The sequence below is a fragment of the Sturnus vulgaris genome, chromosome 5 (assembly GCF_052056855.1).
Source record: "Sturnus vulgaris isolate bStuVul1 chromosome 5, bStuVul1.hap1, whole genome shotgun sequence".
NCBI classification, from domain to species: domain Eukaryota; kingdom Metazoa; phylum Chordata; class Aves; order Passeriformes; family Sturnidae; genus Sturnus; species Sturnus vulgaris.
In genome coordinates this window covers 21,383,222-21,959,937 of record NC_142247.1, presented here as the reverse complement: position 1 = coordinate 21,959,937, position 576,716 = coordinate 21,383,222, and the positions used below count along the sequence as shown (strand labels likewise).

The window sequence follows — 576,716 nt, the reverse complement described above, 5'->3', positions numbered from 1 at the left end:
TTTTCTTTTTTAAAATGCAATTCTATTAATCACAACTTTAATGCTTGAATTGCAGCATTAAGATATAATTCATTAAAATTTCTTCCAGAGAGCATGAATCATGCAGTAAAATATTTATTACTGTTTGCAGCATTTTTGGCAGAAAACGGAATTTTGAAAAATAAGGAATACTCATATATACCTAATATATTGATGATATCAGTCTCTAAAAAATTACAGGGTTGTTCCATGCATTCTTTACATGGCAGTCTTGTTCCACCATCCTGGTATGTGTTCAGCACCAAGATTTTACCAGAATTGTCTGGTCTATCTACCCCTCTTTTTCATGCACTCACAGGTACTGACTGAGGTCTAAAACCTTATCACCAGTTAATATTAAAGTTCTCATTTCAGTCAAATGTGCCTTTTGGTTTTGTTTCAGAGAGAAAATCCACCAGAGCATGGGAATTTCAGGGGATTTTAGGAAAGCCTTGATGGCAGCTTTCTAAGATAGGTGTCTGAGGAGCCAACAGAGGTAGACTTTACTGGATCTCATACTTACAAACAGGAAATAATTATTTGTCTTGTGAAAGCCAGGGCAGCCACTGCTGCAATAATCATGCAGGAGTGCAGGATGCTGAATAGAAGAAGCAGGACTAAAGCCAGGATCACATACTTAAAGGAGCAGCCTTTAGTCTCTTCTGTGATGTGCTTGAAAGAACCTCATGGAAGACTGTCTTGCAGACAAGAGAGTTCCAGGACAACTCATTGATGTTGAAGATTGACATCATCCAATATCAAGAATTTGAGCATGTAGATGAGTGGGGGGTCAAACAAAGGCAATAGGAGACCTGGATGGATGAACGGGATCTCCCAGTTAAACACAAAAAGGAAGCGTTCAAGAAGTGAAAAAAGCACAGATTTGGGGATAATACCGAGATGATGTCCGTGTCCAGTAGTGCAGGAATGTGATTAAGAAAGCTAAGGCCCATGTGGTGGTAAATCTCTCAAGGAACATGAACGGAGCAAGAAAGGGTCCCACAAGTACTTAAACAGCAAAAAGAAGGAGAAAAGTGGCCCTGATGCTGAATGGGGAAGGCAACAGTGACAAAGAATACAGAAAAGTCTGTGGTTCTCAATGCCTTCTTTGCCTCAGTCTTTACTAATCAGGACAGCCTTAAGCAATCCCTCGATGCTGAGAGTTTGGAGCAATGAAGACTTTCCCGTGGTGGAAAAGTATCATGTTAGAAAACGTAAGCAAACTGGATGCACAAATTCACAGCACACATGATGGCCCTGAGTACTGAGGGAGTCGACTGATGCCATTGTGAGGCCACTCTTGATTGTCTCTGACAGGTTATGGGCAAATGGGTGAGGCTCTTCAGAAATGGAAGAAAGTATTTGTTACTTCTGCCTTCAAGGAGGAGTAGTAAGAGACAGGCAGGTCAGTCTCACTGATCCCTGGAAGATGATATAAACCATTTCTAAGTACATGAAGGACAAGAACTTGTTTGGAGGAGTTGGGATGGACTTGCTCAAATAATGGAACTTTCTCCAGTGAGATGATGAGCTTATTGGATGGGAGGAGGGCAGTGGATGTTGCTTGTCTAGACATGATCTCTCCTCCAGCATGCTCATAGACAAGATGATGAAACATGAACTGGGAGGTGGACTAGTTGAAAACTGCTTTTTAACTAGAGGTTGATCCAATGCGCAGTGCTTTTTCTTTCAAATGAATAATATAAAATATTAAATTAATTCCACATTTTTCAACCGCAGGAAGAAGCTACTTGTTCTTAAATTTTGCAGCATTTTATCTCGCTTAGTTAATATTACTTGTAATACAGTCTGAATCAGTCTGAGCTGCTTCCTACTTTCACTCAGCGCAATTCCAACTCCAGCTGCAAGTGCCTTCTCCTTTTTTGTATTACTGTTAGTGTTTTTTTTTTTTTTCCTTTTGTAAATAGATTCAAAATGCCAAACTGGAAGAAATATAATCCAACAGAAAAAATACTCCCTCATGTCAAGAAGCAGAAATGGATGACTTCTGGATGAAAGACAAGGCTTCATATTAAAATTTTGTAATTTACAAGACAGTGATTAATAAGCCCAGAACTGCTCCATTCTACTCTGTCCCAAAGAGCTTGAAGTTTTAAGTCCTCTTCAGGATTAACATGAATGTAGAGATCTTCCCTCCTTCCCACCTGCCCCCTGACTCAATCAGTAACTTGATTCCTCTACAGCTGCATAAATCTTCACAATCCCTACCCTTCAACTCTGCTAGATTCTCTAATAACTGACATTGCTGACTTCTAGTCAAGACCTACTCTCAAAACTTGTCCATGCTTCTTGCCCTACTACTTGTCACTTGATCTGACTCAATCCTCTGAATTAAATAATGAAAAAGTGTTTCAAAGAGAATGCACTGTTCTCTTGGTGGCAATTCAAGGCTTTTTCTCTAGTTGAAATATTTTATTCACTTGTGGAGTTAGCAATCTATCTTCACAAAAATTACAAGATTGTTTAGATAAACACAACACCAGTCCTATTTTTTCTTAAATTATTTTTCTTGTGAGAGGTGAATTTTAAGGGACAGTGAAACATCATTCTTAGTGATGCATTTAAAATTATGGTGCTGCATAAAATTATTTGTCAGAAGGTAAGGGAGGAATGCTGTTAGTGCTTTTTTCATGGAGTGGCTCTTGCTCTGTGAAACATCATTTACAGTACCAGAGATAAATCAACTGGGCTTTGGTCTTGCAGACAACCTTATCTTTCAAACAAAATAGTACTAGGTTGGTTTTAGTACTGAGATAGCCCCACTGATGTATTGTGTGTTTCATTCATACTGTCTAGATAATTAATCAGAGTACACAAAATTTATAAAATAATAAATAAGTTTTATTAATTTTTGGCAATGTTACAAAGATTTACATTCATAACAATTAAACACATTGCATTGAATTTCTAATTTTATTTTAATTCAGAAATGTTTCAATAAAAATGTATTTATTTTCCTATTTTATTCTGTGAAACTCAAACAAGATCAACCTAGATCTTGTTTGATCCAATTAAAGTTTGGGTTATTTCACTTTGGCAAGGCAAATTGACCTAGTAATCAAGGCTGATCCGTCTTCTCAGCACGTATTGTGCATAGGTTTTCAAACCTATGAAAATATGATGATTTTGCCTGATGAAGAGCTAATCTTCATAGTAGCCTATATGAGTCTGTGTTTTGGATTTTTGGTGAATATGGTCACCTTCAATATGGATATTGATGTCACAGGGTTTTAAATGTTGCTGAGCAGTGCTCACACAGCATCAAGGCTTTTTCTGCCTCTCACAACACCCCAAGTGAGGGGGCTGGGGGTGCACAGGGAGCTGGGAGGGGGCACAGCCAGGACAGCTGTCCCCACTGACCAAAGGGACCATATGGACATAAAGGCTTCATGCTCAGCATATAAAACTGGGGGGAGAAGAAGGAAAGGGGACTTTATTAGTGATGTCCTTTGTCTTCCCAAGGAACCCTTTTAAGTGATGGGGTCCTGCTCTCCTGGAGATGGATGAATGCCTGCTTGCCCATGGAAAGTGATTAGTGATTCCTTGTTTTGCTTTGCTTGTCTATGTTGCTTTTGCTCTACCTATTGAACTGTCTTTTTCTCAATATAAGACCTGTCTCACTTTTACTCTTAGATCATCTCCTTCATCCCACCGAGTGAATGAGCAGTTGTCTGGGGCTTTGTTCCTGGGGTTCTGTTGCTGGCTAGGAAGAGACCCAAATTAAATCATTATTAACCTGTTAGTGCTTTACTTATGCTTGATTGGATATTATGATTTGTGCCAAGGCTTTTTTTTACTTTATGATAAAATATACAAAGCCAAACCAACCAACCAACCAACCCTCCCCCCAAAAAACAAAAAGAAAAAAAGAAAAAAGAAAAAAGAAAAAAGAAAAAAGAAAAAAGAAAAAAGAAAAAAGAAATCTGTACTAGACAGTGGTCTGTCTTCAGGGGAAATTTTGTTTCTGAATCTGGCTTAATAGAGACAGTCACACAGCTTAAAAAATCTGTGAAAATTTTCATTTCATTGAAAAGTCAGAAAAATTGTATGACTGACTGCTCCTGCAATCTATAATTAGTTCTGTTAGTTGCCATAAATAGGTCATTAGCAAATTTATATATTGTGAAGAAGTTTTAGCCTAAGCATCTTTCCAAAACTAGAACCAGTTTAGAATTTGGACATACAAAGAAATACTGATGTTAGATTTATACTTCTTTGTTTGTGTCCAGATGAAATCTGGGCACATTTAAACAACAGAAAAATGTTGACATTGCTGAGATTGCTCTTATGCAGAATTTCATCTACAGGTACTCTAAAATATTAAAAAATAAAAATGTTATCTGACTAGGGAAGAGAATAGGACATCATATAAGATAATAAAGTCTTACATAACATTTAGGACACTTTTCTTCTACTTGGTTCAAAGAGCCTTCTGCTTCCAGCAGAAGGTTTTGGGGTTTTTTCCTAGGTACATGGTATTTTTAAATGAAAGACTTTTATTTCTAGATATTTCTTTCAGAAGAAATATCAGAAATCTTTCTGAAGATTGTTAACCTTTAGAAGACAAAGTGAAGCCTCCCAGTTCCTTCTGTCTTTACTGTTAAATATCAAGTGTGATTTAAACTACAGTGGAAAGTGAATAGGAAGAAAGGTTTTTTTTGGTAAAGATAGATTAGAAAATGCCATAAACGCTTTATGGAAGTGGAATGATTTGCATTTCTGTAAATCATTTCATGGAATGCATATTAATGCAGAATTTTAGATTCAGTATGTACCATTGAATTTAAATGTCTTATAAAAATTCTTGCAGTGAGACTCATTTACATAGTTCAGTGCATTTCTAACTGTTCACACAATAGAATGTGTTATACATTGCTGTCAAATACAATGGTGATGGCACTGAGCACAGATTAAGGCTCTACTGGGTAAGGTTTGATAGTACAAGAATAAAATTACAAGATGCACTCTGCCTAATTCTGCATGGTTAAAAGTAAAGTAAATAATGCTTTTAACTTTACTAGAAAAGTGGCTAGATTCAGGTGTATGGTAGTCTTACAGCTAGAAGAATAGAATGCTCTTATGGGGGAAAGTCAGATCTATACAGTAAATATTAGCATTTAGGTATAGAGCCAAGCCATGCTGTAGTTAGAGAGACACTTACCAGGTTTTGAGTTACACAAAACCCTTCCATCTGAATATTATATCATTAGAAATTACCTGAAAGTTAGGTAATTATTTTGTGACAACTATTTTATAAAGTAAAGCAGAAATGAAGGACTATGTTTATTTAAATATCTATGCATGCACGTAAAGCATCTTCTATAATTTCTCATCAGTCAATGAAGAAGTCATATATTTTTTGAAAGAGTACGTGTCAATAAAAACTGCACATTTTTTCTTATGCTAAAATACTTACAACATTCCAAGTCAAAAATTCTAAGAGAACAGTATTATTTTCTGTAATTTGAAGAGAACTTTCTGGAGGATTTAGTTATCACTTGTATCTGGTTTTCTTTTCATGTAAAAATTAGCGTAAAATCTCAGATAAAGTTATTACAGACATTGCAGCATTTAGTGGATTTATGAAATTTTCTAAATAAAACAAGATTTTAAGAAATTTAAAACCAAACTAACCTGTGCTGTATGTGTAGACTCTCTTGAAAAGTAAATCCGTGTGATCAAAATTCTTATTCTTAATACATAAAAATAAAATTTTTTCACATTGACATATAACTTAGTTTACGTGTTACAAGGATTTAGCAGTGTGATAAGGATATTACTGATATTGGAACAATGTTATTTCTATCTCTTAAATACCACTACTATGTTTCAAATGTTCTGTAACAGAATATTTCTTTAAAAGTTTTAGTAATTCATATCAAACTTGAGATTAGATTTTCAGAGACTGGATAAAAAAGCTAGTCATCTAGGTTATTTATTGTATTCACTAATGTTACTATTGTTTCTGAAATCAATAATGGTGTTTTGGCTCTCAAAATATGAGAATTGAATTTTTCATCTTTTCTTAAATACCAGCTAATGCAAAATTTTGAGTCTTCCCCCATGTCTTCTTATAATGATCTTGAGGGTGCAAAAAACAATGAAAACAATCTTTCTAGTTCTGACTGAGATTTAATATCCCACAAACAGTACTAGGGGATAAAAAATGTTTTGCTTAGTTGTGCAGTTCTACAGGACAGATACTTGTATATTTTTCTGGATATGCATTATTCCTAAGTGTTCTTTATGACATTTCATCTTGACTGATGGATAATAGTTTATATAACTCAGACATATTTTTCCAAGGAAAATGAAAAGAAAGTAGCTTAAGTAAACTATTTTAAAAGTGATGGTAACTTCTACAGGAAGCTCAGAATATTAAAAGGTAAAGACTTCGTGTAGAGGAAGCCATATCATCTTTTCCTCAAGGAGTTTTGCTTTGGAAAAAGAAAGTGATATTACAATTTTTGGGCTATGGTTAAATAGGTAGTTTTTAACTCAGCATCTCATCCTATAGCTTTGGGCAGTTGTGAACATGTGCATAGCACACAAAATTTCTTTGTAATAGAAATACCTTATTTTCTGAATTCTGTTATTTATGTTTCTTTTCAGAAACCCCTGCATTTATTTACAGAAAAGAACCTTCTATACTTAATTGAAAAAAAGAAAAAAAGGGAACCTCAGACTGGAATCATCTTTGCACATGATTTTATGTCAATCCTCTAAGAGTACATTTTATACAGTCTCATAAAATTAAGCTGTAAAGAATTAATAATGTCCACGAGCAGCACAAATAAAAAAGCATAACAGATAACTGCATATTTGACAATCATTACTTTAACAAATACATGCTAGAATACAGCACATCCTAATTCCCTAAAAATCCTAATTCCCTTTGAGTGTTGCATTTCTTAACAGCCTTTTTTCCCCCCTGTTTCTGTCTCTAGATTCCTACACTCAGACTAACTCTTTTTTTTAAATAGGATAGCCCCACTGAGAGCCTGATGGATGAAAATTATTGTTCCCCAGTAAGGCTCAGATTTCCTGTGATATTCTACAGCTTATGGTAGGTACCACATAACCTTACATAGCTCTATGAAATGCAGGGAAAAGGTTTAAAACTGGAAAAAATCTCTAGTTTTGAATGTCTGGTATGCATATGTCTATATATTTACTTGCTGTGAGAATGTATGTCTGTACTATGCATTAAACACCATACACTGGTTAATTACATATTTTTTATTTTTACTTACAGACAGTTTGGTATGTGGTCTCTGTGATCTAGTCCATATATATACTAGACATTAGCCTTGGACTAAGACAGTTCCCACTTCCTGTCAAAGCTCAAATGTGGAGTATACATCAGTCAGTTTAGATTTTTGTCTGAAAATATGACACAAAAATAATCTATTTAGAAGATATATAAAACAACAATAACAACAACAAAAAAATCTGTCTTAATGGCAATCAAAATCAACCATTTTTCTCTATCATTTATTTTGAAAGTATGTTATCTAATAGTAATTGTTCATGCAAGATACATACTTAGAGGAATTTCAAACAAAGATTATAATTAATATAATTATTACTTGCTATCTCTGTGTTATTTTCTGGCAATGAACTTCTTTTGTAAATGCAGCATCTTTTGTGATGGCTGCCCCACAGTAAATATCTCTAAATTTTATTTCTATTCTGCTTTCATATGCATAATTTCTTACATAAGTTTTTGTAGAGTAGCAACATATAAAAATGTCAATTATGAAATCAAAGATTATGGGGACGGAAATATTTAGAGGTATAATAAGCCAGATCAGTTATCAGCTATAAAATTAAGTACAGTCACTAATGACACACTACTTTTAAGTGGTCAATCCTTTCTGCTAATTCATCAGTTCTTATTATCAGTTCAATGCACCACTATTGATATGTATATATACAATGTATATACATACCTATATATATACACACACAATACTGTTATGGTTTAGCATTTCTATTCTAGTTTAGCTGTGAATGTATAATACCATAGACTAGAAGTTGCACTGTTAACTGTGATGTCTACTGTCACTGTTGCTTTTAGCAATTTAACAAGAGAAGTCATAATAGAAGTGGGCTATTTGATACATAAAACGGGTTTGTGGTGCTATATCAAAGCAATTTGGTGACTTGGACATTTTCACCCTAATCCTGGAGGACTGGATATTCAGTTGTTTTCTAATTATCCTATGCAGTGACCCAATTGTGGTGTTTAGTAGTGTCTAATGTTTCACAGAAGTGCAGCATTGTCAGAAGTTAGTAGTATTGTTTTTGCTCAAATTTCATTGCATTTCAGATAAATTATTAGCAGACACACAACATCTTAGAGAGAGCCAGTGTTTTTCTTCAGAAATATCATCTAAATAATGTAGGTTTTGAGATATGGAGATCTTTCCAACCAATTGCTTCTTTTATTTAGTGTTTGATCCAACTTAGAAACCAAAACAGAACCTAGGTTGTGGATCAGATAAACATTTCTTTCAACGAATAATGTTCTAAAAACTTGAAGAGTTGTCTAAGTATTTGACTTCTGGGGTTTTGCCTAGGCAGGAAGTAGGATTCCTACTTCCATAAGAATTGTGGACAGTTATTGTAGTCCTGTCTATGTTATAACCTAGCAGGTAAGATACTTGGGAAGAGGGCAAAGTAAGTTGAATTCCTCTCATATTTAGGAAGGAAATTATTAATGAACACAGATTTTTAATGTGTTCTCTATTTTTGGTGGGTATTATATATAAAAAAGTGGACACTGTGGACATAATTATTTCAAAAAGAGTGACAGCTGCCCATTATAACTAGTGATAGTTATATGTCTGTCTATCCATAGTACAGAATCCAGAGCTCTAAATTCAGTGTAGACATGCTTGATAGCAACCTTTTTTTCTGCTGTCTGAATTCATGAGGGAAAACTTCCTCCTCCATCAATATGTCTGACTGGCAAACTCAAGGAGGCTCAGTGCTTAAAATTCAGGGATACTCTTTGGTGATGTATAGCTTTCACTAGAGACAATAATGGTTATGCTCCTAAGGGAGGTGTCTGAACTAGCCATCCACATCTAAGGAGGATGAGCAAGACAGAATGCTCTGATTCTGAACATGTGCTTCTGTGACACATTGAGAATATTTGGCAGTGGATTCTATTTGTTTTGCAGTGCAATACAGAATTCCTCTAACTGCAGCCAAATACCATGAAGGGCAGAGATCCAAACTGGAGTTTATCCTGCAGTCTCAGTATCTCTTATCTTTGCTAGTACTAAACTTTAATCCCAGATCCATTTTATCAGAGAATAAAAGCATTTAGGCTTGGTTGCTACTGAGTGTAAGTGTTCACACACCCTCCCTTTGCCCACTTTCCACACCCAGCCAAAGCATTTAATCAAGAACAACCTATAAGCATTCTGTAAGCACCTCATTTGAATATTTATTGCAGTGATACTGAACATTTGCATAACTATTATATGCATTATTCAGTACTTTCTGAGAATGGCCTCAGAGGTCAGCATTTCTAGACAATTAATAAAAATCCAGAGGAGTTTGCCCCAAAGCCATTAACGGTGAGAAAATATGAATCCCAGAGGCCATTATTTATAAATCATGCAAAATTAAGAATATAGAAAGCATTATTTCTCTACATCTGCTGCATCTCATGCTCTCTATGTGATGCTGTTTAGGTAATTTTCCAGCAGTTAATGACGGATGCTGTAACAATAGGAAATCAGGGCTTCTTTTTTTACCATCCCATTACCCCTATATTAAAGCCTGAAGTTCATCTTATTTCTTTCTTCCTTCCTTTAACAAAATCTTTGTCAGTTGCTGATTGAAAAGCCCAAATAATTGGCATTTTAGGTGCCATTTTAACATTGTATCTTGAGGTTTTTTTGTTAAAAGTGAATGAATGAATAAGCAAGAGTTGGTTTTGTTCCTTTTCTTTTTTAAAAGCTTGCCAAAAAAAAAAAAACCAAAACCCAGCAAATTTCCATGTAGCATATCTTAGTTCAGTTCCATATCACATGACCCTAGCTCGAATTTAGTCTGTGTAAAATGTCTTTCTTAGACATCTTTGATATCACCTCTGTAACAATTTGACTTTTTTTCTTTTTCTGAAATTTGTAACTTAATGTTTAGGTAGTGTACTGTTCCTATAGTGACTCCTTTAGGATGAATTTCAGCTTGCATATTGGAGAGTACAAAACCGAAATATAGTTTAGCTGTGTGGCTAAGGATATTCTTTAATATATTTTTTTTTCCTTTAGAAGTATTTTAAATGTTTCAGATTTCCTTGAATATTGTGTTTTAAATTTCCTGTACTAACCAGACACGTTCTGAATTTTGTCCTTGACAAAGTTAACTACTCCTGGACAAAACCATTGTACAGACCGTCTTAATATATTGTATCACTGAAGGAACAATTTAGCTATTCCAAATTTTGACATTTTTTAACAGTATTCTTAGATCTGCATCTAATATTGAAGTTTTTGTTGCATAGAAACTTCAGGGATCTACATTTCACATGGTGATACAAATAATTTTATTTCTTCAGTAATTGATGGAATGTCTTTATCTGGATATTTTAGCAGCTGAAGATCCTGTTATTTATTACTCTGAGGAGTATTTTGAAGATGGAGATGTGTCAATATAGATCTGCAATTTTTTCCAGTGCATTATTCAGTTGCTTTTAAAAAATAGCTTACAGTCTTTTGTTTAGTATTCCAATACAACAGTGTAGTAAAACTAATTCAAACTAAATTCCTAGCACTAGAGTGGTGAACACACTTCTCTATATCTTTTTTAATAGGTCTGCTCCATTTCATTCCTCTTTATTCAGTGTTTTATTTGATACATGTATTTTCAGGCTACTAATGACTAAGAAAAACCATAGGTAGTTAAAAGCAGTCCTTTGCATAGTGATGGAAATGTGGATTTTACTCTTTCTCAGCATTCTTGCAGTCATATCCTATTCTTCAACAAAATGTACTCCCCTCTTTATAATCTGAATTGAAATATGGTAAAATTCTTCAAAGAAAAGTTAGTATGACTAACACTGAAGCAAACATTATGAAGAAAATGCATTTTTTTTCTTATTTGAAGTATGTATTATTGAAAATAGCTAATTTTCTGAAATAATTTAAACACAGTAAAGATTGGTTTAAACTTTAAACTTGTGGGAAAATTATCATAAGCTTAACATTAAAAGCATAAAGTGTGGGCAGGATGGATGTAAATGTTCTGAGAATGACATAAAATGCAATAATACTGACTGTTTTGTGCCAAATAAATATAAAATTAAATCATACAGGAAGTAAAATACCATGACATTTGATTCAGAGATGAATTATAGCCAGGTGATTTCAAAATTTCAGGATTTCAAAAATGAAGAGCAACTTAATAATGAAGGTAGCTAGGTCTTTTTCATGCTACCTACATGCCATGAAGGGGGAAAAGGGCCAGGAATACTGGAAATCTGTGATCGTCAGATGTTATCTGGAGTGCCTGTTGAAGGAATATAATGGTCTTTGGTATTTAAAATTTACTTCATCGTGAAGTTGAAGAACAGAACATTAAAAACACTTAACAGAAAATAACAAGATATAAGAGGCAAAGATTCACCGGGGTTATACTTGAAAAACCTGTCTTAATGATTTATAAGTTGAAATTGTCAGTGAACCCACTTGGGTGAGACTTTTAGACTATGCTAGGAAGATACAGAGCACCTACATTTCTCTATTAATTCACGATAAACTTAAGGGTTAAATCTTTGAGCATGTTTGTGAACAGAGAGAAATCCTAGGAACTGTATAGTACATCTCTAAAAATACGGTGGATATCTATTGATGTCTTCTAAGTAAGAACAAATTACATTTTGAAAACCCAATTTAAACAAACACAGGGCAAGGCAAAATTTAATGACCAGCTAGTACGAAGATTATAAACATCCAACCTAATTGAGCTTTTTGGCTAATAGTGTTTGAAGTTACTAAAATCTTGGAATCAAAATCCTCTAATATAATGGCTAGAATATCATATTTCATATTCTTTCAATTGTTGCTAAGACTTCAGGAAAATTCCTATTTGCTTATTGACTGTCTCTGGAGGCAGTGTATTAGGATGTAGAATGGTTCATATGAAAATTAACTTGTGTGCAGATTGGATGTTTTGAGAACATGCCTAAAGAACAGAGATACTTGAAAATATATTCCTTGATTTTCCTGAAGGTAGGTCTTTCCTCAAGTTGATATTTTTCTTGCTTAGAAGGAAAGAAACAACAAACAAACAAAAAAGTGTCTCTCTGTTTCATTTAATGCAGAGAATTGTAATAAATGAATGCTTTGGAACAGTAATCTTCAGACTTTTAGCTGAGTACAGATGACTTTTAAGTAACAAAATTTATCATGATTTTAATGAGTTCTTATCACAGTGTTTATCAGAAAGCATTTTCAAAGTGATATATTTTACAGATTAGCTAGTGACTGCGAGCTTTGGATTGCAGTCCATTGAATGCAAATATTGAAAGGTGTTGTGTGCAGGAAAGCAACCATAGAAACCCTTAGGGAAAAAGAAACCAAAAAGCCAGTCTGGATTCCTGAAAATGTTACAAGTGAATATCACTGTCTGAATTTTACTTATCGAATAGATTGGGAGATTTTCTTTAAAACAAATTCAAAAGAGGCTCAAAGCAAATTAGTCCTGGATTGAAAGTGCAAAACAAACTGATGCTTGCTTCATTAAACCTTTGCCATATTGATAGCTGGATAGTAAACTGATAACATGTTAAGATACGACTAAGGAAAGGTTACTTATAAAAGAATGTGTTTTGCGTTTTACTGGTGTCACATTTTCGGCTCTAGAGGAAGTTTGCTAGAAGCAGGAGAAACCATTTAAGAGCCATGTTAAATTACGGTGCTGTTCTGTCGCTCAGCAACTGGTTAATTCAATCAGAACACAAAGATTTTTCATCATTCTTTGATTTGCTTAATTTCAGTGAACTGTTTTCTCAGAAATTTTCCCATCTTTCAGCTCTGTGACTATTGCATTGATGTCTTGTGCTATTCTTTCTCTGGCATTTCCATTTCAATATAGATTTTATAGTTCATTACCTGTCAATCAGTTTTAAATGGTGCAGTGTTCATTTTATCATGTTCTGTAAAAGTTGCATGCCTTTTTCAACGTGCTACATTTATTTCAGTTTGAGCTCTATTTATTTCTCTAAGCACTGGAGCTATCTATAGTTATATTCATTTTAATGAGTATTTATTTTAGCAAATGTGATATTTTGTTTTACATTCAATTTATTTGGCATGTTGAATCAAAGAAGTGAATTCTGTCTCAACTGTGAAATTCTATATCAAACAATTTTTTCCATGATATTTTTATTTTTCATAGAGCTCTCAGTCTTTATCATAGCTTCCCTAAAATAAAAGCAGAAAACTAACACAGAAATAAATACTTCTGTACAATAAGTTCCCCCATTTTGTCCTTCTGAATCTGTGGGGCACGTCCTACCTCACAAAATAGCCTCTGCAGTACTCACAGGTGAAGTGGCTTTAGTTATTTAGTAGAAAGATCCCCCTGTTGACATTTTCTGCTCACATTGGGCTGCTCACAATATGCCGTTATGTTGTGGAGAGATAGAAAGGTTTTTTATGTCTACTGAAGCACGAAATGTTTCACGTTTGTTTGTTATTTGGATTGCTAGTAACTTTCTGGATTCTCTGGGAAATTTACAAGACAAGTTTGTGGACAATGCAAACAGTATACAAATTAGAAGAAATGGGAAAGTATTTTTAATTAGTTAAAGTCAATAACTATTGTCAGGAGTTAAGAATAGATATTCAGTCTTGTTCTGCTCAGTGCCAGCAGTGCAACCAAAATCTGTCGGATATTTTGTGGTGATTGCAGGTTATTGTTTTATTTCTATGCCAAGTCCAGCATGCTGCATCTGTTTTCCAGTGGTTGAGTTAATATTCTGTAAAATTTACAACTTTCCTCTTGCAGTTGTGAATGCTTGGAGACGGGGAAGGCATGGACAGCTTATGGGGAAGATAGAAATATGTATCATCTGTTGGGGGAGGTATCAATTCTTCATCAACTGCACACATTGGGTGAAAATGGAAGTTTGTACATATACTTTTAATGAACAGTCATTCAGAAACAGCTGTTGTTGCCTTCATAATGCACTGCACCACAGCAACTATTACAAGAGTAGTTTTACTATCATTACTTGCTGTTGTGAGTCAATATATCTTCATTTCCTTGCTTTCATCTATATACATTCACTAGCAGTAAACAAATGTCTTCAGCCATGACAAAATGAAAAGATGATTAAAAAATATTCATTATTCATACTGCTTTTCCCCCCTGATTTCTAAAGAGGTATTTTCTATTCAACCTGTATGATCTAGTATTTTTCTGGTTTATGATCAATGTTGCTACAGTGCATCTCTCCTTGTCCAGTGCTGGAGATTGTCACAAAAAATCAGAAATTTTTTACAGAAAGCATGCTGTTGATCTGAAATGAGACTCACCCAGGCATTAAAACCATTCTACTCTGCAGAAAGAAATAAAAATTAATTTACTATTGTGCCTCCTGTTCCACTGTGCAGTGAGAGAAAGATGGCATGATATCTACTTCTGATTATGATTATTAAAAATGTGAAGCACATCATCCGAAAGGGAAATAGGTTAGCTGCTATGCCTTGACCTTGTTTCCATTCACAGATGATAATTCAGAATCTAGAATTATGAGTTGTAATCTGGAAGACTGCTAGTTAAAAATGTGATAGAACTTAATGTGTGATTTTTTTCCTATGCAGAACTAGAAAGTATAAATATTTAAATATATAATATATATAATATAAATATCCTAGTTGAGAAAATTTTATGTAGGATGCTGCTGCTTTGGATATCACAGCTAGGTCCATAATGGTGAGAACTGTCCTGAAAAATCACATGGCTGTGGCCACAGATATCCCTGAGGAATTGCAGTTCCAATGGCAAGCATCATGTTTAATGTATGTACTGATACAAACTACATCCCACAAACATTTGATGGACATCTTGAAATCTTTAAATTTGCTTCAGTTTTGATTCAAATCTGTGTCCACACAGGCACTATTTATTTTACACAATAATTCTTTTCCAGGTAGGCCCTGGTCTACATACAGGCCTGTCTTTGCATGAATCATCTGGGAGGCAAAGCTGATGGAATTATGACAATATTTTCAAGGTATGGTGAAGGGCGTAATTGCTGCCTCCCTTAGAGTCCCTATCAAATTTCTCATCCCAAGCTCTTTCAAAGGACTAAGTAAAATTTACATTAAACATCCCAATTTATAATTTCTGGTGACTGAGTTATGGCTATCACAGGCAAGGATTCTCCCATCTCTTTCTTGTTGTATTTAAATAGCACTTCATCACCCTGGCTTTGCTCTTCTCAAGACCTCTTTCTCATTGGAAAAGTTTAGTTTGTCTCAGAGTAAAATAGTGGATGAATTTGACTTAGAGCATATCTGTTCTCTAGCGAAGAACACTCTTATAGACAGTAGAAAGAATTTTAGTACATCTACTTGCCACATTAAATAGTTGTATTTGTATAGTGGTCTGTCTTAAGTCATGTTTTCCAGCCTCAGTGAATTTCCCAGTTCAAAACTAAAGATATGCAGCCTGTAATTTTCTTCTGTTACAGCCAATTTAGCAGTCATTGTGGCTTTATGTCCTCAGGTAAAGGATTAATCAGCATTCTCAGTCCCCAGCAGAAAATTTGAAGGGTCTAATAGGCTTTACCTACAGTTAAAGATCTATTTTCCAGTATGATATCAATGGGCTCTTTCAGTTCAAAAGTGCAGGCTCTGCTAACCTTAAATGTTATATCTTCTCATTTATCTATTAAAAGAATTTTCAGTAGTTATGATTTCTACAAGAAAGCTTAGGTCAGATATACGGTGTTAAGGCTAATTCCCGTTCTGTCATTTCCAGAAGGAAAAACCAACCCTTAACAGACCTTTCAAGGTTTTACCAGAGGAGTTTTTTGACTGCCATGACTCTCCTGAGTCCCATGATTTCCCAGTAAACACAACTCTCTACACACTCGAGTATAAATTCTCATTGTCTTTTTATGCTGGAAAACCTCCTTCAGGAGGTGTCTCAATGTCCTTGTGTAAAGGCTGAAAGATCTCAGGGAGTGTCAGTGTCCTCACAAAAGTTACTTTTGTTTATCATAACCTGCAAATGAATGCTCTCGAACTGCTGGCAGAGAACCTCCCTTCTTGCAAGGGCTCATTTGGCCATTTTAAGCAGGGGCAGTGGCTTCTCTGTGGAGCACTGCACACTTGGCACTTGCAGAGGCAACCTAGAGCTTTGTTCATACTTGTCCTAAGCATTATGCACTTGCTGAAGCATTCTGTGATCATGTTGCCTTTGGGAGTTATCCCTCAATCTTTGCTCAGTTAAGAACTCTAAGGGTCCTCCTCCAGGTAATTGTTAGCTGCTCCTCTTCTCAGTCACCCACAGTGTGAGCATATAGAGAATTACTTCAAAGATATTTACAATACTCCCTTCCATCTCTCTCTCTCAAAGTCGTACCTAATTTGCTGTATGTTTGAAGAGGAACTGAAAAGAGGGGACAAGCTAAGCCCTGTCTTTATGGCTAATCTTCAAGGAGGGGAGCACCAGTACACTAAATATAGGTGTTTTCCAATAGTGCTAACTGGTGCATACTGACTTGTGACAGTCACACAGGTAACACATCTCAGTGAAGGAAAACTATCAGTGTGTATATCCAAACACTTTACTTACCAGAAAATTGGCATCTTAGTTTTGTAGAGGAAAACAAGAGATATCTTCTGAGTGCAGAGTGTTTTTTAAATTCTAGTATAAATATTGAGGTGGATTCCTGCTGACACTTTTTCCTTAAACACATCTTTAGGCAAATTTTTATGTTTTGTAAGAGCTGGTACAAATATTCTTATAAATTTACATTTAATCAGACCAATATAGTAAGTACATTTGCTTCATTTACACATACTTAATGAGAACTTGTGCTTATTATTCATATAATATATACAATATATTATATATAATATATACCTGGTTTTAAGATGACAAACATATCAGCACAAATACAGTAAAATCTTTTTTTAAGCTGAACAGTAAACCCTGGAAAATATTGAATCAATTAAATGCTGTCTAAAGCAGGGTAAAAAAGAGTGATTGACAGAAAAAAAAAGACGCAATCTAGATATTTTATAAGCGTGACATATTTGAAATCAACATATATATTGAAATGTCTTTTTTTTTTTTTTTTTTTTTTTTTTAGGAATACAGTACAAATATTTGAAAAAAAGCATCTAAAACAGAGCATAGTACCTAAACACAATTATCTCATATAATTGTAAGTCTGTTTCACAGGATAGCTAAGCTCACTTTTGCTGTGGATTTTCCTCTGTTTTTGAGTGCAAGGTTGCTCTTTTCTTTCTGAATTATAAATCTCCTTCTCACTTCTAGTCAACATTATTTACTGTCAACTTAAATCCATTTGTTGTTGTGACAATTTTGTCCTTGAACTTGGATAATAATCCTGCCTCCCTACTATTCAAGTTCTTGAGTATTTGTTAAGGACAAGTATATTTTCAGTCAGTCTTAATTTTGGTTAAATATTTCAAGCCTTTATCATAGGATCTACTTATAGCTTCTTTATTCTTATATCAACCTTCTATTTTAAGTTTACAAAATTCTTTGATCTATTTCCATACATGACTCCTCATTAAATTTCACACAGTTCCACTTATATTCCACTATGCTCCTGATAAAATCTGAGAGAAAGAATGCAATTAACAATATGTAGCCTTATCCTCAGTGCAAAACTTATTTATGCCTCTTTTTTCATCTTTATTTCTGTAGCTAGAGAAACCTTTTGTATAGATTTCCTGTCTTTTTTCCTTTTTAAAATCTAAATCATTCCCTTTTTATAAATTGTTCAGAATGGCAGGCACACTGAGGATACCAAAATGAGTTGCAGGTGCCATATAGCTCTAGAAGTCTTAAACACACATTCTCAAAAATATTTTCTGTAGCTATGGTTTCCTGAAGCCACGAAGTCACCACTTATGAACCAATACTACTTGGAAACACCACAGTCTTGCCCATATTAAGTAGATTGCATTAACGTCTCTAAATTCATGCTTTTCCATTTTTCCTGCCTAAAGGGCTCAAAACAGCAAGTAGTCTTAGAGAGCGTCCAAAATGAGCAGCAACTTGTGATTTTCATCCATCAAACCTTGGCTGAAGTCTGTTGCTCTTCACTTGTGAAGCAGAATCACCTTTAGAGGAATTGTACATGAAACCAGGTTTCCAGATTCCACTCTAAGGATTGTCTTTAAAATTTATCTGATGGATATTTGGAACAACTTCATTCATTTCAACACAGTGGATAGCTTTTAGTCACTATCATTGCTTTGAAGCCTCATCTTTTTTCCTGGATTGTGTTTTCTGTCTACAACATGCATAGAACTTCACCTTTGATCTATGAGATCCAATTAATTTATGTGTGTATTCTTTGTTTTGGAGGGGCTTTGTTGTAGTTGGTTTTGGTGTTTTCTTGTGGCTTTTTATTTTAAATTCAGGATGCCTTAAATAATGAGAGAATTGTGGCAGAATGGTAATTTCATCACATATCCACAAGGACAGTTGTTACATATACGATTTTTTATAGGGTGTACTGGGCACCATTGTAGGTCAGTTCAAATTAGAAAGAGCTAAACTTGGTGCCTTCTTTTTTATATTGCCTATACACAGAAATTCTAGTGGGAATGAAAGAGATTACCAGGATGTTTTTTGTCTCAGCAGGAACAATTTGTTTTCACTTTGTATTCATGTAGGACAGAGAAAATATCACTTGTGCCTAAAATTCTTGAAAGTCTTTTTCTGCCAGATGACTCAGGAGAGAAATACCTCACATATCAAATCCATCCTGTGCATTCCTACTGGAGAGACAGAACTCCTTTCTTTCTCTTGCACTATAACCAGGAAAATTTTTGTAATTTTTGGAATAAAGAAACACAGCTGATGTGCAGAGACAGCAAACATTTATTGTTAGACAATCAAAAATAAAGAAATCCTTTCTTTATAATATTGTTCCTCTGCTGACAAGATCTTCCATTTTTTTGTTTTCTTCTCCATATTTAATCTTGATATATTTAATTACCAATGAAATCTGAGTAATAATTGAAAATATTTATTGCTTAAAAAAATGACAATAAATTATTCTGTCAGCCTGCAGTGGGTTTTGTTGTTTTGTTGTTAGTTTCAATTCTATTCCTGTCAGGAAAGCATGAATCAAAATTATTAATAGTCTAATACCACCACACTTATTATAAATAACAGTTATTAAAACTTACTGAACCATGACATTAATTTTAATTTATAAAACTATAGCTATTTCAGATTTAGAACTTTAAAAAGGCTGCAAATGTCTGATACTTCTTATCTTTTCTAATCTCAATTTGCAGATTATGGTAAAGCTTGAAACATAAGACAAAAATTACAAACAAAAACTTTTCCATGTTCCTTTGTCATGGACAAAAATAAAAACTATTATATAAGGGTGTTTATGTAACTAGAACCATTGATTTACTAATACCACACTATCATTCTTGGAAATACAACTCAAAATGCTTCAGCTTTGAAGATTAATTCATAGCTTGGAGCACCACAGCAGTTCAGATAGCAGTTGTTATGAAGCCCTCTTTATTGTGTCAATAGGGCAGAAAAGATTAAAACAATAAAAACAGAGTGATGATTCTGAATTCTTCCATTCTTCTTATAGCTCAGTCAATACACCTTAGTTACCTTTGAAGTTTTTAAAATTCCAAAATCATCCTTAGTTATTCTTTACAATAAACAGGAAGAGAGAAGTTATGAAGTGAGGGGGACCCTATGAAATATAAACATTATCTTAAGGCAATTGCAAACAGCAGACAATAATAAGTGAGAGTCTGTGTCGTAGAACTCGAACTAAGAAGTATTGTCAATGTGTTTGTGCCTAGCTTTTGGATAATGACATTGCTGCTTCAAGTACTTGTAGCCTAGTGCTATAAATAATGAGAGGACATAAAAAAAAAAAAAAACCAAGCAGCCAAGTAGCTCAACCAAGGTATAATGTCTTAGGGCGACTTCAACTATTTGAGTTTATTTTGAGGGATGAGGAAAAAGCAAAAAAGAGCATGACTGAAAAATGAAAAGGGAATTAGAATTGTGTGTCTAATGAAAACTTATAAAGAAGCTTTATTGTTCAAGCTGTGAATTAGTTTCTAATCATAAGACTGAGATCATATAACATTGCTTGTGCATGAGAGGACCTTTGATGTTATTTGTTTGCCTATGGAAATTTTTATGCTACAATCTAATTTGGCATCTGAGCATTTAACAGTAAGCAAAGTGAAAAATACTTCTTTGGGTGCTTCTATTTTATACAGCAGAAACTGAGCACTGAAAAAATAATAAAATACTTCTTTTTCATTTTTGAAGTTGCCCGAACTGAAAAATAATTGCTGTTTGTCCAGTTTTCAACCATGATCTTAATGCACTGACCTTCTGAAACGCCAGATGAAGGTAAAGTTTATCATGCTCACTCATCTTCCCAGGTCTAATAGTGAACGTAGGATGAACATGATGGCATAATGTGGCATAGTGGTTTTCTAAAATTGAATGCTTAATATACATGCTGGGGGGTGTGAGGACATAATGTGGCCTTTCAGAGCAAATTAGATTTCTCAGTTTTTCAAGAAGATGTGAACAAGACAATCTGGAATACTTTAGAATTGGTCTTGCCATATGTTCTGTCTCCCTTTTTCATCATATTTTTTTCTAATTTCCAAATTTCATTCAATTTTTTCCCATTATTTCCTCCTTGAACATCTTTTTTTTTTTATCAGTGTTGGTAAAATACAGCAGAAATTGGCTAGGATTTTGAGACTGTTTTCTCTTAAGAGAGCATATGTAAAATACCAGGAGAGTATGAAACTTATAAAGCTAGATTTTCTTAGATTGTTGAAACAAACAGATATTTTTGAATTGTAAAATCTCAGACCTGCTGACTAAGAGAGTGAAAATAGGGATATTTGTATACAGTCTCTACTTTTTCTCTGTCTTTTCAGGATGAGTATTTGCTCCATTCTTTTTGTCTTTTACAACAATACAAGACAACAGCTGAGTGCCACCACATTTCAGCTGATGCACTCTGAATCTCTGTTTTGCCTATTACCTTACACACTTGGCTGGTCACCTCTGTCCTTCTCTTTTCAATGGTTTCCCTGCCTCTGCTTGCCCATGGTATCCTTTGGCTCATTTTTTATCTTCTCATCAGGAGACTCACCCTGAAAACTTCAGACATTTGCAGAAAAAACAAAATTTCTTCTTTCCAGAAGTTTCTATCTGAATCGCAGCAGCCAGGAAAGATAAATAAGCAGCTTTTTGACTTTGCTGCCCAACCACTCTTTTTAAAACACATACTGTAAAAACCTGATAAGCAAACAAACCAAGATAAAAAACCCCAAAAAACAGTCATGATTAAATTTATAAAACATTATTCTATTATATTAAGTGAAACAGATCTTATAGTCTTACAAAAAGGAGGAGGCACACTGTGGGAACAGAGCAGTGGAGTGGTCACTCTCATCTACCTTGGCATAGCTTTTCAGCAGTGGAGATCCTAACCATTTAAGAAAAACACTGATCTTTCAGATTCACACATGAGAAAAAAATCAAGGTTTTACTCAGGACATTCTCTCTTTTTCTCCTGAAACAGCAATTCTATCAGTGTTTTCTCAGCTGTACTTTAAGCAGGTCGCAAATAATACTAAAAATGGCTTGATTTTTAATTTTTAGTCCTAGGATAAGTTAAAGCAAGTGAGGAGCAAAAAAAAGCTATTATATATTGCTGGATTTGTTTTCATCAGTGCCTTCTGTCTATACAGTGTAATAGGACCTACTGCAGCTTTCAAATGATAAACACAGTACTGGGATGATCTGGCTAGCAGAAACCTAAATTTCACTGCAGACTTTGGTTTAACACTTTTGTACTAAATCCAAATAAAAAATGGTTTTGAATGATTTATATTTTTTTTCTTAACCCGGAAGCAAATATAAGTTGTTATTTTGAGGTACAGCCTAAACTGTGGCTGAACTAGATAACTTCAGATGCAGCTGAACCTGAAATGGAACAGAAATGTGGAGGCCACATTGTAATTTCAAATATTTATTCTTTAAATTCTTTTCATGCAGTTATCAGGGGCATCAGGAACAGTATGATGCTTGTGGAAGGAGGTGTTTACCACACTTGTGGATCTACTTGGGTTTGTTCTTTTTCTTTTTTTAAACACAATCCTCTTGCTCTTCATTAATTCCCATTTTCGTTTTACATTCAAGTTTTACTCTACACATGGTATTTTGTATATCCTGGATATCTGATGTGTTTTCTCTGTCTGATCCCTAAGACCAGTTTCACCCTGGTTAAAAAGTTACAATCTTTCAATGGCAAGTAATTACTCATTTGTGATGATGATTACAGTCTTGTGGCCTCTATATTTTTCCATGTTTTTATTTTGAAGAACTATGTTAACATCCTGTATTTATACCTTTGAGAACCTGGTATTAAGATCTGATTAGTGAAAGATGCCTCTGCCTTGCAAACAAGATCACATGTTGAAGTCAGTAATATAGATATTATTTAACAGAGAAATGGAAAGAAATAGAAAAGTGATGAGAAGGGAGAGAGGGAGAGAGAGATCAAGCAGAAGATAATCACCACCCTTGGATTCTATGGCCTCTTGTTGGTCCTTCTTCACCCTATGCTTGTAGGTGGTAGGGACCCTGATGTTGTTCAAAAGTTTTCACAAGTTATACATTTTAGCAACTAAAAGAATTAATGCTCATTGACTACAAAGTTCTCTTATTCTGTTGATTAAATTATTCCCTCACTTCTAATGCTAATTATCCCAATGTTCTCTTCTTCTGAATTGGTGGATTTCTTGAGTCAGTGGTTTGTGAGTTGGCCACTATCTCCCCTTGCTGAAATTGCCTTTTACCCTGAGCTGATTTCTGCACAGTTGCCAAGTTTGCTTTCCTTGTGACCTATAAATTCTGCATTCTTTATGCCCATTATCAGTGATAGATTCTTCTCCCCCAGCCTGCTAACCTTCCCCTAGGTCTGAGATAGCACTTGGACAACAGTACCATCTTTTTCTTATCTCAATTTCCCATTAAGGTGGTTAAATTTACAGTCCATAACGAAATGACACTGCCTACAGAGAAGACTGGGATCTTTTGTAGAAGATAAAAAGAAATAAAGAAGTCTGAATATCTGTCTATGTTCTGCTATTTTATTATTGTAGAATGGATCCATCTCTCCAACAATTGTCTATGTCATGTCATCTTTTACCAACTGCACATTTTATCTTCTAAAAAAAATTGCTTTCATTTACTTCTAAAGATTTTTTATCTATATTATCATTTTAGTTTGGATCAGGACTACATTTTTAGAGCAGCTCTCCCCAGCGCCACTATTTATTGTGCTTTAGTTGATTCACAGAGTGGTCTCAGCAAGCATACAAACTAGTTAGATGTGGGGTTTTTTTCTTTAATATTATTAAATTGGAAAATACATTTCAGAAGCATGCACTCCTATAGCTCAGGTACTTTCAGTCCATGAACCAGACTAAATTTAATCAGAAGTAAATCCTGATGAAGTATATATCCTGCTGTCACCATGGTCTGAGCACCAGTTTTCTCCACGGGTCTGCTGTTACTGGGCCATGCAAGCTGCTACTGGAGGCACAGCCTAGGGTGTTTGTCATGAGAAACAGGAGTTTCCAACAAGTGAGTCTTTCAGCAGTCCTGAGAAACTCTGTTTGTTGTTCTTTTTGAACTGCAGGCTTCTTACTGCTTTTTCTCATTCAAAGCCTCAGTCCAGGGGCTTATTCTATTCAACTGTGCTTAATTACTGTCAGGGAGCAGGACATCACTGCCTCACACCAGCCCCACAGACAGTAGACAGAAGGAGTAAATTTATCCAATTTCAGCATTTTGATGTAAAATTTAACATGCTAAAATAAGAGATAGTGAATAACACAGAAAAATAAGAGGTATTTTCTTACACAAGTGAAATTCTTGCTGGAAATAAAAATGTGAATTTTACAATTTGTTTTATTGAAATAGTGTAGATAATATTGTAAATGACTTAAAACTCTCACCCTCTCTTAAGAGTTTTGGATGAACTGGATATTTTGAATCAATTGTGAATAGCTGTCACACTGTGTATATTATGTATGTTTATACACATAGACACTTAAATTTTAAATCATATATATAATTCTCCATAGAAAACAAAAATGCACGTGTTTATATGTACTTGTAACTTATTCCAGAACTCATAAACTATCAATTTATATCAAACTCATGAAATTTCTTTCAAGCCTCTTGGAAAGCTTTTTGTGTTTAACATATGCTCTGATTTCATCTGGTCACCCTATGCAAGGGGAGATTAACACAGAATTTTACTAATATAATTTAACATTTATCCATTTATGTCTGTACATTCTTTATACAAAAAATTAGAGAAGAAATTTGAAAATGTTTGTTACTTAAAAATGAAGTCTGATTACAATATAACTGCCATTGCCTCTATAAGTACTATATCAAAATAGGTTTAGGCTTTTTTTACAAGGTGTGGGGTTTTTTTTAATTTTTTTTTGTTTGTTTGGGTTTTTTTTGTTTTTTTGATGATTCATATTTCTCTTCTTGCATATCAGATGGCTGAATGGTGATTCAGGATGATAATTAGTCTTTTTAATAATGTTAATTAGTCATTTTCCATCAAACCTTAGGTAGACACACTCCTCTAAGATTGTGCTATTCATTTTTAAAGACTAGCAGATACTCTCTAAAAAACTTCTGTAATGAACCCTTTATAAACAAAAAAAATCATTATTAACTCTGGTATAGTAAACACATGATACCAGCAAGACAGTTAGCAGCACTATGGCATTTTCAAGGGGTGATTTACATGTTTTAACATGCCCTTAATGTGCCGATTCTTCAAATAGAAGTAGGAAATACTTGCAAAATTTCAGGGAAAGCTGCTACTTGGTTGGACCTGTGGAATTTGCTTTGGGATGTGGTCATATATCAAGATATCAAGAAGAAGTGAGTCAATGTGGTTAAAAATAGAATGTATATAATCTCACTTTTTTCCCCTCCTATTTTGGTGAGAAATTCCTTCTTGGTTTCAGAGACTTTTTGTCAGTAGGTCAGCTTTCATGACTGATATATTTTTACAGCAAAATTTAATCTTGGTAAATTAACAAATTTTTACTACCACTGCTCCTCCTTAAAAAAAAAAAGAAAACAAAAAAAAAGAAAACAAAAGTTGTGGTTGAATGCTGAAATATTAGAAGTCTTCTAAAATGAGTTTTAGTAATCTGTTCAATTTTAGCTATTTAATTAAAGTGTTTTTTCTAGGCTGAAGCAGATAGTTGTATGTAGATAATTATTACTCAAGAGAAGGAAAGAAAGTTGAATATCTTGATATTTGTATCTTTAATCCAGATATTCATGGTTTTCAGCATTGATAAACTCAGATAAGAATGAAAGAATCAGTCTGAGAAGGTAAACAGCTATACTTATGTTCTAAGGCAGCCTCGATCCTACTATTTCCTGCAATACTACAAAACATTTCTTAAAGAGAATAAGAGATGTTTGGAACCTTGTCTAAAATGCATAATTGAGACTAAGTTATATTTGGGTTAAGCATATAGATCAAATTTTATTTTTAAAGATAATGAGCATGGGGAGAACTGGTTCTGAGAGGTTAAAGAGGCAGAGCTAGAGGGAATGTATAAATTGGAGATTGATGCAGAGCAAAGTGTGGTTTGAACCTTTGCTTTATCCCTTAACACTGCAGGGAGAGTCAGATAATTGACGATTTCATGGATGGCTTCTAGTCTTTTTAATTTTAGAAATTTAATGTCATGTTTATTATTGGCTTATTAAGTATAAATACTGCAGCTAGAGTCAGTAATATACTTACTTCCTGGCATGCTTGCACATGTTCTGAGGTAATTTCAGCATATGACTTATACACATTGCTCACAGGAGGTGATTTTTAAAGGGTAAGGGTCAGAGGTTGCAGCTGATAGGAAAGTATCTGTGTGAAAGGAAGGTTATTTCTCTTCCAAAAATATTTTCAGTTTTGTTCTCATTCTGACTCTATTGCACAGTCTTCATTGCATTTCAAGAGATACCTAGCAAATATTTTAACCCAACATATTAATACCTCATCAATCTATACATTGGCCAGACTCTCAAAAGTGGATATTTTGAATTCTGCTTATAAATCTATATTTAGACATCACTCTTGCGATAATTTCCTTCTCAAAAGTGCCAAAATGAGCCAGAAATTGCATTCTTGTTTTGAAACTACTTACCTACCTGGGTAATTCAGAGGAGGTAATTTTATGTTATAGTTCTGTGTCTGTATGGAAGACGTTTCAAAAGTGAAACAATTTTGCTGTGAAATACTGCATTGCACCAAGTGTCTAGGTCTATTTAAATTAACTACAGATTAGAAGACTGTCTATGGGTCCATTTGTTTTGTTTTTTTCCCTGCAATGCTCAGAAATTGAAAAGGCATTTAATCATTCACAAAGAATATTCCTTTCTAACTTAACTATTCAGTCAGGACAGAAGTTATTAATGAGTTAAAGACATACCATGACCTTAGTTACACGTGCTTTTGTCACGTGTATAGTTGCAATATGTAATCTATAAAAAGAAATGAGAATCATATAATGGATTTTCCAAATTGCACTAATTCAACACTAGTCTTTTATTCCAGACACTGAAATTCACGTGCTCCAGCCAACATGGTACCATTTACTTCATGGTAAATTTTGAGACTTGAAGTGGCATGCTTTGATATTTATCTATCCTGAGATTCACTAGATCTGCTTCTCAGTGATTTCAGTGTGGACATCTAGATCTCAATTAATTATCCAAAAGCCTATTTCTCTAAAGTGTTTGTCTTTTTTTTTTTTTTCCCCAGCAGATCTACTTTATGCTCAAGAGATTCACAGTGTAGAAGTGACTATTTCTTTTTACTGGGTATGGAAGGTGTTAAATGACTGCTTTAAGTGACCAACATTTATTAGAGTGATGATATTTCTCATCTTCTACATGTTTCATTTTCTAGATTTTTTCCCAAGTATTTCTGCATATCTGGTTATCATATGAACATAAATCTCATACTGTGTCAATAAAGCAGATTTAGAACATGTTTAACATAAGTCCAATTGCACCTATGTCCATTCTCCTGATACTCTCTGAGCCTGAAGATTCTCAGAATCCTTGACATAGAGCAACTATCACAGGCAGAAACCTCATATAGCTGTTACCATGATTGATTTTTTCTAAACCTAAAACTACAATGCACTGGACTGGAAGGGACTTTACGGATCATTTAATCTAATTCATTCTTCAAAAGGCATCTGTATAGCAATAACACATAATTTCTGGAAAAATCTGGCAATAAAAGCCAGAATGAAACGCAGAGAAAGAATAAAAGATTTCCAGTTGATAAACATCATCAATTAGACTGTAACGGCAGTATAAAATAAGTAACAGAAATGTACAATAAAAAAAGGACAGAAAGAAAATGCAAAATAATAATAGTATGTCTGTCTACCTCAGATGAAGCAAAATACGTTTGAGCCATTGCTGGTCAAAAATTTCTGCTCTTCATACCACTTTAAAATTGTCTGCCGTTCCTTTGACATTAGACATAAAATATTACTACCATAATCTATATAATAATTTAGAAGGAGAAAGGAAATATTCTAACAGCAAAAGAAAAATGTAATTTACAATACAGAAATCAGCTGTCTCTTCAATTATATTATCTTGGCTTTCTAAAATGCTAATAATGCAATTATTTAAGTCTAATATCTATAGTGACAAGGTTTTAGGTAGTCAGGGGGACTCCAAGTGTTGCTTGGTGAGATGAGAAGATGCCACAAACTCCCCCATGTCTGATGGAGCCATTTGCAGCAGACTCCAAGGCAGACTCTCTGCGGGCCGAGGCTGAGCCCATTAATAGTGGCAGTAGTGCCTCCAGGATAACAGATTTAAGGAAGAAAAACTGTTGGGCAACAGCAGCTGGAGAGAGGACTGAGGATATGTGAGAGACAGAGCTCTGCAGAGAGCAAGGTAGGGGAAGAAGAAGGATGTGCTCCAGGCACTGGAGCAGAGATTCCCCTGCAGCTCCTGGAGCAGCCCATGGTGACACAGCTGTGTCCCTGCAGCCCACGGAGATCCATGGGGAACTGAGATCCACCTGCAGCCCGTGGACAGCTCCATGCCCTGAAGGAAGCTATGGCTTCCTGGGCAGTCCATGCAGGAGAAGGCTCCTGGAAGGTTGGGAAGAGAAAGGATCTCATGCTGGAGCAGGCTTGCTGGGAGGACTGGAGACCCTCTGCAGGGCTCAAGCTGAAGTGGCTTATTCCTGAAGGACTACACTCCATGGAAAGGACCCAGTGGAGCAGTTTGTGAAGAGCTGCAGTCCCATGGGAAGGATCCAGTTTAGAATAGAGGACTGTTTCCTGTGAGAGGGGACCCCATGCTGGAACAGGGGAAGAGCAACAGAACAAAGTAATATGAATTGGCTGCAACCCCCATTCCCTGTCCTACTCCAGGACAAGGTAAGGAAGTTGGGAATTTAGTTCATCTTGGGAAGAAGGTAGGGGTGGGAGGAAGGTATTTTTAGTGGCTTTTGTTGTTGTTGTTGTTTTCTCATTATCTTGCTCTCTTAGATTTGCAATAAATTAATTATTTCCTCATGTTAAATCTGTTATTTTATAAAACTAGATCCATAAATATTCTTGAATGTTCATGAAACAAAGACGGTCTCCTTTTTGTTTCAGGAGTCTCTTTAAATATGAAGGCTTATCATACATTTATTAACATCAAAGGGGCTTTGGACCAGGGCAAAGGCATAAGAAGTATATAATACATTATATTTTATTCTTTTTTCTTCAGGCAAAGATGTATATTGTTGCTACTGTGAATGTGTACTAGTAAATCAATTCAAAGAACAGTCTTTTTGAAGCTGACTAAAATATATTCCACTTATCTATGTCTCTATATACTCTGAATTGTATCCATAAAGGTAACACTAGAAGCTTTATTCAAGATCAGTACCTCCTGATGTGTGTAGTGAGAAACTATTTTTATGCTGAAGAAGAAGCAATCCAAACAGGCAAATGGAATGGGAAAGAGAGTGGTTTTATCCTCATCATACTGATAGAAAGCGTAAGGATATTCTGGCTTCATTGATGTTAGCAGCAAATTCCCTTTGATTTCACTCAGCCAAAATTTTTAGTTGGTCTGTTTGCTCAGACATCATTAAGAAAATCCAGCCAGAAATTCTTTACTTTCCATACGCTTTGTATTTGGCACAAAGATCAGTCAGTTTCAGATCTTGTCATTTTATAGAGCATATTTATGAAGAATTATAAATTTCCTTGTCACTGTGTACTATTAATTTTCCAGTTGTTGAAACTCCTCAAAGACTTGCAATAATATTGTCAAATAGTCTCTGAAATATTTTAAGAAGAAATAAGGGAGGTGGGTTTTCACACGCCAATATGAATGATTGGACACAGGCCCATCTTCTGGGATCAAAGTGAAAGTTATGTAAAGACAATAAAACAGCACAGATAATTGGGCATCTATCATAGAATTATCAGAGAAAAGAGATTAATTATGTTTTACTAAAAAATCTGCTAGCATATATAATTAATATACATCTTTAAGTAAAATAAACAAGCATAATGTCTTTTCATATAATTACATACAAGTCCTTTGAATACTTCCAATATGCATTACCCTGTCTCTGAATACTTGTTTGAATACAATTGCCAATGACATCTGCTAAGACTTTCACATCCAGGTAGTACCTGCAGTGTTATTAGTGTTATTATTTTACTCTGTTATTCTCTCAGAGGGTAGAGCTGAAAGAGGCAAGTTTCTATTACAAGTGTAACGACAACAGCATCATTTGTGTGAAATTTAACCATTAATCCTGTGTATTCAAATGTTCAGCTGATGGACTATTTTGGAGCAGTGTACATTTTGATTTTGATTGGGATAATACCAGTAAATACAGAAAAAAATTGCACTTATTATATCTAAGTATTGATTGTTTCCAAACACCTGGCATACCTAAATGCTGCAGTATTATTGCAAATACATAAAGTAGTGTACTTTGGAGCATAAATGCATCTTAAATAAAAAAATCTGTCTTTTTGCACTATTGTAGCACACAGGGTAGGTTTATATACTTAAAGTGGATCAGAGGAGCTGGAAAAGAACCATGTGGCTGTCCGTTTTATCTGATGAATTATAGAGGGATCCAGAAATTATTACAAACTTTTTGCACAGGATATATTATGAACTATTTATCTTTTGTGTCTGGTTTGTACGTTTGTTTTTTATTCCACTGAGTCTTTATAAGAATTGGTGAGAATTTATGAGTTTTAATAGATAATTTCGTACTGCTATAATGTAAAGAAAATTTATCCAAACTAGACTACTATTAGAATAGAATTAGGAGAATAATGTTAGCTGAAAAAATTAAGCAAAACAGGACAACTATTTTGTAAGCATAAGAAGAAATAAGAAATAATTTTGTAAGCATAAAAATAAATTTCATTCTACAAGAATGAAAATTTATGACAAATGTGAATACATACTGTGCATGAAAGTTTAAGGATAAAACCATTGTGGTTATGCTGTTAAAATATCAATGACAGCTTTTTTTTTTTTTTCCCTGAGAAATTAAACTAGGTTTAACTTAGCCTAAAAAAAGCTGCAGATAATTTTTTGATCTCTTTTAGTGTTTTTTTTTTTAATATGTTGGATTTTACAACTCTTGATATGATCATACTTTCAAACAAATAAATTTACAGTAGAAATTCAAATGTAAAAAATATCTATCACTACCAGTGAATTTTGTCAAATGAGTCCACATATACTTCTTTAGTGCTTTATTAGAAATATGGAGCTACTTGATCCTGAGAGAGAATTTGTGGAAAAGGGAATAGAATAACATATTCTGTACATCCAGGCATGGCTGATTAACTTTCAGTACTTGTGAACTTAGAGCTAGCTGTGCTTTGTGCCAGCTTCCCATTTGCTGCATTTTCAGTATGTATATGATATTTAGATTTTTTATAGTCTATTAGCTTACAGCTGTGGGCTGATATGAAGAAATTTCATCAAAATACAAAAACCTCAGAAATTAAAATCTGAAAATTTGAAATTACAAAATTTTTGCAGTAACTTTACCTTAATTATGTCTCAAAGAGCAGTGGTGGCAACAATTCATTGCAAAGTACAGAAATTAAATCAATGGTGAAAGCCCAGTGGTAGTGCTCAACATTACAAATATTACACAAATGATCTTCCTTTCTCATTATAATGTTCAAAGCCCTGCTGCTTTTCCTAAATTGCTGTCAAGTACATTCTAGATGAGGGCAGAATGAAAATTTTTCTTCTCAGTGTACACTGTAGTCCTGACTGTCTGCAGCAGAACATGACCAGAGCTGCTCAGACATAATGTTCTGAACAAAAATTCACAATGGATTAAAACTACATTAATTTGTTGAGTTCATTTCAGCTTTGATAATTTAATTTAAAATAAAAGGCTGCTATATTTTTCAGAGATTGTCCACAAATATTACTGAATACATAGTTTTAACAAGCTGGGATTTAATATGTGAAACATGCACATATCAAATAAATAAAATAAAGAAATAAAAGTTATTGTTAGCTATTTTCATCCATGGCTTCATTTTTCAAGACTCTGTCATCACCTTTTTAGTGACTCCTAGCAGTGAAAACTGAGCCAACATTCTTTAGCTGTGCTCCTGGAGGGGGAGATGTACAAGACTGAGGGCTGGGGAGTTTTCTGAGACACCTTTGAGAAACATTCTCAAATCCAGGGAGACAATAACTTTTTTTCTGATATTGGGATATGATAATATTTCATCTCTTTGTGGGCACACTGACTCTTCCTCTTCAAAGATAATTTTCTTAAATTTTGGACTTTTTCTAATCTTGCTCCAGTGCCTCATTGGTAAGTTTATCTTGCTAAGACCGATGTAATTTTCATTGGCAATTAAAATAAATAACAGAATTTCTATTTGTAAAAATATTTTGAAATTATTTCCTGTTTATTTCCTCCCACATATCTGTTTTCCCTGAGAAACAAGACTGTTCAAGAAAATTGACTGAAAAATATTTGAATCAAAATCCTTGGAAGTAGCTTTTGGACTCAGAAGGTTTCTCCTTGGCATTACTCTATGGTCAAATCTTTTCCTTCAAATCAAACAGTAATTGGTATACCAGGCTAAGAATGCTGCTTCTGGTAAGTACTTTTGCTTTATATGAGGAGAATGTGAGTATCTAATTTGCTAATCCCCAGTCATTTGACACCCAACACATTAGTAAAAAAAGTTTATGTTCAGAGTGCTCATTGTAGATCTCAGAGCAGCAACTGTTGCTTGATATTGAAGGGATGTTTAGGTTGGTAACATGCTGAATCTGTTAAAGTTTGCAACATGAGTAAAATTATAGTCCCAGATAACCTTTCAGTACCCTTCTCTGGAGGTACAGGTATATGAACCATGGCAGAGGTTAAATTTGAAAAAATATTATGACCCAGTTATGTGTGTGTCAGAGCAAATTGAACAGGATTGCATCTACTTTTAGATCTACCACCAAACTAGTAAAACTGGAGAGCATTTTCTGTGCTTGAGGGCATTAGGTGGAGTTTCACCAAGACAGTAGAAAGCTGGATTTATTTATTCTTTGTGTGAAATTATGAATATGCACCATCCCAGGGGTTGACACTTCTACCCATTCATGAGTCTGTTAATGACTTCCCAGAGATTTTGTAATTTATAGATAAATCCAGTGTTGGTTTTAAATTCATATATTTCAGAAACACTTAGGGATAAACATGTGCATTCTTTATAAAGTGACAGTGAAAGTAAAAGTGGTTTAAACAATAAAAGAACAAGCTAATTTATTTTGTCATGTACAGACATTTAAATTTTGTGCCTCTGAGCACCTCTGAACCATTCCATTTACTCTCTGGCATTGAGATTTTTTACCCTTCTGGTGCTTTCTGTCGCCTATTGCAACATCATATGACAACTGTCATATTTGATTATTTTGGCCTCATTACACATTTGCATAGTTCCAACTTCATGCATAATTGTCCAGAACTGTTCCCTATTTTTGACGACAATGCAGAGTGTAATAACCCTTGAAACTTGAAGCTTTCTCTGAAACTGTAGGTAGACTACCAGACTTGCTTAATTCAAGTAATCCAAAAGAGTGAATTGTTCATTTCTAGAACTGTGCAGTTCTGCAAGCACTCTTGGCATATGAATTTAATATAGTGTTTTACACCTTATTTAGCAGTATTTTGCCATCCTGGGACAGAAATTAGGGTGAGTGAATTTGGCTGACAAAAATTATCTGTGAAGCCAGATATATTCTTCAGCTAAAGTCAGTTCTTGACTCAATGTTGATGAAAGCTGGTGCTAGATTTAGTGAAGTGAAAATATTCTCTGATATGCCCCCTTTTGATGCTTGTAATTAAAATAGTTCTAGATGAAACAAAATATTATTCAGTCCATGAAATATGGAATGTGAAAGTTGTTCAGGTATTGATTATCAGGCACACAAAAGGTGCTTTGAAGGGACTTACAACCAGGATTTTAAAGCAGCAATACTCTGGAAGTGTCAGGTACCATGAGCCTCTAAACATAGAAGTAAAAGCTTATAAGCATACAAGTCCTGGGGGTATTGAAAGAATGATGACCTTTGCTGCCAAACTATGTTTTTGCGGGGTTTTTTAATTTGCTATTCTTGCTTTAGGTAGGTGGGAAGATGAAAGGTAAATTGCATTGTAGATTGTACTTCAGCCTTCACTTCAGCCTTAAATACAGTTTTTAAAATACAGGTAATTGCTGATTAAATAGAAGATACTATTGTTTCTTGAACAGAAAGTACACACCTATAAAGTATCCTTTTGCTTGTCTTCCTTTAAAGTAAGATGGTGACGGTTCAGGTCAAGTTTCTAGAAAACACACCTACAGAGAATAATGACATTCAAAAGTTACTTACAGCATGAAATGAGGAAGAAAGCCAGGGGTTTTTTTTGTTTGTTTTGTTTTTCTTTTTATTTTTTTTTTTTTTGTAATTGTTTCAGTTTTTAAATGGTTTCATTTTTGTTGTTGGCCCCTTTTTTTCTTGTGATGGTGATGTGTTTTATTTGCTTTTTTGTGTTAAGGTTAAATTAGGATTAAGGAACTGTTTTTTGTTTCTGATGTTAAAGAATCAGAATTTTAAGCTGTTCTTTATAAGTTGATTTTAAGATGGAGTGGTGAGAAGAAGCAGAAAAGAATTACCAAACTTCTGATAGCATTATGGGAGTCCTAATGTTGTGCAATGTGACTCTGTTATTTTATATATTGTCTATTTCAACTTGAATAAGGATATTTTTGGGAGATTAAAATAGTGAAAACTACTTAAAATTCAGTATGTGTTCCTGAAGAAAATTGTAAAGTTTTTTTACTTGGTTTTGATTCTAAAATAATGAACCTTATTCTTCAGTTCAGTGGTATTTCTCTCTGATATTCTCTTTGGCAAAGCACATAGGCCATCAATCTTGCATTTAGCAGTGTGTCACAGCTTTATGCAGCACAGTTCAGTACAAATGTTATCTTCCTCATACCAGATACCACGAACTAAGTGACTGCACATCTGCAACCACATATTTACAAGTGGAGAAAGAGCAAAGTAACTATTTATCACACTATATATCTTTATCTATCCTAATAACTTCTACCTCTGTTGACTGATTATGAAAATTTTCACTGGGAGCTCTGCTTTACATCTAAATTCAGCTCTAGGTGATGCTGAAAAGGGAGAATGATATTTTACTGGTCTATTATGATAGACATAGATGAGGATTAAAGGCCTTGGCCTTTCTTCAAAATGAATATGGAGACCAAGGTGCTTAATATTGGAGGAAAAAATAAAGAGAGATTCACAATAACTGTAGAGCATTCAAAATTTAGTAAAGAAAAAGCACCTAAATCCTCACTAGTTTTTGTATTCTTTTTCCTTTTTGCAAGGGTAATATTTCCTTAGAAGGACAATAACTACTAATTTCCCCTTATATTTTGAAAATATGTAACTCATTGACTTCATTCCTGCCCTTCACCCATGGCAAAAGGAATAAAGTTCATGAATAAATGTTCAATTCACCTGTAGTGAGTAAATAGTACTTAAGTTTCTTCAACATTATGTTAAATCCGGGAAAAACCTGTGCTATAGTATGTCAGGGCTACATTGAAAATGTCATGGTATAATAAATAGAGATTAGTCTGGTATTGCTTAGAAACCTGATTCTTTGTATGATAAGCTTAGTACTAACACAAATAATAATTGTGGCTATTGCAAGAAAAAAAACTTTGTTACTGGAGAACGAATTCACTGTGAGTACGTCTGAAATATAAGCACTGCATACTGTTACTGACCAAATGATCTTGAATAGCATGTAGCATATATTAATGTATTTTACACTCTTTTCCATAATTTATTATTGGTTTTGTCAATGCAGACCACATTTTTTTAAGATAAAGATGTAGAATGAAAGAAATTATTAATATTTTTTTGTATTAGAAGCCCATTTTGAAAAATGCAATACATGAAACACTTAGAAATACATCAAAATAACAAGCATCATTTTACATAAAGGAAAGCTATGGAGGTGTTGTGGTTTTAGCCCAGCCAGTAGCCAAGCAACACACAGCTGCTTTCCCATTCTCTCACCATCGGGACTGGGGGGTGAATCAGAAGGAAAAAGGCTAGAAAATCTGTGGACTGAGATAAAGAGAGTTTAATAAGGAAAGCAAAAGTTGTGCACACAAGGAAAGCAAAACAATGAATTACTTCACTGCTTCACATGGGCTGGCAGTAGTTCAGCCATCTCCAGGAGGACAAAGGCCATCACTCCAAATATCTCCCCCATTCGTCCTTCTTCCTCCCACTTTATGTACCAAGCATGATGTCATACGGCTGGGAATATCTCTTTGGTCAGATTGTGTGATCTGTCCCAGCTGTGTCTCATCTCATCCTCCCGTGAGCTCCCAGCTTCCTCACCAGTGTGTTATCTCTGTATGTAACCCTGTGCTCAGTATAAGTCCAAAACAGCCTCTTACCAGCCACTGTGAATATTAACTCTACCCCAGCTGAAATCAACATAGGCAGCTACCTGCTTTTCTTGTTTATTATCATTCAAGTACCAGGAGTTTCTTTGCTACAAGCGAAATTGCATCATCATCTTCAGCAAAACTGCTCTTGTGGTGAGATTGTTCTTTGAAATCTTGGCAGTATGGGAAAGTTGTCTGCATGTAGATAGAACAATTACGTCTGTCTGCATTCATTTAGCAGATCTATTGTTTCAAACTTTGTTAAGTATTGGCAGAATCAACTGATACATGAGCTAGATAAAGCAGCTGTTAATGGTGTGAAACTGGAGCACCATTATACTTTGAGCGCTGGAAATGTAGCTTTACTAAACTGTCTTGATTTATTGTAATTTGTAGGCAAATCTGATTGAACAAAAAGTGATAAGCTTTCATGTAATCATCGATAAGAATATCATTGAGGATCATATTTTAGAGAACTTAAAAACCTGAAAATTACATATCACAATTCTTAAATGGCCAAAAATGTACTAAAGTACTGGTAAGGCTGATTTCTAGAGATGTCTCTCTGAGTTGCACAGGAATTAAGTAACAATTATACATCCATGCATACCTATGCCTAAACCCAACCCAACATTCCTTAACCCAAGCAAGAAAAAAGTACTTAATTCATATATGTCATTTTACTACTTCTTATTTCTGGTTTAGTTCGGTATTGCAGGTCTCATACAGCTGAATTTTATGCCACTTGTGTAACTTATTTTTGTTCGATGACACAATATTGATACTGTGAATTGTGTTCTTGTAAGCTGAAGGTTTACTTTTGTTTTGTTTTAGTGCCAAATTTCCAAGTGTCACTCTGGTCACTTCCATAAAACTGAATTCCATAGGGAAGCTGATCTAATCCAGAGCAGACTTTCAAATGCTTTTCTTTTTTTTTAAGTAATGCACCATGCTGTAAATTTTTAGTACATCCTTCCATACCATAAATTTAAGAACATATGTTTTAATTAATGCTGAATTTTTTGAGATTCACACTGAAATTATGTTCATTTTACCCAAAAAAACAAAAAAACCCCAAAACAAACAAACAAACAAACAAAACCCAACAAAAACAAACAAACAAAACCACAAAAACCCCAAAACAAACAGACAAACAAAAAAACAAACCAAACCAAACAAAAAAAACCCCCAAACAAACAAACAAAAAAACCCAAAAAAACTTTTAATATGAACTGGACAAAATTATTTTAAAACATTGCTTCTTGATCAGGTATTTTAATACAATATCTGGTTAGATTTAACACATTCAGTTTAAAAAATTATCCTTTAAAAAAGATTTACCAAGAAAATTATGTAGAATTAAAATTTTTGTATTTGTTTGTGGAATAATTCTTAAGGTAGATGACATTATGTAATCTAAAAAGATTTTTATTTTTGTGATGTTTGTTTGGATCTTTTTAAAGTTTTATTATTATGCCAGAATATGAATGAAAATGCTTATTAGCAAGAAAAAAAAAAAACATAATGGGGATCTTATTAAAGAATATGGAAAAATCAGAAAGATCCTGTAATATTTAAATATGGACTCTATGGATCTAAATATACTTCACTGTATCATCATTTTTTTGCTTTTCCTGCACTTCACTTTAATATTACTGAGCACCTTCATATTAGATGACATAACAGAGATGTAACCAAATATACAGTTTTGCAGGTCGAAAATTAAATATGGCTTTTATGTTCTTACACCTTTCAGAAAGCAGCTTGTATCATCACTTTCGTTGTCCCTTATGTCAGTGTGTCTTGAGGGGACCAATAGTGTAATATAAAAAAGATGCTGCCTAAGGACTTTAATAGCTATCAGCAGAAACACTGCAACCATAATATAAAATTATGCACATTCGATTTTATTAGGCCCTAGAAGTATATTTAAGAATTGTGAAACTTCCATAATAATTGCAATATTTTAAAATATACTGCTTGTTGTGTTGTCTCACTGGTTTCATCGTGTTCACCTGGGAGGAATTGTTCAAAAAGAACTGTCTTGTAAAGAAATAAAGTGGAAGTTGGTGCCCTCACTTCTGAAAAGCTAGAAGTTTAAATGAGGGTACAATGAGCAGTACTTGAGCAAAGACATCTGTGTAATGCCCTTAATACCACATAAGTGGGTAGTCTTGATTGAAATTTTTTGCTTCAGCAGAATATCTTTTAAATTCATAATTATAAGAGCTTAAGAAAGCATTTATGAAAAATAATAAAAGGAAATTAATACTTCAGACTTTTAGTGAATACTCTAATCTAGCACACATGGAAAAAATTATTTTCCTCATATCTAAGTTCTGTATTATGATTTCTAGACTCTGAACAGAAACTCTTCCTGCCTCTTTCAATACCAGAAAAATCAAAAGGCTTGAGTTGCTACAAAAATTATACAACTGTTATAAAACAATAAAAAAACATTTGAAAGGGTAGTGAAGCTTTACTTTGAAGAAAAAAAAAGTATTTTTTGATACAAAATTAAACTTTTCCTATCACTATGCTAGGATTGTGTTGTGCAAATGTCATATAGCTTATGCTGCATACTGCAAAACAAAATTCCTCATTTCTTCTCATGCAGCTTTGTTATTGACTCAAAAACACTAATTAGTTAATGACAGCTTCTCATTAAAAATAATTATCAGTAATGGAAGAATCAAGATGGAACTTCCTTGGTCATCTCAGTGTTCTGGTCACACTTTTTTAAGGGGAATTTGGACCTACCTCAGTCAGTATTTTGTTATCCTATATTTTTGTGACTGACAGTATACATGGAATAATTAGGGGTCAGGGACATAGTTTTCTTGTGTTTGAGTGCTGGAAATAGTGGGGATGAATTCTTATACAATTCTTTCATTATAATTCTGTGGATTCTGCATTTCCTAGTAGCAGTACAATAACATATTGTTTGAAATAATAATAATAAAAAAAAGTAAAATAAATCAGAATCTCAATTTGAATCCTGTGACTTTCCAAACACAGAGTTTAGACTGGAAAAGTATTTTGACAGAGAACACACATTCATAGAATCTGAGCATCTGGTCTAAACTTTGTCTTCTTCATCTTAAGTGGTACTCAATTGTTATCGGACAAGGAATTTTGGACCCTTTTTCAGAACATTAATTTCAGATAAATATGTATTTCTGTTAGACACTGATAAAATATTGACCTAATTATAGCCTCAATTCTGATATCAAATACAAGTTTCAAGCTCAGAAAAAATTCCGTCACAGAAAATATTCATATAGAACTTCATCTAGGGAATGTAAAACATTGCAAAGAATGCAGGCTAAATCACATTTTCTGTCGGTTGTGCCACAAAATATTCTCAGGGGAAAAACAAAGAAATCAGATTCAAATATATTGCCTGAAGCTGGCTGGAGGAGAGCAGAAGAGTCTGAAACTGTTGGAATTTATAATACAGCATAACAAGAAGATGAGAAGAAAAGATATGATTAAATCTCTCACTGCAAACCTCTGATCTATTGCTTTTGGCAATGGGATATCTCATTACAAGTACCTTAAACCCCGCTAATGCTGTGAATGATACATAATAGTTTTATAATGGGAGGTAAAAATAATCAGAATATAAATTTCTGGTTTCCTCTTTTTTTTTTTTTGTCTCTTTTTAAAGTCTTCAGATGGGATTAAAGATATGAACTCTAACATAAAATAAACAGAAGTTGAACCACAGGTATGCCAATTGGACATTACTTAAATAAAGGCTATTTTTCTAAAAGAAAATAGACATTTGTGATTCCTAATTTCCTTTGTATGCTTTTGAAGATCCTCTCTTAAACATCGATAGACTGTGGAGTGTTAGTTGCCTCACTAGGAATGAAAGCTTTCGTTTTATGGTAAAGAGCAACGACTGACAAAGAATACTCAGTATCGTATTTGGTTCCACTGAAAATTTTTACTGTGCTGCCTTATCCATTGTTTGAAAATGGGCTCCTGCACAGGTGTTTTCTTATGACTTTCCTGATTTAGCATCCAAGGCTTCCTGTTCTGTACTAATCTTCTGCACAAACTGTCATTCTTTTCCTCTAGCCAAATTCATGAAATACCTAAAAACCACATGGTCTCCTGATGTGTAGAGGATTTGGAAAATTAATTTAGCTCTTTTGACTCTGTCCATGCTACAATTATTATGGGGCAATGATGAGAACTATTTTTGTGCCCCTCTCATGCTAATTTGGTGCCTTAAACATGTAGAGACAATGGGAGCAAGTTGTAATAAAACAGGGAAAAATAAAATAAAATTGGGTTATAATTAAGTAGTCTCTCTGAATGGAGTAAGGAGATTCTTTTTTTATCTCTGTCATAAATTTACTTAGCAGGGCAGTCAAAGTGCTGCAGATTCAACAGCACACTTCACTTTATATCACAAATAGTAATACCTCTTCCTATCCTTTTTTTTTCTTTCTTGTCAGTTTAGGTGTAGTATTTGGGTATTCAACATATTATCTTAATAAATGTATTTGCTCAAAACTCGTGACAAAATATAGTTGTTTTGATTTTCTTAGAAGTCAATGAGAAATATTCTATAAGAGGTGAGTTTCTTTTAAAGTGTTAGAGAGCTGAGAAGTGTTTTCCATTCATGACACATTTAATAAACAATTTTTCCACCAAATACTATTGAATGCTATGCCTGAAGACAAATATTTGGTAAATACCAGCAATAACCTAACAGCAGGTGGTGAATTTACACATTCCTTTGTCTGCATATCATCAGACCTGTACCTTCTTCTGTGGCTCTTGGGCTCCCTTTAGTAGATGTTGTAGCCATAGGTTACTTATTTCTGCTTCTTGGAGAAATTCCAGTTTGGGTAGGGTCAAGGACATGTACTTCGTCAGGTTCAGCAGTGTTTACTGGAGTTTCATCAGCTAAGCCTTCATTCCCAAAGGTCTTCATTTCAGGAAAATGTTTCATTATTGGTACACTTTGCCTCACTATCCTTTAGCATATTTCATTTTGCAATTTTGTCTGTGCTATACAGAATTATTTTATTTTTATAAAGATGAATCTAAATCATGTAGATGAAGTTAATTAGAAACCTAGATTTTAATATTTTATCCCACATTTGACTGTTGATTCACTTCTGAAATTTCTTTAAAAGTGTTCCCTGAAATACTTTAAAATAGATGTGAACCACATTTAAAATAGGGAATATCAACTCTTCATGTAAATAAGCATTCAGTTGGATTTCAAGAAAACATGCTTCAAGTTTGTTGAAAAGTGAGAACTTTTATACTGCTATATGTCTTGATCATTAAGATAATTCCTGTAAATAGAACTTTCTATCCTAAGATGATTTGAATGTGGCTGACTGAGGGCCCTATGGGGTAAATGTGTTATGCTTTCCCCAGATGCTGATTTCAGAGCTCCAAATGTAGACACAAATTTATCTCTGATAATTTATGAGAATAACTACTCTATATTGAGTCTTACCATGCAGTGGTAGAGGAAAAAATCACCTTTTTCAAAGTTGCAGTTGTAGGTGCAGATTATGGTTTAGATAGTTCAGATACAAAAGATGAAGTCTTCCATGTGCTTTGATAAACTCTTTACCTATTGAGATAAACTCATTATTCCTTCTTGGTGTGAATTCAAGGGATATTCAAAAGAATAATTCCTTTCTGCTACTCTGATGGTGTACTAGAGAACAAAAAACAAATGTCCTTCATTTGCCTTCTTTTTTTAAGTGTCTGTGTCTGAAAAAGCAGATACAATAATGTCAGGAACAGCATCACTCACACTATTCTATCTATTAAGCAAAAAGTTCAGTAACCAGCAGAGTGGAAAATAGAGCTAATTAATTCTAAAGATAGTATTTCCATAAGGCAGAAACGACAGTGTAAAGCATCACTGCAATTAAAGAGGATCCAGCTTTCTTTGTCTTCCTTTCCAGTGAAAAACTTTAGTGGTATTTCTCTTTTAATATACTTACTACCTTATTGCAACATCAATATAAGAACATAAATTCCACTTTATATAGAAAGAATTCTTAAGACATATTTTAGACCATTCTGCCTTCAGGGTGTATCCAAGTTGCTATCATTCTTTTGTTGATGTGAACGTTGACACTTTGCAGCTCAAAAGTGAGGGAGGAGAAAAATCACTCTTCAGAACCTTTCCTTTTCATTTATTATCACCATCAAAATATAGGAAAAGATGGGGTAAAAGAATTTCCACTCTCTCAGAAGGACCAAACTGCAGAAGAAAACTATAGAAGGTGAATAATTCTCTATTCAGTGTGTTAATTTTCCATGAATACAAAGGGGTTTTTTGCACTTCCCTGTGCATTCTGCTGATAGTTTGAGCACGATGAGAGTCTTGTTTCCAGACTTTGTTTACTTTAAGAGTAGCATGAGTCTGAAGACTGAATTGTTTTTTAAATGGTTTGGTTCTCATTAGCAATAAAATCAGAAAACAAGCTTTTATGCACTAGTTTTGCAATAAAAGATTAAAAAGACTATATTAATTTTTTCTTTTTCAAATTACCAATGATATTGCCAATTTAAATAACCCCTTAATTTCTTCTGGTGTCTCACCACAGACTTGTTTCAGAGACATTAGGCAACTTTCATTTCAGTGAATTCCAATTAGAGATGTGCAAAGGCATTTAGCCGAGAAACAAGATTCTAGTGAATAAAAATGCCCTAGTTTTTCAAAACAATGTCTTCAGGCAATCTCTTTGTCCCCTTCTCAGAGCTGTAGAGGCTAGATAGGAATATAAAATGCTATTCCTGAAACTTCCTCTATTTTTGAAGGACTTTTCATAGTCAATTTTTATATCTTTGTCAAAATAAGAAGCTCTTATTTTTGATTTGTTGGTAAGTGACCTAGGATTAGAGTGATAAGAAAGGGCAAAACATTTGTGTTGTATTAGATAGCTCTCAGTTTCAAAAGACATGCTTACACTGAGAGTTTTCTAGGACATGAGGGGTGAAGGGAAGAGGAGGGACTGACACAGGGCTCTTCTCTGTGTTGACCAGTGGCAGGACAGGAGGGAACAGCCTGAAGTTACATCAGGGGAGGTTTAGGTTGGATATCAGGAAAAGGTTCTTCACCCAGAGAGTGTTTGGATACTGGCACAGGCTCCCCAGGGAAGTGAACATAGCACCAAGCCTGACAGAGTGCAAGAACAATATTCTCAGGCACAGGATGTCATTCTTGGAGTGTCCTGTGCAGGGCCCAATGTTGGACTGTGGGTCCCTTCCAACTCAGCTGTTTCTGTGATCTGTGATTCAGTGCAGGAAAAAGCCTGTAATTTCTAACTTCAGGAAAGCTGTAATTATATATATGGTAAAATCATTTCAAGTACAGCTAATTTATACTGTGGGGGAAAAAAGGGGGGAGTTACCTGTGACGTAGGCACGGATTTATTTTTTAAAATTTTATCTTTATTTTTGACACTTTAAACTGTGCCTCTGCTGGGGGACTTCATTCATTTGCTGGCAATGCCTTTATGGTATTGGTTTAAATCATCACTAAAAGAGATTGCTCTCTTGTAAGACTGGAAGAATTACAGGAAAAAAATGAGCTCTTGGAAGGTCTTAGAAATTACAAGGCTGAGCTAGCTTTCATGAATTTAAATTAGTGATGGGGAGATATTCATCCAGCAATAGCACATTAATAAAATTAATGATATAATATGCAGCATTAATTAATCAAAAAGTGCTTGAAATGAGAGGTTGCAAGGCTCCCAACAACAAATGCAGTTGCACGGAGCTCTGTGAGAGTGTCAACGATAATAACAGAGTTCTTGGAGACATTGTGTCTGACTCAGTTGTGGGCTACCCTTAGTGCTGCAGCATACAGCCCTTTTTAAGTTCTATAATTTGAGTTTTTTCTTTTGTATTTTATATTCTTTAAACTCCAAATAATGTACAGATACTAGATAAGTGTTCTAATTACTTTTTAATTTAAAGTCAGAGACAGAAGTCCCTATGGCAATCAGTTATAGAAAAAACTTCAATTAAAAGAACACAAGCTCAGAACTCTTGTACAATACAATTTTTAGTGCTTGTAATTAGATTTACTTTTGTTCTTCTGATATCAAAATTAATTTGTAAGTCCTTAAGGATATTGATATATGCCATTTCAGAAAAAAAATAGTACGTTTGACTGCCAAAGTAATTATTTGAGCAGACTAGTAATATTTAAGTAACATGGGTTAAAATACAGATATTTCAGAAAAGTTTACTTGCAATATTCTTCTTGTAAGAATGTACAATTTTAATGGGCACAAAATAAATCAGCGTGATTTTTTTTCAGTGGATCACCACAGATCAAAATCTTTCAGACTTTAAAAAAACTTTGTCTTTACAGATTATATTTTCCCCCATAAGATTTATGTATACTAGCCTGTAGCTCATGTTGATTAGGAGAAGGTTGTAGATAATATTTATATTGTCCATGACAGAGTTTTACACAGAACAGTCCTTTAACTTCGTATATTGAAGACACCAGTTTGGACTATACTTCAACTGCCAATTTGGCATAAGAGGTATTGGCAGGGTATCATCTGTGGTCCAAAACCATTGGAATGACTTGGGCAGTTTTCACAGCAACTCTAGCTTGCAGTTCAATGAGCATGATAAATAGTTTATCTTGAGCTAAGCAAAAAAAAATAAAAAATAAACTTTTCTAATTGTCTTAGGATTGTTGATTTCACATGGTACATACGAAAATTGGCATTTTGACTAATTTATGAAGTAATTTATTGTTACAGGAATTGCACATATTCAAGTGGCTGTTTTAGTAAATGGTGAAAATCTCTACATGAAGTGTGGCAGAGGTCCAGAAAGGTGAGTTTAACCCTATGAATAATTTTCTCTATCCATCTAAACTGCAAACACTAGAAATAAACTCTCATATACAAGTGTCACTGGAAATTTTTCCAGGAAGAAACAGAAGCTCTAAATGCTAGCTGAAAACCGCAAGAAAAAAAAAATCTGTCAATGATAGTAATTACTAAAGTTGTTACAAGCTTTTAGGTGCTAAAGATGCTAAAGATTATAGACTCAATTTTTTAGATTTCTTCACTATCGATATTTTCTAGCCCCAAATGTTTATCATTCTTTACTTGTATGTAAAAATTAGCACTGATTTTTTCTCTCCAATCTCAAATTAAATCAGCGTACTGAGAAATATCATGTGTTTTTACATCTTTTACTGTTAGCAGCAGATGTTCTTCCAAAGTTCTTTAAAAAGAAAAGAAAAACTGAGTGTGATGAAAAATGAATGAAATCTGGATGAATATTATAATCTAAAGAAAAATAAGCCTAAATTATAGAAAATAATTTAGTCAAAGTTTTTTAAAAATAATATATCTACAAATATATAATAAAAGAAAATTTATTATGTATTTGCATGAGTGATCTGTGTCTATTTCAACAGCTGCTCTGCTGCTGAAATTTAGATTACAAGGCACTGAACAGCTTAAAAACTAAAAAGAGAGCAATATTAATCTAGAAGGTATTTGCAGATTACTGGTGATTTTACAAGCAATTTTTGTTTTGTTTTGTTTTGGGACTGAAGTTTGGAGTTTTTCTCACCTTAAGAGTCCAGTTTTACTGTAGAAGTTACAGGTCAAATCATGAATTTGGGATCTGTATAGCCATGCTTAAAATAAAAGGCAAGTCTGAACAGAAAATATCAATTGCAACGCATTTGAAACAGAAAACAGGCATCTTGTCTGAAGAAAAAATATCAATTGCAACCCATTAGAAAGAGAAAATGTCAAGTCCAACCCCCACAATCTAAATTCACAACCCATGGCTGTGAAAAGCTGTGTATTTTTTTTCACTTGTACTGTCCCGACCCCCTGTCTACGTCAGGTCTTCCACGAACAGTTAAAGAAAAGCCCCAGTGAAAAGACGAATGCAGCATCACTCCCTGGACAGGGTAACAAGGTATCACATGGTACACAACTTCAAAGGGCCTTGTAGTACGGGATTCATGAAAGCAGGTTGACTTTTGAGAATAATAATGAGAAAAAAAATCAAAGCTGATGCTGAGATGCTTATATACTGATACAGAAATTTTAAGCTGTGCATATGTGAATTCTAATTAAAGTGAAACCTATAGATACATACCAAATTAGCTACACTTATGAAATTGAAACATAAGCAAGACCTAGTTTACATGAATATAGAACGTTGTGGAAGCAAATGTAATGCCATTTTAAAATACCTGTTGCTAGACATCTTAAATCACACTCCCAAAAATTCCTGCTCTCTTTGTTTGTACCAACTCTAATATGAGAGCTAAGGTTGTCATTTTTTATAGGTACATGCACAAGAGAGGTAAAATAATCTGGTAATTATCTGGGTGAATTTCCTAGAGCCACATGCTTCAGCTGGTGGTTGGACCAGACAACCCCACCAGTGTTCCCATCCAACCTTAACCTTTCTGTGATTTTGTTTGTACATATTGCCAGCTAAAACATCCACTTAAAAGATGCAAATGTCCACAGTCTGTGGGATGATAGATGTAAAAATTGATTTCTACGTGGAGAGTGTAGACAGCGTGAGTCACTGTTCAACAATAAACGGTCTAAAGAACTTTCCATGTTTATTTTTCAGCAGACTCACATGTCAACTTGTCTAAACAAAGGAGTCGAAAAGTTCAGTATGTCTGAATCCTCTGTGCATAAAATATTTTCTGTGGATTCTGAAACTTTGGCACACTTTAGAGTTGTGGATCTTCACTTTTGGTATGTAGAGACAAATCTTGAAAGACTGAACACACTGCTGAAAGCAGTTTTTGTAGAATTTGTAAAAATTCATCTGAGCAATAACGTTTTTCCTTTAACTTTCATATGTATTTTTATATGAATAGGAAATTAAATCTTTTATTTTAAATTATAGAGAACTAAATTATGCATTTAAACTTTCACAAACCAGCATGAATGGTTAAGGATTCAAAGAGTCTCTTTCTAAACATTTGATTCCCATTATTAATATGATCACCAAATAATTGTACTAATTGTCATGCCCACAAAATATTTCAAATACTCTCATTTCAGACTCTGGTTTTGTAGGCTTCTGTGTAGCATGAAAAACTAACAGCTCAATTTTATCTCTTTTCAAACAAAGTAATTAAGAAGGGCACCAAAGAAATGTGTGATCTGCAGACACTCTTAAGCCTTTAACTCTTGTAATGTTCTTCTTGCAACAAAACCTTAAATAATTCTTAAAAAATGTAATTAGTATACTTTTCAAAGGTCTTCTGTTGTTGCATAAAAGTGTACAGTACTTTTTAAAGAGGAGGTGCAGAGACAACCTGTTTTTTTCTTAAACGAAAACATTTGTTTCTACTCAGAAGTCATAGATCCAATATTCATCATGACCCAGAAAGCAAAGAAAGTTTGCTTTCCACTATCAAACAACAACCAGAGAGGTGAAGTATGCACTCTCTTCTTATATCAATTCAGGGTATATGCAATTACACAACATACAGTTTTCCCACTGCATTTTTTTAAACTGATATAAACCTCCAGCTTTTATCCATAAGGATTATGACTACTAGGTCAATCCAGAGATAGCTAAATATATATTATTTTTATATTTAATTATAGAATTGTTTTTAAGAGAGAAAGAAAGCATAAGAGAGAAGGTATATAAGAGAAGATATATAGCATGAGAAAAAAAAAAATAACTAACTTCTGCTACTATTCTTCTTCAGTTTTTGTTTTGTTTTTCTGAACAGTTACTATTTAATATAAAAACTGAAATGCTGCTTGGCTTAGGTACAAGAACAGCCTGGATAAGCATCCTGATCAGTAGGATGGAGAGCTGTAGTAATTTGCATGAAGGCTTTGGTTCTGTTCGTCTCTATTTGTCTAAGAAGAGTCTGAAATTTTTACTGCCAATCCCTGCTCCTAGCAATATCCTCTTGTAGAGCACATTATTTTGGAGTGTTAAGAGAGTTACCAGAGAAGAGCAGGAAGCCTGCATCATTTCAGGCAGAGAAAATAATTGAGCCCTCATTTTCTACCTCTAAAAACCCTTGTGGTGTGTTTTATCAGGAAACCTGATCTTCTACATCTGTTCAGAACACACCAGATTGCCTCAAGCTACTCTGGTTGATGAATAACTATTCTATTCATTTTAACTGGATTTATAGAAGAAACAGGTGCAAAACTGTGAACACTAAGGAATGTCTGTGCATGCTCAGAATAGCAATGTCTTAGGCATCTGGGAATCTCTGGACATTACATGTGTCTGTAAACAGATAAAACAGCGGGCACAATGAGAATGGATTCATTTTATGCTGTGCAAACTCCTTTGAAAGTTTGCAGCCAACTACTCAGCATTTATGCAGCAGGAAACACCATTTCTTTAGTAAATGGGTGGCTGAGCCTCTTTCATTCCTGAGGCACTGAAATGTACTGAAATTCAGCCACAGGGGCTACATGTGAGGAGGTGGATCAGAAGCTGAAGCAGAACTTTAGCAGCTCAAGAAACTTCAGTACAAAGTCCTAAATTCAGCACATCTGATGTACTTCCCAGCTAAAGGCACTTAGAAATCTCAAGAACATTAGACATAAAAATTTATCTAAGTAGGGCCTTTTTGCATTTTATTCTGGGAGACTGAATTACCTTTTAATGGAACAGAGGATGAAACTCAGCCCAAAATTAGTTTAATAACCAGTTATATTCAGAGAATGACTGTCCACTGATTAAGATTTAAAGTCAATAATTCAAATGCACATGTCTGGATTAGTAATTTTTTCAAACTATTTTGTGTTGAAGATTTGCCAGACACCTTGTTAGACTGGACATAGATCATATAATAATATGACAGAGATCATTACAAAAATATGAATAGATATGAAATAGAATCTGGTGTCTGTAATTGGTTAGTTGAGGCTTTTTGATTTATTTTTGTTTGTTTTAGTACAGATACATTTAAAAGGTTATAATGGACTAGTCTCCCATTTTTTGCAGGTGATGTAGAAATCTTCAAATAATAACATATTGTTAGATGTAATAGAAGTATTTTGTCTGTGATGCTCTAATGATAGGTGATGGTGGGTTTTTGGTGCTTGTTTTTTCTGGTGAATTTTTATTTGTTTGGGGTTTTTTTTTTTTTTTTTTTTTGTTTGTTTGGGGTTTTTGTTTGTTTGTTTGTTTTGGTTTTTTTTGTTGGGTTTTTTGGTGTGTGTTTTGGGTTTTTTTAAGGATATTTTCTAGTTTTATTAGCCCCATTGAAGTATCTGGAACCCCCCACTTCTCCCAAGTTCCTATAGGTTTCCTGGAAAGATATGTTTGGCTGAATTAAAAATCAAAGAAGAGGCTATGATCTTTTCCAGCTAGTATTATCTAATGAGAGTATTTCAGTAATGGGAGCCAGAAACTGTTGGGGAGTTTCTATATCCAACTTAATGGCTTAGTTCTTTCAAATAGTTGGTTTTTCCTCCCTATAATATTGCAAAACCTACATAATTAAATGATTCTTTCTTTTGGTGTCTAATATCAAAAAGATGGTTGGAGCTTTTTTAATGCAAATTATAGTAATTACTGCACTTTGATACATATCCAAGCCAGCAGATAAACTTAATTAATTAATGTGTTTTTCCTTTATTCTACACTGTGAACAAATTTGGTTCTTACATTTTTAATTCTTAAAGTAAACGCTTTCCATCATTTCTCAGGGTTTTTTTTGTTTGTTTGTTTAAGTGCCTTAAGTAATCTTAATATGTTTAGTTGTTAGAGATTCATTTTCCATTTTCCAAAAAGCTAGTGAATTTCTAAATGTTATGGTTAGAACTAGTAGCTTTACTTGCATAGCATTTGAATTTGTTAGGGTAAGTACAAATATTATCCAATTATCACTAATATCTTAAGATTAAAAGCACCAGCTTGATTAGATTGTCAATTATTATCCATGAGTAATCAAAGCTAACATATAGGGATGAAAAGGAGTTGGGAAAACAATAGAAAATACAGTAATCATATATTTGAAACCTCTGAATGTTATCAAACATATTTAATTATTCCATAATTTATTTAGCTAAATTCAGGAAGAAATCTAATGTTCAATTCATATAAATTGCTCCATTGTTCAGAAATACTAAAGGATGAGCAAAATGGAGGACTTCTACTTCACAGTATTTTGATGAGCTTTTGGAGGAAATTAGCAGATCAAGAGTAATGACCCTATATGGAATATGAGTGAGCATGCAAAGACCATAACATATTATTAAAAAAAAAAGGCTTAGATCTATTTGTAGTCTGCAAGGTAAACTGGATTTTATTGTGTAATTGCCATTTTTCTCCAGTCTATGGCTGAACTGTTCTTTCCAGGTTGAATGATACAAATAGAATGTTCTGTGTCATTGGCATCAAAATCAGTTGGTTGAGTTCATGGAAAAATTGTGTTTGAAGAGACAAAAATTATAGGGAGGAAGACCCATACATGTATTTTCATCATACACAGCACTATGTAAACCTAAATATTAATCCCAAATATTTCCTTGTATCAGAACAGTTTAGAACTATTCTTTCCATTAAAATGTGTATAAAATGTCCCTGTAATTACCAATTTGTCAACAGGTCAATTGTTTCTCTTTTCACTATAGTTTTTTGCATTTCTTTCAGCCAAGAACTTCCAAAAGTCTGACCCCAAGAGATGGAATTAATTAATCAATTCTTATAATAAATTTTACATTTAAATTATGGATAAGCTTTTAACTGTTCTTATTTTACTTGTTATGCATTGCCATCAAAACATGTGGTTACATATATAGCAGTTGGCAGAATTTAAGTATTTGATCACTGTATAAAGACTCCATAATTTACCTTTGCTAAGTTATGAATAAAGAGAAAAAGAAGAGGGTGGAAACTTTTCTCTCTCTTCTCAGGAATGTTGTCCCTAAAACAATAGGAATAAATTTTATAACTTTTTCTCTTAGTCAGTCACTTCTGTTCTTAATATCAAGAGCAATGCAAAAACAAACAACAACAAAAAAATACCAGAATTCTCAAACTAAAAACAAACAAAAACCTCCTTAAAGAAGTAAATGAAATAGTAATGAAGTTTCCCTTTGCAGGGGATTTAATTAAAAAATTGCCTTAAATATCTTGTTCTTTAAGAATATAGATTAAATACCCTGATTTTAATTGTTTTTAATAACTGACTGCTAATCATATCATAGCTACAATCATATATAACTGGGCATGAGGACTTATTTTAAAATAGTTATATAGGAATACATTTATCTGAAGTGTACTTGTATGAAAGGAAAATGGGTGTTGTTATTTATATTCTCTTTCTTAGAAACTGAACTGTTTCTCTGTTGGTTGGGTTTTTTCTTTTATTATTTGGGCAGAATGAATTATTAGGTAGAGGCCTCAGCCATTTGCCTTCATCTCGTGGAAAGTTACATACAGCTCTCTTTGTTGAGGTCCAGTGATGCTAGAACCTGTTTTCTTGAAGTTTGTTCTGTCCTGAAAATTGTATTGTGTTCTATATTTTGTTTAGTCATAAGGTGTCTTTGGAAGTTGAGATACTGTCTCAGTTGTTTTCAATTTAGTACCATGAATAAGCCACTCTATAGAAAAAGAAAATGAGATCATGGTTACTAAATTTAGAAATGAATAGATCTTGATTTTTGTAATTTTTTATATATGTTTTATTTTTAACATGAACTCTATTAATTGTAAGTGAGCCATGCATATGATGGCATATAATTTTTTAATGCTCACTATTGATACTCTACATTTGCACTTTATCTCTTCATATGATAAATTAATTAGTTCCTTTTGGAAACTTCAAAATATGTATCAAAGTCCCTGAATAATAATTAAAAATCAGGGGAAAAAACGCCACAGAACTACCTCTCATTCAATTCAAAAACCCCCAAATCAGTAATTTTTCTAGTGTTCTTAGCATTCTAATTAAAATAATATATAGCTAGTGAACACATTTAATTAGCTTCATCTAAATATTTTTTTTCCTTTTAATATCTTCTACTAGAGAATGAGAGAATGTACATCAGGTTGGAGCAAAGCTGGTGACTGGAACATCTACACAGGAACAGATCATTTACAATTCCAGCTTCTATCAGAATGGAATAATTACTTAAAATACTACAGCAGATTTTGGAACAGAAAACGAACTTTTATTCTCATATGAATGTTCCAACAAGTGACTGAAAAACAGTCCCTATTCTCAAACTTTGGCTTAATAAATGTGTAATTATTTTCTCATTATTGATATGGTTTCAACAAGCCAGAGTGAGTGTGTCTAGAACAGTGATATATCAGTTACTGTGCTTAATATGGGTTTAACTCCTCTCAGGTCAAACAGAAGAACTGAACTTGATAATTAAATATCCTGAGCTATTGTGCAAATGTGGCTGCCCAGAGACATACAGGGAGGGCATTCTCTATGAGAGCTAAGAATAATGCTAAATAGTCACAGGCTTGAACAGGATGCTTGGATCTCACGCTGAGAACTAAATGCCTGCAATCACTTTCAAAGAGAGAATTGTGGACTGCAGGGAAACTGTAGTGTCAAGAATTTAGTCAAGGATAAAAGGTGAGATTTTGAATTGGCACTAAGGAAATATTTAATTAGGACATATGCAGACAGGACAAAGACACCAATATCTTTTGATGACCTCGATACCTAGTTATACTTGAACAATTATTTTTTAAATTATTTTTTTATTTTATGGGGTTTTATTTTCTCTTTTTTGTAACTTCTCCACTTTCTTTGTTTGTTATTTTGTCATTTTTTAATATGTTTATTAGAGTTACCAAAAGTGAGAGGATATTAAGAAGTCATGGTTTAAAAAACTAGGTTTATAACAGGCATGACTGACTGTTACTAAACCATCTTTTATGTGCTAAATGAACTCTGCTCTATTAAGAATTGAAAATACAATTTTAGCCACATTACAGAAACAGACCTTCATTTCAACATCTTACCACTGCAATTAGTTCTTATGCTGAGTAAAGGACCTTTTTTGTTGAAAACATCTTGTGAGAGAAAAGTGGGAATAGGAGGTAAAAGTTTCAAGATGACTATGGCATTTAAGAATTGAAACCCAGAGAGCTGTCATGCATGCTTAAATGCCTTATCTAAGTCAGATCATCTCTTTATGTTTGAGGAAAATTCATCCCTGAGAGTCAGGAGTAGATGAACTTCATTGTTTCATACTCATCCAGTCAACCCAGATGAGCAACCCTTTTTTTTTAAATATTCTTTTGATGTAAACTGGCTTTATATTGGTGGAAGTTATTAAGTAAAGACAAATTATTCCTATAAAATGTAGTTGTAATATAAATATGAGATAAAACATATTGAAAGGCCTACCGTTGAAATAAAGTCCTCACAGGTTTCCATTTTTAATTAATTACAATAACATAACTTTTTTATCTGCAAACTTTGTTTTGCTCTGTAAAACCCATGTAAATGGTACCTCCTCAGTTTCTACAGCACTATATACTTTCATATTTCAATCTACAAGTCTCAAAAATATAACACAGGAAAGATCATGAAGATTAGAACATTAGGAGTATGCATTTGACTCTGAAACATGCAATTGTATTAAACTTCAAAAATAAATAGAAGTACACTATCCTGTAACATAAGAATGTGGAATGTTAAAAAGAAAAAAAAAAGGATAAATTTGACTTTCAATAGTGTATAATTTTTTATAAGATTGATAGAGGATTGTACTCAGAAGTCACTGAAATCAGTAGGAAGCCAGTATTAAATACTTCAATCTAATATTTCCACAAGTCATTGGCAAAATAGGATTTTTCATTTTTATGGTTTCTTGCACCTGCTGCTCTTGCTTGAATGCTAGTGATGCTATGAGTGGTTACTAAGGAAACAGAGATCCTTGGATTTAATTAAGACTTGTCAGGTAAAGCTCTTTAGGTTGTTTGACTGTTTTTCGGGGTTTTGTTTAAGGAAAAAAAAGCTTTGAAAATAATGTAGCTCAAAATCAATCTGCACATATCTTGCTTCTGATAGAGCTCCCAAACAGATTTAAAATAGCCTGTAGCACTTCTCTCTTATTTGTTTACTTAGCAATGAGAATGGCCACTTCTAATTTATCCCTCATTCTGCACTATCCTTTTAAAATGAAAATAAACTATACATAAAATAGCATTTGAGATCCATTTAAAGTCCATGTGTGTTGTAGCTTCTATCACAGTAAGAAATAATATCTGCTTATAGTTCACCTTGATAGCACTATTTCACATTTCGCTGCTAGCTCAGGTTCCATGATTTCATGTTGAATGTGTTTGTTATATTGAATAAACTTTCCAAGGGGACAATTATATGGCAGCAGAATTATTATCTGTCAGAGGTATCCATTTCCTTCTCTCCATGGTAGGTAAGGGTTTATATAATGAAATAAATGTGGCCTCAATGAGTTCTCAGTTACTGTGGAGCTATTGAAAACAGCTTAGACTGTAAAGTTGACTGAAAAACCAGAAACAAGGAATTTTAGACAGGCACTTGTTCTACAGAAAATCATTAATAACATGCAGAAAAATGTGGGAAGAACAATGTTCTTAAAGGGACTATTTTCAAATGAATTAAGATTTTTATCATTTGGATATAATATAAATTTCTTAGATGCGCATCATCAGACAAGCTGGAAAATGAGTCAATTTTCCTGTTATTTGACCTTTTAGTCTTCTTGACACTGTTCTTCTTCTTAGTTGTTAAAATTAACTTTCCTGGCGATACCAAAAAATGTAATCAGAAAAAGGAAGGAGGTGTTTGATTTCTTTGTTTGTTTGCTTGTGACTTGTGGGTGTATATGGGTGTGGGTTGTCTGGGTATGTGTATACTTTGGTTTTTCCCTCGGTCATTTTGTCTTGATATTCTTCCTTTGTTATACTCTCCCGAGGCTTGTTCTCAGGTTTGTACAGTTCTCTGAAGTGTTCTCTTAGGCTAATCTTATGTTTCTTTAAACAGATGCTGTTTTTTCAATGTCTTTTCTCTCTCTATTTCTACCTTCCTTGGCATTTACTGCAAAACTAACTTTGACCTCAACATCCTCTTCACTCTGATGTCTTAATTTTATAGCAGGTAATAATGAGGTAGTGATAATGAGCATTAATATCTTAGGAAAACCTAAGAATTCAGAAACATGAGTAGTTCTATCCAAGGAACAGATAAGGAGCATAAAATACTAGCATGTTAAGCATCTGCATGGTCCTACTTTTCTTTTTCTTTGTTTGCTTTTTTTTCCCTTTGATTTTTCTTTGATCTTTGCCAAACAAACAAGCTGCAAATGCAAATAGAAGAGATTTCTTGGGGAGGAAGAGAATAAAATACTGTTATTTTAGGCCACCATTTTGTTCAAATTGAATTGGATTTGGATATTTATTTGCATCATCCATAGATACATATATTCTACCACGTCTACATATTTGAATGCAATTTACCTTGTTACATGGATTAATGCACTGCTAGAGTTAGACTGAATGAGACATGAGAAGCTTGCATAGATATCATTTCCAGTGACATTAATTCCCATTTCTCAAGGTATTTTCAAAGGGCTGCTTTAGGATTTGATGTCATAACTATGTGACAAGATACTGCTCAAAATACAAGGAAATTTACATCAGTTCAAAATAAATTGGATCTTAATTAAAATAGAATATTGGAAAGTAAAGAGAATGTAGATACATAAAGTCCATCATGATTTATGTCTTTATTTTTACTGAAGAATTTAATTTTAGGTGAGGTTTCCAAGGCAAGTGCAAATGATTAAGTTTAACTATGCATGAATTTAGAGCTCTCATGTCACACAGAAACCTAGAATCATTCAGATTGGAAAAAAGTTCTCAGATCATTCAATCCAAGTCCACCATTAAATTATGTCCCATATGGTTGCATGGGATGATTTTGTTAATGATTTTATAACAACAGTGAAAACAATGGTTCTTCCAGCATGCTGATCTACTAATACTGAGGAATAAGTTGTCTACTACAGTCACCTTTAATGTTATAATGTTATCATGTGCATTAAATGAATACTTTCTGACTCTATCCTGTCCAAGTTACATCAAAACCATTATTAACTAATATTTGAATGGTACCTTAACATAATAAAATATTCAATAAGAATATGTCATTACTTAGACATATTGACATTATTGGTGATGCAGCAGTCCTGAAAATATACATCGATTTTGAAAGACAATTTTAGAACAGATAAGAGTTAGGAAAAAATCTTTTTATTATTTTTTTTTTTTTTTTTACAGAGGCTAACTGGAATGTCTGATACTGATAGTTTTAAAACTGCAATTCTACTAGAAATTGTAATGTAGCTTCACATACGTAGTATTCTTATTTTAAAATTATTAAAGCATTATATAAAGAAACGGAGATGTCAGAATGTCCTGGTTAGATGGACATATCAAAATTGCTACTAGAAGTCTGCCATTTTCATTAAATTACTAGCAATTTTGTTATGATTTGTTATGATTTTTTATGATATAATAGAATTAGGCTCGCATGCACGATTTTTGAGCTGATGAATGGCTACTTCAGTGATGCCAAATACATAAACCTTAAAAACCACAAATGACACATCTGTAAATTTTAATTTCGTTTAGATTACTTTTATTTGTAATGCAGTGCTATTCATTTTCGCTTTATATGCAATTCTCAAAAATGTTTCCCAAACATTTTTCCCAAACAGAAATCTGATTCACTTGTAAAAGTTTTCTTGAAGGCATCTATGATCACAATTAATTTAAATACTCCTTCCTTTGAATAGTAAAACCTAAAGATAAACAATGAAACAAAACAAAACCAAACAAACATTTAAAATAACGTTGCAGTAGCTTTGATTATAAGTTGAAGGATAAAATAATTTCCCTCATGTATAAATATAAATATAAATATAAATATAAATATAAATATATGGTATAGTTTTGAAAATATTTGTATAAAATATTTGTCATTATGGAATTTATATTCTGTTTAGTGACTGCACTGCAATGCAGTTGGAAAGTAATATTATCTGCACTTTATATGTAATGGCTTGTCCAGAGATCAGGGTGCACGTACATATTTCAGTCCTGGCTACTCTTTATCAAAGATGGACTGCTCCATTTTTCCTTCAAAAGGGAAGTCTTTAATGCTTTAATAACTTCTCGAGTAGGACAAGAGCTTATCAGGTAAATAATCCTGCAACACTCCATTCCAGATGTGCAGCGGAATTCATTTTGCTGTGTAATAAGTCTGTACAAGATACATGCGGAATAATCTAATTGCTCTGTTACTTGTAAGCACAGTAATTACCTGGGTTGTAACCTTGATCCTTGTTATTTGTTGCTCTTTGAAAATGACTGTGACAGAGTAGCATTTCTCTTGCAATTAAAAGTAACCTTTAGTTTAATAATCTTTCCTGTTGTCAAACAACAAATACTCCAGCAATTTTTAATGTTCTACAAGTCAGACTCATAGAACTGATTTAAAATATTCCAGAGGTTGATAAATACCTGCTTTTCAAACTGGCATTCTGTCACACTTGGAATTCCTGAGGGATTGATATTGGGCCCAGTGGTGTTCAATCTCTTCAAAAGTGATCTGTACAACAGGATCAAGTGTACCCTGATAAAGTTTACTGATGATGCCAACTGAATGGAGCAGGGGACACTTGGGAAGGGAGAGCTACTCTGCGTAATGATCTGGATAGGCTGAAAGCGTCTCGTGAAATTCAGCAAAGACAAAATGTAAAGTCTCAAGGCTGGGAAACATAATTCAGGAGTGCAGAACAGGCTGAGATTTACCCAGCTGGGGTGCTGGAGGTGCTGGTAGACAAACTCAATCTGAGTGAGCAGTGCTGCTGCAGCAAAGAAAGCCAGCAGGATGCTGGGCTGTATCAACAAGGGCATCACCAGCAGTGATAAAAAGTCATTATCCCACTCTATTCAGTGCTGGTCAGTCCATGCCTGAAAGACTGTGCTCTTTGTTTGGTCCCTGCTATTCAAAATAGCTGTGGACAGGTCAGAGAAGGTCTAGAAGAGGGCCACAAATATAATCAAGGGGCTAGGAAGCCTGCCATGTGAGGAAAGGCTGAGAGAACTGAGTTAACTGGATTTGATCAACCTTGAGAAAAGAAGACTGAGGGGAGACCTTATCATAATTTTGCAGAATTTTAAAGGGAGGCTACAAAGAAGATGGAGACTCCATCTTTATGAGAAGTCACAGGGAAAAGAAGAGGGATAATAGGTGCAAGTAACTTGTGGAGAGATTCTGACTGGACAGAAAAAGAAAATTTTTCACAATGAAAATAATCATCAATTGGAATAATCTGTCCAGGGAATCAGTGGATTCCCAATATGGGACATTTAAGATTCATCTGGACAGGATGCTAGGCCCTCTTTTCTAGATTGTGCTTTAGCCAAGAAAGGCTGTTCCAGATGATCCTTGATGTCTCTTCCAAAGTGGTATTCTACAATTCAAATAAAATAACATTGCAAATTATATTCCTTTTTAATCTCAGGTAATCTCACAAAAAGAAACTTTAAAAATATAATTAACATACTTATTTTTGGTTTTCACAGTTCATATTTTAGGAGTATAAATCACCTTTTTTGCTATTGTATTACATTTCTGTGTATACATGTGGATAATGACAATTTACTTTCCCATGTGCCAGATAATAAAATAGATCAAAATGTCATACATTTATCTTAGATAGTTTAGATCAGTCCATATGGTCATAAATATATACATTATTTATGTGAGTGAGTAAGATTATAAATAAAGAATACTAATAAACCTGTAGGAGGACTGCTGGTTTTACATTTTTTATTCTCTCTCACAAAAGGATATCTCAGTCAGCTTTTGCTTCTACTGACATAATATACTACTAGCCTGAGTACATGTATACAGTCAATTAATTGGAACTCACATTTTAAAAAGAGGAAAATAAACTAGGAAGTGAGGCAGGTAGGATGAGAGAGGTGGACAAGACGAAAAAGGCAGAATTATACCAACATATGGGACCATCAGTGAGTATAATTGACAAATGAATGTCAAATACTGTCTGCTCACTTCACACAGGTACTGCACCATTTTAAAATTACAAAGGGCTTGGAGTAATAATTTATCATGTAAACATGAATAAATCAGTAGTTAAAATAAAATCTACATTGCTAAACACAAATGTCTGTTTTAATGTAATTGAAGAAATCACAATATTTTAAGAAACTTATTTTATAGATGATTATTTCATATGGTTATGTTTCAAGTGATAGTTCAGTAAGTTTGTCATTAAAACTATCCATGGGACTATTCTAGTTTCAATTGCATTTTAATCAGTAAATACTTTTGTAGTAGTTGAGTTCACATCAATCAGGAAAAACATTGAAAATGATGGTATGATGATTAGGACATTATTGTGTGTGTTGTTCCTTGTAGCCGTGGAAAGGGGTTTTAACCCTTTAAGTGCAGCAGAAATAAGATGCACAGCTACATGGTCATCTTTCATGATAGAAAGAGACAAGTTTATTCAGAAACACACTTGGTTTTATAGCATGACTCACAATTCCAAGAGTAGAGAACAGGTGATTGATTCAGAGAGAAGACACCCCATTCCCAGGGACTGGTCACACACCACAACAGGTGTTCTATCTTTGTTATTAATTCCTCTTTATTTTGACCAAATTATCACCCTGGGAGAAATTCTCCCTAGGCTTGAGCTGGACCAGCTTATCGGCTGGGAGCAGAGCTGAGAAGCTCCAACCTGGAATATTTTTCAGGCTGTAATTTTCTTACTTTCTCAATCAATATGTGTCCTACAGTTCCTTAGTAAATAAAAGAACTTAGTACATAGGAAACCTGAGTTTCACCCTTTACTCACCTTGAATTGGACTGGACACCTGAAAATTATTATCAGCTTCCCTCTTTTTCCATGACAATTTTGAGAAGTGTTTTTCTTGTTGTAAAGTGGGTCTGCTTGCAAAATCTGAAAACTAAGTTGTTTGGAAAAAAGCTTCCCAATACTATTCCCTTCATATCTTATTTAGGAATACTTTTGAATAATTATAGACTAAAACGTCTTAGTCATGGAAGTGGCATCCATCTAGGGACGGTGGAAATGGCATGTTTTATTTATGTTCAAATACAATACTCCTATCATACTTTTGTTATTTACATATCTAAATATGCAGAAGAACCACCATTCATGCCCAACTGTCCCCCCAAACCCCATCCATATTTAGTCATTTGGCCAATTTTTTTTTATTCCCATGATGAGACAAGTAATCAGATAGCCTAACATTTTTTTATCTGGAAAAGAATGCATTGAAACTTCAGTATGTGTATTCTTGTTTGGATATAAAAATTTGTGTTGCTAAAAGACTTCCATTTCTGTTTTCAGTCTGTTTTTTCCACTTGAAAGCTGTCATTTTCACATCCTGGTACTTGGGCAACTGATAGTCCTTGGCTAGGAATTTCAAGTTGCTATTGCTGTGGATTTGTAAGTCATTGTTATGATTAACCCAAGGAAAGGAATGCTTTCAGTATCTAAGACATCCTTTCTTCCCAGAGTCTTCTTCCTGGATTACTTTATAGTTTCAGATTCTCACAATGCTCCTCTCTTCTCCTTCACCATTCTATCTATAGATCTCTAGGTTGTTGTTCCATACTACAAAAATAAAATAGATAATAAGAAAAAAATTGTAATTTTAATATCCAATATATATTCAACAATAATGAACACATTTAGGTTCTAGGAACCATGTCATACTCAATTGTACATAGTTGAACATCAGTCCCAGCTGTGCCATGCAACAAAGATCAATAGAAAAACTGAGTGTCAATTGAAGGTACTATTGTATGGAGGAAAAAGTGCCTATGTAGACTAAATCTCTTTTCTTCCTTAGCTACCACATTCCAGTGAGAATAAGAACTCTTTACATAAAGAGTTTTATGTAAAATATCTTCATTTCTTCTACTTTGAAAATCAAATTTTTGTATTCAAAATCATTACTAGATATAATGTATGCAATGCAAAGCACATCTATTTCTCTCTGAAATAATTTAATATTTCCCTCATATTTTTTTTCCTATTTTAGGCACAAAAAACCCAGCTATTAATCGAACAGACTGTGAAAAGTTTTTCTCTAGTTTGGAAATTTTCCACCGGAATAAATCCACCCTGACTATGAGAGTCATGACCATGTTTATACCACTTCTTGCTTTCTCCTGAAATACAATGAAATAGGAAGTATTTTCCTTGAAGAGATGAATTCAAATCTAAGGACTCAAGTAGAGTAATTTATTTTGTTACGTTAAGAGAGTTCAAATTTGAACTCTCTTATTGAGAGTTCTCTATAGGTATTGAAGAGGAAAAAGGGAAGAGAGGTAAACACCAGATGGTTATGTCTTGTTGAATGCTTAAATTTAAATTACTGTATATCAAGCTGGTGTCTTTTCTCTATATTAAGTGAGGCAAATTTATTGTAGAAGGACAAACCCACAAATGAAACTGATGGAGTCCAACATTTGTCACATCAATAGAGTTCTTAACTGAACCAGCAAGGACCTTAGATGTGTACTGACTGTGATAATTTGATCATAAAAGCAATGTATTCTCTATTTCTTACTGTTATTTTAAAAGAGCATACAAAAATCCTATTACACTGATGCAGGGATCTAGCAGAATAGTTATACAGTAAATGAGTTTTGAATGGAAAATTTTCCTAAGCAATTTATATTTTTATTGTTTACTTTATATAGAGTCTTATCCTTTGGATAAAATATTTAAATATTAAAATATTCACTGCTTGATGGTGAAACCACTGACATTACAGATTTATATGCACAAGCTACATTTTTGTTTGTTTGCTTTTTTCTGGAGTTTATTTTTTGTTTTATTTGTTTTTTTTCGTTTGTTTTTGTTTACATAATCTGAAGCATTGTATCACTTGGGCTATCTCTGCTAATTTCTGTTAAATACAACTGCGATGGCAGTTTGTACAAAGTCCACATCACAAGCTGTATGTGAAGCCTGCACTAAAGCACGGCACTTGTGCTGATTTTTGTCACAGTAACAAACAGGTAAGGATTGCAACTTCTACTCCCAAAGACATTTGTTTGGAAACATTTTTCACCCTGTAATTCAAATGTACATGGGAGTATAATTAGCCATGACATTTATTTTAAACTAGAAAACAAGCAGTTAATTTGTGTAGCTGACTCTGAACAGAACTAAGTACAAACAAAATGTTCTAGTGCCTAGGTTGAATTTTCTAGCCCACTCTATCGTCATAGATATGATATTATTAGTCCCTAGGATAACTCATATATGTCTACAGAAGTGGCAACCAAAGATCTGAACTGTTAGATAAAGATGTCATTAGTCACATTGACCTGTAATTGATGCAATTACTGTGAAGCTAAAACTATGATCAGTTTATGAATATGTTTTTCTTGGAACATGGAGAAGTATAATATAGCTTATATTAATGGTGTACTGCATGTGTAGTATTGATGAATTTCTAAAGGAACTAAAACTAATATAGCGTGGGTTGAAAATGAATGAAGAAGTTGCTAAATGACAATAGAAACAAAGCTATTTCTGTGTACAGATATCATTCGTCAATGTCTTGCTGTATTGATGAACAAAGTTTACAGTTGATGATTGGTTTGGTTCAGATAAGGAGTGATATATGTTGGTGCTATCCATAAACATTTTGATGTGTTGCAATATGGAACTTGTACGGGAATTGCATAAATCAAAATAGAACATGCAGGAATTAACACATCTCCCAATGTCTTTGACTGTTATGCAGTGCTATGCACATAAAAAGAGGTTATAGCAGAACAAGGCAAACTTGTAAAAAAAGTGGAAAATTGTTTGTATTCAGGGTCATTTTTTGGGAATTATGATTACAAAAACCTGCTTCTCAGGACTGCTCCTCTCAAAAATTTCATTGCTTTTCTAGAACATGGCTGAAGAGTAGCTTTTATTTCTAGTACTAAGGTATAAATAGCATAAGTATGAAGGAACTGTGATTATTGCATTTTGATTAAAATGTCATATTTATGGTCAAGATGAAAATAAGAACCTGTGCTCCAGTTTCTCTGATTAGTTTATTTTAGTTGTTTCTTTCTCCCAAAAGCTTTCATTTATTTCAAAGCCAGAACAATACTTGTGAAACTATGTAGTATTTAGATGCTGTATAAAAAAGTGTCAATTACTAGCCAATATTTTAATATACTCTTTGCAATACTGTTGCAGTTAATTTAATTAGTAAGTTTGTGTTTCATTGGCACTTGAGTGTTTTCTTGATTTATCTAATGTGAAGGTATCTGACTCTTTCCCATCTCCTGAGACAATGGGAATTTCACTGAGTCTTGAAAAGGAACAAAGATTTTTCTCTTCAAATTTGTCTTTTTAATCACCAAGGGATTTTTAGCAATCTTGTATTAATCCTGTTGCAGTTGTCATGTACAGATCTTCAAAAATAGTTACAGCCTTTTTGTACTCCTATAAGAAACAAAAAGAGCAGCTATGTTCTGAGCTATTTTATCATGGTTCTTCTAACAGCAGAGAATAAAACCATTTAAATGTTCAAAACAACCATTCCCCTCTCTCTCCCTGCTTTCCACTCTTTTTCCCTTCTCCTCTCCCTCATTAAAATCCAACATTGTCAACCTTTTTAGCTGGAGGTTAGAGGCTATGTGTTAGCCACAGGTGAAATATGATCCAAAGCAAATCTTGCAGTCCAGGTTAACATCCTTTCATGGCTATCAGTCATGATGAATGGTGCTAGAATAATTTGTTTTGAAATATAGTTATGATTGTACAGAGTTGATGCTATTTTCAATTGCTGTAAAAATCTTGGTTATGATAACAGGTTTATGACATTTCACATTTGCTGCGATAACTGTCAAAACTGTTATATAGTCCTTGAAAGATAATAGTAAACAGAATTACCTTTGATTTTGTTAGCTTTTTGAAATTTCATTTGCTAGTGACAATTTTTCATGATTGCAGCTTTAGTAATCTGTAAACAAACACGGAAAAAAATGGCCACAAAATGAAGAATATTGAAAAGGCTAAAGTAATAAATGCAGATTGCAGATACTGTAGTCTCCCTTCAATTTTAAAATTTAAGTTTTAGTTCCCATGACTGTAGCTACACTCCTGTTCATGTTCTATCTGTGTCTTACACCATGTATCAGGATACCTTATCTGAGAAAAATATTTTTTTGTGTGTGTGTCTTGATGCGTTTTTGCTTTGCTTTCTTTCCCATACACGGCATTTTGAGAAACAACAGTAGATTTTAAATTCATAATCTGGATATAGAGGCATTCAACAGAGCCAGAGGGCACTTAATGAATTCCTTTTAGGCCTTTTCTATCCAACATATACTCACATATGAGTGATAATCTCAATTTGTCAGGGCTGCAATACAGAAAACTTTCTGGCTCCGTTCCTGTAAAGAATAATTATGACTTCTGTGAATTGCTAGGATATGACTGAGTGCAGTCCAATATCAAACAAAAAACAGATTGTAACATTTTTACAATCTTTATACTGATTCTGTTGAAGACAAGACTGCCCTTTTTTGGAATATCAAATCACTGCTGTTCCTTGTATACTTTAATTTTTTCTTTCCTCCCCTCTTCCTTGTATTTCAAGATTTCTTTCTGTTCTGTTGCAAAATCTAATAATATAGTTAGAATTCTAGAATTGTAAGTCATTATGTATATATTTAATGGAATTAGAGCCTAATAAATTGATAGTGGCCATAATTTTCCAGACTTGCATAGCATCAGACCTTCATGCCTGATACTTGTTGGCACAGTGTTTGACAGTAGGGACCCAGGGAATTCAGAACAGAATTTAGCTCATCACTTACCATTTTTTAGTTATCGGTGTGAAATGAGGTCTGCTTTAGTAAATGGCAGCAGTGCTCTGCTGAAGACATAATTAATGTCTGTACTAAAGCCCCTAGGGAATGAGTATTGCTATCTGGGTACTAGATGCTGGCTTGTTCATGATATTTATTGGTCGTCTGTCTTTCATTTGCTTTTGGTAACTAGGACTTCTATTGTGCAGCTGCAAGATACTTTGGAGAGTTGTTGATTTACCTTGGTCTTTTGTAAGAGAAATTTATTGTGAGCCATTTTATGGCTTTTGCTTGTTCAAGTGGAATACAGATAATGCAATCTTGTAAAGCACTTGGTTTCAAATACTAATCTTTGTCATAAGTCACTAGAACTATGAGGTTTTGTGAGGTTTTTATTGGTTGGAGGTTTTTAAAGGATTTGTTCAGCCTTCTATATTACGAGCATAATGCCATCCAAATATATAATTTTGATGATAGTGTTGATATATGATAAAGGTTTAATGGGAATGAAGGGAGGAAAAAATAGTATTCGAGTATGGAATCTTGCAAATCCATTGTCTGTCATGTCCCTGGTTTGGTTGCCAGGATAAATTTTCTGTTTTCTATTGCTGAGTGTTTTAGTGATGAAAGAAAAAGTGAATGATTGTGATTTCAATAAATATATTTCTTCTCTTTTTACTTCTCTTAGTCTGCAGTTGATCAGTGCCACCATGTGATCACATGAACTGCAACAGTTCTGCAATCAAGTTTGCAAAACTGGACATCATCCTGAACGACTTAATTAAATTACATGGAAAAAAAGAAAGAATCAAAATGAAGCAAAAAGAAGAGAAAAGAAGAGATTTCTTAGACTTTATAATTTGACCTAAAAAGTTAATATTCCCTATCCAGTTTTGTTTGGGCAGGCCTAGGGATATTAAGTCAATAACTTGCTATTCTTCCTATTAAAACAAAACTTCATTCATTATAATTGATCAACAGCATGAATATTTCCCTTAAAAGTAAATAGATATTGCAATAATTTACTTTGTATTGGCTTTCCAAAAGATTGACAAATTGAATGTCATTAGTTAGTGGGAATAGATAGAAACCCAATGCCTGTTTAAATGACATTCCTAATGATTTTCAGATATCAAGATTTTTTACTAAACCTACAAACTGCTGTGAGTTATAACAGGTTCTTACCTACATTATTACTTTGAGTATTAGTCCAGCTTTATTCTGCAATGCAAATTAAATATTAAGAATACAGTAAATTCTCCTGAATACAAAAGTAAATACTCATTTTTATAATATAAAAATAATATTAATTTGTACCTGAAATTAAGTATTCTAGTAGATATTGACAAAAATTTAATCTAAAATTATGTTTGGGATGTGGAAGCTTCCTGATCCATTTCTTTTTTGGGGTAAAACTACAACGTCATAGCTTCACTGGAGCTTTGTTGGATAGTCTGATGATATCTACTTCAGTAGGAGACTTATTGTGTCATCATTAATTCTTCTAAGAGTCTGTTAGGCCTGTGACACTCCTTACATTCTTTACAACAGCAAGTCTCAAAGCATTAAAAAAAAATACTTTTTAGGGATATTATCTCTGTGATGGATGACACCACCTTGTTCTTGATGCTCATAAAATCTCAAGAAAAGCATTTTGGGTGACAAGATTTATCATTTAACTCGCAAGATTTATAATTTGCCCGTGTATTAAAAAAAGGTGTGGGCATAACTATTACTTCATTAAGGTTATAGTCCAGCAAAGTTGGTAAACAGACATTTAACTTAAAGCAGCTGTGTGGCTCTACTGATGTTAATTTGGCTTCCTTACATAATTAGGTGTTCAACTATTTACTTAGGTGAAGGATTTAACTGCACTGCTATATCTTTTATGTACTCCTCTCGTCCAATTTCCACATTGGAATGAGAATGCAATTAGGATGAAAGTCAGTCATGTTCTTGTCATTAAAATTCAAATGAGTTAGAGTCATAGGAAGGCAGGAAGTGGACCTTGATACACCAGCTATTTTAGTTTAACATGTAAAATGCTTTCCACAGAGTCTGACCCAACCTGACCTCAGCCAGGCTACCTCAACCAGAAGGAGCCTGCTCTCCCTGGAAGAGATCCCTCTGCTCCTTGCTCCCCTCCCATCCCTGGCAAATGACACGAAGTGCTATGGAATAATCTCTGGGTCCTGGCTATGCCTCCTCCTGGATACTGCAAAAATTCACAGAAACGAGTCTCTTTTGTCTGGCCAGAATCAAGTCACATCCTTTGTTCACAGTGGTTGAATAAATAAAATTCTCCTGTATCTATTCCGCATAATTTTGGACACAGATATAAATTAACAAGAAAGTTAAAAATCTTTATTGCTAACTGCAAAAATTATTCTTTGCTTTCATTTTTGGTCATATTTCTGATGATGATTTAGTTGAGGATGGAATACTTCAATGGTTGCTACCTGGTAAGAGCAAGTGGCTTTTTTTTCTTCAGTGCACATGAATTGTCTCACAGCTTTATCATTTTACGCAGCTTTTACTCTTAACATAATTGTATTGTTTTCAAGATTCTTAGACTAATAATGAAAAAGACCTCATTTCTAATTATTTAAATTAATATCTCAGTCCCTTTTGTATGGAATCACTCTGAAAACTCATAAATATTTCTCATGGTTTAGTAGAACTTACTCAACAGTTGTTGATACTAATACAGTTATTATTCAGACTTTAATTTTATCCATGTCAATAAAACTTTTGGGAAACAATGAGTCAAAATTGTTAACTGTTAACACCTATGGTTTTATTTTATGCCAGTTTTACAGTTTTGTTTGTTTTAAAATAAATTAAACAGTATTATTGCAATGCAAAGAAGAACTGCAGTACTTTTAACTGTTTTGAAGAAGAAATCAAAATTTGAATTTGGCTTGATTATGGCTGAGGACTGTGATTTCTGTATTCTTACTAACATCCTTTTCCTCTGGATCCTCTGCCCACGGAGGAGGCTGGAGCAGGCAGCAGAAGAGGTTCTGTCATGATGGTTCATGATGGTCTCCTGCTCTTTTGTGATGGAACAACCTCCCTTTCCCTCACTGGCCATCCCCAGTAATCATTGCCTCCCGGACTGGCTTCTGTACTTAGCCCAAAGGAGAGGCAGGAGTACTGCCAGCAAGGGGAATCCAAGGAGACACTGCATTCCCAACCCTGCTCTCGTCATGTTGGACCAGGCTGGGATGGAAGCACTCAGGGGAGGGAAATGGGAGAAAGGCAGGGCTGCAGTGCTAGACTGAACTAGCAGCAGGAGTGCAGGAAAGGCCATAACCGATCAGAAACATGGAAATAACATTTTTATGAAAAAAGGTCCTTCCCCACCTCCCCCTCGCCAATTGGTCCAGAATTTGTGAGAAGGGATGTAGGAAGTGTAAGAGTCCTGTTTTGCACATGCATCCCAAATAGCAAAGGCAAACACATTTTTAAGTATGTCTTAACTAGTACATTAGATGTTTCAGCAGCATCATTTCAGGTTTATAGATTCCTTAATAAAACTGTATAAAACTTGAAAATAAATCATGAAAGTATTGAATATACAGAAATCTTTCTGTGCTGTCTATGAGAAACTACTGGGAAGTAAATGGGAATAAATAAGAGCCTTCTTTGGATTTTCAACTTTTCCTTTGAAGTGTCATCATTGATTATTCGCTACTGGAATTATTCAGGGCAGTGCTCTTTATTGTCCCTTAGGTATACACATGTTTAATTGTTTCAATTACATTTACAAATTACCATTTAGAATTTTTTTTAAAGATTTACTCCTCTCTTTTCATATGCTTGTCTCACATACCTCTGATGATTTAGTTGTTACCTTTGAACTGTTCTTGCCCACAATAAACAAAAGTTATTTTTGTCTATTGGAAGTCAATAGTAAAAAATATTAAAATAAAGATGCTAATAAGAATGTAACTCTCAGTTGGTACACCCTTCACTTTATCCAGAATCCTTAATGCCTTAATGCACATTTCTCTGAACACTTGCTCTTCCATGAATTATCTTTGCTCAAAGCAAGTGTTTTTCATTGCTGAAAAGTAGTTTTAATAGTGCTGAGACTGCCCTTTCCTAAGTAGTCAGTAAAATGACATGAGCTGCTAAAGTACCTCTCAGCAGCAGATTCCCTGAAATCTTCTATTTAAATTAATCCCAATGCAACTTTCCATGTTCTTGATCATTCTGTCTTTCAGGGCAAGTCTATTCTACAGTTAGGATAGTTCTGCTAATTAATGATGTGAATTTAAAGAGCATTAAATTCTTGTATGGAAGTCTCTTCCCTTCCCTGAAAGAGATGAAGCTAAAGCAGATTAACACTACCTGTCTTTTAAATGAGATAATCAAAGAGCTATTTAGTACACTTTATATTCACATCTTTAGCTACCACAGATTAATTTTCTTTAGAACAAGAAACAGTGTACTCATAAATTTTAAACTTTTAATCACATTATGACTTTCATAGTTTTTCTATTGCTTTTAATTAGAAAGTGTTCCTAAACTGCATTCTCTATCAGTTTTTGTTTTTTTGGTTTTTTTTTCGAGAGGGATATCAAGATGCTACCAGCAACCTTACTTTATGTGAACAATGAACTATTTTATTCTTCTTTCCTGAACTCATTTGCTTGTTCCTAAATGTTTCATATCAAAAAGAAATAAAATCCAGGCAATGATGAGATTAGAGAAATGCAGAGTGTAGTATAATGGCAGAAAGCAATTGCAGCAGCACAAAGGGTGAATGGAACAAATATTACAAAGAAAAGGAAAAAAAAAATTGGGCAATTTTAATTAAAATCAAAGGTACAGGCAATGTCAAGACAAAGAATATATTCAATATCACTTTTATTATGTTATCATTGTAATGTAGGATTTTATTATAGAATAACGCATCTACCATATGATGTATCTAATGTAACTTTGGTCTGAAAGCAAACTAACATAAAATATTATAGTGATGCATTAAATTAAAAAAACCATCTTCCTTATTTCTTTAAAAAAATGTTGGGTCTCTCTCTCAGACATATTTCTCATTGATGACAGGAGATTTTTTTTCACAGAGGTGTGCACAGACCTGAAAAGTACAATAAAATTAAAGAGTAAATGGAAATGCAAGCATCTTTTGCAATGAAAATGGAAGAATGGAAGTAGGAACTAAGATAGGATAGAGAAAAGAGAAAAAGAAAGCAGCAGTACTAAAATGATTTTTCTGAGGTATTTGTTATTGTGTTGAAAGTTCTAGAGATGTGTTGCCACATATTAGCTTTGGAAATAAGTTTCTTTCTCTGCAAAGAATAAATAATTATGATTTTTTCCCCTCCCTTGTTCATTCCTTAAACATCCACTGAAAGAATGAATTAATTAAAATGTTGTTGCTCTTTAAAAAACAGTTTACTAAATTTTGCATGTGTTTTAGAAGCTAAAACAGCTTTAGGATAAGAGATAAAACATGATTAAAACTGCTGTTTTAAACTTCCTGATCAGGCTCCAAAGTAAAGATAATACCAGGATTAAGGAATACACTGGTAATTTTCCTCCTAATAATCTCTTGGAATGCTTTAAAAGGTGAAAGATGATGGACAGACATGGTATCAAAGTGGCTTCAGAAGTTTCCACTGCAAAAGCTTTCCTGAAAGGGTAGGACCACATTTTATGCCTTGTTCACATACTGCCGTCTCTGTGGGCTTTTTGTGCTCCCACTCTCCTTGTTCTTCCTTTCTAGATGAAACCAGCATTGCTTTTTCCAAATTCTCTACAGGATTTTATGTAATTCAGAGCTGTACATTTATAGAGAGAGCTGAGGAAATAACACTACTAAGAATTCCAGCTTTCAATCTGGTCAAACATGGACAATTTAAGTTTCATTGAAATTCAAGGGGCAAGGAGAAGTAACAAGATACTACAGAATCAGTTTCCAGGGACAAGAGTAGTGTTTTGCACAACTAATAATTTGCATAACCAGTTTCATTTTGTGGCTGTAATAATAATACTAATTATAAGCAGATATCTTCAGTTAATTTAATTAAATTGAAGTAATACAACATTGTATGGAAGCAATGTCATTTGGTGAAAATAAGTTATCCAGTACTTAGAGCTTATTCATACATTGGTGGTAAATTTAGAATGTGCTGATTGTGAAAGCTTTAAAGCTGAATAGAATCAAAGAAACTCATTTTATTCCAAAACTCTTCTATAATTGCTCAGGTTAGAATGCTGAGTGAAATCTCTTTCCTTCCCTGTCTATGTATTATTCATGAAGGCCTAAAACTGGCCCTCTGTGACCATGAAGACTGTTCTTTTTAAATTCTAATGTAGTCCTATTCTTATGTACTGAATTATGGACCCATCAGATCAGCACCCATGGAGTGAAGAATTTAAGATGATTAGAATTCTTAATGATTAGCTCCACAGTGTAAGTTCTACTTTGGCTCATTTGTATGGAAAAATGCTTCTGATGCTCAGCAAATGCCCTACTGTTGTATTTTAATGAACTGAATTTTCACTTCATATAGTTTTAAAAAGTCTGCCACACCTCCCCTCCAGAATTTTTAATGGAAGAAGGAAGGAATGAGGATTAAAATTTTAGCATTCTTGTCTGAATCCAAGAAGAATTGCTGCTCTAAGTAGGCTAAAAATTAAGGATACACTTCACTTATTTTCACTTGGTAAAAATGGTACATTCCTAAGTGTTTTAAACACTTTCAACAAGTTAGTTTTCTATCATAAAATGCACATTGATGACCTGTTTTATTTAAAAAGCATAAATTTTATGGTATTTGATTTTGCTCCTTTCCAAAAAAATTGCAGGGTAATGCTTAATTTGAGGAGCAAAAATAGCTTTTATTTATTTATCAATTATTTTCTAACAGAAATACCTTACATTTGTGTGTAGTAAAAGAATAAAAAAGTGATTATATATATGTACATGTGGTTTTCTATGTATAAATATATAAAATGTATTACATATCCAAGTAATAGATTCAATTTATTTAAAATTTAATGTGTGTATTTTGAAATTATATTATACAATAGAATATTCAAAGTAGACTAAATTGCATAAGATTTTATTTTTTCATCTATTTCAGTTTTCCTATAGTAATTATTTTTTTCTCTAGGTTAAAATTTGTACTGGAAAAGGTAAATAAAACATAAGTTTTCATTTAAAGAAAGGTCATTCTCGGAATGACTGAACTACTTGCCCTCATTTATGTCAATGCAATCTTAAAGTTAACTGATTTGCATCAATGAATAGAAAAATTGAGTAAAGCAATTGAGAGAAAAATTTCTTGCCCTAACCTTCCTAGAAGTCAGTTTAATTTTCCAGTGTTAGTAATTTTATGCCCCACATATACTTTAACAGTTAGAAATATTCAATTAAGTGTATTTTAGTGACTGTGATTTTATTTCTTAGTTTCATTCAATTATCTTTCCCTTCGCAGTTTCTCCCCCACCCACTTCACTTCAAGATTCAATCTATCCAGATAAAGTACTGCTGCACCTATTGACTCACAGATCATGCAGGCTGTCAAATTTTGGGTTCATAATCAACTTGGGTGTTCAATGCTTGTAGGGGAAGCAATCATTTGCTGCTATAAATAAATGCTGAGTTAGGCATTCCTTTCTGCCCACGAGACTTATGCTTTTGTCCAGCCTATACGCAGTTTTCAGTGATCAGAACATTCAATAACAGCATTAGGAGTGTGTAAAAATAAATGTGATATGTTTTGTGTAACTTTAGTTTTTCTGTTCAGTACTGTAAAACAGTTGGGAACCTAAATATTCAATAGGAACAAGCGAACTAGCAATGCTAAAAAGTGAAAGAGGGGAAAATTACAACCTTCAGAAAATCCTCTGAGCCTTTTGAGTTCTTGAATTAACTGTTCCAAAATTGAATAAGGAAATAGCTTCTATGCAGAAAGTCCAGTATGACTCCTGACAGTAGAGAATATTATATGAAACATTGGTGTAGGTGTTTTTATATAAACGAAGGGCTCTCTCCAGTTTTTTATTGTGTGGGCTGACCCCAGTCAGGCCCTGTGCAAGCACCCAGTCACTCCCACTGCTGCCCCAGCAGGATGGAGGGGAGGATCAGAAGGGGAAAAGTGGAAAACCTGTGGGTTGCAATAAAGACAGTTTAACAGACAAAGCAAAGCTGTGAATGCAAGTCAAACAAAATGGGAATTTCCTTCCTCCTTCCCACCAGCAGGTAAATTTTTAGACTTTTTTGGGAAGTTATGGCCTTAGCATGTTACCAGGGAAGAATAGTGCCATGATTACTAATGTGCACTTCACTGAGTTTTGTGGAAATACCTACTTATAAATTCCACCTCCTGCAGCATGAGACTACAGAGTTGAATCAAACACAGTTGAAATCTGGACACCTAAATTTTGGATTTTTAACCTAGATGTGACTCCTCTTAAAGAAGTTTAATATCTCCTTCTAGAAATTGTATCAGTGAGAAGTTATATTGATTATAAAAAGAATATGTCACCATATAATTTAGAGAAGAAAAGATCAGAAATAAGGAAAAAGGAAGATTGCACTTAAACAAACTAAATATTTTAAAAGTTTAAGCATGTAAACAAAGAGATTAGACATGGATTCTCCTAATTTTATTTGCAATATGTAAAATGGATCTCATAAATATTATGGTTTTTTTTCCATTTTCTCAAATCTTCTCCAATTACTTGACCAATTCAAACACAGTTCAGAACCAAAAATGCAATGCATTAGTGGATTTTTTTTTCTAAAAAAGTGCTTATTTTCAGAGAAATGGGCTACATAAGCTACACAACTGAAAAATGTATATGTCCACATGTAGAAAAATACCCTAAACCAATAACCTCAATTAATTACTTTTATATTATTTAATATAATTAATAATATATTGCTATAACATATTATTTAATTAATAATATATTGCTATAACATATTTCTATAAGTAATAATTATCATATACTATATATAATTTTTACATTATTATAAATCATAATAACATAACAATAGCTTTTATATATTATATTAATACATAATTAATATTTGATAAGTAATAAGTAATAATTAATAACTAGGATTAACATTATTAGTAATTATAATAATCATTAATGATAAGTTAATATATATTTTAAAATATAATAATCGTATATGTTATCATGTATTATAATATATATTTAATATAAATATTTATTGATTTTATATTATTTAATTAATTTTATTAAAAATATTTCACTACTCTGGATTTTTTTTTAATTCACATAATTTCTTATGCCTTCTATTTCTTAACATTATAAATTATTTGCTGTCTCTATAAATTTATTTTTTGTTTGTTTTTCTTAACTGTAAATTAGTTTCCTGTATCTATTTTTTTCAACGTTTAGTAAAATAATTTTTTTTCCGATTTAAATTCTCTAGCTATTTTTCCTTTTAATCTCTTCTCCCTCTAATATCTTTGGTTGTGTTTCATTTCTGTCTTTCATTCTTCTTTCCACATGCAGTTCACATGTACATTTATACAGATAATATCCCTTTGTTCCTCCCAGATACTTTCTGTTTTTCCTATTTTGCTTTATTTTGATGCTCAGATGTATTTTCCTGTGATTGCTCTTTTCACTAATGAATAGATCATGAGATTGTATGTTGAAAGTATTCAAATTCCAGTGACCCTTTTTCAATCTTGTTCATACTGAATACTAAGTTGATTCAGGTCTTGCTCTCAAATTCAAGCTCCAGTGGGATCCTTCAGCTGCAAAATAAAGAACAGAACCTGATGGAACAGCTAGCTGAGATCTGAAATATAAGGAGGTAACCTTTGCAGACAGCCTATTTTAATGGATATTTTCAAATATTTTTCAGTGATTTTTTTAAAGGAATGGCATGCTCTTCACAGTTCTACAGCTTAATATCTTGATGCAGTAAGAGAAAAAGAGACACAGGATAGCCAGCTGTCTATTACTTTTTCAGAGGGAACTTTTCAAAAAGATGAAATGTCTGAACTCTGTGGAAGTCTACTTTCAGCTTTACTTTTAAAAGATAAGATCAAGCATCTGCCAAAATACATTATTCACAGTGAAAAATTTCGCTGTTTCTGTAGTGGAGATACCTGGAGGCCTATATCTTCTGGCAGTATTACTGCAGCAGCAGAACTGACAGGAGAAAAGGGTTATTTACAGTCATTGGGAGCAGCTCTTCCCTGACGATGGGCAAGCTTTTGAAACTGAACTTGTATATTGGAAAATTGACAGAATTTCCTATGCATGTTTTATCTCAAAGGACAGCAGGGAGCTGCAGTGAATTTTTTTTTTTCTGATTTTGCTGTCTGGTGACATGACCTATTTAGTTTATTGTTCTTTCTTATAGAAAAACAAAACAATAAAAAGCAACAACAACAACAACAAAAAAAAAAAAAAAAAAACAACAACAAAAAAAAAAACCTGCCTCAAAAATCCATCTGAAACCAAAATCTGATTCCCACCACAATTAAAAAAAATCATTAAAAAATAAATCACAATCTTCTTCATCTTATAATATCTTTAATAAGCATAAATTTACCTTTTTGCTTTTCAGTGTAGAAAAAATTCTGTGTGATGGAATAGACCTCCAACCGTGTCTAAAGTTGAATTTAACTCTTGGCTGTGGTGGATTTTCAAAATTTAAGAGACAGTCAATATTTACACATACTGTTAAAAAATAAGTTTCCTCCTGCTCTTATCACCTTTGCGAGGTGTCATCTAAGGCCCTAAACTTTTCAGGAATTTGTAGAGAAACCTAGAGAATGAAAAGAAATAACTACCCCAAATCCTTAAGCATTTGAGGAAGAGTTAGCCATTGAATCTTGCCCAGGTTCTTCTTGGCAGGTCTGGCAATTCTGGAATGGTCAGTCCTAGGCTGGTCAGAGAGCTGAGATCATGCTCTTTAAATATTAATGCTCTCAAATATGTTTTCTGGTACTTTTTTCTCACTGGCTATCATCTGATTTTGTTTTCTCAAGAAGCATTGTTTGAATCTTTTTGCTATACGTTGAATAAGCATTAATTGCAGTGTTGAATTTGCTTGGGTAATCTCTATATGTTGATTATACTTAAAGATAAAAACAACTTTTGTGCCACTTTCTATACCAAAATTCTTCAAAATCTGGACAATTTCTATCCTAATTATTTTTATCTGAAATGAAATAGAAGATGAAACAAGCCTTCACACAGAGTGAGTACACTTAGCATTCTAATGGAGTCACCCTGTGAATACATGAAGCTTGGTAGGATGGAAAATTCATCCAATAAGTAGTCTTAATATTACTGAAAAATATACATATGAGCTTTTTGCCACACAATGATACACTTCTTATACTTTAACAAAATAATCTTTTTCTTGAAGATAGCAACATTTTTCATTATTTAAAAAATAAAAATCCCAAACACCATGGCACAGACTTTAGAATAAGAACTCAGTGTTAATTATGGACTTGAGTATGTTTTCTCTAGTGACTAATGATGTGATTCTTTACACGTTTTTTACACATTAATTAGTATTTACATATCTTGTCCTTTTTTTTGGTGAACAAATAGTACTCTTAGTAAGAATTGAAATTGACAGCCTATATGTTATAGAATGCAGTGTTCATTTTATAGAAGCAATGTTGTTTATAGGTATCTTACAATCATTTATTGCAGTGCAAATTGTGCTCAGGAATATAATTTTCCTCACATGAAGGTTGCTAGGCAACAGCACTCACAATATTTTTGTTGACCACAAACTTAGCTCTGTGTGTTCTCTGAAAGAAGAATGCATTTTCATTTTTCTCTTTAAGGGAAGGGAAATATTAACTTTAATCTCCTTGGAAACAGATATGATACTAATAAGACAAAGCTAACAGATATTTCTAAAAATTTCTTCACTTAAGATATACTGTCTTTACTCCATAGCAATGCTACAAGACCACTATTAGTATAGGAAGGGCTTGATATCATGAAAATGAACCTTAAGTTTAAGAGCAAAAAATTATTATGTTTGACTGTACAATTTGATCTTTCTAAAATGCTGTGGTCATCTAGTATGGTGGAAGAGAAAAAGCAACTTTGGATTAGAGTATGGCTATCTGTTATAGAAAAACATGTTGAAAAATGTGTAGATAAAATCACCCAGGCACACATAGCTTTATAATTACATCCACCCCGTCTCCCTGAAGCTTTGTGGATCACCAAATCCAGAACTGACCCCAAATTCTACCCTGGCTCTGCGTGTGATCTTTAACAAGAGTGAGGTCTGGCCTCAGTGTGGAAATGACCTTTGCCTTCATCAGCTTCTGACTGTTCCTTGCAGATATCTTATTATACCATATCACAGGACAAGGTGTTTAGAGACTAGATGACACTATAGATACATTTTAAGATATATCATTTAATGTGTAAAAGATAATCTTTTTAGTATATCAAATGATTTTGTGTAAGGTTTTATTTTCTTAGCAATAGAAGTAACTACCTATAAAACTGATTTTTATGTTTTTTGGGTTTTTTAAGGATACCTTGAAAACACTGCAGTTTAGGCATTTTGAAGCATAATTTTGTTTGATACTTTCTGGATATATAGTTTCAGATTAACACGTGGGAGTATTATGATATTTTTGTCAGTAGATGATTTACAAGTAGATATGATCTTGTGCTGTTAATATGAAATATTCATGCACTGCAACTAAATATAGTATAAACAAGTAAAATATACTAAAATATATTAATAATAGAGTGAACTTAAATACAAATAGTACTCCCTAGGTTATAAGAAACTACTAATTTAAGCAAATTGAGTGAATTCTTTATGTATTATTTTTTAAGTACAGCATGAAAACTTTTTCAACAGTTTAGTTCTACAATAACTAAAATGTTTCTAGTTTCTAGGGGCTTTTGGTGTGTATATGGAATATTAGATACCTGTGTATACCAAGTTTAATACTTCTTTAATAAAACATTTATGTTTAATATATATGTAATTAAAAGATTATATAATTTTAGAATGTTTACTTGCATACCATAATTTATAAGTTTTATGGCATGAGTGAAGCCATGCAAAAAATCATACACAGAATCCTATGGGAAGTGTAGAATGAAGCAAGCATATTCTGCTTCACAGAAATTTCCAGAAAAACAGAGTTATGTTTTGCCAAATGTTCATACTTGGTATCTCATGAGTGAAGAAGTATTTCAAATTACTTTGCAAAAGAGTAACTTGAATGAGGCATAGGAATAAAGCAGGAAATTGAGGCATATTTACAATTGCTAGAATTAAGAAATTAATACTAATATTTTTGGAAATGTACAGAGATTATATTTAAGGTACTGCTTGTTGTTGGAGATGAAGATAAAACAAACATGATAAATATAAGGCAAACTCTTGCATCTGGTTAGATAAAAATGATTTTTAATGCATTAGAGCTACAGATGACTTGCAAGAGTAAATTTTACATTTCTGTAGGGGTATTTCAAAGGTTGCATGAAATGAAGTTTCTCTTCTGATCCATATCAATTTGTAAAGGTAGGCAATTCAGCTTGCTTTACGAAATATATTCTTATGAAGCATGACAAAATCCAATTTACCGGTAAAATCCATTTAAATTAAAATCAAAGTGTAATCTTCATATGATTCACTACTTGTACCATAATGATGAAATGAAATCAGATATCTATACTATACATTTTTTACCCTGATTATTTTCAGCAATATTCAGTAGAAATTATCCTTAATGCAAAAATTATAAGAAGGTCATGGTACTTGATTTTTTTTACTCTGCCAAATTGTTCAAGCGCAGAACTATACTAGCGGCCATTTGATAGATTTGCCTGAAAACCCCTGGTGTTTGTATATCTGACCAGTGATATGACTATACCTACCTTCCTCAGACAGGGAATTCACCTTTCTTCCTTCTCTCAAATTTCACTCTAAAAGAATTTTAGAAATTGTACACATTATTATAGGAAGATATTTTGCGATGCTTTAAAATTCTAATATTTAAAAAAAAAAAAATCTTACAGAATCATTGAATGATTGGAAGGGACCTTAAAGATCATCTAGTTCTAACCCCATGCCATGGGTAGAGATACCTTACACAGGTTGCTCAGAGTCCCATCCAACTTGGCCTTGAGCACTGCCAGGGATGTGCCATCTGTAGCTTCTCTGGACAGCCTGTTCCAGTGACTCATTACCCTCACAGTAAAGAATTTGTTACTTACATCTAATCTAAACCTACTGTCTTTAAGTCTAAAGGCATTTCCCCTTGTCCTGTCACTACATGCCCTTGTAAAAAGTCCCTCTCCACTTCTCTTCTAAATCTCCTTTAGGTACCAGAAGGTGCTATAAGGTTTTCCCAGAGCCTTCACTTCTCCTGTCAGAGCAATGCCAACTCTCTCAGTTTTGCTTCATAGGAGAAGTGCTCCAGCCCCCTGATTATTTTCATGGCCATTCCCTGGACTCGGTCCAGCAGGTCCATATGCTTCTTATGTTGGGGATCCCAAAGCTGGACAAGGCACTCCAGGTGGGATCTCATGAGATTGGAGTAGGGGTGGGGAATGGCCTCCAAAAGGACCTGTTGGCTGCTTTTCATGCAGCTCAGGATACAGATGGCTTTCTGGGCTGTAAGAGCCATGTCACACTGAACTTCTTGTCAGCCAACACCACCAAGTCTTTCTTGGCAGGGCTGCTCTCAATCCGTTGTTTGCCCAGTCTGTATTTGTGCTTCAGGTTTCCCTAAACCACTTGCTAGACCTTGCACTTGGTCTTGTTGAAACTCCAGAGGTTCATACAGGTCCAGATCCCCAGGCTGTGAAGGTCCCTCTGGATGTCCTCCCTTCCCCCCAGTGCTGCACCACACAGCTTGGTGTCATCAGCAACTTGCTGAAGGTGTATTCAATCACACTCTGCATGCTGCCAGCAAAGAAGTTAAACAGTGTTGGTCCCAATCTTGACCTCTGAAAAGTACCTTTATATTAAGTATTTGATGCAATATTATCCAGCATAAATAATTTCATCCCCTACTATAATCTGATTTTTCAGAGGATCTGGCTACATAGACTTTCAAGTGAAATAAGAGGAGCTGAAAATCAACACAGGTCCACCATGCGTCTGGTCAGTTATCCGTTTATGATGAGATATTTTTTGCAAAGGTTCATATTATGTTAAAGTTTTGACAAAATTTCAGTTCTGATTCACCAAAATGTTTAACTTAGTATTGAAATCTGTAGTCAAGAAAAACAAGTTTGGCCTACTTAAGCTTTTTGTAAGAAATTTTAACTAGTGTTTGAAGCAATCATTTGCCTACTCAGAATGAAGTTAAAAAAATAATAAAATGCTTTAATTTAAATATAATATTTCTAGACTACCAAGAACATATTGACGTACAAAATTGTTCATGCTTAGAATGGACCCTTGAAACTTCTACCTAAATCATATTCAATGCTGGAGATTTCAAAAGGTTTTCGGAGCCACTAATTCCTATCAGACATTCATTATTGAATTCCTATGTGCAACTTTAAAAATTTTCTCTGATCATGGTCCATCACAAAGAGGGATTTGCTGTAATTATCTACAGTATGAATATACTTAGTTACTTAAGACATCAAAAAATTTCCAACTAAAGCTGTAATAACATATTAGATTTAAGAGTGCAATATGTTTTTAAGAAGGCAGAAATGCTCATTCTGCTTTATAATAAGACAGTAAAACAGTATAAACTTTGTAATGTAATACTTTAAATTGTAAGATATTGAGGTTTGTTAGATGAAAAATTGGGGTGTGGGTATTTCCTCACAATAAAATGTTTCTATTAAATTTAAAAACTCTTGTATTTTTGAAAATATAGCTAAAACAAAACAAAAAAGAAGAAAAAAAGGCAAAAAAAGGCAATCTAGAGTCACTATATATATTTTGGTGTAGTTATAAAGAACAATGATGTTTTCTTTTCTAAATTTCAATATTTTTATAAAATTGCAAAGGAAAGAAAAATCATGCCAATTATAAAAAACATAGTATGCCACTGCAAATTCATTAACATAATAATTCTCCAATAATTCCCTTTTTTGGAATTGCTAAGCAGTTTAAAATTTGAATCTGCATGTCAACTAAACTCAGGAGGATAAAATAACTGAAAAAAAAAAAAGAAAAAAAAGAAAGGAACTCTGATTGATTTTCATATGCTTGCCCTTTGATATAGATTTCTTGTTGGGTACATCACTGAGAAGGATCTTAATTGTTTATTGATTTAATTTAGGAAGTCAATTACCTGTTTTGAAGGAATCAAATTAAGCAGTTCAATCAACAACTGGTCTGGATCTAGTTATTCAGTTAGAGCATCTTGTAGGTACGAGAATGTTTCTGACAAGGGTTAATCCATCATGAGATAACTTTCCAGTAATAAAAGTCCTCTTTAAACTGAAAGCTATCTTTTCATCTGAGGCTCTGCTTACTTCTTAAGAGTTTGGACTGAATTGGCATCACTTCTTATGGAAGTACTAGTTTAACATTGTTCGTTAAATCATCTCACTGATTTCAATATTAGGGAAAAAAAAGCAGAATGTAGATCTTGAAAAGTCACATGAATGGAACAAAAAAAAATATAAAACAGTTGTTTGAATCTCAGAATAGACTCACATTGAATTTTCACTTTTGACTTTTCCTTACCTAAATTGTGAAAGTTCTTAGCTCTGCATTAACTAATATGCTGCTTGAAGTATCCTGGCTAAGTTAACCCTTTTGGAAGGTTATGCATTTGTTTAGGAATTTATTTTTAAACATTGTTTTAGGTGGACAAATGAGTTGTACATCTCCAAAAAATGTATTTTTCCTTAGGGTATGCCTACTTGCACAGTGTTGAGAAATAAATTCTTTATATCTACAGCTATCAGTATGCGTGTCATTGGAGTCATATCATAACTGAAAATAAGGAGACTGGAGACAAATTTTCTCCAACTCTATTCATCATTAGCAAAGTAATAACTGGTTTGGTGATTTAATTGTTTTTTCTTGTAGGCAAAGACTCCATTTTTAATGATCACATAATGATCAAGCACCTGATTAGCCAGTCACTACTTGAGGAAAAGCAGAACTGGCAGGGACAGCCAAGGTCAGCCACAGCCAGACAAGAGCACAGACACAGCAGAGAGCATCCAAAGTCAGGCCAGGCCAGGGATAGGGATGGGCACAGGCATGCCTGAACACGGCTCCAGCCAGGGCAGAGTGCTGGGGACCCAAGGCACAGCACAAAGGTCCCCAGATCAGCTTCCTCACAGGGATTTCTCCCAGCCCTCTGATTCATGGAGGCTCAGCTGAGCTGCTAGCAACACTGGCCTTGAGCACAGGCAGCTGTAGCCCAGGTGGATAAAAGTTACAGAGATATGGTCTGCTCGAGGCCCTAAAAGTAACAGTGCTTCAAGTACTTTTCTTAATTGCCATGACTTTCTTTCTTTGCTGATGAATCTATTACTCAAAGAAAGTGGAAAATACGTGTTGTTGAGTGACATGCAGTGTGTGGAATGCTTCACTGTTTGTTCCACTCTCTTCTGTGTACACTGAGGTGCAGATTATGTACATTTTTCTTACCAAAAAACTTCTACACTGGAGAAAATTGTATTCATTTGTGTTCGGAAACTCAAGGAGAAAATCAATTTTGTTACTTGTGCTTTGTCTGGATGTGCTCACATAACCCCAATTGTTAAGTAGCCTGATATAAGTTTAACAAAGGAACCATTTAATTACTCCTTAAATACATGCTGAATTGCATTTTGGAGATTGTAAACCAGACTAATTTAAATCACCTCTTAGCAGTTTGCATCAGAAGAATAACAAACTATGTTTCTTCAATGAATGATAATTCAAAGGATCTGGTAAGGCCTTTCATTTAATGTCCCATCCAATACTTGTTTCCATCAGTCAATGAGAAATAAATCCTCTTTTTCAATTTACTAGCACTTAAAATCCATTACTTTTCCTAGCAACGAGTGGTAACCTGCAAAAAGGGAATACATAGTTTGCACTTAGTTATTTTTTATTCTCACCTTGTTTTATTAAGTTAAATTATCCAAAGAGCATGAGAAAGAAGAACATGATTGTTTTTTCTGTTTAAGTCTACACCCTGTGATAACATAAATACAACCTCACCTGTTTTAATGACAAGATTAGTTTATTTTGAAATGTATTCAGGAAGGGGGGAAAATCCAAAAATACTGACTTGAGTCCTATGGATGTTTTTACGTATATATATATATGTATATATATACATGTATTTTCCTAACATACTTGTAGGAGGGAGTTATTTAACTAATGATTTAACCCTAGAGAGGAAGAATTACAGTTTTTGCTCTCCCTCTAGAGGTAATTTCAATGTAAAATTTAATGCTAGTTCTAGAATTAATATTGCCAGACTATGTTGCATTTTGAAAAACGAATTATTAATTTTAAAGTAAATGCAAGAGAAGATCTCTCTCTCTTTTCATCTTCACATTGCCAACTGATTTCCTTTTGTGGACTATTTAGATTTGAAATTTGTTTTTGATAAGTCCTGGTTAAAGAGTAAAAGTTGTCTTGTCATCAGAATAATATGTCAACCAAGGTGAAGGTTACACATTATATTGTCAATATAATTCAATGAATTATAAAAATGGGCACTATGACTTATTGTGTGTTGTGGTTTAGCACCAGCCAGCAACCAAAGCTCACAGACTCTCTCACCCACTTTTCCACCAGAATGATCAAGGAGACAACCAGAAGGGTTAAAGGACTGAAAATTCCTGGGTTGAGATAAAGACAGTTTATTAGGAAAAACAAAAGCTACACATACAAGTAAAGCAAGAAAAGAAATTCCTTCACCTCTTGTCATGGGCAGGTATCCAGCCATCTCCAGGAGAGCAGGGCCCATCACACCTAATTGTTTCTTGGGAAGACAAATGTCATCACTCTCAATGTCTGCCTTTCTTCCTTCTTCTTCTTCCCCCCACTTTATATGCTGAGCATGGTGTCCAATGGTCTGGAATACCTCTTTAGTCTGTTGGAACCACCTGCCCCAACTGTGTCCCCTCCCAGCTCCTTATGCACACCCAGCCTCCTCTCTGGTAAGGAGGAATAAGGGGCAGATGATCAAAAAATATATTAAAGAGGGCTGACCCAAATACTGAGCTTTCAGGAATCCCATCAGTGATTTTCCACTAGCTGGATGCACAACCATTCACTGTCACTGTCGGGGCCTGGTCATCCAGCCAGTTTTAATCCATTAAGGGTTTCACCTGTCCAAGCCATGGGCTGCCAGCTGCTCCAGGAGAATTCCACGGGAGATTGTGTCAAAGGCTTTACAGTAAACAACTGATGGTAGACGACATCCATAGACTTTTTCTCATCTACCAAATGGGTCACCTGATCACAGAAGGAGTACAGGTTGGTCAAGCAGGACTTGCCTCTCCTTAACCCATGCTGGCTGGGCCTGATTTCCTGATTGTCCTGTACATGCCATGCAATTGCTCTCAAGATGATCTGTTTCACAATGTTCCTTGGCCCTGGAGTCAAACTGACAGGCTGTAGTTCTCCAGATGCTCCTTGTGACCCTCCTTGTGGATGGATGTCACATTGGCCAACCTCCAGTCATCTGGGACCTCCCCAGTTAACCAGGACTGATGATAAATGAGAGTGGCTTGGCGAGCTATTCCTCCACCTCGTTCAGTACCCTCATTGAATTTCATCCCACCCCTTAGGTTTGTGAGGTTTGGCTCAGGAGATCACTGACTGCTTCCTCCTGAATTACAGGGGAGGTCCCTGTCTACAGGCTCAGGGGCTGCCTGCCCTAAGGATGATCATTCTTTAAAGAGTGACTCAAAGAAGTCACTGAAGTATTGATGCAAGAAAGGCATGTTTTAAAAGGACATTTTAAAAAATATAGTGTGAGAGTTTTTTTCCCATGGAGAATATTTTTAGAATTCTACAGTTCTTAAAGAACAGATTTTACATTTCTTTCCGTTTCTAGTATATCCTTATAGCACTCAGGCAGCCATAGTAAGTGTTTATAGCTCTTAATTAGAGACAGTGAGAGAGATGGGATACCTGAAGGTTTTATTAGAACTTTGGGGAACATGAGTCATTCAAAAGGACAAAAAGCCTTGACACATCCCAATCCCCCAAAGTTCCCACAGTGTAACCAGAATTAGTGGTTCACTACTACCTCTTAACAATGAAAGATTGAGCACCACATGATGAGATAAGAAGCTTATATAGCTTGAATAAAAGGAGCATGAAAAACCTTAGATAACAGGCAAATGGGAAAGAAATAGGGATGTAAATATTTTGGAAAATAAACCAGAAGACTTCAAGTTTTTAGAAAGTAAATGTTTTCAAGAAAAAGAGACCCTGTTACTCTGCCTCAAGGGAAGAGTACTGGAGTCAAGAGATTTTATATAAAGAAGCCTGGGAATAGAGTAGTTGTTGATGAGGTTAGATAAAAACTAGATTTACCTAGCTGTGTCTTTAAGTCATTGAGCTCACTAGTCAGGCAAAAAAAAAAAATCAGCATCTAAAGCATGCTGTCTGAAATGAATTAAGTTAATCTAACCAGCAGGAAATAATTCTGGAGTTAACCTAATTCCCTCATCCTTCTTACACAAACTGAATTGCTGACTTTAGAAATGTAAGCAAAGAAATGCATGCAGAGAATTTTAAAATATTTACTCATTATAGAAGCATGATAATCTACAGTGCTGCTGCAGACATGGAATTTGTCAGTTTCTAAACAGCTCTTCCCTCCATAGGCTCACCAGGGTGACATTGGCTTTTCAGCATTTTTATTATTTCAAGAGTAGATTGTAGCTGAAGTATAAAAACGTCTTACTGTCCTGTTTCATTTAAACACTGCCATACATCCGTCCATCTGTGAGTAGTATCAACTATGCTTATACAAATTTCAGTCAGAATTTCACTGATATGTGGAAAAGTAGGTGTTGTGAAATAAAATACTTTAAAGCTTTGAAGGCTTTATAAATTCCAGGAAAAATGGTCAGCTTGGGCAAAAAAGAAATATTGAAGCTATTATCCCCATTGAGATTTATTCTTTATCATATTTTAGAATAACAGAATAATATAAGTTAGAATGGATGTCTAGTGTTCCGTCTTTGACAATCTGAAGAATTCTACTTTACTTTTTCATTGTCAGAAGCCTTTTCACACCTTTCATCATTTGCAGGGATGCCATCTATGTCTTTTTGAGTGTCATTTTAGCCTTTTTGAAATAAAGGGACCAGAACTGCACACAGTGTTTAAGGTATGGGTAAACCATAGATTGATAGAATTATTTCCTGTATTTATTTTATTCTTCATTCCTTTCCTGCTAATTCATTGCACTTGTTTTGTTATAAATGGTCCCCAGTGAATGATAAAATGATGTAATCTCAGAGATATCTTCCCTACAAACTCCATGTAGTGGTAAATTAGCAAAGATCAGTAGTAAAAGACTGTAGATCTACAGAGATTAAGGGTACATTACTTCTGCTAGATGTCTCGAGCTAGGCAGAACTTCTGCAAGTCTATAATATAAACTATCTATGAAAATAGACTAAGCTGACCAATTAGAAATTCGCCTTTTTAGAGGACTAATGTTTGAGAGACGGTTAACAGTGGATTGCTGTGTCTTTGTTTCTATCTCTATAGTGTAAGATTCAATTTATGGACTGTAATTCACAAATAAGAAAAAGCAGCAAAGCCTGCAGATATAAAGGGACAGCATGTGACAATTTCTGTTACTTTCTTTAAAACTTCCGGAAGGAAAAAAATTGCCCACTATTTTACATTTTAAATATTCTGAAAAAATAATTTCAAATCACATTTTCTGCACAACTATGGAAGTGGAAGATTAATATCTGAAAGACGTCCTTTTGAAGGCTGAGGAGTAAGGTAACAGACTTCATAGGCAGTTCCAGTGTGCTTCTATGCACACATTTTCATCATCGACCAAAAATATCCCAGATGAATTATGTTAGGTAAATTCTGCTGTTCAAACTCCTTTTCATTAATCCTAACCTGCAGATAAATATATATGGGGGCTGAGATTTGGAGACTACATAAAAGATTACCTTTGAAAGTTGCCGTCCTCTTTTGAAATGTTTGCACATGCTGAAAAGAGCTTTTCACTCTGCTCCTGAACAGACACTTTTCCTGAGAATTCATTTCTCAAGAACCTAGATTCTATCAGAAGCAAAATATATTGTAGACAAATAAGTGTATGCAACTTATAAAATATGTTTGAAGCAAATAGCAGAAAATGAGACAGGGGGGAATACAGAGATATTATAGTAATTTTGCAATGAAACAAAGACGAGTATAAGAATCATAAATGTAGATTTTTCCAATTAAAAAAAATATTAGAATGAGAACAACAGTTTATGAAATTCAAATTTCCAACAGACATCTACCTCCACAGTCTCCACCTCGCATCTGCTCGAGCTTGGGTTGGAATATGAACTATACTAACTCATAACTGTCTTCTGCACGTCAGCATAGAAGACAAGTTTCTGTAATTTAGTTTTATACAGATTTGCTGAGGACAAATGAAAATTTCCTCAATAGACTCCCTAACCAAGTGAACTGCCTATTTCCTGAGTAATGATAAAGAACTCCAAAGTGCAGTCCTTCCCTGGAATTTGTTCCTCCTTCTGCTAGGTACCACCTGCAAACTGATTTTCATAAATGTGTCTTCTTTAAGTTTGATGTTAGGTCTGATTTTTTCCACACTCAAGAAATCTAAAGCAGGTAGAAAGGAAATGTTTGGATCATGAAACATGTGATTTTGAATAATTTTTCGCTTGAAGAAATTGAGTTGTTTTTTAATACTGCATAAGTTTCTTTTTTCCCCCCTCACTTTTCTGTGCTTTATTATTACTTCCTTATAGCAAATTTGCAACTGGAATTTAAACATTAATCAGGGGTTCTTTTAGTCAGTTATCATAGATATTTTTACTTATGTTTCCAGCAAGTTTTCTATATTTGTTTGTTTCACATATGACATTTTCATCTCTTCATAAAAGATTGTAGCTATAATTAAGGGATGAACCCTACATTTAAAGATATTTTATGTTATTTCAGCTACATATATAAAGTCTGAATATACATTTCTCTTAATTTTTGTAGAACTAGCCATATGAGCTCCTAGCTCCTGGCCAGTGCCATAAATGTTACCATACATAGAGCCAAAAGAGAAAAAGAAAATCAATATAATTAACAGTTTGCATAATCACAGCTTTTGTTTAAATGTGCATGCACAAAGAATCCACGGGTATTAAGTGGCACAAATAACTTTTCTTCAATAATTCCCTGGTTTCAATGCTTTTACTTAGCACTCTTAAAATATTTAATACTTTTTATATTTAATAATGGAAATCACTGAAGTGCCACCAGCGTTTGCGAGGAAGTTTTTCTCTCAAGAGTTTAAAATTCTGATCATTTGTATTGAAGACTGAAATGACTGCATTTTCTTTTGAAATTACTCCAACTGAAAATAGGTATTAATATAGGACCAGGACATCGACTTGACAACATGAGTTAAAAATTACCTTGACATTTAAGTATACAGTACATACTTGAAAACCTTGTAGAATGATGGAACATATATTATAGCAGTTGATAGAACGTGTGAAAGAACAAGCAAAGAATGGGCCAAAATTACTTTCACAACAAATATGAGATTTGATTCTGTTGCAATATGCATGGAAATTAGTATTTGCAAGGGGAAAAATCCTCTTCTTTTGCTACCAGTAATCAAAACCTGAAGAGTTTGACATGGCAGAATCTTTCCATAACTGCAATTGCTGTATATTAAGTATTTTCTCTATTAATGTGGGATAATAAAAGAGCATAAATTCTATTGCAAAATTATCTATAGACTTATTTTAGACTTAACTAAACTAAATTATTTTCTCAAAAAAACTGCTGTGTGATTTATTTTGGTTTCTTCATTCACTTAAAATAAGCACATGACAATGTAAAATAATATTTTACCTTGAAAAGATCAGCATGAACAGCTCACAACCCTCTCATTTATTTGTGTAGAACTATATTGTTATAAATGCCTGTTTAGCAAGCATTCCATTATTTTAGTTGCAGATATAAATCTTATGTGATATCAGAATATAATGGTTATTTTTTATGGATTCTTACTGAGCTCTGTGCTTGTGTGTATCTCTGTGTGTTTTGTGGACAGGAGGTTTCAGGACTTGTTGAAGCTGTGAGGAACATTACCCCATACTAGTGAAGCCCATAAAACAGTCTGTATGGTCCTGGGGCACTGATATCTATGCTTCATAAGAGGCCAAATTTTGAAGACATGCTTTTCCTTTAGATCTTTTTCTTCCTATTTTTTGTCTTTAACAGACTGATATTTCTGACATTTTTGTCTTCCAGAAAAGCTCTGGAAAGCAAGAATGGCCACAATGCCCCCCCATTTTATTTTGGTATGCTTATTCCATTTTCTCACATTACCATGTAATATTACATTTATTCTTATTCACCTAGGATGTGCACTTCAGCCCATGGCTGTGTGGAATGCTATTCTAAAATGTTACAATCTAGCAGCAGGAGGAGGATGATAGCTTCTGCTAACAGATCTGAACAGAATGGCAGATTTCCAGAAAGAAGATGCAGGTCTGACTGCATTTCAACTGTATGTCATGGCCTTCGACTTGGAGAGATAGAAGATCACCTCAGCTGAACCAGTTTCCCATTCTGGAAGTGGAAATCTGACATTATCCAGGTACTAGCCATCAGAGAGTTAGCAAGGCTGCCAAATGGTAATTAAATGCAAATATAATCATTCAAATCCTTTTGCCTGTTATTATCCAGTGTCTGTGACTATGTTGGAAAGCAATTTTATTGACCCTGGTCCTTACTTTACACTAACAGAAAATAAATTACATTTTCATTGTAACTACGGTTGGAGGACATGAAAAGCTTAGAGTCGAAAAAATCTGAACTCATGGTTTATTCTGGCACAAAATTCTGGCAAAACAAACTTTAAACTACTTAAATATAATTCTGAAACACTTCCATTCCACCTCAGGAAAACAGGGTAGGGGAATCTTCTATAATTACATGATAAAATCAATATTGATACAGTATTAAAAGAAGCTTATAAAATAATAATCCTTTTATATAGCTTTAGAGGTGTCTGGGAGATTAAAACCAATATATTTTGCCATGCTTACTCAGGAATTTTTCTATGTTAGGCAGCCTTAAATAGATAACAGTCCCTGAGGGTACAAGCAAATGATGTTTCTCTTTTGCTTTGCCGTGTCAGTGGTGGAAGGAAATCTTTCAATAAAATAAAGTTTTCTGAGTGATATGCAATTCTTCCAACAATAATTGCAAATACATATATATAGATTAATGTATGTTTCTTTGCTTGTGGTTTTATTTATTTATTTATTTATTTATTTATTTATAGAGAGGTAAAGATATTAATATTTTGGAGATTCCATAATAAAAATATCTAAAATATAGTACCTCCTTGTATAAAATCATTATAAGCGATTTACACAACTATAAATGGACATTTTCTCAAATGCCATGATTTAGGATCAGCTTCCATACGTATTTAAGCAAATATTAATATAAAAGTAGTCTTGCAGTAGAAAAACTTACAATACAAAACTTACAGTGGAAAAAAACTGTCAGGTAGCACTGGTTATATTTATAGATTTCAGAGGTGTTATGGAATTAGGATATAACTCAGGAATTCTCTATTTCTTATAAATAGTTCCTAAATTCTTGTCAAGCGTACTCTTTCCTCTTTTACACAAAATGTAGTAGAATAAAAGAATAATATAATACAAGTACCTATAAAATGAAACCCACATATACAAAGTTTGACACCAGAGTTGGATTTTGACTCCATTGACAATGAAAGCTTATGCAATCTCTAGTAGCTCTTACATGCCTATTTCAGCTACAGTCATTTGAAAACCTTTAAAAACATCCATTTCATTTATAATTTGACCCAGATTCTAGTCATGTTACTCAACATGTTATTGATAGAGGACAGAAAAATCCTTATGTTTTCTTATATGACCTATTCTACTTGGAGGAATGGAGCAAGTTTATACATCTTTTTACACAATGGACAAAAATATCATGGTCAAGATATATGGATACTGGTCACAGAAATCATCAAATTCAATAACTTCATTATTTTTGACCAATTAATTTTTTACTTCTCAATTTTTCAATGAGATGCACATGGAGATAGAAGTGACATTGAAGTTTCTTCAAAATTTTCCCTTTCATCATAAGCCATTTCAAATGTTTCATATTGAAATTATTTTCTTTGTAAAATCCCTTTGTGATAATGAATTAAGGCTTCTTGCAAATTTTCCAAGAAAACTGTGGCTGAAAACTATGCACAACAGAGAAAAGAGGTGAGGATCCATAATTAAAATAGTAACATTTAAGACAGCTGAATAGAAGTGAAATTTTACTATATTAAATTAGTTATCTTTCAAGAAGAAATACTCTGAGAGCAGTAGGATTTTTTTTTTTAAGAAAGACAAATGAAGACAAATTAATATTAATTAGTATAAATTTCTATACAATTAAAAGTGAAAAATGGATGCATATTTAACTAAAGAATATGTTGTTAGGATGCTGCTTTTAGTATTCCTGAAAAGGAGAGAGCTCAAGTATATCTGGGTTTTGTGCATAAGTAGTCTGCTTATATTACATGCTCAAAATTTAGTGCAATGCAAATTCCTAAGTAACATAGTAGTTTATTGGTAGAATAATTTTATTTGTGGCATCTTTCCCAGATTTAGAAGTAAAGTAGAACTTTTATGATAATTTTATTTGACCTACTGCATAATGTGACAAGGAATTCCGATTGAAGAAAATATTATATAAGGCTGTGTTATCTACAAAAATGACCATGTTCTTTCAAACAAAACTTAATTTCTCCCAAGAACTGCAGTAACAGAAAATTCATTACATTCCTTCATAAATTATTCCATTTCTGTGATTAGTCCCACTCTTTATAAGTTGGCAAATTATTGAGTAAATTTTTCCAGTGTAAATTTTAAATGTTCTTTCTGTGATGCTCTTTTTCCTAGGTTAAAAATCTGCATAGTCTCATAAACAAAGATCATAAATTACCTCTACATTTTAACTTCCATACTGGGAGAGAAGATTTTGACAATTCACTTCATTTTCACCCTAATCAGAGAAGATTAAGAGACAGTACATTCCAGGTAATACAGGCAAAAAGAAAGTGATATTTTTCTTTCATAGCTGAGATTTTTAGACACGTCTAATTTTCTTCCAGATTAATTCTTATAGGAAAAAAGTAAAGATATTAAAAAAAAAAGAAGCAAAGTCATTTATATGTGTCAATTCCATTGAGAAAAAGTCTAATTTTTTGTGGTCTGCAACAGAGTTGCACTGACCCAGGTCTGTGATTGGTTTCATCGCCATTAACACATCAAAACTTTGCTGTGCTATATTCTAAGCACAGACTTAAACTCCTGGCTGTTTTCAGAGGAACTGGGGGAAATTACACAAAAACAGGCTTAGGTAATCGCTGTGTAATCATATGCATGACAGCAATGGTCAAAATCAGACATTTCAAAAAAAGAAGGAAAATATTCATAGACTTTATGTATTTGTCTGTTACACATATTTGTATGGAAAGATGAAGTTAGGAAGGAAAAGGGGGAAAAAAAACAACCATAATTTAAGATTTACGAACCTGGTAATAAATCAAATGTGGGAAGCTCATTTCACCAGCAGAAAGAGGAATCATTTATGCTGGAAGTGAATCTTGGGGTGTGCACTGGCATGGAGTGAAAATTAATCCCACTAACTCTTACGGCAAAACTCTTATTAACTTTAGTCTATGTGTAAAATGGATTCAAATCTTTCACAAAATCCAAAGAGTGGAGTCAAGTGACATAACTCACCTTCCCCAAGGTAACTTTACTCTGCATTAATAACTGCAGAGTAGCCTGGAAGCAGGTGGTACAATGCAGTATCTCATAGTTAATAGACGTTTTTATAGAACATATGTCCAGTCGCAGCTCTGCACAGTTGTCATGAGCCATGAATTCTACAAGAAGATATCAGTGCTGGTCGAATTGTACCCTTCTCTCAAAAATTTTGTGATGCCTTCAAAATATTTTACTTGTACCAAACCTCCTCATCTCTACATTCCAAAATAAATTCAAAATAATAATAATAATAAAATAATTCAAAATAATAATAAAATAATTCAAAATATGACTAACATGGACTTCCTTTCCTTAGCTACACAAAGGTATGAAAATACAGGGATATAAATGACAGTGAAGAACGGAAAAGGTAAAAAAAGAATAGCACAGAAAGAATAGAAAATGTAACAGGAAAAAACACCCCATATTTCTTAATATTTTTCTGCTTCTTGTCTGCTGATACCAAATTGTTGTTCCTTAAGTGATATCCTGCAACTCATAGTTTGACCATCCTGCTTCTGCAATGGCAATCTCTTAGATATCACATTATTCTTTTCTTTTATGAAGCCTATATTTAATGAAATAGCTGAGGTTGATAGTACACAAACCAAAGCTTAAGCTGAATTGAGTCCAGAAGGTGCAGAGTATATGTTAAAGAGTTTGGGCAAAACTCACTAGTTCTGAGGAAGAGATGAAACACCATGGCTTCAATAAAACCAACCAAATCAAATTTGTAGAACAATCTTTTCTGACCCAAGAGTATCTGTTCACTCACAACTTTGAAATGTTGGAATTTTTCATAATTATTTATTTTCTTTTATGTTTTTTATTTCTACTCAACCAGAAGCTTTGGATTGTGTGATACTGATTGTTAGTCACAGTGGCAAACATCCCTGACTGAGTTTCACCCCTAGCCTCCTAGTTGTGACCGTCTATAGTTCACAATTTTTTTCAGAATATATTGTGATTGAATCCTGATATTTAACTGAATGGCCTTCAAAGTTAGGATAAAATATAGAAAGCTTCTCAGCAATCAAATCCTGGATTTTTTTTTTTTTTCCCAGAGATACTTAATAATGAAGTCTCACATATCTTTAAGGTGTTAACAGAGACATTGTGTACAGATGAGAATTTTATATGTGAAATTATACTCCTCTTCAAAGGAAAGATTTAGTGGATTTCAGCCTACTATATATTGTCAAAATGAAAGCTTAAGAGGGTGCTTCATTAGAATAATTTTTGGGCTTGAATTTTTATCAGTTTGAATGAGCTTAGGTTATTAATATTTTTGTTGTTTTAAGGCAAGAGATAGATTCCATTTAAAGTCACAGTAAATTTTTTTTAAAAAGAAATCTCCTTTCACTATAGCTAACCATATATGAAAAAAACCAGTGTTAACAGACAGCCTGCACATAAACTGAATTCAGGCCACATCAGGCGCCTTCTATCTGAGCTGAGACACTTTGCATTCCATGGGCATGGATGGGCATGGATGGGCAGAACTGAACTAGCTCCCTACCTATCTTTCAGCAGAAGTGTAGTAAAATAGAGACAGCTACAAAAAGAAGTTGCCCCTCACCCAATTTCACACAAGATATCAGAAATATTTTTCTTCTGTGTATAGCTAACTGGGCTACATAAAAAATATCCAAATATACAGTTCAGAGCCTTACCATCTGGTCAGTTAAAACTGAAAAAAAATTTACATTTCTTACCAGTGTAAAGATAACAGTATATAAAGCTAGATAATATTTTTTATAAAAAGGCCTCTTTTTAGCAAAAACAGTTTATTTATTCATCCATAACTAAACTATGCCAACAGATGGAGAATAGAAAACCTGTTAAGTCTTTAGACTTTTATAAATTTTATCTAATAAGAGAATACCTTCTTCCAGCATTGTCTTCATGTGATTGAAAAAATTGAGATCGTGATTGCCAAATAAAGTAAAAAGCATGAAAATATAGGCTTTACAATTAAAAAACTAGTTTAAATAATCCAAAAATCTAAATTCACCTCTCTTTTCTTTGTAATATGTCTCCCTAAAGAAAAAGCCTTTAAGCAGATGTATGGAAGAGTGTAAATATATTACTATAAAATTTATTTCAAAGGGTTAACACAGATCTTTGAGGATGTTTTCTGCTGGTTTTTGTATGGCTCTGAGAAGCATGTATCTCTTTCATTTTGGATGAAATGTTCCAAGAAGCCAACTAGCTTAATAAAATGCTAGCTAGCAGACTTTTATTCCCAGGGTGATCATCTGTGTCATCTGTAATGAAAAAAGTGAGGTTTATTAGATTGGAAATTATATACTTTACATGAAGTTTTTTCCCTCCTTAGCTTTTCTCCTTTTAAAAATTCATAGCAAGCATTAACAAATGCTTACATTTTCTTTTTCACTTATATAGCCAAATATAATGTTGCAAAATGCTATAGCATGAGTATATTAGGAATGTGTTTCACCAAGAAAGGGTATAAAACTGATGACATTAAAGGAAAAATACAGTAATTAATTAATTAGCAATTAATTTAAATTAGTAATACGTTTTTTGGGTTTTTTTAATATATGCATAAAATACTCTGTAGAATTATCATTCAATTTGATTTTTTTACCAGTTTGTCAGGAACTTCTCCATTCTTGCTCTTATCTTGAATATTCTTTGTAAGGCAATGGAGCTGTGATGTACAGATGTACAAACCAAACGTAGGAACGTACAAATGTAGGAACCAAAATAATTCTGGTAAACCTATTGAGAATATATTTAAAATCAAGAAAAGCCACAAAAACCTGGTACTTAACTCTTCTCTGGTCTCTGTGACTTAATAAAATGATGGAATGATGTGAACTAGTTTTTCTATTGCTATAAAAACTGAGAAATTTAGATATGAATTTCCATTTGAAAAAAAAAAGTGCAATTAAAAAAAATAGGCAATTCCCAGGAATCTTGCAAAACTAAAAAAAAAAAAAAAAATAAAAATAAAAAAAAATATTACTGAGTTCTAAGAAATTTCTATGTGTACTATGGAAATTTCTATGTGTACTATGGAAAACATATGAAACAAATTGTCTCTCTGTACTAAAGTGCTACTTTAGAAAGCCTAATTTGTTGCAAATCAGACTAAATTGCAGCTTGAAATGAGAACATTGCTACCTTGCACTTCATGTTACAATGCTGCATCCTAACAGCGTGTAAGCCATCACAAGATTTAGAGCTCTGCTCAATCAGGGACAACAAAATTAGAAATAAATGGAGAGGGATCAATACAAAGTGTTGTCTGGCATAATGAAACAGCCCCTAGGTAGAAAATCTATTTTATTTCTCTCTCAGCAGCTTTGACAATCTCTGAACCAGTCCAGTAAACAGTCAGGTTATTTATTTTATTGAGAGAAAACATGGAGTTACATGTCTTATATTACACAAATACAATTATGTTGATCAATAAAACGGTTAAACAATTTAGGTTTTATTCCTAAAGATACTTGTGTTAACACTGCTTTTATTTAATACAGGATTAAGATTTACCTTGTATTTTATGCTGTTATGGCAATCAATGTTTAGCAGGTAATGCCATCCACTGTGCTTTTATGCAACATCAGATTTGGTACCAGATGTTGTTGAGTAAGGACAGAAATAAAAATATTCCTTTATGACTGAACACTCAGTATGTAGTGTGGAATGCTCAGAGTCTACTCTTTCTCTTATTTATGTCAAGGTCTAGGAAAGACTTGCCTATATATATACATTGAGATTTTTAATGCAGAACATTATGCCACTTATGCCTCTGTGTCTTTTTTTTCAAAACCTCCCTGGATGCAGAAAATACTTCTTCTGCACATGCTCACAGGCAGCACAGTCAATAGGGATACAGACCACAATTTCAAACCTATTTTTATGGGCATTAAGATGTCCTTAACACTTTCAGCTATTCTTAAGTGGATGACCTTGGCAGTCTTTCCATATTGCTACTGACTGGCCCTGTTACTGCATTATCAACACCAAAAACCACAAAAGCAAAACCAAGCAAAAAAAAATGTGAGCTATAGAAGTATCTGAGTACATAAAAGCACTCGATGGTTATAATGAAAGTGTAATGACACTGAGTTTGGAGTTTGAAATATGTTCCATCACCTTTTGACAAGCTCAAGAATCTTCACAGTATATTCTATATCTTGTTCCAAGTGTGAACTAATTTAGATTCTGCTCAAAGCTGTCACAACTCCAAAGATTCCATTGCTCATTTATGCAGGTAATACTAAGTAAATAATAATGTTTTAAACTAAATGCCAAGGGCAGGATAAAAAAGGAGAAAAAAATAGTATGTTGCATCACAACTACATTGATACTTTTTTTCTTAAAATTACTACATAGAGCTTGAATAAATCATTAAATTCTTGACATTTATAGCTCAGAGCTGCCATAATATCCATATTATGAAATCTGCTTACACAGGGGAAAGGCCTTCTTTATTTTTAATTCTTTGTTCCATTAAAGTTATTAATGTCTTGCACCATCCACAAAAAACATCAGTTAGCCAAAATCCCCTTACTACCACTAATATCTGAAACAAAAGCAAGGAACTATATATTTTGTAAAATTTTGTAATGTCTTTGTAAGGTTTGTAAGGTAAACAACCTTTCTCCTGACTGAAGAGTTTGAATAATTTCTTGCTTGAACTGTGTCTATTTCTGTATTCAGAATGATATTATTCAGAAGTCTAGAATATGGTAAAGTTACATATACATGTTAGAGTAGCAGTATTAATGAGTCTATCTAGCAAGTCAGAAAATAGGAAGTTTCTGAAAGAGAGCTGAGGATGATTAAGCATGAATTTTCCAACTATGAACTTTTAAATCTCAAACTACCAAAACGGATGATAAATTTGCATCCAAGAGTACAAAAGACAGTTTTTATATACTCGTTCTTACTTTTTAAACTGTGTTTTAATAACAGTGCTTGGTTTACATAGTTCGTATTCAATACTATCTAAAAAATCGGATTTTTGAAAATCTACTTGCCAAAAAAAAAAAAAAAAAAAAAAAAAAAAAAAAATCACAGCCCTGTTCAGTTAAAGATCTGATTTGGTCTAATAGAAATGGCTTTTCCCCCCCCCCACTCTATAAATTCTATATCTTGCACAATGCAATCTAATGTAGGGAATAAGAGGCTGGAGAGGAGAGCTGTGGAAAGGGACCTGGGGCTCCTGGTCGCTGGCAAGTTGACCATGAGCCAGCAGTGCCCTGGCAGCCAGGAGGCACCAGACAACCTGGGCTGTCCTGGGGCATCAGGCACAGCATCAGCAGCCAGGCAAGGGAGGGGATTGTCCCCTCTGCTCTGCACTGGGGCAGCCTCACCTCCAGTGCTGGGGGCAGTTTGGGGTGCCACGGTATAAAACAGACACTGAACTATTGGAGAGGGTTCAAAGGAGAGCTACAAAGATGGTGAAGGGCCTTGAGGGGAAGCCGTGTGGAGCAGCTGTGGTCACTTGGTGTGTTCAGCCTGGAGGAGACTGAGGGGAGACCTCAGTGTAGTCACAACCTCCTGATGAGGGGAAGAGCAGGGGCAGACACTGATCTCTTCACTCTCATGACTAGTGGCAGCACTCAAAGAAAGGGCATGAAGCTGAGTTGGGGGAGGTTTAGATTAAATATTAGGAAACAGTTTTCCACCGGAAAGTGTTTGGGCACTGGCACAGGCTCCCCAGGGCAGTGGTCACAGCCTCAAACATGACAGAGCTCAAGGGTTTGGACACTGCTCTCAGGCACATGGTGTGATTTTTGGGGTGCCCTGTGCAGGGCCAGGAGCTGGAACTCGATGATCCTTGTGGTTTTTTTCTGACTCAGCATACTCTATGATTATAACAAATCTGGATGAATTTTAATAGCGCAAATATGAAGATTATAAAACAACAATATCTGATACTTCCAGTATCAGATATTAAGAGCAAAAGGCAATATGACCAATATGACATTGAATTTGTCTTATTCTACTCTTCACAGAACCACTAAAGGAGTAGAAAAGGTGTATAACTTCTGTTTCAACTATAAATTTGTGATGACATAATATTACTGTAACACCTCAGCTGTGGGTGAGAATGGATACCATCTGCCTAGCTTTTATTCTCCTAAAAGAAGTCCCCTGAGCTATTACCTCTTCCTCAGCTGTTTAGAAACAGGTCATTACTTTATCTGACATCTCAGCCACCATCTGCTAAGAAATTTTATCTCTTTGTCTGTCGGATTGTTTGTATGTCTTCGTTCCATAGAAATGGAAATACAGGAAAAAGCAGCAAAAAATATTTGTCAGAGGTATCTCAAAAATCTCTTATCAGGAATTAAAAACCTAAATTGCTAAGACACTGTATTTTTTGGTTCAAAAATTTGTCTCTGGATTTAGTAGAAAGTTTACATTATCAAAAATTATTATTAAAACAGTGTATTTCTACCATACTCTATTTGATTACCTTATTGTTCACGTTCATTGATCACGTTCCTCATTCAACTCTCCCATCTTAAGAATTTGAGTTTTCTGTTCTATGACAATAGAAAAGTTTTGGGTAAACTTGGAGTTCTCTTGTCTTTAATATTAAGAAGTTTTAACATACAATTTTAATGTCTTATTTTTGAAAATTCTGTTCTGTCATCAAGAGCTAGATTGCATTCTTTTATCTTAAGTTGAAGAGAATTTCAATAAATTGAAAAATAGCTGTCAAAAGAAAACAATAAATAATTAGTTGAGTAAGCACCATAGCTTGCTTATGGAACAAACACTTTTAATTGGTATGTTCCCAAATATCTTTGAAAGCTGATTTCACAAAGGGATTGGTAGTACATGCATACAGACATAACCCAGAGTAGTTAAAAACATAGTGTCCAGCTAAAAGGATATTTAAAAAATGTATTTGGAATTAATATGCTTATTCTAAAAACTAGTGACTTTTAAATGAATGGAAACCTTCTTTAGATAAGATCTTTTATAAGCATTTCCCAGCATATTTTTCACAAGTTTTCCTAATAAAGCTGGTGTAGGTTCTTGATGGAGACGAATCACTCGACTAGACAGATAGGTAACCTAGCCCTGCAGCACTAATTATGCATTCCTCACCAGAAAACATTTCTATATTAACACACATTTTTCAAAGCACTTTTCATTTCCTTCTCAAATTTTTATTTGCCCCTTCATTCAATACAAGATGACAATGCTACACATAGACCAGTTCTCTATGTTGTGCTAGTTTTCTTTTTTTAACCTTTAATGATAGAAATATCTAAGTCAACTACAGACATAATTTTGTACTTTTCTCTCTTTCTTCTTGATTCTTAATATTAGGAGATGAAAAATTTTAGTCTAGAAAAAAGATAATACTAATATGTATGTATACATATTAATCTCTCAGATTCATCTTTCCCTGTTTGCCTCTCCATCAATTTCTGTGTTCTCCACTCTGAGCATACATAATTTCACCATAATCTGCGAAAATGTGTCTTTTTATAGAGTGCAGAATGATGCTTGTCATATACACACACACTTTGTAGTGACCTGCAGTCTTAATGTATTTATGGGCATTTTTGCCTTATCCTTCAAAATTCAAACTATCTTGGTACTTCTTTCGAGATTTTTTAATTCTCAAGTGAGTTGTATTTGTATACCTATTTTAGAAGAACAGGACCTTCCTGGGTTAGTAAGTCATAAGAAAGTTCATAGAATTTTCATAAATTTCTTCTTCCCTTTGTTGACATTTGTGTTATGTCACATTCTAAATTACAGTCCTGACTCTCCCCAAGTATTTTTAAAACTCTTAATAGTTTTCTTTTTCAGTACAATGGTTCAACACTATTAATTGTGATATCTTTTCCTTTTTTTTAATAAAAAGTTTTTGTTATTGAGAGATTTCTAGAGCTCTCTTGACCCTGCAGTTCACTTTATTTCTGTTTTCTGTACAAATTTCATTTGCATTTTATAACATGCAGACACATCTTATGAATGCTCTTGTTATTTTTTAAATTTTGCTTGGTTTGAAATTTCAATATGCTTCTAATTTCTTAACTTTCAATGAAAGTTGTATTGAAAGAAAATTCAATGTTCAATGAAAGAAGTGTTGTCATAAATTAATATTGTTTACAAAAGCTGCAATTCTATTAATTTCTTATTTTATTTTCAAGGTGAACATATCTAACATGCCTTAGAAAATGCTAGAATTAGATATTTATAATACACTCTCAGTGACATCACTGATATAACTTTCTTTTCAGCTGGTTCACTAGAGTGAAGAAACTTTAGAGCAGATTTTTTTTCATGATAGTGTGAAGTTCATTTCTCCTGCATTCTGTGATAATTTTTGATTAAAAGCTTATGCCAGAAAATTCATAAGCCAGGTGTGAATATTTGTAAAGAGGCAACATGTTGTTTATCACCTATCTTTCCATCAAGGGCAGGTTATTTTCTACAGCATAAAAATGAGGCTATAGATTAATGCATAAATTGTTATGAAAGGTTTTTACTTTTGATACCAATCAAGATTGGCAGAAAAAACTCCATCTTGCTGAATGGATTCTGGCTTTGCAATTTTATAATGAAAATAGGATTCAGGACAAGACAGCTAAGCCACAGGACTTCACATAGCCAAAAGAAATGTCATCCTATGGGAATCTAATCCAATTCTGTAAAGGCAAGGTTACGCTTGGTGTTTGGAAACTGAAAGTAGCTCTGAAGAGTATATGTTCTTTGATGTACAATGTTTTCATTGTGGGATTGTGCAACTTGGTTCGTTCTTATGAATAAAACAAGAAATTACCATTTTGTTTACAATTTGAATGCCATATGGAGATAGCACAGTAGTATTTGAAAATTGAGTAATGTCCATTCACCTTTCAACATTGTCACAGCAGATTGCATTTGCAAGTTTTATAACTATAATAATGTTGTATCTATCTGACCACAACTTAATGCCTGTGCCCATACCTTTGGATGCTTGACAGTTACAAAAAATACTTGTCCTTCACAATTCAAATGTAGTTGATGAAAAATTACTTTATTTTTTCTTTCTGAATGAATACATTAAATTTTTTCTCATTGCTCACATTTATAGGTGTTCCAATGAAGGACGGAACAATGGAAGCTATCAAATTAATGATGTGTTATCACCTGGTAACATAGGAAAGGTGTAACATTTTTAATAGGAGAGACTAGATTAATGTCATTTCAGCCACCAGGAGCTGGGAATCAATTTCAATGCTAATCAGTGGTTTAAAGAATAGATTAGCAATGCAGTAACTGCCATTAACCTTTCAAGCACTGCCTCTACTTGAAGCTTCCTGCAGAGGCATAAAGCTGTGTGCAGCTGTGACAAAAACAGAGCAAACACAAAAAGGTTTTGAAGATCTTCTTAGTCTATTTTATGGCAAAACTATGCTCCAAACAAGTCTTGCTTAAAAAAAAGCTTTACCTTGTAGAAAATAAACCTAACCCAACCCAGACCAAACCAAAAGAAAATACCCCCAAAAAACAACCCAAACCCTAGCCAAATATATTTTTAAATAAAATACTTATTTTTGAGCTGAAGTTTACTGAAAAAAGAAGCACCACTCACATGAGGTGAATATATGGAGGTAACACCAAGATGGTCATGATCTGCAGCTGAAGCGTGAATAAAATATTTATTCCACTATTTCACTGGCAGATAGGCACATTACACTATTAACCCAAACGTAACAGGGAAAAAAAAAAAAAAAGTGACAGGCCCATTCCCTGCTTTGATATTCCATCACACCTGGCACATGCACATTCCTTTGCAAGGCTGTGATTTTGCAGCTTCTGAGCTTCTCATCTCTCTTTTCCCCTCCTCCTGCACCAAGAGTCCTAGGCCTATGGAGAATGCTTTTTTAGTTCTTTTGCAGCATTCTATTATCTTCTACAGAAATCCCACTTCTCAAAACTGAAAGAAAACAATGAGAAATTTTCCAGACTGTATATTCTTAACATCTCCCACCTTCAGTCATTTTGAGTAAAAAGAATTCTAAGAAAACCTATTTTTCCTCACCAATCTTCCATTTTTAACACTTTAATCCCAGCACCACCTGAATGAAAGTCTTTTTGCAGATTATATAACATGCACTAGTATGAAGCTTGATTTTTAAAACATGATGTGTTTTTTACAACTTCATATTGAAATGGTGTACAAGAAAATGCATGTGTGGCTTTTAAAACAGTTGCATACACATTGAGAGATATTTCAATATTATTTACAAGTTTTCTCATCTGCTTTAACAGAGAACCTGAAGTCAGTACTGACAGATACCATAATGACAGTGTTCCCCTCAACAGTCTCAGCAATAAGAAAAAATAATGTTCTTTTGAATGAGACCACAAACTCTACTGGTACTGGAAGAATTTGGTTTCTATTTGTAATGAACACCAAGACTGATATGAATGATATCTTGAACTTGGAAGTACAATAAAACATAATAAATCAGTTATTTTTCTCTTCTGCTCATTAAAAATTGTTCTTTAAGTAGGTAAAATGTTATGCTGGTATCACCATTTTAACTCAACTATCACCATATTTCTAATCCCCAAGGGTTAAAATTACAAAGGTATTTTGCAACACCACACATCCTGTGTGTAAGTTCTGTGACCTTGTAGCATAAAATATAAACTAATTCCCCTTGTATAAGAGTAAAGACCTTGGAAATCTGAACTTTAATTTCTGCCATTCTCTTGTTCAGTTTTTAATGTTCAATCAGATGATGATACATGTTCCCCAAGCTTTCTAGTACTGGTATTCCATCATTTTGAAAGCATTGTTGATGCAATCAATGATGATAAATGATTCATCTCACTTAATTAGGCTGAGAAAAAAGTGAGATACTTCAAATAAAACTATTTTTAAAAGATTTAGCTCTTAGAATTTCTAGCCTCCTTCATTTTTATATATGCTAGCATTTTTTCTATCCCCATTAAGATAGACATATCAATATTTCATGTGCCACATATTAAGACAAAATTAAATTAATTTCTCAAGTGTAAGTTGTTTCCAACTACAGTCAGGGTTTTTTTTGGTTGGAGTTTTTTGTGGTTTTTTTCTGTTTTCCTGTGATGTAGCTGAGAAAATGTTATTTGGTTGAATTGGCTTTTGTTCTATTTTATGATAACCAAATAGTTATCATAAATACCAACTTTAATAAGCAGTCTGTATATTTGTTTGCAGAAGATTATAAGTCAGCACCATTAAACAACAAAACAGATGGTTCTTGATGCACTGGCAGCTAGGCTTAAATTTATAAAATGTAGGTAGCATCTTTAGGAGACAAAGAATACCTTGTATGATTATATAAATTATTAGTCTTTAAAAGACAAGAACAAAAATCAGTCATAAAAAACTATATGATTTCTCTCAAAAAACAACTCTTGTGCAAAAGGAACCTAGAAATCAGAATGGAAAACATAGTACTCTAAGCCACTGCTAGAACCTTTCCTATAACCATTTCCAATGTTAGAACAAGTTAGGTTTAGTCAAGAGAAGCTGGAAAACATTGGATTGTGAAAGAATAGTAATGAAAAAGAGAGAGAAGAATAAAACCCTAGAGAAAGGAATTATGTACAATACCATTGCCCAGTGGCCACTGACACATGCAATGATCATCCCCTCATGGCCACCTCTTCCAGTTTATACACCGTGAATGCCATATTATGGTATGGAATATCCCTTTGGTGCAGTTTGGGTCAGCTGTTCTGGCCATGCTGTTTGTACATCTCCTCACTGACATCATGTTGGGTGATGCTCTTTATATTACACGAGACTCTCCCAGTGAATAGCAGATACTGCAAAGAGCAGTTCCATGGGTTTGAGACATCAGTTGAGGAGTTGAAGTCTCCTCTTAATGGATGATGTTTACCTTCTGAACAACCTTCGTTGTTGCAATGCAATCCATTTCATTCACTTTCCATGTTTACCAAGAGAAAAAATAAAGTTTAGCATTAAAATCAAATTAAGGGACATTGGTATAAAAAATACTTGAATGTTTTGGGAATGACTCAAAAAGACGACTTAAGATTTGGTGCATATTAAATTAAATATAACTCCCCTAAATGCTCCCATCTTCCTATCTCACTGTAAACTGAGCCTTTAGAAATTTAGAATTATGAGAAGGTATTTGACAAACTTAATTTAAAATCTAAAGCCTGAAGGGGATTGCGTCAACATGTCAGTGCCTGGCAATAGAGAAAGGATGATCTTGTTTTTATGGCATTAAGCTGGACTTGAAAGGGATTGAGTTTCATTTTGTCCTTATCATAAACTTCCCTAAAGAGTAACTGTCTTCGTCTGAGCTTGTGGGGTCTTGGCTCATTTGAACTAAACATGTGAAGTAATAAAAAATTAACCATAAATACAGTCCACAAGAACAAGCAAAACATTCATTACTCTTAAATGACACTGTGTTTTACACTACATATTTCAATGCACTTCATCAAGTACAGTGAGGACTTCATTCAAAGTCTGTCATCACTTAGAGGCATTAATGCATCTTGGATTATATTCTAGGATATTGTTTTACCAGGAGAAGCATCAAAGGGAAGCTTGCCACTGAAATCTCAGATCTAACTTTGAATAGAACAAAAAGGTATTATAATGCTGGCAAAAACAACTGGATTCTAAAACCCCATTGATATAAAAATGTGAGGTGCAAAATATAGATAAACACTTCATATACCAATGGCAGGAGTAACTGAAAGGGAATGGCAATTTGCACCAGCTGAGTGTTCTGTCCCTTTTCACTTTTAAAGGTGAGTACTAGACAGTGAAATTGGTGCAACTTTGAGTATATACATACTAAGTTTAATATTAGTTTTTAATAAAAACCTTGCAATAAGTCTGCTAAACTAAGAGTAGGACACTAGAACATTTATATTCTAGTATTCTCCTATGCAGTGTTTGTAGCCTGTTCACGAGTCTGATCATTTTTACACTATTAATGTGCTTTTAATCAAGAACGTTGAAATTATTCCTGTAATTTCGATTGATGAAAACGAGTTTCTCAGAAGATATTCTTCTAAAGCACAACCTTTTCAAACTTTTACAGTTTAACTTTATAGCTGCAGAAAGAAAAAGCTTTATTAAACATGCTGTCAATGATCCTATTGTTATGCATGGTCAGTGTTGAACACTACTTATATTCTGCAAGTATAGGCTTATCACTATCATATCCTGAACTTTTCTGAATATGAAATGGGAAAAACTGTTTCATATAAAAAAATTTGTACTTCATTGTTCCCAGCAATACCTGTTACCTATTTCTTCCCTTTATATTTATAAAAATATGACAATCTGTCTGGAAAGAGAAAACAAAGATACCATAAATTCAGATAATTCCTCAGCTGGGGAAAGTTTTACAAAAGACTAAAAATATTCTGCTTCACCTTCACTTGATCTGCATACTCTTTTCTCCCTCTCCAGTTTGTTCCTTGAAATAAAATAACCAAAAAATTAAAAGAAATATTTTGTACTAATCTAAATTGCCAGGAGGAAAAAAAAAGGAACAAGTTAATTTTGTATTAATTCAAATATGGATACATGATCTTTATATTTATGAATAGTGATATTTATTTCAGTAAAAGAGACCTTTCTATAGAACAGACCACTTATTATTCTTCATTTTGTCACACTGATACTTGCTGAGGTTCTTCTAATAAAACCCAACAGAATCACACATAGAGATCATTTTAAAGTGTGACAAAAGCTTCTAATCAGTTGCTACCTCCGTCAAAATTATCAGCTTGATTCTTGTGTAAGTGACTCTGACATATTTCTAAGGATTTTTACATTTTCCTCATCCTTTATGGTAGCTATTCATTATTTCTAGAAGACTGGAAAAACATTAACAATGGCAGAAGAGCCATAAAAAGAACATTTTGTTCACTTCCAAAATATCCCTTACCTCTGCTAACCTTTTCTGCTTCTAAGCAGGGACTCCTTTCATGAGAGCTTATTTCGACAGCATTTTGGATCCTATTAGCATTCATAGTATTTGAAAAAAGTTCATATATGGTTTCAGAAGAAAGGATTTAACTCCTGACACTTTGATCCCACAGAAACTATGTCATTGGCTTTCAGTGAGAGACCTCAGAAAATCAAATTCTTTCATTTTACTAGTGCAAAGTTTGCAAAATGATTCTATTTTTTCCTTACATTTTTCACAAAGAAAGGCTTAGAATAAGGAAAGTATGAAGATAAGTCTTCATGTACACTGAACCATATGTAAAACTGCATTTACAATACAGAAAGTTCACATGGCTCACAACTTCTATTCATGAGTGTCTGATCAAATTAGTTTATGTCTCAGACAAGTGCACTGTCTTGTACTCTGTCTTGTAGGTGTGCCTGTTGTTTCTTACTCAGGGGATGAGGCTGATGGCTCTCCACAGCTGAGGACAGGCAGGGATGGAAGGGGGTTAATGTCACAAGGAGTAGCTGCAAATGGCAGTAAATCCTCCTTCACTTTTAAACCTTAGGAAAACGTAGCATACTAAGGGTTTGTTCTACATTCAGGTGAAAGGTTTTATAAGAAAACATTAAGGCTATCGTCACTGGATTTTGTTAACACAAAAAAAAGGACTCAAGATCTATCCACAGTAGATGAACAGGTAATTTGTCTGTGGAACTGATAACAGTGGTCAGATAAGTTTGAATAAGATAGAACCAAATAAGATAATTCCTGTAGTTTTGTTTCAGTGAGCAGCCTCAGACATAGCTACAAGACATGAGAGTTTTCTAACAACAAAAAGTCCAGCATTTTTTACTGTGCACAGCCTCTACTGTGTCTGCCTTTTATGTCATGGTCCATTCTCTTTGCAGTCATTTGAAATCACTTCCATATGTTGCTAGCATATAAGGTAACTAGGGCTTACAAGTTATTAAAAAATATTAAATTCCATTCCATCAAATTATCAGCATTTACCATATTATCATAATTATATAGTCATGCTCTCTTCCTTAATAAACAAATTTTTTTATTTCTGATAGTTGATGTCCTAATCTCGGCCAAATCATAATTTACAGGAAAAAGTCATCACAGCCTCTAATTCAATAAAATCTATTTTATATATGAGGATACTTAAAAGCAATTTTCTAATGCTCAGCTGAGGCGTTAGACCTATTTTTTGTGCACATTTTTTTCTAACGGTTAAACAAGGAAAGAAGCATAAATGTTTCTCATGCATAGTACCAATACAGATGCATGTTAACATTTGCTTTCAAAATGTATCCCCAGGCTGGCTTGCATAGATAATTCTTTCAAATATAGAAAGTTTTATAAAATGATCACAGGAGCATTATACTGACTTGATTGACCAATTTTATCTTTTCACTAAAGAATAAGAAATAGAACATTCTTTTTAAAAAAGATAAAGTCTGCATGATTTTTCATAAAACTTTTCAATTTCTTGGTTTGACTGGTTTTTATATCCAATTTTCTTAATCCCTTTATAACTTACTATTTTAAAGAATATTAAGCAAACAAAAATCAGGAATAATTCTGAAATTAAATACTTGGAAATCTTAAAAAAACCTCATTTTTTCATCTACTTGATCATTCAGACTTGGTTCTTTCTTCCCCAGATTATCACACAGTTAAAATATACAGAAAGAAAACTGTTAAGAAGCAGATTTACTTTAAAGAAAATGTATTTGACATGCTTGGCGACTGTTCATGTCACAAAGTAGACCACAGTTTTGAATTTTTCGTAGGATTCAGAACAGAGGTTTCTTTTCTATGGTCATCTCTGTAATTTTCTCGTAGTTTCAAAACTTAAACTCCCAATTTAATAAAAGTTTATATTTTTTATTAATTTATTAAGTTAAATGCATATCAACTAGACTCCACATGCATTTCTTCTCTGGCTATAAGCATACATGCATAAATAATTTTCTAAATAGATTTAGAAGAAACATTTTACAAGACAGCAACTACACTGTTATGAGTTCTGGCAAGAAGATTATCCTTTCAAAGTAAAATAATGCCTCTGATTTATGAAAATAATTATTTCAATTCACCAAGAAGGTCATTTACTGGTCGTTATGATAGAAACTTTTGGGTTACATTTTTGTCTTTCATTTACAATGATAGATCTGTTTAGAATTGCTGCACTTAATTCAGTTTGTAAATTGCACCCAATCTGATGAGTTGTAGTGAAGTGTCCACACTTGGATATCCCAAACATTCAAGTTCCATGTGAATGTCTATGACATTCAAATCCCTTCTGATAGTTCTGTAAGGAATGTATTTTTAGATTACGTATTTACTGAATTAAACACAAAGCTTTGTTTTGGAGATCACATATTCAGACATCTTCCCTAGATTATGAATTTGGCTAAGATGTATTACAAGGTTTTTATTCGATTCAAATGTTTTGCTTCCATTTCTGAATACTACTTGAAAGTAATGAGAATTAGTTATATGCCAGCAAATATTTGAAGAAGAAAGTAAATTCTCAATTTATAGCAGGATTATTTTTTCCAAACACATATTTTCTATAGACTGTCTGAATTTTTTCTATTAATAAAAATGTTAGTGTATTAGTATTTGAGGGTTTTTGTTTTTTTTTTACTTCTGATTTTTTCACTTAGTATGAACTGAGAATTTAAATATTGAGGTACAACAAAATGAAAGGAATGATACAGTGAAACAAATTATTCTCTTTTCAACACTCTGGGTTTATAGTATTCGTATGGATAATACATGTTGAAGATTTTCAAACAGTTACTTCGTATCCCTTTTCCACAGCCTAATTCCTGAACACAGCAGTCAGCAGTAAAACTTGCAATGTCATGCATTTTGGAAGTAATAAAAAGTCTTCTGCGGTGCACTTTGAATTCATTTTTGACATACACCTACTACAGATTTACAATAATTTATCTTGGGTGCTGAATAAGCCTCCTATTTTTCACACCTCACCACACCACTATTGTGAGGCTTAATTACAATGCTGTCTCTTTTCCATTTAAAAGTGTCAGAATTTATATTATAACTTTCATACTTAAACCAGTTAGCACTAAATAGTCATGTCATCCAAAACCAAGTTCAACTGAAGCTGAAAAAATTAATTTTTGTTGCAGTTAAGTCCAATCTCCTGCTGGTTTCCCTTTCCCCCAGGAAGGATATGTTGCTATAACTTAACAACCAAATTATTGCTAAAACATGTAGTTCTGAAGGATTGAGATAAATGTATTTTAGTATTTTTTCCAATTAATAAACTCTACCTTCAGCTTGAAAACACATTCTGAACAATTTGTTGTAAGCTCACTGGTATTTAGGAATTTTGCAGCAAAAAATCAAATTATTTTTGATGAGAAATTAAAAGATTTCTTATAATGTGAAAATGTTTTATGGTATTTTATATTAAATTCTGAATTCATATACCACTTTTGCTTCACAGTTATTTTAATGTGATGTAATCATATCAAATGGGTGCTTACTCAGAATCAAAAAGTTGCTCTATATTTAAAAACTACATATCAACCATGTTAATTTCTGTACTATATGTTTTATTCCTTCAGAGAATATCAAGCTCGTGAATTCCAGCACCCACAAGGGTTCCTGAAGTCATAGTGGTTTGGAATGTATGTCTTCATTTTAATTAAATACAGAAAAAATTTCCAGGAAAACAGATCAAAACAACATTCCTAAGAGCTCAAAAAAAAAATCTGTCCTTAGTGGAATAAACCCACACATTTTTAAAGGAGAATTATATAACTTTAGGCAACATTTTCATGGCAGTTGTGATTTTGTGTTAATTTTTCCATCACGGAATATGCAACAATTTCATTGAAATATACCCAGCTGTAAAAAAGCCGCTTTTTAATGATTCTTCCTAGAGAAAAACATTCCTGTGCATAAGTATTGTCTTGATAATACTAAAGATTACATCAGCTGAGTTTCTGATACACACCACAGCCCAAGACATTTTCTCCTGCCACTCCTGTGGCAATCCTGTGCTACTCACTAAAGCAGATTCTAGGTAGAAGCTCCTCTGTTGGCTGAGTCTAGCCACTCAGCACCAAATGTGGTGATTGTTTCATATTTATTTGGCAATATGCACTTTCATTCTAAATCATTCCGGATTCTTCTTAGTCAATTTTGCTGTATGGAGTTCACCTGTAAGAAGAAAGGAAAACATACACTGGAACTTGCCTGGGAAAGCACTGGTAGATTAGCAGTTTCATAATTTAACCTCTAAAACAGATTTTGGTGACATTAAATATGATTTTATTTTCCAAACTCTATTTCCGGTTCAGTCAACAGCCTCAGATTTACAACATCTCAGTATCCTGTCCGAGGAGTTCACTATGGCCATAAGAATATTGCATGCCATACAAGGTGAACCTCCTAGTGTGTGTATGAGGATACCTCAAGGGACAAAGGTAAAGAGTGACAGGAGATGTGGCTGAACACTCTGGCCTGGCCCAGGAAGCTGCCACAGACCCCTGTGCAGCCAGCACACAGCTGGAACATCTGTACTGTTCAAACCCATCCAAAACCTACAACTGCTCCACACAGGATTCCTTTCTCTTCTGTTTTAACACAACTTGGTCCAATGGAGTCTCTCATCAATGATTAAGTTAGGCTACTTTCCTTTGCTTTCCACCCCACTGCAGATGATGTTAGAGATGATCTCTGCATTTTTAGAGGTTTGGAAAAGGAAGCTTTATATAAATAAAGCCTGAAGTGTTTCCTTACGATATGAAGTGCATGTTTAAAGTAGTATTAGAGACAAACACTTCTACTTGAAGTGCTCTGACATTACAACTGTTAGAGCATTTCGTTAGTCATTTCAGTTGCATCTGCCAAGTTCAATTGATTTAGTACTGAAGATTGTCTTTTAAGTCTCAGGAAATCTTTCATTGTAGATGAAGAATGTTAACAACAACAGCAACAATAACTACAATATGAAAAATGGACCAATAAACATTTTAACATTTCAACAGTTCAGCAGGTTTTAATTTTTTTCTGTAAAATGTGGTTTACAAGTACAAAGAAATCATATGGTATGTTCTAAATGGTCTTATTTGTGTTCCTATATATAGAGAGAAATTTTTTAAAGGTTGATATATCAGAAAAAGAGAATCCAACTTGGCACTTCCAGATGCCCTGCTGTGTGTCTTGGCAAATGTGCAGTTGCCTCTTTACTTAAATTTAAGTTCACAGAATAACTGGTCTTGGTGAACATAAATACAAATTCAGTGAAGAAGACAGAAGGTTTATTTTATTTTCTTTTGCCTCCTGTCCTAAACAGGAACAAATCAACTGCACAGAACACAATGCAGTATACATCACAATATTATGATTCCAAGTGCACCCACTCACTGATGGATGTGAGAGTAAAAAAAAGTACCAATTCAGAAAAAGAAAAAATTGATTTAAAATATGCAAATATTTCACATAGAAACATGCTGCTATTTTATACTGTATCTATGTTAGATCATTATATTTTCCATACTGAAAGCTGGAGTTGTAGTCTCTAATGTGTTAATCTGTTTTCCTGGCTATCCACTGAACTTAGCTGGCTAAGTAATAAGTAGCTTTAAAACCTGATACTGATACCTTTTGTTAAAGAAAAAGCTGTGCTTATTAAAAATTCTGAATAAGTTCTTCCTTGATTTTCTTAATTTTCTTTTTAAAATATAAATGAGTAACTCAACTATAATGTGTGTTTGACAGAAATAATTTGAAAGTAATTATACAGACCCAAGTATTTAAACTCATGGGTAATTTGAATGCAGCTTCTTTCACCCTTTATAATTATGTACTTCTGGTGTTGTGCTATTGAGTGAACATTACCCTTTAATAAATTCAGAGAAAGATGTAAGTGCTCAAAATTCATTCTGCAGTGTGAGACTTTAAGATATGGTACCGTAAAAGAACGTAGAACAAAGAATACCTTTCTGCAAAGTACAGATGTATTTCCAGCAGGGACTTCGAACTCTCAAAACAGGTATTAGAGACTTTTTTCCCGTTATAAAAACAAATTAACTATTTTGAAAAAAGAGCTGTACAGTTGGTGTGTCTACAGACAAAGACTAGCCATCTATAACCCTAAGAAAAATAATTTTATTTTATCTGATTTTGATTTTGCCTCTGGTTGCTCATCAGTATATTGAGTAAGATGGCTAACAGTTTAATAGATTTTAAACCCACATATATAATTTAAAATGCAGAGAAATTTTACAATCAGTAGAATTGTTTTGGACTTAGTTAACTGAGAACACCATTTAATAGTAATAGCTCTTCTTCAGTGTGTTTGAATTCTAATTGATAAAGGTCATGCCTCCTCCCTGACCTTGTTAAGCAGTACAACATAGCATCCTCTAATACTGTTAATTTTTCAGAGATCATCCACTGAAGTAATGGAAAAATCATAAATACCAACATTTCAAGAATTACATGACTATTGACCTTTAACTCCACAAAATATTGGAAGTTATTATAACACAGTGAGATTTTCTCATTACCAGTCTGTACTGTTGACACAGTAGAGGCTACATATAATTTTTTATTTAATTCCGAAGAGGTTGTGACTTTTTTCAAGTGTTGACAAGAAGTTTGATACAGCCAGAGGCAAGTATTTTATAGGAATTAGGTTGTCAGTGAAGAAAAGAAATATAAGTGTGACCAACAAATGAAGAGAGCTTCATAATTTATGAAACTACATTTCAGCACAATTAGCAAGGTAGAAGCATCATACTGGAATTACGAAAATTTGGAAAAGTTAGAAAGAAGACACATGTTGATTCATGCTATTGAGACAACTCATAACTTGTTCATAGTTCAGTTTCTCACTATATCTTTAAACATAAACTCACAGTTTTGCAAGAAGCAATGAGTTGGTTGTTCTCACTGACTTTAAAACCAAACTTGTTGCTTTAAGAAAATAATTACAGACTAAACATCAACTTTAGGTCAAAATTAAGTTAGATTATTGAAAAACAGAGGCCTGATAATTTGTTATTTTATCACCTGTTCTCCATATTTGTTGTGGATGAATCTAACCTTTCTTTGGCAAGATACTTTTATTTGATATCCAACTTCTTGCTGTGGCCAATGTCAATTATTTTACCTTCATTTTCTTCTTACAACTATTTTACTATTACTGTTCATCCAGTCCAAATGAATTTGAAGTTAAATATTTAAACTCTGGGTTACTTATTTGAAAACAGTACTATGTGTTCATTTCATATCAGTAATCTTCTGTGTTTTCCCATTAGAAAACCTTTTAGGTCATGGGGAATTTCTGAAGTTTAAATTTGCTTGGGGATTATGTTCAGTCTTTCAGAATGCAAATAATGACTCTCTCATTTTGAAGAATTTATGCTACACATCATTTTACATTGTTTTTCTAAATCACAGTGCTTTCTTAGCCCATACTTCTGTGAATTCCACTGTGTTTTATGCAGTACCCGTAAGGGCCTCAGACTTGTGTGATGTGTTTTGCAGCAAGTAATTTCTGAGAAAACTGTTTAAAGTTAGACACGGCAGAACATTTAGAGAAACTTCTAGAATCCTTGTGGTTAATAATACTCTCTAATAGTGAAGGAGAAACTGGACCTTTGGAAGTTCGTGGGTAAACAGAAAAACCTCTTCAGATACTCAGAGAATGAACAGAATTCATTGGAGACTGGCATCATGTACTAAAAAATTCTGTGAGAAACATATTGAAAGTTGTTAATAAAACTGGATGTTAATTGTAAGGTGTTTATTGCATTTATCCACCTTAGTAATAAAATTATACAATCTAGTAAATAGATGAATAAATGTAATTTTGAAGTTGGAAATGGTTAGCATTTCCATCTCTTGCATGGGATATGGCACAGGTCATCCTTCTGCCCATTCCAGTCTATGTTACAATGCCACACCATACTGATTATGCTGTTGAAGAAATGTACTATCATAATTACTGTCATAGGGAGTAGAAGACATTTTTAGCCATGGTTGCCAAAAGCTTTCTGCAGTAAATATGGAATTGCTGAGGTATTTAAATGTTTGGGAAAAAAAAAAAAGCAATAAAAAACCCCAAGTCAGAGACATGTAATATATCTTTTTTTTTTTTTTTTTTTTTTTCTTTTCCCTAGAATGTCCTGGCAATACATTTATAAGTCTCCTATAATATAAATTAATTTCCTTATCATTGCTGTTTCTGGAGCTGACAGATGTTCATGGTAAAGTAAAAGTTTGAATTATGCTTGGTTTTCTTTTGCTGTTGTTTATTCAATGATTTGAAAGCATTCTACCAATTTAAAATGTAGAATTAATTGCCCATAAGGCACATGATGAATTGAATCAATTTTCATAATGGTGCCTATGACTGAGTAGCAACCAGAAATCAAGAGGTTTGCTGATGATTCCTGTGTCAGTGAAGATATGCAGAACAGATTGTCAGACTCCTACTGTCATTTTTTTCAAAGGAGAAATACTGTTGCTTCCCAGGAGTTTGTTATTTTTAGTGACTACTTACAAGCTGATGGTTTCTTCTTTATTTTCTTTTTTGAAGCTTTATTTTGAATTGTACTAAGGAGGTGGAGTAACTGCTACACTGAAGGCCTAGAAGAGGAGTATACAATGCTGATAGATCTGTCATATCTTTTGGTTTCAACTGAAAAAACATAATAGGTAATCTCCCAGTTCAGTTCACTCTGTAGGCTCCCAAGTACACCAAACATTTATTTACTTCATGGTAATTTTGTCTTTCATCTCATTTAAGGCAGTATTAAGGTCTTACTCAGTGATATGTTCTGAAAATGAGTAATAGGCAAATACAAAATTCTTAATTTCATTATCACTCAATGTTTTAAGTTGTTTTTTGAGGTTTACAAAAAAGTTATGTTATTAGCAACTACATCCTAGTAGTCAAAACTTTGGGGAATTAATGGACCAAAATTCCTTCTCTGGAATTCTGTGATGGCCTTGGCAGACAGTGGCATAACTGTACTGGTAAAAGCATTAAGCACCAAAACATTGTCATTATATTGTATGTATGTAGACATAAAATAAGACCTTATACTTTGCCATTAATGACCTTAGAATTTGCGAGTAAAAAGTAATGATCGTATTGGCAAAATAACACATTTCAGATTTCAATTTTTTTTCCCAGGTCTTCAGGAAAAATGCTGTTCTATAAATAATACTGGATGTTTTATTATGATTTTTACCAGAGCCTTTAAGAAAGGTTAACTTTTTAAAACTCCTTCAGACTCACTCCAACAGGCCAATTATTTCAGGCCATATTTTCTCATCTGACAAAACAGAATATTGTGGGACACAGTGTCAGAAGACCAGGAGAGGTCAAGGTATAGACCTTTCAGCTCTCTACTTTATCCATATAGCCAATTTTGGTGAAAAAACTATTAGTTCATCCAACATAATTTGCCGTTGTTAAATCTCTTTTGAGTCCTCTCAATTGCTCACTTGCCTGCACATATATTCCTGGACATATATTCCAAAATAACATGCTCTCCTCTGTTACCAAATGACACAGAGAGAGAGACATTTACACTTAGTGACTTTAAGGAATTAAGCAGGAAAATAACTACTTTATTTGCATTTTATGTTTATTTATAGAATTTTAACAATCACCATGGATTGGCTAGTGAGGATAATATTTTATGACTCCATAGGCTCTATCAACAGTTCATTAATTTTTTTTCCTCCAAAGAGGAATGTAAAACATTCATTATTTACACCAATAGAGTGTGAGAAACTGTACGAAAATATCTGTTAATAATCAGAAGGCTGAACCCAAGGGCAACACTCCTCCAAGGAGAAAGAGCTTGGACAACCCATAGTTATTCAGGCTCTCCTTCTGGCGTGTCTTAATGAAGGGAATAACATGAAGTTTTTTCCCAAGCATGAATTCCTCTTCTAGTTGTCACCCTTTCTCACTGAATGCGTACAGGCACCTTACAATCACGATCCACCAACTCTTTCAGCACTTTCATGCTGAAATAGGTGATGAAATGTTCCTGCTGTTCAAGCTGATGAATTTAAACATATCGAGTTTCTCTATGTACTTCTGAGGTGTTGCTCCCAGATGATAGCTGCCTCGCTCCTCACACGATGTTGTTACACACAGAGGTGTGAAAACAGGCAATGCCAATGAAGATCAAGAAATAAAGGCCTTGAGTTCTTTAGCCTGCCCCATACAATCTTTCACTTGTTAGTTCACCTATCCATCAGCAAGCACACCTTTCCCCTGAACTTCTTTTTGCAATTAGTTTAATTGCAAGATCCTTTCTTTCTTATCTCTAATATTAGTTTCTGGATTCATCTGCAGCTGGGCTCGGTTCTTGAATTTTCCCTAAGTATCTGAGAAATGCTATGCTGCTCTTTTGTTGTCTGTCATTTCCATCTCTTATACACTGCTTTTTGCATCTTAGTTCAAAAATTATTAATATATGTGCAAAAAAGTAGGTCATACTCAGGATGAATAAGTATTAGACCAGGATAAAAACTTACCCAGTTTAAAGTTTCAGGGATGTGAATATTCTTGTGAGATAGAAATTCTGAACTACAGAGAAGATATACAGAGGAAAAACGTTACAAATACATCAATGTGTTTTATAGCCCTATGTTTTTGGCAGCTTTTAATTAGCACAACAACAAAACAAACCAACCAGTCAAACACAGAAAAAATCCCAAATGGCAGTCTACAGAAAGATGTGGTCAAAATGGAAACTGCATGCAGATAATTTCAAAAACCCAGATTAAACCGGTACATCTTCATCAACATGTTGCTTAAACATAATATTAGGTTTTGACAGCATTGTTTTAACCCAATTCCTTATAGCTGAAAAGCATGTCAGACTCAGACTAAAGTAGGGAGCAGCAGGGATCAAACAAGTTGTTGCATGTTGATTCACACAGAGGAAAGGTGCCAACAGAAAAGTGGCAAGATCTCTCTCTAGATGTTATAGAGGATCATAACTCAATATATGTTTTATTCTGTACCTGTATCCCAGGGTACAGAAGAGACACAACTTTTGCCTTTTGCCTGTGATTTCTCCTACATTTGTGTGCCATTCTGTATAGACTATATCTGTTGGCAAAACATGAAAAAAAGATTATCAGACCATACAATTGAAAAAGCTGGCAGAGCACTTACTACTAGAGGAGACAGAAGCAGTAGCAGCAGGTCCTGCAGAAAGAAATTTGAGCCAGGTTGTACTTTCTGCTTTACCCCGTTTACCCAGATTAATTTCAAATTTTTTGAACAACAAATGCACCATTGATGAAAAGAGTTCTTTAAAAAAATCACATTAATAGGCCATTGATGTAGTAGCTGGTAGGCTGGCTGTCTTTACAAAGAAAAGAAACTGAAGTGGAGAAAAGATGAGGATGGCTCTGGAAAGAACTTGCTATCAGGTGAAATCCAGGCCACTGAATCAAAATAAAATGAATCATCTCACATGACTGAAAAGTGTTTCAATAGTGCTTCTCTTTTTTTCTCTCTCTTTTCTTTTCTTTTCTTTTCTTTTCTTTTCTTTTCTTTTCTTTTCTTTTCTTTTCTTTTCTTTTCTTTCCTTTTCTTTTCTTTCCTTTTCTCTTTTCTTTTTCTTCTTTTGTAACTCTAAATATCCCAAAAAGCAAAATGTGGGCTAGTAAAATTAACCCTTTAATCATTAAGTAATGATTTATATTTCCTTTAAATGTAAAACAAATTTTACTTTTTTATTTTCTCTCAAAATGCCTAATTTATAGAATAAAATTTTTAAAAGAGACTATATTATTGGGGAAAAAAAAAAGCAAAAATAAAACAAAATAAAAACACCCCCCCCAAAAAAAAATTCCAAGAAAAATCCCTAACCTATTTTGTGCCACTAAATACCTAAAAAACCAACCCCTTTTCAGACGTCTATTCTTTATCCTTTGCTGAGTGATCTTACACTAGACATACTCTACTTTTGTAAGCTATTTGAAGCTATAAAGTGGACATCAGTTCGTCAGACTAAGGCATGAGCAATTCTATAGATTAAAAGTTTAAATGAACTACTCACCTATCACAAAACAAATGCTACACAGAATAACAATGTCCTTCATGCCCAGTCATGCCCCTCCATTTCTGAAATACGGAGGCTTTTGCCTATGGTGTGCAGAATCTCTTTGCTTCCTTTAGGTAAGGTGGCTGCTTGACATTCTCTCTCTTCTGTGACCCTTGGAGGTGGAGTCCAGACAGATTAGTGACTGATTAGTAAAAATTAGTGTATAATGTTGAGGATCTTTTATGTATTATGTGTTTGTGTCTGTTTTACTTTTCTCTTGGAAATTTCACAGCCTAGATTCACCAAAAGTATTTCTGCTTTTTGTCTGATACAGATTTTGATGATGAATTCTGATTAATAAAATGGCAGTTAATTAAACTTCTGTGACTTCATATAATTTATGTAATTCCAAGGCTGCACAAGGCTCTTATCATAATATTTTTCTGTGAAAATCCATAACAGAATAATACAATTTTTAGTTTTGGTCTGAGAATATCTTTATTGGAGGAAGGAAGCATAATCTTTTTTAATTAGGAAAAAAATTGTTTAATCTGTCGCTTGATTGATCTGTCCAATGCCTAATTGGCATTGCTATTTAATAACTGTTCTAGTTTTGATAAGATCTACCCTGTAGAAGTTTCTGGAGGGAGAATTGGATGAACAACTCCTTTATTTCTTACTCACTAAATTAAATAAATTATAGTCTTCTTAATTAGTTATATCTCTCTTATATCTCCTATGGCCTTGCTCTTCCAGGTGGCAAAGACTGCAATACTTAGAAATATTAATACTGAAATTAACATAAAATACCAGCTTGTGGAGTTCCACATTATGTCTTCATGCTACTAGAGAAAGATTTTAGTCTCAGTGGTTGGTGTCAGCAAAACATGGAAAATCAGTAATGCAAGATATTAGAAAGAAATATCTAAAATTCTGTATGTTTATTCCATTGTGACTCACAGTGAAGTTAATTTACAGGTAGAATAATACGTGTCTGATCAAGTTCTATATATAACTATCTTGTACAGCCAGCTGGAGAATAGGGAAGAAACTTTCTCATACCAACTTTTCCTGTTTGGGATTAGTGTTAATAGCTTTTTGCTTATGAAAGTATACAAATTATGTTATAAATGGAAAGAAAAAATTGTAGCAGCTCAGCTCACTTTTATATCCCCCCAGGTACAAATTCTTGCTAATCAGAGCAGCTCTCAGCTGCATTTCTTCAACATTATCTGAACTGCAAGAAGTCCAGAATCAAAATATATTGAATAGCAACAGCTGGGCTTTATTGCTGAGCCAGATTTCCCCAACGTATTAGTAGTACAAACAAATTATTTTTAGTGGTATATTATAGCCTAATTAGTTTAGCACGCTCAAAGTGGGCTTTTGTGGATACCTCTCTCAGGTTTTTCTCTGTATAAGACATCATTCAGTATAATAGTATTCCCACAAGACTGATGTTGCTTTCTCTTGGATGAAATCTCCAGAGCTCTGGTCAGTTTGTCCTGGTCGGTAATACCAGGTAGGATTAAAATCTTCCTGCCTACATTAAAAATGAAGTATGTAATGTCAGATGCCAGTCCACTGAATGTTACAACTATTCCCTATGCCCTTTCCTCTCCCCATATACCGATTTTAATTGTTAGTGGAGGAAGAAAGTAAAGTGCAAAGTCCTTGTGAGAAACAGGTAGTATCTGAAAACCTTGGCTAATTCCAGTGATAACCTACAAATACAATCCTTTAAGGTATGCTTGCTGTTCTAGCAGATGATCTTCCAGTCTCTGATAAATGGCAGCTCACTTCAGTGAAAATAAACAGAATATATGATATTGATTTTACCATGGCTCGTTGAAAGGTCTGTTGTACAGGTAATATTGTGGAATTGCAATATGATAAAGTGACCACTGGGCAGCAACATTCTATCTCCTCGGTTTTCTCTCACTTTTTCTCTCCTTCGTGGGAATATGCAATCCCCTAGAAACAATATATATATATGTCCTATATAATATGTTTTGCAGTGGGGGGAAAAAAGTTGAATCAATTTTACACCTAGTCATAAATATGTTCAGCTTGATATGTATCAGTTATCATAATTTATTGATGTTCCTAGAGCTACTTGTGTATGTCAATTTAAACATCAGCCTAAATATTTCCATGTTTAAATCTTGAATTTCCAGACACCTGAACATCTTATTTGGAAATGAATTTCAAAAACTTGCATTTCACAGTTGTCTTTAGTATCTTAGTATAATACAGATGTGGATGCATGCCCTGGCATGATTTCAGAGCTTTGACAACCATAAAGTTTGTCATATAGATACAGGTATATGTCTATCTTGGTTTAGTGCTCAGAGGAACTACAGAAAATGAAGAATGGATAGTTACTTGCTGTTATTTTCTGTCACTACTATTATTTTTTTTCTTCTTAAACATATATTGCAAAGATGGAGCAGCATAATAATAAACCAGAAATGGTCAGAACTAAGGAGCGGTGAGCTTAACTGACATACTTAATAGCAACAGTTGAATAAATCAACAAAACTTGTGCTAAATCTTCATTTGCTTTTGCTCCCAATAGAAAGTGCATAGTTATGGGTGACATTTCTAAAACAAAATTACTCTACTAACAGTGTTTTCCTGCTGATAGCAGTAGAGATTCTGCTTGTATATGCAGGATTTTATAATGCCAAAGTCTTGCCAAACACTACCTGAAACACATTATCTTCCCCAGCTCAGAACGAGTATAAAATAATTTGTGGTGTACAGTTCTTGATTAATTAGATCCAGCTTTTACTTAGCATCAGTCTTCTTGTTGTAGAAGATGTAATGGAGCTGCAGTAGCTATGAGAAATAATGAGAAGAGGAAATTAATATAAAATAAAAATGTCAGAGTAATGGATCATATGTATTGAGAGGAAAAATGAAAAAAAATAAGACAAATCGTTCATTATAGTGTGTATTGTCACATGATACTTGAGCCCTAAGATAATCTTTTCTTTTATTCACCATGCTGTATATATTGTTTACATTTTCAAGCAGAAGACTGAGTGAGATCCCAAATAAAATGTATGCAAGTGCTGATGTAAATACAGTTTTACTGCTGTTAACTTCTGAGTCACTGAAACTAACTTCAGTTAGAGCTACACAGGTGGGGAATTTCTAAAATAGATATAGATGTAACAATTAGTACTCATAAATCCTTCTGAACCTGTGCATTTCTAGTACTGCTCTTTTCCTTCAGTCTTGCTTTTCATGCAGCAACCTTCACTGACTTTTGTGGTTGCAGCAAATTCCATGCAGGTACCTCTGGGTATCCAAGAAAAGTCTTTTCAACCTCCTGTGAGTCTGGCTGTGCATCTATTTTTCTGCTCTACTCAGGATGACCTGTTCTCTTCTTCCCATCCATATAATTTCTCATTCTTTTTGTCATCACTTCTTGTGATCAGGAAGCATCCCCAAACTGAGTAATATTCCCTGATCATGTGATCATCAAGTTGCATCTTTTTGTATGAAATTCCTTTTTCTTCTCCTCTTACTTAAGACTGCTTCATAAATATATCTAATGGTTTATGCTTAATAAAAGGATCAACTTGAAGTAATTTTAATTTCAGGTTTGAGGGAAAGGCTTTGTGTATGTGGGTTCATAGATTTAAATCAAAATGTCAAATACTAATTTTGCAAAGCAGATTACCTGTGAAAAAAATTTGTAGCCCTCAGAAATCTCAAGAAGGGATGCAAGTATGAAAGTTATAGGAATTCTTAAGGTCATGGTATTCTCAGTGTCCTCTGCACTTGAGTGGGTGGATAGAACCTTTCTTTTCTACTTCTCCCTTCGTGGGTTTGGGCTTCTATAGAGCACAGAAATAGTAACAAAGTTTAATGATTCATTTTCACTCTACATACAAATTCTTTTGCGGATAATTAATTAGAAACATTTCATTATCTAAGAAATTAGCTACAGGCAAGATCTCTATCTTGAAGTGTCAGATAGCAGTGAAATATTTTTTGAATCTGGAAATTTTGGAAGATATTTATTTGAATGAAATTTTTATGCCAGTTTTCATAGCTGTCATAAGTGTCCTCAGTGCATGTGACATCATAGTGGAACAAAGGATTTAAACACCTGTGCTTCACTATAGATGATTAAGATCTGGCTGGATTCTGCACAATATAAAATAATCTTAAAGTAACTCAAAATACATTAATTAACAATATTTTCAAAAGGACTTATACATTAGGTGAAAATGCAGTCTTTCAGAAATGCTTTGACCTTGCTGCACAGCCCCAAAGCAGCCTGATAAGATAAAAAGAGTAGAATCTCACATTGATCAGACAGGTAACTATTTTCTTATTCTGGAATTATTTTTTACTTTTAAATGAGTTACTCCTAGCATAAAAAAATGATAAGCTTAGATAATGCACTGGTAGAATTTCTGTGATGTGCAATATGAGGGAAATGTAGTGTCCCAAACTTGCAATATGTTTTTTAAATATTTTTCAACCGCACATACCCAATTAAAATACTTTCAGAAGACAATGCAATTCTTTTTGCTTATTATATTGAAAGACTTATACTGACTATAATCTACAGTAAATATTTCTAATTACTGTTAATCAAATGCAATACGGTATATATCACAGCTTAAAAGTGTTGTATTAGTAATCTTTTTCTGAGTCATACTAAAAGGTAGCACATGAACTGAGAAAAAAATTGAAATTCAGTACCAGCTGAACATTTATTTCATATTTTTTCTTCACAAAATGCATTTCTAAATTTAATGACCTATATGTCTGTGTTGGCAATGGACTGTCAAATATTTTGTGGTATAAGTTACAGCCAAAAACATATGCTCGGAGGTGATTCTTAACCCTAGAAAATTTTGTTGAGTAAATGAGTAGGAGTAAATTTTAGTAAAGTGAAATGGAAGAACAAAAAAAAAAAAAATTCGCCATCGGTGTAAACTCTGTTGTCCACTATTTCATGTTAAAATGAATCACTTAACAACATTTAATTACCTGGAGCACTGTATTTTCACTTTCAATCTCAATGCAGTTTACCTAATTTTGGAATTAGCTCTAAGGTACTACTTCATTGTAAATTTCCTTCTGCTGAAAAGTGTGTGAGCAACAAGAGACTTTTTAAAATTAATATTATCTATTAAAAAAATCTGAATATGAATCTATTTTTAAGGAAGAATGTGGAATGTCGAAAGCATCTGTAGAATTTTTGTAGTTTGTGATTACACATGATCCAGTCAGATGCATTTGCAACTAAGTAACGAATTTATTAGGTTATTCAATGCCATATACTTATTGTCCTTTATGGCCAAAGCACAATTGGCAAAGCATTCAAGAGCACTAAGGCATGTTTACATCTACCTATAAAAAAATGTTTGGCTTAAATTTTTTACATTTATATTTATCTTGGGGGCATAATCTCATGATATTATCTGGAATGCGTCATTAAGTGAATATATTTGGTTGAGAAATATCATGTGGGCTGGAATATGATTAGCAGTTTTAATGACATTTGATATATCAGATACATTAGCACTCAGGTGAAAAAAAAGGAGAAGATCTCCCACACAAAGCATGCTGCATTAACTGTAACTAAATGGGGGGGAAAAGTTGGTTTAAAATAATAATAATCTAAGCTATTAATGCATCAAGAATATAACTTGCAGTGTCTTATTGTATGAAAATGTACTGCATGAAATGTTTCAGAATAATGAAAGCTAATAAAATGAATATAGTCACACACGTAATTGCATTGTAATTTATGGTAAATACAGTATATTTGTTCTTAAATATTTAAAATAGACTATTATAATAAATGTAGCATTTAAAGCTTGGGTTCTTTTGTATTTTGTTTGTTTGTTTGTTTGTTTTTAAATAATATTGATACGAAGATACTCCAGAGCTGAAAAAGAAGGATCATTTCTTTTTTGTTTAAAAGGGAATGGTGGGACTTCTTCAGATAAGGTTCCTTAATATTAGTTGTTTTCCTTTATGCATTCTGTGCAGGTATTCCAAATTATACTAGAAATTGTCCAGAGGAACAAGACAGGGAAAAGGATGGTTCTGGAAAGAGAAAATAGATGTGAAAGAATAGATTTAGCAGTAACGTTGTTGCCACTAGCCTAGTGCCAAATAAAGCAGCTGCCTCCAGGACACAGAAGATGGGTGCTGAAGGGAAAAAACACAGCTTGCACACAACCTTTATTCAGTTTTGCTTCCTCCACTGTTGATGGGTGTTAGTGTTGTGCTTGATTCAGAAAGGTGAAAGCTCTTTGGCTGGAAGTTAAGTACATCCAGAGGAGATTTGGAAAATATGAAGGTGAGCACACTGCTAAGCCTACGACTTGGCTGGACTTTGGATGCTGGGATCTGACAATGCCATGTGTTGGAGATTTTAAGAGACCACAATCCCTGGCACTGCTTCAGGATCCACACTCTGGGCTTTGCAAAAAACCTTGAAAGGAAGTATATACATCAGGAAGACCTTTGCCCAGTTCTCATGATCTGCCTGCCCCACAGACAACAGCGAGCATGAAAATGCTGCTAAAGAGAAGTTGTCACAGTGCTTACAGGTTTTTGCTTAAAAAGCAATTTGTTTATGAGAAAAGTTTTCTTAAAAAATGTCAAGACCATGAGACTAAAATAGTCCAATAATAAACCTGTGATATTTAGGGTGAGGAAGAGCACGGTAGTGGGTGATAAGACCTGTGGAGTAGTTATGGTGGGGAAGTATTTTTAAAAATCTGTACAAGTACAAATAAAATCTCTGTGTGAGGAATTAGTTCTGGTTTTAATATGCAAACAATTTGTTTGTGAAAGAACCAATACTGTTTTCACCACTGAGAAGGAAACTGCCACATTAATTTACTTCACAGTAGAAAAAGCACTGTGAGAGTAAAATAAGCTTTGCTCCATGCTGGATTTAAATGAATATATATTCATGTTTCATTGGAGAAATATATACATTTTGTTGTTATTCTCATTTTCTCATATTCCCCCAAATTTTTCAAAGAGAGTTCCATTAAGGCTAAATGTGGTACATAAAAATGTTTTGGATGTGGGGGAAAAAGTTATATATTAAAGCTGACATTTGAAGTGGAATTAAGTACAACGAAGGTTTAAATTCGATGATTAGGTAGAAAATTTTCATTGTACCTCCCAAAGAGGGAAGGAGCTTCTCATCAATGAACTCTTTTTATACTGAGACAGACTATATATATTGCAAATTTTTTTAAGTGGAGACACTGAATTCTTTGGAGAGTGCATCAGTATCCACCAAGTAGTAACCAGTATGTCAAATCTACCATTCAGTGTACAGGAGGCTTTTTGAGATTGAGTTCTCTAAATACTGCCCTTTTCAGGTGACGACATACTATAACAGAACAATTAACACATTCCTGAAATAGACATCTGAGAGACTTTTTGGTGATTGCTACAATGGTGAGAGGTCTGCTTTTTATGCAAATAAAAAAGGCATCAAAATGAAAAGGATGTAAGTGCAACAGCATTCACGCCATCAACTGCCAGGATGAGTAAAGGAAGACTTAGCAGCTGTTTAAGCAGAGATGTGCCCGTCTCAGAGGGAGGCTGATCCATAAGTAATTAATTTGTTACTTTCTAAAATCCATAAATTACAACTGGAATGATCAAGTTAATTTCCTGCATAAATATGTTCAACAGGCCTGCCTAAATTATTACTGCTAGAAATCCTGAATACTTAGGCAAACGTTAAAGGACTTGACCACCTCATTTATTTAAAAGACATAGCCTGTCACCACAAGCAAGGACTTTGCTATGAATTGACAACAAGACATAAATCACTTAGATTTACTTTAGGACTGCCCAGTTTTTCCGAGACCCATTTTAATCTGTGTGGTACAATTCTTAGGGGAAAAGAAAAAAGAATTAGGTTACATTTAATATTTCTATTAAAGAAACATTTTATGCTGCCTGCTGTGTGCATCTGGTTGAATCACATACACTGGGCTTCCCATCTTCCAGTAATATATTGGAATACACAGACTCATTTTAAGGAAAACTTTTTTTTTGTCTATTTCTTTGTTCGGTAAATTTGGTTTTCCCTTATCAAAAATTTTGTGCCGTTATATTAAAAAAGCACAGTCTGGGAGTCAAAGTCTGGGTTCCAACTGGCTGCTCTTCCAACACAGAGATCATTTTAGGAACTGCATTTATCAGATTTCATACTAAAACCTCCATTTTATACAATAAGAAGTTTGAACCTTTTTTGAAGCCTGAATTGATCTCCTAGTAACCATTAATATTAGCACAAAGTTCAAATTTTGTAAAGTTAGTGATGGGACCCATATAGTCAATTGCACTGGCTTCGTTTTCTTGTGGGTTTGTTTTTGCTTTTGGTTTTTTTTAATCTGTGTTTTTGGACTGAAATTCTAGTGCAACGTGCCTTCACATATATCCTATAGCTGATTATTCTCATCTATAGAGTAATATAAGAGGGTAACTTGATTTATTTTTTTTATTTGATTACAAATAAATTAATTACATTCAAAATTTATTCAAATTTCCAAACATGCATGTATTCTTCATACTTGGAGCATATCTATCACTGCAATTTTGTGCAACACAGCTGGTTATGCTCTTAGAGCTCTCCAATATGAGAATACATTAGTGCATTAAACAAGGCTTACTAAGGCACCTTCATATTCATTACTGGAACAAATTATAATTTCTTTTTGGCTTGACAAGTGCATGGAAAACTGTGCTATTGTGACTCTATAAAGTTGCTTTTTCTAGTAAACAGAAAGACAAAGAAACTGAGATAAAGCTTGTTTTGATTTTTTTAAATTTATTCTGATTTATCTTAAATTATAGGTATACTGAGAATTCAAACATGTTCTGTGTAAATTAAGCCTGACACTTTGCATTTGAAATGTAACTCTCTAAAACATGTTTCAGAATCAAATCCAGGTACACAGAACATGGAGAACTGTGTTCAGTGAGAGTAAACATGGTTTATTTGGGAAGATTTCTTTGAAATACAGACATCCTTAATCCATTTCCTTTTTATAATGCAACCTATTGAAAAACATGTATAAGAGATAATTTATATAAGAGATTGAGTTTTATATCCTGAATTTTTGCCTATGAGACAATTGTTAGACAGTTCTCAGCAATGGATACATCCAAAGATATCTCATCACCTGTCTAATATTTTCATTAGAGTGAGAGAGTTTCTTATGTCACAGGATTGTTATTTTCTGAATAAATTTACTATAAATTCAAAAAGAAAGGTTTTTTTATCAATATGGACTTTCTTTTTTCTTAGTTTTTAAGATTCATGTCTGTCTATGTTCTACATGTAAAATGGAACAAAGAATAATACCTTGAAATTTTGAATAAAAGCCTGAAATAGTCTATTTTTATGTATAATATATCATCCCTTTTTCTTACTTCTGTTTTGATGAGAGAACTGGAAAGAAGATGTGAACTCTCCTGTTGTTTTCCCTCCATTATCCTTAAATAATCTGCTTGTGATTTTGAATATGAAATGATAAAGCAAGATAAAATGAGAGAGTTTTGCCCCAACATCTTGTTTGTAAGGTAATCTTAAGATTAAAAACAATTATTCAATTTCAACAAAATAAGTAGCAACCTATGGTCCTTTTCATTTTTATTATAACTATCCATGTTTATTTTTTATTATTTATTAATTTATTTATTGGCAATCAGGATGTTCAGGGAAGGCTTATCTAATTTTATCCGTGCAAAAACACTCAACAGTACCCCAGAGCTAAGGAAAATCTTTCTGAACAAACTGAAAGGTTTGGACATACTTGGACGTGCTCCGAATTCTGCAGTGTACTCCCACAGGCTACATGGTGTTTATATTATGGTTTTTTTCCCTCCTTATTTCTTAAGACATTATTTCTCTCATTAACTGTTCAATTATACTATAGTAGTGTCTAAATGCCCTCCCCCATTTGTCTGGAATTATGTAACGAGGGTTTTGTTCTGCTTTATTTTCCTCTAGTACCTTAATATGTTGCTTTCTGTTCACACAGAGCTGCTGAGACTTTGGGCTGCATTAACACAAGTTCTGTGGCTTTCAAGAGAGAAACATAAAGCTTACCTTGAGTTTTAGAGATGAAAATTGATGTAAGAATTGAAAGCAAGACTCCATTCACTATAAAGAAAATAAGGACTGAAGGAAACAAACATTTAGCTAAAAGATTAATTGCAGGAAATTTGAATAAGACACCTACAATTAAACTGAAATAAAATCTCTTAATCAGAAAAATTCTATTCATTTTGCAATGCATGTATTTAAGTTCTTTCAAGGAAAAATCAGGTTGCAGTTTTGATATGGAATTTTTTAACACCAAACACTAAAAATTATTGATACATTTATTTTGTTTCTTTTTAATGTGCAATCAATTAACTGAAGAAACTGAAGAAACTGAAGAAACGAAAAAAAAAAAAAAAAACCAAGTTTAAAAAAGCCTAAAGAGCCAAACAGCTTGGAAATGTTTATAAAAGTTGAAGTATGAAATATCATTATAAAAGCCTTTGGGTTGGAAGAGACTTTCAAAGATCATGTAGTCCATCCTCCCCTCCACTGAGCAGGAATATCTTTCACTAGATCGTTCCCTATAAAAATTATGCTTTTAAAGTAAATGACTAACTGAAAACCTCCAAGTAGCAAGAAATCTTAGAAAAATAATAGTAGCAAAAGAGTTGAGTGAAGAAGACGAATACTATTTAGGTGATTTGTTGGAGGTGTGTTTGGTTTAACATAAATAGATCTTTAACTATTTGATTCGTACAGGATCATAAATCCTTTTACTTTTCTCATCTTTATCTTGGTCAGGTGTAGTACAGGGGAACATATATTGGAATTTTGGTGCCTGCATCTTATACATTCCCAGTTTGTATGAGCCTTCATGGAGTGGTTTCAGAGAGCATGATCTGATTTCCTTTTGGTTGAAACAAAATGAAACACAAGAAAAGACACCCTAGGAGCACACATGATACACTTCAGCTGCATATTCAATAAGTAGAACAAATTTAGATGCCAAGGAAATAAATGGACCTCTGGAAAAAAAAAATACATAATGTGTGATGTCAGGATGCCTCAGGGACCTGTTACATTTTATAGACCTTATCTTTCCAGTTTTCTCATCTTGGTAATAATAGGTACAGTCAAATTCTCTTATGGCTCTTATGGTAAATGTGTGAGTGTTTGTGTGTTCTTCCATTTAGACAATTGTTCATAAGGTATTTAGTCTGTACATAAGTTCATAAGAAGAACATGCAGCCTTCAATGGATATCATGGTACGTTTTGAGCCTAATGTGGAAGTAAAGGAATTGTCTCACCTTTTATCAGACGACAATTGATTAACTGTGTATAAGGCATAATTAAGGAAAATACATGCAGGACTTTAAATTAAGACTTCTTGGATTATGTTGATTCTTTTGGTCACATATTTTACTCATCTGTGGCCAGCCAAATGCTTAAATGGGCATGGAATATACTTGTTCTATTTTCTTCTGTTAGTGTACAAATGTGGTAAGGAAAGAGAACCAGACAATAAATATACCTGCATGCTTATTTTGGGAGGGCAAAAAAACACACAAAACACGCCCCTTGCTGTTTAATAATATATGTTTATGCATATTCTTACTAATTTTCTTTCTATTGTCTTTTTAAAATGCACAATGAAGAAGGCAAGAAGTTTACAATAATCAAAAAGGAGAATAAACATCAGCATATTGAAGTCACATATTTCGATCCTTCTTCCCCCCACTGCATCTCAATTAATTTCTTCTGTGAACCACATCACATGGAAGACAACTTCAAAGAGTTGGAGTGAAGTAAATTCTCCCACAGAATTTGAAGACTCTAATCCAAATAGCACACCTAGATCTCAATTTTCTCTTCAAACTTACATGTTTCTATCTTGAAAGTAATTTCCCACGTTGTAAGTTGTTACTGTATGAAAATCACTGGCAAAAGGCCATTAAGATGCACTCATAATGGAAGTCAACGCTTTCCACTGTTACATCTTAAGATTAGGCAAAATATTTTTATGTGTGTTTTATTTTTATCCAGACCTAATCCTCTATGAATCTAAAAGAGAAAAAAAAGCAGCAAGCTATGACCTAAAAGCACTTGACCACAGGCATTCCAAGAACAGACAATGAAGAAACATATGAAGCGTCTAAAACTATGTAAGAGTTCATTTCACAATAATGAAAAAGAGACTTCAAAAAGTTAACTAAATGTTTATATGCATAAGCATTGCAGTTGTTACAGTTATTGCTTATGTATGCAAAATACAATATACAGTAGCAAAAAAGTCTCACTTTCTGTCACTAAAGTTTTCATCTTTGAATTGCATATCTCTAATCCCACTGGAGTTCCCCATTAGAAGTTCTTCTCTGCTATGAAAATCTAATGCAAGACAGGCAGGGTAAAGCTAGGAGAATATATTCTGAATTTATTAACCAGTATTTTGTCTCCAGTGAAGAACGACAGAGAAATAGGAAATATAAACATTTATGTAAATTAAGTTATTTTACTTATTGAGACTCAGCAGTTCCAGTAGACTAGCAGTTCTAAAGATTTAGCCAAATATATATATATTTTTAGTGAATCCTATTATATAGGATGAGTTTTAATATTCTTTAGAAATCTGCCTTGTAACTGTTTAAAAACGAAATAGGCAGTGTATAACTTTCTATAAAGAAATCAGCTTTCCTAATGCTTTGAGGTACCCAGGTCAAAGTAGTCTTAAAGCAATGACAATTTCTGTTACCCAAGCAGGTAACATGTCACAGAGTTATAATGTGTAACACTCCATGATCACTTTTTTCACCCTCGGTTCGTTATGATGCTGCTGTCTTTTTGAGGCATTGAAACACGTTTTCATAACTGGATTACAGCATGCCAAAGATATCTAGCATGCTATGCCAGCAGTGTCACCTCTGCTTCCATCTGGATCTCTCTGAGTGATTCCAAAAAGGTATTAAACTATACCAGTAGATAGTTTGGAAAGGAAAAAACAAACCTAACAACAAACAAGCAAACAAAAATAAACCCCACCAAAACTAAACTAAACCAAAATAAAATCCCTATTAATTTTTCTCCTGGAAATGTCTGAGAAATTCTTGTGAATCTGTGTCTTGTTCTAATACTCTGCAAACCAAGTAAGTATGATTTGCTGTGAGTCTTGGATCATATCCCTAAATATCCTCAGGAATTATTAAACCTTTTTTCCTGGAAAAAAACAATTTTTACATTCTCCCTTTCTCCATCTGATACTAAAAAAAGAGGAAGGTGAGAAGAATAATGTAGTCAAAGATCAAAATTTTACTAAGGCATTTTGGATTACTATGTTTTGCTTGCTATATTAATTTTTTATTTCCTTCCATGTCACTCCCCAAAATTAATCAGAAACCTCCTAGAAACTGACAGGTCAATGCTATTTACTCAAACCAGTGAATATGAATCATCCCTTCTAAAATAATGATACCACTAGAAATAGTGAATTACATTTATTATATATTTTTAATTTGTTCAAGATAGTAGAATTTTATGAAAAGAAGCTTGAGACTTTGATGTAACTCTTTGACCCAAGTTGCTGAGGCTCCAAGAAAAGCAGCCAATTGTCATTGATAGCTCTGGCTGAAGCAGTAGATGCTGAGAGTGGAGAGACACGAGTGATTCTCATTCTAAAATTAAGAAATAGCACAAAAACCAACACTGTGTTTAAGGCTAGCAGGTGGCTTTCAGCTTTTTCCCTATTGTGAAGAGAAATTGGGACATTTAGGGCTGGACTGCTGCACAATGAGGTCTTGGCAGTTTTATTAGTTTCAGCAGATCCTGTAATTGTGTGAGGAGGAGAAAATAGGAATCTATAATTTAAAATAATTTAAGGAAGATGTTTTGAAAAATAAAGGTCAACAAAAATAGGAAGCATTTAAACAGAATATCACTGGAACTAGGGACACCTAGAGCTAGGGAGTTTGGACTAGATGATCTTGAAGGTCTCTTCCAACCTAAACCATTCTATGACTCGTGATATTATTATCTGTTTACATGGAAAATGTACAAGTATTAGTGACAGGTACTGCAGCACAGCCACTGTTACCTAGAAGTGTGAGTGTTACAACACCCTAAATAATCTTAGAGCATGACAGCATGGGAAACTTTTAAATCCCTTTGGATTGTATGTTACTTTGGGGTATAATGATGTGATTTGTATGTACTGAACAATTGCACCTGGTCAAGTACTTGCATAAGCTTCAAGGGGTGGTTATTAGGACCCAAGTCAAAGGAGCTTCTGTTCAAAAGAAAATAGGCTGGACATAATGCTTTCAGTGTAAAACACAGAGGCTCTGTGGGGCTGTGGCTTTAGTAATTTAAGCCCCAAGGAAATTTGTAAATGTTGTTCATGCCTTATCACTTCACCTGGTAGAGTTCTGTTAATGGGAGTGAATGTTTTACCCCAGGGCATGGGGGAAAAAATGTCACCTCTGCAGTCATGTCCTAAAGATTTTCAGTTTCTTCATGCCTGTTTGATGAAAGCAGGGTTTATATCTCTTTCTTGGCAATATATTTATTTAGCATTCTCAAAATGCTCTAGCACTAAGACTATATTGATATGTATTCAGCTGCATCTCTCTTTAAAGCTTAGAGTGGGGGGTCTGAATTTCCATGATCTTGAGAAATCAGGTCTGAGAAAGTCATTAGTGGTAGATATTTAGGACTTCAGAAAACTAGATCAGTTGAAACTAGAGAAAGGATTTGTAAAAATATCTGCTTACTAGGGAGCATGTGTCTTTGAAAATATACTTTTTTGTTAATAATATCCAGTGATTTAGAAGGTAAAAAGCTTCATTTAATATGTTAAATGAAAAACTCCTGCCCTAGTATTTTCAATGTGAAATATGTTTACATAACAGTAGATATTAGTTACTTTGTCAAATAGTTTTAGTACTAAAGTGATACTCTGAAAACTTCAATTCTATATTTTTTTTGAGGAATAGGGTGAGAAGTGGTTCATAATTAAAAAAAAACTTGTTGCACGATATTTTTTAGAGGCATGGCAAAATATCAATCACATTTTTTGGAGGATTATCTAGGATTATCTACTAAGGCTAAACATGGTGATTGTTCAGAATTTTAGCTGTCACTTCATTTTTTTTTCAACAAGGGGAAAATACTGCTCTTTCCTTTCCTAGAACGTTGAAAATGAAAAGAACTGCAACAACATAATACCTATTAAAAACAAAAGAGAAAGAACAGGTCGTGGAAAAATGAACTGAGTGTAAACAGATAAACTTCTGGAAACAGTGATAATTCCCAATACTTAGATCTTTGGGCATAGTTATGAAATGTGTTGCTATTTATCAACTTTTAAAGTTTGAGTATTCTTTTTTCATATAGAAAAATCTAGAGTGGTGCTTTTTCAGTTTGATGTTTGGTTGTGGGGTTTTTTTGTTGTTATTTTTTTTTGTTGTTTTTTTTTTTGTTTGTTTTTTGTTTTTTCTTTTGTTGTTTTTGTTCTTTTTCTTTTTTTTAACCTGTGGCTTGAAAGAAAGCAGCAGTGAGAATGAATTTCATGCTAGTAGACACTTTTAAGACTAGATTTAGCTGCAGTCACATTAGCTTAGATAATGGGAGAATTTTTCTTCATTGAAAATGCTCCCTGTCGCTTAAGAAGAACTCACTGAGGCAGCCTGCCATCTAGCTTTTTCACAGCAAAATAGGCTTGCAGACTGCAGATGAGAGACTCGGGAGCAGAGACAATTTTAACTTAGCCATCCCTAATTTATCTCAAGCTTTTTCAATTCATCTTCACTGCTCTATGCACACTGGAACACCAGATTGTCAACCCCTGGGAAAAGAAAGCAGCCAGGGATCTAGAGAGCTGTCACATCCTGAGAAATATTTAAATTGTGCTGATTTTCTTCTGGAGTGCTGAGCAGAGGGAATGAAACTCTCCATCAAGTCATAGCTTTGCGGGCAATAGATCAGAGGATACTGCCAGTTTTTCTAATGGATTATTGTTATCGGGCAGGTTCTTCCTGAAGGTATGTAGTTACTCTCTCAATTCATTACCCACGCTATTTATCAGGTAATGATCTAATGAACTGGTAATCCAGATACATTAAGAAAAATGTTAACTAAGTAGTCTGTATTGATTGAATGATGGCACTTTATTGCAGCATGTTTGCAGGTAAAATACTCTGATCTACTTACTGTAATGTGTTGTACCTATTGCCAAGTGCTTTGTCAGCAATCCCCCCAAGCAAAACCAATCCCTAACCTTTAAACAAAAAAGCAAAAATCCATTGTGCTGCATACAATATTGCCACAAGTTGATGCTGACTGTCCAGAGGATGTTGTTTTTTGAAACAATGAATAATCAATAACAAAATAATGTGTCTGATTTTAGATTTGCTATAGATGAGTATTAATTTTGCAAAATATTTTCCAACCTGGGTATATGCAGAACTCCCCTTAAAGTGCCACAAATTAATTCTGGACTTAGATATTTGCTTGTTTACTATGATGTTCTATCCTTTCACATGGGGAGTTACAATATTTCATTCTGAAAATCTCTGATAGATATGTGACAGAAGTCTGCTGTTGCATCTGTACTGCCACACTCCAGGAGCTTCCTTACTGAAGCATAAGGATTATATACCACAACAGGAGGTTTAAAAATAAAATCTGTAAAGAATTTCTGCCTTTTAAACTTCTATGTTTATATAGGAGTTACAGCATGTTCCTTCTAATCTGAATTGCTTACTGCATGTCTGTAGCTTGTGTGGCAGCCTGACCTAAAAATGAAAGATCTCTAAATTGCAGAAGCAGCCAGACATTTTTGAACTATTCCAAGCGCGGGAGTTGCTGCAGAGATGGAAAAAGCACTGCCACATTTAAGTTAAAGTCCTGGCTCTGTTTCATTTCCAAGTTGGCACTCTACCTCAGTGCAATCTCTGAGACGTGAACACAAATTGGCAGGTACAGGGCTAAGCAAGAGTTAAGCCCTGAGAAAAATAAAAATTCTTATTTGTAGCTTCTTGTCCAGTGCACTAGCTGGGCTGCTGTCATGCTACCAAGAGTAAATGATGTATGAGCTTGTCTGTGGTGTAGTTGATAGTGCAGTAGATATGCTGAACTGGATTTTTAGTCACAAGACAGATGTTTGTCATATTTTTGAATATACTGCAGAAAGAAAGCAATAAGGAATACTAACAAAGCTGGGATATGAAGGAAGTCTCAAAATCCCATATTGGGCAGTAAATCTGAGGCAAGAGCATATTCTAGTATGTTTATCTTCTTCTGTTTAAGGAACATAGTATGTTCAATGTATTAATAAAAAATTACAGTAGTACATGTTGCTCCTGTGTGCAACACCTGAAAGTTCCTTTCCTCTAGTGCCTTGGAAAGGCTGAAGAAAAAAGTAGAGAGATTGATTCTATCCCATTTCCAATGAACTCTCTTAAAGCACTGCCTTTCCTACAGACCTCAGAAAGACTCAGGCAAAGAGGCTTCCACCATCTAAGCTCTCCCTAGAGGCTCCTACCATCAGCAAGACATTTTTTAAAGGAAATGTGCACACTAGCTGTGTTTTCCCCAATCTCCCAAACTTCTCAAATATACAGAGGCATCATAACATGCCCATGGATTTTTCACCATTTTGTGCAATTGCTTATGAATGTCACAACCTAGAGGGTAATACAGGACTTTCTTATTATATAAAAAACTAACTTTCCCAGATCACATTCCATTTTGTCTCCTTTGGATCCAATTATAAGTTTCCCTTTAAATGTTTGGCTACTTAAAGAACTAGTTTTTTAAATATAATTTTTTTCTGATAAAAGAGATTGGCAAGTAACCAAGAACAACACAAAAGTATCTTGATCTTTTTTCCAAAGCAACATGAAACAAAACACACTAAAATTAGATTTGAATGGGAGGTTGATATTAAATAATAGAAAATAAATGAAGATGAACAGTTTTATATTCCATCTTTACCTTCTCATTATTTTTATTTTTCTTTTTTATCTATCATGATGTGCAGTAATAGCTCTCCCCCATTCTCTTGATAGAGAATTCTGATATATCCACATACTATGTCATTTTCAGGTGGATCTTTCGGCTGCCTTCTGATATACTTTTAGGCCATTTTTTGTAAAGAACTGTATTAAAAAATGTGTTGTAGCATAAATGGATGAAAATAGTCTGGGAAGAAAGCTGAAGCACAAATTGTTTGTTATGGTGTTAAAATTATAATTTGCTGTCTTCTGTCTGTCCTGGTTCCACTGGTATCCTGCTCCACCTTCAGTTTACTGTTCTTTCTTCTTTCCTACATTAACAAGTTAGTTAAAAAAAATAGCTATACATAGAAATTTACAGCAGTGTAACAAATCCACCCATTTTATTTACATTCTTCAGCAGTCCTTAGCCAACGCTGCTTATCTCCTGTGCCAAATTTTGCTGAAGTAAGCTTATGTGTTGACTATATTCCTTTCTTGATATCAGAGATTCTACTCCTTCCTATTCTGCTGTGTGTTAGATAAATCATAAACACAAAAGGACAATTTTGTACTTTTTATGCAATGCTCCTGATTTTCCCTTCCACTTATTTAACATGCTTGAGTTTAGAATTTGTTCTTCTCCCAGAGTGAGCCTCTGAAGGTAAAGACATTACACTGCAATGATACAAAAAAGGTAGCTTCTTACTTGTGTCATTCTTCTTCCTTCTTACTTGTTTTAGATTGGCTATATGTTGTGATAACACATAATTCTATGCAGTGAAGAAAAATAATATCTCTAGGAAAATTTTTGGAAAAAGATAATTAATGACTCTTTAATATCATTTATTCTTTGAACTCTAGGAGGCAACTTGGAGGAAAAGGGCTTAGAAAAAAGACCTAGAGGCATGGATAATGATAAAATGAATGTTCTCAGGCTAGAACTGGGTATTTCTAAGATCAGGACATGCTGTAATCTGATTTGTTTATTTCCTTTATATGTCTTTCTAAGTTTCAGAACTGGTTTGTTGCTGTTTAAGTATTTATTAAATGAATTATTTTGTTTCATGTGTGCTATTTACACAGGCCATTAGCTAGACAACACATTCAATTATATATTAATTCTGCTAAGATTCAAGTAGGCCTAATGACATACAGAAATTCTGTTTTCACACACATATTTTCAAAATTTTGAATGAACAAGAGTGAAAATATAGTTTCCCCTGAGACTCATGTCTTTAAAGAAATTCAAGAAATAGTGGTGGAAAAAAAATACAAAGCTAGTTCACATTTGATAAATTGTCTTATTTTGATTGAAATGCTACGGCACACTCTCAAGGTGTGATCCAGGTTCTTAAATTATGGGATACCATGCCTAGCTAGAGGTACAAGTCCAAGGCCTCTCACAAGTGTTGTATCTTTTAGCCCATTATTTTATTATGCAAAATATCTGAAATTTCAGTAAACATTAATATTTAAGTGACTGAGTAGATGCATGTTGATATTCTAGTAATTTTTTAAAAAGGATAAATAAGTGCTTGAATTCACTTCTCCTTTACTTTGTCCTCATCTCTTAAGAGAATTCAGATCAAATAATAACACAATTTTAGTGACTTATATCCTCCTAATAGACAAAGTGTAAAGCAGCTAGTATTCCTTTTGAAAGGGACATGCCTCACAAAAGTATTAACAAGTCCATGGTTACATGAATTAACTTTGACTTCAGGGTAATATCTTTAGATTATGTATTTTTAAGTAAATTTTATAAAAGTGGATAATTAGTTATCCTGTTCTATGAGTACCTTAGTTTGGCATATTTTAAGTAAAGCATTTTGTTTTGAAACACTAGCAAAGCTTTGGGGTTTTCCGTTTGTGCCTCCCACTTACTCTGCACCCACCGAATGCTTTGAAAGCACATTTGAAAATCAGTAACAACTACCCCTATTACCTTTCTGGGAAACTCAAACTTTAGACTAAGGAAATCTCTAAGTATATGGTTCAAAGATAATTTTAAAGAAAGTTCTTGTTGTAAATTTGAATCTTGCTCCACCTTGCCATGCAGCACAAAGCAAATATGACTAAAAAAAATGAGAATGTCATGTACCTTTAATATTTTATTACACTTTTACTTTCTTTTATGTATTTCTGAGCATAGAAGTTATCCTGAAATATCCTGGGTGGGTCTCTTCTTGTCAATAGATATGCAGAATTTTCTGCAGAAGGCATTTGCAATAGGTGCAATTAAAATTTGGTTTGTTCAGGGAGATTCAATATTGCTTTTCTAACTTAATGTTGTCATTACAATTGCCATATGACATAGAGAGATAAATATCATTACTGAAGAAATTATACTGATAGACCTTGTTCCAAATGTCATTTACTATCCAGTTTGCCTCTTTCTTACACTTCTGGAAGTCACTATGTTGAAGGCAATGGAATAAATGAAAATAGAATCAGATTCCCTATGTTTTATTCCAGTTGCCCCTTAACATCCAACAGCATGAAGTTTCTATCTTAAATAGTGACCATTGTAAGTCTTTGAAAGGTACTTTTTTTTTTGCACATAAAACTGCTTATGCTTTGCATTTCCATCTGCTGCTGAAGACTGGCAGCATTCTTCAACAGTCCATAGCTTCTCAAATTTTGAAAACTACTTAATCAGAATTTAAGGCAGATGCAAAACATATATTTCAAACAATTGTAAAGAATTCCTTGGTTGCCCCTTATTGCCTTTGATGCCCCAAACTTTCATTATTTGAAGTGAGTGAAATGTGTATTTAATATGGATATTATTTGAAAGACACTTCTGAGGTGTGTTTTCATCAGAAAAACTTCTATTGAAACACTTTTCAGGTTCTAATTTGACTATTTTGGAGCAGAAATTACCTTTAAAAAAGATTGGCAAGCATGCAAACTTTTTGTGTGAACCAAGATTCATTTCTATTTTGTGTTTTTAAATATGTTAAACATTATGTGGAAGGATAGAAGAGTTCTCTGTAAAATCAAATCACACTATTAAAAAAGGAGTATCTGTCTCTAGTGAAGATTTACATTCTTTCTCCATTATTTCCTATAATGGCATTTGATCAACTTTCATTTTTCAGGTTGAACTTTTCTGATATTATATGACAAATGTTAGAGAAACTCGAATTTAAGAGGTTTTACTTTTTAAGACAATTATTTTTGAAGAAATAGAGGGACCAGTAGGCCTCCCCTATCTGTTTGTTCATATACAGAATAAGAATGAAAGATATTAATGAGATATTTTAGCTATTCTCTGCTTGCCAAACACAGAAGAAAACAGAAGAAAGAAGAAAACGTGAAGAAAACAGACTAGATTAAAATGGACAAAATAAATTTAAAAAAAATCAAAAAACCAAACAAACAAGCAAATAACAACAACAACAGCAACAAAAAGATTAAAAATATTTTTATATCCTAGGAAAATATTTTCTTCCTTTTTCCGTGTTCTGTACTCCCAAAAACATTAATAGAACTGTTGAGAGTCATGTAGCCCAGTCCCTGGAATTTAGGGATGATTTTTAGCACTTTGAAATTACTGAAATATCACTCCCATAAATGGCCTTTCACCTCCTGTGCTATAATCTATTTAAATCATCATATGGTATGCTTTACTATTGTTCCTTATAGGAAGTAAATTTATGCATCTTGCCAACACCAAAAGGAATATCATCCTAAGCCTTGCCCCTCCTGAAAGCTTTGACTGTGAAGCTTGCCAGGCTCCTGCAGTAAGTAAGGAAAAGTCTAATAAAAAGTGGCTTCGTAGAAAAAATGAATAGTTTTTCAATAGTTTACTAATTTGAATCATGTTATCTAGGGATCTTATGAATCTGAGACCTGAATTACAGCATCAAAATACCAGGGAGACTGAGGCTGTCAGAGTAATGAGGTGGAAGGATGAATTTCCCCCTTTTTGCAGCAGTAAACTGTTAAATTACGACAGCTATGACATTTAACCTCACCTTAAAACTGCCTTGCACTCTTTGCATGTCTCCCCTACCTCCTGTCAAAAAGTGTCAGTGGAGGAAGAATGAGATCTGTGTTCACTTTCAGAAAAGAACTTATTTCTCTGGTGTGTGCCTCCTTGGGGAAAAGCAGACTGGCAGCCAGACAGGGAGGTTGAAATCACCTGGAGCTCTGGAGCTTCCCTTGCCATCAAAACATCTGCTGCAACACTCATCAAACTGCTGAGTCAATAAGGATCATTAAGAACTATCTGTACAGTTTACCTGATCTTGTGAAACAAATCCCACGCCTGATCACTTTTACAAAAGTACTTTACTACACACACTTGATAGTGAAGAAGTTTGCTCTTGTTTGTTTTGTGGTTTTCTTTGTTTGTTTTGGTTTTGCTTCTTTTGTTGGTTTCGTTTTGGTTTGGTTTGGTTTGGTTTGGTTTGGTTTGGTTTGGTTTGGTTTGGTTTGGTTTGGCTTGGTTTGGTTTGCTTTGCTTTGTTTTGTTTTGCTTTGGTTTGGTTTGGTTTGGTTTTTTAAGCAAGATTTTCTAAAAACTTCTTTGCTTGTTTTTTGTTATTCTGGTTCTGTCAGTCCTCTCTGAGAAGCCCCCCCTCCCACACACACCCCCTCCTCCTTCACAGTCTGGGGATTTGTTTGGTTGATTGGTTGGTTTTGTTTTGGTTTTTTTTTTTCTTTTTTGTTTCTGGCTTCCACAATGCTGGAGATTAGAGGGACTGGGCACACTAAGCTAAACCTGTGTGTAAATCTTTAAATGGGCAATGCTTTAAGATTTTTCAAGTTTGTGCTTTGCTGCATCTTAATCTTCAGCTTAATGAGGACCCTGTTTCTTTCCATGTATCTGCACTAAAGGTCTTGAGTCGAATTCCTAATACAGAAAAATAGAATCACAGAATCAGAGAGTGGGTGAGGTGGGAAAGGACCTTTGGAAGTAAACTGGTCCAGCCCACGTGCTGTCAACTTCTGCATACCTCCAAGGACAGAGGCTCTAGGTCAGCATGTGCAAGTGCTCATGTCACACAGCAGGGAAGTGACTCCCAGTGCTCAGAGGATATCTCCTGTGCTTTGATTTGTGCCCATTGCCTCTGGTCCTGTTGGTAGACAGCACTGAAAAGGGCCTAACTCCATCTTATTTGCACCATCTCTTTGAGCATTTATGTACATTTATAAAATCTGCCCTGAGGCTTATCTTCTCCAAGATGAAAAGTCCTGTCTCTCAGAATTTTCTCATAGAAGAAATGTTCCAGTCTCTTCATCGTCTTTGCAGCTCTTCACTGAACTGTCTCCAACTTGTCAGCATTTATTTTGTACTGGGGAGCCTAGAGCTGGATACAGTAGTCCAGATGTGGCCTCATCAGTGCTGAGTAGAGGGCAGGTATTACCTGTCTCCAGGTACTGGCAATACTTTCCCTCATGCAAGCTGGGACGCTCCTGTATAGCAAAGTCACATTGCTGGCTCATGATCAATTCACTGCTCATCAAGACTCCTGGTATTTTTCTACCAAGCTACTTTCCTGCTATGTGTGTCCTGGCATATGTTGTTGTATGGGTTGTTCTTCCCTGGATACATGACTTTGCATTTCCTCTGTTGAAATAAAGTAATACATTGCTCAAAAAGACAATGAAATTTGCTTTCTTTATATATACATCTCAAACTGTTTTGAGGACCCCAGGCTACATTATTTGATTAATTTTCTTAAATAAATTTTTAAAATTAAGACATTTATAACTATGATTTCAGTCAGAAAATCAAGCTTTTTTTTTTCCTTTCTTCAGTCTCATGTTAATGACTCCTAGGTACTTTGTAGAAATATAGTGTCACCAGTGATCACCAGCAGTGTCCCTCAAGGTTCAATTCTAGGTATAGTTCTATTTGATATATTTTTCAACCATATACAAGCAGAAGTTTAATATACTATTTGCAAGTTTTCTGATGATACCAACCTGGGAGGTGCTGAGGACTTGGCCTTGGAGAGAGATCTAGATAGATTAGAGCACTGAACCATAAATATTGGCACAAACATTAACAAATCAAAATGTCTGATTCTGTGATTCTGCACCTGGAACAGAGTACTGCCTGGCTCTAATATAAATTGAGAAAGGAGTGGCTGGAGAGCAGCCCTGCAGGAAGGGATATGATGGTGCTGCTCAGCACCAGGTTCTACACAGGTCAGCAGTGGTGCTTCACAGCCCAGAGGACAAAATGCATTGTAGAGTACAACAAACACTGCATGACCAGGTGAAAAAAAGGGATGATTATCTCACTGTACTCAGTGCAGCCTCACCTTGAGCACTGGGAGCAGTTCTGGGCCCCACAATTTGAGGAGTGAGAATCCTTCAATTCATCTAGAGGGCTCTGAAAGGGCTGGGGGAATGTCTTGTGAGCTGCAGCTGTGGACTTTATCTTTGTCTGCTTTGCAATAAGAGAGTCTGAGGGGTAATAATAAAGATATTAGACAGGACTGAACCTAAACTGAGCCATGTGAAATCTCACTAGTGACCATCTGCCAACCTGATGTAGCACCTCTCACCACTATAAAGATACCAAGCAGAACTTCATCATATACAAATGCATATAATTCCCTTAGTTGTTTTATTTAGTTTATTATTATTAGAGGAAACTAGGAAAAAAAAAAAAAAAAGAAAAAAATGGGAATGAAAGAAAAATTCTTACTTATGAAATGAGGGAGTATTGAAGAAGGCATGGATAGAAACCCCAGAAAAACATGTGAGCACAAATACTGAACACATGGCAACATTCAGTAAAGTGCGTTGTTTCACAACGATCTTGGTAGAGAAAAATGCCAGGGTATATGGATTGAACCATAAAGAGCAAGCAATTACATTTGAGACAATAAAGATCACTTACTGGATATGGTGCATTTATTCAAAATAAAAGTACTGAAAACACCATCTCTAATGGTATAAGAATGGCAGGCTTCCAGGTCATTTTGGAGAAACACTTGGTCCCTGTATGCAATAGCAATGTTGTAAGTACATGCAGATGAAACCTATTAATTCTTTCCTAGAAATTATGGTGAAAAATAATTTTGCATTCATAAAGCGGTAGACAAACTCAGTGCCCAGGTAAAATAATAAAAAAATAAATGCTCAGAACCTTAATCTGCAATTCTAAGCAGGTAACTGACTTATCTCCTGAACAAAATCTGCAGATTATCTTTTTCAATCCAGTATTTTTATGAACACATAGGGGCAAACTATTTATTTGTAATAGCTTGAACTTCCCGGCCTTAGGCCTACTTTAAATGAGGGAAAGAATCTTTTCTTGTGAGTATCCCTCCTATCTATATACGAGATTTGTACAAAAAGATGTTCATTGGCACTAGATCTTTTTTATGTTAGTTTTGTTCCATAGCCAGTGATTCCTGTTGAGATTTCCTGTAGGTTCTTTACCTGCTCTGTGATGAGGATTTAGATTTTTCAGCACTGTCAAATGGTGTAAGAGAATATCAAGAATGCATAGCCCATTCCCAGTCACAGATACAAGCTCTGCAAGTAAACACGCTGGGTTCAGTGCCAGTACTGCATGTCAAAATTCTCAGCTTCAAATGAGACCCATCTTACCCAAATAAAAGGGCTCATAAAGAGGCTTTGAAAAGCCTTTAAAAATATTTTCGTTTTAAGTTGAGTAGATTTTTTTGTTGTCAGTTTTTAATTTAGATTTGCAATGTATGCAATATAAAACACTACTTCATCACAAAGTCAAAATCTGTTTGGAAAAGAAATTGAAAAGCATAATTTCTGAAATTTACTGGTACATTATGCCAAATTGACGTAACATAACAATCTGAAATTTTATTCTTAGTCATTGAACTATTAATAATAAAAAAAACCTGTTACACTTATTAGAGAACACATTACCTATTTACTAGACAGAATTGGTGTGTTCAGTACTATGACTAACTTTATTTTAAAGTGCATTATTTTCAGTATTTATGACATAGGATGATGCATCTTTTGTAAGCTGTTAGTTTGTGTCCTCTGCCTTCCTACTTCACCTATGATTCCATTAGTATTCAAAAAGGAAACAAATAAAAAGGGGTGAGTGAAATAGACTTGCTTCTAATGTTAGATGGCAAGGATTTTTTGTATGTATGTTTGTGATATATGGATAGATAGACAGATAGATAGATAGATAGATAGATAGATAGATAGCTTGAATGATAATGAAAAAAAATGTGACTCTGAAAAGTAAATGGAACATTTTGATTTATTTTGAAAATTAATTTCAAGATCCACAAACCTCTTTTTGCTATAAACTTTACCTGTAAACATTAAAGAACTTATCTGAAACATAAGACTCTCTACTTAACAATTAAAATACTGGTTAGCTGTGTTCTAATTAGTATTGTTAGACTGAGAGATAACTGTTTTATATAATAGACTGTTAAAGACTATCCTTTTCAGAGATTTCTAGTATCATTTAAAAAAAAAAGTTTAAACAGCTTATTTTTTAAAACAAAAATTATGCTTATTTGATAATGGATAATTATCAAATTATCAAATTACCCTGGATAATGATTTTTCTGAAAAATGGAAATATATTTCAATGTACATTTTTGGGAGTCAAGAATGAGACCCAGATGTAATTTTCTGGATAGCAGTTTGTCTTTTCCCTAGAAGCCCTTTTTTTGTGAAGGACAGGACGAAACAATTTCTTATGTATAGAAGTATGTATACCTTTTAGTGTAAAATTGCTAAAATTCTAACTGGTTTGTTTCATCTAACACTTGTCTGTTTTCCTTTCTCCTCCATATACCCCCATTCCTTCATTGAACCATAATTCAGTCAGCAATGTCATGTTTTAGATGCTGGGTTAGGCAGCCTTCTGCCTCTCAACATTTTCTCCTGACATTGCTTCTCTTATCAATATGGCAGAAAGGGATGTACAGACGGCTACATAGCTAACTAAACTGAAAATATCAAAGAAAAAGTGCCTTTCTGAAATATTTTCTCTTCCTATCGAAGCCATCTAATTGGAGAAACTCGTGGGATAATGGCTTTGAAAACAGGCTCCTTATTTAGCATTCTGTCTATTCTTCATTCTTTTCCTTTCACTATAGCAGAAGATTAAAGAGTAGTGACTGAAAGCCCTTTTGCCTTTGCAAGGGTTTCTCCTGTTGAGTGCAAGGGTTCATTGACAGCAAACAATTTCCATTTTTTATGTAGTACAATGCAACCAGGAGCAACTTCATTTTAGTAGCACAGAGGTTAGTTTGGTCACTCTCCAGAAACTGAGTAGGTTACTATTCAAATTCATGCAGAAAGTCCCACATCACAGCTCAAATTGCTTCCTGTTACTAAACCAACTTAAAGTACCCGTGTTTTGCATGGTAATCTTACTGCAAACATATATTGCACCTCCTTAATGATGCAATGTTATTATTGGGCCCTTCCTGTCCAGGTGAATCCTTAGAACAGGAAGGGTGAGGCATTGTAAATGTAACTGGCATCTTGTTTAGTTTTTGCTGTATGGACACAGGGACTAGTAGTCTGGTCACTCCTGCCAGATATGTTATACAGATTTCTACTACAATTGACCAGCATATATTTATTGAGAAAAATTTATTTTAAGTTTTTTGCCATAAAAGCACTGTTCATATCACAATCTTGTACGAATATTTCACGTTCAAGAAGTTTGAACGTAGTTCAAAATGTTCATAGTTTGAACATTTAATGTTCATAGAAGTTTGATTACTGAAACACCAGCTTCAGTCATCGTTTTAATGAAGACCAGTGCTGCTTAAAACTCAAGCTCTATGTTTCAATAGCACATAATTTATCAACTGAGATATGTACTGTTCCCAGAGTGTTGACATGTAGAGTGAGTGTTTTAATGAAATTAGTTTTTGCAGTATGGACAGAATGCTCGCACAGTACTGTTTAACCAATTAGCAGAGAAAACAACAAAAATATCTCATTTTAGTAGATCCAATTGCTCCAAATGCTGCTGTGGAAGCAGATGATGGATATTTAATACTAAATAGGTGCCCTGGTTTGCATGCTGAAATGTTACCTCATTACTTAAAGAATGTGTTTATGGAAGTGATATATTGCATTACTTTGTCATATTGTGTCAAGTTGAATTGACTTATAATGTAAACTATGTAACATGATGTGACATTCTGTAATTTGCCATAATTTGATATGACATAATTTAGCAGGTCAGAAATGTAAAACAAACAAAAATTTGTCCATGAGGAAATGCATGCTGCTCATTTAGGCAAATGTGAAAAGTGTTTTTGCCAGAAAATAAAATGGAAATATAGTTCATATGATGGGTATTTCCCTAGAAATATTCTCTATACAACAGGGAAGAATTGTTTCATCAAAGGAGAGCTGGGAGATAATGAATACTTAGTTTTACTGAGTGCAGGTCTAAACAACGTCTTGAACAGTTGCAATTTTCCTCAAAAGCAATCAGAATATAGCACACTAACCTAGGATCTGGCTTTCTAGTAATATTTTAGTACAGTGAATGGCAACTTCTCTTCAGAAGACATTAGCATAGACATGTTAATGATCATGCTGAAGCAGAAAAAATATTTTTTCATGTAGGAGTTGATGGACTCATAGCTTCATATCTGATCATTGAGTCGAGATTTGCGTGAACATGAAATCCATGTCAGCCAGAACTGACAGCGTCAGGCACGTGTCACCCACAGAATCAAAGAGTGATTGACAGAAAATTCATTACTTGATTAGGGGCTTAATTGTTTTACTTACTCGAGGCAACTCCTACTTATCAGCTGCAGGCACTCACCAGGGCATAAAGCTCTGGGGCTACAGAGAAAGAACGAAAACAGGGTGAATAACACAGAAAAAAAGACAAAGTTATTCCATTTGTCAGCAGCAATTTATATTTCTTAGGCTGTCCATATAAATGGGAGAAAAACAATGCTTGAAATAAAGCAGAAGACAATCCTATATGTTATTTCAAGTGATCTTTGGCAAAATTACTTCACTAAGCTACAGCTATGTGAAATAATCTACAATTGAAATTCATGCTGAGCTTTGAGATGCAGCAATCTTCTAGCCTTGCTGCAGCACAAATCTTTATAATGGACAATCAAAGAGAAATAAATGAAAAATATTAAATTCTATCAATCCATAGCAAGATTTTGCTTTTAAAGCTGCATTGTAAATATTTTTCTTTTTTTAAGATGCAAAAATGAAAAAAAATCTAACTTTATTTAAAATATATTTTACATTATATATTATTAAATGATAACAAGGGTCTTGATACACATTTTTTTAGTTAAATATCTCTATATTTTGTATGAAAGGCTTTCTGGAAGAAACAAAATGTTTCAGAAACATTTTATTTCAAATATCAAATATATTTGGATTCTTTTATCTGTACAGATAAGTATTTTCTGATTAAAAAAATGACTTAAGAAAAAAGACAGAGTAAACAAAATCTCTTATCTTTATCATCCCACATACTTATTTGGAATGAGCTAAAGTGACGCTGGGCAAGGACTAGCAGAACCACTTCTCTTCTTAAGAATAAGTGTATCGAATAATTTTGAAACTTCATACTTGTCATTGTATTTTGTATAAAACTGAATCTTATAACAACACCTTCTAACTAATGATATGAGAGAGTACATAAAGGAAATGTACAGCTTGGTTAATTACTGTATCTTCTTCCAGGCCCATTTGAAGAACTGTGACACAATCACTTTAGCCATATAACTTCCCTACTCCCACTGGGGAGGTTAAGTCAAACGTCTTTTGTATATCCTTCCTCCTTAAATTAATCTATAAACCTGTGAGTCTATGTAATAAAACTTTTGAGCATGTAAAGAGTTTTAAAAGAGTAAAACCACAAAGAAGTAATGTTGCAGAACTGCGGAATGGCTGAGGTTGGCAAGGATACCTGCAGATATCTGTTCCAGCACACGTGCTCAAAGCATGGCCAGCTAGTATAGGTTAAGGTTAAGGAAGTCTGTGTCCTTGGGGTTTGATCATCTTTAGAGATGGGGAAGCCACAAAATAAATGGCAGATCTTCTGTGTTTGATCATCCTCAGGGTGAAAATATCTTTATTTTGTTTTAGAGGAATTTCCTGTATTTCTTGTATTTGCCTCTTGTTCAGCCACTAACACTGAAAAGAGCCTGGCTCTGCTTTCTTTACAGCTCTCTTGAACATGGATAAGATGGCTTCTCCTCCAAGATGAACAGACCCAGGCCTCAGACTCTTTTTATGTGAAAGATTCTTCAAATCCTTAATTATCTTAGTGATCTTTGTGGGATGTTGATGGACTTACTCCAGTAAGTCCATGTCTCTCCTGGACTGGGGAATCCAGAGCAGGATGATCCAGGTGTGTCTCAGCAGGGCTGTGGAGAGGAAAAGGATCACCTAACCTGGTGGCAGTACTCTTAATAATGCATTCCAGGTGCTCTTGGACTTCTTTGCTGCAAGGCCACATTGGTATTTCATGGTCAGCTTGTTCACCAGAACCTCCAAGACCTTCTCTGCAAAGCTGGTTCTTAGCTAGTGGACCACCAGTGTGTATTAGTGCCTGATGTTGTTCTTCCCTGGTCACAGGATGCTGGTATTTTCCTTTGTGGAACTTCATGATGTTCTGATGTAGCTATTTCTTCCAGCTTTGAGGTCTCTGTGTGGTTGCTCTGTAAGGCAGTGTACCCAAGAACGTCATGCATTCTTGGCACTCTGCACAGTTTTAAAAAATCATCCGTGTCATTAATAAAGAAGTAAAATAGCTTTGTCTCTATTATTGGCAGTAATGACAGAAGGCATATAGAATCAGCAAAAAGCAAAAAAGGTGTAGGATACTTCTACCCTTCCCATGCTCTTTGTCACCAGTTTCCTTCTCAAATCAGCAAAGATGATGGTGGGCCTTCATTTTCCCTCATCTTCCTAATGCTGATGATACATTCAGAGGAGTCCTTCCTCTTTTCCTTCATGTACCTCAGCAGGTTCACAAGTCCAAGTGGACTTTTTCTTTCCTTACACTATCCCTTGCATTTTTGGACAAGTGTCTTTATATTACTTCTGGTGTCCAGGCTCTGGTTTCATTTCTTGTACACTTTCCATTTATGTTTATATTTTTGTAGGTTCTTCTTACTCACCTGTAAATGTCTGTCACTTTTTCTTGGCTGTCATTTTTGGCTTGATATATTTTTGGAGTCTGGAGGAGCTGATCTTTGAGAATCACTAACTGTGTGATTTAGATTAATTCTCTGTGTTAGCTGTTAGATAATAGACAGCTAAATTATTTTTTCACAACAGTGGTAGTTTGCCTTGACTTAGAATATGCTTAGAATAATATTAAGTGTCACTAAGTAGGGAAAGGGACTATTTAAAAGATGTTGACTTTCTTGCAGGAGATGATGAATTATAATCATCCCATATCACATACAGAATGGTTACTTTCTTAGCTAAATAAATAAACCTTCTTTAAGGGCTTCCTTTGTCAATGTTAGGAATGTCCTAAAAGCAGTATCTTATCCCATGTTCCTTTTAGTTACCTTTATCCAAATTCCTACCAAAATCTCCAGTGTTTTCAAAGCAAATATGAAAACAGGTAGTAAATTAGGTGCCTGTGCAGAGAACCACTGTGGAGTTTGGCAGTTTTGTTCTTTAATGCCCACCTGCCTTGTTGCTAGGTACTCAGGCACAGACAGCCTTACTGAGTTATTCAGGCACTCTGGGCCAGAGGAGAGCCAGAATCTTCTCAGTACTAAAAATGTGCACATGTACAATGAGGTTTTTCCTCAGACAGTCCCCAAACAGCAAGAGTCATGTCAATGAGTGTCTCTGTCCATGGTGACACTACATGGTGACTACAGCTGGGGTTTATGTGCTGATTACTCACCTTTAGCAACCTGTTCTTAGGCACATCACATTCCAGCCAAACTCCAGCAGCCACATTCTTACTAGAGAGCGAATATCCAAGTTGCTTGTTTAAATTCATTAATGTACTTATGTATCAGCTCACAAAGTTTGGGTTGGAAAATTTTCACACTTAACAAAAAAGACCCTAGGGTGTTTGGGTTTTTTTTATCCTTAGCATGATAAAATACTTCTGTGTAGTATTTCAACTCATACTGAGGGGGAAAATGGTTTCCATTTAAAGTTATATCTGTGGTAGAGCAGATTTTAAACTATTTGTTAGAAATGTACCAGATGAGTACATTTTTCAGTCTTATCATACTGCTATGCTGTTAATATCTACATAAATTGGAAGAGATTTTCTTCCCAGAATGACTTCTATTAATTTGGATACACCTGAAAAATCTTCTGATTTTAAATCCTTATCAGCTCCTCATTTAACAATGGGTTTTAAAAATATCATTACTGAGTTTTTGAGAAAATAAGTTTCCAACATTGATACTACGCCTAAATTGTGGTTATTTGCACATTTGTCCTAGTTGCTTCAGTAATAGGAATTTCATTATTTTAAGCAATTCCTGAGTTTCTAAGGGACAGTATGTCAGAAAACATAATGGTTTTGGAGATGGATAACTTTTAGGCTCTTTCAGAGCTTTTAAGTGTTAACATGATTAACAAATTCAGTTTTCATTAACTAACTGTATGTTATGGTATGACAAAAGAGTCAATGATGAATCAGGGCCTGATCAAGGTAAAATAAAAATGATAGCATTCCTTTAACCTATAATAATTCTACCAGTATTACAAATGTCTGTTGCATTTTTGTGCTTCAGTTAAGTCTATTCCCAAGTCTACAACACGGAATTTTACATAAGGGCTCTTTTCTTACTTAGCAGACTGTCAGTGATAGTAGCACTTAAGGTTTGAAGCATTTTGAATTATTTCTGCTCATTCAGTATCCCAAAATGTAAATACTTAATTAGAAAAAGCAAAATGGCATGTAATCAATTATTCTGTGATGCTAACAGATGGTCTAACTGCCTAGCTTGCTCATTCAGTTTCTTGCATGCATTCTTTTTTGGTTAAAAGGATGTAGCCAAGTGGCAGAGAGGAAAGTTTCCTGACTGTGGTATTGTCACTGATTCCACTTTAAACAGGAGCAATTTTTCATAGAGAGGAAAGTTCTCTTTCCCTGAGAATTCACAACACTTTGTTCAGGAGAACTTCTGGAGTATTATGCGAAACAGATGGAAGAAGAAGAAAGCCTGCAAAATAGAAATAGATGGGAGATTGCTGAAAGGAGCAGAGTAGTTTTTCAGCTAGAAAGTCACAGGCACAGGAAACTTTATCTGGGATTTGCAGGAGGGACATAGAAACATTTCTATGTAAATCAAAGAAAGTTGCTGAAATAGAAAGAAATAATCAAGAGGATAAAATTTCCTCCAACAAACCATTAGAATAGTTAGAATTGCTTATCAGATATTATATTTAATTTATTTTCTTCAATATCTTATTTTCTGTGCTTTGATAAAAGCTAATTTGCAAACCTTTTGCTATCTATTGTCAAACTTACATGAAGAAAAAAGAGGTAGTAGGATGAAAATGCTCATCTCAAGCTTGTGACTGACTCAAAACCCCCCCACAGATGTACACAAAATTGTCAATTATAAATTATTTGTCCAGTGCTTCTCAGTAAAGATGAAACTGTGAATGCCTCTTTACATGGAATTTTAAACAGTGTGTTAATGGGAAACATTTTCCTGTTCTGTAAAGCTATCTGAAAAATGAAGCAACTGTTTGCTTCTACACTTAAATAAAATAAAGATCTTGGTTATGGTAAGAAGAACCCTTTCAATTACCTTTCAGTTGATGTGTCTGTTATCCAAACCATGCAAAGAAAGTTCAAACTCTTATGAGTTAAGAATTTCCCTTAATATTTCCAGGATTCACACAGTACTGGGAAGATTGGCTTTGAGAATAAAGTGACTCAGTTTCAAAGTAAAGAAAGATCCTATGTTTGTTCTAAATTTAGTCTCAGTCCAAAAATTCATGGAAGGAGCAGGGACCAAGGACCAAAACTTGTGTGTTTTAAGATGATTTTTGTTATGATATTAATTTAAGAGGTAACATAGATGGATAAGGGAATACTAAAATGATTTTCTGGCAACAAACAACAAGGCTTCAGCAAACAGCAGTGACAGAACCACTGTCAGTGAAAGAAAATGAGAGTTTTTTGGGACTAAAATGGTACAAAACCAGGTTTTTTGTTTTTTGTTTTTTTCCTTAAAAAAAGGTTTTATTTTATTCCTCTATTTCTTCCAAACTAAAACTACCAGGAGAAATGTGTGCTTCTATTGGCATATATGATTAATTCATAAGAGCAGAAAGGGTCAGACAGCACTTATGGCCTTTTGCATGATTGATTTTGATTTCTTCTTTAATATTTTGATTTTTAACCATGAGTGCACAAGTTCTCAGTGCAGAAAAGTACCTGTTGAGAGAAGGTGATTTAGAGAAGATTTTAGAATTTCAGAAATTTAAATGTCAGACTCGAAAATAGAGCCAAAATTAGCATGGTCAAGATTCAGCGAAGACAGATTATTTCAAAGACTCAATATGACAAATGCAGTAAGTTGTTTGGTGTAACTGTGCAACCACTACTAGTCTAAGACATTAAATTTCAATCTGCAGAACTACTTTAATTTCAAAATATTTTGCTGTTAAAGTAAGAAAAATTTTTGTAAGTAATATAAAGCTGAAATGATAACTTGAATAAAGAAGTGTTGCTCAAAAATAAGGTGTTAATATCCAGAAAGAGCTATAGTTCTTCAATGTGGCTTTTTAAAGTGAAATTCCAATTATTTTATTATTTTATTATTTATATTAAGATCCAAGTACAGGACTGAATCTTTTTTAAAAGATTTTAAACAATTTGTGTTTTACATGGATGCATCCAGCAAATGTTTCTGATATACTTTGATGATCCTGAGAAACATCATTATGACTTCAGAGAAGAATGATGACTTGGTGTGCTTTCCGGCTTTTTGAGACTAACCGAACTGACACGCAAAAGTTTTGCTCTGTATAAGAAAATGAAGGTTGTATTTATGTTTCTTTAATCTATTGCTGCAACGACAAGTAGTTTGCATCTAGATTAATGTCTTGGATCTAAAACTGTCCTTTTTTTTCAGTTATTCTCTTGATTCTGAAAATGGAGGAAATTAACACAATAATTTTGACAGGAAGTAATTAAAGGACTCTTTAATGTATTTGGATTTATTTTCTCAGCAAATGGTTCAATAATGTGCTTTGAGATTTTTAAAATGTTATCTTCTTTTATTAATATCTCTTACTTTCATTGTTGTAACGAATTTAAACAAGAGATTTAACAAATTTATTTGAGATATGTTTGTGTTGAGCTCTGAAACAGATATATGTTTGTTTCACTGTAAGATTTTTCCAGTGTTATTGTTTCATAGGAATGATAACACTACTTACTTGCTAAGTAAATTATTTTTTTCATTCTGTTATATATTATTTTGTAATTTTCACAATATGTAATTGCCTAAACCCCTTTGTGAATGCAATGTAATATGATGTAGAGCTGCTGAAATAAACATCTGAAAAAAACGAACCTTTCACATTCTTCTCAATAGATCTGACATTAAATTGTAGATTTTGCAGTATTGCTCTGTGATGTTATCTATTTCTAGTATACTCTGACATAGAAAGCACTCAGAAAAGTGCTGAAAAGAAAATTTAAGTTTCAAGCTTTGAAGTATCTGGAATATGTTAACATGAATCTCCAACTAAAAGTGCTGAAGAGAATCTCTAAACTTAGGATTTCATAGTTTCCCTGACCCTCAAAAAGATTATTCTAAATATTGGTTCTGCCAGGGGAAATTTGTGAGTGTGAATTTAATTTTAAAAACAGCAAACATAACTTCCCCAGATCTGCAAGAACTAAAGTTCATTTTTATTTTTTTATTTTTTTTTATAACTTCAAATCAGTGAAGTTATTGTATGTTATGTTAGAATTCACTGTAATTTCTCCTTTGGATGATGTGCTTCTTAATATTTCCTTTACAAAAGAAAATTCTATTCTGCCATAGAATACTAAGGTGGATTCCTATTAAAGAGAAAGATTATAAGACAGGGGCATATTTTATTTCTATAGCAGCATAACAAAGAAGTCATAGTACCTTTTAGTTTTTCTTTATCATTGTCTGGCGCTTGTGGTTTAAAAATCAAGTTTGTCATAACGTACTGGTTGCTCTTCATTTCTTCATTCATTTATTTATTAATTTCTTTTGGTAAGATAAAACAAATATCCAGACTTGGTTTATCTTTAGTCTTAAAATTTGTTTGCTTATGTTGGCATCTGTGATATACAGTCTTCGAACAAAAAACAGTAGCAAAGAAATTTTCTTTATTTATTTTTAGATGAATTTCACACAATCTTATTTAAGATATCTTAAATGCTCTGAATTGTCCCCTTACATGCTTCTGCTTTTTCTCCTCTGCTCCAAGTCCCACCACACGTAGCTGAACTATGCAAGGACTCAGGCTCCAGTTTCCAGCCTTCTGACTTGTCAGTTTGGTCCTTAATATTCCCCAAAGCACTCATGGTGACTGGGGTCTGCACTCATGCCTTGGCAAAGGCTGAGTTCAACATTTAGAACTGAAGCTTGGCTTTCCTTACCACTGAAATGTGAGGAATGATACAAAATTATATCTCATCCTGTCATGAAGCCCAGGCCAGAATGAGGGATTTGGCCAGATACAAAAAAAGTATCTGTATTGTAAAGTGCTTCCATTTCCCACACAAGCTAACCATACATCTTTGAAACTAGTACACTGCTAAAGAAATGTAGTCAATAATGCTTTCCTAGCCCCTTTTCTGCTGTATTTTAGCTTCTGAAGCAATAGCTATCATTGATTGTTCTTCTTGGAATACTGTATAAAAAGAATGCATGAAGCAGAGCATTAGTTTGTGTCAGATATTAGTATTTATCATTAGAAAGTGAATAGAACTCTCAGTATTTGTAAGAGCTGTAGTGTATTTCTGCTACAGTTTGCTTCTTTCCTATACTTGAATACAACTCATGCAGGCAATAGTTGATCTCTCTGGCAATAGCTGATCTTTCATTTTTTTTAAGAAAATGTGAGGGGGAAGGAGTTTTCCCAAAAAGGAACAGTTAAGAGCAAGTGAGATTCTGGCAATAAGTTTCTGCATATTTTTTGAACGTATGAAACCATTGCTGTGTAATAATTTATCACTACATCATTGATAGAAAAATAAAGCAATTGGTATTTATAGCATAATTTAAAATGTTGGAGGCACCAGAGACCTTTGTGAACAATTTAATATTTTGAAATCAGACCTGGAAAAGTAACTAAGATAGATAAGGTTGCTATGAGGGATATTTTCTCTTATCCATGTTAAACCTTATTTGTACAGAAATGGAAGTGACAGATACAGGTAGAAAAAAGACTGGACATCTCAGAAAACACAAACAAGCAGAGGAACAAGAATAAGTAAATTGGAGAACTATTTGAGTCACAGATTTTATTTGTTGTTTATAATTCTAAATTAGTGATACCATTAATTATTCTATTATTATGATAATGCTGAATAGTTAACTTATGTCAGAAAATATAATTAGGAAGTCAAAATTGCTTTTATTGTAAGAGAAAATATCTGCTTCTAGCGAGTGACTTAGGACTTACTTAGATTGTAAACCCCTGGGAATAAGAACCAAAACACATTATAAAGTTATATTCTTTACGATAAGAAACTGGTACAGGCTGCCCAGAGAAGTTTTGGATGCCCTGTCCCTGGAAGGATCAAGGCCAGGATGGATGAGGCTCTGAGCAGCCAGGTCTAGTGGAAGGTTTCATGGTCCACAGTAAGGTAGTAAGAATTACATTATTTTTAAGGTCTCTTTCAATTCAAAGAATTCTATATTTTTATGAGTCCTTGAAAAATGATTTTCAAGAAATGCATCTGAGGTTTTTTTGTTGTTACTAAGGATTTATATGATGGGTAGGGTTCAGAGCAGGAATATTCAGCTTATGTAAATTGGTGGGCTTCTAAAGGCATTTATCAAAATCATGCCACACACCATACCTGCACTATCTTGCCTTCTTCATATTTCCTCCTGTCCATTATAATATTACCAAATTCCCTACTTTCCATTGTGTTATTCTTATCTTTGACAGGGTAGTGACACTGAACACTGCTTAAGAGACCAAAAGTAATTTGATTTACTAATGAGAATTACTGAAGTTCCTGTTATCTAAAAATTACTGTGTCTATGTGTCTTCGTTTATACACCTATGTCTATTTCTTCTGATTGATCCTTCTTTGAAAATTTGAATTTGAGTGGCAATTTATGAGCTTGATGGTAGGATGATCAAGGATGATAGGGTGCTAACCCTATAAATATACGGAACAATAGTTTTTGATCTAGGAATAGATTCAGACTTACCATTTAGGATCTTAACAGCAATTATAGGATTTAAAATGCAGATACTTATAACTGACACACTCCCCTACCTTGTCAGTGCAATAAAGAACAATGTGTGACCTCAAGCAAAGAGAGGCTGTTAAAGAGCAAGACAAGATAAACCAATTTTGTAGACAGCGATGTAGGGATTAAAACTGAAACATTGTAGACAATCTCAGGGTAAGATTTTGAAGGATGGAGAGGTGTTTTTTATTTTCAAGTAAAACTGATTTCACTTATGCACATTTTCACAGTCAAATGCACAAAATCACAGGCACCAAAATATGTGTGTCTGTGCAGCAGGCAGCCTGGTAAATTTTTTAACTGCTCCAGAATGCTAAAATACACATGAAGACTGGTAGTAGGAAGATAAAAGAAATGTCTGTTTCTGAAGAACAAGAGGGGAGAAAGCTGTTCATGTTCAAAATTATAACCAGTTGATACTTTTGTACTTAAACATTATCAGTATTTCTCTTAAAAAGGAAAAAAAAAAAAGAAACTATGGGATGAACATAATTATAACACTCAAAGAATCCAGACCCAGCTCTATTGCAAGATAGATAATTTTTCAAACAAAATAAGAAATCTACCCTCATTAGTCTGTTAAATATTATGTGTATACAACAGTAAAGTGTATCATTTAAGTAAAAATCTGTTCCTGGCAAATTGACAAAGTAATTTAGAAGCTGTCTTTGTAATTATCTCAGCTATGGTAAGCAGAAATTGCACCATGTAATAGGGGATGTGAAAACGGTATTAGTCCCTTAAAAATCTATATTATAATGACTATTATCAATTTCAAGGAACATCACAAAAAATCTCAAATATTAGATTATCTAACTCAAAAGACTCATCCAAAGCTTCCAGATGATCACTTGTATTGGGAATCTTCTGAAATTGCCACATCAGGGATCTTGTAAATAGGTGGGGACAAGTTATTATAGTATTATTGAGTTATTATAGTATTTAAAATGCAGTTACCTAGAACTATCAGCTCACAATGCTGGTGAAAAAAATACCTTGGAGGTCTGCTCTTTCCTCATCATGGGAGTTTTCCTGTACTTTTCCCCAGAAGATACTCAGTTTTTAGAGTTAATTTTATTTGAGCGAGGTGGGGTCCTCTTGATGTGATCCATCACAGCAAGTTTTTGACATGGGCTGGGCACGATCTTACTGCTTGCAATTGTACCACAACATGTGGTAGCATTCAAAATTTATTTCATTGAAACAGTAAGAAAAAGACATTGTTTTAAACAGGTAGATAGCAGGTTGTAGATGTGGATCTGGTCCTTTGCTGTACTTGGTAGATATGATTCATGGTAAATGTTTGATAGACTCTGTACTACAACAGCATGCAAACAGCTTTCATGTGGGCAGTAGGATTTTCTCTCACTGTATGCTGCTAGCAGATTTTACCAAGGGCTCCTGCTGCAAAGATGCTTTATAATGTATTAGGCTGCATGGTAGCAACTGCCCTCTACTACTTAAGGAAAATCCTTATTAAACAAGCCTTAGGTAAAAAGAGCCTCAGAGATATCCACTTTATGTCTAATATACAGTGCAGCACTGGGGCTTCATCTCACATTACACATGTAATTCTATAGGCAAACGTCTAAGTTGTAATTTACTATATAATAACAATCATGAAATAGAGACTTTTGGATATGCTCATGCTTATGTTGTGTTGTTGATTGTTTCTTAAAGAACCATAATGATCAGAAAGTATGCAGAAAATTGCTTTAGTATTCATCTCTCTAACTGATCAGCTGTCCTTTAGCTTTTTATATTTATAAACATCAGCCACTGAATATGAGAATACTTAGTAAGTTTTTGTTTTTCTCCAATTAATGAAAAAAAATATTGTCCTCAGCAGAATGTGTTCTATGTTATCTATTTTCTACTTTCTGTTCTTCCTTCACCTTTTTTCTATCAGTCCTTAATTTTTAATTGAGTAAAGACTATTAAATACATTTTGTCTTTTATATTGCTTCTGTTCCTAATAGAGGGAAAGATAAAATTTGTAACAGTCACAACATCTTAGAAAATTAGATTCCAGAAGGCTAATCTTACCTTATTCTAGAACTAGTGACATGAAAGATGCATCTGCTTGTAATTGTCGTGAAGGCAGTGAATGCCTTCTCTGTTGAGCAGAGAAGGTATCTGATAAAATTTTTAAAGTAGATGACTAAGTGCCTGAAGTTATACCATGTGCACTCATCCTTCATCTGGATCACATATCAACCAGTATTCAGAAGTTAAAACATCCTTTGCTTGTTTCCAGGTAAGGCTTTCTGGAACAATTTATTTGGAGGTGTTCAGAGGAAAGTGGCAGAAACCACCAGTCTCAGGACTATGTTTGGAGAAGACACTTGCATCCTGTTTGACTCTCCCTACCTTAATCCAACCTGCCTCAGCAATCTCAATCTCTCCTCCATCACATTAAGTCACAAACTTGGACATTCAACACTAAAATTCCATGAAAACTTCATTAAGCTCAACAAAGCCAAGTGCAAAGTTCTGCACCTGGGTCAGGGCAATTACCAATTCCTATACAATCTGGTGGATGAATTGATTGGAGTTAAGGATCCTGGAGTTAAGGATTGAAGGGTAGAAATGGATAAAAATTGAATGTGAGACAGCACTGTGCTCTTTCAGCCCTTCAAAAGAAATGTGGCCTGCAGGTCAAGGGTGTTTATTCTTCTCTACTCATGTGAGACCCCACATGGAATACTACATCCAGGTCTGTGTTGCCCAGTACAAGAAAGATATGGACTGGTTAAACGGGAATACAGATCAGTTCTATGAAAATGGTCAGAGGGATGGAGCACCATTCCTATGGAGAAAAGCTGAGAGGGTTGGGCTTGTGCAGTCTGCAGGTTCTGGGTAGATCTTATTGTGGCCTTCCAATACATAAAGATGACCTATAAGAAAGATGCAGAAAGGCTATTAACCAAAGCATGTAGTGATAGGACAAGGGGAAATGGTTTTAAACTGAAAGAGGATAGATTTAAAGTGGACATAAGGAAGAAATTTTTTATGATGAGTATGATGGGGCACTGGAATAGGTTTTGCAAAGACCAGGTTGGATGAGGCTTTGAGCAACTAAATCCAACAAAATCTATCCCCTCCCACAGAGGTAAGGTTGGGTTAGATGATCTTTAAAGGTCTCTTCCAACCCAAACCATTCTGTGATTGTCCAATTTTATGATCACACTGAGCTCAGATGAGCTCTCAGAGCAAATGTGAAAGGGAAGATACGAACACATAATTTTCAGAGAAGCCATAGAACAGTTTATCAGTACAAATGTTGGAGAAAAGTCTTCTTTACTTCCTTCTTTCCTTCCTTCCTTCAAAGATTTGTGTTCAAATATAATTTAAGTAAGTTGAGCTTTAAGAGAATCAATTTCCAAGAAAAGTTTTGTACTACTATGCACAAATTAGACAAATTTATGTAGTAACAACCTATACTGACAGGACATTTTTAGAGACAAATCTCTGCTCAGGGTACAAGAATACTCTGTGCTGCAGAACCATCTTGGGCTAGCTCTGTCTTTGGCTTTCACCTATAGTTTGTATCTAAATTGACTAAGAACGAGCCTTTCAGTAACTGTATTTATGTGTTTTATAACTAGCATTTTTTTTCACTGAAACAATTTAGTGAAAAATTGATTTTTCACCAAAATATTTTAATGTGTTTAAGAGGTAATGATTACTTTTTCTAATAACCATAAATATATAAATGAAAAAAATTATTTCTGTTTTCTCTAAGAAGTTGTTTGGTTTTTTTTCCCTAAGCACAAAATTCCATCAACAGGAACTATTGAAATGTAGAAGAATAAAGGGAACTTATGAAGAATGGAATGACACTTGGTATATGTAAAACAGAATAGAGAATGGGACCACACTATTGTCTTATAATACAATAGCTGGTAGATTACTTATATTCATTTCTTAGAAAAAGCCTCTACTCTGGCAGAAAAATAGAATCCTTGAGTTTCATAACTACAGCATATTGAAATGATACCAGAATGTAATGGTTTTAGAATTGAAAACTTATGTATAGAATTTTTATGGATATCAGAATCAGCTCAGAATATTTCAGATTTGGACAAAGAGAATCTCAGAGTGAAAAGTTTTCCAGAGAGAGACTGCTTCCAAGGTTTGATTGCAGCTGAGATTTTTTATTTTGAAGGACGACTTAATTATCATGCTATGGAAAATATTGCTATAGATGGTGTGTAAATACAAGATCTCTTTGATGTAGAAAAATAAAAATTTGGATTTATTTACACAAATAAACGATTACAGTAATATTAAAGGGGTGAATGAGACTCTACATAAACTTAAAAAAAATTGAATAAGGATCAAGATAATATAATACCTTATTTCCTTCACTCTACTTTTCTAGTGGTTAAAAGCAGATTGCCCTGGAATTTTTCTGTGTCTAGATAATTTTTTTCAACTTGACACATACCTCCTACTTATTTTCACATAGACTAACAGTGTCCAGTGAGGTTTCACACCATTGCTATCATGATTTATTTCCTGCCAGTCCTGTTCTGTGTAAATGGCTCTGTTTAAAAACAACAACAACAAAACCAACAAAGCCAGAAAAATACGTGCTAAGTTCATGTTTCAGAAATTACCCATATGAAAAATTTCATTGATTTCCTGGATTTAGGACTCTGCAGTTATGACAGGAGTCTATCACCATAGAGCGTCTGAAAAAGATAGGAAAGAACAATTAATGGAAAAACCAACAACCTAATCAACCTGACATGAAAAAGTGAAAAACGTGAAATCACCTAATGTGAAAGATTTTTACATTATCAGCATCTCTATTTACAGTCAAAGTAGACTGATATAAATATAGGTTTAGGAAAGGGGAAAAAAAAGGCAAACTATAGGAAGAATGAATAGTCTCTTTTCACCTGCAAACAGTAGAGGAACTTATGTTTGAGTACAGTTCATTTTGTGTGTTTGGTATTGAAGTCCTAAACAGGGTAAAAAACATAATCTTACAATCTTTATGGTCTCTGGTGGGCTTTTATTCTACTTGTGTATTGTAATTTCTGTCTCTATGTATAGAACAGATTTATAAACCAAAGAAACTAATTATTTTTTGCATGCATACGTACAAAAAACCTCACATAAAATATTAATCAAACATTTCTCATAGCAGTAGATCAGTAAAACTTTGTCATTACTATTTATAGAACTGGATAGGTGGCACTTAAGCAACACACAGAGTTTGCATTATGAATTCCTCAAGTTTTCGGACAACTAAATCCAATATTTCTTCTTCACTTCAGGGACAGATGATAATCCATTTTAGCTTAAACAGTGCATATGCTGAATCTTTGATATACAGTGGCTGAGTTTATCTTGCTGTTTTCCACTCTGGGTATCTGTTGCTGCATGACTAGTCACTTCTGATTGACTCATATGTTCCTTCTGAAGAGATTTTCTTCCTGACAGTATTTTCTCCCTGCCTAATGTTCCACTCTGTTGCCTATTAAATGATATAATTTTGTTCAATATATCCTTGCTTAGTTCTTCCATCCTATTATTCGGGTTTTTTTTACAATCATTCATACCTGATTCTAATGTTGGATTACAAAGTTATGACTGTTCTAAAATTACAAAATATATTTTCTTATATTGACTTCAGCAGTATCTAAAGAGCCCTTTATTTTTCTAGGAATGGAATGTCAAGTCTAAATATCTCTGCTTACACCAACAGGAGTTTTATTTAATATTCATTGTTTAAAGAACAAAAATACATGGAATAGCTTCTAAATGGAATAAAATATGTTTAACTATTTTTTCCTAAGAAGGTTGATGAATAATTTAAGGATGCCTGGGGGAAGGTCCAATTTGTTTTTGGCAATTTGTTCATGTTGTCCTGATTTTTTGAATCACAAAGTGAATTATTAAATGAAATATGAGCCTCTTCCATGTTACAGGGGTTTTTATGTTTTTATAGATGTGAAATTTGGCTGATATCCTTAAATGGCTTCCTTGCCTGATACCCCAATATGTGGCTTTATTCAAAGTTCAGCAAACATTCTACAACAAGGAACGCACTGTAGATACTTTGATACTTGATAGCATAAAACAAACAAAAGTACTTTCTATGTGCATATAAGCTTACTTTAGAGGGCTCAGAAAAACCTCCCTGGAGACTCCAAAGCTGGTTAAAACTGTAGGAAGGGCTCTTATTGCTTGCGCCTTTACTTCAGCATCCTGCATTTAGGTCACAGCAGGTGAAAACAAGTACTGTATCTGTGCACAACAATCACTTGTACTAGCAGTCTAAACTGAAAAGCAATTTGTAAGTAGTAAAGTTCCTTAAAACAGTTAATGGTGTCATAACATAAAATTTTGCTGATACAAAAGCCATTGTTGACATTTCATTTTGATATTGCTGGAATTGTATCTTAATTAAACATCTATTATTCAATATATTTTTAGGATCCCAAATTTCAAAATATATCTAGTGTTTCTTCTCTGGCACTTATGAAAGTTTTTCAATATCTGTCTAAGTATTGCCTGTGACTCTCATAGTGTAAATACCACACAATCTTTCATTTGGAGCTCTGATAATACACTTTTAAAAGTGGATTAACTCTTAAAAGCTTATCTATAATAATAGGAAGAAATCTCCTGAAATAAAGGATAACATTTTCCAACACTGTAGTGGTTTTGCCCTGATAAATTGACCAGTGGGCTTATTCAAACGAAGAAAAAGTTCAAAGGGAAGAAGTATTAGATTTAACTAAGAATTAAAATTGCATTATAAATGGGGAAATGGTCATTTAATCTAACTTTAAAAAAATCAAGAAAAACAATTAAGAAAGAAATTCTTAAATTTGCTGACTTTAAACATTAAAAAATAATATTTTGGGTCATAGAATTAAAGATATCCTGAAAACATATTTCCTGAAATTTATTCTTTACTGTTACCTTCCAGCAATACTCTGTTCACTTTTTCCCCCCTCCGTTCTTTACAACTAGAAATTAAGTCAAAATAGATCTCTGCTGGGTGTTGGCTTTCTTATTTTTCTTCTTACATTGCAATCTGATTTTCTACAAGTTTTAAAGAAAATAATTTTTAGATATTTTAATCTCAGATATCTTTTTTTTTTTTCACTATGGCTGATTTGCTGGATTCTAAACTTAAGAGAGCACAAGGATGACTGTTAAATATTTGTGTTCATACACACACAGAGCATTTGTTCAAAAAGACATCTCTGCTGAATCAGCACCAAGCCCCATAAGACTACTGCCATTTTACCTGAAATATTGCTTCTAAACAGTACTTCCAAAAGGATTCACTTAATTTTTACTCAAATTATATTTATTTGTAATTTTTACATGTCACGCTCACGGTCTTTCTATAGTTTATTTTTTTAAGGTTTTTTTTTTTTTAAGGTGTGTACTAGATTTAGGATAGTGATAACTTCTCTTGCTTTCTAATCCTTTTTTTTTTTTTGTATGTATATGTCTGTATGTCTGCATGTGTTACTGTTCTATAAGTTTCTATAAGTTATGGAAGACTAAAAATCACTTATATTTCTGTTTGATTTATTAAAAACTTTTTATTTCTCATTATTGAAAACAGATATGCATAATGTTACCTGATTTTATTCTCTTTCAAGTTTCATTGATCAAAAAACCAATTTTTTTAAAACTCAACCCTTTCTAAAGTCAGCATAGCAATATAGTAATAAATGCTGACTCAGTAGAATATGCAACAAATATGTTTATGTATATTTTAATGAAATAAAAGCTTTAAAAGTCACAAAATCTCACTGTCAGCAGTATGATAGTACAATACCACAATTAAGTTTTCAAACACTATTTTACAACACTAATATTCTATGGTGGGCTGAGGGCTCTGCAGTTACAAAAGCAATAAGTAGCTAATCAGTCTCTTGTGTGCAGGTAGATGTAAATTTGCTACTGATGATTTTTGTGCATTTTGGGTTTAAATTAACTCCAGAAAGATTTCTGTTGGTGGTAGCATAGACTCAGCATATCTTATTTTAATAAATAGCTAGTTGATTTCTCACAAGAATGTTAAATATATTCAGGAAGCACATATGAAGATGCTGCACAACAGAACATACATATCACTTCTTCAAGCATTTAAGAAAGTCAACCTGATTAATGAGAGCTTAATGTGTTCACTTTCTTAGTTCCTATTGAAAAAATGTGTCTTCTTTCCTCTGTAAGTATCATATGATTCATAGAGCAAAATAAGGATTTCAGAAATGCTTACTTCATAAAACTGTGTTTCAGTTTCAGTGTGTTTGGGAAAAACAAAAGAGATATTTTAGTTGGCAAGTTAATTCTTTGTGTATTCTTCTGTGATTCATATCTGTGACCTCTGAAGTGGAAAAAAAAAGAAAAATATTATTTTCCTTCAATTTATTTTGAATCTTTCAACTTATCATACCAGCTTGGATGCTGGCTGGGGTGTGTGATGCTTGCTGATAACCATGTATGTCCATTTGTTATTAAGAATTTTTTCCACAAGCCTTGGCTAACCTTCTGTTAGTCTATACCCACACAGTATTTCTCTCTGGTTTTGATCCAGAATACCCTGAGGAACAAGGGATTCCTTCAGAAAAAGCAGTGCATGATTTAATGTTTGATTTAAACATCATGACCACTTTAGATTTCAGAATCTTTCATCTGCACAGTAGAAATTTACCCAGGGTTTTCTCTCTAATTGTTAGTCCCCTCTCTTGCTAAGGAATTACCTAAAACTCTGCACCCTGGCACCTGAACCAGGAGACTGCACTATTAGTCCCATATAACTCACCATTTTTGTTTTATTAACTGAAAAAGTAATAGAAAATGCAGAAGATGAATGGATTCATGACTGATATCCTCAGAAAGAAAAGGATGAATTGACATTATGTCATACAAGAATAATATTAGTGTTTTGCCTATTTCATCTACTATGAGTAGGAAAAATATCCACAAACAGCAAGAGGGCTTCAGTATCAAGTGCATCACAAAATAATAGGCAAAGTGTTGATGAACATTTTTCTGTCTTCTCTCTTTGAACTAGAATACCCACAAGACCTAGACATATATATTACAGAAATCCAAGATTTTAGTGACTCCTTTTGAGTGCTAATCTCTTAATTTTCCAGTGTTTCTTTGATGTCTCCCAAAAGAAAGGAATGGTCAAGGGCATCCCTATTTCAGCAGGGACAAAATTATTCTCTACTATTGGATTTTGTAAATGGTCAGAGGAAAATATCCAGTTCAGGTCTAGCTCTGCATATGAATTTTTCCATTTCCGCTAGTGATGAGAGCTACTTGAGTTCTTTATATGACTCATATCCCACTTAATTTAAAAAGTGCTTGCTTTTCTTGAAGCACCTGATATACTAATTATATAGCACTGTAGTAAATTCCTTTAAAATGCTATCTCTGCATAAAGAAGTTAAATTTTTTAAAAAATCCCTATGAGAAGTGTAACTTGTACAGTGGTTGCTTTGGTATTTTAACTGTTCTTTAATGGTAAAGACATCAAATAAACTGTAAATCTTCCCATTAATTGTAGCATTATGATCTACCAAGCCCGTTAGTTTGTGTTTCTACTTACTTATGTCTAGAAAGAAACACGGTTTTAATGTCATGATCCCTCTCTGAGTCTTCTAACCTTGTGACCCACATCTGTGATCTCTTAAATTGAATGTATCACTCATTTATTATCAGCTCTTTCTAAATTTCCTCTCGAGCTAACTCTGCAAATAAAAGGCTTCTAGCTGTTTTAATTTTCTCTTCTGACAGCAAAAGACATATCTGCATGATTAAAATGCCAGATATCTTTATAACTGTTATCAATTACATTAATTAATAGAAAATAGCAGTAGAATTTGCATGGGGGAAAAGTATTACTCTAAATCTTAGTTAATTCACAGTTGTCTGCAAGATGCTATTTCTCCCACACCCCTCTTATTTTTCACCCTTATGTGTATTCATTGCTAATAAATACTTCCCTAACAAGTGTGATGTATAGTTGCTGTTTGTACCAATATGAAGTACGGTCCTATGGTGGTTCTATTTCTCAAGCTGAGAAGAAAAGGAAATTTCTTTCTTAAAACTAAAAGACCTTATAAAGAGCCTAAATTATATAACAGCAAGCAGTCTGCATGACAATTATATATTTTTTAATTAACTGAGACTATAGACTGTGGGTTTATATTGTAATATATTTTTCCAGTCAGAACTTTCCCTAAAATTAGTTTCTCCTCTATTCATAGCTTCTGAGTGGAAGTTCAGGTCTTATATTAAATGTACTGCTCTCAAAGTGATTTCTGTTTTTGCAAGGTGCAGAAGCAACATGAAATGGTTTCACAGCTTGGCAGCCTGACATGAAATGGAGTGGAAAAGCAGTCTCAGTGATGATAGGAAAAAAGGTTTCAGACTTCGTATTTGGCTGAGGTTTTAAGGGTATCTTTTAAACTTTCTGTTGTAGGCAGGTAGTCCCATTTATGTAAGTGAAGCTGCTTCCCCCCCACACAAAATTGTCCTGTGAAAACATTAATGTGAGGCAAATTTCATGTGCTTTGCTGGAAAGCATGTTTATTTGGATTCAAAAAACATCCCTGTAGGAACAGAGACTTTGCCTAAGATGGGACCTAAGGATATTGTTTTAGTTCTGAGAATGTAGGTTTCTATCTACTTACATGATTTTTATAACCACAACCTTCCTCTGGCTCTAGAACTCAACTGTTTTGTTTCCTTTGGCCTCTTATCACAGACCTCAGCCAAATGATCTTTTGGTCTGCAGCCTGGAGGTCTCCAGGAGCCCCTGGGATCTTCCTGAGTATGTCATTTTCTCCCTACATGGAAGGATAGACACAAATCCTGCAGGGAGTTTTGAACCCTACTATAAAATAAATCCTTACATTTGTTCAATTCTGTATCATAAGAGCTTGAAAACATCTGTATAAATTATGGTGATGATATAATTTTGTAGAAACGGAATCTACCTTATTTATTTGTTTGTTTGTTTCAATTTTTTCCTGATGAAATTGTGGGCTTGGTTTACTTTTTTTTTATTTAATGGACAGCAATGATGTATGTATATATGCATGTACTGATAGATATCTAGCGATTTTAAGTGTACTTTAATAGACAGTTTAGGGGGCACACAGTGATTTTTAAAATTTCTTAATTAAAAATCTAGGTCGTTATAGGAATCCTCAAATAAATATTGGCATAATTCTTTTGTTTTCTAGCCCCACATTGTAGGAAAACTCCAAAGCCTTGTAGGAAAAATCCGAGAAGTGCTTTAGAGAACGAGACCTGAAGGAAAAAACAAAAAAAACCAATCTATTTCTCAAAAACATTCAGTAGCTAGAAGTGGAGTTCTTCTCATCTTTAATGCCTCTACAATTCACAGAATAGCTGTTTGTTGCAGATCAAAGCCACAAATTGACAAGGATCAGAAAGAAAACCTAGGACTCTAGCAGGGCTCCTTTCTTCTTGTTTCCATATGGCTGCTACGATAGGTTACAATAAACATCTTTTCTCCTTTTTTTCTTACAGAGGAGAGTGCATGATGCTGCTGCACTTTCCCTGTTTACCTGTACTTAAGAAAGAAATCAGAGCCTCTCTGACAGTTCTGAAGAAGGGGAATGCTATAAACAGCTCACCACTGAGGCAGTTTTAATTTTTGAAGAACTTTAATACTTTTAAAGGAAATTTTGAGGTAGATAGTAATTTCTTAAATTTAAAATATTTATTTATATTTAATATATATATATATAAATATATATATTAAATATATTTAAATATTTATTGTCTTTTATACTTAGAATTCAAGAAGAAAAAGGTTCACAAAATTGTTTCACTTTTTAAACAAACAAGCCAGGTATTGGCAGGTTATCACATTTATACACTATTTTATGATAATTGTATTTACCTTAAAGAGATAATGTGTCATTTGGAACACAGTCTCTTTAGTAGACTTGGAATAATGAGATATTTTTATATATTTGCATATCTATCTCAAAGAAACAAAATAAATATCTGAGAGTTTTAAAGGGGAATAAAGTCAGGATCCCCAGCTGTTCATATAAGCTTGTCTGAGTAGATTACAGTGCCCATTCAGTCAAGCAGGACTGCATTATACTTTGCTTTTAAGAAAGTGTTTTTAATAATCATAAGTAGTTTTATGGTTCTTTCCTTGTTTTCTTGCCTTAATTATAGTTAAGTAAAAGTATGTGTTACCTTTCCAAGTATTAGCTAGTAATTAAAAAAATAGACTTTCTTTTTAAAAATAATTTTAAACCATTTTAAATTTTAAAATAATTCAAAAAATAGTTGCAAAACAATCTATGATTAACAAACAATATTCTGGGCATCTTTTGAAAATAAGTCAGTCGAGAAATCTGTTCCACTCTCTGGGTCACTCTTTGGGTAATGTGGTATTCTTTTCTATTTTTAAACAATGAAAGCATAACTTTGTTCATGTGTGCACAATTCTGGAACGGGAGTGATCTGCCAAATACAATTTTTGTGAAATTAATTTTTTATCAAAGCTTGTATGCTGGATTTTTAAATCCATGAAGAAAGATGAAGAAGGTCTTGGGGGGTGGGGGTAGAGACGTCTTCTCTTGTATACCAAGAAATGCTTCAATTTCCGTGAAAGTAGATAAGCAGTTTCCATTACTGAAAAAGAGTCTATATTATTATCAAATTTAACTCTGAAAGTCTGATTTTAAGTACTTCCTGTAGTTCTGTACATGTAGTTGTTGGCTTTTTATTTTATTTTGGTTTTACTCTTAAAATGTTTTCTGAGAGAGGCTTGTAATACATAGCAAAGAACAGCAAAATTCTGTGCCTTCATTTAACAATTGATACTTTTCATTAACTTCAGCTAAACAACCTTGATATGGCTTAGAACCGCCCATTCAAATGGTTTCTGGTAATATTTCCAACAGAAAGAGAAAACTCTAAAAGCATCAGCATTCTGCTTTGGGTTTTTTCTTCTTACTAAGGTTAGGGACATCAACTACACTTTTTACAAAAGTTCAAGGAGCAGCTATATCAAGAAATACAGGAAGTGAATCTGATTAGGGCAGAAACAAGCCAGTTCAACCTCAAAATAATTTATCTAGGTATCACTAGAAAAACCATATAGTAAATAATATTTTTTTATATCTGTGTTGTCACAGGCAATATCTAGGCCAACTAAACCCATTATCAAAGTTCTGAAAGGGACCAAAGAACATTTTAAATTAATAAGTTCAGAGCTATTATAGACTGGAAGGAAAAGTTAATTCAGTGCCAATTAAGGGTGATTATTCAATGATTAATCTGTAATGAAGAAAGCATTATTCTTAACCTTGTATTTGACTCATTTCATAGCAGTGCAGCTAATATGTGACTTTGTAAATGTGAGAATCTTTGGCAAGAATTACCAGTCTATTTCTTGGAAGACTGTAAATATAACTTTAGCTTTATTGAAGTTAATTTCAAAAATCATGGTGGAACTTACTAGGATAAATGTTTCATATGCAGTATTTAAATGGTTCAGAGACATAAAAGTTGTTACAGGAAATGGATGACATACATCCTGGAAAATGCATTAGAGTCAAAAATCTTTTGACCTGCTACAACCAAATGAGCACCTATTTACATACACGTCTTGACATAGAACTTAAAAGTCCTGACATAAACTGTGTTCATCACTAAGATAACATTGAAAGAACAATGAAATAAGAATTAGCTATTTTCCTTTATTAGGATAAAGATGGGAGAAATGGCTGTCGCTGCTGCTAGTAAAATGAACTCTCAGGTTAAAGTGCATTTAATCTCCCTAGTCCATCTCCAGAAAAAGAATCGAGGAATTCCAGGAATTCAAAACACCTCACCAGTGCTGCTAATCATCAGTTGCACAGCAAATTGCTTCGACTTCAGTAGATTTTGTTGCCACAATGCCCACCATGTCCACTAATCATGTGGCTGCTACAGCTGAGAAGACAGAACAAAAAGTGCAATTTCAGCAATTTCAGCACTTTCAGATATGGCAGCTTACTTATTATTTTACATACTCGTCTCCCTTGTACCAGGTACCTTTTTTCATTTGGAAAAAGCTTCACCATATAGCATATAAATGAGTGTATTGATTCTGGTCTGATGCATTATTAATATGAGCATAATTGTCCATAATTGTATTATTTACCAATTCATATCATTTTCAGTATACCTTTTATATCTTTCTCCTAACCTATCTTTGTGTCTTTAGTTTTTAAATTTTACCTACTGAAAAATCAGCTTGGATTTTTCCAAGATCTTTTTTACCTGCTTTGTGAAATGTTTTATAGAAGAATATTCTTTCTACTGTACAGTACCATGTCAATACAATAGCTTTGTAGCCCTTAGATCAAAGATCTCTGTATACTGTCCCATCAAGTGTTACACAATTTATTTTTCCTAAGATACAGAAATAGTCAGTGCAGTTTCCACCAAGGTTATTCTAGTGCTTGCTGAGAATATAATGGTTCTCTGGACTGTTTCAGTCAATACACCTGACTGTCTGAATACTCTCAAATCATAGCATCAATCTGTTTATTTGCTCTGCTTAAAGTGGAGAAAGAGTCCTTCATTTTTAATGAATTTACTTATTAAAATAATTCAATACTTTAATGTCCTTCATGAAAGTTGCAAATGTTTTTTCTTTCCTCCTGAAGCTTTAAATCACTGTTTTTCTTTTCTTTCATAACTGCCAACAACCATCAGTTAATCACAAACAGACTAGCAATGATGAATTAAGCATGAAGCTTCTTTCTTTGCCTCTGGCCATCCCTCAAGTATCAACCTTTTGAGGACTAGCAACTTCCCATCCTCATGTTTCTTGAATTGAGTCTTGGAACTGTATGCTTTCAGTCAGTTTGCATAAGTCATGTATTTCAATTTGGGATCCTCAGCATGGCAACAGAACTTATTTTTAAACTGGCATAGCTTAATAAAATAATTTTCTGAAAATATTATTTTAGGGGCATGAAGAGCTGCTCATCAGAGAGCTCACCAGTATTTCAAATTGAGCTAAGAAACTACTTTTTTAAGACCTACTCAGGTGCATTAAAGTTTGCCTACAAGAAAGGCAATTAATTTGATTTGTAGCAAACTTCATTTAGATATTGACTAACTTAATGACAAAGCCTCTGTTTTGGTTCTTGATATATAAAAACCTTGAATTTAAGGCACCACTTGCAGACTATTTTCTGTTGTTATTTTGCCGAAGTGAGAGCAAATATGACTGTTTAGTTCTTATTAAAATGTTATTGTTTCTTGAATATTTATTTCAAAAGTACTTATGTGGTGTACACTGGGTGTGCTCTTTGTCTCGACAATTTTTTCTGAAGTGTCTTCTATAGTTAGGTTTACGGACTTTATAATTTATCTTTGGCTAATATGAGTATCAGCTAACTAATTAATCTTCACCAAATAGTTAGTATATTGTCTTTTTCTTTTTCACTGGCCTTATTTTAGCTCCAGCACTTATTTTCCCTCTCATTTAAATTGGAACAGAAAAACAATGTAGAGAAAAAAAACAAACTATGAAGCATCATTTATTTTTTTCCTGTATTTCTAGGGTTTTCTCTGGATTGAATACATCAAGGATACTGGTGGTAAATATGTGATACATAGCATTCATCTGCCTTTTTTTTTATTTAGGTGAATTTGCTATATTCACTTAAATTGAGAAACAGTACCTTGGAAATTTTCCTAGTTAGGTAAAAAAAGAAGAGTATAAAATGAATATACAATTTTCAAAGATTGAATAACTTTGAAAGATGTGGGAAAAGATTTTACATTATTGTGCATGGAGTCTAACTGGCTAAGAGGTGACAGAAAAGCATACATCTACATTTATGAATTTTGTAACAGTGAGTAGACATGACTTTCATCTCAACTTTCCATGCTTGCTTTATTCTTAACCTGTCATTAAGAAATCAAATGAGAAAGTTAATAAATTTGCTTACAGGAAAGGTAAAACAAAAGAAAACTTCACATCAAAGAATGAATTTTTCAATACTCTCTACACTGTACTATGCGGTGACAAAATAATGATGTTACTTTTCTGCCAAGATTTGTTAATCATAGTCCACTGTAATCACACTAATGAGACACTCCTCTCAGCTGGAATGAAATTTGTCATTTTGCATTAAAAAAGAATTATTCTGATGTCATTAAAAAATCATTTATATTGTTATTTGGAGTACTAAATCCACATTAAGTTGCCTCAGGACCATAGTATGTTATAGTGAGGGTATAAACATTACACAGCCTACTTTTTACAATGTTTATGTGATAAACTAACAAGTTAATGTTAGGTGGTTTTTTTAATTGTTATTTCTGTCACGGGCAAATGAAAAGATGAAGTCATGCAGATTTGCAGATTTTGTAGTGATGGTTTTTGGGTTTACATATAGTATGAGTCTCTTCATGACCCTTCAGGTAATTAAAAAAAAATAAACAAAACAGACACTGGACAAAATGAATAAAAAACCCCCAAAATCTGCTCCTGTATATTTCAGTCAAGTAATTGTTATAGAGGTTTCATACATATATACGAGAGATCAATGGGAGTTCATCACTTATCAATCCTTTGGATAGATTTCCTTCAGCTACTTCTATTAAATTTTTTATTTTTGGTCTCCCAAACAAATGAGTAACAACTCAAGAGTAAAATCCAGCCTGATGAAAAGATCTAGAGATTTATGTACAAAGAAAAGGATTCTATTATGTATTTTTACTTTTGATTGTATCCTTAGATAATGGCCTTTTAAGAAGTGTGAATTAAGTTTTCAGAAAGCTTATGTGGCTTAGAAATATTTTTAAAAGCTTCTAAAGTTCAGAAGCCTATGAGCAAAAGCTGAGTCATTCCATGAGTTGTTGATTTAACATTATAATGACATTCTATATTTTGAAAATAAAAATTCTCTGTAAGTTAGAAAGATGACTGGAGAGATTTTGAGTTACTGTTGATACTTGCCATTATGCTTGTTAACTGACAATTTTGATACATTCCATCTGAAAATGTTGAAGAGTTATAAATTTATATCATCTTTATATTAAGTATGATATGAAATGTAGGTATTTTCTTCTCTTATTATACTTTTAGCACCTCTGAGACTTGATTTCCAGTTTTACTCTTTGTTATGATAATATGCTTTCAATTCTTACTTCGCCATTGCCTGTGAATAGAAAAGCCACATATAAATGCAGTATTAAGAGAAGAATAAGTAACCCAAACTGCAATTAAGTGATGAATCCTTCATTCTTTTATGAGATTTAAAAATATGTTAAATGACAAAATAAGTAAAATCTCAAAAAAACAGTCTAAATATGACTTTAGTACAACACTTCTGTACCAGTCATATAATCTAGAATCATAAAAGTGCTGAAAGATAATGACATCAAGAACAACTCTGATATGCACCATCTTTTATTCTACTTTCATGAACTAACAGGAAAACTAGAAAAACGTGGAAATACAAAGAAAAACATCTGTACAATTTTGAGATAGATCTCAGCAGACCAAAAAACCTATAAAAATGTTTTCTCTGGCAATTTTCAAGAATCTTTATATGAAATGTATTTGCTATGATTATGCGATCTCTTATTTAGGAGTTCTAAATTACTTGCCCAGTCTTGATAGTAGTTTTGCCATCAATTTCAGTGAAAGGTGGATTCAACTCTAGATCACTTTTGCACCTTGGTCTTAGAGGTTTTAAGCCTATTGGTGAGGACAGACAAGATTTATCAAATCATATTCTTTTGGTATTCCACAGCAAAAAATGTACTGTGTCTAGTTTGTTTTGACACGTTTCAATGTGATGAATTTCCTTCCTTAAATACTCAGTTGAAGTACATTGTACCGACTCTGAGAGTATTAAAAAGTATATGATAATGGCTTTTTTTGGGAGGATGAGTAATATGTATCATAGGAGAGCTAGAAAATGCACAAACTGTAACTGTCAGTTATTTTAACAATGTTTCTCCTCTGTTATGTAAGAGAAAGGTATGGCTTGCTGTGAGGATCAGCTTATACGTAGCAAGTTCTCAATATTCCAGTGAAGATGTTTTGGTTGCGAGGCAGAAAGCACAAATTCTGCAGATCTATATTTCACTAACCCTGTCCATCATCAGCATTAAAAACATCATTCTCTTACCCTCCATGCTCCCCTTGCCACTTACCCCCATCTTCCCCCTCAACTCGAAAAAGCCCCAACTTTTAATTTTCTCCTAGTGTGCTTATGGAAGCTTCAATTTTACTCCTGTATCTGTTTGAAAAGTTTTACTTGGAAAATGTATTTTATGGAACAGTGTACACAGACCATGGATCCATTTAATTTTCAATATCAGATGGTGAAGTTGGTTTGAATTTGGTCCATTTTCTTCTCTGCATTTGTTCTTTTCAGTTTTTGCACTCAACTCTTGTTCTCCCAATCTTTATACTGAAACTTCTAGGCTTTCAGTAATAATAGGTGATACTCAAGAATATGTTTATTAGTTAAATTCCAAATTGTAAATGCTTTTCACATGCAACTATTCAGCTGAATTAGAGTGAAATGTTCCTCATTTGCATTTTTTTAATAGAAAATACTAAACTACTGAATTGGGTATTAACTACGATCTCATTTTAGTACAGTTTAATAAATATCTTTCTAAATAACTAATCCATTGAAGAATTTTGTAACTCAGTTGCATCGGAAAATATTATCACACTTTTCACATAAGTTTTTATCAGCCCATATTGTTTTTTTCTGATGTGATGGCGCAAAGCTTAAAATTACCTTATCCAAGTAGATTTTTTGCCTCTGATTTTTTTTTTTAATTATATTCATGCACACTTACATATAAGAAACCTGAAAATATAAGACCAAATAAAATGCAATTTTAGGCATAAAAAGTCAGCAAGTTAATTTTTCTGAAGTAGAAAACTAGAAATAGTTGTATTTGAAATTTCATTTCCTGTCTTGCCTTACTGTCTTCCCTCTAAAAGTAATTCTTTTTTCTCTTCTCTTCTCTTCTCTTCTCTTCTCTTCTCTTCTCTTCTCTTCTCTTCTCTTCTCTTCTCTTCTCTTCTCTTCTCTTCTCTTCTTCTCTGTCTGACAGGACTAAACACACACACACACACACACACAAATATAAATTAGAAAAAAGTTACATCAATATGAATACTTATTTTGATGTTTTTTTCAAAATATTACCTTTGGTAAGAGTCTATTCTTTGGCTTCTAACGTGAAAAGAAAAACAAAAAAACAAAAAGAAAACCAACAAGATATTAAAGTAGAGGCTTCTAGGCAAAGATGAAACACCAAGCTTATGAATCAGAAGGAAAATTCCAGTAATTTCCAAGGAAATAGGAATTTTATCCAGTTCCACACAATTTTTGTGAGTTTTTCTGTGTCTTTTATGTCTTGATAATTGCAGCATAGTTTCCTATATAGATTATATTTTGAATATCTCTGTAAATAAATTATATTTAGATAAAATTTTTACTTTAAATGTAGTGGAAATGACATACGGCTTTGTTTTCTTGATTCATTCTGTCTGTTTCACAAATTGTGAGTGTAGCAGTGATTTGTAATAAACATTGTGCAGTGGCATGAGCAGATATCATTTGTATGCATTGTCAGTCAAGTGGCAAAGAATCCTGAATTTCTGCAGTGAGCAGCTTCTTTATGTATTTCCTCTTCTTTGAATTTATTTTCATAGATTCTCTTGAGAGTAATCATTTCATAAAGTAACTTTCCCACCCTTGAATCCTAGTAGGGGGCAAAATTGCTGCTAATTATTATAATTGCATGTTTCAATCCATTCTGGAGCACCAGAAATTAATCTTATATGAAATGTGATCTGCAGACAAGTCCCCTAGCTTGTTAATTTGCTGTTAAACTAAATAAGTATTTTGTTTTACTCTTGATGCTTGAATAGATTCATTCCATTCTTGGCCTCAATTAGAGTTTATTTGAACTGTGTCCTACTAATCTGTCAGATTGAAAAATCAATTGTATGATTCCATTTTGCAGTGATAGTAGTTGAAAAGGTATTCACTTACTATGATGTATATAAGAATTGCCATTAATTTAATGTAGATACAGTTTTAACAGAGCATGATTAATTGCAAAACAAATTGTATCTTCGCTAGGGGTTGAATTCATCAATACAAACATGAATATTCTGAGGACTTTCAGAGAATGTATGAAATGTTCAAATGTCAGAGAAACCTTTTTAAAACTGACAATTTTTACTTGGTGTAAAAGTAATATTACCTTAAAATGTCTATAATAAAACACCAATTCTTGTGCTTTGGGAACCTGGATCAATACTTAGGTACAGTCAGATGTACAGTCGAATTAGAAAGATTTCAAGAATATGTTCGCCAAAGGCTGTTAAACCAATTAAAATGTCGTCTGAAAATGTTCCTTCCATGAATATGAATTTGTTAGCTGCTTTGGTATTGATGGAGATGTACATTCTATGTACATTATATCTTTCTGACTTTAAATGTTAGAATTAACATAATAAACTTCAGTACAAAAAGAGCTCAAATTTTCTCCCTACATTTGTAAACCGGTGATCCAATTTTTCAGTGCAGTGTCAAATGTAAAACATCATGCTAGACAAACCCACTCATCTATTCTTATTTTTCAATTGCTTCAGGTTCAGAAGACCAGATATTTTCAAATACCAGTCCCTCACTTTGGAATAAGCTTCCTTAGTCAGTAAATTTATTTTCTTAATCCTAACATTTCTAATTGTAAATTGCAGATGACATGCAAGCGCTGAACCTGGTTCAGTGCAGCTCTGAATATAAATACAGCTTTGAGGATGAAAGGATGGAGAGTACTCCTACTGAGAAGGATATAAAATTGAGCATGATCTGCCAATGTGCACTCAGCCCAGAAAGCCAGCCCTTCTGAGCATGCTGGGCTGCATCCAAAGAAACATGGTCAGGCTGAGGGAGAGGATTCTGTCCCTCTTCTCTGGCCTTGCCAAACCCTATCTGCAGCACTGCATCCAGCCCTGGGGTCCCCAGTACGGGAAAGACATGGATCTATCGGAGCAGGTCCAAAAGAGGGTCGTGAGGATGATGAGAGGGATGAAGCATGTCTGCCTGGAGGGAGGGCTGAAGAATTTGGGGTTGTTCAGCTTGGAGAAGAGAAAGCCTGTGATTACCTTTTTGCAGCCTTTAGTATTTAAAGGAGGCTGGTAAGAAAGAGAGCCTGTAATGTCAGGAAAAGGGATAATGGTTTTAACCTAATAGAGCATGTAAAACTAACATTTTTCCATCCACAGGAATTGAGCTAGTCAGTTGGTCATATTTTTTTAGTTCACATAGTTAATACTATTTGAAGGAGGGTGGACACTACTAATTTTGTTAAAATTTGTAGATAAAATATTAATTTATGTTCATTTAAATTACTAATTTTAAAAAAGAGTTTAAATACCTTGAAAAACAAAACCTAACATTTGGTATAATGGTTAATAGAATAGTTTCAGATACGGGACTTTGTGGATTAACATTCTAAAAAACTAGCTAAATATTGCATTTCATTTTATAAATCTTCATATTATTTTTATGAATATAAATAATAAATAGTTTCGTTGTTAAAAAAACAAAAAAAACCCACATAAATATGTCAGCCCCAATAGTTCTAAAATCTTTAAATAAGCATAAAAATACAAAGGCTACAAGAATCATATCTGTTCTCTATGATAAATAACTAGTGATATGGAAAATAAGAGAAACTACATAAGATATTGCTAAAGCAGGAGTGCATATGAATTCTTCATGTGTATATGGCACATGAGTATATAGGATTATTTGAAACAAAGGCCTTTGTCAGGAGTGATGTGATATGGATGTATCAGTCTTGCTTTTTCACAAGTTCATTAACTCCTGTGACAAGAATACCATGCACTTAAGCAAAACCACAGAGGTATAAAATAAATAATTTATTTGATGGCATGGCTTAGGGAAGAAGAAAACTAAACCTTCTACTAGACAAATATTGTATTAGAGTTTGCAGATTTTTACTGTATATTACTGAATTTAAAAGTATGAATAAGACATGGATTTGATGGATGGACTGCTCAGTGAATAAAGAACTGGCTGGATGGCCACACACAAAGAATGGTGGTCAGCAGTTCATTGGCCAGGTGGAGACCAGTGACCAGTGGAGGCCCTCAAGGGTCAGTACTGGGGCCAATGTTGTTCAGCATCTTTATTGGCAACATGGACAGTGGGATGAAGCACACCTCTGCAAGTTCACTGACCACACCAAGCTGTGTGGAGCAGTGAGGGAAGCCATCCAGAGGGACCTTGTCTGGCTAAAGAGATGGCCCACGTGAACCTCATGAAGTTCAACAAGGCCAAGTGCCATGTCCTACACCTGGGTCATGGCAATCCCAGGCACACCACAGGCTGAGTGGAAAAGTGATTGAAAGCAGCCCTGCAGAGAAAGACTTAAGGGTGATGACTGATGAATAAAATGAGCTCTCTGTGTGTGCTCACAGCCCAGCAAGCCAACAGAATCCTGGGCTGTATCCAATGCAAGTTGAAGATGATTCTACCTCTCTACTCTGCTCTTGTGAGACCCCATCTGCAGTGCTGCATACAGTTCTGGTGTTCCCAAGGTAATAAGGACATGCAACTTTTGGGACAAGCCCAGAGGAGGGCCATGAAGTTGGTCAGAGGGCTAGAGCACCTCCCTTGTGAAGACAGGCTGAGAAAGCTGTGGCTGTTCAGCCTGGAGAAGAGAAGGTTGATAGTGAAGGCTTCACTTCTTCACTATTGAGCACTGGAACAGGCTGCCCAGAGAAAGGTGGAATCCTCCTCCCTAGAAGTGTTTAAAAATCATCTAGGTGTGTCACTTGAGGAAATGGTTTAATGGTTAACAGGGCAGTGTTATGACAATGGTTGACGTGATCTTAGAAGTCTTTTAAATTCTATAATTCTTAAAGATTCTGATTGTATACTTCTCTGATGCCTTTTAGTTAAGGCATTTGGTATCTTAAGATGAGCTCCAGTTAAAATACTGGTTTTGTCTACAGATCCTGTAGCTTCTGTTTGTCAGTTATACTTGTTTTCATTTACCAATGTATTTATTTCCAGAGAGAATGCATGAGTCAGTTGTGACTCAATACACATGTTTTCAAGTGAATAAAGGAAATAAAAGGAGAAAGAACAATTTATTTTCTGATTACAGTTGTCAATGACACTGCAGATCCCCCATTTTCAAGTGTTGATCACCTCTCACTGAGAGAGCTGCAGATGTGCCCTAATGATAATTTTATCATAACTAATGTTTTATCAGCATAGAAGTAGGTCTTCTTGCATATGCTTATAAGTGTGGCTGTGAAAGTACAGAGGACTATTCGTGTGAAAAGGAAGAGTTAGCTCTATGGTGTGATTTAGCAATTCGTGGAGAATATGTAAGATAGAATGTTAGTATGACTAGCAACCAAAGTAATAATTAGTATCTTATAAAAATATGCATGTCATGGTGTTCTGCAAAATGATGGATTAAATACTGAAAATGGAGGCAATACATGCCGTGAAAAATGTCACTCTTGGAAATGTATTAATGAGTTTTTATTATTCAAGACTTATTTTTTTATGCCATTATTGAAAAAACTCAGTCTCTGAGGCAAGTAAAACATTAACTGAAAGATTTAATTTCTTTCTGCTTAACTAGCTGCTCAATTCCACTGGTCTATTGTAATAACCATACTTTTGCCATAGCAGCTGTGTTTGGTGGTTTTTGCAAAAATGTTTTTAAAATCAGTTATTTCTATTACTTTCTGTCCTTTTCCAATAATAATAAATATGAAAAATTGATATGAACAGAAAAAATAATCCAGGATGTGTTAAAAAGAACTTTTCAAAGAGATGATAAGAATTCTAAGTACAGTCTTTTTTCCAGCAATATTTTACTCATTTCCCCTATTCCTGATATAATTTCAAATAGATTAACCTACCTGAATAATTGCATAGAAGTCCTTTGTTTGTTTTTTTTCATTTTAATTTTGGTATATGCAAATATATGTTTAAGCAATTAGAAGTTAGCTTATTATTTATGAAAAAAAAAAAATCATTCTTTGTAAACTGAAAGGCTACTACTTTTGGGGATATTAAAGATTATTTCCACATAGTGTATAAGAAAAGAAATGAATATTTTGATGGTGACCTGCTATTAATAAATTCTTATTCTGTATTTACTATTCTACATATGATTTTTTGTTTGCAAGTTTTAGATGAAAATTTTGTCAAGTAGTGCTCTTGTAATAATATAAATTTATATAATTTTTAACTGCCTTTATGTTATTTTATATATGATTTTATAGTAGAGAATTATTAAATAAAGTGGGAAAATGTCAGGTTAATGAATATACATCCTTCAATTTTAAAAAATCTGTTTAAATAAAAGAAATAATTGTAGAAGTTGTGGAAGCTTTCCTAAGACTGAATATGTTGTCATATCTGCATTCAAACAATGGCAAGGAATCCTTTCTGGTCTGTAGGGGCTCTAAACAAAAATACTGCTCTCTCTGTCTCTCTTCTCTCCCTCAGATTTTTGGAGTGAGTTCATCCTGGTTCCATTTTGTGATATTCCTGGGCAATAGATAATAGATTTGTGGTTTTTAAGCTTTTCTGTTTCTGGAATATTTGATAATATACAGAAAAGAACATAAAAAAGAAGAAGCAGATACCATTACAGACTGAACATTGCTTCCTTACCTGATGGGTGAGCAGCAATTGAGCCTCTATCTTGATGAGATACATCTTGAACTTTCATTCACCCAGAAGAAATCAGCCTGTTCATTACATCATTACAGGAATTGCTATTTTTGTTTTCCTTTCCCACAAAAATTATCAACTTTTTAATTTATACGGTAATAGCAGATAAAAAATGATGTCAAAATTTTTGGAATTTCTTGTTTCTCAGCCAGTCCTAAGAAACAGAGGTACCAAAAGTTTGCAATAGAGCATGACACAATATATGATGCAAACTGTGAGTTTCCATGAACAGTCTAAAAATATAAGATGGAAGAATATACGTTGATTTACTGTACATAGAAATTTACTACTGAAGTGAAACAAGATCTTCGGGATAGAAAATATCTGGGAAAAGATATATTTCCAGCAGACCTGGGAGTAGATTGGAAATACTTCCATTCTCTGGGAGGTGGTTCCAAGTCTAAAGATAGTTCTATAAAAGACCATAACTTTATATGTAATTCAAAAGATGGAAAGAAAGTGGATTAAAAGTAGTGAAGGAAGACATCAAATATAGAAAATATAACCCAGTGAAGGCTTTGAAAAAGGAGTTGTATTCAGTCAGTCTAACATCTATTAATATGAGATATATTAATTAGTACTAATTTAAAAAGAAACCCCTCGCTTTCCCACCCAAACATTTCAGTTGAAGTAGATTTTTCTCTTTAAAATGTTATAGTGAAGGCTAAGAGTTTAATTTTGTAATAAAGTTTTTTTAAAAAAAAGGCATAGGCATCAGGCACTCAGGACTTGCTTTACTCTCTATCAGTAGAGAGCAGTTTTGATTACATGTATGAGAAGCATATTTCTCCAACACACCAATGTCTTTTTAATACCCTGGGTCTATTTATTTTTCAAACATCACTTTTAAACAAACTCATAGTTTTATTTTTGGTAGCAAATAATGCACAAGCTGTGGACAATCTCATATGAAATGAGCTTTGTTTGCTTTCTTTTTGCTAATCTCTTTTTCTTCTCTCATCAGTTACCTACCTACAACTACTGACCTGTCACTATTAATTCATAATTTATAACTTATAAGGGTTCATTAGTGAACTTTTTAATGCAAACATTATTTTTCTCTTATTAGTATTCCTTCTAACATTTTACCAGGTTTCTGTTTCACTGTTCCTAATCTTTTGCTTCAAGTCTTAAATTAAATGGTGTCTTGTTCAATTTCCTTCCACTTTAAATGAAATGTACTGTTTAATTAATAATTTCAATTTGTGTCTCTTGATTCTATTATTTAACTATATTGTTGTTTTTGTTTCTCTTCAGTCCTTAGCTTTGTGAGGGCTAAAATTTAAGATTAATTTTAAACATATATGTACCCATGGTCATTACTGACAGAGTAGCTGCTTAAATTGAGAAGTTGTGTGTTTGTATGTTTATTTTTAATCCAAATTATCATTTATTTTGGGAAAGGAGAAGAAAAAGTAGTCTAATCAAATGTCTTCTTCAAATATGGAAATGTAGGCTTGAGAATTTAAGGAATTATCCTTTAGATTTAGAGATACAATTGCATAAAAAATATATAAGTGTCTAAGACTCACGGATGACAAGATGCCAAATGATACTGTTTCAAAATATTTATTAGGAGAATTGTTATATCTCAAAATCTTGCAATACCAAAATATTTCAGATGTGAAGGACACAGAAATCTCATCCAGGAAATGTGGAAAACTTACAGATGACTATGTATTCTCTTTTAATTTTGCACCTTCTTTTTAATAAGCAAGAGCCTTCTATATAGCAAGATGAATTCTTGGATTGTTCTTAGTACTAGTTTTATATATATACTTATATAAAACAGTCTATATCTACTTTAAAAGTAGGTCTAGTCCTTACCTTTATTTTTGTAAAACGTGATTTACAAAGAATTGCATTCTTGTGTAGCATAGATTTCTCGTCGACACTTTTCTGAGATGAGTCATGTAATTTGCAAGTGACAAAATCTGCAAATTGCTTATGCTTAACTCCCTTTTTTAGATCTATAGAAGATTTTTTACATGCCTACATAGTCATGTAGCTTTTACTCACTTATAAGAAATTATTTTAATCATTCTTCACATCTTTACTATTGTTATTCTACTTCAATAATACACTCCTAACTTTGTTTTCCTCCCCCTACTTTTCCACATATATGCCACTCCCCTCTTTATCTCATTTCTTCCTATGCTTGTTCCACTTTATATCTGACTTCTCACACATCGTTCAGTTGTCCCATATGTATCAAAATTCCTGGATACTGTGCAAAAAGAACTTGCCTTTTAAATTTTTTTATTTCAAATTTATTTTCTGTATACTTTTCCTGAATTTGAGTTGTTCCAGTCCGGTATCTAAATAAGTGCTGTCCATCACAAATATATATTCAAAAAAGAAATAATTCTGTGGCATTTAGCAGTAAGGTCAAGGCAATGTCTTGTTCATTTGAGCTGGCAGTGCATGCTTTCCTTGAAAATTATTCCTGAGAACTAGCCACAAGATTATGCAATTCAGTCTTCGAGTTAAAAAAACAGAAGTTTAATTAACCATTTATTTTCAAGAGAGAAGATGATCTGTTTAATTTCCCCTTTGAAATATTCAGTAACAGGAGAAGTAGTTTGTTGTTTTTTTTTAGTTAAAACAGTTTGATAATTTCAGAAATGTCTTTCTTTTCTCAGCTTTACATGGAATTTTACCTAATTAATTGTCCCTGCTATTCTTCTACTGCTTCAACAGAGGGATTTGCTGGATACACAAATTTAAATGAGTAAAACTCTGTTACTTGAGTTAAAAAAAATAATAAAAATTTAATAGTATCCTTTACTGAAGCCTAAATAAATGTCTGCTAAGAATTCTTAGAGTTGGAATAAAGTCCTTCCTGAGAATGAACATGACCTTATAGTTGTAACTGAGATGGATTAAACCCATTGCCTTGAACATTCATATGTTGCTTCAAAATTATGACATAGATCCTAATAGTAAAAATTAAATGTAGGCTTATAGATCACAAAGCACCATTTAAGTAGAAGTCAGTAACTGTGTGACTGGCAAGTATAACAGCCTCAGTAACAAAATAGGAGAAAGGATATAAAACCCATGGATTCAAACTACAGTATCTCTTGCATTGTACTTTTTCTCCTCGCTCTAATCTCTGGAAGTGTTGGAAATGTAATATGTAATTAATAAGTGTGTCAAAGGATGCTCTCATTAGAGACAAGATTTAGTATTCCAGTAGGGTTTCAGCTGAATATATAAATTCTAGTTATGCTTTTATAAAGCTAACTTTACCAACCACATTTCTAATACAGATTGAAAAGTCTATATCCACATTAACAAAACATCTTTAAGCATCATAACACATTACCTTTGTCTGTCAGAATGCTAATCACTTTTGGAAATTGTCAAATTATTTGAGATATTAAGCATTTAAGTAAATATATTAACAGCATTAAAAACATTAGTCGAACGGCAAATGAAAATGAAGGCAGAGAAACATAATTCACATGTTATAAAAGTGCCCTGGGAAGAGTGTTAAACAAGGCTACTCCTCCTGGCAGAAAATATACCCTAACAGGTGGGTTCAGTAAGTGCCTGCTTTGGCCACTAATGGTATGGGTGAGTTTGGGCTCATTTCTTACATTCCTCCAGAGATGCAGTTTGGCACTATCCATCACTTAAAATATCCATAATTTAAAATAAGTCATGAGAGAGGAATACTGTATACAATGTCATGACTTTACACAGTTCTGTTTCTGCAGTCATTAAGATTTGCATTAATAATCAATTTTAATTTAAATTTATAGCCCATCATGTTCATTTGGAATTCTTTGTGCAGGCGGTAACAGCTGTGCTAATGAATTTTGTGTGATACCTTATGAATAAATAATTTTCCTTGCTAGTCTTGCTGAAAGAATTAGCCCTATATTACTGACATTTGTTTAAGAACATATCAAACTAAAATACAGTTTTTCACAGTATTTAAAAAAGCTGCTCTACTAGATATGATTGATGTAAATGAAATATGATTGATGTAAAGGAAATATACTATATGTGAGTCATGTAAATGACATATAAGGCCAAGAGTACATTATAGAGCAGAGAGGTGAAATACCAAACAATTCTTCTCCATATTAAAAAAAAAAAATCTACAAAATAATAAGAAAAGTGATCCACAACATGATGACATTTTGTCTTGATATGCATTTTGCATAAGAATAGGAGAAAGTTTAGAAAGTCTTTTGTTGCTTATTTAGATAGAAATTGACCCAATTTTTGCTGCTTAGAACTAATCTATAAAACCTTTGAGAATGTGCCTGTAGAATTTCTACATCCTAGACAAATTGAGCAGCAATTTCAATCTCCTTTTTCAGCGAAGCCTCTCTATTTCTATACTGTAGTGCATCCTATTTTGAAACTTCTTGGAATATGGGAAGTTTGAAAAGCTTGAAAAGTAATTTTTATATTTTTCTGACTGGTTACCATATCTATTGTTGAGCTTTAATTTTGTTGTCTGTTTTTCTTTGAAAGAAAAGTGTCATTTAGAAACGATACAATAATACAATTGCTGTTGAACTGAGATAATGATATAAGGGTTTTTTTTCAGTTAAATAGAAAAGGTCTTAATATCCTCTTTCCTGATAATGCATTAGCACATACAGTTTCAAACAAAGATCAAATTATAGAGTCATTATTTAAGCAAAAGTCTCATTGGAATACCTTTTTCTGAGTTGCATCAATGTAAATCTATAATAATATCACAACTCAAACCTTAAAATGAAAGTAGAAACCAATTCACATTTCAGTATATATGAAATAGCATAGTAGTCATTACAGTTAATCAGAAAAAAAAGATTAGTTCTTTTATGTCAATATTTAATAAATTAATTTATTTGATTCATTTGAAATTCAGTATGTTTAGTGAAAATTTCTTTTTAAACATTTTTGCCATGAATGTTAACTGGATTATTGTATTAAGTGTTTGTTCTTCACAAATTCTATTGAAAATAATCCTATATCTGATGTGTTTAATCCTGTTAAAATGAACAACTACACTTTTGTTTCTCATGAGTAACATACTGAAGATCTTCAATATTTCAGAAAACTCCAAGGAAGATTATCAGACGCAAAATCCTGGCTTAAGAATTAAAAATTTAGAGGACCTCTTAACTACTATGATGTGACAGTTTTTTTAGATTTCAGAAATGTGTTTGTGTATCAGGAGGCAGTGAAAATAGAGTAAAACAATTTTGAAAAAAAAAGATTAAGTTTGTGGTTTAAATAATGAAATTGAAAGAGGAGTTGTTTTTTTGCCTGTGTTATTTTTAAATACCCAAAAAATCAAATGGTAAGTGCATTCACTTTATTAACTTTTTAAATCAGAAACTTAAAACTGTTGGATTTCAGCAAGATACATACATCTAGTTATCAACATATGCAGGCATAGGCCGTCAGTGTTTATGTAGATATTCTGTCTGGCATTTCAAAGCCTATAGAAAATATAATGTAAAATAACAACTCAAACCACACTAACTTTCAAGAACATAAATTTACAGATTTTATCTTGGATTTATACCTGGGAGAGTCAAGGACACTTCTGAAGTGATTTTGTAAAAGTATTAATATTTCCAAATTGTAGGGGAGGTAATATAAATGCATTAAGATTTGTTTGGAATGATAATGCAAGAGGTTAGTTTTCAATATCCTCATGATGTGACTGCAAATGTTGTTTTTTTCTTTTTGTCTTAATGAACCCAAGTGGTTTATTGGTAACAACATTTTTTTTATTGGTTTACTAACAATAACAATTAGTTTTCTAACTAATGATTAGAAAGTGGTTGAGTTTGCTTGTTTGCTAATTGATTTACTTTATTTAATTCCACTTGTTTTACGTGGTTGAAGGATTTAGAGAAATGAAAACTAGTACAGTAAACAAATTATACTTCTCATCTGTAGTGCTCTTTCCTTATCTATGTAAAGAGAGTGAATGCTAGAAAAAAAACCCTGAGAATAGGTATACTGTGATTAATCCCAAGAATATTGAAAAACCTTTGAATACTTTCAGCTATTTCCAAGTGAAGATGCTATTGATTTCTTTACTGCAGTTCCTATAATTAAAGTTTTCTAGATCAGTCCTTTTTGCTATGCTGAAATGGATCAATGCAGTCCCAGTCTATAGTGTTAGGATATATTAGACACTACTTATGCAGTGCTTGAATTGCTAACAGTTTTCTCCTGAAAGTGGCATCAGATGTTTTTTGGTATCTGAAGTGAAAACTTTTTAAATTGTGGCCTGTATGCTAACAAATTAATGAGGGAAGTTGCTAATAGTAGTTTCTCTAAATTATTAAATGTTCTGTCTTATTGGTTTGATTACCTTAATATCCTGGTCTGATTAAAGTATCAAAATAAATAAAGAATTGCAAAACTAGAAGAGATAAATGTGGTATTTCCCTTATATTCAATAGCTAAGCAACATAAGTTTCACAATGGGGAAATTTTTACTTTCCTTTTCCTAACAGTGTCTGTGCCTCTCAAATAAAAGCTGTAATGTACAGTCCTGGAATAAAAAAATTAAGGAAAGAAGGAACTACATAGAATTAGCTGATAAGAGCAAGATATTTCAATTAACTGAATTGACTCTGAAAATTCCTTATATAGGTAAATTTAATAAAAGAATAAGTGTGTTTTTTCTTCACATTTTTATAAATTAATATGCAGTCATGGTAGAGGAGTGTCTAGGCTTTTGGCTTTTAATGGATTTCTGGAGGTTCAGTCCATTTGTTGTAGCTCTGCTGGAAAATATCCTTTCCACCAGGTTACAGGGAAGTATGAAGTGGAGTAACTTTTCTGAATGTAAGTCATGATCGGAGCAGGCTAGGGAGAGAATAAAATATAAATATCTTGTATCTGCATTAATCTGTGAAGGCTTCCTCTGAGAATGGAAATTCTTTGATTCTTTCTTGTGTCTGTACACTTCTGTCCTCTAACTGGCTTGAAAAACAGTCTGTCCTTGAATGTAAGAAAATAGGTTTTTTTGATGTAAAAGGACTCCCCTGCCTATTAGATATTAAGAAAAACATAGGCCCTGTGTCAGACTTGAAAACCTCATAGCTCGAAATTCCTGCTGCTTGGATGAATGTGATAGTTAATTGCCCCAAAAAGGTCTGAGTCAGAAGCTCTAATTACTGCAGGAAAATTTAGGAGTAAATATTCTAGGTTTCCTGAAATGAAACCCGAGGCTCCTCTGAGAACTACCAAATATCAATTTCTCAATGCTCCCAAGATTTAGTGATCTAGGGAAAAAAAAAATCTTCCTTATTTCTGTGAGGATCTTCACCTGTTACTATTTGAAGCTTTCTAAGCTTCTGACTAGGAAATCTCATCCATAAATTTACTTTCTCTTCTACTCACGTCCTTCACCTACATTCTCAAAATCTGAAAGTTCAAGAGTATTTATACTATATGTCTTCTTCTCAATAGCAATGAAGATTTCTAGGTATCTAGTATAATTGCATTGTTTCTGTATTTCAATATGAACACTACATAGCTTTTAAAAAAGTACTTTAAAATCACTATGGTCACAGTACATACATAACTTAGAATTTTGTGCCTGAAGAAAGATGCCAGGCAAATCTTGAGTCTTGAAGTAACTTAGGCTTTTACAACTCTCCTTCTGTCATTCATGATTGTTGGTGTGTGAGTCTTAGAATATAACCAGAAACATTAAAAATATTCCCCTTCACATAAGTTTCAATATTCATGTTATTGCAATGCAAATATTCTTGTTACCATGGGTTGGATTTTCAGCAATATATGTTTTTGGGATAGAACAACTCTACATGCCTTCACTGCTAAATTGTCAGAAGTACATAACAATGAGAGTAAGAAAGAATAGGAGGTGTCTTAGCACTATGTGTTTATCTGCATACTAACAGCTAATTTTTCATTAAAAGTATATTTTCAATGGATAAAGATATCTTTAAATTGGAAAAAACCCCAAACCTATACATATTAATTTTTACTTTAAATATGAAATATTATTCTAGTTAAAAATAGAAAATATTACTTAGTTGTCCAGAGCCTTTCATATGTGATGTCATCACACCCAGTAACTACAAGCACACTCTCCCCCATCCCCTACCTCCCCCTACTTGTTTTTCTAATCAAGGACATGCTTTCTCCACTGAGGCATGTGGGAGTTTAACAATTACTTGCAGCTCTAACACCAAGCAATTTCTTCTGGGACTGCAATCTGTTAGAGTTCAATTTTCTCAGCCATAGATGAAATGATCAGAATGAATTTGTTCCTTCAGACTGAAACAGAATGAATAAACTAAATATGATTGAAATGAACTTCTGTAATATGAGTGCATGCTTCTTTTGCACGTAACCATACTGTCACATACAAATACAAGTGCTGGAGTTTCAAATAGCTGCTTTCCTTATTTCCTTCTTCTGCTTTTTATTTCAGATGTGGCTTTTAAACACATAACTTTTACCCACAGAGATCATTAAGAAAACAATTAGGCGTGTTAGAAACAAAGCCATTACATAAACAAGTGGGAGAAGATTGGGACATTTTCGTGAAGCAAAACAATATATTTAAGAAGAAATTGGTATACAGAAAAAAGCCTAGAACAGCCCAACAACAATCCAAAACAAAGAGGTGTTCAATTCCCCATCAGAATCTGCATCTGCATTTATTGCAAACTAACCATAGCCCAAAACAAACTTTCAACAGAACTTCTTTTTATATCAAGATTTACAAACCACTCAAGAATCAGTTTGTTGTACAAAAATCCAGCCAGCTTTCTGAGCAGACTTGGGAGTTGAAACTGTGGTTGATATTTATATTTTTGAATTTAATTTTATTTAAATTAGTTTAGTGGGTCTAACTTCATTTGGAAATTACATGGAATAGAGGAGATATTCACTCTTGTAGTAGCGCATAATGTTGGTTTCCTTCCATTCGGTCCAGAACCGCTTGAAGAAATAAAACTACACGTGAAGATTTACAAACAAACCATACTACATCTTTAGTTTACTACTTGCTTCTTTTCCTTTCTGCTCAAAAGTCACAGTTTTCTTGTCTCATATTTCCTTGTGATTCACATCTCTGGCTGATGTTGCAGCATTGTAAATGAATCGAAGCGATGTCACTGTAGGTGATTCTCTTTATTCTTTGAAGAAGCTGAAGAGTAATTATTAGATTGTTTGGATTTAATCATGTCCTGGTTTTTCTCTCAAACCAGGCACAAATTTAGATAATGAAACCTTCTGAGACTTCCTCACATGCCATTATAAGCTATAAAAAAACCCCTGAAATAATTACTCTTTTGCAGTAGGTCTTGAGATTTAAGTCTTGTGAACTATTGGGTTTTCTACACTAGTTTTTTGCAGGGTAAAAACTCAATTAGACAAACAATAATCTAAACTTTTCTGGAGTGGGTTCCAATATTTCATCTGACTGTGAATGTGGTGTGTGTAGGGAGCCAAGTGAGGCACCCATTGTTTCACTGTACCAGCCCTTTGCAGAGGGACCTTGGTCCTCGTTCAGGTGCTGCAAGTGAGACTGTCAGAGTGCTCCTGGACGGTCAGACAGGAGAGTTTCCCCAACACAAAGCTGGATGATCCTGCAGCCAAGGGGCTTATGCACTGAATAAATAATTATATATATAAATGTATTAAAATACTGTGGTTAAACAGTGAACAAATGTTCAAATTACACCTTATTTTTAATCTTTATAGAGCTGTAAAACATTTGTGGTAGGTGATGAATTACACCTTAGATAGTTTTTCTAAGGACCTGAGGTGACATTCACTTAATTCAGTCTGCATGAAAACTCTAATAAAATATAGAGGTTTATACACTATAAGAAAACCTAAAAAATCCCCAAAACATTAGTTAATTTTCATTTTGTGTTCTCAAATATGAATTAATTTTAAAGTGGTTGGTGTTCAGAGTTTGCCTTTTGTAGCACAGCCAAGTACAGTATCCTTTGAAACACATGAACTAGTTAGGCTAGTTCTAATAATTCTCTCTTATACGTGAAAAATTGCCTGACTTTTAAACTGGCTGTGGTAATCAACTGTAGTAGGGTTTCATAAATTCTGTTCAGCACTCTTTCCTTAGTAAATAATAAGTCCAAATCCCTGAAATCTTTAAAATAAGACAGTCAAACATATTGGGAATAAAGAAAACCAAGATGAGTTTAAATGGCAAAAAAGACAGATCTGTCACTAACTATATGTCTGTAAGTTAAAATTGGAGCAGTGCTGGTGTTAATAGATACGTGAACATATTTGTTCATAACTCATGACCCTGTCTTCTAGATGCTGTCAATATCCTTTTAAGGTAGCTGAGCAGCTATGACACTTTGTTAATAGAGTCTGCTCATATTTTGTTTTCTAGGTGTGCTTTTAAATAATAGTCTGTGTGTAATATTTCTGGTGTATATGATGGGTTTCCCTTTAAGATGTCCATGTGGACAATGCACAACAGATGTTTCCTGCTCTCCCTCTCCTCATCTCTGCTCTGCTGGAAAAAAGTTCTCTTCTTACAGGTCATTAAACTGTGTCTCTGTAACCCACAACAAACCACCTACTGTGGCAAGGAAAATAAGATTCAGAAGAACTATGAAAAGGAAAGAGGGAAAGGCTAAGGTACAAGCTCAGAGATTTTTCTTCTTTGAAAACTATACATACACACACACACACAGAGTAAAAAAGTATAATTTTCAGACTCATTCAAATTATTAACTAAATTCGTGGCAAGTTTGCTTGGTTTGTCTGATTAGCAATGAAATTAGCAATTTATACTGCAGAGTATATCTTATTTAAAAAAAAAAATTGCTGCTGTTGATCCTTCCAAGTTCCCTATGACATGCAGTGGTCAACTCTATTAACCGGAGAATTTTTAAGGTGATCATAAAATTGCATGCCTTATGTATTTTTAAAAATTACTACTATCTGTTTGATATTTATATTTCCTGTTTCTGCATTGGAAAAAAAAAAAGTAAGTTAGACAAAACACAAGTATATTGAAATGTTTGGATCATCTACAGGTCTCAAAAGGATCTTTGTAATACTTTCCTAAGTGTTTGTGAAGTTCTAGAAGCATGAATGAATCATAGATACAAATGTGTACATTTGCAGACACTTATAGACCATCTGCTCCAGTGTTCAGAGTGACCTAACATGCTGACTCCTATAGCAATTCAATATGTTGACACAAAATGCAAGAGCTAAAAACAAAAAAAAAAAAAAAAAAAAGAGAAGAAATTAACATAAAACTAAGCCAAGAGTCAAAGTGCTGAAGTGCTAGCAGAAAGCCAGGTTATGAATAATGACAATTAATAAATACGACTGGAAATGCAAAGAGAAGGAATTATTAATTGCATATGTGCATGTGCAGGGAGTCTGGAGAATATAAGAATTATAGCTGTTTATTTGTGAATATGGAATTTAAAATTAATTGGTATTCCAAAAATTTCCTGGAAAAATTGCATGACTAGAAAGTTAAATTAATGGATTCTAATGAATGTAGTGAGGGTGATCTATGCAAGTTAGAAGATGGGAATTGGGGTTTACTGTATATTTCTTTCAATAAATCAAAAAAGTCAAGGTGATTCCTGTGACTATAAAATCTCACCTCTGTACACATGCTCCTGTTTCATGCTCTTTTGCATAATACACAACAAAACCTTTTATGTGAGCAATGATGTTTATAATGATTAAGGAATTTATATAAGTCCGTGAATGCAGATAAACAGTACCCAAGAATTTGAGACTCCCAAGTCTTCCTGTGTTAGTGTCCATAAATTGTAGAATAGCAGACAAAATCAACAGAAATGGAGCAAAAATGAACTAACTTTTTAAAGAGGGAGAGAAATAGCATGCCTGAGATCAAAGTTGAGTAATACGCTGATGTGAACAAGCAAACTTTAGCAGATTAAAGAAGGGGGAACAACAAACAGATATTTAAAATAATTCATTCTGATTAATACATATCTGAGAAGCATAATTTAATCAACTTTCATTTTTTATTAATAAAAATCATTCTACAAACTTGATTGTAGAAATTTATTTAAGCTGCTTTAAGACACTGGAATTCACATGGTAAAGCAGCTAAAAAAGCAAAATCATATTAAACCCACAATTTGGAGACTGTCTGATACATCTTAAAATGGTTTTCTGGGTAGTAGCTGGTGATTCTGTATTATTTCTACAGAAATCAGTGATAGCTTTGGTGGTATTCATCTAGTTTTTATCTCTTTGTTGATAAGGAACACAGAAGTGTCACTGATGAAATTTGAATGTGGGGTGAAGACTGGGATAGGTGTAGGCAATTAAAAATGACAGTTCTCTGAATTGCTAAGAAGACAATTAATACAGACAACAAGTGTATCACTGCCTCCTAGTGTAAACTAACTTGGTGTAGAAATTTTGAAATCTAAGGATGCACAAAATACAGGAATCTTCATCTTAGGAAGCAGTGACTGTGAAAAAACTTAGACCATGGAAGGTAAGCAATAGACTACAAAAGAAATTCATTACATATATAACATTTAATTTCCAGTGAAGAATACGGCAAAAAAATATAGAGTTGCACTTGGTATTGATATAATTTCAGCTGTATTTCTTTGCCCAACTCCAGCACACAGTGTTCAAAAAGAGGATTAAAAGATTGATAGTGTTCAAAAGAGCCACAGAATAAAGGCTTAGAAAGTGTACTGCAGTAAAAGATAGCCAAACTTGTTTAAAAAATATAAGTTATATATAAACTATTGCCCTTCAGAAGTTATACTAAAAAAAAAAAAGGAAGAATTTTCTCATAAAGTTATGACAAAGTTATCTTAAGCTAGTGATAGGTAATTTAGAATAAAGAACTGGGCCTAGATTGAAAAAGTAATATTTTAAAATAAAATTTATTAATGAAACCTTTCACAACTAAATTCTGAATAATTTTCTGTAGATTTAGCTGGAGCATATCCAGTTCTCACAGAAGCACATTAATTTTCTACTTAGGAAGACCATAATCAAAGAAAACAAATTTGGTGAATGGTTTACTTTTCCCCCATAAAAATTCTTTAGGGATAGTTCAAAAAGATTTTGCAAGCAAAATATTCACTTATATGTGTGATTTTTTCCAATTTATTCCCTCGTTTTCAGCTGCCAAATATAAGTGAGGAATAATTGTGCTTAAACAGGAAGGGCAGAATGAAGTTTCTTCCTAAAGTTGAGACAAGAATTTTCTCAGACTGGGGAATTCTGGGAAATTGTGTAATTTTTTTGGTTTTTCATAGTCATATCAAGGTTATATAATTACTGACCTGCTTCATACGTGGTTTCATATGTATATTTATTGCTTCAATTTAAAAAGCAGAAAAATGCTATATTATACATATTTAGGTTATTTTGATCAGTAAGCATTGGCTTGAAATTGAATTTAGTCTAGATTATGAATTGAATCTAGTCTAGATACATTCAATCATCTATTAAAAATTCAAGATTTTTTTTTTCAGACTCCTATGTGTCATTGTTGCATTTGTGTGAAGGTTAAAAAAAAAATTTGGGCAGAAGATATTGAAAAAAAAGTGACCAAATCTGTTACATGAAAATGAACATTTCAGAGAAAAACATAGCATGAAAATATGATGCTCATGCCTATTTATTGCAAGCAATTAATATTATCTGTTCATAATTAGGATTAATTATCAGTAAGGTGTTTTGCCCATATTAATGGCAACAAAAAAAATAGGCGGCAATGGTCGGAGTTTCACTAGACTCATTGGAAGTGAAGCTGAGGGCTAGCCAGTACAATGAGAAAGCAGCTCAGACAGGGAATGGTTTATATAGCAAAAAATATTGTTATACTGTAATAGTAGTTCATGTATATGTAAAAAGAAGGTGAGAAGAAAGGGATCAAGACAAAACTTACGAATTGTTTGCATAATGCTGAAGGTAAAGAAGAAAGGTGAGGAGAGAGATCAGAGAGAAGACGATTAGCAAGGGGATGACCAAGTCATTAAGTCAAGGAAAGTTTGTTCAGTAAAAAAGTCAATTGTATTGCAACTGAGGTCGCTTCAAGAAGGAGGAGCCTGAACTCAACATTAAGGGAGTGCGTTGCTGCTCCTAGTAACATGATTACAGACACAGGAATGTTTCATCAAAAGATGTTTATTGCCTCTGAATCAATTTCAATTTTTTTTCTGAAAACTGAACAGCTTTCATCTATACAAGTATGTCTTGTATATTTTCTCTTTTTAATCTATCTAACACAAACATGGTAAGGTCAGTTGGGCTCTTTCATTACATCTGATCTGAGGAGAACAAAATGTCAAACTATGAGCAATGTGTTCCAATGGTCTGGCCTTATATTTGAATTCTCACTTCCAAGTAATTTATTTTTAAAAATGGCCACGAGCATAATTCAAGTGCGCTTTATGGTGATTACAAAACATAATATTTTTTTTTTCTTATGTGCTTGATGTTTTTCTCACTTTCTCTATTTTTGGTCTATTATATTTCTGTTATTTTGGTCTTGATTTTTTTTCACTACTTGTTTCTATTCTTTCACTTCTCAGCTTTCCATCACTGTGTGTACAAATGATGTTTTACTTACTGATGCAGAACAGAAATGCCATTGTGGCACATTTAAACACATTATCGAGCTCTTCTTCAAAATCCATGGAGTGGATTTATATCCAGATTGTCAATTTATTTCTCAGAACATTTATTTCAGAATTGTCTCTTATGAAAGAAATTTACCATTTTCTGTGAAGCAAAAGCTTTTCTATTGATTGGTGTGTTAACTAAATTGCCTTTTCTCAATTTTACCCTGTACTTCTTAAATTCAATTACAAATGGAACAAAGAAACTTATTTTTATATGCCTCTACCTTAAAAATGTTTCGTTTTTAATACCAACTTTATGAATTATCAGCCTTAAACTTTGCCAAAGAAACAATGAAGAAAAGCCTTAGAGGAGATAGAGAAAAGTTCAGTGGAACTTCTTGGTTTGCTATGGACTTATTTTTGATTTGAAGTCTATAGCTTTTATTTGAATAGTGGGAAAAGGAAGAATGTAAAAAGTCCAATTTAGATTTCATGTCAAGCATTTAGTTAATCAACAAACACATAGAGAAATGCTCAGCTGACAAGCTAAAAGTGGAGAGAAAATTGATTCATACCAGATAAGTTTAGAATTTATATCAGATTAAATTTATTATTTAAATTAAAAATTGATATGTGAGTTATTCAGATTAATATCTGTTCATCAGAACCTCAGTGTCTTACTGTTAATTGCAAAGAGCATTGCAGCATAGAGAAATGCAAAGTTATTGATGATTTGGGGGGTAGGGAACCCAATGAAAAAATGTTCTTTTGACCCTAAAATTTAAGAAAACTTTCTGTCCTTTTGGTTATATAGTGTAAATTGGTAGACTGAAAGATGCCATTTGCAGAGTGGCCAGATTTTCCACGAGGAAGGTTTCCTCTCTTGGGGCATTCCCCTGCCCAGGCTGCCGTGAGGAATGCTGTTTCCACAGAGGCACGGGGAATTCCATCCCTGAGCCCCTGAGCCATTGCACACTTGGGGAGTGAGGAAGGCAAGGCAATATCATTGCCAGTTTCATGTTTTGAGTCAGGCATCACTACACTAGAGATCAGTAAATATTTCTTCAGTTTCTCTTGATAAAATGATCATGGGGAAAACATTCAGTTATTAGCACACTTTGCTGGCTTGTGCAAGTCATGAAACATAGCTACATAAGTATTTATTGTTTCTTCTTTCTTTCTTTGAACTTGTAAAACCTAAATACTACTTCTCAGAGTGATTTAATTGCCTGAAATCGTTATCTTATTGGACATATTTGGTGAGAATACCAGGAGTCTCTTTTAACCAGATGCCTCAGTAAATGCAAATATGTGATTTTTTACTCATTGAAGTCTTTTGAATAGTATAGGTTATTTTACTTAGAAATGCAAAATGTATTAATTAAATTTAAGGGGGTCAGACTGGAAAATTTATTATGATAATTGTTTTTACAATTGATAAAATAATTTTTAATAATACGAGTTTCCCTAGCTTTTGAAGAGAGGAGTGAATTAATTTCAGATTTCTTCTGGGATGAAAGAATTTGAATGATCAGTTATTCATGTCTAATATTCTGTAACAAAAGCTAAAGAAATTCTGGATTTATCTAATCAGTATAAATGTCTTATGTTAATTACCTCATTTTAATAAAATAAGTATTCTAGATTTTAGTTATAGATTCTCTTTAAGTGGAAAAATTTACAAGAATATATCTCTGCCCTAGCAAAATGCTTTTTTATAAGCTTAAATTAAATGTACCTTGCATAATCAAATCCAATGACAAGTCACTATTAATCCACTCCTGTTATTAACATGACTTGCTATTCTTAAATTGCAAATATCACTTCTATTGTCAGATATCTGAAGAAACAAAGATAGCAATTAATAATACAACATCCTTGTCGCTCTCACAAGAGGCAGAGCATACCTGATATTTCTGGTATGGACTTTAGACAGAGCTATGCTTTCTGCAATTAATTCTGGTTTCTAACATTCTATGTTTTTCTTATCCTGACAGACATTTTTTAATGAAAAAGAAAAGGTAAACAGAATTATGTGCTTTGGCAGTGCACCAAGTGTCAAGCTAAGATTACAAAGCACCCTGAATTTTCATGCAAATTAAGTGTTAATGTGAGTTGCCTGAATTTTTTCAGCTGCATAACCAAATAATGCAATGACCTCCTCTATTTTTTTTTTAATCTTCTCTAGACAAATCTCTAATGTAAGTAAAGTATTCTGTAATTAGATCTGCTTAAAACAATATTTAGAATCTTTGGCAAATATGGAGAAAAAAATCCATATTCTTACCACTATTCACACAGATGCAGCCTAGAGAACATTTCAGTTTTGGAACTCGTGGAATGCCAGCATTATGGAAAGATAATCTGAATTATACCTAAAAGTTTCATTTAAAACAATTATAGAATTATGTTAATTGTCATTTCAAAGAAATGAATGACCAAAGTAAGTCTGTCCAGTAATCAGTTTTCTCTGTATTGAAGAGATCACAGCAGTGGCTGTCCTGTAGCTGCTGCGGGATGCTTCCTAGCTTCTTCCATCATATTTTCTTGGATATGATCTCTCCATTTAGAATTGAAGGTGGCCACTAAATCCCATTAGTAGATTAAGAGGAAACTTTTTAAAAACTCAAATTGTAGCTTCATAGAAGTTTAGAATTCAGATGTGTGATATGTTGTTGTGTTTGTTGAGTTTTGTCTGGGTTTTTTTTTTCCTTGTTGTTTGGGATTTTTTATTCGGTTTTTGTTTGTTTGTTTTTGTTTGTTTCTTTGTTTCAGATGAAAGAGTTTAATCTTTAGTCCCATTTGCCTGTTTTGCTCTTCAGCAGTCATTCCCAGGAGACATGATTTCAATTTTCCCCATAATTCAGGACTTTCAGAACTTCTTGGCTGGAGTATCAGTGTGATTATATTAATAGTATTCCATCTGACTGAAGATCTGCCAGAATGAGATGTACAACCATTGTTTATCCCATGATGGTTTTAAAAACGTTTTTGATATTTTCTCTCTATATATATCACTTCCACATGAAGAAAAAGGGATAGTAGAGAGGAAAACGAAGTAGAACTTTTAACTAGATTTGCATTCTGGACATGCAAGTGTTGCAAAAAGAGAAAAAAGTCCTAGGTGCAAACCATGATTTTTCCAATATGTCATAAACAGTGGTTAAATATTGTTTTTAATTATTCAATATGCACTTGAAATGTGCAAAGGTTTAATTCCAGATCATTTTAGTAATGAACATATGCCTGAAAATGAATTAGATGAGTGCCTTTAAGCTAAATTTGAAATTGATGTTTTTAGAGTTGCCTGGAGGGTAAAATTATACTAATAAAAATTATAGGTATATCTATATAGTTATATTAATGCTAATAATTATTAGCTTATGTCTACTTCTGAGATACAGTGGGAGAGGACAGTCTTGATTTCCACCAAGGGAAAATACATATTTCTTACATAAAATTTAATGAAAAATAGCTTATCTAATTATGCTTTTGGTCTGCAATTAAACAGCAGTAAAATCTGAATAAAATTCTATTTTTACATATTGTGCTTGTATAAAGTGATGTCAAATATTGCTGGCATTTACTGCGAATTCCACTAATATTTCTGCAATGTTTAGGGTCCAACAATGGAATAATACTGCTATTGTTCCCAGGTTACTTATTTTATTCTTAGAAGAAATATGAGATATGAAAGAAAATGCAACTTACATTTTCATACTCTTACTCTGTACGTCATTCCAATTCTTAGATGAAGAGTCATCTAAAAGTAAAAAATATGTTATTAAGGGAATGCATCAATATGATAAACTTAACTGACCTTAGCAAAAGACTAATGTAAGTGTGAATAGAAACATTAAGTCTGAAGGAAATTTAGAATTCAGGCAGAGACTGATGGAGATATTCCAAGAGTGTGTTTATGTATATGATGGGCAGCAACAAAAATGGCAGAAAAAGAACTGGATGTGTGGAAATAGATGTGTCAAAATCTTAGCTAAAGTGAGGAGGATTGTTCTGCTATGGAACTTGAGGGAAGGGGTGAAATGACTGCTTTCTGTTTTAAAAAAAACTAACAGTCAAATAGACCCCAGAATTACCCTTAAATGTTGAGCTTATATCTAAATATCAGCAGTGGTGAAAATTTCTGACTGGGAAGAGCACTTTTCTAAATGTAAACAAAATTTAAATAAATTCAATAACATGTAGCAACTCCCCAGTTAGCTGTTGCTTATGAGCATTTCCTTTTTTGTAGAAAAAAGAGTTTATCAAATTAACATCTAAAAGTTAGCTGTAAAATGACTACCAACCTTTTTATAGAATATAGAACTTTTTCATTCCTTTTAGTATAGCTGTAAAACTTCACCTCTTCTAAAGAAACAAAGAGTACAGGTAGCAAGTAATGCTTTTTTCACTTCCACCTTACGGTTGTAAATTAAAATATTAGTACAGTTAACACTATTTTTCCTTTGTCTTTTCCCTGCTGTTCTATAGCATAATTGGAGCCGAAAGGTCATTGATGAGAACAAGCTAGCATTTAATGCATAGTAGGGAGAACTTTTCAGAACTGCATTGAACTGTTTCTTCAGTAGCCTTGTTAAATGAGACAATTTAACTCATGTTTCCTATTACATATAAAATTAAATCATATGAAAGTCAAGTTTTTAGCAATTTTTTTTTCTCTAAGTGGCTAGCAAAATAACTATTCTTATGGTAAACCACTACAGAACTAAATCCCTGAGATTAGGTCAGTTGATTATAGGATAGTGCTAAAAAAAACAGGGTTGTGGGTTAAATCCCTGTAAAGGTCATTCATTTTAGGGTTTGACTTGATGATTGTTTAGGGTATGTAAACTGTATGTACATTGTTTAGGTCTTGATAGCTTTGGTTGCATTTAGCAATTTAGCATAATTCCTATGAAAAGATTTTCCTGTTTTTATTTACTGGAAGGTTCACTCCCTTCTCTGGCAACCAATGCAAACATACATATATCTACATGTTTTCTAATTAATTCTCTTTAAAAAATACACCTCAGCAATTTTTAAAAAAAGAAAAAAAGATAAGTAAGGATTATGATAAAATGAGATATGAAAAAATTACTATGGAGTCTGCATTTGTAAATACTGGATTGATGAATCTTTTTTGGATTTTTTTTTTTTTTCTCAGTGGCTTCACAGAGTCAGAAAAGTTTATACTGATCATGTAACCTCATTTCTTGCATAATGAGGCAAAGACCCTACTTTTGTGACGTTTCATACTGCTTTTGAATTATCTAACAAAATCTTGATCCAAAGAATTCCAGTCATGAAGAATTAAACTCAGCCTTAGTTAATTGATCTAAAGAAAAATGGCCTTCTATTGCCTATAAAAATTTAATTTTATTTGCAGTTTATGTAGTTTTACTCCAGCTTGATGCTTTATCAAAACCTTATATACCAGACTGGGAGCTCCCTACTAGGAAATGTCTGCTCCCGAGAGAGATATTTAAAGAATTCATGAAATTGTTCCTGATACACTGAGTTGACCGAGTTCCTTGAAACAGGACTTGAATAATAAGAAAAAAAAATATATATGTTCAATTTTTAATGCTTCTTATAAATGTGTTTGAATACTCCTCAGTATTTTGCTGAGGTTTTTTTGCAGGTTTTTTTTGCAGTCTGGACAGACACACTGGATGCAATAATCATGTCACCAGTGAACAAAGTAACTTCATGCCATGGGTTGAATATGTCTGGACATCAGGTGCTCACCAAATCTATCCCTTCCCTCCTCTGCTGGGGAGGGGAGAGAAAATGCAACCAAAGGCTCCAGGGGCACAGCTCTCCCTCCACAGTCTTCACCAGGGGCTGCAGGGGAATCCCTGCTCCAGCTCCTAGAGCTCCTTCTTCAAAGATCTTGATGTCTGCAGGTGTTCTCACTTCCCTCTCTGCCTGCTAATGCCGAAGGATTTTTTAACCCCGACTGAAATTGTTATCTCAGAGGCACTGCCATTATCACTGATGGGCTTGGCCTTGGCCAGTGATGAGTCCACAAACAGTAATTATAAAGTAATATTCATTACATCTCATGAACTTAACATAAACTGGGCAGGATCCCTTATAGGTAAGAAATCACTGATTTTAATTTAGTAGTCAACTTCTGTCTTTCAGCTGGAATGAAGTTATTCTGAAGAAATGTACTCTGTTGCAGACAAGCAAATACTTATTTGTTTATGGTTCTATTTATTAATTTTTAAAAACTTTCAGGAGGTTTTTAGCTATGGAGTCATCTTGTCCATCATTTCACTCTTCATTCATTCTGAAGTCCTACAAACCATCTCACATTTTTTCTTATCCTATAGAGAAGCACCTGAAGTGTGCAATCACATCTTCCCTGCTATGCTTAGGGTTTTGTAGCTCATAGTACACAAAAATAATGTATAGATTATTTAAGGTAGATTTTTTTTTCAGTAAGGAAGATAATCTGTGTTCTTTGAACTTTCGTATGTATTCAATACACCACATTTAAAAGATAATTTATTTGTCATAATCAATGGCTGATGATGATTCTACACACACATTTTGATGATTACACACACATAACTTTTTAAAGAAGTGGTAGAAGCCCAAAACTGAAGCATTTGAACATGTTTCTGCTTAGAGTGACACCAGGAACCATCGTAGCCCAGTAACTTATGCTGAAAGTTAAAAGCTGAATAACACATCTAGGTGCCTCATTTTTTTTTAATAAATTCACCTCAAATAAATAAATCTAACCCAGTTCTGAAGTGGTTCCATGTAGCCAGCAATAGTACTCATCTCTCTGCTCCAGATAACATCTTTCCTTTTTACCCTTCATAATTAGGTTGCACATGAATAAAAGTAATTTATAAGGGGGCGTTGTTTTGTTTGTTTGGTTGCTTTGGTTTTTTTTAACAGAATATGTTCAGTGAAAACATTAGTTTTGATGGCTTGACTCTCCAAAGGAAGCATTTACCATAAGTAGGAATTCCATGGACTGTGCAGGAGCATTAGATGAGCTGATATCACTCTTTTCCAGTAAACCACTTTTCTCTTTGTCTCATCCAGTGCTCTATAACCACTGATGTCTTGTCTGATTGGATGTTAGCCACCTCAGCAGCTGTGTATCCTTGAATTGAGGAAAATATCCACAGTAAGCTCAAAGGAAAAGCAGGTGTCTGTTCTAATGAAGATCAATTTACCTCAGGATTAAGACTATGAAAAACAACACCAAGTTCACCTTCCTCCAGTCGAGACCTTTGGAAATATAATAGACCTTTCATCTGACAAGAAGAAGCTTAAGGAAAACAAAAGATTTACTTTGCAGACAGAAAGTGTTGTCTCTGTACAAAGCTGAAACCAGCATTACACTCTACACGAGCCTTGTACATCATGACAGCTTCATTTTAAACACAAAGGGTTACGAGAAAAAAATTAGGCAAGCTCTTCTTTTGGGAAGGTAATGCATTTGCTATTGCTTCTCTGGAAATCAAAATTAAAAACACTTGAACAGACAAACAATACATTTACTCATTTTTTCTTCTATTTGATAAAAAAGGTTTATTAGGACAAGAGTAAAGAGGGCTTTATATAATTCAGCTTCACAAATTTCTGATAGATTTAATTCACTTTGGTTCTGGAGACTTTTACTGTAGATGTAAAACTTTTTATAAAGACAGGTAGATGTTGTAATATTTCCCTTTCCAAGGTTTTATAAAATACAAGCTAGTCAGAGTCTCTAGTATATTAATACTGGTTGCCTTTATAGGCCTTATATTTTCACTGCCTTATTTAACGTTTCACTGCATGAAAGAGAGAATTACTTGCCTAAAATGTAATTCTTATCACTTTTCACTCACTATAGCCTCTGAGTTTTAGTTTAGTTTTCTGACCCTTAAACCCACAAACTAAATGGCAAATGTACCTACTCTACTTAAAGGAAAACATCAAAAGTTGATGTTTTATTAGCAACTAATTCAGTTGCTAATATTATACTTTTCAAAACAACCTAAATGTCCAGTGCTTCTTAGAACCCCCTTAGCAAAATACTAGCAATCACTGAAAATAATTTTAAGAGTTCTCCTATACATACCAGAAACTTACAGTTATATTAAATCAGGCTTGTTCTTCCAAGTGTCATTAACGACTGCAGACTTTGCTGGCATTTGAACTTTTTTAGGAATCAAGTCTTACAAGGATTTTGTTTGAGATAAAATGAAAGTCTCAGAGCAGTGTCTGGTATTAGAAATTCATTCAAGTGAAAGGTTGTCAGGCACTAAGAGCCAGGCCATAATTCCATGGAAGTATCAATTTGTATTTGTGAGTGTATTTGTCTGTTTGTGAGTGGTTCTGCATAGCCTGTTGGGTTGGAGTCTTGTCTTAGTGATACTTGCAGGGTTTTTTTCTCTAGAGATAACAAAGATCATTATTAATTTGAAGATTACTTGAAATATTGCAAAGCGTATTCATGAAAGTTCCACAAATGCAGTTATACTACCTGTTCTGTTCTGGTAAATCCCTTTTGCTACCAAAATGCATATTGTCTGTGATTACTAAAAAGTCAATCTCCGTCTCTTTTTTCTAAATGTGAAGTGTAGTCATTTAGTATTTGCTACAGTGTTAGTTCTTAATGTTGGGAAATTCTTACCTTTGTCATTGTGGAGAAGGTATCTCAAAAATCTAATTTTCATCACATCTGTGTACAGAATTTTAAAACCTAAAACAATGGAAGCTTATTTTAAAGTTCAAAGCTCAAAAGCATAGTTTAATTAAAATTTTGTCCTCAGATATAGTTCTTATCAGAGCTTGCCTTTTTCAATTTTCCAGTCTGATGACTGAGGAGCAGATGGGCAAAACTTGTGACACTGACTTAAAAATATTTTTGGTTTTTAATATATTTCAACAGCTTGTGTGTTTTGCTCTCTTATAATGTCTTGGAGATCTTCTTCTATAAGTCCTGATGAATTTGTGAAAGATACTGGGGTTTGATTTTTATGACTTGAGTACTTTTACCAGCATATAGAGTCCAAAAAATTACTCAGCTTCTTGCAGAAACTTTTGAATAATGAGAAAAAGAGGTTGAGTAAACAATAATAAACCCCCAAATACTCTCTCGGTTATTTATTATTTCAGTGGTGATTCTGAGTAATTCAGTGGCAACATGGACATAGATTTTCTTGGTACCCTTCACATTTCACAATTTTCACCCAATGAAGTTCTACGGAAGGTAGAGGAAAAGAAACTAAATGATTTCTTTTACCTTCTCCATTAAGCTTTCCTTGCCATGGATGTTCCATGGTATCTACATAGCAAAGTGCTGAGGGATCATGATGAAGACACCTTAAAGTAGGTGTTTGTATTTGTTTGATGTGTTTATTCTGCCTAATTTTCTGGAAATAGTCCAATTTTCATTTCTTGAAGATTTCACCTTTGTGACTGGAGTCAATCACTGAATGATGGGGAGTTCAAAAACCTGTCAGTCTGTGTGGTGACTGACCACCACTCTATTTCTCCATTCCCAAGTCACTGAGAAACAATGTAGATGATTAAATCTAACTAATTTTTTTTTTAATTTCTTTTTTTTTTTTTTTTTTTTTCACCACAGTCTGCAGTCTGAGAACACAGGTGTACAAAATAATCCCAAAATCATTCCCAGAACTGCTGTGATTTTTTTTCTAAATCATTCTAGTACCTCTGGATCACTGCTTCAGTGGTTTCACACATCAAAAAAATGTGAAAGATATTTAAGGCAGTTTAACACTATGTTATAGGCAATTCTGGAATGAGGGGAGTGTTTGTGTATGTGTGTTTATTTTAACATGTTTTTGGGAAACTGCAAGATGCACTGCATATTTTTTATCTCCAGATCCTGCTGTAGAACATGTTGGTGAGTGAACATGTGAGCCTAAACCAGAACTACATTGCTGAAAATTCTTCCTTGATGTAAAGTTTCAAGACTTTGGAACTATATTTCTGACTTTAGTTTTATGAATAACTCGCACCCCCTCAATTTGTGAGTGCTAAGATTTATTACAGAAATCCAGGGTTTAATAAACTGTGAGAACTACTGAAATTTTGATATGGATTTTATCAAAGCTTTAAGGATCAATTCATTCAAACTTCAGATATGATGACTCACTTTCTTCACAGTGCATTCATGACTGACTTTAATTAAAACACCAAAGAGACACAGCATCAAGAAAATACACAAAAGAGAAATATCTATAAAAGGTGACACAGTTACTGTCAGTAACTTTGGAGTTATGAAACTTCAAAACTTTGAAATTATTCTAAACATGGCAATAAAAAGTTTCCATTTACAGTACTTTTGTCAGAAAGAAGTTGCATATAGATAACAAGTATTTGATGAAAAATCACATTTTTTCACTTGTTTTCCCAGTCTTTTAAAACACAGCTCTCTTTATATATTGTTATTATATGTATATTTTTTTACACATAGAAGTTTAAGATAAATGTATGCAATTACACTTAGATAAAACCTGTAATCATTTTATATTTTGTCACTTAACACCCCTTATGTTGACGAACGTATTTTTTTCTTTTACTATTTTTCTACCTTATCTACTCTTGGAATAGTTTAAAATGTAAAATGTTTCCAGCAACATGAAAACCTGAAAAATGCAATGGAGGTAGGTCTTGATTTTGAAAGAAAACCTTTCTTTCAATAATTAAGATTATTACCTTATATATTTATGGGGATTTGACAGACAAGAATTTATTCTTTTCTGGTACATAACTTGTTCTAACACCAGGAACTTGTGATATCATTCAGAGCATGAAATTCAGTGTTCTTCCAAAGACTTTGAGATTTGTTTGGATTTCTAATAAATCAAAAATTCTTCCTCTCATATAATTTATGAAATGAAGACATGAGTAAACAAATGTGTCATGTAATGAAAACTTAACTAGTACTGAAATAATTATTGCAGCTTATCTAAGAATTAACATATAAAGCCTTTGTCCTTTAACAAATTGATATTATGTTTAGTTTTCCTAAAAATGTCACCAAATCTGGTTTTGTTTTGGTATCATTATTTTTCATCATATCCCATTTTCTTCAATTTCACATCTCACAGCCTGTGTAGCACAGTGAATGCCATGTATTCTTCAGTCTTTCATTTTTATTGTTTTGGTAAATAGTCTGTGATCTGTAATTGATGTTTACAAAAATAATTGCTTAAGGTTTTGTTTATTTGTTTCATTACACTGAAATATAGATTTCTAGGATAATGGAAAATTTTCAGCATACTATTTCAGCAATTTATTTTCATTATGTGCCAATGTTTATGTATAAAGCATCCTGTTTACTTGTTTTTGGATGACAAGCAGCTTGTCAAGTATGCATGACTGACTTTCTTCTAAGAATATTTAAAATTCTCTATATGAAGATCTTTATATGACTAGATCTCCTCAACTAACTCAGTGCGGGGGAAAAAACATCTTACTGAATATTTATAGTTTTGGTTGCCTAACTACTTCTTTATGGAATTTTGTTTTCCTTTTTTTTTCTTCTTTTCTGCTGTTTAAGTAGTTAGGTTCTTCTTATATAGTAATGGTTTATTGCTAATATTAAGCCAATATTTAACTCTTGGAAAAGAGGATTTTGACCTGGGAGAGATAATGAATCAGAGATTAAAAAACCTGAGGCATCTAACTCAAGATGTTTCCCAGGACTTAGTAATAGTCAAATTATTTTGATGCAAAAAGTGTTGTCTTTGTGCAACACTTGAATGTGATGTATTCAAACATGTATTATGTATTATTGTAGATATTTCTCTGTTGTTTTCCTTGCCTTGGTCTGTGCTGCATTAGGGATAGGACCATGAAACATCCAAAACCACCATTACTAACTGTAGATATTTATGAAAAGATATCTGACACTCTGAATATGCAATTGTAACAAAGCTTTCTGCAGACTTATTAAGCTTAGTTCTTCAGTAAGCAAAGGACACAAAGAAATTTAGCTGACTAAACTAATTTTGTTTATGAGATTTTTTTTATATTCCTCTGCTGATACCTTGAAGTACCTTTTTTGTCTGGCCATATATGTCTATTTGTGTCGAATGTACTGACATTCAAGTAAAAAATAAACCATTGACGTTCACTATAACAGTTATATTTTAATTATGTTCACTGTATCAAGTGAAAATAATTAAAAGACAGGAAACTCAGACTATACTGCCAGTCTTCAAGATTTTCTTTCTTCAGCAAGCTCTTGGCAAAGAAAGGATCTTGCTTTTGTTTTTGTGTTGCAGAGAAGAGTCATATTGTAAGAACCCTTTTTGAATCTTATGCGCAGTTCTAAGACCCTTACAGAGTTATCAGAGTTTTAGAATGTAAGATCTCAATTTTGCTGCTGAAGACCTGCTTACAAAAGAGGTTATGTTGTATAGTAAATGTCAGAACACTAATGTACTGAAAGTTTCTTATTTATTATCAAGTTTACTCCTTTACTGTTGGGGATAATTTTTTTTCCTAATTATATTAAACCCCATTTCACTATTTCTTTATTACATCCCTTAAATATCCTTTTCACTGAAAGATTCTCATGTTCTTCCAAGGTAAATTTTTAGTTTCAAAACACTTCATATATACAAAAAGAAAATATTTTCTATGTGCGTTTTTTTTTCCTGTTTTGATTTGTGTCTTTATATAATATTTGAACACGAGGTATTCATCTATACCTATCTCTAGCTAATCAACAGCATGGATCCAGATGAATCTTTTACTTTTTCTGACTGACACTTAGTTTGTTGCATTGCTGATGCAACACGGACAACCAGTTAACAATGAGGTGACCTTTTCCATTCATTATACGATTGTCATTCAGTAGTAATGAGCATCCAGAATTCCTGAGAGCTTCTACTAGAAAAGTATTGTCGTGTCTGATGAGCATGCAGGTGGCTGAAGTAGAGTTTTTGATAAATGTATACTTTTATCAGCCTTGCTCTCTGGGACCCATTAGGAAAGGTTTACATTGTGAATCATCTAGGCAGCCTCAGATGTAGAAATACAATGAAATAAAAATGGCACTGAGTTCCAAACTTAAATATAGGCCCATATTTTGCATATAAAAGTGATAAGATAAATACATAAAGGGCATTTAGGCATGCTAACACATAAATACAATGTTTTTATTTGGGGATTTCAGAGACATCTTATTTTTATGAACTATGTTAATATTTTCATACACTTGGCATAATCCATGTGAAGAATAGACAGATTGGTGTTTTGATGCACAAATATCTCTCTGCAAGATATTTTTGGGCTACAGTATAATAGGAAGAGTGTAGTTTGCAAAGAATTCAAAGGAGTAATTCAAAGGAGTTGCCAATTTTTGTTTGTATAAAACCTGACTGTATTCCCTCAGGATCAGAGAACTGCATTTAGGAGGAGGCCAATACTCAAAATCTTATGACAGTTACAGCAACAAAAGTGACAGAACTTTCACAATGGGGAAGATATGGGTTGGTTAGAAATATTTAACAGAAGTTAAATATTTTGTGTAAAGACTTTTCATGAAACACAAGAATATCTCCAAGATAAGTGAAGGATAGAAGATAAAGCTGACCTGAAACAGAGTTGGGAAAGCAAGTGTCTAAAAGGTAAGATGGTTGGGGTCAGTGGACACGTGGCAAATGAATAAAGTGCTCACGCAGTCTCACATTTACAAAAGAGTTTTGAGGGAGAAGAATAAGAAAGAAACTGAAAGGAGAATGATAAAAGACAAGTGATACATATCTTTCCTTAGAGGCCTGACATTAATGAGCCTGTAATGGGCTTATTAGACTAAGTTATCTTTTGCTGAAATATGTAAAGTTAAGCAGTTATGCTAATAAGAAAATGAGTAGACGACAGATTTCAGAAAAGAGTGAAAATTAAAATATGGAACTCTGCATTTTTAGTCAGTTACATGCAGTTTGCCCATTAAACAGGTATAATTTAGGATTATAGGACCTTGATATTTTTCAGCTATGTAGTTTGAAAACAAAATTATCTCCTAGAAGATTATGTATTTCTTCAAAAAATATTACCCCTAAAAATATTGGTTATATATGAGCATACACATTCATGTAAATTTATGCGAAATGTTTCTTCTTTTTTTTTTTTTTTTAAATGAATATAAAAGGTTAAGATGCTTTTTCCTTTTTAAGAGATGCTGCCTGTTGATTGCCTGTTAATATACTTGAGAAACTCTTATGCTGGATATTTGTTTTGACTCTCGAGACAAGCATGACAGCATAAATCAAACAAACCTCCTCACTGTTGTATAAGATACATTTTAATAAATATTAAAGTATTCTTTAAAGGGCAGTGCAGGTGGTTGGAAGAAAAGGGTTTGGGGTTTTTTCCAGTATTTTTCAATTTGACTAGTTTTACAAAAAGGATGGTCTAGCTTTATTTGTGCATAGATGCTATCTGCAAAACAACACACCAACCTCGTTAGCTGAAGTTTAATCTGTAGCAGTTTAAGATGTGGTTTGATTTGGTTGGGTTTCATCTTTAAAGAGTCTCACTCAAAATGATTTACAGAGTACTTAAATTCAGGATAGTATTTTGACAGGCCACTCTTCCTGGACCACTGGAATCCCTGCCACAAATTGAGGACTCTCTCTGTAAGCAATGGAATCCTGGTCTGGTGTGCAATAAATTCCTCCTAGCATAACCCCCTGGATTACAGGGGCCACGGATTGGGTCCATTGACCATTCTATAGAGCTTCAAGGTCTGTTCCATGAAATCACAGAGCAGCTGAGATTGGCACTTATCTCTGGGCATCTTCTAGGCCAACCCCACTGCTCATATCAGGGTCAGCTAGAGCAGGTTATTCAGGACTTCAAATAAGAGGTTTCCAATATCTCCAAGGATGGAGACATCACAGGCTAAACTCTCTTGGTGACCTGGTCCAGTGTTTGACCACTCTTACAGTTAAATCATTTCTCATACTTGTATGGAATTCAGTTTGTGTCTAACTCTCTTGTCCTGGGGAGAGTATGACTCTCTGTTCTGCATCTTCCCATCACGTGTTCATGCCCTATTACTTGGAATATCCACTTTTACTACTTGGGCTGGCACCAATCTATACAGAGGAGCTCTATTGCTCTGCTGCTTGCTGCTGCAGAGCTATACCTTAACCTGGAAGATTTGTTGATTTGGGAAAATCTAGAAGGAACAACTGGAAAAACCTCAGATATTTTTCATCATGGGAAGTTTGAGGGGAAAATTCTTCATTTAATTTGAACCAAAATTGAATACCTGAAAAAAAAACATTAGTACCTGCATGTGTCTCATAATCCTTACTGGTACTTTATGTGCCCTGCCCAGACCAATACTATTTATATATTTTCCCCACTTTGATGCATAATTCAACCTGTAACTTTTTTAGACTAGTTAACTCTATAATTTAAGCTGAAAATTGTACAAGCATTTACAATAAGATTGTTTGGGGAAATTCTTCTTGGATAAATGCACTCATACACTGAATGGAAAATGTGGAATGAAATTTGTAAATGGAATAAGTATAAGAGACAACTGAGTTGTTTTTAAACTGCTATTTAGTTGTGGATTTTCCTTTTCTGATCAGTAGGCTTGCAATCTCTATAATTTTGTTTCTAATACATTCATTCATTAATTTTGGCTTGTTGCTTAAGACCACAATGAGATTTATAGCTGTATTTGCAAAGTGGTTATGCTAATTCAGATCTTAGCCACATTTTGCATTTGAATGCTGATCAGCATGATGTTTTATTTTATTTTACTGCTCTCCTTTGCATTTAATTTTATTGGATATCATTGGAAGTCATAGATTTGATATGCTCAACTCTCAAAACTATTGTGAGCTCCTAGCATTTAGGAGGTTTTGATTTGGCACTGAAAGCATTTGTGTTTATAGAACAGAATTTATAATAGAACACATTTATTTACATATTTAAATGAATATTTATCAGGTTTTTTTTTTTTTTTTTTTCCAAACTTAGAATATGCTCACTGGAATAACTTTGGGTCAGTATTAATAACTGTACCATATGTCTCTGTATTTCTGAACCAGGTGGCTGGCAATCATGTCTCCAGATGAGCAGTGGTTCAGTGACAGCAACAAAAAACCCTCTTGTTCTCTGCACACATTGCCATGAACAATCCCTGTTGTCTACTTTAACTTTTTGTTTATTTATGAATTCTGGTTTAGTATCAAAAATTCTGTTGTTTGATGATAATTCAGTATCGGATAACTAGAATTTCTCTCATATATGATTGAAAGACAGATGTTGCTAAACAAACACCTGTATTAGCATTAATATCTCTGCAGCGTTTGTGAAGTTACAAATATTGGGCATCTTTTGCAAGGGTACTTGTTCTAGTAGGTGCTGTATCATGTATTCACTAAATTTATATGTTTTTCCATAGTCAGAATAAACCTATTTCTATAAAGCCTACTATTTCCTACCTATTTCATAGAAAGAAACTTTTTTCATGTCAATTTATCAGTCTGTACTTCACATACATGATTTTCTTTTTCATTCCAATTTATATTTTCTTTCCTTAGACTCATAGAAATTATAACAGCCAGTAAATAGTGTTGGTCTAATATTTTCCAAGTTTTTTTCTTAAATGTATTTTCTGACTTTTTATGTATTAGTGCTTCCCTCACATCATTCCACTACAAAGAAAGTGGTAAGGCAATTTTCAGTGTTTTTTTAGATTGTTTATTGGTTATAACTTTTGAATTGCTTCAAGATATTACTATGTGCCATTTTTTATTTTTTCATATCTAATAAGTATTGTGTATAATGTGAATTTTTAATGCATATGTTTTCTTAAGTGCCTTAAAAAAAAAAGCAAGCTTAAATCCTTTTATTGGAAAGGTAAAGTATATGGAGTTGTTTGTATCCCTCAAATCTTGAGAAGTTCAAGTGACACACAGACACTTTACCTAAGTTGTCCTGTTGCTATGTTTTGTACACACATGCAGTGAGAAATGTTTTTTAAGAACATAGAGAGTTCTGGTTAATGCAACTTCATCCAGAAAAAGATCATAGTGGTTTTTCTTTTTTTTGCTCTCAAATCTTGAATTTAAATATAATCTCTGCTTTCAGAGGGGAAATTTTTCTTTTATAGACAAACTTGAATTAGAACTGGCATAGATATAAGCTGCTTTTATGAGAAACTACCATACTGTTTTTGTTTTGACTTTGTCTTCACTTTTACCATTCCTTTTATTTTTTTTTTCTGTACTTAAAAAAAAAAGACAAAACTCTAATGCCAGGATTGGCTTATTAATGCAGTGTTTCTAATATTACTTGGTGATCTTTGTCTGTGCTGTATACTTTGGCAAGAAATGTGTAGTGTCTTATATTATCTGATACTCTCACATGAGCCCATGTCAATTATTTACAAGGATATTTTCTACATGAAATGTCATGTTCAGAACTAACTGGTGAGTGACTGCTGGACAAACCTGACCTGTTCTTTTGAGACAAAAATAGTAAGGTGCTATTCAAAAAAATGTTAGCTGAGCAGGTCAGGAGGAACACCTTATGTAACTTCTGTCACAGAAGAAATAAAAATCTGAAGTTCTTTTTCTCTTCCACAAGTTCAGGAAGCTGTAGGACAGAGAAAGTGTCAGAGATTCCCTTCATGTTTAAAGATGAAATAAACAACTGAATTATACACACATTCTATTAGTGTGTTGCAGTAATTAATACTCGCTTTTGATAAACATCATCTTCAAAATCAGTTATTTTGCCCTGTCTTCTGGGAATCTGTTCCTATATTAGGTAAGTGACTTTATATTCTCCACAATCTGAGAAAGTATAAGGGGATAAGCATAGACAGCCAATAATGGTTCTTGTTAATTTATCAGGGTATTCAGGAGTGTTTGCTATATCATTTCTCTGAGGCAGAATATCAAATACACAGGCTGATCAAAGGACATAACAGAAGTACTGAAAGCTAACAAATCATCTGTGTTGCTTTATTAAATATATAGTGGGATTTCTGAAAGTGCTCCTGTCTATTGTGTGCACTGTATCAATTGTTAGCTCCCACAGGGAATAAGAGCTTCAAGTTCACGAAAATTCTTCCTCTTACCTCCTGAAAGAGGAGATTCAAATTACCAGATTCAAAGTACCTGTGAAACTCTGAACTTATGAATTATGTCTTATTGTCTTTTTCAAGCTTTAAGACATTCTTCTTGAAGGTTTCTCTTAATATGCATAACAAAAATCTTAACTAGACTTTAAATTCCAACCTAGAGCACTCTGTCACAGAGATTAGGATAGATTGATTATAGCACTGAAACATTCAGCAAATTTTGTTCTATCACTTATCACTTATCTATATTTTAGTTTCAGTTTATTTTACATTTGTTTCATTGCCCGATGGTAAATTTTCATCTCATAAAAAGATATATCTAAGCACAATATAAAGGGATATTTTCTCTAAAAATTCTATTTACAGAAATAATTTTGTTATGCATTTAGAAGTACACTTTTATTGCTAAATTCAAATTTGCTAGCATAAAGAGTTTCCAAAAGGAAAAATAAAAGTAGATATATCCAATCACTGGAGGTAGCAGGCTGAGCTATAATATTTTACCTAAATATTTTTGCTGAATTTTCTGATAGAAAACAGATCTATTTCTGCCTGAATTTCGTACTATCTTATGGGATGATTTTTTTAATGCATTATGCCCCCATCTTTCAATAAAAATAGTTTTCAAACCCTGCAATTAGAAAACATTTGTTAAAGAGAAGATGGTGATGCTTCATGGTTTCTCTATGGTAATATTTATGGTATGCTTGCATGACATTTTTAACTTAAGCAATCTTGTTTTACTGGAAAGGCAACTACTCATAGAGGAGTAGTGCTTAAGGGCAGCTTAATTCATAGCTTTCTGTGATTACTTTGGGATTCCACAATCCAAATCTTTCCCTAAGATACAGCAGAAGTATTTTTTGTTCAGAAAACCCATCTCAAGCTACATTTCTGTTTTTAAAAACAAACTAAAATTTGGCAATTTGCCAAGAACAAACCAGAAAGTTTTTGAAAGTCTCTTCAAACCCAAATCATTCATAATTCAGAATCCTAATTCCATCATTCTAAATGGATTGTGCTTTTCCACTAGACTGCTGAAACACTTCATCACATAGATGAGAAACAAATAATAATATACAGCCATTGTTCTTCTCTTTCCTAGCTTGAAAAAAGGCTCATTCAAATTTTGCCTTGCACTTTTGCATATGGAAATGTCAGTGCCCCACTGGGACTATGAAACTCTGTGTAGGAATTCTCACAGGACAGTCGCCACATGTAAGGAATGTAAATTCTGTGGTTCTGTCCCTAGAATTTACTCTCTGATGAGTTTTTCTCCTCAAGAATTACACAGTGCGTGGACCAACCCATGACACCACCAGGTAGGGAATGTTATCCTGAAAAAAGTTTAGCTATTTTGTACACAATAGGATGATTTTTTAAAGTGAACCACTGTGTAAAAAGAAAGAGGAGGAAAAGATATTCTAAAATATTTACATGGATTTCTATTTTCTCTGCAGATTATTTTAAGTGAAGCAGCCATAGCTCGAATTTCATTGTGTAACCTTGACACTTAGTGCCAAGCCTGTCAGATAGCTACTAGATTTGGCAAGGTTAAAAGGTGAGTGAAATATTTAATGCTAAATATTTAATGTTAAGGCAAATCACTATAAGAAAACAGAAACATCTGTATCTACTAGGCATTGTTATTAATATCATGTGTTAAAATTAATGACACCCATAGTGTGAGGAGCTCTTTGCAATCTCTTTCAAAATTTATTGCTTTGTTAAATTTCTCATGGCAGTTTCTAAGTTATAAGTTAAAAATAAAACACCTATGTGAAGGAAACAAGGAAGTGGAATTGCAAACAAATTGTCCTCTATATAACTTGGTATCATTAAAACAAGAATTCAAGTTTTCAAATCTAGGTGTGACATGAGCGTGAATGAAAAAGGGTATAGAAAATGTGATGTACATATTAGTATATTACAAAGATAATTATGCTTTGATGTTTTTGTTTGTTTGGGGATATTAGTTGGGCTGTTTTGTTTTTTTTTTTCCAAAGCAGAAAACAAAAACTGGCCAAGCCTAACTGAAATAATCAAGTGGAACGGAAAGAGTTAATTAAGCACACAGCAAACAAAACTGTCTTGTCAAGTCTTAGTCATTTATGTGATGTTGAATGTTTTTTGTGAAATAAGCTTCAGTAAATTCAGTGTCATCAAGAATATATATTTTTCTATTTTACTAGATAGATTAAACATAACTATTTAATCATTCCTTCACATCAAACATAATATGTAAAATGCTCACTTAAAACATTAATTAAAATCAAGGGGAATTAAATAAATGAGATATAAATCAGCATTTCTTTTATCTCTAAGAGAGACATTTTTCATCCTTTACATATTTGTGGGTCAGATATTGCCTCAAGGAGAAAGAAAGTTATGAATAATTTAAGAATGACCATTTTTGCTTCTGATGAGAGCAGTAAGAAACACTTTCAGGGCTAGCTACATGCAACATATTCCAGGGAGTATTGCTTATTAAAAGGTGGCTTTTCTCTAGTTTTGGGGTCCCAGTAGAAGAGGAACATGGACCTTTCAGAGAGGGTGCAGAGGAGGGCCACAAAAATAATACAGGTCAGAAACAGCTGACCTATGAAGAGAGCTGCAGTTGTTCAGTCTGGAGAAGAAAAGACTTAAGGGACACCTTATCACAGCCTTTCAATATAAAGGAACAGTTATAAGAAAGATGGAGGAAGGCTTTTAACCAGCCCTTGCACTGACAGGACAAGGGACAATGAGTTTTCATTGAAGGAATGTAGGTTTACATTGGACAAACTGAAAACATTTTTATGATGAGGGTAGTGGGACACTGAAGCACATTGCCCAGAGGAGTTGTAAATGCCTCATCCCTGGAAGTGTTCAAGGTCAAGTTGGAGGAGGCTTTAAGCAATGTGATCTAGTGAAAGATGTCTCTGCCATGGCAGGTAGGTTTACTAGAAGGTCTCGTAAGGTCCCTTCCAACACACACTCTATAATTCTACTGTGTGTCTGGAAACAGAGTTTATACTTGGAATTTTTGGGAATATGACTGAAATAGTTTTTGTCTGAATCTCATAAGCTGAGTAAAAATCTTCATAAAGCCTAAAATAATAAAAGGACTAATTGTGCATTAATATTATTGTCAATAAATTGATAGTGGGGAAAAGTCTCCAGAGAAAAAGATTATCCTTACTGTATCAAACTATTAGGAAATTGTTGTGACAGATCTAGTAAGATGATGCTAGCATTTCCATCCAGATTGCTCTAAATTAGTTAGTGCACTATACCTTTATACCTTTTTGAAGAACATGTCAAAAACTCCTGTCTAAACTGAGCCCAGAAGCTAATAATACTTTTATGTCATTACATTTATGGTCCAGAAAAATAGAACAAGTTAATATGTGGAAAATAATTTACTGGATTAAGAAAAGGTAAAGATCACTTAGGAACCAAGTACACATTTAGGGTTAATGGTATCATCAGTGATTGTACCTCTAGTGCCTGTGGCCATCCATATAGGTAATTTTCTAATGAGGTGATGGTGATATGTTTCTTCCCTGTATTACTTCTAAAAATAATTCCTTTCTATTATTAGTAGCTCATTCTTCAGATAACATTGTTAGAAAACACACTCTTAATACTGCTGATTTTTTCTTAAATATTTGAATTAAATAAGTCACTATTAGCAATATGCTCACATTCAGTATTTCTAGTTCATTTAATTTCATTGACATTTGATTTATTATTTTTTCAGAAAAAAAGGTGTTTATAATTCAATAGAGAAAACAATTTTCTTTAAATAATAATTGTCAATATAAGAATATTTTATCAATATCTGTTTGGTACTTATTTGCCAAAATGTGAGACATTCAGATGATGAATTTTACAGTTCAGTCCTTGTGACTGACAAAACTAACTCCAGTTCATGCTCTCTCTAGTCCCAAGAAGAAACATGACAAGTCTTTATTCTCTATACCTTCAAACCATACAGTTTTCCTAATATCTGACTACACACAGTCTGCTTTCTCTATCAGATGGTATTACATTGCACTGCACTTTGCAGAAAATAAAATTATGTTTCTAAAGTAACTATAAATTTATCTTTTTTTGTTGAACTCAGAAGTTAAATCCTTAACAAAGAGGATTGACATATGAAATCACTTTCTGGTTTCAATTTTGATGAGCTTATATATAGTTGCTAATAAAATCATTGACACCTATATGCATGCAATATTGTATACGTAAGAGAGGAAGATATAGAAAGCAAAAATGTGCAAGATATTTTACTTGATTGACTATAAACTCTCTGATGCATTTCAGGAGGTGAAAATAGTGTTTCTTGATGTATTTCAGGAATAAATCTTTTATATCTGATTAAAATGCAGATGAGCATCACAAACTATTGTAATTTGTTAGGGTTGATCTCCTGATGCAATCTCCTTCCATCTGCTTCAGGTGTAGAGTTTACAGAGAATTTGCTACACTTTCTAAATGCAATTTGGGTGCAGATGCAATCCCCAACCTAAAACTCCCTATGTGAATGAAAACTCTTTTATAATACTTTTGATTATATCTGCTATTTAAAAAAAAATCTGCAACTCTATAATAGAATCATTGTTAGTGATGAGAAATTATGGCAGTGTAATGGAAAATTTGCATGAGAACACATGGAAAATCTGAATTATTCTGAGATCAGGATCTAATCTCATATTTCAAATCTTAAAGTACTAGTGATGCTACTTTGGTAATTTTTAGTTCTTAGGTTGTTTACTTAATATGTAAGGAGACATAAAACAAGCCAGAAGTCAACGTACTTGTCTTAAAGACTTTTATTTCTGTGTTTTGCAGATTGTCTTTAGATTTTATGGACTTTTATTAAGGAATTGCATTAAAAGAATTATTCAGAGGAGTGAAATGATCCCAAAATCTCTTACCTCTGAACATGGTTCTTTGGCTGTAAGAATTTCAGAGTAATTTGTATTGACTTTATTACATTAAAAACTACTAATAAATGTGAACTTTACCTCTCCTATACTTAGAAACTAATAGAGGGACACAAATTTATTGGAGTAATGGTCACCAGATAAGATATTAAGAAATGAAGAATTATGTTCTATAAATGTGTCAGAGAGAAAGAAAAATGTTACCGAAAAGGTAATTTTATTTTAACAGATGTTGCATAAAGAAAGCACATTGTTACTTTTAAAATATTTTAATTTTTTTGTATTTGGTAGGAAGAAAAACTTACCTGCCTTTTCAGTAAAATATTGTACACAGCTTCTGCAGAATAGTCTGCTTCGAAAGCTGGCAAAGGATGCAGGATCAGCAATGATTTGACATTGAGAAATTAAGCTGAGCTATTTAGTGGCAGGAAACTGCATTCAATGAGTAGAGAAAAATATGTAGACTACTTTCCTTGCAAAGAAACTAATACTCTGTAAAATGGTTGCCTGTCAACAGGAGATTTCTTTATAACTTTTTTTTTAATTGAAAAAAGTAATTGAATACTCAATTCACTGTCAGTTGATTTTTTTTTTGATAGGCTGTGTGTCATCATAGAGTAAAATAATTTTTAAAAAGCATTATTTTTTAAAGGATATTTGAAGAAGTACAAATCTGCAAGATTTTGTTTTTCTCCATGATACCTGGAGTTATATGGCCATACTTATGTCCTGAGCCAGAACTCTCCTTTCTAGGGTACTACACCCTTGAAAGCTAGAATGGCATATCTTGGACTGCTGGAGTGAAGAGATAACTAACATGGAACAACTGATAGTAGATAAAGACAGTTACAGAAACATTCCTAAGGGTGATATAAATTAAAGATTAAGATCATAAAAGGATGTGGTTTAGAGTGTTTTTCTTAGAGAGTATGTGTATTTTTATTACAGATAGTAACTAAAAGCCAATACTTCTCCAAGAGGAGAGAACAACATCTAAGAGAAGGAAAAAATCCACAAAGATGTAAAAAGTAGATTGTGATTTTTCTCCATCAAAAATTAAGGGAATAGCATAGATCTATTAATTTCTATGACTATGAAGAAAGAACCTGGCCTTCCTGGCCTTTAACTGTTACCTATGAATAAAAATTGTCCGTGGTTGTATAATTAGGTTAATTGCTGATACTGCGATGGAAGTTGCAAAGAAAGGGTGAAATGTAATGGGTAAATTGTAACTGAGTCATTTCTGATACACTGGAAAAGCTTTCACCTGAATCAGCTAAGTTTACTAAACTCTGAATATGGTAAAATAACTGCCAGCATAATTGTCTAATAACAATTTTTTTCAGCTTCCTCCTCTGAGCAAGAAATAGTCTGTCTTCAGTTTACATCTTCATTAACTGACATAAATTCTGCTCTGGCTTTTAATATCTTTGTCACTCTTTATTTTTAACATTCCGTGGCTCTTACTGTTGGCTGTGTGCTCCCAGATTCTATTAAACAAACTGCAATTTTGTAGAACTTTCTTTCTTAAGTAGTTGTGTGGAACTCTATGAATAAGGAAAAGACGAAGAAGTTAAAGCTCCTCATAGAAAAAAGACAAATTGTAAGCATAAAGTGCTTTTCTCTTACTGAGGAGATAAGAGCTTTCCTGGTGGTGCATTGGAGAGGCTTCAAAATATGCAAGAATAAAAGATTATTTTTTTCTTTCTTAACAAAAAAATAACCCTTTAAAAGGATAAAATATTTTTTAAAGTTCTGTTGTTTGTTTATTTTCTATTCTCTTTATCAGTGCCAGCAGTTGCAGATTAAGTACCATTAAAAGCAATAACATACTGATTTTTTAAAATGTTTATTTTCCCCCCTTGATGTCAGATACAATTTCTATTAATATCAAGCATAAAATGAAGCTGTGCATATATATATATACAGAGAGAGAGAGAGAGAGAGAGAGATAAGATCCTCAAAAATTACCTGATTGCATAGTGATGATATAACTGAGGATATCTCAGCAACTCACTGGACCACTCCCTTTTCCTTGCTTCTTTTTCTAGTCTCAGCTGAATATTACTTCTAGGTCTACTGCTTCATAATTTGCTCATCTGATCCCTTCACAAATTAATTCTGCTTAGTAAGCCTAGATCATACCATAGGGGGAAAAAGAAGTAAAAAATTTGCATACTCAGATCTCAGAGGAGTCACATTAATGACCAAATTGAGGAGGCAACACTTCGTGGCAAGAGTGGAGAGGAAGAGGAATGGGAAAGATGTGTGAGAATTGCTCCCTTTGTAACAACCATTAGGATCAAACATATTTAACACTGGAATGCACCACCAATTCATTTTTTGTGAGGGGATTTGTTTGTTTTTTTGGTTGGTTCGTTGTTTGGCTGGTTTTTGTTGGGGTTTTTTTGGGTTTTTTTGTGAATTTTTTTCTCAACTCTTTGTTAAACAAATATTTTGTTTCAGTGCTAGATTAAGCAGCCTTTAGCTTTCCTGAAATTCCAGCCATTCCAATATACTAAGAACAGCCAAAATTTTCAAGATTTTATATCATGACTATTGTTTAAGTCAGGATTGTTTTTACAAATAAAACCTAATGCATTTAATTTTCTTTTTTAGTAATTATTATATTTATTCATATGGAAATGTGCTATGGAAATGTGCTACTGGTTCAGAATAGCAAATAAGATAAATATAATATTTATATATATTTAATTTTAATTTGATTTAATTATAATTTATATAATAATATAAAAATAAAATGTAGTTACTAAGTCATTACTAGAATTTCCTGCCTCAGACAATACTATACTACTGTTCTATTGACTTGAATGAATAATTAAAATCTAAAAGATTTGATTTTATAATTTTGTTACTTCTATCAGTTGCCTTCATGATTATTTTTATTTTATCAAGATGTATCAATGAAAATGGAATCAGGGAAGTGGAGGACATATTAATTTTGAAATACACTGTGCAAGTAAATAAGAAATTCAGATGTCATGTCAATATAGATGTTGACATTTTTGTAGATGTATGTTTCTCTGATTAATTAAAAATAAAGATCATCACCATACCATCATAATTATCACCCCGTGTCTGCAATGATTTAAAATTCTTGAAGGGTTGGCACTGGGGGAGTTTTCATTATTATTTTAATTTAAATAGAAATTATTTGTTCAATAAAGTATTACTATACCAAATTCTCTAATTTGATCTTTAAATTTTATTATGTTTATATTATGCTTTCTCATTTTAATTTGGCAAAGTTCTTCCTCAGTTTTTCTAATTTCTGAAATCTATTTATGCCTAGCTGTGAAAATGACAAAAAGATCTTATGAAAAGAAATAGGTCATTAAGATCTGCATATATTTTCAATAGTTGCTAAAAATTTCAACTATTTTCACTTAAGTAGTGAATTTTAATTAATAAATTATATTTTAGCAATGTTATAGCACTAGTTAGAACTCCAGGAGAAAATCAGCATTAGGTTTTCAAGAATATTTATATAAATATATGCCTAGGATTTTCAGTCTACTTTCCTTGCTGGGAGAAATTTTCTTTTAAGGTCATTGAACTTTGTTTAGAAATGTCATCTTGTATTTTAAACAATAGAGCTTAGCAAAGTGACATGAAAATGGGGCTCCCAAGTTACCTGACATCTGAAGTTGCAGAAATTTCATTTTGATGAGAGTATGGAATAAAACTTGCAAATCGGGAAGAAATACAAAGAAACCCAACCAAGCAAACCAAACCACCACCAGAACAGAATTAAAAAGTGTGTGAAAAGTTGAGCTCCAGAATCCATAATACCTGTATGCTGACTAAAGTCTAATGACTGTCTGGGTTTGTGCTTTGGGATTGACAAATTGTCTTAAGCTAAAGGTGGCAATTTTCAGATGCATTGTACTGGTTACTAGTAACTGTTGAAGAGCTGGCTAATACCCATCAAACTATAAAAGAAAACATACATTTAATAAACAGTAAATCATTCTAAGATTACAAGAAGATTTTGTGTGCCAGCTTTTGTATCTCTCTGTAGCAGTTTTAAAGAGAAGACACACTTCAACTGTGTTTTTTTGAAATAAGAACCACCTCATATTTTCTTACAGAAAATGAACACTCTTGAAAGATGCTTTAGGGGGTAATGTAATAAGTTTCCCATCTAAGGCCAGTATTAGCTGTATATCTATCAGGAATATCCCACTTCTAATATGTTCTCAGGAACTAGCTACTGGCATGCTCCCATATTCTTTATCTTAGTTTTGTTTGGTTATTTTGTGCAGGTTTTTAAATTTTCTGTATCTTGTTAATCTACATATTAGTCCTTGTTCTATTAATCCCAGTTACAGAGAAGGCTACTTTTTTTTCCTCATTGGCCTATAACATGTTTGAAAACTATTTTATTCTCACTTCCTAGAGCATGCTAGTTGACCACCATTTTTTGAGGAGTTGAGTTTTGAGTTTTCTGGAAATAGGCTATTTCTTATTACATTATACAAGTATTTCATTAAAATATTGAACAGAGCTAGGACCACAAATTCTGCTTGACACATCATCCACTGCCAAAGAGTTCTTACCAATGTGGGTTATGCCAGCAAGCTATACCCAATAAGAATGCTAGTAATATGTCCAGAGAACTTGCCCCATTCCTGGAAGTGTTCAAGGCCAGGCTGGATGGGGCTTTGAGCAACCTGCTCTAGTGAGTGGCAATTCTGCCCATGGCAGGGGCTTTGGAACTAAATGAAAGTTCTGGTATTGGAACCCAGACCTTCTATGATTATATAAATATCTCTATGTTTAATTTAATTATATTTTTTTCCTACCACCTTCTTACTAATGGATTTTCTGTGAATGAGATTTGTCTTGTGGAATTAGAGCCCTGGAACCTATGGTGCAACAGTCTTCATGTAGCTACTTAGAGAAGCAAGGAAAATTATCCTAGGCTAGTCATAAAGTCTTAAAAACAAATGGATAAATTCTGGTGTACATTTAAAATGTGTTTCATCAGTTTAGAATATAAATAAACATGGAATTTAGTAGTTCTCTATTGCTAATTACCAATGAGGTACAGAAACATTGGGATGGGAAAACTCAAGTGTTTTCTTATTTTGATTTTTTTTTTCCCCAGTTATTTTTACACTTCAATCTTGTCCCACAGAAATTGATAGGTTAACCCAGTTAATAACGTTATTAATTGTTAAACTGCTTAATGGTTTTTAACCCAGTTAATTAGTGGTTTATTCTGAAATAAACATATACAAAAAAGCCTCAAGGTTTTTCCTTGATGAATAGACTGACTTTGCAAAGAAAAGAAAGCAAATATTTGATGTAGGAAGAAAATATTATGTTTTCAGGTATTGAATAAGAGGGGGGAAATTACACATTTCTCAATTATAATGCTTCTTTCTCTAAAACTTATTCTAATTTTTAAATGAAATTTTTTATTCCATTGTTTTAAGATGAAACTGTATTTATTTTTTCTGGTTCCATGTAGTCGTGTATATTTACGTAAAGAATAATGCTGGTATCAAATATGCTAAAGAAATCTGATTTTCAAAAGGCACTGTATGAGACTTGTTTAAGAGAAAGGTCATTTTCAAATAATCTTAATGAGTGCGTCATAAAGAGTTTTTTCTTTCAGAAGTTGTAGGATAATACAAAAATATGAAGTTTTGATAACTAATCTCTTATCTTTTGAAGATATTAAATAATGAACATTTTATGCTCCATTACCTTACAATTTAGAGCGCTCTTTCTTTCTTCTTCCTTCTTCACATGAAAGAAGACCATTTACTAAGGCTTCAACTGCAGCCAGCTGTAACAGAGAACACAGTTTAATATTTTGACAGACCAAATACAGTGCTCAAAATTGAGGGATCACTTAAAAATTCCAAAACTTTTAAACTTGTGTGAGCTTAGAAACCAGCAAAATCAAATGGTTGGTTTATACACTGAAAAGAGGAAGCTTACTTCAGGTTCTTATACATCTTACAGATTTCACAAATAAGGTCAACTATTATTCAATGGCTGTAAGTTCATATAAGATCTACAAATAAGAGTAGTCGGTAGGAAAGAAGAGCTAAATTTATGTTTCTGTAATCAAGTGATTATTTTAATTTTTCTTCGACTATTACTGTCTACTAGACACAGAAGACATACTTTCATAACTTTTTTAGTGTCATGAAAGGCAGGCTTAATGTTTTAACAATTTTAAGTCTTTAATATGTATTTGATTTTCACTCTGAATTAATATTACACGTTTACTTATGACTGAGAGTGGTCTACCAAATCATACAAGCAAACCTCTGATAGCTTTTCTTTCTATTTTATGTTGAATGTTTAAAATTAATACAGTTTAGATTTTGTGTAATATGCTCCAGGTGTGATGGAATCAGAGTTTAGTTGAGGGGACAGTTTATACATTTGAGAGAAGTGCCTCAATCTGTTGATTTCCCAGAGGCAGCCTGGCTGGCCCTTTTTCTATCATGGTGCCTTGTGGCCACTTCCCTGTTTACATGCAAATGCTGCAGGTGACCCCTCCTGATTCCTATTTTGTTGAATTTTCATTCTTCCCTTTCATTCACATAATTTCAGACCCTCTGCTCAGCAATCCTCTCTGCCTCTCTCTCACAGGGCTGCTCACAATTGTCTCCCTCTCCCATCATCATTAGTTTAGAGTCCTACTTACCTTAAAACATTAAAGTCTCTAAAGACTTTATCACAATATGTTGAGTTGTATGAAAAGATGGAAAATAGCCATCAAAACCAGGCATGGGTCTGCAGGTTACTGGCATTTGTTGCTGAGACTATTGATGAGATGTGGAGATATTAGTACAGGGGCTCCAGCTATAAATTGAAAATATATTCATAAAGATTTCCATTGTTTTCATGACTATTGATTTACTTCAAAGCATCATCTGTTATCAAAGATTTTAAAACTTGATGTAACAAAAAAAAAAATTAAACTCAACCAATGCAAAAGAGGATGTATCAGCTGCACAAATTCAGGATCTATAAAAATGTGTCCATAAAACAATATTTTATTATCTCTATATATCATCTATATATCTATATAGTCTTATCTTTCTTTGAATCTTCTTTTTCCACCTTTTTTTTCCCCTAAAGATCTTATTTATTTCCAGATGCTATCAAGTAGTGCAGAATATTCCATTTTGAACCGAAGTATTTACATAGCACTTGAAAATATCTGAAATATTCTTTTTATCACTTAAGTACAAATTTTTCAATCTTGACAGCAGGGAATAAACTGGAAAAAATATTCAATTTGTGCTCATTAAAACTGGCTAGTGTTTGAAGAACAGTCACAAATGATTAAGTAAGAGAAGACATCTAATTGAAGAAAAAGGTGATGTACAGATCAATGTAATTGTTCTTTAGCACATCATTTCAGTCTATATTAAATCAGAGGTTTGAGAAATCCAAGGACTTTGATACAATTATTTAAAAGATAAGATTATTGATTTGAACTTTGCCAATTCAATTGTTTATAAGGCTGTGTAAAAAATACTTTATCAAATTATTTCTATGCCAAAAAACCCCCAGTGTAATAGGTTTAAATTCAGTCATCTGCTTGAAGCTACACATCTCCCTCAAAGCAGAAAAATAGAATACTTTAACTTTTATATTAACAAGTACTAAAATTTCCCTTCCCAACAATGAATTACCATTTGTTTTACTTGATATTTAAATAAAATGAATACTTGTGAAATATTTTTGTCATCTAGATTTTTGGTTAATCTACTATTCATTGAGATTCTATTTGACTGCCAAAACAGAAATGCCAAAAAATTTAGCATAGCATGAATAAAACCTACGAAGAATACACTTTCATATACCTTTTCATTCTCGTATTTGTACATTAACATCATACATTTAAGGAGCCTTAATTGGGGAACTGAGGTATATCTAAGATATTTCTTATTATAGATTTTTAGTGTATTTAACTGCAATTTTTGGTGTGTTTCATCCTCACTGTGTCTAGTGTGTTTGTCTTCACATAATTATCTGAATTCTTGAAGAAATTATAATGATAGTTTGCCTAATGATAGATACCCTAATGATAGTTTGCTCTTAGAAGATCCTTGTTTTTAATAACTGTATTGGTAGGAAAATCTTCAGCTAGGGTTAGCATCTCCTCCTTAATATAAAAGTAGCATTAAAACTGACACTGATTTCAGTCAGCTGAGAAAAAAAAGTAAATTAATTCAGCCTCCACCAGATATAATTTCTGGAAGTGTGTGCAATTGTAAACTTGTCCTCAAGGTTATACATTGGAATGGAAAGGTAATGACTATTTTTTGAGTGCAAGTTTGCAAAAATGAAATTATATTAATACCCTCATGGATGCAAAAAATACTTCAATAAAATGACAATGCAAAGGAATCATGGACCTTCTTAAAAAATTCATCCAGAGAGATTAGAAACATATAAACTGTTTGAAATATGTAAAGTAAAATGCACATTTTCACCCAGATTTTGTCAATATGTACTGTAGTAGGCCATTATGTATGCCAATATAGAGTGTTTGCTTGTGGGAAGTGTGAATTTAGAGATAAAAAGGAACTAATATCCATTAATATCTTATGCAAAACTTACACAAAGGTCCAGAGAATCAAATGTTATATAACTTCCCCAGTTCTGCGTGGAAAGTAGAAAATGCCCATGTGATTAGGAGGGGTTTCTGTTTACCTTTCATATGATTCTTCTTGGTTTATGCTTCATGAAAAAGAGAACAAGTCAAAATGGTGGTGAGCTGGAAGCAGAGAAGGATAGTGTGTCTGTATTTAAAGAAAAAAAATCAGTGTCTTTACAAGAAAAAGAGAAAAGAAAAGAAGAAAAGAAAAGAAGAAAAGGAAAAGAAAAGAAAAGGAAAAGAAAAGAAAAGAAAAGAAAAGAAAAGAAAAGAAAAGAAAAGAAAAGAAAAGAAAAGAAAAGAAAAGAAAAGAAAAGAAAAGAAAAGAAAAGAAAAGAAAAGAAAAGAAAAGAAAAGAAAAAAAGAAAAGAAAAGAAAAACATAGCTATTCTTCCACACTCTTTTTAAATTTTTTTTTATTTTATTTGTGACTCTCCTTAGCCTCCTCTTATCAAGAATCCCAATTTACTGAATTTAGAATCAAAGTAAAAATATTTATCCACTTCAAATTTAAACACTTTTATTTCCACTGTTTTCCATCCCCCCCTCGACACAGCATGGTATATTTCTTTCATAGCAGATTCTGCAGACACTCAGATTTTCTGCTTGTGGCCATGTACTACAGAACATGATGAGATGCCTTTTTTGCTAATGTTCTATTTAACCCATTACTCTTAAATGCAAACAAAATGTATTAAGAGACATTTAACCACCACAGTACAGCTCCCTGGTTAAAAATGGTTTAATATTGTTTGCAAGTTTAGTGTGCTAAGAATTTAATTTTGTATGTATCAGTCTCTGTAAGAGATGTGTCGGGAAGATTGGTCTCTTAATAAAAACAAAGAGAATAAACATTGACTTTATTAATCATTTGGATAATTAAATGTGTATTAACAGATATTTCATTGAGAGAATGCATTATGATACTCTCCACTTAGTGTATTTCTCTCTTCTTGTCTAGCTACACTAAACGAATAATATTTACAGAAAATAACAGCTACCCAATAACGGTTTCCATCTAGGCAGACAGAGGTTGTGTGTTTCACAATTGCACCCACCTTAATTGACCCACATCTTACTATATGGCAGCATCTCAGTCACCACAAGATATTAATAGAAAACAGTGCTAAAATTGCAATAAATATCTTACATTTGATAAATAAAAAGAGGAATAAGATGACCCAGAAATCCTAGTGTCACTAAATTTGTTGTAAGCCAGTAATACTTATTTTCCACAAGGGAGGTTAGCATTAGCCTGGACTGCAAAATACTTTTAGGAGTCCTGCCAGCAGGTTGAGGGAGGGGATCCTTCCACTGTACTAAACACTGGTGAAGAGATATCTGGAGTACTGTGGCCAGTATTGAATTCCCCAGTACAACAAAGACATGGAGGTGCTGGACAAAGAGAAGCAAAAGAGTCACAAAGATGATTAAGGGACTGGAGCATATCTGCTATGAAATGAGGCTTAAGAAGATGGAATTATTTGGTCTGGGGAAGAGAAGGCTCAAGAGAGATCTTGGCCTGAAGCATCTGAATCCCAGAATCCCAGAATAATCTGATGGGACCCACAAGGATTAAGTCCAGCTCTCAGCTCTGTACTGCACCATCCCCAAGAGTCACACCATATGCCAGGGAACATTGTCCAAACATTTCTTGAATTCTGTGAATTATGTGGCCACCTCCCTGGGGAGCCTATTCCAGTGCCCAACACCCCCAAGTGAAGAATATTTTTCCAATATCCAACATAAACCTCCCTTGACACAACTTCAGGCCATTCCTTCCAGTCTGGTCACCAGAGAAAAGAAATCAGTGCCTTCTTCTCCTCTTCCCCCTATGAGGAAGCTGTAACTGCAATTAGGACCCCTCTCAGTCTCCTCCAGTCTGAACAGACCCAGTGACCTCAGACACTCCTCCCACGGCTTCGCTCAAGGCTCTTCACATCTTTGTTGCTGCCCTTTGAATGCTCTGGAATACTTTAATGTCTTTCTTACATTGTGGCACTCAAAACTGCCCACAGCACTTGAGATGAGGCTGCCCCAGTGCAGAGCAGAGGGGACAATCCCCTCCCTTGCCTGGCTGACCATGCTGTGGCTGATGTCCCCAGGACACCCCAGGCCGGTCCTCCAGGCTGTGATGGTTCTGCTGACTCACATTCAACTATCTCCTGAATATATAAAAGAGTGTAAAGAAGACAGAGTGACAAGGCAGGAGGCAAAAGACAAAGACAAACACTTGAGGTTCACTCTGAATATCAGGAAAATTTTACTGTGAAGGTAACTGGATACTGTCAGAGGCTGTAGAGTCCTATTCTTCTTGTCAATAGCTGCCTGGACATGGCTCTGGGCAACTGGGTCTGGATGGCCATGCTTGAGCCAGGGGGGTGAGACTAAATGACTTCCAGAGGTGTCTCCCAACATCAACCAGTCTGCAATATGATGATTTTGTGAGTCAGTGTTTTCAGGAATTTTCACTGTTATTTTTTTCTGATACAGAATTACTTCCTTTGGAGAAAAATAAGTATTCAATGCCCACATTCTCCTTTATTAGTCCTTACAGATACAAGGAAATCCCCAATGGTCATGAGCAATGCTCTCTTCTAAGTACTTTTATTATGATTTTGTTACAACTATTGCTGCAATATAATAGAACAGATCGATTAATCCATTGTGTTCTTACTATTCTTTAAAATCTTCTCACTCATTTAATTTGGAAAAACACCAGCTCTAGCATTTCTCTTTAGTTGAAAGATATATTGTAAATGAAGAAAATAGTCTAAAACTGCAAGCCATCAATTACAGACTACTGATACAATCCATACCTGAAAAAGTGATTGCATTTTAACTTAAAATCGCATTAGTTATAATAATCTTACAGTTTATTTTGGTAAAAAAACCCCAAGCACTAAGAGTTTCATATCCATATCTCCTTTATGCTAGACATAGCAAAAATCTTCCATACTCTATTGTGATGCTTACTTTTGTTATTTTTTTCTTTTTTTATGAGATACTGAAACCAAACATTCAAAGGATTTTCCACATATCTAGTAATAAGATGGAATCTGAGCAGTTCTGTGTTTACAGAGTAAAAAAATTGCTAAACCATTCTTTATGTTCTTTTATTCTTCTAGCCAGAGCTCATAACATGAACAGGGAATAATTTGGTGACCTATGAAAAAAAATTCTGAAAACACCAATGTACACCATCTTCTCATGTACTGAGACATTGATCTACTGCACTACTGAGTTGCCTGCACACTGAGAAACAGCTTTACAAGATTGTAGCTTGAAAGAGTGTTTACTGGAGGATTTTTCCATAACCTTTTGACATCTCACATTTTTTACAAGCTGCCGAATAAATTTTTGCTTACCATTCCTCTTTATTTCTAATGCATTATTAATGCCAGAATATTGCAATCTGCTCTGTCCCTGTAGCAGAAGTAAAAAATAGCCTTGCTTCACAAGTAAATAAATCAATATCTATTATCTAAAATTAAAATGCAATGTCTTTGAACATTTAAAATTCTTACACTGAGCAGTTAAAATTCTTACATTTTTTAACTGATTCTTCCCACTATGAATGACTGTTGATTGTTCCTTTATTAAAATAAAGACAATATTTTAATGAATAAGAAATTATATGAAAGAAGTTAGCTACAGATGGATTTGCAAGAAAATGCACTAACCTAAAGTGGAATATTCCCAACGGATTTGTTTATGTAATGTGCTTGCATTGCTTGATGCCTTAATAGCAACTTCAATGGAAAGCTTCCAAAGGATTAATTGCTTGGTTTTGCACAAGTTCTTTATTTATCATCATTAACAGGCTTGTTTGAAAGAGTTTTTTCACAGTGTAATGTATCATTTACTCAAATTCTCTTTCTGGCCAGCTGACAAAAGGAGTATATTAGATGTTATGCTGTCTAATTACATGGCTTGATTTTAGCAATCATTTCCAATTTGCAGGTCTCAAGACACAGGAAGATAGAGGAGTAGAATATTGTAGCTCAAAGTTTACAACTCTTCCCATTAGAGCTATATCTTAGATAGAATAAAGCTGTTGAGAGAATGTATTTAGGACAAAACTTGTGCCAAAAATAATTAACTAATTGGAGAGATCTTCTAGATTGTCCAGAGTTGGGGAGGAAATCATTAAAGAAATGAACATACTACAGAATCTTTGCTTTGAATAATGGTAGAACTATGTCATACATTCTAATCTATTCAAAACTGGTATTGAGGGCAATTGAACTTTTCAAAAATAGATGATTATATTCAGATTATTTTACAGAGTACATTTGCTACCAATTTTTACATAAAGATTTCTCTGCAAGTAGTAACAACAATATGTTAACTGTAAGATAGATCGAGAATTCGTATAAAAAAACATAATCATTACACTGAATTTTTCTTATAAATCTATTACTTTCTATATGGTGGAAATATTGACTTCATACATTAATTAAACATCTGTCATTTTAATAAAATTCTCGTGTTGTAATTTATCTAAGTTGCTACTCCATTTAAACCTTTTTGAGAATGTTGTAACAGCTAAAATAAGGCAATTTTTTCATTTAATGTGCTTTTCAGTAGAGATAATTATTTATCACTGCCAGTTTTTTAGTGAGAAGACATTAACAAATTAAATAAAAATCATTCACAAATGCAGTTAAAACACAACTTGCATTATTGTCGCTTCAGAATCTTTAACCTGAAAAAAGACATTTTCATAAAAATTTACATAGAAGTCAATGAAGAAATTAAGAAAATTAATTTTTTGTCAAAAAAAGGGCAGAAGACTAGGCTTCCTCTTTATTGTATTTTTTTTAACTTCTAGCCTTCAGAAGAAATTAATATTAAATTAGCTCACGCTCTCAATGTTATAAACACTTCCATTCACACAGATCATGTCTGCATACTTTAGGTTGGCCTTACTTGTTTCCAAAAATCTGCTTTTGATTAATCTGTCCAATTTACTTCCAAGTTGGTTTATTGGAGTTTTTCATTTTCTGGTCTTGTCTTGAATTATGACTGCTATGGATAAAACAGGGTGGAGTTTTGATATCTGAAAGCAAGCTTTGAGGAGACAAAAAGACTACTTAAACTAAAGGCCAGAAATCCTATTATAGGAAAAAATGGCTTCTCATTTAGAAGAAAATAGCAAATTCCTTAGAGAAATGGAATTCTCAAAAATCTTTCCAAAATCAACACTTAAGGCAGCATTTTCCCTGAAGTTATCAAGGCAGCAATTGTGTGATAATATCAAAAGAATAGGCATAGTAAGTTAAAACAATCCCATTCGCTCCTCTTTCCAACATTTTCATATAGTGAGAAGATTAGAAAACATTCTAGGTGTGCAGTGATACTTTTGCAGATTCCATATATAGCAGCACAGAATGATTTGGGTTGAAAAGGAGCTTCCAAATTATTGAGACCAACCCACCTACCATGGGGAGGGACACCTTCCACTAGAACACATCTCCCAGCAGACATCATCAACCATTTTTATTTGGCTGTAATTCAATTTTAACTTGGGCTAAATTAAGATTAAAGACATGTAAAATCATTTATGATATCAAAATATGTGTAAGATGATATATTTATAAAATACATTAAAACGTAAGAGGAAAATCCCTCCATCCATTTACATTTGATTTAAATCTGTAAAGCCTTATTCTGTTAAAACCAACTAATTTATGACAAATTCTTTTCTGATACACACTCACCATGGATCCTGTCTTTTCATCCCACATATCACATATCAGATATATTTTACTTCTACAGGAGGAAGTTCGTTTGCACAGCTTACTTATTTTTTGGAGTTCTCTAAAGAAATACAGAAATATATTGCACACTTTTCTGCCAACACAACGTATGTTTTTTTTCTCCCTCAAGCATATCTGCATCCATACTATTTGGAAGAAAGAACCAAATTAAGTCTTGTTTCATGCTTTTAGGAAAACATATAAAAAAAATACTCCTTTATCAGAGCAGACATCAGCTTCTGATCTTGATTTTTGTTTAACAATTTCTAGACTTGACAAGCAGTCCTTCATAAGCACCTCATGCAGTACTTTTCAGTATAATTTGACTACATTCACTGCACTTTATATCAGTCTGTACACTAAGTACATTTGAAAAAGTTTTTAAATGGGCTTCATACAAGTAGGTTCCTAATACACAGCACATAATAAAATCAATACTTGGGACATTAGCTATCTTGGTCTATCTCTCTGTGTTTAAGAAGAATTAAAGTAGCAAGCTCACTAAGTTCCTGGGGGAAAAAAAGGGTTAAAATAGGTTAAAATAATCATTGTCAGTGTTGCAGGTGACAGCTTTTGCTTTCCACCCCCTTTACGGTATGACTGCTGCCTGTTACTGTCTGATTTTTACAAAATCAAGACACACAGAATGTAAAACTAAGGGATTTTGCACTTTGGATTTTTTCGAATGTCAAAATATATACCTGGCCAAAATTTAAGGAAACAGATTCTTGAAAACATTAAATTCAATATTAAACTTTTAAAAAACTATTACTTTAGGTAAAAAAAAAAAAAAATTATTGGTCTTTAAGGTCTTAAATACACAAGTATATGAAATGGACTTTAAACATATTTCTCTAGTCTTTTGAGTACAGATGTTAGTTCCTGCTGGAAAAGGGAATGTTTATTCATATTCTTTAGGTCAGAACTGATGTTTCCTTTAAAGATCTTTCTACTTGAACATATGGAAAAATAATTTCACTTTCTGTTTTTATACTTTGTTATTTCTACTTTCTGGATTGAATTAATTCAAGTTCTGTTGTGAAATTACTCTGTCAAAAATGAATGGGCAAAACATAATGGATATTGTCTATCTAGGTCTTGCAGACTTCTGTGGAATATATGATATTCAGAATTTCTGTGTTACTCAAACCTGCTTGACACCAGTATTGTATCAATGAGGATTTTAGAATGCCGCAGACTAGCCTGGATACTACACATTTTTAAGTGTATTATCATAATCCAAAACACTTAAATCATATGCATCCCTAAAATGCTGCTACTCTTTTTATATAACATTGCAGTGCATCCTTTGCAAGGATAATCTTGTTCCAAACAGAATAGTGCAGGTGAGATGGACTGTGCATACTGAGCCCTCTGACAACCACCTGCACTGCATCATGTATCCTCCAAACTTTGCATAATCTTTCATTTTTCTGTCTCTCATATTTTTAGCTAATATTTGAAATCATTCACCACAAATGGTGGCAACACTACACACAGAATATTACATCTTTTTTTTTTTCATGGAAAGATAAATAATCTTGTCAACTTTGTATGTTGAGGGGGGTAAATTACAAGATAGGCTGCCTGCTTCTCTAGAAATTTAGAGACAAATATCTTTGCGAAATGACATATTTAATAAACATGTAAATAAAATACCATTGTGTTTCTGAGATAAATCTCTGAATGTTGTTCTCACAGATAACTTAGTAAAAGAATGAAGGGCAATTTAACAAACTGAAGATATCCCTTTATTTAAAATTTTCCATGTACTTTAATTCCAAAGACTTAATAAAATATCAGACTTCTTTCAGAAATGAAGATACCAGAATGTTTTGCTTCATTTTCTTTCTTTTCTAAAATGCATAAGGTCTTACAGTATGCAGCAATAAAGTCTTTCTTAGGTAGTTGCATCATAGTAAATCTCGTGGGTAAAGATCAGACAGGCTTGAGCACCCAGCACTACCTCCTGTGTAACTAAGTATTTTGTGAACTCATCTGTTTTTCTCAGACCTTCATAAATGAGATCTGGACTTAGGCATAAAAAATCATTCAAGCTGGCAAGAAAATTAATTTGCAAGGTTTTTCTCAGGAAAATAAAATTATTTTGCCAGGCAATGGCAATTTTTTTCCTTTTTTTCCCCGTTAATAATCCTATCCCCTTAGCCTTATTGTGACCATACTGAAAAGAAAGATCAATGCATTGTGTTCTTAAATACACAGTGGGGGCCCAACAAGAGATGACCTGAAAAATGGCCAGATCAAATCTCAAAAAGAAAACCAAAGGTATTTGAAGTTTGATACATTTAGCCTTTCTTTTACTCCTAAAAAACACCCAAAAAACCAAATAACAAGAACAACAAAAAAACCCAAAAAACAAAAAACCCCCAAAACCCCCCAAAACCCAATCAAAACCCAAAACCAAAACAAAAAAAAATCTAAATCAAAACAAACAAACAAACAAACAAACAAAAAAAACCCCCCCAAAAAAACCAAAAAAAAAAAAACCAAAAAAAAAAAACAACCAACCAACCAATCAGATGTTTTCTTCACCACTATTGTATAATCAGAAATGGGCAAGATCTAGCCCTAATTTACAGACCAATCACAAACAAGAAAAGCTAACTAAGTTAGATGAATGGGGAAACAAAAGCAGCCATTTCATGAGTCTCATGAAGTTCAACAAGTCCAATTACAAGGTGGTTCACCTGCTTCCAGGCAATACCAGACATGCACACAGAATGGGAGAAATCACTGGGGGCAGCCCAGTAGAGAAGGACTTGGTTGTTCTGGTAGATGAAAAGCTGAACAAAAGCCAGCGTTGTGTGCTCACAGTGCAGGAAACCAGGCTGTGGTTACTGCGCTGCAAAGAGACAGAAAAGACAGCAACACACACGGGACCTCTTTAGGGACAAAAGGCCAACTTTATTGTACAGACAGCCCGTATTTAAAGTGTGTTACATGGAGCTAGGACAGGACAGTAGCTCATTGGACAATTGGGAAAAACATCCTTGGGACAGTACCTCAGGATGTATCCCACGGGAAAGACACCAGGTGTTAATCTTTATTATGAATTCCCCTCTGTTTTTCACCATGTTATCGCCCTGGGAGACTTCCTCCCTAACTGAAGCCATGGTCAGCTTGTCAGCCTGGGAATGGACCTGAGAGTCAGGAGAGATCCAGGCCTGAAAAGAATTTCCAATCTGTAATTCCCTAGCTCCCTAAATGTGTGTGTCCACACCAGGCACATCCTGGGCTGCACCAGAAGAGTGGCCAGTGGGTGAGGGAGGGGATTCTGCCCCTCGACCCTGTTCTCCTGAGACCCTCTTTGGGTACCGAGTCTCAGCATTAGAAAGACATGGATCTGTTAAACAAGACAAGAAGAAAGCTGTGAAGATGTTCAGAGGGATGGAGCCCCCCTCCTATGAAAACAAGCTGTGAGAATTTGGGTTGTTCAACCTGGAAAAGGAAAGGCTTCAAGGTAACCTAGTTGGTGGTCTTTGAGTACCTGAAAAAACCTACGAGAAATATGGAGAGAGATTTTCAAGGGTGTGTAGTGACAGGACAAGGGGGAATGGGTTCAAACTGAAAGAAAGTAGGCTTAGATTTTATATTAGGAAGAAATTCTTTTCTGTGAGGTTGATGAGGCAGTTGAACAAGTTGCCCAGAGAAGCTGTGGGTGCCCCATGTCTGGAAGTGTTCAAGACCAGGTTGGATGGGGCTCTGAGCAACCTGGTCTGGTGGATGGCATCCCTGCCTGCAGCAGAGGGATTGGAACTAGATGATTTTTAAGTTCCCTAACACCCCAAATCATTCACTGCCTCGATAATATGAAGAAAAAACTGTTTTTCATTCATTAGATATCTATATATGCCTTAGAATATTTATATTTGAGCTAGATTTCATAAATCTTTGAATTTCATTCCCCAACCTTTTTTTCCACCGGTATTACAACTGGACTTTCAAGGGTCTCTGCCTAATTTCATGGAATAACATACATAAGTAATGATAAAACTTATGTTTTAGGTAAAGAATATTTTTTCAAGTATAAAGTACTTACATATGAAGTAGTGCAGAAAAAGTGAAATTTTGCTTATGTAGAAGTAAACAATAATTTATTTTTCATCTAGAAAAACCACAGATCTTTCCAAGTCATACACAAATTTTAGTTTCTATACTGTCAATAGACAATTCGCCCCAGCACAAGCAGAAAAAAAACAACAAACCCAGCAACAAAACACTTGACATAAAACAAAAAGAATATTTTTTTCTATTATGATTCATACCTACAGGGCAATTACTATTACTCCCTGCAAGGAGAAGTTTTTCTGTATTTTGCATATGATATTTTTACTGTCTTGTGCATTTTAAATAAATTTTAGTTGATCTACTTGTATCACTAAAAGGAAAAAATACTATAGAATTTTTTTTTAAGTACTTTCTTTCAAGTTTTCAAGACTTTTTGAAGTTATGCAAATTTAGTATTTGTGACAAATCAAGGTGTGGAAAATTGCATTTACTAACTGTATGCTATATGAGTTTTACCTCAGCCAGTGTTTCTAAGTCATATCATTTCTAAGCATTGCTTGAATATATTCCTCATTTAGCCCTTTAGTTCAGACTTTACATAAGAATTCTTGATCTCAAAAGTGATTGAGCATTAGTTGCTACAAGTGTATAAGTAGAACCAATACAGGGCGTCTTAAATTTTTGTGTTAAAAAATAAACTTAACAATAATTCATAAACTTATTTCTCCATTTAGATTTTAAAAAAACAGCTACTTCAATGAATTTTATGTGTAACAAATGTGCCATTTGACTTTTTCTATATTTTGCTATATATCATTACTTCTATGTAAATATTTTCTTGATATGAAAAATTTCTAGCAGTTATTGTTCTTGGTGTCAATGCATTTCCAGAGTAGTGTACTTTTGCAGTGGATCCATTTTCATGTCCGCTTTCTGGGTTGCTCTTCAGGAAGGGTGGGCTTTGTGCAGTTGAGCAGATTCCCTTTGACTGAAAGCAGAGTAAGATCTAATCAGGAGTTTCTTTAATGGGAAAAAAAGCATGGCTCAATGATTGGGCACAATCTTCCAGAATATACTAACACATATGGGCTAACAGAAAGTTTTGAACACATCAGGATCTCAGCCCACACTTTAGAATTCCTCTTACATGGCATAAAACTTGTCTCATACATTTTTATATTTGCTGTTGCGCTCAATTTTCTTAGTGACTCCTCTCGTTCTTTCCTCATCGATCCCATCTTCCTCTTGTTTCAGTATTCCTTTTTTGTCTTTGCATGTGCTATGTTCAGTTGCCCCTCTTGAAAGGATCATTTGTCCCTGATCCCCTCTTTTGATGTTTTTGAAAAGACATTCCAGTGTGATGTCACACAGGACTCCAAGGAAATGGAACAGCTCATCAATCTTTATCAAAAGAGGAATAAAATCCAAAGGCATTGATGTGAAGCTACATTCCTTTCATCCTATTTAATCTCCTCAACACTCAGATTACTCCTTGTTTTAAAAGTGCACATAATGGAGTGCTATTCTAGGTGCCCTGACTCCTTGCAGGTTATGTGGATCTCTGATCATATAGCTCCTGAGAAAACTGGGTCTTTACATTTCTGGTCTGAATAGAAAATTTCACCATATCTTCACAGAGGCTGTGTAAGACACATCTGGCACCCATAATTAGGAAGATACTGAAAATACTGGTGTCTGATCTGTTATGTGAAGTCACTTTGCACTCAGGCAACCTAAATCATGTTTTACAGTCATGTGACATGCAAATAAATGTCACAATATGTTCTATCATCATCTGTTCTATCATTAGTGTTGCTGGAGCATAATGTCTCCCCTAAACAAGTTGATATTGGGCATGAAAATGTTTCTGTCTTGCTGAGAAAGGTGTCATCATCTCCTTTGATTCTGAGGCAGAGTAACAGAGCTCAGCTGTTTTGCATTCTTTACGGGAAGACTTTCAAACTGTATTTTACACAGTCATGAATATTCTGGAGTAGGCACACCAGTGAAATCTGGAGCTTGTCAACACCACCCCCATACTAGGAAAGAAAAGAGATGAGCAATGAGAGGAGATATGTTTTCCATATTTGGATGGTGTCATCAATATCTCTCGTACATTATCAAGGAGGAAACTTGTAAGGTGTCGTCTCCAACTCATCATTCAGCAACCAATTGCTAGTGAGGGATTAAAAGCTCCACCTAGTCTTTTATTTCTCCACATGTAAAAGATCCTTAAAAGACTCCTATTTAAAATAAAGTTGTGCAAAATTGTATAAAACTACAATATTAGAAGGCTTCAGCCACACCCTTCTGCATTTGAAGGTTCAAGAGTTAGTAAGGGTTGTCTCTTTCCAAAGAGAAGGAAATTAAACCAATCCATTGATAAAGTTGTTTCCAATTATCACCCTCTGGCCAGAGAAAGGCCAAATCTAACAAGGTAAAGACTCAGAAAATTACAATCTGTATCTTTCTATTCACAAAAAAGTACAATCAGGAAGTTCAGACCAAATCATCCAGGCAGGCCACAATAACAAAGTCACAGTTTGATGCCCTGTACACAGCAACTCATGCTCACACAATGAAGGCTTTGTGAACCTTGGTTTTGACGGTGGTGGGTCTCAGAGGTAGGGGCAGGTTCAGCTAGCAGGATCAGTGACATAACAGCTTGTGTGCATGTTCTGGTGGTTGTCACCTTTCCAGTTACTCATTCCAGTTTCACATTTCCTCCTTTGCCCTCTCTTCTGCTCTAGTTCAGTCTCATCTTCTTCCTTGTGACTAACCAGGTGGGAAATGGGCGTGTGAGGGAGCATGTGCCTTCATGCACATGGATAAGGGAGGAAGTAGGCTGAGGTGAGATAAACTGCAGTAAGAAATCCTTTTCATTGATTTACAATGTGCTCTATAAGCATAATAGAAAGAAAGAAAGAAGCAAATATATACATGCATTTTTCTTTTAGGGTTTTTCTTATAAAGGTAATGTAAAGGGCAGGAATGTAATTGACGTAACTGACAATAGTTCAGGAACAACTTTCTATTCAGGGTTAAGAAAAGGTACAACAACTATGGTAGAGAAAGAGACAAATGTATGCTATTAGTCTTGCCAAAATACTTTAATGTAATGATAAAATCTGACTTATTTCTTCATACAATGCTTCTTCAGTATACAAAGACCTAAAGTAGTTGCAGAATGAAGAGCTAATACCTGACTCTAGTATCATTTGAGTGTTTTAGAAAGAACTAAAGAGGATAATGAGAAAATGAATTAAAAGATATGTGTATCTAGAGGACATTTCTAGTGCTGCTGTTTCTCTAATTGTTTGGTTTTAATTCCTTAAATTGCTCTTTTTGGCTTTCACTTAAACTGCAGTCTGCTCCCGTTGCTTAGATCAATGGATTACGAACTCCATGATAGAAAAAGCCATACGAGCAACTTCACAGGGACAAGTGATCTACAACTAATTTGCATAGTAATTTCCTTAAAAATACTTCAAGTTTGCATCATTTCTCCCTTACTCTCTGCTAGGAATAAATAAGGTTTGATAATATCAACATTATCTTAACTTCTCATGGTTTATGATTTTTGTTGTTGTTGTTGTTTTAATTGAATTTAATTTAATTTTTAATTTCTTCAAGATTGGGCATACTTTTGAGGTTCACCTTGGGTCTTAACCATCATGTTTCAAATATCTGAACATCTCTATCTTGATCTGATTGACTCAAAAGGAAATTATTTAATACCTCAGAAAATCCATCATGACTACACTTTATCAAGTATTATTACTAAGTCTTCAGTTTTAACACTGTACCTTCAATATGTATTCCTCTTTTATTTCATTATCATACTGAAAGTTTTCTTTCCTTAGATTAAATCCAGTCCATTCAGCGAAAATAATGTGAATAATTTAAATGCACTAAATTAATCTCCCTTAAACTAACGTCTTGTAGTCAAGGATGTTTGAAAAGAAGGAATTTGCTGTTCTTATGATACCTTTTTATTACTGATGTATTTTGTACTTATATGTCCAAAGTTTGCAAATAAGAAAATCCCTTAAAATCAACTTGCAGCACTTTTATTGGAAGAGAAATGATATGGCAAAGACATCCCATTTATTAGTGAGGTAATTTTCTTTTTCTTTTCAGAAGGAAGTCAGCTTAAAGAGACTCTATAGCTGTGAATTTTATGTTTGTTTTTTCAATAGGAAAAAAAAACAAGCTAAAAAACAAACAACCACTCTTAAATTTTGAAAATTAAGTTTTAAGGGATACCAAGGACTTCACTGGGTGGGCAAGAACATGATTTTAATTTGCAAAAATAATATGAACATTTTTGTGTGTGATAGGATTGGCTACCACACTTCTTGTGCCATGGCTTGAAAATGGACAAAATATGTTGGCTTTTTTTCCCAGGTTCTTTCTTCTGATGTGAGTTCATTTTTGTGTTGAGAAATGCTAACATCACAATAGCTTCAGTATACTATATAATAGGAATAAAAATAAAATAGAATAAAAAATATCTCCTGAGAATACCAATAGAATACTGATACAGGGGCAGTTATCTTTAAACAGGATCTAAACTTCAAGATGTAAGCAGCAGAAAGGATAGTCTACAAAATTTTAGAAATATATCTGATATACTTGCAGCTTCATGAAGAGAAATAAGGATAATATGTTCTTAAGAACGTCTATGGTACAAAATCCTCCTTAGTTTCAGTCCATTAAAGTTTTTGTTCTTTTCCATCATCTAGGTTGCAGTGGCCAGCAGAGTGCTCATTTCACTTTGATGAAGTAATCTTTTGAGCGAACTACAGCCACGCTCCTTATATAAATGTATTTGAATAAGCTTTATGATCAGAAAAGGATTCATAGAAAAAGCAGGTTTAGAAATACCTGACAAGAATTTTTACTGTCTAGATTGGTACTTGATTAAAATACATTCTTGAATATTTTTTCCTGTTTATTTCATCACATTTGGATTACCTGAAGAGATCTAATAAAATCTTGGAACATAATTTCTCTGTGAGGGAAGGTGGGGAAAGTGAGGAAGGCAGGGCAGAAATTCATACTTTTTGAATACTGTAATAGGTGGACTGAACCTTCCTCCTTTCATCTTTTAGTCACCCTGCACTGGTATGAACCACAGTGGTTGCATTGCTAACAGAACAGCTGTACTGGATTATGTCAATCGATGTGGGTCAATGACACCCTATTGTTGCTGCCATTCATTACATTACAGTAGAATGCTAAATGTCTTAAGGCAAACTAAAGTGTCTGAAACAAAATAAACCCTCTTTTTTTTTCTTTCAGTTCTATTTCATACTTACTATTGTTTGTTTCTAGCATTGTTGAAGTCTCCTTGTTCCTACAGATCCATTTCTTTGACAATTTCTGACTTTGTTTTCTTTCTACTTCTGACCTTTCCTTCACAGTTATCTTCTAGTACATCACAGTTTCTATTGGTAAAAGTGTGCATTTTCCTCTGTTTTTCAATTGCTTTAATTTCATTGAACTAGTGTTACACCAATAACTGTCTATGCTAATCAGTGACAATGATTTGTGATCCCACTTCATCTCTCCTTTTCTCCTCAAAATATGCCTATGACTATGTTTTGATTTCTCTATTTAGAATTTTTATGACCCTTAAAATTGATAGAAAAATTTCCTGTGCTGTCTTATTCAAAAACAATATAATAAAAAAGAGATAATATTCTTCTACTCCTCATTATTAAAAAAAAAAAAGTATTTTGAGATATTTTGACCAATGAAATCCATGTTTTCACTGCAATTCAATCCTAACAAATCTTCCTTTATTCCCATGGGGTTAAGATTCTAAAAGTAAAATAGACAGATAGCCCAGCAGCCTATAATAGTATTACTGTGGAAGGCCAAAGCAATATCTAACTCAGATCAATACATGTGCTTTAACGATTTAGTAAAATTCAGAAAGACATGTTTGTGGTACTCACGAAATTATTTTTCCTGTGCTCTGACCCAGAAACCAATATAAGGCAATATATAATGTGTTTGTTATGCATAGATTATTACATCAAACTCGAATGCAGTGTGTTTATGTGGCCTGATATGCCATGATTTCGTACCACCAAGGTCTGAGTCCTCTTCCTCTTTGAGTGTAAGCAGCTTGGGTTTCAACTTCATTGCACCTATGTTATTTATATGTATTGTACATGACCATAAATGTAACACTAGCACATTTACTATTTTCTACAATATTTGAAAACTAAGATCTCATTCTGCCAGGGTACATTTGAGAGATTATTTTTTCTTGAAGCACTTTCATTTCTGCAAATAAAAAAGACTCAACATAAAGAGTAGGTTCTTCCTGATTCGGAATTGGTTTTTGATAGTTCCCTACATCTTGACATCTTGACATCTTCCCTTCAATATTCTAAACCTGTTCAGCAAGCCCTCTCTTTTAGACTCTGGCATATTTGTTGCAATGAATAACTTGTAGAATATCCTGAGTTAGAAGGGACCCACAAGGGTAATCGAGTCCAGCTCCTGGCCCTGCACAGGAAATCCCAAGAATCACTCCACATGGTGAGAACAGTGTCCAAACCCTTGAGCTCTGTCAGGCTTGGTGCTGTGACCACTGCCCTGGGGAGCCTGTGCCAGTGTCCAACCCTGTTTTCTCCCTCTGGGTGAAAAACCTTTTTCTGATTTGAAGAACCTTATCCTGATATCTAACCTAAACCTCTCCTGGCATAGATTTTTGTGTTCCCTCAGAGAGTATCACTGGAGGTGTGTCAAACCTGTCATAAGGATGTTGTTACTGTGCTTAAAGGGATAAAGCAGATACCCTAAAAGGAAGTGTAAAAGGAATGATGAACTACATGGGAAACTCTTAGAGTGTACATTACCTGTGTGGAAAACCTAGTTCTAGGTGATTCTTGTTTTTCAATAGATGTGGTAGCAACATAACTTATTTGTGTACCTTTCTCTTTATTGTGTCTGCTTTGTTTTTTTTGTTCTTTTTTTAAATTATTTGTAGGCAAGGTAATTTCTCTCATGGCTCTTGATGGAAACATAGTTATATTTCACCCAGATGTCCTTTTTTTTGATACAAATCATCCATAATGTCTTATAAAATAGTTAAACCTTCCTCTCTGATGTCTTCCAATAAACCTTGAACATCACTGGAGTGGCTTGAGTACGACATTACTTCAACAATATATAATTTTTTAGATTTGGTCCTTGAGTGTGAAGTTCCTTATTACAGACTGAAGATAAAATTGTCTTATGCTTCACACATTGCTCTTGTTATACTTCCTACAGTTTTTTTTTCTTTGCCTAGCAAATTTTCTTTCTGTAATATCAGAAATCAATTTAAAAAGTTTGAACATTAAGAATTAGATTTTATTTCATACTTTTAAAATTCCTTCACTTTTGAAAATGTCATGATCTCAATGAAAAATATTTACTTTTAATTTTCATATGCTATTTCAGTTGTGCAGGCAATGTGAAAGAATTTTGGCAATATCTCAATAGAGCCAGTTTCTATATAAAATACATAGAAAGGATAAGGTTATGGTTTTTTCCAAGATTTCTGACCTACAGATTCCTCATGTCTAGTTCTGATTTTACTTGCCTGCTTTTTCCTATTGACCAAGGACAATTTTTACTTTCTCGAAATCTTATTCTAGTTTTTTCTATTCTGAATTTTTCTCCCCTTTTAGCCAAAATGTAGTCACCAAAACTGAGCAGGCTGGAGCCTCAGCAGTTCCATGACTTCCTTCTATTATACCTACAGCTAAAGCCATCCTCTCATCCATCTGTTACTCCAGGAGGTCACTTCTGTTACCTTAATGACATGGCTCTCTTCAAGAGCTTGCTCTCATGTCACTTATTAGATATTCATTTCCTGTAGAAGTGGCTTTTCTTTTACCTCCAGATTTCAAGCTACAGATCTTTTGTATGATGTCAGCAAATATATCAATGGTTGGCTCCCTTCTGGGGACACATTCTATTCCAATTCACTAATTCAACCTTCACGGGCAGTTACCTGTAAGTATGACATATTTTAAATTGCTCTTCCTGCAATTTGGAAAGAATCTGAAATACTGGTACTACTTAATATGCTGCCAATTGTGATGCTCAACAACAACAACCCCCCTATATTTTCAAGAATTGCTTGCATTTTGCAAAAGGTATGATTTATGTCTTTTGGGTTGAGTAGCTGCTCAGATGATTGAGGTTATATCTTAGTTTGATGCTTGTAATGGAGCATCGTTCCAGTGCTCTACAATTTGGGAGCAATAGCACTACATGAGCTACTCTGCAATGTTAGCTGCAATGTGGTCACATACACACATCTGCTAACATTTTCCTGCTGCTGCTGCTGTGTGAAAGGTTGATTTGAAATCAAGGTTGCTTATGTCTTAGTTCACAGGAGACTAGCAAACTCACTCACCTAAGACTGTTCTTTTAAAACACTTTGTGCCATTCGAAGTAAAGAAGTAATACTTCTGGTGTACTTATTACAGAAGTGAAAAAAAAAAAAACAAGTACCCCATAAGAAATATATTGAGTAACCGATTGTTGTGGATTTTATACCAGGAATAGGAAGTGATTTGAAGAGAAAGCAATGTCCAGACCTCAGATGAAATGCCTCATTCATTTTTACTTAATATAACACTTAAATTATGAGGGAGAGAAGAATTATGTGTGTGGACAAGCACTAGATACAGATCAATAACTATCTAAGATTAAATGACTATCCTGTAGTTTACCTGACACAAAGACATACAATCTAATGTTCAAAACCATTACCTTATTCTAAGTGCCATTCTTTGAATTGTGTGAGATTAACTTTCCAAAACCTATATGGAGCACTGTTTTTCTCCTGGACACAAAAGTATTAAGAGTTTCTTTTACAAAGTAGGATGCCGTCTGTCAAAACTACTGCTACTACAGGATTTTACACCTCACTTTTCATATAAAACAATTCAGTATTCCTCTTCATCATTTGTGTCTGTGTATGCCTACATTATTAATTATGTCTGTGTATGCCTACATTATTAATTATATCTGTGGAGCTCTGGGTACAATTCTTGTTAATTAGCTTCTTTTCCCTTTGCTGACTAGCTGCCTGTGCACAATGCGGATTACTGAAAAAAATAAAAACTGATTGGTTTCTTGCTCATGTAATCATCCTTGTTTTAAAGTTTGTAAGTGCCTTGGATTTAAACAAAGTAGAACTGAGAGCTATATCTATGTTATTTGACATAATTTGATAATTTATTCCACATTTTGTAACTATCTAATAGGTGAACTGAGAATTTTTGTCTCTGATCATCTAAAAATAGCAAGATGTAAAATAATACTTTTCTTTATATTTCGATATATCATATACATTATGAAAAGGTATTTTTAACTGAAGGAAAATGCTGTTTTTTCTATAAATCATTCCACAATATCGCTTGACTAAGAGAGTTTCTGAATTAAAATTCAGTCTGAAATTATTCTTTTTCATCAAAGTACTTGCAAGGTGGTCTACTTCAGTGCAATAGAATCGCTTTTCAGAAGATGGAGATGAGGTCATCACTACATAAATGTTAGGTCGTTTTAGTTTATATTGTAATTTGTTTACTCCTCTGGACTAAATGAGAGGTTTGATGTCACTAGGTGTGCTCTTAGAAAACACTATCTGGTTCTGCATTATCAAACCCAAACTCAAAATCCCCTCTTTATGTTCACATCTGACATTTGAACCAATGTACACTAAGTGGGTATGACTACTTCAAGACCCCCTGGTATGAACTAACACTAACTAACACTACTGTAGTGTTTGCCCAGCAGGCAAAGCAATTGGTGATCTCTTGTCTGGCTTTCTGAGCGTTTGGGAAGGGAGAAGGAGAGTAGGGAGATTTCAGATTGAAAGGTTTTCAGAAGGTTTTAATATTTTGAAAGGTCTGACTTTAATGAGTGCATCACAAACACCTTAGAATGCAGACAGCAGTCATTAGCCTAGTGGAAAATAGAAGAAGTCAGAAAGGTAAGATGAAGCATGATATAAGAGAGAATTGGCTCAGAAATTTCTGTGATGTAAGGAGCACTGCAATTTTGCTTTAGTTCTAAGGACCATTTAATCTCTTTCTGAAAATCATGTCAAAAATTATTCTGCTGGTTTTATATCATCTTTATTTTGCAATGTGTTTTGTATTAAGGAGACAATTTTCCCTGTGCCTTATGAAAACTCTCAATGGAACACCAGGAAGGCAATGGTGCAGTTCTGCCAACAAGGGAGGCAATGCAAGTCTAGATGGAGCCATATAATGATGGATCAACATGCTCTGATTTAGAGATCTAGATTTCTGAATAGTTCTGAATAATAAAAGAATTATGAATCTCTGAATTCATAGAACAGGGGATTACTTAGCATATGGGAAAAAAACTAAATTTATAAACCAGAATATTGCATGTCTCATTTTCCATTTATCTAAGAGAATGACTGAATTATAAAAACTGAGTTATTTTTAAGTTTAGAAAAAATGCAGTGATATGTGCTTTCTATTTCAAACTAGCTGAAATAAAGTTTTCACTATTTAACTTTAATAATTTTCTCAGTAAACAGGTTCTCTGCATATTTTGGAATTTGCATATTTTGGAATGAGAGACAAAGTGTAATCACTGATAAATTCAAATCTCAAGCACTGACATTCTTGGTAATTATATAGTTTGGAAGATGGATTACCTTTGTTAATGTTGCTGTTTTCATTGTCTGCATTAGAAGATCCAGTTATTGTTTTGTATACATTAACATGGACATTTTTGATTAAGCAGTGAGTTTTAAAAGTTTTCATCACAGTGAGGGCTGCAAGTTTCCCATCTTTGGTTCATAGTCTTTTCTCTGCAGTTCAAAGTACCTAATTGTCTACAAACAGTCTCACTTGTAATTATCTAAAGCTAATCCATTTTAAATTTAATATCCTCTATCTGCTAGCCTTTCCAAATTCTCAAGTACTTTTATAAACATTTAAAAAATACTGTTAATATAAGATTAATCTACATGTCTAAAACTATATTCCATCTAATGGTCTGGTTTATAAAATGTATGTAACTGAGTTTTTCAAAGAATGTGATAAGGAATTTTGCAATTTCATGTGCAGAGAACCCAGTTCTGATCCAGGTTAAAGACCTGTAATGAAATGGTTATTCAGTACTTTATCCAGCACAAAAAATATTGGTTATTTTGTTGCTGCTTGGAAAAATAAAAATGGCCCCCTTCATATTCTTCTTTTACAATAGGATCTATCTTGTATATTGGTTGCATATTGGTCTTTCTACCAAAACACATTAGTACCTTTCCTTCCCACATTTTCTCTTTTTCTATGTGCAAATTTAGATGTCCCAGCTGACATTCTCTGAATGCCGCCCATAGTGTTGGAGAAAGCAGGCTAAGCTGTGTCTTTAGTACCTCCTAAAATAACTAGAAAGTAAGTTTTCATATGTCACAAAAGGAGGAGGCTTGTGAATATTTTTTAATTAGAAGAATTATAATAAAATATATTTTTAAAATGAAAAATTCTCTGGAAATATTCTGAAAAGTTCATAATGTAGAAATAATATTAGTACAGAACAGTCTATATGGGGTAGTTCTTCAGTTAAACATCAGTGGATCATTGCATTCTGAAATCTAAGTAAAACTTGAAACTCAGTTCTATATTTGTTTTTTTTTTTTTATCATTACAGTACCTAATAACATATTACAAGGGAAGAGGACTATTTTTACTGTTGAATTGTAATCATTCTTCAATTCAACAAAATTGAATGCAAATTAAATATTTAGATTAAAACTTTTAGAGGACAACTAATATACCATAGAGAGAACAAATCATATGAAAGAGGCTGGTGATAATTGAGTATTTCACATAAGGCCAAATATATCTATGGTAATTTCATATAATAGCAAAGCATCTTATTTCTTTCTTTTATCTAGATAATTTACATATAGTTTTCTGAATAATATGTTTGGGGTTTTTTTTAATACATATTATTCTACTAAGAATCTATTATTCTTTGTTTGTAACAGACCTTTTTCGTTCTTTTTCCACTTCCATTTTAGATATCTTGAATATTATTTAAGTTTCCAATATTCATTATTACACAAAGATTTGATTGATCCGTAAGTCTATTTTAATTCAGTACTTTTCTTCTTTTTTCTGTTTCTCAGAAGTGCTGCTTGATATGTTATATTCCATTTGCCTTTCCATATTTATACTGACTACATTATTTCAGTAAGGATACAGAAACAATAATTGCTGTCTTGCAAAACATACATGGACTGCAAACCTATGTTTAATTGTGCATTATAAACAGGAAGGTAGTCTACATGTTGAAGTCATAGTTCCTTAGTTTGTGTGATAGTGTTAACAAATATGGGCTGTCTGGTTTCCTTGTCACTGTTTTAACAAAGTAACACTCTAATAGTAGAAAAACTGAAAGGAAAGTATTGAATTAACTTTTTTCTTTGATATTATGATGTATTTACAGTAAAGTTTAGGTATCTCATAGTCTTCCAGCAGGCCAGTGTGGCTTTTTTGCTACAAGCTGTGCAGTTTAGTGAGCCAGTGAGATATAGTTTATACACAGAACAAAGAATTTATCATTAATTTCAATGAAATCTAAACAAACAGAAAAAAAAGCAAACCAAAAAACCCACTACCAACAAAAATATTATTCCAGATCAATTATGAGAGAAAAGAAAGCAAAGAAATTATTACAGAAACTCATTATTAATAAGGTTTTTATATACACAGTTGACTCCTTATTTTCTGGTGTTGCACTTACATTTTTGCTGCCCTTCTTATTCCCAAGGTCAATAACTTTCATATGAAACCATACAACAGTTCATTTAAAAAGATGTTCTAGTTCCAAAGCTCTATATTCTATATAAGAACGCTATCCTGCATCACAAAATCTTTATCTTATTAAAGTTTGCCTGAAATTCTCACTTGATTCTACAGGTTGCAAGGAGGAACAGTTAACATAATAATATTTTAGCTAGTCCATGATTGCCTTTTATTAATAAAAAAAAAAATTGTGTCTTTATTAAAAATAAGGGATTATTTTGGATTTGGGTGTACAATTTTTAAGACAGTGACTGATGAACAATCCATACTGAAAAAGTATATGAAGAAGATTGTAGAATTTTGATCATTTAATAAAGGAAAGAAAAATTAGGTCCATTTTTGACCCAAAATGAACTTTTATGTCCATTTTTTCTTGCAGTGGAAATTCCTGGAATGTTTCATTTTCTTAGCATATCCTTTGATGTTGAATCATATATTCATTCAAATATTTTTTTTTAACTTTTCCTATGTTTTCCTTTACATTTTTCAATTCTTTACTTTTTTTTTAATTGAATTTGATACTAAAGCAGAACAAATCAAAATGAGAAGCAGCATATTAATAGTCTGTCCTTTCTCTTAAATAGTAGCTTTGTGCCAGTATAATTACAACTTTATTTCTTTTAAGACATGTAGTTGAGAAAAAATATGAAACCTATTATGACATGAGGCATAATAAAACAAGATCCATAGTTGTGCAACCACAATTTACTTGTTTCAGGACAGTGTACCCATCTATTTTCTCTTATAATTAGATTGTAAATTTCAACAGGGAAGGTTCTTTGTCATAAATCTATTGAATACCTAGCAGCATACAGTCCAATTCTGCCTCGAAATGTCTTAGAATATCTACCATAAAATAAAAGAATAATAAATAATGAGGAAATATTTATAAATATTGTGTTCTATTTGTCTCTCAGTGTTGCCCTAACACAAACCAGCAAGAGATATTAGAGTACATAATGATTTTTTCTGCTATTCTTTCTCCTCCATGAATGATATAAATTCTCAAATGATGCATGTCTACCTTCCTGTTCGTGACAGAGAGGACACACTGTAATACACACATTTTTACTAAGAATTAAGGAGTATGGGATTCTTCATGCTGCTTCATCAGAAGGCTCTCTTGATCATGAGAACATGGTCCTATGAAGGAAATTTAATGCTAGGGTACAGTTTAAGCATTTGCATTTTTCCTAGTGGTTCTTAACTTAAGCTTTCAGACATGAGCAAATGTGAACAACTGCAGTATTCATCCTCTGAACTAAGACAGAGAACTTTTGTCTTTCATGTGACTTGGAGATCAATTTAAATCTCCCCAGAGAAATGTCTGCATATCTATAACTTGGATACTTAATTAATTCTATCCAAGAGGGAAATGCCTTTCTTTCTGTGTCCTCTCCTGTTTACCAAAGAAACATAGCTAATTATTTCAGTCTGCCCTAAAGTGAGCTAATGTGTGTTAGTAGCTGGCAGAGGCTTGGAGAGTTCTTCAGTCAAAAGTACAATTTAGAAAAGGAGGAAATAATCATATTATTTACAGTATTAAGGGGAAAAAAAAAGTTTTTCTCCCTGCGATTCTATCAATCCTCCACAAGTTATTATTTTTTTTAATATAGTTTCTTATCTCAGTAATACCCATCAAGTCAAATTGAAAGCACTGGCATTTTACTTCTTTTGTTCTTTTATATTTCAGATCTGTCTTTAAATAAGATGACTTTTTTCCATTCACTGTCTACCTTAAAAACCTGGTAAGACAAGACAGTGTTTAATTTTGCTGCTTTTATAAGGTAACATAATCTATTCTGTAACTTTCATTAGTTTGATGGGATATTAATATATATTAAAATTAAACCAAGTTATACAATATTTTCAAAATAGTGAACATCCCAATAATCAAGCCTAAAACTACTAAAGTCACTTTCATCTGATGAGGATCTCAACAGACAGGTGCAGCAGATTTTCTGTTTCAGTTAAAGCTTTGTGTTTCAGTGAAAGGCTTGGTGCCAGTTTGTGCTTTAGTTATAATTTGTAGAGGTACCAAATGAGATTTATGTTTGAACATTTATGTTTGAAGATCTAGTGGGTAGAGACGCTACTACTCTCAAATTAAAAGCCACCACTCCCAGAAACAATTATTTTGTTAAAATTCATGTGGTTTCTAACAAAAAAATGCAGAAATAATCTTGGAACTGACCTTAGGAAGGAACATAAAACTTTATATCTCCTTCACCTCCGCTTGATCCTGTCTCCACATTACAATCATAAATATGGCTAGTATTTCTGGATAGAATTTTTTATTTTTTCGTTTCCTTTCAGCCTCCCTATTTGCTTTCCTGGCTAGATAACATTGTTGAGAGGTGACTAGCAAACATCCTTGTGTAGGAAGACAACTAATTAAGAGTACTTGGGGTTCAGTTTGTCTGGTTTGGGGCTTTTCTTTTTCCCTAGAGAAATATGCTGGTATTATCTGTGGAATGCCACATTCCCAGGGTTTTTAAAGCAAGTACACAACTGAATTCCCTAAAAGACAAACTGAAAAAAAACTATGGAGGTAAGTGCTTCTCAGACAGGGAGCAGGGGCTCATAATAGAGACCCAGAGAGGAGCAAGAATGCATTAAGCTGGAACTTTGGTCAATCATTTCATAATGTGGAAGCATGCTTCAGGCAACAAATACATTAATGCCTTTTTCTGAATCAATCCATTAATTTAGATAGCTGAAATCCTCATAATTTTCACTTAAAGAAAAAAAAAATCTACTGAAAGTCTTATCTATTGAGAACAGAAATATGTATATCTAGCAATTAATTCGAATGCATCATAAATTCCCTTCCTAGTAAACTAAACTGCTATTATACTGAGGTCATTTAAAAGCCAAAATAAAATTAATCAAAGATTTTCACCATCTGTTCTACTCGGTCTGAATGCAAAGAAGCCCCACCATTCAGTAGCCTTAAAGAGTAAGGTATAAATTGTGTAAATATAGTTGTATGTTAAACAATGTTGGAATGCAACTAAAAGACTCTTGTGTTACATGAGTTAGTCACAGGATAACATGTTTACACTCAAAGAAAGAAGTGATTGAAAGACAGCTCAATGTGATCACAAAAGATTTTTATTCACTTCCCTGATATTTTGATTAGAAATAAAAATACCTCTCCATCCCAATAATTTTCATTTTAACAGGGAAAGATTTGAAAGTTCACTTTAAAAATTTAGCTGCTTTTTTTTGTTGGTGTTTTGGTTTGGTTTTTTTGGTTCGGTTTTTTGGTTCTTTTTTTGTTTTTGTTTTTGTTTTGTTTTGTTTTGTGCATTACTGTCTGTTTGGTTGTTTCTTTGGCTGACAGATTACCACACAGGTATATTTTTGATTACTTCATGAATCACCTGTGTCCCATCTTCAGTCTCAGACTTCTAATCAACAGTTTTCCAATTGTGGGCTGATAAGAAGTCCTAAGACTGTACACTACTGACAGTTTACTTTGATGATATTATCAGTTCTGAAATTAACTTAATATTGCAGCATTTGGGTTTTTTTCTGAGTGAACAGGTGTTAATTACTGAAGTCACTAATGTAACACTTTTCACAAAGCATATCATTTGAGATAGTAACTGTATTGAGAAAGTGTAGATGATAAAGCAATAAATGTTTTCAACCAGGAAAGGTACTGTCTGTCTGTGGCATAACTTACATGTGAGACCCTAATTTGGCCAGTGTCAAGTCCTCAAGGTCTTTTTTCATTTGCTTTGTGATGATACTTTCACGTAGGTCAAAATTATGTCTTTGTCTCTTGAGAAAGACACAAATAGCACACACTGTCCTATAACCCCAAATGTACATAAAACTCCTTCCTCATTCCATGCATACATTGAAGTCATATTTCTGAAGATGTACAGTTTATGATTCTCATTTACAGTAACTATCATCCAGGAAATTAATTTTCATCAGGAAATACACCCTACAGTCCCATATTCATAATATTCATATTTTATCATCTTTGAAATTCTCATTCTTCCAAAGGACTATGTCTGTGTCAAAATATGCAAACCTGACATTTTACTTTTATCAGTTTTCCTAACTCTTCTGATTTACATATATGTATTTTTAATGAAAAGAATAGACAGACTTTGAATGCCATCAGTGAAGATTTTTTTTATATCTCTATTTCCAGTAGATAACAACAGCCATAGAACATATACAGTGGCTTTAAGGTTTTTGTATACTCTCCTGGATGCATTATATAAGTCAATCACTTCAGAATATTCTGAGGACAGTCTGCTTCTGAAACCCATAAATTACAGTCAGAATCATTCAGACCAAAACCATTATTTCCCTGGACAACTGCTGAAGTCAAGTACATACTATTATTAATTCAAACTGATTCCTGTGAAATTCTTAACTTTACAGTGACTTTGACAAACTGCATAATTCATGTTTTAAGCAACTTCATTTAATCCTAACTTCACCATTTCTTTTAGATTAGCATTTTAATGACATGTGCCTAACAAGGCTGCTTAAGCTTTGCAAATTTTCTTTATATGTGTATATATGTTTGATTATAAAGTTTTGGTTTTCTTCTGGTGTATTCAAAAAGGTGAAGGACACAGTATTTGTAATTATAGGGAATATTAGCAAATGGTTTAGGTTCAGCACAGTAAAGCAAATCAGAATCAGCAGTGGAAAAAAAGACTAGAAAGAGGTTTTTGCATTGTTACATACACTTTTACATGTATATATTGTACTATTACTAATGTTGATGACCTTTTACAGCCTGAGAAAGATGCCAGCAAACCCATGATATTTAGATCCTAATATTGGATGCATTCTAATTTCTAAACAAAAAAGAGTAATTGTGAGAGGTGTGTGTATACAGAACCAGTATAGCTTGTTGCAAAAAATAGAGAGTTCATTGCCAGAAGAATTATCACTGATTCAGGTTTTGGTTTTGTTATTGTTCTTTTGATTTGGGTTTTTATGTCTTGTAGTTATTCGAGATTCGGGATGGGGGTATTTTTTTTGTTGTTTTTTTGTTCCTCTTTGCCCACTGTTATTGCAGAGTTGTGGTGCTTCCCAGATTTTCTAAATCAACTAAAAGCTAAGAAATAATTCAGGTATTGAGTTAATTCATTGATTAGATGTTCAGAGACAGCTAGGTGCTGGAAAAAACTTATCTTAGATGAGAAGAAACCACTGTTGGCTTTTGTACTATATTTTTAAAGAACTTGAAGACAGTGATTGACACACTTTACTTTGGTATTTCCAAATTTTCAAAGCTGGAATTTTTCTTTTTTTCATATCTATTCTGGACTTTCTTTCAATTACTTTGGGAATCTAATAAATATTCAAAGAAATAATTTCATATCTCTTCACAAAGAATGAGGAGGTAATTTGAAAAAAAAAAACAATCCAAGCCTTTCTGCTTTCTTAGCAAAGTTTATGCAGTACAAATATGTTTTGATTTTATCAGAGACATCATCATTCCTTTAGGGGTGAAGAAACTCTAGCAAGATTTTGACAGCTTCATCACAAGGAAGAACCTCTAGAGTCTGAAACCTCTGACCAGTATGTCTGTGATAGAATAAATTAGCATATGATTTTCTTTCTCTTTGAAGTTATGGCAGTATTTGGCTAGATATGATTGGAAAGAACTTAAGTGTTACAAAATAAGATGTCTATATTCTCCAGAGCATGACCTAAAAGTGTAGGTGCAGCAATTAGTTGGAAGATTTTTCTTCTTCTCTCTAGTACATTTTCAAATTCACTTTATAAAAACCGTAAACAAGCAAGATAAAACATTTTCTTAAATAGGAAATCGAAATAGTCAAAGTAACTAGAGCGTTCAATGATTTTTTTTATTGCTTTTATTTTTGGGTAGTGCAGTTATCTTTGTTGAAGATTAATAAATGCATTCAACAATGTGCTTTGTCTCTGGTATAATTTAGTTTCATGTTAGTCTTACACAGCTGCTAATAAGCTTCCAGGTATATCCATGACATTTATGAATGTTAAAATGGAGATCTGTAGTAATTGAAGAAGCTCCTCTGTATTGGACAAAGATGTGTGGAATTCTCTTTTTCCAGAGAAATATCTCAGTTCAGCTGAATCACATTTTGGAATGGGAATAGTAGTTGCATTAAGTTATTCCCTGAAGGTCCTTTTTATGTCCTCATCTTCAGAGCTTAAGACAATCCATCCTTGGTTAATAGGTATAACTCCAAACGCCATGAATTTATGGAATCACTCTAATTCTAATATTAACTTCCAAAAAATGGAAAAAGGCAGTGCTAGGAGTGAACATTGCCTGATTCCAGAGGAGAAAAGGACTCGAAAAGTGATGACTTAAATTTATGTTAATTTGAAATTTTTAATGAGAATTCTTATATAAGAAAATTGCATACTTTGCATCCAAGTTTGACATTTATCAGATTTAGTATCTTTACTATAAGATTTGAATTCAGTTCATTACCTAATTTTGCATATTGTCTTTCTTTAGTTCAACTTTACAGGAAAAAACACTGAATTTTAACTGCAAAAATCCAAAACTGTGATTCAAAACCAATTCCATCTGTATTAAAAAAATATGTTAAAGGCAGTATTAATTTTCCTTGTCTTCTTTTTTTCTTTGAAAACATTTAAAAGGACCCTACTCTCAGAGCAATTACAGACAAACCATGCTTGAATTTCTCAGACAAGAGAAATTCATAAAACTGAATTCTGTCCCCTGTGACTGTCTTGTATGGCTTGAAAGGGGGTATTGCTTTTACAAAGTACCTAGGAGTTTGAGTGCTGAAGATACCATTTTGATTGTCCATAAAATGTATGGGGCTTTTTTTTATTTTCTTCTCATTTTTAACTCAATTTAATTAAGAAGGGTTTGTGCAATCACTTATCCATCTGCTATTCCTTTTTCTCTAATAAACCTTTACCTGCTGGTCAATTTAAACTAAATTTGACACAGAAATACAGAGCTCAAAAAAATATAAGGTTCTGAGTTTTTAAAATTCACTCCTACCAGGGTGATAGGTGGGAAAAGGGCATAGAAAGAACCAGAAATATACACAAGGTAGGCGAGAAGCAAAGTGGTAAACTGAAGACACCACAAAGCAGATGTGTCGTAGGTAGAAACAACACAAATCCCTGGGAAAATTGTTCCATTCGTTCCATTGTTCACTAAAATAGAAGTGACAAATCAAAGTAATTTTTAACTTTCCGCTCTTTTTTTTGAGAAAATACTGAAAGAAAAATAAAGTGAACTGCTTAGAAATTGATAGGGAGGAAGTGCTGGTAAATTCAAGAGTGATATGATTATATAAGGTGTCCGGGTAAAATACACTGTGATCCAGGGCCATAATCAAACTTTTATGTGTGTCAGTGATAGGTCAGTTACCAGTTGAAATTAGCATCTCGATTTCAGCACTGCATTCAAAATCTTGAATCACACCACATTTTGTGATTTTAAGAGTTGCCTTAAATACTTACATGTGCGTAGATTTCCCTTTTGAAAGATGTTTTTAAATTTTGTACTACACGTTGCATCTCTGAGGACATGTCTGGTTCTGGAAGTAGAAATGAATGAATAATTAATGCAGTCTTTAGGGGTCTAATTTTTGCAACAAATTTTTTAAGAATCTAGGCCTTTTACATCCTATACCCACATGACTGTCCCCATCTTTCTTCAGCACATGAAGTGTTGTTGAAATCTTTGAAAAAGATCTGGAATTGCAAGCTGCCTAAAAAACACTTTGTCACATAGCAGTTGGAGGTGAACTAAAGGTCAAAATCTGCTTGATGTGCACTGCACTTTACTACGATTTGATGTAGATATAAGCAAATACATTTCAGCAGAATCCATTATATGATCAAAGTCAAATGCACCTGGGCTTACAGTTTTTGAACCTCATATAACATCTTTTGAAGTTCATAAAATCTTAATAAAATTTTTCCCCTTTTGAGAATTTGGTGTTTTCACAGTGTTTATTTGTTCTTTGGAGCACACCTTTTTGATTCCAGTTTTTTTTATTTTCAAAAACAACATCAGTAAGTCATTGCAACAAATTATTATTTTTGCCAATTTGTCAGACAAATGCATGAATTTTGGCTTTGATTTGATCTTTTTTAGGTTAGACATAATTTGATTAAAATCAAGTTTTCTGAAACAGACAGTAGCTCTCAATTTTGATTAAAAATATTACTGAGATAGGATTAACCTCCCTATTTTAGGTCTATAACTATAAAAAGTACTAAGGGCAGGCAGATACATCTTGCTGTTGAATTTGTGGGATCACCTAGGCCAACCTCTTGCCCAAAGGAGGGCTGAATTAAAGCTAGAGTCAGATTTCCCTTTGTCTTTTTGGGCCGAGTTTTCTAAGGGCAAGATTTCACTCCATCTTTGGAGAAGCTGGTCCTTGTTTAATCACTCACAGTGTAAAGAGGTTTTTTCTCTACAGGATCACAGCATGAAGTAGGTTTTAAAAGACTTTTGAGATCATAAGGCCCAACCTATGACCTGAAATCTCCTCGTCAACTAAACCATGGCACCAAGTGCTGCTTCCAGGGTTTTTTTTTTAATATTTAATTAAAATTTTTGTTCTGTCACCTTGTGACAATGCTTATTTTATTGTCTTATGCATATCGAAGAGGAAACTGGCATCTAATGATTGATTTTCAAGTTTAAACTGCTCATTCTAAATTCCTCCCATTTCTCTGATTGTCACTGAAATACAGGTTAGTTTTAAATAACTCTTTCTGATAGCACAGATTTAAATAAGATGAATACTTATGCTTCACTGAGTTTGGAAAGATAACCACATTTATTCCCACCTTTATATCTTTTTACATATCTATGCCTTTTATAATTCAATTATCAATGTTATATTAGGATGAGTAACACTTTTTTATTTGCATATGGATTCTTTTACTTATTTTATTGATTTTCTCTCTTTTCTGAAGGCGAGTGTTCTGAATCTATTTAAATATGGTCCATCAAAGTCTTGTCTTTTGTGTGTGAGGAGTCAGATTAATAATTAAAAACTCTGAAGCTTAGAGGGGAATTTTTGTCATAAGGTTACAAAACCTTTAACAAGGCTACTAAATAAACTAAAAAATATGTCAATTTTCCATTTTTGGGTATTAGAAGACTGGAATGTTTTAATAAAGGACCTTCATTATTAAGAGGAATTTTGGAATGGATTTGCTTTAGTTGGGAGAACCTAAAAAGACCTGTTTTGATGATGAAGAAGAAGTTACCATCCAATTCTCATGTCTTCAGTTAGAAAACTAGATTGTCACAGTCATTGTGCCATAGATAAATTATCAGTGATGCACCGGTAGTCAGTGAGTGTATTTATGGGGTGACAAGTGATTCTATTCACAAGCACAATAAGCGTCTCGTATTAGCCGCAATAAGAAAAAGTGCTAGTTTATATTAATTTGATTTTTTCCTATTCTCCTATATATTTTCTTTAAAACTTTTTTTTGAAAATGAAGAGTGTATTACAGAGCAGGAAATACAAAATATCTGAACTAAATTAAGAAAATGAAAAGAAAAAAGTGACTTTTGGTGGTTCTTGTTAGACTGTAGATTCAATTTTCAATTATTTGTATTCAGTATGTCTTAAATATGTGAGATCCAATTTAATTAAATTATGGTTTTTCTGGTCTGCTGTTTTCTAGTCTTCCTAGTATATTGGCCAAGATGAACCTAAAATAGGTTATAGGAAACATTTAAAAGGAATTTTAGGAACACATAATCAAAATCACTGTGGCTATCATACTAAACAAAGTGATGGAGGGTTCTTTGTCACAGTAACTAATTGGTCTCTTAACTCACACTGTATTTCTAGGAAACACCAGTAATTTATTTACTTGATGTATCTGCTTTCACTTGAAGTTATTATTTTTTTGAAAAAACTCTGTACTGCCACACAGCCATGAAAGGTGCTGTCTCTTGATAACTTCTGTAAAGATGTTTCATGGTCACAATACATAATATACACCCCTACTCATATAATACTTTAAGTGCACCATCAACAGATTTTATGTATCCCAAGAACACTTTTTCTTAGTAAATTACTCAATTCAAGGTAAGTGATGGGAAACTACAGTTAACATTTTTATAGGGTTTATAGACAGAGGTGTGATGCAACAGAGATATGACTCTACAGAATTTGAGTTTAAAACAGGGTGAAAGTATCTATATGCACTCAGATTATAAGTTTGTATTTTTATGTGTGTAAGAGTAGAATCAATTTTGTTTAAAGAATACAAGAGGTATGTTTCAGCATTTCATTTTAGTTTAACTTTTACATTTTTTATATTTAACTCCTCTATTGAGTTTATCTAAAAAAAAAAAAAAAAAAAAAAAAAAAAAAAAAGTGGAAAGTTTTCTTTTTATTAAAAGAGTGAAATAAATATATCTAGTTTTATTTTCCATGTCTTCCTGGAGGTTAAGTGGAATATCCAAAGTAAAACAATAGAGGAAATGAAAAACAGAAGAATGGCTAGAAGTGCAATCTTTGCTGGTAGAGCCTTTGTCATCTTCCTTAAACCTTAATGATCTAGTATGGGGAAAAGCCTGCCTTCAGTTTTCTCTTCCACCATAGGAAATATGAGTATGTCACATCTTATACATTCTCCTGTCTGATCTCACATTTTCCTCCTGATTTTCCAGTTCAATAATCGTTGCTCTTGCAGCCCTTTGGAAAAAGTTAAATTTGACTCCAATAAAATTATCTGGAGAAAATTATCTGAAGTTGTCAGTAATTTTGATGATACCCAAGCTGCAATGTTACAGAGCTAAATTTTCTTCAAAACTTATTTCAGGCTGGTATGTTGGAATCTGAGAAAAAAATCAACTTAAAAAAAATCCTAGCAATGCAACAAAGTTCAGAAAACTTAGAATTGATGAATTTTCCAGATTCTGCTGTCAACGTGATATTCTTCTTCAGAATTCTCTCTATGCACTGCATTTAGGTTAAGTAACTGATATAAGGAAGAGGGGGAAAAGTACATTAAATATCCAATTTTGACTATGATTTCATATTTTCTTTTTCTGTCTTTACATTCAGGTTTATTTAAAATATAATATAGCTAGAAAGAAGTGTTAACTTTTCAAATCCTTTGATTGCACAGGAAATCAGCTTTTAGTGTCCAGTTACCTTATTAATTTTGTGCACTGGGAAATGCAAACAATGGGATTGTCTAGCTCTGTCACTACTTTTGTGGGATTGGTGGAAGAAGCTTTTGTAAATATTTTTAAAATACTCTGTTATCAATGATCAATGTTTTAAATATAGATTTTGAAACTGCTAAAATGTATTGTTAGTTAGGTCCAAAAATAATATCTTTATTACAGACTGACCTTAAGTTAGCACAAGCAATAAAAACTTGCAAATAAGACATTGGAAATCAATGAGAAATTTGGGTGGATATATGATTATATTTCTTTTAAAGTTAGTTTATAGATCACTTTCCAATAGAACCCAGGTAAACAGAGCTGCAGATGGAGTTGTTGCAGTAGACATACTACTGCTGATTCTTTAAGCTAAAGCTGAATAGATGTGATTTGTGAAAGTCAACATCTCTGCTAATCTTTCTATACAATGTCAAAAACCAAAATGCAAACATCTGTTACTCACTGAAATAAATGGAAAAATATGTGGCTTCATGCATTAGCAGTTAGGTCCGTAACTAATTTCCTTAGTACAGAATGAGCTTTAGTTAGTAAAATCAATAAAAACATGCAAAGAAGTGATTGTTCAGGAATTCTAAAATACTGAGACACTGAACTGGATTCTCAGAAGATGTCATTATTGCCTTGAACAATTATCAGTCATCTATTATTAATGTCTTCCTTTTCTTTGAATAATTAGAAAAGCAACAGAAAGAGCAATATATGCAATTGTCTATCAACAAGGATATTCTTTGAATGCATTACTAAATTAAATGCTCTTTATGTTGATAAGATCAACTCTGATTTTACATATCCAATATATTTTATATTGTCCACTATCTTTATACTTGTCCTCAATAGATAAAAACCATGGAAATAGAAATCATAATTTTTTGAAGAACAAGTGATAATTTAAAAGAAGGCTACCTAATAAATTTTGTTAGTACCTATTTGCTCTGAATTATCAGACCCACACCTCTGCAGTGTTTTTATGCCAAGTATACCAGCTGTTACTATTATGGTGGTGGGTCTTCATTGTTAAAACATTCCTAAGAGTTGCAGTTACTCCTTCTCAAATTCACCTTTAGCCTTCATACTATTTCCCACTACTTGAATGCAGGAATTTTTCAGAATATTTTTCTTTCATCATTGAAGATGGCTTGATTCCATGGAAACTGTTAGAATTTTTATAAATTTGTGAAAATTATTTCATACCCAACTTCTTGCCAGCCATTCAGGTGAGCATGGGGTAGTCAGAGGGTCATTTGGAGGTGATTTAAAGGAGCTGACCAAGCAGCCTTCACCCTCTCGGGGTATGAGATCTTACCAGGATACTCCCTGAACTAATTAATCCCTCTGATTATTACCTGTTGCTGGTGGTCCAGGTTGGCAGTGATGAGATTGACAAGAAGGGTACCAGGAAAATGAAAATGGACTTCAAGGCTCTGTGTGGACTGGCTGATGGCACAGAAGTGCAGGTGATGTTCTGCTCAGTTCCTCTGGTAGCAGGGGGGAGTGATGAAAGGAACAGGAAAACCCACGTTATCAGTAAGAGACTTAAGGGCTGGTGCCATCAGTGGAATTTTGGTTTCTTTGATCATGGGGCAAATTTTACAGCATCAGGCTTGCTAGAGATGGATTCTAGCCCATGTGTTTGCAGGGCTGATTGAGAGGGCTCTAAACTAGTTTTGAAGGGAAAAGGGGATAAAACCAGGCTCTACAGAGATGAGTTGGAAAATAAGTTTTATATGGCCATTATCATGTGATTTACTTATTTCTTAAATGTCTGTATGTGATCTAAACTGCTATCACACTAGGCAAGTGCATAAAAATTGATTTAAAGACAAATAAAAATTTTGCTTCTAGTGCAATTAACAGCATTTTATTTTATTTAACTTGTTTTTGGTATGTTGTATTTACAAAATGTGACAGAAATACATACAGGTTAAAATGAATAAAAGAAAGACCAGAGAAAAAGTACAAACAAATGACATTTGGAATGTTATATACAAACAGACATAGAATATAATAGAAAAAGTATTATTTATAAACCAAGTAGAACTTTACAGAATTCTTAAGGTGTTATTTTTAACAAAAGCTGTAAGAGTAATTTTTGTGGCTGATTCAATTAGTTATTGGTGACACAACATTTTTTCTGTTTCTTGTTAGCATCACAGTGAAGAACAGGCCTTTGCATCTCTTGCAAAGCCATCAGTTGAGCATGCATTTCACTTGTAAGCCATAGAGTAGTTTTTGAATTGTTAATGTCTTATGAAACGTCAATATGATGAATTGTCTTTTGAAAGATGTAGCAATGTCAAATTTAGACAGACACAAAGTTGCAACGTATATTGCACAACAGTATTTGCATAACGTTTTGCCATCAAACAGTACTTCAAATTCAAGCATTAAAAACATGGAGCAAAACAAATTTAAGGTTTATTAAAGCTGGAATAGATTCTGTGTGAATATCTGAAATATTGTAATTAATTTGACATAGTTATTGCAATCACATAAACTATACATTTCAGATTATTCTTGACTCTACAATATGTCCTATGGCTGAAAGTTTCAATTATAATTACTGGCCAGTTCATTAATTGTATATATAGGATTTCTCAGTGACAGACAAAATTCCTTCTCATTATTCTTTAACTAGGAATGAACCTGAAGTGAAAAAGGTTAGAGTCTCAGCAGCAGAAATCTTGCCTAGTCCAGCCAATTGAGTAAGGAAGGCATTATGCGTTCAATGGCCACAATGGAGGAAAAGAAAATTCCTGGGTTTTTATATGCTCAAGAATCTGTGATTGCTGGGCAGCTACAAGAGTTCTAATGTGTCTAAGCATTGCTCACTGGCAAGCTGTCTGACAACACCAATTTCCCTGCCCTCAACAAAGTGGGAAACCTTAACTCTGGAACAATTTAAAGGAAAACATGGAAAATTATACAGTGGGATTCAACAACAGATGCCAAATAAATAGTTTTGACCTTATACAGATATAAACTGTGGAATTTACCTGTACAGCCTGCTTCAGTGGAGGATAAGCCTTGATGAGAGGAAATCAAATTCTGTTAACACAGGAAGGAGAAATATTGAGTAAACCAAAAGGATATTTAGCTTGCTTATTTTAGTTTGTGATCATCAAGTTACAAGCATCCCCTCGGCAATATAGGTTTTCCCACAGAGAATCCAGCTGAAGATTCTCCATATGTTTTATTCCCTAGTAATTGTTGAAGACTGGGTCTTATCCTCGAAGTGATGTTTTTGAATCCTACAACTAGGCAGCTCATATATAGCAAAAAATTAGAGAAGGAAGATTAATTTTTTTTCAAAGTTTTATGACTAACTTGAGATTAAGCCTTCTCTTCCAATTAAAACAAACAAACATACAAGCAAGGGAAATCTAATAAAAGGAAGGTAGTTTCAAATATTTGAACTTAGGATATGTAGTGTCAGACCAATGCTTTCTCCCCAGCCTCAAAATCATTCTTCAAACTTGCTGAATAATTTAGAGGACACCGTGTACTGCAGTGTTAGTGAAATCAGCCTCTACATATCTTTGGTTGCAACAGAATAGTAAGTTATTTTCTTACTTGTTGATTTCAATTCCCTTTTAAGTAAAAATCATGGAATGGCTTAACTGCTTTTGAGTCCTAATTGGTTCGTGTTATTGCCTCTAAAATTATTTTTTTTATCAATAATTAGGCAATTGCAATTGCAACTGTGAAACTGTGTTAGAAAGTATTTTATGTAGTTCCAGTTGGACTGTTTTGGAGCATTAAAACAGCATATTTAGGAGGCATATCTTCCTTTGTCAGAAACACAGATCCCTCTTAAAGTACAGTCCAAGAGATTTTTTCACTTTAATTTTTTCTTGGAAGACTTAAAGAGAAAACGTGTGATTTCTTTGCATGGGGGTGAGAGAGTATATTTACAGAAAGGGGAATGAGTAAAGGGTATAAAATAAGCTTTTCATTTCAACTTTCTAAAAGAAAAAAAAAACAACTCTTAAATTTGCTCTAGAAATTGCTAATAACAGTAAAAGCTGCAGTGGCTAAATATCTGTTAAGACCTTACAGACGTACTATCAAAAATTATTATAAAACTATTTATATGCCTGTCAGTCCAAACCTCTGTGATACCAACCATATTACTTCCTTGACAGTCTCTGTTAAACACCTGATATTTTAAATAAAAAAATTAAAGAATTAAATACTAGTGCAGTGGTAGTAATATAATTACCATACTGACAATAGATTTTTATTTTGGAATTTTTATAACGCCTTTAATAAAATAACTTTTAGCAAATTACATGTTAGGCAGAAGACAAAAGAAAAATATTTTAAAAAATTTAAATATAAATTGCATTGCTTCACCACAATACAATAAATTAAACATAGTCTTTATGAAAATATTTTATATGGGAAATATTTTCTTTTGACTATATATCTACCTTGTTATGAATTTATGTGTGCCAAATCTTTTGTTGCCTGTAAGGCTGTAGCCTCCAGAGGGCTATTATCGTACATGGACATAGAAATGAAGCAGTTTTTCACAGTCTTTTCTCCACAGTACTATTACATTGTTTAGCATAACTATGTCACCTACTTGCCTCAGCAATAAAAATGTTAAAAATATCTTACTCCTGTATAATTCCCCTTGTTATTTCTTGCTATAGAAAGAATAAGCTTTTGCTGAAGGTACAACTGAAATCCATCTAAAACCACAAAGTCTAATTCTAAATTTAAAGATACAGAAGTTACAGGTTTTCTGCATTCTTTGTTCTCTGTCATTCTTCAGTGCATGAATTCCATTGTTTTGATGTGCTATAGCTCATGTCAATATTGAAAGCATAATTATATGTGAATATTCCTCTAATATCTGAACTTCATTGAAATATTTAATTAAGCATGAAAACTATATTTAGAAGACACTCTAATCACTTTAGGTATCTATTCTTAATTCCTATTGTTAAATTACCTAGCAAAATAAAGCAGATAGACCTCTTGGTAGATTCTTAAATTACTTGTAATAAAGCATAATTCAAAACCCCTGATCTTTCATCTTAGTGGTACACAGGTTCCAGTAATAAAAGTGTGAATTTTAACTTTAAATATCTCATTGATTATAAAAACATATTATAAATAAAAGATTATCATATGATGAAGGCTGCACCCCACTGTGTGAAATTTTTAAAAAATTTCATCAGCATATAAGGATAAAATCAAAAGGCTAAGGAATGTTTGAACAAATGAGTATCACTGAATATATCTGTGAAAAAGACATTCCTTGTAGGATTTATTTTTTTGCATTGTATCCAGTGAGCACTTAATACAGAATTAGGACTAAGTCCAGAAATGATGGGACTTTTTGTTTACAGTTGAAAGTAATCTTCACTGGATAAAAGTGTGTGAACCTCTTTCCTCTTCAGCTTTGCCCATCTAGTATTTTATCGGGGTCAAGGGTGGTCCCCATAATCCTTCCTAGGGTTCCCAGATACTCAGGGGACAAGTGGCAAAACAAAAGAAGAGCAGTACGATGACCACAGCTTGGCAGCATAAAACACTTTAATAACAATGAAAGCAAACGTAGGATGAGGCCCAAAAATCTGAATGCAACAACCAAGGAGGTGAGGTCTCTCTAAAGGCCAGTGGTCAGACAGGGATCAAGGGAGGTCTAGAGTTAAAATATGCGGTAGGAGAGGAGGTGGGGTTGAAGTAGGGTCCAATGGGTATAGGGGAAAGTGGTGCAGAAGTGGGACAAGGGGAAGCAGGGTCCAATGGGATAGGTGGGGTAGAACAATGTACCAACCAGGGGCCAATGGGAACACAAGGAAGGGAGGACATTCTGGATGTGGGAGTGGTGATAATTAACTATCAAATTAGATATGAACATGGGCCATCCCATAACGTTTTTTCTGGGGTCACTGCAATTTAAACAAAAGCTTCCCACGGTCTAGGATTGGGATACAACTCTTCATCACTGATGGTTGCCTGACCCAGGCTACCAGTCAGGCTGATTCCCACAGTATTTCTCTTCTACATTGAGACACGTTCTCCGGTATGAAAACTGAGATATTGGGAAAGCACGAAGCATTCCTTATGTTGTCCTCAGCAAAAGGCAACTGAGAATCCTGTCAATATGTACTTCTCTCCAATGTGTGTAACTGGATCAAACTAAAGAACTCATGACTTCAAAAAAACTCTCTTCCACCAAAGCAAAGAGGCATAAATTTCCTGTATGGAGGAACTAACTCCACATCCATTCCCTTATCTCTCTGAAATACACTTGCTAAGAAAAAAATTGACCCCTGAACCTTATTTGTGACAGATACTCTATAACTGACACAATCTGAGTTTAGTCTCCACAGCCGATATATATTTTACAGAAAAATTGAATCAGACAACTAAAGAAATGTAGCATTTCCATTTTGAGCCCTGGGTAACTCCTAAGCAGGGCAGTAAGAATTCAATTTAAAAGTTGCAGAGAAAGGAAAGAAATACATACAGCTTGCAGCTTAGGAGAGTCAATACAATACACCATGTTTTCCCAATATATTCCTTTAGCACTGATGCAGAATCTAAGGCTTTAGTGGGTAAACTTTCATGGAGTTTCAATGCAATATATGTGCTATTTGAATATTTCCAGATGGAGGGGACCTACATTGGTAATTTAGTCTACTTACGTGACCACTACAGCACTGACCAAAATTTAAGGCATGTTATAAGGGCATTATGCAGCATCACATTGGAGTAAAATGCAGTATAGAAAGTTATAGTACATTACTAAACACAGTTTCAAGCCAGATGTAATGAAGAAAAAAAAATCACAGAAAAACATAGTGAACCCTATATTTTTCATATTAAAAATGAAAAAAAAGTCTTAGCTATTTTAGAGAGCCATATTACAATATATAGCCTAGGGACTACATTTACAGAAGGTTCTACATCTTCTTCTATCCAGTGTTGGATCCAGCATTAAATCAACCTTTGAGTAGTATTTTATTTTTAAAGTGATTATAATTTTTTTAATTTTTCAGTGGCCTAAATTATGACAAGAAATGAATGCAAAAATGAATAAAAAAATAATTCTTTGAATGCTTGATCTCAGTTTTAGTTTTAAGGTTCTTGAAAGTGTAACTGCATGTGGTATCATTGCTTGATTGGGAGGCTACCAAATTAAGATTTTCCCAATTACCTATCTCAGCATTAGCTGCGAGGAATACTGAATGTCTGAGTCTGGGTTGTGTAAAATTAAGAAGCATTCCTCATGCATCTTAAGCATGCTGAATATTTATTATAACTGCCACAGAAGACTGTCTAGAAGCCAGCCAGGTCCAGTTTCAAAGAAAATGCACTTCTGTATCAAGTACGCTGGTAAAATAATTTTGAATTCACTATATTTGTTATATTGTAGTAAGTGTGCTGATGTCTTTCTATAGCTTTATTCTTGTCACCATGTAGCTATCTGAAAATGCAGGAACAAAGTACATTGAAGTGGTTTCTAAAACAAAGAATCAAAGTGGAATGGAATGCAAAATGACGTTTGTTTTTGCTGTAAACAATCTTCATCTTGCTTGGAGTCTGCATTAATCGACGATGTTGTAGCACAACCAAGAAAATCTAAGAGAGTATGTTCTTAGAGAAATGATTGTTATGGGATAGGTTTCTGAGCTTTGCTAGAATATCATTAAGCTCTATACACTCCTCTTAATGGTAATTCAATTTTGCTTTGTTAAAAATAAATCTCAATTATGAAGCTTATGCAGTACTTATATAGCACTTAGAAAACCTCTGTGCAACAAGAACAATCAAAGACCTATTCTAAAAGAGGAGAAAGAGAATAAAACAGGAACCAAAAATCTGTCATAAATTGGTTTGCATACAGAATAAAGGGTGATAAAGTTGAATCCTTTCTGTTTGAACTGGGAAAAATGCAATTTCATCCAATTACAGAAAATCATTGGACCTGTATCAAGAAAATTGCTACCAACATAAATTGCTAAAGAGAGCATCATTACTCAATTAAAAATTTACCATATAACTCTTTAAAACTGACCATCAGTGACTGTGCTTTCTTACCTTGTTTTATATCCAGAAGCCATAAAAAAGAATGAATGTTTTTTATTTAGGAACATAGTAAAATTAATCAGTGAATACAGATTTTTTTTTTCTGATACATTACTATGCATTAGTACTTCAGTGAAAGAGGACGCTAGTATGTGTCCCCCTTGCCACTCCATCCCAATCTTTTTCTGGCTACATATACAGGAAAATCATAGGAAATGTATGTTTTACATGGGGAGATAAGTTGATGAGTTGCCTAGCAACAACATCTGTGTCATTTTCCCTTCGGTATGTAGTATGTATCTGTGTCTAGAATGCTATTTATCTTCATTAGACCTAAGTAATTTAGGTTGTCAAGTCTCTGGTGACCATTAGGTATCTGATAACCATATATTTTGGCGTCAATCAGATCCACTTACAGGAAAAATAGAAACAGCATAAATCCTCCATCCTATATTTCCAAATTATGGCATCATTAACATTGGAGTATTGCCTCCCACTTTGCTGGTTCCTATTCTTATTGGTATCCATTCAGTAAGCTGTGAGAACAGAAAATGAAGACCAAGTCTTTATTAGCAATTTTCCTTGTAATAGTGAAATTGTTCTAGCTATGACTGTCTTATCACAGCAGGATCTCTTGCATTTCAGAAAAAAAAATTCTTTAGGTACTTTTTTTTCATTCTATCACCCAGTAAGTCTGGCAAATTCATCAAAGTCACTAAATGGAGCTCTGGATCACTATGTACACAATTTCATCTTATTCGAAAAAGAAAATAAGCCAATTAACAATATTTAAAAAAACCCCAAAACAACATAACTCCTCCCCCCTCCAAAAAATAAACACCCACGCAACAAAACCCCACAAAACTCCAAAGACCTCGAAACCCGTAAAACAACTACAACAAAACCCTATATATGTTTCTAAATGTCTATATTGAAACACACGTGTGTATACTAATATATCTACAGATGTGTATACATGCACATATATATCTGCATATGTACATAAACTCCATTGACATTTCTGCCTTAAAACTGTGCTGCAGCTGCAGTACAGATATTAGCAACTATGCCACAGTCACCTTACAATGATTTATTCCTCTCCAGAAAAAAACTCCTAACCATTGATAAGGTTTCTGAGGTGATGTAAAGTACAGTAACTCTCATATCCCTGAGATTTAGTAACATCCTTACACAAATGTTTACATTTTGAGATGTTTCTTATGCTTTCACCACTTAAATCCAGCTTAAAAAAACTTTAATGTGTTAAATTCTTAAGAAGCAGTGTTTCTGACTAGGACATATGACAAAGAATATAGAGAAATATTAAGAGACTTAGACTTTATTGTATGAGGAGGGAATAAACAATTTATTCTAATTTAACCTGACCCTTTTGTCTCTATTGAATATAATTCTGATAAAAGAGAATACCTGAATAAAAATATCAATGATAACCATTTAAATTCTGCTGATATATTTGGGAAAATGAGTTATTTTTCTTTATCTCTTCAAAGTGTAATGTGAAATGTCACAACAGGTGAACTGGAAGTTCCATTTGTTAAAATAAACTCATCTTACTTATGAATACTATGCATATTGAACTTATTCAACATGGCTGTGTGTTTGCAATATATATATGTATGTATATATGTATATATGTATGCAGACACACATATATGTATTTAAATTTATCTCCTAATTGGAAAATAGAAATTTAATGCATGAAATTCCTTTATTCTAGTGATTCATCTTTTCTTTCATGACTAGCAAGAATCATGATGCTGATCTGGCAATACAGCACTGTGACCAAATGTTGAATATTTTTTTATTATTATTACCCAGTTGGTATCTTAGACAAGCAATTGATGAATTTTATTAACAATGCCAGGATTGTGGAAGGATTAGCCAAATGGATTTTTACTGCATCTTTCATTGCTCTGATTGTTTTTTCACAGATTATTTGGGAATAAAGATCAGAGTATTCTTCCAAATCCTTAAAATGAAAACGTAAAACAATCTGCTAACAACCCAACAAACAAACAGCAGTTATCAGATTACACAGTAACTATTGTTCTTAAGAAGATTATGATTTAAATTCCTGATTGAATATGCAAATAAAATATGGAATTTCGGTTTTATAACTTGTCCTGAATACTAGGAGACCATTTCTTGACATTAAAACAGATAGTATTTAGAAGTTCCTTGGTACTGGCCTGTGTCAGGTCACGAGAGAGCTTTAAGAAATACATTCGTTTTGTAGTATGAAAATCTCAAGTCTGAGTTTTGCATAAAAACGACTTCTGACTTTGATTTAAAAACATATTCAAGTTACAAAGCAGAGAGAGATTTACAGTTTTCATTTGAAAATGGGATTACAGAAATTAAAATAGGTATATTAAAAAATCTATACTATTTGTATTAAACAATGTGCAACACTTAATTTAGAAAGCTAGAGTAGTTGATCATGAAATGGCTGGCATAATTTTAGTAGGGAAATAAGAAATATTAACAAAATTGCACATTAATTTTATCTTTATGTCTCTTTAGGTCTCAATTTTATCAAAATTTTAAGCAATACCTATGAATCGTATATATGATTATTGATTGCAGCACTGCTGAATATAGTATATTCAGTCACTTGAGTAACATATTTTATTCATAAGAATATTTAATTGTGCATGCTAAGGAATATTTGTGCACATAAAAGTGATCAGAATGTTCCCTTAGTTTTACTCCTTTGCCTCAAAAAATAATAAATGCAAACCAATTTTTTTCTTAAACTCTATGTTTAATTTTTTCTTAAGCTCCACTTTTATAGGAACACTTGTGTTCTCTTCCATGTGTGACTATGACCTCTGACCCATGAGACAATGTATGTAGATATTTAGCAATATCTTAAATGCCTTTCCTGAAGGTCTGAACTCCATTAGTTATTAATGAAGTACAAAAATAATCTCTGGATGTCATGTACCCAGCCCAACATGAATATCTGTGATAATTTAAGTCCTTAAAAAAGTATCTAAAATAATACGCTTGACTCCCTCAATTTTTTGTTAACAAATGTTTTATAACCTTTCTCTGTTCATAAAATTTTAATGTTAAGGAGGAAAATATTATTTAGGACATTTTTCAGATAAAGAATTAGTGAAGAAAACCCCTAAAACTACAGTTAGCTGCAGGATTTATGATTATTTCCGACTTTCACTTTACATGAGCTAAGTGAATATATGTTGGCTGCCATTCTTACTCTGCAACAAGCTGTACCCATGATATTCTACGTTTTTATACTTGGGATGCCATAGAAAGAGAATTTCAGTATGCTATCCAGATGGAAGTTGTGTTTGATTAACAGAGGTCTGATGGGATGAACAAGACCAAAATTGTAGGAAACAACAGAAAGGATCCAGATATATAAATATCCTTTCCTTCTCCCAGACCTAGCAATGAGTTAATTTCCACTGAAGTATCATTTCTGTGGTAGCTGCTGATGTTAAAAAGAAATAAAACAAAGCAAGTCCAGGACCTCATCCTAAACAAAGCTGTGAAACTGGGGCATGTCAACAAGAGAAATCATTGTATAGTAACTTAAGAATCTCAAAATGCCTTATTCAGAGACATTTTACAATCCCTAATACAAAATTACTTTCATGATAGCTGTACAGTTACCTCCTTATATAAACAGCGTTTCAGCTTTTCTTTTACAATTGTTCATCGTGTTGCTTCTACATGCTATAGCATAAAGGCGCTTTAATTTTTTTCTTTCAAACAGAGTAATTAAAAGCATTGTTTCAAGACTGATTTGTCAAGGAAATGTGAAGGAAATTTCAAGCAGAAGTCTTGGATTCAGAAAGGTGATACAGGGTCTGGGTGAGATGAGGTAAAGAAGAGGTTCATTAAGTGAGCCTATGGTTGACATATGTGATGGGAAAAAGGCACAAAGGAACTGTGGGCAGAAAACTGAAATTGTTAAGTCTGATCATTTGGCATCCAGAAGATATTAGCTTGTTAATTAGATATAAGAAAATACCTATAGAAATAGAGAAAAATGGTGCTTCTTTTGTTTTTCAAGTAAGTTAGCCAGTGATAAATGTCAATATTTGCATAACAGATTTAAATACTAACAAACTATATGTCTGTTTGGTATGAGTACTGAGAAAGAAATAATAAACTGAGGAGAGGTTGTAAAACAGGAATAATAACTGGGTGGATGATCATGGGGAAGCTACTTACTTGTTCATGAAGAGACAGGTACAACTATCTCCTCTGCTGAACAAAATTTATTTTCCTTTTGTGGCTTTATGTTGGGCATTATTGTAAGAGGAGGAAGTCAAAACGGCAGATGGGTAATCTGGAATTCAGTAAATAAGGCTGCAAAATTACGTTATAGGTGAAAGCATCTGCTTCATTAAGGCTGTCTGATAATCATTGTAGGTGTAGAAGGGATTACTGGCGACCTCGCTCATGATAAGTCACAGTTGTACTGATTACCTTGCCCTTCATGGGTCACAGCTGTGACTAATAAAGATAAAAGGGAGAAAAGGGGTGAGTTGGCTGGTTGAAGGGTCTTAGAGGCAGAGGGCCTGGAGAAAGAGGACCTTGAAGAGGTAGAGGAGCCCCCAAGAACAAGGTACAATCCAGAGAGATACAGAGAAGAATTAAATACAGAAGAGAGTTTCTGCTGTGAGATTAGTCTGGGTTTGACAGAGTTGGAACCTGCAGTTATAGTCAAGCTGGATGAAAGCTGTGTTCAGAGTCTGCAAACCAATACTTGTAGTCATAGTCCAGCAGGAAATAGCCAGCAGTCAGAATCTGCAGTTGGACCCTACAGTAGGAGCTTGCTGTAGCCAGAGTCAGGATGGCAAAGCTGTAAAGAAGAATAAACTGGAATCCTTTTCATGTTGTTGAATGAGAGTCTGTCTTGGCTCATTTCTACCTCTAATGAGACATCTACTGCAACACTTATGAGCTTTTTCAATGCAAAAGGAAGTAAGAAGTAAATGGGGCAGTGTTAAATAAGGACACAGGGAGACATAAACAGATAGCAGGGAAAGGCAGAAATAATGGCAGAGTCAAAAGTCCACAGTTAGTTATTGGTAGACCTTTACAAAATTCCAAGCAGAACTTTAGAGAAGGCCATGTGGTCTTTGCAAATGATAAGAAAGGGAAAAATAAGATGAACTTGAGGATTTGGGAATTTTTAGGGGGTCTGTGAAGCTCTGCAAAGTTTTTAAGGGAAGGGGATCAGGTATATGAAAGATGCCCATTCCACCTAAAACACTGCATCTTGGCATGTTTGTCTGACCAAATGAGTCCTGCATCTGATTATCTCTCTTGCCTTCTGGAATGCTTTCTTAACTGCCTTTTCATGTAATCTCATCTGTTCTGTGCAAGTGGGTACAGCAAAGACTGGTGCCTGCTGAGGTTGGTGTGAGTTGATTTGGTGTCAGCAGCCAGGGTCCACCCAGGGTGCAGGCACCCCAGGAACCCCAATGCCAGAGGTAGGAGGGACTCAGTGGCAGCAACTGAACTGGATGAGGGTTTTGGCAATCTGCCGGAGGGGACACAACAATGTATGTCCCATAAAAACAGCTACTGGGAGGGGCTGGCTTGACTGGAAGAGTGAGGACCTCAGCACTGACTGATGGAGCACAGCTGTGGCTCACAGCCCCTGTGCCTGGTGCTGGCTGTTGGAGTGGAAAAGTATCCTGCTTTCTCTAAACCAGTGTACTGTGCAGCTGGCTGGCACACCTCAAGCAGGATGAACTGGGAGCAGCTCACAGGGTATCAGGTAGGCAATGGAGCAGTCTGGGTAAACCTGCCTTTAGGTGAGTCCTGGTAGTGGCCTTACATGTTGAGGAAACTTCCCTGTCCAGCTGCCCAGGAGCCACTCTGGCAGCAGCTGAGCTGGGAGCGAGGCACTTTCACAGCTCTGTCCCTCACACTCACACCAGGTTTCCTCACCAGCTTGGCTCCACCTCTCCATGTCAGAGTCTCAGACATTTTGATCCTTAAAATACTTTAATCTTGGTGAAATAACTAAATACAAAATAAAAGCCTGAGCTGGTGCCTCCCAGAAAGGACCTGAAACAAAGGAGGTTTTTTTTACCCTAAGCCTGTTAAATCCGGAGGCTGCCAGCTCTGTGTCTCTGTGTGTCCAGTCACCTGACTTCTTCTGTCACTTTCCATCTTCCACCCTGAGAATTGTTTTCAATAATTGGAAGACTTTCCAAAGTTGTGTTACTTCTCTAGGACCCATGAAATAATTCTATACCGTCTTGAAATAATGACCTACACTGAGTTTTTTAGAAGTGATTTAATAATAAATCTCTCAGGAGGTTAGAAGTATGCAAACTTTAGCCTTATGCTTGACAGTACACTTGATGCAGTTGTTAATGAATCAATAAGGCACAGTCTCCTGTGTCTTAATTCCAATTAAAATGTTAGAACTATGTGAGGTGAAGCTGATGTCTAGATAGTTATATTTAATCATCTGTGTCTATGTGCCTAAATAAATCCACATCATTCTAGTTGGTTGTGTGAGATGTGCTATTTTCATGTCCAGTAAGCTTTGAGATTTAAGAATTTTTTCCTTTGTCTGGAATTTTAATATAGAATATAAAAAGCTTCTTATACAGAAATAAAACTAACAAAATTTACCTCTAAGTAGTTTAGAACATTCATAGTTTTTAAGAAAATATGCCAGTGATATGCAGAAATACAACGATCATCTCTGAATTATCTGCACGTATTCTTGCTTTGATAACTTTTGAAGATTTAGAAAAAATATTTATAATATAGACAAATCTGTATATTCCATCAGCTTGACTGAAACCCCATGAGGAAGTTTAACTGGGATTGGATGTCCATAAATCTTTTCTGTATACACTACTTTTTCACAATGAATTTGATGATTGTGAAAAGACTTTTGATGTTTCTGAAAAGTATAGCCACTTCAATATGAAAATGTTACATTGTCTCAGTTTTCAGGATTATAAAGAAAGCTATATTCTACTTTAGGCTTCAAAAGTTGGACATTAGGGAACTATATAGTGTGTTAGAAAGCAAATGTTCTTTGTAGGCAGGCAATAATCTTGCTCTGTGAAGAGGAGTAGCCCCCTTTGAAAACAATTTGAAGACCAAATACTCAATACTCTACCCTGGCTCTGCTGACTAATGAGAGTCTAGGTACCTAATATTCCCATACGGTATGCCTGGAGTTAATTAATGAGAAACATTAAGCACAAGAGTCTATCTAAATTGGTGGCTAACTCAAGGCTGAAAAGCATATATTTCCTTTCTTGGAAAGCAGAAGTCATTCTCAAAAAAGTGACTATCTCATAAAGTCATTTCAAAGTACCTGGTCTGTAGTTGTTTTTCTTGAATTTTTGTGGCTAGTTCTGCTTCCATCTAACAATTTGCTTGCAATTTTGGGGAAGAATAGAAAAAATATTATATTTTTGTTTATTTTTTGTGATCTAATTTTTTTGTGAATTTATGTTTTAAATATTAAAATTAAATTAAAAATTAAAAATCATTCCAAATATAAGAAAATGACAAGTGCTTAGTTTATTAATAGACAAAGTAAAATACTTAAAATCAGAATTTTTTAGTGTCTCTAAATAGATATATTTAAAGGTAAATATTTTTTACTTGCAATCTTTTTGGTATCTACACAAATATTATTATTGACATTTTTCACTACTTCTCCTCCATACAACTGACTAAAATTACTTGTTCAGTAGAATTTTTAAAATTATATCCTTTTTTGCCCATTGGAAATCTGAACAGAAAATACAGTACTGCAAATAGGTAATACATTTACCTGCATATGATCCTTCTGTTATAAAAATTCCCTGCATATTGAAGCTAAGCAATAAAAAAATATTTTTGAGATTCAGAGAAATCATATTAAATTTTACCATGGTATGGACAACATTTTTCCTAACATATAAACTAGGAATATTGTTGTTACTTAATTTAAGTAATAAAAAAAGTGTTTGTGAAGAAGTAATTAACTGAAACGACAATGATAAAACTTTTTAAAGATTCTCTGAGATGCACCTGAAAGCACATAGCACTAGTATTGTTCCCTTCAGGACACCAAGATTTGTTGTAAACACTGTGTTCCAAGTAAAAATAGAATTTTATACCTATTGGTGGTGAAGTAAGACATCTGTGGATCTGTCTTTAATCAATGTTGCATTTTTGAATTGCATTAAGTTTCTGTTAGACTTCACAAGTGATAAAAGAGGGGATCATTGGAAATAAGGGGTAATGAAGACAGTGATAAAAAAACCACATTTGCTTTCTGTTTAATAATACCTGATTCTCTTGTCTTCTTAAATTCATTTTAGACAATCACCTATTATTTCACATGTTCACATGTTTTTCTTTGCGAAATATTTTTCAAATGTACATAAAGCAGAATGCTGATTATTGCTTAATCCAATTAAAAAGCAGCCATCTCTGTAACAAAAAATAAAATATATTATGTGAAGCAAATGTCTGCAGGTAGCCAAGAAGGCCAAAATCGACACCTGAAGTGTACAGAGTAGATTTATTCCATCCCTACACTGGCAGAATGGGGACACATGCATTGCTAAGTCAGCCCAAACTTAACAAAAAGTGCAAGCACCTTGACCAGCCTCACTTTAAGAAAAGAGGGCTGACATAAGCACAGTCCTTCACAAGGCTATGTTTTACAGTCTCCAAACTTCTCATCTCTCTTCCGCCCTTAAAAAGAGGGATAAGCCTATAGGAAAAATGCTTGTAAGTCTCTAACAGCATCCTGTTACCTGATTTGAGACTCCTGTTTCTTTTCAGCAGACAGAAAACAACCCAGAGCAAAGACCTATATATGAAATTCTCTACACTGAGTATTTTTAGCTTCTCCCAGATGCAAGGTTGGTATTTCAGCACAAAAATTCTAAAAACAGCTTAATTTTCTTTCTTTTTGCTAATCTTCCATTTTCAACCACTTTGTCCCCACATACACTTAACTGTTGGGCAGAGGAGCAGAAGAGAAAGTTTTCAGAGAGAAACTCAAGTAAATTAACCTCAGAAATTTTCAGTAGTCAATGTATGAATTTTCAAGGTATAATTTCTCTGAAAGAATTATGGGAATGACATTCAAAAAGCCATACTGTCTTTATTATTTATGAAATTTCCCTTAATTTTTATAAGAATGTATATATCTGCTTAGGGTCTTGTTTTGTTGAGGTCAAAAAATTTAATTTACTGCAAAGGAGTGGTATGTCTCTACTTCCTTAGATAGCTGCCCCATTTTCTTCAGGGAAAGGAAAGTGTCTTACATTCAGCTAGCTACATATTTTCCTGAAATGATATAAAGCATACAGTAGTGGGCTTTTTTCATACTGATTCACTAAAAGAAAACTGTCTGTAGTTCTATAAGTGCTACGTTTATAGCTTTGTGGTTCTGGTTTTACTAAGTGTTATTTTTTAAAATTACCATCCTGGTAGATTCTTGCTCTGTTAACAGAAAGTGGAAAGAAAAGGTAGGGAAAGAGAAACAGTAATTTTTCGTCATTATTTTCTGTGGCAATAGAACTGTGTATGCTGCTCATAATGCAAATTCATAAATAATATACTGCTGACATAAAACAGAATAGTAGCAAAAGTGGGGAGTAGAAAGAATAGAAACTATATCTCATTAAGTTAGTTTATTTTAAAGTTACTGCATTTTTAATGTCAATTTTGCAACTTTCCTATCTGGTTAATCAATTATTTCTTCTTTAACGTATTTGAGATAATTTATGCCCTTTTGCATTCATCTCATTCTGAACTTAAATGATCTAGTTCTATGGTATCTGAAAAGACCTTAAGGGCTGATCTTGAATATGTTTTTTTTGTGCTCTCCAAGTTTCATGAGTTTGAGCCAGTATCTGTTGCCACTCTTTAAATGCAGCATGGAAGTTCCATGCTCTTAGAAGATGAAGAGTCCATAGTTTCTCTAGGGACAGCCCTACAACAGAAATGCAGGGGAAAGTTATGTTGATGAGACTGTTTGTCTAGTACTAGTTCTTGTTTTCCCCACATTTATACTTGACAGAAGATCAATCTTCATTATCATTTTAGTCTGGAGCAGTAGTGTACTTCTGAAACAACCCATCTCAGCCTTCTCATTTAACGTGTTTGGTTTTGACTGCCAAGTCAAAGCAAAATTGTTTTCAGAGTAAAATTATCTGGAAAACCCACTCCAGCAGCACACCCTCTTTTTTCATGTAGTGCAGACAGGAACATCCAAAATACTGGGGTTGTGCAGCTTGCATCAGTGCTTGCAAAGCACTCATAGAAAAAGAAAGCTTTGAGAAACATCATCATGTTCAAAATACTCTATATGAAGCCAAAACTAATTTGTCAGTCACCAGCCCTCTGGTTTTACATCTCATTCCTTTGCTGTCCACAGAATTTTTTTTTTTCTCATCTTGACGTAATTTCCTGTCCTTGCCTTATCTTTTGTTACTGTATCTTCTTGCTGAACCCCTTTAGTTTGTTTGTTTGTTTGTTTGTTTGTTTGGGGGGTTTTTTTGGTATGTTTTTCCCTTGCTTCTTTCCTTGCCAGGTTCTCTCTGTTGGGCTTACCAAAGGTTCAAGTGTATTTTTTTCTGTAGTTGTGAGAAAGCGTTTTGTATTGGTCCAAGCTGTCCTGACCTGTCTTCAGCCCGAGTCCACCATTTGGGGAGAATTAAGCTCCTCCAGGGTTTTGTGAGCCATTGGTTCCCCTCACCAGGTCAAATCCTCATTCTCTATTTGGAGCTGCCCAGTCCTGGGGCTCAGGCTGCCACAGTGCCTGCTGGATGCCCTGTTCCTGTCTGGGGAAGCAGGTCTGGCTCTGTCTGCCAGAACTTGCCCCATTCCCTGTCTGCCCCCAGCCCAGAGAGAGCTGCTGGCCCTTGTGCAACTTCAGCATGGACTACACTTAGTCCAGATGGCCAAACTAACTATAATGCCATGTACCACAGTTTAACTCTAGGGTCTCCATTGCCTTGACCTGCTAATTCACTTGTAATCATCCCACTACTTATGAAAATAGACACAGTACCAGAATTGTGTTTTAAACCTTTGGGGAGACACTACATAACCTATATTTTACATAATATTAAATACAATCACTGCATAATCATGAATGTTGGAGTACATATGGGTTGCAACTTCCTGTGTGGTCACTGATATTAGTGAAACATTGAGGTGTTTTTGATGTTTTTAATAAATTATTATTTAAAATAGTCAAGAAAAATATTTTTAGTTATTTGATTGTTAGAGCATTGCATCAAAGCAAATTATGCAATTTTTTTACAGATAGTTCAAGAAAGAACTGTGCTAAGTACAGTTAGCTTGATCACCCACTCATGATCTTCAGACAGAAGTAATTTCTCGTCTTTTTAAGACTACCAGGTTTCTTGCAATTTGCTTACACTGATTAGACCAATCTTGCTTTGAACAATGATTTTTATAAAAATGACAGTCTATTGTTCTGCTCTACGTCTTTCAAATTCCAACAATGAAATCGGGGAGGAAGGCTTTTATCTAATTTCCTGTGTGAGAAACCCTATTCTTCTGTCATTCTTCCCAATCTTATATTCCGATGTGCAAGAATAAAAAAATGATGTGACAATAAGCTGACCTTACAACTTTATCTGAAGATGAAACATCTTTCTTATATTATAAGAGCAGAATACTTTTCTTGAGAGAGAGTAAAATTTATGTGATTTACCTCTTTGCTGCTTTTTATTTTGATGTCTTGATCTATTTTTTGAACCTTGAAATTGAGATGTTTTAAGTTCATATTAGAACTCACATGAATGAGAAATCTGGTTATGCTTCTCCATACCTTCAAGACCTCTTTCTGACCTCTTTCAGCACTTTTAAGATCATACAAGATACTTACAAGGGCATGAAAGACAGAGGACAGTAATGTTTCTTATGTATAAATGCACATAATTTTGTGTTGTTCTTATTCCCTGACACACATCATCAGAACATTTGAATAACATAATCAAAAAGCTTAAATTTAATCTGTTACCACAACCTTCTAGTATGCTGTCCATAAGATTCAGACCCTTGAAACCTGAGTATGAGCAGCAGTTTAGCTGATATTAAGAAAAGTTTCACGTGCTAACTCCTACGACATGTATCATAACGAGAGTGTTCACCAACAGGCAGCCAGGGATTATCAGTTTATAAAGTTTTCTTAACATGGTAACCATATTTATCTCTGAAAAAAAATTAATCAAGTATGTTGGCTTTTTTTTCCCCCAAAGTAAATAATAAAATACTTCTTACTACTGTATTTTTCCAAAACCACAGAATCTAGTTCAGTTCCTTTTAACCCTAGAATTATATTTTCAGGGATATGTTTGTTTCTGTTTTAGTTTTTTCTTATGTTTTTCAATTATAAAATTGTTTTTCTTTTTAAGAAAAAGATAAAATCTTATTCCTGTATAAGGAATGAAGCCCTGATAGGCAGAGGGTTATGTAACTTCCTGCAATACTTTAAATTTATCAGTTAGATTTCATCTAGGTTTATATAGTGTTATACATGTTTCTTACAACCCTTATCCGAAATTAATCTTTAGCAACTTTTAGAAAATGCAAAATAACTCTGATAACAGGTACTATTCATGTGTAAATATACCAAACTGGACCTTTATGATTGATGGTATTGCCACAAATATAGGTAAAGATTTGACAATTATAAAAAAATTGTTATTCCTCTAACAAATTGCCAGAGCTTATGTATTTTATGACTCTGTCATCTTTAATTTATTCTGAAAATTGTACTAAAGCTTCTTCAAAGAGTGTCAAAGTTTCACCACAAATAGTAGGTCTTCAGATAATTGAGGCTTATTTTTATTGCAGTGTATTGGACATGTTAAAATCACTGGAGAATTATCTCATTATATCTTATTTGTTGTCACTTTAATGATGATTTATTCTTTATGTCATAATTTTGATCTGAATGTTTCTTAACTGAATTTTAAGTTTGAATTAATCTTTTCTAGAGTATGTACTACAGTTAGCCATGCTTTCAGTATTAATCACAAGAGCACAATATTGTAAATACTTCTGTCTATGTTTTTGTTTTTTTTTTTAAGAAAAGAAACACTTTCTGTCCTTGAAATTATACTGCTCTACAACCTGTAAATGTTACCCTATGACGTAGGAGTGCTCAAACAGAAATTAAGTAATACATTCATAGTTTTACAGGTTTAGGTATATTTTCCCTTCACTGGAACTGATGAGAATTGCAGGCATTTAATTTGTTACATTTAAAATTGTGCTTTTTCTTTTGGTGGCTATATTAGAAGGATAATTCATAGTGTCATTAATATAAGATATCAGAAATTGTTATCTTCAGGATGTGAAATTCAGTTCTCCTTGCATTCATGCTGGAGGTTGTCAGGGGATGAGGGTCCATGCCAGCTCTCCTCTCTCTGCCTTTTCCATCATGTGCTCTTTCCAAGAGAGCCTTCCTTGATTCTCAGTTTGTTGCTTGGCATTGTTTCCCTTTTGCTGACTACTTTTGAGAAAAGTGTCTTGTTCATTGCTTTCTTCTCTTCTGGTAACCCAAGATTTAAGGGTAAATATTCAAGTTCTTGTGCCAGTGATGCTGCATACTATCTGTTCTCCCTTGATCACGTATAGGAGTGATTAGGGCATATCAGTGTAATCTACATAATTATGTAGTGGTGTCCAAAGAGATGAGCATCAGACATCTCCAAAGCATGTAATAGTATTTCAGTGAGTGAGGTGAGTGTGCATATACTGCAGATGAGGAAACTGTGTGCCAGAGCCATGTTAATGATGACAGGAAAATGAGAGGAATAATATTCCCTTGTTTCCTTCACATCCTGTTGAAATTAGGTACATATATAACTATGTTTCTACTTACAAAAATATAAAGATAGAAAAACAGAAGTAGAGCTATTAATAGATACTGAAATGTATGTAATGTATAATATTTGCAGGAAAATATCCTGCTTATATTAGTGTGGAGTACTCCCAAAATATTTCTTGGCATAGAACTAAGGATCTTGTCTATAATGTAAAAAGATGTGTTATATGACTTATTTGGCAGAATAAAATCTTTTAAAGGAACATATAAATATCTGCATGCATCTGTATAAAAAATTAACTATAAATATAAAAATTGATAGTCTGTCTGTCTTTAAATACATTTTAGGCTACTTAGCCTAAAACATCCACTGTGAAAACAGATTCATGAAATTCAAGGGTAATCAAGGTACATGATGAATTTTTACATTTGAGAATATTGAAATATCTGAAATACATTTTCAGGAATTTTTGAACATGTATTATAAACATGTTTTATTCAAGTACTTCTTAGAAAGGATCAGCTCCTCATAAATTAAAAAGGTGAAAAAATTCTTGTAAGATATCGCAGATGAGATAAACTCACTGAAAGCAGCATGCATTTTTAAGAAGTTTTACAACTACATAGGCCTAATCGATCTGCATAGTGCTATCAGTGACTGTAGAGTCTGAGGCACCTAATTTGTTGTTAAGAATTTTTTCAGCAAATTCTAACAGTAAAGGTCAGTCTAGTTAAGCTGTTTTTAAGTTATCCAGGAGTTCTATTTAGATTGTACAGATATTGAAGTATATACACATAAAATTAAGGTAACAAATTTGGCAGACAATGCAGTAGACAACAATTCTTGCTAATAAATTTCAGGATAAATTAATTCTGTTTCTCTCTGAAAAAATGACCATTTTGCCTGAAATAGCTTATGAAAATATTTCAAATTTAAAAATAATTATTAATAGTTTACAATTATTATTATTGTGTTCTGAATGTAGAATAGATAGAATAATGGCATATACTTCCCTAGATGGTCTCCTTAATACCAGTCATAACAATACCGAACAACACGGCTGTATGTTCAAAAAAAAATACATTGTTTTTCATCCAAGCTTCCCAATTTAAATCTCTCTCCCAGACTTGAATACATGTATGAAATCTAAAATGGAAATCAGAAGAATCCCAGGTCTCTAAATGTAATGTTATTTATCTCATCAAGCAATATATTTGATACATATCTATATGGGTGGGGATTGTTTGTAAAAATTAATCCTATAAAAATGAGTTTAAAAATAAAAACTATTTATCTCTCTAAGGTCAGTTGAGTCTTGTTTGAATCATATGTTTTAAAATAAAATCTGGAGAAGGAAAAATGTTGGTATAACTAAACATATACCTAAAACCATTGGTGCTTGAGCCTAACAATTTTTACTGGGTGAGCTGCTTGTGTGTATTATGATAAGGACCAGTTATTGACAATAGGTATTTGGGTCTATTGTCAAATTCATATCTGAATGAATGTGCATACAGAAACTGTTTCATACTCACTCAATTCCTTTATTCCTTGCACACACTGAATATATGTATGTTTCAAAATTAATATTTGACAGAATAGGAAGTTGAGATTCTGTTTTGTCTTCGTTTTAACAGGAATTTGCATCCTGGCTTTTTAATCAGACAGCCAATCTGTTCTTTGACCTGATAAGAGTACTACTGGACATTGTAACAGGTAATTCAAATTCACCTTATTGCTACCACTGATTACAAATAAAGACATAGCAAACTTCTTAGCTTTAAACTCAACCATTGTAACATTTCAATTTTTTTTATTAAAAGAAGTGCACCTTTACAAGTTCTTATTTAATTAAGCATCATGCTGAAGTAAATTAGTCTTTAGTAAAACACACATTTGTATATGACTTAAGCGATACATTAACAACATTTTAAATTAATAGTTTGCAACTGACATGTTTTTTTTTCCTAACACGGACTACTTATTATTTATGCATGTTTACAATTGCTCCCAACATAAATGCGGCTTTCCAATATTTATAAGAGACATTTTCATATTCCTTTGTTTTATTAGGTTTCAGAGAGTATGTAAAAGTTCTAAATAATTTTTAAGGTTCTTAATGTTTTTTTCAGAAGTAATGGTAACTAGCTAGTTTTTTGGGGTTTTTTTAAGATATGAGCTCTCATTTCATTGTCTTGTGCTCAGTAAACTTTTTTGTGTATGGCAGCTCCTCCCCCTGAAAGAATCTGTTTTACAGTCCTGCTGTTAAATTCCTGACCTTTACTATGACCACAACCCTGAGGTATTTGAGCTGTCAGATAAGAGTGGAAAGAGGCTGGTGAAAGTTGTAGAATGAAAAAAGCTTTGTAATGCACTGATGAATTTCCTGCCACAACTTCACCTCCATTGCTGTCACATTTCCTTAAATAATAGTGAGATTTTTCCTCTAATGGACAATGGAGGCAGTTAGCCTGATGAGAACTTGCAGAGGCAGCCTGCCATGTGTCCCTATCTTTTAACTGAGGTGAAACAATCTTGCCTGGCTACAGACAAGTGACTAAGAAGCAGTCATATTCAAATGTCCCTGTCAGTAATTAATCTGTTTGGGCTTTTTTTTCCATCCCCTAGTATTCATATATACTGTTCTATGTGCAGTAGAGCATTAAATTGCTTTCCACTGGGAGGAGGTCACATTCAGGGGTCATCAGAACCATGTTACTGGGTGGAACATGCTTGATTCAGACAGGCTGTTTCTATCAAGAACTTGGCGTCTGAAATCTCCGACTATTCAGGAGATTTTACATCAGATTATCTCTCCTAATATAATTCTGGAAAAGCTGATTTTTATTTAATATCATGTAGATAGGTAAAAGTCATTCAAGGGATAGTTTAATTCTACCTCTGCAGCCACTGAACAGACACTAATTGTTGTGTCAAGATTCCTAATGAATTATTCAGTGTCTGCTAGCAAAGCTTTTTGTTGCAATTACTATATATTAAAGATAGACTCAATTTCTTGCTTTGTCACTAGACCTTCTTTTTGGGGTCAAGAGGATGTGCTATAGAACAACAGAGATAAATCTGCTCTTTTTGGTGCAGACTTATTCAAGCCTAGGTCTGTTCTAAAATCTTCCTGAAGTCCTGTTCCCTGAAAGTGATTAATCTTTTAAATTGAAAATAATGCATTTTTCCTAAATGTCAGTCAGCATGTTTTCAATGAATAAAAGTTACATTGACTCAAAACATTTTTGTTGCAAATTACTTTTTTCTCCTAGTGTAGGTATCAGAAAGATACTTTCTTTTACTTCCATTTCCCAACTTAGGATATGAAATTAATGCAGTAAAGGAGAAGCAAAACATAAAATAAGATCAGTATTTGTGGTTTTGGTTTTGTTTTGGGGTTTTTCCTCTCTTTTCTGTTTTTTCTTTTTATTCTTTAATTTCAGTCTTTATAGGTGCAAAATACGTGCATGACCTATACAGGAATGATGCACAAACAAAATGGAATTCGTTTCTTTCCACTTTAAAAGAACAGTATATTGTAGACCTAATAAAAAACCTTACACTGCAAGGATTAAGAATTATTCCTTCCTCATCACTTCCACTGTTAAATTATATTTTTTATATCAGTAATTATAAAGCTCTTATGAAAGACAGATTATTCAATCAATAATTAATAATTCACAGCATTTAAATGAAAAATCTATAAGTTAAACTAGGAACTTCAATCTTGTGTCTATCTAATAAGTACAGATGGCAAATAGAGAATTTAAATGCATTTATAGGGACATAATTATTTTTAAATTGTTAAATTCATAATTCTTTTTCAAGAACACAAAACTGAATCGAGTTAAACATTTGCAAGTCAAGCATGAGTTTCAAATACTGAACCAGAAACCGAGTTGCATGAAAAGCCAACATTTTTCTCCTTTAGAGATATTATACATTCTTAGTTGACATTTGAGCGTGTAATGCTAAAGATTATAAACTTACTGAATATTAAAAAATCTCTGCACAGTGATTCATAGTGATTTTCGGTTTTAGCTGAAAATATTTGTGCTTCACATTTCTTATTGCATTTTTAATCTGGGATATGTCACCTACATATCACAGATATTATTTCAATGCTTCTCTTTCATTTATGGTTTGGTTTTTTAAAATTTTCTTATCCTAGTTATGTTCATTATGTACTGCATGAGAAGTAAAGGAAACTAGGCACAAGGCAAAGGGAGTTAATGTGTTCTAACTACATTACTATTTAAGCAAAAACATGTGCATGATTTTCTGAGTGCTTTGGAACATCAGTAGTAGTTTTGGAAATTACAATTTCAGTCCTAATTGTAGAAATTAATGTTTCATTGAACTAATTTCCATTTTCTTCTTGTGCTCCATAAGTGACCAGAAAGATGGGCTGTCTGGTAATTTCACAGCAATATTTCCATTTTCTAATTTCTTTAAGCCTGATATTTTAATTTTTTTTAACGAAAAGAAAGGCATGATGATATTACCGTCCTGCTGAATAGAGTACAAATTCCTACTCCATAATTCTATAGTTGAAAACTGCTTTAATTTTTCTTTCAGTTTTGCAACTTTTTTGTTGGCTTCTGTTGAAAAGGACATATATATCCAGCTGTAAAACTTCTTTAATATTAATTGATATACTTGGCTGTCTTTTCTGAATAGCTAAAAAAAAAACCAACTTTTTTTTTGTAATGTGAAACTGAAACGGTCAGCCAATTAAAACAATATCAAATATTTAATAGGGGAAAAGATGCCACTGCTCTATAGTAGCAGAATATGATTAGAAATTGTCATGCAAATATGTTGATATTTTGATAAAAGTCTAAAGTAAGTTCCTTGTCATGATTAGACTGAGAGAATATGAATATCCAAATGAGGTTTATTCTCAGATTTGGACTGAAAATGTCCTCCACAACGACTTGAAAAGAGGAGCTAGTAGTCAGGATCTATGGTAAAATATCTTTTTCCATTCATACTCAGAGATACTGAGATTGCTTACAGGGATGCAGCAATATGAAGAGCTTCACAACTCTCAAAAAAGTCATTTAGTCACAGGACAAATGTTTGTCATGTGTCAGTTTCCTACACATTTTATTTAGTTTTATAATTTTTGAAAATATTAAAATATTTTGAAAATATTAATATTATAAAATATTTATAATATTTTGAAAAATTTTGATATTATAATTTACTTTTGCAAAAATGTATCAATATTATAACTTCTTTTTAGTAGATCTTGCAGGAATTTGTGGCTTTCTGAGAATCCAGTTGCATTCTTATTCATTGATTTGAATAATAGTTGTGCTTTACAAACATTCATCACTGCTCTATTAAAGTTTATGTATATCTTAGTTACCTGGAAACCTACAAGAATCTGATGAAAAAAGTTTTCTGGGAGTCAGAACTTTGTGCTAAATTTAAGGCAGTAAATTCACCTACCTTCAAATCTTTCATTACTCTTTTAATCTTCTTCTTTTCTTATTTTCCTGCATTTTTCCATGGTATTCCCAAATGACTTGTCTTTCAAACAAAAAGAATCCAATAAACAAACAAAAACCCCCAAAAACCAAACTAAACAACCCCCCTCTAAAAAAAATCAAACCAAACCAACCAACTAAAAAACAAACAAACAAAAAACAAACAAAACCAACCAAACAAAAAAAAAAAAAAAAAAAAAAAAAAAAAAAAAAAAAAAAAAAAAAAAAGCACGAAACCATGCAAGCATTCATGGTTATGAAAAACCTTCTTTCTACCCTCAGTACATTGCTGCCTCAATTCAACTGCCTGAAAAACTTTTTGTGTTGTCTCATTTATTGCACTCTATTTCCTCTCAATGGATGAATTAACTTAAAGACTTATGCTGTCATGGTTTTTGTCTTTACTTTTACTGGTTCTTTTTCAGCTTTGGTTTTTCTAGAACTGTGGCTATTGTTTCTAACTATAAGAAAAATATTATTTGTGAGATGGTAGCTACACCATCCTCTATTAATTATATATAGTCGAAGAGCCTTATGACATTTATTTCTTAGCACTCCAGAACACTAACCCTTCAAATGTAAGAATATTGTCTCAGTAATATACAGGTCATTATAAATATTAGAAAGTCAGAGGTATTTCGCCAGATTCATTTTTTCTCTAAGTATACCCTGACACTATTTTACTGGCTAATTGGTTTGTGCAGCATTATTCCAGCATGAAATAACAGACATAAAACTTCTGTGAACTGTGACTTTTGTGTCATCTTGCTAGTTGAAAATAAGATTGCAGACTACAAAATGCCTTTTCTTTAACGAGTATCACTTCTGTATCCTATAAGATTTAATTACAAAATGACTAGTTCATATTCAAGGCCTTGGAGATGAGGGTTTTGACGTGACAATAAAGGCAGCTTAAAAAAATTTCTGCCTTCTGTTTGATCTGAAAATCAGGATTTTTATAGACAAAGATATGCTGTGCAAACTTTAGAGGATTTTAAGAATTCTCTGAAGTATTCTATATGTCCAGTACTTTTATATTGACTTTTCAGGTGTGCAATAAGTAAAGACTCTAATAAGTAAAATCTGTGTTTTTCACAGGCCATTGAAGAATATATTTATTCCATATATCTCTCTAAATAAGGATTATTGTATTTAGCATCTTAGACCATATTGATTTTCTTTTTGGTGTGTGAACTTTTTGAAAATTGGCAGAAAACTGGACAGTCTGGGCATAAGGTAAAAACTGCAGAAAATGTTTGTGCCTGAATCCATTAATTATTAACTCTTGGAGACACTCTTAATGCAAACAGCACAGTGCAATACACATCTCTAGGTGACAGGCTATGGATGTGTTGAAGACACATAATAAATAAAAAGCACAAAACTTGCAGTGTCTTGTAACAGGGAATTTTGATCCAGAAAAAAATTATCAATATCTAATGGGCTACTGTGAATGCCAGAATTAATGTTTAATAATCATTAAGATTGGAAAAAACCTCCAAGATCATTGAATTCAACCATTATGTACATATATCTCAACTCAGTGCTATCTTTGCACGACTTATAACCATGTAGTTGTCTTCAAATTATATTATTCTGTGACTCTGTGATCTTTCAATGACAGTAGTTAAGAGCATTTCTTTTTTTTTTAAACTTGAAGTTACATTATAAAAATATTCTGAATTGTTGTATGCATAATTATTCTGTAGTATATTGGTAAATAACTGATCTATACTTATATGCCACTGTTCGTTCTATTGCTGCTCTATGTAAATCGAAACACAGAAATCTTCTTAAGACTCTAAAGGTTTTTTGAAAAGTACTTGTCTTGTCTGCGGCACTGGCTGCATCTCAAAGTCCACATGTAACAAAGGAAATCGGAAGTAAAATTTATTAAACCAAAATGAAGTTTTACATATTTCTATTTAGGGAAATTTTTAAATCTGTGTTACAAAGGCAGATGTGAGAAGAATTAATAATTTGGACATGTACAAAATTCTTTAAACTACAACTTTTGATAAAATTTAGCTTTACAGATCTGATGTCAACCCCAGAAGTCATATGACAGATCTGTTCACTGAACAGATATTTTCATTCACCACTACTTATAAAAGGACCACGACAATCATTCTCTTCTGTGCTGCTGGAGGAAATACTCGTCTACTGATTTGTCTGGATCAGGTCCTTGGGAATCAGGAGCTTATATTATTGTGGATGAATGATTTATTTCTATCAAATTCTGTCTTGGGCTGTTCATAGGAAAAGAGTCCCACACAAGATTTATTCATTATACATGACGCCTACTTTCTGTTAGCAGATCAGCATGTGAAGAAGAACAAGGTGCAATAGGCTACAACTATTTAGTGTTCTTCAATCTGGGGAAGATATATGAATTAGATTGGCCCACAAAAATGTAATAACATAAGCATAATTTTTTTGTTCTTTAGCTTTAACAAAAACCAAAACATTATACTCTTTTACCTCTTCAACCAGATTTAATAACAGTAAGATAAATACTGTGAGATAATATAAAATTCAATTTCAGAATCCCTTATGCACAAGGAGTGAAAAGGAAGGTGACATGTTAAAATTCCTGCTAAAAGGAGTTGAGAAGATAAAGACATAGCAAGCATTTTAATTTTTTTTAGCACCTGTTGCTGTTGTTTCCTCCAGAATGCATGGTTTTGATGAACATGCAAAGACGGGTTTCCAAGAGAAATGTGACTGCAATAGTATTGTAAATTAGAGTACTTTTAATATATATGCTTTTAATGTATATATTTGTTTTAAACCATAAAATAGTATTCTCTGTAATAAACAGTATGTCCAAGTATTGCTCAGTCTTTCAAGGCAAACTAGTCCAATGCCTGAAATACACATCAGGCAACAACTCTTCACTGATGGAATAAATATTGCCATAGCAATCCTTTAGGTCTTACTTCTCCCTATTCTTGTGGAATACCTGAGTCTGTACTCGTTTAACTTTCTCAGCTACACAGGCTGAAACATATTTCAAACATGCAGGAATTCTTTGAATGGAATCACAGGAAATTCTGAAGCTGTACCTTGTCACTCTTCTGCAAATTTTAGGAAAAAAATTCTACCACTTCTACGAATTTGAATTTCTCATAGCTCAATGTGTTCAGCTTTGTGTTGATCTTAAAATGTAAACCAGGATACAGTACTTAGCACCACAATGTATGCAATTTTTGAATGGCATATATTAAGAAAATCAAGATTTTGTACTCAGATTGTAACTACATGTCAAAGGGAAGGATTTTGCTGAACCTTTATGTGGGTCTTGTCTTTCACTCTCATCTCTATCACCATCTATAGCACTATGACTGTTAAGGATTATCATCCAATTAATAATAGCTAAAACAAGATACAAGTTCTTTACACGTCTGCACATAGAGCCATCCAAATTTACTAGGTTTCAGTTCATTAATTTTACTCATGCACAGGCCCGTATCAAAAATGCACAAGTCAAATGCTTAACTTCGAGAAAGGATCAGACTGTGAAATGATCATAAAAGCAACGATAATGGGCGAGATAAAAGACTTCTACTTCAAGATCTTGTGGTAGACAGTGGCTAATTGTGGATGCAAGAATAAATTAATGCTTCGCTCAGTTTAACCTCATAGCTAGTGACATCCTGTAGTTTAATACCTTCTGAACTGGAATTTGTCTCTACATCCTTCTGTTTGATATCACTTAATAACTACAACAACAGTTATATTGGCACAGCATGTTGCCAATACGTTTTGCAAGTCATTTGCACAGTAAAAAAAACCCCAAATTTCAGTTAGTTCAAGAATAGTTCTTGAATACTTATTTTGGGGCTTAATATTGTGGGAAATAATGAATGGCACTTTCTATTACAATTATATATTCTTCTACAGTAATTTGTTTTTCCAATGAAAGAATTCCAGTTTATTTAATATCTCTTTATACACAAGTCTTTTCATACTTCTTTATTACTTATACTTTTTTTCTTTTAGCTGGGGACACCTGAAAGATCTTCAGAATTCAAGATACATAGGAATTACACAATTGTGAAGCATTGTAGTAATGCTTTATAGTTTTCTTGTAATTTTTTTTTTCCTCTTCTCTAATAGCTCACAATTTTGATTGCTGCTAGGAACTGTTTCATAACTTCAAATGCAATAACCCTAATGCTTTTCCTAAGACTTTAGTTTAGAACACATTTTCATATATATGCACAAATAGACCTTTTTCCATAATTTTTTCTTTACACTGATTATACTCAATTTCTTCTGCCATTTTATGGTTCAGTTACTGAACATCATAAAACACTTCTGCAACTATTTGCTGTCAGCTTTAACCTTTCTAAATAATTCCTATATAATCATATATATGTCATTGTTTAATACCTTTTCCAGATCATACACCTAGGAATATACTAAAAACCACAGGTTTCCCAAAAGGTCACCAAGAAATAGTTGTTAAAACAACTATTCATTCCAGTTCTTGGTTTACTGTTCTTTAATCAAGTCCTAACTGTTCAAGGTGGTAGCACATACTTATTGTCTGATTTAGATCTCTATTCCAACTAGGCAAGTGTACAACTTACTAGAAGAGAACCTCATAAATAAAGTCAGAATGTACTTTCAGAAATACCTCTTAATTTAAAGAGATATTGACATTTGCCTATCAAAATTAATGCATCACTATATTTAGATGTCTAAATATTTTTGGAAGCTGCCATGAGATAAATTTTAGCTGTCTTGATGGGCAAAATAGTGAGTTAATGAATGTGCTGTTGACTTCAAATTTCATGTTAATTCAAAAAAGACTTCTTGTAAAGATGAATATGCCCCAAAATTTAGGGATTTTGAAGTGCTCTAATCCCGAAATATATTTTAAGAGGTAAAAGTGCCTAGTAATCAATGTCCAATAGATATTAATCTTGTAATTACTTTTTAAATTATCAAAATTAAGAATTTTGCTTTCTACCTACCTGATTCACGAAGTTTACTGTCAGTAGACACCCTCCTATAAAACAAATAATTATGGATTCAAGCTATAAGGTTTTTTTCAATTTAAATTTAGGTTGTAATATTTTTAATGTGTTTTAGAGGAATAGTGATTTTTTTTTAAATTTATTAAAATAATTATATATAGCCAGCTATATAAAATATATATTATTTTTTTTAAATGAAGCAACCTCATTGCTTGTATCATCTGGATATATTTACTGAGTGACTCATACTTACAGGTCACTAAGCTGAGTGTGTATATATATATATATATATGTATATATATATATATGTATATATATATATATATATATATATGTACAGTTCATGGAGGTGATCATAAAGATGGTATATAAAAAATTTCAAATAAAGTTGTTGAAACCCTAGAAGAAAACTTTAGGAAAAAAAAAAAATCCAAAGCATATATCAATTTGATAACACAAGCCCTGCATGAAAGATAAGCAAATATTAAAAGTCATTGGTATGCAAATTCTATACTATGCTTATTGCCAAACCAGTGATATATATAGTGTTGTCCCATCTTTTATCATCACTGATAAACACTGTCTTCTCCAGGGAGTCATTTTCAGTACAGGCACTGCAGATATCTATGTAGATTACTAAAATTAACAACAGTATTTTGGACATAGAACACACTGCTTGACAATGCAAAATGCCACAAGGAATAATCCAAATAATACAGGGAGGAAACATTACATTAATGCGTAGATGATGTGAACTACTAATACATTTTGATATGTGTATTCTTTGTGTGATGAACATTTTTTATAATGTACTAATTCTGTGTTATTTTGCATTTCCATTCTGTATGACAGGTGCCTGTTAATAAGCAAATATACTTTGGAAATAAATTGCATTTCTAGTGATTTGGCTAACACTTGAGTAGAGTTCTGTATCATTCATTATGCTACATAAAATATCTCCTCTGATGTGATTATGTATATAGTCAGTAAAAACCAGTAATTTATTGTTGTGCCACTATGATTATGGATACAGACACAGACTTCTGTGTAACTTCTTCCCAGGCTGCTGCAGGCCTCTTCTATTAGTGACTATTTGGCCACTATGTGTGAGCAAAGCACTCACACTTCAGCAGGGAGCCCGATGTGCCTCAAGTCTCACTGGCTGTGGACTGAGTGATTAAATGAACATTTTTACAGGAAACGTGCAAATGTGCTGTGAATGTTTTGATTTTGTGTCAAAGCCGTTCTTAGCTAATAAGTAGCTCCCTAAGTAGTTGTTCCTCCCTACTTATCATCTATTGTACACTTTCCAAATTACTAATTCTCATTACTGAAACAAATCAAATTCTTATCCATCTCTAGCTTATTGTAATATTGATATGTCTCTAACACACAGTGCTACTGACAATAATTCTTCAAATTAATGCTTTCCTGGAAGTTTGTTTCAAGAGGTTGGCTTCTTACTATAAAATAAATTACAGTAATGCTGGCAGGACTTGAAGTCTAGATTACAATGAAAATGTCTGATTCTTCTACCTAAAAAACAATCAGGGAAGTACTCACTAAATATAGATCTCATATTAAGAGCTTATTCCTTTTTAAAATGAATAGGTGACACAGCAATTTCTGCGTTGCATGCCCTCATCTAAGTTATATAGCAGATTGCTAAAGGATTTAGAAAAAAATAAATGGACGTGATTACTGCCCATTTAAAGAAATTTATTTTGTTTATCATGAGACTTGCAGAAATTTTACAAAGCTAAAATGAGATAGGAAAGGAAAATTTTTACTAAAGCCAGTAAGAGTAATGGATATGTAAGTGGGTATAAGTTAATAATAATGAAATCAATCCCTATCTATCCATCTAAAAGTTTGTCTCAATGTTCTTGTAATAAAATTCTCTTATCTATTATAATTGTAGAAACCATTGCTCTCAACCAAACACTTGCTCTCAGCAATGCATCTGTAAATCAAGACATCTGAGTCTAAAAAAATGCTGCAACAGCCTGGTTCACATCTTTGCTTACACAACTATCTATTTCTTTTTTGTCTCTCCTTCCTTGTTGCACCACATACACATTGCAGAACCATTCAAAGGAGAATCACAGAGCAAAGGTCTCTGGTGGTAGATGAGCAATTGCCTGAATCGACACTCTCTAATCTATTGGAAAGGAGGACAAGGAACAGTTTAAGATATGCATTTCTACCCAACTCATAAGCAGTTTAGTGAGAAAGAGACCCAAGCACTCTGTTTATGTTGCCCTACATTCAGGGCTATTACAATAGACTGGTCATCAACTGAAAGGGATTAAACAAAAATCTTTGGACTCATTGATAATCCCATCAGTTTCAATTTAATTTTCTTAAGACAACGAAGAAAGCTGCAAGACAAGTAAAGATAGTCTCTTGAAGTAAATCCCAATTGCTATTGGCTTGGCAGGAGCTGTGCTTTACCAGAGTGCAGTACCTTTCAGTATTGAAATACTGATACTGGCACTTGATGGCTCGTGGTTCAACTCAGAGATCACAGCTGACATTCAGTGAGTGGAAGACAAGATGCTGTTGTGAGTATTTGTAGCTTCTTCCTTAACAGTATCTACTTAAACCATCTGATAATATTTAGCATACCTAAAAAATTCATCACCATTTTTTGGATACCTGTTCATGAAAAAGGTTAATGGAAATAGCATGATGGACAGTAGTACTCTCACAAAGACTTTGAACAAATACTACCCACTCTGGAAAATGCTTTTCCTCTTAAGGTACTGAAGTTTATGAATTATTATAAGCAAGACATCCATAAGCATTAGAGGACCCCCCAGATTCTAATTTACAATTGAGAAACCAATTTTTCCTCATTATTTGCTGTGAAATATCTTGCATTGAATCTTATAGTGCACATGCAACTTAGAGCTGAAAGTACTGCAGAGTGACCCTGATCAGCACTCTTAAGTGTGACAATAATTTTGATTCATGGAGATATTTACGATTATGCCTCCTGACAGGGAGGTAAGATTCTTTTACACATGTTGTCCAATGGAGCGAAGGAAAAATTACCTGTATATTATGGCTACATAATTTGTGGCAAATGTGACATTGTTGGAAGGAACATGAATTAAACAGGGTGTGTGCATGTCTGCTTTTGATTTTTTTGAACCTCTCTTGTGTGAATTCATATTGTTCCATAGTTGTTCTGAAGTTGTAGAAATAAATGGTATTCTATGTGTATCTATTATTCATTACTGAGATGTGTTCATGTCTGAAGTTACATTTCACAATGCAATTTGTGCCCTCCCCCCTTAGTATTCATTTTCTCATGACAAATGAATTTTTTCAAACAGGGATAATTCTAACTTCACTTAAGTTGATAGCATTTAATTTTCATATGAAAGAGTATATTTCGTAGTATTCTAAGCCTGATCATGCCTCTCTCTAATTATTTAAAGTAGTCTTGATCTCCTATTGTCTTTACAAAAACACTCAGCAAGAGAATAACATAATACAGAGAAAAAATAAAAGTGAAGAAATATTTTATAGAGAAGCATTAAGAAGGACAAATGAAAATGGACTGCTAAACATTAAAAGTTCCTCCTCAGCTGACCATTAAATTTAACTGTAACAAAAATTTGGGGCATATCAACCCTAATTTCATTAAAGAAAACTGTCACAATAAGCAAATCCTCAGAGTGTCTTTTATGATAATTTCTTAGTTTCTTCTCAGGTCTTCCAAATAATTTCTTTATGCATGTCAACATTTACACGTATATTCAGTCCATGATTAAGAACTGTGACTCTGATTACCTTTACCTTGGGATTTATAAGTCATTAGGTAAAACGTCTTTTTCCCTTGGTTATGGCCTCTCATTTAAAACTTTTTTTTAAAACATGTTATAATTGTAAAAAAATGAGAGTAAGATTTGTCTTTTTCTCTAGGTTAAGTTCCTTGGCAGAGAAGATGACTCTGGGGAGCCAGAGTTTGTCTCTGTTAGTTAAATCAAGGATATTGATCATGACCTGAACATAAATTTTCTTAACTTTCCCGTGATAATAACTTCCAAGTAGGATTAATGTTCTTTAGGCCTAGCTCACAAGAAATTAATAACTTTTCTTTTTGGCAATTCTAAATTTTAAGTCAGTTGCTAGATGTAGTCATGGATACCATATTGAAGATCTTACGAGCTTGACTTAATAGAATAGAATAATATTTATTTTAACCCTAGTTTATCAAATTAATACACTTAAATTTTGTGGCTATAGAGTGTATAATGTATTTTCAAATATGAAATTAACATTTTACAATACATTAGCAAGTAATAAAGACTGGTTATAATTTACACTTAAATTTTACTTCTTTTTTAATGTGATTTACAATCTATCAGTGTCTGTGCCTGACCTCCATGACATAACCACCTGAGCACATACCACCTGGCACATATATGCCAGATAATCCATACGTTCTTTTAGATGATTTATTCTTTTTCAACCTATTAAGTAGCCCTGGGCAGTCAGTTTGGCATTCTCATATTACACTGTGAAAAGACATTCACAATTCCTTACAGAAATGACTGAAGGTCCAATTGCCCACGTTCTTTCAGCTCTCACTGCCCGTTCTCCCAGTGATGCTACTTCCCCAGTTCTGGAAGAATTTGTTGAAATTGTTTATCAGAAAGCCTTACTTTAACAATTCCTCTTTTTTTGCACTCAATGATTCTTATTCTATGAGATCCTCCTACTTTACATATTTCAGGTTATATAACTTCTGTGAGAAAAACTGAAGGTTTTTCTCTTCCTTTTGTGTCATTATAGCTTTGTCTTGCTGTGGTTTTTTTCTTCCCATTTTGTATATCTAGAATCAAAATTATTAATCTTATTTTATCTCCCTAAATTCTCAAACTCTACTCAGAATAACCTCTCCATATTCAAGGAATCAGATCCTGTTATCCAAGTTCTTTTACATGTTATATATATACAGGTTTATATAGTACTGAATTAAAAACGTGAATAATAATGTGTTTATGTTGTTTGTATTTTTAACTCAGTTCATGCTAACCATAGTAAAATATTGATTTTGATCACTATTCAAAGTCTTCTCCGTGAATTTTTCCATGCTTCCATGTATTGTCTGGAACCCTGAAGCAATCAGCTGTTCCCATACGTAGAGTTTGATAAATGACTGAGTATGGCAGGTATGACAATCCTAGCTCTATCAGCAACTGCAGGTGATAGAATTATCTTATTTTCAGTAATAGTTCCAACCCTGAAGCAAACATTTATCTTTTTCCAAAACTACATGAAGACACTTTAAAACTTCAACTCTTAAGATTAGTTACCCCCTTATTAAATAGCATATTCAAAGTGGGTTTCAAATGGCTTATAATGTTTTCAGGTTCCCACAGTCAAATGTGGACTTTCAGAGTCAAATTATGCTCTCTATGCATAATCTGGAATACTAAAAATGCTTGATTTCTTTTTCATATACATTTTTACTGCATTTTATACTATTGAGATATGAAAAATCTTTCAACTATAGGCCTGAATTTGCACTTTTCTGCATTCAGCCTACTTATCTTAATTTCAGATACACAGGTGATATTTCACATATTGCGTTTTATGAAATATTAAATGCAAAGTCTTATTAGATTACCAATCATTTCCCTTATGAACATAACATAAAAAAACAAATACAATACCATACATGACAAAACCAAATAAGCAGTTTTTTGCATTTTTGCTGATTGCAATTCTTCTTTCATTAATTTGCACTGTTTTCAGATAAAGTTCTTCTCAGACTCACAAAATAAGCAGGAAATCAAATACTTTGTAGTTAACTACTTTATTTTATTTTTTTTACATTAAAAAACAATTCTTATATAAATAATATTTAGTGAATATAATCACCAAGCAATAAAACTTATCTTTTTTTCATCTTTCTTCATAAACTCATTGAAAATGTTACAAATGGAAGCTTCTACTTTAAGCAGTTATATTTTTAATCAGAATACAGCTGGTATATGAAAAATGCAAACACAATATGACATTTAGTTTTGTGCATTACACCATTTTACACATCCCTGCATTTGACTGGGTAGTGGATTGTTTGAGAAAAAACATGTTATCATTGTTTTTCTGAGCTGCTCGTTGAAATGACTTTTGAGCATAATATTGAGAAATTTCTCACCTTTGGAAAGCACTAATGATACCTATATGACAGTGTAGGTTTTTTATAGTTTCTTTATTTTGTATAATTTCTTTATTTTATTGAGGTTTTCTGTTCGGTTTTGGTTTGTTTGTTTGGGTTTTTTTTTTTTTGTTTTGTATATATATATATATATATATACACACCTATACACCAGTGTTATTTAATATCTTTATTGATGACATACATGAAGGGATTGAGTGCATTGTCAGCAAGTTTGTAGATGACACCAAGTTGAGTGATGTTGACACACCTGAAGGACTGGATGCCATCCAGAGACCTGGACAGGCTTGAAAAATATGTCCATGGAAATCTCTTGAGGTTTAACAAGACCAAGTGCAATGAGTTACACCTGGGTCAGGGACAGTGCCAGTATAAATCCAAACTGGGGATGAACAGATGAGCAGCCCTGCTGAGAAGGACTTGGGGTGCACGTGGATGAGAGGCTGGACATGACCCAGCCATGTGCAGTACTTGTTAGATCATTACTGTACTTAGCCCTGTATTAGATGTCATAACTTAACTGTTATGATCCAGTTACTAAAATTATTTGAAATGTCTCTGCCTGAATTAAGGTGCAAATGAGACCATATGCCAAAGTCAATATTATGGATTTTATTTAACATTAACTTTAATAAATGAGAGACAGACAGAGGTGGGAGGTGGTGGGGAAGAAAGATATTGAAAAGAGATGAGGGGACAGAAAAGTAGTGACTGGACAGACTAAGGAAAATATCACCATTCAGTGTATCCCAACGATGTCCTGTTGATCCTCTCCATCTGGTCGATTTGGCAGTGAGGGTACCCCAAAAAACAGAGTCCAATGGATTAATATATGTCTAAGCCAGGTGGGAATGCCCAGATATCTCTCCTAAGAGGGAGCAAGTTTGACACAGTCTCCTGCAGCAGACTCCCGCAGCAGATCTCTTGCTTCTCTTTGCATCACGTGCAGTCCTGTGGTGCAAGGTCTCAGGGATGAGTCTGGGGGCACTTTGGAGGGTCTTTGATGGATTGTGACTCCTCCTCAGATGCCTCTCATGTGAATGTCCTGTGGATGTGGCCTTCCTGGGGTGGGGGGATATACAACTGAGCCAGTTTGTGTAAGGGAGGGTGGGTGTTCACTGCCTCTGATCTGAGGTTATGACACACCCCAAAATTCTCCTCTCCCCACCTTGGTTGGAGGAGAGTGTGTGCAAACCTGGGGGCAGCAGGTGAGCCTGTGGGCTATGGCCTCCCCCACCCTGAACCCAGCCACACCTGATTTTCAGGACAACTGTTGAATTTGGCTTTCTTGTGGACATATTTTTCTCCCTCAGCCTTGTTTGCCTTTTCTTAGACCTGAAATGATTGAACCACTGTGTCACCTTTATCTTATCTTAAGTTCCCTTAGGTGTCTTAACTCACAATCCAAAGTTTCCCTCAGGAGGCATCTTCAGGCACAGGTGGGCTTCAGTGTTCACAGCTTCTTTATAAAGATTCTAAAAGTCTTTCATAACAATGTTTAAGCCATAAAGCATAACATTTCAGTCTCAGACATCTACTCAGTGGATATTATCTACAGACAATTGCTACAAAAATATTCTGACTGTGAATTATGAACATTATGGAGAACCAGAAGATTCCATTTCCAGTGCATACTTAAATTTTCAGAAGCATTCCTCCAATTTTGGGCTAACAACATGCAAACACGAAATACTTATATTTCAGGGAAGAGCATGAGTCTTTCTGACTTGGCTTAACTTGTTTTAGAATTTACAAAGTCTTTATGTGCAAAAGGTCATTCCAGCTAAAGCTAAAATTAGATAGGAAGTTCATTATTTCTTAATTATTTTCTGCACATTAATTCAACTAATTCTAGAATCAAGCTTTGTCTTTTCAAACACTGAATTATGCATAATGCAAATTAATTTAAGAATACTTCCAGCAAGAATTAGTAGAGCTGTCAGTTCAGATGCCATTGTTTTTGTTAAATGGAATTGAGATTAGTAGTCTAAATGATGTGGAGAGTAGGATCTGTATCATGGGGCAGTTTTTCCAGTTGTTTTAAGAACTGACAGGACTAGGTTCCTGGATAAAATGTTTAGCAAGGTCCCAAGACACCCATAGTCAAAGCAATTCAATCTGCATTCTTGTTGTGCTGTGAGCGGTCATTTCCCCAGTGCTATCAGGCAAGTGTCAGTGGTGACAGCTTTACGAACCATGAACTCCAGTGGAAAAGTGCAGTTACTTATCTGGCTCCATCACTGCACAGAAAACAGGGGTGATCCAGGCATTTCCAAACTCTCTGTGTTTATATCAAAGTACTCATGGAAAACCTTACTAGCTTTTTTTTCCTTTCTTGCACCCTAAATATTTGTCATACTGTTCACAATATCGAGTGTTCTCTGCTGTAATTACTTGATCCTAAATATCCAGTAACCCTGGTTTAAGATGCTTCCACTTTTTCTTTCCATTCCATACCACTACTGTTTGTTGTTCCATCCATACAGTTTGTGCCTCCTTAACCAGCCACATTTTGTTGGCAGCAGCTACTGGTGGAGTCATTTGGTGAGTGGGAACAGCAAACTGATTCAGGTTTTAAAATGAGTAATCCCACCTTCTGTCCTCATTACAAGGGCATGGAATAGTTTAAATTATATTTCCACCAAACGCTTCTTATCATGAAATCATCTCTTGACACTCCCAAGTTTTTTGGTTTCATCAAATAGTAAAATTTATTTGGACAACATGAAGAGGAAATTTTTATTTATTTTTAGCAAGAAAGCTGATGAAACTAAAAGAAATGCTTCATTGTATAAAATTATTTCAAACACATTGAGCATTTTAAATGAGCAAGTAAAGAAAAAAGTCAGAGGGAAAGGTGCAGAACTAACACATTTCTGAGTCACATACACTAAAGCAGCTGTCATCTACACATGACATCTTTTGTTGAGTTCTACTGTAGCTTGTGTAAATTGATGAATTTGCAGCTAATTATTTGATTGCATACAAAGTGTGAATAATGAGTGGTATTATAAACACACGTTTTCACTTTTCCTCCTGGGAATAAGTGAGCCAACAATGGAAGTCAGATATTTATAAAGAAAAAACAAAACAAAACTACAAAACAAAAACCAACCAAACAAAAAAACCCCAAACCCCAAAACATGTAGGAAAGATGAAAATGTATTTGTGAATATGACCACTGTTCTATGTTGTATGACATATAACATATGTATCTTTGGTTTTGCTTATTAATTGTATCACTTTCACATCACTTTCATCATAGATGAAATCCAAAGAAAAAAGGAAGTAAGTATATATAAGTATTCCCATTCTATGAGATGTTTTTCAATTTAACCATGATAACAAACTCCAAGACATTTCTGTGTGTAGCAAAACCTATATTATAAAGTAGCTGCTTTTAAAGACAGGATATCTACAAATAGCTCCAATAGCATTGTAAATACAAGAGGATTTCACACATATGCTGGTAATAGAAACCAAATTTAATATCTCAGGGTGTTTGGATATTAAAATGAAAAAATTCCCTGTAATCTTCACAAAATCAAAACATTAAGGAATGAAATATTTTTTTATAAATTACCTTTATGATTCACCATAAATGGAAGGTTAATGTTGACTATCACAGTGCTTGTCGAATCAATTTCAAACTCAGACAAAATTCCATTCTATTCCATGTATATATACACATAATTTTTCATTTTTTTACTTTCCTCCCATTTTATTAAAGTAGTTTTGTGAAGTTACTTAATAAGTTAGTGTAAAGAACAGGAAGTAATCTTCTGGCATTAAAAAAGCAGAAGAGATTGCATTCAAATGAAGGAATAAATCTGAATCTTTAGGTCAATATATTAAGTCAGTTATAAAAGAAAAAGGAGATAAATAAGAACAACTGAAAGTCTGTGCTGAGGAGCTCAGCCTTGGAAATTGTTCTGAACTGAAACAATTTACTTTCCAATAGCAAAATCATTTACTTCCTGAAACTGAACAAAGTCATAATTTTTGCTCCAAGGAATTTGTGAAGATCAAATTATACCATGAATCACTTACTGAAATTACAAAGTATTTAATAATATGATTTAGGCTTCATTTTAATATCTATTCCCTTGAGGGAGTTGTTAGAATACTGGATATCGCTCATCTGTTTTTTTTGTGTTGGGTGGTACAATGTCTACCAATGATTTTTACTCAAAAATCTAATAGTACTTGAAGTTGTCATTCAGCTGTAAGACACTGCTTTTCCCCTTACATCCATTTTCGCAAGTGTGGATTGGTGGAAAAAATTCAATAAATTCAATTATGGTATTTCAAATTAATTAAAGAAAATACTATGAAGAGAAGAACAATGCAGTGGCATGACTTTAGATCATAAATATGGATATAAGTTGCTTATATTGCTGGTACCCTAATATGGAACATGTTCATAAGATGCATGGTTATCTAGTTTTTGCAGTGTCTGGAAATAGTTGTCAATATAACAGTGTAGACTGGAATGATTTTTAGACCAAGATATGATAGGAAAGGATTGGAGAAGGTAGAGGGAGTTCAGCTGGGGTCTTTGAAACCTTCTAGTTATTTATACTAATTATTTATAGTTATTTATGCTTTTCAAAATTACTGTAAAAATAACTAGTGATCAGTCCAAGACTACTAATGTTAGATTTGAGGTCTTATAATGCAGATCTATGGTTACTCTTGATTCATAAACTCACCAATTTTGGTGGACACAAAACATATACCATGTTCCTGTTGGTGTAAGGGTAGCAACATTTTACATCTTCAGCATTATCCTGCTCTTCTGCTGGTATACCAATATGTATGTGTAGCTATTTATTTCTTTATATATTCTATTCAATGCATGTGTATAAAAGATATATTGAAGACATGTAAAAATATTTCTGTTTACAATAAAAGCCATTTTAAATCATTGCATATCATATTTTAAATAAGATCATGTCATTTGTAATTGAACATGTATATGAGGAAGTTTGTTTGTTTGTTTATTTAATCAATACCAAATAACTAAAATAATGTCAAAGTAGCCTATGCCCTCCTCCAAAAGGAGGAAGGGGTTATTCAAAAGAGAATATATTTCTCTCAACTCTATAGAACTTAAGCTTAAATTTATGGATTTTTACCTTTGTAATTTATAAAGGAAGCTGAAATCTTCAAAGTTTTACAACCCTAATATTTGATATACTTTTTATTCTACATATCTTTGTGATTGGAGGAAGAAATAGTGGCATAAAATATACAACTCAGGCAGACAATTTTTAGATGTATTGGATAAAGAACTAAAATGAACTGTTGAATGGAAATTAACGGCTCAAAAAATGCACCATTTACTGAAAACATCTATTGTAAAAGTTTTATATCACCGTATTTCTGGATTTCTATAGTTATGTTCAGATGGGATATTTTCAATAAGCTAGGCTAGCATTGCCAGACTCATCTATCAGTTTTGTTTCTTTCCTTGGCCACAGATGTAATCCAAGGCTCGTGGTATTCCATGCAGGTGCATTATGATGTCTTGATTACTTTCTTTGTCAGAAGTTAAAATAAAGCCTTAATGTAAATATGGAAAACTTCATAGTGTTTAAATAGAAATCTTGCTAAAATATTTACATGTGAAGTTAAGTAATCAATTCTAATTTTATCTTTTATTGTTTATCTATTTTCTTACCTTTTGGAATATTGCTGTCTAAAATATATAACTATAGAAGAATTTCTGGTATGTGGCATGTTGATGGTGTTGCAGAAGGAATACAGGTAATTTTCAGGCTGCCTTTGTGCAGGCAAACTGTCAGTGCTGACTAACAATTAGTTAAGATTGGTATATGTGCAGGTTCTCAATGACAATTTTTACTTACCAAGAAAGATGTGATTAGAAATAACTGGCAAATTAAGTTATAACTCATACAGGTATGCCTGTTTCCTCTGATGCTTTCTTGCAAATGCATACGTGCAAATAGGAAAACACATCTCAAATTAGAATTCATTTTGCTCATATCAGATATTAAGAGTTGGGGTTTTTGTTGGTTTTTTTTGGGGTGGTTTTTTTCATTTTTCATTCATCTTTTATACATAGAAGAATCTTTTGGGAGTATTTATTTGTGGTTTGTCTATTTTTTTTGTTTTTAAGTACTCAATAGTTAACATACTCTGTAATATAAGTAAATTGTCTGTCCATGCATTATGTTTAACCAACTGTGCTTAAAAATCCAGCCCTGTTTACCTTTGCAAATTTGCAAAAACGCTGCTGTACTTTTATTTTCTTGCAATCCTTCTGTAGCACTCTCTCATCTATCATATTTGTTTTACAGTTCTAACAAACAGTTTCTGTTAGCATTTCACTAGGAATGACTGAATGCAACTGATATATGTAAATATTTTGTTCTTTAAAAATATTACCCTGAATCTTCAGGCTAACACTGACAGGATGGCCGATATGGGGCTATTGTCCAAATAGTTTAAGAGCAAACACATTTGTTTGGATGTGACCCGTAGATGTTCAGTAGGCCCAAAGAGGCTCCCATAGCAGGAAGAAAGCACTCAATTTTCAGAAGCTCAGTAAATCAGATTTATCTGTAAGTAGCAGAAATGTCTGTCTAGGGGAGAAGTCTACCTGAAATCACTACTCAGACATGGGAGGATTAGATCACATCTGCTCAGTTGTAACTGACAGCATTTATCCTCTTTTATGTGCTGAAATACAAAGAATCAAGAGGTGAACTTTGTAGTGCAACCAATGCAATGCAGCCTGTATTTTTCAGCAGCTCCACATGTCTAGATGATTCAGATATGCACTGGAAAACCACAGGAGGGATGATGAACAGGTAAAGACTTTAGTTCATTTTAACATCTTTGGGGCAGGAGGCTAGAAGGTGATATTCATATACATGGAGAAAGTGGCCTGGTGATTACTGATGAGACTAACTTGAAAAGCAAGCTGAGGAAATGCATGCAGGAGTGAGGGACTGTTTTCTTCATAGTAGAAAGGATGGATTACAATTTGTTCCTTGTCATGTGCTTCTACAAGTGTAAACGTCTGTTCATCACTATAAAAACAGTTTCTGAAATACCAGAGAAGTACAGTAGTGCCATAACTGATATTGCAAAATAATTAATGTGCTTCTAAAGGTAGATATGTAGGCATGAAAGCAGACATTTCAGATCTCTTGAAATAGAGAGGCAAGCATTGATTCATTAAGAAGATTCAGAGGACCTAAAATCTATAGTTATATCCCAATACAAGTACCATGAGAAAGTTTAAACCAAACTAAAGAGAATGAGAAAGTTTTGATCTTCAAAAGATGTACAGAAACCATTTTTTTACAGGCAGCTAAATGCTATTTTAAAGATACTCCAGCAGTAGTTTAATGCTGTTTCCTAGTATGAAATAATCTAATTAACATATAGATGAAGAATCTATTTATGGCATCTGTGATACAACAAACAAATGTGGGTTTTACAAAACCTTTATTGTATTTGTTCAGTGCTGTTTGATTTCTGCTTGCATTATAGTCCCATTAATGTTGCCACTTTAACATACAGCATATGTCAAACATTTCTTACCAAAATGGCCTGTCTTCACGAAAACCTTATCAATGGCCAAGTGTTAGCTTTAATTACCTAATCTAAATATACTTCAAGACTTAAACAAATTGGGGCATCCCATATTGCAAATCTACTACCTACTGGAGAAATATCAGACATATGTTCTCTATTATAAAAGCAGCCACAGTGTCACAATATTAAAAGTAAGCATAGTTATATGTAGTGCATATAAATGGTAGGGTTTTTATTTATAAACTGGAAAATGCAAAGAAGGTTTCAGCTTTGAGTTGCTATATTTTTTTAAGTTTATGATCAACACTGAAAAATAAAGTTTTCAGCTGTTATGATAATTACCTTTGTATCCTGAAGCCATTCTTTTAAGTAAAATGTTTTGGAAGAGTCCATAAGACTGATGTATATGTGGTCACATATTTCTGTTGCTAGAGAATGAAAAGAAATTACTTGCAGGATTTGTTGGTTATACTAATTTGATTTTTTTTTCTTTTTTTTTTTAACTTCAGTGGTTTAGTACATTTTAAAAATTTTATTTTATTGTTTCTAAAATATAACTGCTTTGTCATATAGTTACTTTTTGATTTGGTTTCTTTACCTTATTATGCCGTATGTTCCATACATTCTCTGTTGCAGATTCCATTCTTCATGTTTCATTTTTTATTCAATTTTCTATTAAATATATATTCTATATTTTTTTCAGGAATTGATGTTTATGTGTGAAACTCTTAACTTTTGAACTGGCTGACTTTGAGATTTAATGGTGCATACTTAATAATATAGAATTAACATAGGTTTTTGCATTTAATATGGAAGTTATAGATAATCCATCAGTTGTGTGATCTCTCCTTGCTTCAACTGTATGTATGAAAATATTTGTCCTCCTTTTTCATGCTTTTTGGGTTTTGTTGTTTTTCTTTAGAGAAGCCTACATTTGCTATGTCTCTAAATTAAGAGGAGAAACTAGTATTTTCAAAGTAAACATAATTTTATGAAATTTAAGATTTTTCTCAACAGGGGGAATGAGGCTGATTTATACAGTCAGCCTATATGACGAGGCATGGGCAGGTATGCAGCAGTACCTAGGAGAGAGGCAAGTTCAGGAGCTAAACTGAATGGAAAACTTCAGCAACAAGGAAGACTTTGGATCTGAAGTTGCCAAAGATACTCCAAGACTGCAATCATGTAGCCAAGGGTCATATTATAATGCACCTATCAAAGACTGCTGAAATAATACTGTGCAAGTGTCTTTGAATTGTCTGAATTGCAAAGTGAAATGTGTGGTTTTAGGATTGATTTATTTATTTATGTTGTAAGCTACTTAATAAGAGTGAACTCTAATTTAGTTGTTTTTTCTTTTATAAATTCTAGAAATTGATAGTCTTTTCCAAGTTCTTTTGCTTAGAAGATACCATTTGCCTATCTTCTTTCTTCAATTTATTAGGAAATGCAATGGCTTTGTGATGTTTTTTGGCCTTCTTGATCCCAAAAGTAAAATCTGTCTCATGAATTCCATAGAGCACTTAATTCACTCTCTGCTAACATCCAGTGAAAAGAAAGCATGGAGGATATAACAAATGATACCAGCTTTTCAAATCCACGAGGGAGGGCCAAGCAGGTTCAAACTGAAGAAAAGTTAGGGAAAAGCATCCATCTATCCCTAACATATTTAGACAGGGAGATCTAGAGCATGAAGAATATGTAAGCTCCTTAGAGTGATGACTAACTGTCATCATAGTGATGTGAAAAGAAGCAGAAGAGTGTTTTAGAAGATTTATGTGGCAATTTAGTTTAAACTCTGATAATCTGGATTGAGCAAACTCCATTTCCTGAGTGAAACTAGAAGTATATAGAAGAGGGAAAAACAAAAAGGAAATTAAAGATTAAAGATTAAAGATACTCCCCCTCACCAAAACTCAGAAAATACCCATGCCCCAAACACATTCCCCTTGTAAAACCACCAGCTGGACTTTTTTTTCATAGAAAGGGGTGTAAAGGTACTTTTTTTGTCTTTCAAAGAACGCTGGTTATGATACTTACTAGGTGACAGTTGCTCCCCAAAATAGTTTTTAACAGGAGTCATTGTGAGTTTTTGAAATCAAGGATGTACTTTGTCTGACGCTCATGCCTATGAAGTGCTTCAAAACAAAGCTATTACAAACACAAAACCTAATATCACCATACTCTGATCACCAGGAAGATGCTTTTCCCAATGTACACATACATACCATGTGTTTTTATGCCCTATCACATTTCCTCCAGAAATATGCTTACTAGAGAATAAATAGAGGGATGTTAAGTGATTTATTATTAAAGCCAGAGGAAATCAGAAATACCAAAATGGAATCTTGATGTTTTGCAAAAAACCATGTTCTTTAAGTAGGGGAAGACTGGTTTGCTATATGTGAAAGAGTTAAAATGAACAGCTACACAAAATACAGACAGTGCTGAGAAGTGGATCATTTCTTACCACCATCAGTAAAAATGCAGCAGTTTGGACCTGGCTTGTTTAATATTTCACATGAAGAATCCTTGGAGACTGACTTGATAGACACAGCATTTTTGGACTAAACCAACAACTTCAAAAGCAGAGAGTCACTGCTCCAGATGGTGTATACACAGAAGTCTAAAAAAGCTTAACCGTGCAGTGACTGAGCCAACAACAGAAAGACACAGTCCCTTCTTCTAAGCAGCCGAATGGCTCAGATGTTTGTTTAGCAGAAATTTTAACTGTGCACTGATTTCACTGGATCACGCAGAATTGTTGAGGTTGGAAGGGACCTCTGGAGGCCACCTGGGACCTCTGGAGGTCCCACCCTGTGCTCAGGCAGGGCCACATAAGGTCAGGACCATGTCCAGATTGCTTGTGAAGGTCTCCGAGGATGAAGACTCCACAAGTGCTCTGGGCAGTGTGCACCAGTTCAGTCACCGTCATAGTAAAACACATGGGTATTCCATTTGGTTCTATCCATGTTAAAATGGAATCTCCTGTGTTTCAGTCTGTGTCCATTTGCCTCTTGTTCTCTTTTAATTATGAGTTTAGCAACATATTTTATCTTCAAAAGTTATAAATGTTCCCTGGGAAATTTTAAACCAGTCAGGTCTTTACATCAGTATGTGACAGCTTTCTGTTCAGAAATAATTAAAAAATGGGACTTAGAATAAAATGAAATAATAAAGCATACCCCGTATGATATCTACAAAAAACCCAAACCAAACCAAAAACAAAAAATTCACTCAGTTCTTCATTTGAATTGTAGATATCAAAAATGTAATGAATAAAATAACATATTATATTCAGACTTGCAAAAGTTTTTGTCATTTGGTTTCATATGGAAGAGCCTACAATGAAAGCAAAATATTAATGGAAAGAGAGGCAATGAAGATATAGATATATCTATCTACATATAGATATAAAGTACATATATAAAAATAATATGTAAAAATACACATTTTGACATTTTGGTCTGTGCTGCTAACTACATCTCTTAACATGTCCAGTCCCAAATGTAGAATCTTTTTATAACAGCCAGGATGAAGAGGTTGTCAACAGCAGTGAGTTTCTATAACTCCTTTGGTGGATTGTTCAGTTAAAAAAGATAATGAGAGTATTTTAAACATTTTGAATCATCATTGAGTGGACTCAAATCCCTGTTTCTGAGAAAACGTGTTATTCCTATGTCTAATATTGCATGTACCAGACAAAATAATTGGGGGTGGGTTTTTGTTGATGGGTTTTTTGGTGTTTTTTTTTTTTTTTTTTTTTTGTTTTGTTTTGTTTTGTTTTTTGTTTTGTTTTGGGTTTTTTTTGTTTTTTTTGTGGTTTGTTGTTGTTTTTTGTTTTGCTTTGTTTTATTTTTTTCTTTGTTTTTTTTGTTTGTTTGGTTTTTTGTTTGGTTTTTTGGGGGTTTTTCGGGGGGTGTTTTTTGTTGGGTTTTTTTGTTTGTTTGGGGGGTTTTTGTTGTTTTGTTGTTTTGTTGTTTGTTTGAGGTTTTTTTGAGGGCAATACTTTTATACGTGGCCAAGTAGCAGTGACTCATAATTTCTGGTATACCAGTGTCATAACTTGTATCATAAAATGTTACCTACAGACTGAAATTTTCTGCTTCTCCTTTTATTAGAAGAAATTGATTTTCCTTTCGCCAAATACGATCATTATATTTAGATTCCTAGTGTGAAGCAGTTGTCAATTTCTTATCCTCAATAATAAAGTCAATGATTGTATGTATAGTAAAGTTAGCAGTTTTCATGTAAGATGTAAAAAATGTCATTTCTTTATTGAATACCATGTAAATATGAGAAGTTTTTACAGATCATTTAACATTTTCTAGAAATGGAGTCAGGCCAGAGAGAAAGAAAAAAGAAAGATGTCCAAACATAGAAAGTTTGTTCAGTAAATTGAAATTGAAGATTGAAAATGGAAAACTTTGATTTTAATCTATGTCAAAGGGTATCTTTTAGCTTTTTTTTTTTTTTCTAAGGGAAGTTTTATGAAATATTTATCTTAGAAATTGATTATTTACATACTCTGCTTCTTGTTCACCCCTATCTTCTGATGTAATTACTGCTTAAGAAGACTGGGTTAAAATGCAGTATTATACATTTGAGAGCCTTTATCCTCATATATTACATTCAGGAAAGGTTGAAATATGTCTTCAGAAACAGTCACTACATGGACTGTGCAAACAACTACTTCATGTGACCTTTCAAAGAAAATATATTCTGTGATTGCTATAGTCATCCAATTAAAAAAAAAACAAAAAAAACCAAAAAACAATCAAAGCAAAATCAAAACAAATCAAAATCAGATTCTTTACATACCTTTCACACCTTTTCTCAAGGACAAGCTAAAATCCTGTTCATGTTGCTCTGTAAGAAGATAAGTCAGTCTCAGACACCTCCAGCTTCCAACTGAATGGAGTATGAGGTGTTGTAAATACAATACCACTACTGTAATAAAAGACATATGAATGTTTCATATATGAAACATAGAATATGAATCAATCTATTTTATACCCACCAGCTAAAAAATCTTATGTTTCCAAGCTTTAGTTAATTCAGTCATCAAGATGTTCTGAAAACCCAAAAGAGCTTAAGTCCAACTTAAGTCCACATGTCCAAAGTGGTTCACAAATATTGCAGGAAAAAATAATAAGTACTCTGCCACAATAATTTTTGCAAGTCCCTATAAGGTAATTAAATCCTTAACCAGAAGGAGCGAGTAGAGTCATTGAGGGAGTTTGTAGCTGAGTTTACAAACCTGTTCATGCTGAGCAGATCTTGTTGCACAGCTCAATTCATGATTCAGTACACAAAGTAGTCAAATACATGACAGCATAACTATCCACAAGGAAACTCACACTATGTCTCGTTCACAGAAACATTTACAGATGATGTTTTGGTGTTATATAGATAAAAATGCTTGGGGATTTGGGGTGTTTTTGGTTTTATTGATTGGAGGAGGATACTGATGTTTCCACAATTCCCCCATTAAATTAAATCATCTAGATCAAGATAAGGCTTTGAACCAAAAAAAGAGTTTTTCATTTCTTCAGAGAGTGAATGCTGTGCTCTTCACTGATTAATGACTTGAGTTGAATATCTACAAGAAACTCAGAAAATAAATTTTAGGTAAATCTCTGAAGTTTTACTTTGCACTTGGACTGAGTGAGCAGTGTGTTAAGACAAAGAAGAATAAGAAATGCCAATTGTTTTTCATGATTTATATAATTTGGAAGGGAAAACCATAATGAAATCAGGGTGCTGTGCCTCATCAGTTTGAACTGATTCCAAATATCTCCTCTGGGTTCTGTTGTACTTTGCCCTTTTATAGAAAGATTTAACTTTCTGAAGTGTGTGGCTACATCTAAAGGACTCTTGAGTTAAGCCAGATGAGAAGATAGAGAAAGGAAATAATGTTTGCATGTTTAGTAATTAAGTAGGGCAAGATTAAATATGCATAATTAATTTTTTTTAAAAAGTAATCTAATATTGCACTAATTTTATATAGCTATATAACAAAAGCAATTATTGTGCATATTTTTTCCTATCAAAGGTAGAATCCTGTGTCTAACCTTGACTTCATTGTTTTCCTGGATTTTATTGACCCTTAAGTATTAACTCCAATATTAAAATATGTCATAATAAATTACACAGAAAAAGAAAGTCTGTCCTTTTGGCACCGATTGATCTAAAAATAGAACTTTGTCCATCATGTAGTCACAATATCCTCTTAGCTGGAACAACAAAAGATTTAACAATAGGGTGAATGTTTTTCACTTTTCCTAGGTAATGAAAGTTTTAAAATCCCCATTTCCAAAGTTCATTTTGTTGTGCAAGAATACAGGAAGGCAAAAACACAAGGAAAAAAAGAAAATAAGACAATCATTCTGCAAGACTAGAAAAAAAGCTGGATAAGAATTTGTTTAAAAAAATCTTTAGAAATATTTTTCTTTCTTACCATCTGATGTTCACTTCTGTAAGAGAGTTGCATACACTTAAGTGTGCTTTCACATAAATATAAAAAAGACAGAAACTTCAAAAATATTTTATTAACAACTTAGTACTTCAGAGGTTTTTTGCATGATCTTTCAAATAGGTATGATTCTGCTGAAGTTATAAGAGCTATGCTCTTATAACCTTATGCTTTTTTTATGCTCTTTATTTTCATGAGCAATCTGGTCTTCCTTAAGATGCCTGAGTTCTTTTCTGGTTACATGTATAGTTAAAAATTAATATATGTCCCCAGATTCTTTCATTTTCCATTCAGCCATCCTTTGCCATATTTTTTGATTATACTCTGTGTTCATGTTTTTCTTTTTATTTAAAAGAAAAAAAAATTAGGTATAAAATATAGTAAGCAACTGTGAATTAATTCATCATACATCGTAACTTTTACAAAAGTACTGTGCCAAACTATAGTGCTAGAGAGGAATTTAGTGGAATACAGATTTAGATATAATTGGCAGTTAGCTTGACATGCTTGTTTCTTCCAGTATAATATGCACTGAGGATCACTGGTAGACGGTTACTTTGTTTTATACTGTTTTTTTTAACCACATCTGTGAGAGGGTAAAACAAGTTTGCTTTCCTTGTAAGGCCTCCCAGCTTCAGTGCCATCAACAGTGATAGAAACCAAGAAAAAAATTAGCCACTTGAAGCTAATGAACGCACCTACTCATTTAGGATGTTTTGCTCACAACTTGGAAGCTCTCATTTATTGTCTTTTTTTTTTTATTTTTTATTATACCCTAGTCTTATTTCAAATCCATTCCAAATAATCATATCCCAAAGTCCTGTTGTTTTCTCTCTAACCTCATGACCAGACGGAGTACTGCATACTTTCCTAAGAAACTTATAAGCACTCTCTCTGACACAGCCTGAGCCCCAAATACACAGGCCCAGGCAATCTATTCCTACATGTATGCATGTACATGGTTTTCATTCTTAAGCTTTGACATTTTTACTGGTTTATCTGTATACTCCTGTAGCCATGTGATTTCCTAATGATATAAAATTTCTAACTCATATTGATCCTACCTCCTGCTGCCCTTCATTACACCCTTGGAGATCAGTGTGCTCCTCTTGGAATAGATTAGTCATTCATTACTAACGCCACATAAGCCCTGGAGTCCTAGAAGAGAAGAGTCTTTCCTTTTACTTTTCTGCTCTCTCACTATTAATAGATAACTCCCAGCTGCTATTTCATTTTTCTTCTGTCATGAAAGCTGTAACTACATGATTAAAATGGCATGCAGCTCTAAAACTGCTATCAATTACACTAATTAAGGTCAAATAGAATTGAACAGCACTCTTTGTGGAAAACAATGAAAGCAATGTAAACCACTATTAATTTAAGGGCATCATATGTACATATGACAATTTCTGCACATCTTATTATTAATTATTTTTGTGTAGTCTCTTATAATGACTTCTCTAGGATGTATTTTGCTCATTTCCATCTGAGAACAGAACTCCCAGATGGAGACATTTTATTTTTAACTGTGTAAATAGAAATGGACACTTTTTATTAGAAAAAATATGTTTTCTTGGGTTTTGTTTGTGTAAAGAAAGCTCGTTATGAATTTTTAACATTTGCCATTCCTGCAGCTACAAGGAAGATAACAAGTCAAGAAGACTTGACATACCTGTGCGAAATATGTCCTAACTAGGTCTAAAATCTAGTTTTACAACGGAAAATGAATGTTGCCTCTCAGTAGCTGTCCCTCAGTACTGTCTATCTGAAAGACACACTGTAGGAAATTACATGTAGTGGAAAATTAGATATATCTAATCAAAGAGACTTTTGGAAGGAAAGGAATGTTCTGATTTCTGTTTTCTATCATGCAAATTATTTTCATTCTGAACAAGAAAGAAGAAGCTGAAATTTGGCTAAAAGAATTAAAAACTAAAACAAACCACCAAACAATCTGACTTTAAATATTTCAAATTATTTATTAAAAAATGATGGCATTTTCATCTCTTTACTGAGATATCCTATCTAAGCCATAATATCTCTCCTCATCTGCATGCAGTCATCTTCATTCTGCTTAACCAGTAGGGGGCTGCAAGGAAGATATTTTTCGTTTTAAAGGATATTCAGAACTGGAACATGTTTCCTCTCTTGCTGTCAGCAGTGTTCAGTCCTGACCATCACAGTGAATTGCTGTTTTCCTGCATGTCTGTGACTAGGGCTCTTGAAGGCAGCTGAAAGAAATTATTCATCATGGAAAATAACTGTTCACAAAAAATATCATCCTTGAACACAATAATCTTGATGAACAGTTCTTTAAATACAAACCATGGCTAGTTCAAAGTACAAAACAGTGTTTAACGATGGAAAATAAGAAATACCAAGTAAGAACCCCTTCTTTTTAAGTTTTTGAAACACAATCATCGCCTCTTTATGAGTGTCTCTAGTGCTTCAAGAGGTTGAATAATGCAAACAGAAAGAGAATGAGGGTGAGGTGTTTAAAAGAGCTGCTTGAGAAATAAAGGGTCATAGTTAGCTGCAATGACTCATTGTAACACAAAATGCTCTGTGGTTAAATTATTCAGACTAGATGGGTGTTGTAATTAAAAGTAGTTACCATTCTTCCCTCATAACATCGCAAAAATCTTTACTTAATAAGTAGGATCATTTAATTAATGCATTTTTAGTGATCAAAAATTTAGAATGGTCTTCCTTTAAACATCTTCTAAATGACCCCAAATTAACCTATAGAGACATTTCACTCATAAAAGATGTTTTGGTACACAGTGAAAATTTCAAATGAAATTTTGACACAATCTCATTTAATCTACAAAGACACAACTGAATTTAAAAAATAAAAGTTGCACTAGTTTAAATCTGCCGGAGATTCAGCCTCACCTAACTTGAAGGGAATAACTAACATTTTGTTATTGATTATGTATTCTCTATCCCCTTGAGGCAAAGCTAAATAAAAAGGTTGAGAATTTTTATACTAGTATATTTTATACTAGCTCTATAGATTTAGGAGCAGGCCTTCATTTGGTAGACATTCTTTCTAACTTTTTTTCTCCAGTATCCCACTGCACTGCACTGCATTGCACTACACTGGTGCAGCTTCACCTCGAGTCCTGTGTGCAGTTTTGGGTACCATAGTACAAAAAGGATGTTAAGGCATTAGAGAACTTCTGAAGAAGAGATATGAAGATGGTGAAGGGTCTAGAAGAAAAGCCACATGAGGAGGATCTGAGGTCACTTGGTCTGCTCACACTGGAGGAGACTGAGGGGAGACCTCATCACAGTCTAAACTTCCTTGTGAGGGGAAGAGCAGAGGCAGGCACTGATCTCTGCTCTGTGGTCACCAGTGTCAGGACCTGAGGGAATGGCCTGAGGTTGTGTCACTGGAGGGTTAGGTTGGGTATTAGAAAAATGTTTTTCACACAGAAGGTGGTTGGGAATGGGAACAGACTCCCAGGAAAGTGGTCACAGCATCAGTCTGACAGAGGTCAAGTATCTGGAGAATCCTCGCAGACACATGGTGTGATTCTTGTGGCTATTCTGTACAGGGCCAGGAGTTGGACTTTGATGATCAGGACGTGATATGATTTTATGATTCTCATGTAGTACTTTCTATTTTTGAGGTTGGACTAGATGACACACTGTGGTCCTTTCCAACCTTACTCACTTGTGATCCTGCTAGTCTGTGATTCTGTGATTCCTATCTATTCAGGAACCATCTAGGTAATGTAGTCTCTTAAAATAATTTTTATGTAAAATGTGATTTTAAAGATGCAAACTTTAATCACAGATTACAGATCACACGGCAACAGAAATAATGACTGTCAATAAAAATCTTAAGCATGGAGATTGACCAAAAGTCTAAAATGACAACTTGGAGTTCTGAAATATGAAGTAAGTAAACATTTCATACAGCTCACAAAACAAACTTAGAACTTACCTTCAGTTTTTTGAAGAATCCACAAAGGGCATTTTATTTCAGCTGTCGAGTTCAGTTCATGTTAATAATTTCAAGCCAATTGAATACATAAAGGGAAAAAACACTCAAACATCCATCTTGTCAATAAGAATACTGGTAAGTAATGTGGAGATTAATTTTCAATTTTTATTATAAGAGATATCATTCATATCAACTTTGAAAGCTCATAAAAGTTAGATGGTTTTGATTGGTTTATGTTAGGGTTGCTTTTTTTGCTATTTTCTTTTTTCCCCAGGGGACTTCTGTTGGGCTGTACATATCTAACAGTAGCAAACAGATTGACAGGGGAAACTCTAATGACAAGTCTCATTTGTATGCACAGTGATAATATACAGTCTGTTTAAAGGCTGCTGTTAAACGTAGACAATTCATAGACTTTGTTCCTACCTTTTGCCACAGGGATGAATTACAGCCACACTTCAAATTTGATTGTGCACAGAGAGCATGTGGGAGGAAATCTGTGTAGCTAGAGGCTCAGAGTGCACCTTACTGAGACAAAACAGAAACAAAATGAAAAAAAATACAAATAAATCATAAAATTGGTAAAAACTGAAAAAGCACATATGGGATGGGAAGGGGACACAGAGGTGAAAGAAACTTATTACTAAAGCAATAGATTAATTGTTTAAAATTATACTTCTTGATATGTTACTGTTTGAGACCTTTTATAGAAACGAAGAAATAATGGCAAGGAAATTGCAATAAAGGATTCTCTCATCTAAATAAAAATTAAGATAAACTGATCAAAAGAAACTTAATTTTATTGAAGAATACAAAACTTGGTTCATCAATTCAAGATGCAGAAAGCAAAAATAGGTATGAAGATTAATTTTAAGTCAAAGGAAGGTAGCAAAGGTCATACAGATTATTAATTTCAGAAAAGATAAAATAGGATTCAAAGCATATCCAAAACAGATGAAGTGGAATATATAAGTCATTAAATTCAACAAGAACACTCAGAATAGATAATATTTATATAATTTTGTAACTTAAAGTAAGGCAGAAAATAATCAAAGAAAGGGAATAATTATTAACTGAATCCAAAGCAAAGTTATATCTTAAGTTTTGCTTTAGAATCCATTTTGGGAATTTTTTAGATTAAAACAAGGTTAGTGTGGAAAACACGAATCTGTGTTTTGCTTAACAGTGGTGGGGGGTGAAAGCCTCTAACCATGAAGTGAGCACAGTCAAAGAGTGGTCTGTTTTGACATAATTCCAAGCAACTCCGTGGTCATATGGTTTAAATAGGAAGAAAACATGTCACTGTGACATAGGTAGTATGTCCTCAGAAAGCAGAAGATCCACTGACACAGCAATATATATAGAGGACTGTAAAAAAAAAATTATATCTAAGAAAGATATGCTTTACAGAGCCTACTGGGTTTGCATGGCCAGGTTTGGGTAGCAGTGGAGGGGACCTGCAAGGGTGGCTTCTGTAAGAAGCTGCCAGAAGTTTCCTCTGTGTCATACAGAGCCAATCCTCAGTGGCTCCAACATGGACCTGCTGCTGGCCAAGGCTGGGACAATCAGCAATGATGGGAATGCCTCTGTGATTACATATTTAGGAAGCAGGAAAAAAAGTTATTGCTCAGATATAAGTGTGGCCAGAGAAAAGTGGCGTGAGAGCACGTGAGAGGAGCAGCTCTGCAGACTCCAAGGTCAGGGCAGAAGGAGGGGCAGGAGGTGCTCCAGGTGCTGGAGCTGAGATTCCCCTGCAGCCCATGGTGCAGAGCACGGTGAGGCAGCTGCCCCTGCAGCCCATGGAGGACCATGGGGAAACAGAGATCCATCCACAGCCCATGGAGGGCCATGGGGAAGCAGAGATCCATCCACAGCCCATGGAGGAGACCCAGCCAGAGCAGGTGAATGCAGGAATGGAGGTCTCTGAAATCCAGTCTGGATCAGGCTCCTGTCAGGGCCCTGCAGACCTGTGGAGAGAGGAGCCCATGCTGGAGCAGGTTTCCTGGTAGGACTTGTGACCCCATGAGTAATGAACACATGGCACCTGTTTGTGAACTGTTTCCCTGGGGATGGACTCACACCGGGGAGGTTCATGGAGAGCTGTGTCCCACGGGAGGGATCCCACACGGGAGCAGGGGAAGGTCTCCTCTGCCGGAGCCGTGTCAGAAACCACCTGCCATGAACTGACCATAGCCCCCCTTCCCTGTGTCCCCGTGCCACTGGGGGAGGAGGTAGAGCCCAAGAATGGGTCAGGAAAAGGTGTTTTTAAGATTTATTTTCATTACCTTCCTCTGATTTTGTTAGTGGTAAATTCATTTAATATCCCCAAGTTGAGTCTGTTTCACCTGTGACAGCAATTGATAAGTGATCTCTCACCGTCCTTACCTTGATCCATGAACATTTGTTACATTTTTTCTCCCCTGTCCATTCGTGGAGGGGAGTGATGGAATGGCTTTGTTGGGTGCCTGGCATCCAGACAGGGTCAATTCACTAGGCACAAACCAACAAAAAATCTACTTCCTGAAATTATTTACAAGCAAGAGAAACACAATAGAATTTATATAGAATTAATGGATTATATAATTTCATATAACCAAAGAAAGTGTTACAAATTTGCAAATGCAGTGAGATATTGTGCTAATGGGTGCCAGTGTACACAAATAATTCCTTGACGTGGCTTGAAGAAATAAGGAACAAGAGACAAAAACTTACAGCAAAGGTCTAGCATAGGATGCAACTCATAAGTTTCATGTTCGTATTTCTCAGATTTTTCTTTTGAGGGCATTGAATTTCAGTTTTATGAAGAATGAATCAACAAACTCTCTGCACTAAATATACTAAAGTCTACTTCAGAAAAAAATATTTGTTTTACAAAATTAAATCTATTAAAATCTCATTCTCACAATTGAAAAGCAAACATATTATGGAGAAGTCCCACCTCAGAGAGCACACATACTCTCACAATCCTGCTGATGAAAATAGCCATATACTTTTGGTTTTCTTTCCTTGGTGTATTTTAGGTAATATTGAGCCAATAAAACAAAAATATTGATTACCATTCTTCCTGTGCTTCATCTACAAGTGCAAGATCTATATGCAATTTATGCTCACACTCCATAGAATTACAATAACCGGGATTGTTTTACCTCACAGTCTAGTGTTTTAAGTACACATCAAAAGGGAAAACAAGTAAAACACACATTCTTTGCAAAGGTGGTTTTGGGGTTTTTGTAAATTGCTGTTTAGTTGCCTGGCGTCAGACCTTGGATGAGGAGGGTGGAGGTCTCCTGTAACTCCAGTGTTTGCCTGTCACTTCTCAGAAAGGAGAGTTCAGCTACACTGACATATTGATGCTGCAGATACCCTTGGCCATCTCAAAACATATTAAACATTATTTAGAACAACTCTTGCATTTAGGCAACTATAATTCTCCAAAGATACCTAGTTTAAAGCGAACTGAACTTATTTCTAGGCTTCAATGTTGACATTGATTAGCTCTGCCTTGGTTAAAAAGTGAGAAAAGATACCTAACCCATATGTAGATACTTGAATTTGTGAGTGTTAATTTAAAACTGATTCCCATACATAGCAGAGATTTAGCATTTTAAATAATGCAGACAGATTTAAACCAATAAAGATTTAGTCTAGCAGACTAATTGAAAATTCCCCCCCCAAATTTTATTTTATTTTATGCACAATGGTTTGACCAGCTTTAATTACTAAAACTCTTCTAAAATCTAAGATGTTATCATTTTAATAAACTGTTTAATAAAGTAGTGGTTAGTATTGTACCTCATATATGCTTTTCAATCTACAGGAAAGTTTATGTGTGCTTTACTGAATAATAATTTAAATTGCATCACAGTGTTATAACATTCAAAACATTATCTGTTATGGCAGATAATTATGATTTTGTCATAAAGTCATAGAATCATAGAATGTTTGGGGTTGGAAGGGACTTCGAAGATCACCTAGCCATGGGCAGGGACACCTTTCAATAGATTATTATATTAATCAAAATATCCCAGCTGACTTTGAATACTTCCAACGACTGGGCATCCACAGCATATCAGGACAATGTGTTTCAGTGTCTCACCACACTCATAGCAAAGAATTTCTTTCTTATATGCAATCTAAGTCTACCATATTTTAGTTTAAAATTATTTTTTCCTCTCCTATCATTATTACTGTACCCTGGAATTAGTTTTATTGAGCAGTATTGTATACTTGTATTAGTAATATTTTTTTCTCATTTTTTTACTACCTTCAGAAACTCTAAAATATGGCTAATGCATTTTATGACATGCCTCATATACCATATATAACTTTGTATATTAATATGAATATAACAGCAATTCACTGTTGTTTTTAAATCTATCTCTCTAGTCACCAACAGAAACCTCTGACAGTAAGCTGTCTTTTCCAATTCTGTTTCTCAAACCAATGTCAGGATGAAGATAATGTCTTCAAGACTAAATCACTTCATATGTCATCATCCTCAAGGTCTTCGTCTTGTATTTAGTATTCCCTTAGCAATCAACACTGAAGATGAATGCCTTGCTTAGTATCCTCCTTAAAAAAAATTCTCTATTTTCAGTATGCTTATTTTAATAATGTAATGACTGTATTAGATATTGCTATACATGTTTTTGAAGTAACCTTTTTTGTGTATAAATAACAAAAATGTAGTTATTTGTCAGCTCAAATTTATCTTAGCACATCAGAAAGGTTGTTTGGTCAGTCAGCACAGCACTGTACCTCAATCAGTCACCTCTGCCTTTTTAGTGTGTCATGGCTTTGTACACTGTCATGCTCCTGCAGAAACAAGCTCTTCATTTCATACTGGCTCAAAATCTCCTGGTAAAACACCAAACACTGACATATTTATTCTGTCTAATTTCCTCTTTGATAAGCTTTCAACTGAACAGCTGAAAAAGTCATCATGTGAGGATGAAACTCAGGAACAAGTTGAATCTCGGTGTGAAGGGGGACGGGTTGTACAGCTTGTACATTATTATGTCATGTGATGCATTTTTGACATAATTTATGTCTTTTGTAGACTGTCATTAATATCCAATACCTTTAGTATCCATTGCAAATTGGCATTTGGCATGCCCAACACTAGAAAACTTCAGGAGACGGATGCCTGTATCATATTTTGCAGTGATCAGGAGAGATGTTCTCAATGACCAGTATTTCAGACTTCTATCTACAGAAATTGCCTTTGTCTGCTGATTTAAATGTTAACAGAGTTCCCCTCGCTACAGTAGTGTCTGAAAATTCTGCTCCAAATGGACAACTACCTAGCAGGTCAAGATGTTGAAATGAACATTAATATTCAAAGCACAATTTTTAGGGAGTTCTACTAATTATTTTATCCCTGTGACCCTTACTTTGGGTAAACTATATTACACAGCAATCACAGCTTCCAGCACTGCTTTTGATCTTTCTATTTGGGGTTACACTCACAGATAATGTTATGAAAATGGAAATTTAAATAAAAAAAAATCTGTGAAGTTTTTTTTTATAATTTAGGTTATATTCTGATTCCTCTGTGTGAAGTCATTATGAATTTTTTCTCTTATGTTTGTCCTCACCAAATAGTATTTCAACTTTGAAACTAAATGCCTTATCTAGGCATCAATAATGAAGTAATTAATTATCAAAATATAATAGACTGATATTTGCAAGATTTCCAAAGCAATTATGGAAACTAGGTGCTAAACGAGTGGTTTGCAAAATTATCCTGTTTTATGTGGAAAATTTATGCAACTATGTTATTTTCAGTTTTGTCTTAGAATTTTTTTTCCTGAGATCCAGTAATTCTTAGATCTAAAAATTCTTCAGAGTTTTTGTGTGAATACCATACAGCTCTGTAAAATATTTCTCTGAAAGTTCCAGTTAGTGAAAAATTATAGTCATTTAACAAGGAAATGCTTCTGACCACTTTGTGACCAGCTGAAGTATTGCAATGACGTGATCATCAAAGAAGTAGAAAATATTTTCACATTTCAGTAGTTTTTTTTCTTAAAAGTTTTTTATCCAGTGTAAAAAAATCAATCTTCACATTCATGTTTTCTTAATGAGAATGCTGCAAATTCTTGGCCCAGGTAGCTTTATTACATCATTCTAATCCATATAAAATTGCTTGGTTTTTTTCTGGGTTTTATTTAAGTGTGTTAAAATAGACCCTCACACAGTAGACCCAAAACAGCAGCTGACTTATGCTGACATAGAACATCACTCCCACATACACATGCACAGAAAAGTTGAAAGTCTTTTCTCCTGACACTTTTCACAGTTTAGTTTATGGAGTGAACATGTAACTTTGTGACATAAATGTGTTTTGACATTCTCTGACGAAAGCCCAGCACTTCTGTTATGACAATACTCTGACGAGCAGTGTGCTGTTACAGTTGGCTACATGAACCACTCACTCTGGGACTGCAATTTATACTGCATCATCTGCTCTGACATAGCTGAGTTCAGGCTCATGTCATGCATTGGGCAGCTTGCCTTACCTTCACAGAAGTCTAAACTATCTCCCATTGCCTTTATCCTTCAATCAGATCACCTTTTTTCTTTAGACCCTTTTAATCTGCTTCTCTTCTGCTGCGCACCTCAACCTGGGCAAATGCTGATGTGACCTAGGTTGCCAAACATGATCTCGTCCTCTGGAATTTTGCATCTCAGAGTTGTGCTTTTTCCATTGTGTAAAATGCTGAGAGAGCAGGTATGTGCCTCTAAGCCGTGAATCTTGGCCTTTCTGCCTTGTTAACAAGTTACTGCCCATTAGCTGATCCATGACAGCCATTCATACATGTACTGCTGCCCCACACTACTTAAAAAGAGTTCATCTCTTTTTCATTAAGATGTAAGCTACATCAATCAATTCTGCATTTACTACAGTCTGTAATCTCCTGTGCACTGATTTATAATGATGTGTGCAAAGGGTCTTGGTCAATGATAAATTTTAGAAAACTCAGAATTCCTTACTCCTCTCTGAGGGATCAGTGGTTCCACTCCAGACGTGCCATCAAAGACTGCTTGAAGACAGGTACCTAGGCCAAATAGTTTCTTTGGAAATGGCTATCCCATGAGCAAACTGTTTCCACATTAAATTCCACATTGTTTCAAGAAAGCTTCATTTTAATTTACTGGGTTTTATTGATGAAGAAAATGCTTTCACGTCTATTCTTGCTAATCTTGAAAAGAGCTAGACCCTGTTATTTATAATTTTCTGAATTTTATTAATTTCAAAAAGCACAAATCATTATTAAATATCTGTGGTTGATCCATACATATAAATATCTCAGCATTTTTTTGTCTTAGAAATAAAGATATCTATTAGATTGTAGCAACATAAATGAAGATTTTTGATGAGTTTAGGTACAAAGCAAATTAAAATAGATCATTACCTAGAGAGGAAACCTATTAACCTGTTTCCTTTAGGCAAATAAACATTTCCTTTGCTATTAGTAAAACCCTTTGTACTCTTTAAATCGAATCTGTTAAAAGTTATGCTGGGTTTGATGGCCTAGAAATTAAAGCATGAAAAACATATGGATCTTAATGGAGATTCTTTCAAAACTCTAAAACTAAAGATTTTGCCGTTAAATATTCTTCTTATCCCTATTAACTTGGGTAATTTTACCTCAATATTTGGGTTAATTAATGCATATCTATTGTGCTTGTTTGGGGATTTTTTTTTAAATTCCTACAGAGATAGAAAATCATCTCTGCTATAAAATGAACAACAATAACAACAAAATTACCATGTTATGATTTTCAAATTGAACATTGCTGAAAGAAGTGACCATGCAAACAGAGCTGCCATCTTGTGGATAAAAATATCCTAAGAGCTGGTAGTTTGTGTTGCCTGAATGCAGGGGGAAAAAAAAAATGTTTCTAATGGTCACCAGGTCTACCTGACTTGGAATTCATCTCATGTACAGGATTATGAGAGCTGTAATTTTGAGCTTGCACAATCAATCTCTAAAAACTCATCACCTGACTGAGTTCTAATTTCCTCAAAAATCTTTAAACCTAGCCCTTCCAATATTAATAATGTATAGGTTAAGCAACACTGAAGAACCACTTGTGTTTTTCAATTAGTGTTTGGAGCAGAACTATGTTTTGTAATATAAATAATTGGTTTAACCATTAAATTGATGTGACAGAAATAATTGTCAAGCAATTAAGTGCAATAATGATTTCAGCTCACGGGAAATATATACTCATAAACCTGAGTTTCACTTTCCTCAAGGACTAAAATATCCCCCTCTAGTTAGATTCTTCAGCATTATTCATATATCAATTAATATTAGGTTATAGAAAGAAAAACAGGTAGTTATTGAAAATCATTAGTCACTTCTCTTTCATTTTTTTGTTCTTCCTTTTTTCTTTTTTCGTGTGATTTGAATTTAAAACTAAAAACTGCCAAGAAATGTCACTGCCAACAGCATTTTTATTGTCTGTGCCAGGTGGGAGAGTGGACAAACCAATATTTTCAGATATGGAACTCATGGCACAACTATAGGAGTGTATGAATTCTGTGTTCGTGGATTTCACACACAGTCATGCTTTGACTGCTTGTAACTTATATTTATTTCATTGAAGAGATTTTTCTTTTAAAGAAATGGCCTTACACCTTTTTTTTCTTTTTTCTGAAGTGACTTGCTACTATTGCATATTTAAAGGGTGTAATTTAAATCCTGTCATGTATTTTCATTATTTGTATTTCGAACTGGTTGAAACCCATGTGTGACAGCATGTGAAAGTGTTAAAAATGTTATGTGACTTGATTAAGATTATGGAACTGCTCTTTTATCTACCACTCTTGCTTTGTTTAACCTGGATCTACAAATTCTTCCATAGTTTTAAAAATACTGGTGATAGATAATTTTTGAGACAAGGAGCATGGAAAAATTAATAATTTATCAGTAAATTAATAAATAGTTCAATTTCAATTCATGAATCATATATTACTGCAGAAAAATGACTTTTTTTTGTACAGAAAATGTCAAATTTTACAAGTAATTTATTAAAAGCATTCTGCACTAATATTCTAAATTAGCATTGATACTACACTTTCTAAATAAATTTTCTAAGTTACTGCTTAGTTCATGAAGCATAGGTACTCTTTTATCATTGGACAATAACAAACTTCATAAATGCTGAGGGCTTTGTAAAAGTATGGCACTCTACCATTAAAGGTAGACTCTAGCAGGTAATCTGTGAGCGATACACTCTTTAAAGGTGTAAAGTGTACTCTACACATGAATAAAAAAAATGCATAGAACTTTAATTCATCATTTTAAGATTAAGTAGATGTGGGAAATCCAGGCATTTTTAATGCTGAATCAACCAGTGTAATAAAATGTTGACAACAATGTGTCAGTTTGGTCTAGACTATATATAGCATTAAATATTTTGGAGACTATCAATTTGCATATGATACATCTAAGCATACTTTATCCCATCAATAGTTCTTTTCTTCATAACTCATGATACTACATCTTACCTTTATCCTTAATCATACAATAGCAAAGCTGACAGTCCCATTGTCCAAATTAGTCTTTTCTGACCTGAAATTCAATTTTGTTACTTTGCATAGCAATGAATCTTTTTATAGCTATTTCTATCTGAACTACCATGTTTTCTGAGCAGAAATAAGTAAACAAAGACTTTCATTTTGGCCTAAAGAATGTTTTGACTAATAGGTTACCTCCAGATCCTCACACAGAACTGGTGTCTATTAAATTCCCAGAATTAAATCACCTGGTCTCTAACACTTTGCGAAAGAACCAGAAGAACATAACAGAGTTCTTTTTCAAGTTTATTCTAGATATCTTATCTCACATATCTTTTAGATTAAGTTAAATTGTGTTTAATTATATTTTATTTTTCCTATGGTGTTTTTTTGGCTTGGTGTAGTTGGTTCTCTGGTCTCGTTTTTTCCGTCAGAGAACAAACTGAGCAACAATATATATATTTTTTTGGGGGAGGGAGGGGACAGTAGACCATAAATAAACTGGTGTGTTACATTATTTTCTGTAAATACATTTGGGATCATGTTCCCATCCATTTAAATAAAGTATTAGTTTCCCAAGATTAAAAAAAAGCTGTCACAGAACAAAAGATACAACATGGGATAAGACAAATATTTTGAATTTTTTGTGTACAGTAATAGGATTTTTTTGCCACTTAAAAGTGAGAGATCAAAATATTAATTTATGGAAAAAGCGATTATTTAAGCACTGATTTGGACTCATTTTAAAATTCTCATGATTTATGATATTGTCTGTAACATAGCTAAATATTTTGTGCCACTATATTTAGGACATCATACATTTGATGTCCTACATCAAGTGTGTCCATACATCATACAATGTGTTTCATGCCTCATTTACTACAGAATATCTGGGCTGCCACTTAGCATTCAAATAATAACTCTGCGTGTACATTTGTGCATCTCTGTACTTTTTCTGTTAAATACTTAGAAAGACATAAGAATCAACCTAACCTTGCAATAGTGAAATATTCTTGAATTTACACCCTTTCTCCAGCATGTGCCTTTATTAATCTCATGCCTTAAGAGGACACAATGCAAAATCATTAAAAATCTGAGTTCTCCAGGTGCTGCGTGCATTAACCTTTCCTTTCATACCTCTTCTGTACAATATTTTGATGATTACTGTCATTTAGCAAACAGACGATGAAAACGCAGTTACCTGAGGGTCTTGTTCAATAATTTAGGCAAATTAGTTTTTCAGAATTTATTTAATTGCCACGTTCAGCAGCTAAGCCACAAGGAGCACCTGGTTCCCAAAGCAGGTAAAATCTCATTTCCTACACGGAAAAAAAAAAAAAAAAAAAAAAAAAAAAAAAAAAAAAAAAAAAAAATAAAATAAAAAAGAAAGAAAGAAAGAGAAAGAGCTGAAATTAAGAAGCTCCCAGGTGTGTGCATGCATGCAGCGGTGAGGCAGCCCTGGGAGGGCGGCCGGCAGTTTAGGGTTAAGGGCCGGTGCAGGTGAGCGAAGCCAATGAGCGCCCGCCCGGGGCCGCGCCTGACATCATCCCGCCGGGGAGCGCCCAGCCCGGCCCGCCGTGATGGATGTTTACGGCTCCGCCGCGAAAGCCAATTATCTCGCTTTTGTGTGAGGCCCAGGCAGCGCTCCGGCTGCCTGCTCGCACACGGCGCTGCTGCATCCAGCCGAAGCAATTGTTTTCCCCGTGTCTGGTAAGAGTCTGGTCTGGTTTGCCTTCTCTTTCAGAATAAAGGTGATGCGCCTAACCTGGGAGGGGAAATGCTTTCACAGTTCAGAGGCTTGTATGCCTATAATGTGTAAAAAGCAGATTTTTACTGGCAAAAAGGATATCCTTTAGAAAATGAATGGTTTTAAAGGAAGACGAAGTCTGTGTCTGGCAAACTCTACTTTGCAATATGGAAATAAATAGCCTGCATGTTTGTGTTGTTCTTCAGGTGAACTAAAGAGTTATTAGGCTGACAAGAACATGTCATGGATCAGTTATTTAATACTTGAGTTTTTCATTTCTTTTCCTTTAACACCTGTGTTTTTCCTTTGAAATCTAGCTTTTGTTGAAGAACAAAGAAACGGGGAGCTTTAAGAAGAGGGAATTTAATGTTGTAACAGGTTTGAAAATGTTCTGGAATACTTTTGCAGATATCAATCAAAAGCTGCAAAGAATATTACCAAGATTTTAAAGTTTCCAGTTCTGGAATTAGTTATGGTTACTTTGTTCTGCTAATTTCTGTAATCTAAAGTGCTAAGAAACTGAGTCAAAGATAAAAGTGTTCAATATACAGCATGCTGGTATCAAAACACCCAATAGAGTTTTTTGTTTATATGTTTTTCCTGTTTATGCTCTGTAGCTCATCTTAAAAACCACCTCATTTTGTAGCGACATAAGTGTATGTATACAAGTGTTTATATGTTTTGCATTGTTGGCAGGTTTGTGACTTGCACAGAGAGAGGAGGGAGAGGGTAAGGATTCTGTCTATGTAACTTCCTAGTTTTGCAACAGAATAAGTACATTTTAAAGCCTCTGAACCAATGTGGATTTAAGAGATTAGAAGTGACACTGACATTGACAAATCAGATTCAATAAAGAATTTAATTGACTGAAGGAGTTCAGGGGCTAATGTATGAAAAATCCAATAACCAGTTTAACTAGTCAAGTAGTGCACCTAATAGGAAATAATAAATAGCAGGTTCCAGTTAATTTAAAAGCTTGATGACATTTACTTTATAGTGATTAGAATTCACTAGGTCACTTAAGAACTCTCTATCTTTATTTCAGTAATCCATGATTATACAATCCATGATTCTACAATACAAAGTTTCAAATAATGACATATGTAGTGAGTATTACAAGTGCTTGCAAACTTGAGGTATATTGTCACTCAATCTAGCTATGACTATCTCTGCTCTAGTCACTCTTAGAAGAATAGTAGTTATTTGCATCTCAAACACCACTTAAGACAGTAGGGCTTCTCAGCTGTATTGCACTTTTGTGCTCTTTACTAGTTCAGTCTTGTCTATGCTGCTCCAGGTACTTACCATTGTAAATTCAATTCTGGATAATAATATGACAAACAGTCCTAGGCTTTTATTAAACGACATATCTATAATATGGATGGCGTTAGAAGAACATATTTTGGTTAAGGTGAAACCATTATTATTCTTTCCTGTCTTTTTAATAGCAAATTTTGCTAGGTGAGATGACCATGGCCCATAAGGGAGAGGAGTATTTAACATTTTACTACTCTACCCTTCTTGCTTAGATCATTATTAAACTTGAATTTATCTTATGCTAGTCTTGCAGCTATGCTTTTAATACTTTTAAATTTAAAGAAAAAGTGTTTTCACCTCTCCCTCGATTACATACCTACCCTTTGCATAGGTCCATGTCATTTATCAATGCATCATTACTAGGCTTCATGTCATACCTCCCAATATTTCTATTCCTACTCAGTAGCAAAATTTAAATATAAACAAATTATCTGTTATTTCTGCTAAAATAGAGTGTGATGCATATAACATAGATTTTTGAGGTTGATTTGTTACACACTCACAACGTTCTGATCCAAAGCATTCAAAGACTCATTTTTGTAATTGTGTCCTTTTATGTACCAATGCACTTTTTTTTTTAGATAGTAATCGTGGAACTAAGCAAGCCAAGGAAACTTAATGATATGATAATCCAAACAGATAGCAATCAGGTTCTTATAAGAAATAAGACTTTCTTTTAGTTTAAACTTTCAAAAGGAGGAGAAATAATTTCTGGTACACCATTTTATGGAAAGAAAATATGGAGGATTTTTTTTTTATTTTCAATCAGAAAATAAATTTATCAGAAAAAATATGTAGAAAAACTATTTTTTTTTTATAATAACTGTTGTGTTCTCTTTTTTTCCCCCTTAAAATAATAAAGGTAACTGTGGTAATGCTAGCCCAAGCCTAGTAGATTAACCACTGCTTTGGAAAAATATCCCTCTAGACTTCTACTTGATTTTACTCTGTAAATTCCATATTACATCAATGGCCCACTTTATTAAATGAAGAATTAACATGGGGTTGCTAGATTGTATGCATAGACCATTTTGTTTGTCTGATTCTCTGTGAATGAGTCAACTCGAACATTTTGACAATGACATCAGGTAATAGCCCTTACAATGAAGATTTGAGTCATTCCTCCTACACAAGACTTCTCTTGTCAGGTAATTTTGAGAAAAGTGACAAAAGGATTTTTTTTTTTTGTTTTTTGGTTTTTTATTCAAAAATTCAGTGCATTTAGTATTTCTTATAGATAGTAAAGGTGCCAGCTAAGCAGAAATACGATATTAACATCAATTTCTCAAAAAGTGTCCATATCTCTAATAATAAAAATGCAAATTGAATGGAACCTTCTTCCTCTATGCCTGGGAAAGGAAATTAGCCCTAGAAAAATACTGCAATAGCACATTATTTTTGTATCCATTTTCAATAAGTACAGGAGACAGAGGAGTTTTTTCATACTCCAGGCTTTGTTCTGTAGGTTAGATTTTTGGTCTAAGACAGATTACAAGGACATTCCTCTAGGATCTTCCAAATTATAAAAGCAGTCTTAAAATCTTGTGCTGCAAGAACCCTCCTTGTTCATCAGTGAGGTCCTTTATGTGTAAGTGTGCCAGATGAGACCTGAGAGTCTGTTTTGTTTCCTTAGGTTTTTGTCCTTATATTCCACTACCCAAGGTAAAATAAAAGAAAAAAAAAAAAAACAAAAAACCCCATCAAAACAGAAAAAACAAACAAAAATCCCAAAAAAAACCAAAACAACAAAAAACCCCAAACAAACAAAAAAAAAAACCAAAAAACAAAACAAACAAAAAACAAAAAACCCCCAAACAAACAAAAAAACCCAAAACAAACAAAAAACCAAACCCCCCCCCAAAAAAACCCCAAACAAACAAAAAAACCCAAAAACCAAAACAAACAAAAAACGAAAAAACCAACCAAACAAAAAAAAAACCAAAAAACCAAAAGAAACAAACAAAAAACAAAAAAAAACCCAAACAAACAAAAAACCCAAACCAAAAGAAACAAACAAAAAACAAAAAAAACCAACCAAACAAAAAAAAACCCAAAAAACCAAAAGAAACAAACAAAAAACAAAAAAAACCCCAAACAAACAAAAAAACCCAAAACAAAAGAAACAAACAAAAAACAAACAAAAAACCAAACAAACAAAAAAACACCAAAAAAAATCCTTTTCCTATGTAGTGATTGTAGTGATAAGCTTTCTTTTTCTTTTAATTTTTTCTCTTACTAAATTCAAAGGCAACAGATATTACAGAGTGTATTTCTAAAGCAGAAGTGAGATGCAGATCTGCATCTGTCCCTCTAAGCACTGTTTTCCTTTGGAAAGAAATCCAGAGGTACGTGGACATAGAGAAGACACTTTGGATGTCCTCCAATAAGATGCCTGTCTGGATGATGAAAGGAACAGTAATGTAGTTCATACAGTACAGGCACAACTTTTTCCTTCTCTCTTTTGTTTTGAATCTTAAATGAAGACCAGTGGATGCCTTGATACCTAATAAAGATTGTGCTAGAAGATGATCATGGTCAAAGACTTAAAACTCAGATTTTAAAGCAATTTTGCAAGTTTAGTCTAGACCTTTTGCCTACATATAGCATGGTGCTTTTTGTTTCCATAATTTGTGTATTTCCACACAAGTATGACATTGTGAATACATTGAGTCAATCCTATGTGGTTAAGTGATAACAGTTTTGACCATTTTTATCCAGAAAGTTTTGTCTTCTAATCTGTGGAGAGAAAGAGGCATGTCCAAAAAAGAATTTATCTCATCACTAAGATATTTATTTCAGATAGATGTGCTGAATCACTCTCTGGAGGAGAAAATTCACTCCATATAGACAAACAGCTCAAAGACGTTCAATTATGTGTCGAGCTTCCTGATTTTTAAATATTGTCTAATTAAGGTCTCTTAGATTTGAGTAGCATTCAATCCCACAAGTAGCACAAATAATAAGTGAATAAACAAATAATTATACTCATTATTTGGGGGACATAGGAGTCACAGTTACTGATTTCTACAGTAGAGAAACTCTGGACTTCATCTCTGCAGTGGCAGGGGTGTTGACCAGAGCACTTGTGCAAGACTTTGAGGTTCTACAGGTATTTGCTGGCAGTCTTATCCACTGATATTTGCAAGAAATGTAAAGGTTTGGGAAATGAAGAATTTTCTAAACAGTGTAACAGTTTACTCTGCCCTGATGGAAAAAAACAGCCCATTATATTTAATAAATCCTTTGCTAGGCCCTTGATTTTGGTTGAAATAGTTTGTTGCAGTTTAAAAATACAGGCATGTAAAATAATAAGATTTTAAACAAACTTATGAGTAGCTTTTAAATCCAGATGTGTAGCTGGGAATTACTGGATACAGCTTTGAATTTTTTCTTAACTACCAAAATCAATCTCTTAATAAACTTTGGATTTTATCATCTTGACTTTCTTATAACGTCAACTAATTGACAGGTAAAGGACTATAATGCATAAACAGAGGGTGAAGAGTACTTTTAAGAAAGAAAGCAATATAAAACAACTTCTCTCTTCCTATTCCCTACAAATTTAAAAAATTAACAAAATAATGTGGTCAAAATTTCAAAGATTCAGAAGAATGTTTCCAGAATGAAACATAATCTATTACAATATATCATCATAGAATAATATTACATTATCACTCGCAAATGAGAAGTACAGCTTTTCATAGTTGCCAAGCTGTACTTATCCACATCTGATGGTCCCCATTAATTTTTAACAATTGTCCTGTCACCAGTCCAGTGAGCTGTAGAAAATACTGTGGAGATGTCACATTCCTTGATGATTGCAGTTAATGCTGCTGCCCCTCTGCATCAGCATGAAATGTAGTCACTTTTATGACTGAATCTGCAATTTGGGATTTGATCATGCTATTTATAGTATTGCTAATGGCCTGTAGCACTGACAAAGGGTGTGTTGAAGTCATTTTCTCAGTTACTCTTGTTTTCTCTTATAAGGGAAAACAGACATCTGGATCTTATATTTCTGTAACTAGACAGAAAATAACAGCACAATGAGGGTATTTTTATTTTAATATCTGTGGATGTTTTTTGATCTAGGAAAAAGTAGCATTTTATTTTGATCTAGTTTCTAGAAGGTCAATTTCAGTCATATGGCAAAGTGAAAGAAGGCTTAGTGACATCTTAAGGTAAAGTTGAACTTAACAAAAAACACCTATACATGGGTTTTAAACTTATAATGCATTACCACGTTAGCAAAATGCAATTTTCAATTTTTATCAAAATACTTTAGAAACACTGCATCACTTCTGAAAAAGAATGGCCTACTTCCAAGTCCTCATTTTGTTTAAAAATCCAATTCCTAAAATCTGTAGTATCTAGTTTGTTTTAATTTTGAACCTATAAATCTCTGTTATGTACTATAAAAAATATCTGGGAAGAATCCTTCTCAAGTTAATAACATTAGAATATTTAGGAGATTGCCTGATTTTTATCCCTCTCTGAAAATATATCTGCATATTATCATGCCAAACAGCTCCAAAAGTATCAAGACACTTATTTAATGCCACAGTTCTCATGATTGCTGTAACCAATGTGTAAAGAACAGTAGGAATTATAGCATCTTGCTTCATTATTTCGTCTTATAATTGTCATAGAACCATGGGGAGGAAAAAAAAAACCACAGCAACATCTAAGTACATTAATGATCCCTGGAAACAGTGCTTGATTTCCTATGGGTTTGTGTCCCTTAATTAATTAACTACTTATGTGATTTATACTAAGATTTCTTTTTATCTCTCCATATGCTTGTAAAAATTAAGCCATTCTTCTCCCTGCAGGACAAACAAATACTGGCTCGTGCCAACTTGATAGAATCAAACAGTGTCACTAGCATATCAGGAGAGCAGTTTTCTCACTGTCTCTTGGTTTCCCCCAACACAGAGCACAGGGAGTAAGAGATGGCTTAATCTGAGCCCGTTTAATTGGCACTAGAGAATTGTCCCCCAGATGTCTAGGGTTGGTGTCCTCCACTACATTCAAAAGTTGTTCTGTGGGGAAGAGTGAGCCTATTTTCTCAAGAAAACAGTAGTTTTTTTTTAAATGTATGGACATTAAAACTGTGTTACTAAAGCTCTGACAACTTTAATCAGTTGAGGATATCATGGGAAAACGGACCTACCCTCTTCCATAAGGGTGCTGGAAAGCAGCTGGAAATTTGACGGTTTTAGAACAGCCACAGAATCATTACATTTCATGGGCGTTGTGTTACGAGGACACAGACTGTAAAGTATGTCCAGAAACAAGCTAAACATTTCATCTGTACTCTAGTATATCTTTTGAATTTTTACAGTTAGTCTTTTCTATGTATTAATTTAGCTTGCAGGACTATGATTTAGTAAGACATTGAAGTAGGCTATTTATCAAATTCTTTTCTACAGGTTCTCAGAAGTACCAGTAATTCATTGAAGTCATTCCAGGACAATAAAACTTCTGAAGGCTGTGGTTACCTAAAGAGGTTAATTTCTTTGTTTAGTTTAGCCAAAAATTTCTAGAAGTTGACTGTTACATTCCCAGTTGGGTAATTATTTCTCCCAATTATCTGATACAGACCTTTAAGTTGCTTCTAAGTTAGAAGTAGAGAAGAGAATAAGCAGACCAAAATCCTCATAAGGCTTTTTAACTTCCTTCCTGTGACGGAAAGGAGGGATCTGTTCCTTGCACACCTGCAGTGAATTCCCTCCTGAGCCTTGCAGTGTTTTACCCTGGCACTGCAGTAGGTTCTCTGAGCTCCAGGAGAGCTACACTAAAAGAAATAGATACAGTGACTTTGCTAAGAGTTCCAGAAATTCAAGAGCCACAAAGGATTGTGACAGAAAACTGTATCATCATTTACATGAACAACCATACTTAATCACACAGATAACAGGAGCTAATTGACTAGGTTCCACCTGCTCCATTTCTCCAGATGGATTCAGAGACTAAAAATCCATGCATTTGTACTGGAATCAATCTTCTTCTTGGCACAGCCTTACTTACTTTGAGTTATTTGGTTGCACTAGAAAGTTTACTTTTAATGTTTTGGGTTATTTTTTTATTAAGCATTTCATTAAATAATAAATCTTCTTTTTTTTTTGTCATATATAATATGCTCTATAGTGTGTGCCAGGGACTGTATGCATTTGAAGAAAAAGCTTTTAATCAGCTGTGCTCTTTTACTAAAATGAGATGACAGGAATCTTGAAATTAAATCACATGTTAAACACCTGAGTTCTAGGTAAACTTCAGTCTGAAGGAGCAGAAACCTATACAGTTTCATTTATGGGATCATATCACAAACACTCACCAGCAGACACAAACATTTTCTCCCCCAGCCAGTTGAATCTGGGATACTGTGCAACCACAGGAATACATGAATACAGGTATGCTGGTTATGTAAGAAGTCAAGAAGCTTTACAGCTGTAGTACTGCGATTAATGACAAATTCTGGATTATTTTTTGGTTTATCCAGGGGCTGCTTAGTACAAAATATACAGACAATTCAGAGCTGGTTGTAGAACCAGGGCAATTATGTTCCAAACAACACACTGTGTGACAAATACAATCCCTGGTGCACACCATAGGCTTTGTGTGCACATCATGGCTATGTCCTCTGTCCACTTTGGGAGGAGAGACCTCTGCATCCTTCATTCCCAGCTGGTGGAAAGACTGTGTTCCACTGTGTACTACAAGAGTTATTTGAATCTGGATAACTGGGAGCTAGGACAGTGATGTAAAACACAGACTGCCCCACAGGTAATGTGCGGGTCTGTGTTCAGCACAAAACCTTCCTTAATAATCATTCAGAGACACTTAACTGATATAGACAGGGCATCTAAGATAGGCAAGCATTATTGCTCACAAGCCACCTGTGTTTTTTGTGGTTTAATTCGTAAATTTGCTGACTAAAATAGGCTGCCTGATTTTGACCTTATGCACTATAAGAAAAGTTATTCAGGGAATATATTATTCTTCCTCATTCTTTCAATGTTTTGATGTCACTTTTAAAGTTTTTACTTAAATCACAAAAATATACTTTTAGTATATTAATATACTTATTTGGTGTAAGTTAAGTTCTCCTATGTTGGTCTGTCTTCCTTATCTACAGGTCTACTTTATTAATCTTTAAATCTTAAAATCAATGAATAAAATTATTCTATGAAGGACAGAATAAAATAAGAAAGTTTGAAGATATCTGATCTGGTGGTTTTGCCTGAGTAAAGATTTGTGATTACACTAGTCATTTGCAGACTGTGACAGGGAAGAGCCTTTGGCACACATTAGGAACGACCATTAGTTCTTGTACATTTCCTTAAGCAACTATTGTCAGAGAAAAACATGTAAGTTCTAGCTAAGTGTAAAGTTGTCCTAAAATATATTGGTCTCTTCAGAGAGAAATTGGCTGGGGATATACTAATGGGAATGCTTTCTAAAGTGGTCATATTTCTCTGTAGTCAGGTTTTTGGGCACAAACAAATTGGTGCTGGGTTATGAGGGAAAAAATACTTTCTCCTTTTGGTTCACCTGATTTCACCTTTTTTAAAATTGTAGACTACAAAAAGCAACATCCTCTTTCTGCAATATGAAACCACTTTTGCCCTCTGACAAACACTTCTCTGCCAATGTCAATGTATGTGTTTCCTTAATATCTAGATCTTTGCACTGCTACGGCCAAAATTTGTCAGTATAGAATCTCAGATTCTTAAGGATTATAGAGCTCCGTTTGACTTTTTTTATTTCCTGTATAGGTTTTGTATTGACTAAACGTTTATTTTCGGCCTAGAAAGCCAATTGCATCCTGCAGAAAAAGAAGTGTGGCAGGTAGGTTGAAGGATATCATTTTGCCCCTCTACTCTGCTCTTGTGAGACTCCCACCTGGAGTGCTGCATCCAGCTCTGGGGTGCCCAGAACAAGGAAAGATATGGACCTGGTAGAATGGGTACAGAAGAGGGACACAAAGATGATCGAAGGGTTGGAGCACCTCTTCTGTGGAGAGAGGCTGGAAGAGCTGGAGTTGTTCAGCCTGGAGAAAAGAAGACTCTGGGGAGAGCTCATACAGACTTCCAATATATAAAGAGGGCTTATGAGAAGGATAGCAAGAATTTTTAGCAAGGTGTGTAGTGATGAAACATGGGGCAATATTTGTAAATGGAGAGAGAATAGATTTAGACTGAGCATAAGGAAGTTTTTTACATTAAGTATGGTGAAAAACTGAAGAGATTGATCAAAGCCAAATCTACCTTGGCCCTGGATGCTTTTAAGACTGTGGAACATTCAGAGCTTCTCTGGGCAGTCTGATCTATTGAATAATGTTTCTTCCTGTGGCAGGAGGCTCAGACTATGTGACCTTTAAAACATCCTTTCAACCCAACCCATTGTATGATTTTGTAAATCTACTGAGTGTCTCTACTTCCATCAATGAAAGTCCATTGGATTAAAGGATAAACTGAAATGAATAGCTTTAAGATCACATATTTTAGTGAGCCACCACCAACACGTATGTGTTTTTTGGTTTTTTTCAGGCTTTTTAAAAACAATTGTCTATTCTACTTATTCCACAGTATTAATAAAATGTTGCAAGTATTTTTGCAAGATATTAACTTGATTATGAAATGCTGATTAGCATGTTTACCCTTTGGCATAGCTGGAAGTGCTATGAGGAGATCCTAAGCCACTGGTAAGACCATGCCTGAAGTTCTGTGTCTATCAAGCTATCAAGTATGAGAGACATGAACATACTGGAGAGAGTCTGATGAGGAGCCACATAGGTGATTAATGGAATGAAATATTTCTCCTGTGATGAAAGATTGAAGAGCTGGGACTGTTCAGCCTGGGAAAGAGAAGGCTTAAGGGGATCTCATCAATATATATAAGTACCAGAAAGAAAGGTATAAAGAGGACAGAGAAAAGATCTTTTGTTCAGTGGTGCCCTGTGACAGCACTAGAGGCAGTGGGCACAAATCAAAACATGGGAGATTCCCTCTAAATATCAGGAGACATGTTTCCTATGAGGATGACTGAGCACTGGCACACACGTCCCAGAGCATTTGTGAATCTCCCTTCTTGGAGGTATTTAAATGCTATCTGGACATGGTCTGGGCAACCAGTTTCAAATGGCTCTGCATAAACAGGGTGGCTGGACATCCAGGTGTCTCTTCCAACCTGAGTTCTTACATGATTTTTGAGGATACCTCAGTACCACTGTTACTTTTTGCTTAGGCCAAAAATCTAGAAATATAATAAAAATTATTGAGCTTGAAGAATGAAGTGGTGTGGTGGGTTCAACCTTACCCATTCTGTAATACTTGAGAGTGGTAGAATTTCAGGCCAGTGTCTCAAAGGTACACTGCTTCAAGCCTTATGGTTTGCCTCCTGCAGCTGTTTAAAGCACATTGGTTTTATGGGTGTAAAGATTAGGCTCTAATAATGGCTAGATGGATCAGTGGCAACATGCAAGTGGTGATCCCCCTTTCCCTGACCATTTAGAACAAGGGAATGACCACCAAACCCAGTGTTTCTTTCGTGGCATTGGTTTCCCTGCATCTAGGTTTCATGAGGGGATGCATCCATATGCAGCCTGGAAGTGCTACTCATTACTTACAGTGACTAATTTAGTCAATATAATTATAGATTTACTGATACAGAACTGAACATTCTTCTCATGATCAGCAGTCACTCAGAGCCAAGAAATTTGACAGACATTTGCTTCATTCAGTACTTGTGCTCTGAGCAGCACTGTGTGAGCCAAACCTTTGTCTTGCACAATGACTGACTGCAAATATACCAACTCTTCTTAAATTTACAGTTCACCTACTTTTTTCTCATTTTCTTCACATTTGCTAAAATCTTGCGTGTTTGTTGTGATAAAAGAAATAACATACAGAAAACAATAAAAAGAAAAGGACAATGACTGATAAATTTTCTTTAGTTTCTTTAAAGCAATTAAATTTAAGCATTAATGAGAATCTAACAATAAGTAGACTATTGTATGTTTTGTAATATAGAGATATTATGACTTTGAAACCTTGAAAAAAAATTGCTTGAAAAAACGTTTTAAAAGAAAAATAAGGTTGATGCTGTTATTTTGATTCTTTTTTTTTTTATTATTTTGATTTTGCAAAGATTAGTGAGATAATTCAGGCACTCTTGAAAGAGTTTTGTTGATATTGCTTTCCAATTCAGTGCCAGATTGCAGCTGTGGCAGTGCTCTGGTGGCCCAATAAGGACCAACTTTAGTAATATGGATATGTATTTCTGTAGTGCTGCACTGTCTACTTTTGCAGCAGCAAGATTTGATAGGATTTATAAGATATAAGATATTCCACTGTCATCACGAGTATCATTACAATATAGCTTCAGGTTTACAAAAATAATTTGGTCATCTGAAAATACTGCCGATATAATGCCAACTTTTGTGCTAATGTGAATTTCCAACTGTGTAAAGTAGAAGTGTAGGTAAATTCAATTTAACATGCCCAGAGGCACAGACTTGTGTACTCCTTTCTGAAACTAATCAGTTATTCATTCATGAATCTCATTTTCCTCAGCCATATCTGCATTACATTTCAACCTTGCATTGTTTTAACTTTCAAAATTCAGTATTCAGGTATGAACAGTGAAAAACATTGAATTGATGTCTAAGTACTCCAAATAAGCTATTTGTAGTTCATCTCCTTCCTCAAAGAGAACAAGTATTACTTGGCTTCTTTTTTATGACAAAAGCTCACTCTCTTCCATACCTTCTCATAATTTTGAACTTTTAAACTAGCTTAATAGAGAAATCCAAAGTTTAGATAAAAACAGTTCAAGTTCTGTTTAAAGAAATTACAGAATGCAAGAATTTTGAAAGGCCAAAAAATCTCATTGTACATTGACCAGCAGAAGCCAGATGAACAACTGGCACATGGAGATTGGCTGGTGAGGTGGGGCTCCTAAAGCTTCCATCTGCCTCATGGCTAGCAATGGTGTCACAGGTGTCCACTTAATGTGGAGATGGCCTAGGGAAAAAAAGATGCACATCTATAAGAAAGCTTTTCATCAGTTCTGTTCTGAAAACAAGTTTTTCCTGCTAAGTGTTCCTATTAATCTCTGATTATTCTAAGCTAATTTATTTTGTTTGCATTTCTTGGCCAATATCTTCCCTTCTCTTTACTCCTTCTCTATTAACTTTGCCCTTTATCACTTTTTTTCTCCTTAGTCTTATTTGTTCCTATTCCTTCTGCCTGGTGATCGTGTCTTCAGATTATTCCAGTGTTTGTCATCTTGCAGCATGTGGACCACAGGTGTTTCACAAATACCACAAAATGGTTTATGAGGTGCTGAGTTGGTTTTTTAGTCAGACACATTTACACAGATTTATATAAAGAAGTAAAGCAGAGATGGTCATAAACATGGTTGCCAGTGTGCATTGTATGCAATTTGTTATTTTTTTATCTTTGTAGAATTTTCATTGAGGATTCTGTCTGACCTGCAATTACAGACACTATTTTTTCAATCTCATGTGTTACCACAGTTTTCCAGTGCACTAAATAAACAGTCTGCACTCATCCTGTTACATGTGACAATGTTCTGGATGAATTTCTAATATTCCCTCTATGTTCCATCTCCCAAAGAATATGTAATATAAGATAGAATCACCTGTAGATCCTCTTCCTGTGTTTTAAACTACTAGGGCTCAGGTTTTAATATTTGGATTGAAATTTTTTAATGAGGTCTGCTCCATCTGATTTTTTCATTATTATTTTTTAATATTTTAATACTTCAGTTGTATTATGGTTCTTGAAGGCTAAGAGAAATCAGGCATGTCTCTGCAGGACTCTTTATATTATACTACAAGCTAAGTAAAAGCCATGTGGCTTTCTTGGTGCTGCATAATAATTTCTATGATATTGTAGTTACAACAGGCAAGATACAGCCAGTCCAATATGGTGATTTGGTTTTGGGGTTCAGCTGGTCCTTATCCCGATTTCCTGCAATGCTGCAAGCAGATTGAACTCACATCTTCTTGCAGAACAACTTGTTAGTGTTGAAAGTAAGAAGCAGTAGATTAGACTAATATCTTCAAGATTGTGTTTTTCAGATTATATAACCTTTCCTATTATTCTCAATTAATCTGTTTTGTTGGTGTTGTGGTTTAAGCCCATATGGAAATTAAGCACCACACAGCCCCCCACTCAATCCCTCTTTCTCTCTCTTCCCCACACCAGTGGAATGGGGAGGAGAATCAAAGTAAAACTTCTATGTTAAGAAAAATGTAATAATTGAAAATAAAGTAAAATATGGTAATAGTGGTGAATGATACTGCTTCTAGTAATAAAAAAAAGGGAAAAAATTATGCCCAATGCAATTGCTCACCACCTGATTACCAGTGTTAGACCCCCCCTTTCCAAACCCAGATCAGCACCTCTTCCAGAGAAGTCCCTCCCCAGGTACATACCTTATGAATTAAAACAATTATGTCTTTCATGGATCCCAGCACCAACTTCCACTAGGCCTTATTCAGGAGAGCTTGAGTTTTCATTCCAGTCCTCATCAATCCAATAATCAATTATATCACTTGATAGTTGACTAAACTTGGTGTGGGCCCTACCCAGGACTGAGGGTTTTTTATATAAAGTAGAGATAATATTCTTGATTTATGTGGATATTTTAAGGACTAAAGAAATGTCTGAAAAATGTTCAGAGAAACACAAAAAGAGGGTTCCGTGTAATAAATAATGGTATTACTTTTGGCCGTATCACATCACAAAATAGGGATGTAAGAATTAGTCTATCTTCGAAAATATAGCTAAATTACTTTTGGTTATTTGCTTTGCTGAAAATCCAGAAGGATGTGCAGGATGCACCAAGCCCAGATTTTCAAACTTTTACTTATCAGGTGACATTTGTGAACTTATGATCTACTTTTACCTAATACTTGTTAGCAAATGGATTATGAGGTGATTTTCTATCTCTTTATAAAACACAAATAAACCCCCCCCAACTAAAATCAGTGGTGGAAAAAAATATTTGAATTACCAACTTAGTGGAAAAACTTTAATAAACCATGTTTTAAATTATTCTTCCAAAATGCTTAAACACCAGAAAGATTTATTTTTTTTAACTGATGTGGTTTGTTGCTTGAACTTGTGTGAATGGAATGCATCATTGTATGTGTTACAGAGTTCTCAGTTGTAAATGAGTTCTGGTGAAAGCCTAATGCAACTAATGTGGTAGTGATGCAGTGAGACTTTCCCTTTATTCTAAAAAGATCAGCCAGATACATTTGAGGGAGCACTGATTCTTGAGGGAAAAGTGGAAATGCAACCTCTCAGTCCTTGTTTTCATTGCCATTTCTTTGTGTTTTGTGACTCTGAAGGTCATTGATGACCTCTGAGTTCTCGCCTGAGTCCTTCAGGGACCACAGGGTGAAGAACAACTTACATTTTGATAATATTATGAAAGCAGAGCTCCACTTCAGTGTGATTGTTGCCTTGACTAGCAGACTATGTTGCTGTTTTATTATCACCAGAAAACCTCAGTCATTCAGACTGATGACTGAGAAACCCTTTGGGAGTTACTGAAATACTGCAATACTCTTCCTCTCCATCCCTCACCAAGTACATTTGATTAATTGATTTCTATCAATGGTTTTAATCTGATTTTCCAAACTTCAGAAAATGGAATGGAATTGAAGCAAACGAATAATGATTTCTTTTTTTTAAAATCACAGGAGGGAAAGAAACATTGTAAACAGAATGAGTACATGGGCATAAGACTGTGTGAGAATATTTGTTATGAGCAGTGCAGCAGGCTCACACACATCATTAAAAATTACAGCACAGACTTGTAGCTGCAGAATTTGCATTCCTCTACTGTTATAATTTATTTCTTGTGTTTTGATAGAGCCCAGGAGTCCCATGATAGCTTCCAAATGAGCTTGCTTCTGTGTTATGCAGAACAAAAAGAGACTCTCTGTCCTCATTTATCTCACTATGAATCGATTAACAGGTTTCTATGTGTTTATGAAAGTTTTAATGTAAAAGTAATTTTAATTATTTCTTATTATTAAAGTATGATGATAAACTAGGGATTAAATATTTTGTTAGAATTAATGACAATTAACTGTCACTGTATTGCAAAACCTCATGGGAACTGGAAACCAACAGATGTTTTTCAATACTAATTAGAAATCAATCTTCCTTTCCAATTTTAGAGTAAACCACAGATATTTTGTCAATAGCTCATTTAGAACAGAATTGAAAAGAGATATTTATCAGCACTCTCATTATTGCATGACTGTTCATCCTATACTCCAGCACCTGGAAAAAAGAAAACAAGAAACCAGGCAGACCTGCAGAGAATGTCACAAACTACACCCAACATTTTTGTTTGGCATACTTTTTTTTTTTTCCACGGAGCTAAAATAGGTGAACTCCTACCCAGCTACAGAGAAAGTCTAATGTCTCCAAGTACCTTGAGGTCTTTCCATCATTCATGTTCATGCAAACAGTATGTTACTCATAAACAGCCCTCACAATGAAAGCTCTTATCAAAAGCTGAGCATTTTGGTTTTTTCCTAATTGTTTTCCCATGCTCTAGTTCCTCTTTCAGTAAATGAAGAAATTAACCTGTGTAAAAGACACTTATCAGGGACTAATCATACAGGATTTCCAGGCTGAAAATATATGCATTAACCTTGAACAAAGTTTTTATCTCCTGGATATTCTTCAAAACTGAATTAATCTTTTTTCGCTACAAATTATCCCTTCAGTGTGTGCACTTCTATACACACACACACCAACAAACAGGCAAACATAACCCTATACAGAAGAATCACTTATTCCTAAAGCAGCTCTTATACTTCAGTAAATATGCATGTATGCATATATTTCTACATCAATTATACGTAAAGTTTATCTTTGTTCAACAAAAAATCTCCCGCAATATTCAAGAAAACACTAGTTCATCACAGGGAGGCAGAGGGACTCACTGAAATTTTATTAAGTTTTTAAAGTACATTAGAAATTCAGAGAAAAGGGTTATGTGTTTTTAAAAATTTGCTTCATCCTTGGTTACTAACCTTTGTACCTAATTTCCTTTGTTGCTTGAATACTGTCTTATTAATCCGTTATGTCAGAAGCATAATTCCTTCCTGGTTCCTGAACAAATTATTCACAAAGAGAATAAATTAAAATGTTTCTGGGGGAACAATCTGCTTTATAAGCAACCCAGATACCTAATGTATTAGATCTAATTAATATGGCTATCCAAAGCACTAAAAACCTTAAGTTACATTATTGGATATTCTTTTGTTTCTTCAGAGGTATTCAGTGTAACAGAGGTGCTGGTGCTCTTTATCCATAATGACAGTGAGCAAACATATTCAAGAGAGAAAATAATCTCTTCTATAGTCCAACACATTCTCCCCACTTCACACACAAATTAAGGAAAGAAAATCAAAGTAGAAAGGCAATCGTTTGATATAGGTCTAATTTCCAGTGATGTGTTTTGCTACAGATGTAGCACCAATGTGGCAAGAGCGATGGCCATGTAGCTTTTTGCTTCATCTCTCAAGTTGCCCAGAGTGTGTCTGCTTGGTCCAAGTTCTGCAAGTGGAGATTCTAAGGCTCTAAGATGTCAAAGAGAGATAGATAAAGTGGTATGGTGATTTATGCTCAGTGCTGGTATTATGGGTAAAAAAAAATCCTATCAGGCAAGATTTTGATAAGAACCATTTCCCTGACACCATCAGGAATTTATTGATTTTACTTTAAAGATTTTAAGTTCTGCTTTCAAGCACATACTAAGACAGCTGTACATATCTATCACTTCAAATGGGATTGATTTATCTTTCTGACCTGCCATTTCCAAAATGGAAGAGTTCTCTTCCAAATCTTAAGGTAAAAAATATTCAACACAGTGGTGCTTCTTATAACTTTTTCTTTAATACATATATCTGCTTGGTAGGATATCTTCTCAGAGATTCTGAAATTCACATTAACTTCAAACCTAAATAATGTCAAATGCTTGAAATCTTACAATACAAGTCTAAGAAGTAGTAGAATCCAGCTGTATCTTGACAAGACTGAAACTAATGATTTTTAACTTTCTTGTGTAGAATATAAATAAAAAATTATAATCCAATACTATATAATGAAAATGATTTTGCTTTACTGGAATATTTTAGTTTGATAGATCATACTTTCTTTATAAATTTTATTATAAAAAAGTGGAATATTTTGGTTGATGAAAATAAACTATTCAGTCATACTCAATTCAACTGACAAGAAATCAATTCGATCTTAAGAAGAAAAATTTATTTTAGTTTATCAATATTATTTGTAGAAAAAAACCCAAAAACTACGGTCTCCCAGAATGTTTTCAAAAAACTTATGTAAAATGCAATTGTTGAAAACAGGACTATATTGTTTTTCTACCATGCTCCCCAAACGTTACTGTACCAAGCCCACAATTACCTTATGATGCCCATGTTTCTGAATTTTACTTGACAAATGACAAAGGAGAAGATCATTGTTTGTTTTCATGATACCTAAAAATCACAGAACTCAATTATATTTTAATTCTTTATCGAAAATATGTTGCTTGGTTCTGAAAGAACAGTAGTAACCCTTGACTTTGGTTAGTGTATATGAAAACATGAAATACAAACTTCAATCCTGTGCTCTACCACTGTGCACGTGCGTAATGTCAAAAACTATTTCAGCAACAATTCTGCCTTTTATATGGTTGCAATGAACATTTTTTTGGTCCTTATAGGAAGAACTGAGAGCAATCATGGTGTACAAGATGGAGTACTCTACAGTGATAATGTTGTAATTCCATTGCTTTTTGTCAAACATAGGTTTTAATGTGCATGTACTGTGGGAATAATTCTGACTCCTCCAAATCTCTCAAAAATTAAGAATTTTATATTGTTTTTAGTTTTTCTCAATCTAAACCTACAGTGTAACTAAGGTGTGTATTCAGCCTCTGCTAAAAGAATCTGCCCTTCTCCATTTATCCCAGACTCACAGCTCTGCAAACACAAGGCCTAATCATTTGTGTGCCCTCATAACAAGACATTATACTGCCCAAAACCAAAGGATAAGAGCTTCGATAGTCCCCCTCTTGGAAGATATTAAGGCATCAGTGCTTGGATCGAAGTAAAGGGCAAGTTGGCATAAAAGTGAATTAACAGAACAGTACAAGGATTTACACACACAGTTGTAAGAAATGTTTGTTTTCATAAGCAGCACAGAAAGCAAATTTAGAATGAGCTTCTCAGTGCTAGTCTGGGGAAAAGGCTGAACAAACCACTTACCAAAAAAACCCTTGAAAATGTATAGCAGCAGTTGAACATTGCAGGTTTCTTAGATAGTAAGGACCAGGGTCTGATGAGCCAAAAGGTCCCTTCAAATATTGCATCATATGAAAACAATTAATTTCAATTTCTTTTCTATCCATAATTGCATATTCAGTAAATACGGGAATATATAATTCTTCTGAAGTATATTTTACTGGAAGCCTTTGAAATACTTCTGATTATATGATTTTAAATTATTCACATCAGCATTCCATTGCTAAAAGACTGGGAAGGTCATAGAGATATTTATTTTTCTATGTCAATATTTTCTATGAATGGCTTACTTTTACTATTTTTTAAATTGATGATCAGGCAAACATTTGTCACACTAATGCTGGAAGAAAGCATGTAAACTTACATTCTTACTTATGTTTTTGAGAAAGGAAAATTATTTTTTGACTGTAAAAAAAGAAAATTAATGTTTTCTTACAATTAAATACACTTATTCTAAAGTTTCTTCTGTTAAATTCATAGGAATCTTTTATTTTACACTTTATTGTTAAATGATACTTTTAAAATGCAACAATAGTGAATATGAATTTTTTATTCAAATTTTCCCAAGTAGTACTCTGGTAATGTAGCACAATTTATATTTTCTGCCTAATTATATCCATAAATGTAAAATGCTAATACTTTGAATATTATTTTTAAATGCATTAAACCATGATTTAAAAAGTAGATAGTCATTTGCTTCTTTATCATATTCAAATTCATCTCATAATCACTCCAGACATAGGAAGACACAGTTCATATTTTCTTGACAACATCTTTGATAATTGCTGATGGTGTTCTCAGGCTGGCTGGAGACAGTTCCTTGGAGACTTGGTCCACAGAATCTGTTTTTCTAGTTTGACTTTGCTGATCCTAACAAGAATGAATTCCCTTAACATTGGTGAATTTATAAATACTGAGGCCTGTCTAATCTGATCTTGTATGCAAACATGAAGTAGGATAATTTTTATACAGAAAAATTATGTGTCTTAAAAAGAAATCATATTCTGTTACATAGCTCTTTCAGTGTAGTCTCATGAGTAAATTCTCCATTTTTTCATCACAGCAGCGTAAACATGGCAAAATTGGATCTTGTTACTCAGCTGTGTCTGATAAAATCTGCAGTTGAATTTTTTAGGAATGCAAGTTTCAGTGGTCCACTAGAACAGTAAAAGGTTCCGGAAAAAATTTAAGGTATTTGTTTTCTGTTGCTAAGTGACTGTGAGTCATAACAGCAAATCACAGAATTGACAGAATGACAGAATAATTAAGGTTGTAAAAGAAGTCTAAGATCAGCAAGTCCAACCATTAATCCAGAATCGCTGTTCTCACCACAAACCCATATCCTCAAGTGTCAAATCTGTACACCTTTTGAACTGTACCAGGGATGGTGATTCTACCACTTCTCTGGGCAGAAAATATAAGTTTTTGCCTGTCTGGAGCAGGTGGTGATGTTTATAAAAATGTAATTGTAGATGCTTTTGTGAATATTGCAGATCTTCATGTATTGTAGATTCTTATCTGAGTATGGACTGGTAAGGTATTAGAGAAAAAGAGCTATTAGGATTGTCACTGAAACTGAATGACTTAAAGGGTTTATATTTGACAGCTACATGCATATCAATCAATATTTTTTTTGTCTCAAAACTTTTTGTGTAGTCAGGGGATAAGAAAATCTGCTGATTCTGAAATAAATATATTAATATACTTGAACATTGAGATGTACTGCCATTTTCTGAGATACAAGCAAGAACAATAAACATCACTGCACAATGGAAAGGTATTCCCATTTTAGATATTTTCTTCTGGTATCTTAGAACCGAAGTTAGCTGAATTTGAATCAATGGTAAATATTCACTACTACTGTTGGATGGCCAACAAGATACACAGATGACAGAGATAACAGCTTAGATAAAGAGAAAATAATAGGAAATAAATTTTTTTTAAGTTAACTCTGTCTGTTTCTTGTGTATTATATAATCTGCAAATCATATTTTAAATATTTTTGTTATAGGTTGAGTGTTTCCTATTCTTTTTTCTCTACTTTTGATGGAGAAACTTCAGATGTTAGAAGATTTGCTCTATCCCCTTTCCTCATTCCAGAGGGAGTCTCTGCAAATTGAAAATCACATTAGGAATTAGGAAGTGTCAATTTACTGCAGTGAATCTCAAAACATCTTTAATATAAACATCTTTAATTCAAACCCAAAATATTAATGTACACAGAGTTCTAAAATCAGCTGGAGTAGAATTACAATGAAAGAAAAGCTGGGAGCAATCTGCCCTGGACTGTGCAAAAATATTGAAAATTAATTAAACTGAAATGCATTATTAATATATAAACTAGACCAGAAAGTACTTCAGAATATTTGAGGAAACTATTTGGATTTTTTTATTTGTAATTCAGAAAATTAAATAAAATTTAAGCCATAAAATTTTACAAATCGCCTCAGCCACCAGCCATTCCATTTATCATTTCACTTTTAATATTTCTGGATAAAAGAGAACATATATACCATATATGCCATACATCTACATATATTTACATATACATATTTATACTCTCTCTCTCTATATATATATATATGTGTATATATATACATGGTATCTTGCATCCTCATACCATCCATGCTGCTTCTTTACTGGGACTACCCAAAATAACTGTTAATAAAATCATAAACTCACTGAATAACAGGTTCAAAAGTACTTCAAGGAACATGTTTTTCAAACTTTCTTGGCAAAAGCATGGTCCAGACAAGATGGCCCAGCACCCTCTCCAGTTTAAAAGTGTCTAGTGTTGACAAATCTGCTACTTTCCTGGGGAGATTATTTCAGTATCTGATTGTCCTCATTGTGAAAAATCACATTCTCCTCGGGAGTAACTTGTACGTATTGCCCATCATCTTTCCTATGTGATTCCTTTTAAAAAGGAAGTCTCCATCTTTTTTGTAAACACCCTTTAAATACTGGAACATAGCGACCAGGTGTCCCCTCAGCCTCCTTTCTCAAGGCTGAGCTAACACTATTCTCTCAGCCTTTTCTCACATGGCAGGCTTCCCAGCCCCTTGATCATCTTCGTGGCCATTATCTGGACCCCTTCTGGTGTGAACACAGTTATTCTGAAAAGTGGGGACCAAAACCTGAGCACTTTATTCCAGATGTGGCCTGACAAGCACTGAATAGAGTGGAGTCATCTGATCTGATGGGGATCTGGTGATCTCTGGTGATGCCCTTGTTGATGCAGCCCAGCATCCTGCTGGCTTTCTGTGCTGCACCAGCACTGCTCACCCACATTGAGCTTGTCCACCGGCACCCCCAGGTCCCTTTCCATGGGGCTGTTCTCCAGGTGGGTAGGTGATCTATTCCTGGATTACATTTTTCAGGTGCAAGACCTTACATTTCTTCTTGTTGAGCTTCATAAGTGCCTTGTTAGCCCACTCTTCCAGACTATTCAGGTCTTAGTGCTGAGTGACTCTCTCTTTTCAAGTGTCCACTGCCCTGCTCAGATTACTGACATTAGCAAACTTCATCAGTCCATTAAATCCCATTCCAGATCACTTATTAAGAGACAGCACTGGGCCCTGTATTGATCCTTGGGAGTCTCCACTTGTGGCAGAATGTCATTTTAAAATGGAGCTATTTACAGCCACCCCTCTGGATGCCACTGGACAGATAGATCCCCACCTGCCTGGACCATAATGCATCCGTTTCTCTGAGAGGAGTCTGTGGGAAACGGAATTAAAAACCTTGGAGAAATTTAGGTAGATTATGTCTACCCAAAAGGCAAGAACTTCTGAGCCTCATGTTCAGGCCCAGCAAGGTATCCCACCTGAGTGAGGAGGGGAGCAGGCAGGTTACACAGGTGCTGCACGGCCTCAGCTCACAGCAGGACAGAGCAATGTCACCACACACTGACTGATCTGTCAGTTTAGGGCAGCAATGCTCGATACTAGAAGAGCAAGACTATCAGAAAATCTCAAGCAAATGCCAAAGATGTGCTCCAGTCGCAAATTTATCTTTCTATCTAGCACAAAGAACTGACAGTCTGGTGGCCTAGCAGTTGAGAGAGAAAACAGATGCCATATCATCCTGATAGACATCCCTGTCTGCAGAAAGCATTTCTAATCCATTCAGAATTTAAACAGTCTTTCCTTGTTTTGCTAAAGACATGATTCTTCAGATAGGATGCTGAATGGGGAATTCTCCCGTTTCCAAGTGACAAATTTCAGCAATATTAGCAGGAATTTTTTTTTTCCTAATCTGAAGGGTTGGTCTTACAACTTGTGCACTTTCAGATCTATGCAACATTGACAGTGGAAGACATTTTGTCTCCTGTGCCTTGAAGCCCTGCTGAATATTTTACAAATTGAGTATTTTTCTAGTTTTGTTTCAGTTTTGTATGGTGAATATTTTACTTTTTAAAAACATAAAAATCAGGCCATCAAGGAATATTTGCAAATCAGTATTTTGTAGCTAACAATGCTTTTTGTTTCTCCCAAAAGTAACCTGATTAAACTCTTCACTTGAAGATTGAATTATATTAATTGTGTTTTGTTTTGCCTTACTTAAACAGGGAATTCATTAAATGCAGACCATTTTGAATGTAATCTATTTACTTACCACCTTGAATGAGGTATTTATTTTCATCCCGATCTCAGAATAGCTAAGGAAGCACATATTTATTTAACCTTGTCACTACACTGGGGATACATGTTTTTATAAATGTATCTCAGCTTGGAAGTCTTAATAGCTCCGGTTCTCATGCTATTTTCCAACAAATATAGTAGCTAGTTACTCTTACCAAACAGACGTAGAGGCTGAAAACTACTAATTTGTGACTGATGCCAAAATACTGTGTGCTGTGGTTTCACACTGGTTACATACTGTTTGACAGTATATTCACATACACAAAAAAATTATCCTTCCCTTTAAGCTCTATTCTGTAGCCCTATTTTCTGCTCCTTTTCCATTTGAGGATATCATTGAAATAATTGCTATCTTATCTTTTGGAACCTTGTAGTAGAGACATTTTATGTAATCTCAGTCTATCGATGATTGTTAATTGATCACACTCACCTAACCCCTATAGGATCCCAAACTCTGAATTCCACTTAAGATATGTTATTCATGTTTGAGTCTTAAACATATTCTATCACAGTTTGTAAACCCATTCTATCTCAGACGGGCTTGGGATGTGCACTGGTCTTGTTTTTAAATAGGAGGAGTATACTTTTATGGATTGAGTGCCCCCAGGTGCATAGGCAGAATTTAAGAACACATTTGCAAATGGCAATAGGTTCCTTAAACTGAGGCAATTCAGAGTGTAGGTATCCGAGCAGATTTGTGACCAAAATTTGTGATACAAAGTGATTTTATGAGTGTGTGCTTCTCACAAGGTGATGGTCAGAGTAGCCATAATTCTCTGGTGCCTCATATAAACTGAGAATTAAGTTCTCTGAACATAATGGCATATTTATTTTCTGAAATATTACAGGATCTGTAATTACTACTTTAATAACTGTCAGGTTCTCTCTCATTTTCTTGCAAGTCTAAATAAAGATTCATTTTCTTGAAAGTCTAAATAAAAACTGTACAACTTTAAGCTTGGATTGCATCAAGATTATTGCTGGTTCTGTTAATTTGGTAGGCCTGGGAATTCTGCCATGCTTAGACTATTATTCTGCCCTACCAGTCCCTGCTATGAACTTATTCATTTGGTTTGCTATCTCAGTAACTTAGTCATAAATAATACGAGCTTAGTATATGTAGTGGAATATGCATAAGGATTAGAATTTCCTCTTGTGTGTGTTCCTAGATAACTTATTTTTTTGCTGCTTTGCTTCTGAGAGGTGTGAGATACATAATGCATGAGCTCCTTTAGAAACTAATGTATGAGCTCCATATTTACTCTTCCTTCCTGTGAATACAAACGTCTGCTTTATGGTCTATTTTGCCACTAACAATGCATATGAATTGCTACTTGTTATAACGCTATTTGTATTTCTCATTTTTGCATACCTATCAGTAAGTACTGATGGTCAAGCTGATTTAACATAATGATAATGTTCATAATTATAATTTAGGCAAGATATTACTGCTTCTATAATCAGACATCTGTCTTAATCCCTAAGTGTGAAAAACTATATAATTTTTCCCTCAAATTAAAGCACTTTATATTAAGGAGGGTTATTTTCTAATAAAAAAATGAATAATATTTCGTATAGCAGGTAATTCTTCATGGAAAGCTAACAATATTTTTCATAAGTAACTAACAGGACTTCAATCTTGATAGGGACATATACTGTGACAGCAGTGTAAATATTTAATCAAGTTAATTAAGTGTACAAGGTGGGTGTCGGGAGTAAACTCAATGTGTAAGGAGTATGTTAAACTGACTGAAACAGTACTCAGTTGAAAATATATCAAGGAACCATAAAATGTAAAGTTAAATAAAAATAGAAATAGCTATTTGAGGTCACTGTTATATTTTCACATACTTAAATTTAAGTAATGTCCCCACAGTATGGTGAGGAATTAAATACTTACAGCTGTTTAATATGGTAGGTAGCTCATTAAAACAGTCCTAATTCTGCAATATTTCACAGTGGGGAAAAATGTTGGTAATATGTGAAATCTAAAAGGACCTCTGAGAGACTGAAGGAGAAAGGAAAGGGAATATTGCAGGGACTGAAAAGTAGGCTATTGACAAGCATATGCAGTCAATTATTTTACAGACAAATAAGAATATGACTTAAAATAAACATAAAAGTTTCTTATGACTGTTCAATGGTAAAATTAGTATTAGACAAAGAATAATAAAGTAGATTAAATTAGTGGCATAGAATTTTTGAGGGACTTTTGCAATTACTTTTCACATTTTAGAGAAGTTTCAATATATCACAAAAATAAAATCTTTATGTTGAGGTTTTTTGGATGGTGGAAATGAATTAGAATATTATGTGTACCCTTGGACAAGAACTACTAGGTCATCTCACATCTCAGTATAGAGATATGTTTAGACAAAATTATAAGCCCTCATTCAATGAAGCTTAAGAAGTTATTAAGGTGATAAGACACCATGTGTCTATCACAGTTTGAGCAGATTCTCTGAAAAGATTCATTGCTTTTCCTAAGTACAAATCAGTTGGGCCCCTAAGCATTCCTGAGATATCCTGAGCTATCTCTGGGCAACTGGTCTTTACCTGCCAATCCAGAGGAACATACAAAAAGAATTTATCCTATCTTGCAGCCCTTTGCAGACCTCTCAGATACCTTAGAATATCTCAAGATGCCTCAGAAGACACTAGCTGCCTGTGTGGGAGTCATATGAAGCCATAGATCACCTCTGACTGTAATGGGTGCCTACAAAAGAGCTCACATACACTCAGTAAATCTACATTGAGGAATGCTAATCTTGAACTGCATCCGACTCCAGGTACCCTTACATGGAGCTACTTTGAGCTGCTTTGTTGGGTCACAGGCCCTTTGAAATGATGGCAGCACAAAAGCACACGAGTTACCCTAAGTTATCTGGGACAGGCTTGAAATATTGGATGCTGATCATGGGGTCTTCTGGAGAGGGTTGAGGTGGGATGCTTGAGGGTACCTCCATGGCATTGGCCATCTATGTGCTGAACAGAGTACTGAATATCTGAACTCCCTTTAACACAAAGTGGAAGAAATAGGCACTTCTTAAATAGTGATTTATGTGCCATCTTCCCCAATAACACTAAAACAAGTCTGAAGCACCAGAGCCAATGTAAACATCTACTCTGTGAAGTGTTTGGTGAAATGATTCTCAATTTTTTTTTAATAGAAAACTTATTTTCAGAAAGCTCATTTCACTTCCACTCCTGTGAAGTGAAAACTGGCTGTGGCACAGCACAGGAAAGGAAAAACATTGCAATGCATTAAAATGAGAGAAAGCATTTCATATAGTATAAAAACAAATTACTTGTTGGACTGCTCTTTTAAACCTTCAGTATGTTTTAGCAGAAATGTGTAACAGAGTAATGAACCCTGCAAATGTTACTTCATTAGGAGGAACAACCAATTTCAGGATTGATTTGAAACCTTCCATCTTTGACACACAAGTGATATGAAATAATTATCTCTCAAGAGGCAAGCTAAAGATAATTCATAGCGACTTTCTGTTGGGAAAGCTTATCTTAACTTCTGTTAAAGTTACAAAAGATAAAGTGACAGAACACTAAAATTGTTACTGAAAAGATTTTATTGGGTTTTCATACTCTCTTCTGATTCAAACTGTGGTTTTCTCTATCATGGTTTCTCAATTTGCAACGAATAGTCAGCATTTTAAATTGCATATTGAATCATTTTCCAAACCACTGTAATAGTATGTGATGATTTCACTTTCATATAAGATGACAGTCAGAACAGAATAACAAAATTTAAGTCAGTGAAAAGAAGCTTCATTGAAAGTTTTCAGACAAATAAAGAATTAGATTAAATTTAAACTACTACATCACATATTAGTTATCAAAAAATATGTTGTTTGTGGGAAAGAGATAGAGATATTTCTTTCTTAAGAAATGTGTAAGCATGAAGAATATCTACATGGACATCTGCTCTTTGGCTATGGATTGAAACAAACTTTCTAAATATTAGAAAAAAAAACTGAAAAAGCTATGTCTTTAGCTGAAGATTAACCCCCCAAAGAAGGGGTTTTTTTCCTAACTCTTGAAGAGTTTTTTATGCTTACATACATGTCTATAGATACGCTCATAGCAAAATATAGTGGAGACTCATATCTCTGCTTGGAGATTGAAGAACTTGAATGCCTCCTCAGTGCAAATAATTTCATTTATTGATGTCAGGTTTGGTGTAAGAACGATCTAAACAGTGGTGTTTGGGACATTTAAAATGGTCTATTAATAATATCAGAAGCACTGAAAGGGGTATGCTAGATTGCTTGGTCTTGTTAAACTGCATGAAGTTCCCATTCATTCCCTTCTTTCCTTTGTCCAGGTTGTTCTGGGTGGCATCCCATCCTTCAGGGTGTGTCAACAGCACTACTCAGTTTGGTGCTCTCAAATTTGCAAATTTGGTGAAGGTGCTCTTAAGTCCCTTTGCCTATGTCATTAATCAGTGACACACAAGTGATATGAAATAATTGTCCCTCAAGAGGCAAGCTAAAGATAGTTCATAGATATTCTTAATTAATATCCCAATATGGACCCTGGAGGGACACCACTTGTTATTGCCACCACTGGGACTGTCAGCTGTTTACCACTACTCTCTGGATGTGACCATCCCATCATTTGAATCCATCTCTCTTCAACTTAGAGTGAAGGATATTGTGGGGGACAGCGTCAAAGAGTTTACAAAAATCCAGCTAAATGACATCTGTAGCCCTTCCTTTGTTCACTGATTTAGTATTAGAATGCATTTAAGTTGATCAGGTAGGACCAATAAATGCCTATTTTATTTGTAAAAAGGTATTTTTTCGATTAAATTAATAGCTTAATTCTTAATCTCTTAACCTTTTTCTTTTTATTTCTTGTTACCCAGATTAATGATATTTCCCAGAAATACTTTGAATACTCTCAGACTGGATCAAAAGTGCTCATTAGTACTGGCATATAAATGTTTTGACACTTTTTATAGAATCAGCATGACTCCGCATTTGCTAGGTCTACTCATGCTCAAAGTATTAATAAAAAACACCCTTATTTTAGGAGTCAATATTGCTCATATCCAGGCTCCACATAAAGATTTCCACAAAGCAATTATTCTATTCACACAGATAGCAATAAGCCATGTTCAATGACCTTTACAATTTCCAATTACAAAACTTCCCATTCTTGCAGCGTTTTCATTTACTTTTTTATTCTTTGTTTCTGTTCATTTGTCAATCAATTAAAACTGCTGTTTCAAGCAATAAACTAATGTTCACTACCCTCTTGGAACATATTTTTTTTGTTGAGCAGAGGCTAAATATTTAAAATTACAAAGTCAAGTTCCCCCATGACTTTATCTGAAACACTGTTAACAATTTACTTTCTTGATCCTGTTTCTTTTCTATTAAATCAAACTCAGATACATTTGCAATTCTTTAAACCTCTGTTTGATCTGTAGCCCATGACCAATTCCACTTAAATCAGCTCTGAATTCTTCCATGTGTGGCTATCCCCAAATTATCCTAAACTACATAGCTTTTATATATTAAATGCTTGAACCTTATTTGAAGGGAGCAAAATGACAACTGATTATCAATTTTCATCAGAACTAATCTGATTTTTCTGCCCTGTTGTGAAGTGTACTTAAGTGTTTCTATCACTGATTTCAGGTTCATATAAGAGATCAAAGGTTTAACTAATTGTTTGTTGCAATAACCTAAAAGCAATGTAATAAAATCTCACACTTCACCACGGGATGTAATTAACAGCTAAATTTAGGGAGGAGTGGGTGCCCCAGCTGGTTAATTGACAAAAGTTGTTCTTTGCCTCACTGAATAATCATGATAGAATCAGAAGAAAAGGGCAATGGGTAACTCTACCTGCACTGCTACAGTTTGTCATTCAAGAACAGATCTTTAGCTATTACTTCAACTATATTCTCTCTAGAAGGAATATGAGACCTTATTAAAGACTAAATCATCTTAATGTTCTGTTTATTTGATATATAAAACTGTTTAATTTTGCATACATATGTTTCAAGAAAGTATTTTTAAATATTTCCTGTGGAGGAATACAATAGTTTCTCTTAATTTCTAGATATTCTGTGGCTTAAGTAAATTCAGTGTTTTAGTCCATCCAATAGAATTTATGTAATAGTGCATTTGTATTTATAGTATCAGTTTTATGCCTTTTTGTTTATAAGATCATGTAGTTTTTACATAGATCTGAAAACAGTGGCTTCAGTCATCTGAAATGTAATAACTCAAGCAGGGAAAGTTTACAGAAAGAACATTGAATCATTGGGTTTTGTCCCAGTGCCTCTTTGTTAGTTTTACTTTTTAATCCTTCTTTGCTGTCTTGGAATGTTCTTTCTCCTGTTCTTTCTCCTTTCTGCCTTCCACATAAGTTATTTTGTTTTGCTCATTCTGACAATTCTTTTCCAAGTGTGTAACCACTGGAGTTGCATTATTTCTGTTGTGTGGCTGAGCTTCACTGTTTCTAGAAAGAAGTTCATTCCTTGAAAATTGTAGTGATGCTGCTGATTTTTTTTTTTTCTGAGAAAATTGAAACTTCATTAAGACAATGAAACATTTTCCGTTTCTATCTGCCGCCATTACTGCCCTCACTCTTTCTGCTCCACTCCCTTCCCTTCTTCTTTCCATGACTGTCACAATATTCCTAAAATGTGGCAACAAGCTGGCATCATACTGTGGACTTTTTTACATAGCCAAAATTAATCTACACAGAACTGAACCGGGAATATATGCGTATGGGCATTTTCTGTATATAAATGCACATATACAGCTTAAATATTATTCAGATAGTTTATTTTCCCTAATAGGTGATCTTATTTTATATGTTTGTGAATAAACTCATGTTTTGAAAGGTTATCTATACTACTGAGTGTTTAGAATGATTTCCAAATTACATAGCAAGGATTTCCCATGTGTTTTGCCTTTCACTGAAAAGACAGTGAAGATGTTTTCCAACATTAGAAGATTTAAAATTTGTGGTTAACATTTTTTTTTAATATTTTGTCCTTAAGATATCATAACATATTCAATTTTAACTCCTCTTTTTCTCCCTCCAGAGAGTTATTGCTATGCTTGAATTAATAGCATATTCTCCAATCACTGCCCACCATCATTTTGCTAAATAGTCTAAATGGTGTGTATTTCTCTTCAGGAAGTCCTCTCCTTCATCTTTTGATGAAACAGAAAGCAAAATGTATCTGGTGTATTAAGAAAACTATAAATGTTTTAGAAGTGTTTGTTTATAGAGATGCTTCAGATAATAAAAAACCAGAAATGTTTAGTCAGGTGTGACAGGTGCCTCTTATTCTGTTATCACAATGTGCCAGGAAATTTTTTCTGAATCACAGAGCCTCACTTTTGATCAAATTTCTACCAGCTGGATTTCCACTGTATTATAGAACAAGCAAACTTTACTCTGGTATATTTATAATGCTCCAAAGTGCTATGACTTCTATAGCAAGATTGTTCAAGTCTTCCACTCTTCATATTGTTTTTTGTGAAACTCTCCTATTACTTTAACTCATTGAAATTGAGAGAACTGAGCATTACCTTTGAATGCATCAATATTTAAAACCAAGGAGACCACTTGATTCCAGGGTTATGTAATACACAAATATTGTAAGCACCCTAAGCAACACAGCTGCTCAGAAGATCCCAAAAAATTATAGATGAAGGATAAAATCCTTTATTTACGGTATTTTTTCATCACTAATTGGAAAAAATCAAACAATTTGCCTTTTTTTTCAGTGTTCAACTTACCTTGTGTCAAAAATCATACATCTCCCTTTCCACAGAGTACTGTACTGGTAGTGAAATTTAGAGATTGAAACCTATAAATGTCACCTTGTAATAATTCTGTAGCTTTAATTCTTGGTTTGTTGTAAGAGGACATAAAGCTATTCACATAGCAGTCCAGGCATGTTTACTTTTTTGCTTCAGCAATGTGATTGAAAAGGAACATCCAAATACGTATATCTACTGGGATTAAGATTTGTGAAATAGATTCCTGACATTACATTTATTCCTGAGCTAGAGAGGAGTAAGGAAATTTAAGTGAGAATCTCTGGAGGAGAATTTGAGAAATAAATTGGAAAACGAATTCATTGTTTGCAGCAAAATTGCATCTGCACTTTAGCTGCTGGCATTTTACTTGCTCCTCAACTTGAAAATGAAATATTTTAAAATGGCATTTTTCCTTCTGATTCCTTTTGGGAAGACTAGTTTCACGTTGACAAGGAAAATGGGCTTTGGGAATGTGAGTATTAGACTGATAATTCCTTAAAAAATAAAAAAAAAAGAAAGGGTAAAAAGTCAGGGGAAAAAGCATCACAAAATATGGAACTTACTCCTTTAACTCCTGTCAATGTTTCTATTTTTCATTTTCAAGTTATAAAACAAATAAGGAAATTTCCAATAAAACTCATGGCTGCCACAGCATAGAAGCAGATGTCTAAAATCTCAATTTTTCTCAATGACCCCACATTCCTGACTGCATGAAACCCACTTTCTTAAGAGTTTTCAGAATGTACCTGTGGGAGGACTTTCCATTTACTTTTACTTTGAATTATTAAAATAATAATGGAAACCTTTGTATTCAACTTAAATGCAAAACAAAACAAATCCAACTTAAGCTAAACAGCTCATTCCTGACCACAAAACATTTCTAGTGCTTACCTAATTCTGATACTTAGGCCATGAATATCAGGGAGTATTTGCATTTTGATTTTGCCCTGTTGCACGGGTATATCAAAATCTAATAAATTGAGGGAAAAAACAAATATTGAGCAGAAATCACCTTATTGATTCTAATAGGTCTTCTTCAGCTGATTCAGAGTATACCATTGAATCTCACCCACTAAATTGCTTGTCCTATTATTTCTTAGCCTTAATTATCTATTTGCAGTTTTCAGTGCTTCCTAACTTGGAAGAATTTTTTTTTCAGTTTGTTGGTTTCCTTGGATGCTATCTAGTATGAAATATTTTCACATGTATCATGCTCATTGTACTCTGGTCTGCTGTGTGTGGCATGCAGAGGGTGACAGTGAAAGTAAACAAATCTCACTTCTGGAGTATATGACAACTAATTCACCCCTCCCTCCCTCCCTCCCATAACAGTCATTATTTCTTCACAACATTCTATAAACTTACAGTAAAAATTAAAAATCTTAAGGAAAAGGGGAAATCTATGCATTTTACAAGTGGCTACCAGTCCTGTTGTAAAATATTGGCATAGTGTGCTGTAATATGATTGATATATGATGAAATATACAATGAATATATAATAATGAAATAATTTTTAGAAAATAGTCCAAAAGCACATCTTGTTTTTGCTCAATGCAAGTGTAATATGTATTATTTCCAGGTGAGTTTTCCTGAAACTTCTATGCCATGCCACTCCTTTTGTTAAGTCTGATGAGAAAGTTGCATAAGAAGAACAAAACGTTTTGGAAATTTGTGGTGAAAAGAAAATAAAATTAATGCATTTAATACATATGTAGTTTTAAAAAGGTAGATTTTATAAGTCATATAGGGGAAAAGCCATAATGCTTTTCTCTGTTGATTGAAAGAAGAAAGGGAATATTATTTTTTCAGAAAGTGAAAGAAAGCTTCTTATGTACATTTAATGGTAAAGTTCGACATACAAGGTTGAATAGAATGTGTCTTTTCACTCTGGGTGATCTTCAGCAATCTGTATAAACTTATCCATCTTGCAGATTTTGTTAGGCTTCTGCTTGTGAAATTTTGATCCAGTTTTGACTGGTTTACATACCTCTGCTTAAGGCTACCCACTCTATCACATTTCATGTAGTGATGTGATGTTTTTATTCAGTGACAAGAACAAATACAATATGTCTCTTTTGTTATTATCATACTCTAAAAATATAATAAAGGAAGAACTATTTAGAACAGCGTGAATCTCTTTCATAAAATGTAAATTATAAATATCCATCCAATGGGCTAATCACAATGCATTATGCATCTTTTCTGATAAGCAGGAAAATTGCAGAGAGAGATTCAGATAGATTCAATTAACAGAACGTAGAAAACTGTGGAGGAAAAAGGTATATTTCTTAAAAGGCTCTAATCACAGGGTTTAAAAATAAATCCTTTTTACAGACGATTAATTACACTGCAAAATACATTTTCCCAATCACCAAAATAGTAGTTTGTTTAATGTATGGTCTTTTATTATCCTAAATAGCAGAGTTTGGAACCTCTCAGGATAGAGATGGTATCTTTTATTATGCGTCTGGATATAAGTTGTATATAAACCACATATTGTGAGTGAAGTCTTAATAAATAAAAATATTTTGCAAAATAATTATAGATTGTATTAAATTTGCCTTAGAGTTCGATTCTCCAAAAGTTTGCTCAGCATTATATTTACTAAAGAAGTATATCATCCTTTGTGTCTACACTGTTTGAATGCTTTCCCAATTAATATAACACAGCTTACCACTTGATTATTGGAAACACTGTTCAGCTATTTCACTAATAACACTAATTGCACTGATACAATTTCAGCATGAAATATTTCTGACAAAGAGACTAAGGAACTTTTTCATAGAGCAGTTTTAGGAAGCAGGGGAGGAGTGACCTAGCAGCACTTGTGTTGATGTATCCAAATCCTCAGAAGCTCATAAAATGAATGTTCATGAGTCTTTCTGCGAGCAGGAATAATATTCCTCTCTAAGCTGTTAGAAGATATCATGGTATAATTCTCATTGAGACCTCCCCCATCAAAATTTGTTGACATGTAAGTATGATTCCTGAAGTCAGAAGAGTATTCCTTTCTTGACTGCAATTTCCGATAACGTTGGGAGGCAGATGTAAAACCAATACCTCATACTCAAAAGCAAGCTTTCTTGGAAGAAAAGGTATACATTTTCTGTTAAGTCATGTAAAACCTTTGAATAATGGATTACTATGAAAATTTTCCAAGTATACAAGACATATAATTTTTTATTCTCAATGACCTTGAGAAATTAGGGAAGTAGTATGGGAGCATAGTCTGATTATGGTGTTACATGTGCAATATAGAAGTTATTACATACTTTATATTAAGTGGTTAATTAATAAAATGCATAAGCAGGTACTGGAATTCAGGAACTTTTCTCCAACTTCAGTCTCTAATATACTTTGGTCTTTGCTGCATAATGGACATGTCGATGTCAGTATTTTAGTGTAGCTCTGGGGTGAGCTTTTGAAATTAATTGCCTTATTTTCTCTGTTTCCTGGAAATTACCAGTGGCACAGCTATTGCATGAAAAATGGAATACTGTGTATTGCATATTTTCAGACTTTCCTTTGTCCTTTTCCTTTGTAAAAACAAAACATCGATTTGGATGTGAACATGGTTTGCCAGAGGAGGACCTAAATCTAGGCCTACTATTTCCCAGGTACTCCTTTAGCAGTAGACCAATTTTACAATGAATATGGTACCTTTTGAGAGAGAGAGAAAGCACAGGGAGGTTCATGCAGTGAGCACTCTAAACACCCCAGAAGTGCTGTGCACCTTTGAAATTAGGTTCTATCTGACTACCAGTTCAATCAAGATATTCTTTGTACAAAGCTTGGAATGAATCAGAGGAGACATAGAGTCGAAAACCAGCCTTCCCTACTCTGCTATCATCAGCCTACTGTGCTTCTGAAAGGAACGTCCTTTAACCCAGATTTCTTCCTTGCACTAGAATCTTTTCAATGGCTGTCTAAATTGTGACAAGTTTGACATGATCCTTTCCAGATGCCTACAAACAGTTTTTCAAACTTCCAGGACATGTAGATCTGTATATATGTTCCTTGAGCTTCTAGGAGCCCCTCAGTCCCTGCAGTGGCACAGTTTCCCAGGTCACCACCACCCCACCCAGTCATTTCTGCCTGCACTCTGCTTCTGTGGCCCAGGAAGCCCCACAAATCATGTGGCAAATTATCTTTCCCTCTGCAATATTATATCCTAGTAAAGAAAAAGGTTATACAATAACGTGCAAAAGCAGGCCTATCTGTCACCATATAGCTCCACAGCACTTTCATGAAAGAGGCATCTCAAAATAAAACTATAGTTATGGCATTTTAACTTTGGCTTTTGTACAAGGACTGGTCTTGTCTAAGAGACACTTTTTTTTCCCCCATTTTTCACACTTCTCTGAATTTAGGGAAATAACACACATTAATGGACAAATAAAGTGTATTTGAACCTATTATACCTCTACATCTGGAGGTTTTAGGTAACTAGATATTAGATACCTACATTCTTCTATCACTGCCATCATTCATGCAATCAGATGTCATATACTAATTGCTTCCCCAAAGGGGAAAACTTAAGCAGTCCAAAGCAAGTTCTTTCAATTCCAAATTAACAGTGACTACTAGATATCAAGATAAATACAACATAACAATGGTTAGGCAAAGTCTTTTGAAAAAAATTATATTGACTACTGCATACTACTTGATCTGTTACATGTCTATATTTATGGTGCTCCATATTCTAGATTTTTTTGTTTCAGGTTGCAGTCCAAAGCTGATTAAGGCTCATTTATTTTGGCATAGATGTAGTAATTCCAGCAGTAGAAAATAGTTATATTACTGATGAAATACTGAAATCTCAAACTTTTAAGATGATGATGAGAATTACAGCCATTAAGGGGAATAATATTTAGTCAACTAAGTATTAAGGTTTTCAACATCACTGATCTAACTTGTGATGGGTGTCAGAGTCAAATTCTGATTGCCATGCTGGTGCATGAGAGGGTGAGAAAATTGAAACCTGTTTTCCTCGTCCTCAGTTTCTGTTTTGCAACATCAACTATTTTCTTGCCTTTAAATATATTTTATTAAGAGTCTGAATTTGCCATGTAGAAATATGGCACTGCAGGACTACATTTACAGAATAAGATTTTGAGAAAAGGTATAGGAGAAATAGGTGCATTACATCCTGTAGAGAAATGTATATTACCAATACCTCATTTGGCTATATTTCTCAGTGTAATATCTGTGTCATTCTGTGGTAAAAAGTAGAACTACTCTTCATAAAAAAAACCAACATATATATCATGAATATTCAATCTGGAGTTCAGTAGTCCATGGGGAAGTTACATCTCTTTTTCACGCAGAGAACTTAATTACATAAATCTTGTTTATGCAGAAAAATAACTCCAACTATGTGGAATAACTCCCATGTAAACTTTTAACATTAAGGTTCTCTCCACCATACTTTCTTTCTACAATCAAATGTACTAGTATTTTTTAAATTCTCCTCTGAAACAGGTTAAATTTTAGTTTCTCATTTTGGAGTTTATTCCTCACTTCAGGGTTAGCACTTTTGTTCTGGAAGGGTGCAGTAAAGATAGTTGTTTTGATGACTTTAAATGTCAGAAAAATCAGGATTTTAAATTTTTTTCTTGCTAGGTTTTGTTTGTCTATTTGTGGCTTTGTTTGTTTTTTGCAGGTTTTTGTTTTGTTTGTTTTAACAAAGCCCCGAGATGCTTTGTAGTCTGAACTGTATGAAAAGTTTCAGTATCTTCAGTACCAAAGTCATAGCTTCATACTGTCATGTATTGCTCTACCTTCTGAATAGCATATGCTGCATATATCATAAAAGACATGTGGTACCAGTGGTCTATTTTTAATGTTATTGTTATAATGTGATCCCTCGAAATCGATTGCCCGAAGAGAGTGTAATTAGAACTGAACTGGAAGGGAGACTTGGTGATCCATCAGCTGAATATCTATAGACCTGCCAAGGCTGTGAGTTGATATACTGATAAAGATATATTTAAGTTGCTTTTTTTCCCAATTTCAAAATGGTTTTTGCTAGTTGCCAGCTGCACTTAAGTTCATAGAGAAGCAGAGTTCTTCTGCTAGAGTTATTTGTACTGTTTTATGGAGAGCATTAAGTGAGATTTCCAGACATATATTGGGACATAAAGCTCAACATTATAGGTTTTGACGAAGCAGGAGAATTCTTCAGATGTGTTAATGGAATCAAGGTCTAACTTTTTAAGTTTTAACTGCTGATAATTTTATTTTTTGGAGCAAGGAGATGACAATGATACCTTGTGTCTTAAAAATCGAAGCTTTTGAATTTTGAGTAGAATATTGAAGGCAAGATTGTGTTACACTTTCCCAAGGGAGAGATGTTTCACTATAATATATTACTTTGCAGTTGTCTGATTTCTGACCCTGTGATTTAAAACCACATGTAAAATTATTGCCTTGTTTTAAACTGTTCTGTGAGAACTACCCTTGATATTTTGAGCAGTTCAATAAGAATTTTCTGGAAACAGATTTCTGAAAGTGGCAAGTGCTCTTAAACAGAGTAAGTTAAAAATTTAAATAACTAGATGCCAGGATGGACTTACTTACCATGGGCTGCAAACCACTGAGCACATGTAAAATACATATCCATTACCTGGATCACTGATTTCACACCACTTAGTCTTATGCTGAGCTTGTTAGCATCTGCTTGCATTACTGTTTGGATAATCAAATTCATTTTACATAATGCTGAAAGTCTATCATGAAACCGTGGCTAATTTATACCAGAGCAACCCATTCTTGCAGTGCTGAGATTCAGAATTTGGTCACCTTCAATATTAATGTAATTACAGAAACCATGCATGCAAAATATTTAATGTCTATGTGAATTAATAGAGTAATTGATCTCTGATTTTTCCATACTAAGAAGATGTATGTACTGTGGACTTTTATTTATGATGAAATTTTATGAGAATGACAACATTGTCCTCTATTACCTGTCTTTTCTGTGACAAGGCAAGATTGAAACCTTTTCCACTGCAGTTTTGTTATTTTTTTGAAAGTAGGCAGTTGATCGAGTGCCGTACGTGCCTGGAATAAGAAACACACATTCTGAAGATAGCCATAGCCTCTAAAATTATATCTTTATATACATGTGAAAGCCTTAAAAAAAAAAAAAAAAAAAAAAAAAGAACAACCTTTGAAAAAGGCTCACTGGCTAGATATCTAAAGAAAATTGCAGTTAAATCTCATTCATCCATTTACCTATGGGGCTTAAATTCATATGGAACCCTCTCAACCAATTAACGAGAAAGGTGATTTACTGTAGCTGCTTTTATTGGCATAAGAAATAGTTTGAGTAACTGAAAAAAAAAACCAAACAAAACAACCAACACCTAAAACCCTCATAAAAATGCCCCATCCAAAGTCATGTAAATATTTAAATCAGAATGAAATTCTAATTCCTAATAAGTTTTACTGTACCTGCAAGGTTTTTTGTCTCATAAAAATGAAAAGGAGCACTTGCAGACTGACATAATAAACTGTATTAATAAGAGGGTCATATTTGAGTATATAATGTATTCTTCCCCCTTTTTCTGCACACCTCTGGGAGTAAGCAGCATCTGTTCTCCCCAGATTCAATGAGTAGTTGAAGAATGAGTTCAATTACCTTACTTTATGCAAATCTTATCATGTTTACTTGTTTGTAAAATACAACAATATTAAAACATTAATGCTTTTATCTCTAAAAATATATGAAGAACATTGCTTTTATAAGAAAGTTGTTGTATTTATATTGGCAATAGAAATAGTTTTGGAATCAGGTATTGTATTTTATAATAATTCATTTTAGTCATAATAAAATAATATAGGATATAGAAAATTAATAGCATAATATATACTTTAACACAGAAAAAATTTTATTTATTTTTATCTTAACTCTAAGTTTTAACATCTATTTGTTATAATACCAATAACTTTCTAAACAATATATACATAAATGGTTTAAGTATATTAATTTCAATAAGGGGAAATAGGATTCTGTTATATATGGAAGAGACTAGGTTTGGTGACCTTTGCTCTATCTCCAGAAGACATGGGTCATTTGAAGCCATTGTGGTAAGAAAAGATGGTGTTGGAATCTCTATCATTAAAAAATAAGTGGAAATTTCTTAACTGGAAGGGTATCTGACTGCATGCTATCAAAAATTTTGGACCCAGAGTTATAGCATACTGTAACAAATGTTTGCACAAATGTTCCTAGATTTAGTCTATAGTTTAGATCTTAGGTAATGCCTAAAAAGAGCCCCTATATTGGCAATTCTATAACATTTCATTACTTTGTACTTTTGACATTTCTAGGCCAAATTATAGTTATAATTTGTATAATATAGTAGGGCAAAAAAACTGATATTACAAAAATTATCAAATTCTTTCTCGGTTTATGCATTTTTGTTGCTAAATGTGAAGTTATTCGGTTGGTTTAAGATTCCTTTAAGCTAATTGACAGGGAAGGATTTTCCAGGGCTCCCTGGTGAAAACCCACCAGAGACCTCAAGGGAAATCTGTGCTGAAAGATTTAGTTTCTTAAGAGTCACAGAACTGAGTTTATGTAGAGAAAAAAGGCACTGATTAAACTTGTCTGTTCAGCAACATAGAGAGCAATGAGCCTAAGTGGGCTGATATAACAACACGCCTGCTGTTAGACACTAGCCCAGTGATTAGCAGTTACTGCATTGAAACATGCCTCGTAGCCATCTTGATCCATTGTATAAATGTCATTTTCTGTGTTACAATAGATTTCTGTGAACAGCATAGATTATCCACGTATGCTTTTCAATTTCAGGTACTAAAATAAATCTGAACTAGCTTTTGTTTTCTTCAGAAAAAATTAGCATCTAGTGAACTTTGTGACGTTTCTTCTTTCTTATCTGTTAAATTAACTTACTAAGACCAAAATTTGTAGAAGAAAGAAGTCATGAAGTGACAAAGATAATCAGAACATGCCAGTTTATCATATTTTTTTTCCTTACAGATTCTTATTAGAGGAATAATGTGATTTAATCCTCCTAACTTGTACTGAGTTTTTACTGTGATTTTTCTGTTGTTGTTGGGTGGGTGGGTTTTTTTGTTTGGATTTATATTTGCTTTGGTTTTCTTTATTTTTTTCTAGTGGGACATCAGAAGAAAAGTAAACACCTGAGGAGTGAAATCACAAAATCTACAAAACATTATTGTAGAACAACTTTTCATACTTCTTGTACCTTGTTTCATTCGGTCCTCATGGCTGTATCATAAGACCTAGCATAAATCTACAATTTCCAGGGTGCTGAGAACAGAAATGTCCCCTCAGGTCTTTAAGGGTTACCCATACCATGTTTCCAAATGATAATCAAGAGACAGGAGCTTCAGTTGCACTTTTACAAAACTGAGTAACTCAAAATCAGGTCACTCCTCAAAAATTTGCCTTAAACTTTGCAGTCAGCCAACATGACATTATTTTTGCACGTACATTTTTTTCTTCTTTATTTTACCTTATGATGTCTCATGAAGAAGAATTTTTTCCAGTTGTCTGATGACTTTCAACACTATGCAACTTGAAGAATGTCAAAGTAGATTTCTGCTACCTTCCTGGAGACGATTTCTGTTTATGTCCTACTCCATATATCCTGAAATAACTGCCACCTCTGTCTTTTTCCATATCTACCAATAGAATTCCAAACTGTTCAAAAGCAGAAAAGTGAACATAAAAGCTGAAATGCAAATATACAACTAATTGTACATACTACTAAAAACAAAATAGGCAACTTCCTTTAAGTGTTATACAAGTCAGGTGTAACTTTTTCTTTTCTTTCTTTCATTTCTTCACATCACATTTACATATTATTTCAACAAGTTAAAAAGAGAAATATTTTAAGAGTTTACTTTGTTCTACCTATATGCTACTACGGAAGGTGTTTGGCCCTGATCTAATAATTAATTTAGTAGAATTAATATGGGGTTTTTTTCTCGTTGCATATTTGTAAGTGGATGACCCAAGAATATGAACACCTTTATTTTGTTAATGTTTTGTGTAAGCCGATAAAAATTAGCTTTGGAAATGAAAAGCACAATTCAATTACTGTAGGCCAGAAAATGCTAAAACATACACTCTCATACTGAAAGCATCAGAAATCGTTCATCACACCTATGCAAGCAGGAAGGCAAAGAAATATCTTCTTAGTTTCCAGGACAAGATGGTGAAGTCGCATATTTAACCATTGATTAGAGTTTTGAATTCTGGTTTGACATTTTGGGTGTTGAGATAACTCTGCCTTACACTTTCAAGTTGTCCTATGTAATAGAACTCCTTCTCACGGTTGGCTAGTAACAAGTGAAGATGATGGGGGTTTTATTTACATTTTCTATATTCTAGCATTTTTAAATTCACATATTTAATTTCTCTTTCAATCCTAACTATCATCTTAAGATGGTAGAACAGCCAAATTATCAGCATCTTCTCCACTTTTTTCTTTTTGGACATGGTCCTTTAAGAACTGTAATTAATGCACATTTTTATGTTTTATTTGTTTTGGGTTTTTTTAATCTCAAAAGTTAAATGAAAGCTATCTTGCAATTTCTAAATTATTGACTTCTTAATTTCCTTCCCTCCTTAAAACTTTTCTGGTTGGTCTCTGAAAATGCATTTCATGTCCTACAACAATTCCAGCAAGGTTATTTTCTTTTTCCAAATTCTTTTAAGCTAACTTATGAGCTTTCCAAACTAAGCTTTGGGAGAAAATTTGGAAGTACTAGAATGTCAGTTGAATGTCTTCTTGGTCTTACTCCTTGCATTTAACAGTACTGTTGTTATGTACTGAAAAGAGAAAACCTCACCATACCCTGCTGCTATGTCACTATACAAACAAGAGACTTAATGAATAGCCCTCGTTTTGTCTGGTATCTAAAGTCTGTACAACACCTGGCACTTATTCATTTAAGTATGGGAGAAAATATGGGAGAAATTGTCACTAAAAGTCCTGGTTGTCTTTGGAGTACTCCAATCATAAGGACAGTTCTTCAAGATACTGTGAATTGATCCGGTTGATAGCTTCTCTTAACAATGGGGGAAAAAAAAAAAGAAAAAAAAGATTGAAGAGCTGGGTTTGGTTAATTTGCTGATATTTAACAGAGGAAGAGGGAAACAATCAAATTGAATAAAAAGAATAAAGAAAATGCTTTTCTGGTGATTTTATATTAGGTTAAAGAAACAACTGCACAGAAAGCGGATACATGAAGTACTCTTCACCTCTTCTGAGATATCATTTGCAGGAATAATAAACTCAGTGTTTAGAAATCAAATGTAGATGACGACAGACACATCTCCAGCTTCTTTATTTCTTCAGGAATGTAAAAAACTAAGTAAAATGCAAAGAAGTTATCTTAATATGGAAAAAGTTAACCTTAGTGACATCTGGTCCATCTGAAGGTAAGGTCCATCATATCACTATCCTTTTGACACGACAATATTTCAAATGAAATATACATTGAAATATTTCAACCTGCATTATAATTTCAGACATATTTGATGGACTTTAATAGAAGTTTTCACTTAGAAACAAGCATTTATAAGCTGATGTGATGGCAGAGTACAAGATGTCCTTTACCCTTTTAATTAGCAACTTTTTTATTTCAAAGGAAATTCTAGAAAGCAAGGATAGAACAATAGGAAAGGCAGTGCTTTCAGAGTAGCATAGAAATGCAAACATTAATGTCATCCAGATTAGGTCATTTGCATTCAAACAGTTCAGACTTTAAGCTTAGCTCATTATTGTTTCAAACCTGTGACATCTCTCCCTTTTACAGGTGCCACTACATTTGGTAAGATAACTTCCTTCATTGCACATGAAATGTGTGACCAGTATATAGTTTCTGTATGATATTGAATTGTTAATAACTATTTGTCTTGTTATGTTCTAACATAGGCTTTTTAATTTGAAATTAAAATAGGAAATTTCCTGCTTGAAATAGGGTATGGGACAAGTCCCTTAGCAGGATTTTTTTCAATTTCTTCTGAATATTTTCCTCCATTCCTTATCAGTGCTTTTTTGTCAGGTTGGATACTTTATTAGTAATCAGTTGTAGTCCTTTTTCTCAGCAATATTTTAAATATTGCTGAATATACTTAAATATTTTAAACAAAGATGTTCTTTCATTCACATAGATTTTATGGATTTTTTATAGTCCATCATCAATATTTTAAACAAAGATATTCTTTCATTCACATAGATTATATGGATTTTTTTATAGTCCATCATCTGCTCTTCAATATATGAGATGCAGAATTTTTTCTACTTCCCCATATCAAAACCATCAAGTCTTGCACAAAAGTCTCATTACTGGATGTAAACACCTTGCAAGTGACCCCTAAGCTTTGGACTTTGGAAACACTCAGGGGCCAAATTATGCTGGAACAGAGACTTTGTGGTGGCTGCAAGCTAACAGAAAACTGGACCCTAAGAGGAAATCCAAGCCCTAATAATGTTGCCATGCAGTCATGTCATGGATATTGAAAGAAAATAGAATCTAGGAAGAGGGGAGACAAACAGTCCTGGTATACAAGATTTTCAGTCTCTCAAAACTCTCCCAAACCCTGTCCAGTCTGCCACAGAGCAGAAGGGAGAGGGGGAAGGTAGCAGATATTAGGTCAGCAACAAAAAGTGAAAACATCTTGAAAGTCTATGAGACTGTGATTTCTTCAGTCTGTCACCAGTATAAGAATTTCCCTGTGAAATGGAGCACAGCTGTTAAGGCAGAGTGTGCAGTAAAAACAGAGTGGGAAGAATGTGCACATGCCTTCAGCATGTGTCCTCCAAGCCCTAGGAAATGCTGAGTTTGTTTGATTGCTGGCAGGTGATGGGGATTGAAATGGAAGAAAATGGGTACAGAACATTTCAGTTGTGGAAATTATTTACTCAGAGCTGTGGATGAATGGGGAAGAAAAGGACACATCTTCCCCTGTCTCTCTGTTTATAGTGGCAGGTGCCTCTTTGTGTTAACATTCTTTTGATTACTGGAAGGACTCTTTGTCAGGGCTGCTACAGTGCAAGGTAATTGTTTATTGAATCTGCCCTCCATGCTGAAGGGAACAATACTTAAATAACTAGAGGCACTTTATCTTTCAGATAGAATAAGGCAACAATTCCAAGGAACATCCAAGAAAAGTGGGTATTTCTTTTGGCATTCCTAGGAGATGTTTGAGATAGTTTATCGAATATAAGAGATGAACTTAGCTGTTAGGTTGTGTCTGTTAATGCTTTATATCCTGCCATTGAAAATATTTAAAAATTTTAGAGACCAAAAGTAGGTCAAGCAAATTTTTTTAACTTGTTTCTACAGGAGTCAAAATATGAGTGATTGTAATGAAAGCAAAACAATAACAGAGGTCACAATCATCATTCATTCAAGGAAACAGATTAATTGGAACCACATACAGAATAAGAGATCTGAGGACAGAATTTCCGATTCACACATATGGATAGAAAAAGAGATAACAGTTTATCCCAAGAGGGCTAGCTAGTCCGTTTTTATATTATCATTGAAATATTTTCTGCTCAGAGTTTTCCCTGGGAGAACATCCTGTCTATGTTCTGAGTTAGTAAGAAAAGAAGGATGCTTTCATGGTTTGAGTAATTTTCTAGGACTTGGCCTATATGCCTTCAACTGTCCCTTTTCTTACAATTTTTTAATGTGAATTTGTATAGCTTTCATGTGCATCAAGGCCGATTTAAAAAAAGAAATAATTAGACTTATAAGAGTACTCTGAGGCTAATAATATGAAATATATTTATATATTTACATAAATAAATATTCAAGTATTCATATACACAAAATAAGAAGAAATTTGTATTTGCATGCACATACACAATATATTAACATTATTATTTGCATAAATATTGTGGTCGTGCATTTATTTATAAATATACATATATTTATATATAAATGTATGTATTTATACACTAACTATTTAATAATATTTTTCACTGTGAATATAACACCTTATTTATATAAACAATAAATATATGAAACAACATGTACTATAAAGCATATATTTGTCTGTATCTGATTATCTGTAACTAAGTACTTGCCTTTGGAGATTTACAGCATGATTGTAAAGAAGAACAGTTAATATCCATTTCTGATTGTCTTATGAAGATTCTTTTCTGCTTTGCAGTTTACAGAGGGAATGCTTTCAATTAAATTGTCAATTTTGCTAATGAAGTCACGTGTTAATAAGGTACTGAGTGGAATGATATTATTATTAACCTAAATATATTCTTCTGTTAGATTTTCGTTCATTATGCCCTGCTCTAACATACTCGTTAATAACATAAGAGAATCCATTTCTAAAGACTAGAATGTAATGCCAATTTTTATCTTAATGAGTTAAATTCATATTAAGTCAGACAAAAACTAGAAGTGAAAATTAATTTTCATGCAAGTAATTTCTAATTGGATGCAAAAATTGAATGAAAAATTGAAATGTAGTGTATATCTGAAATGCTAAAAATCACTAAAACCAGAAAATGTAATAATCTAACATAACAGTTTTAGGATCATCCCCTAAAGCTTATAATTATCTGTGATTATATCATCAAATGGTACTCTATATCAGATCCTAATGAATATTTTTCAAAATATAATCAGTTTTTTAGCTGATTTCTTCTTTGTTCTGTTAGCTATCTTTTCTGAACTCCTCTGAATACCAAATTCAAAGACTTCCTTAAACTTACCCTGCATAAAAAAAAATGTTCCCTTAGGTTTATTAAATTACAAATGATCCACTAACTTGAAATCACCTACTTTCCACAGCGATTATTAAGTGATACTTTTACTATTATTAAAAATATTTTGAATTTCTGAATCTGATTTTTCTATTCCTAAAGTATGCTTTTTCTGTCTCTTATTGGATTGCTTCATTTATTTTGCAAGCCATAGCTATGTGAAACTCCTGCCATGGAGTAATGCTGGTATCTCTTCCCAGCATTGCAGAAAAGAAATATTTCTTATACTCATTACAGAATTATATACTCACATTTATTTCTGCTGTATGAGAGACAATGTTTTCTTCATGTGCTCCCTTTCCCAGATTCTGTTAAGTGCTCCTGTGCATTTTTTAATAGTTGTATCTAAAATAATGATTTAGAATTTACTAAATCAAAATATAAATTTGTAAGAGGAAAGTGATAAGACCTTGATAGGAGCATAGGAAAAATATTCTGAGTTGAAAGGGACCCATAAGGATCATCAAGTCCTACTCCTGGCCCTGCACAGGACACCCCAAGAGTCACACCCTGCGCCTGACAGCATTGTCCAAATGCTTCCTGAACTCTGTCAGGCTTGGTGCTGTGACCACTGCCCTGGGGAGCCTGTGCCAGTGCCCAAACACCCTCTGGGTGAGAAACCTTTTTCTAATATGCAATCTAAATCTCCCTCGACACAGCTTCATGGCTTTCCCTTGTGTCCTGTCACTGGTCACACGAGTGAAGAGATCTGTACCTGCTTTGTGAGGATGTTGAAGACCACAATGAGATTTCCCCTCTGTATCCTCCAGGCTGAACAAACCAAGTGTCTTCAGTTGCTCCTGATGTGGCTTCCCCTCCAGACCCTTCACCGTCCTCATGGCCCTCCTTTGGACACTGTCTAATAGTCTTGTCTATACTGTGTCTCCCAAAACTGCCCCCAGCACTGGAGGTGAGGCTGCCCCAGCTCAGAGCAGAGGGGACAATCCCCTCCCTTGCCCAGCTGGCGGTGCTGGGCCTGGTGCTCCCCACGACAAGGTTGGCTCTCCTGGCTGCCAGGGCACTGCTGCCTCATGTTCAACTTGCCATTGACTAGGACACCCAAGTCTCTTTCAACAGTGCTGCTCTCCAGCCTCATTCCCCAGTTTATACACACAGCCAGAATTGCCCCATTCCAGGTGCAGTGTCTGGCATTTGCTTTCATTAAACTACATATGGTGGGTGGCTGCCCATCACTCTAATTCATTGAAGTGTCTCTGCAGAGCCTCTGCCCTTGAGGGAGTTTACAGCTCCTCCCAGTTCAGCATTGTTAGCAAACTTAGTTCATATTCCTTTGAGTCCCACATTCAGGCTGTCAACACAGATGTTGAAGTGCACAGAACTGAGGATGGACACTTCTGGATGCCCACTAGTGACCAGATGCTAGCCTGATGTCATCCCATTCACTACGAGTCTTTGTACCCAATCTGTGAATCATTTGCTCACCCATCATGTAACCTGGTTATCCAGTCGTGTTGGACATTTTTGTCCAGAAGGATACTGTGAGAGACATTATCAAAATTTTTGCTGAAGTCCAGAAGTATTACATCTATTGACTTTCCTAGACCAGCTAGGTGGGATACCCTGACACAGCAAGAAATCAAGCTTTCCAGGCAGGACTTCCCCCTCATGAAGCCATGCTGGCTGTGACCAATGACTGCATTGTCCTTCAAGTGTTTTTTAATACCTCCCAGAATAATCTTAAGCATACTTTTACTGATAAGAGACTCACAAGACTGTTGTTTCTCAGGCCCTCCTTCTTGCCCTTCTTTAAGACAATGTTCACCAGCTTTCAGTCATCTGGGACCTCTTCAGGTTCCCAAGACCACTCAAAAATAGTTGAGAGAGGCTTTGTGATGGCAACAACAAGATTTTTGAGGATTCTTTGATTCTCAGCAGGCCACATAAATTTCTAGGGATCCAGCTTTATATCTTCTGTCAAAATATTATTTCATAGCCAACAAACAAAAGCCTATGTTTGTATTTTGATTTGGTTTGGATTTTTTAGTATACTCAATATACTCGTTTTCATCCTATTACTCTGCTTATGCATTCAGACATTTGTTCCCTGCTAAACTAAATGATGCATAGTTTTGAGTTTATCATTTCCTTATTATCAGGAATAAATTTACCTGTCATTTAAAGATAATGTTCTAACTTTTTTGAGGCAAACATATATTCAGCCTACAGATGTTTTGCCTTCAAAATAAGGAAATATATTCAAAGACTGCCTTCTTCATAATTTCCAGGTATTTCAGTGCCATTATCAAAACTTATCTTTTCCTGACATTTCAGTCTCTCTTACAGTCTATAGTCTTCAAGAAACCTTCACACTCAGCCTAAAGTGGCTGTGGTTCTGCAGTGGCCAAGTGGCTTGAGGTGCAGTTTACTGTTGACAGAATGTCTCGTGTTTGCCAACCTGCATCAACAGCCTGTCTTGTGGCCTGTGACTAAGAATTAGCTCTCTGTGTTGAGCACTTTCTTAAACATTATTCCAAGAGATATAAATTCCTTATTCCATCCAGCAATAATCATTCTCATGTAGAAAGCCAAATATCTCTGGTAGAACAATGGTCAGATATCAAGTATCTGTTCTGGTGTGAATCAAATCACTTCAGAGCAAGAAGTTTATTAATTTCCTTAAGCATCTCAAGTCCTGCAAGCCCTCTAAAGCTCAGCTTGGAACTCAAAAGTGAACTGGTAGGTAGGATTAGAAGACATAGAAAAAGGACAGGAGCTGGAACATGGAATACTGAGAACATAAATAGAACTGTGACCCTGCCATTTGCTTTGAAGCATTGAATATACATCACACCCTCACAAGATACCTGAGATCTGAATCTTTTGACTTAGTGAATGCACATTGTTGTATAGGAGAGAAAGGACTGTCAGGCATCAAAAAGGACTAAACTTCATGATAAATGATACCCTATTACCAGCAGTTATTGGTTTTGACACTAACAGTGAAGAAATTCTTTATCGAAGGATAAGAAAAAATGGTAAAATAGTGACCTTAAATGCTCCTTCTGGAAGAACTGAAAATGCAACATAGGATATTTTGTGAGAAGACATTCAAATACAAGGCATTTTATGAGGAACATTAACAAACAACAGGTAATATGCCTCACTGAAACATTCAAATGACTGCTGGTGACTGAAAGGTGGAAGCATTAAAAGCGCTTCCATATAAAGCCAATTATAATTAATGACTGTGTTATAATATAATGAAAGAAGGAATAAGAAGAATAATTAAGCATATACAAAGTTAGGGCTCTAAAGAGAAATGTGTTTCATAAACTTACAGCTTATCAGCAATCCTAAATGAGGTAGGATATTTGTTGCTGTCAAGCAGTTTAATCATGCATTTAGTGGTTTCTGACACTAAAGTAATATCAGGAACAAGATAAACCTCAGGGGAAGTTTATGCTCAGACCACTGACATAGAAGAGTGTTAAAAAATACTCTCTGTGACAGAGAGGTAAGGAAAACAGATGAGCTACGGGTAAAACTCAGAATCTTTGTGAAAGCTAAAATACAGAAAAGGATATTAAGCTGAAAGTAATGGTTTAGAAGGCTACAGTGGAGATTTCGATGTTGCTGATACCTTATGTGACATGTTCAGGCATATGCTGAAAAGAGACACCAGAGACCATGAAAATGAAGAGTAGGATTATTTGAGGATACAATTCTACAGCTTCCTGTCTGTAAAATGAATTGCAAGCTCCATGTTTACAGAATCAGTCATGTCTTTAGGATTATGAAAATAAAAAAGAGACAAAAAATGAGAGATTAGTAAGATATCTCAAAAGGAAATATTTTACGGTTTGGTGAAGAAAAAGAAGACAAAATGAAATACTGATTTGGGAGAGGTTTGTAGGAGTCTCAATATAAAGAAGAGCGACTATCAAATATGAGTGAATTTCCCAAAGACAAAAATTACAAATCTTTAAGCCACAGAAATTGCAATTCCAGAAACATAGGACATATACAAATAGAAGCATTGAGCTAACATTTTCAGATGCTGATCTGATTTGTGAGCAGGAGTAAAAAAACTGAAGAATCTTAAAAGTTAATGAGAACAGAAAGCTTAATATTTTACAGCATTCTTGATAAATTATTCAAGGCAAGGAAGGATAAACCAAAAAAAGGTTTACACTTTAGTTTAGTATTTTGAAATAATGAAAGAAAACATTAAAGACTTGAAGTTTTGAAAGATACGATGTAAAACCCCTGCAAAACATCTTACCTCAGTGCAATCAATAGAATTATACATAAATATATATAATAAAAAGTGATTACAGGACAAAATGCAACACTCAGTAATCTGTTCTATTCTGTCAACAGTCATTATCTACAGTAGATGGCAACAATTTAGAAAATTTAAATATATTTGAGTGCTATTTATTACTAACAACCTAACAGGAAAGCATGATTATAGTGGAAATTTACTTTATTGTCCTGCAGACAATTTTTAGGTTAGAAAGGACTACACACTATAACACTACTGACACTTTAGATGCTACGATGTCATTATCTATAAGAAATGAGAACTTATCACATAATACAAAGAAAGAGAGACAACTATAAAGTACTTAAAAATATTAAGAGTTCTGAGGCAATTCTTTTTGAAACAGAGAAAAAATGATAAATGAAAAAAACCTAGGGAAGACTTCAGAGCTCTGTAAAAACTAAATAGAGCAAAACAATGAAATGCCTACAATGTGATTTGGCAGGGCATGCAGTTAAGAGCTACAAAAGCTAGACTAGCTAATTATTTAATTGAAGAGCATTCCTCCAGTTTTCTTCCTCAGGGGAAGGGAGGCCAGCACATTAAATAGGAGTAGAAAACTCTTGCTGTGAATTAACAGAAGTGAAGGCACAGCTGTGACAGAACCTGAGATCCTCCAGAGCTTAATGCCATCTAATATAAAGATGTTTTCAGAAAGAAGGAGCAGGCTGGATGCGTGGAGCACCTTTGTAGGATAGATGAAAAACTGCTTGAGAGCTTGTGTGGTAAAGTAAGAAAAGAGAAAAATGGCAAATCCTCTGCCTGGGAAGGAATAACAGCTTCCAGTGGCAGACAATAGGACTGGCTGGGGAGAAGCTCTGCTGAAAAGTTCCTGGGGTTTGTGGCAGACTGAAAGCTGAATATGAGCCAGCTTTGTATCCTGCTAGAAAAAAAGACCACTGGCACCCTAGACTGTCTTAATTATCCTCTTTTAATAGATGTTATTTGATATAATAATAATAATAATAATAATAATTAATGTCCAGATTCCAGGCCCCCTCATTGTAAGAAAGATATTGACAGAGTTCAGTGAAACCACCAAACCCACCAAGCAGTGGGGGCATCTGACCTGAGAGGATGAGCTGAGGGACTGAAGTTACTTTTTCTGGAGAACAAAAGGTTTTGAAAGGATTTAGCAGTGGTTCTCGTGAAGGTGGATGAGGAAGCAGAGCCTCCTCATGCGTGGTGGGAGGACGAGAGACAGTGGGTATAAAAGAATCGAGGGAGGCTCTTGGTGGATGTGAAGAGAAACTCCTCCTGTCAAACAACAAAACAGGTTGCACAGAGAGGTGAGCAGCCAACACCCAGCAGGATACAGCCCTAAGCAGCCTGGTCTGACCTCAGAGCTGACCTTTCTTTGAGCAACACATTGGATTATGGACTTTGTGAAGCCCCAATGCCTGAATTATCCTAGGAATAGTCTGTACATATAAACATTATTCTGCTTCCATTTTACTTCCCATATTTTTGAGGAAGAATCCTAGGGAGAAAGTAGTAGCATTTCCAAAAGATCACTTAGTGTAATTGTGAGGGTGATGTCTAAAGATTTTTAGCTTTTTATACCTTTTTCATATGTTTGTAACTTTGTAGACTGCTAATATATAGTTATAACTTCTAGTACTTTTCCTGCGCTCTCCCATAGTTTAACAAACCCTTACGAATACATTCTTAAATCCTGTTTAGTCTTGCCTTTAGTCTAGCAAGGACAATTTGTTTTGTACCACACATCATATACAAAATAAAGCGTGGGACTAAATGGTCGGGGTGGGAGGGGGCTCAAATGGGGCAGAATCTGGGGGAAATTACCTAATCAAGTGCTCTTCACATTGAGCAATTTTTTTTTTTAGATGTATTAATTACTTAACCTTCTAAAAGTCTAGAAATACTGGACACTGCATATTGCCATATTGTGCACCTGAAAGCTTTCAATTAAATACTTGCTTCTATATTATAATTTTAACACTGTTTGGAAAGGTTTGTGTTTTATTCCAGGCAGCAATGGAGGAGTGATTTGGGTTTAATTGCTGCACTTCTTGTTGTCAGGCCATGACTCTTGACCTAGGGAAATAAAAATGTGGATGGTGACAGTATTTCAGCCCATTTCTTCTGGTTTTGGTCGTTTAGTTTTGGGGGATTTTTTTACATTGATTTAGTTTGGGGGTGGGGGTTTTTTTAATGATTTTTGGCACTTGCTCATTTTCTTTTCAGTTGAAATCACAATTTACTCAGCAGCTGTTAGATTTTGTTAAATGCTAGGGATAGGTCTGAATAGTGAAACTCAATTTTGACACTTATTAGGGTTGAAAAGAGCTAAAGAAAAAGATCAATTGGAAATATAAAAGGGAAGTGAAATAATTAAGAAAGGGCAACTAATTAAGTGCAACACTGATAATTGATGACCTGTGGAACTGGAGTGAGACTTTAGGTATGGAAATCTGGTTTTCCAAAGTCACAGAGATATATGATCAACAAAATTCAGAACAAGGATGTGGTTAGGGATTTTGGCTATGTTAAAGATATTAACCTTGTCATCAGACTTTTAATAAATAAGAACAATGCACATATCCTGAAAACAGAAAACTATCGGATTATGGTAGTGCACGCTTATGCACACACACTCTTGCATATATAGGATAAATAATTCTCTAGAACATTTCAGAATGATTGGTCTGTGCATGTATATTATATTTACAACCATGGTGTTGAAGTATTTTAGCACAAATTCTGTTGCTATGATGAAATATTTAGCTGGAGTGATGGCACTTGGTATACATCATTGGAGTAACAGCTATTAGAGTTGTGTAGTACATCATCAATGTGACAACTTTGAGAGGACATATAATATATAACCTGAAAAGTCCCATTTGGACATCAATATGTGGCATTTACTAGTATTAATAATGCAGTGGTTTTAGTTTCAAAGAGCAAATAGACATAATTCTGATTCTAAACAGCAGTGAAATTCCTGTAAACAGTGCTACAACAGCTTCTACCATGCAGTGACCTTTGTGATAAGAAATGATTCTCAGTCTACAGTCTATGTATATGCATTACCACCACTTACACTACTATATGGGTAAAAACCCACCATCAATAAAAGAAAAAAAAAGAAGGTCAAAACCAAATAAGAGAAAATATTATAAAATGAAAGCAAATACAAACAGAACTGGTCATCCATTCCATCAGCAAAACCGTGGTATAAACTATGAATTATTCTGTGAGTAAAAAGGATCAATGAGAGCAAAATGAAGAGCCTTGAGAAATAAAAAAAATCCCTCATGATTGTGGAAATTAACGTATAATTTAGATGATACACCTTCATAATTTAAATATAAAGTCAAGAAAATAAGAAATTCCAACATATGCTCAAAGTGTTAAGGACTCTTGCCAGTCTCAGCATTCACAAGACTCTGTATTGACAATCCCAGCACCAGAGACTGTCCCTGCTGGGACTGAAGCCCCTTCACAGGGGGCAGCTCCAGTGAGCTCTGGGTGCCCAGCTTTGCTCCCTGCACACCCCATTCACAGTCAGATCAGGTTTCCTGGTAAGTTTAGTCCCAGGTTTCCCACAGCAAAGTCTGAGATGTCTCCTTCCATAAAGCCATTTATTTACAGTGCAGTAACACAAAAACAGCCCGGGCTGGTGCCTCTGAGGAGAAACCCCCAACAAAGGAACCCCTGGGCTTTTATACCCTCACAGTCTACCTAGGCAAAAGTCTTGTTTTTTCCCTGAGTTCTTGGCTCCTGCTGTGTCTCCTAATGTCCATCCACCTGGCTGGCACCACCTTCTTCGTGCTATTTGTTAACCAAAGCGTTGGCAGTTCATGGCCTCTTGTCTCAGGCTTCCTCCCAGAGCTCAACCTGCATGTCAATCTGCAGCTTGCAAATAGAGCTACCTGCACCAGGTGTATTCCTCAACAGAAGGGGTGGTGAATATATGAGGATGTAATTTTTGTTCCTTAAAACTACATATATTTTCTGGTATCAATTAAAACAGATTTTTTTTCCTTTAACCGTGAAACCATATGTTTGTTTGTCCCAGTTATCACTGAAATTTAAACTTTAAAGATCATCAGAGTATTCAATTCTATATTACAACTACACTGTCAAATCAGCAGCACATGTGAGAATCTTTACTACTCAGTCTTACATCTGAAAAACAGCAACAGGCTTACAAAAGCATAGAATCATAGAATAACTCAAGCAGCAAGTGACCCATAAGGATAATCAAGTCCAACTCCCTGTTATTCACAGGACTATCTACAAATAAATTTTCCAGAAAGATTAAGGAAACAGCTAATATAGTAGTCTAATCAGTCCGAAGAAAATATAAGGCTTTTATATATAAAGAAAATAGTCTTTGACTATTTGACTCAGAATATATCCCAAAATAGTTCCTATATTAATATTATTTTCCTCCTTAAAGCAATATATTTTTTCTTATCTTACAGTATATATCAATTTTTTTCACTCTTGATTTAAAACATGGCATCAAAGTTGTCACTGTAGAAATTAAAACATTATAGAAACAAAAGCCAGGCAACATTTAAATAAACAATGGCTGAGGTGGAATTCAATAAGAAGTTAAGAAAATGCATGAGTGCACTTGTTCAGCACATCTCCTAAGCATCTAGAGGTCTAGAGACCTTCCATATAGGTCCTGTGCCTCAAATACCTCTTCCACTTTAATGCTGTTTCTACTTCCACCGTCTCTACCAAAGAACAACAACAGTAAAACTCAACAACAAAACAAATACATTTTTTACCACTGTGTTTTGAGCTGTATCTGATTGTAGGATTCGGTTCTAACAGCCTTGCCTGAAGAATTTCAGTGATTTTGGTAGATTTGCATCGTGCTCTAAAGACCTATATTTCTCGATTGGAGCTTAAATTTTTAAAAGCAAAGTTTTTCAGTACTGAATCTAAATTTCCTGCTTCCTATTGCAAATGTTTCCTACTGAAGATGGCTTCAGCATTCGTTTCTTACATTTGGGCATTCTTGAACTAGGCAGGGTAGGGAGCCTTTTAGTTGTATATATGAACCCACTACTGAATGTTTTGCATTGTAATTCTTCCTTGACTAATAAACTTGTGATTTCATTAAGCAACATATTACACAATGCATATGTTGCACTCTGTACTGACAATAAAGTTTTCTGATGTCCAGAAATGTTCCATATCTAATTTTGCCCTTAGAGATTGCCTACAGATTACTTGTTTACAAATTTGTGCCTCCAACTTTAAACTTTACTTTCTGATAAACTATTAGTTAAACATATTGGGGAAAATAGGCTTAAAAAAGAGTAAAAGATGAATGAAGAAAATGCATCTAAAAGTTCACACAAATAACATTAGATGGTTTTGTATAATGTTTGTTAAGATACTCTCATGTCTTTCATGTATATTTTTTTACCTTCAGTATTATCTAGTTGAAATGTGTCCTTTTGAAAGGCATGCAAGAACATTTCTTCCTTATATAAATATGAATTTGAAAAAAATGTTCAAACTTTAGCACATTATGTATGTTTGCAATAGCCTTTCCTTTGACAACATGCTAAAAGAATATATATTTTAATGTTTTTTGTGAAATGTAAAAAAGATAATAATTCTTATTAATCAGAAAAAGAAGTTCACTCTAAACTATGATATTTACATATTCTTCAGATTATCAGTTTGACTCGATAACAGCCATAATGATACAGATAAATAGATTTCAAATACCTAAATACACAGATTACTTAAAATGAGTTTAGATTAAGAACTAAATGAAAAAATGAAAGAGTGGTTATTTCATGTAACTGTGACTTTTAATCTTAGATATTTTCAGGAAATGAAGGTTGAAAGGAAATGTGTTATTTTTTCTTCCATTTAATTTTCAGGGCTTGTTTGATTGGTTTTGTTTTTACTCTTTAACCTAAAATTATTTTTAATAAAAACTATGTCCCATCTGATAGCATGAGAAGGAAGAGAAGCAATCACTGGCACACAATTAGGTGGTCATTTCAACAAAATTTCCCAGCTATTTCACAATAGTGACTGAAGACTGTGATTTTTGGAACATATTTGGTGATTTATGGAGTAATTTAATAAACACAGTTCAACAATTGTCTAGCTAATAAATCATGAAGCACCCCTTTTTAACTGTTTCTTTTATGCTTTAATTATTGATGCTCATGCCTTCTGTTGTAAAACCCTTCTAAAAAACTATTAAATATGGTGTGAAATAATGTATTAATGAGAGTTTAAATAGTAAGTGCTAAAAAAATAGCTCAAAATATAAGAATGCTTTTATGTTACTTTGCTTGCTACCAAATATTAGTCTGGTCTGTTCTTGTCTGGTCTATTTCTACTTTTCTTTCCTGTTCCAATCCCTCACCCTTGGATATTTCAACCACTGTACAAGTTTGACCTATCTCTCTTTCCAAATGGTGTGCTACTCCTAATGTTCATGAAAAATAATTAATTTTCACTTCTGTACAACTCATCTATTGCAGCCCTGTTATTTGAGTCCTATGAAAAATTCCTTTCCTTGCACCCTTTTTTTCCTGCTGCTCATCACTGCTTCGTTGGATATCAGAGCTACTCTCCCCTGAATGCATTAGTCACTCATGAATAATGACATGAAAGCCTGGCAATGCTTTAGAAGAAGAGACCTTTATTACACTTTTCTAACAACCATTAATATTTCTAATACTCAGCAGTTTTCTGATTTTCTTTTGTGAAGAGATGAATCATGACTACATGGAAAAATGGCATGGGGTCTACAACTATTACTGCTTTCATTAATGCAGCTGAAATGCAAAGAAGCAGAATAATACATTTCCTCTATGTTTGACAGAAAATTTCTAAGTTTTCAACACCTCTTATCCGCTTTCATTGAGTTCATAAACCCCAATTAAAGCAAAAGTCTTGCATGTTAGTCATATTATTTTTCCTGATCCATGTGCCTGAAAAACAGCAAGGCTGCATACACATCAAAAAATTTGCCTCTTCATGGGAAATATGATTAGAATTATTTTTTCCCACAATAACAACAACAAAAAATTATCCAAAAAAAAAAAAAAAAAAAAAAAAGAAAGAGCTATGACCCTAGTTGCTCTTCATAAGACTGTAACCCTCTGAAGTCATGTCTGAAAGGTATGATCCATAAATGCTGAAATTCATGGTGGAGGGCAGCAAAAGAGGCGAGGAGAAAAGCAAGGTAGTAAAGTTAGTGTTTCATGGCAATCTAATGGATCATTCAAAATACAAATATATATTCCCAAAGTGACTTGCTGATTTTTCTCTAAGGACACATAGCACAAGTAGGAAGACAAGGTAGCAACCTGAATGTATTGTCTTAACAAAAACCTTGGTACACTTTATGTACTACATGTACTCATTGACTGCGCTCTGATTAATTTCCTTGCACTCTGATTAATTTCCTGAAAGCTTGTATTTAATGTTTTCTCATTAAATATTAAGGAATCTTAAAGTTTTACTATTCTTGGAAGGCAGTCAGTCAAATTTTCTAACATGAAAGATCAATTCAGAGCTGTTGGGGAGAACTCTGAAGCTGCATAGAAGGAAATATAATTTAACTCAGAAAAAGCTTTCTAGAGAAGTTAATACAGAGGCTTAAGCCTTCGACAGCTTAATCCTTCAGGCACATGACCAGAACACTTGTCCATGATATAAAAATTCCTACTTTGCTGTTCCCAGCAGCAGTAGTCAATGACTGCCTTCCAGGCAAAATATTGTACTAACATGCCTGAAGGCAGGTCAATGCAGACAGACATATGTCTATAAAAGTCTAAACTCAAAGTATTCATGTTCTAGCAAGAAAGTACTTCAGAATGCATCAAGATGGAGAATATATCTAAAGCAAATTTGTTAGCATATAACTTCCCTGAGGCTTAATAGATCAATAGACAGTTTTCTACTGTCATTTATAATGTATATAAGGACTTCAAAAATGCACACCCATAAAATTGTTAGTAATTTAAAACTAAATTTAAATTCATTTTTAAGCCTCAAAAAATTGGAAAAATGGCAAAATAGATCAATAACAAAAACAGACACCTTCACTTTATATGGTGTTGATACATATGGTATAACGTCTACAAATCAATTCTTTAAAAATAGTGTAATAAACTACCAAGCTTATTGATACCATTACTCTTGCAATTATCCTTTCTCCCTTTCTCCACCATGCTCTGGGCAGGCTGTGTGGAAAGAAAAGTGGGCACTTCCACTGCCCATAAAGATAGTTGATGTAATTTAAAGTAATTCACTTTGTAAACCCATATTTCTAGAAGACATTATGCAAAAGATAGACAAATATTTTTTATAGAGAAGCCAAATATACAGTATACTTTTCAAATATAGTTAGTAGAAACTGAACTGGGTGTTAAAACAAACAGAAATCCTTCATTTTGTAAGTACGTTTTCTCTATAGAAATGAATGATATATATTTATTTCCCCTGTCAGGCATCTTGTCTTGAAAAATAAAATGTAATTTAAGGTATGTCACTTCAGGAGAAGCCTCATGGGAAGCACGCACACACAAAAAAACAACTAATATTTTTCTCAAGCAGAAAAAAATAGAGAGAATTTTTAGTATTTCAGTTTCCCATAGCAACACACTTGTTGACCTGCTTTAAAATATTTTGTCCATTTTTACCTGGTTTTTGATTTTCAAAAATAAGCAAGAAAAGAAAATAATCATTACTGAGGCTTAAGTGAAACTTGATTCCTAAAAGGAGCCACTGAACACAAAGATGAACGGGGTGAGAGTGGGGGTGGGTGTAAAATCTATTTTATTTTCCTATTTTTTCCAGAGTAAGTTTTGTGACTGTATGTATATATAAAAATGTAATGACCATATCAATGCCTTAATTTTTTTTTGGCTTTTTTAGAAGTAATTACCATACATGACTTATATACAGCTTATATACTCATATACAGCTTTAGCAGTACTAAAAACACCTCAGAAAGTAATGATTAAAGAGGTAGCTATAAATACATTGCAACTATGTGACTAGATATTAAAATGTGCAGCAATGAAAAAAGTTCATTTGGTCTCCTCAAGAGTTTCATTGTAAAAGACAATTGAGTCAACATAAGGTTGCTCATTTTTTTCTCCAATAAAATTAACTGGGATCTAATACGTCAGTTGAAAATTTATTTCTGAGCAACTGGGAAAAATTTTTAATTCTCACTAAATTGAAAATTGAAAAAAAAAAAAAAGAAAAGAAAGAAATTAAGACAAGAGAAGTTCTGTAATGTCCCTTTCTGACTTCCCTTGTGAGCCACACAGACTTCGGCTTTGACTCCAGTCTGTTCCTACCCCCAGCTGTGAAACACAGGGCACTTGATGCACATTTGTAAGACACAGACTGGACCTTGGTGACCAGAGCTGTACTGTCCTTCAAACAGCTGTACTGTCCTGGAGGCTGTGCAAGAAATAGCTTTGTCTGTCTGATATTTGTGGTCTCAATGATCCCTGACAGCAACAGAGAATGATAAAAAGTGAACCAAACTTTGATAAAACACAGCACTTACATTTTCTGCAGGGTGCTTGGTGTCTCTCAGGACGTTCACCTGTCTTCACTAGTTATAGCTGCATGTAATGTTGGCAGAAAAAGGTAATATCAACCTTAGAGATATTTGAATGAAAATAGTGAATATCAGAATTCAGTGACCAAAGACCCAGAATTCATGCTGTGGCACCTGATATTGAAGTGCTCCCCATTTTCACATGGTACATCTACTTATAGTCTGCATATGTTGATAATTATTAACAGTATTTGAGAAATCCCCATTCTTCTATTTTATCTTAAAGAACTTCCCTCTCTTGATATTTTTCCTGCTTTTCTACTGTTCAATCACAATTTATATACTTAGTTTACATTCTGTACTCTTCACTGATATTTATCCAGATAAACAATTATAGGTTTCAGTTAAATTTTGGTTGTATTTTGCAAACAGTACTTTAACTTACATCAGTTAGATTGCTGAGGAAGCACAGCTATTTTCAAGTTATTTAGACAATAATGGTACAAATAGATACCCAGAAAATATCCAAGATGATAATTTAAAAATTTTAATGAATTTCTGTCTACAAAACTGTCTTTCAAAAATTGACCTTAAGGCTTTTATGTTATTAAGTGGCCAGAGACACTCAGTAACTAATATTTTTAAAAATTCTTACAAATATATTAATGAATTATAAAGTTATTTTTGCTCTACAGCAGTGTAGCAGACATGGCCATAAGTGTAATGGAAATACATATTTGCATACCTAATCCTCACTGTTTTATATTGGATTAAGAGTTTCCCTTCAGTATAGCTGTGAAACTAAAATAAAAAGTTTAATTTGTTGTTCATTAAAGAACTGTGTATCCATTTGGTTCATCACAGTCTTTGGGGTTTTTTTCTCCAAAATATTCTTCATTGATTTTTTTATTGCAATTGCAGTTTGATTTTTCAAGCAGGCTCTAATATTTACCTGCTAGAACTAAACTTTATGTCTAGGAGATTAATCCCTTGATAGTTAAATTGTAAGTAGACTTGATAGTGCCATGATAGCTCTTGAAGAGGAACATTACAGATGTCAAAAGCAGCTGTTTCTTACAAATAAAAAGCTAATCTTCAGTGCAAACTGAAGAAATATTCTGCTCCCTTTATTAATCTGCAACAAAACCTCAGTCATTACACTTGCAGCACACTTTCCCCAAGTATATATTTATTCTTTACATTGGTTCATTTTTACCTGTCCTATTAACAATTGTACTGTCAGGTATTCTCCCTGTTTATTAACAAATAACTTAGTCTCTGGTAGTCAGGAAACTGGAAAGGAATTTACAATACTGTAATGTCACATGGTTTAAATGCAGCTTGGTAAAGATGTAGTTTACATAAATGTTATGCATTATGGATAAAAAGTTGAAAACACTAAGGAGGAAGGGAAATTATTTTTTAAAGAAATGCTATATCTGCAAAAGAATTTTAGGATGTGCTTTCCTGTTTTTCTGTAATATTCATTAAAGTTAACTTTAGTAAGCATGATGTATAATACAAATTACTAAATTTTTTAATGCAAAAATAATGCTGAAACACTTCAGTAGTTTCTGCATGTCACATGCAAATTGCTACTTTCCAATCAATAGGCATTTTAAGCTACAATTGATATTCTGGAGCTGTAATACACAATTTGTGCTATGGATATTATATATTCAAATCATAGATATGAGCTCTAGAGAAACAATTACAATATATGCTGCAAATGCATATTAAAAGGAAAATCACATTAAGAACCATGCTTTAAAAGGAGACATCACCCGGGCTTCAATTTTGCACCTGCAGTCATTTCCAGAATCAACAGGGTGGTCACATAATTGCAAAGCAGATGATTGCAACTGTATTTGTTGCAACCGTTGAGATAGTTAATTTTCAGGTTTAGTCATACAGTTACATATTTAAATGCTGTAATTTGTGTCAACAATTGTTAATGCACATAAGATAGCCAGTACAAAATTTATTTTGCTTTTGCCAACTGGGCCTTAATGTCTATGTGCTATGTTGTCTTTAGGTTCATTTTTTGGTTGAAAGAAAGGGGGATACTTGTAATGATATAAAAAAAGGATATTTGGTATTTTGTTCATTTTTTTTTTTTGTTAAGACAAAAATGCATTTATGGTTAAATTTCAAATTATTCTTTATTGCATTTAGGTAAGCTGAAACACATATGCTTGATATATAAGAAACATATGGGGATGCAGAGGGTCCAACGTGGGTTAAAGCTACTTCATTTTTTTTTTCTTCCAGATTTCAAAAATTGGAATTTTCTTTGACCATTTTGACTAATGCCATTTCACCCCAGAAACTGGTTAGTTTCTGTTAACCAATTGACTGTAAAAATGTCATCTCCACAGACCAACTCTGGGGTGTTGAAGGTGTTCACTTCTGTGCTGGATACAAAAACCCCTTTGCTATCAGCAAACATCCTCCAGTATCTCTTACTCTGAGACAGTTCTGTACATAGCCTACACAAAATCTCAAAATACTGCCTTAAATTCAGCAGAAGTTTTAGACAAAATATTCTGGAATTTAATGAAACACTATTTTTTAATATAATTTATATTTCTTCAGTAGCTGTAAAGATCATAACCATGAAGATGAAAGACTATCCAGTGATTCCCCACACTCATGTTTTTTAGCAACCAATAAATGGATTACCTACATTTACAAACTGATAGGTTATTCTGAATACAGTTTTGTCTTGGTCTTCCACATGATCAAACCACAGACTACTTAAATAAAACATGGTAACATGAATATTTGACTTTGTGTCTGCTAGTTATTTGAAGCTATCAAGCCACAGCTCAGCTGTAGAAAGATGAACACAACCTCTTTAGGAGAAACACTAAATGCAGTGATTCTGCAGTACAGAGGGATGATAGCTTGCCACAACTCAATGGTACAGTTTCTAAAACAGATCTAAGAGGTCTTTATGCCTTAAATCCCTTTTTACACAGATGTTTCTGTTTTGAGCCATGGAAATAGCTGATTTTCTGGGTATTGAAAATATTTTGTTATTGTCACATGAAAAAGATCACATGAACTGCCTACTCAGGTATCTCTGCCCTTCAGTTTAGAATCAAAACCTGAGGTTGAGAATAAGCAAAGATCTGCCAGCACAGATTAGCTGAGGTCTCATACATGCTTAGAGGTCATGTACATAAAAAAAAAAAAAAAAAAAAAAAAAAAAAAAAAAAAAAGTGCAATAATCAGAGAACTGTGAATGGGTATGGAGTTTACCTATTATCCAGAATAAAAATATTTTAAAGCAGTCAAAAGTGTTTGGAAAAATGATGGCTAAATTACTATTATCACTCAAGGTAGGATTTAGGACCCAGATTACGACACAAATGGGTATCTACTTATCTAGTCAATACTGTCAATGCTGCAAACAGAATCTCAAAAGCTGTTTAGCTGATCAGTCATCCAAACAGAGGACTGAATTTCCCAGAGGCATCCATTGTCATTATAAGCGCTGTGAGACAGGCTCTTGAGCTTCAATTAACTCTTCATTTCAAAACGATGAGAATCTGTAGGTTTAACATTGTATCTTTTAGCCACGTAGGCATGATTCATGTATCTCAAAGAGTCAAAGATGGCACCAAATTGTTATACTCTGGAATTTCACATTAAATTGCTGTTTTACTGAACTGAACTGCACTGCTTAACTGTTACTGGCTGAACTTCCCATTAACCATCACTGATTAGGCTGAATATCATGTGTGCAACTTCCCTTCAAGAAGGCACATTGACTCATTTTAGGTGCTCTAAGTTATCTGCAATGTCTTCCTGGATGCAAACACAGTGCAGAACCCATAGAAGAGCTAAAACCCAATAGCATGGCAGATGCAAAGATTCTTGAGTGAATTTCAGTTGACAGTATTTAACTAATGTGCAAATGAGCTGATCTCTGGTTCACATGTCAATATATCCATACAGACAGCTGTAAGAACAATCTCAGTGTCATGAGCTTTTTGGAGTACACTTTTGTTTTAATACTTGAATTTGTATGGAATTCCTTTACCTGAGGTGAAGGCAGCTGTGCTTAGAAAATGGGACAGACACCCTGGTGATTATAAAGATCTGATCTTTAGCTGTGGTAGATACATTAGCTTTAGTTGTTTTGATGCTGATTTAGATCATATGGAGGCTGACTGAGCTATGCCAAAAGCACTCAGTGTTGTCTGAGGTCTGTATTCTGTGACGCTAAAAAATTTAATCTATCATATGGCAGAATCAATTAGCCTTAAAACCCAAGAGAGAAAAAAGAATTGAATTGTCTTTCACTTAACTCTTTGAACAGCATTTGCATACAAAGACGTAGTTCTTTAATCTTTCATAAGTGTAAAATCAGGTGTTTCTTGGAAAGATCTGCCTCAGAATTATTTGAAACTAGCTAGTTCTTCAAAATATAAGAAACCAAAAAGCAGTTTTTTCAATTATGAAATAATATTTTTTAGAAAGCAAGATGTTTATGTTTTGCTATTTAAGAGAGAAAGAAAGAGCTAATTTTGCAATTAGATGTTGTTGATTTTCTAATTGTTATAATACCTGGATAACTCCCCAGTCATAATAATAATGGCATTTATTCTTACTATTATAGCTCTATTTGTTCAGCTGTAGAACCTCAGTAAAAATTAATTCATAAAAGATCTGAAGTGAATAATTTTTTTGTGATGTCTTCTTCATATGCCCCTGGGTGCATTATTTACTTGTTTCTTTTATAGAACATTTATGAGTACAAATAAACAAAGCAGCTTTGAATTGATTATGGTAGGTTTATTTTGTTTTGATATAGATTTGTGGAGGTATGAAAAATAAGTGTGTGAGATGGATTCACATTTTCCTTCAAAATATGAAGCCCACATTTTTGTAGTCTCTTTGAAGCAAGGTTTTGTGTACTTGATAAAGCTACAGAGTATGGTACAGACTAGTGACCTGAATCATTAAACGCTGTCAAAAAGGAGAAATATTTTTCTAGCAACATCAATCAAATGGTAATGCCCTCTGACATTATTCCTAAAGGACTTTGGAAACCATAGCAGACAGCTATGGGATGTTTTATTATTGTACATGAAATGCTGAGCAGAATTTTTGAGTGGGCAAAGGGATTACATGGTACACTATAAACACAAATCTTATTTTAATAATATAATATATAATATATATATAATTATTGTGGATTAGAATTTCATTATTTCCATGTAGAAGCTGGATAGGACATGTAGCAAAATCTTACTGTCTCTGAGATCAGAAAACACCAAACAATTAGACTGTAGTTTAACCCTCACAGTAAAGGTCAGTATTTCATAGCATTAATAATTTCTAACCCAAACTGCTATGGCCAGGATAGAAATGCTTTTAACTTATCATTTAATAAAAATATTATATAACCTCTGAAGACATAGCCCAGTTTTTGCTCGGTGCTAAAGGCTTGCTTGGTACCACTGAAATAAATACAAAGTCAGAGATAGCAGTAAAGACAACTTTCAACTTTTTTGACTTTTCCAACTCTTCAGCTTGATCCAGTGCTGAGATTGTTTCTAATTTATACCAGCTGAAGGGCTACCAAGACCTTGCCTTTCTTCACCTCTGGCATTTGTTCCAGAAACAACTAGAACTGACATGTCATGAAAAATTTTCAATATCATCTTTACAGCCCCAGAGAGATTCCTCTGCATTCTAGGAAGCACAAGCACTCCCTAAAGGCATTTTCCTGCACTTAATTTAAGCAAGTGGACTAGGAGCTAAACCTGGTACATTTTTTTTACACCAGAAAAACTTAAAGTTATGAAGAAGTTTGATCAATACTGTAATAAATATTTTAGCCCCCCAAATATAATTTTTGCGTATGATTAGCCATCTTTTTTTTTTCTGTTAGATGAGACATAACTTACATTTATGACACCTATCTATATTTCTAATTGGAAACCTGACTGCCACAGGAAATGATGTGTCATGAGGCAGTTAATTTTACATTCTATTTTAAGTGGAAAATTCTCTTTCCTTTATTTGGTCAGATAACATCCAAAAATGCTCTGTTTTTCCTATACTGGACTTCCATTGTTAGTCGTAGTGAATAGAGGTTGACACCTGAAAACTGCTGGGAACAAGAAACACATAGGCTGGGATCACAAAACGGTTATGAAAGCATGTAACATCAACATTTGAATGAATTTTACCCCTACCTTGATTAAATCTATGACCTGCTGATAAGGTCTACTAAGTTTGCCTGGCTGAGGTATTTTAGGAGTTATTTAGATAAACAGGAATTGAATAAAAAGAGCAAAACTTAGTGATGAACACTGTTTTAGAATTAAGCAGGACTTGATTTTAGTAATTTTTTATAACAAATTTGTAATAAATTTCATGAATGTAAACAACTATGCAATAATATATTTGTAAGTGGCCTCAAATATCTGTGTATAATTTTGTCTGAAATTGGAGATGGTTACCTTTCAAGCCGAAAAGAAACTGCTTTGAAAAAAGACATTTTTTCGTGATCAAAATATCTACCTATAGACTTTCCAGAAAATCCTTTTTATTTCACTACACCTGAAGCCATGGACCACTGCTATAAAATGACAGGAAGTGCAACCACCTGTGAAAGTTTAAAAAAAAAATTAAATGCCTACAAAATGTTTTTTTCTTTATAATAAATGGTCTTTGAATAGAAGAGTAATATGTATTCTGAGACATGACTAAAAATCTCAATAGGAAGTTACAGCTCTTTTGTGTTTGAAATTTTTATAGCAATGAATATTTTAAAAAATTAATATCAACACACAAAATGAATTGCAAAATCTACAGTTAGCTCCAGGTACCTTCCATTGCCATTCAGTGACAATTATGTAACTATTCAACAGATATAATTTTTTCATTTGTCTGGGTTTTTTGTCTGGTTGGTTGGGATTTTTGTTAGGTTTGTCTTTTTTTTTTTTTTTTTTTTTTTTTTGTATGCTATAGGTTATTAGTGTGAATATGGTAGCTCTGAGAAGGTTCAAAGAGTCATCTTTTAAAAAAAAGGCTGTAAGAGTCAAGTCTTTTTCATGTACTTCCATAAAAGAAGGCTAAAATGCTTTAGGGAATATTCTTCTTGGCATGAACATGAATAATTTCCATTAGCCATTCTGGCAGTGCAGTATATGCTTAAAAGAGGGAATGGATCTTTTATGATGACTTTAAAAAAAAAAAGAAATCAAGCTGGCAATTGTTTGTCTGTTCCTTGGAAAACCTATAACTTAAAGTGAATAAATTCTGATACAGATAGATAAAGTAAAATTGGTAAATAGATTAAAAACAGGAAGAATTTTGTATTTTTTTAATACAAGTTTTGATAAGCTCATTTTACTGTGAGTCCCATAAAAGAATCAGTTATAAACTGGTTCTTTTATAAAATTGACAGTAAAATGAGCTTATTAAATTATATATGTACATATATGATTATCAAAAATAACTTATAGAGAAATAATTTACTGAATGTATACATATACGAGACTATTTTGCAAGTAAAATTGAATAAATGTTTTACTGAATATTGTCAGAGAATGTTTAAATTGAGCGGAGAGGATTCCAAATTATTGAATGTGAGAGCCCTTTTCCTACTCTCACACCAAGTTTGTCCACTGCCTGAAACGTACTTTGTGCATTCTTTGGTAAAATAATGCTTTGGTGCAATGTAAATAATGTCATGTTTTCATTTTTGAAGTCTTGGAGTTTACATTTGAAAATAATATCTATATCCTATTTTATTTGCATTTATAGAAAATAATTTTTCCATGCTATCAAATGGTTGGATTAAAAACAATATCAGCTGCTTTCAAGTGAAAATTTGCATTAAATGAAGAACACTACCTTTATTAACTTGCTTATGGTTTCCAGTTCAGTTGTAATGAGTCAAATCTCTGACTTCAATTTATATGCTTGATTTGGTTTTCAGTCCCATCTGCACTTTTTTGATGCTAAGTTTGTATGTGCAGGAATGAATTTGCATATTTGTTCCTCAAGTCACCCTGGGTCTGCTATACAGTGAAATGGTAAAAAACCATGAATAGTCATAACCTGTTACAACTCTGCCTGTTTGTCTAAGAGGACAGATTTTTTTCTGGTGGTAGTACAACATTAACAATCTAGAAAACATTATAAAAGAAAGAATGTGCCTTACAGGTGTGTTTCAAAATAAGTATTAGTCAGATTCTTTTGTGACTGTTGCAATTTTCTGTTCAATTGTTTTAAGGTAGTCTGTAAAAATAAAAGTAACCTTTACTGAAGTACAATATTTGCAATGGCAGAAAGAACCCTGTTACAAATTCACTTGTATAATCTTAGGATGAAAAAAAAGTGTGAAAAAGTGTGTCTGAAATGAGCATATTGACTTACCTAGTTTATGTCTTTTCTTGATATCTGAAAGAATTCGGATTATCTTTTTTATGATTTTGTCTGTGCCCTGGGGGCTTTCTAATTAAAAAAAAAAAAAAAAAAAAAAAAAAAGGTCTTGTTGATCATGAGTTGTATCCAAAAGACTGTGGATAGGTAGCTGTAATCTGCTTCCAGGAATGTAAGGAAATGTTGCCACTGGTTGTGTAATGAACTTCCAGTTATATCATTGATGGTAATTATAATCTAACAGGGGAGAAGCCTCTTTTTTTTCCTCTCATTTTACTTGTATATGAAGAAAGAAAAAAGGAAGAGAGGATATGTTATCATCAAGAAAAAGAAAGAAGAAATTTTTTCTTAATGCTGATGTGGAAATGGATTTGCTTACTTCATTTTTAGTGTTGCAATAGGGTTGTGTGCAATTGTACAGGGATTATGAAGAAAACTTAAAACTGAGTAATGGAAAGAAACTATTAAAGCTAACTAGGAATAGGTCAAGATTAGCATATTCTGTATCTGGGGAAAGGCAAGTTAACAGCATGACATTTCAGAAGCAGTCAAAATTTGAAAGGTAGTAAACCACAGACTAAACTCTGAAAGAAAAGAAAATCCTATTTAGAATTGTATGCTTTGCAATGAAAATTTATTGTGGATCACCTATCAAGCTTCATCATTTGAAAACTCATATTAAAAAAAAAAAAGAAAAGGTTCTTTTAAGAACGTAATCCCATTCGCCTTTTTCAGATAAAACTTCCCTTGACCTCAATGTCTGGGAATATATTAAATTAAAATTTCCACTGTCTGACCTATTTATGTTGCTGCATGATAGCAAAGCCTGCAATTGAACTGGATTTCACATCTTTCTCCCCATTAGAAGCACAGAACAATTTAGTTCAAATACATTAGCAAATAGTTGTTGCAAAACACACAATAGAGAGTTATTACTTATACCTATGGACTTGTGAATGTCAATGTGAAAATAACTATATATTCAGAGGCTGTCTTCAAATAGACCCTACAATGGTTTACTGTTATTTCTACATAAAATCTTAAATATATTTCCCTGGGGAGCCACCTCAACTTTCTCCTCACAGAGGCGCCCACTGCTGCCAGTGCCACGCAGCCAGGACTGTGTGCAGTAAAACTTGAACAGCTGTGAAAACGGCAGCACTGAGAAAGATGTAGTGGTGAAGCTTACAGACAGACTAGGAACAGAAAACATGTCCTCTTTTTAGTGTATTAAAAAGGAAAACAGCAATAAAAGATTCACATAAGAGGCAACCAAAGTAATTGAAGGCTAATAAGTGTTGGTGACTGTTTTTAAATCAATTAAAAATGTGTCTGTATGTGATTCTTCATGATGGAAGCAAATGTCTCAAACCCAATGAAGACAAAATAAAGGAGAAATAAAATATACAAATTTTTGGCCAAGAAGATCTTTACCCCTTTTTTTTTTGTTCTTCCAAATCTCTCTTGGTTTCCAAGACTTGCTCTATACTTTTGTATTCTTTAATATAATTATATTTTATTAATGGCAGATAAATAACTAGAACATATTCCCTGGTATACTTTGTAATTATAATATCCATGAGGATGAGAGAAATAGAATGAAGCCCTTTTTTGGGAAAACTAATAGGAATATTTAGTTTTCAGGCTTACTGGGGAAAAAAAAAACTTAAAACCAGGAATATTAGGATAAATAATATGTGAAAAAATAAGCTAAAACTTGAAAAGTTTTTATTTTTCCTGCAAAAAATACCTCTTTATGGATTTGTCAGAACTTTCCCTGTCTGACAATTTTGTCAGAGAGCAGACTGGTCAGGATGTGTGCACAGTCAGACACCTTGTGACAGCTACCTTCTTATGTTTTAGGCCAGATAATTTGTTTTGATTCATTCAATCACTTTGTTGTTAATCAGACACAGCTCTATTCTTATTTTATATGTCTGTCTATATAACAATATTATTGATTGTTCTGAATACTTAATTTTTTATCGAACTATATTCCATCAAATTACCTGTAGTTTCTGAATTAAATATATATGGACAGATTATCTAACACATAACAAGTTTCCCCTTTCTCCAGCAAAATTTTGGGAATAAATTGTTTAATTTAATAAGTATTTAAAATAGCTAAATATGAAGTCTATTCTATTTTATCATTTCTACATAATAGCCAATTCCTGTCTGAGTCTGCCATTTCAGATTAAATATTTTTCTTGAGCTGTGGTTTGCCATAGATTGTATATTAGGAATGATGAAATACAACAACAACAGCTACAAAAAAAAGCCAAAATTTTCTCTAGGTGTTTCTATACTATGAAATCAATATAAATTATATTATGAGGTCTACCATAGTATAGAATATAAAGAGACATCCAATGCTGTCTCTGGAAGAAAAAGCTTCAGAAAAGCAGCAGACTGATATTTAATGTGAATTTTCCAGCTAAACAAGCTCAGAAAAAGACTCTATTCTTATTTTAAATAGGACTTGATAGGAATCATACAACATAACTTTGGAGTTTACATGCCTTTGCTTAGGCAATTTCCATCCATAAAGTCTATGTTTCTGGGGAAAAAAAAAAAAGGTAGATTTGCCACAGGAATACATTTTTGTTGTGATCAGCAGTGAATTCATTCCTGAGGCATGGCTTCTCTCCCATCTCTAATGTCCCTCAGGTTTCAATCAGAATCAAATAGTTTTAAACCTCACAGCAGATATTGATTAAGAGGTGATGCAAGTAAAATGGTTTCTCTCTGTATATCCTCAAACATTTTATTGTTGGTTGTCATTTCTGGTTTTGCATTTAAATTATTTTTTTAAAAATATGACATATAATTAACAAGATATTCCAAGAATATTGATCTTTATAATTACAGTGTTTAATTGCCATCTTCTCAATATGCTTGGAAGACCATCAAACACATGTTCCAGCCTGGCTTTAGATCAGATTCATCTCATTGTCATTTTTACCTCTTTCTCTGCCTTTTCCCCATGTCTAAAGGGAAATAGCTGCCCAAGTGACGCTTTCTTTTGCTTTGTTTTAAAGCCTGACAGAAAATCAAGCTGCCAATGGGCAAATAAGGTTCTTCTGCCAAGGGGTTAGCAAGCATTTACTGAGAAAGACATGGACAGCAGCCATCACCTGGAGGGCATTTCTCAGCACATGGGGGAATGATAATTGAGAAAAGTGTCCTGAATCAAAATTGAGGACATAGATTAGCTATTGGAGGTGACATTCCTACGTGAAGGTCATGCAGACCCTCTACAAGTCATTAAATACTGAGGGGTTTCATACACTTTATTCTAAGATCTTGTATTTTCTACCTAGACACAAATTCCAGTGTTTCCCTAGTACTGCAATTTACCTGAATTGATAGCTACATGTGTATGTCTTTTGATTGTGCCATTCTGCTTCTTAGATAGTATTTAGATAATCTAAGGTCTATAACTGCTTCAATGTACCAGGTGTACTTTATCTAATTAAATTCTACAATATTTAGGTGTCATTGTGCATGCAGACTGATTGTATGTATAGAGAAGACGCATGAACAAAAAAAATTTTAAAAATTGACACTTATATTCCATTCAAAATCAGTAGCTTTAATTCCACAATGTGTTAACATCCATCAAACTAAATTAATTAGCAAAATTTTAGTGAAATACAAAGGAAATACATGTTTTACAGTGTCACAGGAAATAATATTATCTCTCTCTAAAGTTGGGTTTGTATGAAAACAGGAAAGACCTTTAATAAACGAAATACTTATCCAGCAGTAATCATAGAGTAAGACAAGAAGAACATTCATTCTACTGCAAATATTTGTTGAGGCTGTCTGATTCATTCTCCATGGACAACAAATACTTTTGAGAATTCTCTGTGATCAATGTGTAAACTACCAGCTTACCACTTCCCATTTCTATCAGTCAGATTCGTCTACATCTCAGAATCAAGCTCCATGGCAGCTTGAGACCTTTTATTCTGTCAAGAAAAAAAAAGAAAAAAAAGATCTATTTAGCTAATTTAAAACACACTTTAGTGAAATGAACCCAATTAACCTGCTTGTAATATATTTCATATTAAATTGCAAGATTTTTCAGTGAAGTTTGTTGCTAGTTTAAAATTCTCTATTCATTTGGGAAGTATTAAAAAGTGCTTCATAATAAGTCCTGAATTCACATTAAATTCCTGTTTTAAGTCTCCTTCTACTATTTCTTGCATTAAAATAAATCTGAATTAAGTGAATGAGAAAATAAAAGATTGTATTTTTTTTCTTAATCATTTTCTGTTCTTCATTATCCATGGACATTAATGAGTTTTAATTTGTTGTAACACCAAAGTTTTACACTTCATTAAATCTATGTGCTGATAATTACTGGCCTTATTGATTTCCTGTCTTTTTAGGTATTCAAGAGCTCTTCAGGGTTTGTCTCTCCCTGAATTGTTTTTCTCACATTGAGATGTGATTTCTAATCTTTCAAAAGAGAGGTTGAAAACATTTAAGCTTTCTGTAACACATTCTCATCTTCTTAACCATGTTACAATTAATTAAATCTCTACAATTAATTAGAACTCACAAGACTTTTTCCCATGCATAGAATAATTCAGAATTTTCTGTGATAATTCTTCTATAGCAAAAGATTAAAAAACCTCCCAGTGGTCTCACAATGTACAACAGGGTACATTTGCAGCACAACAATTTAGCTTTTCCATTAATTCAGAGAAAAACAACCCAGTTAGACAGATAAGGATTGCAAAGATAAGGATTAATATTCAAAACTGAGGAAAGGATTTAAACTGCTAAAACAGAATGCAGGCAGATAACATTTGCCTAAATACAAAGCACTGATCTTTTAGTTTATTGACGACCTAATAATGTAAGTGCCTAAACTCACTAAGTGGGCCTGGTTTGACCTACAAGCTCCATGGAAGTGCAATTCCATCTGCATGTAGGTCTGGAGCAAACCAAACCCGAGCATGCTGGAAACAAAACTAGTCAGCAGTATGTGAGATCCAAAAACATGGCAGAATAAAGGTATTTCTTTTGGAGGACTTAGAACTTCTTAGAGCATACTGACAAAACAAAAAATGTAACAGAGCTGTAGCAAGTAATATTTTTGCCCCTCAAATCTTTTTGGAGTTGTATATTGTCAGATTATAGTTTAAGCTGTATGGAACGATTTTCCATCTTTCCTAATCAATCTGGAAAGCTGTATAATAACCAATACAACATATATAGGTTATTTTCTGTAGCCAGGAGGAGGCATGGCTAGGATCTGGAGGTTATTCCATACCACTGCACATAATTTTCTGGAGTAGCAGGAAGTCACTCCACAGTGACTGTGTTTTGATACATAACACACCTGTTGATTTCTTATGAGATTAAATCACAGCCCATAAAAGCAGTATTAGATATGCCAGTATTCAATATGCATTTGCCTTTGGTTCTGTTAAAAACGTATTTAATATTGTAACACACACAACTCCATGGAATCTGTTGGCATTGTATTGCTTAGGACTATGACAATTATGTCTGATGTCATTGATCCAAGGCTGCCTGTCAATGTTCAGTGGTATTGGAACATCAGCATATATTTATATATACAGCCCCATGCAGTCCAACATTCAATTCTTGTCAGTCACAGTTGCCTCCCCCTTGGACAGACATACAGACCATAACTGGCAATTTTACTGGCAAATCTGAAGAATCTGAAGACTGAGCAACAAGGGAAGATAAAAATTTTAGCCTCTTCATGTAAGTACATTCATCCACTCAATTTCTACAATCATTCCAAAGAAATTCTCATTCTAGAGCAATTAGAAATTATATAAATAAGAATACCAAACTTTCTGAATGTTAGTAGTAAGAACTAACCAAGACCAAATAATTATTTGATCTTCAGACCAAGTGTATGTTGAGTCCTACATAATTTAGTATTAAAAGTGTCAAGAATTTTTTATGCAACAAAATTATGGCTCATTTTTTCTCTAAAATTAAGATATGGATTCCTTATGAATGGAAGATTTGGATTCCTTCTGAATGGATTCCTCCTAAATGGATTTTTCAGTTCAGAAGAAAGACTTTTTTTTTTTTTTTTTTTTTTTTTTTACAAATAGAATGTGTGTTTAACTTGCTGCTACAAAAAGTCTACTAGATTTCCTCAATTATCAGAAATTAAAGCACACAAAAAATTCTGCCAGGAAATCCAGGTAGCCAGACAAGACTCCAGTAATGCCATATTAATAATTAAGCTCAAAACACTGACAAGTGTTTTTCAAGAAAATATTTTTAAGGGGATTATTATCAAGCTATTATTTTTCTACCGTTTGCATACAAAAATGTTTTAAAGACAATATTACAAGATTATATAAAGTCAATGGATTGCCACACTTGCTATTCCTTTTCTACCTATGAAGATAACTATCTTCACAAAGTTGGGAATTAGATGGTCCCAAAATCTACATTTATGAAGAAATACATGTTGTATATTTACACTTTTATTATCCTATAAGTAAATATATAAATAATTTCTAAACCCTTTTCCTGGTCTATTCTCAAAAATCAGAACTAGACTGTTTTAGTTATAATTCCCCAGGTACTGCTTTTCCTCCCTTTTTTAGTGAGAGATAATATGCTTTTCTTTACATTATCTCAGTGTTTTCTTTCTTTCAAGGGTCTTTCTAATCTCCATAAAGCCTTAGAATAATAATTTAAATATTATTTGGGTTTTTTTTTCCCCCGGGATTTATGGGTAAAAGAAGACCCTTATCTTTAAATAACTCATTCAAATTGGATTTAATTTTTAATTTTTTTTTTTTAATTTGTGCATTTGTGTTGAGTATCTGTGAGTATCTGGTCATAACATGTCCTGTAGAAAACAATGGGGAAAACGTTCCTGTAATTTTTTCATTCTTCAGAGCTTGAATGCTTTTCATCCCTGATAGGCAATAGCACTAGACTCTCTTTTTCTCTTCTTCTTAGCATGCATTCTATTATCATCTCTAACCTCTATGGTTTTATTGTTCTCAGAGAACTGTAAGTCTTTTCTCTCCTTAACCTTTCTGACTTTATTCTTACATGATTACTTGCCCTATATCTTCATACTTATCTTCAGTAATATATGATTGCTTCTATTTTGTGAATGACCTTTTGGATTTCAGTGCCATCAAATTACTACTGACACAGTCAAATATACCTCATCTTACTGTTTACTCTTGTCTTTGGGCTGAATTCATTAGCTTTTGTAGTCATAAAACTTTTTAGTGAGTGTCAGCTTACTGCATTCCAGTTTTTCTGCATATTTTTTTCCTAAGAGAAAATAAATATTTGACTTACTGAGGTCAACATTTCAAAGTATATTATTTTCCTTTTCAACTCTTTTTCTTACTAAGTACTTTAATTAAAATTACTTTCAGTCTTCAGATTCTTATGTTCCTCCATTTTTAAATCAGAAAAAAACACAATTTAGCTGATATTATCTGTTTATAATTCCCTTCACTCACTGAACTGAAATGTTAAATTACAAAGAATTTCCCATGTCAGTGAATTCAGTATATTGCACTTGACAAGCCTTACAACTGCTTACAACTAGTCCATCTCAATCTTAAACAGCTTCAGACATATGAGAAAGTTATTATAAAATTCACCTTCTTGTAATTTATAACCCAACTGTGCTTACTGTATGCATTAAATTCTTGTTCCAGCTTCATTTTTCATTCTAATTGTTTTTGTCCTTCATGTTGCCTCCTTATTCACTTAAAAAATTATTATCAATACATTTAAAATTATACTGACCTGTTTATTCTACTGTATTTTTCAAAAAGAAGATTTAAATATTGGTTCCAGCTAGACTCTCAAGATTTGTGTTTGTATCATCTTGTATCTCTAGAAGTAGAGTTGAATCAACAAGAAGACTGGATTCAAGTCTGAAGTTACATTCCCATTATTAAGGAAGTTTAAGATCTGGGGCTTGGTAGCACTACAGTCAAGGTCATCTTCTTGTCATTAAAGTCATTAGTCCACTTGCATTTGTTCCACATTTCCATGGATGTTGCTGTAATCAAATGTCTCATAGAGTTTATCCACTAAAGAGTGGAGGGACTTTAAGGGTCATTTCAGATAAAGATTTTCCATTTCTCCAAAAATCATGATGGAAAATGCTATTACGTTAATTTCTTGCTTTTATTATATGAGACCGGGGTGAATAGAGAATAAAATTTAACTCGTTAGTTTACATAACTGCAGTCACTACAGGGATAAAAATTCCTATATAACGTTAAGTACTAAATGAAAAAAAAAGAAAGAAGTATTTAGCATTAAATTAAAAAAATACAAATAGCAATGTTTTTACTTACATGTTAATTCAATTGTCTTAGTTTGCACTAAAGATGCACCTGTGGGAAGATTACATTAGCATCCTTTTCACACCAGCTGAAAAAAACCTCAACAACCAAGTTATTTTTTCTTTCAAGCAGCCTAGTACAAAACAAATACATAAATATTGGACAATATGCCATTATTTTACCTCCTACAATCTGAAAATGACTCTACACTGCTCAAGCATAAGCACTTAACACGCATCTTCAGTTTTGAACTTTTAAGTGTTATTTACTATTTTGCATTTTATAAAATTGTCATTAGTTGAGCCTGAATCAAACATAAGATATTTTCCAGACAGAACTTGCACCTTTAATAATTGTTTATAACTATTGTCTTTTCCTGAGGGACTTCTAGAGAATGGTGGGTTGTCTAAGATGTATATGGCTTGCTCACAAGATATCCAGGGAAAAAAATAATGAAGAAAATTTAGGCAGTCTTTTCAGCCCGTGGGACTTGAACTTTCCTTGCTGAGACGAAATGACTACACGAGAAGGCATTCTCTTTATGGGTTCAGAGTTGGTCCATACTGCCTCGTATTCTGAGCTCCAGATCACTTCAGAGTGAGGAAGAACTGTCAGGACCTGAATGCCAGCTCCAGTCTTCTTCCAGGTGCACTGCCTGGAACAGGCCTAAGTAAAGCCAGCTCAGTGCACAGCAGAGACTTTTAGTTTTGAAGACTTTGAGACAAGCAGCAGGCTCAGAGGAGGCTGGAGGGACTGAGCACAATGTGGGGCAAGAAGGGGAGTTTACACAGTTCATGTCTCTGTTTCTCAATACATGAGTCAGTAATTAAAAACTAATCTTAACTGGTTACAAATGAAATTAAGGAAAATTTCTCAAGTCAAGACCCTTATTACCAGTAGCAAAACTCTGACTTTACACTATATTTAGGCCAAATCAAAAAGGTGAATAGTGAAAAAAAAATTATGATCATAAGATTTGGCATGCTTGAGCCTTCTGTATCGTCCTGTGGTGGTGTAGTTGGAGGTTTAGTGTTCTAAAGCTGTGCTCCATAAGTAATCAGAGACAACCATTATTAAGCATTGATTACTAGTCATGATTATATTCACTGGTGCTTGTTTTCCTGAGTGGCTACCAAAGACAAAACGACAGTGTAATTTTTAGAAGAATTGCAGGTAACAGCAGTATTTGGGGAAAGCACAGCATGAAGTTTCATACTAAGCCACACAGTGGTGATGAATACTTCTGTCCTGCTTCCATGAGAAGTCATGGTGCTGTTCATTAGCTCGAATAAGGCATTAATATCAGCAAGTGACAGTAATGTTAGCACTGGTATGTTTCTAGATGCTGAGATGTGATCATAGATGTAAAACCAAATATTTTTCATTCCTCACTCTGGATACTCACTATTTCTTGAAGTAACATTGAAACACCCATCTCCATGTCTATTCTGATGTGATGGGATTTTAGTGGCCCACTACATGGGCCCATAGAGATGCAAAATGTGGTTATTATTTCAGTTGAATTGATAACATATTCTAAGTACCTTTGGAATGAAAAAATAAGTTGAACACAATTTTCAAGCCTGAGATATCTCTAAACTATTAACTACATCACTTGAAAAATTGCCTTTTTTTTTTTTTTCCATTTCAGTGTTCATCTAATATTAAGTTGCACCAATACTAAGAAAATATATTGGGAAGAAAGCCCAATCATTTGCATCAACTCTCAGCAATTGTATATGTTCAGCATCAAGAATTAAATGAAAGCTGTTGATTACCTTCATATAGTTAGTTTTGAATAAGTGGAGAGTTAAAACTAAACCTATGTTTAATGACTCAGGAAGTGAGTGGTCTAGGCTGGAGTCCTAGAGACCCTTTGGGGGTTTTTTGTTGCTGGCTTTAAACAGCATTGCTGACTAATAAATGTTTTTACAAAATTAAATAAAATGCTGGTCCTTCCCTAACTCTTGGTAAGACATACTCAAATGCAGCACTATCAAAAGAGAAGCAAGGGCTGAGCAGATGGAGAAATCACACCACTTCATTTAATATGCTTCTGTTTCATGACTGAAACTAATGTGTAGTATACTTTAGGAGAACATGTTCATTTTTCCTCATGGGAAATACTTAGTCTTCCTATCTGCAGCAGAACATGCCGACGTCTTGTCCAACAATTATGGAATTAAGGAGCAACTCGCTGCTTCCTCAGGATAAATGGAAACAAAATAACTTGTGCCTTTATTGCTATTATATGTGTTCTGTCCCGGGGGGAGCAAGCTGAGAGTGAACACACAATTGTGAAGAGAGTGAAGAGACAGTTGAGGTATTTCCTAATATTTGACTGGTCGGCTTTCAGCACTAATACTGACCTTTTAATGCAATTTTGTTTATAATATTAAGAAATTGGACTATCTAACTTGCCTATGTGTCTATTAGCTGTCTTTTAGAAGCTGAGAATCAGATCAAAACTGAACTCCTTTTATTTGTTTTTCTTCCTTCCTCTCTAGAATGCTGTAGCATTCCTGTTTCTTTTATATGTCAATTATTTCCTTCAATGTTCTTAATTTTCTTCTGGCATCTGAATTCTGATGGCTTAAAATTTAAGAGCCTTTTTTCTTATCATAATTTCTCCAGTGTTTCTTACCTTCAAGTGTAGGTAACTATTACACTGTATGTGATCTTTCATTTCTTTCCCTGAGTAGCAAGTGTTGAGTTGAGGTCATTGATCATACCAGAATTGTTGTACATGCCAAGGTTGCATTCCAATTCTAATTTCAAGTATTCTTTTCATTTACAACAAGTGTTTTAGTGAAATGTATTTTTGTCACTTTTTTAATCTTCTAGGAATGGATCTCGCTAATTCTTTTACAGCTATTGTGATCTAGAATGAATAATACTGAAAAAGAAAGTGCTACAATATATATAATTTAATATACATTCCTGTGAACAAAAGTATATGTTTCTAACAGTGAACAGCTATATATACATACACACATGTATATATATTTATGGCCCACTGTTAAACTGAATATATTATTCTTGTGATTCAAAGCTAGCTAAAGCTTGTTTCCATAACTATACGGTATCACATTTAAAAAACTACACACTGATATTTAGCACAGCTAGTGTTTTCTGTTACAGATTATTATTACAAATTTTCTCTGTACAATTGGAAAAATGATTTAACAAGTGACTTTCCTTCTAGAAGGAGTGATTTCATTGTTGCTTGTGAGAATTTGCTCAGATTTAGTGAAGTTTATATAACTTTTTTTTTTTCCCCTTTCTCACCCATATTCCTTTGTGACTTCCTGCCAAAATCACTGAATGTTCCCACGTGGAGCTAGACTCTTGCCAGACCATGGAGACAGTGCAGGTTCACTGAGAAGAAATGTTTGTTGTCACAAGGCCTTTGTGTGAGGAGGAGGTAGAAACAAACCCTTCTTCCCCAAGAGAACTCTGGGGACCTGAATTCCTCCCAGCCCATAAGATGCTGACAGAGATAGGCATTTTTGATTTATTTCTTTCAAAACAACTTTCATACAGGCAAGACATTATCAGACTTTAGTGATAGGAGTGAAGGGGAATAAAACAGCTTCACCAGGAAAGACTAGATCAATACATGACTCCAAAACTGCTTGTCATATGGAAGTTAGATAGGCAACATAGCCTATGTATAAGGCAAACACAACGAAGGAATTACCTAGAGGGAAAAAAAGAAAAATCTTTCACAATATGTAAACTTTGTTTGCAATTCTATGCTGTGATTCTGTAGGTTAGCTAGAATATCCCAGGGAAACAATACCAGCACAGATTACAACACAGTCCCTGTAAACATCTTAGCAGAATTCAATTTTGTATTATCCTGTCATAAAATACAGTAAATATTTCTGTGAGCCATCTTGATATTTTTTTTGCAAATTAGATTATTAAGGGTGATGCCCCAATATCTTAATTGCAGGTGGTGGCAGTTGAATTATGCAAGATTCTTCTACTCTATTGGCAATTTCTCACAGAGATCTTACAAAGCTTTTTGTTTTGATGTTTTTCATTCAATTACATTAGTATTTCATAAAAAAGATTAAGTGTACAGAGGAGTCTGATAGTAATGCTAGTCTCTAAAACGACTGAAAAGATCACAGTCTGTTTCAGCATTCTTTGTAAGAAATTTTGACAATTATGTACGGTGGCTTTGAATTATGGATCATTCTGATATGGTAGTTATAATAGGCTGCATTCTGATATCCTTTCATTAAAAATTTGTGAAACATCCAACACATAATATTTCTAATTAAATATTAACTTTGAAAGCACTGAAAACACGGGCTTTTATACTTGCATTTAGTCTTCTATTTTTTAATAAGTGTACATATATATATATAATGCATATATGATGTGTATGTATATGCATAATTTAATTCATACGTACGTATTTAATTACAACAGAATGAAATTTAAGAATAAACTAAAACTCTCTTTAAACAAAGTGAAAGTTAAAAACTCTTGGGTTTGCTTTACAAAACCCCACCTAGTCATCCTACTCTATGTTTGACCATAACCTATTAATTCCCCCAGCAACTCTAAGGGATAAGGATTCTTTCTTTTTCTATAGATAGAAATTACTATAAACTTGAAAATTCAATATTTTGTGCTGCTTCATATGCTTGGAAGGACTCTTAAAGGTTTCATTTCACAAAATGTTGGCACCTAACTACTTTTGAGGGCAATGTTATGCTCAGAAATGGTGTTGAAGGCCTGAAGGTTACAATAAGAGCCTGCATACCCTCGAACTGCCATGACCTCTCAAATTCCACAAATATTTCCCCTGTGAGGCTTAGAGTTTCTGATTGCTTGCAGAGCTCTGACCCCTGATAGACATAACTTTCCAACAAAAGGATTTAACAACGACAAAAATCTCAAGTTTTGAAGGTGGTAATAGGTGAAGAATGATTTTTTCCTTACAGTTATATCTGGCAGACTTATTTGTTTACATTAGTTTCATTTGCAATTTGAGGTGCAGCTGATAGTATCTGAGAATTTTCTCTTAATAAATCCACCCAGAGATGTAACATGCTGGCCAGTGCCTTTGATCTCTCCCAGTTTCTTTAAAAGAAGTTTGTATTCCCATTATGTGAACTTCTGCCCTGTAAATCTAATTTTTCTAAGATAGGAGAAGTGCTTTCCAACCCAGAGAGAATGTGAAGCTGTTTGTGGATTCTTTTGGATATCATGCCTGCTGTATGGTTGTAAAGCATGAGGTCAACAACCCAGGATTCTTTTAATACCTTGGTTACCCTGAAACTGGGAAGCAGAGGAAAGTGTCTTGACCCTGTTGACATGGATTATCTGTGGGCAATAACTGTTGAACTCAGTTTTCCCAAGACAGGTATCAACTCTGATAGTTTGCTGTTTTGTTATCAAAAGAATGCCTATCTAATAAAAATACTCAGGTTTAAGAGTAATATATGTATATTTTCTTTAATGTAAACACATGAGAGATTTTCAGGTTATATATAAAAATGACATCTCCTTTTCCTTAGAGAAACTGATAAAGAAGTCTTCAATTTTTTACTGTTAATACTACCAAATTTTTGATTATATTAATATCTTTTTCCATCAATTATTTAGCTCTTGGCTTTAAATCTTCAACTGGATAATAGTCCACTGTAGAGTCCTAACATGAAGTTCTGTGCTGCACATAAAAGGACTTATATAATATATAAATATATTTTTTTCAGTGATCTTTACTTAACAATGAGAACTTTTGACTTACAATTTCCATTAATCATAGCATTGCTTTCATTATTTTTCTGAATTTAATAATGCAATTGTAAAGTTATCTCGCAATGGTAGTGAGATCTATCTATAATCTAATCAGGAAGAATTTAGCATTTTGACTTTCAAAATACATAAATATACATACTCAGGAATTAGTGGAAAACTGTTAGGTCATTATGCTGTTCACTGAGAGTCATTTAGGAACTTCCAGCCTCTATATGATTCTCATTAAGTGAAATATCTGCAATGATAATATATTATTGTGTCATCTGCTTAAGAAATTGGCATAAATTATCATTTTAAGATCTGACCTAATATTAATCAGTACCATATAAACAATGTGCAAATCATGTATATTAGGATTAATGGATCTTCTAAGCTTGTCTAAAATTAAATTTAAAAGTACTCCAAAAGAATATTTTAATGTAAAGTCTTCATGTTTGTGCATTGTGGTATCCAGTCCTAGCCACAGGACACACAGGGATACCATCTCTCTGTGCCTCTGAGACCTATATGGGAAGTACACATTTGTAGGCCAGAAATATAAGCACACCACAGTCTACTGGCTCCCCACATCTGGACAAGAAAGGCAATGTGGCAGTGGGTTGCACTGTGGCTTACTTGCCTGTTCTCCATACAAACTGAGCAAATTACTATCGGGACCAGACATGTTCCCATACTTGAGAAATAACTTCAGTCCTATTTGGGTCTTAAAGTAAGAAAGTAAATAAAGGTAATAAAAGTAGGAAAAATAATTGTATCTGGACTATCAACATACTTTCCATTTAGAAATTTCTATGTTAGCTATTGGATCATTAACTAAACTATTGATTCTCTTGTTAAATGTGCATTCAGAAATTTGAAACACTTCCAAAAAGTTTTATATTGATATACTTCATCCTGGATAGCACAATAACTATTTTTTTCTAACCCCAGTATGAAGCACATATTTACATTGAAAAGAGAGTTTTGCAATAGTACCCTGTGAACTGCAGGATGAATCAGAATATGAATCAGAGAGCAATACTTGCCAGCTCTTGCACATGTTAATAGGCTTCATTCAGAAGATTCTCTGACTTTAATGAAATTCATGATGCGCTTATGTATGAGTGATGTCAAAAAAGACTAATCTGAAGGCATTTCTGGAGCAGCAGTTAGCTCTGCTGTTTGTCCCAGAGACAGTATTTCTAGTGAGCCTGCAGGCTTGGAGTCCTTTTCAGCTTTAATTGTGGTCTTGCTTGGCATTGAGACAGAAGTGGCACTGGATTGAGACCCTTTTTGAGACCTCTGCAGCAACAACCTCGGTAATTGTGTCCACTGGGGTGGTGACAAGAGTCTCAGAAATAAAGGTTTCCCTACCACGGTCCTGCCTGGGACAATAAGAGAGGCTTCTTTACATGGTGGTGAGGATTTGGTGCCCATTATGTAGAAAGAGCTCAGAAGCTGTTTGCTCCTCTGCCCTAGACAGAAGTCTTACCTGCCCTGCATGTAGCTCTCTAACCTCTGGGTTCATGGCTGTGCACAGCAGGACCTGGCTAATGTTTACCTGTTCCTTCACACTCCAGCAGCTGTTATCCTGCCTGATGCTCAGGCACTGTTCCTGAAGGATAAGGGTGACCTGACAGTCCTAAATGGCATCCTATCATTTTCTATAGGACCCTGTCTTTCACTATAGCAAACATGTGGTTGGAGCACATTAAGAACAGATTTTTTCTACTCATTCAAGTGCATGATGTGCCTAAAGGCATAAAGATCAAGTTAATAGCCTGTCCCATTTTCCAGAGGAGTCTTCTGTCCCCTAGGTTCCAGCATGGAGCTACAGGGTATAATGTCCACACTCAAGAGAGTGTTTACACAATATTTCCATTGGACACAGATTCAGCTCTGAGGTTCCAGTGCTATAACTCCAGATCCTGCCATCTATCCAGTGAGCACTAAAGAGGATTCCATCCAGAGACAAGGAAGGGCAATGCTGCCTAACATCTCGAGATTTAACATCCATTACATCTGTAGCACCTGCAGATACCAGGCACCTATTTGTTGTTTGTGTCTTTTTTTTTAAGATGAGAGAGAAATACAAACTACTCTTTCTTGGTTCGGTTGCTAGGCCCACTAAAAAACTATGTATCAGGTGACCTGGTACTGAGTGAACTCCGTTTCCTCTCTGAGCTCCTGGGTTCACAAAGGAGTAAAGGTGACTCAGGATGATGTCTGGAGTGCCAGGGTTCCTCACTTCAAAAAGTTTAGATTGGACAGAGACATTTAAGTCTATTTTCCTGGGCTGAGAGAGAGAAAAAAAGTTAATGAAGATGGTGAGCATTTTAATTTTGTTAATGCTTGAAGGTAGACTCTCCAGTGTGCCTTCTTGCTGCCTGCTGGTGTAGGGCAGTGTGAGGTGTTGGGTGTGCAGGGTTCTGAAGGCAAGAAAAGACCAGAAGTGACCTACTGAAATTTCCATAAGGAAATGTGGAATTTGTGCTCACAGCCTCCTAGTATGTATGTATGCATGATAATTAGAGTCTGTAGGTATAATTTATTTCATTAACTTATCTTTTGGAAAAGAGAAATGTAAGTGATACCGTGCTGCCAAGTACCTTTCCCAGAGAAAAAAAATGACACTTTCAGTGAAGAAATGTTTCTGAATAATAATACCCAATCAAAATCTCCCCTGGAGCGACCTGATACTCTTTCCTCTTGTTCTATTTCCTGTTCCTTGGAAGAAGAGACTGGCGCCCACCTGGTTACAGCCTCCTTTCATCCTTCCTTCTCTCCTGTAGAGAGCAGCAAGGTGTCTCCCGAGCCTCTTTTCTCCAGGCTAAACAACCTCAGCTCCATCAGCATCTCCTCATCAGACTTGTGCTACAGAACCTTTGCCAGTATCATTGTCCTTTGATGGACACACTCTTCCACCTCAATGTCTTCGTTGGAGTGAGAAGCCCAAACTGGAGGTCAAAGAAGAACCCCAACCTGTGCCTGTAGAGACCAAAAAATCTAAGTCACTGCCCTCTGTGGACACATGTTGTGTGACTTCCACAGGCCATTCAGTGTGTGTGGTGCTTGCCAGCTCCTTATTTTCCCCACATTTCTCCTTCTTTCCTATTCTCTACAGTATATGCTGTGCTTTGCCCTCAGAGCCCTTCCACCTTTGCTGTGCTAGGAGAGCAGCTGTGCAGCGTGAGGACAGGAATGAACAACTCATCGTGTACCATGGGCTGCAAGCCAGTCACACAGCAAGCTGGCACTGTGGGATGTGCCTGGTGCAAAGCCTCCCAGTCACCCAGCTCTCTCAATGAAGTGGGGTTTTGCAGAGCAGCATCCTGCAGTAGGTCTCCTTGCTGGGGGACAGAGATGCCCCTCCATCATCTCTCTTATGTGAAGTGCCTGAGAGGGAAAATTCACTGAGAGAATGCCAGTACTGTTCTGAATGTCTGATATTCCATGGGGATATAACTAATGAGCAAATATCAGTTTTCCAGAGTTTTTCTGGAGCAGGAAATAGTCAAAGTTGTGAGGAAGGGAGCATGGTGGAAAGATGTGTGCCAGGTGTCAGTTGTTTTAATGCGTGTAGATGTATGGCACTGCAGAACACTATAGCTGGTCACTCGGCTCTAAGTATTGACTTCGAAAAAAAATTATTAAGGAAAGGTTTTGGTGCAAATATCTCAAAGAGGGTGTCCTATATAAGAGATCCAGTCATGGCTATCTTTGAACTAAATCTTTGGGCTACTATCTGGGTTCTGCACAGAGGAGAGAAGTCTTTAAAAGCAAAATGAGCTACCTACAAATAGAAAAATGCCAAGAACTTTTAATTGAAGCCTAATAAACTGTTCAAAAGTGGCTTATCAGTAGTCAGTAAAAATTTATATTTTGCACAATATACTCCTTTGTAAAATGATGCATTAAATGTCCAGCTGGTTCAGGCAACAAAAAAAATTACTTAGTTTTGAATATATTCATACGTCAAGAGTTTAACAGAAAGCAGTATAAGAGAACACAAAGAAAATATTTCTTACCAAGCTGCTTCACTTTCCTTATGAAGTGATAATGTAAAAATGATGCATTGGTCATTTTCTTTAGCACATAGTGTTTCTATGTGAAAGAATTTTAGTCAAATAGGGCAAAAGATTATAAGAAACACTTTCTTTTATGAGTTTCGGAAAACCAAGATCGCTTTAAAACTACCATAAACTTTTTTTGGCTCTCTTTCAAGCAAAATTACAACCTGTAAGCTTTCAACACATTTTCTAGAGGTTGATAAAATATTAAAAAGGAAGCCATTAATCTTTTATACGAGTTTTACTTTATTCTTAGTATGTCCTCACATGGTTATAGATTTCTTACAATCTACTAAAGTCAATAAATTGAAAGAACACTTTCAATTTCTAGAAGTTCAGTTCAAGTCTTTATGCACTAGTACTGAAAAGCTTTTGGTCTATTTAAACTGTGTATCATAATTATGCCACAAATATATCGCTAAGTAAAGCATCAAATGAAATAATTTTTATAATGCTATAATTTAGCCATATAAATAGCTCTAAAATTCCAACACCCATGACAATTCTCCTATTCTGTCAATAGTACTTCTAAATTAAATTTTCCTGTCTTCATTCTGACAAAATTATTTTCACTTTTATTTTTATATGGACTATAAAAATAAAACACAAAAGTAATTTATAAACAAAGGAATCTGAACTTTAAGTACTATCATTCAGTAAAAGAAATTTCGGTGACATTTTGTCAATGTAAATGTATTTACTACTTCAATTGATATGACTGAGAGCTTTTCTTTGAGAACCAAATGGAAAATATTACAATACCTTCACAGTTACACTATAAAGTGTGAAAGTGTGAAAAACTGCTTCAAATATTCCGTAAAACTAAATTAATTTATCTTCAGATAAAATATCGTAAGTACTGAGAAGCATCTGAAATTGCCCTGTAATATAGTCTTTCATATTGAATTGTTTTTAAAATTAATTACTCTAACATCTGAATAAATACTGTAATACTGTAGTATGCAAGTATGTAAGGGAAAAATATGCAGCTGGTCCACTCTGCCATTAAATATTTTTAAAACTCATAATTAAATGCAGAGCATATACTTTTTCCATGCTTCATGTAAAGTTGCTCTTATTTTTTATGGTGGCAAGCTAGCACCTAAAGGCTTATTTTTACACTTTACTTACCATGAATTCAAGACTTACCAGTTCTTGGTTTTGTTTCTGTTCTAATCCCAGCCTTAGTGGAACATTGTTAGTTGTCATAATGATCCCAATGTAAGTGGGATTAAGTAAACTTTGAATACATTTTTGTCATTCTATTAACTTTAAATGTTCTTTCCTTCCTCTTTCCCTCTACCATTCTTTTCTTTGTGTAGAGATGTTTAGGAAAATTTTTAAAAAATAGATCAAAATAGTTAGATGCCATATTTATCCATTAGATGGTAGCCTTCCATTACTGCAGACTATGTTTATGTTGTTTTTTCCCTTTTTATAGTATGCATGAAAAAAATGTTGTATGTCATTGGTTGTTTAATAAGTGTTAATTTCAATTGTGTACTATTGTTATATTTTTACTTTTATACAGTTCTATTTTAAAACATTTTTAAATTAGGGGAAAGCAATACATTTATGACGTGAGTGAGAATTAAAAATAATTTGTGGGATCAATATGTTTTTACATGGTTTTTCTGGCCACATAGACCTTTCCCCAGCACAACATGTCATGGTGTGAGCTGCTAAAACGTGTGTAGATGCATGGCACTGCAGAACACTACAGCTGTTCACTTGGCTCTAAGTATTTAACTTAAAAAGTATTAAGTTTATGAAAGGTTTTTCCTTTGGAAAAGTCTAGGGGTTCAGATTGGGTTTGTAGTGGTTTCTGATTTTCACAGACACTCCACTTCCCAGGAAGATGCTTCTGACATTTACACAAGATTAACACTGGAATAACTTCGTCAGTCTTCAGGCAGCAATCATTTCCCTTCTCCAGTAAATAAGAAAGATCAGTTTCTTCTATAAACCTAGCTACTGAATGGATAGATATATAGATAATCTTGTTTGTATTTCTGCTGAAATGGAGAAAGAAAAAGAGAGTGGTTTGATTTGAACACATATATGAAAATCTTCTTTACTATTTGAATGCAGTATGCAATAACAACTACTAGAAATTAATCTTACTAAATGAGTAGCATAGGTGATTGAAAAGATTAAATGGCCTCTTCTGACAGACACTGATGGTTTAGGAAGAAAGGTGCTCTTCTTTTGCAGAAACCATAGAGTGGCAGTGTAAAACTTTATAATATCAAAAATAAAATTAAAGCAGAAAACAAGAGGTAATGCAGACAGATATTGAAACTTAAATATAAGTAAAAATGGAAGATAAAAGTAAAGTTTTTAAAAACTCGAAGTGTAGCTTTTAATATCATATTAAATTCTAATTGTCTTTTACATATGTATGTTAGCATTTATTTATTTACAGATGAAAGAGGAATAGTACCTAAAAATATGATATGGAGCAGTTTTGAAGTTCAGGAGAATTGCAGTTTGTGTTAAATTAGTTCTTTAAACCATTCAGGTATGGCTTTGAATATTCCAGCCCATCTTGCAGACATGAAAACTTTTCTGGTGTTGTGAAAAACAATCACAGCTGATATCGGCTGCTAAATTTAAAGGAAAAAATATGTATAAAATAATATGCATTTTTACTCCTTTATTTTATTTTCCTGTACTTATAGATGGATTTCACTAGTCAAATTGAATTTAACATTTTCAGGAAAGTTATATAAGTTCCTGTAACAGTTATTTTTGATCTCTTTGGAAAATATCCCCCTCTTTACACTTCAGAAACTGTCTTTGCTAAAAGAGATGAGTCTATGTAAAAACAGCCCTTTTCCGTCCCCTGCTTTCCTTCCTTAAATCCTCAGGCAGCCCTCGAGGTTCACGCTGGGCACAGGAGCAGTGCCTGCCTAGTACAAATAGTGGCTGACTTGGCACAGCATCCCTCACATCTAGCAGAGCTTTGCTCTAGGAATGGTGCAGGTTCAATGAATGGGCTTTGGAGCAGCTGCCAGCATTCATTTCTGGCAGACGACAAAAGGGGATGTGTGCCATGCAAAAGCCTTTTGCTAGGTTTCAAGGTATTAAAGAATAAGTACTGAAAGAATGTGGCACAGGGACAGGCTTGCCTATCATCCATGAGGTCTACTAGAAAGAGAAAAATCTCTTTAAAGATTATTTAAGAGATTAAAAAGAACATTGGTGTGAACTCCCTTCCAGTACTGTTCTAGAATGCCATCATATGTCAGTCATAAGATACTGCCCTTAGCATAAAGAAATATGAGGACAATATATTACGGATATGCAACATATGAAAATCAAAGCCATTTGAAAACTTATTTAAGAATAATTTCCAGGCATGATTCTGAGTCACTATTTTCTGTAGCTTATACACATCAAAAGAAGAATCAGCAACAACTTTTGATGTGTAACTGGAGAGAAATTAAGGAACAGCATTCATAGTTTATCTTCCTTTTCTTTGTCTATTGATATGGAAAATGACTCTGGGAAACTTAAACTGAATAAAAATTTCTTAGAGGGCAGAAAAAGGTGATTTCAATTTCAGTAGACCTGTGGCAATTTGCATAAACCAAGGATCTTTCTTTCAGCCTTCTAAAGAAATAAAAACAAAGAGGGGGGCAGTATAAGTTTTGCCTATTCACTGTTTGATCAGTTTGATTTATGTTGTTCCTACTCCTCTATGACAAGCAGAAACTCTTCAGTAAGAAGTCACTTCTTTCTGAGACATGAGCCAGGAGCTAGAATTGTTATTATCTGAGGAGAATATTATTGTCATATGGTGGAAGCAATGCAATATATAAATGTCAAGCGTCAGAACCAAATTATATATTAATTATTTTTCAGTGACTAGGATTAGACTTCTGCAGATTTGGATTTTTTTGAGCTTTTTTTCCCTTTTTGTTCTAGTGTGCACATGCACAGCTTCATGATAAATAGTCAGACATAAGGCTATTACTAGCTGACACTATAAGAATCTTTACTCCCTACAATGCTTAGAGCTGAGATGATTTTCATTGCTGAAAGCCTGAGGATCCATACAATTTAGACATGAGTTCTGCTTTAACAAACTGTGCCCTGATTTTTTTTTTCTTTTGGCAGTTTGACATACTTTCCTTGTTGTAGCATTATTATTGTTAATAACATTGTTATCATTATTATCATTATCATCATCATCATCTATAATTTAACAGCTCTCTTTTTATAGCTGTGTTAAAGTCCCCACAGTCTAAGCAAATACACCATTGACCATAATTTATGTCTACAGTAATAAAATAATTTATCATTTCAGAAATTTTCTTGGCTATTTGTAAAGGGAGTTTTATGCTATCTACTCAGGTTTCATTTTGTCCTCAAGGCTATGAGGTGCTTTAGTATATGGAGGAAACACAGAAGCAATCTATCTGTCTACTCAAATTTTGTATTTAACAGGTAACATCACTAAGGATTCAATAGCAAAGGACAGGCTGAATCATTTATCTTAGTACTGCATCCCTATGCTCTTTTCATTCCAACATAGGGAAGTTATAAACTATAATTTTAATACTCTGATTTCTCATTTCAGCACAGAATAAAAATTTCTCGTTTCATTCTAGCAGCAGAATTATAGTGATGCTAAAGAGCAGGAAACTGTTTGTTGAAACATTGTCCTAGGTTAAGGGATTAACAGTTTGCCATACTGTTCTTTACTCACCTGTAGCTAGATCTGTTGGCCCCTGAACCAATGCCCTTCCCTTCCCTTCCCTTCCCTTCCCTTCCCTTCCCTTCCCTTCCCTTCCCTTCCCAGTATTCTCCACTCTCAAGGTATCCTTTTTAAAAAATTTTCTTCTGCAGTTTGTAGAACAGCTGCTAGGACAATAAGAAGTATGTCCTCATATGCCTAGTATGCCACTTACTGTAGCACTCTCCCCTTTCTATAGTTGTTCAGTAATGTTTTTGGAATTAGGGTAATCTGATTTACTTTTGATGGAAACATTACTGATTCATTGGAAATTCACGGGCAGATTTTCAGCTGGCTGTATTCATTCAAATAAGGTATCTTAACAGATAGCACACTTCAAGCTGTGATTTGCCTTCCTTCTATCTTCTCCTTTGCACTCCTTATTTCTTTCCAGATATGAATTTTGAACTACTGTTGAGGGTGTGCTACGAGGATGTGGGTTTTCTTGAACATTGATTACACTGACAACTAACTATCAGATTCTAAAATACTGATGACTGAATATCATCTGCATTTTGATTGCATTATAGATAATAGAATAACTTTCCCATTGATCTACTCTGGTAGTAATTACCATAGTTGTTCCTAATGAAGTTGATGAGATTTGAAAAGTGTATTTTCATTTCTTGTCTTTCAGTTTCCCACTTGGATCTTCAAATGGTAAGGCATTCTACTAGGATGGTTTTCATGTCTTTCTTATGAGCTGTTGTGAGATTACACTGAAGTTTTTGGTTCCTGCATCTGGTGGCACAAATGAATGTTGTAAGTGTTTTTATGGGTTTTTTTCATATTTAATTCTCATATTTAATATTACGTAATGCAATTGTAGCTTTAGTTCTCTACTGATGTCAGAGATTACATCCTGAGAGTTTCAGATTAAACACCTGGGAAAGAAAGATCTACTGGAAGGGCAGGTCAGCACTGGAGCAGGGCACCCAGGAATGTTGTAGAATGCCCTTGGAGATTTTCAAACACTTTTCTAGTGTTGGTTATAGCCCCATTCCATGTAGGAATTGACCTGTATAAACTCCATTGACCACCGCCTCTACCAGCACTTCTGACTTGGAAGTGGAAATGCTGTGACTGCATAAAACAACCACCCTCACTAGGGCTGTATATCATAATAACCATCCTGGAGAATTAGTGTCTGGACAATTTTCAGGAACTGCTGAATATCACACCAACATCCTGTGGTTAAAAGGGATGATAATGATGAAGCTGGTCACTTCTCTTATGTGGTTGACATAGTACAGAGAAGTATATCAGAAATCAGAGCCTCATTTTCATAGCTTTTTCGTTTATTTATAAAATTAAGTTTCATTTACTTTAGTCTGATAAGGAGTTGCACCAATGTCTGCTCTGGACTGTTTGCAAGTGACATAGTTGTGTCCTTGTGACCTGAGTCACATAGTACAGTCTAGGCAGGACAAAAAGTGAACTTGACCTAGGGATTTTTCAGGCAGTCTTTAAGCCTCATACATCACTACTTTATCATCAAATGATGATTCATGGTCAGCCTTTTGTAACAGGCATGTATTATTGAATTATAGCTAATTATCTTTTTCAATGTAAATTCATTGTTTCCTCTCTGCCATAAGCAAATGTGTTATTCCTGCTACACCTCAGCATAACTGATAAAGTTATTGCAGAGCACACTATAGTCCTTCTGTTGTTATATTTTTGCATTTCACTAAGGCAAGCAGACTCACTAACGAAACTATTTGAACTGTATGGTCTCCTCAAGTGTCTTTACCCCAGTAAATGATCCTTGATGCATTATTGAGGTTCTTCAGTGAATGTAGAAAAAGAATAATTTCCATTTTATATTTTTTCTAATGCTGATAAATCAAAAATGTTGATAGGCTAAACTTGAAATACTTCTTGCAGAAATCTGCAGCAAAGATTGTCAGTCATGATAGTGATACAGTCATTCTATAAAGTTGTTACTTTATAGAATGACTGTACAAAATGAAGTGGTTAGGTAGAGTTAAAAAAAACAAAACACCTTCTTAAAATTAGCATTCATCATATTTTTCTCTTAATGAGTATGCCATCATATTTGTGTATGCTAATGTTGTTTCTGCTGCTCAAATAAAGCACTCCTTGCAGTGTTTCAGCTAACATGAGCAAACTCAATACTTTACTATGACATCTCTATTGTAGTTTGCATTTTACCTCCTGTTTGATACAGATAAATTCTTTAGCTGTGCCACATTTTTCCTCAAGATTGGGAAGATCAGTGAGAGCCATAAAATATTAATCATAAAAGCTTAGAGAATTAGATGTCTGTGACTGTAGGTTTGTCTTGTTGGCAAATCTTTCTCAGCCTAACCTGTTTTTCTTTTTTAAACTCCATCAGAAATGATGCACTGTAAAAAGTATTATGTCTGTTGAGATCAAAATATATGTGTTTTTTTTAGACCAGAAAGTGGGTCTGATTTTTTTTATTCAATGTTCTAAGTTTATTTAAGAATTTTATATATATTTTTAGGAGTTTTGTTGTCAAAAGCAGACCTGATTGCCAGTATGCTGTTTTATTTCCTTTTTCCAATTCTGACACTATCCTGAAGATCACACAGAGCTAGAAGAAAGGATAGAAGTATGGAGAAAGAAAATTATAGCCTCCTTTGTAAACTTGTGCCACTCCAGGGAAAGGATACTTAACCAGGTAGTTGCCATGGTGGATACAATGTGTTACAGGAGAAGTTGTTGCTAGACCTCTAGTTTTTCACTAGTCCCTGTTATTTGGGGATTGAAGAGGAATGGGAACTGATCATGCCCTTTTCCTTTCCAATATTTTTTTAACCTATGTGTTTGGGGCTTGCTTATATTAAACTAAACGGTATCAAAAATTCTGTCCCAAAGGTGGAAGATTGAGTGGACATTTTCTTTGGTTGAGAGATATTTTCTTTTATCTTCCTTGTTGCACTGCCTTGTATTTTTTGTGGTTGTAGTTTATTTCTTCTTTAGTTAATCTCTATTAACATGGGTTACTTAAAAAGAAATAACTCAAAGACTGAAGAGGCAGCCATTATTTTCAAATTAGTGTTAGCCTGTGCTGGGTAGATTTTAATGAATTATCCATAAAGCAGCATAAATAGAAATGGGTATCCTGACTGCAATGAAAAATAAAAGTAATTACACAAGAACAGGTCATGCTAAAAGTCCTTGAACAACAATAAGCTGTCTCTAATTATTAGTCTGTGACAGTGTGGATTTTTACATCCTTGGAAAATTAATTGTATAGCACTAGGAAGATCTTGCATTTTTCCTCCTACTTGGCTCATGCTGCTTGCCATACATTTGTTATTACCATTTTCCTTTGGTTACTACTGTGATGAGCTTCTATCAACCCACGTCAAATAAAATTTGGAGAAAATGGCTCTACATTTCTAGACTTCTCAAAATCTAAAACAATATCTAAAGATTGGAGTCATCTTACCTAACTTTACTCTTGAAGAAATGGAGTAAATGGAAAGAGTTTCAGAGCACCTTTCTGAAACAGCTATCTTAGCATACATTTGATTACTTTATGAGAACTTGTGCAAGCAGCATGGATTATATGACTAATGCTTAGGTGGTTAAAACCATAGGATGAATTCTTTCCTAATGTTTCAAAGTGTTGCTATTTCTGCTCACAGTACTATCAACCAGCCTTAAGGAACTGCCTTCATAGCTCAAAGTGTGGGAGACAGTGACACAATAATTAATTCTTGGGTTTATGCCTTGTCTAGGCCTGGTACTACATTGATAACTCCAGTCTGTGTTTTTGATTACCTGTAATAACTTTTCCCATCAAAATTCCTTGTTAAATATATACATCCACCAACAATGGGGACCTAAATCCCATGATCTCTGTCCCAGACTCCCTCAAATTCACTATCCAATATTGTGTCCATTCTGTCCATTTCTATAGCTCCTTGTAAATCAGGAATTTGACAGTCCTTCAGCCCCTGAGGTACATCCAGGACATGTCAAATTTGATGAGGTTTCTGGGCTTCACATGCATTTTGCTTATTGTCAGTGCATTCCCATGTGTGCTGTTGATGGTTTGCTTGGAGTATTCCCAGAAGCCATAAGGAGTGAAGAGTTTCTGGTGAGACATAAGCAGGACAGTCTGCCACTCTACTGGAAGTCCCATTGTTGTGGAACACTTTTAGCATTATACTTTCCATTCTTATGAAAACACTTTTCACAAAGTTTTTGAAAAGAAATATAAGTTTCAAGACTTACTGCTTTCTAGGAGACACCATAATACTCCTCTTGAGGTGACCAGAAACCCTGTTGTACAGAACAGTTCTGTCCTGTGCCCAGTGGGCTTAACAGATCAGAGCTAAGGTGACATGGTGGGTGAGAATAGTGCTCCATGGTATCTAATTAGTGTCATCCCTACCAAAGTCGCATTTTTTTTAACCATGTCTTTCATCTATTAAAAACAAAGAAAAAAGGAAAAGCAACTTTCTTTTAGTCCAGAGTAGAACAAAACACCAAGTTATATGTTTCACAAACACAAGCAGAATTCAGCAGTTTGCTATGTCATGTTGGCCTTTTGAATAGTGTTAAATTAAATCACACATTGCTCAGATTTTCTAATTAACAGTATGCTATGTGGAGGAAGTCTTTCAGTAATTAACCTTTCCGTTAATCAAAGCACATTTTCTGCTTCTCTCTATCTTAAATCTGTTTCATGTTATTTTTTTTTCTCCCTTTATTTCTTATCATTTACTTTGCAGTCTAGATCTCGCCTTTGAAATACTAAGATCAAGTCCCTGATTCACAGCTATCAAAATTTTGAGCTACACTATAAGATAACAGAGAAGGGTAAAGCTTATTTTAATTCTAATAATTCTGAATTAAAATCTCAATTCTAGTATGATAGAAAAATAACTTCCATGAGCATTTTTCTTGGTTGAAATCATATACACTAATAAAGATGTTCTGCTTTTCATTCAAAATCAAGAGTTATTCATTTTAGGAATGTAGAACTTCTTTTTTGTAAATGGAGACATAATTGTTACTTCTGTATACATCAAACTGAAAACTGAGCTCACATATCACCTTCAGATTTTCTCTTTATTTTCCAGAATATTTCAAATTCTTAAGAATTTCTTAGGTAGTAATTTTGTCATTGTATTCTATAAAAATATGGAGTCATTTATAAAGAAAATGCAGTACAAATAGAAGGCTTACAAGCCAACATATACAGATTTGAAAGTATAGAGAGGTGAGGTAAAAGTATCTGAAAGAATTGTTTACTAAAGTAATTTTAGAAAGTGCAAACTCGTTGAAAAATATAGTTTACTCCAGCAAAGAGCAATTTTTTTCTCACTCTTGTATTCACTTATGGAAGTAGAATAATGTATTTCAACTTGATTTCGTAGAAGACAGTAAATGCCAAACAGTCAGCCTAAGTGATCTGCTCGCTGATGTTTTATCAGTATTTTTGCTGAATTAATTAATTATTACCTCATACATGTGTTTCTATATTTTTAACTTACATAAACTTAGAAAAACATACAAATAATCTTCTAAAGAGAGAGCATGTAGTGACAGGACTAGGGGAATGGATTCAAACTGAGATAGGACAGGTTTAGATTAGATATTAGGAAGAAATTCTTTACTGTGAAGATGGTGAGGCACTGGAACACGTTGCAAGAGAAGCTGTGGATGCCCCATCCCTGGAAAGGTTTCAAGGCCAGGCTGGATGGAGCTCTGAGCAACCTGGTCTAGTGAAAGGTATGTCTTCCCATGGCATACCTTCGTGTGAGCTTAGGACTAGATGAACTTTAAGGACCCTTCAAACCCAAGCCATTCTATGATTCTATGATATAATTATTGAATTTTTTTTACACTTCTTTATAAGTCATTGCATATTCTAAGACAGTATAAAACCACGAACTGCATTGTCATGTATTTTAACAGAAACAAGCAATAGAAAATCACTGTGTACTTACTGAGCTACAGAACATGAAATTTTTATGTGAAATAAACAATACAAAAATGCAGGTAAGGTATAATATGCAATTTATTTCTAATAATCTTTTATTCTGTAGATAGACTGAAAATATAAAAAGGTTCTATAGTGCACACGAACTTACTAGTATACCCTTCTTTTAGGCAACAAACCAACTTTTCAAATATCATGTTAATGTACTGACAAAGCTTGGTGGAATCACAGACAGATGTTGTTTCACCTATTGATGTTACAAGGTTGTATCGTGTTGATGTTATAGGATTTGTACTGTAACAAGTCAAAAGAACATTCAAAGCTAGGCTGATATTTACAGTCCAGATGTATTGGAAATTGACGCAGAAAAAGTTAGTTTCAATGGCCATTAGAGCTCAATAATTCAATGGTATAAAAATGTCAATAATATTGAAATTCTTCTATTCTCCTCCTAAGCCCAAGTTTAAAAAATACTGCATATGTCCTGAACTGTTAAATACCATGTCATACTGAGAGCTGATAACACCTAAAAAACACTTGCATTCTGGCTTTTAGTTTCATGTTCTGGAAGTCACCAGGAAGAGTGGGAAGCAATCAGATCATTTTCCATCTAACTTCACAGGTCTTCTTGAAGTGTCTACTTCCAAGACTTCTGGTGAAATTAAAAATATCCCAAGCACAAACATGCAGAACTTTTTCCAACAAAGAATTCTAAAAAGGTTCTAGTACATAAGCTCCTCTTACTACCATATATATTTCAAAGATTGACAACTAAGAAAGCCAGAATTTTTGGCTTTTACCCTTCATTATTCTTCTTGTGCTTATTATCTGCATTAAGGATTCATATAAAATTAATAACCATAAACTTAAAAGAAGCCAAATATCTGCCTGATTTTCCACTTGCAGACAATTCAGTCATTTTCCTCTAATTTACTATAGTTATATGTCTGAGTCACATATTTCCAATATACAAATTAGCAAGTCACTCTATGCTGGCTTGGCTGCATTTGCAGATATGTTTAGTCCCACTTCCCTAATCCACACACAGAAGATCCTGTCATAAAACTTAGTTGCTAAATATTTACAGCTGATCATCAGCAATACTGTGAATAATTTCTTTCTTAAGGACATTGTGCCTGCAGTTGAAGAAGATACGTTCATGGTCTCTAGAGCTTCCATTAAAAAGCATATTCTCAGACAGCTTTCAGCCAGAAAACAGGGCTTCAGCATGCTCCAGAAGGCAAACATTGTAAATAATGAATGCTCCCCTTCCTCTTCCTTTCCTTACCTTTTATATCTGAGCTGACATCATATGGTACAGAATATCCCTTTGATCAGTTTGGGTCAGCTGGCCTGGATGTGTCCCTTCCCAGGATTTTGCCCATCCCCAGTCTAGTGAGAGACAGCCTTGGTGCTGTGTCAGTGTTGCTCAGCAGTATCCAAAATACACTGGTGTGTTATCAGCACCTTTCTAGCTACCAGTGCAAAGAACAGCACTGAGGGCTATAGTGGGAGAATGAACTCCATCTCAGCCAGACCCAGTACATGGGTTAAATACCCCATAATGCATTGAAATGAAACAGTTCTCTGACCTCTTGTCCTACCCTACAGAAAACATATTCCACATAAAATAAGTTCCCCTGTTAACACAACTTAAGGGCACAAGTTTGCTGTGGCTGTTAAGCTGTTCAATGGGTATCTCTTTCAACTTTCATATATCCTGCAGTAAAGCTATTAGGTACCTACTGTGTGGCATACAGGTTGCTGTCTGTCTACTGTGTGCTGTACTGTGATGAATCTATTGAATGGAAACTCTAGAAGTAGCAAAATCATGTTCTGGATAAAGCCGGGGGGGAAGCTGCAGAGTCTAATACGTGGAGTTAGAGAACTGGTTTGTGAAATACACAAAGGGAACTATCTTGGGATAGACAACCACACCTGACCTTTTTAATGGAGAGGAACTTATAGCAGTCTACTGCAGACAAGGCATGCCAGCTATAGTGCCACAGATGGGGATGATCCAGGATGTGCCCTTGTTATTATTGTAGAATTAAGACATTTCTGAGGATAGGTGTAGGTCTGTGCTGCAGTTCCATGTTTTGGAGATAAAGAAGGGCTTATTGATTACGTGCTGTCCTTAAAAAGGAAGCAAAAAGAAATTATTAAAGGAATGTGAAAGGAATTCCTCCCTTTGTGTACCTATAACTGACTATGACATCTCAAGCTGTTTTTGTAGCTAGGGAAGAGAAATGAGCATTTTAGGGGGCACAATTCATCTGACGTATTTCAGAAAACAGTCTTTTAGTGAGATGAATCAAGGTTTAGAAATATTTTTCTTCATTGGCTATAAATGGAGACTAAGTGTGACTAGCTTAGGTGTCTGTGTTTGGCCAAGCAAATGTCATTTTAAGAAGACAATGAAGCACAACTCCAATGAATTCTCAAACAATGGGGCATACCCAATAGAAATATCACCCAACAATCAGTAGTGGGGCAGAGGCCTGAAAGTATCACCAGGAACTTTGTGCATCTGTCAATAAAGTTATTATGTTTTCTTCTGTTGTAGTTATTCCTGAAAGTCTTATTTGAAAAGATGAAGCCATATCTCTTGACCATGAGCCGTGTCTCTTGGACTCACTAAATCTATTTACATTGTAATTCATTAGAAAAACATAGGGTACCGATATTTTATGAGTGTTTACAACAGTGTTTCTTGCCAATGCCGAGTTACACTTTTATTTTCCATGAGCTCTCTGTAATATCACTGGAGGTGAGAAGTCTCCACAAAAGGTGATTCAGAAGGATATTGCAAGGCTGGTGTTCAAAGGAACCAATTTGAGCAAAGTGGAACACATCATTACATAAGACTCACCATTAAACTTTTCCTGCATTTCAGGAGTTATTTAAATATAAGAGAGCCTACAAGTGGCAAAGCTAGGAAATTATGTAAAATATAGAATAAAAAGGAAATTATTTTTTTAACTTGCAATGGAGATTTTATTTCCTTTCTTTTTCTTTTCACTTTATTTAAGATACCATGGATATTCTGGTTGCTTTTCTTCTCCTTAAAAATGCTACACTTTGCACCTACTACATAGGTCCAACTAAAATTTTAACTTATCAGACACTCTTGTTTGAACTTTACTTGCAAAGAAATGTATTTTCTTCTAGTCAGAAACTCTTATAGAACTTTCTTTTCCCAAACTCTAAAATTGTCTTTTCCTTCCAAATGACACTGTAGCTGCTGGCATCATAAAAATGAGAAAAAACAGATATTGAAAGTGCACATTTAGATTTATTAAGCTTATTTTTTACTATATAGTGAGAAATTCCTTCCTGTCCATGTATTGAATTTAATTGAAATAACTGTTATATTTATCAACCATATTTTTATATATTGATATGGTTTAAGACACATGAAAGAGTCTTCATCATTAATGTCAAACAATATTTAACAGCTTCCTCAGAGGAAGAGTGGATTGGAATTTTAACTTAAAACACTCAAGAAAAAAATATCTAATATATTTATTAAAGATTTATTCACCCTCTGCTTCTAAGCTTTGATTATTTAACAATTTATTTGGAAAAATAAGGAATTAAAAATATTTTTTGTATTAGAAACCTTGATAAATAATAGCATTTTATTGCCATGGCTTGAGTTTATTTACAATAACTGGAACATAGAATAGTGGAAAAAGTTATTTAAGCCATTATTGATCATCAGGTTTGACATGTAGTAAGGATTAAAAAGCCTATTTGGCATACCTGACATGTTGACTATATTATCCAGCTGTTTTGTTGATTTTTTTTTTCAGTTTTGCTTTGTTTTGTTTTCAAGAAAGGCAAGGAGAAAAGCTTTTTGCTTAGGTTACAAAATTATCCCCGGCACAACCTAACAGATACCACCAAACAAAGTGTTACTAAAACATAAATTGAATCTAGAAGTAAAATGAATTAAACATCTCCTAGAAAAATGGGAAACTAATCTGCTGCAAGACAGAGGTAGTAACACCTTCTTCTCCACTTTCCCTTTGAATTATGGTGCATCAGTTTAATGAAATCAGGCTTCAGCTGCTCAGTGAATAGCAGAGATTTCCACAGGCACAGGACTGGGAGAGACGTTCCCTTCTCAAACAGAGCTAGTTTCACTTGGCAGGTCACAGAGATAAAGGGTAGCATGGCCATGCTCACTGAAAGCAGCTTTAGATAAGACGGTGTGCTTGCAGAGATCCCATGCTACTCAGCTTCGTGGATCTGAAATGCCTGTTAGCTTGGCATGAAGCTATTCATCCAAGGTCTCTTTTTACTCTGCCCAGAGCCACTTCTATGAAGCCTGTGGGAAATCTGATGATTAAAGTTGAATTCATCATCGTTGCAGTTGAAAGCTGCTAGTGCACCTGGTCTGCCTGCCCTCTATGAAGGATTTATTCACAAGGTCTCCAGACGAATATTAGCTCAGAAGGCAAAAGCGGAGCTGATACTGGCAACAGAGCTATTTACCCCTCCCACTACAGATCCTGCTTAGCTTGCCTGATCAAATTGCATTAGACTACAAGAAAACATTGCAGATTTTAGGTACCTCTAAAACCATCTTCCTTCCTTACACAGTCAATATCAATTAATGTAATTGATCAAGGCCAGACTATTCCACAAATAATACAGTCCACTCAACAGCAAAAAATTATTTTTAGCTCTTGCTAAAAACCAAACTAATGCAATCAGGGCTACTGTGTTTTGAACTCATGAACAGTTTTGGAGATATAAGCTGGGTTTCTGCTAGTTAGTCTGACTGTAAAACTGAAGCAGAAGATGACAAATTTTGGGTGTATTTTGTCCACATACTGGATTGCTTCTGTTGAAAATAAATTATCAAAACAGTATGTCTTGGATGTGACAATATATGAAGACACAAAACATTAAGGGAAAAGACAAACAAATACACCATTTTGTAAAGAATTTGTTTCAACTTATATACGGTTACTCATCAAAATTTACTGAAGTTTGTTGTGGTTTTGTTTTTTTTTAAATAATAAGCAAATTGTTGATCACACACACCTATCCATAGTTTTCTAAGCCTTCTCTACAAAACAAGTTATTTTATTGATCAGGAAGCTGGTGCCTGGGTGCTTATTGGAAAGTCTTAATGAAAATTTTGTCTTAGAAATAAATTAGTAGTATGGCTGGTGAAAACAAATTTTCTGGCACCTAATTTTCTAATCTATTTTATGTTATTTCCCAGGGGTACCATGAACTTCACAGATACATAGCTTTGTGCAAATATCTGATTTTATGGTAGAATCTCATGAGTTTGAGAGTTGCCCCTTAAAAGTTGGCCAACTTCCTATAAGGACTTTTTTCCTCTTCTGCAAAAGTTAAACCTAGTCTAAGTAGATGTTAAAGGACCCAACCATGCCATTAATAAAAAAATAATAAAATAATAACTAAAAAATGTAATTAAAACATTTGGAAGTCACCCTACAAAAATATTTAATTTTTGATCTTGGCAGTGCCCCCCAAATTCATATCATTATGTAAACTCTGTGAAACAGTATGTAAGGATGCCAGGTAAAAGCATCTTTCAGTACCTGGACATTATATCCAACACCAAGAGTATCTTCTCAGAAGTGAATACTTACCACAAAAAATGTCACTCATTCCTAACCAGATAAAATCTCTCAGGGCTGTGCATCTCTGGTAATGCTGCCTTATGACAGGCTACAAACATTGTGAAGCAAGAAGAGGACAGAGAACTACTATTGCAACTCAGTGCCTAGAACTCCCTTTAAGGTTAAGGTTACATCAAATTATAGGTTGAAATTAGTCACACATATATGGAACTGAATGGAGGCTCTTTGGTTTTTTTACTTGAGGAGGTTTGCTCCACATCAGGTTTACAAATAACTAAATGATTGTAGATGACACTCCTCCACAGGGAGGAGTGGCTGATATGCCACCGAGTTGTGCTACAATTGAAAGGGACCTTGACAGGCTGGAGAACCGGGCTGACAAAAACCTTGGGTGTCAACAAGGACAAGTTTAAAATCCTGCACAAATAACAACCCCTTAGACCAATATATTCTGGGGACCACCCAGCTGGAAAGCAGCTTAACAGAAAAGGACCTGGCAGCCACAGCTGACATGAATTTGAAGAAGAGCCAGTAATGTGCCCTTGAAGCAAAGACTGTGGGGAAATAACAGAAGATTGGCAAGGAATATCATAAACACACACTCAAGTGACTTACAGCTGGGGTGTCAAAAAACACATATATCATATTAATTGCTGTTTAGCCTTGTGTGTTTGACAAGCAGAACATCTGTGTTTAGATAATATAGGCCTGTGATAGGCTTAGAGACACCCTATCAAACATTCTGGAGATTTATTCTCTGCTGCAAGAAAGATCAAGCACAGCGGTAAACTATGCCTGTGCAAATCCCTGATACACAGGCAAAACCAGCAGGTTCAGTGACCCTCTGACATGGACCAAGCTCTGCAGTGCCTGCAGCTCTGCTTGTGTGCCTGGGTGCTTGTTTGAGGGACCTCAGCTGGTGGAGTAACAAAAGTAGATGTACTCTGTGCATTTTTGTTGATACTTTTATGTTTGCTCCTTCATCCTGCCTGTGCTGACTCACACAAAGGTAAATGGTGTCCTGGGATCCTTAGACAAAGCACTGCCAGCAGGGAAAGGATTGTGCTGTACTCGGCACTGGTGAGACCTCTCCTAGAGCGTTGTACCCAGTTCCTGGCTCCTCAGTAAAGGAGAGACATGGACATGCCAAACAGAGTCCAAGCAAGGGCCCCAAGGATATTTAAGGGACTGGATCATCTTTGCTGTAGGAAGGGATTGAGATAGCTGGGACAGTTAAATCTGGAGAAGATGAGGCTCAGATGGAATCTTACACTGTATGTGAATACCTGAATAGAAAATGCAAACAGAGCCAGCCAGGCTCTGACAGGATAGAGTTAATGGGCACAAATTGAAACACAGGAGGCTCCCTCTGAACATCATTTACTGTGAGGGTGGCTGAGCACTGGCACATGCTGCCCAGAGAATGTGTGTATCCCACTCCTTGCCTGTACTCAAAAGCTGTCTGGACACAACCAGACACCTGAGGGCACCTTATTCCAGGCAGTGCTACACAGACACAGAGAATGGAACAGATGACTTCTAAAGGTCCTTTTCAGCCTCAACCTTTCTGTGATTTTGCAGTTCTTTGAAACAACCACTCACTTCTCTATTATGTGAGGCTGCAGAGTGTGCTGACAAGAAAACCTTGAACTGATTCCATCAGAATCAGATGAAACTTTATCATCAAGAGAAGTCGGCTTTGGTCAAACATTTCTGTTCATTCTTTTTCTCCCCAAAAGATGTTTGTCTCTGTCTCAGTGCAATTCTATTAAAACAGGGTTGTCCATGGCACTTGACAAGCTCTTAGCTCTAAACCTTAAAGGCTGTGGGACATTGAGGTATATAAGTTAACACATGGAGGAAGTGTTGCTGAGACATTAGCTCATGTAGTCTGTGCTTTGGGTGAAGGGACTGAGGGCTGAGGTATCTTCACACCAGAATATCCCTCTGGTTTATTCTTGCTGGTGCCTACTAGACTCAAGGAATTTGGTTTATCTGATAGTCTGTAGCTTCTCATGATCCCAGTACTCTCATACTGTATAAATGTACTATGTGACAGCTATTCATTAAAGGTTTATCTTCTGTTGAATCTGTCAATACTTGTGTCCATGTATTCCTTCCATTAATTGATGAATCAGTTGATAAAATCTGGGTGTATATGTAACTTAATGTCGTTCCTCATCTTTCTAAAAATTATCTTCTCTGAATGATGTCCAGTACTATTTTCAATGCACAGGATTTCTCCCTGTATTACTGATGCAGACTTTTACCCCACTCCTGTATCTCTAAAAGCTTCTAATCCCACTCTCCCTGGATATCACAGTTATCTGTTTCTTCCCTCTGCATGCCCATGCTGTTTTATTTTACACTCTGCTTTGTCTCTGCGGAGCAGAAGTTCAGGGTTATTTGAGGTTTCTTAGTTATTTTTTTTTTCTTATCTTCCAGGCTTTTTCCACATGCCATTAACTCACTGTCTATATCATTTTTGTAAAACCCATATTTTACACTAAGACCTACTTGAGAAAATATATCCAGTGATATACAGCCATCCATCCAACAATGGATTAGATAGTGCTTTACCATCTAAGTCAATGCAACTTCACACTTCTTAGTCATCTCTTCCCCTTCATTAGGCTTGACTCTTCCACACCAGAAGAAATGCCTTACGTTTTGCTCAGTGTTACAGACAGAGTTTTGTGACTCCATTTTATATCACTCTGAAGCTGTCAGACAGGAAACACTTCATCCATCAACACCTGCTTTGCATTTAAGCTCTTTGCTTTCCTGTATTGTTCAGTAACTTATCATCTGTTTCCTCCTCAACTCTCATCCCTTTTCCAAAACTGTTGGGGTCTGTATAAATCTGTATGCTACATTAGTGTTTGAAATAATCTCTCACTTTCTGTAGATCAAGGATAATTATGTCTTTCAAATTCTTTTCTAGAAGCTGCTTCTTTTGCCCATCCTTTATCAGTTTCAATTTTGAGTAATCTGCCTACTAACCTTTTTTAACCTCCTGTATGTAGAATCCAGATTTCAGATTATATGATAATCTTTAAACCATTTATTTAAGCATGTGTAGTCACAAAATCTACTTATGACTAGGTTAAAAGCTGAGCTCCTCTGGATTTGTTAACGTCATTCTGAGTTAAACTTTCCTTTCCTTCAAACTAGTTTTTATTCCCCTGCCAGTGGCAGCTAACACCCTGCCTGTCAGCCTTAAACATTTTATATGTACATTCAGGCTTTCAGTAAGACAGTGAATCTGCCTGGGAATCTATCTGAGACCCATGGAATAGCCTATCCATGACAATTCTCTAGGACACTACCCTCTGTAGCTCAATTCTACATCACAGTTTAGGATTTGTTTTTTTTAATCTTGTATAAGAAAATCACTGCACATGCAAAATGTAATAATAACCTTGTAAAAAATCTGTTTTGCTTTGGAGTTTTCCCTTTTTGTTTTTTTGGAAGTGCTTCCTTTGTGACTTGATAAAGATAACTGAATGCAATCCTTAAGGTATTGTGTGCAGCCTTCCAAAAAGAAAACCTGGAAAACACATTCTAGAAGCTTTAAGAGCTGCAAGTAAAGCAGTTCAGTGACAGAGTGGTAGAATGGTACATGACAAAACTGAGCACTGAGGTGCCTGCTTCTGAGTGTTGCAGTCAAATCAGGGATTACAATAAATTTCACAAAGGTTTTAATAATCCAATCATGTTACTTTTGTGTTATCTTAGATAATAAATGTGGCAGTAGATCAGCTCTACCTCCAGAAATATGGACTCTACAGTGACAGATAAAGCTACATGCCTCATTTGAAAATATTAAAATAACTCAGTTGCCGTTTCCCACAACCATCAGTACCTCTGTAAATAAGCAACTTTTTGAGTTGCTGGGGCACAGCACTCGAGCTGACTAGAATATAATATGACCATGACCTTGTAGATCCATCCCTGTACAGCTGTAGATACAAGCAGATTAACTATACTGGTGAGGTAAGGCTGCATCCTTAACTCGTGTGGGCATCCTTAAGGCCAAAGTAACACCACAGGGCCTTTTTATGTATCTGTTTATGGAGCAAATATGTAAGAAGAGTGATAATCTCTAAAAGCAGGAAAAAGCACAAATCCCTAGTATTATAAAAAAGTGATGAAGAATTAGAATGGATCAAATATGAAGTGATTTACCGGAGTGAGTGTGCATGAATGTGGCCTAGAGAAATTATTCTATGGATGGCAAAAAATATTTTCCTCCGGAAAAAGGAAAATAAAGAAAAACAAATCTTGCTTTATATAACTTTTTCCTCTTGGGAATAGCCATATTGAAATGCAAATTCAATTTTGTTTTAAAATTTTAATAGATATAAATTTAAATATTTTAATTTCAATTTTTGGTTTCAAGGAGTTAACTTATTAAAATAGTCTTTCTGAATGGTTATTTTGACTTATTAAAATAGTCTTTCTGAATGGTTATTTGGAATTTAGTTTTTAAATTCTTTAAATTCTTCTGAGTGCTGCAAATTCTGTAAGAGAAAACCTCACATTATCATGTCAAAATCAATTATTGACCTGTTACACAGATTTCACACCTTTGTAGATCCTATAAAGAACTGCATCTACACACTGTATGTCATTGCATATTTTGGCTCATCACCTCACTGTGTATTGTTTTAGAAAGTCAAAGGAGTTATAATTTCACATTACCATGTAAAATTGCACATGTATGTCTGATAGCAGCACATACGTGTACATAGAGATCTGTGGTTTTACCAATTCCCTCTCTAGAGACTGAGGAGAGCAATATATCTAATTTCGAAAGGAAAAGATTTATAATTTATGTATGTTTATTAATTATTTTGTTTGACTGCTTAATGCCAGCTTTATGAAACAAATTGCATTTATACCATTCAGATAGCTACTTAATTGTGCATGAATAATGAAGGCATAAAATCTTCAAGCAAAGATGTTCCTTCAGAATTGAATTATGAATTGAAGCCTTTTTTTTCAATATCAAAGTGAAAGACTTTAAGTAATGGTGAATAGTCTGCTCAGATGGTCTTAAAGAACATCAGAGGTCTCACTGTAGGAAATTCTGAGACCATTTTTCAAAAGATGAATGACATTACATGGGGGAAAAAAAAGGTAAGATTTATTTTATTTTTTTTTTCTCTGCAAATTTCACTGGTGCAGTGTTGTACAATGCAGTCCACAGACTGGATGCAGAAATAGAAGAGGAAACAGCTCTAGGGAGGTGTAAGGAATTCTGCATGTACATATGTATGATCCTGGGCACGCCCTTAGCTAGAGGCTGACAGTGTAAGGATGCCCAGCAGCAGATTCGGCCGAGCTCTGCCCGAGAGCACAGTGTGAGCAGCAGGATGGGGACAGTGTGAGAAACAGGATGGGGACAATGAGCAGCAGGATGGAGCACAGTGTGAGCAGCAGGATGGGGACAGTGTGAGCAGCAGGATGGGGGGACAGTGTGAGCAGCAGGATGGAGGCACAGTGTGAGCAGCAGGATGGGGAACAGTGTGAGCAGCAGGATGGGGGGACAGAGTGAGCGGCAGGATGGGGCACAGTGTGAGCAGCAGGATGGGGACAGTGTGAGCAGCAGGATGGGGGCAAAGTGTGAGCAGCAGGATGGGGGCAAAGTGTGAGCAGCAGAATGGGGGGACAGTGTGAGCAGCAGGATGGGGAACAGTGTGAGCCGCAGGATGGGGGACAATTGTGAGCAGCCGGATGGGGGCAGAGTGTGAGCCGAAGGATGGGGGGCACAGTGTGAGCAGCAGGATGGGGACAGAGTGTGAGCAGCAGAATGGGGGCACAGTGTGAGCAGTACAGTATGAGCAGAAGGATGGGGGGACAGTGTGAGCAGCAGGATGGAGCACAGTGTGAGTAGCAGGATGGAGCACAGTGTGAGCAGCAGGATGGGGCACAGTGTGAGCAGCAGGATGGGGCACAGTGTGAGCAGTGTCCGGGGCTGGCACGGACGAGCCTGCGCTGCCACCTGGTGCCAGCAGCGCTGTCACAGCCTCCTCAGAGCTGGGTCTGTCGGGGCGCACCTTCCTTGGGGCACCCTTGCCTGCCGTACCTTTAGTTGATATGGACCTACCAGGAAACCTGATGAACAACAAACCCCCACTGGCACAATGTTTTGCTTTCAGATGTTTCCACGGGCAAAACGGTGATGTAATGGTTCTGTGTGCAAGAATGCAGGTGTTCTCTGAGTGGTGACTACACTGCGCTCTCCTCTCTGTACATCAGTTTTAGTCCCGACAGTCTTATGTTCCTCTAGCCTCATCTATGTAATTCCCTCTATATTTATTCCTAATCTAACATGGGAATGATCTAATACAGTATGACCCTTGGGGACTTCAGGCAAGGCTCAGGGCAAAGATGGGGGACCTGTGTAACACCACAGTCCATCCAGCAAGTATGTTACACCCATTCATCCTGTAACTGAAAAAACTCCACATTTATTTATTTCCAAGTTTGTTTGTTTTTTTGTTGTTTTTTTTTTTTTTTTTTAACCCAAGGAAAATCTAATATGCTGACAGTGACTGCAAGCACTCTAACCCAGAGTAACTGCATTTTCAATAGTCAGGATAGTTAATGCCACTAATATGAGAAATGTCGGTATTTAATCCATCCCGTGATCCTCTGATTGGTTTTTAAAAGAGTGTAGTGGTTTGAAAATCAGTAAATGTACTGAGAGAAGAAGAAGGGAGGGGGTAGGAGAGAAGGGGACATTAAAAAAAAAGAAATAAAAATGAAATCTAAATTATATGTGTAACACAGTCTTTTCTAAAGCAGGGACAATCTTTCATTTCCACAACAACCTTCTGGAATCCATAGACAACTAGCAACCACTGTGCTGTTGCAGGGTAGTTACATGGGTATAAGGAGTATAGGGAGACCTAGTGTTTAGAGATTCATGTCCCTAACACCTCCTTCCTGAGGTTTATTTTCAAGGTCCTCACATATTAAGAAAAAGGAAACCCTTGATGTAACTTTCAAAAAATATCTGCACCGGGGTTTTAAGCTTCAGAATAATGAGGTTGCTGTAATTCAGCCACCCTAAATAAAGACAGACAAAAATATATATTGTTACTGATTCCTTTTTTCTCTTCATGCAGCCTGTAAATTGGTTTTATTCTCAACATAATGAATATAAAAACATTCTGTGTGCAACCAGCCCCCATCTTCTGCAGTTCATTTCAAATCTATAGATTCCTTGCAATTACTAATTGCATTACTGATATTTGATATATTTACCTCATGGTTGTCTAGAGTCTAATGGACTCATATTTTATACTGTTAAATGTGTTTATTCAGTTTGGCAAAACAAATATACATTGGATTTTGTCCTTGGGAGATTTTTTGTTATTACGACAGAAAATTTTCTATATGACATGACAAATAATTTATGGAACTCCTAATATGGCCTACTTTATATCAGTGTAGATGTCCAGCACTTTCAAAAATGAAGGTATTTAAGTGCAGGGTTTAACCATTGCATGTATAGTGTTTTTTGCTACTTCACACAAGCTAGCTTTAAAGTCTTCATTTGTATATAACTTCTATATATTAAATTCAATTGAAAAATTATGAATTGCTATGGAAAATATTCAAAATATGGGTAAGAACATAATGCATAAATAATAAGTATATAGTCTGATGTTTTGCTAATAATACCTCAGAGTTTGGGCAGTGAGATCTTTAATTTAGGCCCAAATCTTGTTCAAACATATACAGTCCTACACAGATTAGTGTTTATAATTTGGTGGACAAGAACTGCATTCATCTTGTTTTGCACAGTAGAATGACTAAAATGAATATGCAACACTGTGATATGACTAGACAGTCCTCTTTCTTGATCTTGAACAGAAATACTGAGGGGCTTCAGAGTCTTTGTGCCACCCTTATTCGATTGATCTAGTTGGGTTGGTAAGGATTTCTCAATCTGCTTGGATGTGTCTGGTTTAAGATAGACACCCACCCTTCTGAAGATGGAAATAATACCTCCACTGGGGGTTTTTCCATCCTATTACAGAGGCCCAAAGCTAAAGGATGTTTTACAGTCTTGCTAGTGCTTTTTCACTTCAGGGAAGGTACCTCATTTGTTCCTGGAAACTCTGGTATACAGAATTCTTCTACTGGTAACAACACTGTGTCATGCAATAATTTCCTCCTTGTCTGTTGACCCAGCCTGTCACCGGGAGGAGACACAAGTACATGGGGGAACAATGCCCAGCATCATCTCTAGCCACCAAGTTGGGATCTGACAGTTATGCATAGCAAACTAAACTGTTGACACACTCCTGCCACAGTGACAGCATAAGCCCACTTTAAAATGGGTATGACAGTAGGTTTGTGTTTTTTCTTTACTGACAAAAAAAGAAGCTTAGTTTACTTAAACTAAGTTTAGTTTATACTAAGTTTGGTTTAACCTTATAGTTAAGGTTGCATATAAAACATGAAGATGACAATGATTAAATGCAATTAATGCTGCCTGAAAGTGCAGTCTATGTGTCAGAAGGGATTTGATACATGTGAAGGTAAGTTTAGTTGTTGTCATGCTCATCAGGTGGACCATTCTTGTAATACTGTGGTTTTATCCATAGGTGACACCACTGTATGCAGTTCTTCACAAGACACTACTTGAAATATTTTGATAAAATGAGATGCTTGCGGAAACGATCAGCAGTGTCGTTCTTAGGAATCCTTGTTGTTTGCTTGCTGTTCATGAACTTGTACATTGAGGATGGTTATGTTTTGGTAAGTTGAGAAGAAGTGATCCTGGAAAAACAAAACAGTAAAACATCCCTAGTAAAAGAGTAAATTGCTGAGGATAAACTACATCTGACCTATTTGTGTGAGCTGAGAGCTTGTTTTACAGTATACACTGCAAATCTCACATCTGAATGCTACATTAAATGCTATTATAGAAATAAAATTATAAAAGAAAATTTATACCCATTCCATCTAGTTTAAGCTCCTTGCATAATTAGTTTCATTTTCGTGAGTTTAATTTGTGTTTTTCTTACTTTTTATAAGTCAGATTTTAGTCTGATGGGTTCAGTGCTACAGCATTAAAAATTAGACAAATGAGATCTAACATAAGTTTATGATTTTGAAAAAAATGTCTAAATATTTATGTTAGGATTTCAACAAATAACCTCCTGGTATAACATAACATACCTCTGCATATAACATACCTAGTTATTTGTAAACTAGGGGTGTTTCAGTGCTGAATGACAAGTGAATCCTGGAGACTCAATTAATGGATTGAATTTCCAGTTCTTTGGAGATAAGACTGGTCCCAGTAAAAGAACATAGTAGTTGAAAAACTAGATCTTGAAAATAGTAAAATGACTAAACTGAATTTGTTATATTTGTAATATGACTAGATAGTGCTGTCTTTATCTTGAATTGAACAGGGACAGTATGGATTTTCCAATATTTTGAACTGTGAATTCTGATCTCACTTGTGTCTGAAGAGAAACATAATGGTACATCAAAAAGTGTAATACACAAGTAGTAAACCCCTTACATTATTTATCAGAACCTATATATACATTCCCAATTATTTTAATTTAAAATAAATATAAAATTACTTATAAGAGTATTGTAAATATTTACAATATTAATATTATGCTAATACTTTCTTAAGCCATTGAAAAGATAGCCCATGCTTGTAGCATGTTACTCCATCACAGACTTTTCTTGGTTATGATTAAATTTGACCTGGCTTATCACTTTTTTTTTCCTAGTGGCATTTTCTCTAATGTTTCTTCTCTGTTCACTAATTGCTTCAAAGTCTCCCAGATGTTTCTGAAAGTGCTTTTATTATCACTGCTAATGGTGTTCCTCTTGGCTTGTTTTTGAAATATTTTCCTGTCCTATTTGCCAGCTCCCCAGATGGCTCCATGTCTTATTCTTAATTTGCTCTTTCCCTCCACCTCTTTCATAAATTCACTCTCTTTCATTGCTTCTCTCATCACAGTTCTGGCATGTTTGCATTCATGTAGCTCTCAGCCAAGTCTCTTGCCAAGTCTCCTGAGAGTTCTTCCAGGTCTCTTGATACCTTTATGGTCCATCAAGTGTTTTTCAAGTGTGTTAGGATTTTGACTTTTTAGCTCATTTATTTAGTTTTGTGCTCAAATTTCCTGACCCTGTCTGACAGCTCCAAACACACCATGTCTGGTGTGTTCTCTCTGCTGCGGTAAAAGATGAGCAATTTCAGTGTTTGTGGTGAAGAGAAATATACTTGGGGAAAACTTTTGAGGACATCAGGCTAACCAGTTTCCCTCAGGGAATGAAAATCTGAAAGTCCTCAGAGCCCCAAATGCTTTCTGAATTGCAGCCAATCTCCTTCTGGACTATCTTCTAAAGTTAACTGGTAGAAGGAAAAAAACTGGCCCAGAGTTCCTCCTCAGTCTCGGGCATCAGGGTGTGCAAGGGGTCGTGGTGCTGGTGTCTCTGGCACCAGATGTAAGACAAGTGGTCTTTTTCAAAAAGTTAGAGCATAAAAATGACATTTATTTTGGCAAACTTTAAGAAGGGAGAAGAGAAACTTTCTGGTTATGCTCAAAGGGTCTCACATGTCTAGAGAACCTCCTCACTTTTTTCTGCAGGGCATTTTCTGGAGAAATGGAAAGGGCCCATGTGGCAAGATAGCTGAAGTATATTACGTAGAGGGTATGCAGTTATGGAGTGCTGATACATGTGTATTAGAAAAGCAGTTTAAGGTGCTTCATCTGCAGTGTATGTACTACATTTGATCAAGCATTTTGAAGACATACTAAACTAAAATATACCAGATATCACAATATACACGGGGGGATTTTATACCTATTCAGAATTGTAAGTGGATTGTAAGTGAAGCATGTGTTCTGTACTCTTCTAAGAATACTGATCACTATTTTGGGCACTGTGCAAAGAGTAGCACTATGGTAGTTGGCACAGCATCCTTAGCAGAGCAGGGTATCTTCATAAAGGGTGGAGAACTCTTGCACTTCACTTTATGGCACCCACAGGAAACTCCCAGCAAATACTGGAATATAAGTTAGAGGTTAGTTAACAGGTGAAAGCCAAAATCATTCTAGAAAAAGCTAGAGAAGAACACCAAGGAGAATTAATGAAGCTCCTCAACTTCACTGACCTCTACATAGTAGTCAGAGATAGAAGAAATAGATTTTAATCTTTTGAAAAAGTCCAGATTTCAATTTTACCCGTCATTCAATAAAATAATTAAATAGCAACTATTAAGAAGAAATGTTAGCCACAAAAGTCATTTATTAAAGGAGAGGGGGAAAGGAAAATTTTTGTGGTCAGTTTAGATATTTTGCTTGTTAAAATCAAAACATTTTCTTCTGACATTGTCTATTTCATGTAGAAAAACCTCAGCAGAATAAGTTTCCATTCCAAAACCTTATGAAACAAGGAATTTTGGTGCTCCATTCTGGACCCCATGACACAATGTTATGATATTAAAGAAAGAATTTTGAAAAAATAAAGTTTTTGGACCAGCCTTTTTCCTTTTCCATCTGATATTTTTCATGGAAAATCTCCTGAAGTTTTGGTGTATTTTCTTTCTAGATCATTGAGTTACATTTTAATCTTGAACCTGATCATCAAACTTCATCTCATAATTTATGAGCAAATGCAAAGTGGCACATAAGCACTAGAGAGAAATTACTCAAGAGACACTGAAGATCAAGAGAGTATAACAGTGCAGGTAGATGTCACTGGATGTCTGCCAAAGATCTTTACTAAGCTCAGAAGTGGATTATTTACTACTTCTATGCAAGAAAAACAATGAGCTATAAATGAATGTACGATCAGTTTACAGAAATATTTCTTTGTGCTGTAAAATATACCTTTGACACATTTTTTAATATTTATGCCATTAAATATGTGTGCTGTTTACTGTTTCTGTGGTTGTTCTTGCTAGCAGCAGTACAATTAGTGTACAATGCTCCCATTTAATGACAGATCTGGAAGTTTAAGTGCTTTAACATATTGTATATATCAGAAGAAATGAACACATTCATACATGTGCCTGTCATCAGACTAAAATCAAACCAGTTAATTAAATAAGCATTCCTACTTTTATATTCAGTCTTCACGACCTGTTAGATATTTTGCCTTTTCCTAAGGACTAAGGAACAGATTTTCCCTGAGGCTCAAGTGGTGTTATGGATAGGGCACTACTGATAAAGCCACTCTTTCCCTTCTGTGCCTTTACTATGACTAGGGAATCCTCTTGGAAGAAAAGGTCTGAAGTAGGAGGCAGGAAGAGGAGGCATGGTGATAAATATACCTTTTGACTATGCTATCAAAAAGCATTCTCCAAATTCAGAGAAACTTTTACTGTCTGCATGATCACATTCATTTCTTTTCATAATAAATCTGAGTTGAAGTTTCTTAGGAAATTGCCAAAATGAGCCAGATGCCAGGATTTAGATTTGTCTTTCCTTTGCAGCAGCTTTGGTAGATTTTCTAATTACTGAAAACATTTTTTAAAAATCTTCCCTGTATCTGTGAAAATTCTCTTATCTGTTGAGTGATGTTTTCCTATCCCTCTTTTGAATACCACAGCATTTGTTGGCCAATAATTTCATGTTTGCTGCTTTTCCAGAATTTTATGCAAAGTAATTTTTTTTCTTTTCCTTTTACGGTAATCTGAAGGTTTATGTTAGAGTTTCTGTAGCCAAAATGTATGATATTCAGTAATGCTTGTTGGTTTGGGGGGATTTTATATGTTTGCTTGTTTGTTTGTTTTTTGTTTTAAATGAGGTGACATCTGCATGCTTTCATGAAAGCTGAAACTGAAAAATATTATTCCTGGAAACCTGCCTGTCTATGCTTCCTCTCTAGTTGGCATTCACAAGTGTGTTTTTCTCTGTCTCTCTCCCTTTTTCGTTATTTTTGTTTTCCCACTAATAGGAAGGGGACAAGCAGTTAATCAGAGAAACAGCTACGCACCAGCTCAGCCCAGAGCGTTATGTTCACAGTTTTAAAGATTTGTCTAATTTCTCAGGATCTATAAACATTTCCTATCGCTACCTAGCTGGCACACCTTTGCCAAGGAAAAGTAAGTAACTGCAATTTGAATGTTGCAAAATGAGGTAATTTTTAAAAGGGGTGAAATCCATATAGTCCGTGTGGTATTTCTATGTAAGAGGGGCTGAGTTAAGCAGTGACAGTCTCAAGAGAGGATGTGGAACAGCTATCATAGGCCATTCTTGAGGGGCTGCTAGTCCAGACCTAGCAGTGGTTGCTCCACAGCCTGACTACTTTCTGACCAACTGCCTGACTTGTAGATATCCTGCAGGCAGCCCCTGGATGATCTGTGTGAGCATAGTTCCATGCATCTCCTCCCAGGCAAGAGGAATATGATTGAGAAAGCAGAAGCAAGGCAAGTGCTGGTGGTGATCTGCAGCCACCCTCTGAGACCATACTGTCAATCTCTGTATAACTGGTAAATCCAATCTTATGTATGCTTGACATCACATAGATACACCCCTCGCGTCCACCATTCTGCCAGCCCAGCAGCTGCAAATGGACCTCCTTGCTCCTTTAGCTGTGCTAAAAAGGGATCTGAATTGTGCTACTATCGAGACAGTAAAGGAGGATTCTTCTCACAGCCATCTGCAGATGGACTATTTAGTTATTCTTATTTCAGCCGTGGTTCAAGACTTTCCTCTCAAAGTGAAATACAACCATACCTAGACCTTAGGCAGGTGTCCTCTGGGTTCCTGGAAATCAACCACTTCCCATACACAAACAAGGCTCTGAAGTCCAAGCCCAGAAGGTAAAATAAAATAATATGTGAGTTGTAGAAAGCTATAAAGTTTGTTGAAATTAGATTTGAAAAATTTGGGGTTCTGTAGGCAGCGTAAATGACTTCTGGGGGTTGTACTTCACCGAATAACTTCATTTTGAGCAAACTAAAGCCTCGAGGGAAACCCTGAATCACTATTAGAGCAGTCTTTTACAAATGTCTATATTTTAAGAAAGTTGGGATAGGTTCAACTCAAGTACACCCTGTCAGTTATAAAGTCTTAACATTTTTTACATCAGAAGTTAGAAAAATAGAGACATATCAGCAAATATCTGAAAAAAAATCCTGATTTGGAATGCTGGTAAAAATACCATGGCAGTGACTACAAAACATCAGAGATTAAATTTCTTGTTTTGTAAGATATACCTCTGTCTAGAAAAAATGTAACAGCATTAAAAATTATTTGTACAAACAAGGAGAAAAATTCTACTTTAAAACAGTGTATAAATTGTATCTTCCAAGAGGGTATTCCCTGTAAAATGCTTAATGAGTCCTGAAAGAGGGTTAGGAGAAAAAACTACTAGCAAGGAAAAACTAGACAAATTCACCTAAAAATGAACACACTGAGAAATAATTATCCATGCAAAATTCATAAAACTGTAAACTTATGCACAGATGTAAGTAGACTTTTTGCCAGCTTAAAATGAAAGTTCTTCTTTTGGTAGTTCCTTGCTTTCAAAATTTGGTGTGAATAATTCCTTCGTAATCCCCTTTCTTTTAGCAGATTTACAGCCTTATCATTGTATATACGGTTTTGTCTGCAAGACATAAATGTACACATTGCTTTGGCATTTGCCCAAAGTAGTCCAATGTGCTACTCCTTGAAGTAAACAAGTGAATGTTTAACACAATGGTGTCCATATGTCTATTTGCTTGCAGTATCCTACTTCCTCAAGAAAAGGCAATAAAGGTCCTTTATCACATGCAGCTTAATAAATTCACATTCCAAATTTCCCAGTCTTCACCATTCACAAGGTTTATTTAATATAAACACAGCTCTGGAGAATATCTTTGTGGTAAAATTGCTTCCAATATCAGATACTCAGTTTTTGTTTGAACTGTCTTTTGTACAGGATATCTTACAATTGGACTATCCTCTGTAAAACGGAAAAAGGGAAACTACTTGCTTGAGACCATCAAGTCCATATTTGAGCAGTCAAGCTATGAGGAACTCAAAGAAATTGCAGTGGTAGTACAGCTGGCAGATTTTGACTCGGCCTGGTGTGAAGGGATGGTCCAGGATATTTCACAGAAATTTGCACATCATATAATTGCGGGCAGATTAATAGTTATCCACGTCCCTGAGGATTACTATCCTGTATTGGATGGCCTTAAGAGAAATTACAATGACCCCGAGGACCGTGTGAAGTTTCGATCAAAACAAAATGTAGATTATGCTTTCCTGCTAAACTTTTGTGCTAATCTTTCTGACTATTATGTGATGCTTGAAGACGACGTCCGCTGTTCAAAGAATTTTTTGACTGCTGTTAAGAAAGTAATTACCTCACGAGAAGGATCCTACTGGGTGACGTTGGAATTCTCCAAGCTGGGGTACATTGGAAAGCTTTACCATTCTCATGACCTACCACGACTGGCCCATTTTCTATTGATGTTTTACCAAGAAATGCCTTGTGATTGGCTGCTCATCCACTTTCGTGGGCTGTTAGCTCAAAAGGAAGTGATACGTTTTAAGCCATCCCTGTTCCAGCACATGGGATACTATTCATCTTACAAAGGAGCTGAAAATAAATTAAAGGATGATGATTTTGAAGAGGAATCATTTGATATCCCTGACAACCCACCTGCAAACTTGCACACCAATATGAATGTATTTGAAAACTATGAAGCAAGCAAGGCTTACAGCAGCATTGATGAGTACTTCTGGGGGAAAGCTCCTTCTACTGGAGACTTCTATGGGATTGTTTTTGAAAAGCCCATTAAAATCAGTAAAATTAAAGTTGTCACTGGAACTGAAGATCGGCAAAATGACATTTTACATCATGGGGCCCTGGAAGTAGGTGAAAAGATTGTAGGCAGTAAAAAAGGAAGACAATGTATGACTTACTTGAGACTAGGGGAGTTCAAAAATGGGAATTTTGAAATAACAGATGTAGAGCACAAAGTTCTGTTTGATATTAACTGCATGAGAATACTTGTTACTAAAAGTCAAAAAGAATGGCTGATCATTAGGAGCATCAGTGTCTGGACTTCTCAAACACCAAACCAATAAAGCAAGGCCACCTGAGAAGGTACAGAGTGCATACAATCAACTGGGTCACAACTGGTGCCACTCCCCAGAAAAACAGACACTTCCAGCTCTTCACTAGAGACACAGAATGTCTGGGGAAATCACAAAACAAGTAAAAGCAATTTATTTTTTACCAGTTTGGTCAGGCAATATACAAACATTTATTTGTTGAAAATTTTGAATTTTATAGAAATCAAAAGGTTCTCAAACCTCTCTTGAGATCTTTAAACCCTTTTTTATTATTATTTCTCTGTAAGAGAGATTTTGTGGACTATATAGAACAAAAAAAACCCATCTTATAATTGCCAAAAGGTTTAAATATATGATTATTATGTTGTGAAAAGAAATTGGATTACACCTTATGCACATAAAAATTTAAAATCTTATGGTAGTAAGCCTTTGTATTGTAGTTGGTCATGTGTTTCTTTTCCAGGCAGTTGTGACAAGGAGATCTGTCCTGAAACAGGCAGTTTACTTTTGAGCACTGTAAGAAAATAATGTGGCTAGTCATTGCAACTTCTTGTCAAAAGGGAATGTATAAAATTATAAATCTGACATGAAAATTATGTAAAAAATAGATAATTGCATCTCTTATTCTGTCTCAACAAATATCCTTTGTTCTTTTTCCTGGGTCCTTTCACTGAAACGAGCACTACTTGGATTCTATATTACCTAAGGGACCAATTTACTCTCCTTACTTGCTCAAATTGCCTCACACCAAGAAAGCCTTCTGCTTGAGTAGCAATGTCAGTATCTAACCCAGGTACCTCAAGAGCAGCACTGTTCTCTTAGAGAGGCATCTTAATAGATCTCAGCTTCAACAATTTCTGTTCCTTCATGATATGGAGAACTGCCCCTGAGAAATTTGCAGATAACTGAATATTACAGCATGGTTTCCAAGGATTGTCATACTTTCCTTATCTACGTGTCCAGTTCATGCATGATACAAATGCAAAGTGTACTGGGTTAATCAGTTAGGAATGAATGTAATCTCCAGTCAGTCCTGGATGATCTGTAGTCAATACAAGAGATACAAAATGAAGAATCCTAATACAATGAGAAATTAATGTTTCTGAATTAGGGTTTTTAGGGGTGTTTGGGGTTTTTTTAAGTTTTCTAATTCTGATTTTATTAGTATTGTAGACATCTTCCCACTGCCTCTGGTTATTTCCTATAAACATATTTTGCCTGACTCTAGACAACAAGCAAAAATGTTCCTTCAGTCCACATGACTTCAGTGTTATTCTGGGCTTCTAGTGCATCACACTGGGAGGCTGTATAGCATGTGATTTACATTATATGCATACGTTTAGATTAACATAATCTATGGAGTTTTTTCCTCTAATAAATTCCCTAGATTGTCTCAGTAGACACACTGAGAAATGCACGAGTAGCAAGTGTTACAGAGATGAACATTGTACTGTCAGTCTCATGAATACTGTGCTTATCATCTGATTGTATGCAGGGGATTTTAGTTAAACGTGGAAGGCAAGAATTAAATTTCAAGAATGCTTGCACTGACAACGAGTGAAGTAGCTATTGAACGAGTACATACAAATCTAACATGGCTATTTCAGAAGGATAAATTATTTTTAAAATCTACACATAACATCAATGCAATTGATTTTCCTCGTTCATAAATCTGGATAAATTTCGGTCCAGCTTTGGCAAACCACCCAATACAGAGGTAAGGTATATTGTGAAATAAATTTTCTGATATATTCTTCTACATAACTTAGAAAAACATCTTTTTCCCAATGAATTCTTTTCTTCTTTGTTCCTTAATACACACATCTCTGTGTTTTTATATACATATCTTTAATCAAATAGAATAAAAGTGTTCAACTTGCAAAGGAAAATTAAAGGTCTTAAAAAAGAAAAAAGCAAATACATGCTAATCTTAAATTACTATAAATACTTATGAAGGATTTGTTTTTTAATGTTGATATTCCACATTTCAAAAATAATTAGCTGATAATTAGTTATTAGTCAATCTTCTTTCTTTTTAAAAAAATAAGTTGTCATTCTTCTATTTTTCCTTTTATAGGATCATATAATGGTTTGGGTTTAAAAGGACCTTAAAGATCGTCTAGTTCCAAACCCCTTCTATGGACAGAGATGTCTTCCACTAGATCAGGGTGCACAGAGCCACATCCAGAGCACCTCCAGGGATGGGGCATCCTTGTCACACAGTAAAAAATTTCTTCCCAATATCTATTCTAAACCTGCTTTCTTTCAGCTTCAAGCCATTCCCCCTTGTCCTGCCACTACATGCCCTGGTAAAAAGTCCTTCTCCAGCACTCTTGTAGGCTCCCTTTAGTACTACTAGAAGCTCCTATAAGGTCTCCACGCAGCTGAACAGCTCCAGCTCTGAGCCTTTACTCATAGCAGAGGTGATCCTGCCCTCTGATCATCCTTGTAGTTCTCCTCTGTATCCACTTGATCATTTGATCATTAACTTGCAATTCATTAGCTTTCCTTGATCCCTAACTATTAGGGCCAAAACAAACATCACTAGGTTAATGAACCAGGAATCTACTTTTATTCAGAAATGCAGTATGTCTGAAACAATCTTCTAAATGAGAATTGAAAATACATTCAGTCCCAAAATTTCAAATAGTCTTGTAATCAAAACCATAGACAGTGTGAAGGGCTACTACAAATTAAATGCTCTCAACATAAGCCTAAGCAATCTAAATGGTATTTTTTAATTGCAAGGTGAACAAAACTGGTTTTCTTTTCAAAATAACACTAGTAATGAGTCTCATCTTTGACATAATGGCTTAGCAGCAAGATCTCTCATCTGGTTGTTACCAGTCATAGGAGATCAAACCCACAAATGCCCTCAGAGAAAGCTTTCCTTGGCTGTGACTACTGGTAAGTGCTAAGAATGAGAGGCATGCACCATTCTTATTGTTGAATTTGACCTGACTTTGAAGAAATAATTAACAATACATTTATTCAAGAAGATTCTAGAATTCAGTTGTGAAAGTAATGTTTTCAGCACTCACTGTAGGGCATCCATCTTCTCCATCACTGAATGCATATTTTATCTATCACATTCACATGAAAAAGGTCACCAGATTTTGGAAGAAAAAAAAAAAAAAGAAAAATAATCCATAAAATTGATAATAATTAGTTTTCAGGCAGATTTCAAAAAGATATATTTGATGACATGGGTATTTTTCATGTGCTAGAAAAAGTGATTGTCTTCAAGGGCAAAGGAAATATTTAATCAAGATTTATATCTTCACTAGTACTTTACAAAGCTTGATTTTTTTTTTCTTCTACTAATTAGCAGTATTACAAAACTGTATTCTTTGATGTATACAATTGATTTTGTTAGTGTGTGTTTCCTGGCTTCATTATGGACTGAACATCAATATTTTCATACCAGAATGAATGACAGAATCACAGAATAAGCTGAGTTGGAAGACATCCAAAAGGATCCAACCCTTTTCCAACCTTCAGCCCTGCACAGGATATCCCAAGAATCACACCATGTGCCTGTGAGCATTGTCCAAATGCTTCCTGAACTCTGTCATGCTTGGTGCTGTGATCACTTCCCTGGGGAGCCTGTTGCAGTTTCCAATCACTCTCTGGGGTGCACTGTCTACTCTCTAAGATCTTAATATCTTTGTTATACTGTGACACCCAAAACTGCCCCCAGCACTGGAGGTGAGGCTGCCCCAGCTCAGAGCAGAGCAGGACAATCCCCTCCCTTGCCTGGCTGTGATGCTGTGCCTGATGCCCCAGGACAGGGTTGGCCCTCCTGGCTGCCAGGGCACTGCTGAGTTGTACTCAACTTTCCACTGACCATAATCGCCAGGTCCCTTTTCACAGCTCTGCTTTCCAGCATCTCACTCCCCAGTCTGTCCAGACATCCAGGGTTGCCCCTTCCCAGGTGCAGAATCCAGCATTTGTCCTTGTTGAACTTCATATGGTGGTCATTCCCACCTCTCTAACTTTTCAAGGTCTCTCTGCAGGGTCTTTCTGGGAGTTGACAGCTCCTCCCAGTTTTGTATCATCTGCAAACTCACTTGGTATCCCTTCCAGTCCTGCATTTCAAGTCATTTGTGAGGATGTGGAAGAACACAAGGTTGAGAATGAGCTCTGTGGAACCTCACTAATGGCAGGACCCCAGTCCAATGTCACTCCTTTCACTATAACTCTTTGTGCCTGAGCTGTGACCCAGTTGCTAACCCATCACATGATGTGTTTATCCAGCTGTGTGCTGGATATTTGTTTCAGAAGGATCCTCTAAGAGACACTGTCAAAAGATTTGCTGAAATCCAGAAAGATCACATCACCTGGCTTCCCTTGATCAGCTAGGTGAGTTACCTTGTCATAAAGGGAAATCAGGTTTGTTAAGCTGGACTTCCCTCCCATGAAGCTGTACTGGCTGTGACCAATGACTGAGTTGCCTTTCAGGTGTTTCTCACCTGAATAATCATCATAACATTACCAGGCACTGAAGTGAGACTGAGACACGTACTTTCCACAAGTATTGAAAATATTGCACCGTGGTCTTTACAGTGATGCATCTGTTCTGAACTTATCTACATGTATTGTTTCTATTAACACTGTTTGGGATTGCTCATTGTATAACATAGGGAGTTCTTGGGAAGTAAAATACTATTCACTGCAAATTAAAAGAAAAAATGTATCCTTATTGCAGAATAAACAAACCCAGGACATGACAATTTTCAGGAAAACCAGCTTTAGAATATTTAAGATGACTACCACAAGAGTAATTCACTAAGGTTCTTTACAAATGTGATATTTTTAGATCAATCTTCTAACATGGTGCTCTGTTTTATCCTCTGCTCAGTATTCTCCTATGTAAGAGACTAATGTTTTTGCTTTTATAAAAGGACATTGGGAACTTGTTCATTATTGAATTATTAAAAGTTAAATAAAGAGCAAATTATGACACCTTAGAGACAATTTCATTCTGGAAACTTATTAAAGTAACAAATCACATAGTTAACTATCTTTAAAACTGTAGATGACATCAATTTTCACTGTGAAACATTTTAGAGAATCTGATGGAAATTATAGTTCTTACTGCTCTCTGGTTAAATTTGCAGTTCTGTTAGGTTACATTTAAATATGTATAAAATTATGAGTTGTAATGCAGATCATGTGTCATGAGTTTTAGCAGTGTCATATCCTCAAATGGTAAAGTACAATATTTTGTAAAAACAAGTGGAAAATACAGATGTATCATAACAAAAACAAATTAGGTTATTTTTATGTCATATGCTATATACAAAGATAAATTAATTTGAGTATCTCCACCACTCCATCAGCTTTTCAGATAAAGCAAAATAAGTGGCTTAATTTTTGTTTTTCAACCCATAGTCCTTGGAAACAAAAATTATTAAATTTCTTCTCCCTTTAATCAAAACTATATTGACCTATATATCATAGAAAACTTAAAGGGTGATTTTGCAAAATAATTACATATATATATATATATATATATATATATACACACATACAGAAATATTTGCCTTATCGTCTGTATTTTAGCAACCTTGGAAGACTGAAATGAATATATTGTCCAAATAGGTATATTTTGGTATCTTCAGATGGCATTTTCCAATATCTTGCCTCTTGTACTGGTTTTGTCACAGCAAATACATATTGTGTCACCTAGGTGTGTATGCCCTTTGCCAGAACAGACAGTTAGGTAAAGCAAGGCTCTATTACTGCTTTTGCTGTAAAAGAAGAGAAACAGGACCATGTCCAGTCATCCCACTGTACAACACTTGTCTAAGATCTGATTCCTTCTACTTGAGTCCTTCGTGATGATGGGAGGCTGCCCAAGAGGTTTGTCCTGCACATTCATCTCCTAGATAATTACAGATACAGGAGATCTATTTTAATATGATTAAATATAATACATATAAATCCAGATAAAGCTACATGATACATAGTACCTTTTACAGATAATTTCCTATCAGCAGCACCATTCTTTCCAGAAGGGATGTTCAGTGTCTCCCTCATAAATATTATCTTGCAATGAGAATAATTTGTTGAGCTTAAAAAAAAGGTATATGTATCTCCACCTCAAGACAAATAATTATTTATTGCATGTTAGTTTAACAATGAAATTAAGTACAGAGAAAGATTAATTTCAATACCATATTCATAATAGTAGTCTGCTGTTAAATTGCCATGAAATGGAATTGGCATCTGGGCAGATATAGACTATTTTTCAGCCACATTTCTAGATGTTTTTCAACTGTCATGCTACCTACCACTGTTCTCAAAATTCCACTTTGCTCTGATAGTTGTAAAAAGCTTATTAAAATGCCACGTAGAACTCGAAAGTACTTTAAGTCGGATTATATTGCTGATTAAACCCTTTGCTAGCCCTCTGTTAGGCTCATGTAAGAATTTCACATTTAACAAGTAAAACTGAATATCAAAAGTTGATGTTCATTTACTCTGTTCAGACAGTTAAATAGATGCCTTCCTTCTTTATTGCTATTTACCTACTAATGTTGGTATTACTTTTACCAGACTGAAGTCTGGAGCAACAATTTAAAGTATCCTGGCTTTTTTTTCTTTAGTATACCATGCACCACTGGGAGCAGAGATCTAAAGATGTAAGTTAAATCCTTACACCAGCCTTTGCTGCCACTGAAAGTCCCTTTCTGTGTGCTCATGCCACTTGGGATACTTCAGTTCATTTGCAACTTTAGAATCTATTCTATTTTCATGTTACGTTTTCATCAGCACACACACCCATCCCCTTCTTCTCTCTTTAATTTCAATATTGCATAAATGAATATCATCTTGGATGAATATTGCCAAACCACTTTCACCTCCCTTCAGGAAACTGGGATGGTTACTGCCATTTATTTCTCAGAATTAATTCCTGCTTTTGGCCATTGCTCACTACATTTAAATGCCACATACGCTGAGAGGACAATAAGCATGCTTTAATGAGACACCCTTTTAAAAGGGTTTTAATTTTTTTTCTTTTTCTGCCATATAACTCTAAGAGGGAACTATCTGATTGTGTCAAAATTATATGCATACCGTTTTACCTCCATGGAAATCCCGTAAAGCAAACCGGTTTTGTTAATCACTCCTGCAAGTGGTTCCTGGCAGCAGTCTGGCTTTGCATTTGCAAAATGAGCCAGGTTTCTCTCTTCCACAGAGCTGAATAGCAACTTTCAAGGGAGGAAAAAAATAAATCCCAAACAGGTCTTCTCTCTAGTGGTCGTCTGCTACCTTTCAAAGATGTAATTTCTTCCCTCTGTTTCCTCTCTTCCCTCACTCAAAATTGTATATTAAAATCAACATACAGTCCTTCTTCTTCCCAATACCTCAGCTCACTCCCATCTTTTGGAAAGGGGTAGTTGTAGTTTTAGTTTATGCAGAAATTCTTAAAATTTGGGGAATGACACAACACAGTCAACAAATTTTTTCAAAGGTCCATGTTAATTTTTTTAAACACTCAAATTGTGATATGCAATATGTTCACCCAAAGTATGAAACATGCTTACTCAAGCATGTTTGTGATAACTGCTCCTCACATAAAAACAAAGAAAAAAGTCAGGTAAGGATTTTTGGGTAAGTAAGTGTAGCATATGTGTACATAAGTGCATTAATAAAAATGTTGCAAACCCCCACATCTATGGCTGTCTTCTGTACCAAAGACTTTAAGCTTTCTGGCTAAGGAGAGAAACCAGTCAGAAATAATTTGGATATTAACTTTTGTATCATTAATCAAGCTTTCTTCTGATACTAAGCCAATTCCATAGAATATAATCTCTTGGGTTATATCACTTGCCAAGTTGTTATGTAAACATATGTTACTTCTCTTGAATATTGATTATGATTAATATTTTTACCTTGACCACAAAATATTGATAACAATTTTTCTTGCTTTGGTTTATTTAAAAGCTCATTTTTTCTGTTTTAAATTGAAGAAATAGATTTATTTTTTTCAATAGCTTTAGCATAAGCTTTATAGAACAAGGGAATAGGAGTCATGTTTAATCTGGTATGAAACTGAAATCAACTGTTTTCATAATATCATATTTGATAAAAGGTATCTAAGTCATAAAAGTATATTTAAGCATTTATCTAAAGAATTATAGAATATTTTTGTTTCAGGAGTCTGTGATTAAAAAATTGCCATCTAAGAACATAGGATTGGAAAAATTCCCTTTCCCACACTTTCATTTGTTCTGCCAGCAGCAAAGCATTGCATTTCTTCAGTTCTGCTTCATAGTCAGATTCCCACTAGGTTTGTATGCATTTAGTTAATCAACATTTACCTTTTTATGCCTATTAAAGATTGAATATCTATCTTACTGTCCTAAAGAAAAAATATTGTATAATTCTGATTAATGTTTCTCATAGTTTTGGTAATTTTTGGCTAATATTTGCTTTTATTTACTTATCTTCATAGATATAGCTTTCCTGAAGAGTAAAAGGGGAAAAAAACAGGTTGCATATCTTCATCGCCTATTTCTGTCATCACCACCTTCATGTCCAAATTTCACTACTCACTTGCTCACTGCAAGCACTTGCTCACACTGTGAAAACACAAATAAATGGAAAAGCATTGTAAGCAGTAGGTTTCTGGTAGAGAAGGGAGCATGAAAGAGAGTTAAAAGCCGTCTTAGCTATTTAAAGTTCACTACAAAGAAAGCTAAAGAACATTTTCTTCTGCTTGCCCTGCCTTTTGACTGTGACATTTCTTCCGTTTCATGTGCCTCTGTGGATATGTGATCTGAAGCTCACTGCACTTAGTTGGAAATATTCTAAAAATTTTGTACTTCGCTATTCCACTTCAGCTATAAATCATTTTTCGTGTAAGGCAGCTTGCTTTCTGCTTGAGCTACACAGTGCGATGTCAATGCTCCTTCTAGCTGTCTATGTGGTTTTAAATCTGGGACAAATTACTAACCCAGCAAACAGTGCTGCAGCTGTTTAAATTAGAGAGGTGTGTGCTTCTGCTGAGATTGTGTGCTGAAGCCAAACTCGGCACGCTACATCAGCTAGGGGACTGCTTGGGCAGGCTTCATAGCACCACAGGTCTGTGACTCCCATCCAGCCAGCCGACAGCAGGAGTGGCCCAAACCTTACCACCAGCCAGTTATGTGGTGTTCCCCTCTCCTTGCTTTGCTTACTTACAGACCCACCACTGCAGCCAGAAGAAGAAAAGTGCTCAATGCAGTGTCTTTCTAAATATGCATCCATCAGTATTTTAGCTATTCTGAGAGGATGAGGACCTGGACCACACTGCACTCTGCTCCTGCCCAGCAGGCAAGAATGGCCACAGGGAGCTGGTTGCATGAAACCTTCAGCTGGACCTTGAAAATAGAGTTTTGGGGTTTTTTTTCCCATATATCCTTCCCTATAAAAACTATTTTGCTCGACATTTTTAGATTTTTAGTGGAGCAAACACATTTTAGGGCAGGAAGTTGTTTTGTCATTTTGTTTGCTTTGTTTTTCTTTTAATACCAAAGTAATAAAGATGTAAATGAAATAAAAGAAAAAAAGACTAAAAGAAATATTTTAACCCTTAAGTTTCTGAAATAAGTCATTAAAGATAGATCATACTATAAAAATTACAAGATATTTATCTATATTTCCACTCAAATTAGCTTTGTTTTGTGTTTTGGGGTTTTCCCCCCTTTCATTTATGAGTTGCAGAGGCAGCTAAAACTGGAAAACAACAGCAAACTTTCCCCACCCTTACTTCACAGTTTGCATAGAATTAGAACTTTTTTAATACTTACCCACATGGAAATATCTACCATCTGGTGAGCATACTTTGGTCAGACGTTCTGCTCCCAGTAGTCAGGATATCTTGGAAAAATTCCTAGTTCTTAAAAAAGAAAACAAACCTTTGTCTATGCCAGCATAGTTTGTGGGCCAGATGCTTATCTGAATTACACTGCTGTGAATAAGCATTTTCAATACTAATGAAAAAGCAAAAGTTTGGTTGGGTTTTTTTCTTCTTTATTTTCTCTTCTTCAGTTTAATATAATAATTAAATAGACCAAGATTATTAAAATAACCTCTCACAAGGGAGAGCTACAGCAGATTTCCCAAGAATCTGAACTTTTGAGTTTCAGGAACTTGGAACAGAGAGCCTCTTTCCTTAAGTCAGTGTGAGCTATAAAGAAGCATCTTTCTTCTGAAACAGTCTTTATTCCAAAGGATAAAATTAATATTTTCATAAATGGGGTATACATGTGCTATAACTCTTACAGGAGATTCTCCTATTTGTCCCACTGTTCTAAAATACTGCATTCAGTAGCTTGTGTCTTCACTGAACTTCAGGTTTCAGTCTTTAATGACATAAAATTTAAAAATCAGGGATTATTTCTGCTTTTACTGTTTTCTTCAGTTCACTGCAGTTTTCAGACAAAAATGTGAGAGACACAAAGAAACAATTAGAATAAAATGTTTATAGCCTTCAGAAGAATTGTTTATTTTCAATTCCTTTGTTGGAGAACAGATATTTTATCCTACATGGTACCTCAGTACAGAGCTAATGTATATTCCTAAATGCTAATGTGCGAATGCACCTTTTTTTTTTCTTCTTCAGCTGCTATTTTTTAGTTTTCTCTAGTGTCTAAGCAATAATTTTCTGTTATGAACCCAAGGTGATATTTTGTGTTTGGCTTTTTTTTTCTCCTTTTTCAGCTGTACTGGAATTCAAATGTGGACACCCAGCTTCTTTTTGGAGTTGTGGTTTTAAATTATTCTATTTCTAATCAGAATGGGTACTATTTGTAAGAAAAAAATCATTTGGTAAATTTAGCTTGTTTTTTTTTCTCTTTTACTATTACAAAAGAAAGGATACAGCAAGGAGTGGGGCTAAATTTCTGAGCACTCTTACACTTTTATTTTGGAATGCCCTGCCATGCTTTGGCAGTGAGCATGCAGGGTGGCACTCTGGATACCATCTTATCAGAAAAAAGCAGGAAAATTGCTTTAGCTTAAACTATTCCTTGAGGCTGAAGATTGCAATTCCATAGTTAGTGAAAAGGAAAACAGATGTAAGAAGTGGACAGTTGGTAACAAAGCAAACAGTGACTCGGATGTTTCTAGTGCTCCCAAATTATTCTATAACTATATATCAAAAAATCTAAAGACCACAGAAATCAAAAGGAATACATGTCTTCATTTCAACAGGTTTGATCACATCCTAATTTAGAAATTCCTTCTAATCATAAAACTAGTCTTAGTGAAGAATTCACTTAGTGAAGTCTTAGTGAAACCATTGCCATGAAAAGCAAGTACTGTTGGTATTAACATTTTTTGAGAAATTGTGTTCAGAGTTATACAGAATTTAATTAAATTTTATTCACCATTATTTCCCCTGCACTGAATATAGGGGTTTAGTGGTGGGTGCTGCTCCTCTTCTCTCCTGTGCTTCCACCCATTGCATGAACTATGCTGGTACAAGTACCCACTGAATCAGATACTGAATCAAATAGAGATATATATTATCTATAATGGATTATAATCAAGAAGAAAATAAAAACTCTGGTGATAGTTCAATCACCATTGGGCCATATTTGCATTTGAACTGGCATAGTTGAGGGACTGGAGCTAACACAATTCAATTAGATGGAAAGAAGGCACTGTGTGGTTAATGACTACGCAGTTGTGTGCAGACACAGATATTTCTAAACCCTTTCCTTTAGTGTCTGTATTAGCACATATAATAATAATCTTCTTATTGACTCAGATCTGAAGACTTACAATGAGAAATTAAGAGAGAGAAATAAAAATTAATTAATCCAAACAGATGAAATAAAACAGAGAAATACTGAGTTACCAAGACCATAAAGTAAAATTATTTCAGAGCCACAGGCTGGGCCCAGATCTCCATGAGTTCTTATTATTTGGCTGCAATATGTTGTTCTGATGTCAGTTTTTTGGCATCATATAATTTTGCATAAAATATAATATCATGGCCATAAGAAAAGCCTTCTCAAATATAATCATTGATTATTAGATTATTTAACTTAAAAAACAATTACTGTAAATAAATTATCTTAAATTTAATTTAAAATTCCCATTACATTTTTGCTAAGTATTGTTATATATATAAAAATTTCCAATGCTTCAAAGTCATACTGATTTAACTTCTGCTTAAAATCCGTACATAAGGCTTATTTGAATAATAGATATGTGTTTTAAGTCTCCATAGTCTTAAATACCTGCACAGGTGGTGACTTGACTACTTCCCTGGGATACTTATTCCAGCTTGACAGCCCTTTAAATCAATAAATTTTTCCTATGTTATTGAAGTTAATTTTGTTCATATCATCCTTCCATGGTCCAAGAATTGCTTAACTTAGTAAACAAGCTTGTTTCAGGAAAAAAAAACAAAGAACACAAAAATTTTCAATGTTTTCACAAATTAAACATCAAGTTCAAAACATCTTTTAGCATTATTGAGTTAATTATATTCATCAGTGGTACAATCTATGGGTCAAAGGTTTATGTACTGACTGTGAATATCAAGTTCTTAAATGTGTACGAGCTTGATGACAAGGTGGTTAAAGTATCCCTTGTGGAAAACTACAGCATCTAATTCCGGCAGTGCAAGGCTGTCAACGACAGAATCTGACCCTTTCACAGGTCACATACAGGTGCCTTGCCCAAACTCTCATTAGGCTTGCCCCATGATCTTTACAGAGTGTATGCTGGAGTCTGAAGTGGCTAACAGGGGAGGAAAATATTCACATTTTTGAGCTAATTATTAGCTATTTGGTTTTATCCCCCGCACCCCCTACAGCCTTCTGCTTTGTTATCTGGAATAAGGGTACCACCTACTGGCCATCAGGATTTTTGTGAAATTATCTGAAAATGTCTTTGTGTTCTGCTCAGTGGCACTTATTCCTACCCTATTGATTAAAACAACCTAATTTCCCATCATTTTGTACCGTTCTGGGAATGTGAATTTGAACAAATATACTTTTTTTGCTTATACATATATATATATTATAAGATTAATATATATAATATATATAAAAATATATTTATATTTTTATATATTATATATTCTATATTATATATTATATTATATATATATATATATATATATATATATATATATATATATATATATATATATAATAAAGGTAAAAAAATTGAGACAGATATGAGCAGGAAGCCAACTCTTCTTGCTTTAATATATAGTTTTATTATTGCAGTCAAAGTCATATAAAGTAATAGCTTGATTTCCTTAGTATGAGGCAGCAACAGTCTCCAAAATTGCGTGCTTATCCACATGGAAATGTAAAAGGATATGCTCTTACCTCTCTCGCTCTCTTTTAAGGACATAGGAAATAATAAAATCTTCTTACTTGTGATGTTCAGCCCAGGGGTCTGACCCCATTATGTACATTTTCTGCCTCTCAAGACATCCTTTCCTGCCAGCATTTGAAGCAGAGGAGAGAGGAGAAAGAGGTGGAGCTCCATTCGGGAGGAGCAAGGGCCCACAGATGGATTATGGAGCCCCGAGCATGCCAAGAGCAGGGTGATCTAGGCTGGGTCAGGAGAAGCTCTGCAGTCACTCTTCTCACTCAGCACATTCACACTACACATGAAAAAACACTGATCTTTTCCAGTCTCCCACTTAAGGCCAAATTTCTGAAAGTTCCCTTTTACATGCCTTAGTCCTGGCCACCCAGAATTTGTGGCATCTAGTGTTTGTAGGGGTTTATTTTCAATAAAACTCATGGACTACTAGGTATATTTACTAATATTGTGAGCATAAGGGGAAAACTAAACCTTTGCTTTAAAATAAGACAAATGAAATCAGCTTCCTAGCAGTGACAAAGGAGACTGCAGACTAATCCTGCACTCCCTTCAGGCAAAGAACAGAATGGAAGGTGACATGTTTTTTCTCATATAAATTTGTATTTTGTTGAAGGTTGTATACAAAACTGCTTTTGAAACTGTATGGAGTACAGAATTTTTGAGGCGTATCAGTCATATCCAACAGTAATGGCCTGACTAGGATAGAGTTAATTTTCCCATAACAGCTCAATCAGTGCTACAGTTTATATTTGTGATCAAAAGAATACTGATGACACACTGGTGTCATAGGTGTGGATGAACAATGTCTGTGCAGCACCAAGGCCACCTCTGCTTCTCACTCTACCCCAAGTCTGATTAGGTTGGAGGTGCAAAATAGCTAGAGAGAGAAAAGGCAGACAATCCAAAGTAACCAAAGACATATTCCATGCCATATAGCATCATCGTCAGTGCAAAAAAAAAAAAAAAAAGGAAAAGAGGAATTGGTTGGACATTGGTCTACCTGATGGAAGTAGTGAGTGATTGCCTTCGCATCACTTGTTTTGTTCTCTTTCTCCCTTCTTCCATTAATCCTTCATTTATTACCTTTTTTTTTTTTTTTTTTTAATTAATGGTTAAACACCCAATTTTTTTTTTTAATGCTCCTTTTCTTTTCCCCCATCCCACTTCAGTGGGGAATGAATGAAGGCTGTTTGGTGCTTACCTGCCTACCAATGTTACACCACAATACATGGAGAGAACTGAAAAAGCCAGGTGATCACTTTAGAAGTATTGTGGGCCCCAAGATTTCTTAGAGAAAAAAAGCATTTCTCTGGTGCAACAGAGCTTAACATAATGGAGCAATGTAATACAGCCAAATTATAATAGTTTTAGAAAGCAAAGAGGACTCATTAAAATGTAGAATAATTGTGAAAAATTGAGAAAAAAGACCCTCACTTAAACAATTACGCTGTTTGTCACTCACTGAAAGTTAACAAAAATATCAAGAATGGATTCATGTTACAAAACACAATTAAGTTGTGAAACTTATCATCAAGTGATTGAAAAAAAATGAACAGCTCCTTACAAAACTGACAATATCAATAATAACAAAGCCATTCAAAATTACTATAAGTGTGATAAACCTTATATTGTCTGCATAAATACCTGTGGCATTAAAATGATATGATCTTTTGAGTCATTTTAGCTGCACTTGTCTCCGGATCTAGGTTTCCTGTTTTTTCTTCAGCAATATGGCTTAAACACGAAATTCTGTTCCCAGCAAATTGGAGTCCTTGTCCCCCTTGTGCTTAATTGCACTACAAAAGTGATACCTGTTTGATACAGTACAATAAAATTATTCTAGTTGTGTGCTTCAAAATTAAATTGAAATTACAAAAAAAAAAAAATCTTAAACACCCTTACTTATAATCTATAGAAAATAATGATTTTTACAGAAACACAGTTCAAATTTTTTTAAAGTTATATTTGACTCCATCTGGAATGTCTCAGGTAGGAAAAGAGTGATGGATATGGAACCACATTTAACAGGTAGCCCCTATGCATGCAAAGGGCAGCAGCCAGGTATTTGTACTGGGTGCAGCTGTGTATTTTGTCATCCTGAACACAACCCCACTGGAAATAGCAGGCAAGACAAAGCGATCATCTCCCACCGTGTATGTGTGGCAACCACTGTGAACATATTTCACATTCAGCATTTTCCTGATACCACTGTTGAGATCTCTTTCTCCCTGGCACACTGGAAGGGCTCAGCAGATCTTCCCCTGCCAGCTGCATTCCCTGTGGCTTTCTAGAGATCAGAAAGAATCCTTCTATCAAGTTCATGAAAAGCAGTCGTTATGATGCCAATGCCACGGTGCTATCTTTGTGCTATTAGGGCTGGTAAAAATGTGATAGGGAAACATTTTCCCATTTGGAAAAATGACAGTTCTCTGGCCTGGAACACTCCTGTGGACTGGCTGATCTTGTCAAAACTCCAGCAGAAACTGGCGGACAGACTGACCCTTGGCTGTGATCATGTCACTGAGCTCAGCAAGACTCTTAATTCCCTGGAAAGATTTGATGACTTGCTGGCAGCCAAGGCTGCATAAGGAGCCTGTCTGTAAGTCTGTTTAGGTCCTTCTGCTGCAAACTCCCCCAACATCTGGTGATAACATACCTCATTTCCCCAAATAATTGTCCAGTGAGCATTTGGGATGCCTGAGCATTTATTTTGTGAGCCTAGCAGGTGGCAAAAAAAATAGGTGAGACACTGAGGATCCTAGTAAACATCTCCAGAGCAGAATATTTAGTTCTAGTGTAAAACAAATATCAACATTATTGTTGGGTGCTTTTTTTACCCTTATATTTTTCTAGAAAGTTTTTTATTTTCTTTTCTTCTGCATCTGTATTTTTGGATATGTATTTCCAATCTTGTTATGCCCACAATATTTAACAACATTTATTAGTGACAACACAGAAACAACATGGTGACCTGAGAGAGAGCACAGGTACTATCAGGATATATTGTGAACTGTGGTAACCCATGAATTTTCAGTGCAGTGTAAAATGAAATTTAGCTCCTAAAGTACATAGGCAATAAGACTAGAACTTTTTCCATAAGATTTTAGTCAAAAATTGGTGGGAAAAAAGGCCCCAGTAGCACAAATAAGGTAATCTTGCTAACAATTTTTTGGAAAGAGAATTAAATTAAATTCTACCAATACCTAAATTGTACAGCAGTAGTGCATAGTTTATATGACAAATGTTTCTTGATATTTAGAAATATATTTTGAAGCATTTTATATCACCATATGGAAAATTCCGTCTTGTCTTACAGGTCAGATATATTAAGAAATACTGAAGTGTATTTAGTTTAAGAATATCCTTGGGGCCCTTAAAATAAATAATTGAAGCAAATAAATTGAATAAAGAAATGTGAAAATTACATGGTTTAAAGTGATTTGGTGCTCTAAATCCTCAAGAGCCCATTGAAGACAATTAGCCCAAGGAAACTAAAACTCCTCAATTATCTAGACAGGTTAACCTTCAAAATCTTTGTCTTTCTCTTTTCTTCCACCAGATGGTGGTATACTGCAAAAAACACCTCCTGAAGCCAATTTTTCCTTTCAAAGCCTACAAAACAAGGGGAAAGCATTATCAGTTAAAAATAACACATTGAATCTCTATGAGACAATTCAGATTTTACAGAAATGAAGTGCTAATTATTTTAAGTTATATCTAACCCATCCAGATTTTAGTAGGTAGGAAGAGTATTACATATATAATCTTTTAATGTGTTTATATTCCACTTCAGCAGTGATTCCTGACTGCAGGAATCTATTTTCATCTATTTTTTATTAGAAGAATTTTCTGGTTGCATTTTGCTCTCTGTCTCACCTGCAATACCAGTGTACTTTTTTAGTGGATTAAGTGCAAGGCCCTAGGCACTCTAAAGCAAATACTTAAACTTTAATCATGATAACCTGATATCATGATACAACTTTTGAATGAATCCTTTGACAACAGGTCAAGGAAGATTTAACTTTGGCTTAAAGATTGTCCTTGGCTTCAATGCAAGAAGGTTCCCACTGATTGTGAAACCATTGCTTCAGCTAACAGACTGGATTGTGTGGAAAGCTGCATCAGCATTCCTGATACCTCCTAGAACTGAGTAACTCCCTAGAAACACTGGATTTTGAAGTCCTTACAGGGTATGAATGCTTTTGCAAGTGGCAGAGAGTGATTTGACCTGTGATATTTCAAGATTTACTCTAGGTAATTAACACTCTTCAAGTATTGTGGAATTGTACTAGAATCTGTACATGTAGACATTTAAGCACTTATAAGCAAAAAATAAAAATTGCTAAAGGTCTCCTCATTAAAAACTTTATTTGCATCTGAGAATAGAGAAATGTTTTCTTTCATTGAGAAACTGTTATTTCAGCTTCTGAACTGAATAGAAGCTCTGTGTTAATGGTTTTAACAAAGGAAAAACTTAAAAGGCATAATATAATGCTGTTGTCTATGCTTTATTCACTGTGTCTCTCCAGGCAGTGCCTTGATATTCATTCATGAGCAAAAACGTTCAGTCTGCTAATCCTTAAGTTCCAGAGGCTGAGCTTGGGGCCCCTGGGAATATGATGTTCAACACAAGTCCTGACACTCCACCCTAAGCTGCGTGGATCTGAAAAGCAGGCTTCAAGCCTGGAGCAGGACTGTTTTCTAATTATCTTCTGTTCATGTGAAAGTCAAAGTCTCAGAAGCGAAATGTAATTAAAACAGTTATTCTACCCCTTGGTACCAAACATGAAGCAGCCCAAATTCCCAGCTCTGTCATCCATAAGCTGCCAAATTATTATTTTCTGTGTTGACTGCTGCCTTCTCATCTATGTGCTCACCAATAATGCAGATCCTCATAAGACCACTGATTATGAACAGCAGCTATTCATTTGGTCTCCTTACTTTGGATTACAAATTGTCTGCTACACCATAGTATGGCTGAACTCATAGAATTCTCTACAAAATTTCTTGTATTGCCACTCCTCTCCTCAAGTCTACTGTAGAAACTAATCTACCCCATCCAAAAAGAAGATTAAGGGAAAATACATATTTGTTTTTTTTTTATTTTAAAATCAAATGTTTCTCACAGCTTGGGTCATAGAATTTTTTTAATAAACTCATAGTTTCATTTACATCTGAAAATGGACCTGAAACATTGCTAAAGCAGAGAATTTAATAAAAAAACTATGAAAAATTTTCAAGCGGGAATTTACAGTTGATGCACTGCCTTGATTTGTAACTGGTCCATTTGAAATAGTCTGAGTAAATTGCAGCATGCAGAAGATATGATTTTCTAAAAGGCAGTCTTAATTGACATAGTACAAATCAGATACACAGACCTATTAGGAACTACAGAAAAATTTATTCCCTATTTTACAACAGGTCAAGCAGTGTCCTGCAACAATAAGGTCTAAAACAGTGTTGTTTATTAAGTTGCTGTAAAAGAAGAAAAAAGGAGCTGCCCTGACAGTCTGTCTCTCTTACTTTCTTCTTGTCTTCTCCTTCTCTGCAGGTTATTCACCAACTCACCACTCTCCCCTTTTTCTTTGTTCAAGATTTAAAGGAAGAGTGTACATCTCATAAACAATATATTGCAAAATTTTTAGTCCCCAGTTCCAGAATTAAATCAAATCCTGAATTTTCTATTGATAGTGTATAAAATTTGATCAAAAAATCAACAGTAATCACAAATCTTATTGGAAGGAAATTGTGATTGCCAGCCCATATTATTATTTCCCAAATATTACATGGGGAAAAACATGGCATAAAACATCTTTCTCTCTGTTCCTATTTTCTTTATTTACCTTTAATAGTGACCATTCACTCCACTTTTTGAGTTCCTTATGCTGTTTTACCCAATCATCATTTCCAGCTTACAGAAGTCTTTCCTCCTATCACGTTTGCAACATCTGAAGCTTAATAAAAGTCTACTGCTGCCTTAGAAGACTGAAGGTTCTCCATCACCAAATAATTTCCTCTTCTCTCACTTCAAATTGTTTGTTCAGTTCATGACCAATGTTACTGTACAGGACACAGAATTGATTTTCCCAATGTTGGAAGGTGACCATCAGGCAGACACTTGTGCAGCTCACACCCAAACTAGACAGGATGAGCTATGGGTGATTGTTTCAGCCAGATCTGATAACACAAACAAGAATTATGAAATAATAACTTTTTAAGTTATTTTTTTACACAAAGTAAGCATAAATATTAATTTTTCTGGCCAGGAAAATCAAGTAACATCCCTGCGAAGCTCTTCCTGTGATGAGATGCATCCTAAGAGAGATAATGCTAAAGAGAACATTATGCAATGTCTTCATATACAAATATGTGCTTGTGTGCATTGAATGAATGTCTGTCACAGAATGGTTTCTGTTGGAAGGGCCTTTAAAGATCATCTGGTTGCAAATGTCCCTGCCATGGACAGGGACATCTTCCACTGGACCTCAGTGCCCAGAGCCCCATCCAACCTGGACTTGAGCACTTGCAAGAATGGGTCACACAGCTTCTCTGGGCAACCTGTTCCAGTGTCTGCCCCTCCTCACAGAGAGGATTTTTTTTCTGTGTGTACATGTGTATATAAGCAAAATAAATACTTTCCATTTATTTGACTTTTTCCCTGCTTCCTCAAACTGTTGTGACTGGTTGTACAAAGCTATAATGTTTAATTAACATTTAGCTTTATATATCATCAGTCTCAAGGACTGGTTATCTGTAATGGTGAATTTGAGCAATCCTTTCTCATTCACACGTTGCCAAAGGTGCAGATGCACTCCTAGCAGAAAAACACTGAAGTGCTTAAGTGAACAAAAATCAGGTTTTTAAGCACCAATATTTTAACACTCTCTCTATCTAAATAAAGACTTATCACAGTAAATGTCAGTTCCTTTCACATCAAGATATGCCTTGGAAAGTCTTGCAAATAGTACATTATGTTTCTTCACACACTGAAAGCTGCTAATAAGGCATCAAAAATCTTTTAGCACAGCATTACTTCTTATGCCTTCTGCCTTGTTGAATGTTCAGAAAAGATTTTATTTATAATCTACATCCATCCATTTCACAGAAATCTGGATTTCAGGTCCAGGTCAGTGTACCATGCATTGAAGTAGAGTGTCTGATTTGCCACAACAATGCTAGATACATTAAGAAAATCTAATTGTTTTAAAGACCAGTTCAAGATTACTTTCTTTCTGAGAATATAAATGTCTGGAGATTTTCTTTGAACTTTTATCTGAGAAAACAATCTGAAAAAAAGCTACCTACAAATGTAGGTTTCTTTTTACCTTTCAAGACTGAAATGCTTTATATGATAAGGCCTTCACTGTAGATCTAAGCTTTCGTCTGTTCTTTTTTTCATCTCCCCTAAAAAGGTGGTCCTCTTGTATGCATACCAGGGTGTCTTCTAATTCAGAGCAGTGTGACAAAATATTTTTAACTTGCTTGAGACATGGATTCAAACAACAAGGTGTCTCAAACCCGGGCAGTTTGGTGTTGATTATCCCAAGCTCTGAACAGCAATCTGTATTTCTGTCTTGTACTGACAGTTCAGGCTTACTGAATGATTCAACTGACTCTGATTTGTGTATTTCTAGACCCTTGCCATGCACTCCTTCCTTTACCTGATCAGCTTTCTTTAGTTGTTCTAATTTCTGCTTAAAAACTTTCGATTTGAAACAGCTCAAATCAAATCTGTTTTTCTTGATTCAAGGAAAGTGCTGGGAATGCCAACCAGATGATTGCCCTTCACATACACTGACGGGAACTCATCTATTTTTTCAGAATACTCTGTATCTTCTAGTTTATACTAACTTATCTACACTTTAGTTCTTAGCCAACACTACAAAAGCAAGACTTAACTTGGTATTATATTCCCTTTCCTCTTTGTCCCCTCCCTTATTTCCTCCCTCCAAATACATACAACCCATGCCTCAGCCAGCTCTGACACTCTGGTTGGAACCAGACAGGAAGAACATCCAGCTAACATCCTTGCACATTTTTTCATGAAGTCCCTTATGGGTCTGCATTTTGCTTCCCATTTGTCTGTTCCCTTACAGCGCCTTTCAGTTCAACACTGTCACTCAGGAATCTAAAACCACAGCGGTAAAGTGGAGGGGCATGGGATATTTATAAAAAAACCCCAAATTTTAATGTTCACAACTCCCTTGTTCTCTAAAGGTCCGGTCTTGTAATAATAACTTTTAATTTCACTATTAAAAGAAAAAAATCTGAAAAATCTGCCTTCAGTAAATGAACTTTTGAGCAGAACTGAAGTATTTGCCAAGGATTTCATCTTCAAAACAGCTGCAGTTTTAGCACTTCAGTGCCTTTGCATATTAAAGACAAGAATTTAGAAGTACCTTTGCTCTGTGTGGTGTTATTTTTATATCCCTTCTTTTAAACAGAACAAAAGACAAGTTGTCTTTTCCAAACAGCTATTTATTTAAAAGATCATTAAATAAGATACCAAAACACAACTTCTACTGTATATGATTATACAGCTACCTTAAGGACTTGGTAGTACACAAATAATCAAGATATTTCATTCATGAAAGAGCTATTGAATAAACTATTTCTAAGATCTTATCTATATCTGCTAAAAAGAAGGTGATTTTTTTTTCTTTTTTTTTTTTTTGTTTAAGAACAAGAATGCTTGGGTTTTAAGCATAAATTTTATGAATTCAAAAAATTTGTCTTTTTGCCTCCTAATAAAAGGCTTTAGAATACTAGATTATAGGAAAAGTTGTTTTTAAATACATATAAACAATAGATCTGAAAAAAATTCAAGGAACAATGTCATTCATTCCAGATAAAATGATTCCCAAGTCATATTACTCTATAAAAAATTTAAGAAAATAATGCACAATAAAGCACATACTAGTTCTTCTTTCTTTCTTTCTTTCTTTCTTTCTTTCTTTCTTTCTTTCTTTCTTTCTTTCTTTCTTTCTTTCTTTCTTTCTTTCTTTCTTTCTTTCTTCTTCCTTCTTTTCTTTTCTTTTCTTTCCTTTCTTCTTTTCTTTTCTTTTCTTTTCTTTTCTTTTCTTTTCTTTTCTTTTCTTTTCTTTTCTTTTCTTTTCTTTTCTTTTCTTTTCTTTTCTTTTCTTTTCTTTTCTTTTCTTTTCTCTTTTCTATTCTTTTCTCCTCTTTTCTTTTCTTTTCTTTTCTTTTCTTTTCTTTTCTTTTCTTTTCTCCTCTTTTCTCCTCTTTTCTTTTCTCCTTTCTTACATTTTTTTAGGCCTTGAGTTAAAAGCCTACAGTGGATAAAATAACCTTAAATTCTAGAACATTGGATTATAAAAATCTGTTTTATATCTTGGGTTTTAAAATCATTAAACCAAAAAAGTTGCAATAATGGTGTCCAAATTGTCATTTAGGATGTTTCCACTCTATTAGATTCACTGGTATACAAATCCACTCTCATAGTAGTTAACACTATTAAACAGCTGGGACACTGCATCTGGACAGAGGTCTTCATGTTGCTGCCAGTCGTTTAAAAATAAATGTGTAGACCACCTGAGTAGCCCTTTATCTATCCATAAGAGAAATATATCCTGCAAAAGCTTCCTACTACTGATTTGCAAGAGCAAAATAGAAAATGGTTCCAGACTGACAATACACCTTTAACTTCTGTGACAAAACAGCCTGGTACTTGACCCAGCAGGGAGCTCAAACAGAAAAATACTATTCCTTGGTAATTCAAGCCCAGTTTTGTATAGTCCCTCTTTTCCTTCTGTACAATGGAATGTGACACAGTTCCTGAGATATCAGCTGTACACTCTCGTCTGTTTGGAAAAAGCAAGTCTTCTTTGGGCAACCAGGAATTCCTGCAGGCTTTGTTTCTTAATAGCTGACACCCTCCAAAAATTACTGGGTGGCTCCCATGTAATTTTCCAATATTGCTACTTCAGAAGCACCACAAAACTCTATTCCACTGTCTGACTGATAGGTCTGGCAGACCCATCCAAGTATCTTGGATTTGGATGATTTTGAAATCTGATCATGAACAATGTGCTTTTTTGTGTGTTGTCATATGACACCCTCTGGATTCAAGAGGCTGGATGAGAATGTCAAGTTTCAGTAGAAATTAATATTAACAAACAAATATGTTTAAGCTCTCCTTGTTGATAAAAACTTAGATATGTGATTCTATTCCTCCCTGGCAATCCGGTAAGTGGAAAGAAACAAAAATCCTTTGACATATACTTATCACTTTATTTAGGTGTCAGGGATATTTACTTATCTAGCTGTCTGTCTATCTATCTATCTATCTATCTATCTATCTATCTATCTATCTATCAATCAACATTTTTCAAGGTTTTGCAGCCTTACTTGTGAATTTTGAATGTTTGCATTTGGCAGCAATTAAAATCTCATTCTTCAGGTTCCTTGTAGAGGTCAACCCCTCTCTTCCACTTTCATTTTTTTGCTTCCTGGAGAGTGAGATCCAGGTGCCGGCTCTTTCGTTATATCACAGAAGTCAGCACATTTTCCGTGGAGATTATCTGAAACTCTTATTTTCTCATTGCTTTCAGTCAGTCCAGGATTTTGGAGGTGGAGAACATCAATTATCAGTCTGGGACCTTGGGGGATTTAAAAAAAACCTGCTCTTCTTTCTGCCCTCCAACATGAAATTAGTGTACTGGTAGCTTGTATCTTCCATTTGATACCCCAGTGCAAATTAGTAACTAATTTTGGGGGAAAAGAATAAAGATCAAGACCAATTTTGTCTACATTTTGTGTTCACTAGGAATTGGGTATGAGACATAGCCAATATCATACATTTCAAAATTAAATTTCTCTTAATCTGAAAACTCAACATTTCATCCACTTTGTTTACAGCACTTCCATTAAACTCTTACCTAAGACATAAAACAAAATTTTGACTTATAATAGAAAATACATAAAAGATCAAAATTTACAATATACTACAAGCAAGACTTTAGAACTTATTTTTCTGACATCATTAAAAAATGAAGGCTAAAGACAGGCTGCAATTCCACAGCAGTGAGGCCATCAGGAGGTAGCAAAAGGTAGAAGAGAGAAGAGACTCCAAGCAAGGAAGTCTCTCAGACTTTAAAATTTCTTTTAACAGCTCTGAGCACCTGGTTTAATTCTGAAGTTTGTGTTTTCTAATATTTTAATACTGGTATGCTTGCTTTTCATGAATGACCAATAAAGTGAAAAGCCAGCAGTGGTTCTTTTAGCTTAAGCCAGCAGTGGCTCTTTTAGCTTAACTGACCATATCACAATTACAGTTTTTGCTTCCTCATGTAGTTCAGACTATCACACTGAATGACATTCCTCTGACATCCCCATCAGAGGCTTGGGACAACTGACCAGCTGTACTTTCCTGCCACTCTTTAAGCACTGTCTCCACCAGTGACACACAGTAGCTGGCTGTGTGTGGATTCACAGTCTGCTGAAAGGAAATGGGTTATTTAATGCCATTTCCAGCCAGTCTGACTAATCTCTTAGCTCTGCACTGCAAAGAACAAGTACATGGTCACAAGGTAGTGTGGAACACTAGATGAGGATGGAACAGTTAGTATCATCATTTGAGGTCATATGCCATTACTGTGACTGTCTAAATTACCTCCAAAATGCGACATGAAAGGGTGTTTGTTTCTGAAACATTTGCGTTCTCTATCAGATGACATCCACATTACCTTACCCTACATTTTTTTTAGCTTTTATACTCTTAAACTTGAGAGAAAAATATAATGATAACTTATTTCTTTGTGTCTTATTCTTCTGGTTTTCCTATGAAAAAATGTTCTGAAGTTTCTTTTTATTTTTTCCTCAGGTACTACAAGCAGCAAATTTTGGAACAAACTGTTTTTCTTTGTTATTTCAGAGCAAAAGATATCTTAGAATGCAAATATCCATGATAGGACTAGGGATCTTACAGGTTTGTTGGAAAGAAGATGTTTTGTAACCACTTAAGACCATGCTGGGTCTTCAGTTCAATGTGTTTCATAAAAAAAGGAAGGAGTATGAATTTACTTATTTAAGCAAAGCCCTTAAGCACATTAAGCATTTAAAACATTGAGACTGAACATACTTAATTGCTTTGCTGTATTTGAGTCATAATGATTATTGCAATAATTAGTGAATGCTGTTACTTCTTGTCAGTGCATGCATTTAAGGGTTATTGAAAGAATAAACTGATTAATAATATTTGCAGTGAGAAAAGGAAATATAATTAGCTTTATTATAGTGAAAATACATTTTACTTTAAAAACTCCCTCTCCATGCAACACAGTGTAACAAACTTGTGAGAGGATTTGGAAATTCTCCATTGTGTTTGGGTTTTCTGTTGGATTCTCAGTTGTTTGGGGGTGCTTGTGTGTGTGTGGAAGGTGGGGGAGTTGTTTCTTTGTATGATTTGGTTTTTTGCTTGTTGGGGAGGGATGGTGTGGCTATTTGTTGGAGGAGAATTGCTTTGAGGAAATACCTCAAACAGGAAACAGGCAAATCTTTAAAAACAATGTCTATCCCATTTTTGCTTTCTGGTCTGAGATCCAGGCTTCACAGGTCTTGGCCAACCCCTCAGTTTTGATGGTTGTTGTGGCCCCTAGTCCTTTCAGACTGTTTTCCCACCAACTGGAACCCAGAATCGTTAAGATCCCAGATCTCATGCACACATCACAAACACAGAACTGGAACATGTGTAACTTTCAGGCAGCATGGCTTGAAAACAATTTTTCCCATGCTGTGACACTCCATCTATGTTAGCTTCAAGACTGCTTTCAACTCTGAAACTTCCTGTTTTCTACAAATTTGTGGAGGGTGGGAAAGAAAATGCCTTTTAATAGTAATTTTAAGATGTTCTAATTTCAAATAATCTTTCAAACACTTCACTAAGTTTCTCAGGTAACCAGATTACTATTTTGACTTTTAAAGTGACAGCACCAGGACATGATTCAGCTTTATATTATTTGTTATTTTTTTTCCTGAGCATTCATACACTAGGAGTCAAAAATTCAAAATTCACTTACAAGGAAGCTATTTAAAAATATTCATTTTGAAATTTCCACTTTAATAGTTAATTGATAACATTCCTTTTCTTCCTTAGAGCTATACCCTAATAAATTAAACTTGTCAAAACATAAAATTACTATGGCAGTTCTTACTACTATATTATTCAAGAAATTTGGAAACATTTACATGTTTGAGGTGTTGAATTCTCAGTAGGATTTATGGACAATATCAATTTACTTAGTGTTATGTTGGTGTGCTTTATAAAATTGGAAAAGACTACAAGATTGTTTGAAAGCATGTTGAAATCTCAGTTTTGTACAATACATCATGCTTAAAAACTAGTTTTATTTGCAAATGTATAAGTCAAATTAATCTCAAGTAGGAAAAATTCACAATCAAGAAACAGCAATTGCAAAAAAGACACAGCTATGTTATCATCTTGATTTTCCAGAGTATATTTTCACACAAGTATGATTTTAGATTTAGATAAGATAACCATAACGCACAGTTACCTATAAACTAAATATACATTGTTTTCTTCTGCTGCATCAGTAATATGAACTTCTCTTGAGTATGTATGGTCTTCTAGCTTTGTTCACATGTAGCTGTCGTTTCAGAATATAGGGATTTTTTCTCTTCGTGATTTCCTTTTCTTGGCTTGAGTTCTCTAGATCAAAAGCATCTTGCTGAAGTAACTGTAGGATGCAAGAAGAGACACACTGTTATCTACTTTTTTGGTAGTGAAGATTATAAACCCCTCAAAATTTCAATAAAATATTATTTTAACATCTAATAGTAAAGAAAAAATCTTTACTATCTTAGCTGCAGCATTAATTAAAAAAACAAAAAAAAGACAAAATTCAAGGCACAAAACTGAAATCATGCTAAAGATGAGCTGAGCCCTACAGATGTGATATTTAAATTCCACTTCAATAAATTAGATAATTAGTTTTGACTAGAAAGGAAAGCTGGTATATCCTCCTTAGACTAAAACTCAAATTGACTGAAAGTTTTCTAATGACTATCACTCTGTTATCATACATTTAGGTTAAACACCTACATGCACTGCTTTCTGGTTTCATATTTTGAGAAATATTATAAACTACAACTTCCTGCAAAGCGGGGAACCATTATTAAGACATATGGGTTATTGCATAATGGTTCTAGGGTAACTCATTTCCAGCAATAAATGCTGATGAACAGAGTCTTCAGAAAACCCTGGTTCTCAAAGAGGTTGCAGTCCTTTGAATGGACCACTCAAGGTATTATGAGGATTAGGAATATACACAGTTATATACAGCAAAGCCAAACAAAACAAACAAAAACCCAAACAAACAAACAAACAACCAAACAACGAACAAACGAAAATATCTGGATTCAGCTATATTGTACATGAACCTGAGATAGATGAAGAAATTCGCTTTACTGGAAAGTGGGTAGTGACATTGAGTTGTCTTTTTTCACTACACAAAGCAGCTTTTAGTGTAATATCTAACAATGCAAGTGGATTGCACCCAGTGTGCTTCTGTGAAATCACTGTAATCACTGTACTAAAATAAATATCACAAATGGGCTATAAACAATCATTATTTAAGAGCAGCAATCTTCATACAATCACAATGTCAACTTCCAGGTCCCTCTTTAGGTGTAGGGAAACAAAAAGCAGGAGTTACCTTGCTGCCAGTCTCCTAGCAATGATAAGGAAACCAGAGCACCTGGTAAAATGGTATGCACACTCAGGCATGTGTCCCTGCATTTTGAATCCAGTTTGTCTTAGGGCCTTAAAACAGAAACACTGGCTACAGTTATTTATGCTACAATAGATCAATAGTAACTTTATGGCTGTTAAGCTGATGTTGATTATGTTTTCTGGCATAGTGATGAGTTTCATATGTTTGTTTGGTTACCTGGAATGGCTACAAACACTGGGGAAAGTATGTAGTTAAGAAAAGTTCTCATTTATCCATGGCTCATTTATCCAAGAAACATACACTCAGATCATCAGAAACTGCACTAACTCACTACTCTTCTGCACTAATTCACTACTGAAAAGGTATATTAGAGGCATTAGAGAATATAAAAAAAGGGAAGGAAAGCTCAGACAACGTGATGGAGGTCACATGGATATGGATTTTTACAACATCACTACAAACAGAGCCTGAGACTTTAATAGCAGTAGAAATATGCATTTGTGACAGTTTATGTTACCTCCCAATGCTGAAAGGCTCTGCTGTGGCAAACTTTCTGGAGTTGATATATTGTCAGCATTGCTTCCAAGCTGAAGCCGTCCAGAGCAGCAGGGAACTGTCTTCCTGGAACCAGATCCTCCTCATCTACCTCTACTGTTTCCCCCATCTGATTGTTTATGTTGTTGACAAGATTGCAGACATTTAGCAGGGTCATTTTCCAGTAAGGAAGTTTTGCTCTGTTAATCTGAAAATAAAAACACCCACTATTTAATGCATTTTGGATTTTTTGTAATCGTGTGCTGCATTCAAACGTTTTGTTAGAAACAAGTTTATGTTTCTGAAGTGCTTTTCATCTGGTCAACTTTTAGACAATAATTAGAGTGCTGAACCTGGGACAACTCATTTATTACACACGCCAAGTCTGCTTCCTTGCAGCCTTGCCCCCCAGGTAGATATAAATGATGAAAAAACTAAACTGCTACCAAACCAGAATGGCAGCATTTCATAGTCATTCTGCACAGGTGCAAACAAAAACACAGATGGAAATTAATATAATATAAATTCACAGGTGTAAATAAGGACAATGAATCAAACCCACTGGATAAATTCCCAGCTCAGGAATCCAAACTGAATGCCTGTGGTTAGCTAGACACTCCTCCCTAGTACAGAACAAATACCAGTCATCTCAAAATTCCCTGAGAAAAGGAATGGAGTCTCTGCTTCAAGACAAGCTGTCTGATGAGTCTGGGTCCGAAGTTATAGAATCTGTAAGCCCCAGGAGTTTTGGATGCTGCAAAGTCAATAGCCTGGAGTTGTTAATTGAAGGTCTATGGGCTTAGGCAGATGGATGAAGGATAAAACACAGCTGTGAAAACAAAGTATTCCTGATTTAGTAACTGAACTGAAAAACTGAGACCAATTGTATTTAGGTATTTAGGAGGCCCATAAAGAACCTCTCCAGAGATGATACAGAAAGACAGAAAAAATGAAGCTTCACCATGGTTTGTCTCAAATTTTGCTTGTTCCAGTAATGAATCTTTGCATTACGCATGAGCTTTTAAACCATTTTAAAGAAATATTGATAATCATGATTTTTACTTTTCTACTTTTCCAAGCAGTTGTGGCAGTAGTCTTCTTCCATTTCGATTATCAATAGGAAAAAAGTAAGTTTAAAACTTAATTCCTATCTCACTTACTGCTTTTCATGATTTTGTTCTTTTTTTTCATTCTCCCACTATTAATTATTTCTTCTGCATTGCGTTGCTTTTAGTGCTGAGTATAGAACTTAGTTTCCTTAAACTAGAACTGGTGACATAGCAAGTTCCAATCAAAAGTCAAATAGCAAATTCCTATTTATTCCTGGCAAGGATTTCCTTGCTGTGCACATTAGGATTAGACCTTACCTATGAACTGAAATGTAGTTGCTTCTTTTCCTGTATGTGGGAAGTTAAATATAGGTATGACACTAACACACACATTGCCTTTCACACATACTTGACAGCACAAATAGAGAGTGTGGATGCAGTGCTTACTTGGCTGAACATCAGGTAATCAATCACATAACTTATTTCTTTAGGGCATCTTCCTAACAAAGGGGCCTTGCATTCATTTATGCATTTACATCACTTTATTATGTATATTCATCACACTTGACTATTTTTTAAGGGAAAAGAAAGAAAATTCAGAGAAATTAGGAAGAAACAAGAAAAGTTGGCATAACCCAGCTTTAGCTACAAAAAGTTTTCTTTTGGCCATTATCATTACTCCAATATACACCTGATACATGCATTCCCTTCAAAAGAGAATGATTTAGCCTTTTAATAAAACTGCTATGCATCTTCAGATTCCTGGCAACATTCCAAAAAATAAAGTTATTTTGTTTTGAGGCTAAGAAAACAAATCTGAAATCTTATTTGGAAGCTGTAATTGGTTCTGCACTCTTTACTTTGAGCTCATCTATTGTCCCATTGAAGTATCCTAATTAGTTTATCAAATTATTTTTAAAAGATGTGACAATTTCAAAATAAAATTAATCTCTTTGCAGAATATCTAATTTCATTAACAGAAGTTAAACTAAGAAAAAGACCAAATGTCCAATGCAATTTCAAAATGTTCTTTGGTTGTTTTAATATATTTTTGAAATATAATAATACGGACCTTTCCATGACAAATTAGGAGGCTTCTTCTGTTCACTGTTCTTTCCTGGGTATACAGAAGAAATGTGAGCTAGCACTGCAATGGCTAAATTGCAATGGAGCATGGAATCTAGAGGCAGTGCTACATGAGCAAGTGAGATTTCTGAGTTAAGTAGGAACCAAAAATATTCCAGTGGATGGAAAGGAAAGAGTAAAAGATAAGGTAATTTTTCATGCCTTCTTGCATAAATTATAGACTTTTTTTATCTAAAGTTACTACTTTATGTCAGTCTGATGCACATCTATGCATAAAGAAACTTTCCTCTGTGTATTAGTAAAATAGTTAAATAGCAGATTTTCTTAGGAGAAAATAGTCTCAGCTCCTACTTATGAGGTTAAGAGAAAACAAATTTGCAGTGCTGTCTGCAAGCTTCTAACTAATATTTCATTTGTTAAGGGAGTCCAATTTCTATTAATGCCATGTATATATCACCTCAAAGTATTTTTACTTGGGTACACCTGTTTCTGACTTACTGCTGCCATTAACAATTCAGAGTGAATTTTGAGTTATTTTAATTGAACATGGAGTTTTCCAGGTCATGTCCAGTCACTGAACAGAGCAGTCACATTATTTTTCTGCTCCACTATTACAGCAAGCATTAAAATCAGACTGCTTTGCTTTTAGGGTTATGGAAAACATCTGAGGCAGTTATCCTAAAGGTATGTGTAAGAAAAAAGTTTAAGATTATGATAATCCAAATGTTCAGGTTAATTTGCAATATATTTTATATGTAATATATTTTATGCATTTATGCATATTTTCCACACAGGTCTAAGCAATATCAACTACAGTAGCTCAACACGTTTTAGAAAACACCTACACAATAAAAAAAGGAACCCTTATCTGCAAAGATAGAACTAATTTTTGTAGGAGTAACTTGAAAAATATCTGAGAATGATCTGAAGAAACAAAGGAGACTGCAGTATGAACTAGAATTTAAAAGGTGTGTAAATAGTGAAATGAATATGATGTATGTATTTCTACTGTTAAACATGGTTGTAAAATAAGAATCAGATATATACAATTTTTCACGCTTCATGGATATTGAAAGAGAATTTAAGATCATATGAGAAACTGAAATAAGCTTATTTCTTTCTCTGACAACTGGCTTGTCCTATGCAAGACAAAGAGATTCCTAAGTTATAATTTTTATTACATTTTATTTCCATTTCTGGTTGAATAGTGCCACTGATAGTTTGCTTAAGATGTTTCCTTTGTTGTAATCCATCCATACATCCCAAATGCAATTTCTCATTAGGAAAAATGATATCTGCTTTTTACATTCTTGTCTTTATCTAGTAAAAGCAGATAAAAAGCAAAGTCATAACAAAGTAAAAATCCCAGGCTAGTGTAGGATCTCTCTGATTCCTTTCCATAAAATAGCTAAATTTTGTTCAGACTGTAACCATAGAAATAATATCTTTAATCAGATATAGCACTGAGTTCTGTTAAAGAAGAAGTTACTCCATGGTGTATGTTAATGCCTGTAAAACTTATTAATTTTTATGCAATGACTGAGTCAGGAAGTCAGCAGCTCCTAGGTAACTGTAGGTTCCTCCTACTTCTAGGCAGCTCCTCACAAGAAGGCTAAACTCTGAGCAAATACAGTCATAAATAGGCATCCTACAAGAACAAAAAATCAGTGGGTCCATGACTTCATGAAATTAATGTTGGGTGGCATCCCAAAGGCGGAGTATATTCTAGGGATGATATATTCTCCAAGGAATATTTTTGTTTTATTTTTTCCCCCCTCTAAATAACATAGTCTCAATCTTCTTGGAGTTCAAAATATTATTCATGCAACTAGTGTTTTCAAGCAAGCATTTAGGAAGCTGGAAATAGTGTTATCTATTTGATATGAATAGAGTTTTCAATTTAAAACAAAAGAGAGACAAGAGACAACTGTCCACATATTTTTTAACAAGTCAAGTTTTCTTATTTTACCAGATCTTCCAATTGACTTTTTGCATTTTATCTTAGAGCAATTTAAGGACTTGTTTGATCCTTGTATCTTGGTTTAGGTGTAACAGCTGGAAAGAGTGACAAAGTGTATTAAGTGTTGAAGACAGGTTGCAATAAGCATACTACTTCTTTACTTCTTTACTACTTCAGTTACTACTTCTTTAAGGATGGAGAGTGATTCAGCATACAAGTGACTTTAAAGAGCAACTTGAAAAGGAGCAGCAGGCACTGGACAGCAGTCTGTGAAGTTAAAGCCATAAGGCAATTCTTCCCATAATATTGGATAGTCTACTGAATATTGCAAGAGGTGTTCTTAAGCCCTGGCTGCAGTCTTCATACTCTAGTCCACAAGGGCCTACTTAGGTAGATTTTTGTACTACCAAATACTAAATCCACAAGTGATAATCCCATTTACTGCACTTTTAGATCTCAGTTTTCATAAGCAGTACCTTTTTTCCCATCTTAATGCTGTTTAAATTGTTAGGATTTCCTTTGCTGATGACCAAGTCAGTGTCAAATACAGTTAGTGCAATTTAGCAGTAATTGCCCTCAAATGGAACCAGATCTCAGGCACAACACAAGACAGGTATTACACATACCATCTTCAAATTTGTCTATCACACCAGAACCATATTTCACTGTAATAAGGGTTAAAATCTATCAGCAGACAACAGAAAAAAAAAATTCAGTAATGAATGGGATAGTGATGTCACTCTTGTAGAAGATTTGATACAAAATTTTAGTGTTTCCACCATGTCTTGCTTTGATGTCAAGAGACAACATATATTCAATTAATGAACATTATATGGTGATTTAAGGCAGTATAATGCAGAATTAAAGCAATGTCTCCAACATGAATCTACTGCTTCTGTCAACTTCAAGTGTCAGTTGACTGTGGTAAATACCCTAAGGAAGCTGATTAGCAAGCTACATGACATCAAAAAAAATAAGAATATTATGGCAAACATCATGACATTATTAATTGGTGCAATATATTTGAGTATTTGGAGTTACCTGAGCTTGTGTTCTGTGGTGAGAAGGAGGATAAGATGGAAGTTATGTTCACAGATCCACTAAAGTCAGTATCAGAGATACCAATAGCTGCAGGGTTTTATTCCAGGGCCACACATCAGAAAACCTATTTTTGTCAGATTCCTACATTTATATATATCTCAGAAAAGGAGTAATTATTAAATTTTCTGTACCTTAGAAAAGTGAGTAGCCAACAGATTTATTTGCAATCTAAGGTTAAATATCATGCCAGTAAAGAACATTGAGATCTAAGAACTGCCAGACCAGATAAAGAAAATTAATTTTCTGGCCTCATACTTCTTCTAGTCAATCCAATAACCCTGTGGAAAATGTCACATACACTTCAATACAATATATGCAGAAGTCTTCCAGGAAGGTTTTGTCTTTAGCCTTCAACTAGTCATTGGCTTATAAAAATTTCTTTTTTGGGGGAGAAATTTTTCATTTTTCATTTTATTTTCCATTAGAGTTAAGTACCACTTAAACTCTACTGGAATATTGAATTAAAATATTCACCCTTAAACTTGTTTCAGAGTTTGTTATTTATATGTCGCTGAAAATATATCAGACATACATATTTCTTAAATCATTTATGGCAGATAATTGTGTTGAGAAAATGTCTATCAGCCTGTCCAATACCTATGTGCAACGTTTTCTGTTTCACCTTGTCAATATGAGGTTTTCACTGAATTTTTATATATTCATATTAAATAACATAAACATTATTCACAGTCTGGAAACCTGTCAAGGAAATGCCATTTACAGTGTTAGCATTTTCACAATCATGTCTCCATGTTCCTGTAGTGGCACTATGATTAAAATCTTAAACCAAAATTGGCATATGTATTAACTATTTTTGCTTTATGATTGTCTTAATTTTGTATGCATATAGGAATAGTTCTGCATAAAAATAGCATTTACAGATTTGACTCAAGGTCAATTTAGCTTTCATCGGGCATAATCTTATTGGAAACACATTTCTTCACATAAATTTACATCTCTGTACATAACACAGTTTTGACAGCTTAATGAAAGTACCAGTGTTACAACTGAGGAACACGTTTAGTGTGTCACATCAACACCTTTAAATTTCCTTTGAACTGGAGCAAATCTTGCACCAAAGTAAAACCTAACACTGAACTTTTCTGTCTAGATCATAGGTTATTACTTTGTGCAAAGACTTTTGGGTTTGTAATGAGAATTCATTTGCTCCCTCCCTGTCAGGTAAAGGAAGAAAAATAATTACCTTTGATGTGTACATATTGGTCAATAAATCTGCCTCTAATGCTTTCATTTCCTCTTCTGAATCTGGGAATAAACCAGAAACATATGTTTATTATTTGATCATAAATCATGAACATTTCCATTCAGTATGCAGAACTTAGACATTTAAACTACTTTTTAAAAATAAACAATAAACATAAACACCAATGACCTAGAGGGACTACCAAGAGTCTTCAGTTAACAGCAATATTATGTTAAAATAAATACTCAATACAGTTTTAAAGCATGATCAAGCTCATTGAATGTTCATATAAATGTTCATTTATCTCAGTTTCATAGCAGAAAGACTCATTAAGCTGCAATCCCTTCAATATAAAAAACTGCTGCAATATTCTTCATCATTTTCATAATAAATATTTGTCACCTTTGCTTACTTTGGAAGAAAAATTTGAATATTTATTTTCAAATAATACTTATTTAAATAGTAATTATTTAGGTAAATAGCAGTTATGATTACTTGATCAATAATCAATATTCTTGATTATTCTTAATTAAATTAAGGGTATTTTTACTGATGTGAGAGAACTGAGCTTGACCAGTTTATGATACAAGCTCTTGACAATGAATGTACAAAAATAAAGAATTCTGACTGGAAGTCTTGGGATTTTCTTTACTGATTTAATCGACCTTTGATAGCCCAGTAGACTTGCAAGACCTGTGATGTGGTAAATAGGGTAAAAATTGCTGTGAAAAGAGAAAACACACAGATATATTTCTTCACACAGCATCACAAGATGAGGATGAGAATCGCAATGAAGATCTGGTGCCTTGGTAGCAGCAATCACAGCTTGAAAAGAAAAAATTGAAGGAATCAGTCTTCAGGTGAAATAAAGCTCCACAAAGCTTTTACCTTTCCTGGAATACCAACAGTCCAAAACCAAACAATGCACTGATATTTCAAACCCTACTAAACCAAAATATATTTCATATTCACAGAGGTCATATCTCAATTTTTTTAAAATAATCAGTGCTGTTGGCATGTAAGACCCTACCACTGAATCTGTGGATAGATTCTGCCCACGTCTTCATTTCAGGGATCATCACCACTGTGTGTCACCATCTTTCACAGAACACGAGACTGCAAGGGACCACCCGTGACACTAATGTGTCACAGGTCTCTGTCAGTACAGAAGCCACCCATTAGAATGCTCTTAAAAATCAGTCATGTTCAGTCTTAATAAATCTCACCACTACTGTCACTTTGTTTCTTCTTTAGGAAATTCTTCTAAATATCAATGCTTATTCGCTTCTGATTTCAAGTCTAATTTATTTCTAATTACAAATGTATCCATGGTTTGCAAATAAATTCCTACACTATAAATGATACCTTTCTATTTGCCGTATTTACCCATTATGTATTTATTTAGAGGAATCACTGCTCTTCCCAGCTTAGTGCTTTTATGCGTCCTTACAAGATTAGCAAACAAGCGCAAGATCACTGTGTCTTTCTGGTCAAAAATCATTGCTCTGGAAATCCCATAAATGTTTCATTGAAAGGCTATGACCAGATTCATTGCACTCTCACCTATTTTCCTTCTTTGCTAAAGCCTTGTATTCCCCAGCTCATCAGAGCAGCGCTCTTCTGTGCCTGGTGTGTTCCCAGGAGAGAACAGCATAGTACAGTTTGGTTCAGAAGTCTCAATACTTTAACCACCTTAATGCTTGCCATTAGGTACAGAGGACAGCTGTCTTATATATCCTTTGGTTTTGTTTATCTTTTGTGGCTCAGAACCCCCAAAAAACATATAATGTCTTTTATTCCTCAGATTTCCAACAGTTGTGCTTTGGTTAAAAGGAGTTTTTACCGGAATTTCTATTATTTCCCAAGCCACTGCACTTGGTATTGTTGCACTGCTTCTTATTCCTATTATTTAGGTCATCGAAGCTCCTGTTCACCTTTGCCTTATCAACACAATAAATTCATTCATTATTTTTAGCATTGAAGCTGTTGCATTTAGGTGACTTGCTGTAATGTTGATCTACAGCCAGCCTTACTTAATATTTAAACTTTTTATATTAAATAAGACTAGTTGTACACCACTCAGCAAGTCACTAGCAACTGATCTCCAAGCTAAAGCCTTTCAGCCTTTTCAGTAGGAATGGCAGCTTTGCCATTAGCCAACGTTCTGCTGACAGCACAAGATCACCTCAGCTGAATTTCAATGATAGTATCACCTGTGAGCAGGTGAGCACACACACAATGGCAGCACCGTGATTTGTGGTGTCCTGGATCACACCAAATGAGAACCAGAATAAAAGGACTTGTTTCTGGTTAGCACCTGGTTTTTGTATCTGTAAAGGATGGAAGATAGCTTCCACACATCAAGGCTGGAAGAGAGCTGCAGGCATGAAAGATGGGAAGGAAAGTACTAAGAAGTGTTTGGATTGAAAAAAAAAGAAATCTAGAGCACATTATTTAGGACTCAAGATTCTTTGAGTGAAGAATAAAGCAAGGCTTGGAGGGAGAAAAGGAAGCATGATCAGGTAATTCAGGAGTGAAAAGAGATGGATAAAGAGCAAAGCATAAAAAGAACAGACTCAGAGAGCAGTGCATAAAAAAAGCCTGGTTACACATTATTGTTAAAGGCAGAGAGAAATTCACACAGTTTGATTTATTCTTGATTCTACTGACAAGAAAAATAGTTTCTATTCATATATTCACATTTTAAATGAACAATTACATTCTACAAGTATACACTTTTGCCTGAAGGCAAACATTTTCAAAAGAAAATTTAACAATAATTTACTTTATGATATAACTTTCCATATTAGTTACAAATTATTTGGGCCCCTTCACACAAGCTTCTCTGTGGTATTTCTCATTTACGAATAATTTCAGAGATTTTCAAGCAATAAACCATTGTGTTAGTTCCCCATGCAATTCGGCTTCTGGGTTTTTTTATGAACCTATTTCCATTCCCATTTAATTTTTTTTTTTTTTACTTTAAAGGTCTTTCATTCAGGTTCTATAAGTTGTTGAATTTGAAACTGCTTAACTGAAAATACTAGTAAGGAATTTGTTTAAAAAGCTTAAAATATAAGGGGAGAAAAAAATTGTTAAGCATTGTCACTAATATCATGCATTCTCTATAACATACAGAACAATTATATTTAAACTGTAATAAAACACAGGTATTATGTGGTTTACATTTTTCTTCCATAGGGGAATACAAACTGGAAACTTTAACCTAAAGTGAGAATTAGGAATTCTGAGTCCCTCTGAACATTAAAGTTGAAAAATGAAGTTGCCTGTAAATTTACCCAGTAATTTAGTGGAGTTAAAAATTAATTTTCAAGTTAGTTTAGATTGGATTTTGCAGGCTATTCTGCTTCACATATGTGTGCATACACCTGTTTAACTATCATCATACCTATTTAGCCATAAAATTTAGACATAAATGGCAAGTGCTTAAGAGGCGTCATTTTTCAAAGAAGCAAGAAATGCATTTTAATATATCACTCTCCTTTTGAGCTTTTTAAAACAACTGCTCTTGGAAAAGAAATGCGTTTACATCAACCTTCTTACTATGTGATCTCCCCGTGCTTCAGTGGGTTTTTTTGGTCATAATTTCAGATTGGTTGTTAGCAACTTTTTCTCCAGATAATAAAATTATATTTCTCTCTCTAAAAAGTGACTGAAGGTCATACATATTCATGTTGATTTGGATTACAGCAGCAATTCATATGAGTTGCAGAAATTACAATTTGTATCTTAATTGGGAAATACATGATACTCAATGAACCACAGCACAACCAAGCAGATGGTCTGTACTTATTTGTATTTCCAATGACTAGTCTACACTAATTGCCGCGGTATGGATGCTGCGAGCAGGAACGGCTTATAGGAAGGGAGAAAGTTAGAGGAGTGATATTAAAAAAAAAATAAATAAATAAATTTGATGCTGGCCAGGACCCGTTATCAGAGCCGGCTCCGGGGCGCCTAATGGGAACAGTCGGCGGAGCCCGAAGCGACTTCACTTTACGTGAACCTTCCTTCCTTTAGGTCCCTCTTAGGGCTCCGGGAGCGGCTCGGTGCCGAGCGGTCAGAGGGTTCGGGGCCGGGCGGTGCGGGGCGCGCCCGGGGGCGGCGGGCACTTACCGGAGCAGAGGCTGCAGGAGGCCAGGGCCAGCAGCACCACGCACACCAGCTGGACTCTCATCCTTGCCGCGCCGCCCTCTAGAAAGTAAAGTCCATAAATCCTAGGGAGAGACGGAGAGAGAGAGAGAGAGACAGAGAGACAGAGACAGACAGACAGAGCCCCGCCGCTCCTCGCCCTCCGCGCGCGTGCTGACGGGCGGCTGCAGGCACCAGACGGGGGACCCAGACCCTTCCCCAACTATATAAGCCGCGGGGTGATGTCACGGCGGTACCGCCGTCGCCTCCTGACGAAGCTCCCTCCCTCTCCCCCTGCGCTGCCCCCTCCCGTGCCCGCTCCCGCCGCTCCGCGCCCGCTGACGCCACTCGCCGCCTGACGCACGCCGAGCCCCGCGGGGCGCGCAGCGAGCCCCCGCACCCACGGCCGCGGCCCGCGCCCGCCGCGGCGCTTCCCCAAACGGAACTCTCATGGGATTTTATCACTATTATCCTTGTTATTAAAAAAAAAAAAAAAAAAAAAAGTTTCCGCAAGGTGCTCGGTCCCCCGGCGCGGTGCCAGGGGTGGGGAGCGACCGCGCCGCCGTCCTCGTGCGGTTGACGCCCTTTGTCTTTCATCTGTAGAACCTTTCCCTACAGCAAGGGAGAGAACCGCACACCGGTGACGGCAGGGATGTTAAACTGGGGCCGGGCAGGGAATGCCTGACACGGGGCACGGCAGGGATATAAACCGAGCCACGGGTAGGAGTGTTGCTCCGGGCACGGGTAGTAGCAAAACGAGGGGGAGAAACAAAAAGGGAAGTCTGTATGCGTGAGAAATGCAGGAAGATAACGGGAAAAGCCACTTGACACAGTGTTTCATAAATGCGCAAAAAATTTGAGACCTGACCAGGAGCGACTCCCTATTACTTCTGAAGAGCGCTTGCCACAGCCACCCGCTGTGGTTTCAAGAGAGCGAGCGTTCCTCAGAGACATTTCTCTCAGGATGCACTTTTCCCTGTCGATTTTTGCACTAGGTATCTTTCCTCAGCGGCTAGCACAGCACAGGCTCCGTGAGAGCAGCAGCGGTGGGAAGGGAGCGGCACACGGCGGGACCCCCGGCGGAGGCAGGGCGGCGGCGGGACGGGCGCGCTCTGCCCCGGGCGGGGCGCGGAGGGGCGGGGGAGCGGGGTCCCCATCTCTGCATCCCGTGCCCTGCCCTCTGTGGCTGCCCATACCTACTCCGGGCTCCCCTTTCTGCCTCCCAGCTCTCAGCTCCTGAGCCGTAAAGCCCCGCAAAACGACCCGAAGGTGAGGGCAGGGTAACCTCCAACGTGTGAGTATAAAAACGTAAAGCTGAAGACTGGCGTCAGCCTCCATCGCGCTACTGCTTCTGCTGCGAGGTTTTTTTGTTTTGTTTTTTTTCTTCTCAGATACAGACGAATGCTCCATATGTTGAATACAGATACAGATACAATGCAGAACATTTCTGTCTCTCTTGAATACATTTAAGGACAGAAACACGTGTCACACGTAACAGGAACACACGCTGCGAGTAGAATCTTCTGTCGTGGATGTTCCCTTCACTGCAGAAATGTTCCTTTAAAATGCAAAGAGCAGAGATGGGTGTTGTTTTCCTCCCATACTCTGAGACTGAATAGATGTCTCAGAAACATGCAGAATTTTCGAAATCCTGCCACAAGGAACACCTGGTGAGAAAAAGTTTCATTAACTGAATTCTTCCCTGAAACAACTTTTGTAGCACAACAGAATTTAAATTCAAATGTTGCTTTGGTTTATGGTGAAATAAATACACACAGAAATGAAATAGAGTGCACCGTGGTGGTATTAGATGTTTTAAGAACACGGATTTTTGCATACAGTTGGGAACACATCCTTCTATACTACTGAGAGAGAAAATAAAAACAAACAAAAGCCCCAAATCCCCGAAACACATTTATCACATTTTATGGACTGTGCTAGACTACCAGAAAGTTTCAGCTATCATTCATCGGCCTGAGAACTGAGGTTACATGAGGCAGACACTCGCACTTCCCTCTAGTCCTATTTTCTATTATTTCCGTGATATAGAAAGACCAATCTGCAGCTAATTTTGCTCTGTGGGTGTTCAATAGTTCAGAAAGCTCTATGAATGAGAATCATATTTCATAGATATTTTCTAGTGCCCACTTTCTGTCACGGAGTTCTTCAATAGTCTAATTACCCATATTCTTATGTAACTGGAATTTAAAGGAATGTTGGGTTTTTTTCCCCTCAGGAAGAGAGTAAGTGCCATTTTTCCTGCCATTAAACTCTGTGCCTTTTTTTTTCTGAGGTAATATTTGCTAGTGATTTGAAAGGGACAAATATATGGTATGTTTTGAACCATAATGTTTTTTGCCATTGGTCTGTTTCCATTTTCTTTTTCTTGGAAACTGACAAGGCAGAAACTTCAGTGTTGAAAATCTTCTTTGCTTTCTTACCATGTTTTATGTTCCTGACATATTATCTTTAAGTTCCCTGGATCAGGCTCAACTAAGCTTGGACAGTTATATTTTTTTTCAGCAGAACTCAGCTGTCATCTGTTTCTCAGATACTCCTTTACTTACTTTTTCTACTTCTTTCCTACATCTGTTCCTTATACTGCTTCACAAAAAAATTGTATAATAGGAATTTTAACTCTTTCAACAATTAATTTCCTAAATCACCTCAACTTCAAGTCATTTTCATATCACATTTCGCCCAATGAAGAAGAGAAGCTGTTATAAGGAAAAAAGCTAACCACTTTGCAGAGTTGTCTCTCTCTCCTCTTTTATTTTTAAATATTATTAGCTAAAGAAAATATTTATAACTAGTCATTAGTGTCAGTCAGTTTCGGAAGCTCAGTTTATCTTTACTCGCTCTCAGCACATGATTTAGACTGCCTGTCCAGGTCTATAAATCAGGTCAATTCACAACTGTCAGGCACTGGAGATAACGAAACAATCAGGTAAATGGCAGATTCATGGAAGAACAGATACATAAACCTCTATTTACTTTGTCATAAAACTACCATCATAACATATGGATAACACCGAACACAAAAGCTGTAATCATCAAACAGGAGGAGAATACCATTCTGTTAATGTTCCTGCAGTAGAAGGTACTGGGGATTATAATAAGGAACTCTCAATATTCCAGTTACCAGTCTTATGCTTTTGGCAAAGAAATAAACACAGAATGAATGGAAGAAAATTCAAGATGTTCAATCTTGCCATTAAATATATTTACATCTCAGAATTTTTAATGAGTTCTTTGTATTTTTTTAGCTAAACCTAGCAGTAGTTATACAAGTATGAAAACTCCAAAGGGAATCACTCCGGGGGTGATCATCCAGAAGATGTTCATACAGCAAACTGGCTAAAAATACTCAAACTTTTGAAGTTGATTTTATTTGTGATGATTAACCTGCTTTGCCCCTACAACAGTTTGGCCATCAGCAGATTTAGGTTAACATGCTGGGCAGAAAAGTGATGACTCAAATTAATTTCTATTATGTCAGGTCAAGGGACAAGCTCAAGCAAAGCAACAGGACAGGCAACTGTATCCAAAGCACATTTAAATCATGAATGTAGTCAGGCACTGCAGCAGAAATTCCCAGGAATTGTGAATTCTCAGCATCTCTTTTCCTGAGCTTAAAAACAAGTCAAGGGGGTTTATTTTGTTTGGTCAGCACAGTGATGCTCAAAACTTGACGGTATATTCAACTGTTAAAAGTCCTGGAGACCACCTCTACTGCAAAGGATATCAATCAGAAAAGAATTCAAAAGTAAAAGTCAGATGGTGATTTACACAATAGATAAGTTTTAGTAAGTGAAACAAGCATCCTGTCTACTTCAAAGCCAATCTCCTTTAGTCATTCTACGACTCAGTTTTTTAGGTTTGTAAGGTTGTGCACTTTAAGAAATCCTTGAGAAGCTGACAGTAGTATCAAAGAGCTAACTGGTATAGAAAAAATGCAAACACATAAGCAACCACATTATCGTCTGAATCGGAATAATTTCTTTATATGCAACAAATTTCTGTCACATTTTTAAGGAGCCATAAATCCATAGAAACTTCCTGGGTGTCCAATGAGCTCACCCTTTGTGTTCTAAAGTTCTAGGGTCTAAAACTGTCAAAGTGGCATTCTGTGTAGCTTCTCCATATGAGGTATATATGCATGGCAGAGTGCTTTTTTTGATGCTTTGGAGTTTCAAACAGCAACACAATCTCAGTAGCCCAGGGAATCATGATCCTCAAATCACAGAAAACTTAAAAGTATCAATTCAACAGAATAATCTGAAGTATCAATTCTCCTTTTTTTTTCCCCCATTAAAGCACAGTCATTACATTTTCAGAACTTTGAGATTCTCTTACTCTTCCCATGAAAAAATAGGTTCTATATTTTTATTACTATACAGTAAACACAACGTGTATGCATCTACACATCAACAGTTAAAACAACTGAAAATCCAAAATTTTAGGGGACACACAAACACACAGACACACAGACATACACACACACACACACACACACACACACACACACACACACATATATATATATATATATATATATATATATATATATATATATATCCCTATTTGGAAATTGTTTAATAAAAGTCAGTTTGGATAAAAAAAGCCATAAGAAAGCAATCTTCACTCCTGCTCCTAGTTTCCATTTGCTTTTAGCTTTTTTTCCTATTTTACTAAAATCCTCCTATATGAGAAAACAGTGCAGTTAGAAGTGCCACCACAGTGTGTCATGGGAGTTATGCTTCGGGCACCTTCTCCTTACTCTCACTTCTCAGCAATTCATTCCCAGGCCAGAGTGCATCTTTCTCATTTCTGTGATTACACATTTTCCCCAAATACCTAAGTTAATCAATTTTTCATTTCTCTCCAGTGAGCTATGAATATTTTAATTTAGGTTCCAGGGTATAATATATACAAGAGACATGGGTGAAAGGCCTGATATGACTTTGTTGAGCATTGCATATTCATGTAATCCACATCACACTGATCATGCTTTGAAATTTTGTGTTAAATTGATGAAATAGTTAAAAGGTACAAAATTACTGCTTTAATGCTCTTGTTCTTGGACTGATAACAATGACTATTGACAGCTCCTGAAAGAGTAAAAAGAAATTGATGTGAATTGAGAGGGTTTACTCTCTTTTTCCCATGATATTCAGTTTTTGCCAGCAATTATTCTTCAGCATGGAATATGGTAACCAAAGACACGCACCATTATATTACACTGGTTCAATTATGCCACATAAATAGGAATTGGACTCCACACTCTGAAACTCTTGAAAGCATCTCTTTTGCCTCCTTCACAAATTTCTCAAAGAATTGTGCTTTTCTCTTGTACCCAAAAAAGAATTTACTTTAACTAGTTATTTGAAATCACACAGCCATGAAGAGATTTTGAATTAAAAATACTGAGGAATAGTTCCTCTGTGCACAGTAAAGAGGCAATATGTTATTAGCACTGTAAATCACTGATATTATGCTGGGACCTTCAACTTTATCAGACACAAGTTCTTCCCCAGGAGTCCTTAAGAGATTTCCAAACAACCAGTAGCCATTCATTTTTATTCTCTTTTTAAATTCTATTTCTTTTCTTTTTTTATATAAAGGTAGCCTCAAAGAGTCATGGACATCCTTCCAGAGTTCTTCCACTACAACAAAAAAGACTAAGAATCACTTAGAAGTGTTTTCCTTTTTCAGTTTTTTTAGCTAATTTTCTTCAGAAAATTTCATAAAGCAAGGCTAAAGCACCAGTTTTAAATTAATTCTAAATATACAAGGTTTTTTTTCTTGACTATTTATGAGTAAATAATTTAGAAATCGTTAAATCTAATTGTTCTGGATTTAGGAGTGATACTCAGAAACAAAATATGGATTCAAAGAGCTGTGGTTTCAGTACTGTGCCAGCACACACATACCAAGTATATACCACTTCTGCAATTTCTAGCTTTTTTACCTAAGAGGGATGGAAAGTGTTTATGTAATTTGCACATCTGTGAACTGAAATTTGCATGCATAATATTTAAGAAATTCTTTGGAGATTGAAAAGCAGACATCCCAATAAAGACAAACAAAGTGATAATAAAAATACATGTTACAACAGCAAACATAGGCTGCCAATCATTTACAACATAAGCCAAAACATCACTGAGAAATAAAGAAAGTACCCTTTTTGAAAAATAAAAAGAGGCGTTGCATCTGAAGATCTTTTGCATTTGCATAATACCTTTCAATTTCAGTGCTTTATAAACATGAATTAACTGTAGCCATGTCTAAACTAGAATGCAGTTTATAAATATACACTGCTCTAGAAAGAAAAGTTTGTCATCTGTGGCAGCCTACAGCAGCCTAGATTTTACTGTTAAGGCTTATCACAGGCAAAGCAAAGAGCTGCAGTGTTAATCTCTAGTCCTTATCAAGGACATCCAGAGCAGTGCATCCTCCTGGGTATATGTCCTGACAGTAGTTCCACATCTATGATCACCATCTGTATCATAATGGTATCAAGCCTTGGTGCACTCCCTCCTCTCTCCCTCTCTCCCCCTGCCCCCCTCCCAGCACAAATATGTTATACTGGCAAGAGAACAGTTGCACTGTTATAACTGCAGGTAACCAAAGGGATTCAGCAGGCACAGAGCGCTCACACCCCAGATTAGCACGCTGATGTCAGCCATGCCTTGTGCTGTAGACATGATCTCAGCTTCAAATCACTATCCCAGTACATTGATTTGTGCTGCTGGAGCCATGTTTAATTGAGACCCAGAGGGGACTGTTTTCTAATCGCTCGATGATGTAGCCCCGATCCTGAAAACACCTCCATACATGCCTAATTTTAAGAAGACGAGCAGCATGACTCAAATGCTAAAACTTAAGCTTGTCTGTATCTGTAAATTTCATGTACCCACACTGAGAGGAACATGGATTGTTGATTTAAACAGTGAGGCCTGAATTCCAGCTCTTGATTTTAGTTGAGATACCTGTGGAATACTTTGGGCTTCCACTGAAAATATTTAGCAGTCAAAGATTACAAGCAGGTTTGAAGAGATTATAGTGACCTGAAGGTATCCTGCAGCATTTCATATTATTGATTTAGGCAAAACTAAAATTTTCAAATTCGGGAATAAATATTTAGTGCAGACATAAACTTCAGTTTCTTCCCACTTTTCTCATCATTGTCACCAGTCTCCCTTGGATGAACAAGTGGTCCAGCTGTATTCGTGGTAACTTGAGGCAGCTTGAGACATGAGACATGTCTCATGAGACAGCTTGACATTCACTGTAAGGGCTAAAAAGTAAATGTATTCATGTAGTTACAATGGTCTCTCTCCATAGAGCCATATATTTAGGAGTAAGGTAAAACATGGGAAATTAACATCTCTGACCCTATTTCAGTGACTATCACAAAAAGGAATATTTATTTACACAGATGAGACCCCTTTGCTGTGTGAATAGCCAGCTGAGGTCTTGATGCAGAAAGAATAATATTAGAGATCACCCCTATATACCTAAGGGGAATTAGAAGGTGTGAAGGAGTTAAATAAATAAGCAGATATGGTGTGTTGCCTCTGGCAGGCTTACACAAGTCCATTGGATAGGTATAACTCCCTACAGTCTAAAGCTTCAGAAGTGGGCTGTACACCACAGAGCAATGCCTCACTTCAGAGATTCAACTCTTACCACAATCCTGAAATCTTTTAATTGGAAAAGTCTTCAAGTCATCAAGTCAAGACATCATCAAGTCCATCCATCAGCTTAGCTCTGTTAACGTCAGCCACTAAGCCATGTCCCATAACTGCATATCTTTTAAATATCCCCAGGGATGGTGACTCCATCACTTCCCTGGGAAACATGTTTCAGTGTTTGACAACCCTTTCCATGAAGAAATTTTTTGTTAATATCCAGCCTAAACCTTCCCTGGGACTACTTGAGGCTGTTTCCTCTAATCCTGATGCTTGTTACCTTAGAGAAGAGGCTGACACTCACCAGGCTACAACCTCCTTTCAGGTGGTCTAAGAGAGCAATGAGTCTTATCTTGTCCAGGTTAAACAGTCCCAGCTCCCTCAGCTGCTTCTGATAAGACTTGTGCTCCAAACCCTTCGTCAGCTTTGTTGCCCTTCTCTCAACATGCTCCATCACATCAATGTTTTTTGGTAGTGAGGGGCCCAAAACTAACCACAGTACCTGAGGTGTGTTAAGTACAAGACAACACTGACAGAGTTTACCACTCAACAAAGTTTCTCAGGAACCTGGTGTCATGGTTTAAACTCAGCCAAGCCCCATCTAGCCCCTCACTCACTCCCCTAACATTGAGACTGGGGAGAGGATCAGAAGGGAAGATGCTAGGAAACTCATGGATTGAGATAAAAGCTTGATAGGGAAAGCAAAAGCCACACATGCAAACAAAGTAAAACAAGAAATTAATTCATTGTTTCCCATGGGCAGTGTTCAGCCATTTCCAGGAGAGCACCAACACACATAACAGTGACTTGAGGAGACAAAGGCCATCACTCCAAATTCCCCCTATTCTTCCCCCACTTTATACACCTTAATATATGGTCTGGAATAACTCTTTGGTAATTGGGATCACCTGTCCTGGCTGTGTGTCCTCCCAGCCTCCCATGCACCCCCAACTTCTTTGCCAGTATGGCAGTGCAGAAAGCAGAAGAGGCCTTGGCTCTGTGTAAGTCCTGCTCAGCAGTAACATGTCAATATTATCAACCCCGTCTTCAACACAAATCCAAAACACAGCCCCATAACTGCCTGTAAAGAAAATTCTTCTTTCTGTGAAGAAAATTAACCCTATCCAAGCCAACACCAGCACATCTAGAGATAAGGAATTGACTGTTATTTACATATTTGTTTAAAACATCTAGTTTTGATATAATGCTGATTCCATCAGGTAGCTTGCAGTGAGTGATCCTGCTCACTATCTTTTCATGCAATAGGACAGTGGTGTTTTGAAATTCTGACAGTATGAAGACAGCAGCATCATCACAAGACAGTCTACAGCCTTGGGTGGGACTTTGTGTGTTTCTAACAGTAATTGAGGCAAGAAGAGAATAGTACATTCCTCTGCCATGCATAGCAACAATTCCATTTTCCCCTTCCACAACACATTACTGCTTGCTATCATCCATATTTGCATTGCAGAATATGTCCTTTTGCACATAAAATTCAATAGCAGTAGTTTCTTGCCAGATCATACTTGTTGTGATTATATAGCTGATTTTATAGCAGGTTTATATTCCCACCCAACTAGGTCCATTTGGAGTAAGGCCTTGAAGCCATCACACAAGCCTGCACAATAAGCCACAGTCACAGGCACTGCCTGGCCTCCATCTACTGCTAATTCTTTTTTTAGCACCAGAGGAGCTGGGCTTAAATAGTAAAAGTATCCATTCATATTAATAGCAGTGGGAGTTAATTATCTAAACAACTTTGTGGATTCAGACTGAGTCAATATTAAGTCAAAAGCCTTTATACCTTCTACTAAATAACTGTTTCCTTTATACTGCTTCAGGCATTAGGATACCATTAGCTAGCAGAACAGAGAAGAAACCAGTGGAATATATTCCTTTCATTCTCTGGAGTTTAGGTAGCTGGGCTGCAGGGAATAATCTTGCTGAAGTAATAATTAACAATGTAGCGGTGAAAAAATATGTGCTTGACCAAGAGGCACAAAAGAGTTTCACGGGAGCAATCATGTAAAAGGAGCCAAGTATCCTTCACTGTGAGGCATTATACCCCACTTCAATACATGAGAATATCTTCAGGAGAAGACAAATGTCCTGGCATGCGTACCTCTGCTGTGAAAACTGGCTCATTATGCTGGCTTTGTGCTGGTCTATCAGATGCAAACATGGGCCCAAATTTAAGCCCACATTTCAGTTGTCTGAAATGCCATCTCTGGCATCTGTGTCAGAAACATTCAGGCATGTGAAATCCACCTAAAACTTTCATTAGAAACCTACGTTCTTTACTGGAACTAATGTTAAATCTATGAAAGAGCATATTTCTGAAGACTAAGATAATTTTGATTTTATCATTGTACTTGAAATAGACAAAGGTGCTAGAAAATGCTATATAAAATATTTTGTCCCATCTGGAGAGTAAGCTCAATATAGTTTTAGGTTGATTTTTTGGTTTTTTTAGTTTTTGTTTTTTTCATTTCTATTTAATTGCTTCATTTTGAAGTTAATACCAGATTTATTCTTAAGTTAATGTTCTGTGCAATAAATCTGCTTTCCAATTAGAACAAAAGTTAGAAATTCTTTTGGAATTCCAAAATCGTTGGAATACCATTTGTTGATAGGAATCAGCGAACCATCTCAAGAAACTTTGCTTGGTTTTTCTTTTATTTACTTCTAAGGGAGTCAAATCATGTGTGATTCACTGCCCCAGACATCAGTTTTTCCTAACACATTTGCAGTTGTTCATTTGTGCAAGAAGACCTTGATCAGGCAAAACTCCCACTGGTTTCAATGAAAAAGCTTCAACTAAAGCACACAGAAATGTGAATTTAATTGTCTCCAGGTATTACATCATTTGCAGATTCCTACCCTGCTGGTTTTAGGATTTTATTATTAGAAATGGAGTCAGAAATAGATTTAAAAGCTGCTTCAGCCTAGAATTTATCATATGTTGTGTATTAGACGATTCCTTATTCTTCATGATGCCCTTATCACCTTTAAAATCAATTCATGAACTGTTATAGTGCCAGTATGAGATTAGGAAACAGCAGCATTTTGCTACTGGAATTTTCAGTGATGTTTCCATGTTTTCCTAGATGAGAAAAGATGAGTGGAGTATGAAAAATTTGTTCCTGTTTTTCTGAAAGCAGGCTGAAGGGATGGATTTATTCTACCATTTAAGTAGGGTTGAGTATTTTCCATGCATGGATGGAATCTAGCAAAGGAAGAGGGCTTGTGTTTTAATGCGTGTCTGGCCCATTTGAGAGATGACATGTGGAGATCTCTGCCTCTCTGTGCAGGAAGACGAGAACAGGCATGCTGGAAGCTTACACAGGAAAACAATATCAAGGATTTTGGTGTAAAGTTGCAAAGTGATAGGCTTAATGGGTGCAGGTACTGACAGGATCCAAGGGACTGGTATTAAATAAGAACATGAGTACTCCCTCTGTAATGACTGGAATAGTGTACACCTCCAGGGGACATTTGTTTCAGATGTTTGTCTCTAAAAAGTGTTTTCATTTAAGAGATGAGCACACTCAGAGGTTTGTTTCTTTCTAAAAATCATTTTCAGTTGAAAAGGTCAGTTCCTCTAAATACTGTAAAATCTACTTAAATTACCTAAAAATGAGTTCCTCTTGTGAAAGATTAAATAATGACCCAAACTTAAACAATGAATCAATGGATCCAGCTCAATTGAGCAAAAGCTTCTGCAATAAAGCCAGAAGAAAAATGTTTCGTCTGTATATATGTGTATTTGAGGAATCTTATCTGACCATGAGTGTGTCAACAGTTTATCTTTAATTCCAGTGACAATGATAAGAAGCAATTTAAAAATATATCTTTCAAGAAGAGAAGTAAACTCTATACACAGGGTGTGAAGGCTTCTTATCTTGGAGGCTGTCTGGTAGATAGGGAGTCCTAGTCCTTCTTAAAGCTTGCTTAACTACAAATCCTGTGATCATATTTCCTCTAGTGATGCAAGAACTCACATTGGTTATCTATCGATGTAGGCAGCACCCAAAGTGGATTTTTTCAGTAGGTTATAGCGTGTTATGCAAATTTAGCATACGTCTTTTGAAACAAAAATATTTTTATATAGAAAAATATTTATTAAAGATATCAGAACCCTATGTTATATTTGTATCAGGAAAGTATTTTTGTACTATTTTGAAAAAAGGAAAAATATTTTCTTTTTGTCTCTTCAACTTCTAAAACCTTCCAGTCATAGAAAGATTCTTTGATGTACCTGATATGTTTTCAATGTGTCTTTCTCAATGGATGCAGTTTGAGCTAGGGCTGCTGGAAGTGTACTCAGATCAGTATTAAGTTTGGTGATAAATCATCTACACCAAGCATTGCCAGGTATAGCAGTTTGAGACACAGCAGATCATCTAAACTGCTCTCTTTGACTTAGATGCTACAAGTCAGACACTTAACACCAAAGAATATAGCCACAAAATACTATTGCAACGTGCTGCAAAAACTATAATGATGAGTTATATTATAATATATTTTACAAGAGGATTTAAGAAACAACAAAAAAATAAGGTATTAGGCAAATCATTTAACCCTGACCTCTGCTTCCAAGATAAACGAGCAAAGCACTAGGATTTAGTTGATGTCACATTTTAATCAAATTTACAGATCAGGAAAAAGGATATGCTGGAGAGCTGGAGAAAGGACAAAAGGAGAATTAATTTTCATGCTAATTTTCATTATTTTTTATTAACAGAAAAGTTGTTCTAGGAGATCATCTCAAGCACTTTTCTGGCATCATGTCCTGTCTCTGATAGGTGAGCACTAGCACATATTTAGAGAACAGTGCAAAAACAAGGCAAATGTCAGGTAGGCTTTTTTACTCCCAGCATCAGGTAATCAGCAATTCAAAGATTTTGAGAGCTGAAAGCTTATTTAGACTAATATATTTAACAAACCCCGCTACAGATAGAAGGATGTTCTGCTCACCTAATTTCCTTCTGCCTTTTATTGCAGACTCTTCAAGCACCAAACTGACAAAAATATACATGTTTACAGAAGGAGTAAGAATACATAAGGGAAGAGAGGATTGGAAATGGAAAAATGGTGAATCCAGTCACAGGACATTGTCCCAACACCTAATGAAAACAAGGCGAGAAAGAAATCTGGGGCTGGATAAAGAATGGGTTGTCTGTGGTTGTGCAGACAAAGAACTTGACTCCATATCTGGAGGTGTTCTCCTTGCCTCTGATTAGGAATACTTGGGCCTTGAAGAACATAAAAAACTAGTTCTGCATCTGGAACACTGAATAAAACCCTGCTTACAGGGGATCAAGCTGACTGTTTAGTTCACTGTCGTATTAAAGCACAGGAAAACCCTTACAATGAAGTCCTCTACAAGAGGGCACAGCAGCCAAGGTGATTCTTCATGTGGACCCAATCTGCAAGTCAAAAGTAACCTGTGAAGTTCACTGTACTTTAGGCTATGACAGTAGCTAGTCAGCTGTAGGGAAAAGAAGGGAAAAGAAAAAGAGATTTGAGATACAGCTAGACTGGAGTGATAAAGACAGAATTTTTCTGATTTCTCTTGGTCATAAGATCCATGCTTTTGCCTAATCTCTCTTTTTAACTATTCTTACCTCTTTCCTTCCCAAAATTTGCAGCCAGATAGTGCTTCTATCTTTAAGTAAAAGTCATTTACTTACGAGTACAATATTTTATGTGTATTTATTTTAACTTTGCTTTATGATTGTTTCTTTCAGCAGGCCCTTATATTTACACTGTGAGAAATAATTGTTTCATGTTTATTTTATGCATGATGTAGATTATGATAGAGCTCTTTTAAATTAATCAGATATTCACCTTTCTTAAGAGCCAAGAATCTTATCTCACTACTTAAGTTTCTCCTCACATATGAAACTACCCTGTATATTAAAACTGTCTTGCTGCCATGTACTCCATATCCTCCTTCAGATGGGCTACCTGTATTATTCAAAATGTAGACTCAGAGTGAGAGTTTACAGTGTCATAACAACCTTTTCCAATTCATTCTGCATTCCTTTCTCATTAATTGTTAACTCTCTCTTTTTGTTTGTTTTGGTTTAGTTTTGCTTTTAACAGCATAGAACATTAACCTAAGGCTTTTCATGAACTGTTCCAAATAAATTACATTTCCAAGATGTGACAGTTAATTTAAAGGTTTGTTTAGATTTCCTTCTGAGTATACTGCTCCACACTCATCAGCATGACCCTCATCTGCCATTTTATTTTCAGCCATTATTCCTCTTGAGTTCCTAATGCAAATCTTTTCAAGTAAGGACAAATCCTTAACCTCTCTGAATACTGATCACCAGCTTTTCTGACTTTCACTCGGTTATAATCCCAGTATTAACCTTTCCCTCTTACACTACTGGACCATCTGGTCTAGTGTCTTTCATTCATATATTTGGCTGACTCAAGCAGACACAATATTTATGAGGTTTAAAATGAGGAAGCCAAGATATCTGAATCAGCCTATGCACAGAGCAAGGAATGGGCCATTGTCCTATTCCTAAAGTACCTTTTGCTGTCTCCATTGCTCACTGCTGCAGCCAGAATGAAGTTACACAATGTGGCTGAGCCAATCTAGCTGCTCAGGGCTGCTCAGACAAGACATCTTCCTCCCACATCTCTCTTCCCACATTCTTGGCCTCATCGTCCTGTTTCTCTCCTCACATACCAGGCCTGCCAATTGTCTGATACCTCAATAAGCCAATTTAACTACCTAGCCCACAAAAAGCTGTTTATTCGCTTTCCTGTGTCAAGTCCGTTTTCCATCCATTTCAGAAGTTGAATGGTGTGAACACAAAGCCTGTTGAAAACCAGATTTGGCACAAGGAAAGGGTCAGGAGTCTGTGACTGGAGAAATAGTAAGACCTCCCAACTTTTAAAGACAGTGAGCCATTAGATGAAATTAAGTCCTTTCTTGTAAACCCACTCATAGAATAGGTTAAGCTGCCAAGCTACCCTACCACTCAGCCAAAGGAGGTCTTGCTCCCTCCCCCTATTTCCAAGTTCTCCTTTGTTTCCTCTCTTTTTTTCTCTTAGTATTCCTTCCTTGCATCAGCTCTGCCTGACTGAACTTTTCTGATCCGGAGGTAAGTCAACTCATCTCAGCAATCAGCCAAAGTAGAATAAACAAACTTTTTTGCTGGGTTTGAATTTGCATAGATTACATCAGTTTACAAGGAGATCAGATGAGATCCTGGAGACTGTTTAAGATAATCACTGGAGCTGAGTGGTGGGTAAGAGAGGTGAGAAAGGGCAAGAGGGAGCACTAGAACATCCATTCCTTGTTGCATTTAAGAAGTTAATTTGAAACTATATCAATAGACTGGTTTGGTTAAAGCTGGGCTCTAAATCTGAATTAAAGGTAGGATTTAAAGCATTTCTGTGCTGCAGTATTTTTGCAGAGAAGAATAAAACACTTGGAGTGACTTGCTTTGGAAGATGGCAGGTAATACTCTAGTGCTTATAATTCCCTTTTCTTCTCCTTCAAATACAAGAATGAATTGTTGGCATGTCTTTCTGAAGATCTCAAGATCCATACATATGTATTTTTTTTAATGAGTGCTGCAAAACAGACTGCCTGCAATTCATTTATTACTTCTCCTAGAGGGAAGATACTGTGACAAAGAACAACTTGGTGAGCTTGTGGAAGAAAAATATAATGTTACTAGCTAGTCACCTTTTAGATTTTTGCATGCAGAAAGTATGATTAGAAGGTGATCATACTGAAAACTTGAGTAGTTGTTGCTTTTTATGTCAACATGGCATGCTGGGAAGTGCCAGGGCCCTGATCTGGAATGTTAGTGCAATATTCCTGGAAGATCAGAGCTGCAGTTTAAAGAAAACTAAGGACATGTACATACAGATACAGATAATTTGAGGCACTTTGGAAGTTTAAGGACAAGCTAACTGAACTGTTGTGTCAACACTGCCTACAAAATTAACCTGTCTCTCTGCAAAGTTTTGCTATTATTTCTACTCTATCCAGAAGCTAGCTTATGTGCTGGGGAATGGAAATTCAAGTCCCTTCATTAATAAGAGCAATATCTATGCATTTTTTTATGGTTTTGTACGTTTTTCTATAAACTAAGTAGGTCTTTTGCCCCCTATATTACTTTTCTTTGGATTCTACAGATAGATTGAATATTAGCAGAAACTTCATGTAGTCACTCCTTTATGGTACACTAAACATCCTTTGCTCTTGTTGTTAGGAAATAGCTACGTTCCTCATTCTTAAGATTCTCGCCTTTATTACTATATAAGACTTTATCATACACTCACGTACTCTCTTCCTGGTTTTGGCTAGCTTAATTTTAAAAGTGCATAGACTGAAAGGCCTCTCTTTTCCCTCAGTTGTGGGGAAAATGTCTGCTTATTATGCTGAAGTCTTTTCTACATCTCTTTGCATAGCTACATGAATGTTACAAACATTTTGATTTACTTTTGTAGAGGGATCCACATTGCATATATTTAGTTGAAATTTATTTTGCATTTGCTAGAGGAAGAGGAATAATTTACATGGTATTTTAATTTTTGAATAAATTAGAATTGTGAGATGACTATTCAGAAGTAATAAAAACAGCTACAAATATCTTTGAGTTCCCATTTATTTTCATAATTAAAAGTGAATATTATTTTGTAGATAAAGCTATTTCATTTTAGCTTCCCAATATAAATAGTTATTTGAATATTAATTATTCTCTAGGAAGTTTTACATTGATTTGATTTTTATGCCAAATATGCCTTGAACGTCTCTTAGGGACTGAAAAATTTTCCCAGTCCTTTAGATATAAGAAAATCCCCTCTTTGTATATATACATGTATATGTATATAACCTGATTCAAAGCAAAAAGAAAGACTTCTAGGGACTTAATATGCTCTCATGTTCATAATACTGAAATCAGACTATTGCAAACCTACCCTGGCAGCAGGATAAGAAATCTGAAAGTTATTCCATTTCAGGTTCTCTATTTTTTTGTGTTACGTGAATGAATACACAAACAAGGCTTTTAAGAGGCTCCGGTCCCTCTCTTTGTAGTTACAGTTCAGAGAATTCAGAGGCGTGGGACTGAACTGAAAATATGTGGGGTATTCCTAGAGCTGCCAGTAATAGGTAAACCATGAAATGAGCCTTTGCTTTGTTTTCTTCAGGAAAATTGAATTCTTGAACAAGGGAGGAAAGGGGAAATTTAGAAAAAGCCTTTTTTATTTTTTTTTTTTTAGATAAGCTCTTACTCTGGTAGGCTTCTATTTAATCATTGCCATTGGTTGATAAAACAATTCCCTATTGTTCTGTACCTTTGGGCAGCCGCATAAAGAATCTGCCCTGTGAGAAAAAAAAAAAAAAAAAAAAAAAAAAAAAAAAAAAGAATTACTAGGAATTACTTACATCTAATATGTACCTGTTAAATTACTGCAGAAGGGAGAGGGCTACGGTGTGCAAGGGCTGTGCACAGGACTTCCCACCTGCCCTGGGACCTTCACCTGCTGGTGTCAGCCTCTTGGGCACAATGGGTCCTCTTTCCCTTGCTCGGCTCCAAACTAGAGGAGGGCGAGGAAAAAAAAGTTTTTCCTTCTGAAGCTCTACTCCAAATCTCTCATTCCCAGAGGGTTGCAATGAACAGGAACCATGGTGTGTGTTCACTTCCCGTCTGGCAAAGCCAGTTTAAAATAATAACAACAAAAAAGGTCGTGGAACAGCTTAGTACGAATCCAGTCTTTCGTGTTGCTGCCTCACTTCTTCTCTGCTAGGCCACATTTTCGAAGGTGCATTTAATCTATAAAGGCTTCCATGCAAATAGCTCGTTTACTTAAAAGTCCAGGGAGAGCAGAGGGGCCACGGCGGTCTTTTTCCCTTCATCTTCCCCTTACTCGTTCAACACCTTGCAAAGAAGTACTGAGGTACTGAAAAGGCAGGTTATTATGCATTGAGAACTGGTGTGGCAACTGTAGCTTGCCCTTCATTAAGGTGCGTTTAAGCTGAGCGACTTGACCTGAAGTGGCTGCAGCCTCCCGGGGAAAGTTTTCAGTGCTTTTGTGCGTGTGTGTGTGTGCCTTTACAGAGTTCCACACGGGAGCAAAACCCCCTCTTTCCCATTCGCTGCCTGCTGCCCTGAGGGTGACAAGGCTGAAAGTTTAGCAAGTTCTGTGCATAACTTCGCATCACAGGAGCAAGTGCGTATTCTCCCCCTCCCCTTTCTTTTTCCTGGTTCTAAACACCTCCTTCAAGTTCGCAGTTGGGCAGGACTCCAAAGGTGCAGCAGCAGCAACAAACTGGAGTTCAAAGTTAGCAGTAAATTGCACAACTTCCAGCTCATCGCTACGCTCGGTGACTATTAACAAGCTGGAAGGCGCTCAGGCAAAAAAATAGGGGAGAAGGGAACACCCTCGAATTGTTTGGGGATCGCTGATGTTATGCCGCTGGGATCATGGCTCCTTTTGGAAGGAATTTATTAAAAACCCGGCATAAAAACAGGTAAAGTGTGTGGGTATGTGGAGGAAAAGGTAGGGCGCTATGGGATGAATACTTTTTTCTACTTTTTGTTTGGTTGTGGGGGCAGGATGTGTTACCCGGCCGGTGCCGTTCCCGGCAGCTGAACTGCGGGGCTCACCTGCGAGCGGGAGCCGGGCCGGCGGAGCAGAGGGGAGCGGGCTTTGCCCTTGCCCCCTTCCCCCGGACCTGTCGTGCCCCTCTTCGCCCTGGCTCTTTGGACTGCTGGGCAGTATTTTCCGTGAGCGGGAGGCAGCTCTTCCGGCCCTGGAGCCCTCCCCGGCAGACGGAGCAGTGTCCGCGCCCGGCGGTGAGGCTGGCCGGGAGAAGCGGCTGCGGCCCCGACGGCCGCGTCCCGGCGGCGGCCAGGGGGACCCGGAGCTCTGCCCCCGCCCCGGGACGAAACTCCCCGAGTTTCTCACGGCAGGGCCGGCTCCAGCCCCGTGCCTTCGCCCCGCTGCCCTGCGAGGCTGACCGGCAGCCTGCGATCCCTTTGGATCAAGCCCATCCCTTATCTTGCCCGCTGGCTGTCAGCCTGGGAGGTAGGAGAGCATCGAGCTCCCAGCGTGGGGAGGCGGCCGTGGGGGGATGCTTTTTTCTGTTTAGCCTTTAGTCCGGGATGGACTTGTGCTGTTTATACTTTTTGGTTTTTGGGGTTTTTTTTTGCTTAGAAAATTCTGCAGAGGGACTGCTGTGGTCCTTGGGTCTGCTAGTGTGAAGTTTCTTTATGGGGACTTTGCCCCTTTCGCTGTACATGCTTCCACATGCCCCACACACGGGCTGCAAAAAGGAAAAAGACGGTTATGTAATCATGTTGGGTGCTAGGGTGGTTCTAAGTTTTTTAAAAGTTAACTTGTTGGGACCCTATGGAATGTACAGTGGCTGAACCCATCTAGCTAAAGCTGAACAGAAATCAAACAGAAATTTTGCCTCAGTGAGAAACTCTAGAATTACTTGAATCTCATCCCCATTTCGCCTAGTGCGCTTCATTGAAATTTAGTTTGTATTTAAAAGACTGCAAAGGATGATCTTTTCTATGGGGAATATAATTGAAGTCTAAATAGTCTTGTAAAAATATCCCATTTCTTTTCCATGTTTGGCTTTTGGTTTTCACATTTGATATACTGAAAATTATTGGGGGGGGGGGCTTGTATTTGTTGGGATTGTGTAAAAATATTGTTAGCATATTATACAGAATATAAATTAGAAAGATTGTAACAGTCAATGTTTAAAAATAGGATACTATTTTAGAATTATTAATATTGTAGTTTACCAGTTAAACAGCGTATTTTGCTAATGTGTCTGAAAAGAGTAAAACTTTGATATAATTCTCATGCGGCCATTTTTTGTTTAGAAGATCTTTAGAAAGGTCGACATGAACTTTGAAACTTCTTTCACATAGAGATGGAAATTTATTACTCTTAAAGTAGAAGTTTTGTTCCTGCTATCACTTATCTAAATAAGGATTAAATCATAAAGCAGAGTTCCACTATGTTCAATGGTGAAACTGTTTCTCTTTTGGGTATTTACAATATCTTCACACTAATTGCATCAGTCTCACTATGTTTGCTGATGTGATGTTTTATTCCTCAGGAAAAGAAAGTCATAATCCAAAGCTTTAAATAAGCAATGAAAATTAAAATACCAAAGGTACCATTACTGTGAACATCTAGGGCTTTCTATTCATTTTATCCTCAGATCCCCAAAAATAAATTAATGCCTCTAATGGTTGAGAGGCTTTGTGGCAATAAGAAGGGGCTGTGTGACCACAGAAATGTAGGGGGAGGGGGTCAAGAACAAAGCAAATTGCATACTTCTTAAGATATGTTATTATCTATTTAGATATCTAAATTTCTGCATATTTAATATTAGCGTTGATACTGAATTTTGAGAATTAAACTTTGCTTATGTAGTTAGTAAAATGGCTTTGCAGTATGATTGAAGAGCTACTAAAATTTATTTCTCCTTTTAATTGTATCTTGGTGAACTAATTTGAAACCTTGAGAAGTGAGCTTAAAAGCCTTCACTGTGTTTAGGCCAATAGTTGTAGAGTCAGAACCTGTGATTTACTACTTTGTCTAACTCCCTGTAAAGACGGACCAAAAAGGGACATGCACAAATTTTATATTTTTAACCTGCTGCTGCTGTTTAAAATAGGCCTAGTGCTCATCCACATTTATGGGAAACTCAGCTTTTTTCTTTTTCTCTGGAAGTTCTTAATGACCATTTGCTACATGGAAATATAACTCCTGAAAGTTATAAGATAAGCAATGAGGAAAAAAATCTATGTTTACATGAGGACATAAAGCTAAGTTGAGGTAACAAAGGTAGGTGGAAGAAGAGCCAGAAGGAAAATGAAGGCGTTACAGTCATTTGCTCAGATAACAAGATGACACCACTGTAATTAGTGCTTGTCTTGCAGCATTGCCCAGAGGTTCCAGATCAGGGCCCTGTTTAATAGTAGGCTCTTCACATCCAGATTGGAAATTGTCGGTCTCTGCCTCTAAGACCTCAGAGTTTAAACAAAGAGATTACTCTAACTGAAGCTGGGTCTGAGCAAGAGGAGAGGGGTGTTGACCATTGTGTTATGAGTCTTTAGAGAAAGAAACTGAGATTAAACCTCAGGAAGACAAAACTTGTGCTGAACTACTGTTAGTATTTGAATGCTCTTCAATCAGTATTGCTTTCTTGGGCTGCTGAAATATCACTCATACAGACACAGCACAAAGCCCATGTAGCCAATAGATCATTTAAGCCCTGGTTTGATTTCAGGGGAGTGGCCTCCAGGATTATGACTCCAACACATGTTTCTTGGCAAGAAAGACAGTAGTGATATTTTGATATCTTTTTCAAGAGCCATAAGTTTTTACACTACTCTTTGTCTTTCTGTGACAACCAGAAGTAATCACAGTCCCTAGAATGTGTATGTGCTTGTCGCTATGTCCCCAGGAGAACAATACTTCCAAGACGCCCCACCCACTTACAAACCCAAATGTGCGCAGCTGGGACGGGTTGTACCCTCTAAGGCAACAAAGGAAAAACGAAAGTTTCCTGCAGGACTAAGGCTCTGCAACATGAATAAACTCAAGGGGATTTATTTTTATGCAAATCTCTTAAAGATGCTTACTTTGAGAGTGAGAGGAATGCTCAGCTCACATCAAACTTCAAAAGTGTAGTGAGGGCAGGAAATGCTTAGCTGAAGGTGGAGGAAGAGAAAAGGCGCTGAGTTCTTTGCTCATAAGTCTAGTATTGATCTAACATATTGCTCCGCACAGAGACAAAACAGCTCCCTATCCAAATATGAGAAATACAGAACATATATACTTGCAGTGTTCAGGTACCAGGGTTTCACCTTGTATTTGATTTCCTGGTTGCTAAGCAGAACAGGAATTTATACTGCACTGATTTTTGGTAGGATTAAGACTTCTCTGCTCTTGGGTGCTAGATTTGATCACTTTTGAAAATGGGTCTAAATTTATTTAAATACTTCGAGGATATCTGGATCTATGTCATAGTGAGAAAACTGACCCCATTGCTATTTCTTTCGTTGACACCACTTCCATGGGTTTTGCACGTAAGCCTTAGAAAAAATTGTTGAATCTCTACTGTTTCATTTGTGTTGTAGCTGGGATACTGAAAGGAAGAGGGAACAGATAATCCATCTTGATGCTGTAGGGCTGTCCTGTTATGCTCAACACACCTTGAGAAATACATTTTGCCAGTGTGCTTCATGCTGGTCCTATATTTACTACAAACGTTTGACATACTCTGTTGGTGTGCAATAATTCTGAACCCAGAGTAGTGTTTCGTGATTAAACAATCGTGTTGCAAATCTGGTAATATTTAAATGTGTTTACTGGTTTTGCTTTCCCTTCTTGTATTTTTTTCTACCTTTTACTGTTTACTGATTTCACTTTTACTCACTGCCACAGTAATTAGAATAGTGTTTCTCTGTAGGAGGGAAAGACTTACTTTGCCTACTCTTTAATTCTGCCTTTCTTTAATCAGCTTATCTCTGGTTCAGAGGTAGAAAGACCATGTATCTCCACTCAGTGTTACGGATATAAGAGGGAGTTCTTCCTGTCCTGACAGTAAGAGGCCCCTCCCCAGTGAGAGACATTCAATTATTCTCTCAGTTTATGCATTACAGTTCAGGGCAGTGAATTAGATTAAAGACTTCATCTATCTGATACTGCCCTGACATTTCCATGATCCCTCCCTTTCTCCCTCCCTCCCATAGTTTCTCATTGCATCTAGTTAGCACAGTGATTTGTGTCTTACTCTGAACATCTCTTCTGCTCTACCTACGGTTGAGTACACCGCTGTACATTTTAAACCTCGATGAAGTAAAACTGAAAATGCTCAGCATTGAGGTTTGGACTGGTAAAGCTTTGGAGATCAGCTGCTTGTCTGAATGAACTGTGTATGACCCACACTGTAAGTCTCATGGGACCATGTGAGATGTCTAATACTTCTCTTGGATGAGCACAGCCAGATTAAAGTCTATATGAAGCTATAAAGGTGCTTTTTGATTCAAGACTACAAGGTATTTGGTATGTATGTTCGAGGGGGCCGATAAAAGTTTTAGAATCAGTGGTGCTACTTGTGTTATATTTTTAAATTGAAAAAATGATGCTTGTTTGGTAATGGTAGGATGCATTCTTTTTACATACTTTTTTAACTTTTCCCTGAGTGTGAGATGTATTAATGAACTATCAAAGAAGTTGTTCCTTTTTGAGCCAGACTTCATACACTGTAATTTATTTTCTGGTCTGCCTTGGAAGCTTTGTCTCAGGGGTCAAAATGGTTGCATACATTTTCTAATAATCTTTGTACATATTTGTTCACTTCACTTTCAGGAAGAGCTTTTCGTCTAACAAAACACTAACCTTATTTCTAAAGAGTTAATTATCTACTATTCCAGGAGGGCAGGCAGCAATTTCATCCTGACGGAGTAAATAAAATGAGTAATAGAAATGTAATACTACACCATCTAAGAGCGTGACTTAGGTTAAATTGAAGCTAATCTAAAACACTAATATAGTGTAGAGGCAGGCTGAGAGATATATTTCAGACAAAACTCCCATTTTTTTAGTGAAAGATTAAAAAGGGGGAAAACCTTGCTGGTCAGTGGACATTTCCTGTTTTACTGTTGAAAAACTAGTATTGTGCATGAAGAAAGACACATTTCTAAATATGTAATTAATTCAGTAGACAAAAGTAAGTTTTCAGAGTTGGGCATTTTTTAAAATTCTATTAACTTTTATTAAAGTCAGTGATAATCACAGAGTAGTACCTCTTGATTTACTTATGCTCAGAAAAGAAGCTTTTGTTTGTTTGTTTTATATGATTATTAATAATTTAAAACTCCTGTCTGAAACACTATTATTTGAAAACATTAACATCTCATATGCTACACAAGCCTTAATTAGTTCATCCAGCTTCTATATTTAGTATGTTGGTAAATCCTTATTAATAGTGACAGAAAGGATGATGCAATGTAAAAATGTTAAGACCACGCATTAAGTGAAGCCTAGAACTGAATGTTGGACATGTTGGTACCCAGTCGTGTGCATAGGTAACTGGGCTATTATTCTCACTTCTATTGTTTCTCTTACGTGTTATGATGCTCTCAAGATGATGGTTTTCTGTCTTCTGTATAGTGTTTCCATGCTAGCAGTTCCTCAAGTATCACACAGGACAAAACAGATAAGAGAGTTTCAGGAAGTCTTGTCCAAAAGAATGGTTTTTTGAGCACATTTCTAGAACTTGACACAAATAGGCTCCAGGATTAACCACATTGCCTTTTCCTGGTTTGACCTAGCCAGAAATATACTTAGGGTGCAAGTGTTGCAATAGTGATAACGATACCAACTTGTTTGTGACCTCAAACAACCGATAAGCTTACTTAATTTTCCTTAGAAGTAATTTGGGTGTTAATATTTACATGCCTCAGGAAAATAAGTAGGACATGACTAGACAGTGTAAAATGTGTAGAAGTGTAGAGTGTGAAAGGCAGTTACTGGGAGGGGTATGAATTAAATCTGTGAGTTCTTTTCTTCTAGTCTTTATAAGACCACTAAACTTAGATGCCATGCAGGAAAGTGAGAATACACTGTGGATTGTTTGGTTTTATGTGATTTTTCTGAGGAATTTTTCAATGGCCTAAAATTTTCCATAATGTTAAAAATGTCTTGTAAGGAGGGTTTAAATGTCCCAGAAAGAGAAATAAATAAAGAAATTTCATTAGCATCTTAATATATTTTGAGGTGGTTTTGTGAAGTGAACAAAAAAAAGGAAAATTATCTGCAGGAACTAAAAAAAAGAAGGTTGATGAAACGTTCTTGATGGTAATGATAATGAAGTTGTCGTGTAATGTATTTATAATGCGATGAAACCCAAGTCCTGATGCCATGTGGAAATAAACAAAAGACATCAAAATTGAAAGAAAAATTCTAGAGTGTATTTGGAACATTTCTCAGCATTTAATTTATACCCTTTATCTGAAGATATTTCTCTTTCACAACTTTGTTGTTTCATTCTTACTCCTGTCTGCCTGAGTGCATTTTTGCCTCTGTCAGTTTGAGACATTTAAATTGCAGTCTAGATGGTTCCTAGACATGTATTTTTGAGCATCAGCCTTAGAGGAAGCCAGGCTATGTTGTAGTCTTGGAGGTGATGTAAACCTCTGTTTTTCTGGGTTATGGTTGTTTTTTTTGTGATTTTTTCAAACATTAATTAGTAAGATGCAGAATAATCATAGGAGAGAAACATGTTTATAGAGACAGTAAGTGTTTTTTGTAAATACATAATTTGTTTATATCAAGGGTCAAAATCATGAATCTGATTAAGTTGCTTTCTTTATTCTCCATCCCTATTTGCTCTCTTTCATTGATGTAAAGAGTTCTGAGTTACGAATTTCCCATCATAATGGTGAATATAATCATCTCTATTGAAAAGCAGATTTTATTTTTTCCTCCTTTTAATAATACAAAAATATTGAAGCTTAAAATAAATATGCAAAAGCATAATATTCTCATGTTCAAGGACAAAATCAGGTTTATGAAAATTTAATAATCTATTAGACCTTTGTTTTGGTCAGGTATAAATATGTTTACTTTACTTTAGCTTGTAAGGATGTATGACCTCACTGGAATAATGCAGTTGAGTACTAATTTTTAAGAGTCTGCCCCTGGGTCTTGAACATGCAATTTGCTTTGTGTTAATAGATTCCATCATCCATGTAGAACATCTTACTTTGTTTTCCCCAGCCTCCTTCAATTCAAAGGAATTATTTCTACAGAGAATATTTTCCACTGTGAAAGCACTTTTAAGCTGCAACATTTTTCAGAGCAACAGTTGGGACACTGTTTTGATGACCTAAAGTATACCTCATTTGCCATAGGAGGTTATCAGATTTTTCTCACTGATCAAAGAGTGGTTTAGTGATATTTATAAATGTGGGATCTTGTGCTGATGTTGTTCAGCTGCTGGTGCTTTGGTTGGTAAACTGATGTTCTGAACTGCTGTTTCCTTTGGACATTAGCTGTTGACAGACTTCCTCTGGACTGATTGCAATGGCACTGGGTATACTTTTTTAAACTTGATTATTGTCTGTATCTCTCAGGGCGTCTTTGTTTTAATATCCTGCTTTACTGAAAAGCCCTGCACAAATTCAGTTTTCTAAAAACAGTTTAGAATTGGTATTGACTTTACTCCACTTTCCCAGACTCCTGGTACTTTAAGGATCAGGTAGATAACGAATAATGTTTGTTTACCCATGGAAGTCCCTACAGGTGTCAGACAAAGATCTAAGTTATTTTTGGAACTGCAGTTGTGGACAGTCACAGTGCTTTTGCTGACACTCATATTACTCCTGAGATTCAAGTACACAGTAAAACACAAATGTCAAGCTCCATCTTACTCTACTTGAGCCACTGAAAATTTGGGTATCTACTCATCTAGGTACTCTTTGTAGTTAATGGATACATCTAAACACTTCCAGAGGGCAATTCATTCAATCTTAGACAGGCTGTCAGTATGGGATTAGTCACTCTTTTGGAGGTGCCTATTTTATGCCACTGATTACAGAGGAAGGTCAGAAAATTATCTTTGACTGCGCATCTACATTTTTAAATAGCTTAAGGTAGCTGATATGAGCTCCACCCAATCACTTTTCATGGAGCATGCTCAGATTTGTAGAGCAGGTTATTAGCCATCTTTTGCACCACTCATTTTAGAAATTAAAAAGGGAAACATGAGCAGAGAGGTGAATTACAGGTAGATAAGGTATGATTAAGGGAGAACCATCTTAATAGTATGGATGTCTTCCCTGACCCTGCCACAAAATGCCTACCTAGTTTTGGGCAAGACACATAAACCACAGTTTACAGAACTGGTTATTCACTGTGTGTTCCTCATTTGCGAATTCAGTGTCCTGTAAACTCTTTTGCATAAGGGCTGAGCAAAGGAAGTTTATGGGTGTCTTACTTTGCATATGTCTATGGATATCAATTCAGTTAGGCAGAGTGGGAATTTAAATTAGTAGATAGATTTGATTTGTAAAAGGGAGTTCTTTCCCTACAAGAGTATGTGGAGATAAATACAGTAATGTCAGGCTGAAAAGTAATGGAATATCTGATGGTAAAGGACATATATCAAAAGTGTAAATTTTGAAAAGCATCCTCTAAAGGAGTTGTATCATACCTAGAAGAAAAGATACAAATAAAAATGTACACATATTGAACAAATGTAAGTAATAAGGGCTAGTTTTATGAAGGTGCCTAAATGTAATTCTAGTCACCTAAGACAATTTTTAAGAACTCGGGATGTTTAAATTCTGACTGGTAGCACACCCCAGCTACCTGTACTCCTATCATGTCTTACACTGGTCCTGGACACCATGCCATTTCTGCTTCCCTCATTATGCATTTTTCAGAAAAGTCTTGTGAAGTTATTCTAAACTGAAATTCTCTCAGTAGTTCATGTGGAAGCTGCTTCATTTTGTGCTGGCTTAAGTTACAGCAAGTCAGACAAGGACAAGGATTAGTATTGAGAGTTTCAGTGAGAGAAGGGAATCAAGATTTGGGTTGCTGTTCTAATTAATATTTCTCTTTTTTTTTTTGTTTTTTTTAATGCAATTAACTTTTGGACATGATCTAACAGCATCTAAGTCCTGTCCTTTTGTTCGTGTTTCTGACTGCTTTAGGTCAGTTCCGGCTGAACTTGCTGGTGTCAGCAAACCCCATTGTTAGGAGTTCAACCCTTCTGTAGTACTTTCTGTGGAAGTTGAGGTGTTCAAGTGAGCATTATGAATTTCAGCAGCAAGGAAGATACTTGAAAGTTATAACATTCAGTGTGTGCAATGCTTCAGTACCTTCTGTGTCTCTGACAAAAGTGAGTACTGTCTCTTATACGCATTTAAGTGAGGCAGGTGACCAGTGTATGGATACACTGAATCAAATTAATTTTTGTTGAACTAAGTAGCATGGAAATCTTTAACAACAATGTCTGAAATTTTTCAGTACTTGGCTACATGTTAAACATATTTCATTGTGCTAAAGCATTTGTGCCTGGTAGGCATATATTCAGTATAAAAATGCATTTATGACAGCTTTTGTTGGATGTGATCACAGAATGCATATGTATAGCTCATAAGACATACTGTCACATATGTACAATAAAATATATTACAGCCCCCAAATCATTGTATATATAAACAATACATGCAGAAATAGCCACTTCTGTAGATGGCATATTTATGCATCTACATATTACAAACCTGAGTACACACCAGGCAGTCAGAAGTGACAAACAGAATGTGCACATGTCACGGAAGAAAGCTAAATATGTGCATTTCTCCCAACATGACAGAGCTGTTCACATGGCAGAGGGAAGCATGCCTTCACCCAGCTGTCACTGTGGTAACCACTCAGCTTATGAAGTACCTTGTTAAAATGCCTTTTTATCCTCCCTGAGCTATGAAGCCATCTGAATTGCTCATATGTTGAAAGGATCCCCACCTACAAAGACATTTGGATATGTGAAATAAAGAAACATAGGATTAATTTAAATGTTGACTCAGTCTGACTTTCAGTGAACTGACAACAAGTAGTTTGCAGTGTCTTTCTGGTGTCACAGCCTGCTTGGGATAATCACTATCCTGCCATAGATGCGTCTCACAAAACTAGCACCATTATTTCTCGGGCCTGCCTTGGTCTTTGGTCACAGTCATGTAGCCATGCTTAGCTTCAGCTGTGCCTACTGCAGATTTTTGGCCTATACCTGCTCTCCCTGTTCATCACAATTCTTTTGCCAGGAGTTACCACCTTTTCAGCTACATTAAATTTTTGAAGTTTCTTCCTAAACTGTTCAGTCACGTTTGGGTGGCTATCTTAGATGGTTTAACAAGGCTTTAATCTTTATGGCTTGGTTCATCATACTCATTGGAGATCAGATAAGCAGCTCAGCTCCAGTGGGAGGGTTGTGATGGATAACTGGCATGGTTATGAGCCCTTCATGTGGACCCAGCTGGAAACCCATTATCTGAACTTACTGTCTGTCATAGAAGAGACTTTGGGCTTAAGTCACTATTGTTCACATATTTTAGGATTCACGTGGCTTTTTATCAGAATCACATGGAATGTCTTTCCTCTCTAGTCAGTTTCCTCCATCTCCTTACAGCTAAAAATTGGGGTGGGGGCTACTGGACACCATTCTTTATATCTCTTTCTCGTCTACACTTTTCTTCTTTGCATTAATCTCATAAATTTCCCATTACTCTTGGTAATATTTGTGATCCAGCTTTAAACTTGCTTCCAGACAGCAATTCATCCCTTTTTGCCTTTCCTATCTGTATTGCTCAGATGGCTAGAGCTAGTTTTGCAATCTCCTATGCCCTCTTTAAGCATATCCATTGCTTGGGAAGAGCACAGTTGGTGAGGTTAACAATTTATTTCATTTGTTCGGTAGCTTCCTCAGAGAAGATGTGGTTATATTTCAGAGACCCTATCAGCCTGTGGCTGACTAACTACATATTGAAGCATTCATTAATAGGCAATTTTAGAAAATTACTTCAAAGCATAAGCTGCACAAATCTCTCAGTCTGACAATGGATAGTAAAAATGCTTCAGGTTTCTTTTAAAAACAATTATGTCCACTGTTCTCGTTAGCATAATTATGTATCTAGTACTCAATTTAGCTCTTTAGGATGAACATTTATATAAGAGTCCACTTCATTATCTCATCTTTTTTTCCTTTCAGCTCTTCAAATATTGTAAGTAATGGAACACATTTATCACTGAATTGTCTTTCAGAAAGTTTGAGGGAGAAATTTAAAAGGAAAAAAAAAGAAAAGAAAGAATTGATTGTAAATTAAGTCTTGATAGAACATCCTTTGAGGTGATATTTTTTTCAAAATGATTTAGTGAAAGCAAATGAAATGGGAAAGATTGTACAATATAGTTTCAGAGTGGAGTGGTTCACTGTAAAATTCATTGCAATACCTACAGGAGAATATTAAAGCCCATCCTGTCTTTCTCACTCCTAGCAAACTGTAGGGAGATACTCAAACTGGATTTTATGCTACAAAAAAAAAGTTATGTGGACAAATCATTAAATTTTAAGAAGTTAGGAAAGGGTAATGATTGTTGAAGTTGTTGAACAGCTCTAAAGGCTTACTGTTGCACAAAGAGCAGTCCTAAGCCCCCTATCCAGGCTTCTGGCCATTCTCTACCATTCCCTTTGCATTGCTGCTATTCTTTCCTGATACCATAAAACCCAAATGAGTATTTTTCTTATTTTGTTTCCTGAGCCTGAGTTTAACCTTAGGATTGGCAAAAAGAAACCAAGTCCATCTGGACATTCCATTAATTATGAATGAGGAGAGCACCTGTCTCACACGGTGCCACCAGGAGCAGAGAAGAGGTGCAAAACATGCACAGCATATAAGGGCTCATAAGAAGGTAACCATCCCAGCCTCCTTCAGATCAGGGAGTATTGGAAAAGTAGCATGAAGTCTTCTTATTTCCTTGTCTGTATCTCATTCCATTATTTAACTTGCCTTATTATCATCTGTCTACATACAGTGTGCTTTGTTCATGTTTTGGCAGCTCAGACTCAACCTCAGAATACTTTGAGTTTGTTTCATCAGTGGGAAAAATGTCAGCAAAGGCAGGGGAGGGAAGCAGTACCCTTTTGCATTTCAACAAAAGCCGAACAGAATTTCATGGAACCACAAAAAAAGAGGAAAAAAAACCCAAACAAACCAAAGAGCAAACCAAATAAAAAACCCCCTCATACTCTCAATGCTTGGAATTCCCCTTGCTTCTTTGATCTCACAAGCTCATAAACAACCAGGGTGCTTCTAAAAGGCAGTTATAAAATTTCTAATGGGAGAAGTTAGATAACACACATTTCTATTAACTGTAACAGCAAGTCTGTCGTTTAGAAGCTTGTGTTCCAAACGAGCTATAAATTATTCTGCTTCCTCTGTACTACTGAAAGTGATGGAGTTTTAAGCTCATTCTGTACATTATTAATAGGAGCTCCATGAAGCTTGTACAGTGTAACCAGTGCTTAAATATGCATAGACACTTAAATTAGAAGCAGGAGTAATTTAAAGAATTGTATTTTTACAAAGTAGAAAAATTCTTGTGGTAGATGAAAAGTATCAGTGGCGTTTTCATTTGTTCACTAATGAGAACTACTCACTGCTCAAAATCAAGATGTAGTATTTACTGTATTGATATTTCTAAACTTCTCATGTTGCTTATTAATGCTGAGGAATTCGAAAATACCCGTCTTCCCATCCCCTCCATCATGATCTAAAGAATTACTGTCCCTGAATATGTCAATGTTTGTTTTGGCTCTGGAGTTTTTCCTGGATCTTCCATTCCTGTATAACAGCTGCTTCCTCAGTAGCAGTTGCAATATACACATCAAAGCATGTTTTCCCAGTAAAGTAAATTGTTGATGTTGCTGTTACTCATCTTGGAAAATATTTTTCTGGACAGCTAGTTCTCTTCTTCTTTTCTCAAACTTCCACCTCCACTGTGTCAGGCTACTGCAAATATAGGCCTGGTATGATAAATGTGTTACCTGTCATGACATTTTGTGTACACACCATGCTTGCTGGAATTCCAAACATTTTTTTTGACTAATATCCACTTACCAACCTTATGATTTTGACTATACAATGGAGAAATGATGATTAGTCTGACAGGAAGGCAGATTTAAAGCAGATGTAATTTATAGGGAATGTGTACCTTAGGGGCAGAGGAAAATTTCAGAGGTAAGAGAGGAGGAAAGGGCAGGGGCAGATGCAGTCTCCACTGCAGCGTTTGCACTTGCCTGTAGGGTAATTGGAAGTGTAAATATGGTATAGGACAGAGATAATAAGTGAAAGGGAGGGCCTAGTAAACTTTTGGTCAGCTTTGCTAACATCTGCACTCTGCCCTTGCAAATGAGGTTTTGCAAAATAATATTGGCCACCGTAGCGAAGACGCAGAGTCCTGTCATTATTAAATAGAGCAGCAGGGGAGTGTTCAGGTTAATCCACCATAACTATCACTCTTATCTAGTGAAGGCGGTGTATAATTCATCTTGAAATGCCTCTTACTTCTGTCTTTCTGTTAGTGCAATATCCTGAGTTAATAAAATTTCTTGGCTTATTTTCTATGTAGTACAAACTCTGCTATCTATCCACTTAAGAGATGATAGAATTATTACTGTCAGCCCTTGTTGGTCCTTCTTGTTGGCTGCTTTAGTTTCCTTTTAATCTGTTTTAAGTACTGTCAGGGATTTTTTCCATTTTGTTTTTCTTAAAAATTGGTCCCTGTTCAGACACCTGTTTCTAAACAATGCAATCATTAGAATGAAGCACATGATTTCCCACGGGATTTTTACCAAAGTCTGGCATTTCAAGTTAGCAGCAGGCTGGTGTGAATGAGTTATTTGCAGTAAAATAATTATCAGAATTATTTTCTTTAAACTGTCATACCTTTCATGTTTTTATCTATAAAAATATAATACTCTTCCATTGCAATTTAAAGTTATTCCACTGAAAATTTGTCATGGAGCACCAAGATAGTATAAAGTGTTTAGGTGAACAGAAATTTCAACCAGAGATCATTGTTGAATGTATGCAATTTTATACAGTAGCTAAGGTGATGGCATTTCTCCGCAGATGAAGGACCAACTTATAGTTTTAAGTACATAAATTTTAATTCATATAGGACATAATTTGAAACAGCTGTTGCTAGTTAAAATGCTTCATAGAACCTTCCTGACAGTATGGGTATCTTGTTGAATTAAAAATTTAGGACTTCAAAAAAGAACAGAAAAATGAATATTAAATTTATACCAGGAAAAAAAAAAATGTTGTAACTAGCTAGTTATAAAAGTAGACTTTCTTTATTTTTTTTTAATTTTTTCAAATAGCTGAAATATTTCAATTAGAGCACCCAAACTACTGTGTATATATGTTTGAAAAATATCACATGGCTCACAAGATGCCTAATTTTCTTTCATTTTTAATAAATGCCTATGTAGATTTATGTAAAAGAGGAAATTTTATCATAGAACCAGATTAAATGGATACAGAAACAGATGGTAGAGAGAAAATTTATTTTTCTCTATAATTAAAAATTATTTTGTTTTCAGAAGTTCTGTAGTGTTTCCAAGTCTTCCTGCTGTATTGAGACTACACTGATTATCTGTCTTGAGAGCTTTATTCTCATAGTTGAAGTACATGTTCTGCCTTGCCATGATACCTTTCAGGTGACCTTTTCCCTGACTTTCATATGATGCAAAAAGGAAGAAGAACCAAGTTTCTGACATGTCATTTATGGAATTTCTGTGTCTTACATGACATGGATATTAACTGTGCTTCCATTAATATTGTTTTTAGGGACTTATGAAGGGGAATGGGAATGCAGTTAGTTAATAGGCTCACTTGAATCCCTAAGGCTTTGGAGTAATTCCAGCTTCATGGGTTAGTGAGAGAGTAGCTACTTCCTCATTGCTGCCCTTAGGAAACTCAGAAGCGTGTAATGTGCTTAGGCAGGAGGCATACCGAGTATAAGATTTGGCCTTTATTGCTTTTTTAATAACTTTGCAGAAGGGGACAGAAAGTTAAGAGAAAAGGTGGCTTAAATGTGGATAGTCTAAATAAACTTAATATGGCATTTCAACATGAGCCATTTATTCTTGAAAGGTTGACATAAGTTTGACCCTAGCTTTCTATACCTTTAATGTTTAAACTCACTTTCAAAAATCTCTTTGGATCAAATTAAGTTAACTTCTTCCATGCAAGAGCTGCAACACATGGCCCCAATAGCTTTACCCTTTTGCAAATTTTGCAGATCAAAATCACAAAAAGCCAAAATATGTTTTGATCTTTGCTTTCATAATGATCATCTATTGTCTCATATATGCATATATATATATATATATATATATATATATATGTATACACACATATATGGTAACATGCTGAGATTTTGAAAAAGAAACAATAAAAGCAATACAATAAATGAAATAAATACAATAAAAGCAATAATACAATAAAAAAACAAAAGCAGTGTTCTCTTATCTAAGTGGTATGTGACGATGTATGTATTTTCTATGCTTCAACTTCATATTTGGTTATTGACTTCATATTAGGTCAGAGGTCTGGTAGAAACAGAATCCCCACACCTTTTCCACAAATCATTGGACATTAGGAAAAGGTTCTTAACTGAGGGTGGGCTTGGGTGTGAGAACAGTCTCTCCAAGGAATTGGTCATGCCACCAAGCCTGTCAGAGCTCAGGAAGCTTCTGGATGATGCTTTTAGTTATATGGTTTAATCTTAGGTAGTGCTGTGAGAAGCAGGGTGTTGGAGTCTATGATCCCTATAAGTCCCTTTCAATTTGAGATATTCTGTGATTCTGTGGCTGATATTAGCCCTTATATATCCTGACACTGGTATTAGAAGCTCTCAAATTACATGTAGCCTTTGCCCTATCCTACAAATGTAGGCCATTTGTGTCAAGTAGGTATCCCTTTAATATTGGCTTATTATTATTATTTCCAGGAAGTAAATATAATTAAAAACCATCACATTTTTGATCGATAGTCAGTCTTATCTTTATGGTGTTATAGCTCAGCTCTAAGAGATAACAGTGATTAATAATCTTGGCATTGAGACAACAACGTTTTTAGAAATTGCATGAAATCAAGGTAAGTGCTCTCTGGGCCCTTGCACATGGAAGAAGCACCTGTGGGTGTTGAACAAAGAGAAAACCACAGCACAAATACATGCTTCCCAACAGGCATATTTACGTGCCCCAGCAGCATGCTCAAAGACCAGCCCCTTGAAAACACTGCATTATTAAATGTTCAGTGTCTCCTGTTTTGCCAGGATGATACGTGCTGCAGAGGAGGGCAAGTGGCTCAGGCACTGAGCAGGGCTGGCTGTTCCTGTGCAGTGTGGCCGGTGGGAGATGCAGCACAGCCTCTTGCTGAGGAGCTGGGAGTGCACGGCTCAAGGAAGAACATAGGGCAGGACTGCTGAGCAACACGGGGAGCACAGCCCTGCCTGGGTCTCCCTGAAGGTGTTGTGCTTCTTGGTGGGCTCTAGGAAAGCATCTAGATGTCAGACAATGAATCTCTTGGCAAGGACTTCACTGCAAGGATGCAGTAGGCAGCAGCAAGATTGTCTCTTAGAGCCTTTTTGTCTTCCCCACTGCAGAAAGTTAATAGCTCTGGATGGTATCTTGGCATAATGTAGGGGATTGCTTAGAGGTTTAGAAGCATTTTTATCTTACTTTGGGGAGGTCAGGGCAGAGGCATACCTACATACTCTGGTCAGCTGAGGACCCCACCACAGCAGTCTGTCGATTATAAAACACGATTATCGTCTGATTTGTTGCAAATTAGACTGTATGGACTATTGAGAGGGCTTAGGTTGTCATAGAATAAAACATGATTTTCCCAAACAAAAAGATGACTAAGATATTTTACATAAAGGACTTTCTAGCATGAGCTCTTTGATGGAAAATTTATAAATAATTAAAAGTTCTATGTATTTTCAAGGAAAAGTTAATGTATTGCTTGGTGTGCGATCTTTTTTCACTGACATTTATTCCATATAAATTATTTCAATGACTGGGAGGAGGTAACTAGTAAATTTTTTAGTCAAATCTCAGGTTTGAATCCCTTTTCTAAGTATTTTTTAGTTAATCAGTTTGATTGGTGTTCACAGAGGGTATGTCAAGAAATATGGTAATATTTAAAAAGGAGTTAATTTTTTTTGGGGGGGGAAGTCTAGAAAGAATTTATTGCAGTGAAAGGAGACAAGGTTTTTATCTATACTTTTTTTCTCAACAAAGGCAAAATATTCTTTTAGTGTCCATTACATTTGATAAACACTGCATTAAGCTGCTGACAATAGGATCTGGAAGTTATCTAGTCCCAATAGAATGTTTGCAGAACTTAGTCAAGAAAAAGAAGCATCTTTTATACATGAAGATGAAATTCTAAAAAGTAGGGGGATCCCTTTATTTGATGGACATGATTGGTTGTAAAATTGATATATTACATATTTAGGGAGATCGTTGCAGGAAGGCAAAGAATTATGTTTGATATGTATATTTTTGAGCCAGACATACCCAAAAGTCAGTGAATATCAAAAGTGCCCCTTCCAGCACTCTTAAGCCACCTCTTATTTTGATTTTGTGAGACATAAATAAATGTTTTTGTTTTGTCTATGTGTTGCTGGAATGTATTACCTTCCCCTAGGCCTGAAGAATAAATTAGCAAATTGTATATCTGGCACATAACAATCAGTTTGTGCTGATATAATTAAGACTGTGTGAGGTCTAGAGCATGACTGGAATGGGGGTTTGGGTCATCCTGAAGAGAAACAAGGAGCAGAAGATACGAAAATAACAATCAAAGCAATTAAACAAAAAGACTGGAAGCCTACTTTTGACCATTTTTAAGTTTAAATTCCCATCTATTCCTAAGTAATTAGTGGCTTTGTAAAAAAAAAAATAGACTTGCATGTTGTTATCACCAAGACTCTATAATCTTAGATGTATAAGTAGAACATTTCAGAAACCAATTCAAAGAAACAGAATTCAAGCCAGAACTGAAAGCTTCAAAACTTGTTTGCAGCACCATTATATTTTTGAAAAAGTATAAGTTGCCTAGCTAGTTTTTGAGAAATTGTTACTGTGGTCTTCAGGAAACCCAAACATTTAAACTGGCTGTTACACTCCTATTAACTGCTAGGTTTTTAAAAATGCAAGTTCTTTTGTGTCCTTTACAAAACTGCAGGACACGAAATTCAAGAAATTTCATGTAATATGTAATATGAAAATGTTGCCTCTCCGTTAAAATGGCTGCTAAAAAGTAGATCTTGTTCCTGAACATGATAAATTTTTAGCATTACATCTCAGATAAAAAAAAAAAAAAAAGGAATTCCTGTCAAAGACCAAAAATTTATTCGAGACCTCTTTCTTAGTATTGAAATGAATTAATGGATTTTCTTATAAATTAATGGCTAAATTGAATAGTCAAGGTCTAAACTAAGTTGTGAAGTTATGATGTGTAGGTCCCACATTTAGTTATCTGTACTTAATCAAGTGCTGCTGTAACCATTCTTGTTGCATTTCTCTCAGATAAACCAGAATCTGGATTAATCTCGCATGAATTAATCTGAATGGATTAATTCACCTGATTTTAGCTACCTAAAAGTGAGCTATTTGATTGAAGGTGGCCACATAGGTCTCTTGTAGTTAATGAAAGAGAGAAATAGCTTCCTCTGATGTTTATTCCCAATGATCAAAGATGGGCTAGGCAGTGGGGATTCTTCTTGGAGACCTTCTCTCAATGAGGAGGAAATTTTGATGGTGAATTTATACTGAAATCTTAACTTTCAGATGGATTCCATTTCATAAATGCAGAATCTGCTCCTCACTTCCTATGAGGAATGCACAGTTTGACAAAAGATTTCCTAATACTGGAATCTTCTTGCATCCTGAAAGCAAGTTTTTAGTAATTAGTATTCTGTGACTGATACTATCATGCTTCGTTTTTGTTTGGGAGTACCTGAATTAACTGTGAAAAAGGAATTATACAAATAATTTTACTTAAAAGGTATGTGGTAAGGTTCCAGTTTACCATTTTTAGTGCAAGATAACAAAGAACCACTTTTGATATTTTAGAATATATTAAAATTCCATGGCAATGTAAGATTATAAGTCTGGGTAATTCTTTTTGCTTAGAAGTAAAGACCAAAAATTGAGTGAAGTGCCTGAATAAAAATTAAGATAAACATGTTGGGACAAACACATAGAAACATTAAGGAAATAATTTGTACTTTACTATGCTGCTTTGATCCAAGAATTACAGAGATGTTCAGAATTCCTTTAATTTCTTCTCTCCTTTTCTGTAAAATGTGGCAATATAATTAAAAGATGTAGTGTACTTACATTATACACATATATATTTGTAGGTACCTATTTTCATGTATAAGCACTTGATTTATTTGTGCATGTGCATACATTATCCAATTGTGCTACTAATAGTTGTATACTATAGGCAAATAACAATCCTTACCCAAAAAAGCTGAATGTAAGGTCTGGGAAGACACGTGCATCACAACTGAGAAAGTTACAGGGGGAGATAAACAGCTAGAAAAGTGTTGAAAACAGTAATTTAAAGATGTTATGTTCACATCCATATTGTTTTCAAGGATCTTGTAGAGATTGTTATACAATATACAGTGTGTTTCCATCAGAAGTTTGCTTAAGAGTTCCTGCTGAACTTTGTGGGAATTTAAAGGAGCCAGGAGGAGGAGACACAGTAGGCTTCTGCTTAATTCATATAATCAGTCACATACTGAAAATATTGACTAGGAGAAAATATGCCAATCAACCAAAACAAGAAAACAAACAAACAAACAAATCATTCACCAATAAATAGGAAGAGTTTTGATTTGAAAACAAATTGCATAAGACACTCAGAAGAATGCTAGAAGAAATTACATTCATTTCCTGAAATGTAATTCTTGATTGCAAAAGAAGTCAGGAAATATATAGCCTGAGTTTACTGCCTCAGAGTCCTCAGTATGATATTTCTTATATTTTTATTACTTTGTTTTTTCAGCACTTTTATAAATTTAAATTCAATGACTGGTAATATATTTGTAAATCAATTATTTATGTATCAGTAGTGAACGTGGTTTGAGACACTGTATTTTTCATGACTTATTTGGCATAATTTTATGCATAAGAAATGATTTGTTGTTTTTTTTCTATTCATATCTGTAGTTTAAAGCAAATACTGAGTTATTTTAGTCACAGCTGACTTATGTTGCAACTGGCTGTTTACCTGAATTTCACTTAACTGCTAATCTGTCAACAGAAAAAAAAATATAGCATCCTGCATATTTTAAATCTCAGAGGACTTACAGATAGTGAATTTTTAGCATATGATATACTTCACAGTAATGCCATTTAATCTAATATCATCCTCCATTCCTTCCTCCTGTTTAAACTTGAATATTTTTCTTTGTGCCACTTTGCCATTTTCTGTGCCTGTGATATGTGCTTTCTTATTTTGAGAAGTAGTCTATGGAAACATTATTAACTTTTTGAGCACCAGTTTCAAAAAATAATTACTGTAAAATGCTGGCCTGTGAGGGGGAGCTATTAGAGAGGGAAAATGATGCTATTACTCAGAGTCATCTACCAAAACACATATTTTACAGAGAATGTTCCAAGACCTGAAGCAATGTAGTTGGACAGAGCTCTCTTGTGCAATAATACTAATAAACTTACACTTGTCAGTTTTATTATTATTCATTTGCAGTTTCCTTTCTTTTAAGGATTTTTGCCTCCTGGTCAGAGTGGCACCTAGAGCTGAGTCAATCATAGTTCAATTTATTGGATTGCAGTGTGTCTGTCATGTTGTGTAATAATTAAGAAAAAAAGAATAAGCTGGATTGCTTTACTAATCATAGGGTATAACCGTAATTAAGCCAAATAAAACTCCATGCTTACAACTCAGAAGTCTAAAAAAGTTCTGTGAATAAGTAGTCCTAGATAGAAACAAATGCTGTATTGCATCCTTTGAATATGGTCTGAATAGTTATTTTCCTTTTCAAGCTTTCTCTGTCAGACTAGGTTAAACCTCAAAATAACTGCAAGGCATACCAGAAAATCCAAAGACATTTTTCCTCTGGAAATGTACTGTTTTATCATTTTATGCAAGAGGTCAAATTATCAGGTCTGGGCAAGAAGAAAACTATTCAAGTGGAGTCTTGAGGACAGGAATATCCAGGTATCTCTGCCAACATAGGCCCACAGCAGTTCAGGACCAGATGGGGGCAAACTGAAGTATTAGCTGTGAAGTGAACTTCTACCTTTGGCCAACTGAATTGCTGTCTAGCCCCTGGTGATTGTACTGGAGCCACAACGGGATCTCAGTCACCTGAAGTTAGGTATCTCAGTCTATAAGGAGGGACCAGGTTAATAGCACATTCATTGTAATTCATAAACAAGTAAATAAACAACTAAATAAAATAACTTTTTTTTCTTTTCTTGCATTTCTTTATCATTTCTAATAGCAAAATAAAATGCAGACCCATGTATTTATTCTCTTGAAGCTGGTATTCTCTCGTAACTCACTGGAATTCAGGCAATTTGATACTACAGGAAGAGCAACAAATTTCTTTACACTTATTAGTGAAAAAAAAAAAGTAAAACAATTGTTTTTATGCTTGTGTGGGTGCAGATGTGGCAGAAGAGCTATAGATTTATTCTATTGTCTGATTCATTGGTGGTGTTCAGTCCTCAGTCCATCTATGTTCAGTGCATTCTTTCCTTCAGAAGCCGTTTCTAAGAGCTTAGACTCTGTGCAGTCTGTGTAATGAGAGCAAATAGGAATATCCAAAAGCTGAGCTGTCCTAGGACAGTCTGAAAGTGTAATGCAGATTGCTAAACTTTAGCACTGCTTGTTAATACACTCTTACTATGTATACAAAACTGAGATTTGATAAAAGATATTTCGTGTGAGATTCTTATTCAGCTGGACTAGTAATAGTATTAAAGCACTAGTCAATTAAAGCTATTACTTAATCCAAAGACATTTCTTCATGCAATTTAAGCAAGTGTATTGTCTCGTACAACAATACAGGCGTTTTTCAATGTGTTAGTCATATCAGAATTACAGTAATTATTCATAGTGTCTCTGCCATTGATATGTAATTTATACTTGGTCTCTTGTTTTCCAGATCTCACAGCAAGGACATGGCTTCAAATGAAAGAGAGATTGTGGTTTGGGTTTGCCAGGAGGAGAAGATTGTATGTGGCCTGACAAAGCGCACAACTTGCTCAGAAGTGGTTCAAGCACTGCTTGAGGAACATCAGACAACATTTGGAGAGAAAAAAGTCCTTTTTGGAAAACCTAGTGATTACTGCATTGTAGAAAAATGGAGAGGCTCAGAGCGAGTACTGCCTCCCTTGACAAAGATTCTGAGACTTTGGAAGGCCTGGGGGGAAGAGCAGGCTAATTTGCATTTTGTACTGGTAAAGTCAGATGCTTTCCTCTCGTTTCCATTGTGGAAAACAGCTGAAGCCAAGGTAGTACAAAACATAGAAAAGCAGTGGGACCTCAGTCCAGCAAACTACATGAAGATGTTGCCAATAGACAAGCAAAAGAAAATTGTGAGGAAGACTTTCCGGAAGCTGGCCAAGCTTAAGCAGGACAGTGTTCAGCAAGAGAGAGATAATATGGAGACACTGATTCATCTGATCATTTCTCAAGATCATACGATTCATCAACAAGTCCTTAGAATGAAGGAACTAGATATGGAAATTGAAAAATGTGAAGCAAAATTCCATCTAGATCGTGTGGCGAATGATGGAGAAAATTATGTGCAGGACTCCTATTTAATGATCAATACAAGTGAGGCTGAGCAGCAAGGGAGTAGGCCAGAAGATCAAAAAGAGATGCATGACTATTTGAGCAAAAGTGAGGGAATTTTACAGGTTGAAGAGAGACTGAAACATCACAAACAATTAATAGAGAACCTGTGTGCTGAAATTGAAAGAGAAGTACACGGTATATGCATGGAAAAAAATGGAGAGGATGTTCACACAGAAGGAGCAGCTAATACTGAACTGGAAACCTCAGATTTGGAAAGTGTAAAATATGAGCTTGAAAAAAGTATGAAAGATGGTCTGAGAATCAACTCATACCTGAGCTGCATCCAGAAAGAACTTACATATAGGGACTCACTGCTTCAAAAGAAGGAAAAAGAATATGAACTTCTTACAGAAGAATTTAATTTACTACATGTTAAAGACAACATTGAAACTAGGCTTCAATCAAATGAAGAGCCACCCAAGGGCAGTGGCATTTCCAGTAGCAACATTGCTGTTCCTGACTTTGTTCATAGAGTGACTAATCTGGACATCAACGATACAGACTCTGACACTGGAATCAGCTCTACACACAGTCAGGACTCTGAAATAACTGCAGGGGACATGGTACTGTTGTCAACATAGTTGAAAAACAGTAATGCATTTTTTAACATTTTATTTTGGAAGATATTTATAAGAATTAGTAAACCTGTTGTCTTGAAAGTTATGCTCTTCAAGGTATTGAAGCTGTGGCACTGCTTTAGCAAAGTAAAGAGTGTCTATTTATGTCCTCAATAGTATACTTGTGCTAGAATGCTGTGTCCTAGAATGGGTTAGCTGGTAATAGGTGCAAAGTTGTTGGCTTTGCTACGTCAAGACAGACTGTTTAGACTTTATAATGTTGATGCTTGGTGAAATGGGAGCATTCTGACTGGCTTGGACCAAAAATTTGGAGATTTCATATCCTTTGGTCTTTGGGTCTGCTCCTGCATCTCCCTAACTTTTTAGGAATGTGAAGTAGAGACTAGAGAAAGCTAGACCAAGAGCTTGATTTTCTGCTCTGTTACATCAGCTTTATGCAGACAAAGTTTCCTTGCTATGAAGCTACTGTAAAAGATTATATAATTGAGCATTAATCTGTTAAAAATAGTTTTTATGATAATGTAGAACAGAAGAAATATAATTGCATTTATGCTGTATTTTAAAGTTTAGTTTATATATAATATCAGGATGATATTTTTAAAAGCTCTGAAGTCCCATTTTAAAAATTACCTTCCACACATGGGTTTTTAATTTTGATTCTCTTTCAGCAGCTTTTATCTGCTTTTAAGATCCTTAAACCCCCTACTTATCTGATGTTACCCTGTAGTTGCCCCAGTGATGTTTAAGTCCACAGAGTTCCTGCCAGCAGGCATGTCAGAACTGCTTAAGTCCTGCTTGTGCGAGACGCTCAAATCCCAGGCTCACACCTAACCCTAGGGGCATTTTCAGCATGACTTTCTCCTGCCTATCTCACTGGCTGGATCCAGTGTCTTAAACCTCCTGAAATCATGACTACCAAAAAAAAAGCATAACAGAAGCAACAGGCAGGAACTAGACATTTTAGTCTCTGGCTAGACACTGTTTCCCAATAGCCAGTTAGCAAATATTTTCATATCACAAGTAGGTTTTCAAATCCCCTCTCATACTGTTTTGGAGCAGGAACCTGTAAATCCTATTTCCTCAGTGAGGACTTTGGGATACAGCTAAAACCAATCCACTTTATATAGTTAAAAATTAGGCTCCAGGTAAAATTAAAAAGAAAAAAAGAAAAGAAAAACGAAAAATGAAAAAAAGGAATGCAAAACATGAGAATTTTACAACTATGTGGTTATGTAATTTTTTTCGTTTAGGATGTAGTAGTTTATCTCAAACCCTTCTCCAGCATATTGCTCTAAGTCCTAAACAAAGCTGTAGAACCGAGAATTGAGTTGTCTCAGTTACCAAACAAGATTTCCAGCCGTGCTAGAGGATCTGCTAATAGAGAGCACCTGCATAATTTCTGAGTTGCCATGTTCGTATTTTGCAGATCAATCAATTTAATATTTCTGATTAAAATAATTGAATGGAAAATAATTACATTATTTCTGAATAAAGTTCAGTTCTCCAAAATTCAAAGCAATCCTGGAATTAACAGCCTACAGTGTAAACAAATGGAAAGTACCTAGAAGATGTAAACGCAAAATTCTTTCAGATATAGTGCTTTCTTTTTTCTATAATTTTCTTCTCCTAAGTGTCTGTCAACCATGTGTTTTCTAAAATGGCCAAAGTACTAGGACTACTGATTAGCACATATTTAATGCAGAAAACAAAACAAAACAAAAATACAAAAAAACCAAACAAACAAAACAAAAAAAAAAGGAAAAAAATAAGAAAAACAAAAACAAACAAAAAAAGTATTTTCTAAAAAGAGAATTTTTGTGGTTTATTTGTTGTGGATTCTTTTCCTAATCCTGCATATTATAAATAGTTTCTATTTCAGCAAAGTGTGCTAGTCGCCTTAATATATTTTGTGTTGTATTTTTTTCATACAATGTCATTTGAATACTTCAATAATAATAATGTGTTATATTTAGACTCATCAGCTCCTGATGGAAACACATGTATGAAATATCTTATCTTTGTAATAATTTATTAACGCAACTCTGCATCTTTTGACCTCTGTGGTATCACTCTGACAAGAAGTTAAACCCAGAGTTCTGAATGCTGAGAGTAGATTAATGTATTCTATGAGTTCTTATGAGTTTAGTAACCAATAGCTACAATTTCTATTGAGTCATTTTTTATATATAATTACTTAGAGGATAGAGAATTGAAACAGAGTAATATACACAGCTGTGCAGGCTAGTACAAGACCCGTGGGGGGAAAAATTAATTTCCACTCATACTCTACCAGATTTATTTTGCTCATAGGAACTTGTGTGGGTTCTCTCAGCTGATCTTTTTCCACACTTGGTGGTTGATTGTACCTCCCCTGCAACTTGTAGGTCTTAAGAGTATTACTGTGTTTTAAGAAGAAAATAGAAACAATAGTTTGAGAGAGAATATTTCTTTAAAAATAAAACAATATTAAAAATCCAGTGTTTTGAAGAATTTATTTGAAGTTTGTACTTTGATATCTCAAATAAACTTTTTTCTTTCAGAATTTAGAATGTACAAGATGATTAAAGACTGTGTGCACTCTGCTGTTTGTCTGCCGCTACACTTTCCATATACTTGTTTGACCTGGTTTTAGGATGCTAGAAGTATTCTTTATGAACCTTTATGCTCCTTACTTCCTCTTTGTCACAGCTATCTATATTTTATTTTAGTTTAAAATTCCCATAATTTAAAATACACAATAAAAATCTTTGGATTATTTCCTGTCATTCCATTAAGCCAGATAACATATCCATCTTCAAATTTGGTTTTATTTTATTAAATTTTACATGAACAATGGAGCACTTACTGACAGAAAGGCAGATCAAGTATGTGCTGCTTAAGAGGAGAGACAAATTATATCCAGGGAGTGGAAATGTGACGTTTCAAAGTAAAATTAAATAAAAATCAGAAGGATGGTTATTTCATAGAATCATAAAATTATTTGGGTTTGAAGGGACCTTAAAGATAATCTTTTTCCCTGCTATGAGTAGGGATGCCTTTCATTACAGCACGTAGCACAAAGGTTGTATCCAGCTTGGCCTTGAACATTTTTATGGATGGAGTATCCACAGATTCTCTGGGCAACCTATTCCAGTGTCTCAACACTATCACAGTAAAGAATTTCTTCCTAATATCTAATGGAAACCTACCTTCTTACAGTTTGAATCCATACCTCCTTATCCTGTCACTACATGCCCTTGTAGAAAGTCCCTCTGCAGTTCTCTGTAGGCTCCCATTAGGTACTGGATGGTGCTATAGGGTCTCCCCAGAGCCTTCTCTTCCCCAGGATGAACAACCCCAACTCTCAGCCTGCCTTCAGCCCAGAGATGGATGCTGCACACCAAGTGGGGTCTCACAAGAGCAGAGGAGAAAAATCTCCCTCTACCTGCTGGTCACCTCTTTTTTGATGCAGCCCAGGATGTGGTTGGCTTTCTGGGCTATGATTGCCCATTGTCAGGTCAAGTTGAGCTTCTCATCCACCACCCCCACCAAGTCCTTCTTTCCACAGCTAGTCTTGATCTCTGCCCAGCTTGTGTTTGTGCTTGGGATTGATATGGTTTGGATGCAGGACCTTCCACATTTGGCTTTGTTCAACTTGATGAGATGGCCCCAGCTCTCCAGTCTGTCAACCTGTGCAGATGGTTACAGAAGGGTGCCCATTTGCTGGGTTATGTGGACTTCAAGTCTCTGAACACAGCCAGTGGAATGCTTCTCCTTCAAAGAAATGTCCTCACACACACACCACTGTGTTATGCCCCGTTTATCTGCCCTGGTCACAGTGTTCACTGATTTTCCTCTGCATTAGAGGAATATTGTGGTGAAAGGTGCCAGGCTCAGCCTGTATTATGACTGGTTTGGGGTGGGATAGACTAGTCCCTCACGTAAACCTAAGCAGAGACTTTCAATGGTTGTCATCTGGGCTAACACTGCTGAAATGAATGGATATGCCTTATATAAAGTTTCTACATTCTGCATACATGAATAGTCTCACATACATATTTATAAGTAATATGATTTCAGCAATTTCCAGGGAACAGTGTATACCCCAAATTCATGTTTCTGACTGACTTTATTATGTATTTTTACAAATTTGATGAAAGTAGATGAGCCAATTTAATTTCCTGCTTTAGTTCCTTGATGACTGTTTCAAATATGAAACATAATTATCATTCAGTCATATAGAAATTTGCAGTACTTACTACCTATTTATGTTCATAAAAATTAACATATAATTAGAAAATTATTGTCTTTCTTTTCCTGCAAAAGCAAGCACTCCCCTAAGAGCTTTTATCACTTCAAACTTATACACTATATATTTGTCTTCAGACTGTGCATTCAGCAGTTGTTCTACTGGCTGACTTGTGTTCTATACATTCATATAAAAATATTTATTACTAACAAGATTCAATTGTTTGATGCTGATAGATTGAAAGTCACAGTTTAGAGCTTCAATTTGCAACTTTAGACTACTAAGATAGGCTTTACATTCCTCTACCTGCTCGGTATCATTATTTTCTGCATATTTCCAACTGTGTAAGGATATAAATAAATGTAATTTAACAAATCAGTATTTCAAAGTCATATAATTTCTATTTCTGATTGCCTAATCTTTACTTTGGAGAATGATTCAGATCCGTGCACCTAATCTAGCAAAGTACTGCTATATCTAGTGTTAAGCAAATAGTAATTTGAATGATTATGTGCGATTGCATTAAGTTTGTGTTGCATAATTTTGGCAACAGTGGGACTACAAGGGTGGCTTCTATGACAAGTTGTGAGAAGCTTCTCCCATGTTCAACAAAGCCTATTCCAGCTGTTTCCAAGACTGCTTCAGGGCCATGTCTGGCCAAGGCCTCTGGGAAAACATTTAAGAAGGGGGGAAAAGCTGCTAGGCAACGGTGTCGGGAGAGAAGAATGAGAATACATGAGAGAAGCAGCCCTGCAGGCCCCAAGGTCAGGGAAGAAAGAGAAGGAGGAGGTGCTCCAGGTGTTGGAGCACAGGTTCTCCTGCAGCCCATGGGGAATCTGGGCTCCATGGTGGAGCGGATACCATGGGTGCTGCAGGAGGCTGTTTCAGAATGACTGCAACCTATGGAAGATTGCAGTCAAATAGAGAAGTTTCTGGAGGAGTCTCCCATGGGAGATACCCCAGGCTGGAGCAGGTGAAGAATGAGAGAAGGAAGGACAAGCAGAAACAACGTGTGATAAACTGCCTGCAACCCCCATTCCCTGACCCCTTGTCCTGCTGGGACAGGAGATAGAGACAAATCAGCAGTGACGCTGGGCCTGGGAAGAAGGGAGGGTGGGAGAAGGTGTTTAAGGTTTAGATTTTGCCTCTCATTACCCTACTAGGGTTTGATTAATACATTAATATTTTAATTAATAAAGTAAATTAATTTCCATGAGTTGAGTCTGTTTTGTCCACTACAGAAAGCTCTTCTTGCTCCTCTCCCAGCCCAAGAGCCTTTGCTGTATGTTCTCTCCCCAGCTCTGCTGAGGAGAGGGGGATAGAGCAACTTTGGGCAGCTAGTGTCCAGCCAAGATCAACAAAACACAGTGTGGCATATATTTTCTTTAATCTTACCTGAGCATTCCTTATTAAGCTCTTAATATTCTTGGGATAGTTCATTCTGCTAGAAAAAAAAAACAAACAAACCTACAAACAAAAACAACAACAAAAAAAGCACCAAAAAATTATTCATTTCAATTTCCTTCCCATGAAACTCTGGTTTTGTAATAAAAGATCTTTGGCAATTATAAACATTTTTATTTACAGTGCAAGTGACACATACATTTTAGAATATAAGTCTCTAATCCAAAAGACTTTTTATCTAAACTTACCTTAGACCATCTCTTCCTGTCTCACTAGTTTAATTACCTTGAACATAAATGACTGTACTTTTCCAACAGTGGCATGCTCAGAATTATTACACACAGTATTTTTGTTTTCCTAGAGCTGTAGTGTTTATCCTTCTGGGTATTTTACTATGTCATTTTAAATACTTCCACATTATTTTTCCTTTTATAAATTCCAAAAAGAAATTGCTACTTGTTGTCTTTCTCAGGGCTTTATCTGACAACATAAACACAGCACAAAACAAATATTACTAAATTTTCAATGTCTATAATAGAATGATTTTTCCATATATTAAACCCATTATTTTTTCCTGAAAGGTTTTGAAATTACTGTAAGGAGGGTTAATATTACACTGCCTTTGTGATATTGTGTTTTGTAATACATAAGAGTCTCATTCTGAAGTTTGCTGTTGTTGTTTGCTTTTTTTCATTTAATAAGCAATGCAGAATATGTTATACTATGTCAAAATCTCAAACAAAACTGTCTATGACTGAAATTATTATCTTCCAAAGAGAGGCCTGTCAGTGTTTAAAGTACAAACATCAAGATTTTCTTCCTAATACTTAACAGATTCTAATTTATAGTTAATATGCCTTACATCAAATATAGCATTTCAGACAGATGATTACAGACTGATTTTCTGAAATTAGATTTGTAGCTGCCTTGTATTGCTGGTAGATCAAGTTCAACTGGAATCCAGTCACTAATTTCAATGGGAGCTGTGCATATGTTTTACACTTCCAGGTTTAGTTCAAGAAACCTTCACAAGAACCTCTAGCTACTTAAGTCTGGATAGTGTATTGCTTTTATTGAATTATGCTTATAATTAATTATATGCTTACATTTTTGTTACATATATTTTTCAGGTTAAAAAAATCTGACTAGTATTCTAGTCAGTTTTCTATGATTCATCTGGAATTTAAGGGGATTTGCATCAATTATTTCTTAAAAGCATATGATCATTAAATTTTCAAAAATATTTCAGCAAGAAATTTGAATCTGCTGTTCTTGTCAGCTGAATCCACATAAGGGTGGGAAAATGTAATCTTTGGGCATGCAAATGCAGGTTTTTGTTTATGCAATGACTATATGTATGTTTTGCTCTACTAGCTTGTTGGTTGAAATTTTAAATGTTCGAAAACTTGTGATGTTCAATCCATTCCCCAACATCCATTTTTCAGGAGATAACATTCTGGGTAGAGGGGAATTATTTTGTTAAGAACAATACAGAGATTGTCTTGCTAGGACGCAGTTACAATAAAACAAAAACTTAGCTGGTACAAGAAGTTTAATCTATAAATTCAGTGTAATCCTAAGAAGTATTGAGGCTAGATAAATCATATAATAACTATGGAGAAAGTCATGCAGTCCCTTGCTATGATTGTTCCACAATGTAAAACTGTTCCACAATGCAAAAAAACTTGGAGTATATGAGATCCAAAAGTAACTGAGTCCTTTACCAGTGCATTCCCAGGAATAGTACCTGTTATAAGCTCTGTTAGAGATTATAGGGGGAGAGAATTATTTAGGAAGTTATTTACTTTGTGGAAGTAAATGTAAATACTCTCTATTCAGAAGTTTTTCTAGACACAGGGAGGGACCTGCTGATTTAGGGAGCTTTTGTCATTCATGACCTAGAAGTAATGTGGACTCCTTTTGTATTAGACTATCATGACAGAAAAATGCACATGGTAATTTTAATTCTTTTGCAAATTGCCACTGATTGTATGAATTTAAACTTTATTTGCCCATTTTCCCCATTCTGATTTGACTTTCTTCCATAAATTTCTTTAATAATTGCCTATCTTATGTATTTTCAGCTTCACACAACATTTCATTATGTTCATGTCTGCAATTTTTTTACTTATTACTTTACTTATTATTATTTTACTTATTCAGTACTTGAGATCAGATTTTATTAATAATGTCTTCTAATATCAAATATGCCCTTTCATGTTATGTCCATTGTTATTTTGCGTCAGAGCAGCTATATTTCAAATTCTTGTTTCTGAGTTCATGCGCTTGTTTTAAACTGTAGATTAAATATCTTCATATTTTATTTTGCTCAAATGTTCACAATGTACACAATGTACACACTATCTTGGAGAATGAAATTACTTCTTAAATCTCAGTTCACCAAGGTGATTAACTTTTTAGTAGTTTTTATATAGTAAATTGCCCTTACTTCTGCTGTTCTTTATGTATTAAAAAAATAATGGGAATCATAAGATGACTTTATGTAACATAAGAATGTCTTCATGAAAATATTTCCAACGTTATCTATATTTATGTAATAATGAATTCTGAATGCAGAGGAGTTCTATTTAAAAAAAAAAAAGGTGAACTGCTATATCTTTTCTGGTATTTTCATGTCAAACAGGGCCAGGTCAATCATAAACCCAGCACTGTATTGCAGTCACACATTTCTAGAATAATAGATTAGCAATACAGTTTGGCTAAAGTTCATGAAAACTGTTTTGGTATCCTTACAGCTGAGAGCTTGTAAGAGTTGTTATGAAACTGTTACTGATGATAACCTCAAGAAACATAGCTTCCATCTTAACATTTACTATTTTCAGGGTGGGTTGTTTTTGCCATCTGGATGATTATTTTACTATGCAAAATATTCAGTTTCCTCTTTCTTTGGGAAGGACTTAGCATTAACAGGAAGATTTTGAGTTGGTTTTCATTTCTTTTTATTTGAAAGAGTGAAATTATATAAATGAATTTTAGCTCAAGTGTTCTTTAAAAAGATTATTATTCCTTTATGTATACTGAATAGTCACTTATGTACTATTGCTGCTTTCAGTGTTCTTTTCCAAGACATATTTCATATATTTGGTTTTGATGTCTAAAATTACAGGCTGAGGGTGTTTGTAGTTAAGTCAATATTTGAGCTATGCAACATAGGCATTTAGAGAAAAGCCAAGTCCTGTGCTTGTGTAACTGTTTCATTGCTGTAGATTCCTCACTAAGTGTTGCACTCCATATACTGAAATAGTGATACCAGTAGTTCACATTTGTGCTATAAGCAGATTCAGTGGACTAAAAGAAGGAAATAATATTTTCATCTGTTTTTTAAGAGTAGATTAATACCCCAATATTTCTGCAACAGTTAGTTGTGATTGCCTGTTAATTTTCCACAATTTTATGTCATTAGCTACATTATTTCCATTTTCTTTTTTTTTTTTTTTTTTAACACAACATGGGGTTTTATGCACTATATATTAACTAATATTTATATTGTTAAGTAATAATCTTACTGTTTGTTTCAATATGTACTTTGTTAATTTAACATTTGGTTTTCCTTCCGTTTAGACTTTGACTCTCCCAAAATAACATTTTGACCCTCATCAGTGCACACAGATTTAGATACCTTGGTTTGTTAATGCAGCTACTACGCTATTGAGGTTTTGCAGCAGTACTTTAAAACATCTATTTCTAAGGCAAATACATGATTTTGTCAAGTACAGATAGATTAAAAACAAAAATGGAAAATTGCCAACTCATAAAGAGAATAAATAAACCCTATCTGTAGGATTTCATTACGGGAGAGGTTAGGGGATTTGTTACTTTCTTTCTTCAGAGTCAAAAGAGTATGGAAATACATTGGGAATGAACTTGTTATGATTGTTGCATTTGGATGTACCTTTTTCAATTTGAAGCTTCCCTGTTACAACACTAATATTTCTGGAATCCACCATGTTGAGACAGTGCTGCTCTGTGATCCCCTGTGTCTGATTCAGTCAGGCAGGCTCAGAAATGACCTGTTGTGCCTGGTAGTTGAAGTCCCAGTGTGATTTATGAAGAAGTCAGTAAGTTTATGTTTGGCAGATGCTTGGCTCACAAGGCAGATAGCTGCCTTGTGTTACCATGGTTTTTCTCCTAACACATAATCTTCTATGAGTAGAAAGCACCATCATTACACAGTGCACTGTCTGTTACATCCCATGACATACCAGATAATTCCTGCCTTCACTTTTCTGTGATCTGGGACCACTTTTGTGAGGCCTGAGAAAGGAATGAATTTAAGTTAAGTTTAGCATTAAACAGGATAAAAGTAAAGTAAGGGTTGAACTAGATCCAACCATAGATGAAACCCTTAAAATATAATTATAAAAGGCCAGCAGACAAAGGACATATGCAGAGATAGAAAGCAGAATATTTTATTACTTGTTGTGGGTGTGACAAACTCTCAAGCCATACTCACCCGTATCATATGGCAGTCCTGCATTTGATTTTGGTTCAGAGCAATAATTAGAAACAACTGTTTTGCAGTGACAGTAATCACCCATTGCCAAGGAAGAAGGAAATTCATCATCTCCAGGATTCCTTAAATTGAGACAGGATGTTTTTATGCTCTAGTAAACCACAAGTTATTGGGCTTGACAGTATTCACTTACAATTTAAGGGAAGATGATATGTTCCACTACAGGAATTATTGGTGAAATTTTATGGCCTGTGTTAGGCAAAGATCAAACCAGATGATCCTTAAGTCTTAAAATCTGTCCTTAAAATTTACAGCTGCTCAAAAAACCTTTGCAAGCAAAATGATGAAGGGAAAGAGGCGGACTGAAACACCAATCTGAAATGTTTTGCTTATAAAGAAGCACTATTGTTTCCAAGAACATAGGGCATTTCTGTCTGTTTGGAACTATTACATCCCCAGACTTGTTCATAGACAGGACCTAACTGAAAATTTCATAAACACAAAAGAAGCAAACTGTGAGTTCTCTACTACTTTGTCTTCTGGCAGTTGAAAGAAATATTGCCTACACCTCCGCAGTGTGCATCACTCATGCCAAGCCATGTAGATATTTACCTGCCTGTGCAATGATTGTCTATGCACACAAAGAAATAGTGTCTTCTTGCATATAAGAAACTAAGTTCAGGATGACTGAGTCACTCAAAGTTGTGAAGTTTCTGTCAGAGCCAGGGAATAAATAGAACTAGGCATGAATCTCTCATGCTACTAGTGCTAAGGCATTCCCTCCGCTCCAGATTTTGCCATTCTGTCTCAAGTCATGGAGCATTTTAAGAGGAAGAGAAGAAAAAAGGTCCTAGGGAACTATACTATCAGAGTCCTGGCACACAGTAAATCTTTTCTGCTTCCTTTTGCTAAAACTGTGATACTACACAGGCCAGAGAGAGTGGGAGTATTCTGTGTGCAACACTTTAAAACAGACAAAAAGAAGACGGGAATAATGGATGAACACAAAGGGAAAAATATTTACCACATGAAATAAGAGAAGGGAATCTATTACTTCCTCTTTTCTGAATCAGTGCAAAAGATGGAAAAGGCAAATACCAAAGCCAAAAGCTGTTAATTCTATGTTCGGCTTTAGCTTTTAGCAGTACAATTAATCCTTTTTAGGATGAATTGTAAATTTTCAAACTAGTGCAACTTTAATTTTTAGTTCTCCATTCACTATTTCTGTTTAGGTTTGGGATGGTTCTGTTGCATGAGAATGTAGCATATAAAATTCTAAAAATAAATCTTGATTTTATTTTATTAGGGTTAAAATCTGACCTTATCCAGTCTATTTAAACTTTTTTTTCATGTAATCATGGTCAAGTTACTTTAATTTATTCCTATAAAACTGTAGCTACAAAGATGATTTTGCATTTTTTCCTTTATAAATTCACTTCAAGTCATGAAGCACACAAACAGAAATATTGCGATTAGGTTTGACCTGCACTTCCAGTTACATAGCTTAGTAAGTACTCAGAAGTTGTTCGTAAGATTATGGAATAAGAGGTACATTACATGTACTTGGAGCAAATGTCAAAAACATGAGAACACACTGTCACAGTATTGGCATATACCCTTTTATAACCTTTTATATCACAAAATATTGATCTGCTCTCTCAGGCTTGCACTGAAAAAATAAACCTTGTGTATGCAAGGGAAAATGAGTTTTTCATCTTTTTCAAAATGTTTCCAGCAGTTTATGCACAATGGGTCCTTCAGATGACCCCATCCCAGAAAACTGTAGGAAAAATGTCTTTCTGTCTCTTCTTCCTTTCGAGTCTCTACATCACACACTAGTCATGGCTGGAAAAAGATCTAAGGTATTTCTCAGAAGAATAGCATGTGAAAACTTACCCCTGAATAAGAAAAGTGGCAGATCAGAACACGTAAACAATATCTGACCTAATACCTGCGTATGGTAAAAAACTTGAAAAAAATAATACAGGATGAGAAATCTGGGGTGTTTGAAAACCTCTAGTCACCAAAGCATGAAATTTTAACCCCAAAATCATGCTTTAAGATGCTTGATGGAACTGTGGACAATGCACATTGGCCAGTAAAAGGAAAAGGCTGAGAAGGATTGACCTCTCTTAATTTATTTTAACAGAAATATTCCCTCCTACATGGTATTCCTCACTCATAGTTTGCAAAGCATTTTGTGAAAATTATTTCACCAGCTGTTACTTAACCAAAACTCATTTAACATCAATACCTGATCTCACTTTCATCTTATCTACTGATACTTCTAATATCTGTATTAGAAGAGTCAAAGGGAAGCAAAATAAAGCAAAAAATTTTCCATTGAGGTATAATTTTTTTGAGCTCAAAAACTAGGTGTTACCAGAGCCTATCCATCCTTAAATTATCTACAGAACTTCATTGGGATGGCAGGTTCAGCTGCATTGAACTGCAATTCATCATGGATTGTCCAGGTTTTAACACATGAAGGACTCAGTATAATGACAGTTCAATCTCAGAAAATTCAGTACAATTGTCTTTACTCTGATTGACAAAAGTAAGATGAAGGATCTCATTTAAGGTGTGAGATCACAATAAGTAGGAATGCTTCTGTGAATTTTTCTGCTTTAGTTTCAGCAAAGACATCAGCTAATAAAATTCATATTGTCCCATATGGGACTTCCTCTAATTGATGCACTCCATCAGTTGTAATGCAAATTGGATCATTTACTATACAACAAAATTATTAGATTATTGGTGCAAATGGGATTTTTTGATAGCACCCTTTGGAAAGTAATTTTTCAAATAGCCTTTTATTAAATAAACTTATTTGCAAACAGCCTGCTCTCCTGCAGAACTGTGGATCTCTGAATATACACACCCATGCTGAGAAGCAAATTACATGTGAAAGCAGAAGAACATCTGCAATGTAAACTCAATTTATTACTTACAGAATAGATTTTTCATACAGTGTTGCATGACTTTTCTCACTATTTAAATACACCTCTCCTTATCTAACTTGGCAAATGATACAATGTTCTTGGGAAAGGAGAAGACCAAAAGAAGAACTAGGATTGCTGCTTTGATAGTCTCTCAAAGCCTAGATGTACTTAGAAACTGTACCATGAAGCCTGCAAAAGCCATGAGACATTGAAAAAAAAGAAAGGTTTGCTCAGGGGTTGTCAGTGTGTAAACATGATTTAACTTCATGTAACTGGCAGGGAACTTGGTGCACTTACTTCTAAAATAGGCAGGACTGAAATTTCGGCAAAGATTATGTTGAATCTTCTGGCAATTTCAAGGCTGATACAACAAATATTGTAGTGATGAAATGCTATATAAGGCTACAAGCACCAAGAAGCAATTTCTCTGCTTTTTTTGTGTGAAAGTATCGTGTGTTTATACAGGGTGCAATATAATGCTCTCCCAGTTTAGGATGCAAGTTGTCCAGAGCGAGTAATTTATGAAACTGTGTAATTTGCAGGCCTATACTATGGATCTTTTACTAAAAATGGAAAATTCTGTCAGCTTCCCTCCTCCTTTTTTTTCCTTCTTTTTATTTTTTTAATAATGAGTTCATTCTCTTTGCATAGGCTGTTGTGGTTTTTTTAATAAATCTCAGAAAATTTGCATGTGACTTAGAAGTGTAAAATTTTGCAGGAACATTGACAGTGAAGCAATTTGTAGCAAACTATTTCTGTCAGGGAAAATAATTAAGGAGCATAAGGTGTTTTATAAATATATCAAAGGAAGAAAGTGCTAGAGAGAAAACTGATCCGGCAATAACTATTCCAACTAGTTATGGCAATGCAGGTTTCTACGAAAACAACTTTCACAAAGGTGAGAAGAAAAAATTGTAAGATACTTAAAAATACTCAGTCTAAAAGCCTGCCTAACCATCTCAGTTGCTGCTCACTTTAGACATACTGATCTCAACCCACAGAAGGAAATTCTTTAATAAGAAGATACTGTGCAAAGTTTTACATTACAAAATCTGGGTTGGTTGCAATCCAGACATCCAAAAGAGCAGGTCTCCTTTGGACTCTTTGAGAATGGATTTTGTACCACAAAGAAGAAATGAGTAGAGGTAAAAGGAGTTGTACCAGTACTGAAATTCCCTCCATATTCTCGTGCTAGTATTAGGATGTGGGAGAGGAAGGGAGAAAAGGGCTCTCTCAGCTCCCAAGAGGGTGAAAAACTGTGTAATGTGCCTGGCAGTGCCAATGCCTAGGAGGAAGAATCACTCTCTGGTCTGGTTTCCTTCTAGATCTCAAGCTGCCACACCTGTGGGGACTTGAACTTGTTCCATGGCTAGTCACAGACCCCAGATAAGCTGAGCATTGAGTATTGATTACATATGGAAAAAAAAATTACCCTCAGATTTACAGCCAGTTGTTGCTTCCTCATGAGGAGGTCTCTATTGCACAAAAATTCTCAATGTTTACTAACTGTCGTTTTCCAAACACAATAGCAGAGGTTCTGCCAAGAGCACAGGGGTTATGCAACAGCCTCTCTATTATATTTGCAGCACTGTTTAGTTCTATACTGAAAAGGAGCTGTGGGTATTGAAGGAGCATGTAGGATTTACTTTAAATATTCTGCCTTATGATGCATCATCTGGGGCATGGTCGGGAGTTTCCTGCTGTGGCAACAAATGACATAGAATCTACCATTGCTTCAAAATATAATAAGTTCTCATGGCAATTGTTATCAACATAGGATCACGTCTTGAAACGTTTTCAAATCAAAATCAAAAGAGAAAGGTACTAATGTCAGAGTCATTGACACTGACATTGACCATGACTTGGGTTTATTAAGCAGTGACTAGGGATATGTTCTGGAAACTTCTATTCTAATATGCTAGCTGAACCAGAAAATCCATGTTCAAGTGCCTGCTGAGAGGGCTGAGATCTTTTGCATGTATGTACTGGGGAGGCCATTGGACTCACAGGAGTGTGGGGTAGATTCATAAGCATGGTTTTAGACACACAAAAATCATGTGTGGGTGTGTACTGGGGAAGATGAATAAGGGAAAAAAAGATAAAAATGAGAATGCCTGAATTTCATAACACACAGCAGCATTTTAATTACATCTGGCAATTTCAGTGACAGCTTTTAGGAAAGCATAGCTCCTCTAAAGGTTTTCATCTTGAGACCTTACAACACTGTCTGGAACATGTTGCTATTACTATTTCCTAGGTAAAGTTAAGCAGAAGAAAATAGAGTTGGCCAGGGTCACTTAGTCATTCAGTCAATGGGAGAACTGGGATTTTTAATGGGAACACTTAGTTCTAGAAGAGTCTTCTGCTCATTATTCTCTACCCATACTCATTTAGGCAAATGAAAAGATCCTCAGTAATAGTTATTGCTAGAACCAGAGATTTTTAACTCTATCTTCTTTCAGGAAGATTTTCTTCCATCTAATCCAGAGAATACAGTAAATGGTAAATAGAGTAACAGCTTTTTAAAGATTTCTGGAATTGTATAAAATAGCAAACAGTTATTTGTAAGGAAACTCAGCATTTCAAAGGTAAAACTTCCCTTTTTTAAAATACTAAAATTATTTTATCCATTTTTAGCAACAAACCTATGTTAAATGATAATTTATAACATTTATATGGAAAAAATGCAGTGCTCTATTTTCACTTTATCAATATGCAGTTATTGTATATGAAAGATTTGTAAATTTTTAATTAAGGTAATAAAAATAATTCTTCAATAATTAACATGTGGTAGATTTAAGTAGTTTCCCATTTCTTTCATGTTTGTTTTATATCTGCATGGACATTACAGAGCATAATTTTTATTTTAAAATACACTATTCAAGAAAAGCACTTCAAGTCATGTAATGAAAAATTAAGCATACTAGGGTTAGTTTCCTTTCACAAAATGAATTCACTTCCTTTGACTTCTTCCATTATAATATGCAGGCACCAATCATATTAACATACATTTTTTTTCAGCAGGACCTTCCTTTATGCAGTGCAGGTAAAGTTCTTACCACATAATGTACTTCTGTTTCAGGTATTATTCTCTACTCTTCCCTGTGTAGCCCCCTGCTCTATGCATTGCATACTATGCAGACAATTAGTAAATTTATTCATTCCCTTTCCTTTCATTGTGGGAAGCATCCATGAAATCAAAGACATATAAGATTCACAAAAACTTACAAATTTCTTCATAAAAGTCACTCTTGGAAGAAGGGAAGCTGAAGCAGAAGGAGCTTAAGGTGAAATATTTCCATTTGTATGGCATGTTAAACATGAGTTCAGCTTGACTCATAGCAGCAATGTACAGCCCTCAATGATACAAGGTCAATGATACAAGGTACAAGCTCAAAATCCTGCCCTCCAGTGATTTAATTTACACTTCACTGAGTCTCAGACATTAGGTTGTCAGGAGCAAAAACGGTCCCGCTGTAGGGGGAGGGAATCAATGCAGCTCCAGCACTGCAACCACACGTGATGCACAGCACAGGGACCACACGGGATGGTCCTGCTTGTCAGAAAGACAGAAAACACATCGAGCTTCCTCCTATGGAATCTCTGTTTAGGAGTCAAGGAATGCAAGATCATTAATTGCCTTTGAAAAATCTATTTCATCATCATGAACCCCAGATTTTCTTATCTTTCAGCCAATGGCATAGGTAATTTGCTTATGGTGAGCAACCCAAGGTTTTTAAAGTTAAAAAAAAATTCCAACAAAATTAAATCTATCAAAGCAATCCTATCAAATCTGTAGCTAATTTTAGATTAGACATTACAATGAAGCTAAAAGAAATAAGAAAAAGAATAACAAAAACTCACACTTGCTTGTCCACTGTGTTCCTAAAGACAGGTCCTGGCTGTCTGCAGTCAGTCATGCAGTAAATGACACAGTCCCTGCTGGTCCCTAGGTATTTTCTCTTTCCATTTTCTTGGGGACATCCATTCTCTGATCTTTAATAGTGGTTTGTGCTCCCAGCTTCTTTCTGTTCCTCTTTCTTATTCTGTTTTTCTCTACATTCTCCTTCACCCTCTATGATAGGGAAGAAGGCATGCAAGCTGGAAGCCAATAAATAATACACGGTTTTCTTCAAAGTCTTGTCAAAACTTCTAAGAATAATCGGGGCAGCTATCTAAAATTTCGGTTCTCTGTACTTTTCCTGAGTGTTCCTGCTTGGTTTCCAAAAGTTCTCTTGTATTTTTTTTTTAATTGTTGGTCTCTCATTATCATACAATTCCTATTCCTTACCAGAAAAAAAATTAGGTGGTAGCAGGAATAGCATGGTCAAAAGGGAACAGTTTCCAAAATCTGCCACTAAATCTGGTATTTTACAGGTGAAATGACTTTCTTTTTATCAAGGGAGTCAGGAGGTCAGTGCAAAGTTTTTTTAGAAGAAATTGGGGGAAATTAGTTCAATGATGTGGTTTCCTATTGATACATGTATGGGTCACTTGAGTTGAAATATTTATATCCAGTATTTAAACCAGTGGAATAAAAAACAGGTTTTAAGCTTACCAAAGCTAACAAAATCTCTTCATGGGCAAGTCACAGAGGAGAATGAAAATTCTTTGCTAGTGGCTTTTATGGCCATTTGCCCACAAGAGGAATGAATAATGAGTTTATGGAGCTCAGGGCTCTGCTCCAACCTCCAGAGAAGGTGGTGTGAAAGCACAGGCTGTTCCAGTATTATAGTCCATCCTCATGTCCCAGCTTTTCTTTCCCAGCTCTGCATCTTTTCCACCCATGGTTTTCTTGTACCAGTCATATTGTCCTACCCATATTTTATCTCCAGCTCCTCAGGCTTGTCCTTTTTAAAGGACATACATTTCTTGATTCTCTCTCTCAGCTTTTCCTTGTAGTCCAAGTTTGCTTTGGCCACTGACAGTCTGAGTTTTCCAGACATTCCTAGTCCCACTCACATTCCCTGGTTTATCCATCCCACCCTCCTTGCCTAGCCAGTCCTTGCTCTTGAAAAGAGCTAAATAGTTTTGTTTGGATTTTTCCAGAAGAATTCAGCCTGAGGCAGCTATGAAGCATATGGAATTCCAGCCTAAATGGTTAAAATCTGGCAAAGTCTTATGCAACATGAAAGAAGGTTTTTAATAACGAGCAGCACCACTAGCCAAATCTGTATAAATCCTAATATGGTTCTCTTTGAAGTCAATGTTAAAAACCCCAATGGGACCATTAATTTTTAAACTTTCATACAGTAATCAAGTTAGCACATGCTTGAAGTGCTTTTCTGAATTGGACAGCAATTAAAAACAAGAATGTACTCTAGTTACTATGAACATGAATATATTATTTGCATTTACTACTTTTGCTTCCGTTTTATGAATGTATCCAATGAAATCTGTAAACTTTCTCCTTGAAATTATTAATTGAATAATGTGGTCACAAGGGCTGGCCTTCCAAGCTCATGGAAAATGAAGAAAATTGATAAACTGATGTTTCTGCATCATTTCTGTAAATGTTCCACTACAGCTCTTTGTTGTGGCTGCTTTGGGTAGCAGTATTTTAGTTTGTAAGCATTTTGAGCATGTGTTCAAAGTAGCATGGGAGAGAGGAACATGATCTTTTCCTTTGTTTTCGTTTATTATTCCAAAGAACATGAAGGACTCTTTCATGTTCTCCTATGGAGTGCAGTGCTTTTGAAATTCTTATGCAGGGTATGTTACAGTCTAGCAGCCTTTGGCAATATGGCCAAGATACAAGACCTCACAGAAAAAAAACAAATGTGAAGAAAATAACTGATGAGGCTTGGAAAAAAAAAAAAAAGGAATTGGCAACCTGCCATAAATTGTGACATCCAGACTTTTACAGAGTTCAAAACAATGAAGGAAGAGCTCTGTATTATGAAGATGCAGTCTCTTTTTGATGATAAATCACTCGAAGCCCTACAATCCCCTCTACACATCATATTTCCCAAACTGACTCACAGGCTATGTATAATAACAGTGAAAATTTCCCTCTTTTTAATAGAGTTATGAGATCTCTGGCTGTGGTATCTATGGAGTTTGGCTGTATTACCTAGAAAATCATCCTAAGCCATATCACTTCAGGCTGATTAGGAACTTTCCAATTAGAAAAAAACTTAAGAGTAAAACAAACACCATCTAACATATTTACCTCAGATATAATTATTTATCTAAGTTAACATGTCATAATCAAGGTAATCATGAGAGATATATCATGTTAGCATGAAAACAGTGTAAGTAGTATCTAATCCTTTTTTTATATTTTTCCCTGCTAGGAAATTCAGTTTCTCTGCTGCCCTTTGGAAATAATGAACTGTCTTCATACTAAATTGCATAGTGATTCTTCTAAGTAGTATAATTTGTAAGCATAAGTAATTTTCTTTACTATTCACTGCTGACTTCTTCCAGGTAGATCTTGAAGGTTGAATGACTTGTTTGTGATGTGACTTTCTCACTGGAAAATGCATTAGAAAGATTAGTCTTATTCATATTGATATAATTATAGTCATAACTAGGTCCAAAGCCTTTGCTGCTTGTTGAGTGTCTCAGTTTCTCATTAATCAGAACCCAATCCTCTCCAGAGCTCTCAATAAAATATTGGTTCATTCTTTCCTGCCAAAAGAAATTGTTTCCAGGTTAAGTTGACCTAATTAGAATGGACAAATTGTTAATTCATTTTCTCATTCCAGTTTCTCAGGGTATAAATTGGATTACTACGTACCTTCTCTAAACTGACAAGCTGATTCCTGATATTTGCACTTTTTTTTTTTAATATATGTAAATTTCCTTCTTGCTTTTTAAAAGGACTGTTTTCTTTGTTCTGAGGGGTTTTTATTATTTCCTATCCTTTCATATTTCCACAAACAATTGCTCTCTCATTCTGTAATAGGCTTCAAATTATTTTCCTAGCCATTTAGTAGCTCCCCTCATAAGGTATCTGGTCCAAAGATTCACAGTGTTATTTTCTTCTTTGGAAGGGCCCTATTGGGATTCAAAAGTGCCCACTTTCAGCATTGTTCCCAACAGTGTTTAAACAGCAGTAGATTTCTGTAAGACTTTTCAGTCATTATTTGCCTCTGTGGTAGAATTAAATGAAGTAGTTAAAAACCAAACCAAAACCCTAGAGCCATCCCAGTTCATTTCTTTGCTCCCTCCTCTCTCCACCCATTTTTTTTTGCCCTGAAGCTTTTTCCCAGGCATCATGATTTTCTCATATTGCTGCGATTCTGCATGTGTCTTATCTTGAATAGGAAGAGGCCTGCCTTCCTTACACTTTTATCTTGCAGGGATGCAAGATAATGCCTTATGATTAAACGATTCATCATGGAAACAACATGTGGGGGAAACATAAATGCTTCTTACACCTTTTAAGGAAAGTTTGTCCAAGCAACAGATTAAGACAATCAATTAATTCTCATGGCAATTTTAAATGAAAATCTTTAATCATATAATATTATACAATATTATGCAATAACTCAGTAAGGAAAAATAATTAATAACAAAATGTAGTAACACAAATTCAGGCAAATATATTGAAACTTATTTCACATTTAGTGTCCCATTAATTTGCAGGATATTTATTGCAGTGCCAATAATAATGGGCAGAGGATACATGCTCTGAAATAGATATTGTAGAGGCACCTTCCCTTTGGCCTACTGTACATTCATGTTATTTTAGAACATTTCTAGCACCTAATGAAGCCAACCTGAGTTCTTAAATTCATTTCTGTGGAAGCAAAAGAAGGCCCAACACGGCACATATAGATCACTCAAGGACTGTATTTAATATTAGAATTTTAGAAAGGTAGAAAATAATGTAATTCCTCCAGTAAGATACTCTATTAAAATATTTATTGCTTGGAAGGACAGGCAACTTGATCTCACAGTAGTACGTAATTGAGATTGAGATTTTTAAGAAGTAAGGAAACAAAACAAATTTGAAGTCTTCAAAGCCCAGATCCTGAAAGATATTTAGAGTTAAACTGATGGAAGTTAGGCCCTGAAATACTGGTTAGGCTAACTACTATGTGCTTACATACCCAGCTGTCTCCAGTTTCAATACATGTACCTCTAAGAAGCAGGGACTAGAAGTTTGCAAGACACATATCCTACATTTCCAAAGGGTTTGCAGCCATCTATACATAATAAGGTACATGCAAACTCGTCAGACAGGCAGAGCTAGGAAACAGGCTGAGAGAGAGCATGTCCTTTGGAAGCTCCCAGGTTTAGCAGGATAACACTGCAAAGATGAGTGCTGAAAACATCAAAGTAATGTCATTCAGGTGAAAACAGAAATATAATTTTGCATAATTTTGCTTTTTGTCTCAATGGGAAGTTGAAATACATTCAGATTTTAATATGTTTGAGCATGTTTCTTATTAGAGATATTTTCCTATGAAGAAAAATAAAATACCTCAGGAAAAACTAACAAGGAAAGAAAAAAAATAACCCTACATTGCTTCTGTTAGTTATCTGAGCTTTAAAAATACTTTTTCACTTTAAATTTGTAAATTAGGAAGACACTTTAATGATAATGAAAATTCACTATATGGAGAGGATAAAAAATTGGGTCTGGACCTTGTTTAATCTTGGTTATTACTCAGGAATAAAAAGAAATACAGACTGAAAAATAAATATATAACTAACCTAGAAACATTGTATTGAAAAATGGGCAGAAAACCAAGGCAGGAAAAAAAGAAGTTTAAAATTCTTCAGTGAGAAGAGGTGATGGGCTTATATGTGTATTCTGTCCTCAGAGACTGAACCCTTTTCTATCTGTAGAGCCCTCGTACTTCTGTCTATTGCAGACTTTATTCATTTTTCATTCTTGAAATCTTTCATTCATGAGCTTTATTCAGCTCATTTACCCGGCAAGTCTGGGCTTCTTAAAATGTTTTATAAGACAGTTATTCGAATGCTGTATATATATATATATGCTTCTTAGTCTCTTTTTAAATTTAAAAAAAAATGTTGGTATTAAAGCTCATTATTGTATGTCAGTAAACACAGCATATCACCAGCCCTTGGTGTTATATTCTGCTATCATACTGTGTTGTCTGAAGTTGAAACAGTTGAAAGGGAGAGGCATATATTAAATGAAAGTATCATGAATGTGGCTATACTAAGAGGAAAGAGAAAGCTGAAAAAAGAAAAAGCTGAAGCTATAAGAAATCTATAACTCAAGGAAAATGTGCTTCCACATGAAATTAATTTTACCAAGTCATTTAAAATAAACCAGGAATTGACAATATACATTTAAATGATTCAATAACTATTTCAGTTATTGGCCAAGTAAATCCATAGTCTAACAGTTATTTTTCTTGATATATACCTAAAAATCACCCTTGCAGTTCATTATTTCATGATAACATTATCCTAACTTTACAGTTTGATATGAATATTTATGCTGTTTGTATACAGTATTTCTTAGACATGAAAGTAAGAGTTTTGTGGTTCCCTAAAGTACGCAGTCTCAACTTAGAAACAGTGTCATGTTATTCTATTTTTCTTGGGTTATCAGTATCACAAATGTAAGTTCTGACTGCAATAACTACAACAAAAATATAAAAAATCCTGGTTTAGAATTGTGTTTTCAGCTGTGTTACAGCTGAAGAATTCCTGGAAAGTCAGTTGATTAAATTCAGACCACTCTGGCAGTGTTTTGCCCTTCCTGTGACATTCATGTATAAAAGAGTGAGAAGTAGCACATGCAGTTTCCTAATGCTGGGCTACCAGGTGCTTATTGTCTGTACAAATATGGAGAAAAGCAGTCAATACTTCGTCTTCTGGAAAAGTTAGTGTAAATATATATCTTAATGTATTATATAATGTATAGCATGTATAGTATATATTACATACATACACACATTTCTTAACGTATATTATTGTTGTTGTTATTATTATGAATTATTACTACTGATGAGGTGTTGGTGTATGTGGCCTTTTCCATGGGACAAAGCAGCTCAGGTGCAGCCCCCTTGGTGTTTTCTGGCTTTCCCATAAGAGCTGTGAGCTGATGGGCTCAGGGGAGCTGCAGGGAGCCAGGGAGCTGCAGCACTCTGAGTGAGCTGTGAGCTCTCCAGCCTTTGCAAACTCTCCTCCTTGAAGATTAATATTTTCAGGAGCCCTCGAGGAAATCTGCCAAAAATGACTGTCGTTAAAACCCTGTCCAACCTTTGTAACTCCGGAATATTTCAATCAGATCTCAATCCAGATATCAGGGAAAGGAGCTTCCTTTGATTAACAATGGTTGGACTTCACATAATCTACATCAGGAAACGCCATCCTCTATTTCAATGTACAAGTAAACAGAGCAGCAGTTGCTGTTATTAGAAGCTCATGGGGCTAACTATTCAACAGTCTTTTATTCCAAAATTTTCCAAACAAATCTTCAAACAGCAATAATAAGGAGAATAGTACTGTGAGAAAATGTTCAATGTTACCAAAAAGAAAATCAATACAATTACTTGTTTCTGCTCTGTTTTAAAATGTTTTAAACCTCTACAACATGGATGATTAGAAATTATACTCTGTGGACTAGTTTGTGTTCATTAATTTAATTTTGAGAAGTATGTGTTTTTTAGGATATTATCTGGTTACAAATTCTAGCTCTTCTAAACAGCCTGATTCTTGGATAAGGTTTTTCAAACCATAGAGCTCTAACATCCTGCAATGTGGTTGCATTTCACCAAAAAGTTTTATTGTCTTAACAAGTTCTTTTTCAAGCTTCAATTCAACAATTGTCTTCTCCTAGTTCTACACTTTTAGCAACTGTTCTTTCAAGAGATATTTTATCAGTAATGTGCTGTATCAAAATTATCTCCAAGTGAAATAACCAGGTTCAAGCATGAGAATACTTAGTGTGTTTGTACATTTTCCTATTGTAAAGTCCATTTAGTTTTAGGTCTAACATGCAGTATTTATTTTCAGTAGTTAATACTGAAGCACTTCTAAATTCCACACTACTGTGAAATGATACACAGGAGCTGACAACACAGTCAAGAATGAAAATCAGTAGGAACTAGACATGCTAAATCCAGTTGAAATGGAATACTAGTCAAAATGTGTGTTGGGGAGAAGTTGTTTGGAGTTACTGGACAAGAAAACTTACATCTAACTGCAAGATAACTCTTTGGTAAAGAGCAATGGACAGTGTAACTTATCATTTTCTACACTTAGCAAAATGTGCAAGTTTTATTCTGCAATCTTTTGATTACCAAAAAAAAAAAAAAAAAGAGAGATAAAAAAGCAGTATGGCTTTCCACATCTAAACTCAAAATTTAGTACAGACTGGATATAGATGGAAAGATTCAAATCACAGAGCACTGCAGAACAACCACAGGAGAAATGCCTGCTATTAACAAAAAGGTTTCAGTTTGGGTTCCAGCTGCAAACTATTTTCACAGAAAAATGTCCACATATATTTGAAGAAGCAGCCAAGTGGAAACTTAAAATCCTTTGTAGGTCCTACTAATTATTTTAAAGGGAAAGTCCTTGCTAATTCTCTGACATAAACATAGAAAAGCTACCTTACTGTCTAAGAATAGAGGAATTCTTCAGTTGGTGCTGAGGAGAATGGGATTAATGAGATTAACGGTCCATGTGCAGATGCTAAATTCTTGCTGCCAGAAGCCAAACTGATTTCAGCCATAGCATTCCTTCCCTGGGTGATCCTGGCCCAAAGCCCAGCAAGCAGCCAGGGACCAGCTCCACTGGCCTCTCATGCCAATAAGAGCCTTCAGATCAAATTCTCCCTGCTATGGCCCAGGGCTGTGCTAGAGAAAGCCAGGAGTTGTTAATATTCTCCAGCTTGGCCTTAGTGAGTTCTGGAAGGTAAATGGATTATGGACAGTCAGTCAGTTTGACTTCAGACCTGACATCGAAGACTCAGTGACTTCATCGTACTCCCAGTCATTCCTGAATTGCTTTCATGTGTCCTTACTCACAGTTCAGGTGCAGGAATGAAATATCACAACAGCCCTGAGGCTCTTCTGTGAAACTTTTCCAGGAGTGAATTTGTTCTGGTATCTCAGAATTTGTTCCTGTCACAGAGGAGAGGCTGATTTAGGATTTAAATGCAGCCTGCAAGATGTCAGCAGTGGCTTTGCCCTTTGGCTTCTCTGCTCAAGAAAAATTTCACAGGCTGTACAAAGTCTGGCATAATGCTGAAAGTTTTCTGCCTGTTGTTGCTTTACATTTAATTTTTATTTTCTAAAAATAGTTTCTTATACAGAAAGAAAAAAAAAAGCAGAAATAATATTTTAAAATCCCATCCATAATTGTGTGTTAAAAAGAGTACAATAAATGTTGCATCACGTAAATTGGCAATGATTGCTCTTTTTACAATGGATCATGAACAAAATGAATCTTAATATTCTATATTTTCACTTTTTTTCCCTATATATGGTAGTTCAGAGATAGCAGGAATTATTTATTAAGACATAATATTCTAAATTACCTACAAATTAGCTTTATTTATAATATTTTATTCTAGTAAATTCTGCTGGGTTTATGGTTTTGGGGCATTTTTTGAGCCTACCTGTCTAGTCCCCTTCGGATGATGAGTTGCTCACCTGTCGGTTTTGCTGAAGACAGGAAATACTCAACCTGCTATTACACAGCATTAATGATCTGTCTGTCCATTCCAGGCAGAATGGAAAGTAATGCTGCTCTTTTCTGACATAGCAATCAACCTTCTGTGTGATAGAAAAATAGTAATGGAAGAACAGAAAAAAACCCTCAATCCTTTTGGAAGTTCATGGGGATTAACTAGGAGAATGCAGGGGTTTTGGTGGGGGTTTTTTTCTTGTTTTGTTTTTTGGTTTTTTGTTGTTTTTTTGTTTTGTATTTTGTTTTTTGGTGTTTTTTTTTAATCACCTATTTTATTGGATCTCCCAGGAGTTGTACCACTATTCATCTTTGAGGCTAATGAAGTTCCCTTGTGAATCATGCTGTTTGAACTATGTGGGGCATATCTTGATTAGCATATGTTTCTTCTAAAAATACATTTTGAAACCCCTGGAACTTGCCATTTGTTTGAAAGTCATACTAGACTTTCAACCTTGCATCGTTGATTATAGGACAAAATCTTCACTTTTAATCTTTATGGAAGGACATCTGGCATTGTCCACAATTCCTCTCCCCACTGAAAATATAGCCCAATAATTCCCCTCAGAACACAGTAAAAAAAAAAAACAAACTTCCTCAATATTAAAGTGAAATAGAAAATTTTAAGCTAATACTTACTTTAATATAGTCTAATTTAAAACTCCAAGGGAGCTGAAATTTTAACCAGAATTCCCAGTTTATGTCTTTTAGTTTTATTTTTTTATATTCATGTCTTTTTTTGGGGGTGTCTATGGTCCTGCCTTTAAGGACATAGGGGTGACAATGTCAGCCCTGGCCCTAAAAAGAGTATCATCAGGGAACACTGCCAGGCCTTGTTCTCACAGATTTGCTGTGTGTTGTCTGTACCCCATCCCTATTTGAACACCAGACTCAAGTGGACAGCTAGGCATGTGTTGTGCCTAACACTGCATTCTCACTTTAGGATTTCAAACTATATCGAACAGGCCTGAATTGTGAGCTCCATCCCCAATTACCATGAAGTCTACAGAGCCAGTGAAAGTGTGGTTATCTGTACTTGTCCCTGGAAAGATCTTCAGTGTGATTTCCACTGGTTCAGAACAACCATGTTCTGGTCCCTGGTCGTCCCTGGCAGAGGAGCCATTCCCAGAAGGGCACAGAGTGGTTACTCTGGAGGTGGCTCAGTGGAGGCAGCTCCAGTGATAGATGTGTATGGCACAACTGAACATGTTCTGTCTCCCTTTAGCAACCTGACCTGCCCTGGTTCATCAGCCAAGTCACTGTGAGGCAAGAAGGTAAACACAGAAGACATTGTCTCTTGACATGACTCATCTTCCCTTTGTGTTAATCTAAACAACTTTCCACCCTACCCCATGCATCTTTTTCATGCCCTGAAAAATGAAAATTTTCTTTTCTTACACTGCATGTAGATTAGCACTTTGGAAAGTGACTTGACTAAAATGATACTGCAACAATGTTTAATATTTGCAGATGGTTTTGTTGTAACTATTTTTGAACAGGTTTATATATATATATACACATATATAAAAATAAAATATTTTATGAACCATACTTCTCTTTAACCTGTATATACTAACAAATTTAAATTTAAAATGATATACAGGAGAGTATTATACAAGATCATTGATATATTAAACCATGGCCTTAATCTTGTAGCAAAACAAGAGAGTCTCTTCTTTCCGTAATAAGGTATAAAGCATATACTGCAGTTTCATCATCTCTGTCTTTCAAGAAGATGAACTGTAATGGAAGATGAAAGTCTAGCTTGCTATTACTGTTTCTAAGCGTTATATAATGATCAGCCTTCAGTGATTTGGTGAATATAAGAAACTTCGCATATGTTCTATTGCTTCTTTTAATCAAAAAATTCTCCCTTTTAAAAAAAATTAAATCACCTTCTAAGGTAATCATAGACACAGAAGATCACTCACTTCTTCACAATGTCTGATTTGATTCCAGCGTTTTCTGATTATATGGCTTGCAGTTTCTTGATACCAGTCATTCTGAAATGGCCATATTTAGCTGTCTAGGGCATGTTAAGTAATGTTTATACACCTCACTTTCCTTCAAAGTATCTAGTTTTCCTTCACATATGTAAAGCACAGCAGCACTCTCTTATGATTGTTCATGAAACCAAAGCCTGACAGATGCTTAAAGATCATGGCTTAATTTCCTCTGCTGAGGCATGGGGGAGATTTGTCATGGGGGTCAAAACTGCATTTATAATTTTGTTGCAGTATTTTCTTGCTGAACAGTTACAAAAAGATACTTTTCATCAGACTTATTTTATGCAATCCTCTGTAGCAAACTTTGCAAATTTTCAAAATAGGTCTTTCATGTGAAGTGTTTGCAAAAATTAAAAATTGAAATTAACATAGGATTATGTGGGCAAACAGAGGATCACTGCTAGCTGTTGTGCTGTTTGTAGACCTCTTATAGGCTGCAAAACCTCTTCATGAGCTGACTTCTGTTTCAAAGGTAGTTACTCCTATCTTCTGCTGGTAAATTCCATTTGGCATTGCTGAATAAATCTCCAGTTCAAAGTGACGTTTATGTGTTTTCTGGCTGTCAGTGCTCCTCTAGCTCTTAGTTTTCATGGAGATTAACGTTTAATCAATTAATACACCAATTCCATATACAAATCAAACTCAAAGAGCTATTTCCAAGAGGATGCAAGCTTTTTATCTGCATATTCGGAGCTGGGAGTGCCTGAGATATAAGCAGCAATGATCCAAATCAATTTATTAGTCTGGGAAGAGCAGACCTGCTATTGCTCAATGCCTTTGTGCATTAGCCCATGAATGCTTTGTTTAGCAAGGCATTAAAATTTTTGAGATATCGTCCCAGAAGACTAAGTGTCAAATCCAGGGAGCCTTGCACACCACAGTGGACTTGTATGTCTGTGCTAAGGGACAAATACAATGCTGTAATATTTCAAATGGAAATTACTAGATAACCTAAGACTCCTATATCCTGCACAAGATAAGTGCAGTAGTAAATGTGCACCCTGAAAACCTCTATGGTTTCCTTCCTCAAGGAAGAGAAGATAATGGAAACTTTCAGCTGACTGAAACAATTTTCTACCATATCACAAAGAAAATCACAAGGCCTCATGAAAAAAAAACTTTGGTGGTGTTTCTAAGTAACCATCCTTCTAACTCTCATTATGAATCCTTTCTTCTTCCATGTCATAAGACATGAATATAATGTATGAGTGTAAATACATGTGTTTCAAAAAACCCTTTCAGAAATAAAAAGTACTTGATACAAAGAATGTCAACTGGTGCCAGTATGCCATATAAAAAGTCATAAAATAATGATGGTATCATTGCATGTTTATGGTTTTTGCTAGAACTTTGCACCTTGTTTAGTTGTACCATACGGACATAGTGAATATAGATTTTACTGTTTGTGGAAAACTTAAACAGGAAAAAATGCTGTGTTCAAGGCAGTGGGAGTTCCATGGAATGAGTTTGTCTCTCTTGCTGAGTCTTTTGCCTTCTGGATGACTGAAGTAGCCTGGGTAAAGTTAAAAGCAATCTGTTTTATTGATCTATGTAATATTAATAAAATAGATTGTTTTCATATACAGTCTTCTGACCATTTCTTAGTTAAGGTTAGAGTTTTCTTTGAGAAATACTTGCAGATAAAATTGCACAAGGAATCAGGCACTAGCAAAGAAAGTCCAGCAGAAAGCAATTGAAAAACTTTTGAAAGAGTTTATGTCTCTTGAATTATTAATTTCCATTTTCTTTTGCAATCAAACAGAATACTTTTAATTATCAGTACATTATTCCTAAAAAAAAATAAGATTATATAATAGTATTAAACAATTCTTAAAAATTTTGTTAGTTTCAATGAAAATAAAGGTGACTTTTATCTAAAAGTCTGATTTTCAGCTTACTCAGTTTAATAGGAGTTAAATTGTGACTCTGGGGTTGACAAACACTATTTCAAATTTAAATTTAATTTACAAAAATTAGAAGATCATTGAAGCACTTCAGATAATAAACTTTTCTTAGAAGAAGTTATTGAACTTCCTGGAACTGTTTATATGCATGATGAATTATAAGTAAGGAATATTAAAAAAGACAACTTTAACTAAGTACCAATTATGATGAGAAATTAATGTATCTGAAATGAATACCCAAAAATACTGAAAGATACCATGATATCTACTTTTGCATCATATTCTTCCAAAACTCTTGAGAGGCCTCATTTTCAAACTGCAGTCATGCAAATGCAACCATTTATCTAGGCAAGACAGGATTCCTGTGGCATTATATAAAAGAGAAAAAATTATGATTATTATATCGCAGTTGATGGAATGAAACATATAATCTGAAAAATGTTTTTCAAAATTAATTGCTTAACTTTATTCAATGCTATGTAGCTCGTCAAGACAGATGACACAAACGAGGTCCTTAAAGGTTTGAAAATGGTCAGTGTCTGGAATCTTGTGAGGAATAATATTCAATCATCTGGGGAATGAAAATGAGTTTTATTCCCCATATAGCAACAACTAAAAGGTTTTAATCTGTGCAGTGCTTCTGAAGGTGATGTGGATGAATACTGCCATAGGTGTTTTCCTTCCTGCCTTGCTCAAGGAAGTCATTCTAATCTCTCCCACCCAACCAAGCCCCAGAATAATGTCACCTTTTACTGGAACTGCTATAAAGTCTCCACTCTCAGATTTTCTGAATATTTCTTTCAGAATTCTTCTTAGTTTTACCATTCCTACCTATAATGAAGAGAAAGAAATTGTAAATACAGACAAATGACCTTGGGAACAGAAGATTCCGTATTTCCAAAGAGGCTATGCTAGGAGAGAAAACAGTGTTTTGCTACTTGAACAGTTTCACATCACTGGATCAAAACTTTGGTGAGCAGACTGCCACTACCAGATAAAATAGGACCTGAGGAAAGCTGAGTTTGAAATAAAGGCCATCTGTATGAAGGCTACAAACCTACAAAGTTTACTCAGTGTGTTGACACAACATTTAGATGAATCAGTGTTTCTGACAGAATACCCTGATCTAGATATTCTGTTAATATTAAATATGTACCTATTAATAAAATATAAATGTATGCTTATGTTCTAATATGGGAATCCCAGCAGGAAAATATGAAAATTATGACTTTTCTTTCAGTATTTTTTTCTGAAGCTGAAATTGATAAAATACTTGACAGACCATACTCCAATGCTTCTTCCTGGCCACAACTTCCAGCAAATCCTGGTGTGTGTCACCCAACGGGAGCTCTGGTGAGCGTCTTGCAGTGATGATTCCTTCACCACCAAAGGACAGATTTTCAGGATGGGACAAGGGCTGTGCTTTAAGAATAAGGCTCTGTGAGTCAGCACCCTTTGGCACCCCCTGCTCTGGCAGATGTCCAGCCCTGCTTCTCCCTGCCAGTGCTATCTGCAGTCAGCACGAAGAAAAGGCTCTTTAATTGGCAGGTCTCCAAATTTTATTCCCTGAAAGCTCCACTCCAGACAGACAACTCTCCCACACAGCCACAACTATGACACTGCTTGACTTCCTTCCAACCGAGGCCAGTAGTCACTGTCATGGTGCACTTTTGCTGAAGCCATCACTGCCAAGGAAAACTGGGCCTGGAGAACCCTTTCCATCATTCCTGCAGGAAAAAGATTGCATGTAAAAGCAAGGCTGTAAATGCTCAACCAAAAGTGTCTTCCTCTTGTCCAGAACAGTTACAATTTGAAGGAGTGCTATTTGTCTGTCAGTATATTGGTTAAAAAAAAAAATCCCCCAACTCCCCTTCTTGGTTTCTCACACATCAAAGCATTTATATTTACATGCTAGACCAAGTCACTTCTCCTCACCAAGTCAGGAGGAACAGTACAGCAGCTCTCACTCATCTAATTTACAAAAGCACTATAAGCACAGGAAGCTTCCTTAATTACCTTTTCAAAGTGGTTACAAAGACTGAGAAAAGATGACTCTGTCTGTCTTTTGCCTCTTTATCTCTACTTGACAAACAGCTTCTGCTGAATCTTGAGTGCCAGCTGTTGTAAAGTTACAGGTAAGATCCCATCTTTTCTTGAAGATTTAGATAGACTTCCACGTTACAGATGGGACAATTTACCCAAAACAATTTTACTAGAAATTCTACTTTGACATCATCCACAAAGGAGTTCTTCTAGTCTAGAGATGCTGTTTTGCATGTAAGTTCACATCATCTAAGCAGTGCAGGCAGGAGTAGTAATGAGGAAAGAGGAAAAGATGACACTCACAAGTTTTGCTCCATTAGATCTTTCTGGTCCAAACCTATCAATCCAAACCAAGTAGAACAATTTCAAGGGGTGGGTTATGAAAAGATGATAGTTATAGATAGTTATATATAGATAGTTATATATTTACTAGACATAGTAAAACTGTAGTTTTACTGCTATGTATAAATATATATATATATACACACTGATAATTGTACTGAAGTTTTTACTTCATATGTTTTTATTACGTAGATTGTATACATTTCTTACAGTATTCTGCTGTCACACTCATTTTCAGATACTACTTTATCATGGCCCCTATGCAGAGCACAATCTTCTTCCTCTCCATCTTCCTTCAGCCTTTCTTTAGGCAACTATTCTGAATATTTTCCTGTCCTTTTCTTTTTTTCTGTTAATTACAATATATCCTATATCTGCATTAAAAACTTTTAAATGGTGAGCTGTGATTGGGTGTGTGTGATGACATCTCTTAGTCTATAAAAAATTCAAGGAAGCTGCTTCATTCCTCTGATTTGCAAAATGACTTGGCCATTTTCTGAGCTAAATCAGTAATTTGTGATAATGCACTGACAAGGAGATCCACGTTTCATTTTCCATTTGTCTGGCTGTCAGTATTACATGTTTTATCTAGCTGGTAAATTTGCCGCTGACTCATTAATGTATGCAGCTCATATCATGTTAGACTAGATCCCTGCCAAGTTTTTCCCACCCTGATGCTATCTTCGTGGTCTTTTAGATTAACTGGAATTTTGGGTTAAGTGAAAGCCTGAGGCATTTGACTAAGAAAATGAGATTAACATAGATTAAGTATGCTACTGAGGACTGCTAAACTAAAACCTCAGGTGTGTAGATTACTCATTATTTTTTTTAGCATATAGATTTGCTGACTATTTAAAAATAATTAACTTTACCTGTTACCATATCTGGCAAAACTTCATCACTCTCTGATCCCTTTTGCTGCTGGATATATCATTTGTACATGCTGTTTGCTCAGAGGTTCTCTCTCTCATCCATAAATTATATGTTTGTTCCACTAATTATGTGTTCCTTTTTGCATCTCATCCAATCAAAAAACTGTTTCAAAGCATTCTTGTTGGACTAAAACTTGCATTCAAAGCAGACACAAACTAAACATCTTTCTTGGTTAATTTCCAAATATTTACAATACTCAGTCTATGAGTGGAACCCCCATCCAGAAGTCTATATTGCTTGATTTATACAATCTCTTCAGCAATCTTTTGTGGGCATAACTCCATTTCTTACCTTTGCTTATAACTCTGATACAAATATTTAATTATTTGTTGTTCCAGACTGAAAAAAATTTAAATTTGTTGCACAATGATTATAGATGTTGCACAATTATTAAAGCTTGCTCTCTGATTATGGAAAGAAAAAAGAGAACAATAATTTTATAAAGATTGCTGGTAGATGCAAATGTATTTTCAGCCTTCACATAGATTTTTCATCTTTAGGTTAGTAAATATAATGACTGCTGTAGAATTTTGAGGAAGAAGATGCAATTTGATTCCAGGTCTGCCATCCATGTCTTCCCTGTAAGTCAGAGAAACCAGCAACAAACTGATTTTTTTTTTTTTTTTTTTTTTTGGAGGGAGGCAGGGAAGGAGGGGTGTCTATATGTCTATTTGCTACACTGAAGACAAGAAGATGTCTAATGTTCTGGCAAATTATGTAGACAAGAAGGATTAATGTAAAGAAAGATTGACATAAAATCAATTTCTTGAGACAAATAAAGTGGAATATATTGCGTGCTGTCAAAATTTTATTTCACTCTGAAGTTGCAGATGACATTTACCATAAATTATCTCAAAAGATCACTGCAAGCAGAATGAATTTGGGGATTCATTCATGCACACCCTTCATTAGAGCAGTATACTGGCTAGGTATCTGATTTTTTTCAAATATGGATTTTAGATGAAGCAAAAGGCAAGATTCTATATTTAGATTACCAGATTACATTACTGAATTATGGTGAATATCCGCACTAAGAATATTGACACCAATCTGCTTTATGTGTGATTTCTCCATCAAAATATAATACCAGAATAGCTGTACTTTGTTTTTTGGTTATCTGGGTGTTTTTTTGGTTTTTTTCTTTCTTGAAACATTGCTAATTGCTAGGAAATATTCTATAGATAAAAATAGAGGAAGGCACCAGCTGTTACAGTTTAATAATGCAGCATTCTCTAAGGTGCCTTATTCAAAGGCTTTCATATTTCTATTACATATATATACAGCTAGCTTTAACCTTGCAGAGACATGGTAGTTAGGATGGCAAACTCCAGAAAGAGACCTGGGGGCTTTTTCACCTGCAAAGGCCCTGTATTATCCTTTTGGCACTGTAACAACCTTGAAATCTCTATTCCTTACTTCAACAATCCTCTTATGTCAGTGTGTTTTCTCAGTGTTTCTGTGGATATCAGAGGATCTGGATATTTATGACCTCAATCCTTTATATGTGTGTCAAAATTTTAGATGTTGTGGAACTCAGTATCATAGTGTCCACACACTTATGGGTATAAACACAGGTCTTTATCTGAGCCTATATATGTTACTGAAAAGAATAGGGGTGAAAAAGCATACTTGAAAATAATCCTCCTAATATTCATGCTGTTCCTCAGCCTTGCCAAAAGGCAGTGTGCTGGAAGTCTGAATTCCAGGATCCTATAAGCATGTCCCAAGGCAAATCATATAGAAGAGTACAATTTCACTTTCATCACTTTCATTTGCAAGTATATTTTACTTTGTAGTTGTTGATGATATGTATCAATGCTCTACAAAAATGTTTTTTGTGGGCAGGTTATATTTCTGAGGAAATTAAAAGATGAAGACTAGGGCAAGCTCCATATGAAAAGCTCAGGCCCTGCTTAAGATGTCTTGCAAGCACATGCTTAATTTTCAGATCTGCCTGTGTTGAAGTGTGTTTGATGCAGTTTTTCTTTGAGTTAAACCATGTCATCATCTCCAGAATAAAACTTTCTCTTCAATGTCTTGAGCATGTATCTTTCACTAGCTACAGTAGCAAGATAGTGCTATAGTAATGTAATAACTACACATATTTCTACACCTTAGACATATTTGTACTACTACTTATGGCTAATATAACTTTAACCAAACTTTGCAAAAAAAAATGCAGAACTTTATCAAAGCACCTTTTATACCATTTTAGCTTCTCATAAAAAAAAATACAGTGAAGCAGGAATTATTATTTCCTACCTTTTACACAGGGAAAAATATTTTTTCAGCCTCATTCTATTATAAATTTAAAATTTATAAGTTCTTACTGAAACATTAGAAATTCAAAAACTGTCTTTTCTGCCCTAGCAGTAGTAATAATTAAAAGAAGCTTAATTCAGAGTTCCTCCATTAATATTTTGGTTAATCTTGGTAAAGCTGTGTGCTTGTATTCATAAGAATCTGTAAGAAATACACTTTTGCCTATAGATTTTAGCCTTAACACTCATGACTAGATATTGTCCTATGAGTTTTAGTTAAGCCTGAAAGTTTAAGTAATTTAGTTAGAAATGTTTATGCTAGTGTTTTTCTTTAGCAGTTTTCTATTCAAAACATTAAAAGCAAACATTTCAGAATAGGAGCAATAATTCATTATATAAATGAGTGATACTGCAGAATCATATCCTAAGATTTTGAACAGTAAAGATTATAAAAAACTAATTGAGAAATCTTGTCTTACTACTTACTTTCATTAATAAATTGAATTAAAATTAATTACCAAATGACTAAATGGAAAAAGATAGTTATAATAACTGTGATTCATAATAAATTATTGGCCTTTTTTTGGTCAATACTCAGATTCCTATTTCTGGGAACAAAACCAAATCTGTAAATTCTATAAACGCTTTTTTTAAAAAATCAAAGAAAAGCAAAAGAATATGCAAGAATTTTTCAGAATGCCATGAGGGGAAGCATTTCTCAACATTTCTAAGGTTGGAAAATTTAAAATAGCTCATAATCCCAAACTGAGGTCAGGTTTAGAATTTAGGTTATGGTAAATTATGAAGAAGGGCCCTGCACTCTCTTCTCTGCCACATCTCAGATATCTAAAGTATCTTTAGAAAACATCTTTTGAGACATTACAAATTTTCAGCAGAGTGTTCATGTTCATATGAGGACAGGAATTCAATAACCCGTGCTTGAACTTTAAAAACCAAGAGGCCACTTATATCTCAGAGCTTCTTACTTCCAGACTGTTTTATGGGCTTGGTTATAAGAAAGAGATAATTCTATAGAATGGGAAGCAGAGGTGAGTATTAGCATTTCTGTATTCTCACCAAGCTCTTAATTTTCAAACTTGGGCCACAATCCCAGACTAATTTCTTTAGATTTTTTTCTTCATGTGTTGTATTTTAATACTTCCACTCTAGCCCTCATCAGACACAAGAGATCTTAATCTCAGGATGCATCTAAACCACAATTCTTATAAAATTTGTTTCTTTGATTTTGAAGCCTTTGCACTATTTATTTTAATATTTTCTCTGTATTAATATTCTCTTCTCCATTTTCTCTACATGCATTTCTATGATGGTGTTTGTGGGTGGTGTTTGCAAGTCCTTTAAGTGTGGCTAAGTTGAGTAGCTGTGGCACTGTGATCCCTTGGATAAAAGATTCTGATTGTAATGTTTCTGCAGCAGCATACGTGTTTCTAATGCTCGCTATTCCCTGCTTTAAAGAAGACAGCACATCAAATAAGTAGCTTGAACTCCTGCAGATGTTAGGATATACACTAATTATTCGTAGGTTGTAGCTGAAGGTCTTGTCAGGCAGAATTCTGATATTCGATTCTCAGTATGGCTTCTTCTGTACAGAAAATCACTCAAAACTTTTCAGTTGTCTCTGCCTCACAAATAAAAGCAAAAGGTTTGACCTTGCCTTGGTATGTTCTGTGCAGGGCTGTTCTCAGCTGTGTTCACTGCAATCTCACTACACCTCACTGGAGCTGGGGTTGCATTTGCACCTCAGAGAGAAGGCAGAGTGAGGAGAGGGTGCAGGGGCACATCCTCAGAGCACAGCACTGCAGCTGCCCCTCGGTGCTCAGAGTCAGAGCTGGCAAGGAAAGGTACTCCAGTGCTGGTGTAGGAATACGTATATGTTGAAATGCAGAGTCACATGCTTTCACCATAAACCTAGTTTAAGGGACATGAAAACATTTGTTTAGCACAAGAGATAAAAGATCATTTGAATGAAGCCAGTAAACATATGTGCTATGAAAATACTGAAAACATGCAAGCTAGGAGTGGTTTATCAAGAAAAATATTGTGTGTGGGGGAAAGACTTATTGTGGTCATCTTGTAAATAACCATAGCTAAAGATTCTTGAATTTACTGTGAAAAATCTGTATATTTGGGGCATGTGTGTGGCAGTTAGAACTATTATTCTTCAATGCTCTTCTAGTTGCATTGAGAATACTCTGATGCTCTTTTGATTCTGTTTGATTTACTCCTATTCAAATTCTTATTTGTGTTCCAGGACTATCCTTTCATATCAATTTAAATTCTTTGGGGTTTTATAGCTTAACTCCCTACTTACTCAAATTTAAATGTAAAATTTCTTTAAGTGTTACCTTACATTAAAACGAGATATGTAACTTCTGTTTCTGAGTATGCAGCCATCTTTTATAACATCAAACTTTTCTAGGGATTAAAATTATATATGAAGTTAAAATATAGAATCATAGTATCATGAAGCTTGAAAAAGACCTCTAAAATCACTGATATGTCCTGTCATTAAGCCAGCACACCACGTTCATTGCTAAACCGCATTCCCAAGTGCCACATCCACTTGCCTTTTGAACACTTACAGGGGTGATGATTCCATTACTTCCCAGGGCAGCCTATTTCAATATCTGACCACTGTTTCAATGAAAAAATGCTTTCTAACATCCAATCTAAACTTTCCTGTGGACACCTTGAGCCAGTTTCCCCTTGTCCTGGCACTGATTACCAGGAGAGAAGAAACAAACCCCACTCGGCTGCAGCCTCCTTTCAGCCAGTTGTAGAGGGCAATAAGGTCTCTCCTCAGCCTCCTTTTCTCCAGGCTGAATAACGCCTTCAGCTTCTTTTCATAAGACTTGAGCTCCAGACCATTCGCCAGCATAATTTCCTTTCTTTGGACATGCTACACTTAAGCTTTTGCAAGAATAAGTGGGATTAAAATATAAAAAGTACTGTCAAAAAAGGAGTTAAAGGTGACACACAGTTTTCACCTTTTACTTTAGTGAGTGAAATATTTCAATTTTTTTACAGTCTATGCATATCCAAGTAGCAATGCCACACCTTGGTTTAAGGGTTTTTTTGGGGGACTTACCATTAGACCTTAAATTGGGGCAGAAGAAAGAGTTGCATCAAATTAAAATGCTACTGACCTCCAGCTAAGACCAAACTGAGGATACAGAAAAATGGAAACCATTATAATGTTCCAAACGACTGCAATTTTGTATATCATTGCATTAGAAGTTCCTTTTTCTGTGGCATTTTTGATAGCAGAAAATTTCCTTAAGGTGTCCATGATCTTCTTTGTCCTTATTTTCAGCTATCCTACTGTTTGTACAGATGGTCCTGAAACCAATTTTATTCTTGTCTATGTCTTTACCTCATCTTAAACTGAAATGCATCCAGTCCTATTGCCTTTAGATTTTCATTGCAATCCTCCAGCTTTTTCTTTTTTTTTTATTATCCTATTTAATGATAACTCACAAATGAAGAGTTGTATTCATAGAGGTAATGTACATCCTCTCCTAGAGGAAAAAAATTCTTGAGTAAAAAAGTCAGCCAGGAACATAGTCAGTTTGATTCTCTCTGTTCAAAATAGTAAGTGTGATGTGGAAAAATGTTCACTTTGAACTACTGGACTAAGAAAAGCAAATTTATTTCAAGTTTAATATTGTAATAATTTTTTTGTGTGTAATTAGAAACAGATCTGGATGTGAAAAGTCTGCTAAAATTATCTAATATATTAATCTCTTTTATTTGAAATTTCTCCTTTAAACTCTGTTTTGAGACAGAAAACCCAATACATTTTTATTTCTAGCACTGAACAAACTATTTTTTATAATATTAATTTTCATCAGTGAGTGTCGCAGGACTCTACCCCTAGCATAATATAAAAATGAATTTTCCTGTTATGCTTTAAATTATCCTGTATTTTTCTTGTTTACACTAATCCTCTTATGAAATAATATTTTGGGTTTCTACTTCAGTTGCTTCCTTTGCTGATGCCTTTTCAATGATATTCTTCTGACATTTGTCTTTTTCTTCATTGTTACTATGTCTATTTCACCTAATCTTCAAGCATTGTGGAATATAGGAAAATAACCTGTCCAAAACCTCTGAAGTATTTAATTCATTGTTAATTTATAATTAAGGACTAGTCTCTGGTCTTTGTACTGAAGCCATTCAATTTATGAAGTAATTAAATTTATTCTTTAGTTTATATTTGTTTTGTCAAAGAAAAATGATGGGAAGTGACTTCACTGTAGAGGGAATGAGATTCTGATTGATGCAAAATGTATTCCTATTTCCTTTCGGAATTTTCATTAAATAAATCAGTAACCCATTGGTGGATTATTCAGTTCCAGACTCATGTGCCATGTAGGCTGCTCACAGGTGTGATTTCAGACAGCATTGCACAGGTGTGGCTACATTTTGACGACTGCTCTGAAGAAATACAGATTCTCACCTGCCATGTGGATCTCCAGCTAACAAGTCTATACAAGACAGCTCAGGCCTTTCCACACAGTGTTCCAGCTGTGTGGCTCTGGAAGCACAGTGCAGGGACTGCTGAATCACTCCATGTAACCCTCCCTGGTGTGCCCGGGCTGGATTTGAGGCACAGCTAGCCAGCCCAGCAGAGCCAGGCTGACTCTCCTCGGTCACACACGTGCTCTGTTGCAGTTTCAGTGCCAGAGTTCCCTCAATAGAAGATACTTCAGGCACTGAGAATATACCCTACCATACTCTGTTAAATTTTCCACCTGGTTCACGGCAAACCTAGCAGGGATTTTTAGTCTGAAATATGCCACTTTGTATCCAATAGTTACATTTTATCAAAGTGGTGCACGCAGTGTTTAGTGCAGGTGTGTGATTGTGAGCCATTCTTGAGTGAGACAGATTTTTTACGACTTAATATATCATGTGCTGCAATATTAAAATTTGTCGAGAATTCTCAGTAGCATACAGGCAGACATTCTGAACTAATATTTTACAGCTGGCACAAAAGAAACATATGTTCTGTGATCTTCCAGGAGATTTCACTTTCATTTCTCCCTTGTCTAAAACTATAATTTTAGATTGAGAGGATGTTGCAAAGAAAAACAACTTTTTAAAGAGCATTTTTCTTTTAATTTATTTGCGATATGAGAGGAAAAAGGCTATACTTGTTATTTGTTCATAAAGATCCAGGATATATTGGAAAAAATAGCCAAGCAAAAAAAATCTAACAATTGCACCATTCTAAGGATGTATTAGTCTAGATAATTTCTGATGGCAGAAGGAGTGACAACATCTGTACTCTGACTAAAATAAACCTGAACAATTAGAAAGTGAATTCTGATGTGGTAAATGAGGCTTCAGCTATTGCAGGCACACATTCCCTTATTTTCTTTATCAGCAGATGCTGATGTTACAAAACCATAACTAGCAATTGAGCACAGATGGTTATCTCTGTTCGTCACAAAAGCTCAGAAGGGAATAGGCACTTAAATAGAGAGACCTCAGTCACCCCTCTCAGTAAGTTTCCTGTTCTGACTTTCAAACAATATGTCTCTTAACAGTTTTCCAATCACATGCAATCTGTGCATCCAGAGGGGTAACCTCAGCTTTGCCCAGCACAGACCAGGCAGTAAAAGAAAGCCGACCTCACCCGGCTGAAGCACAGATTTATGTTCTCCCACAACTGGATCTGCCTTGGGCTTGAGTTTTAATGGCCCCTAGCACTCTGGGCACAGCTTGCTCCCTCCTGTCTAAAAATCAGACCTTAGACAGACAACTACAGTAGATATTCAATCACTGCAATTTTTATTTTTTTTTTCTCTTCACACTGTCCTCGCCAATTACCCAGGTACCTACTGCAGTTCAGGCTGGTTGAAATAAAGAAATATTTCTAATGAAGTTTAAAATTCCTCAGCTTGAGATAAATTAAAAATATTTTGCTGTTCTGTGGTTGAATTTGCTGAAGATGAAGCAAGGAGCACGATGGCAGTGTGGTGGCTGAGTAAAGTTATCTTTCTGGTATTCCAGGAAAGACAATGAGATGAAGAGTAAATGTTGCTCAAATTAAAAATGGATTAACTCCATATACATTTAATTATACCACTGAACAGGTTTTCTCTGATCCTCTCCTTTAATGATGAAATAAAAGTAGTTGGAGCTAAAGAAGAAAATTCAAAGTTGTAAAATTCCCAGAAAACTTTTGTGACCATATGACTTCTCTTTGCAGAGCCATATGCTGTTACTTTAGTGATCAGAGTACCTGGAAACAGAGCATGGCCAGTCCCTTGTCCTGTTGTGCAGAGCAATTTGTCTGTCCTACAAATCTCTCCAAGTCATAGCGCAGCGCCTGCTCCAAAGAAGGGTGTCTATAACCGGCGAATGCAATTTCTCTGTCGTGGTGTTTAATTACAGAGAGTGTGTTCTGATGAGCTTTGTGAGTGCTTATTCAGTTTTTTTTTTAATTATATATCTAAATATATGATATATATAATCTATGCAATATATGAGATGTTATGTATTATATGATACATATTATTAAAATTACATGGAAAAATTACCCTTTATCCTAAATTAGATGGGATGAAATATATTGGTTTATGGTACATAAGTTGAGGGCTCTTAAAATTGGTACTGTCAGCAACTGCGCAACTGTGTGAACATAAAAAGTGTCTACACCTTTTTTGAATAAATGTTTGAATAGCTCTGAACAGAAGTAATTTGGTCTCAGTACATTTGTTTAATGGTATTTTGTCCACTTTGTTTGTTTTTTTACTGTCAGTCATTTTCCTTACGTTATCTTTTTAAAATTCTTGGTTACAATGACTAAAGTAAAATCCCTGTATGTGAACAGATTGGTGAGTGTAAAGTACATATTATGCAAAAAGATAGTGGGTGTGCTGTTGGTGTGGCTGTCTCTCTCTCTCTCTGCTTGCTTGAGTGCATTAGTCATGCAGAAAAACTGGTACAGGTCTATATGATTGCTATGCATGCAGTCAAACTAATACCAGAAACTGGAATAGGCTGATATGCTGTGGAAGATATTCAAATTGAGAACCAAAGGGGAATTTTCTCCAAAATGATAGTTTCTAGTGTCCATGAAACTGTTGGCAGAATTATCTAAGTATGAAAGAAGACCATATGCTAATATTGCTTGATTGACATTTAAATCAGGAAGAGTTGCTTGTTTCTGGAACAAGATGCTTGTAAACTAGTCATGAGGTAGGTAGTGCTGGGTGGTGGCATATATTAATGAAAGGCCTTTGTAGTACCTTTTATGATTAGCATATTAAATACACTATTGCCCTAATGTTTTCCCCTTATTTAAATAGGTCACTGGTGGAAACTAGAACAGAGAACTATGCAAATCAAAAGCAGCTTTGTGATCCATGTCTGAGTGTCCAATTACTGGCCTCAAGCTGCTTGCATCTTAGCTACTCACAGATTCTGTTAGGCCTTATTAAGTATGGTTTTAGACTGCATAAGGGAAAAAAATTGGCCTAGTTAGATTACCCACATTAGCCAGAGGATATTATGTTATGTGCAATAACATTCTAGTATCTGTAGTGGAGGACTGGAGGATAAAGACTAGTGCTGAAGGTATCCACCAGCTAAATTCAACATCTTCCTCAGGCTGAGATATTTTAAATATCACTACCTTTTTCAAGAAGTTTGACCATCAGGCTGTATGTTTTTTCTGCTGGGAATATTCTCCTAAGAAGTCTGTGATCATTCTATGTAGCATTATTTTCTTTCTGCTACAAACATTCTTAAGACAAATATCTGCTGAATCTGTATGTCTCACTCACTACCTCAACACACCATGCCTTGAAACAGTGTGCTGAGGTGCCTTGAAAAAAGAAGGAATGATCAGTGTCATTCTTCAAAGAGGGTAATAAAGGACTATGTTCTGAAAGACAAACTTTCAGCCTGAGGTATCTGAGAACAGAGATATCTCAAAAAGCTCTACCTCTGGATTTAGGGCACTTTCAGTGATTTAGTGATCCCAGTTGAAATGTGCTAACCTGTATTACCATGCTTTGTGTTCTTATTTCTTCAAAATTTATTCTATAACACTTGATTTTCCACTTACTGTATGAAAATTTGAAAATTCATGCTTTTCTTCAGCTTTCAAATGCTTAGCATGTAAGTAGCAAAGAGCTCAGCTGATATTCCAAGAAAATCGTATAAATGGAGTCTAAGTATCTACGAGTACCTACAGGAGTTTTCAGATCCATCAAGTGAAAATTTGTTTTTAATTCAGTAGGAATAATGTACAAGTTATCACATGACATCTGAGCCATAGTATCTGTGTGTATCCTTTTATCCTGCGGCAAACAAAAGATAATGCAATTTGGTTGAATTTTCCTTTTTTTTTATGTGTTATGTACATGCACGCAGGCAGGTAGAAAATGTCAGCCCAAAGTTGATTGGAAACATGAGTCCATGGAAGTTTGTGAACTGCAGCTCTGACCAACATAAACTTAAGAGAAAAGAAACTATAATAGTTCCAAAAGATATGAAATGTGAAGTCTCATTTTATGGGGGAAAAAAAAAACTTACAAAAAATTTAGTTCCATGGAGAAGAAATTAAATCATCAAAATTAATCCTTACGCTTTAATTTACAGTCTAATTTCTGCCGTTGAATTTTATGTCTTAGATTTGTGTTTTGGATTTTTTTTTTTTTATATCCTCTCCTCATATGTAGGATTTATCTTGTTAGTAGATATTTTTCCATTTTGTTGCCTCCAGGCCTTATCACATTGAACTTTTCAACAGCATTTGGAGATGATTTTATCCTACCATGCAGTTGGTACTGATCTAGTTTTGATTTTTCTTTCAGAACTTCTTTAAGGGGGATTATCACTAAAAATACTTGGTGGGAATACCTGAAACTCTTGATTAAGGTAAAGAAAGGAATTGTAAATTACTTTATTGGTCAAAATAAAAAAAAAAACCTAGTACACTACAAGATCCCTTTGCTGGATGTAGCTAGAGAAGGTTTTCATTATTTGCAGATAAACAGAAACAGATGTCTGCAATAAACTGTGGCCAATTTTAAAACTTCTCAAATGAGCAAAAAATATTAAATTAAGAGTTGACAAAATAATCTTAAACATTTTTACAGGTGTTGACTTTATTGATCACCATATATAGCAGTGCAGCTATGCAACTTTAAAGAATACTGCTGACCTCAGCTCCTCAGGCATGTAATGAAAGGTTTCAGTAGTGTCTAAAGGATATTAAATGAGCTCTAAATTACAAGGTGAGCTGAAATATGCTAGAGAAGACTAACATTGCTTCACTGTCTCAGGGAATACAACATGCTATACTCTGAACAGATTTACTCATGTATAGCAAGAAGAATCAAGCAAAGAATGTTTAGTTTCACTGGATGAAATGGCTGAGAAAGTATCAGTGCAGGGAAGGGCTGTACCCTGCATGCTTCACCTCTTTTAAAATTAGTGGAGTAATGTTGCTTTGATAATATAACAAGAACTTTGGTACACAGTAACACCAAATATGTGTTTTTTATGACATTATTTACGAATGGATGACATAAAACACTCACCATAAACACAAAGTTTCACAATACTTTTTTTTTAATAAATGGAAATCATATGTATAGAATCATAGAATCAAAGACCTTTAAGATCATTGTCACAAGTTTCTAGGATCTTCAGCCTGGGCAATACAGGCTTGATTTTCTGCTTTCTTGAAAGCTCTCAATAAGGTTGTTTTCCCCATTCTTCTTCCTCTAAAATAAAACAGCTGCAAAGTCAAGTACAGTAATGAAGACAAGCAGAATATGTCTGGAAAAAAAATATCATTTCTTAAAATATAAAAATGTAAAAATGTACAATATGTGCTGTTAACTGGAGTCTGACATCTACAACTACTACCTCTATAAATGAAAAAGCAATGGTTACCAAAACAGAGTGTGCAAGTAGGAACTGAAAGAACAAAACACAGAATTTGGGGCAATTGCAAGGACTGACTCATTTTCCAAAAATATGTGCATGCTATGTAATAAAACCCAATAGATAGATCACCACCTACAATGAGAATAAACAAAGCACTACTTCATATGTAGAATTTTTTAGATAATTGAAATCAGATGTTCATGAGTATTGCTTCATCAAAAGTTAAATCCAGCAATTAATTACTAGACTGATGGCCTGCCATACGTTGTAAGTAACTAAAAGAAAATAACAGAGTAGTACAAAAACAGTGAGTACAGCACTGAGATTTTTGTTTTGGTTTGCACCCATCTCCCTTTCTCCATTTATATCTCATTGTCTCCAATCTTACCCGGACAATTGCATTTCTCCATTACTGAGTTTATACTTTGAACTTATAGTGCTGCAGATGACAGTACTATTGATCAAAGGACTGCTCAAGCCTGAAATTATATCTAGGGGAAAGAAAAATAAGATTTGCTTTAAGTGTAGACATGAAAGCACAGAAAACAGCAATGAATGTTGATATAAAGCAATATCATCCATGCTTAAGAATATATTTCTTGCTTAACACTGGGAACCAATCAGTGAATCATTTGTGGAGAATTAAGAACACAAGGAAAGAAATTCCATAACTTAAATACTTGAGATATTATGACTTGAGGTTACTGACAAACTGACCAGAACTTGCCAACTGGAAAATTCTGGTTTACGTATATCAGAACCAGGTTCTTATCATGGTATTTTCTTAATAAAGTTTTGAATCTCGATTCCAGTAATAAAGATAAAAAACAGATTTTTCTTGGTTTGTATAGTACTAGTGCTTAATTGTATAATTAAAGCTTATGTGATACACTCTATTTTGTTCTTATTTTAATGTTTTTAGCTTCTGACCTGTGAACTAAGTACTAAAACTTGAAAGTCATTTTGATGGATGTATTAAGAAATATTCTTGTATTATGTTTTTCCAACTTGATGACTTCTTATAATGAAATTACTCCCTTGATCGATGAAGGGAAAGCAAAGGATATTATCTTCCTTGCCTTCAGTAAGATTTTCAACACTGTTTTTCATGAGATCCTCATAGAAGGGTTGATGAAGTATGGCCTAAATGCATAGTCAGTGAGATGAACTGAAAACTGGCTGGATGACCACATCCAGGGGGGTGATGAGTAATATCAAGTCTAGCTAGAGGCCAGTAGTGGACCAGCGAACAATGCAGGGTCTGGTCCTGTTCAGCTCTTCTTTAACGACCTGGATAGTGGGACTGAGAGTACTGTTGGCAAGTGAGCAAGTGACACAAAACTGAGCAGAGCAGCTGATACACCAGAAGGCTGTGCTACCATTCAAAG

General features: G+C 34.6%; 3 protein-coding genes and 1 long non-coding RNA gene across 17 annotated transcripts; 2 read left to right on the top strand and 2 right to left on the bottom strand.

The window, feature by feature from the left end:
- Window positions 1-134,999: 134,999 nt before the first annotated feature.
- On the top strand, window positions 135,000-449,939 carry MGAT4C (MGAT4 family member C). 13 transcript variants are annotated; one of them, XM_088165022.1, is made up of 8 exons: window positions 135,000-135,428; window positions 216,768-216,868; window positions 286,282-286,360; window positions 422,312-422,436; window positions 426,408-426,495; window positions 441,873-442,026; window positions 446,200-446,347; window positions 448,171-449,939. In XM_088165022.1, exons 6-8 carry the CDS (start codon window positions 441,886-441,888, stop codon window positions 449,325-449,327), a joined length of 1,446 nt encoding a protein of 481 aa, XP_088021148.1. In that variant the 5' UTR covers window positions 135,000-135,428; window positions 216,768-216,868; window positions 286,282-286,360; window positions 422,312-422,436; window positions 426,408-426,495; window positions 441,873-441,885; the 3' UTR covers window positions 449,328-449,939. The 13 variants fall into 13 exon arrangements, with proteins under 13 accessions (XP_088021148.1, XP_088021146.1, XP_088021150.1 ...); XM_088165020.1 differs by lacking the exon at window positions 426,408-426,495; XM_088165024.1 differs by lacking the exon at window positions 426,408-426,495 and having other exon boundaries at window positions 135,012-135,428; window positions 422,312-422,334.
- A 6,804-nt stretch (window positions 449,940-456,743) lies between these two features.
- LOC148223579 (uncharacterized) lies at window positions 456,744-462,783 on the bottom strand. The gene is made up of 3 exons (XR_015803795.1): window positions 462,659-462,783; window positions 459,116-459,204; window positions 456,744-457,906 (listed from the first exon to the last, which is right to left on the bottom strand). It is a non-coding gene; the product is annotated as an uncharacterized LOC148223579 (long non-coding RNA).
- Window positions 462,784-475,719: 12,936 nt separating this feature from the next.
- On the bottom strand, window positions 475,720-488,755 carry NTS (neurotensin). The gene is made up of 4 exons (XM_014888808.2): window positions 488,445-488,755; window positions 484,308-484,369; window positions 477,891-478,115; window positions 475,720-476,377 (listed from the first exon to the last, which is right to left on the bottom strand). The coding sequence occupies exons 1-4, from the start codon at window positions 488,503-488,505 to the stop codon at window positions 476,231-476,233; spliced, it is 495 nt and encodes a 164-aa protein (XP_014744294.1). The 5' UTR covers window positions 488,506-488,755; the 3' UTR covers window positions 475,720-476,230.
- A 17,521-nt stretch (window positions 488,756-506,276) lies between these two features.
- On the top strand, window positions 506,277-532,789 carry RASSF9 (Ras association domain family member 9). Of its 2 annotated transcripts, none has more exons than XM_014888789.2 (2): window positions 506,277-506,663; window positions 528,959-532,789. In XM_014888789.2, exons 1-2 carry the CDS (start codon window positions 506,617-506,619, stop codon window positions 530,232-530,234), a joined length of 1,323 nt encoding a protein of 440 aa, XP_014744275.2. In that variant the 5' UTR covers window positions 506,277-506,616; the 3' UTR covers window positions 530,235-532,789. The 2 variants fall into 2 exon arrangements, with proteins under 2 accessions (XP_014744275.2, XP_014744285.2); XM_014888799.2 differs by lacking the exon at window positions 506,277-506,663 and adding an exon at window positions 507,002-507,220.
- Window positions 532,790-576,716: the final 43,927 nt, after the last annotated feature.

What these genes read in the sequence shown, in the direction of transcription:
- RASSF9 (XM_014888789.2), top strand. Translation starts at nt 506,617, where the DNA reads ATGGCTCCTTTTGGAAGGAATTTATTAAAAACCCGGCATAAAAACAG. An exon ending in AAAACCCGGCATAAAAACAG is followed by an intron (nt 506,664 to 528,958) that starts GTAAAGTGTGTG and finishes CTTGTTTTCCAG; the next exon opens with ATCTCACAGCAAGGACATGG.
- NTS (XM_014888808.2), bottom strand. Translation starts at nt 488,505, where the DNA reads ATGAGAGTCCAGCTGGTGTGCGTGGTGCTGCTGGCCCTGGCCTCCTGC. An exon ending in CTCCTGCAGCCTCTGCTCCG is followed by an intron (nt 484,370 to 488,444) that starts GTAAGTGCCCGC and finishes GTTTATTCCCAG; the next exon opens with ATTCAGAAGAGGAAATGAAA. An exon ending in GAGCCTTTCAGCATTGGGAG is followed by an intron (nt 476,378 to 477,890) that starts GTAACATAAACT and finishes TGCATCCTACAG; the next exon opens with TTACTTCAGCAAGATGCTTT.
- MGAT4C (XM_088165020.1), top strand. Translation starts at nt 441,886, where the DNA reads ATGCAGTTCTTCACAAGACACTACTTGAAATATTTTGATAAAATGAGA. An exon ending in TTGAGGATGGTTATGTTTTG is followed by an intron (nt 442,027 to 446,199) that starts GTAAGTTGAGAA and finishes TCCCACTAATAG; the next exon opens with GAAGGGGACAAGCAGTTAAT. An exon ending in CACACCTTTGCCAAGGAAAA is followed by an intron (nt 446,348 to 448,170) that starts GTAAGTAACTGC and finishes TCTTTTGTACAG; the next exon opens with GATATCTTACAATTGGACTA.